This window comes from Mesoplodon mirus (genome assembly GCF_964341445.2).
Source record: "Mesoplodon mirus genome assembly, chromosome: 12".
Classification (NCBI taxonomy): Eukaryota; Metazoa; Chordata; class Mammalia; order Artiodactyla; family Ziphiidae; genus Mesoplodon; species Mesoplodon mirus.
Genome location: NC_138988.1, coordinates 5,764,223 through 6,259,529, shown reverse-complemented (window position 1 = coordinate 6,259,529; position 495,307 = coordinate 5,764,223). Strand labels below are relative to the sequence as shown.

Here is a 495,307-nt window from a genome sequence, read left to right as displayed (position 1 = left end):
GCAGTGAAAGCACGGAGTCCTAACCACTCGACCGCCAGGGAATTCCCTCCCTCCTTCTCAAACACCCACCTCTCCCACTCAGTTTGAGTGTCTCTTTGGAGTGTTGAGATAAGATAACAGTTGAGCGGTTCCAGTGGAGTTTTCCTGGCGCTGAGGAGAGGGGAAACTGCTTCTCTTCCCCAGCTCTGGAAATGAAGGCAGCCAGTAAGAATTCTCAGACTCCTAGAGTCAGGGGCAGAGGAGACCTGCAGAAGAACCACACCCCCATCCTTACGCTTCAGGATGCTAATTGGAACACATTGAATTTTGAAACGAGCTCATTTGAGCGGCTGGGGAGAAACAGCTGAGGGGTGTAGGGTTCTAGACCTTGGGGGTCCTCTCTAGTTCCCCGTGGAAGCTCTAGGGGGAGGGTCTCCATCTGTCAATCCCAGTCTTTGCCTGGCTTTGTCTGTCTTTTTCTAGTTTGGCCTCTCTGGCAGGGACACGGAGAAGTGGGGTGTCACTAGATGTCTTTGTCAGTCGGGCTGTGGTTCACTTTGCCAAACATCATCGCATCTCTGACTCTCTCTCTGCTTTATTTTGACTCATCTATTTCTGTCTGCCCTTGGGTGTGTGTGTGTGTGGCGGGAGGGTGTTCTCACCAGGGTTCTGATCCTGCTTTCAACCTCTCCCTCCAGACCCCAGGAACCTCCGCACCGTGCAGAGCCGGAGGCCGGGGCGCTCTGCGAGAGCAGCTTTGACCCTGGGGCAGGTGTGGGAGAAGGGGTCCGAGCCCGTGGCGCCCCCTCGCTCCCCTTCCAGCGTGCGCGGAGAGGGGGGCGGCCTAGGAGCACAGAGCGGGAGGCGGGGGCACTGCAGGCCCGGGGGCCCAGGTCTCCGCCTCCCTCCCGCCTTCTGGGCTGGCGCCCCTCGGCGCAGCTCCTCCTACCGCGCCCCGCCTCCGGGTCCGCTCCCTCGGCGCCCTCGGCGCCCCCGCCGCCGCCGCCGCCGCCGCCGCCGCCGGGCGCCGAGCACCGAGCAGCCTGGCTGCCGCGGACGCCTCGCCACCAAACTTTCCCGGGAGCCGGCGCCGGTGAGTCGGAGCGGAGCGCGGGCAGGTCGCGGGCAGGGGCTGGAGTGCGGCCGCGGCTGCGGGGCGAGGCTGTGCGTGGCCGGGCTTGGGTCTGGGCATCCCCACGGAGCCGCAGAGCTCCCGGAGCCGGCGGCGTGGGGTGGGCGCGCTCCGGGGCCCTGGCGACTGTGGGCGGCGCGGGTAGGGTCCCGGAGCGCGGCTGGCTCCGCGGCACCCTGTCTGATACCCAGCTCTGGCCCCCGCCCGACCTGCACACACCTGTGGCTTTGCCTGGGTTCGCCAGCGTGCGCGCCCCAGGCGTCTGCCTCCGGCTCCGACAGGGGAGGGCGAGTCTCCATTTTTCTCAGAGCTGCCCTAGGCTCTGAGTTTTATGTTCCCCACAGTCCGAGCCCATCTCTTGAGTGCATTGAATGCGCCAGGCACTGGGTGGGTATCCGTGATCTCTTTCGGTTCTCCCTTTAACTTGATGAACCGGCATTATTATACCCATTTTACAGAGAAGGAAAGAGGCTCAGAGAGGGAAAGTTGTGACCAGGAGCACCACCGAGTCAAGGAGAGAGCCAGGATTTTGAACCCGAGTCAGCCTGACCCACACCACTTAATCACATGCGGGCAAGCCCCAGGTTCCGCGTCACCAGGGGTCTGGTGTGGAAAGTGTGGAGACCGCTGCCCATGCTCTCCTACAGCACGGCTGCAAACCCGGGGCGGACCGCCACCGCCTCATTGTGCCTCGCGGAGGATCCTGTGGAAAGATGCGTGGCCCTTACTGTCAGGGAGTGGATTCTGGCGACAGAAGCCCGTTGGGGCTGCCCTTTCAGGTGAAAGGAGCCAAATTCCAGAAGCTAGTCTCGATTTTTCTGGAAGGAGCCAAGGAAGTCAGGAGCTGGAACGCAGCAGTTCTTCACGGAAACTTCTTTCCTTCTCCGGGTGATTCTCCCCTCCCCCCCGCCCCCCAAAGAGACCCCACCCCAATCCCTTAATCTCTCTGAGGTGTCCGCTCCGCCTGGGAGCTGGTAATGCAGAGATGCTCCAGGCAGGGTTGCTGTCCTCCGGCAGGGGGCTCCCACCTCGGGCCTGGAGCCCGATGATGAAGGAATGGTGCTGAGGCTAAGTACTATGAACCAGGCCCTCGGCCGGAAGGTACTTGGGGCACTCATTCCATGATGGGGCCTAGGTCCCTGTGACTGGAGCACAGATGGAGTGTGTCTCCAGAGCATGAAGGAGAGCAGAGCTGGGATCTGATAGGGAGGTCTTGAATGCCCCAGTCTTAGCTTTAATCTTGGAGTCAGGCAGGCACAAACAGACTGGGAGAGAGAGAGAGAGAATGGACCCGTCAGGGTATCATTATGCATCATCCCACTTAGTCTTCACAGCAGCCTTGCAGAGTGGGGCACTATTATTACTAGGCTCCTTGAACAGATGGTCTTTTGAGGCTCAGAGAGGTTAAGTAACTTGCCTGGGGTTGCCCACGTGGTCCGTGGAGGAGTTGGGATTTGAACACAGGTTTTCCTTGACTCCTTCCAGATTGTCAGTGACACTCAGGCTGTAGATGGGACCTTCGGTCCCTTCTGCTTGTGACTGGCAGCAGCAAAGGTGAAAATAGAGAGATGCCAGGCTACAGGGTCCCCGATGCCCCTGCACCGCTCTCCTTTCTCTGTGATAGGTGTCGTGTAGGAGGCCTGCTGCTGAGTGGTTATCACTCACAGGAATCCCTGACAGCCCCACGTAAGGTCCCCAATCTGACCCAGGGCTGGTTGGACCCTCACACAGAAGCCCGAGGCTGCCTGAGGCTACCCTGCCGTCTCAAGAGGTATTTCCCCTGATGGAGGGAAAGTCTGTAGGGAAGCCTGATACCATTTTCATGTGTGAGAGAGAATCCCTCCAGGATAGAGGGTGGAGATGGCTCAGCACTGCCCGGACATGATTTCAGAGCTGGGTGGAGGCAGGAGCTGCCTGCAAGCCCCTGCAGCCCAGAGGAGTTTGGACAGTGCTGGGCTGGGAGTGCTCCCCCCTTGGCTGACTGGCCGAGGCAGGAAGAACTTGTATCTGATCTTCCTTTCCTCGGACTCTCTCAGAATTCCATGTTCCTGTTTGCACTTTCCTTTTTACAATCCAGGAGTGCCCGGTGGAAATGGTGTGGCCTTTCTATAACAAAGAGGAGGCATGGCAAAGAGATCAAAAGTGTGGATTCTGGAGCTGGCTCAGATCCCAGAGCTGTCACTTACGGGCTCCGTGGCCTTGAGCAAGTTGCTACACCTCTCTGTTCCATTTTTAGGATGGGAGTATTCCTAGCACATTCCTCACTGGGTTGGTGAGAGAACTGATTGTGTTCATGCGCATAAAGCACCTAGATACAATACACGTTTATGAGGCAGTACATAAAAGTGCTATTTAAATGTTAGTTGTCCCTGTTGTTACCGTTAAGGTCAAACAGACCCAGCTTGGTAACCTGTCTCTGCCACCTGCGAGCTGCCTGCCTGACCTCCTTAAGACGCTTGCTTTTTCGTCTATAAAGTGCGAGTAGTCTAGTGTTAGATGTAATGTAAGAAGTCTTAGTGTAGGCTCAAGCTTTAAATAGCCTAAAACCTCAAGTCCCAGTGCAAACTTATTTAAAACTTCCGGTGCTCTACGAGGTACTCAGCAAATGCTGGGCATTACCATGATTACCACTGTTAACTGCAAACCTCACTCCTTCACACTGCAGCTTGAACTTGATGCTCTGGCATGTTTCTGAGGGGCATGGATTTGGGACAATTTTCTGGCTTGTGGGGCACGAGAAGGATTCTTCTTATCTTTCTGCCCAGGTTCTCTCTTCATGGTCATTTCTCAGGGACAAGTGTGGGCCTCTTGATGGTTGTGGGAAGGCAGAAGGTAGGTGTGAAGTTCATTTCATAAGGTCTGCCCTGTCCTCACCAACGCAAAGACGTCAGCAGAACACGCCACCCCAGCTGCCTTTCAGATTGATATTCTGTGCACCTTCCAGGTGGAGAAGACATACCCAGAGTTCTGGGGTTTTTTCCCCCTTAAAGACAGAATGGTGCAGTAAAAAAAGTTCAGGATTAGAACTCCAGCCCTGGCCCTTTGAGCTGAGTGACCTTGAGCATCAATTTCCTCATCTGCAAAATGGCCATTAATCATATCTTCTAGTGTCTGTTTCTCAGGGTTAATGCCAGGGTGGAAAAGAAAAGGAAAAAAACAGGTAATGTAAATGGCAAAGAATTACAAGCAATTGTAAGTAATTCTCATTAGCATTCAGGCTGGGCATTAGCTGTAATTGCTCCTGATCCAAGACGTTTTATCTGAAAGACGTACCTGGCAGAGGATCATTCAAGCCCAGTCACCTGCTGCTCTCCCTTTCACAGTGACGCTGAGCATTTCTGAATCTCGGGATGTAATTATAATAAAGCTCCCGTATCTTACTTATAAGTGACTCACTTCTGCCGTTAATGGTGGCAGAGGACTCAGGCGCACCCTCATTGGGAACAGTGCTGCTGATGCTGGGGGGAGGGGGGTACAGGATACCCCTCCTCTTTATGTGTTCATCTTCCCTGCTGTAACTCTCCAGTGATAATGCATGAGAATCACATGGGCCAGGATCGAAGCTGACAGCCCTCAATTTGTGCAGCAGCTTGGATGGCAAGACCCATTGAAACTTGTTGCTGCCAGCAGAGTGGATGTTAGAAACCATTACATCATCACAACAGAGAGGATGGAGCAGAGGAAGTTGAGGAAGGCACCTCGGGGAGTGGTTAAAAGCATGGATTCCCATGTCCAGCAGACCTGAGTTTGAATCTCGGTTCTGCCAGCTTGTTAGTTGTGGTATGATTTTTGTTTGTCTTCCCACCTCGACTGTCAGTTCTAAAAGAGCAGGGACCATGTCCATCTTACTCACCAGGGTATTCACAACTCTTGGTACATAGAAGGGGCTCATGAATGTCTAATGAATGAATGAATATATGAATGACAAGTTGCTTGTTTGAGCCTCAGCTTTCTCATCTGTAAAATGGGGCTAACATAGCACCCACCTTATAGGTTGCTGTGAGCACTGAATGAAAAAATGTTGTATACAGAATAAGCACTCAACAGTGCCTTTGATGACAAGTTGATGAGCAAAAGCAAAGACACAGCTGGCCTAATCTGGGAGAGAGAGCTTTTTCCCTACCCTTAGACCAACAAGGGGCAAAAATGCTAGTCATAAGAATCCCTGTTTTTATACAACACTCTGCAAAGTGCTTTCTTTCTTTTTTTTTTTAAGTATAGTTGATTTACAATGTTTCAGGTGTACAGCATAGTAATTCAGTCATACATATATATATACATATATATATATATATAAAACAGGTATTGAATATAGTTTCCTATTAGGTCCTTGTTCTTTATTTATTTTATATATAGTAGTGTGTTTCTGTTAATCCCAAATTCCAAATTTATCCCTCCCCTCCCCCCACAAAGTGCTTTATTATCTATTGACTCCTCACAACTAGGCAGGAATGGCTATCCATGTTTTACAGGTGAGGAAACAGGGGTTCAGAGGGCTTGGTCAAACACACCAGAGTCACACATTTTAGAAGCAACAGGAGGTAGAATATAAGCCCAGGTTACTCTGATCTGCCAGGTGTTCCTGCTGAGCTCTCTATTGCCCCTTGGGGGTGGAGGGTGCAGTATTTAGACTTCCATGAACATGGTATCTCTCTTCATTATTTAGGATACAGTTTAGGTCCAGTTTCCTAATGTCCCTTGGTGGTCTTGCACATCTTTTGTTAGATATATTCCTAGTTATTTGATATTTTGTATGCTATTGTAAATGGTATATCTATATCTATCTACACATATATTTTTTAAAAATTATGCTATGTTGGTTGCTTTTTTGGAGAAATATTTTTGCATTTTGCACATTGATTTTGTATCCGGAAATCTTGCTAAACTTTCTAATTCAAAAAAAATGTATTTGTAGATTATTTTGGAGATACTGTGTATACAGTTACAGGAGGTGCAAATAAGTTTTGTTTCTTCCTTTCCAATCCTTTCTTCCCTTTGGGTTTTTTTTTTTTTTTTCCTCTCTCTCTCTCTCTTATGGAAGAGCTGTCTACATTTGACAGTTAGGTATAATGTTTATCTAGGGTTTTGGCAGATAATCTTGTGAGATCTTAGTTCCCTGACCAGGGATTGAATCCAGGTCCCGGCAGTGAAAGCGCCGAGCCCTAGCCACTGGACGGCCAGGGAATTTCCTTGGCAGATAATCTTTACTAAATTAAAGAAGCTCCTTTCTATTCCTAGTTTGCCAAGTGTTTCTTTTCTTTTTAGTCATAAACGGAAGTAGATGTTTTTCCTGCTTCTGCTCAGATGGTCGTGATTTTTCTTTTTCAATCTGTTAATATGGTGAACTACATTGATTTTTGCATTTCTGGAATAAACCCAGCTTGAGTTGTCCTGTTGCATCTTTTTTGCTGGGCTATTTCTCATCACCTTTTTGCTGAGGACTTTAACATCATGAGTGAGATTCACTGGCAGTTTTCCTTTTTGGTGTTTACTTGTCAGACTTTGGTATCACTGTTATGCTGGCCTCATAAAACAAGGTGGGCTGTGTTCCCGTTTCCTTGGTTCTCTAGAAGAGATTATGTAAGCTGGGTGTTGTTCTTGTTGAGAGTTTGGTAGAATGGACCAGTAGGACCCCCACCGGGTGGAAGCTAAGTGCAGGGTGGGGAGGACAGCTGGTTTCAGCTCAGTCCAAGGCAGAACTTTCCAACAGGGAGAGGCTCGGGTTGCCTCAGGAGGAAGTGGGCAGAGTCTGTGAACCCAGCTGTCCTGAGTGCTGTGGGGAGAGCCGGCCTTGCGCTCTGGGTAGGGTTTTTCCAGCCAAGGATCCCAGATGAAGGAAGTTCAGCCCAGGGTGAGAGTCTGGTACCCGTCTCCTCCTGCTTCTAAAATTGCTGCGTCTGCAGACAGTGTATGCTGTGAATTACTACTCTCCGGTGCCCGCGATGAAGGGACTTGACTCCATCCATGCACACGTCCTCTTTCCCCCTCTTTGATATCAGTTTGCCTGAAATCCCCAGATTATGACCTGGGGCCACACCCCTCCAGCCATTTCCCTCTGACCCCCGGGGTGGCTGGATATGGGCAAGTTTGTCAGCTGAATCATCCCTCAATCCTCTTTTACTAAAACAGGAGGCCCTGTGCTAATTTGGATCATCTCTCTTAATCCCCATAACAAGGCCATGAGGTAGCTACTCTTACCCCCATTATTCAGACTAGGAAGACAAGGTTTCTAGCTGTGAATTGTTTTAATAGTTTCATCTTTCACAGTAAATTATCACTGTCTAACCTGTCTGGGTTTGGGTGTAAGATGAAGGTCTCACTCAGTTCTCTTTTCACATATTTCTCTAGTTGTCCCCATCCCACCTGCTGGCTCGCTCTTCCTTTCCTTGCCTCCGCCACCTGCATCAGATCCTCAATTGCTCTGCATCTTTAGAGGCAGGGCTGCAGCGCCGTACAACTCCAGGGAGCACCATTCACATGGTTTTCTATTTCAGGGTTTGCAACCTGGACACCCACTCCTCAGCAATGGGTCTCCTTCCCAGCTGTTCACGTGTTGAACTTGCTGCTGATTCGGGCGGCCAAGCATCAGACAGGGTCATGGCAGGACCAGGGCAGACGCTGGCTGGGCGCCACGCAGGTGGAGGAGAGCAGTGCAGGTCTGTGCCGTGCTGCTCGGAGGATTCTCTGCGGAGCATAAATGTTAACAGCTCCCAAAGGCATCTGCTTTCCCCTTCTTTTTCTCTCTTTTTTTTCTTTCTTTCAAACTTTCTAGGCAGTTCTCATTCGGTTTATTCTTTTAGGAGAACTTCATTTATCTACTAGATGGCTTTTCTCTGTTCCTGGAGAGAATCATCACTAAATAAATCCATCCCACTGGCCCTCTCCCCCAGTGCAAGTGAAGCCCAGTTCCATCTCCATCACACACACGTGATCCCCAGTGTCTGCCAGTGTGACTGTTGATGCTGGCCCCCAGTGGAAGCCTGTTTTCTTTCCTTTGTCCGAAGCATCTAACTGTTCGTATGGCACGTCCACCCTGAGGGGCCCCTGATAGAGCTAGTTTCCGCCTCCCTGGAGGATGATGGTCTAACTTTTCCAAGAGCCTCTCGAGGGCTCCCCACAGCAAATTTGGGGGAAACCATGAATTCTGCATTTAAATCGGACCTTCTGAAAACAAGTTCATGTCAGGTAGAAAGAGACAAAGAGACAAAATGTAATTGTACATATAAATTCAATTGTGTAAATGATACTTGTAAATTCAGTTTATGGCAAAGAGCAAAGGTTCCAGGGCCAGACGACGTAGGTTTGGATCTTGGCTCCACCACTTTGCAGTGTGTCTCAGGCAGGCCATCCACCCTATCTTTGCCTTGATTCCCTTGATTAGAAAGCGGGGTTAGTGACTGTATTAACTTACAGGATTGTTATGAGTATTAAATGAGTCATGAGGTTTGAAAGAATTAATATTTGAAAAGCATTGACAGCAGAACCTGGCAACTCGTAAGTGTTTATTAAACAAACCGATGAATAAGTAACTATCTTACATGGATTTCTTTTTCCCCAAGAAATTGGGGGTCATTTTGTCAGGTTTCAAAATAAATCCCACTGGATTTAAAATTTTTGAAACTGTATTAATCCTATACATTAATCTGTGACCCACCTTGTGTGATGAGTGTTTTTGTGTAAAGATGTTTTCTCAGATTAAACTGGAGGCTCCTGAGGGTGTGCTGCATGCTACTTTGTTGAAGATCTCTGAGGTTAAGATTCTTTTTAAAAGTTCTAGAACCTACAGGCAAGTGGGTTTGGTGGCAATAGTTGGGGTTTCAGAGTTTTGACCTGGTGCCATAAATAGTTACCTTTTTGGCCTTGGAGGAAGCATTTTAACCTCCCTGGCCTCAGTTTCCACATCTGTAAAAGGGGAATCCTAATATTAATAATAGTACCACCACTCACAGCGTTATTGAGAGCCTCTTCCCCCAGGTCTTGCAATGGCTGGCACCTTCCCGTCACTGAGGACTCAGATGTTCCCTCCTTGGAGAGCCCTTCCCCGACTACCCCGTTTTGACCCCTGCCCAATCCAGTCCCTGTCTGTTGATTTTCTTCGTCACTGCTACCAGATCACAGTACAGGAGTGTAGGGGTGTCATCTGCCTGGTTGACAGCTATACCTGCAGTGCCTTTGTTAACAGCACCTGGCACCTAGCAGGTGTGTAATGAAAACTTATTTGATGAAGGAAGTGAGTTCACAGCTAGATCCTGAAAGACACACACCCTGATCATGCAAATGGCAGTAAAGACCACCAAGTTGGTGAAGATACCAGCACTTCGTAGCATTCGAGTACCTGAAAATGCTTTTTAGGCATCTCAAAAGTAGTAAGTAACACTGAGCAAAGATGAGTTATTTTCACGGTTGTATCAGGAGCTTAGTAAGTATTTGTCAGTCATTTATTGATTGGTTCTCACAGCACCGAGCACCGGGCTTGATGAGGGAGGCCCTGAGAATCTCCATTAACAAGGTAGGAACAGCGGACAGGGTCTTCTCCCGCTGCTTAGTCCTGTTGGGGGGCGGGAGGGGCCAGTAAATAGCACTCCTCTGCCCGGCCTGAGTTCTGGACCAACTGAGTATTAAGACAAAAAGCAAGGTAGCCGGAGAACAAAATGTCACCGTTATTACTGATCCAAGTGACACTGAAGCATGTGGGCTGCTAATGCTGAAGGCTAGAATCGGATGGGTTTCCCACCTGCCCCAGGGGTGGGCAGGGCTGGGTTCCTGCAGAGCCTAGGTCTTTCTCCTAGGCTCGGTCGGCTGACTGAGAGCCCAGTTGGATGCAGGCTCCCAGCAGGCAGGTTGGCTCCTAAGAGCAGCCCAGAAGAGCCTGTATGACTTGGCTATTTCATCTCTCAAACTCTCTTATAAATACGTGGCACCGTGCACGGGCCCTGGAGAGTGAATGAGGAGTGGGAGAGAGGCCAGGGTCTGAAGCTAGAGGAGCTCCCACTATATGGAAGGAAACAAGAGGCAGGAAGCAGGCAAGAAGCCCTGTAGCTGGGGGAGTGAGGTCAAGAGAGGCAGGGGGGTGCAGAGGCCGCTGGTGCCTGCTTCGTATGTGCACCAGCAGAGTATGAAAGCAGAAGAGTCCCTCACCTTTCTCATCCCTCCCAGCCAGCTGATGGAGGAAAGGAACTGTCATCTATTGAGAAGGCACTCCCGGCCAGGGCTTTTGGTTCATTATGTCACCCCGTCCTCTCCACAGCCCTGTGAGAGAAGTATCAGTGTGCCCATTTTAGAGATAAGAAAACTGAGGCTAGAGATGTGGACTAACTTATGCTAGGGTGGAGCTGGGAGACCAGGAACGAGGCTATTGCAGTCGTCCAGGTGAGAGAGGAAGGTCACTCAGACCAGTGGTGGTGGCCCTGGAGAGAAGTGGACAGACTAAGACTGTTGGAGCAGGTGCAGTAGGACTGACAGGTGGCCGAATGTGGTGGGGCTGGATGGCGTGGTACTAGAGGACGGTGTTAAAGCAGTGCTTCTGGGTAACTTGTGGAGTTTTTGTTTTGTTTTTTGCACTTTGGATAGAATAGATGTGACCCTCCTGGGTAAAGAATATTCAGTGAATTAAGAATTCCATAGACACCACATCTGCACATGTCAGCTGAACTGAAACTGATGGTCAATCACTCTTTTTAAAAAAATTATTTATTTTATTTATTTATTTTGGCTGCTTTGAGTCTCTGCTGCTGTGCGTGGGCTTTCTCTAGTTGCGGCAAGTGGGGGCTACTCTTCATTGCGGTGCGTGGACTTCTCCTTGCGGTGGCTTCTCTTGTTGTGGAGCACGGGCTCTAGGTGCGTGGGCTTCAGTAGTTGTGGCACGTGGACTCAGTAGTTGTGGCTCTTGGGCTCTAGAGCGCAGGCTCAGTAGTTGTGGTGCATGGGCTTAGTTGCTCTGCGGTATGTGGGATCTTCCCGGACCAGGGCTCGAACCTGTGTCCCCTGCATTGGCAGGTGGATTCTCAACCACTGCGCCACCAGGGAAGCCCCGATGGTCGATAACTCTTAATTGGAAGTGCCAGCTGGGGTGTGCTCAGGGAGAGTCAGACATGCCGGGCTAGGGTGGGGCGAGAGGGAAAGATGCTGGGTCTGTAAGAGGCTTGTAAGCAGAAGGTGTGTGTGTGGGGTCTCAGGACCCCTTCTTCCACTCCAGAATCCCCTGAGAGGTGTAGTGCTGCCCCCTGCTGCCCGGTCATGTTCCCGGAGCTCAGCCTCCCTCAGCATCCTCCCTATCCCAGCTTGAGCTTAGGCCTGGTCCTCCCTCCCCAGAACCCCAAGAGAGCTCCCCTGCCCCTAGGTGGCCCCCTGCCTGTTTTCCAGGGAAGAATCTGATCAAATCACTTCCCTGCTCAAATTCCAGTGACATCCTTCCTCTGCAGCCATTAAGTAGAATGGGGCCTGGGTTGCACCATTTAGAAGGATGTCTGTGATAAGTTCATGGTTAAATGAAAAGAGGAAATGTCAGAATAACACTGACAGCCTGAGACAACAGAATGCAGTGGTCAGAAGCCTGGGCCCTGGGCTGCACTGAGTTTGAACCCCGGCTCTGCCACTTAGTAGCTGTGTGACCAGGAGCAAGTTCTTAACTCCTCTGTGCCTCAGATTCCTCATGTGGCAATGGGAATGGTAACAGTACTCGCTCCCATAGGGTTGTAAGGACCAAAAAGGAGCTAATATGTGTGCAGTGCTTAGCCCAGTGCTTGGCTCCTAGTAGCATCCATAAATGTCAGCTATTATTATAACTATATAGGTTCACGTACATTAATAAGCACCTCTCTCCATTTTAACCTCATTTGTCAGGGCTCAGAAGTCTCTTCCAGGAAGCCTTCCCTGAACACACCCCACCAAGGCTGGGCCAGGACCCTTCTCTGGACTCACATCTACCACACACGTATTACTCGTTATTGTGACTGTCTGTCTCCCCACGGCTTTAAGTAGCTTGGGGACGTGGGCTGCAGCTTCCCCATTATATCCCTAGTGCCCATCACAGTGTCAGGGACATAGTAAGCCCTCAGAAATACTTCTTGAATGAAAGAATGAATGAGCGTGAGCAGGGCTTTGAAACATAAGGTTTTGAGGGGGTAGAGATGTGACGAAAGGATATTCCGGGCAGAGGTGGGAAGGCATGTGGTCATCCAGCAGGTGACCTGGTCAGGCCACATCATAGCGTGTGATTAGGGAGGGTAACAGGAAGCAATTAAGGTGGGCAAGGTGGGCAGGGGGCATGAGAGATGTTCTGTGTAGGGGAAGCAGATGTAATAGGGGTGGGCATGGGCAAGGAAGGGATCTATAGGGCCGCCATCCCCTTCTCTCATTTCTGCCTGCTCCCCCAGACTGGCCAGGGGCTTCTGTGACACCAGGCACTCATCATAATGTAAAATAAATACCTGCTTTACCTGTCTCTTTCCATCAGCAGATTGTAAACTCCTCGAGAGATGGAAATGTATGTTGTTTTTCCCCTCTTTTTTCTAAAACTCTTCTTGCCCATAAAGATAAGCTGTTTCCTCATCCACCCCTGCTTTTTCTCTGCCACGTAGGGGTACAGACATAGATTGTGTTGTGTGTTCTGATATCGGGATCCTAGTAGAAGTCACTCCAGTTCTTCTGGGAGTACATGATATATAGCTTCTCCACTTAAACCATTCACCTGACTCTGCTTCCTTTATGGAGTTCTTAAATCAAGCCAGAAACAAGAACAGCCTTGCAGTTCATTACTGGGCAAGACAATGACATTGGCCTTTGACCAGTGGCCTGCAGAAGAAAAAGTCCTCACTTAAGTTCTTGGGCCTGAACGAAATCTTTGCCAAACCCAAAGAGGCAACGTCCGGGCCAGCAGCAGAGGAGTGGGAAGGTAGAGCTGGATTTGGAGAGTTCGAAGGGATCGTACCCCTGCTGTGCACAGGTGACACGACAGTGGACAGGCAGACACAGCCATTGGCTTTGCAGGGTGATGAAGACAGATGCTGGAAGAATAACAACAAAGTGGGATGTGATGTTCTCAGATGGGGAAGCACAGTGCTGACAGAGGCTCGGAGAGGCTAAGTGGCTGGCCCAAGGTCACACAGCTAGCTTAGCTGAGCTGGGGTTTGAACTGAGATACTTGGATCCCTTTCTTCTGTGCTAGGAAGCCCCTCACGGTGAGATGCTAATTGCCTGAAGTGTTTTTGGAAATTGCTCAGCCTTAGGTAACCCTTCCAGTTTTTCGCTTGGTAGCTTACGTTGCATTTGTCCATTCAGTCCGTCCTATAAATATAAAAAGGGGGTGTTTCTAGGTGCTAGACCCTGTCCGTACCCTTTTTCCCGAGTTCCAGGCTACATAGTAGGAATAAGTCACGAAACTAAGCCTTGGGTTTCCAATGTTGAATGCTCACTGATACCCAGAGATGTTGTTGTTTTCTCTCTATTACAAGCAGAAAACACACACACAGGCGAACAGGGAAGAAAAATCAAATGAGCATTTGGCTCTGTGGATTGAAGGGAAAGCTTGAGTGAGTTACAGGATGGACACCCCAGGTTCGTTCGGGCTGATGCGGGGCCTGGTTGCCCCATCGGCGCTGGACTCCATAACAGCAGGGACACCGTGCCAGCTCTGAACACCCAGAGCTTTCTCTGCGTCCTTGGTCACTAAGGGAAACCAAGCATTTTTCTAACGAATGCCTTTTACTCCCTTTCATCCCAGGCACCAAGCTGTGTGTCTATCCATGCACTAAGTGTTACTTTGAAAACACTGCAGCTGGCAGCAGGTCTCCGCTTCTGTGCTTGCTGGTTTACAAGATTGCCCTCAAGCATCTCGTCAGCATCGGCTAACACGAGGTGGCGGTACTGATGGTGCCAGCATGTGGGGGCCTCGTGCCAAGCCCTCTCTATTTGTTGCCCCATTTGGCCCTCTAAGCAGCCGTGTGCGGTCGGGACTGTTGTCCCCATCCTAGAGATGAGGAACCCAGGGTCACACAGCTAGAAAGTGAAAGACCTGGGCTTCTAAGCCAGGCCTGGCTCGCAGCCCCATGCTCCTTACCTCGTTTGTTTAGGGGAACTTAGAGCGGCAAGGGACTTTGAGAGATGCCAGAGGGAGGAGCGAGGGGCCAGGAGAGGGAGGGTGACCTGCCCGGGGCCACACCTGCTGTAACAGCAGAGCCGGCTCTAGAACCCAGCTCTACTGACCTCTGCGGGCACCACCACTGGCTTTGGGCAGACTGTTCTCCTTCCAAGGCTCATCACAGCCGATCCAGACCCTGAGCCAGAGTGCTATACATAGGCTCTTGGCAGGCTGGCCCTGGCTGCCTTTCACCCCCCACCCCCATACTCTCCATGTGCCCATCCATGTGGGGCACCTCGCCCTTCCCCAGGCACACCTCGTGCTTCCTCATCACCGTGACTTTGCTGCCAACATACCCTCCTGCCTCCTCTGCCCACTCAAACCCTCAGTCCCCAAGAGTTTTATTCTGAGGTTTTCTTAATTGTGATAAAATATACATAGCAGAATAAGTGAATCTCATGGTATGTAAATTGTGTCTCAGTAAAGCTGTTTAAAAAAAAGAAAGTGAGAAGAGGGGTCTGGGGTTGCCTGTTCCAAGTTCCCCCTTCTGTGGTGCCTCTTCCAGGGAGGCCTCCCTGTTAGCAGGTTGTTTGGGGTTGCAGGGACTAGAGACATGTCCAAGTTAGCCTCAGTTAATGGGGCTTATTGCCTGGATATAGGGGGATGTAGCAAAGACAGAAAGCAGTGTCGCCATCACACTGCCAAGCCCCACAGAGACTGGAGGCTTGTCCGGATCCCCTGGAGCCTGTTGCCCTGTCTTCCCTGCAGCCGTGTCCACGGCCTCTCCACTCCTTGCCCCACTTTGGCTGTTCCTGCTTCTGCCAACTAACTCTTCTCTTTTCTCCACTCCACCTTTCATTTACTCAGGAAACATTTATTGAGCTCCTGTGTGCACCAGGCCCTCCTCCAGGCCCTTGGGATTTTCTGCAGAAGAAAACAGACAAAGATGCCTGCTCGGGTGGAGCCTATTTCTGCCTCCTGGCCCATGACATCTGCTGTCTCGTGGTTTCTGTGGCTCCTGGCTTCTGCAGCCTCATGGCTTTTGATTTCTGCCCCTGATTCCTACCAACTGCTGCTGCTTTGTGCATTTCACACTCAGCCCTTCTAGAGGGAATCTTACTAGTTCAGTTAGCCAGCACCTGGTTGCCCAAAAATTTTGCCCCAGGCCACTCCACAGATAACCCATGAATGGGGGTCAAGGACTCTTGTAGGTGGTGAGGGACAGGGATGAACAAGATGGACAGTCCTGCCTTCCTAGAGCTTTCACTCTCGTGAAAGCCTGGGAGCCAGGCAAGAAGTGCGTCGACAAATGAATGTAAACTGCAGTGTGGAGCAGTTGTTGATGATGAGCAGTGTGGGAGACTGGGAGGGGTGGCCTCTGCATCACGTGAGGAATTGAATCATGTTTGTGTCGAGGGAGAGGGAACAGCAAGGTCCTGGGCTGCAGGTGGTTTGCAATGTTCTAGAAAGAGTGAGGAAGCCTCAGTGGCTGCAGCAGAGTGAACAAGAGTGAGTGTAGGGGATAGGGTCAGAGAGGTCACGGGCCGAATGTCCCCTTGTCGGCCATCGTGAGGACCTGGCTTTTGTTCGGAAGACATTGTGAGCCACCGGAGGGTTTGGGTTTGGGACGTCCGATGACAGGATCAAATGTGTGATGAGAAGCATCGCCCAGCCCTCTCTGTGGACGAAACACAAAGGAAGGGGAACAGTGGCCGAGTGAGGCCTCCGAGGGAGGCTTGCCATCCTTTGAGCAGGGGCCAAGGTAGCCAGGCCAGGGTATAACGTGGACGTGAAGGGAGGGGATCCGCTTGCAGGTCTATTTTGAAGGTAGAACTGAACATAACAGGTGTCTCTCCGAGGCACTTTCCTCCAGTCACCCAGGTCGGTGCAAGTACCACCCCCTTTCTGCTCCTGGGGTGCTCGGTGTGGGTGCCACCACTGGGTTTCCTGATCTGTAACAAGAGGATAGTAAGCGTGTCTCTCCCCCCAGGGTCACTGGGAGCGTGCAGGGCCCTAGTGGGGCTCCTGGCGCAAAGTGGATGTCCAGCTGTTCTTGTCAGGAGCACTGGGTTGGGGGCGGCACGCCAGGGGGCTTCTGGGCCGACTTCTCCTGGTGGATCCGGGCAGCTGGGGCTCTGCTTGTCCAGGAATCCTGGGATGGGAGTCTCTCCAGTTGGAGATGGAGGAGCAGACCCCTTTACCGAACCCCAGCCAGGAGCTCAGGGCTTCCCCCAACTTGCTTCAGTCCTCCCAGCCCCTCAGAGCAATGGGACTCACCACCCCATTTTACAGAGTCTCAGAGAGGCAGAGGGATTCACCCAAGGGCCTGCGCCACGAGACAGAGCTCCAGCCCGAACAGCTGAGCCCTGGCCAAGAGGCAGGAAGTGATTAAAGGCCTGGGCTTCAACCACAGAGATCTTGAGTTTGAATCCTGGCTCTGCCCCTGACTGGCTGTATGACCCTGGGCATGGCCTTTAGCCCTCTGTGCCTCAGTGTCCTTATCTGTAAAATGAGATAATAATAGGTTCCTTGCCTAGCTGGGATGAGGAGTAAGGGAGGCGATGGACGTGAAGTCTTGGACAGGACCCGCTCGGAGTAGGCACTCAACAGATGAGAGCTCCCTCCCCTCACCCCCAGGCCTGTGTCTCGGTGGCTCCTGCCTGGCATCCCTGCCAGCACTTTGAAGTAGACACCTCGTTGCCAGACGCTGCCATGGAAACCAAGGGATGGGGGAATAGGAGAGGCCCAGAGGAGGTGTGGGGGAGGGGACGTCCTTCCCGCGCTCACCCTCCGGTCCACCTCGGCTGGCTCGTTACAGCAGTGATAGCTCAGAGGAACGGAGTGCGGGCGGGCGTCGAGGCGGTGATGGAGACAGGCCGCTGGGCTCCCCTGGAGGCTTGGTTCCTGTAGAGAGTGTGGAATACAGGGGCCCAGCTGTAGGGCCATGTGTGGCCACCTCCCAGGCGCCCGAGGCTTGGGCCGGCTGGAGTGGGATGTGACTCATTCTAGAATCCCTGTCCCTCTGCCTGTCCCTCTTCAAGAGGAGATGCATTCACTGTCTTTCCCTTTGAAACAACCTCCCCGCCCCATCTCCATCAGGTCATAGCCATGGCACTTCTGGCTGCCTCTCTGAATAGATGTCCAAGTGAGGTGCTCACTGCCTTGCAGTCAGGAACAGCTCCGTTTGAGGACCTGGTCCCCCATCCCAGTGTCTTTCTACTCTAACCACCTCCTCCTCTGCAGCGTGTCACCACTGTCAGGTCTGGACCTCTCCCATTTCAAATGCAGACCTCAAGCTCTGCAGCTTTGGGAACTCAGCAGAAGGGCCCCTTCGCTTGGTGTCACACAGAGCTGTGTTGGAATCCCCATGTGCCCGGCCACTTAGGTGCTATTGACGGCTCACTGGTCTCTGTGAGTCTCAGTTTTCTTATCTGTTCCAGGGGGTTGATAGCAGGACCCACATCCCAGGATTCAATGGGTTAACCCAGGTTAGGCACCTGCAAACTGCATTACTATTATTATTATTTCACACCTTTCTTTAAACTCAGGAACAAAGAAGGAAGCAGAAAACACACACACACACACACATTTTGTTTATAAAATTAAGTCATTTTTCTTTGAGATGGAAAGAATCTACTAAACCCTTCCCTTTAGCGATGTTACCAGCTTTGGATCAGTTTGGCAAACATTTATTATGTCCCTGCTGTGTGCCAAGCTGTGTGCTAGGCACTGAGGAGACAGGGGACAAGGCATGATCCGTGCTTTTGAACTTAAAGCCTGGGGGGGAGGCAGACCCAGACTCAGGCAGTCTCCATATAGTAAGATATGCGTTATGGTCTAGATGTTCTTAAGGGTTATGTGTGTGCAGAAGCTGGGGTAGCAGTGGAGGGCTGGGGCCCTGATCTCAGCCTGAGGATGTGCCAGCAGGGTTTTCAAAGATGAATAGGTCTTAATTCAGCAAAGTAAGGTGAGAAGAGCTTTACAGGCAGAAGGTACAGCCTGAGCCGAGCAATGTAGCATCCACAATAGTGTGATGTGTGCAGGAAACCGTAAGGGATTAGGTTTTGCCAGGGCATAAAGTAAAGCCTAAGGGTAGGGGGCGGGGGAAATGGACCCTCCTGGAGAGGTAAGCAGGGTCATCAGGGATCGCCTCTCTCCCTGTCTTGGTCTAACCTGGAATATTTTAATTTATTTTAATTAATTAATTTTTCTTATTTGCCTGCGCTGCACAGCAGGTGGGATCTTAGTTCCCCGACCAGGGATTGAACCCACACCCCCTTCACTGGAAACGTGGAGTCTTAACCACTGGACCGCCAGGGAAGTCCCCGCACCTGGAATATTTTAATGTTAATGAGTGATAGTTTCAGGGTCACCATGGGACCAAGGGTTGTGGGAGGAACCTTGCTCTTTGTGGGGTGGTCCTAGGACCAGCAACACTGACATCACTTGGGAGATTGTTGGAAATGCAGACTCTCAGGCCTCACCCAGACCTGCACAATCAGAATCTGCATTTTAACAAGGTGACACGGATGCACCTTACATATTGAGATGCACGTGGTGCCAAGAGGCATGCGGACGTCCCCCAGTCTGCTTCCAGCCCTCTGGTAAGGTGGCCTCATCTAAAGCAGGGTCAAGTGGGACATCTAAACACAACTTTCTTACTTATTCAGTCAAGGGAAATCTTTTCTCTGCTCCTTGATAAAAACAGTCTCCACGTAAAAGATATTTGGGCAAGAGAGTCAGCAAGTGCTACTTGGCTCCTTCCATGAGATGGCTTATCTTCAAGGACAGGGCACCCAGACCTTGTGAGTGTCACTTGCTTGACGGCCCCCATTTGTTCATCTACGTGTTCTCTTGAGAAAGGGAAAATGACTGCAAAGTCTCCCCCATTTCCAAAGACCTTGAAGATCAGGCGCAGAGATCTAGACTTCTGCTGGGGGCACTAGGGAGCCATAGAAGAGTTCTAAGGAGTAACAAGTTGAATGTTGCCTGTTGAAAGACCACTCTGCCAGCAGTGAGGACGTGGTGAGAAGGGTCTGGAGACATGAGTGCAGAGGCCACATAGGGGCCCAAGTGTGAAAGACAAGGCCTGGGTTCAGCCAGTGACCTTCTTTGGTCAACTGCATTAGGCCTCAGAGGGCCCATCCTTTTTCTTGCTAAGTGGGCAGTGGCTCAATTATTCTGAGTTCATAACCTATCTAGTCTGCTGGCAGTCAAGCAGCAGCTAAATTTGAAGCAGTAACTCAGAACTGGCTGGGAGTAAAATTTGGAACCCTCTGTGGGTCATATGTGGCCAATGATGTCAGCTGTTTAGATCTAGACAGATTAGGAGCTGTCGGCTGGAATCCCAGCCTCTCCTGGGAACCCCTCCTAATTCTTACACCAGCCCCTGGAGTGAACACAGAGGGCCTGTTGAGGGGCTTGGACCCGGGGCCCAGTTGTGGAGTGCGGAGGAAGAAGAGAAGCAGAGCCTCAGAAGTCCTTTTGTTGCTTTTGGTGAATCTTCTGGGAAGAAACTAGAGCAGTGTTTCCCACAGTTGCTCTGTGGAACCCCAGGTATAAGGAGGGTCCATGGCTGAGGAAGTTTGGAAATGCTGTATATCGCATCCCCGTCTTAGGGATTCGTAATACCCAGGAAAGGGTGGAGACTTCGGGTTGGACAGAGCTGGACTGAATCTCAGCTCCACCATTTACTGTGTGATCTTGGGCAGTGAACTTCACTTCTTGGGTTGATTCAGCCTCTCTGAATGGGGATAATGGGGATAATCACAGATGGGGACAATGACAGTACTGATGACTTAAAGTTTTATGGGGGTTCATGAGATAGTGCATAGCACGTCTTGCACATGAGGAAACACCAAATAAAAGGTAGCTGTAAAATTATTATATTTTTAATATTTATTAAATTATTACTTATCAAAATTTATTTTAAATATGTATATTATTATCTTATTTCACCTTCAAAGGCTCTGAGAAGTCCTGCAGTAAAATCTGCTTGGCTTTGCTTACTCAGTGTTTCTGAAATGTATTTGATCTTGGAGTCTCCTTTTTCACATTACATATAGGACTTTCCTAAGGAATTCATGCTCTTTGGGACTCTGGGAAATACTGATTTTTGTGTTTTGAGAATAGTCTGGGGAAGCCAATGTCTCTGAATCAGGATCCAGTCCAAACATGGATCCTTCTGGGTGTAAAGAGTTGTGTTCCATCCTCAGTTTCTCCTCTATCTCCTCTTCCCCCAAGATTGTCATTCAGGAAGAAAGGCATGGACTAACCATGCCAGCATTGTAGGGCTTAGAAATAGGTGGTGAGGCTTGAGAGTAGCCCAGGCCTTGGAAAACTCCTTCTCATCCTTCAATACCCCATTCCCATGTTAACTTTGCTCGGAAGTCTTCCCACCTTGCCCAGGCAGAGTTAGTTGGCCATTCCCACATAAGAAGGCCAGTGGCCTCTAGTGCATACCTCACACTCAACACGGACCATGTCAAAACCGCAGTTATCTGTTACATGACTGCCTCTCCCAGCTGGACTGTGAACTTCTTCAGGGTGGGCATCGCGTGTGTCATCTCAGTACTCTCAGGCAGCACTAGATCAAGACCAGATTTCATCCATCACCTTCTAGGGATTCCTAATGACTCCGCCAAAGACAGGAGGAATGAAGAGGTAGCTCTGGGTCTTATGAGGCTGGGGGGCGCCATCTCAGCTCTGACAACTCAGCTGGTTCCCATTGCCTTGGGGGAAAGAATCAGTTCCCTCTGACTGTCAAATGCACGGTTCAAGACCTTCGTGGGGTCCCTGAGTGCAGAGGCCCAGGGAGCAGAGATGAACGCTGGGATTCCTGCTGTGGAAGGGCAGAGAGAACCACAGAGGAATGATGATAAGAAAAGGGAGCTCCCTAGGACTTCCCTGGTGGTTCAGTGGGTAAGACTCTGTGCTCCCAATGCAGGCACCCTGGGTTCGATTCCTGGTCGGGGAACTAGATCCCGCATGCATACTTCAAGTAAGAGTCCGCATGCCGCAACTAAGAAGCCCACACACTGTAACTAAAAGAAGATCCCTCATGCTGCAACTAAGATCCGGCGCAGCCTAAATAAATAAATAACTGGTTTTTTTTTTTTTAAAAAAGAAAGGGCGGCTCCCAGCGCCCACTCCAGAGTTCATACACCATGACCTGTCATGTTGGTGGTTTGTTGAGAGCTAGGTGAGGACCCTATGGATGCTTAACCTTGGAAGCAGACAGCTCTGCAGGCCAGGGGTGGGCCTAGTGCAGAGGGGCTGATCGGAGGCTCAGAGGCCAAAGCTGGAACCAGGGGGCGGACCCTGCTGCCCCCACAGCCGAGGGGCTCAGCGCAGGGCACGCCAGGGCTCCAGCAGCGATGGGAAAAGTGGGGAAGGTGAGCTGGAAGCCAGCGTGGAGACTCAGGGAGCTGTTGGGCAGTAGTCTGCTCCCCCGTCACCACCCAGGACAACGTTCAGTAGAGGGTGAGGCGTGATTCAGGCCTGGATCGAATAGGGTCCCGATGGGGGAGGCTTAGTTTCATGGTTCATGCAGATCAGGACCCATCCCCCCATCAGTGTCTGGAGATCAGGGTGCTGAGCCAGACTGGATGTGGGCAGTGGAGGGTGGGGGATGCCAAGGCCCGGTCACATTTCACGGCCCCAGCTGGGGAGGATTCCCTGGAGAAATGATAATAACAGCAACAGTGACGGCGACAGCAGCCTCTGTTATCACTGAGCACTTTCTACAGTCGACCTCATATAACCCCCACTACAACCCTCCGAGGTGGGTGTTTTATCCCCATTTTGCAGATGAGGATGCTAAGAATTAGCAAGATTATACATATTCTCCCGGGTCATATAGCTAGTAAGCAACAGTGCTGGGTTTCAAATTTCAGTCTTTCTGGCTCCCAGACCCTGGCTCTGATCCTTAGGCTGTCATCCCAAGGGAAATTGGGTAGATTCCCAGTTGTCTAGACCAGGCCAGTGGGTCTGAATCCTTCAGTCTCAATGTTACCTTTATAACAAATAGTTTGTGATGCCCTCTTTACAATCCTGAAATGCAGTTCATGCATAGATCATATAATCTATCTACAAATACTGAAAATAGTAATAATAATAATTGCCAATCACATGGTAAAGGAGAAATAAAAGGAAAGCCATTTTTTGGTTTGTTTCTGTTTTTTTTGGCTGCACTGGGTCTTTGTTGCTGCGTGCGGGCTTTCTCTAGTTGTGGCGAGCGGGGGCTACTTACTCTTCATTCTGGTGCGCGGGCTCTAGACACGCAGGCTTCAGTAGTTGTGGCTCGCGGGCTGTAGAGCGCAGGCTCAGTAGTTGTGGCGCACGGTCTTAGTTGCTCCGCGGCATGTGGGATCCTCCCGGACCAGGGCTCAACCCGTGTCCCCCTGCATTGGCAGGCGGATTCTTAACCACTGCGCCACCAAGGAAGCCCAGAAAGCCATTTGTAATAAAATAATAATATATATTCCACTACATTAAATGCTTGGGCATGCCCACACTTGAAGATTTTCTGAAGCAGTCATTGCCTGTAGTCACATCTAGAATCGGGTAAATACACAGCTACCAGTGCAGATGGGTACAGATGTGTTGAACTGGCAAACACCATCAAGTGATTCAACCGATGGGAAAGCTCCAAACAGAACAGTACATCACCTCCCTCAGTTTACATCATTGGAGGAACCTTAGACAATTTAGAGCAGATTAAAGCTGTGCAGTGAGCTTTTGTGTTCATATGTAAATGGATTGGGGAATGGATTTAGATAGTTATAAACAGGTTTTTCCACCTACGTGTCTTCTGGGTGATGTTTAGAAGGTGGCAGGACGGAAGACAATGCTCCGTTGTGTGGAACTCCACTGGCCACTGCCCACTAATGCCACTTATGTCTTCCACATCATTGTGAGAACTCAGATCGCCCCCTCTGTTTCCAGATGCACTATAGAAGGTGGTACCCTCCCCGCTGCTTGAAACTACTCTCCTAGGCTTGCATGGTGGGGCTAGGTGGGGATCTGAGGTTTACAGAGGCACAGTGGCACCCACAGTTCCCACTCCTCCAACAAACAGTGAATTCCAGGCCCTCTGGCCACAGCTTCAGGTGCCACCTCCTGGTGAACCTGAAAGTGGCCAAGGAGTGGGCAGGCTAAGCCTGTAGCCAAGTAAGAAAGGGGGGAAGAATTAATGAACACTGTTTACTCTCAGCTGGGCCCAAGGTCATATGATTAATGAGTGGTGAAGCCAGGATTCAAACAGGACTGACTCGAAAGGGGATGATTTCTATCATACTTTAAAAAATTAAGGTTGTAACTTGGGGGTTAATGGAATGGGAGTCTCAAGATAGACAGTATTGTATAGCGTTCAGAGCAGAACTTGGATTCAAGCACAACCCCAATCCTACTCTTTATCAGCCAAGTAACTTTGAAATGACATTTCTCTCATTCTTTCTGGTAAACTCCTACTCATCCCTCAAATCCCAACTCAAACTTCACCTTGTTTGTGAGTTATCCCCAACTCCTCCAGGACGAGGGAGCATTGCCTCTTCTGGGCTCCTAAGCTCCCATCCATAACTCTCACCATGGCACTAAGCACCCTGTGTTGTGATTCCTGCTCTGTGTCCCTTACTTGATGATGAGCTCCTTGAGAGTAGAGACCTTATCTGATTCATTTTTAAGACCCCCAGCACCTTACCTTTACCCCCAGTATCCAACATAATGCCAGCCGGGTGCATCACAGGCATGAATAAGTGCAGAATGAAGGAGTGTTTGATTGAATCAACTCACTTTGCCTGCTGAGCTGCTGTCAGAGCAGACCCTTCGTACTGGGTGACTAAGTGGAACAGGTCACAGTCACCTGGGATTTACCAGCTGTTGATGGTCTCTCTTTAAACACTGCAGCTTCTCTACTGGCACAGATGGAGACAGGAGTCAGCGTGTCCCTGCCTCAATCCAGCCTCCCTCTGAAGAAGTTTCTTTCCATGGGGTTTCTTTCAAACACGTCTGCATCCTGCAGTTGTCTCTGTTATCTGGGTCCCTCCACCCCCTAACCAGAGCTCTCAGCAGCCAAGAAGGAGGGGGTTGGACTGCATTTAGCTCCAGGCCACGGAGGGAGGAGGTGCTGCTCACCTGACCCTGTCGTCACCCCATAGCACCCAACTCCCATGCAACTCATGCCTGCTTTTTCCTCTTCTGTCTTCCTTGGGATCCAGGCTCATAACCCTCTCCAGCCACTGGGCACCGTCCTCCTTTTCCTCTAGCTCTGCTTGTCATCCTCACCCCGTGGGCCATGCCCTTCCCCAGCTCAGTCTATGGACGCATCCCTCTTGAAGAGGGTGAGGAGGTCATGGGCTGTGGAGCAGACCTGGGTACAAAGCCCAGATCTCTAGTTTCCTAGTTAGGTGCCTGGGCAGATGGTGTTGGTGCTTCACCCACAGCCCCTCGGGTCCTTTGCAGTTTCTGGGGAACCCTCCTCCGACTCAGCTGTGCTTTTGCCACCAAAGGCTTGCACCTGCAACCCTCCTCTGGAGGCTGCTGATGGCTATGAGCCATTTGTCCACAAATGCAGAAGTCTAGACATGTCCATGAGTTTACGCCTCCCACCCCCATCCCCGATGCCCATTACCAAACGCTGTGGAGTACGGGAGTCGGAGAGCCCCTCTCCCATGCCTGGCTGGGACCAAGCCTGGGGGTAACTCACACTGTAGGGTGGGCAGGACTCCGCCTGAGATGCCCGCCTGCTCCGCTCCCACCCCACCCACCCCTTTTCTGCCTTTTCCTCAGAGCACTTCCTTCACGTATCTCTTGGCTCTGGGTCTGCTTCGGGGAACCTGAATTAAGACAGTGACTTGGGCAGGTCCCTGCACATTTCAGAGCCTTGGTTTTCTCATCTGTAACTTGGGGTTAGTTGTGTATACTTCTTAGGCTTGTCGGCAGGATTAGATAAAATAGTATGCGAAGTGCCTGGCGTGGGGCGAGTAGTGAGTGCACAGTTCCTCTTAGTGATCCCTCTTTTCAGAAGGTCAGCCAGAGGGGCGTTGGCCTGGGAATGGGAGGCCTGACTCTTGTTCTGAAATCGCTGATCATCCTTTAGTAAATATCTTTGCCTCCCTAAGCCTCAGTTTCTTTCTTTCTTTCTTTCTTTCTTTCTTTCTTTCTTTCTTTCTTTCTTTCTTTCTTTTCTTTCTTTCTTTCTTTTTCTTTCAGCAGCTTTATTAAGATGTAATTTACACAGTGTGCAATTCACCCATTTAAAGTAAACAATTCAGGGGTTTCCAGTATGTTCACAGAGATGCAATACCATCACTACAATCTAATTTTAGAACATTTTCATCACCCCAAAAAGAAAGCCCCTACCCATTACAGTTACACCCCATTTCCTCCCACCCCAACCCAAACCCATGACAACCACTGATCTACTTTCTGTGTCTACAGATTTCCCTATTCTGGACATTTCATATAAGTGTAGTCATATAGTGTGTGGCCTTTGATGATGGCTGGCTTCTTTCACTCAGCATGATGTTTTCAAGGTTTATCCATGTTGTATCATGTGTCAGTACTTCATTCCTTTTCATGGTTGAATAATATTCCACTGTATGGATATACCACATTTTGTTTATCCATTCATCTGTTGATGGACGTTTGGGTTGTTTCCATTTTTTGGCTCTTGTTAATAGTGCTGCTCTGAACAGGTTTTTGTATGGACAAACGTTTTATTTCTCTCAGACATATATGTATATATTTAGGAGTAGAATTTCTGTGTTATGCGGTAACTGTATTTTTAACTTTTTGAGGGGTTTCCTGTTTTCCAAAGAGGCTGCACCATTTTACAATCTCATCAGCATGTTTGAAGTTTCCAATTTCTCCACATCTTCGACAGCACCTGTTATTGTCTTTTTGATTGTCGCCATCCTGGTGGGTGTGAAGTGATATCTCACTGTGGTTTTAATTTGCATTTCCCTGATAGCTAATAACGTTGAGCATCTTTTCAGCTGCTTCTTGGCCATTTATATATCTTTTTTGGAGAAATGTCCATTCAGAGTCTTTGCTTATTTTATAATTGGGTTAAATGTACTTTTATTGTTGATTTGTATGAGTTCTTTATATTTTCTGGATACTTTTCCCTTATCAGCTACATGAGGCCTCAGTTCCTTTGTTTGTGACTTGCTGTGTTCCCCAAATTAAGCACAGAGTATGTAAGGTGCCTGACACATCCTGGGTAGCTGTTAGCTGTTATCGTTACTGGAACATTCTTTTAATTCACAGGGCCAGATAAGCCTCTAGGTATTATCTGATCTGACCCTCCCCTCTATCTACCCATTTCACAGATGAAGCAACTCAGGCCAGAGAGAGGTTACTTCCTTCTCTTGGCTTCAGAAATGGCTTAAAGCAGATCTGGGATGGAGCCCTGACCATGTGGGCAGGTCACCTCCTCTCCTTCCACCTCAGTGGTTTCATTTGCAAAACGGATGTGAGGGAAGGGGTTACAGCTAGCCGGCACTGAGCATCTCATGTGTGCAAGGGCTCTCTGAAAAATGTAATCTTGCTCAGTTCTCCCAACTTTACTAAGTCATAGGTGTTTCCACCTGCCCATTTCACAGATGTGGAAACCGATACTCAGAGAAGTGAAGTCCCTTGCCCAGGGGCTCATGTCTAGGAAGCGACAGCCATAGGATTCAGTCCCAGGATTTTCCAACACCAACACCTGTCCTCTCCTCTGCTGTGCCTCCTGGGAAGCACTTTTCCCTTTTTCTTCCTTTTCTGATATTTATTGTGGTTATATCATAAACTTTCTAATAACCACAGAGGAAACCTGAGGGAAAAGAAAATGCTTTTAGTACTTCTTAGATCTCCTGACCTGATACTTTCAAATGCAGTCCAGGCCTAGCTGAGTCCCACCTTTTTAAAGTGATGGCCTGGGGAGGCCAGAAGTTGAACCATCTCCAAGGCCAACCCCAGCCTAGATTGTGCTGAGTTTGGGGGCAAAGATCCATTGGGCCTCTCCTTCTAGAAGTCAGGCCGATCTGCTTCCTCACTGGGGGTGGAGGTGGGGTCTCTTGGGGCGGATGCTCTGTTTCTTTCTCTTCTGTATCACCAGGGCCCAGCACTGTAAACCATCAGAGCTGGTTCCCAGGCAGCACTTGGGGAATGATAACAGTTGGTCAGAGAGTTGCCTTCTGCTGATTAAGTCTTAGCTGTGGTCAGCCCCTGACTTTCCACCTCCAACTGACCTGTTACTATAATGAAAGCAAATAGTCATATAAAATTTACTATATCTGATTGGCACTATTTTAAGTCCTTTACATATATTAACTCAGTTAATCTTCACACAACCTAGAAGATAGATATTACTGTTACTCCCATTTTACAGATGAAGAAACTGAAACAGAGAGGTTAAGTCACTTGTCTGAAGTTGCACAGCTCAGAAGTAATAGAGGCAGAATCTGAACACAAGCGGTCTGGCTCTATGCTCTTTACCACTGAATGTTTTGCTCCCTTTCTTAAAAACTGCCAGTGAAACACAACCTGCCCTCCCTCCCTCATGTCTTGAAAGGAGGCTCCCTTTCTCCCAGGCAGGCATGGGAGAAAGAGCCTCTCTCACCATGTCAGGCATTGACAGTAGGAGGGGAGGAAGCACGTTCCTAAGGTGCTCAGATAATGATTTCCAAGCACAAGGGAGAGAGAGAATCACTCATTATGACAGGCTAGCTGGGCGCGGGCTTTGTCCCGGGGGCTTCTGGCTTTATTTTTCCATTGTGTTTAGAGTTTTTCTTAAAATGAACGACGTTCATAAAAGAAAAAAAAACCTGCCAATAGCTGCCCATTGGATGGCAGGTCCCAAATACACATCCTTCAATAAAAAACTAGGGGGCTCTAGGTCTATCCACACCTCTACAAATGACCCAGTTTCGTTCTTTTTTATGGCTGAGTAATATTCCATTGAATGTATGTACCACATCTTCTTTATCCATTCATCTGTCAATGGGTATTTAGGTTGCTTCCATGACCTGGCTATCGTAAATAGTGCTGCAGTGAACATTGGGGTGCATGTGTCTTTTTGAACTATGGTTTTCTCTGGGTATATGCCCAGTAGTGGGATTGCTGTGTCATATGGTAATTCTGTTTTTAGTTTTTTTGTTTGTTTGTTTTTAACATCTTTATTGGAGTATAATTGCTTTACAATGGTGTGCTAGTTTCTGCTTTATAACAAAGTGAATCAGCTATACAGATGAACCGGTTTGCAAGGCAGAAATAGAGACACAGATGTAGAGAGTGAACGTATAGGCACCAAGCGGGGAATGCAGGGCTGGGGAGTGGTGGTGGTGGGATGAATTGGGAGATTGGGATTGACATATATACGTTAATATGTATAAGATAGATAACTAATAAGAACCTGTTGTATAAAAAATAAATTAATTAAATTAAATTTAAAAAAAAGAGGGGGCTGTGAAAAAATACAAGTGCTTGGATGCTAGGGCTGCAATTTGGATTCAGAAGGTCTGAGGCCTAGAAATGGGTATTTCTGACAAGCTACCCTGGAAATTCTAAAGTCCACCAGAGAGGGCAGGAGCCCGGAACATAGCACTGGAGCCCAGGAACCTCCATTTTCAGCCACTGAGGAATAAAACTCCTGCTCACCATTGACAATGGAAGCATGATTCAAGTTCCATCCTACAAGTTGCCTCCTCTGGGAAGCCTGCCCTGATTCAAAGTAGCTAATCACTTCTTCCCTGACCTCCCACAGCCCTTTGTATACCCATTAGACTTGACATCATAGAATAGCTATTGTATTTGGTCCTTTTGAACAAGGATTGTGTCTTACCTGCCTCTGTACACCCAGCACCTATTCCATTGCCAAATATAAAGTTGGTGCTCAATGAATGCTTGTTGAACAAACAGATGACTCAACAGTCCACTGCAGCCCCTGTTCGGAGCACATCGTGGTCAGGCTTTCAGTCTGTAAAGACCTGATTTCTAACTTTGCCACTTGCTGTCGTTTTGACTTTGGGCCGCTCATGTGCTCCATCTGAGTCTCAGTTTGCTCATCTGGAAAATGGGAATAATATTAATCCCTCTCAGAGGAGCTCAGCTGATATAGGCAAACAGTGCAGTGGTGCTTAAACCCGAGGTGTGGTGCTGGTATGTGTGGGAGCGGGTGGCCTGGGGGCTGTGTTGTTCCTGTTCTGGAATGTGGGTGCTCCAAGAGATGTTGTTCACACGACTTCTGGGCTCTGGGCCTGCTTTTCCCTGGGCTCACAGCACTTGGTGAGGGCGAGTGGAAGTTCCAAAAAGAAGCAGGTGACGGTTCTGGGGAACAGCACCGCCGGATCTTGGGTGGTGTTTGGAAGACTCAACCTCCAACCACCTTCCCAGCGTTCCCACTCTGCCCAGCTTCCCTGCCTTTCCTGCCCACCTTGCAGGGCTCCTCAAGGGTTCCTGGGCCCCTGCCAAGCAGGATGGGGCTCTACGCTGAGCCCTTTACGCCTCAGTGGCTCTGAGGTCAGAGTTGATTCCGCCCCCCTCTCTTTGGAGGACCTGGCCTTGCAAGTCCTGTGTCCTTGGGGTGTGGACAGACAGACCTTTAGACTGATTAACCGGCTGTCAGAAAGCTGCATAGCTCAGTCCCTGCTAAATCGTAGCCCAAGTGATGGGCGTTATTTGCCTCCGAAGGAGGGAGACCAGCTCTGCCATGGTGCAGTGTCCTCTGTCATCCTAGCTGGGCCTTTTTACTATGACATCTTTGTCCAGCATCAGATGATTGCATCCTCGAAACGTGATATCAGTGTTACCGTTTTGCAGTTGGGAAACTGAGGCTCTAAGAGAGGAGCTGACTTACCCAAGGGCAAACCACTTCACTCTTGAGAAAGCTGGAGTCCAGCTCGGAGCTGGCAGAGGCCACTCACTGCCTCTGAGTGAGTGAAGGGGAGGGAAAGGCTGTGTGTTATGCTTGTTTATCTCCCTGCTTTGGAGGATCAGGATCTGGAACCTCTCGGACTTTCCCCAACCCACCCTAGAGTTAGGAGACCACCCAGTTATGGGAGGTAAAGTAGCACAGGCTGGGAGACCTGGTTCTGGCCTCACCTACACCACTAGGGTGCTTTGGTTTAATGTGATCATATATAAAAGTGGCTCTAGAATAAATAGGCAGACAGTTACACAGAACAGAAGGAAGTCCAGAAATAGTAAGGTGACATGGAAAATCACTGGAGAAAAGATAGATTACTCAATAAATGGTGTTGGAACAATTGGAGAACCACCTGGCTGCGACTCACTCCTTTCACCAGAATTAACTCCAGATGGATCAACATGTACATTTTTTAAAAAGCTTAAATACAACTACTTGAAGAAATAAGAGATTTTGAAAATAATCTCAAAGTGGGGAAGGCCTTCCGAAGTATAATGTATAATCAAAAATATACCAAAATTTTTGGTGAATTCTAATACCTAAATATTTTAAATGTCTTCATAACAATACTGTAAGCAAAGTCAAAAGACAAATGAGTTACTTGGAAAAAATAGTGACAAACAGATATCCCAGACATGAGCTAATTTTCTTAATATATAAAGAATCCCTACCAATCAATAAAAAAAAGATCTAACCTCACAGGAAAAAAGTGGTGAAAGAAAGTGAACAGAAAAGGAAATACAAATGGCATTTAAGCATGTGAAATGATATTCAACTTCCCTTATTATAAGTAAATTAAACTACAATGAGGTATAATTATAACATATCAGATTGGCAGAAATTTTAAAGTTAGACAAGACATCCTGTTGTCAAGGTTGTGCAGAAACAGACACCCTCATAAATTTCAAATGCTGCACAAATACTATAGCCTCTGTGGAGATTACTTTGGATCTTACAAATTTTTAAATGCACAAATCCTTTGACCCAGCAGTTCCACTTCTAGAAGTCCATTCTATAGACAAACTTGCACATGTGTGAAGCGATGATTGTATGAGGAGAGTCTGAAGTGACAAAAGCCTGGAAACAACCATAAATAGCCACCTCTAGGGCACTGGCTAAATAAATGGTCATCTATCCATATATGGCTTTCTGTGCATCTATGGAAAAGAATGAAGCCAGCCCATATAAACTGATATAGAATGCTTCCCCAGGACCCTTTGTTTAAAAGAAGGAAAGGAAGGCATGAGTAAGAGAGGAGAAAAGAAAGAAAGGGAGGAAGGAGGAAGTGAAGAGCATATGATGCATATGCGTGTGTGCACTTAGCCTGGCCCTGGAAGGGCACACAGGATACTAGTGACACATGCTCTGGGAATAAGATCTGAGTGGCTGGGGGATAGGGCTTGTTTCTTACTCTATTTTCTTTAGTATCATTTTTTTCTAACGCTGGTCATAAATTTATTTATCACATGCCCAAATAAATAAATGAAAGAACAAAACAACACACAAACACCTGACACATAAGAGGTGTTTAATATCTGTTCCCCTCCCCCTCACTGAACCTGAGTTTCCCCTTCTGTTAAAGTGGAATGCTGAATCCCAGTGCTGCCATCCTCACTGAGCAGTTGTGAATAACAAGTGCAACCATCAAAAGAGAACATGGTTCACCTGTACCATTTTTCTAGGTTCCACATGTATGTGTTAATGTGTGATATTTGTTCTTCTCTTTCTTTTTTTTTTTTTTTTTTTTTTCTTTTTGCGGTATGCGGGCCTCTCACTGTTGTGGCCTCTCCCGTTGCGGAGCACAGGCCCCGGATGCGCAGGCCCAGCGGTCATGGCTCATGGGCCCAGCCGCTCCGCGGCATATGGGATCCTCCCAGACCGGGGCACGAACCCGTATCCCCTGCATCGGCAGGCGGACTCTCAACCACTGCGCCACCAGGGAGGCCCTGTTCTTCTCTTTCTGACTTCACTCTGTATGACAGACTCTAGGTCCATCCACATCTCTACAAATGACCCAATTTCGTTCCTTTTTATGGCTGAGTAATATTTCATTGTATGTGTGTGTATATATATATATACACACACACCACATTTTCTTTATCCATTCATCTGTCCATGGACATTTAGGTTGTTCCCATGTCCTGGCTATTGTAAATACTGCTGCAATGAACATTGGGGTGCATGTGTCTTTTTGAATTATGGTTTTCTAAGGGTATATGCCCAGTAGTGGGATGGCTGGGTCATATGGTAATTCTATTTTTAGTTTTTTAAGGAACCTCTATACTGTTCTCCATAGTGGCTGTATCAATTTACATTCCCACCAACAGTGCAAGAGGGTTCCCTCTTCTCCACACCCTCTCCAGCATTTACTGTTTGTAGATTATTTGATGATGACCATTCTGACAGGTGTGAGGTGATACCTCATGGTAGTGTTGATTTGCATTTCTCTAATAATTAGTGGAGCAGGAATAGAGATGCAGACGTAGAGAACAGACGTGTGGACACAGAGGGCTGAATTAGGAGATTAGGTTTGAAATAAATACACTACCATGTGTTAAATAGATAGCTAGTGGGAACCTGAGGTATAGCACAGGGAGCTCAGCTAGATGCTCTGTGATGACCTAGATGGGTGGGAGGGGGGTATGTGGCAGGGAGGTCCAAGAGGGAGGGGATATATATATATCTATATCTATCTATCTATCTATCTATCTATCTATCTATATATATATACACATATAGCTGATTCATTTTGTTGTACAGCAGAAACTAACACAACATTGTAAAGCAATTATACTCCAATAAGAAAAAAAAAAGAACATTGTTTGAAAGGTGTCTGATGCTGGAACATTAGTAGTAATAATGATGATGTTGTTGTTGTTTAAGGTTTTTCTGGGCATCCCGCAGGCTTCGTCTGCTTGTCCTGAAATTCTTCCTCTATGGGCTTCAATTTTATCATCTGTAAAGTGGGCCCATCTGGGTCTAATGGGGGTGATTCCTGACCCTGCAGGTCTGGAAGGCTTCCTTGTTTTCAACAGGAGCTGCCCAACTCCTCTCCCCCCGCCCCCTATTTACTGGAGGCCCCTCAGGTCTATGCAATTTCAGAACTGCCTTCTTCCCAAACCTCAGAGTAAGGTGAGGATGGAGGGGACCCAAAGGCCTGGAATAACCCAACCTCAAGGTCATAACTGTGAGCCCTGCTTGCTACTGATAACAAAGCTATCTTTTTCTCTGCTGATTAAAGTGCCAACAGATTTAAGTAAATCAAAAGTTTTTAATCTTCTGTGACACAAACATAGATGTTTTTAAATGGATACAGGGGAATCCTAAGAAACTAGGAAGGTGCATTTGGAAAGTCAACTGAAAATGTGTCTTTCAAGTATTTTTTCTCTTAACTACAAAGGTTATATAACAGAATTGCAAAACATTTTGAAACATAAAAGGAAAAAAAGAATGTCTTCAGAAATCCCAACCCTTAAATACAGCTCCTACTATAACTGTTATTTTTATGTGGTTGTTAACATGGGATATGGTACACATTTAGTTTTATAGCTGCTCTTTTCCGTTTAACATATGTCATGAGTGTTTTCCCACAATGCTTCTGTATCCTCAAATTGTAATAACTACATAATAGTCCATCAACCACTTGTGCCTTTACTGATTTAATATTTCCCTGTTACTGGACATTTAGATTTCATGTCATTTTTCCTATTATAAAAATATGTGATACAAAGGTTTCCTGCATATAATATAGAAAATGGTTTTTTAAAGGGGCCTTAGGACAAGTCAGAAAAGAGATATAAATGGCCAGAAAACATTTGGAGGGAAAATATCTAACTTCACTGATAAAATTAGGATACCTATGAAATGTCACTTGTTTAATTTTATCAAATTAACATTCAGTTTTGAAAATGACAGTATCCAGTGTCAGTAAGAATATAGTGAAAGCATAAAGGTCCTATAGGTTTTATGAAGAGCAATTGAGTATATACATATCAACAACCTTAAAAGTGTTCATACCTTTAGACCCTGTAATTCCACTTGTGGAAATTTACCTAAAGAAATAACCAGATACATGCACAAATATTTATATATAAGAATGTGCATTGCAATTCTATTTATATAGTAAAAAATTAGAAACACCTTCAAATGTTGAGGTGTAAGTTATAGGTATAAATTATGGTAAATCTGTATTATGGAATTTTTATGTAGCTGTTAAAAATCATGTTTTTGAAGAATCCATAATGACACAAAGTCATGAGGATGCAAAGCCAAACAGTCAAAATACTGTTCTCCTAATTTTAGAAGAGATTCATGTTATACATTTTACTTTTGTAACGTTATATATACATGTATACACACACGCATAAACATATACACACATATAATGTTATTTATATAATTTATGCATAGAGAAAAGGCTGGCAGGAAACGCACCAAAATATACATCAAAATGTTAACTTTGGGGGAATGGGATTAGGAATAATTAAGAGTATTTTAATTTTCTTTTTATACCTTTTTTCAATTTTCCGTAGTAATTCTTTTCCTATTAGAGTAAAACAATGCATATTTTTTAAAAGCCTGATCATATGAAGACTAATCAGATTATCAGATCAAATAGGATTGTATAACCTTATAATCTCATAAAGTCCTCTGACTGACATCCATTAGGAGTTGCAAATACGAGGGCCATGGGCCTCAGCCAGACAACAGATGAAGCTGATTGGGTTGGTCTGCTCACATTTCATATATAATTTTGTCTTTCCTGCTTCTCTTGAAAAAAATCAAGAGATTTGCCAATACCAGGCCCACATTCCCACTTGGCAAGTGTGGCCAGAGCTGAGAGGCAGCTGGCCCATTTGATTGCAGCGTTCATGCAAGCTGTCCACAGCCCTCCCCCGTTCACTGGCCTCCACCATCCCTGTTGTCCATGCCTACCCTGCTGGCATAGGAAGTCCTCATGAACCGTGCTTGCCCTACTCCTCTGCTTGGAGGTCAGGTTCACGGCTTAGTTACCTGCATGTTCCTAGCCCTCCTCTTAGGCTGCACTGTGTGCTTGTTAAATGAGTTTACAGGTGAGTAAAGGGATGCCCAGAGAAGAGCGGTGTGTTGTCCAAGGTGGCCCAGTGACGTGGTGGCAGAGCCAGGACCAGAGTACATCTCTGAGCCCAGAAGAGAACATGGTGACAGGCCATTCCTTCCGTGGAAAAGGATCTTTCCTGAGCTCCACTTTCTCCACCCAGGGGAAGGGGCGGGGGTCAGCAGCAACTCTCAGGAATTCGCTTGGGTAGATGTATCCCTGTGTCATGACCCACAATAGCTTCAGTGAATGTAGGGCAGGAAGGAGGACTTTGCAGAATGCAAGGGTTTGGGAAGAAGGGGAAAGTCTGGAAGGAACACTGGTCTACTCTTGACTCATTTGGGACTCATGGGCAAGCCATACTGCCTCCTTGCACTGATTTCTGTGCCATGAACCACCCACCTACCCCCATGTCACTCAAGGGTCCCGAGAAGGGCTGGATGTATTGTTAAGAAATGCAAACTTCTTGTCATCTTATCCTTGGCAGTCCCATCTGCTCTTCTCTTTTTTCCTCTTCCAAGTGTAAACTCATGGCCTAGACATGACCTGGGGTTTTGCCTTAATTCGAAGGGCATTGGCAAACTTCCTCAAAATGAATATTATTTATAAAACTTCTGAAATACTTGTTTCAGTGATAACCTGCAGGATGAGAATAAGCATCTGATTAAAGGGGAAAAAAAAAGAGAGAAAATTCTTTTGGCTAGAAAATTATTACATCATCAGAGAAGGCTTCTTTTTGACTTGTGCCTTCATTTCTCTAATAAGCCTGGCATTGTGTTAAGCACTGTGGGAGAACCAAAGGTGAACAGAATTTGGCTCCATATCACATAAAGAGTAATGCTCATCTAATATTCCATGCACTCCCTAACATTTCCCAGCCCCTGGCAGCCAATCAGGGCCAGTAACTAGTTCAAACCAGTCAAGTCCATAGCACTTAACTGGCTGTTCGAGACCCTCCGGCACTCACTTCCCCTGTGGTGTTGATCAACAACGTTTCAGATGATGAAGCCTCTTCATCCTGGCTTCCTGAGTCACCACATGGAGCAGAATGCCCTGCTGACCAGGACTGGCCGTTTGCTTTGTTATACCTCTGAGATTTGGGTGTGAATTTGTTTCTGCAGCATAACCTAGCCTAGGCTGACTAATACAGTCCCTACTCTCAGTAATAAGAGCTACCACTTATTGAATGCCTACTGTATGCCCAAGAACTTAGCTTGTTTTATTTCATTTAATCCTCACTGCAGCCCTGTGAGAGCTATTATCATCTCCATTTCTCAGACGAGGAGCGGTTCAGAGAGTCTTTCCCAGTGTCATGCAGCTAGTAAGTTGCAGAATCAGGATTCAGCCTCAGGTCAGTCTGACTTCAAGGTTGCTGTTTCCTCCTAAACTAGTTTCAAGTTCAACAGACCTTAAACAAGAAAATGTGTTCTGCAGGCGAAGGTTGGAGGCTGGGGGAGTGGGACGAAGGGGAGGTCCTTAGTTTCCGATGAGGAGGAACATCGAGGTTCAAGATCCCCAATCAGAACGCTGGTGTTTTGGAGACAGAAATGCCATTTTAAACATTGTTTATGTGTTGCCTGTGTAGATACCACTAATATCTGTCAGACGCATCCCTGCTGTTTGCTTCCACCAGCAAGAAGAATTCCTAATATAAGCTGTTTGCTGTTTCATAAGTGTTTTAACCCAGAAACAAAGCCAAAGTTGTAAAAACATTAGAACAGGAAGGGACCTCCTGTGAGAGGCCATCACTTTTTGTGTGGAGGAGGGTGAAGCCCAGAGACGGGAAGTCTCCCGTTTCAGATCACACGGTGCGTTCCTGGCAGCCCTCTCAGCTGTGCCTCAAACACTGAGCATTGGCAGGAGCCCACGGAAGAAAATGCTTGTCTGCTCTGTAAGATCCTAATGCTTCCTGAAGGCAGGAGTGGCATCGGACTTATGCACTTGTCCCTGTCCCTTCATGCACACATTTGCCAAAATCTAAGTATTCTCACATCAGTTATCTCTTCTGAACTTCACAGGAACCCTCTGAGTGAGCAAAGCAGGTCTTGTCCCCGTTGTACCAATGAGGAAGTCTTAGCAGGTGGAGTGAATTGTCCAAGGTCACAGAGCTCTGTTTAACTGCAACCCAGATCTCTTTACTCTCAGATAAACCTGTGATCCTTCCAAATCCAGAAGACAAGTTCCTGTCATAGACCAGCCCCGTGGTGACGGGCATGGCACTGCATTCATAACCCAGCCATTTGATCCTTCTGTGATTCAGTTTATTCATATGTAAAATTAGGAAGGTAATAGTACCTCAAGAAGAATTAAGTAAGCTAATACGTATGACGGTCTTAGAGTAGTTCTGGGGCCACAGTGCTCGGTCATCATCAGCCAGGACCCTAATGAGATTCTGGGCAGCGGTGGACGGATCATTTGGCACTTCTCAGGGACCTTAGTGGTCCATGATGTGTAACAGTTTGTTGTTTTGCTGAGACAGAAGTTAATGACTCAGATGGAATGGTATTATGATGATAATTTAAACACACACCACTTTGTGAAAAACGGCCACTAAAGGAGTGAGAATGGTACAAATCCAGGTAGCTGGATGAGAGTCGGGCAGGAAGCCTGTGCCTCTAGAATGTGTGTAGGGAGAAAGTCAGGAGTCTCTCTGGTGCCTTAGGGGGAGACTTTGGGAAATGCTTATGGATGTTGGTAGAAGGGTGTCATCCAGGTGGTATTTAGCTAGGGGCCCAGGAACACCCACTTGTGCCCTGCAAGTCCCAAGAGAGAATATAAGTGCCCAGAGGACACTGAGCAGAGTGTCATTCTGCAACTGTGGCTCCAGCAACCCACCAGGACCCCAAATGAGCATGACTGGACCAGACTGGAAGGCCTCTGCCCAATTCCCTGGTCCTCACTTGGACCTGAACTCTTCCCATCCCAATAGTGAGAAGAGACCCGGCCATCACATGCTGCCCCAGGCTGGTTACCTCAGGCATCCTGAGGGCAGGGCAGTGGCCAACCACATGGAAGAAAGAGCTAGTCTTGGAGTTTGTTGGTTTGGTAGGAGTTGTCCAAGCACAAATGCAAATAGATACATAGTGTACCCGTATGGGTTGGGATAAAATGGGCCAGGCCCCAAATCTGGGGTCTTTATGGGGTCTTTTATGAAAGACACTTGTGTTTTCTAGAGGAGGAGAGAGAGAATGATGTATTTTTAAGGGTGATATGATGCAGTTAGGGAATCTGGAACCTGAAGGCAAGCAGACCTATGTTCAAATTGCAGCCTTGGCACTTTCTAGTTGTATGCATTTGGACAAGTGTTCTCATTTCTCCAAGCCTCCATGTATTGACTCTAAAATAGTAATGGTAAGTCCTATCTGCTTGTTATAAGGATTAGAGATGACGTAGGTACTTGTGAAATGGTGGCTGTCACGTCGGGGCTCCTGGTCTGTACCAGGCTGTATGCCAGATGCTTGCCTGCTCTTCATCTCAGTGTTCTGCAAATTTCACAACCTTGGCCTTCCTCGTATACTAACCGCACTATTGTTTACTTACTTTCCAAGTCAGTTCACTTTTTTTGCCAGTATATAACATTTTTTATTTTAGAAAATTAGGTAGCAAACATTTTGTACCTCATAAGCTGCATGATGGAACTCTCCAGTAATTTATTTTTTAATTTTGTTGAAGTATAGTTGATTTACAATGCTGTGTTAATTTCTGCTGTACAGCAAAGTGACTCAGTTATACATATATACCTTCTTTTTCATATTCTTTTCCATTATGGTTTATCACAGGATATTGAATGTAGTTCCTGGTGCTATAACAGTAAGAGCTTGCTGTTCATCCTCAACTCACTTTTTAATTTAAGCCTCATCCTGAGCAATAGTAGCCATGAAATTATGGGCTTGATGTGCTTTTTTTTCCAATATGCCTTAAAATATATGCATAACCATTAAAACAATAATTTTCTTTGTGTGAGACAAAGAAGAAAAGAATCACTGTGCCTTCCAACGTTTATCTGCACAGCACACTTTGGGACACCCCAAATGTCCATGTTTAATCCTCAAGATGTCCTGTCAAGAGAAGTAACCCCCTGTTTGAGATAAAGAAATAGGATTTCCCTATTAATCAGACATCAACTTGGTAGCTTTCAGAGGTCAGTTTGACATTTCTTCAAGACGTTTTCTTCTTAAGAGGGATCTTTCAGATCCTGAATCTCCTTGCCTGTCACCAAAAAGAGCAAAGCACTGTAGCGAGTGGTTCCTGGACCCTGCAGATTCCCGCAAGGTGGTGGTTCTTTTTGAAAAGATTCAAATTCATCTCCGTCCCTTGTAAATCAAACCCAAACCTCCAGTGTGAGGGGAAACCATAAACAGCTTTGAACGGGGCTGGCTGGACAGGGCCGGGGGTGACCTTCGAAGCTGGGGACCATGTTTAGGCGTATCTGCCATGTGGTCCCTCGACAGCCTGCCCCACACCCTTCCACTCCTGGGTTGGCTGGAAATCCTGTCCACCTCAGTGCAGTGGGTGGGAATGACCTCTTGTGTCCCTGCCGGAGCTCAGGAATCTGCATGTATTCCTCAGAACGTAGTGACTTTACCATGGCATTGCCTCAAATTATGGGGTGTCTGGAGACTAATCCTGGGGCGCTGCTACAGCGTGTGTGGTGCTCTCGCACTTTTGAAATCCTCAGTGCAAGTGTGCTGCTGAGTTCGCTAGGACTCTCTGGGCTGCAAGGAACAGAAACTGCCTCAGTCAAGGAACTCCTCATAAGGATACAGAGGCATCGCAAGGAAATCAGAGCAGGGTGGCAGAGGGGCCTCGGGAAGGGCTGGAACCATGAGCCGAAATGGAGCTGAAGCCCCCTGTCCTTCCCTGCAAGCCCTCTCTCTCCCAGTTACTTCCTGGGTGTCTGATTCACTCCTGTGTGTCTGAACAGACGGACTGTCCTGCTTCCAGCATCTATGGGGCAGAAAGTGGCCATCCATAGCTTTAGAGTCTTGTGCCACCCAGAGAGAGACTGAAATGCTGTCTCCATCAGGCCTGATGCCTCCCGCACTGCCAGCGAAGGAACTACACCCTCTGGCCCCTCCAGCCCATCCTCCTCCCTACAGCCAGAGTGATGTTTTCAAAATGCAAATCTGATTATATTCTTCCTTCCCAGTAAGACACTTCAGGGGCCCCTCGCACTCTTAGGATGAATGCGATACTCTTCATGAAGTCCTGCGTGGTCGGGCCCTGCTTGACTCTCCAGCCTCCTCCTTCGCTCCCTCTGCCTCTGGGATACCCTGGATCCTCGGCCAGGCCTTTGCTGTGCTGTCCTCTCCTCTCCCTGCCTCCAGCCTCCCCGGCCGGGTCACGCTCCCTGTTACAGACACTCATGACCTTTGTCACAGATGCACGTTTACATCTCACAGATGCACGTATTATGAGTCTTTGATTTTTACGTGTCTGCCCCCATTCAGCTGCTCACTCCTCCAGGATGGAGACATGTCTGTTTACTCCCCTAGTGTGCAGGAGGTGCACCTCAGAAACAGCAATGCTGATGCTTCAACCTAATCGCCTCACCTCCCCGAGCCTTTCAGAGTATCTGAACTTCAAACCTGTGTAGTATGTCTGAGATGCTGCCCTTTTGGAAACTGCGTACAATGCTGTCATAGGGAATTATATCCCAGATCACAAGTAGCCATTCAGCTGCTCACAGTGTGGTCCATGGACCAGCGGCATCGGCATCACTGGGGAGCTGGTTAAAAATGCAGAATCTCAGACTCGACCGCAGCCCTACTCATTGGGAATCTGTATTTTCACAAGTGATTCACGTGCAGTTAAAGTTTGAGAAGCACTGAGTTAGGACACACTTTTTATACGTTCCTATAACCTCCCTTGATTTCTTTCCATTTCTCACTGCTTCTTTAGTGTTGGGCCTCTCTTCTACACCGTGAGCTTCCTGAAGGCTGGGACCCTGAAAGACCTCAGGGCCAGGTACATGTTCTGGCATGTACAGGCAAAGATATTTTTCCCTAAAATTATCCCCCAGGAAAGGTCCACACAAGGCCTTTCATATTATAGGATGCTCTATAAATTATTTTGTTTTGAACAAAACAAAATAATGTGTCTGGGAAAGGCACACATTATCTGAAAATGACCTCAGTGCTAGTTTGGATGTTTCTAGCGGTCACGCAATGGATGCCATAAAAAATAGGTAAAGAAATGCGACCCGATTTAGTTGTCATTTCTGTTCCATGTGACTTCACAGCTGTAACTGCTGTGTATCACTGTACTCGTGTCCTTTGAAGATTATCTTTAGAAGTGTGTGCTTCTGCCGTGGGGTCACAACCTGCATCCACAGAGTTAATTTAGAAAAACAAGACTGCTCACCAGAGGCTGCCCTCCTGTCTGCACAGTCTCCAACACCACAGCGTTAGCTCTTAGGGAAAGAGCAAGGAGGACCACGTTTGGAGGTTGTGACTGGAAAGTCCTTGCTCTGCCTTTACAGACTGGTGACTGCGGGCGAGTTTTCAACCTCAGCCTTCATTCTGTGCCTGCAAAATGGGGATGCTGCTCTCTGAGTCCCCCTCTCTTTCGGCATCATTTATTCCAGTGTGTAGCTGAAGCATCAGTTGTCCAGCTACCCCCCAGGACCCTCAGTCACTACCCTCCTTCACTACCTGTAGCATCTTATATCTAAAGCACAGGAGCAACGCTGTAGGTCATAAGAGCTGCAGTTGGTCCTCTGTGCCCTCACGCCTCCTGTTCCTGCATGCCCTCCACCTTGCACACCCTCCACCTTGCACGCCCACAGTGCTTGCTCACTGCTCTCTCCACAAAGTCCCCCCCAAGCCAGCTTCCATTCCCCACCCTCACTTTCCGATTCCCCGTGCTCCAGACATTTCTCTCTCTGATCTAATTCCCATTTTGTCAGGGCCCTGCTGCCAGAATTTTATTTAATGAAGGAACTGGATGACAAAAGTATATGAATGACTTGAAGGCCCATCTCTTATTATAATAACAGTTGCCGCTCTGTACTGGACACCTGGTTTTGCCTGGCTTCTGGGTTGGATGTGCAGGTGGCTGGCGGTGCTGTTCTCTGGGGTGGAGAAGAGGAAAGTGGGGCTTCCTACCAAGATGGCTGACTGAGCTTTCAAGGGAGATGCCACCCCTGGGCTCACTCCTAATGGTTGTGGAGCCCAAGGCAAGAAAGAGTACAAATGGTCTAGGAGTGGCTGCAGTCATGGGTTTTGGGGGCGTGGGGTGGGAATTGAGGTTGTGTGGGGCCAAATTGTAAGGGGTCTTTCATGTCAAAGACAGAATTTGTCCTGTGGGACATGGCGAGCCAGTGAGGAGTGAAACAGGATGCTGGAATGATCTGATGGCATTTTAGGACAGTTCCTCTCATAACAACATTGAGAAAGGATCAGAGAGGGCAAGACTGGAGGAGGGCAGCCCAGTTAGAAGAGGGTCATAGCATTCCTGCCACCTGAACCAAGGCAGTGACATGAAATGAAAGGGGATTAGTGTGTAAGAACTCTCTAAGGCAGAAGCGGGATGGTGAGGAAAGAGGATGAGTGAGGATGACTTCCTGCTTTACAGGTGTGTGGCTGGTATGGTCATAGGTGCCCCAGGAGGAGGCTGGGAAATGCCAGGTGTGAGCTGCCACTCCAAGAGGAGTAGTCCAGGAGGTGTTTGGGTATGTGGGCCTGGGCTTGGCAGATCTGGGCAGATTTGGGGGTTGAGGCAGGGTTACAGAAGACCAGAGCTGCTGTCCAGATGAGAGATGATGGTGGGCCGGCCCAGAAGCAGTGGCAAAATGATCTAGAAGAGTGGGTAGAATTGAGAAGCATTTAGGAGGTAAAATGGGCAGCACTTGGAGATGGTTGGGACGTGGAAGATGAGATGGGGCTAAAAATCAAAGTTGACTCCCTGTTTTCCAGATGCCACAGCATCTGAGACGAGGGCAGTGCAGTCCATGGGACAGGAAGCAGTTTTGGGGGAGAGATGATGGCTTAGTTTGCGATGTCCCCAAAGCAGACCTTGAAGCAAGGACTTGGATGTAAGGAGTCTATTAGGGAGGTGAGTGGGAAAGGAGGATACTGATGAAAAGTGTTAACGCACAGATTGCTGCTGTGGGCAGCGGAGCCTCAGCCCTCCTGGGGACCTGCTGACACCCTGTGGGCCACGCCTGACACTGCTTGAGCATCACTCCTGAGGGGATGGTTAACTCTCCAGCACTTGCAGCCTGCTCCGCAGTGGGGTCTCCTCCTCTCAGGAGGAGAGCCCCTGTCGGAATACACAGCTATCTCAGAGGAGGCCAAGGAGTCCGCTAGGTTTGCGACAGGTGATGAGACAGCTCGGGTGTGTTGAGTCCCAGGCATCTGAGACTTCCAGCTCGAGATGTCCCCAAGCAGATGGTGGTGACACTGTAGTAGCCACCAAGGAGCCCTGGATGCTGTGCCCTGGAAGGATGGGTGTTCATGCTTGTTTCGGGCCCTTGAGTGTCCATGGTCTGGTCAGACCCGCCGTGCATACTCATCTCCCCTCCCTGGGCTGGCTGCAGAGCCCATGCTTCAGCCCTCCCTTCCCTTCCCGAAGAACAGGCCTCGGCTGTTTCAACGCCTCTGCCCTCCCTCCTTCTGTATCGAGAGCACCACTTGTCAACAGTTCCAAGAAATGGGGCTCATTTAGCAAAGAGGAAGCTGGGGGCCTGGGAGAAGATAGGTCCATTCGAGGACAATCTGCAGATCGAAAGGCAAGAGCGCCGGGTTGGGGTGGGGAGCGCATGACATTGGCAACGCCAAGTGGGTTTCCAGGAGCCGGAGGAGAGGCTTGTGCAGAGAGGAGGGTGAGCGAGTGAGCGAAAGACGAGGAGTTGGTGCCAGGCCCCTGTCCCCGCTGCATCCTCTTAGCCACAGACCAGGCAGGGTGTTGAATGGGTCTGCATTTCTGTTTCTTTATATTTGCAGTGGGATGACATGCCTAGGCCAGCACAACCTTACAGAAATATACGTGAGCCGCAAATGTAATTGTAAATATCTAGTAGCCACATTTTAAAAAGTAAAGAGGAGCAAGTGCCATTCACTTTGCTAATATATTTTATCTTCAGTATATCCCAGATATTATCATTTCAGCTTGTAATCAACATAAACAATTTTGAATGAGACATTTTACATGGAGGTGGCTGGGGGGACTAATGCTTCAGACTCTAGTGTGTACTTTACACTTACAGCAGGTCTCAGGTCAGACCCACCACATTCAAGAACTCACCAGTCACATGTGGCTGGTGGCCACGTGTCTGGTGGCGCAAGCCCAGGCCGCCTGCACTGGAGAGCCACGGGGGGGAGTTCGGCCCCCACCCACCTCTGCTGGTCAGATCTTCATTGTAGGGTCCAAGCCTCATACTAAGATAATTATGATACTGGAGGATTTACACTGTGGTGTGAGCTTTATAGGCAAGGTCTTATTTGTGCCTCACACCCACCCTGTGAGATATGTACCGTTATCCCTATTCTACAGGTGAAACAGTTGAGGCACTGAAAGTTTCAGCAGCTCGCCTGTAGTTCTGTTCCCTATTAGTGGTGACTCCAGGATTCCAATGCAGATCTCTTTGACTCAGGTCTTGTGTTCATCCATGAAACATACTGCCAGCCCCAGGAGACACACATTCTCATTCACCTCAGGACCTTTGCACATGCTTTTCCCTCTGCCTTCAGTGCCCCCGCCCTGCCTAGCTAACTCCCACTTTTCCTTCAGGTCATGGTTTGGACTATGCCTCCTCCAGGAAGCCTTCCCCACATACGTCCTCCCTACCTTGGGCAGGCTGAGCCACCGCCCCAGCATCCCTGGTTTCCCTGTTCCCCTGCCATAGCACTCACTGTGCCGTGTTGTAATTGCCTGTTTACCTGTCTGTTCACCTCCTAGGGAGAGGGCTGTGTTTACCTGTCTGTTCACCTCCTAGGGAGAGGGCTGTGTTTACCTGTCTGTTCACCTCCTAGGGAGAGGACTGTGTTTACCTATCTGTTCATCTCCTAGGGAGAGGACTGTGTTTACCTGTCTGTTCACCTCCTAGGGAGAGGGCTGTGTTTACCTGTCTGTTCACCTCCTAGGGAGAGGACTGTGTTTACCTGTCTGTTCACCTCCTAGGGAGAGGACTGTGTTTACCTGTCTGTTCACCTCCTAGGGAGAGGACTGTGTTTACCTGTCTGTTCACCTCCTAGGGAGAGGACTGTGTTTACCTGTCTGTTCACCTCCTAGGGAGAGGGCTGTGTTTACCTGTCTGTTCACCTCCTAGGGAGAGGACTGTGTTTACCTGTCTGTTCACCTCCTAGGGAGAGGACTGTGTTTACCTGTCTGTTCACCTCCTAGGGAGAGGACTGTGTTTACCTGTCTGTTCACCTCCTAGGGAGAGGGCTGTGTTTACCTGTCTGTTCACCTCCTAGGGAGAGGGCTGTGTTTACCTGTCTGTTCACCTCCTAGGGAGAGGGCTGTGTTTACCTGTCTGTTCACCTCCTAGGGAGAGGGCTGTGTTTACCTGTCTGTTCACCTCCTAGGGAGAGGGCTGTGTTTACCTGTCTGTTCACCTCCTAGGGAGAGGGCTGTGTTTACCTGTCTGTTCACCTCCTAGGGAGAGGACTGTGTTTACCTGTCTGTTCACCTCCTAGGGAGAGGGCTGTGTTTACCTGTCTGTTCACCTCCTAGGGAGAGGGCTGTGTTTACCTGTCTGTTCACCTCCTAGGGAGAGGGCTGTGTTTACCTGTCTGTTCACCTCCTAGGGAGAGGGCTGTGTTTACCTGTCTGTTCACCTCCTAGGGAGAGGGCTGTGTTTACCTGTCTGTTCACCTCCTAGGGAGAGGACTGTGTTTACCTGTCTGTTCACCTCCTAGGGAGAGGACTGTGTTTACCTGTCTGTTCACCTCCTAGGGAGAGGGCTGTGTTTACCTGTCTGTTCACCTCCTAGGGAGAGGGCTGTGTTTACCTGTCTGTTCACCTCCTAGGGAGAGGGCTGTGTTTACCTGTCTGTTCACCTCCTAGGGAGAGGACTGTGTTTACCTGTCTGTTCACCTCCTAGGGAGAGGGCTGTGTTTACCTGTCTGTTCACCTCCTAGGGAGAGGACTGTGTTTACCTGTCTGTTCACCTCCTAGGGAGAGGGCTGTGTTTACCTGTCTGTTCACCTCCTAGGGAGAGGGCTGTGTTTACCTGTCTGTTCACCTCCGAGGGAGAGGGCTGTGTTTACCTGTCTGTTCACCTCCTAGGGAGAGGGCTGTGTTTACCTGTCTGTTCACCTCCTAGGGAGAGGGCTGTGTTTACCTGTCTGTTCACCTCCTAGGGAGAGGGCTGTGTTTACCTGTCTGTTCACCTCCTAGGGAGAGGGCTGTGTTTACCTGTCTGTTCACCTCCTAGGGAGAGGGCTGTGTTTACCTGTCTGTTCACCTCCTAGGGAGAGGGCTGTGTTTACCTGTCTGTTCACCTCCTAGGGAGAGGGCTGTGTTTACCTGTCTGTTCACCTCCTAGGGAGAGGGCTGTGTTTACCTGTCTGTTCACCTCCTAGGGAGAGGGCTGTGTTTACCTGTCTGTTCACCTCCTAGGGAGAGGGCTGTGTTTACCTGTCTGTTCACCTCCTAGGGAGAGGACTGTGTTTACCTGTCTGTTCACCTCCTAGGGAGAGGGCTGTGTTTACCTGTCTGTTCACCTCCTAGGGAGAGGGCTGTGTTTACCTGTCTGTTCACCTCCTAGGGAGAGGGCTGTGTTTACCTGTCTGTTCACCTCCTAGGGAGAGGGCTGTGTTTACCTGTCTGTTCACCTCCTAGGGAGAGGGCTGTGTTTACCTGTCTGTTCACCTCCTAGGGAGAGGGCTGTGTTTACCTGTCTGTTCACCTCCTAGGGAGAGGGCTGTGTTTACCTGTCTGTTCACCTCCTAGGGAGAGGGCTGTGTTTACCTGTCTGTTCACCTCCTAGGGAGAGGGCTGTGTTTACCTGTCTGTTCACCTCCTAGGGAGAGGGCTGTGTTTACCTGTCTGTTCACCTCCTAGGGAGAGGACTGTGTTTACCTGTCTGTTCACCTCCTAGGGAGAGGACTGTGTTTACCTGTCTGTTCACCTCCTAGGGAGAGGGCTGTGTTTACCTGTCTGTTCACCTCCTAGGGAGAGGGCTGTGTTTACCTGTCTGTTCACCTCCTAGGGAGAGGGCTGTGTTTACCTGTCTGTTCACCTCCTAGGGAGAGGGCTGTGTTTACCTGTCTGTTCACCTCCTAGGGAGAGGGCTGTGTTTACCTGTCTGTTCACCTCCTAGGGAGAGGGCTGTGTTTACCTGTCTGTTCACCTCCTAGGGAGAGGGCTGTGTTTACCTGTCTGTTCACCTCCTAGGGAGAGGGCTGTGTTTACCTGTCTGTTCACCTCCTAGGGAGAGGGCTGTGTTTACCTGTCTGTTCATCTCCTAGGGAGAGGGCTGTGTTTACCTGTCTGTTCACCTCCTAGGGAGAGGGCTGTGTTTACCTGTCTGTTCACCTCCTAGGGAGAGGGCTGTGTTTACCTGTCTGTTCACCTCCTAGGGAGAGGGCTGTGTTTACCTGTCTGTTCACCTCCTAGGGAGAGGGCTGTGTTTACCTGTCTGTTCACCTCCTAGGGAGAGGGCTGTGTTTACCTGTCTGTTCACCTCCTAGGGAGAGGGCTGTGTTTACCTGTCTGTTCACCTCCTAGGGAGAGGGCTGTGTTTACCTGTCTGTTCACCTCCTAGGGAGAGGACTGTGTTTACCTGTCTGTTCACCTCCTAGGGAGAGGACTGTGTTTACCTGTCTGTTCACCTCCTAGGGAGAGGGCTGTGTTTACCTGTCTGTTCACCTCCTAGGGAGAGGGCTGTGTTTACCTGTCTGTTCACCTCCTAGGGAGAGGGCTGTGTTTACCTGTCTGTTCACCTCCTAGGGAGAGGGCTGTGTTTACCTGTCTGTTCACCTCCTAGGGAGAGGGCTGTGTTTACCTGTCTGTTCACCTCCTAGGGAGAGGACTGTGTTTACCTGTCTGTTCACCTCCTAGGGAGAGGACTGTGTTTACCTGTCTGTTCACCTCCTAGGGAGAGGACTGTGTTTACCTGTCTGTTCACCTCCTAGGGAGAGGACTGTGTTTACCTGTCTGTTCACCTCCTAGGGAGAGGACTGTGTTTACCTGTCTGTTCATCTCCTAGGGAGAGGACTGTGTTTACCTGTCTGTTCACCTCCTAGGGAGAGGGCTGTGTCTGTCTGGCCCATCACAATCCTCCCAGCATAGCACAGAGCCTGGCACATGGTAGGGACCCAGGCATATTTGTCACATGCTGTTATGGATGCAAGATGCTGCCTGGATGAAGACATACACAACTGACCACCACTGTTGGTTCTGTTACAGATGTTCCCCAGATAAGGAACCTTAGAAACAGTCACTGTGGTTGTTGATATGTGTAATAGTCACAATTGGCAGCCATTCCCCTGTTTCCTGGCAAATAGAACCCTCATTTTCTTTGGGTAACTACTCCTCAGGGAAGGTGATCCTGTTTTTAGCTCAGCCAATTCTGGGAAATCTAACCCCATTGCTGGTGATTCACTCAGTAGTGGACTTAAGATGTGAGGAAAGTTAGTGGGGCTGGGATCTAGGTGTTTCTAGAAAAGATCTCCTTGATCTTAGGGAAGAAACTGAAAGAGCAGGATGTTGTCATGTCTGGGTGTGACCTCTAGGCCTGGGAAGCCATCTTGTGACCAAGAGGTGATCTGCTCTGAGGACATTCCTGACAGACACTGAGGATGGCAGAGCCAAAAGGTGGAAAAGGAGTCCTTGATGACGTCCTTGAGGAGCTGAATTAGCCAACCCTGGAGCTGATGCCCTAACTTGTGATTTCTCGTTAGAGGGAGGATACATTTCCTTATTACTACAGCCAAGTGAGTTGGGGTTTTCTGTTCCTTTTAGCCTAAATCATCCTAACAATTACACTGTGGTGGAGAGATAGTACAGTCTGAGACCTGGTGGAGAACAGAGCAGGGATGTGGGCTCCAGCTCTGGCATTGACGGCCTGGGACCTTTTGTGCAAAGCTCGGATGCCACTTCTCCACAGAGCCTTCCCAGAGGCCCACCAGGAGGTGGGTCCTCCCTCCTCTGGGTTCATCTGTCTGTGTGTCTCCGTGACCCCTGCTTGCGTCTTCTCTCCCTGCGGCTCTTGGGCTCTCCGAGAGTGGGGCTTGTGCGTTTGTCATTTCTGTACCCCCATGGTTGTACCTTGCACATAGTAGGTGCTTGAAAAATCATTGGGCATTAAGTGGAAGGATGAGTAAATTAATATTAATATTGCTACTTCCTCACTCATAAGAGAGGAGCTATTTCCCCTAAGCATTCCGTCTGGCTGACAGATGAGTAATCGTTTCCTGGCTCTGAGGCTCAGCTGATTCATATGTAAAATGGGAAAGTTGGACTAGATCTTCAGCTCAAAGAGACTCCATGACTTGATTGCATTGTACAGTAAGGGACTGCTATGTGCCAGGCTGTGCGATACAGGGAATTAGACACATTCCCGTCTGTCAAGATGCTCAGGGTCTAGGGTGGAGGTTCTTTACCTTTAAGGGGGGAACAGACCCCTTTGGTGGCCTCTTCCCAGAAAACTGCTCCTGCCCTCAAAATTCCATGGACAGTTGTAGGGGATCCATTCAACTAGAAAAAGGCATGCCGAGGCCCACCCCTGCCTTCCAGCACTGTCTGAGCTGGAGCAGGGGAAACAAAGGAAGAATACCATTCTTCCAGAGGGGCCCTCTGGGCCGAAGGGGAGGCAGCGTCTCCACTTCCAGAGGTGCTGACAGAGGCAAGCCCTGGTGACTCCAGGAGAGGGACTGGAGCTGCCCGGGAATTCAGGGGAAGGCCCTGCTGCTGGTCTAGGAGTTCGACAGGTGCTCAGAGGGAGGAAGGCACACACCCCAAGTGGGGAAGGCACCTCGTATTATGGAATGTGAGTAACTGTGCCCCAGAACAAAGCGGGACAGGAGACTGGAGAGGTGGGCAGGGGAGGTGGTGGAAGGCAGGGGAGGGGTGGAATTCCACATGGGAGAGGAGCCCAGAGGAGGGGGCCGGATACAGGGTGCTTTGGGGTGTGCCAAGAGTGGAGAGCAGGGTGGGAAATCTCGACAGAGGTTTGTAAGGACCTAACATCAGACGCGGGCTTCCAGAAACCAGACTGAAAATTCAACGCAACCTCAGGCTCTGTTGGTCAAGGGTCGTTGAGAGGGAACTGCCCCCCTGAGAGGGAACCACCCGAGGAAGAAAGCTCTCCTATCCAGGCTTTGTCCTGAGCCCGCTGAGCTGCGCACAGGTAGCTTGGCCAGCTTGGAAAAATAAAAGCAGAAACCTTCTCGCTTTGTATGGTCACATGGCGGCTCTTAACGCGGGCCCCCTGTACCCAGCCTCCAGGGGCTGTTGTTAACATTTCAGGAAGTTAAAGGAAATCATTTACCTGCTGCCCAGGCCTCCGTTTTTGCCGGAATTGCCTCGGCATGTCGTCTCCGCACGGCACCCTCACACTGGGTAGGTGCCGGGCGGATGGAACAGGATGCCTTTGAGTAATTCAAAGCTGGGAAAGTGGAGTCTCCCTTAATACATTTACTTTTGTGGTGGATGAAATCATTTCATGCAGGAAAGATTAAAAGAAGCCTTTGTTTGGCAACCAATTAACTAGATCATTTCTAAGGTTCCTTGCAGCTTTTAGCATCCCGACCCTTTGCGGTGTTGGACCCCGGGCTCCCCGCCCACCTCCATCCAGGGCCAGGCTGGGCTTTGAGCTCGTTACACTCCTGCTCCCGCCTCTTCCTTGATTAAGAGGAATGGGGAGGTGGGGAGGGGGTCTGTAGAGGACCTGTTGACCTGGATGTGCCCAAAATCATTTAATCATTTCACAGTACCATGAGGGGGGTGGGATCACGATTCCCATTTGATAGATGCATTCCCTGAGGCTCAGTGAGATGTGCCCATTCATCCATCAGACAAATACGAATTAAGGACCTGGTGTATGATGAGTCCTGAGGTGGAAGCTGGAGGTACAACAGAGAACAGAATAAAAGTGTTCCGCACACTCCTGGAGCTTACTGTCTAGGAGGGGAGAGAGGGCCCTGATGAAGTCACCCCACAGATAAATGGTGTTGGGAGAATTTAGTCTGGGCTAGGGAGAGCTTCCTGAAGGAGGTGATGTTTGAGCCAAGATTGGAAGCATGAGTAGGTATTAACCAGGCAGAGGGATGGGCCAGGTGATCCAAGCAGAGGGAACAGCACTTACAGAGCCCTTGAGACAAGAAGGAGCTTAGAGTTTTCCAAGGACTAAGAGGTGTGTGTGGCGAGGGCGCGATGTCAGGTGCCGCTCAGTGAGTCATTGAAGAGGTAGACAGGGATCAGCTCCAGACAACGTCGTGGGCCTTGAGTGCATAGAGGGGACACAGAGAAAGAGAACCCACTGTGTGCCAGGCTGTCATATGTGTGATCTCGTCTGCTCCCCCAAGCCACCCATCCCGTTTCCACATGGGAGAACTGAGGCTCAGAGAGGGCAGGTGACTGCGGGTCACACCGCTACTCAGAGGCAGAGCCAGCCTTCCCTGATCCACAGCCTGGGCCCTCCCCAGCTCCCCAGCTCAGGCCTGGACCCACCAGCAGCCAGCCCTCCCTCCCAGTACCTCAACCCTCCTCTACCAGGTGCGAGATTTCCTGCAGGGAGAGCCCAGCCAGGCTCTGCTCGGCCCCAGCTTTTGGCTTCTGGTCTGTCTCTGTGGCATCCTTGCTTGGAATAAGAGAAAGAAACTTGGGGCCTGGTAATTGTATTCCACTAAGCCTAATTAAGATGCAGATTTGTACAGTTAGTGAAGAAGGCAGTTTGGAGGCAATTGCGCCAGTGACACGGGACTCTTGTCGGTGCCTCTCTGCTTGGTTGGTAGGTCTGAAGATAGGGGAAGTGTATGCGCTGCCACCTACCAAGCTGCATCTGGCTGGGCTCCAGGGATAAATTTTTCCTGCTGGAGCAAGATAACCCACCTCAGGAAGAACACATTGTTCAGCAACTGTTCGGATCACGTGACCCCTGATGTAGGGAGCACAAAGTTCCGGGCTCCTGCCACCTTCCTCCCCTCTGGGCCCCATGACCCCCACCTGCAGGCTCTGCCCTGCCCTGGCCTCTTGATGTGGGCAAGGAGGGGTTGAAGCAGTTCCCTGGAACCGGACCACCTGGGTTCAGATCCCAGCTCTACCACTCATTGGCTGTGTGTCTTTGGGCAAGTTCCTTAGCCTCTCTGGGCTTCAGTTTCCTCTTCCATGAAATGCGGCACTGATAACACCACCTGATAAGGCTGCTGTGCAGGTGGAATGAGGTCGTGCGTGGAAAGCGCTTGGCAAGCGCCTGGCCCACGAATGTTGGACGTTTTCATGAGCTCCGCCAGTTCCCCAGATGCCGTATGGGTAGCTCTACCCACAAAGCCTAGGCTAATAGAGTTCTTACTGCTGCTGTCAGAGGCCCACTGTCTTAGAGTTAGACTTTCTTCAGGTCCTGGATGCCCCGTCCTTGGGGTCCATCTGGCTGTGAAGCTAGGGTACAGCCAGTGCCTGCCCTTTTGCATGCATGGCCACCTGTTGGTTGGCTGTTTTCCCATTTTAGATGTCAGAATTGGCCTGCTAACCTGCGCTTACCTCTGGCACCCGACCCCACTCCCTCCCACCACCACCTCTGTGGCCCCTCTACCTGTGGCCAGATGTATTTATTTATAAATAACTCATTCAACTGACATCATCGTTATCAGAGCTGATACTTTTGGAGTGTTCCCTGTGTCGTGCTCTTTACCTTTAAGTATGTTATTGCATCCTCACCACAATTTACAGATGTAGAAACTGAGGCTCAGCGAATGACTTGCCCAAGGTCACACAGCTGGTCCAGGGTAGAACTGGAGCTCCAACCATGTCTGTCTGACTTCTAACCTCATTTGTAAGCCCTCTAGTCAAGCTGCTCTTCAATTCCCAAGTGCCTGCTGTGTGCCAGGCCCTGTGCCCTGCGCCTGGGGCGGAGAGACAGCTGTCTTTATCCTCACGGAGCACAAAGACTTGAAGGAGGGGACAGACAGTGACAGAGCAGGGTGGAAGAGTGGTGGTGGAGGGAACTCAGGGCAGTGGCGTGTGCGGGAGCGTGGAGAGGACCTTAGTCTTCCTAGGAAGGAGTCAGGAAAAGAAGGGATCTCAGGGGAGAGAACGCTTGGCCTGCGAGTTGAGGAAGGGCGGAGTCTCTGGAGGTTTGCAGTGGAAGGGGCGTGACTGGAGGGAGGCGCGGCGGGTGCAGTGGATTGAGCTGTGAGGTACTGGGGTGCGTTGCAGTTTAGGGGCCAGGGGTCGCCAGTGGGCAGGGGGCAGCAGTGGGAGGGTGAGGCAGGAAAGGTAGGTGGAGGCCAGGTCACACTGACCGTCAAAGGCCAGGCCAAGTCAGAACTGACTAGAGGTAGGGAGTGGTGGCCTGGAGTCCGAGCTTCTCCACTTACCTGCTGTGTGACCTTGGACAAGACCCTTTACCTCTCTGAGTCTTGGTTTCTTCATCCATAAAATGGAGGAGGACTAATCGAAAGGCCTCTCTCCTAGGGTAGTTGTGAGGAGATGCACAAAAACAGAGCACAGTCTCTACGGAGTGAACCGTTAACCAGCACAAACCGCTTCCTCTTGCTGGCCAGGGTGAGGGCTGGAGGGAGTGCATCAGGAGCCCCTGCATGAGAGCTGGGCGCTATGAAGAAAAATCAGGCAGGCTAAGAGGTTAGATATGACACGAGAGAGGGCTTGGGGAGGAGAATTATTTAGACCAAACGGACAAGGAAGGTGGCATCTGAGCAGAGATCTGAACGACGTGGAGTGCACCATGGGAAGGTTTTAATTAGCAGTTTTGTGCCCGAAGCAGGCAGCTAACAGGGCCCTCAAAGCAGCGTTGTCAAGTCATAAGGAAAGGGTGCAGCCAGGCGCTACATGTGGGCTCCTACTCCAGTGAATTGCAACCGTAGATGCCAAGCTCTTTTATTTCCAACTATTACGGGAGTACCTATTGTCAACATGTAAATTTGGCAAATTGAGAAATGAAACAGCATTTCATAATCACAAGTAGGCCTTTTTTGGTTATCTTTCATGATCACAGCTAGGTCTGGCACGCTCTCCAGTTATGGCTACATCCAGGGCAGCTGCAAACTGCCCAGCTTGGGCTTTCCCGGGTAGGACCAGAGAGCAAACCCTGGGCAGCTCAAGTTAGGATGATACATGCAGAGGATTTAGATGAACATTGAGAGAGACAGGGATTTCAAGATTCTCTTCTGTTCTCATTTGCCCGGGCGGGTTCACAACCCTACCTGGAGTCTAAGTGTGCTTCTCATGGCCTGAGAAAGGACTGGGGGCCACTTTGTCCTGTGGGCTTAGATGCAGAAAAGTTGGGCTCTTGGCCAATCTCTGTTATTTGGGACAGTGTTTCTTAGACCACCGATAACAGAATTGTCTGGGACTCCTTATTAAAAATGCAGCTTCCAGGCCTTGTCCCCGACCTCCTGAGTGCAGGTCCCTGGAATCTGCGTTTAACAAGCTCCCCAGTGGTTCTCATGCACTGCAAAGTTGGGGGACGGTCACCCATCAGAAGAATATTTGTGATTGGGACTGTCCTGGGACTGCCAGGGCATGCACTTGCTGTCCTACTGGCAGGTGGCACTTCCCGGCCAGGTTGGTGGCGGGGTGGGGCATGGGGAGGGAGGCTGGCCACATCCCACGGTATGTATTTTACGTGGTTTTGCCTCGGAGAGAACTGCGGCAGGAATAAAGGCAAGGCATTTCAGAAGTTGGTGTCTGTCATGCTGAGAGGCAGTGTGTGTGAGAAGGCTCCGCCACACTTCAAGTGAGAAGAAGAAAAGAACTTGATATATATATTCTGGAGGCAAATGTGTCACTTTCAGATGGATTCTTCCCAGCCTGAGCACTTTTAATTTCTCTCTGGTGAGTCATTGTAGGAGTTGCCTTTTTCTCGCTGCCTCTTGTGAACAAAGGACACATTTCAGGGAGAGGCTGAAACCTCCCAGGGACAGGACTGGGAAATTTACCCTTCACCAAGTCCAGTTAGAGGATCCAGTGAGGCCATCACAGAGCCCCACCCAGTCCTGTGCTGTGGAGGAGCCCCAGAGACACCTGACAACCGAGGGGATGGTCGTGCTCCCCTTAATAATCAGCCATCCTTTTTAGCTCAGATCTTGCCCTCTCTTGTCTTGTTTTCAGACTGTCTGGCTGCCATCCTGCTGGTTTTAATGAGAAAACATTCCCAAGTACCTTCTGACATTCATTCATGCATCCACCAGTTGTGTAGTGTCGTAATTAGAGCACGGGTTCTGGGAGCCATCCTCCAGTGGCTTTCCATCTCACTCAAAGTCAGAGCTAAAGTCCCTCCCACATCTGCAAGGCCCTCTGTGATCTAATAATCCCTGTCACCTCTCTAACTTCATCTCCCACTCACTCAGCCCTAGCCGTACTAACTTCCTTGCTGTTTACTGAACACGTCAAAGATGTGTCCACCCCAGGACCTTTGCACAGGCTGTTTCCTCCTCCTGTGATGCTCTTTACCCCAGATCTCTGCAAGACTCATTCCCTCACTTCCTTTAGGTCTCTGCTTAGAAGTCACCACATTACCCTGACCATCCTAAATAAAATAGCACTCACCTCAAACATCACTAACCCCCTGTTTTCCTCAGAGCATTTATCAACACCTCACATAGTATTTAATTACTTGTGTGTTTTTGTTTGTTTGTTTGTTTTATGATCTGTCTCTCCCCATCAGAATGATAGCTTCTTGTGGATGGGAACTCTGACTTGGTGACTCCTGTTTTCCCAACATCTGGAGTACGTCAAGTGCATTTTAAGCCCTTAATAAGTAACGATCAGTTGATTGAATGCATGAATGCCTGGCTCTCTTCCTTACTAACTGTGTGACCTGGAGCTCCTTAGCATCTCTGAGCCTCAGTTTCCAAGTCTATAAAATGAGCAAGGTTATGGGGGTTTGCATTGTAAATAAGACAGAGCATAAGTGCTTAGCATGGAGACCAGCACGTTCAAAGTCCTCAGTAAATGATGACTGACCTTAGACTATTCTTACTTAGACCGACCAAGTCAGACAGAATGTGCTAAAGAACATGAAAGAGATTTGCAAACGGGCTGTTGTGTTGAGAGGTGGTAGCAGTTCCGCCCAGATGGCTGCAATCAAGAAAGGCTTCTCGGCGGGGGTGGCATTTGAGCCGGGCCTCTGGATTGGACAGGCTCTCAGCAGCTCATACTCAGTTTTGTTTTTTTTTTTTAATTTTTTTTTTAAGATGTTGGGGGTAGGAGTTTATTAATTAATTAATTTATTTTTGCTGTGTCGGGTCTTCGTTTCTGTGCGAGGGCTTTCTCTAGTTGTGGCAAGCGGGGGCCACTCTTCATCGCGGTGCGCGGACCTCCCACTCTCGAGGCCTCTCTTGTTGCGGAGCACAGGCTCCAGACGCGCAGGCTCAGTCGTTGTGGCTCACGGGCCTAGTTGCTCCGTGGCATGTGGGATCCTCCCAGACCAGGGCTCGAACCCGTGTCCCCTGCAATAGCAGGCAGATTCTCAACCACTGCGCCACCAGGGAAGCCCTCATACTCAGTTTGCGGAACGATAGTACAGGATGAAGGAGCAGTGTGAGTGAAGAGGCAAAAGGGAGCGTGGTCAGGCATGCTTCCTGAACTTCAGGGACTGCAAAACACGGGGACGGTGGGGGGAAGCAGAATAAGGTGGAAGCATTTTTTTTTCTCCCTGGAAGAAGAGAAACCAGTGAGTGCAACAATAGAACTAAGAGAAAGTCTGATTTTCGGTCTCCATTTTAGGGCAGAGGGCTTTGCAGTCAGTAAAGCAATCCCTGGCCATCATTTTGTTGGCTCTCCACAATTCCTTCTCCAGGGAGGCAGGATTTATTAAGTGTTTGTATTTCTGCTCTGGAGGTCACCTGCAAATAACCCTGAATGGAGTATCACATCCCTAAAATACCTATTAGTTATGGTGGAATTTCTGGGCATGGTGGTATCCTTGTGTCTTGTAGACTAGGAAGAAATTCAAAGCACAGGTGTAAGGGGAAACCAAGAAGGAAGGTGTGAGGCAGAAAGACTAAATGGTTAACTTAAGAAAACAGGAGGACTAGCATTTTTCATTCATTCATTCATTCATTCATTCATTCATTCATTCAATGAACACTGAGCGCTTACATGCACGAGACAGTATATTCAGGCCAAGGGCCCAGTGGCCAAGACTTCAGACGCTTTGTATATGTTTAATTTTCTACCTGATTGAAAAAGAAGTTTCTGTAACTTAAGGGAAGTTGGGAGGCAGCCCGGGTTTCATCTCAAATGTCAACTCCAGTTGATCTATTATGGCTGCCCGGAGAGGGTTTCTGAAACAGCAGTGTGGCCTCGGCAGAAAGGAATCTGGTGATTGATTACTAATGTCTGCCATGGGTCTCAGCGGGAGAAGAGTAGGTCAAATACCACTCATTTGCAGGAACGAGATGTGTATACACCTATAATATGCTGACCTGAGGGTTTGCAACAGAAGAAAATAATTTCTTGAGTCTGTACAGTTGGTGAGGGTGGTGTGGCTGATAACCCACCGTGGAGAGCTGTGGGCATTCAGGATAACAAAGGGGGAGGAACTGATGCCCCAGGACGGTAACTCAGAAGGGTAGGTCCCCTCAAAGGGGTGGTGTCCCCAGACTTTTACAGTTGTCTCGTCCACCTCTCAGTGGACACTCGCTTAATGCATCTTCCCCAAGCATTAAACTTTGTTCTCATAGAAGCATTCTTTTTGCACTCATATTTCACCTTCCTGTGTCATATGTAATTTGCTAATTGGTATACAGTAAATGCAATCAGAACACACAAATTTGGAAACAGAGCTATCTCTTAGTTTTTGTACAACACAATGGTTGGGAACAGAAGGTATAAAACTAGAGGTGTTGGGTCACTGTGTTTACTTGGGGGTGGCGGGTGGCAAATTTTGGTTAATCCAGTGAATCAGTTAAGTGGAGGTTAGTGAAGAGAGCTTCTCCTGTAAACAAATAGTTAATCTTTAAAAAAAAAGGATTCACTCTTCATATTCTGTTTTGTAATCATTTTTTTCCCCTTAAACAAAGAGTAGGGGCATCTTTCTATGTCATCAAATACTCTCTTACAACAGTATTATAGATGGCTACCTGGGATTTAGTGATAGGGATCTACCATTAAATTGATCCCTTTTTGTTGGACCTTTATGTAGTGTCCAGTTTGGGACTGTTACAGAGAACGTTGCCTTTCAGGTCCTCCAGTGGGTGGTGGAGAGCTATGAACAGTGAGGGTGATGAGGAGCAGAGATGGACAGTAAAAGGGGCTGGAAGATGGGGATGTAAAATGGTGCAGCCTCTGTGGAGAACAGTGTGGCAGTTCCTCAAAAAATTAAACATAGAATCACCATATGACCAGCAACTCCACTTCTGGGTATTTGTCTGAAAGAATTGAAAGCAGTGTCTTGAAGACATACTTGTACACCTGTGTCCATAGCAACATTATTCACGGTGGCAAAAGGGTGAAAGCAGCCCAGTGTCCAGTGACAGATGAATGGATAAACAAAGTGCGGTCTGTACATACAGTGGAATATTATTCACCCTTAAAAAGGAGGGAAATTCTGACACATGAGATAACATGGATGAACCTTGAGGATATTATGTGAAGAGAAATAAGCCAGGACACAAAGGACAAATACTGCATAAGATTTTACTTATCTGAGGTTCCTAGAACAATCAAATTCCTAGAGACAGAAAGTAGAAGGGTGGTTGCCAGAGGCTGGGGAGGGGGGGTGGGGAGCTGTCATTTAATGGGGACAGAGTTTCAGTTTTGCAAGATGAGTTCTGGAGATTGGTTGTGGAACAGTATGAATATACTTAACACTACTGAACTTTACACTCAGAAATGGTTAAGATGGTAAATTCTATGTTATGTGTATTTTACCACAATTTAGAAAAAGTTTTTTTTAAAGGAAACATGTGAGTAGATGTAGACATTAAGTATCCACAGCTGCTAAGATTATCCAAAAATGAGGCAAGCAGACATTGTGTACCACCTAAAGAAGCACCTGAGTCTGATCCAGTCTCTGGAACCAGCTGCCCGTTTGCAGAGGGACAGAGGAGCCGTTAAACTGGCCCCTGGGTTGCATTTGGCAACGTCAGACTGGGAGGTGCTGCAGACTCCCAGGCTCTTCCAGTGAACACATGAAAGGAAATGAAAAGGATGGACGAGGAATGCATAAATTAAAAGAGACCTAAGAGATCAGATTTTTCAGATGGGCCAGAATGTAGTGTCCAGAGATGCACATTTGAGTAATAAAACAATTAAAAAAAAAAGACATAGGAAGTGATTCCTTAAAAGTCAGGATAGTGGTTACCGTGCAGGCTGTGAGTGGGATGGGACATGTGCACTGGGCTTCCAGGGTTGGGGGCAAAGTGCTATTTCTTTCTGAGTGGTGTTTGCCTTATGATAATCCACTAATTCATACGCTAGATGTGTGGTTTTCTGTGTTTGTTTTATTTTACAACAACAACAATCAAAAAAAAAAACAAAAAAACCCTTTTTAAAAGGAAGGGAGGAGGCTTCCCTGGTCGCACAGTGGTTGAGAGTCTGCCTGCCGATGCAGGGGACACGGGTTCGTTCCCCAGTCCGGGAGGATCCCACATGCCGCGGAGCAACTAAGCCCGTGCACCACAACTACTGAGCCTGCGCTCTAGAGCCCGCAAGCCACAACTACTGAGCCCACGTGCCACAACACTGAAGCCCGTACACCTAGAGCCTGTGTTCTGCAACAAGAGAAGCCACTGCAATGAGATGCCCGCGCACCGCAACGAAGAGTAGCCCCCGCTCGCCGCAACTAGAGAAAGCCCGCACGCAGCAACGAAGCCCCATCGCAGCCAAAAATAAATGAATAGATCTTTAAAAAAAAAAAAAAGGAGATTTTGGATACAGACAGAGAGAAGGGTCACACTGATCCAGATAAAACCCAGGTTCTGCCTCCTGTCAGCTCCGTGACCTGTGGGGAGTTACTTCATCTCACAGTGTCCTCATCTGGAAAAGAAGTTACAATAGTACTTAGCTCCTAGCATTGTGCTGGCCTTTTAATAAGACAATGCATGCAATCCCCTAGCACCATGCCTGGCCCAGAGTAAGTGCTGTGAATGTGAGTTGTTGTGCTCCTGGAAATAAGCAGCCCCAAATGCCATTCTCATCTCCACTCCGACCTGCTGCGTCATCCTGGTAAAGTTGCTTCTCTGTGGTTGGATGCCTCCCTTCCCTGATAATCCCCGTCGCGTGTAAGATTGCTAACCGAGGTTGTAGGTTGCTTGCTGGGACCTGTGGAGCTCAAGGCTGAGCCTGCCCAAGCTTGCGTTTCCTCCAACAAAGCCTCCGTCATCCCAGGAAGCAGCAGGCGAGGAGAGGTGTGGAATTGTCAACGCTTCCCATGTCACCGGCAGGTGAAAATGCGCCCCCAGACACAGGACCGAGACAGTAAATTGCTTTCTGTCATTGTCTGCAGGGAGAATCGTGCTCTTTTTACCCTAGTAAGCTTGGGCTGTCTCCCATAAGCATCGGTTGCCCTCTACTGCCTTTATCAGGCTGGGTGAACATGAAGAACAGCCGAGTGGACGGCAGTGACAACAACCTCGGTGGAGGGTTACCTGCCCGTTGGAGCCGCTTTGGACAGAATCCTGCTTCCCCGGTAGCGTGAAAGGGACAGCCAGTCCTTGATTGCTTAACTGAGCTAATGGGGGAAATCAAGTCACACGGAGAGCCTGGAGTCGCCGCTCCCTGAAGTATCTGGACAAAGGAATATGTTTGCAAGAAAATTTAATTTTACGTCCAACAGTCCAGTCCATGTACTGGTAGCTACTAGACACCTCCACTCACCCTACCTTGGATTCCCAGGAAGATTCCCTCTAAAGATCCCTTTCAACTGGCAAATCCTTTCATGTTAGGAAACCCCTCCCACCTCCACTCCATCTCGAATGCTGTAAGGAGCTGCCTGGTTTCTTATTTATTTATTTACTTATTTCTTAATTATTGTGGTAAAATACACATAGCATAAAATTTACTATTTTCACCATTTTTAAAGTGTCCAGTTCAGTGGCATTAGGTACATTCACATTGCTGTACAGCTGTCACCACCGTTCATCTCTAGAAGTTTTTTCATCTTGCGAAACTGAAACTCTGTACCCATTAAACATTGACTCCCCATTCCCCCACCTTCAGCCCCTGGCAACCACCATTCTACTTTCTGTCTGTATGAATTTGACTCTTCTAGGTATGAATAGAATCATAGTGTTTGTCTTTTTGTGACTGGCTATGTCACTTAGCATAATGTCCTCAAAGTTCATCCATGTCATAGCAGGTGTCAGAATTCCATTCCTTTTTCAGGCTGAATAATATTCCACTGTATGGATACCCACGTTTTGTTTATCCATTTATCCATTGATGGATACTTGCATCAGTTCCACCCTTGTGGCTATTGTGAATGATGCTGCTATGAACATGGGTATATAAGTTTTTCCTTAAAATTGTTCATCAATCCTTTATTCCAGTTATTGGGTAGTTGTTGTGATTCTATGGGGTACGAATAGGTACTCATAGTTTGCTAACATGTCTCTTTAACACTTACCCGCTGGGCTTAGGAACTGGAGAAAGAGCAGAGTAGCAGGAGACAGGGGCCAGGTGGGGGTGAGGGACAAAGCAACCAGAGCATGGGGTACGTTCCCATCTGGAACTTCCCTGGATTGGGAAGTTTCTCTTGACAGCCATTTATGAAAACTGTGATGATTTTCCATTTCATGGTGTGCGTGATTGTTTTCATAAGAAGCTAAGTGGTTTACATGTGATTACAAATCCCAGGTGCTGTGTGGAATTTTAACTAAAATACCAAAATCTAAGGCTCTTTGCCTGTCACTTACCCCTTTGTTCAACTTCCTCTGAGTTCACGGCACTATTTAAGTTGCTTATAACCTGTGGAGGTTTTAGTGAGTTCTAGAAAACAAGGAGAGGGAAAAATTGGTGGAGAAAAGCAGGATTGAAGCAGATGCACATTTAGGAAAAAGACAGCAGACTGACAGAAAGCAACGGTGGTCCAATTTGCCGACTGCCCAAGTGCTGTGTGGCAGGCCGACTTACATGCGTGTCAAGGCTGAGCAAGTGGCCCCCTATATCCAGGGTGGTTTCAAGGCACTGGGAAGCATCCACCCTCCACCCTGAAACAACCCTCTCTCCTTCTCCCAGTCAAGGTGCCTCCCTTCCACCCTTCGAGCAGTAATAGTTGTTTAAATGCGTCAGAAAGAATTTTCCCTTTTCGGAGCTACTCTCTTAAAATGCAGTTGCTCCATAAAGAGCAAACTGAATTTTCAAGCAATAAGGACTTTCTGGGTTCACCTAGCTTGGTGGTTATCAAACTGTGCTCTGAGGGCTTCTGGGGAGTTTGGGGCAAAGAGAAAGGGAGAGCCTGTGGCAGATGGGGCTGCGGGTCCACTGCTTCTTCACTCCAACCAGAGCGGTCTGCTTTTATCTGACAGAAATTTTTACGAGAACCAGTAGTTGCACTCCCAAGGAAGGGGGTGGGGAGGGAGTTCGACAGCCTCTGATCTAGCGCAAACCCCTTGTTTGACAGAGGAGATGCAGAGAAGTTGAGAGAAGGGTTCAAAGTCTCACAGCAAATTCATTCAACAGATACTCACCGAGCACCTGCTATGGGCCAAATACATAGTAGACAAAGATGTGTGCACACATCCCGTGCCATGAAGAGCGGGCTCTTCTGTGCAGGGTGACTCCGCAGCGGCCTTCCCCACCCACGGCATGCGCCCCTCACGCCCCACAGCAGTGACACCGTCTCTCCGGACACGCCAGAGGGAACAGACGTGCCTTCTCTTTAGTGTGTTGTCATTCCCCTCCCCCTGTACTGTTTCATGTGCTATGTGTACCTACTGTGTGCCAAGCTGTGCCAGCATGGGAGGCTCCAGGCTGATCCAGACACGGCTCTGCTTCCGAGTAACTTCCCGCTCAAAGAGATAAAAGCTCTACTTAAATGACCACATTACAGAGTCAGCACTAAACGTCCTGAGGAGGCACTGATACCTTTGCAGCCTTGGTGTTTGGCTGGGGGAGAGAAGAGACCTATGTAGCCAGGGGAGGTGGCACTGGAGCTGGGCCTGTCTTATCTTCCCAACTTTTAGGTTCGGAATTGGGATGTCGGAGTCAGGCAGCCCAGCAGGGCCATATAATAGTGTGGGCTTGGGCAAGGGATGGGGACAGAGTCTCAGTTGAAAAATGTGGGTGATAATAATAGTTCCTACCTCAGGCGGATGCTGTGAGGATTAAATGAGATGATGCATGTCCAACTCAGCCTCAATAAACGTGGTTCTTATTTCTAGGCTTTAGAGATGTGGTGGTGGGAGAGAAGCACTGCAGACAAAGGCACCACCCAGCCACAGAGCCGAGAGGGGAGAGGGAGCAGTGTGGAACAGGATGCTCCATCCACTTGTGCTGAGAGCAAAGGAAAGGAAATGCGTGGGAAATGGCTGGGAAACGTGGATCCAGGCAACAGAGGGGCCCCTCTGATCCCAAACTGAGGATCTGCACCCCCTGAAGTCATTTATTAGCTCTAATAGTTGTCTTGGAGATTCCTTAGGATTTTCTATGTGCAAGATTGTGTTATCTGCAAATAGAGACAGTTTTACATCTTCCTTCAAGTTTAAATGCCTTTATTTTGTCTCCATGCCTTGTTTCTGCATTGCTTTTAACTCCTTTGGTTTTTGACTAGGTGAGAACCAGGTGTGGCTGTAGAGTCAGGCATCCCTAGCAGGAAGAACAGCATTTGCAAAGGTATAGGGGATGAAAGAGCCAGGCCCATTCAGGGAAAGTGGAGTGTCAAAAGATGAGGCTACCCAGTAAGTTGGGTCCAGATGAAAGAGGTTCTTGTATGATAGGGTCAAAGGTTTTAACATATGACCAGTCCCTGCCTGGCCCTCTGCCTCAGTTTCCTGAGTAGGATCTGTTTCCGAATGTTTGTCTCTTGGGCATTTGTTGTGCTTATTGCAGGCATGAATAAAGAAGAGAAGGCACTGGGACAGCTGGCGCCCTTCAACAGGTCAGAGAGATTGGAGAGTGGGCAGGAATAGAGCAGAGCCAATGCAAGCTCAAGTTTTTTGCTGGGGGGAAGGGAGATTTGAGGGCAAGCAGCTGACCCAGGAAGTGGCACTATGGCATGACAGATGGGAGAAGAGTTTCTTTAGAATTTTTTTTTTTTTTTTTGCCTCTTTGAGAGTCTTCAGTAAAGGTTTAAGTTATTTTCCATCTTTTTTTTTTCCTGGATGTTGGACTTGAGTTTCTTCTGAATGTAATACCATGGTTGGACTGGACGCAAGGCAGCCCAGTTTTATTTGGTTACACTTGAATGATACCTCCGGGGCTTACCCTATGTATCCTGTTACATCCTGACAGCAGTGGCAAGTCACTAGAAGAGTTTCAAATAGGAGGAAGAAGTGGTTGAACTAGTGGTTTTAGAAAGATTATCTGGCTTTTGTGTGTAGGATGGGCTGAAGGGGCCAAGACCAGGATCGGGATGGCCAGTTGGGAAGCTGTTAGGACGGTTGAGAGGAGGAGATACGTGTTATCAAAGTCTGCACCACAGAAGGTAGCAGTAATGGTCATTGCCTCCACCCTTCAGTAATCTGTGGTGCAAAATCTTAAAGCAGTGAGGGGGCAGCAGCTGGGAAGGAAAGTGCCTTTACCTTGGGGTAATGAAAGTCTTAATCATATCCTAAGGCCCTGGATTGTCTTTGTGTAAATACACACCCAGAAAGAAATTTGTTTGAGCAGCACAGGACTTTGGTCTTCCCCTTGAGACTTGCCTTTGTCTTCTGCAGGGTTTGGAGAAGTCTAGAGAGAAACACTTTTTTTTTTTTTTGGTCTCTTGACTCACACACACCCTCCACGAACTCTCCCTCTGTGAGTGAATGGAGTCTGTGCTTACATTTGCCGAAGGAAACAGCCCCAAGTAAGGTTTGCTGTCAGTCACTAGGGAGGTGATGGCTGTGGACTGGCCAGTTAATCAGGAAGACAAAGTTCTTGGATGGACTAGCACCCAGCCTCAGCATTCCCTAAAGCACTTTGGAACGAGGGGGAGAAGTGGGCGTCTCAGTCATGTTTGCATCTCCAGCAGCTTGGCCTTGCGTAACACCTGGTACCGTGTTATTGCTTAATTAATAGTTCCTGAATATATTAATGAATTAGCATCACATGAAACCCTGAAAACGGTCGTGTTGAGTCAGGACTCTTATGTGCTAAAGGCAGGGTTCCTCCATTTACTCATTCATCATTTACTGAGCTCCTCCTACCACTGTGCTTCGGGTTAGGACAATGGTTCGAAATCTTGGCTGCACTTGGAGAGTTTTTGAAAATCCTAAGACCCAGACCACACTCCAGACCAATTAAATCGGAATCGTGTCCAAGGGTGGGACCTAGGCATTAGTATTTTTTTAAAGCTCCCCGTGTGATTCCAATGTGTAGCCAAGGTTGAAAACCACTGGGCTAAGTGCTGAATTATAAGTGAATATCATATTGCCTCTGCCCTTGTAAGGATCAGTCTAATGAAGGAGACCTGATTTCATTCATTCATTCATTTATTCATTCAGTAGAAGACAGAGATTTAAATGTCTTGATAGAGATAAGGAAACAATACTGTGGGATCCCAGAGGAAGGAATGCTTAGAGGTGGCTAAATGATACGGGAAAGCTTCAAAGAGGAAGGAACTTGTAAGATGGGTTTTGTACAATAAATAGAAGTTCATCAATAACTCCTTTCCTCCCTCTCTGTGTCCCTCCCTCCCTCCATCCTTCCCTCCCTTTGTTCCCACCTTCCTCCCTTCCTTTCTCTTTTCTTCCCATCTTCTTTATTAACCTTTCCACACAACCCCCCCCCCACCTTTTCATCCTTCTCACCTACTTTGTTCCAGGCAGGCTCTGAAGTAGGCCCAGAAGGAGACAACAGTAAACAAAGATGTGGTCCCAACTCTCAAGGCACATTCTCTTCCAGGAGGAGGGAGTCACATGTACAGAGCCCAAAGGCTGAAAGAACCTGAGCGTTTGGGGATAGTGAACTCATTTTTACTGGAGTTGAGTGGGTCTGACACAAAGGAAGTGTCATGCCAGCAGCCTGAAGAGTTTGCACTTTTCCTTAGAGGCATTTAGGAGCAAAGCAGTTGCATGATGAGATTTAAAACAGTATTTACTGCATTTTAGGTGGTACTTTATGACTCTCAATGGTACTCAGATGTGGCACTAATGAACACTGACTCTCACGGGCTTGCAGTCCTTCTGATGACATCCAGGAGAGTCTCCATTTGGTGCTGGTGGTCTTTAACACCTATCTTACACCTGCTCATCTTTTTTTTTTTTTTTTTAAACAAAGCAGTGCCTTCCTCGAAATGTCTGGCTAGAATTCAGTCACACTGTTTTTTGCCACTCTATTTATTCTTATGGAAAGTTTCTATAGATGACAAAAAACAGATGACTAGTTTTTCATATATAGTAAAATGAAATTAAGCTAAAAAAAAGGTGGATCCATTAGAGAATATACAAAGGAAATGATGGTATAAGAGACACATAGATCCAGTGAAGATTATGATGGGGGTAGGTAAATAACTGAAGGAGAGAGCAGATCCATCAGTTTTTCTTTTTATGGTTCATGCTTTTGGTGTCAGATCTAAGAACTCTTTGCCTTGGCCTGGACCATGAAGATTTTCTCTAATGTGTTTTTCTAAAAGTTTTATGGTTTTATGTTTTACCTTTATGTCTGTGAACCATTTTGAGTGCATTTTTTTTAATGAAGTATGAGATTTCCGTTTTTTCCTATGGATGTCCAATTGCTCCAGCACCATTTGTTGAAAATACCCTTTCCTCAGTTAAATTGATTTTGCATCTTTGTCAAAAATCTCTTGGGCATATTTGTGTGAGTCTGTTTCTTGGTTCTCTATTCTGTTCCATTATTCTCCACTGATACCACAGTCTTGATTACTGTAGCTATATAATAAGTCTTGAAATCACACAGACTGATTTCTTCCATTTTATTTTTCTTGTTTAAGATTATTTTAGCTATTTCTAGTTCCTTTGCCTTTCCATATAGATTTTAGAATAGTCTTGTCCTTCTCTGTAAGACATCTTGCTGAGATCTGGATAGAAATTGCATTAAATCTGTACATCAATTTGAGGAGAACTGACTTATTTACTATGCTTACTTATTTACTATGACTCTTCTAAGCTGTGGACATGTGTATCTCTCCATTTATTTAGATCTTTTATTTCTTTCATTAGCGTTTTGTAGTTTTCAGCATAAAAGTCCTGTACAGGTTCTTCATATGAGAATGTATTGACTTTCCTTTATTCCTTAAGGATATTTTCATTGAGTGTAAGATTCTAGGTTGACAGTTCTTTTCTTTCAGCATCTGAGAAGCATTGTGTCACTTCCTGCCTATCTCCATATTTTCTGAGGAGAAATCTACTGTCATTCTTATTATGGGAAGATGTTTTTTCACTGGCAGCTTTCAAGATTTCTTTCTTTGTCTTTAATTTTCAGAAGTTTAATTATTATGTGCTTTGGTGTGGGGTTTTTTTGGGGGGGTTGGGAGGTTATCCTGTTTGAGGTTCATTTACCTTCTTGATTCTGTAGGTTTATGTCTCTTGTCAAATTTAGGAAGTTTTCAGCCATTATGTCTTCAAGTATCTTTTCATCCCCACCCTCTTTTTCATCGACTTCCAAGACTATGATTACAGGAATGTTAGCTCTTTTGTTACTGTCCCATAGGTCCCTGGGACTATGGGTTTTTTGTTTTGTTTTTGTTTTTTTTCAGTCTCTTTTTCTTCTGATGTTCAGATTGGGTAATTTTTATTGTTCTGTCTTCTAGTTCATTGATTCTTTCCTCAGCTTCCTCCATCCTGATGTTGAACCCTTCCATTGAGGGTTTGTTTTTTTTTTTTTCAGTTATTAGATTTTTCAGTTCGAAAATTTCCGTGTGGTTCTTCTTTTTATCTTCTGTTTCTTTGCTGGGACTTGTTACTTTTTCATTTGTTTCAAACATGTTCCCATTTGGACATTGAGTATTTTTATGTTGATTACTTTAAAATATTTGTCAGATAATCCGAACATCTCTGTCATCACTGGCTCATTACTTCCATGTGGGACTAGAAGTCCAGGTTCCCCACTTGGCTTCTGTGACAGTTGAAGGGGGAGGGTGTCTTCATTACTGATAAGTGAGGTGGGTGGGGAGGAGTTCTGGCTCCCCACCAGGCCCCCAGGGATAACTCCCTGGCTGGGAGGGGTTGATGTGCCTCCACTTGCACTGTGGAGGTGGATGCAGGGCTTGTCTTCACCTGATGGGGATGAAAGTCCCTACTAGGGATTGTAGAGACACCACCCCAGTGGTGGAGGGGCCACCTTGTCATAGCCTGACAAGGGTAGAAATCTTGGCTCCCCACTCAGCCTTTGCTGGCGAGGATGGGAACAGGGCTCCAGTGTTTTCTGTGGTGTTTGGCTGCAGTAGAGCAGTTATTGTCTAGAAGTTTTCTGTTTTCCTGGCCTGCACCTTTCTTGTGTTTTTGTCTAGACACAGCAGGCTTTTATTGTGGCTTTTTTTTTTTTTTTTTTTTTTTGGTTTGTGCCCTTTGGTGTTTTGAGTTGCCAACTTCTTTAGCTCAAAGTCTCAGATATATTTGGCCAAATGAAAACCCAGGGGACTCATTGCTGTGTCATTCTTTGGGTCCTGGATTCCAAAGAAGTCCAAAGAATAACTAGTGTGCCTTTGCCTCTCCATTTTTCAGAGTCATCGTATGTTTATTTTAAATATGATGTCTAGGTTTTTCTAATTGTACTTAGCAGAAGAATAGGGGAAAGTACCTGTACCCCATCTTCCTTGAAGCAGATGTCTTAGTATGTTTTAAAAGCTTCCCAGGATCTTGGTATGTTTTAAAATCTCTCCAGGCCAAGGTTGAGAACCACTGGTATAGGCTGTAAGCTCCATGAGGACAGGGATTGTGTTTATCCTTCACCTATCATAACATTTGTACCTGATCCCTTGATACGTAAAGACTTTTTGGGCAGACGGATGGATGGATGGATGGATGGAAGGAAGGGAGAATGGGTGGGTAGGTAGATGGATGGATGGATGAGTGAATGAATGAATGGCAGAGTGGAACCAGCAGCCAGACTGTTTCACACACACACCTGTGCCCCCGTACATACCTGTCACTGACAAGTCTGGCCCTCGAACCAGTGGGAGGGCTTGACCAGCTGGTGGCGCCGAAGAGCCCTGGTGTGGGGTTGGGGTGGCCCCTGCACAGCCAGGCACCCGGTCACCTGATTGAAGGAGGAAGAGACATTAAAGAAAGTCCTGATCACCTGGGAGCTCTCGCTTGTAAACACTGCATCTGCCTCTCCTTTCTCCTCTGCTAGCTCTTTTATTTACTTCCGTATCGTAAATTTTTTTTCTTAAGAAGAGGACAGTCTGGATTACTTTGGTCTTTGAAAAGCCTTTCTCGCAGCCTAATCTCCAGGGATTTGGAACAGAAAGAAAACATTTTTCATGTCCTGAAATGATACGTGTGCATGTGCTGGGCCTGGTACCATGTTTGCTGCGTCCTTGACTAATGTCAGCACGGATGTTCATATTTCCAGTTCCATGAAATCATTATTTAAAGCATTTATTCACTTTCCTCTCTTTCTCACTGTAGTGAAAAGGAGGGTTAGCGAGGGTGGGGAGGGGGGTGTCTGCAGCTCATTCAAATGTCTTAGCATGTGGGTATCACTTGGGCCTTTAAATGAAACTTGCTCTTCAGTCACCCTTGGAGCTTAGTGCAGGGCAACCAATAAACTGCAGAAGTCTCTGTTTGCACATCTCTAAAATGGGGGCAAGAATGATTCCTTTCTTACGAGGTTACCAGCACTGTGCGGATTAAATGAGTAAGACCTCCCAGCCCAGTGCAGGGATGTAGGAAGTCTGAAATTTCAGTTACTTTTCTGTTTCTCCATTGATTTTGTAGGCCAGAGGATAAGAGAGAATGGAGCTGGACTTTTCATACTTCTTTTCTTGGCCATTTAGTGATGATTAACCTTCAGCTTCCCTTTCCTGTACCTAATTAAAAAAATCCGAGCCTGTCACACCAGGGGTGGGGGATGGAAGGGGCAGACAATCAAGCAAGTCCAACCTTCCAAAACTCTTAAACCAAATTATACAAGGAGAGAAAACCATGGAGGTACACGAAGAAAGGGGTGATGTAGCTAAAGCCTTTCCCTGTTGCCACTTCTGATGATTAGCTAAGAAGTTATGTGTAGCATTTCACTCTGCTTCCTTTATAAGAAACCATGAGATACATTTTGTCTAAAACTTAGTACCAGCTAAAGTTGTCCTTCTGCTAAGCAACTAGTTCGCTTTCATTTAAATGACACTAGAATCTTGTAATTGGCCCCATTTTCCTCTTTGCTCTGGCTGCTGGGAAACTCAGAGTCAAAACTGTGGCCCAACTATAGTGGTTCTTTAGGACCCACCTTTAGTTTCATCCTTCTTTGTCTAACAAGTCTTTATTTCCTTAAAAAACAAATCCTGTGGTGGGTATTTTGGGGTGCAACACTAGTGTGCACCAAAATAGGTTTCTAGAGCAGATCTGGAGAGCCAGGCAGCTTCTTGCCCGGACACTGAATTTCCTTTCACACAACTGTGTTGAGGTACAATTTACATGCCATGAGGTTCACCCATTCTAAGTGAACTGTACCATTCAATTATGTTTAGCAAATGTACAATTATACAGTCATCATCGGAATCCAAGTTTAGGGTGTTGTCAACACTCCCAAAGAATCCTTCCGTTCCCATCCCCAGTCAGCCACTAATCCACTTTTTATATCTATGGCTTTGCTATTCTGGACATTTCATAGAAATGGAATCCTACAATGTGTGACCTTTTGTGTCTGGATTCTTTCCTAGCGTGATGTTTTTGCAGTTCATCTGTATTATAGCATGGATTAGTACTTTGTTCCTTTTACTGACAAATAATATATGGATATATCATATTTTGATTATCCACTCACCAGTTGATAGACATTTGGGTTGTTTTCACTTTTTGGATGTTATGAATAGAGCTGGAAATATTCACACACAAATACATGGACATATATCTTCAGTTCTCTTGGGCATATGTCTAGATATGGAATCGCAGAACCATCTGGTAACCATGTTTAACTGTTAAGGAACTGCCAGATTTTCCACAGCAGCTGTTCCGTTTTACATTCCCAGCAATAGTATGTGAGGCTTCTAATTCCTCTACATCCTCATCAGTATTTATTACTGTCTGTCTTTTAAAATTATAGTCATCCTGGTGGGTGTGCAGTGGTGTCTCATCGTGGTTTCGATTTGCATTTCCCTAACGACTAACGATGTTGAACATCTTTTCATGGGCTTGTGAGCCATTCCTATATCTTCTTTGGTGAAATATCTATTCAAATCCTTTTCCCATTTTTACATTGGGTTATTTGTCTTCTGATTATTGAGTTATAAGAGTTCTTTATACACTCTGGATGCGTCAGGTATATGATCTATCAAATATATGATATACAAACATTCTCTCCCATTCTGTAACTTTGCAGTTTCTTAGGGAGTTTTTTAGTTGTGGTGAAGTCCAATTTAGCAATTTTTTTCCTTTCTTGGTTGTGCCTTTGGTGTTGTGTCTAAGAAATCTTTGGCTAACTCAAGGTCATAAAGATTTTCTTTTCTTTCTTCTAAAATTTTTAAGAGGTTTGGCTCTTACATTTAGGACTTTGGTCTGTATTGGGTTAATCTTTGTGTATGGTGTGAGGGAAAGGTCTAAGTTCATCTCTGTGCACGGAGATATCAGCTATTCCAGCACGTGCATTATTGCATTTGTTTGCTGCCTTCCGTCACCTCCTCTCCTTCTGCCTGGAGGTGAGCAACACTGCCCCCCAGCGGCAGCCTCAGCCCTCGCTTCCCTGTCACTTCGGTTCACGAGACCAGAGACCAACAGACTATCTTGACTGCACAACTCGGATTCCAGTTTTCTGGAGCAAGAATCGGACTGATTGGCCCATTTGGGATCAGAAGACAACCTTTGGTCCAGTCACGTGTGCCTAGGTGTCGAGTTTACATGACGTGACTTTGGCTGCCAGGGCCCATCCCTAGGTGGGTGGTGGTTCTCAGAGAGGAGGCTTGGTGTGAGCTGGGCAAATACCCCAAAGGTGTCTCTGCAGGGTCATTATCTCATATTCAGCACCCTGGATCCCCTGTGAACTAGATTCACACTTCCAGTTCAGGGCTCACAGGCCAGATCCCCCAAATGTGTTTTTGCTTGACCTGTGTTTAAGTGTCCAAGAAAACAAGTGAAACAGCGGACTAATTGACAACATTTAAAAACTAAAAGATTTCATGCAAAAATCCCGTTTTTAAGCGTCATTTTAAAATTAGGCAGATCTGGGCCTGCTGCAGTTGGTGGCATCTGAGTGGCAGCTGTCCTCTTTAGACAAAGGATATCCTCTCCTGGTTGCCCCAGTCCCCATCACTCTGTCATGCTCCACACACAGTCCCCTGTTCTTACTAACTTTTCCTGCCTGACTCTGTAGACATTTGAATATGTACCTCCACCCAGCCCTGAAAACTCTTCAGGGCCACTGCCTGCCCACAGGTCATCTGCCTCTTGTGTCTTCCGCAGAAGCAAACCGTGGGCCCAGCATTGCCCTAGCTTCTGAGTCAGCCACATTCCCGCAGCACCGGGCTCCTAACGGAATTCTGCTGTTTGCATTCAGCTCTCTGCGCCACTGCCAGTGGCACTGATAAACCTGGATGTTTTGTGGAAATGATGTGTCCGGGACAGACTCGATGAGAACATGCCGTCCTTGGGGCCCCTCGTGCGTGGCATCTCTGTCTCAGGAGTAGAGCAAAGAAGTTAACGTTCTGGCTTAGTTGACCACAGAAACCGTCCACTGCAAGTGGGGCAGAGGGCAGAGCAGTTGGGATGGGGAGTGATGGGTGAGGCAGTTTAGAAGGTATCAGGAAAGGAATCCCAAACTCTCACCTTTTACTAAACAAAATAAAAGACGTTCTAAGGCTGTGGAAGACGTTACAAAAACTTTTTTCCAGTGGAATAAATCTATTTTATTTTGTTTTCTAAAAGGAGTGCACTTAGTTCTTATTCTCCCTATTAGAAAACTAAGATGTCTTTGTTGTTGAAATCTTGGAAAATACCAAAGATGATAAACGTCATTTACTACCCTGAGGAGACCACTGTTAACATAACATAGCAGAGACTCACCCTCTCTCTAAGTCTGTTAATAGAGTTGACATCATCCTGTACAAACAATGTCTGTTGTAAATGTAATTTCATCATAAGCATTTTCCCATGTCATTACTGGTGCCCCATAAATGTGATTATCGATGACTGTAGCTATCCCATAATATGTGTAGTTCCCAAATGTTAGATTATTTCCTTTTATTTCCTACCACGAATAATGTTGCAGTAAGCATTTTTGTGCATAGATATTTATTCATGTTTTGGGTTAACATGAAAGAAATTTCCAGAGGTTTCCAAGAAAACGTAGGAAAGTCTGCTGGAAGGTATTAATACTCATCAATAGGACAAATCTTATCTCAAATTTTTGTTGGTTTAAAGATCCCTGTGAAAAATATGCCCACACCTTCTGCATTTAGGTCCTACTTCCTGTGTCTTCTGCTGTGCTTTATCCATGTGTGTCTTTTTTTCAGAGCTCATCCAGTAAACGTCTTTTGAGCATCTATCGTGTGCCAGCACAGGAGAATGGCAGCGAGGAAAAGGTGTGGCCCCTACCTTCAAGGAGGGCATGTCCCCTTTATGGCCCTGGGTGTTGACCTTCAGAAACAGTGGGCACACTTCATGTCCTAGAGGTACCCCCTTGTAGTTGGGGAGAACCAAGTAAAGAAAGAATGATAAGATAGCTGATGTAAAGGGGAGTGTTAGAACTGTTGTGGAACACAGAAAGAGGAGCAGCTAAGAGCTTCAAGGCAAGAGGGTGCTCCAGGCAGGGGAAACAGCACAGGCAAAGGCATAGAGGGTAAAAGTGAATCCTTATACCTAGGCCCCAACCTGCGTCTCCAGACTCCTCATTCTGTGCTCCAGTCACTTCCAGCAATTCCCTCCCAGTTCCTCAAACTCAGCTCTGTACATTTATTCTTTCTTTTACTCATCCTTAAATTCCTCTTTCTTCCTCCCTGCAAACTTCTACTCATCCTTCAAAGCCCAGTCACACATCACCCAGTCTGTGATGTCCTTCTTGACATTCCCACTGTACCTTGGGAGAGGCTGTTCCTCCCTCCCCTGTCCTGCCACCTGCTTTTGATCTTACCTCAGTTATCACACTTGTCCCAGTTGCATTGTGGAATTTTTAATTTAATTTTTCTGATGCTGTTTGTTTATCTTTTGCCTTTATTCTCATCCTAATTGACAAATTCCTTGAAGTCAGGGGCAGTGTATCAGTTAGGATTCGGTTTGGGTGTGCATGATAGAAAAGCCAAGCTAGTCCAGATGTGGTTCTGGCTGGTATGGCAGCTCCATGATCATCAGGGACCTCAACTCCTTCCAAATTACTGCTTCACCTTCCTCATTTTGAGCCTCTTCCTCATGGTCCCAAGATGGCTGCTTAAGCTCTATTCATCCTGTCAACATTCCAGCCAGCTGGAAGAATGAAGAGCCAAAGAAAAGAACACATCCTCCCTTTAGGGTTGCTTTCTGGAAGTTGCAAACTACGTTTCCATTTCCATTTCATTGGAACTTAGTCACATGGTCATACCCAGCCACAAAGGAGCCTGGAAAATGTAGTCTCTATTCCAGGCAGCCATGTTTTCAGTTAAATAACAGAAGTCTATTTCTAAATAGAAGAGAACTGATATTGGGAAACTGTTAGCAGTTTCTGCCACAGTGAAAAACAGGGAGAGGTCAAGGATGATTCTTCTGAGCTCAGCGGGGCTGGCTGTGGGGTCAGTGTGTCACTCACCAAGAAATGGAAAACACAACAGCCGCTTTTAAATGAGCACTTATATGTCAGGCTCTGTACTAGGTGTTTATCCCTATTTTAGAGGTGAGGAGTACTGAAGTTTCTTGAAGTAAAATATGTTGCCCAGCTAATTAGGGCAGAAGCAGGATGAGAGCAGAGGTTTGCTGATGTACAAAGCCTGGCTTCTTAACTGCTGCACTATTCTACTCACCCAAATGAGCTCCAAGCCTTCTGTGGACCAGCATTGCTGAAATGAGAAGGAAAGTGGAGAGGGTGAGGGCACCGGGAGCCTCGTTTCCTGGTAGTATCTCTCCAAATCCTCCAGTTCCTCTTGCCTCCCCTTCCTGGCTGTCAACAGAAATTCCTGCCCGTCGAACCTTTTTTTTTTTTTTTTTTTTTTTTTTTTTGCAGTACGCGGGCCTCTCACACTGTTGTGGCCTCTCCCGTTGCAGAGCACAAACTCTGGACGTGCAGGCTCAGCGGCCATGGCTCACGGGCCCAGCCGCTCCACGGCATGTGGGATCCTCCCGGATCGGGGCACGAACCCGCGTCCCCTGCATCGGCAGGCGGACTCCCAGCCACTGTGCCACCAGGGAAGCCCCCGTCGACCCCTTTTATCTAAAACCAACAATTGCCACTGAGAAAGCAGAGGAGTATTTCTAATTTGGAGCCAGAGCCACCTCTTCTTGGATACCTCCCGTGATGGGGCGCTTAGTATCTCTCAAGGCAATTCATTGCACTGTTAGATAACATCTATTTTTAGAAACTCCTTCCTTACTTTTAGCTGAAAGCTGTTTTCTTTGGCATATTCTTCAGTTAGATCAGTGATTCTCAACTACGGATCATTTTGCTTCCCAGTGGATATCTGGAAATGTCTAGAGATATTTTTGGTTGTCATGTCTGGGAATCGGGGGAGGGTGCTACTGGCATCTATTGAGTAGAAGCCAGGGATGTTGCTAAACGTCCAACCATGCACAGGACACCCCTTCACAACAAAGAACTATCCAGCTCAAAATGTCAGTAGAACGAAGGTTGAAAAATTCTGAGTTAGACCTAGTTTTGAATCTTGGCTTCACCAACCACTTCTAGCTGTGTGACCTTGAGTAAGTTGCTTCACCCCTCTGAGCCTGAGCTCACCGTTTCCTCCTCTGTACCTTGGAATCATCAGAAGACCTCCGTATGGGCTTGTGGTGGGCACTTGATAACCGATATCTGAAAAGCCCAGGGCTTGACTTACCATCTTAGCTGCCACAGGTGTCGCTCCCAGGCTGTGGATGGACTGTTGGCTACGTTTGTTTATTTGCTGGCACATGGACCTGATTGGATTAGACTTGTAATCACTCTAGTAAAAATTCCACTGTAGCTAATTTTTTCTTTTTTTTTTTTGAATAAGCATGGTCTTTTTTTTTTTTTTTGGCTACACCAGGTCTTAGTTGCGGCACACAGGATCTTCATTGCAGCATGTGGGATCTTTAGTTGCGGTGTGCAGTCTCTTAGTTGCGGCATGCAGGATCTAGTTCCCTGACCAGGGCTCGAACCCGGGCCACCTGTATTGGGAGCTCAGAGTCTTAATCACTGGACCACCAGGGAAATCCCCTGGTTTTGGAATGGAGCCACTGCCTTAACTCAAAAATGATGGCTTGCTTGTGTACGTGAGCCTCTTAGAGAGAAAGGATCCATTTCTGCTTGTCACCAGGTTGTCATCACAGGGGGTTAGCAGAGCTCTCCCACCCCATTGTCTCAACTGAGGCTCCCGACAGCCCCAGGAGGGAGGTGATACAATTTTCCCTACTTTACAGGTGAGGAAATTGGAGATCTGGCTGTTTTCCCAGGCTCCACACAACCCATCGAGTGGCAGAGCCGGCTGAGAACTCTCTCTTCCAGGGCCCCCTCCTTGAGGGACATGGTACTAGAAAGAAAGACCCCTTGGTGCCCTGGTTCTTTCTTCTCAAAATGCCCTGTCCCAAGTACCTCCTTAGGTTCAGTTCTCTCTCCCCAGGGCACATCCTCTCTGTAGGCTCGACCTTGACCCTAGAGAGGACACCTCAGAGCCCGATGGGCTCTGGGCAGCCCAAGGGGAGTGTGGCATCCTGTGCAGCATGGGGTGAAATGAGAATCTGTGTCCTCAGATACCTTCCACCCTCTGCTGGAGTGCCTGGCATCCCTCTGGCATTTAGAGAGGGAAAACTGTTCACGGATCGTGCCAAGGAACGCAGATCCCCAAGGGAGAGGAAAGCGCCTTACATTAGCTATGTCACTGAGTGGAGCCTTTCCAGTGTCTGGGTGAGAGAAGAGAGACCAGAATGGCAGTCACACGGGTCCTGCACTCAGGAGGGCCCTGCGCTCGGTTCAATGTTCTGCTGCCTCCGTCCTGAATGATTCATAATTTTTTAGTTTGTCATTTTGCACTGGGCCCCGCAAATTATGCAGCGGGGCCTGAGTGGGACATGCAGGAGATGCAGATGTGGCCACCCCTGCTGCCCTCTTGGCCTCCCTCCCAGTGGGACCCGCCAGGCCCCCAGCAGCATTTCCACATGCTGCTCTAGCAATGTGGGTGCTGCACTTGCCTTTCTAGGAATCTTTCTTCTGAATTGCGTGGTTTCAGAGAACAAAAGTGGGTTTTCTTGCTCCTAAAACAGATCACTGAGCTGAAAAGGAACCTTTCACCAGTAAATACCTGTTGAATGAATAAGTTCTGAGCTGAGATATTTCAGAGCACTCTGCCTCTCGCTTACTTATTTATTCACTTAACAAATATTTCTTGATCGTTTTCCTGCTTTTAGCTTTATGCAAAATAACATGCTGAAGCTATGAAGGACAAAATGTGATCAAGAATGGGAGCTTATAGTGATAGTTAAGTGAGGAAGATAAACTTATGCTGTATTAATTTTCTCCAACATTTTACCTTTTTTTTTTTTTTTTTGCGGTACGCGGGCCTGTCATTGCTGTGGCCTCTCCAGTTGCGGAGCACAGGTTCCGGACGCGCAGGCTCAGCGGCCATGGCCCAGCCGCTCCACGGCATGTGGGATCCTCCCGGACTGGGGCACGAACCCATGTCGCCTGCATCGGCAGGCGGACTCTCAACCACTGCGCCACCAGGGAAGCCCCATTTTACCTTTTTTTAAATTGAAGTATAGTTGATTTATAATGTTTTGTTAGTTTCTAGTGTATGGCAAAGTGATCCAGTTATACATATAAATGCATAATCTTTTTCATATTCTTTTCCATTATCGTTTATTATAGGATAGTGAATATCATTCCCTGTGCTATACAGTAGGACCTTGTTGTTTATCTATTATATATTCTCCCACATTTTATTATGAAAAGTATCAATTAAATAGTAAAGTTAGAAGCATTGTATAGTGAACACGCATATATCTACCACCCAGGTCATAAATTAACATTTTGCTCTTTTTGCTTTATCATATATCTATTCATTTATCCATTCTTCTAACCAATCATCCATCCAACTTACTTTTTGATTAATTTCAAGTAAGTTGCAGACAGCAGTAGACTTCACCCCTAAACAATTAATTTCACGCTAATTTTCAGTGATCTCAGTTCAATCAAGAAAACTTTTGTTTTTAATCAAAAAGGAAAAAAATACATAGATTTTTATATAAAAACAAATCATTTTCTGTCAAATAGAATTGTGGAATGATAAATAGTATATATGCACAATGAAAAAATTATTTGTTTTCCTCTGTGTGTATGAGGCAAAGAGAAAAAAGAGAAATAAGAAAAGAGAGAAATTTCCTCAAGGTGATGAGGAAAGAGAGAAATGAGACACTCCTGTGGAAGTGGGAGGTGAGAGCTACCTGGGGAATGCTGAGCTGGGAGCATTTTAGGGAAGTGCTTTCTGCTTCCTCCCAACCAAAATAAAAAATAAAAATCCCTGAGACCATACGGCCCTAGCCTTCTTTCCTCCTTCCCGAGGTGACTGTGGACAGTTCCAAGCAATTGGACTTGGGCAGGGCTGAAGGGGAAGCTGTGAGGTATTGGGTGTTGGCTTTAGGAGTGGAGACAGGTACAGGCTGAAGCTACAGATTCAGGGGTTGTCCTGACAGAGGTAATGGCTGGAGTGGAGTCGGCTGAGTGGGTGAGACCCCTGAGGCTGACAGCAGGAAGTGATGGGAGCAGAGGGCAGGACCGTGTCACAGGAAGAGAAGGGGATGCTGCTGAAGCAGTCAGAGGAGGCACACTAGGAGGAGTCAGACGGCTACCCTGGCTGTGGCGGTGCAGAGCTGGTGGAGAACTTGGAAAAACACCTAACGCGAGCCTCTAAAACGGAGACCTGGAAGTCTTAGCGATCACCTCCCCGCCTCTCACATAGGCCACGGGAGAAGATGCAGGCTGAGAGATCACTCAGAAAATTAGTGATGGAGCTGGAGCAAAATCTGTGCTATCCAAGTGGTGCTTTTCCAGCAAAGTAACTCAAAGGGTTCCTTCCACAAGGATCAAATGCCTTGGGGTCTTGCTTTTTTTCTTTTTTTCTTTTTTTTTTTTTTTTTTCTTTTTGCGGTATGCGGGCCTCTCACTGTTGCGGCCTCTCCCATTGCGGAGCACAGGCTCCGGACGCGCAGGCCCAGCGGCCATGGCTCACGGGCCCAGCCGCTCCGCGGCATATGGGATCCTCCCAGACCGGGGCACGAACCCGTATCCCCTGCATCGGCAGGCGGACTCCCAACCACTGCGCCACCAGGGAGGCCCGCTTTTTTTCTTTTTTAGTTGAAGTTATATTATATTTGTTATGGGTAAAAGTCACAGGCATACAACGTAGTGATTCAATATTTTTATAGGTTACTTATAGTCATTATAAAATATTGGCTATATTTCCTGTGTTGTACAATATATCCTTTTAGCTTATTTATTTTATACACAGTAGTTTGTACCTCTTAATCCCCTACCCCTATTTTGTCTCTTCCCCCTTCCCTCTCCTCACTGGTAACCACTAGTTCTCTCTATGTGTGAATCTGCATTTTTTTTTTTTTTTTCGGTATGCGGGCCTCTCACTGTTGTGGCCTCTCCCATTGTAGAGCACAGGCTCCGGACGCGCAGGCTCAGCGGCCATGGCCCACGGGCCCAGCCACTCCGCAGCATGCGGGATCCTCCCAGACCGGGGCACGAACCCGTCTCCCCTGCATCGGCAGGCGGACGCCCAACCACCGCGCCACCAGGGAAGCCCGTGAATCTGCATTTTAAAAATTATATTCACTAGTTTGATTTATTTTCTAGATTCCACATGTAAGTGATATCATACAGTATTTGTCTTTCTCTGTCTGACTTACTTCACTAAGCGTAATGCCCTCTAAGTCCATCCATGTTGTTGCAAATGGCAAAATTTCATTCTTTAATATGGCTGAGTAATATTCCATTTTATATATATATATATATATATATATATATATATATATACATGCCACAGTCTTCTTTATCCATTCATCTGTTGATGGACACTTAGGTTGCTTCCATATCTTGGCAATTGTAAATAATGCTGCTATGAACATTGGGGTACATTTATCTTTTTGAGTCAGTGTTCTTGTTTTTTTTCAGATACATACCCAGGTGTGGAATTGCTGGGTCATATGGTAGTTCTATTTTTAGTTTTTTAAGGAACCTCCATACTGTTCTCCGTAATGGTTCCACCAATTTACATTCCCACCAACAGCGTACAAGGGTTCCCGTTTCTCCACATCCTCACCAACTTTGTTATTTGTGGGTATTTTTTTTTTTTTGATGGTAACCATTCTGATAGGTGTGAGGTGATATCTCATTGTGGTTTTGACTTGCATTTCCCTGATGATTAGTGATGTTGAGCATCTTTTCATGTGCTTGTTGGCCAGCTGCATGTCCTCTTTGGAAAAATGTCTGTTCAGGTCTTCTACCCATTTTTATTTTATTATTTTTTTTTTTTGGCGGTATGTGGGCCTCTCACTGTTGTGGCCTCTCCCGTTGCGGAGCACAGGCTCCGGACGCGCAGGCTCAACGGCCATGGCTCACGGGCCCAGCTGCTCCGCGGCATGTGGGATCTTCCCAGACTGGGGCACGAACCCGTGTCCCCTGCATCGGCAGGTGGACTCTCAACCACTGCGCCACCAGGGAAGCCCATTCTACCCATTTTTAAATCAGATTCTTTGTTTTTGTTTTTTGTTTTTCAAATTTTATTTATTTATTTATTTTTGACTGCCTTGGGTCTTCGTTGCTGCACATGGGCTTTCTCTAGCTGTGGCGAGTGGGGGCTACTCTTCGGTGTGGTGCGCAGGCTTCTCAGTGCGGTGGCTTCTCTTGTTGCAGAGCACGGGCTCTAGGCACGCGGGCTCAGTAGTTGTGCTGCACGGGCTCAGTAGTTGTGCCGCGTGGGCTCAGTAGTTGTGGGTCATGGGCTCTAGAGTGCAGGCTCAGTAGTTGTGGCACACAGGCTTAGTTGCTCCACGGCATGTGGGATATTCCTGGACCTGGGCTCAAACCCGTGTCCCCTGCATTGGCAGGTGGATTCTTAACCGCTGAGCCACCAGGGAAGCTCTCTTTGTTTTCTTGATGTTGAGTTGTATGAGCTAATTATATATATTGGATATTAACCCCTTATCAGTCATACCACTTGCAAATATTTTCTCCCACTCAGTAGGTCGTCTTTTCATTTTGTTGATGGTTCCCTTTACTGTGCAAAAGCTTTTAATTTTAATTAGGTCCGTTTGCTTATTTGGGGTCTTGCTTTTTTTTTTTTTTTTTTTTTGCGGTACATGGGCCTCTCACTGTTGTGGCCTCTCCCGTTGCGGAGCACAGGCACCGGACGCTCAGGCTCAGCGGCCATGGCTCACGGGCCTAGCTGCTCTGCGGCATGTGGGATCTTCCCAGACCAGGGCACGAAGCCGTGTCCCCTGCATCGGCAGACGGACTCTCAACCACTGCGCCACCAGGGAAGCCCTGGGGTCTTGCTTTTTATCTTTAAAAAATCATAAGAATTTGGCCTTATACTCAAGAATTTATCTGGCTTTGTCTTAATGTAAAAATAATGTTTTTGCTAAAGAGACATTTACACTCTGTTAGTATTTCTCAGTTTTCTTTAAACTCATACCACTTTTTGATTAATATAAAAATCTAACAGTACCTTCTGGAAGTTTTAATACCTACTTTGACCTCCCTCCCCAACTGAGAATCACCTATAGCAGGATCCAATCTGTTTTCAGTATAGTCCTACTAGCAAAGGTTTTGTTACATATGACTTTGCATATTTTATGTAATGAAAAAATATTTCAAATATAAAAGTGAAATAATGAATATGCTTTCTCAAATAACATAACCCTCTTCCCATTTGAGAACCATTCATCTAAGGAGATTTTCTAGATTTATTTCATGCTTTGTGTGTCCTGGTAACCTCTTCTGTATTGGTTAGGAGTGCTCTTAGATGCAAGTAAAAACTCCCACAACAGTGACTTAAGCAAAAAAGATATTTAATTATTTCCCATAATAACCAACCTTGAGGAAGATGATTCCAGGGTCAGTCCAGCAGCTCAGTAATAACAGGTCTCTGGGCTGGCGTCTCAGTGGTGCTTCCCTGATGGCCCCAAGATGACTGCCATAGCCCCGTGCATCACTTCCTGTCACAAAGAAGAGGGCAAGTGGGAAACACCCTTTTACTTGTTTTGCTCATTTGTCGGAGAGGAACAACTTTCCAGAACCACATCTCTGCCATGAGACTTCCCCATCTACTTCCTTGGCCTCTAGGAGTTGTGTTTCAAACCCACTCCTAGACCAGCCACTGGCAAAGAGGAACGAGGGGGCATATGCAGCTGAGACCAATCATGATGCAGTCCATCTCCCAGGACATGTGCAACATGGGACTCGTACAAACCTCCCCTTGTTTTTCCTCACGCCTCCCCTCACTAGAATGTGAGCTGCTTGAGGACAGAGGTTTTTGTTTTGTTCACTGCTCTATTCCCAATACCTAGAACAATGCCCAGGAATGCAGGAAATAGTCATCAAGTGAAGGAAGGGAGGAAGGAATGGCTAAAGAAGCAGGGGATATAGGCTGTAGGTAACCAGCAGTGTCTCTCAGCCCCGACAGTATACAACCCTAGCTTGATCACTGTGATAGCACTGAGTGACTCTACTGATCACCGGGGCTCTGACCTGAATCCTTGTGTCTTTCCTCCCAGGGAGTGAGCCATAGCTGGAGGCTACTCTTGTGCCAATGACCCTTCCCAATTCCTCCAGCGTCTTGGAAGACAAGATGTGTGAGGGGAACAAGACCACCACGCCCAACCCCCAAATGATGCCCCTGGTGGTGGTCCTGAGCGCCATCTCCTTGGTCACAGTGGGACTCAACCTGCTGGTCCTGTATGCTGTGCACAGCGAGCGGAAGCTACACACGGTGGGGAACCTGTACATTGTCAGCCTCTCGGTGGCCGATCTGATCGTGGGGGCCGTCGTCATGCCCATGAACATCCTCTACCTCCTCATGTCCAGGTGGTCCCTGGGACGCCCTCTCTGCCTCTTTTGGCTTTCCATGGACTATGTGGCCAGCACAGCGTCCATTTTCAGCATCTTCATCTTGTGCGTCGATCGCTACCGCTCTGTGCAGCAGCCCCTCAGATACCTGAGGTATCGCACCAAGACCCGAGCGTCGGCCACCATCTTGGCAGCCTGGTTTCTCTCCTTCCTGTGGGTTATTCCCATTCTGGGCTGGCATCGCTTCATGTCAAAGACCTCAGGGCACCGGGAGGACAAGTGCGAGACGGACTTCTACGATGTCACCTGGTTCAAGGTCATGACTGCCATCATCAACTTCTACCTGCCCACCTTGCTCATGCTGTGGTTCTACGCTAAGATCTACAAGGCTGTACAGCAGCACTGTCAGCAGCGAGGGCTCATCAGTGGATCCCTCCCATCCTTCTCTGAAGATAAGCTGAAGCCAGAGGACCTCAAGGTGGGCTCTAAGAAACCAGGGAAGGAGTCTCCCTGGGAAGTTCTGAAAAGGAAGCCGAAAGATGCCGGTGGTGGACCTGTCTTGAAGCCAGCATCCCAAGACCCAAAGGAGATAAAGTCTCCAGGTGTCTTCAGCCAAGAGAAGGATGGAGAACTGGACAAGTTCCATTGCTCCCCACTTAACGTTGTGCAGACGCAGATGGAGGCAGACGGGAGTGGCCGGGAATACGTAGCCATCAGCCAGAGCCAGAGCCAGCTCGAGATGGGTGAGCAGGGCCTGAACATGCATGGGGCCAAGGGGCTACTAGAGGATCAGATCCTAGGTGACAGCCAGTTCTTCTCCCGGACGGACTCAGACACCCCCCCAGGGTTGGCACCAGGGAAAGCCAAATCGAAAAGTGAGTCTAGCAGAGGCCTGGATTATATCAAGTTCACCTGGAAGAGGCTTTGCTCACATTCAAGACAGTACGTGTCTGTGTTGCACGTGAACCGAGAACGGAAGGCTGCCAAACAATTGGGTTTTATCATGGTGGCCTTCATTGTTTGCTGGATCCCTTACTTCATCTTCTTCATGGTCATTGCCTTCTGCGAGAGCTGCTGTAACCAACACGTGCACATGTTCACCATCTGGCTGGGCTACCTCAACTCCACGCTGAACCCCCTCATCTACCCCTTGTGCAACGAGAACTTCAAGAAGACGTTCAAGAAAATTCTGCACATTCGCTCCTAAGGGAGGCTACAAGGGCATGCAACTAAGTGATGCTTATGATGTCCCTGAAGGAAATAGAGGAGGAAGCCTGTGCATTGCCAGACACCTGGGCTTTCTGGAGCCAAAAGAATAGCCTTAGGGGCTGGGTAGTTTGGAAAGTTCATAGGCACCACTGGAAGAGCAGCAGATGGCGGTGGTCAGCAGAGAGAGTGTACCCTGGGAGCACAATACTTCCAAGAGAATCCCATCTGGTTGAGCTCTCCTGCTCCTCAGGAAATGTGGGCGCCTCAGACTCACACTGTAATTCAAGCTTTCAGACTCGAATTAATGGGCAACTGAAGGGACACGTGGGTAGAGTCCCAGTAGAGAAGTAGACAGAACTCTAGAGCCTTCCTGGAATGGAGCTATGCAACTGTGCAGAGACCTTATACTGATACACACAGACAGATGCTGTCCCCTGCCAGGGGTCACCTTGAGAGGCAGGACAGCTGTTCCCCTGTGACTGCTACTTCTCAGAACACCTTTCCTCTGAGCCTCTTTTACAGCTTTCTCCAGACCCGGTGTTTGAACTACCTTGGAAATTCTGCCTTATTATTTCTCACTCACGCACATCTTAGAGTTGATAGGAAATTATGCAGTCTGCACATCCATCATTTTCAAACCCAGATTCCTTTTTTGCTATAAAAAAAGGCTAGGGCTTCCCTGGTGGCGCAGTGGTTGAGAGTCCGCCTGCCGATGCAGGGGACACAGGTTCATGCCCCGGTCCGGGAGGATCCCACATGCCGCGGAGTGGCTGGGCCTGTGAGCCATGGCCGCTGAGCCTGCGCGTCCAGAGCCTGTGCTCCGCAACAGGAGAGGCCACAACAGTGAGAGGCCCACGTACCGCAAAAAAAAAAAAAAAAAAAAAAGGCTAAATGCTACCCTCAAAGAGAAAAGAATATTTTTTAAATGGTTGTTCATTAAAAACCAAAAAGGGGAGTGGGGAGAAGAAAGCCATATTTCTTGAGGGCTGTGCCAGGTTGATGTCATTTAAGCCCCATGACACCCCACAACAGGAGGGTGGTATTACTAGAGAAGCAAATTGAAGTGCAGCAAGGTGAAATAAGGTGCCTGGGATCACACAGCTAGTTATAGGGGAGCTAGAGTGAACATCCTGTGGTTCCAGCTCATCGTAACACATTTTCTCCTAAAGGCAAAAATTTGTTCTATTCAGCACACACACACACACGCAATTCCTGAGAGTGGTGGCAATTCTCAAGAGTATATTGAGGGCTTCCCTGGTGGTGCAGTGGTTAAGAATCCGCCTGCCAACACAGGGGACATGGGTTCGAGCCCTGGTCAGGGAAGATCCCACATGCTGCGGAGCAACTAAGCCCATGCGCCACAACTACTGAAGCCCGCACGCCTAGAGCCTGTGCTCTGCAACGAGAGAAGCCACCGTAATGAGAAGTCCGCGCACCGCAACGAAGAGTAGGCCCCGCTCACTGCAACTAGAGAAAGCCTGTGCACAGCAATGAGGACCCAACACAGCCAAAAATAAATAAATAAGTAAATTTATTTTTTTTAAAAAAAAGGGGGCTTCCCTGGTGGCGCAGTGGTTGAGGGTCCACCTGCCGATGCAGGGGACACGGATTCATGCCCTGGTCCGGGAAGATTCCACATGCCGCGGAGCGGCTGGATCCGTGAGCCATGGCCGCAGAGCCTGCGTGTCCGGAGCCTGTGCTCCGCAACGGGAGAGGCCACAACAGTGAGAGGCCTGCGTACCACCAAAAAAAAAAAAGGTTATATTGAGAGCAGGAAGAGCTGACATAGAAGATGTTTGTGGCCACAGAGGAGATACTTTTGAAGGGACAGTGCATTTTCATCTGTGAGTTTTGCTGTTTATCCAAGAAGCGTCATCATGTTCTTTTATAGGCACACCTCTTAAGTCAAAACTAGCAAAGCATGGGAACATGCAGTTTTACTTGGTGTTTATGTTGCAGTCTGGTTGTGATTTATATTTTAAAACTCGATGCTAAACTGTAATATATGTAGCTAGTGGGAGTGCCTGTACAACCTGGTATTTTATGCCTTATGTTCCTGTTTGCATGATCTGTTAAAATGAGAGATTTTTTACCTACCTAAAGTATGATCTTTGAAACTATACTGTTACAAATTTGATTGATTTAATACTACCTTTCTGAGTCTCTTGGACTGAGAAGATGTATTGAAATGTAATGTCAAATGTTAACAAGATCTGATACAAGGCTTCTCTTTGGTTTTGTAAGGACATGTACATTCACATTTGTAAACATCTTTAGAAAAGGACTTACTTTTTATAACAAGCTTCACTCTCTACTTTACATCTCCCAAAGCTCTTCTCCCTCAAAACTTGGGGAGTTAAGGAGACTTTTATCCTGGTTTAGGTTTTCCTGCAGCTGGTGTGTTTCCAGGTCAGAAACCGAGAAGAGTTGCTTCCCAGGACCCCTCAGGACCAAGGAGCACTTCTAAGTCTTTTTAAGGACTACCCCATGCAGACAAATGGCTAAGTGCCTGTTATTGATGTTGATGAACAGTTGAGGCAACTAGTGAAGAGGAGTGGTTACAAGCCCTGACTTTGGGTCAAGGAGACTTGGATTTGAATCCGACAAGAACAAAAAATGGTCAATATAAATTGCCAGAGCAAAATAAACAAGGTCCATGGATTATTGTGTACAGTGTTTATGGTGCTTGCAGAGTGAATGGTACCCAGTGGGGACTCAAGTAGTTTTAAAATATACTGAGCGTATACTTTTGTGCTTTACCACTGTTATCTAATCTCTATAACACCTCGTGAGGCAGATTTCTGTGTTTTTACAAATAGGCAAACCGAAGCACAGAGGGATTAATAAGGACCAGGTCCAAGATCTGATTGTGGAATGGGCTTCCTTTCCACGGTATCAGCCTGCTCTTCCTACGCCTGTCTGTATGCTTGAATTAATTCTTAAATTCATGAAAGACAAGGGACTATGGTGCAGACATAACTCAGCCCTAGCCCACTCAGGAAATAATCAGTGGCTGATGGCTTACACAAAATCCAGTTGAAACCAGGCTGTCTGCCCAAAATATGAAAATAAATACCTTCTTGGAAAAGGCTGTCAGAGACCTTGATTTTAGATTAAAACTTGCAGACTCAGAAGCCCCTTTGGGTTTCTTTTTATGGCCTTAAAGCTGATGAGCTTAAAGCCAATTCCTCCACTGACCAATTTGCCAAATTGACCAAATGTTGGGTTCTTTTTAACTATTTACAAGGTTTACAACAATGCATGTTGGTTGAGGTTTTTAAGAGAAGTTCTCTGCAATTGTTGTGAAGTTAGAGTAACAGATTTTTGTTTTTCTTCACAGCTGCATATTGAAGAAGGTTCAATATGCTTTGTTCCCAGATCACTGCTGTTGCAGGGAGAGACCGAGTTGCAGAGAGGGGAGAAATAGAGGTGAAGAGACTCCAGGTGACAGAGGGGAAAACAAGGGGTAAAAATAAGAGGAAACTAGGGGAGGCAAGGCTGTTACCGAGTCCAAGCTCCTATTGCTCCTGCGTGAGAGGCCAGTAAATCAAGAGACGAGCTGTGGGAGCTGGGAATGGTGACTTCATCTGGGAAGCCAGCAGACCAGAAAGAAGGGGCACTAGTGTCCCAAAGAGCCATCCTCCCGAGTTAGAATTCAGGCTTATTTTACACTAAAAGGAGAGGGGATAAAAGTCCTAGTTCCGGCCAGACTCCAGAGGGGATGTGTTCATTTCTCCCTTCCTGCAGCCGTTCACAGGTGGGCCTGGTCAGGATGCTTCCTGTGAGCTAAACAAAAGTATTTTCACTTAACGCTCATTACCTGGGAGGCAGGGTTCCCAGAGATGGGCCATTATGTATAATTTAAGCCTATAGGCAACATCCCTTTAGTGATTCATTTGTAATAGAATACAAAGGTTCTTCCCTGTTATGGGGTGGGGGGGGGTCAGAGAGGACAGATCTAGGGGAAGAGATGGGGGACACCAAGGAACAGAAGAGGGAGGAAGGGGGAAATGAAGTGTAGAGGGACAGAGACGGGGAGAGATTAAGGGGCAGAGAGATGGAGACATTTAGGGGAAGACAAAGTGAGAAGCTGAGGAATGGGAAAGGAGACAGAAGGAGAAGTGAAAAGCAGGAGACAGAAAGAGCATAAACTTGTGTGGCATGATATTAATACACAAGAAAAATCTACATTCAAGAGTATATTCTTCATTAATGTGTTCATAAGTTAAATATAGTCAAAGGAAGAATAAAGCCATCCTTAATTTTTGGTAAAGAGAAAATTCTTTCAAATGCCTCTCTGAAGGCAACATGAAAACCATCAACTACATCATATAAATCTATAAAAGCTTGCAAAACCCATTCCATCCAGTAGAAATCGCCATAAACCTTAGTCGTTGGTAAGTTAGTGTTATGCTAAAAGCTGGGTTTGCCTCTTCGTGCATATCGATCCGAAAGACACAACCAAGCCCAAGAGCGGGATAAGGAAGTATTTATTCCTTGCAGCAAGTAAGGAGAACCCTGGAGATCTTTCCCAAAGCAGTGTCTCCCCAACAGCAAAATTGGGGAAGTTTTAAGCTAGGGGTACATGTATATTCATGAAGGAGCGTGGGCACTGAATGAAGTCACAAGGGTCCTAAAACGTCCACATCATCAGCCCTAGTTAGGTTCCAGTTGATCTGGTGGTTGAGCACCTGAGGGTGGGGGCGAATTAAGTTCTGCACAACAGCTCAGGAAAGTGCTTCAGGCTAGTCTTCACCATTGGAACAGAAGTGGGAGTCTTTACAAATGATATGTTATTTTTGCTGTCGTGGCTTCTCTTGCCTGATAACAGTCGTTTGTTCCTGCAGTTTTGTTGTTGTGTTGTTCCTTTAAGATCATTAATTACAAAGACCTCTTCAAAGATAAGCATCGTGGCCAGGCTCAGATCACAAAATGGCTTAGGCCAAAAATGGCTTCTCTTATGTCAAGAAAGCCAGGCCTAGTTCTCTTTCTCTGGGGACCCCCTACCCTATCTGCTTACATTAGCAAAATATCCATTTAGAAAACCCATGAGTCTGCAGATTAGCCATTTGATAAATTGGTCATTTGGTTACTTGGCTGGCAGAAAATCGCTTGTCTCTCTTTTGAAGATGGGTCTTCTAGAAGGTAGATTCAAGTCTTAACAGCAGGGCGAAGAAGATGCTGGGCTCTCCTGGCTGTGACGCATTCTAAGTGCTGTAAAGAAACGATGCTGTTAAGACCTAATTTGCTGGCATATCATGCCACAATTTCTTGGGCTTTCAAAGTCTAGGTCGTGCAGTGGTTCCCATTGGGGGGGGGGTCCTCAACTGAGCTGCAAGACAAGTGATGAAGGTACATTGGCCTGGATCTCTGTGGTCTTGAATAAGTGTCATGGGCCTCGTTGCCCTACTGTGTCTGAGAACATTCTCTGCCTTTTTATGGTTCCTGGTCTTGCATCTTTTTTGATGCTCCATCATCTTGGTGCCCCAGTGGTCTGTCTCCCCCATGCTGGGCAGCAGGGGCCGATCTTCTTCTCTGAGCCTCACCCTAATTCCCTGCTAACATGGAGGCCACATTTGTGACCTAAGTGACCATCTACTTTGGATGCCCAGACCTCATCTAATAATTTAACACACTTTTGAGCACTTCTTGGGCCAGGCCTTAGGAGACAGTGGAGGACATACAGACTTGGCTTCCACCTCATGGACCTACTGCAGGGTTGCAAGCGACAGAAATCAGCTTTGTGAATGGCTACTGGGGTGTTTTGTGGAATCCAGTAACACTTTTTTTTTTTTACCTGGTGGTGCAGTGCACACTTGGGTGAATATGTCTTTTCTGGTTTTTAAATTAATTAATTAATTAATTAATTTTTGGCTGCATTGGGTCTTCGTTGCTGTGCACGGGCTTTCTCTAGTTGCGGTGAGCGGGAGCTACTCTTCGTTGTGGTGCACGGGCTTCTCATGGCGGTGGCTTCCCTTGTTGCGGAGCACGGGCTCTAGGAGCGCGGGCTCAGTAGTTGTGGCATGAGGGCTCAGTAGCTGTGGCTCGTGGGCTCTAGAGCGCAGGCTCAGCAGTTGTGGCACACAGGCTTAGTTGCTCTTCAGCATGTGGGATCTTCCCAGACCAGGGCTTGAACCCATGTCCCCTGCATTGGCGGATTCTTAACCGAATCCAGTAACACTTTGGATGACCTCACCTCTGAAAGGCTTGAGCCAAGGCAGCCGCAGGAACCTCAACAACCAGAATCCAAGGAAGTTCCTGCTAGACTGCTGCTGTTGACCTATGTGAATTATTCCGATTCCTACTCACTGTATCAGTTCAAAAGTCCAAAGCTGAGGGTGAAGAATCATCTTATATCCACCTCTGATGCAATCAACTGTAAAGGGAGGTGGGGGCCAGTTGGCACATGTGGTACAAACATGGCTGGAGGACCAACGGTTCCCAGAGAAGCAGGAATCATTGTGAGCTGGGTGGAAACTCCAAAAAATGTATTCATTACAAGGATCTCGAAGTCCAGCAGAGGAAACCTTATAAAGAACTAACTTCAACTCAGCCTCACAGGTGCTTAATCAAGTGAAACACAGGGGTAGGTGGATGTCAGGCATGCCTTCACCTAGGAGGTGACATCCCCACTGTTCTTTTTTAAACCAAGTTTATTACATTCAATATATACAGTAAAATGCACCCATTTTAAATGTACAGTTCAATGAGTTTTCAGAAATGTGAACACCCATGTCATCCCGATCTCAGTCAAGATACAGAACATTTCTGTCACCTCAGAAAGTTTCTCATGGCACTTTGCAGACAGTGCTCCCCTTTATACCCTAGGCAACCACTGATCTGACTTCTATCACTATAGATTAGTTTTGCTGATTCTAGAACCTTCCATATGTGGAATCATATTGTATGGACTCTTTTTCCTTCAACATTTTGTCTAAGATCCACCCACATTTCAAAACTGTGTTTTGAAGACTAAGAGGAAGGGTGAGGATACTGCAGGGATGGAGATGTAAAAGAGCAGAGTGAGTAGAGTGTGCTTTAAACACCAGAATTAGTTTAGTGTGACCCAAGCATGCAGTCCGAGGGGGCAGTGGCAGGAGAGGAGCCTGATAAAATGGAAAGAGTTGACAAAGTTGAATTCTACCTGAACCCTGCACTCTTGAGAAACAGTGATGGTGAAGAAATCCCCCCACTCTTTTTTTTTTTTTTTTTTTTTTTCCTTTTTGCGGTATGCGGGCCTCTCACTGTTGTGGCCTCTCCCGTTGCGGAGCACAGGCTCCGGATGCGCAGGCCCAGCGGCCATGGCTCACGGGCCCAGCCGCTCCGCGGCATATGGGATCCTCCCAGACCAGGGCACGAACCCGTATCCCCTGCATCGGCAGGCGGACTCTCAACCACTGCGCCACCAGGGAGGCCCGCCCCCCACTCTTTTGTGCTCTGGAAATGGTTTACTGCAAAGAGACATCCATTCCCGTAGGACCTACGTAAGATTTGGAGATGCTTCCCTTGTTTACCTGTGGCAAGGCTAGACACAGTCCTTCTGAATTCCTGTTCTTTACCTTATAAATGATTTGCTGAACTACTGGTCTCCACTGCTCAGTCAGAACAAAATGCTGATCAACCAAAGTTTAAACTTCTCTCATTTCCCCAGGCTCCTTAATTTTGACCCACCCTCAGCCTGAGCCAGCATATAACTGGCCTCAAGGTAAAACATTCTCTGATTTACTACTATCGGATCAAGCAAGCCACCCTTTCTTTCCCACTTTCCACATCCAGTTCTCTCTAGCTTTCTTCAGTCTTCCTGAGAAGGGAGAACTCTTTTGCATAACCCTTGAGACACCTGCAGAGCTTTCGGCTGAAGGGGTCTCCCCACGGCTATAGTCTTGCCCCTTCCCCTCCCCCACCCTTTGCAATAATCCTTCTGAATAAAGGTCTCCTTAATAAGTCTGGATTTGTTTTCTTATTTAGCAAACAGGCTTCCGTTAGAATCCTAGCCCAAAAGCTCTTTAACCTTCAACAAGCCACAACTTCTCCTAGCCTCTGTTCTTTCATGTGTAAAATGGGGATAATATAACCTTCACCTTGTAGGACCTTTGTGATGACTAAAGATGGGAAACCATGAAAATAGGATAGTCAATAAATAGTAGTCAACAGAGTTACATCAGAGTCACGGCCTTACATGTCACATTAGGTCTCTCCACACCTGCCTCCCTAACGGTCCCTGTGATACATTTGACGCCGCCTCTCCTGGAAAATGGAAATGATAACTCCTGTCATCCTCTGAAATCACCAGAGAGAAGGAGGAGCACTTGTTTTTAACATCCTGAGGGGCATATACACATTCCCACATGTGATGAGAGAAAGTCTCTCCATCAGCTCTCACAAGGGGTCCTGGCCCACCTCCTGAGGCCCCGCCTTCCCCACGGCTCAAGTTCCTCCCACTCAGCTGGGCGCTAGGGGCTCCTTTAGCCGGCTGGCTCGCGGCTCCGGGTGCGCATGTGCGCACTTCCCCCACCACCACCCGGCGGGAGGGGGCGGGGCCACATTGCGTCATCGGGGCGCGCGCGGCGGACAGTGACGTGTTGCCGGAAGTTGGGCGGCGGTAAGTGAGCCGCGTTGGTGAGGGAGGAGTGGGGTCCTGCGCGGTCGGTTCTGGAGCCCTGGGGAGAAGGGGCGAGCTCAGCGGTGAGGGCGAGGGTCACGGCGGGTCTGAGGATCCTGGTCCTCCCTCCTCGAGGGAGTCACTGACTCCGGCTCTCGCTTTCTGTCTCCGGTCACGTCCCCTCAGACTGGGTCAGCGCGGGGTTTTCTGACTAGGAAGCTCCTGCTGATTAACGAAGTCATTCCCGCCTGTTCCCTGGCAGCAAGTGCTCTGAATCTCCAGTGTTGGAACACGGGAGACAGGCCGCCTGGGCTCTCCTCCTGGCTTTGCCGGTTTTGCTGTGTGACTGGCCAACTCCTCTCTTCTCCTTATGTGACATGATTTTGAAACCCTTTAAGGAGATGAATACAGGGCTCTCATTCAACCACAGGGTCCTTTTTCTGTTCCCAGCCAGCTTCTCATAATAGAGAATAAGCGTAAACACTGATTGAGCTTCTGCTGCCTGGCACTGCTCTGCAAGCTGGGAATACCAAAGTAAGTAAGGTACACATCCCCGTCTTCAAGGAGTTAATTTTTTTTTTTTTTTAAGTCAAGGAGATAGAACAGCAGCACTGTAGAATGAAGCTACTGTAGAAGTTTGCTGGAGGAGGACTTAGGGTGCTTGTAAGTCAGGCCGAGGCATCAGTAGGCTTCTGTGAGGAGGTGTTGCTTTATCCAAGTCCTAAAGGATGAGCAGGTTGAGTCAGGTGAAGAGGGCTGGGAGCTGGGACCATATCGCAGACATTGGGAGTGACATAAACAGAAGCCTATACTATGAATGACCTGCAAGTAGTTCACCCAACTTGGAGTGTCCAGTTGTAAAAGAGGTGATTCTGGAAAGCCAGATCATAAAGGATCTTGTGGGTGATAGCATGTGAGGAACACAGACTTTGGAAGCTGTGATACTTGTATGCCATTTCTGGCTTTGCCACTGAGCTAGTTTCGTGACCTTGGGCAAGTCACTTTCTTTCTTAGCTTCAGTTTTCTCATCTATAAAAAGGACAAGCAGGGAGTTCCCTGGTGGCTTAGTGGTTAGGATTATGGGCTTTCACTGCCGTGGCCCGGGTTCAATCCCTGGTCAGGAAACTGAGATCCCACAAGCCGTTTGGTGTTGCAAAAAACAAAACACAACAAAACAACCCCCCAAAACAAAACAACAGCAAAAAATAACAAAACAACAACAAAAAGGGCAAACATTAACCTACCTCCTAGGGTTGCTGTGAGAAGCAAATGAGATGATGTGTTACTCACTTGGCACTAGTAGATAGTAAACAGTAAGCTGTAGCAGTTACTATTGCCATGTTAAGAAGCTTTATTTGGAAATGTGGCTGTGAAGAGTGGAGTCCTGTGGAATTTTACACAGGGGTGTGACATGGTCTCATCTCTTTCAAATTACCCAGGCAGTGATGTGCTGATTATACTGGGTGGGGGAGGACCCACAGGGAGACCGGTCCGGCACTTTTGCCATGGTCCAGGTGACAGAGGAGGGAGGCCAGAACCAAGGCAGCGGCTATGGGGATGGAGAGGGGTGGGTGGATTTGAGAGACCAAGGAAGTGAGATTTGCTGGACTGGTAACTGATGGGATGATACCTCGAGAGTCGGGAGTCAGGATATTGAGGGTGGAGTGGGGAATGAATCCTCTTTGTGGAAATAAGTAATAAGTTCCTTGATCGGTGGTCCCTGATTGGTTAATCCCTGACCTCAGAGATTTTATTTGGAAGTCGGAATGGCCTCTGTCCTCCACTTTTACCCATGGAAGTAAGATTCACTAATGCCTTCCTGCTGTCTATCTCCAGATCCTCCTGGTTTTCTCCAGTGTAAGTAAAGCCCCACTGTGTGTTCCAGGGAGAATGACTAGGTGCTGCTTTGTTGCCAGGCAGACAACATGCATCTCCATGGTCTCGTTAGGCTGGGTGACAACCTGTCCAACTGGTCTCAGTCCAGCCACAGAATGATCACCTCTGGGATTTTCACACCTTCTTCTTTCTGGTTACCATCCTTTGAACTTGTTCCTGTGTGTCGGTCTCTTTGTGAGTGCGTGGCATAGAAAGCAGGTCCTCTTTTTTCCAGGAGTCTGGCCATGCAGAGCAGGACTGTACTCTTCTTTCCATAACCTAAGGCCCCGCGCGACTCTGCTGGGCTTCGCTGTAGACGCTTCACGCTCTTGACACTGTTCCACTATCTGAGAGCCAGCCGGGCTCTCAGCACTGCCCACACGTCCCTCCTTGTCTCTCACGTCTTCATTCCTCTCCCGGCTTCCTACCTTGCCTTTGACTTCGCTAAGTTGCAGCCATCAGTCAAGGCTCCTCAACTTCTGTTGTTACAGACTTACCTCCAGCTGACCCTATTGCTTTGCCTTTTATTCTAATTCTGTGAAAAAATGGTGTTTGTTCTAAGGTTACTTCCTTTGCGTATGCTGAGATCCTGTCTCCTCCTTTTCCTCAGGACCTGGTCCCATCATTGTTCCATTTCTTTCCTGTTTAACTTATCCCTCTAATTTAAATATCCTCTGTTTACTCTAATTTTGAGAAAAACACACCATCCCATTAACCTCTGCTGTACCCCATCACACCTCTTTTTCCCAGCCACTTTTCTTGGACAAGGTGCCACCTCTACTTCCTGAAGTCATCATTCACTGAAATTCTACTTCTGCATCACCCCTCCCCCAAAACTGCTGTCCTCAAAGTCATCAGGCCTTGGTGTTGCCAGAACCCCTGAACTCTTTTCCTTCCTTATTTTTTGCGTTCTCAGCACGTCTGACATTGCCGATACTCCTTCACTTATAAAATCCACTCCTGCTTTGAACTCTCTCTGGCCATTTCCCCTCAGTTTCCATTGTGGGCTCTTTTCCTCCTTTCGTCCTTTAAATGCTAGTTTTCTTCAAGGCCCTGCCTTCTACTCATGGCTCTTCTCAACCAGTGTGAACTCTCATTTCTGTGCCAGTGACCGCTGCTCTGGATCTTGAGTCCAGATCTCTCCTGAATGCCAGCCCTAAAACTCAGCGAGTCCGAAACTAAGCTCATCATCTTCTCTCCAAACCTGTGATTCTCTCTCCATTCTTTACACTTCCTCATTCACTTTGTGCATTTATTCATTCCCGTGAGTAAACATTATGAACCCTGGGAGTCATCTTGGACTTCTCCCTCTCATCCCACCCCTCCCTCCCTCCTTCCCAGCCTGGGCAGTCATCGGAGTTCTACAGGTTCTCGTTCCTTGATAGCTCCCGACACGTTTTCGCTTCCATTTCCTCTCCCACTGCCTCAGTCCGGCCCTTCGCACTTGCTGCCTCTGTTCCTGCCCAGCCTCTGAGCTGGTTGCCCTGCCTCAGCAGTCTGGCCCTAACTGGTGCTGGAGCGCTCTTTCTAAAATACAGACCTTTGCTACAATACAAATCAGTAGCTTTTCATGGAAGACCTCTCATGATTTGGCATTCACCTGCTTTTCTGGTGTGGTTTCCAGCCACTCTGCCACACGAACCTTTTCTTCTCGCCATACAGAACTCTGTGTGTTTTCTGAAACATACCATGCTATTTCCTTTGTTCATAGACTCAGTCACCAGCAGGTATTTTTGGGGCACCTGTGAGGTGCGAGGACTGAGTCAGGTGCTGGGAAAACAATGACGGATGGAGGACAACGAGAAACTGACGCAGTTCCTTTCTCAAAGAGCTTTTCTCCTGGTAGGGAAGACTGACATTCATCAGTTCATATAAAATAACTGCACATGTGCTGTGAAGCAGGAGGTAATGGTGCTCTTTGTGGGTAGGGTACAGGAGAACTGACCTAAGCAGGAGACGAGGGAGTCAGGGAGGGAAGCCTTCCCTCTACTGATGGTTGAGCTCAGATATGATGGGAGAAGAGGCATTAAGTAGACACTGGGCATGTGGATGGAAAAGAACCTTCTAAGCTTGTGCAGAGGCCATGGGGGTGTTTCTAGAATTGGAGACGTGGAACTGAGACAGCTTCCTCCTTTTGCCTGGAGTGTCCCTACTCCGCACTGTAGGCTTCCTCATCCAGCGGGACTGGCTTGGGCTGGTGCTGCCGACCACTCCCCTCTCCCAACCATCCAAAGTGTGTGGAGCTGCTGTATTTTGTGACGTGACCACGGGGCATTACTTCATTTAAGAGGGTACCAGGGGTGCTAGACATTCTGCAGTGTGTGGGGGCTAGCAGCAAATGAAAAAGAATTGTCCCACCCAACATGTCAAGTGGTGTCCCTGTTGAGAATCCACTGCCAGTTCTTTTCGAAATCTGGGCTCGAGGGTTTCCTCCCCCTCCCACGGCGCCCTGCTCTGTTGTCATTCCTGGTATGTCTTACCCTCAAAACTGTTAGCCCCTTAAAGGCGGGGATCATGGCTTTTTGCTGTTGAGTCCTGAGATACAGCATAGGGACTAGCAGGTCATATAAATGTTTACTGAAGTAATAACAAAATGGGAACCCCAGTGTTTTTGGCATGTGCTTTGTTGATGGTATTAATTTTCCTTTTGAGTGCCTCCTGTGTGCCAGATACATGCATCTTCTAGTTGAATCCTGTCAATAATTCTTCACCACAGGTGGTGTCCCATCTTACAGATGAGGAAACAGGCTCAGAGAAGGAAAATGACTTGCCCAAGGTTGTATGGCTTGAAGTAGCAGAGGTGGGCTTTGAACCCAGGTCTCTCTGGCTCATGAAGCTACACCCTTCTGTCTACCGTACCAACTCCAGCGTATCAGACTACATTGTTGTCTAGTTGTTTTTTTTGGACTGAGATTTAAGACCCTAGATTTCCCTCTGTGAAAATTTTAATCTTGGTAAATAGACCTGTCATTCCAGGTGGTCAGAATCTTTCATTCTGACTTATGTTATCTGTTATAGTGCCTGTTCCTTCTTGCTTCATGTCATATGTAGAATTGATAAGCAAACCTGTATCATTATCCAAGTCACTGGTAATATGTGGTTATAAGAATATCTTACTGAATGTATTTGTTTATGTGTCAGCTTTCCTGCTGTAACAAGGTCCAGCACGCATAAAATACTTGGTAAATATTGATGAATATTCATTCACGTAGATAAGTAAAATAAAAATAAACTGGCTAGGCCCCAAGACTGAGCCAAAGACATCCCTGTTAGCTCCTTAACATCAGTTCATTCCTTAAGCAGCACCGTTTGAATAAGATTATTTTTACCAGTTTTAAATCCTTCTAATTATGTCAGTGTCCAATTCCTACATCTTCATCTTGTCTACTAGGCTATCTGAAGAAGACTTGTCAGAGACCTTGCTGAGGTCCACAGAGTCTATCTCCTTTGTCTATGGTTCTTCCGTAATCAAGGCAGAAATGCAGTAACTCTGTCGTGACTTGTTCTTGGAGAAACCGTAGTGGTCTTTTGTGAATATACTCAGGGTTGCTGCATACAGTTCTGTAGGCGGTACACTGCACAAGAGGCCAGATCTAAGAGGGTTCCATTTAGATCATAGGCGTCATGGGTGTGTTTTGTAGTGACAGTTTTCTGGCAGGCAAGGGTAAAGATATCTTGAGCTAACTTAATCGATATATTAAACAACAATTTTCTCAGAAGAGGAGGTAAAATGTCTTGAGGAAGGTGTGTAATTTTCTTATTGTACAAAGATGCCACGTGAACCAGAATGGACTATATGACACCTTTCCTGGGAACAGATTCTCTGTCCAGTGGGCTGTAGAATCCATCTATGTTCTCATCTTTGGAAATCAAATATTTTGAAAATCTGAAATCAAGTGTTTGCTTGGCCCAGTTTTTCAGCACCTCTCATTTTCCAGGACTCCTTAAAGATCACCAGAAATGAAAACCATAAAGACTGTTACTCAGAAACAAGCCTTCATACTTCAGCCAGCTTTTAGGAAACCATCATGGATTTTAGTTGTGGGTTGACCTAAGGGCTCCTTAGCGATTCAGGTGAATCCAGGTGGCTGTCCCTCATGTACAGAATGGAACAAGGTGACGCTGTTGGTTGGTGAACGTAACACAGAGGACTCAAAAGTGGGCAGTGTTCTCCATCTCCCGTGTATGATCTCCTCTCTCCTCCTGCCCATGTTTTTCTCAGCTTTCACTCTCACTCTCTCATAGGCTTGCCACAGCCCACAGTACTGGCATCCAGGGTATCCATGCTCAAAACCTGAGCCTGAATGAGACAGCAGATTGTATGTGAAGCAGAGGGAAAACAACAGAAAACAAAAGAAGAACAACTCCCAGACGTAACTGTTGAGAATGAAGCTTACAGTTTGAGCCGGTGGAGGCGATCACCAGTCCTCTGGCTGACCTCCTGAAGAAGCGAATAAAGGGGATCCTGTTGGGGCAGAGGTGGCCCACGGGGGTGAGGGGGACAAGCCGTCCATAAGAGCAGTTATCCTGCCTGCTCATATCAGTTGTTACCACCTAAGAGCACAGTCCCCAGAAAAGCCATGTTGGGTGACTTGGTGTCTTGCAGAGGCATCAGTTTAGCTCAGGGGCATCTTGGCTCTAATGAAGTTTTTAAAAAGAATGGAGGCTTCTGTACCCAGCTGGTTCCCCTGTAGGAGCCCTGGGTTTTCATCTTCTGGTAAAGCCTACTTTTTCTTTTATGTTTGGAACTTTTCCCCCCTCCTTTTGGAAGGGAAGGCTTTTTAAACCTCCTTCTTTAGCAGCCTTGCACATTATTTCCAAAACTCCTCAAGTTGCGAGAACATCATTGCCCTACAAAACGGGCATTGGCTCTGCATGCCAGAGGAGCCCTCTCCCCTCTCCTGGAGATGTCCACTGCCTTTTTACCCATCAGCAGCTAAGCACATATTCTGTTTGTCAGTGGGACTTGGTCATGTGGTTTGGTGCTTATTTTAATGACTGCCAGAGCTCGCAGCCCCACAGCTGGGAAAATGAGAACAGAAGTTTGTTCTACGTGCTCCATTTTGGCCCAAAGATGGTACTTGAGGGCCAAATCATGGTTATTCTGGCACTTCTGCTACGTCAATGGCCCCATGCAGCCTCGGAGAAGTTGGACACAGAGTGCTCCTGACCCCTTAGCACTTGCTCCTCTGGACTTCCCCTGGATGACCTATAGCAGGAGGTCATCCTGAGGTTTTAATTAAACCTCTGCTGTGTCTGCAGTGCTCTTGTGAGAGAGGGAAGACTTATAAGACGCCTGCTTGAGGCAGAGGACGTTTTCGTGATGAGCGTGGGGAAGGGCGACCATGTTCTCAGGCACTGTTGGCTGATGGTGGGGTGAGGGAGGGCGAGGTGACAGAGACTAAGAGCAGCTGCTCTGTGTTGACTGCTGACTGTAAGCCAGGCACCGGAACAGGTGTGTCACACACTTTCTCATTTAGCCCTCCCAACAACCTCGTGGGTTCGGTATGATTATCCTCATCTTACAGAAGAGGAAATGGAGGCACAGGGGATGAAGTTACCTGCCCAAGGCTACTCAGCCAGGGAGAGGTGGAGTTGGAACTCAAAAGGTGGGTTTATCTGACTGAAGACCAGGCTCCCAACTATCTTAGCTTTTAGCATCTTTTCTCTGAATGGTTCAGAGCTCCTCTGCCCTCCCAAAGCAAACAAACAAAACCCCAAGAAGGCACACATGAAAAATTATAGGGAGAGATGTTTTGGATAGTCGGGCTGGTCTTTTTCTCTCTTCTCCCCACCAAGGGTCTAGTGTGCCTAAAGACAGGTTTGTTTGTTTTTTAATCTCTATGATTGTTGCTTATTTTCTAACAATTTTACTTCTTCCTTTCCAAAAGTCCTATACTGGCTTGATATTTGCTGTGTCCAACCCTACAGGTGCCCGCAGAGGGAAAACGGTTGGGCAGACTCACTCTAGGAAGCACTTATGCTCCAATTAATTTTATAAGCAGCAAAACCAAAATACTTTTATCTTCAGCATCTTTAATAACAAAATGCCAGAAAATCTATGGAAGTGATATTTCATTTCCACACCTTATTTTGAGCAATGAATTTCTTTTCCACAAAGCTAGATCTAAATAGGTCATCTGTTAACTGTTGAATGAGAAAGGAAGGTTCTTTGTGGGATTGGTGTAGCTTGAATATGGGATCTTCTGGGGTTTTTTGTTCAGGTATAGCATACATATAGTAAAGTACACTGATTGTAAATATGTAGCTCATGGATTTTTATATATGCACACAGTTTGTAACCACTGCCCAGCTTGAGGTATATAGAATATTTCCAGCTACCCTGGAGGCTTCCTCATGCCTCTTCCCAGTCAATAGCCCCACGCCACCCTGTCATTACTATTCTAACTTCTATCACATTGATTGGTTTTACCTGTTGAATATAGAGTAAGCTGTGTCTGTGCAGGCGCATCTTCATATTTTATTTTATTACATATTCAAACTTACAGAAACCTTAAAAGAATAAGTCAAAGACCTTCCATATACCCTTCTCCCGGGGACTTCATTCCAATTTTATCCTGGTAACATCTTTCACAGCAGACGGTCAAAGCAGGATCATGAATTGCCCCCCGTTGTCAAGTCTTTCTAATCCCTGGGACAGTTCCTTAGTCTTCCCCTGACTTTTAAGACCTTGACACTTTTGAAGTTTATAAGCCAGTCCCAGTCATTCTGTAGAATGTTTTTCAGTTTGGGTTTATCTTGTGTTCCCTCCTGACTAGACCCAGGTCCACTGTTTTCAGCTGAATACCATGCATGCTATGTTCTTTTCATTGCCTTCTATCAGATAGCACACAGTGTCTGTTGGTCCCATCACTGCTGGTGTTAACTTTGATCCCCCTTCATTAAGATGCTGTCTGCCACATTTTGTACTTTAGAGTCACGTTTTCTTTTTTGTAGTTAATTGTGTGTGTGTGTGTGTGTGAAGAGATACTTTGACTGTGAGTGTAGCTTTTAACTTACATAGCCATGGGAAACCTTTCAGGGAGACTTATTCTTTACTACTTTTATTTATTTTTATTTTTATTTTTGGCCGCACTGCAAGGCATGCAGGATCTTAGTTCCCCAACCAGGGATTGAACCTGTGCCCCCTGCAGTGGAAGCATGGAGTCTTAACCACTGGACCGCCAGGGAATTCCCTTCTTTACTACTTTTATATTTGGTTGAGTACAGTTTCATTTAAATTAATTTGTATGGAACTAGAACAAAAAAATTTACGATTTGTATGGAAACACAAAAGACCCCAAATAGCCAAAGCAATCTTGAGAAAGAAAAATGGAGCTGGAGGAATCAGACTCCCTGACTTCAAACTATACTACAAAGCTACAGTAATCAAGATAGTATGGTACTGGCACAAAAACAGAAATATAGATCAATGGAACAGGATAGAAAGCCCAGAGATAAACCCATGCACCTATGGTCACCTAATCTATGACAAAGGAAGCAAAAATGTACAATGGAGAAAAGACAGCCTCTTTAATAAGTGGTGCTGGGAAAACTGGACAGCTACATGTAAAAGAATGAAATTAGAACACTTCCTAACAGCATACACAAAAATAAACTCAAAATGGATTAAAGACCTAAATGTTAAGACCAGACACTGTAAAACTCTTAGAGGAAAACATAGGCAGAACACTCTTTGGCATAAATCACAGCAACATCTTTTTTGACTCACCTCCTAGAGTAATGAAAATTAAAACAAAAATAAACGAACGGGACCTAATGAAACTTCAAAGCTTTTGCACAGCAAAGGAAGCCATAAACAAGATGAAATGACAACCGTCAGAATGGGAGAAAATATTTGCAAACGAAGCAACTGACAAAGGATTAATCTCCGAAATATACAAACAGCTCATACAGCTCAATATCAAAAAAAAAAACAACCCAATCAAAAAATGGGCAGAAGACCTAAATTGACATTTCTCCAAAGAAGACATACAGATGGCCAACAAACACATGAAAAGATGCTCAACATCACTAATAGAGAAATGCAAGTCAAAACTACAATGAGGTATCACCTCACACAGGTCAGAATGGCCATCATCAAAAAATCTACAAACAAAAAATGCTGGAGAGAGTGTGGAGAAAAGGGAACCCTCATACACTGTTGGTGTGAATGTAAACTGATACAGCCACTATGGAAAACTGTATGGAGGTTCCTTGAAAAACTAAAAATAGAACTACCATATGACCCCACAATCCCACTACTGGGCATATACTCAGAGAAAACCATAATTCAAAAAACCACATGCACCCCAATGTTCACAACAGCACTGTTTACAATAGCCAGGTTGTGGAAGCAACCTAAATGTCCATCGACAGATGAGTGGATAAAGATGTGGTACATAATACAATGGAATATTACTCAGCCGTAAAAAGGAATCAAATTGGGTCATTTGCAGAGACGTGGATGAACCTAGAGAGTGTCATACAGGGTGAAGTAAGTCAGAAAGAGAAAAGCAGATATCGTATAATAACACATCTGTGCGGAATCCAGAAAAATGATATAGATGATCTTATTTGCAAAGCAGAAGTAGAGACATAGATGTAGAGAACAAATGTATGGATACCAAGGGGGAAAGGGGTGGGGAGGGAGGAATTGGGAGACTGGGATTGACATATATACATTATTGATACTGTGTATAAAATAGACAACTGATGGGAACATACTGTATAGCACTGGGAACTCTACCTAATGCACTGTGGTAACCTAAATGGGAGGGAAGTCCAAAAGGGTAGGGATATCTGTATGTGTATGGCTGGTTCATTTTGTTGTGCAGTGGAGGCTAACACAACATTGTAAAGCAACCATACTCCAATAAAAATTAATTAAAAAAATTGATTTGTATGTGCATATTTCCTGTCATCTGAGATCTTAATCCTGAAAAAGTCATAGGTTTAGAGACCCTCTATGTCACATGGCGTATCTCCATCCATGACTTTTTTACTCCAATCTCCATCTTTCATGGTAATAAGCCTGGAGTTTGTCCTCCCAATCACGGAAGCCTGGGTTCTTTCTTTCTCTTGTTTCTCTTGGGGAAGGTACCCATAAAAAGTTTCCAGAATTCATCTTAGTAACATTTGAGAGCCACTCTGAAAGGGACTAGGATATATCGAGAGGAATGTGAACCAGGGTCTGTGTTTATGGAATTTACAGTCAGGTTGATGGAGGCAGGCAGGTACGCAGAGTTGAACGATACTCACTGTCCAGGTGGCCGGGGGAGTGGAAGTGGTTAACTGTGGCTGACGGGAGGCGCAGGACAGGAGTAAAGAGTGAGCGGCAGCTCTGGGAAGGCTTTCTAGAGCAGGTCACCTCTGTGCTGGGATTTGGAGAGCGCCAGGCAGTCACAGGGGCCAGGGGCGCCTTTCAGACAGGGTTGCAGAGGCAAGACAGCAGGTGAGTTAGCGGAGCACAAAGCAGCTCGATGTTTCTGCGGCATCAGGTCAAAGGTGAGGAGGGGCAGGTCCCCCAGGGCAGCACTAGAGAAGTTGGGAGGCGGTAGCAGGGGTCCAGGAGAAAGTGTGAAGGAAACCGCCAGGGGGGCGGCCATGCGCCTGCCTGGGAGGTGGAGTGCTGCGGCTGCGAGCTTTCGCACGTGAGGAGCTTCGGGAAATGCCGAATGAGCTTCGTCTTGGCTTAGTGATGCTCACATCTGTGTGAGAGTTCTGTGGAGACCACATTTGCCGGTCCATCAAGACGGATTTGTGTCATAGATGGCAGACGTGGCCTCGGAATCCGGTCTTACAGTCTGCTTCACCCTCAGTAGCCCTTGCAGATCTCTACTGCCCTCTGAAAAGATTCTGCCAAAGAGGTCAGTCTCCCTAGAAACAAAATACATTATTGACACCTTCCAAGAATCAAAAAAACAGCAGGCTTCAAAGATCTTCTAGTCCAAGGTCGGCAAATATGGCCCCACCCAAGGCCTTTTTTTGTGCAGTCCATGAGCTAAGAATGTCTTTTTTACTTTTTTTAAGAGTGAAAGAAAGAAGAAAATATGACAAACTGTTTTGGCCTGCAGTGCCTAAAATGTTTACTAGTTGGCCCTTTTCAGAAAAAGCTTGCCAACCACTGTTCTCATCGGACTGCCTGATACAGTAATCCTCTCTGCAGTATTACTTGGCAAATGATTGCCTAATATATGCTTGAACACTTCCACTGATGGAAAATTCATCATCTCTTTGGTCAGTCTACTTCCTATTTGGACAGGCCATTAGTAGTTTTTTTTTTGTTTTTTTTTTTTCTTTTTGCGGTATGCGGGCCTCTCACTGTTGTGGCCTCTCCCGTTGCGGAGCACAGGCTCCGGATGCGCAGGCCCAGCGGCCATGGCTCACGGGCCCAGCCGCTCCGCGGCATATGGGATTCTCCCAGACCGGGGCACGAACCCGTATCCCCTGCATCGGCAGGCGGACTCTCAACCACTGCGCCACCAGGGAGGCCCCATTAGTAGTTTTTAAACTCTGCTGAAATCGTCTCACTGTAGCATCCATTCTTTGGCCCTTTTTGGGAGAAGAAAGCTATTTCATGTCAACATTTAGTGAACTAATCTGTTCTAGGCACTGCGCTAAGTGCTGAACACAGATAAATAAGACAAGGTTCTTGCATCAGGGTTTCCCAGGTGTTATTTCTTGAAACCAAAGTGGTTGAGCTCGTCATCTTATATCTGTCATTCCCTCTCTGCTTGCCATTGGGTTAGGGCTTTTTCTTTTTTCATTATTTTACTTATTTCTGTATTATTATTTCACATAGACAGTATAAAATTCGAAAGGCAAAAAGGTTATACAATGAAAATAAGTCTCTCCACAGCCCGGTCTCCTGACCCCAGAGCTTCTTTCCTGGGAGGCAACCACTGTTACACATTTCCTGTAGGGATTTGATGGTAAAGAACAGCACTAACACAAGGGTTAGGTCCATTTCGACAGGAACTTCTGATAAGTAACATACAGTGGCATTTTTTTTTTTTTGAGCTCTTGCTTGTTTAAGTTGCCGAACGTGACTTAGTTTTATTTCCCTGAAAGCCTGAAATTTATAAGTTTGGGTGGTAGACGCAGCCCCAGAAGGTTTGTGTTGCTTTACATCCATCTGCTATTTCAGTTAAATCCTAACTGGATATTTTGGTTACTGCTGGGTTTCTTCTACTGCTGCGGTTCTTGTTCATTACAATTTCAAATCCTCAGAGCCTTTCCTCTTTCATCAGAAGTGACACAATCCCGTCTTGTGTAACACTTGGGTTTCACATCCTGAATACAACGTTGAAGTGTGATAGAAATAATCTTTTAGTTTTCTAAGCTAAGCAGAGGCCTCGAGTTTCATCTGCACTGTTCAGGGTTATATGGGCAAGCCTTACTTTTCAGGACACAGGTAATGTTTTGATCTAGGTTAGTTACACACGGATGACTTTGCACCTGAGACTCACTTCCTCTTCCACCAGAATTCCTTTCTGATCATTACTTCTTAAGTCTTCCCTTCTAATTTAAGGAAGATGGCAGTGTGACATAGATGTATAGGTTCCTAAGTGATACCTTTATATTGAGTATCCTATTTAGATGTTTCCAGCAGATTCCTAATCACTTGTTGCTGCTGTTGCTTAAGACCTTTCCGTTGCCTTAACCAGTCAGGCAACACTTTAGCAGCTGGACACCAACCACATCCTCTTGTGAAATAGGCTCTTGGGTTCTGTTCAGAATTTCTCGAAGACCAAACATGTCAGAAAATGAAGGATATGCCTCTTATGCAAATTTTTTCCTTGGAATGCCCGTCCATTCTCTTCTGTGGTACTCCTGAGTCACTTTTTCCTAGCTGCTGAATAGAAAAATGGAATAGAATTTTCTCTTTTGTCACTGGCACTGGTAAAATTCCATCTTGGTGACCTTAGCAGGTCATCAAAATGATGAGGAGTTACTGTTGACTTCTAAGACTAAGTTGTGAATGATTGAAGTGTGTAGGGGCCTGATGACCCATCCCACGGAGGATTTCAGAGTCGATCCATTTGTACCACTGCCTGCTGCTCTGTTGATTCTTATCTCTCTGAACCTCAGTTTCTTATTCTGTGAAATTGGAACTGTCTCCTCTTAGGGCTTCGGGGAGGAGAAAATTCGGGCGCACAGCCCTGCTGCAGTGGCTGCTCCTGGCCAATACTCAGTAGCTGCCACCTTCATCTCAGTGCCAGAGGACTGTTTACAGTTGAGCCTCTAGCATTTAGTGATCTATTGGACGTGAGAGAGAGAAAAATTGAAGATGACTTTGAGGGGTCTTCGTGGCTGGCTGGTGGTACTATCTGGTAAACTAGGACGTATAGGAAAATGGGCCGAATTTTAGTGAAAGGTACGTTCAGTTTTGGATTTGTCCAACTCGAGATATCTGTGAGAAATTCACATCCTGACTTTGGAAGACACTTAAATATATGGTTGGAGGTTAGCACTAGAAATACAGTCCTGGGATTCATTGGCATATAGAGGGAAATGGATGTGGAAAATGAATAATTTTGCTTTGGGGAAAGTTTATAGACTAAGGAGAGGGCTGAGCATGGGAACTTTCAAAAACCAACAGTAGAAGGAAAATGCTAGCTGTGTTGTGGAGGAAGAGAGGAGAAAGCAGCAATGGAGGCCCGCTAAACCAAGCAGGAGGCTGTTAGGGTGTTCTAGATCGGCGTCTCTCAAAGTGTGGTCCCTGGGCCATCTGCATGAGGGTCTCTTTCTCCACTGGGCTCTGAAGCCACAGTACGTAGGATTCACAAACTTTTCTGGGGCCTATGAACCCAGGAGTGACCCAAAAAGATGAACATTTTGAGAGCGCAAAATTATAAAGATCCTTTTGAACAAAAGCCAGAAATTATTTAATATGGGACGAGGGTTCATTTAAATATGTTTGAAATGATTTAGAGGTGGAGACTCCAAAAGTAAGAGTGACAGTGGCCTGAAGGCTTCAAGACAGTGTCAAACTCGAATCAGAATCACCCTGGGGCCCTAGTCCCAGCCACCCTCACCGTCCTTTCTCCCCCGCCCCCCAGCAGGTGGAGCCCAGACATCTTTTTTTTTTTTTTAATTTATTTATTTAATTTATTTATTTTTGGCTGTGTTGGGTCTTCATTGTTGCGCATGGGCTTTCTCTAGTTGCAGCGAGCGGAGGCTACTCTTCGTTGCGGTGCGTGACCTTCTCATTGCGGTGACTTCTCTTGTTGCGGAACACGGGCTCTAGGCACACGGGCTTCAGTAGTTGTGGCTCACAGGTTCAGTAGTTGTGGCTTGCGGGCCCTAGAGTGCAGGCTCAGTAGTTGCGGCACACCGGCTTAGTTGCTCTGCAGCATGTGGGATCTTCCCAGACTAGGGCTTGAACCCATATCCCCTGTGTTGGCAGGCGGATTCTTAACCACTGCGTCACCAGGGAAGTCCGGCATCTTCATTTTTTAATGATCCCTCAAGGTGGTGAGAGTTTGAAAACACTCAGTCGGGCCTTGTCTGGTGCGTGATGCCACAAATCCATACTGAAGCAGCAGAGGGTTTAAGGACAGCCATGTGCCCAGCCGCTTCGCAGAGGCTTTCGCCCTGCTCTGACCCACACTTGGCTCCTCTTTCTTGGTTTTTAGTGTGTTTATGTAGTGCTCACTTTGCATTTTACCATATCGTCACCATTGGACCAAAGCTCCTTGTCTCTAATTCCAATATCTAACAAGTTTAGAAAACTGAAAGGGGCTTAATTACCTTGGCACAAAACTCTGAGTAGATGTGAACTGTCCGTGGTTTTTTTTTTTTTTGGATTTATCTGTCTGTTGTGACTCTTCATACATTCTACTGCAGAAATATTCATCTGTCTTGCGGCAGTTGGGCAGGATGGAAAGCGACCTCATCAACTTGTTCTTTTGGAACTGCGAAGCTCCTCTAGTGTTGTGCTTCTCCCCCTGGGGTCTGTGTACCCCTGAGAGTGTGCAGGCCATGTAGGGAGTTACAGTGTACACATGCCTGATTGCCAGGACAGTCAAATTTAGATTTGAGGGGGAGAATGAAATATTAAAATATATATGGTAGGGTAAAATGCAAGTTTTCTGCATTTGAAAGACAAAACATGAGATTTCCAAGAAATTCTGGTACTGTGGTTAGAGTGGGGGAAACTTCTTCATCCTCCTCGGCTGGGGTACTCAAGCACTGCCTCACTCAGAATCCAAACAGTTTGCATGGCTGTGATGCCAACTGGCTGGACTTCAGGTTTTGTGCTTGTAAAGTTCCCTAGGACAACACAGGTTGGCAGAGACTTCTGAGACTATGACCGTGTCGAAGAAGGAATAACACTAGTGCATCAGTCAGACCGACTTTAATGAGAAAGGGAGAGGCACCAAAATGAAGGCCAGGAAGTTCAGTTGTGTCATAAGGAGACTAAACTTGGCAACAAAGCCAGATTCCTCAGGCTGATTTCCAAAGTTGTGCCTTCAGGCAGCCCATCTACCTCTCATTACTTTCTGTTTGTTTGTTTTGATTAAGCCCATGATTACAAATGTCGTTTCTCACCATGTTTTGTGCATTGTTGCTGTGTTCTGTTTTGGTTTTAGCAGGCAGTAAATAATGGCAGCAGTTATGGGGGATCCCGGACTCTCCAAATTGCAGTTTGCCCCCTTCAGCAGTGCCTTGGATGTTGGATTCTGGCATGAGTTGACCCAGAAGAAGCTGAATGAGTATCGGTTGGATGAAGCTCCCAAGGACATTAAGGGTTATTACTACAATGGTAGGCGATGGGGAACTCCATCTTTTGCCCTCTTCTGTTACCTTCTCTGCCCAGTATAGGGTCAGCTTTCCTTCAGGAAGGGATGTCCTTGACTTTTATAATTAATACTATTCTCTGGTTTCCATTTTACTTCCTGACTTTTGACCCAAGTTCACTTTCACTTCTTTTCTCCTATGGGGAAAAGAAAGGGAGAACCTAATTTATTAATCCAAAGAATTAATACCGATTACTTAATATTGCTGGGGGATGGGATTGGAAATATTTTTCCCAGTGAGTCTTTTTTTTGTATTCTTGGCAAATTCCTTGAATTCATGAAACCTGTCATCTTCTGCTATGTCCCTGTTTAGTTTGGGTGACCAGGTATTGGATGGGGCATTTTGGGCTCAACCAAAAGAGCAAGATTACTCACAAACGTCTTTGTTATAAATGCCACTATTACTGGCTCGTAATTGACTATTTGATAATGCTTCTGTCCAGGTGATTCTGCTGGACTGCCAGCTCGCTTAACGTTGGAGTTCAGTGCTTTTGACATGTGAGTATTTTGTGCTCAAAATCTAAAATAAAGAACACTGTTTTTTGCAAGGAATGAGCGTTCTTAACCTTTATCGTAGGTGGGCCACGTGGGGCACTACAGAAGCTTCCAGTGAGCAGGGCCAGCTTCTCATGATTCTCTTGTACCTCCCATGGCACAGAGACAAGTGCTAGAGGCTTAGGACTCTCTGATTCATTTTTTCAGCAGATATTTATTGCAGCCTATTAGGTACATCAATGAATACTTATTAGGCTACTTTTGTATACAAGTCACTGGGCAAGGCATTGTAGGGATACACAAAGAAACATGACATATGCCCTCAAAGAGATTTTTTTGACTAATTGGGAGCCGTGGGGAGTTGCTGGAGAGAAGAGAGACATTTATTGACTTAATCATTGACTTATTTTCCATACATAATCCTTTCAGACCTGTCTGGTGTGGTTCTTCTCTCTTTTACGGATGAGGAAACCATGGGTTCAAAGGTAAAATGACTTGCCCAAGGTTACACGTGGCTAAATTTAGGAAGCAAGGGTAAGAGAGAAATAAACTGTATTTCTGAAGTTGCAGTCTGAGTAGCCAGGGGCATTTTGCTGTCTTCTGTAGAAACTGAGAAGCCAGGAGGGCGATACAGTTTGGGCAGGAGGTGAGTTTGTTTTAGAACATGGTGAGTTTGAGATGATAGCATCCAGTAGAAATGTCCAGGGAGCACTGGCGTCCAGGAGGGAGGGTCATCCACGTAGAGGCCCTGAGGCTGCAAGAGGGGAAGAGACTATGGCATAAGAAGAGCGAAGGGCTGGAGTAGTGAATGGACCTGATTAGGGTGGGCAAGGGGACACAGAACTTACCAAAGAGATGGGGCTTGTCCGAGAAGTAGAACCAGAGAAGGTGTTCTCGGGAAGGGCAGAGAGGGTCAACAGCATCAGAAGCAGAAGCATCAGAGTTCAGTGCTCGGGTTGCTGGAATTGTTGATTGGGTTGTTTGAGAAAGTAAATTCTGCACAAAAGGGTGGAGCAGAAACCGTGCTGAGAGGCTTTCGGATAAGTGAGCGTTGAAGGGTTAAAGGTTTCAGGGAGGGAGGGCAGCTTTTTCCTGCTCCTGCGTGTGTCAGCTGTGTCAGGGTAGGGGGTCTGGGGAAAGTGAAGAGGTGTTTGCTAGGTACCGCCTGAACGTGGCGGTAGTCAAAGGTTAGGGCATCTCAAATAAAGTCTCCCTAGAATTAGAAAATAAAAACCCCTTCAAAAGTCAGTACATTTTTTTCCTCGATCACAATCAAATTGTGAAATTGAATTGTATAACATGAATTGAAAATGATGTTAGTCTTTATATCTTTAAAAGGTATGTGTTGATGTTTCTTGTTCCCTTCAGAGCTTTCTTGCTCCATAATAAATCCTTGTGATCGCTTCTGAAAACAAATTAAATCTTAGTTGTCTCTCTCCTGTGTTGGCAAAGACTAACTTACTTTTGGAGCAATTACCAGATAATGAGGAAAATATATTCATTGTACAGCCTTGAATTATCTGGAGCTGGTAGAGGGGCAATAGCAGCAGTGTAGTCTGCTACATTAATCTGGAGCGTCCAGCGTTTATTGCAAGCTACCCTCGCTCCTGTCTATTCTGATACTAGACTGAAAGTTGTTATTTTCTGAGTTTTAATAATTTTATTCTTCGGCACAATTAATTATAGAAAAATGCAGTTCACAGAAGTTAGGTTTGATCTTGTTGCAAAGTCCAAGCATCTTAAACTTTAGCAATCCAGAAATTTTAGTTGAAGGAGGTAAGAAAATCTGTGATCCTGCAGCTATGGCTTTCACACAAATTGCTCTGTTTTCCTGGTCATAATATGTGATTTGGCTTTTGAATACTCGTGTGAGGCTCCGTGGTAGGCACTGGGGGGGATGAGCAAGAATAAGACATAGGAACCCTGGATTGGAAGCTTGAAGGCCTGGTATCTGCAGCTGATTAACTGTGTTACCTGGAATAAGTCCTTTTCGTTTTCTCAGCTTCAGTTTCCTCATCTGTAGCTCCCAGCTTCTAATATTCCTTGCAGTTTTAAAAGTTTGTGATTTTTCTGGGTCCCCTTTTCTTAGGATGATTGGTGCTGTGATTCAAATGTTTGTGTTCTTCAAAAATGCATATGTGGGCTTCCCTGGTGGCGCAGTGGTTGAGAGTCCGCCTGCTGATGCAGGGGACACGGGTTCGTGCCCCGGTCCGGGGGGATCCCACATGCTGGGGAGCGGCTGGGCCCGTGAGCCATGGCCACTGAGCCTGCGGAGCCTGTGCTCCGCAACGGGAGAGGCCACAACAGTGAGAGGCCCGTGTACTAAAAAAAAAAAAAAAAAGCATATGTTGAAAAGCCAGTGCCCCGGGTTATCATCTGAGGAAGTGGGGCTTTGGGAGGTGGTGAGGGCATGAGGGCGGGGCTCTCGTGAATGGGATTAGTGTCCTTCTAACAGAGGCCCTGGAGAGCTAGCTCTCCCCCTCCACCCTGCAAGGCTGTAATTGGAAGCAGGCAGTCTGCAACGGGAAGAGGATCTTCACCAGAACCTGACTGTGCAGACCCCTTGTCTTGGACTTGCAGCTTCCAGAACTGTGAGGGATAAATGTCTAACGTTTAGTAGCCACCCAGTCTGTGGTGTCGTGTTAACAGCCACTCAGGCAGACCAAGACAGTTAGGAAGTTTAATAAAGACACTTGGGCTCCTCAGGAGAAACGAGGTTTTTGTATCCAAATTATTTTCATTATTATTGTTCTTTCTTTGCTTTTATTGCTCAACATTTGCATGGGTTTGTAGGGAAAATCTTTATGAACTTATTCATCCAACACCGAATGCTTCTTGTATGCAGGATGTGTAGGTGTTAGGAATGAAAAGGCTTAAGAAATGGGGAACTCTAGAGGAGCTCTGGATGGAGAAAGAAGACAGGTATCGGCATTACAGTGAATGCAGTGCTGGAATAAACGTGGAGAGCTAACAGTCGTTTCAGAAATACTTATTGATTGTCTCCTCTGTGTCTTGATAATAGACTGTGATGGGCCCTGGACATACAGAGAAGAATAAGATACAGTCGAAGAGCTAATGGTCCTAGTACTCTTTTATAGGTGCCAAGTGTACCTCAGCTTTGCACAGGACCAGATAAATCTCTTTTACGCTGAGACCCTGGAAACCTGATGGATCTCTGCCAGCAGTTAGCAACACAGGATCCCGTTCTCTCCATTGTTTTAAGTGAGTTATCAGTCAAGTAGTATTTTATCAGGCACCAGCCGTCTTGCACTGGAGGCTGCTGTCTAGGGTAGGGCACGCTGATGAACCAGACCCCACCACGTAATGGCCCAAACACAGAGGACGTCTCTTTCTTAGCCCTTAATAGTCCAGGGTGGGGGCCCAGTCTTCTTCCCTCTTACGGCTCCATCGTCCTGGAGGGCTTGCCTTTGTGTGCTGTTGAAAACTGAATTGTCACCTTCTGGTAGCAATAGATAGAGGTGGAGGAGAACCAGAGTGAAAATCAGAAGAGACACACCCACTGTCTTAAAGGCCCTCGCGGGGTGGGGCTGTGCATCACCCCCCTCAGATTCCATCAGGGAGAGCCCAAGGCCTCACCTTTCTCCCAGGGAAGACTGGGAGACATGGTGCTGAGCTACAAGCATCAGAGAATTATTTCTGTTGAAGGAAAGGAAAATAGATTTTGGTGGACAATCCGTATACAAATTTGAAGCTGGTAAAAAAAAAAATGTCCATTCCTTTGAGGAACATTTATCTATGTAGTCATAAGAAAGATTTTTCTTTTCTAAGCCTCAAGTTGGACTTAATAAGAGAAATAGAAGGCATAATGCCTGCCCTCAAAGAACTTAAGTAGTAGCTGAGGAGATAAGACTCAGATGCGAAATCGTCTGTGCAGGGCACAGGCTCCCTTATTCTCCGCTGTCTCGCTAGCACCTAACTCAGGTCTGACGTGTACTGGTTGCTCAGGTAGTTGCTAGAGTCAGTTGCACAAGCAGTCTGAGGCCCTGGCTGTCCAAACGGGATGTGGTGTGGTTGGTGGAAAGGCACCAATGGACTCTGTTGCAAGATGTGAGGGACAGAAATTCAGACACTGTTACTGAAAGCAGTAAGTAACGCAGTCGTGCCCCCAGACCGAGTGTGACTTAGGTTCCCAAAGCTCCCCACGGGCATGTGAAGCTGTGCACACGTAGCAAAGCTTTCTCCGGGTGTGAAAAGCGACCTCTGTGCTTCTTTTGGGGGAATCTGTTCCATCCCGGCCACTCCCACTGCCTGTCTGTCCTGGAGGCTCTGGCCACATGCCTGCCTTTGTCCAGGAGATTCCAGAACAGCCACGGTACTTTCCTGAGTTATCACTGTGAGACTGAGAGACATGAAGGCCAAATGTCCAGGGGGAACATCCCCAGGCAGGCCCAGGCTTCAGGCCTTTGTAGGATCCATTCTTTACCTGGTTAGTGTGTACATTTTTGAGAGTTCACTGTTGGCTTTAAGAGCTGGGGAAGATTTCTAATTCTGGTTTTTTAAAATAGCTTTATTGAGATACACTTCACACACCATAAAATTAACCCTTTTAAAATGTACAATTCAGCACTTCTTTGTATATTCATGAGGTTGTGCAGCCACCACCACTGTCTAATTCCAGAACATTTTCATCACCCCAAAGAGGAGCCCTGTACCCCTTAGCAGTCACTCTCCATTCCTCCCTTCTCCCTTTCCTCAGCGCTAGGCAACCATGAATCTACTTTCTGGCTTTATGGATTTGGCTGTTCTGGATATTTCATAGAAATGGAATCATAGGAAATTAAACTCATAAATATCCAGGATCAGGATTTGGACTAAATTCTGTAGTTTCCAAGTCTGGGGCTCTTTCCAGTCCTTATCTGAACCACCTCTTTGTAGAACGAGTGGAACTTGAACCTGGAGAAACTGCTGGAATGGCTTTCCCTCCCATTATCACTTCTTAAATTCTTTCCCTTGGCCATCTCCCCTGGTGGAACTTTAGTCATGAAAAACGCTTCTCCTTTGAAACTCAGCTTGTCCTCCGTAATTAACTTGCACGAGGGCTCATGTCCTAGGAGTGTCGCCCTCCTGGCAGCTGCTTGCCTTCTTGTGCTTTAGTTTCCTCCACTCTCAGAGCCTGGCGTTCGCACACCCGGGACATCTGGACTCTAGGAGGGAGGGAACCAGATTCGTCAGAGCATCCTTCCCTGTGTTTCAGCAGTCATTTCATAAAGCCACGTCTGAACGTGGAGGGCCCAGTTTACCAACGGCTCTGCTTCCTCCTCCTTCCCTCTAGGCTTAATCTTGTCCCTTTGTGATGTCTTTTTCTCCTCAAGACTATCCTTGATGTCCTTATCTCACCTGGATGAAGAATATTCTTCTGTTGGAGTAGACTGGTGACAAACAGCCTGTGATCCGCTCACTCATCGGCTCCCGAAGGAAGGCTCTGGCCTTTGGAAGTTACTTCTCTCCCAGGACCTAGCATTGGGTGGCACCTCCACACCTGTTCTAGGTTTAGATCTCTCCTTGTAGCACTCCCCACCTCCCAACCCAATTTTGCTCAGACTCCAGAGGAAGGAACACTGGGTCTTTTAAACTGTGCGGCTACCCTCAGTGTAATCAGTAAAAATGCATCCTCTCTGCAGTAGTTGCGACCACAGTATTCAACTACTAATGAAACGAGCACTGCTTTCATTTAACATCTGTAGCCTCTGAAACACAAGTTAATCATTTTAGAGATGAGACCAGGCTTTTCCACATCTGAGTTTGCGTTCAGAATCATCTCATCCTTCTCCTCCCCTGACCTTGATTACTCCGAGGCCTTCAGCGACAGTGCAGAATGTGACACACATGTGGCACAACATGGCCACACAGGTGGCCCGGGTGCAGCGTGTCTGATTGCATTGTTTGGCTCCGACGCCCACGGGGCCGTGCCCCGCAGCAGCTCCATGCACAGCCTGTTTGTGGCAGGAGAGGGCATGGGGCAGGCAGAGGAGGGAGGCGTGCCCCTGCCCTCAAGGAGCTTACTGTCCTCAGGGTGGGTGTGTGAATGTTGGTCTTGAAAACACTCTAAAATAAATTATGCTTGTTACCAGAGAAAGGCAGGATGGATGGCTTCCTGGAAGAGGAGGGTTTGCAGCAGGGCGTTGACACCTGGGAGTGCTTGAGTGGGGAGTGGGCAACACAGTACCTTAGAGTCAACCAGTTCTGATTTGAGACCCCAGCTCTGCCTAGTATGTGACCTTAAGCAAGTTACTTAAACCTGAAGTCAGAGAACAAACTTCTGAGAACTGAAACCTCGTATAGTTCTTGGCACAGTAGAAGCACCATAAATCATGTTTCCCTTTCAGGTGAGAGATGGGAAAGAATTTTTTAAAATGGGAAAATAACTTATATTTGGGGGCAGTGGAAGAAGAGCATGCCGAGGGATTAGGGGAAGGGGAATATAGAGGCTTTGGGGGGTGGGGTATAGTGCCTGTTTTTACCTCTTAAGCAATGATATTTGTCTTTTTTTTTTTTTTTTTTTTTTTTGTGTGTGTGTGGTACGCGGGCCTCTCACTGTTGTGGCCTCTCCCGTTGTGGAGCACAGGCTCCGGACGCGCAGGCTCAGCAGCCATGGCTCACGGGCCCAGCCGCTCCGCGGCATGTGGGATCTTCCCGGACCGGGGCACGAACCCGTGTCCCCTGCATCGGCAGGCGGACTCTCAACCATTGCGCCACCAGGGAAGCCCAATATTCATCTTTTTCCAAAGAAATATGAATCAGTCTTCTCTTTGCCCTGCAGAGCGCTGTCGTTGTCTCCCATTGTAGTCTGGTTTGTTTGTCAGTCCCTGGCTCTCTGAGTCCCAGCTGTGCCTGTTAACCGTGTTTCTCTGTATCCAGGAATGCTCCCACACCAGCCCGCTGCTGCCCGGCGGTTGGAACGCTGTATAACACCAACACACTCGAGGCTTTCAAGGCTGCAGATAAGAAGCTACTTCTGGAACAAGCAGCAAACGAGGTTAGCTGGGAAACATGAGGTACCTGTCATATTTTCCATGGTCCCACAGGCATGATGCCCCTGATCGTGAGGTGCATGAGTCTGTTATGGAAGCTAGTATATAGCCAGTATTCAAGCGTAACTGTGGGCTTCTGCGTTGACAGGCAGGTCGGGGGAGACAGAGAGGCTCTCGCCTGGGGATGGGCTGGAAGGGCAGAGGGGAGACAGCGAGGCTCTCGCCTGGGGATGGGCTGGAAGGGCAGGGCAGGGTGTGAAAGCTCTGCTGCTGACCTCCAGTTAGCGTTCTGCAGCAACCTGACCTCTCTCTGTGAGTTCTGTTCCTGTGTCTGAATGCACTTGGGTTCTCTGTTCTTTGTGCCCCTTGAAGAGGCTTTCTAGTTCTAAGCACTGTAATGCTGTCATAGCTGATCATGTAGTCTCTCCAGTATCCTCAGGGCTGAATCTAAATGGCTCCGTCTCATTTACAAGGCTCCCTGTGGCCTGGCCTCTGTGGCCCTGTGGCCTTTCTGTCCTGTCCCTCTTGCCCTCGCTGTCTTTGATCCAATCATAGCAAATCACTTAGAATTCCTTCCTTCACCACTTTTTTGTTCTCTCCTCTCTCCTTGGGACATGATGTTCTCTGTGCCTGGAATGTCTTTCTTTTACTTCTTCACATCTGAGTTAGTGTGAGGAATAAATGAGGGGCAGTTTATCCCAGCCCCTCTAACACCCACTGAGTCGATGGTCTTCACACGAGTCTTAGAAAAGAGTCTGATTTATGTGAGGGTCGTGGTCAGAGAGGGAAGTCTCCTGCCTTTGGCCTGAGGAGGGAGTCCTTCCCGTCCCCTGGGTTGGGTGACCATGGTTGATTAACTTGGCCTGCGGCTCCTCAACTGCTCCTGGGCTCCTGATTTGGCTGCACATGTCAAAGGCCGACTCCAAAGAGGTGGGTCAGGTCTTAGGCCATCATCGAAAAAAGCACGTTGCTCCCCACAGGAATCCTACCCCCATCCCTCATCCGAGGCTCAGCCTCCCCCAACCCCCAGCAGTTCCCGGCCTACCCTGGTTTTTCAGAAGGGGGGCCTGCTCTCCTGTGGTCCAGCTCCTCCAAGGTTATTATTTCAATAGCAAGAACTTCTATTTCCTTGTTGCCCTCTTCCACTCACATGTGGGCATTGGCTCTTATTGACACAACTGTTTGTCTTGCTTAGTGACACAAAGTTTAGCAACTAATCTTCGCTACTAAAACATCTTGCAATCAGTAGCCGCTGACCAGGACCAGCTTCTGCTTCCAGTCACAGTCCATGCTGAGTATCCATACTCTTGATTTTTTTTCCTCTTCAGGGAAAGATAATCCCAAATAAGACTTTTAAGAAATCCCTGTATATAGTTCAAATCACTGCCTCCGGAGCACCTCCCTGGCTCCTTTCCCTCCCGTGTCCTTAGCCGAGATCAGGGCTCCTCCCAGGAACTGTCCGTCCTCCTGTGAGGGCACCTACCTGCTGCCTAGTGGTGTACAGGCATTGACGTCTGGCTCTCTCACAGCCTGTTAGCTTCTAGAGGGTGGGGACTGTGTCTCCTATTGCTGTAGCCCCGATGTGCTTGCTCTGTAGTTGAGAATAAGTAAATATTTGTTGAAGGAAGTAACGAAGCCGTAAACAGGCTGGTTGCCTCCTCTGATGCTGAGCCCCACTGAGAGGAGGCTTCTGAGTTCTCTGACTTTCCTCAGTCTGTGCAGGGAGTGGGGCTGGGGGAGAGGCAGCATGAAGGGGGCAGAGTGAGTGGTGACGCACGTCACCGCCCATGATGAGTGGTGCTGGGCCTGCGGGCAGGAAGGGCTTGCTGCCGGGCAGCTCCACGTGTGTCTGGGAGGGAGGAGGCCCTGGAGCCTGCCTTGATGCTTTTCCTTCTTCTGGCAGATCTGGGAATCCATCAGGTCGGGGGCTGCTCTTGACAACCCTGTCCTCCTCAGCAAGTTCCTCCTCTTGACATTTGCGGTAAGTCCACGGACTCGGCTGCATCTAGACTGCTGACTGCCCTGGCCAAGCCCAGTGTGCCAGTGGGGCAGTCTGCTCTCTTCTCCCTGAAGCTTTTCCCTTGTGTTAGTCAAGTCATGGCTGTTAAAGAAATGCTCTGTTAGTGGCCGGATGGTGCTGGCCCTTACCACTGATGCAAAATTAATTCATTCTTACTGATCGTACTGGTGGCTGTTGCCCGACTCTCATCATTTGGGATGTGACAAAGTCGGGTTCCAGACCACAGGTCATCATTGCTAATGTTCATCATTGCTAATGTCTTCGTTAAGTTCAGCGCCGCAGAGCTCAGTTGCTGGATCCATCGACACGAGGAACGGGTAACGACTCGGGGATCTTAGCCATTCCCAGGTGGCTTCTAGATGAGAGGTGATCACCCTACATAGCTTGTCCACACAACTGTTTTTTTAAGAAAGAAAAATATTTTATGCAAGTGAGACCTAATTAAAGTGAACCTTAAGGGCAGCCTTGAAGAGGAGAAAAAAATCACATTATGGTAACATCTGCTGCCTAGGGAAGCAGGGGAAGGATCTGGTCGTGGTGATGGGGAAAGTGGGAGGAAGGTAAGGGCTGATTGTAGGAGTACCAGCTACACGCACACGTGCACACACGTGTGTGTGTGTATATATATATCATATGTGTGTGTATCCATATATTTACATATGAAACTAATTTATCCTTTATAATTATGCTGACAAGATAATATTCTGTCAAGTGTATGTTCTTTAGACTCGGGTATGTCTAGGTTGTTTTCAGTCTTCAGTATTATAAAAAAATGTGACAGTGAACAACGTCGGCCATGCTGATTTTCTTTTCCTCTTTATTTCTTTATAATACATTCTTTGCGGTGGGCATGTAAACGTACTGATGTTGACACGTATTAAGTGTGTTGGCTGTTTCACCCGAGCTTCATCCGTTTTGGATATTAACCCTCTTCCCTACATTTTTCTTCCTTTTTTCGTTTGCCAAGTTATAGGTCTTGCCTTCTTCATCCCCCACGAACTAGTCCTCCATTTCCTCCTCATGCTGCCTCTCTGATGTATCGCCCAAGGCAAAGGAGAGAGAGACAGGGTCCAAACTGGAAGCGATACCCCGGGGGGCCATCTACAAGGAGCACATTTTCCAACAAGTTAAAATGCTTTCTGTGATAGTGGGGAGATAGAAAAAGGTTCAAATTCTTCAGGAGATTACTAGGCCCAATTTGGCATTGATAATTTGTAAATTTGAGTAATTTTGTAAGCTCACTACTAGGATAAATATAAGCAGTGCTAATTAAAGACTTTTGGTTTTTTTACTTTAACATCAATACATTTTCTATACCAAGAATTCTAGTTAGTATAATCTAATTGACAATTTGCATTTAACTGAGAAAATAGTATTAGCTCCCACTTAAAGTTTTAAGGCATTTCCCAGAGTCATTATGTGCATTGGCCCTGTTGCCCTTTCTACTGAGCATTCTTAGCCTGACTTTAAAAATATTAAAAGTGTCTGTCTTAAAAAATCATCAGACACAAAGGGCTTTATGTTTAATGTAATCGAGATCCTTTGTATCCCCCCAAAATTCTAAGAAATTCAAGCCTTTTGACTTTTGAAGATGACTTGATGAAGCTTCTTAGAAACTGTGAAGTCCTTCATCTTGAATTGTTTAACCTTTTACTAAAGATCAATTATGACAAATCATTTAAATACAAGGAAGAGAGAATAATCTCTGGAGGTGTTTTCTGCTTTCCTTTCTACTCTTTTTAGGACTCAAAGGTACAGACACTTTATTAATTTCAGTTTTTCAGTTTGCTTTGCTGTTGTCAAAGGGAATTTGTTCTTAGTTGATCAATTAATGGGCAGGATTAAAGACTGTGGAAACTATAATTACTAGACTTTTTCATCTGGACACACGTTTATGTGTAAGTTTATATTTAAAAAGTCAACTAGTATGACTCCATTTACTTGAAAAGCTCAGAACAGGCAAATCCATAGAGACAGAAAACAGACTAGGAGTTTCCAGGGGATGAGAGTGAGGTGAATGAAATGTTTCTGTGAATGGTATTTCTGACTAATAAACCAATGGGGAGCTTCTACTGTTGGGGTTTCTTTTTGGGGTGATGCATATGTTCTGAAATTGGTGGGGATAGTGATACAACCTTGTCACTATAGTAGAAAACCACTCGTACGCTGTAACATGGCGACTTTCATGGTAGGTGAATTATATCTCAATGAAAAGTCATCAACCAGCCATCCCCTCTTTATTCTTAGCAAGATTCGAGAGGAAATACTAAGTAGCCAAGTAAACTGCATAGTGCTCAGTGGTAACAGACGGGCGGGGAAGCTGTCAGATACCCACATAACCATGGGGTCCTCCCATGTGAGTGCCTCAGGCCACACCTGGTGTAGGAATTCAGAGGCGAGAGCATTTGACCTGAGTGGGAATGGCATCTAGAACAGCCTCACGGGTCACTACCCCTGCATCACCTCCCCTGGTCAGGGGGCAGCCACATACACCCCTGAAGATGCGACCTCTTATATCATCGATGCTCCTTAGCTCATAGAAACTCTTTTGTGACTCATACAGCTAATCATATACTTACTTTATCTCTGCTCCCTGCAGAGACTGAGCTGCCCAAGGGCTGGACTGGGTTTTATTCATCTTCTTATTGTCAGAGTGTCTAACATTTTGCCTTGTACACAGCAAGTGCTTAGTCGTTGACTTGACTTGAATTTCACCAACGTGGCATTTCTGAAAACGGCATTATATTATCTCAGGCATATATAGGTTATGAATAGCACATTTTAATAACTTTAATAGGTTGCTTAGTTCATTCAGTTGTGAAAAGAGTGGTACCTGTTTGGAGGTCGTACCTCCCCAGCTGGCACCCTATGTGCCTCGGTGTGGAACCAAGGACAGGAGCCTAAGTCCTGGAAGTAGAATTCTGCTCTCCTCTCTGCCACTTAGGATCTTTGTTTCGTTCAAGCTTTTTCACCCCTCTCTAAGCTTCAGTTTCCTGTCTATAAAATGGGACGATAACGGTTACCTCCCATGGTGATTTTGTGTATTAAACAATGATGCCGACAATGTCAGTTACTTACTGAATACTTCCTGTTAGCAAGTGGCCGATAAAATATATTATGTCTGTCATGATATATTAGTGTGTGGTGTGTGGGAATATTTTGGATGAACACAGAGTTTCCAAATCCTATCATGAGTTCTGCTGGAGATGAGAATTTCTGACAAGCTGGTTGTATCTTGCATGCATTAAATTTTTCTGTCTTACGTAGCTACTGGGAAGTTAAATTAATTGGTGCATTTCAGTGTAACCATTGGCGCTGTTCTGATATGTTATATTGCTTCTTCTAGGATCTAAAGAAGTACCACTTCTACTATTGGTTTTGCTGCCCCGCTCTCTGCCTTCCAGAGAGTATACCCCTCATTCGGGGACCAGTGGGCTTGGATCAAAGGTTCTCACCACCACAGGTATCAACAAATAAAACAAAATGCAGGTAAAACTGGGTTTACCGTGCATGAATAGTTTATCTAGCTCATTCTAAAGACACGCCGGCACTCGTCTGGATGAAGAGGTGGTTCCTGTGGAATCCTGCAAAGCTGGTACTGGAAGCAGAATTACTTGCACAATGTCTGTAAGCGCGTTTTGAGGAGTGAGCAGCACTCCTCCAGGTTCTCAGCAACATTTGTTAAAATGCTAAAAGCCCATAGGGAGGAATTACGGAAACGTTTTGAAGGACTGCAGGAATTTGCCAAAGTGTGGTCTCCACTCTCAGTGTGGGGATCCTGAGGCAGTATACTTCGGGGGGAGGGTCTTTGAAACCAAATAGAAGATCTCCTCCTTCCTTTGTGCCAAGTTGCAGAGCTTCTACATTAAGAACAGTACATGCAGAGCTAGTCTTTGCAGTTGAAGAAAGATAGTAAGGTCATTAGAGATGGTTCCCAGAAAAGCAATGAAAATAATCAGGTTGGTAGAACACAGACCCTCACCCGCCAAATTCTGATTGTTGTTGAGGCAAAGATTGAGTGGCAAGGTGACTTGAATTCATGAAGCGCGACATTCGCTAAAACCCTGAATTCTGAAGCCAGGGAGCAGCCCTTATTAATTAAAAATAATAATAAGCTCAGTTACTAAGACAAGTCAAAGGTGGTGGTTTTGTGGAATTAATTTTCTAAGGAGAAATGTAAGTGGGAGAAAAAGAGTGTTCCTGGGGATTGACTGGTGATGGATTTGAGGTTTCTTTTAATGGGGACAAAAATGTTCTCAAGTTATTGGGGTGATGGTTGCAAATTCCTGTGAACATGCTAAAAACAACATTGAATTGTGCACTGTGAATTAGTCAATTGTATTGTAAGTGAAGTAAGCATGCGTCAGTAAAGCTGTTAAAAATTATAGAAAGGGTCAGGGAAAAATTCATCTGTGGTAGATTCATGCTTGGCTATCACAGGAGAGATAATGTTCAGCTGCCTCTCTAAACCTTTGTGGTGACATCTTAGGGAACCGGGAGCCACCATGCTGTTCCATACAATGTCCCTTTATGCCCCTGTCTGAGACACTTCACCATGCATGTGGAAAGCATCATATAAAAGTGAGGTGGTATGATTTGGGGCGCTCTTTGTTTGTTTGCTGCAAAAGTGTGATCAGCCATTTACAGTCTTCTGGCTTGAAAGTAATACCTTTTATTTTATGTTAATTTTTAGCTCAGAACTAGATATGTAATTGTCTAGAGAATAACTCAGTGTTTCCTGTTTTCAGATTCAAGCCCTTGAACGAGCATATGATGATCTTTGTCAAACAGAAGGGGTCCCAGCCCTGCCTTACTTCTTAATCAAGTATGATGAGAACATGGTGCTGGTTTCCTTGCTTAAACACTACAGTGATTTCTTCCAAGGTCAGAGGACCAAGGTCAGAGAAACTTTGAGTATCATTTTATTACCCAGTAAGAAAATCTGATGTTCATGTTACGATAGACCACTGCAAAATTTGTACTCGTTTAGGTTTCTTAAGCCCTACAAAGAACGTTTCAGAACCTTTCTTTATCTTTACCCTCTTCCACCCCTGCGGTTCCCAAATCAGCTCCTCCGCCAGATTTTCTTAGCTCTGTGACACCTCAGAGTAATTTTGGATTCCTCACTTCCTCTTAGTGGTAAAGTTATTTCAGTTTTTCTTCCTGATACATTTTGTATCTATATTTTCATTTATTGCCAGAGCTACCATGGTAGTTCAGGTCCTGGTCCTCTCACGCCTGGACAGTGAGAGTCTCTTGCTTCCCCATGGGAAGGACCTCCCTCAGACCCCTCACGTTCCCTGTGTCATTCACGGATCAAGAGTTCACGGTGTCTTCCTTCTGCCTCCAAACCACCTTGCCTGCCTCACCTTCCACTGTTTTCCTTACAAACCATTGCTCCAGCTAAGATCCTCTGTTTTCTGCCAGACATTCCCCCTAAGCAGATACACCTAGAACTTTTCCTCCATCTCTCTTTGTCCTCGTGTTGTTATCGTCTTCCTGAAATAGGTCCTGCCTGTGGGGATTCTAAGAAACTCTCTCCCCTTGTCGAAACCCTGCCTCCACAGTGAGGCCTTCTCACGGTGTGGCAGGTGTGACCTGTCCCCTCTGAGCTCACTGCCCTTGCCCCCCGGCCTCCCCCTTGCCTGCCCCACTCACTCACTTGCATACACTGCCTTTTGTGCTGTTAGACTGTAAGCTCTCAGAGGGCAGGGACCAAGTCTGACGTATCCGTGTCAGTGTAGTGGCCAGCCCTTGTCCCCGGCCCTGAATACAATTCTTTTGAATGAGGGAAAGAGTACTGTGTCTTTTCGATGTGATGAGATACATAGTAAGGTGTCTTAGCCATATCAGACACTGAAAGTTAAAAATAAAAAAATTCATGATGCGTATTATGCAGTTTTGAAATTAAGTGGGAGAATTTCAGTCGCTGTGTAGATGTACCAGAGCTGAAAAGAGACAGGCCTCTCCCTGGTGCCCTGACTCTTCTTAGCCTGAACTTCAGATACCTTTTTGTAAGTACACTTTTTTTCTCAAACACATTAGCATTTTGTTTTTCAGAGGGAGCCCTGTTTAAATTGATGACTGAGGACTGGATTTTTATTAAAATTCTCCCCACGACCACCACCCCAGGCATGTTCACGGAACTGTAGCTAAATTAGTAGCCATGAGACCAACCATTGATGATTTGAAGCCCAGTCGAGGGCGAGGCCATGTTGTGATGGCAGGCGGGGCGAAACGGCCTGGGTGTCAAAGCAGCTGGATTTCATGTTGTGTGTGGTGATTGCATGGTCCTTCCCAGAGGGCAGCTCTACTGAAATAACAGTTTGCAGAGCATGTGACAGTTTAAAAGGGGCTTTCATGTACTGGATCATGTAATAACTTGATGAGATAGGTATTCTCAGTATCTGCATTTTCTGTTTGACAAAAATGAGACTCAGAGTCACACGGCTGAATTGTCTCATTCCCAAACCTTTGCACTTTCTTCCATTCCATTCTCATGTCACTGGGGGAGAGGTGGTCCCTGCTTGACATTTGGAATCAAATAAGTCTGGCTTTGATACCCAGCATTGCCACGTAGTAGCTCCGTGAACTTGGGGAATTTGCACACCCTTTCTTCACCTGGGTCTACCTGTTCTGTGGTGCTAATCCTACCTCCTACACGGCTGCTGAAGGTGAAATGTGATGATGTGGATAAAATGCCCAGCATACAGCAGGTGCTCACTTTCTTTCTTTCTCAGCAGCAGCCAGTTTTTTTTTTTTTTTGCTGTACCTGGGCTTCTCACTGTTGTGGCCTCTCCCGTTGCGGAGCACAGGCTCCGGACGTGCAGGCTCAGCAGCCATGGCTCACAGGCCCAGCCGCTCCGCGGCATGTGGGATCTTCCCAGACCAGGGCACGAACCCGTGTCCCTTGCATCGGCAGGCGGACTCTCAACCACTGCGCCACCAGGGAAGCCCTATCAGCAGCAGCCAGTTTTTAACGACTGGACGACTCTCTGGAGTCTCCATTGAAGCAGTCTTGGTGCGTTCGCCAGGGCCCCGACCTGGAGGCCAGCCACTGGCCAAGTCAGACACAGATCCTTCGCTTGGCTAAGGTTGATCTTAGGAAAGCCTGGCATGGCTCAGCGCATATACCGAGCACCTCCTATGAGCCAGAAATTATGAAATATGATTATACCTGTTCTTGCCTTCTAGGGGAGATGAGACATTGACTTGTGGAAAGTTAACTAGAAACTCAAGTCACGGAAGAGAAGTGCCAACGAAATAATATGGATGATACTTTTGGTTGTTTATCTGTGCATCTGTGCCCAGTCTGGTTGTAGGCAGGATCACCAGAAGCTGTGCAGATTGGTGGACTCTTAGGAGTTTCATGGCCTCCTGGCAGACCTCCCTTCTGTGGTCCTGAATGTCCCATCCATTCCCCACACTGCTGCCCAAACGCATTTTCTAACACAGAAATTGCATTGTGTCACTCTTCTACTTAAAATCCTTCCTTGGTTCCTGTTGACTTCAAGATAAAGTTAGAAATAATTAGCATTCAATGCCTCCTCAAACCTGGCACCTGCCTATCCCTCTAGCCTTACCTTCTGATGCTCCCCGAGATGCATCCTCTGCTGTGGCTGCAACTGTGACCTCCAGACGCCCCTAATCCCCCCATCTTCCCTCCATCTTCCCACCTTCAGTCACGCCTGTCCGTTGTCCCTCCTGCACCTGGCTGATGCCTCACCCCACCCCCTTTCCGGTTCATCACCCCTGGGGAGCGCTGGCAGATTCCTTGTACTGTTTGATATCCCTCTTCTGTGTCCTGGTAGCAGCCTCTCTCCTGGCAGTGACTGGGCTCGCATGTAATCTTGGTTTGCTGCTTGTCTGCCTTGCCCGTATCACCGACCAGCCTGTGAGCAGTGTTAGCACAGAGACTGTGTTATACCCCACAGCGCATCCTCTGCATTTAGCGTAATGCCAGACACTTAATGGCCACATGGTGTGTGCATGTAGAGAGGAGAGAGTTCCTTGTGGACAGGCAGAATCACTTGTGGACTTGAGCAGAGCCCTGAAGAAATGATTTCTGTGAAACCTACGTATCACTTCACTTGAGGTCACTCCGGCCTTTATGGCATGGATCTTTTCACTTACTTTCACATAATGCCAATTGCTCTTTCGTGTTCCTTGAGTCATGAAGTTTCTTTGAAATTTTTTATCCTGTTGTTCCACAAATAGGCATTGTTTTCAGTGTGAGCTCCCGCAGTTGTGCTCTGGCTTCATATTTTATTTCCTGCCTCTTCTTACCAGGACTTTGACTCCCGAGAAGCCACTGTTCCTCTGTGAGCTCTGGTGTCCTCACGGATAAGATGGAGAACTGTTGGAATCCCTCCAGGTTTCTCTCTTTTCAGTTTGTTTTCTCTTCTGGGGGAGTCTGGTGCCCACGACCCTAGTGACCACATTCTCCAGCCTGAACCTCCTCTGGACCCCGGACTGCGTTATCCAACCCCCTGCTGCCTTCTCCAGCTCCTCGAATTCAGTATCTCCAAACTGAACTCGTGATCTTCGCCCAAGTCTGGCCCTCTTCTGGGCATCGCTGTCTTGATGACACTGTCATCCATCCAGTCACGAGAGCCAGAAATCTGGGCAGCTTGCTAGACACCTCTCCGTCCTTTACCACCCCCTTGTCCCATAGATTTCGTGTCCTAAACTTCTGTCGGTCTGCTGCCTTTGCGTTTCTTCTGCCAGCACCCCTATTTGAGCTTCATGGTCTTTCATCTGCTTTCCTGCAGTACCTCCTAACGGGGCTCCTTATGCTGCTCAGGCCTCCCCCACTCCATCCCCATGTCACCCCAGGCAATCCTCTGAAAAGCACATCTGATCATGTCACTCTCAGAATGAAGCATAGCAACGCCTTCTCTCCCGTGCTCTAAGAATAGACACCTAATTCCTTCACGTGGCGTACAGGACTCCTCATGGCCTGGCCCCTGTGTGGATCCAGCCCCGAGTCCTTCTGTGCTCCCCTCAGAGGTGCTGGGTGCCCGCCTGCTGCAGGGCTTTTGCACGTGCCTCTGGCCCGGAACTCCTGTCTCCTTTCTCTCCTTCTGCCTCTTCTCTCCCCACCTCCACGCCTCCCCTTTGCCCAGTGAAGTGTTCACTCTTTCTTCAGATTGAAACTCACTCATGATTCCTTGGGGAAGCCCCCCCTGTCCTCTGTGCAGAGGTTTATGCTACCCGTAATGGGTTCTCCTGGGGCTGCGTGGCTCCTCTTTGTAATATTTAGCACAATGGTGTTGTACGTTTTCTTGAGGGACCTTTGATCTTCTTCTCCCATGTCAGTGTAAGCTCCATGAGGGCAGGTATCCTGTCTGATTTTTCACCATTGCATCTACATCCCGTGGTATCATGTCTGGTGTGTAAATACAAAGGGGGACTGAGGGCGTGAGTGCATGAGTTGTGCGGATTGGAGCTCACATATGTGAAGTACCTGGGTCAGTGCCCCTTACATAGGAGGTCTTCAGCAAGCGGTAGGTTACTCCTAATAGGGCTCATGATAAGTGTTCTCTTTCATATGGTCTTCTGATTAAGGCTGTGTTGCTTATAAAGGCGTTCCCAAATTGTCTGTGCACCTAAAGTCAATAGGTAGTATGAGTCGTAGACGTGCTTGGTGGTCGGACAGGAGACAGAGTATGGGGGAGGTGTGTCATCTGCTGTGGGGAATTTAGAGCAGTAGTTCTTAATTTGAGGAAGGGATGATGGTCAAACGTATAACCTCTGAGAATTTGGTGGAAGCAATCGATCCTTGCCCACCAAAAAATAAGCATCTAATATCTAACGTCAGGGGATCCACAGAACACTGAAATGCATTCCTGGATCCTCTTTGGGTCCCTGACTTAGAGGAACATGAAGGGAAGGACAAGAGTTAGCCTGCCCTGGTGGGGAGAGAAGGCTGTGGGATTGCTGAGATTTGGAGGTGGGTGGCCCATCTGTGTTCCCAGCCAGAGCCGGGACCTTTGCACCTGGAGGTACTGCCTGTTCAGGTCCGGAGCCCCAGCTCGCTGGGAGGGAGTGGATGCCTGTACCTGAAGAGGGCGCACTGTCCACTCAGTCAGCAGTGGCTGCGGTTACCCTGTTCTGAGTTCTGACTTGTGTGTCCAGCACAGAGCTGGTCACTCACACATGGTGTCAGTAATCCTTCCAACACCCTGAAGAGTGAGTAGTATCCTTCTCACTTTATAAGTGAGGAGAATGGAAACGAGGCTGGGGAATGGCGGCCCCTTCACATGTGAATTATCTTACCTCCTATAGTCAGAATGCTTCCCACAGTGGGAAAAAGAGCATCCACGTTTTTCTCAGTAGCTCACAGCACGACATGACACAGTAGGAAGGCCAGATGTTGGGTCCACCTGCGACCTTGTGGGCTGTGACCTCTGAGTCTCCGTTTCCTCCCCCTCTTCTGCGTAAGATGGTTGTGAGAATTAAGATGACGGATATAAACAGGCTTTGTTAGGTTTTACTCACATGTTATAATTGTTCTCATTGTATTTTCTTAGAATACATTTGTCAGCTTTCATTTTCAAAGGAAAATGATTTTCTGTGGACAGACCTCCATCTCCCGCTATTCTTTATAAGATGGACTTTTGAGGTCCTGAGTCATGCAGCCAACTTTGCCTTTACCAAAGAAAGGCACACTTTTCTTGCCTTTTTGGTTTTAACAGAAACCTGGAGAAATTAGGCATGGCCTGCCTGCAGGAGAAGTCCTTCCGGAAATTTTCAGAAGGCCCCAGAGCACCCAGGAAGGTTTGACCAGTTCACTAATGATGCTTTCTTTAAAGTAAAGCTGAGTAGCAAGTGCATCTTTGATTGGTTTCTTCTCGTTTCTTGGATGACTTAACGGTTGTTAAAGGTGATCGCTAGGGGATCCCTTAATGCCAAACTCCTTTGACTGTTACTTGTAGTTAAAAATACCTGTTACATTGTGATTCAATAATCATATTTATGTGTGTCTTCAGATGTATATACACACGCATAGAAAACTGAAGCAAAACTTTCACAAAATAATACTTTGCTAGGGGCTATGCACTCTGTTTTCTATCCTGTTCTGTCTTTGGAAAAATGCTAGTTGAGACCCAGTGAGTGACTTAGGACTCGCAAATAGCTCATCACGTAGAGTGTGGACGGTGCTGTGTGCCCACGTCGAGAACACTGGCAGGTAAATGAGCTGCACGTGGTGTGGTTCCATTCATTATTTTTAGGTCCAGCTGTATCTTTCTGTTTTTAAAATCTCACAAAGCTCTTCCATTAAGTTTTTGGAGTTTTTTTAAGTAAACACTTTGTGTATTTCCTTCTAATCTTATGTGCATTTTTCTAAAGGCTAAGATTCTACTATATTCTGTTTTATTTTAGTATTTTAGCATAATATGAAACTCTACATTAACATCCTTTTTAATAAATTTGTATGATAATGTATTTACCAAGTTTTTGACATTTAGGTTTCTCATAATTCTTCACTTTTAGGAGCTTCTTTGTGCATGAAGTCCCATACTCCCCTCCCCTTGTATTTTGAATTATTTATCTCCTTAGGAAAAATTTCTAGATGTGGAATGACTGAGTTAAGAGTTTGAACATTTTAAGGTTTGTAATTGGTCGCATGCTGGTAAATGTTTGACGGTGGGCTCTTGGCGATGTGGGTACCCTGATTTTGTAGTGTCTGCTTACTTCCGTGGTCTCAGCTCTCCCACCGTGGCCCATTTCGGGCTCGCCGTGTGAAGTCACAGGCTGCGGAGCTGGGGAGAGATTGGCCCAGTCTGCTCTCCCAAGCCTTGGGGCCCCTCCAGCACCGCTGCTTGTAGTAACTGAGGCCACAAGCTGCCGACTGTTTCTCCTGCCGCGTTGAACGTTCTGTGCGTTGCCACACATGCAGTAGGCTGAAAGTGGGCCTCGTGTAAGTTCTGCTTTCCCTCGAAGAAATGACTCCACTGTGGGTCACAGGGCCACCGCACTGTTGCAGCAGTTCTGGTGGTTACGCTGAAACAGCCCCTGTCACTATCCCGTTGCCAATCCTCAAGGAAAGCTTGCTTGATTGAGTTTTACTTCTTTCTTCAGAGCAATTATTTTTTTTATTATTTCTTTAAGGAAGCTGTTGGGGGTAGGAGTTTATTAATTAATTAATTAATTTTGGCTGTGTCGGGTCTCCGTTTCTGTGCGAGGGCTTTCTCTAGTTGCGGCGAGCGGGGGCCATTCTTCATCGCGGTGCGCGGGCCTCTCACTATCGCGGCCTCTCTTGTTGCGGAGCACAGGCTCCAGGTGCGCAGGCTCAGTAGTTGTGGCTCACGGGCCTAGTTGCTCCGTGGCATGTGGGATCTTCCCGGACCAGGGCTCAAACCCGTGTCCCCTGCTTTAGCAGGCAGATTCTCAACCACTGCGCCACCAGGGAAGCCCCAGAGCAATTATTGAAGATTAAGTATTTGGGAAATGTTTTGTAATTTTGACAACATTAGCCTTTAATTCTAGGGCTGTAAAATCTTTGGACAAGAGCAATAAATAGCAGAGGAGCAATAATTGGTCTGTGTTAGCGGGGCTCTTTCTTCTCTTAGTGATCTCGGCATCTTGGCAGCCATCTGTGACATCGCCATGCATTAGATATCTGAACTTTTTCCCTAAACTTGTAAGACACATAATCTCCCTTATAAACAGCCGTTTGTCAGATAAGCATGTTTTTTGGCAATGTGGAAATTTCTCCACACACTCAAGTTGACAATTTTGCCCTCTTTTCTTTCTCATTTTGTACTTTTTCAGCAAATTGCTGGGTGGATTGCAGCCAGATCATTACTGAACAACTTCAGTGAATTGTATGCCCTCAGCCAAGGAGAAAAGAGTGTTTATTTCATAAACCTTCTAAACACAGGGTTTTTTTGCAATGACATTTTGTTTCTTTCTGCTGATGTATTGTAAAAGGAAGAGATTTGCCCAAGTTCACACAATGAATTTGTGGCAAAGCCAGTTCTAGAATCCAGATCTCCTAGCCAATTGTTATTTCTGACTGCCATTTAAAAAAATCTGTTTACCCATATAGTTAAACTGGCTTACCCAGCCTTGTATGGACTAATTCCTACAATGATTGAGGTTCCGGATTTGGTTCCTAAAGCACTTGAAGATTTTGGAGTCACTTTTGAATCATCAAAGGAAAATTAAACGGTATTCAGCCTAGTGTCAAATGGATTCTGTCATTTTCCAGTCTGGATGCTTGCTCTTTATACTCATGCATGCCTCATGTGGGTAGGAGAGTTACTTTAAGGCATTTTCAAGCTGACCTCCCTTTACGAGTAACTGATAAATTTCTCTTTAGTGGTTCATTCCTTCTCTGTAATTCATTTTAGGTCAGGTTGCTCTAAGAAATTTATTCCTGGTCTTCTCAAAAAAGATTTCTTTTTCTTATTACCTTCCTGCCTCATTGCCTTTGTATTTAGTGTCAGAAATATGCTCATTCTTTGAAATTAGGCATCCACTTGTGGTATCTAAAGTAACATTCTAATTTATATAATTTAAACATCACTTAGTCCCAACTCTACAATTGCAGATGGTAAAACCTAGACCCAGAGAATATTTGATAAACTAGAGAAGATAACCTTGAAACTGAAGGTAGGTAACTGTGTAAGGGTGATAGACTGAACTGAACAAAGACGTCAGTGAATCTACCACAATAGAGTTTATTTATATTGTTGTTACAGTTACCATTTATTGAGCTTTTGTCTTGCTCCCAGTCTCTGTGCTAAGTGCAGGTGAGAGTTACCCTCTAGATAAGAAAATTAAGGCATAGAGAGGTGAAGTAAATTGCTGAAGGTCAAATGAGAGTAAGTGACAGGACATTTGATCAGAGCCTAGGTTTATGAAGTCATACTTGAAAACTGAAACTCAGCATCTCTATATGAATGGCATTTCCTGGATTGATACTATCAGGGTTCTTCCCAAATAAAAATTAAAGAGCCTTTAGACACCTGGTAAGATTGAGCCTTAATAGAGACTGTGTTGTTTTGTAAGCTATATAGGATTTTTTTTCTCTTTAATGGTCTATAAAGCTCTATAATTCTGGAGCTAGAAGGAATCCTTTGAGGTGAAATTATTTTACAGCTTCATTTTACAGGTGAGGGAAGACCTTCCCCAAGGTCTTAAAATCAATTAGCTGCAGGATTAGAATGCATGCCCGCTGGCGCTCCAGCCAGTGCTTTTTTCACTGCATCAGGCCATTCTCTTCTCTTCTCTGCTGGATAACAGAGAGGTAAATGCCTTCGGTGAATTTTTTAAAATGTGACGTTGAAGCAGTGATTACTTAATCATGTAGTATGCCTGGCAGATGCCCTCTGTCACAATTGATAGAGGGGAATGAAATAAAAAGGTGCCCCACGTGGTGGCGGTGGCCAGCTGGACCAGAAGAGCTCCAGGGAGACAGTGTCTTCATTCAGAGGGAGCGTTAGGCTAGAGGCCTCATTCTCAGAGCTCTCTTGCTTCCCATAGGAACCTGTCTCTTAGACCATGCTCTCACCTTCTCACCCAGGAGAATCCCAGAGGCATTCTGTTGTCATGTCTCCTTCATCAGCTCTGGTCTGTAGCAGTTCCTCGGACTTTTGTTGTTTTTAGTGACCTTGACCTTGACAGTTTTGAAGAGTACTGGTTCAGTTATTTTGGTCTAATACCTCTTAATTTGGGTTCGTCTGACGTTTACTTATGATTAGATGGGTTATATTAGATGGGGTTATTTTTGGAAAGAATACCACTAAGGTGAAGTTCCCTTGTCATCATTATATCCAAGCTACCTGATACTCACATGGCATCCCTGATGGTGTTAAACTTGATCACTTGTTTAAGGTAGAATTTGCCAGCTTTCTCCACTGCAAAACTACTGTTTTTTTCCTTTGGGTGTGAGTCACTAAGTCGAGCCCACACTCAAGGAGGAGAACGATTCAACTCTACTTCTGGAGGGGGAAGTATCTACATATGTTGTTTGGAAATCTTCTGTAAGGAAGATTTGTCCCTTCACCTTCATATTTATTTATCTCATCGTTTATGTCAGTATCGACTCATAGATACTTGTTTTATACTTTAGGTTATAATCCAATACCACGTTATTTATTTTGTTGATCAGATTGTCCCAGCCTTGGCCATTGAGAGCTCTTTCAGGTGTCTTGCGTGCCCGCTTGACATGCCCCCCGTCCTTCTGTTTATTGAGCACTTGCTTACTTTCTGGTGTGGAAGGTGCTTCAGGCTCATCTTGTATTTTCCTTGCTGCAGCCCTAGAATTAGCCCCACGTAGCCATGGAGCCCTGATTCCTTTTGCAGGAGAATCGTGTTTAGAAATCAAGATCTCATTGTCTTTTGAGAGGAAGGAGACAGAAAAAGTGAAAGATGTTATGTATAACGTACAGAGGGCTATGGAAGCAGAGAGGACAGGGTGAGGACAGGGTGACACCCTCCACCAGGGGCAGTCTTCGCTGAAGACATGGTGTTTGAAGTTCAGTTGAGTTTTCCAGTTGGCGATCAGGGTTGGGGGAGCTGGAGGAGGGAGGAATGAGAGGAAATATATGTTAGCGATATCAAAGGCATCCTGCTTTTTAATTTGGTCTCACGATGGATTTACAATGGTAGTGACCCTTCTTTGATTTTCTCATTACATAAAAATTAGCAGTTTTCTCAGATGATGTCTCTTTGTGAGGGGATTTTCTCTGTGTGAGCCCTGACAATTGCCCTTCCTCCCTCCTGGTTTTCCTTTCAGTCTTCCTTCCTTCCTTCCTTCCTGGCTCCTTCTAGGAACTAGAATGTGCCTAGTTCCTACTCTCTTCCAGGCCCAATGCGAGGCACAGGGGGTGCAGAGAATTTGACAGCCCCTGCCACCAAGACGTTCTCTTGTCTGGTGTGAGGTCCTCTGGCTTTCTTCTCTTCCTTCTAGCCCTTCACCAAGTGTCTAATTGTTGATGCTTTTGCAAAACAGCATAAATAGGAAAGAGGAGGGATTAGCAGTGTTTGTGTTGTGAATCTGACATGATACTTGCCTCACTGAGAAAACCTTTTCTGTTCACAGATAACTGTTGGTGTATATGATCCCTGTAACTTAGCCCAGTACCCTGGATGGCCTTTGAGGAATTTTTTGGTCCTAGCAGCCCACAGATGGTATTTACGTGTGTGTGTGTGTGTGTGTGTGTGTGTGTCTGTCTGTCTGTCTGTCTTTGTCTATATGTTTTTGACATTGTGCCTAACTATATCTTATATTTCTGTTTTCCCAAATGGATTTTTTTCACTGCTGGCATAGAAACCAGATAATAAATCAATAAATCAGTCATGATCCAGTTTCCATCAGTGGTGAGCCTCTAAGCAGGTCTGTTACGGAGCTTCAGACTCTGACCATACAGCCCTAAAGATATTTTAGAGTAGGGCAGGGCCAACAGCTGGAGGTCCCCATCCTGAAATTCTCTAGCCCTCCCTTCAGCTATCTGAGTCACGTTCAGATAGGATTTTCCTGTTGCTACCATCTGCCCTTTTTCCCAACCTTAGACTAAATAAAACAGACGGTAATATACATTTGAAAAGATGCTCAACATCATTAATCATCAAGGAAATAAAGTATAACTAGATACTACTCATTAATAAAGATAATAAGATACCATTATGAAATACTACTACATACTCACCAGAATGAGTCTAAAAAGATGAGAATACCAAGTGTTGTCAAAGATGTGGATGAATTGGAACCCTCAAACACTGATGGAAAACTGTTTGTCAGTATCCACCAAAGTTAAAAATATCTATAGCTCAGCAGTTTCCCTCGCGGGTATATAAAGCACAGAAATGCATACTCAGATGGAAGCAAAACATACACAGGAATGTTTATAGCAGCATTATTCTTAATAACCAAACACTGGGAATAACCCAGATGTCCTTGAACAATGAAATGGACAATAAATAGTGGTATATTCACTGCAATGGGATGCGATGCTGTAGTGAATCTGAATGAACTACTGATACACATATCAACATGGATGAATTTAAAAAACATAATGTTGAGTGAAAGAGGCTGGACCTGAGACAATACGTGCTCCCTGGTTCCATGTATGTAAAGGTCAAAACAGGCAAAACCCATGTCTGGACTTAGAAGTTGGAGCAGGAGTTACTTTTGAAGGGGCTGGTTATTGACTGGGAGGAGGCATGAGACAAGCTCCGTTATATTTAGGATTTGGATATTTACCTCTGTGTCTGCTTTACTTAAATAACAGTGTTCACTAAAGATAGCTAGATGACAGATCATCTGCAGAGGGAGAGCGTTATACTTGCTTGTCCTGGTGGTGAGTCTGTAGAGCTGTGGGCTTCCTCACCACTGCCCGAGCTGCCGTCTCGTAGACTGTACGTTCAGGTGGGAGAAGGGGGACCAGAGGAGCCCATGCTTGTCTTGGAGTTTCTTTTTAATATCTTGTGAGCTTTTTTTTTTCTGCATTTAAGATTCATTTGTCAGAAGTATTTATGTGCAATGTGAAATTGTTATATAAAACTCACCTAAAAAGAAGTCATAGCCAGTTCAGCGCTCAGACTCTAAACACTTGGACAAAGGAAGCCTGCGTGGATATGTTCAGAATCTCTCAGAGGTTAAGGTCATCCCCCGAGGGTGTCAGGGAGGCATAATTACAATGAATTGAATCCTCTCCACCTGGGTTTGCCGAAGCTCTTACGTGAGCTCTTTCTTTTCCTTCCTTAAAAAAAATTAAAAAAAATCTGGGCCCGACATCAGGAGTAGCAGTTTCCAGTCTGTTGAAGTCCTCTGCTTCCGGGACCGCACTCTGCAGGGGCTGAGAGATGTCACCCACAGCATCATCTTCGAAGTGAAGCTTCCAGAAATGGCATTTAGCCCAGGTAACTTGCCGGTCTTTGAGAATGCATATACTTATCATTTACCAGAAACCAAATTAGGTTTAACTTTTCTTTCATCCCTTCACAATGGCAATGGAGGTAGAAAAACGTACAGCTCCTACCTCTTTGCCACTAGGAACTCTTCCCTGGAACAGAGGGCATGCTCTGCAATTCAGACAGGAACAAAGGCAGAGATTGTCCTCAGGGTATTTCCTCCAGGCAGTTTTTTCAGTCCTGAGAATTTTTTTTCCCTCTATTTTCTGTTTTTGCTTAACATAAAATCTTTATTCCTTACCTTCTTACAGGAAGAATGAAGTATTAATGCACCTACGTATTTATTTGTTACAAAAAGTTGTGTGTGATCTTATTCTCCATATAGTAAGCCAGTTAGCAAAAGTGCCATTTCTCCTTCCACGTTTAATATTCTTCATCTGATCCTGTGAGCTAGGCATCAGCTATTCTCCCTGTTTCATAAGTTAGGAAACTTGGGCTCACAGATAATGTTATATATATAGATGTGTGTGTGTGAGTGTGTGTGTGTGTGCGTGCGTGCGTGTAGATATACATACATGCATTTATTTATATATTTATGTTTATGTACACATCACAAGGACAGAATAACATACCCAAATTTGAGCAAAATAAAGATAATAATGCCCACCTCATGGAGTACCCCTTATGAGGAATCTGACTCCTACGTAAAAGACAGACACAATGGTGGCATATTATAGTTCCTTAATAAATGCTAATTTATGGTAATTTCCTATCTTAAGCAAAGCCAAGAACCTTTTCCAAGATGACCCCTCAGATTTCTATGTCTTACGTGCTGCCCAGAGTACTTGTACAATCCTACATGGTTTAATTTGCTCCATACAGCACCTGCATTGTTCCAAGGAACATTGCTTTCTTTAGTCCGTGGATCACGTGCCTTAATGTGAGTGTGTGTTTTGGGGGTGAGGGGTGTTAAAATCTCTGCTTCATCAGGCAAAAGAGGAAGCTGTTTACTTGTTAGTTTAGAGCCTTAAAATATCTATCGGCTCTCTGCCGTCTTTAGATATTTAATACATTTGATTTAGCACCCTCTTCTGGCACATTCTAAAATAGCTTCCATGTGATGTTTCATTAAGCCGCCACTGGAAGGTAGCTCCAGGGGAATGAGGTGAGCAGGAACTAACCAGTAATGCGGCCTCGTCTCCACCTGGCAGGCCACCAGCTCTTTCCACATGTCACTCACTTAATCCTGCCAACTACCTTTTGAGGGAGGCACTTTTCTTTCCATTTTTTAAGATAAAGTCACTGAATTACTCTTACTCCCTGCTCCCAGTGATATATCACTGATGCTTGGTGAAGCTGGCAAACCCAGGAAACACCGTGCAATTCCATTTGAAAAAGAGGTTTTCTGTAGCGCAGTAGTGCCGTCAAGTCTTTACACTTGATGTTGAGTGTAGATTGTTTAGTTTAGGAAAGGCAGACGTTCCTCTTTTTTCATGTAAATTAATGTTTTCCCTCTTAGCTGTCAGTAAAACCTTATGATAAATAAAACTTTGTAAAGTTATTCTGTATTGTAATGTGAACTGAAGGTATTCGCATGGTAGTGTCTTTTACTATTTCTAAGACATCCCATAGTTACAATGACAGTGTTACAAGAAATGCCATTTTGAATATCCTGTGTCTTCTTCTGCTCTTGGTGGTGCAGGCAAGCTCACTCCCCTGTGCTGATACAGAGTATTTGAGCAGCTGGCGGAGGGAAGCAGCAAACATTGCTGAGGATGGGAGCGCCCTCCTTTCAATTCCTGTCCTTGCTGTGCTCCTCCTCTTTGTCCAGCTAGGGGAAGACAGGGCCTAACTTTCCCCTAAAAAATATTTCCTCATTAATTTGGGGTATGTCTAATATGGAAGCAGATATGATAGACTAAATATTATGGTCACCTATAGTATTTTTTTAAATTATCAGTAAGTTTAAAGTACATCTAATTTTCTTAAAATGGCTGTAACATCTTGAGTACAGAGATGTTTTCATTTGCAGTGACATTTTGTGTTTGTCTTATAATTTCTTATCTGTAACAGGAGAAAGCTGAGGCTGGAGTTATTAATTATAGTACTAGACTGTGTTTCTGAATTTCTTGTCAAATTTCTGTGCATGTGTTAGAGAAGCATTTTTAAATTTAACATGAGAATAGTAAGAAAATCAAACAAAATATGAGTTAGTAACTGGTTTGAACTCTTTTTTTTTCCCCAGAAAAATGATTTTGGAGTTCTTATCCTCTTTAAGAACTCAAATCTATTATTTCAGTTTTAATCTTTTGTGATGTAAAAAAGGACCACACCAGAGCACCTGAGTTAAAACAGGAAAAGGCTCATTTGTTTTTCGGCTCCGCGCTGTGTGAAAGATGCCCTCAGCCAAGTAGCTTTTGAAGATAACTGACCCCCTTGTTTCCCATTGGTCGTCCTGTCCCAGAAATAAAAAATTGTGTAAAGCAAATCAACACCTCTAGGTCCCATAATTATATTGAGCACTATTATTTTAAGAAACAAAGGTTGAAAGCTAAAAAGTTCCCAAGGAAAGGAAAATAGAGGTGTTGATAGAAATATAAAAGTTGGAGAATGTCCAAAGAAAACCAGTGTACAATTAGAGACAAATGTAAAATTCCTGCCATAGTCCTGTATCTCTTAACCTTAAGTCAAGGAGCTTCTGTTCCTTCAGAGACTGTTACTTCAAGCAGATATTGGAGGTGATGCTGGAAAGGTAGGTGGCTGAGTGAATTCCCTGCTAAGGAGTTGAGGCTTTATTGTGAATTTTGGGAATTCAGTGAGGAAGGGAGAGCAACTGAGGTCCCAAGGTATGGGGAGTGTAAGACTGGGTGGCCCCCATTAGCAGGATTTACAAGCCCGGGTTTCCACCAGCGAAGCCAGATTTCCACCAAGGAAGCCAGGTTTCCACCAAGGAAGCCAGTTTTCCACCAAGGAAGCCAGGTTTCCACCAAGGTGAGGAGGTAACAGAAGTATTCTGCAAAGCAGTTGAGATTTTTTTTTTTTTTTCTTTTTGCGGTATGCGGGCCTCTCACTGCTGCGGCCTCTCCCGTTGCGGAGCACAGGCTCCGGACGCGCAGGCCCAGCGGCCATGGCTCACGGGCCCAGCCGCTCCGCGGCATATGGGATCCTCCCAGACCGGGGCACGAACCCGCATCCCCCGCACTGGCAGGCGGACTCCCAACCACTGCGCCACCAGGGAGGCCCCAGCAGTTGAGATTTTTAAGAGGATTTTGCAACAGTGGAATAGAGCAGCATTACCCTGAATGTGTCCTGTGAGATTTTAATTGGTGTTACTGGTTGAGGGTGATATTGGAGAGCCAGGTAAGGTTGGGAAGCTCAAAGCCAAATCAGACAGAGTGGCTCCTTTACTGCAGGTTTCTCAGAGCTTTATCTCCCTCATGTGCGATGTGATGCTCCAGGTTTGGGTGGTTGTGGGGCAGAGGGAGAACACAGGTAGGTGTACAGAAGCATTTCCCAAGCCCGTCAGCCACGGGGTCTTTATCCTCTCAGAGCTTTGCGTGGAGCACATTTTGAGAACAGCTGGAATTGGACTTACAGAGGCACCCATTGCAGAGGTTAAAAGGGGTCAGCGGGAAAGGGAAAAGTCAGAGGAGAGGAAAGTCTGAATGGATAAGGATGTGCTTAAAGGAGAGGGCAGCTTAACAGAAGAGCAGTCCCTTGGGCTGAGGTCTGGAGACAGGTAGGCGCAGTGATGGAACTGAGATGCTGGGTGGAAGGGTAACGTAAGGATGAAGAGCGGAAGGGGTGCGCTCAACGGAGAGGTACAGGTCCAGGTGGGAACTCAGCAGAAGGTGTGCTGCAGTCACTCTGGCTTGTCATCCGAAGGTAGAAAGCCCTTCACAGGGTTAGACCTGCTCCAGATATATTTTTTTTTTTGGAGCAACTTCCAGTAACTACAGAAGTTAAGGCAACTCGGACCAGAGACCAGGGCTGTTTCAGAAGCCCTTCTGCAGGAAGACAGTGCTTGGGTCTGAGGGTCTCTAAACAAGATTCCTAGTGGCTCAGGAAAATGAGGCTACTGAGGCAAGTAGATGCAAATTCTGGCCTGCAAACCTCCTTGAAAAAGAAGTGAACTAAAAGCTTATGGATGCGTGAGCCATCTTGCTGCTTTGAGTTATTTTTTATTTTTCCCTCCTTCCCTAAACGTACTGTTTTATTTGCCTTAAGATTGTCCCAAGGCGGTTGGATGGGAAAAGAACCAGAAAGGAGGCATGGGACCAAGGATGGTGAACCTCAGCGAATGTATGGACCCTAAAAGGTATACTTTGGAAGCCGTTTTCTCCAGGGTGCACAGCAGGTTCTGTCAGGCCAAGAGCATTGCCCAGTTCAGTCAGGGGACGCCTTCACACTGATGACACGTGTTAATCCACTCTTGGCTGCCTCTTGATTTAAGTTTGGTTGTGAGAATTAATATTAATGATGGGTATCCTGAAAGACACACAATTCACGTTTCTCTAGACATTCTAAATTTTGTTCTTGCTTCAAGCTCAGACTCTTCAGACCTGTGTACCTACACCACCTTTTAATTCTTTATTCATTGCCCTTTGATTTTGTCCATTAGCCTACACTGAAGGACATTATAAGAAATATTTCACAGAAACCAGTATTGTATTGAAGGCATGATGTAAGTACCCCCTTTACTGAGGAGACAGAAATTTCTCTGTTTTCAGTATTAGGAAAATCTTTCCTCATAAGCGACTGGTGTGTTTTTATTCCTGGACACAGTAACTCCTACACCTGGTCATGCTTCCCATTTCACCTTGGCTGCTGGGAGCTCAGGATCAGATTGGTGGCCCATCACTGTGCAATTGCAGAGGATAATGGTGGCATGTGTTCTGTGTGGTCACCTTTCTCCTCCTCGCTCACCCTCAAGCTTTGTTGTACTTTTCCTTCGATACTAATTTCCACAGTATTTGTTTCTTATTATCTCATACAGCTACTTTCTATCTAAAAAGGACAAGATTGGGGCATAAATGAGTGATTGACTAAATAAATAAATAATTCTCTCATTTTCTAGGTTAGCTGAGTCATCAGTGGATCTAAATCTCAAACTGATGTGTTGGAGATTGGTCCCTACTTTGGACTTAGACAAGGTTGTGTCTGTCAAGTGTCTGCTGCTCGGAGCTGGCACCTTGGGTTGTAATGTAGCCAGGACATTGATGGTAAGTTTGTGGGGATCAGATGTTACCTCTAAAGCTGTGGCTTCTCTTCTTATTTCACTATACAGTCCACCTTCCATACCTGTGGGTTTCGCATCCGAAGATATGGAGGGCCTTGTATTTTATGTAAGGGACTTGAGCATCTGTGGATTTTGGTATCCCCAGGGGCTTCTGGAACCAGTCCCCTGTGGATAGCAAGCGACGACTACAGCTGAGTGCCTTCTCTCTCCCAGACTGCCCCTATTCTCTCTCCCTCCCTCCCTTCTCTTTTTCCTCCCTGTCTCCCTCCCTTTTTTCTTTTCTCAGTATCTCTTTAAGTATAAAAGGAATACATGCTTTTATTATAAGGTAGAAACAGGAACTCTCCCTCCACTCCCATCCCAAGTCACTTACCAGAATTAAGCAGACTTCACAGATTATTACACAGCATCTTTCCCTGAAGTTTTCGTAGGCATGTGCAAATGCAGAGAGAGGCATTTGTCATCTTTGCTCTTATTTATTTATTTATTTATATTTACAAAAATTGGATCATAGCATACTGTGTATAGCACGTTTTTATTTTTAACTTAATATAACAATAATTGTGGTTCTCTTTCTATGTATTCCATATTATGTATATGTAGGATTTTATTATATGTCTTGCCCTCAATTTATTTAATCAATTTCAGCATATTTTTCTTTTAGAGACGCTGTTGAAGTGAACATTCTTATATCTTTACATGTCCGTGGGATTATTTCTTTAGGAAAAAAGCCCTAGAAGTAGAATTACTGTGTTAGAGAGAATGTAAAACAGAGCTTTTAAATTTGCATTTCTTTAATTAGTGAGGGTTAGTATTTAATTTTATTTCTTTTGTGAATTTTATTTCTTCTATTCATGTCCTTTGGGCTGTGTTTCTTATATATTGACTAGGAGTTCTTTTTTTAATGGATATTAGCCTTTTTCTGTAATATAATGCAAATATTTTTCTCAATTTAAGTTATCTTTAGCCACATAAAGTTTTTAAAAATTTTGATGTTATTAAATATGTCAGTCTTTTTCTTTATGGTTTACAGAACTCTTGTTTTTATGTTTAGATCTTTATCAATGTGGAATTTATTTTTGTTTTATGATGAGAGTTAAATATCTAACATTTTTTCCACAAAGTGGATAGTCATTTGATTGAATGGCATTCGTTCAATAATACAAATCATCATTTTTCCACCTTTATCAAATACTAAATCTCCTTATGTACCTGAGTCTCTTTTTTGGATTCTATTTTGTTCCATCATTCCATTTGTTTGTTCCTGCATTATTACTCACAGCTTTAACTCAAATTACAATGAATTTATAGATAAATTGGGAAGGATTGACATCTTTACAATATTGATCCTTAGTTCCAGAAGCATTGTATATCTCTTAAATTATTGAGATCATCTTTGTAGCATTTTCTTTATTTAGGTCTCCCACATGCCTCATTTAGTTTATTTTCACATGTTTAATTGTTTTTTTTTCTTTTAAAGATATGTTCCTCCCACTAAATTTTCCAGTTGACTATTACTGGGATATGTAAGAAAGATATTCTATCTGGCCATCTTTCTAAACTTTCTTAGTTATTTGTTTTTTGTTTGATTCTTTAGAATTTTGTCGGTTGATAAGTATTCCTCACCAACATTTATACCCATTTCTAAGATTGACTAGGACTCCATGGTTTTGCTGAGGAATAGTCGTGAGAGTCGGCATCCTCATTTTGTTACTGATTTTAATGAGAAACTTCTTTTTTTTTCCTTTAATTTTGATATGTGATATTGGTTTCTGCTAATGCTCTTTTATAAATTAAGGAGGCAGATTTTTATTTCTAGTTTACTATGAGTTTACATCAGAAATGATTGTTGAGCTTTATCAAATACATCTATCAAGATAATAGTATTCTAATGTTGAGCATTCCTGGAAAAAACCCTATTTGTTCATGGTATGTTATTCTTCTAATATACTGTGGGATTCAGCTGGTAATGTTTTATTGCTAGGTTTTACATATGCATTCATAAGTCAAGTTGGTTTATAGTAATGTTTTTCCTTTTCTTTGTGGTGTCGTATATCTTATAGCTGAGTTATGCTACTTTTATAAAATAAAACCTTCTGCCCTTTTCTATGCTCCAGGACAGTTTAAGTATATGACTTATCAGTTCCTTGATGGTTTGGCAAAATTCAGTTATAAATCCATCTGGGCCTGATGCCTTTTGGAATTTTGTTGGCAGTGAGGGCAGGGAATCTTTGTGAACTTTTACAAATGTTTCTATAGTCATTGACCTTTTTAGATTTTATACCTCTTTTGAGTCAGTTTAGTCATGTTGTTTTCCTAGAAAATCATCCATTTCATCTAAATTTGAAAATTAATTGATATAAAATACATGTGGTATTCTCTTACCATCTTTTATTTCATTTTTTAAAAATAAATTTCTTTATTTCTCTATTTCTTTTTTGGCTATGTTGGGTCTTCGTTGCTGCATGCAGGCTTTCTCTAGTTGCAGCGAGTGGGGGCTACTCTTCGTTGCGGTGCGCGGGCTTCTCATTGCAGTGGCTTCCCTTGTTGCAGAGAACGGGCTTTAGGCACACGGGCTTCAGTAGTTGTGGCTCGTGGGCTCTAGAGCACAGGCTCAGTAATTGTGGCACACGGGCTTAGTTGTTCCACGGCATGAGGGATCTTCCTGGACCAGGGCTTGAACCCAAGTCCCCTGCATTGGCAGGCGGATTCTTAACCACTGCACCACCACGGAAGTCCTTCTTACCAACTTTTTTTTTTTTTTTTTTTTTTTTTTTTTTGCGGTATACGGGCCTCTCACTGCTGCGGCCTCTCCCGCTGCAGAGCACAGGCTCCGGACGCGCAGGCCCAGCGGCCATGGCTCACGGGCCCAGACACTCCGTGGCATGTGGGATCCTCCCAGACCGGGGCACGAACCCGCGTCCCCTGCATCGGCAGGCGGACTCCCAACCACTGCGCCACCAGGGAAGCCCCTTACCAACTTTTAAATCTTCTCTTTATCCTCTCTTTTATCTCTCCTTATTCCTAATGTTGAATATTTGTGTTTTCTCTTTTTTTCTCTTTCTCAGACTTGCCAGGGAGGCTTGTCTAATTTATCAGTCTTTCCAGAGAACTAAATCCTTGATCTCTTTATTCCATAATTTTTGTTTTTGTTTTGTTTTGCTTCCAGATTCATTAATATCTACTTTTGTCTTTATTCATTTCTTCCTCCTTTTTTGTGGAATTTATTTCATTCTTTTCCTAACTTCCAGAATTAGGTACGTAAGTTTTCTTAGCATTTTTAAAATTATAAAGTCATTATAGACCCACTGTAGAAAATTTGTAGAGTATAAGAGTTGTAAAGCAAGAAAAGAAGACCCATTTTTCGACTACATTTTCACTTATTTCTTTTCAGTGTTTGTTTAATGTATATTTAAAAATCTTATTTGATATATAAAAATGCCCCTTGCTTTTACCAATTAACATTGTAAACGCTTTCTCATGTCATTAAAAAGGATACCTAAAAAGCTTTCTTAATGGCTGTAGAATATGCCTTCTTGTATGATGAAACATGATTTACTGTGACATTCCCCTAATGTTAGACATTAACATTGTTTCTGGTTTTTTACAACTCTAAATTACGTTACAGAGAACATCTTTGTGATTGCATTTTTGTCAGTATTTCAGATTATTTCCTAAAATAGATTGCTGGAAGTAGGTCAAAGGATATGAACATTTAAAAAGTTCTAGAAACCTATTGCCAAATTGCTTTCCAGAAGAATTATACCAGTTTACATTCTCAATCAGTAAAATAGTTTTTTCATCACCCCATCCTCACCAGCATTGAGTATTGTAATTTTCTTTAATCTTTACAGATTAGCCATTTAAACTGTGTAGCATTCCAGGAAACTGAAAGTTAAGTGTGAGAGTCCACATGCATGTGACTAACCTGTGGCATGTTTGTAATTTATGTAGCTTTCTTCCCACCGCCAAGCATGTTCCCAGACTGCCTTCCTTGCTCTCCACTCAGCATTGCTTTAAGGAATGCAAAAATACTCCCAAAATAAATATCCCCAAGCCAAGCACCAGTGACTTTTGGATTTCCCATACTTTTATTCCCCCTTCATGGTAGTTTGCTTACCTGGTGAAAGTCACTTATAAAACTGGGTGGCTAGACCAAAGTCACCATTGGGCTTCAAAACAAACAGCCGACTTAAACTATACTTTCAAAAGAGTGGATTCTGGCCCATCATCCTCCACCCCGACAGTGAATCTTGGGTTGTTGTTGACTGTGCCCCTGGAATCATCAGACTAACTGAATTTCAAAGTCCCTAATGGAAGGATATTGAAATAAGACAGAGATCAGACTCTTAACTCTGCAGCCAATCCTGGCAGGGCTTCCCTTACATTACTGTGCTTGTTTATGGTTTACTGAAATACACATACCCCATCTCACCCCAGAAAGTAGGCATCTTCATTTGGTTGCCACTCTGAGGATCTCATTTCCTCCCCACCATTAACCAGATCTGTGACCTAAGATAAGTCACTTATCTTTTCTGGGCTTCAGTTTCGGTATCTGTAAAATAAAGTAATTGAACTAAAGATTTTAAAGAGCCTATCTAATTTTAAAATCATGTGGTTCTATAAGACTTTATAGGAGATGGAATTGAAGTGTATGAAATCATGAAAACTATCTCTGAGAATGTAGAATTGTCCCCTGCATTCCAGAATATTAATAAGGGCTTTGCCTCTTGGAGAAAAAGTACAAAATCTTCTATGATGTTATACAATTGGAAATAACTTATAAGTCACTTTTACGAGGAGCTAATTCAGGCTTTAAGTGAATTTTAGGATGAGCTGTTATTTATGCTTACTTATTCATTCAGGGAAAGCAAGGACATTGGGTGGCTCTTGCTAATCCTTTTAAGACAGTAACAGGGACAGTTCTTATGGGACTCACCCCCAAAGCTTCCTCTGGTGCCACTGTCAAAAATAATGAATTATTAGTCAGACCCACAATGACATTTCTTAGTCTTATTACTGTAGGAAGCTAGGCACTGTGTGTATAATTATTTTGTCTTTTAAAGGAAGTTGACAGTGTCAAAAACTGAATTTGCACAATTCAATTTCTGGAGTTTCCTGTATTTTGAGGTTCCCAAGCTGCTCCAAAATAAAACCCCTTTTAGGGATTTCAAGGGAGACACCCTGTGAAATGTTCATCAGAAACACACCATGATCTCCCGTTTCCATGCAGGGTTGGGGCGTCAGACACATCACATTTGTGGACAATGCCAAGATCTCCTATTCCAACCCTGTGAGGCAGCCTCTGTATGAATTTGAAGATTGCCTGGCAGGTGGTAAGCCCAAGGCCCTGGCTGCAGCAGACCGGCTCCAGAAAATATTCCCCGGAGTGGTACGTTGATGCTGTTTGAGAACGTCTGAGGTTTTCTCCTGGATCTTTCAGTGTTTAAGTCTCGGGGAATGAGGCCCTGTGGTATTGCTGAAAGGGAGTCAGACATCTGTCACTTACTACCGGGCCCTCATCATGTGGCCGAACCTCTGTTTCCTCATCTCAGAGATGCAGATTACAAGAACAAAACTCTCATATATTATTATGAAAATAAAATGAAGACTACATGAAAAGAATGTTTTATAAGTTGCAAAGTGTTATCTGAGTTGAGGAATTTGGGGTACAAATATTTTTAGATACTGCCTTGTTCCAAAGGGATTTATGGTGGCTCAGATGTAGGATATTATTTTCCTCATCACCAGAATACTTGATAGTTAGTACAGGTTTATGAAATTAAATTGAATGTAAGTCTGCAGAAGAAAGATCTGGCTAATGTTTAGTTTTTTATTCCAGCTGCTTCTTATTTTTGACTTTCATCATTTATTATAAAAACAATGAGGCAAGTCATTCAGCTCATTTGATTCAAAATTTGCCAGTGTTTTTGAGGTCATCCAGCAAAAGACATTCTGCATCTTGCATGCTTAATCAATTTATGTGACAGAGGTTAGATTAGGTGTCTCCGAAGTATCTGTTTGTACTTAAAGTGCCACAAGAGACTCTTGGCCCTGGCTAAAAATAAAAAACCTGCTTTCTCAAAATTTCTCTGTTTAGTCACTCAGCATTAGATTCATTCATTTTAACAGTCTTTGCTTTAAAAGCAACTTTGACTGTTTTGCCCATTTCATCCGTGTACCAGAGGAATGTCATTTATTGGGCTTTATTCAACAGTATTGATTGAACACCCACTGTACCCAGTGAGGTGCTGGATGCCAGAAGAGATAAGAATAAGTTACACCCCATCACTGAGGAGGCATCTTAGTTAGGTTTCTGCTGTGACAATATTGCATATCACATACTCCCAACATCTAAATGGCTTACGATCATAAACATTATTTCATGCTCATGGGTCTGCAGGTTAGCCATAGCTTAGCTGTAGACTAGGCTGGACTCAGGCTTCGAGTCAGGTTCCAATCTGCCCTGTATGTCATTATTTCAAAATCTACGCTCCAGGAGCAGCAGTCAGCTGGTCCTACTCTTCTTATGGTGGAAGGTAGAAGTGTAAAGGAGTTGGTGAGGCTTACCATACCTATACCTGTTAAAGTTTCAGCTCAGAAATGGCCCTGTGCAGTGTCCTCCATCTCCATTGCCAGAGCTAGTCACAGGGCCAGGCCCTAAGTCAATGGGGTTGGTCAGTATACCCTGCCTTCCTAGTGGGAGGTCCTAATAAGTTGTATGGCAAAGGGCATGGACATACAATTCTATCAGAGGGAGGCAGTGCACCGTCAGGAAGAATAATTCATTCTATCACCAGAGAGTATCGTGAACTCCCCTCTGGGCCCAGACAGACCTGGCTTTGAATCTGAGCTCTGCCTGAAAGTTTTGCTTGCCCAAATCCTAGCCATGGTCTATGACCCAATGCAATTCCCCCTATTTCTTTGTTCAGTTATTCTATGACTTACTCACTCCTCACATATTTATTTAAGGCCTACTGTGTGCTGGGGACTGGGGAACAAGGCAAACGAAGTTCCCCTTCCCTTGCATGGAACTTCAAGTCTAGCTGGGAGCACGGTCAATAAACTAATTTCCTAAACGGTTACACTTGTAACAAGTGCACGAGGCAGGAGCTCAGTTGCTGTGAGAATGTTTAACAGGTAGGCCTGACCTAAACCAGGCTTCCTTGAGGAAGCTAAGTCCTGAAGCATGGGTGGGAGTTCGCTAGACCAAGGCGGGGCACAGCTGTTTGTGCAGAGGCCTGAGGTAGGAAGCAGCATGCTGCCTCTGTGGACTGAAAGAAAACCAGGCTGGCTGAAGCATGGAGGTCAAGAAAGACACAGAGCTAGGACGTCAGCAAAGGCCAGGTCATGCTGGGCCTTAGAGATCAAGTTCACCTTTTCTTGAAAACATCAGCCTACCAGGATCAAGCCTCTTCCTCAGCACCTACATCATGTTACTCCATTTTACCTATTGGATTATGCATTCCTTACCACTGGGAGCCAGGTCTCTTATACTATTATCCTTCATGCCTTATAAGTAATACTAGATAACGCAGAATGCATCTAAGTACTAGTGTAATTCATCAAATTCGTGAAAAGTACTTGTGAAACTGTTTCACTTATTGGTTAGCCAGGCTTATGTAATTTTCTTTGTGTATTCAACTTAGTGTTCAACAATCAATATTGTTGATATTTTCATTCAACAAATACTTACTCATCACCCTCCTTACACCAGGCCATGGACAGAAGGCTAGTCCTAAGTGAAGAAGACATGAAAAGAACTGCTCGACTACAAATACCATGCCTAATCCTGGGGTTGAATTAATTGAATACGAAAAAAACCTGACCTTTAATAAATCAAATAACTATTTGAGGTCACCATTTTTTTTTCTCCCAAAGGTAAGGCAATAAAATGTAGGATTGTAGAGACACACTAGGGGTTTTAAAACCCAGCTCTGGACATCTGCTTCCAACCCTGAAGAGTAACTGATAGACTAGCTCTCCTACCATTATGCACCTAAAAGTTCTGCACCTGGGTAGATTATAAAAAATGACTCTTCAGACACTGAGCAATATGTAGTGAAAGACTGTGGTCTCAGAAAGAAATGTTTGTCCCAATTTATTGCATGCAGACACTTTTTAGCCCATTGGCACTCCTTTGTGACTCACAATTCATCTGCCAAGACATTGTGGAGCCAGCAGGGGACAAAAGGTAAATTACAGAGCTGTTCTAAAGCCCCCATGAGAAATCCTGAGTCCCCACACTCAAAGAGAACCCAGGTTGCTGGGCAGCTTCTGCTTTTGGACAGGGAATGAAGCTTCACTACCACACATAGCTGTCACGCACCCCCCAAACAAATATCTATACACTCCTAAGTCAGTTTTCTAGTTCAAGTCAGCAAGTAGAGTTTTTTGGTTTGGAGGGTTTTGTTTGTTTTTAACGCATATACTCCTAAGAAGATTAAGGCAAGACTAGCAGCCATTCTAATCTTATATGAATTTATTAAATTATTTTTGTTCTGACATCCCATTTGGAGGTATTCTACCGTAAGGAAGTGGAGGGGAGGGCAGCTTGGGAATAAGTGGGGAGAGACAGCCTGGCTGGATGGAGGGACTTGCGCTGGCAGAGGGCATTTTGATGAAGTTTCTTGGCCTCAGGTTGTAGGAAAGAGCCAAAGGTACACAGTTTTCTCCAGTGTTCACCTTTTCTCACACAGGAAGTGCCCCCCAACCACTTTGGAACTAGGATCAGTGTGTCTCTGTCCAGCTTCAGGGGCCCTGGGTGACAGGAAAGGGTGGTCTAGGTTGAAGAGGTGAAGAGGGTTGGGGGCACAGGCAGCAGAAGGCTAAGGCAGAGTGGTCGTGATGGAGAGATTTCAGGCTGTAAGCGACCATGCGTGCACGCTTGTGGCGACCGGGAGATGCGGGTTCTGAGATCCCACCTGTCCCTTTGCTTCAGACCCCCCTCTCTCTGGTGTGTCCCCAGAACGCCAGAGGGTTCAACATGAGCATCCCCATGCCGGGACACCCAGTGAACTTCTCCAGCGTCACCCTGGAGCAGGCCCGCAGGGATGTGGAGCAGCTAGAGCAGCTCGTCGAAGGCCATGATGTCGTGTTCCTGCTGATGGACACCCGGGAGAGCCGATGGCTGCCCGCCGTCATCGCCGCGAGCAAGAGAAAGGTAGAGTGTGGGTCCTCTGGTGGTGACTTAAGGCATCATCTCCCCAGGGGGAATTGTCCCCAGTCCGCCCCCTCCAGAGCAGAGGGTGCTTTGTGTGGCCTAGTGACCTGGTACAAGAGGGCTTCCTCCAGAGACTGTCTCTGCCTTATGCACCATCATCCAGCATAATTGTTACCCTTTACTGTTTAATTTTCATAACCACCCTGTGAGGTCCTTTACTGGAAGGGACATTCTACTAACAATAGAATGTAAGCTCCAAGAGGGCAAAGATTTTGTCTCATTCACTACTGTTGGGTCAGTGACAACTTCAAGGGCCAAAAGAACTGAATGGTTAAACACTGCGTTGGCCAAAAGGTGCCTTCAGTTATAAGTAAAAATAAGACACATTTTTCATTTTCACCAAGAACTTTATTGAACAACGTATTCACCCTTTTGTTCCACTACCTTCTGCCATTTTTCAGGCAACTTCATAATTCCATCTTCCCAAAACTTTTTTTTTTTTTTTTTTTTTTTGCGGTACGCGGGCCTCTCACTGCCGTGGCCTCTCCTGTTGCGGAGCACAGGCTCCGGACGCACAGGCTCAGTGGCCACGGCTCATGGGGCTAGCCGCTCCACGGCATGTGGGATCTTCCTGGACTGGGGCACGAACCCGTGTCCCCTGCATTGGCAGGCAGACTCTCAACCACTGCGCCACCAGGGAAGCCCTTCCCAAAACTTTTTATCTTTTTGAGCAAAGAGCTGTTCCAGGTGCCTTTTACAGTCTTCCAGGGAATTGAAATTTTCCATTAAGAGAATTTTGTAAAGACCTAAATAAATGGAAATCCAAAGGTCAATGTCTGGTGAATATGGCGGATGAATCAGAACTTCCCAGCCAAGCTGTGACAGTTTTTGCCTGGTCATCAAAGAAACATGCAGTCTTGAGTTATCCTGATGGAAGATCATGCATTTTCTGTTGACTAATTCCAGATGCTTTTTGTTGAGTGCTGCTTTCAGTTGGTCTAACTGGGAGCAGTACTTGCTGGAATTAATCGTTTGGTTTTCCAGAAGGAGCTCATAATAGAGAACTCCCTTCCAATCCAGCCATATACACAACATCACCTCCTTTGGACGAAGATTGGCCTTTGGTGTGGTTGGTAGTGGTTCATTTTGCTTGCCCCATAGTCTCTTCCTTTCCACATTATTGGACAGTATCCACTTTTCATTGCCTGTCACAGTTTGTTTTAAAAACGGAACGTTTTCATTACGTTTAAGTAGAGAATCACATGTGGAAATACGGTCAAGAAGGGTTTTTTTGCTTAACTTACGTGGAACCCAAACATCAAAGCAATTCACATAACCAAGCTAGTGCAAATGACTTTCAACACTTGATTTGGATATTTTGAGTATGTTGGCTATCTCCCGTGTGGTATGACATTGACTGTTCTCAATTAATGTCTCAATTTGATCGCTGTCAACTTCAACTGGTTTACCTGACCGTGGAGCAGCGTCCAGCAAGAAATCTCCAGCACAAAACTTCTCAAACCACTTTTGACACATTTGATCAGTCACAGCACCTTCTCCATACACTGCATAAATCTTTTTTTTTTGCGTTTCGGTTGCGTTTTTACCTTTCTTGAAATAACAAAGCATAATATGCCGAAAATGTTGCTTTTTTCTTCCATCTTCAATATTAAAATAGCTACACAAAAATTCACCAATTTTGATAAGTCTTTTTTTAAATGCATGCTGATATGACAGCTGTCACATACAGTCTAACAAAATTGTTTCGAATGACATTAAAGACAACTAACTGCTACTAGAGCCCTCTTATGGAAAAAACCGAACGAACCTTTTGGTCAACCCAATAAATCACGGTACATATGTGTGACAGAATAGTATGTAGCCGTTCACGGTTATGTCTTCAAATAATTTTAATAACATGGAAAATACCACATTATGTTAAATAAGCAAGATATAATATTGTATATTTTTTATCAACTCTGTTGATATATGTAAAGATATCTACGTTTCTCAAAGGGTGGCAAGAAGAAGGGAGAAAGGGAGGAAGGGAGTGGGAGAGAAAGAGAGAAAATAACGGAAATACTTCAAACTATTAATAATAATTGTTTGAGCTGTGAGTGATTTTTGTTTTCTTTTCTGGTATGGTTTTCCTTGATTTTTTCCAACTTTCTGTCTAACCATAAATTTGGGAGAATAATTTAAATTACAACTAAGAGAAGTTCTTACAGTATAAATGAAAAAAATTGTCCTCAAAGACCTATGTGGGGGGCTTCCCTGGTGGCCCAGTGGTTGGGAATCTGCCTCCCAATGCAGGGGACGCGGGTTCGAGCCCTGGTCTGGGAGGATCCCACGTGCCGCGGAGCAACGAAGCCCGTGCGCCACAACTACTGAGCCTGCGCTCAAGAGCCCGCGAGCCACAACTACGGAAGCCTGCACGCCTGGAGCTCGTGCTCCGCAACGGGGGAGGCCACCGCAATGAGAGGCCCGCGCACCGCAGCGAGGAGTGGCCCCCACTCGCCGCAACTAGAGAAAACGTGCACGCAGCAACCAGGACCCAATGCAGCCAAAATAAAATAAATAAATAAATAAATTTTAAAAAAGAAAGAAAATATTCAAAAAAATCCTATGTGAAGGGTGAATTATATGGTATGTGAATTATATCTCAATAAAGCTATTATGAAAAAAAATCTCTGTAGAAATGACAGAGGACAGCATAATGCTGGAAAGAATGGGTTTGAGAACTATCGAGACAGTTTTATACACCTACCTTTTACCAGCTAAGTGACCTTAGGCAAGTTATAGAAGTAACCTCTCTGACTTTCAGTATCCTCATCTGTAAATAGGAAATGTTTGCTGGGAATTTTAAATGAAACCAAATGAGATAATTTATGTTAATCACTTGTCAAGTCTTTTGCACTTAATAAGCCCTCAGTCTTGGGTAACTTTTAACAACATTAGCTTCTAGAATCTAATTATAGTCATATGCAGACATTTATTGCAAACACTTATAAAATAAATTTTTTAAGTGGACCAAATACGAAGTTAGCCATGGCTTAAAATATGTGTCTCTTAACTCTAGCCTTTTATTCCTTGAAACTCACAGCTGGTCATCAATGCTGCCTTGGGATTTGACACATTTGTTGTCATGAGACATGGCCTGAAGAAGCCTAAGCAGCAGGGAGCGGGGGACTTGTGTCCCAGCCACCCTGTGGCACCTGCCGACCTCCTGGGCCCATCACTTTTTGCCAACATCCCTGGCTACAAACTTGGCTGCTATTTCTGCAATGATGTGGTGGCCCCGGGAGATGTAAGTGGATTTCTTTGTTATTCCAAACATTTCCTACAACTCTCTCACCCACTGGAGTGGAGAGACCCAGTTCTCTCCTTTACAACTATTTAGATATTGTCTTTTAACAAAGAGAAAAATTCTGCATTTGGGGGACGGGGCAGGGCCTTATCCCTCTATGAGCCTTGTTTGACATCAACTGTGTACAGCTCTTCCCTGTTTGCCAATGTAAACGCAGCAACAAACCATTTTTATGGAAAGCTCAGCAAGGAAACTGCAGGCTAGATTGGTTCCTGGCAGCGCTTAGCGCTGTATTCTGTGTGTATCTTAGTGAAGAGGGCATTAAATGAGGAGTCTGAAGACCCAGACTGCAGTCCAGGCTTGGACACTGCCTCACGGGATAATTCCAAATAAGTCTGTTAGGCTCCCTGTGCTTCTGCAGGATGGGACTGAGGCCCAGAAGTTTGTCAGACTCGGCATGTCAAAATACAGGATTTCCAGTTAACTCTGAATTTCAGGTAAATAACAAATAATATTTTAGTATAAGTATGTCCCATGCAATATTCGAGATCTGTTTATGCTAAAAGATTATTTGTTGTTTATTTAAAGTTCAAATTTAACCGGGCATCTTGTATTTTATCTGCCAACCCCAGTAGGGGAGGGATGAATACTTTCCCTGACTATTAACAGTGCAAGGTGGTTCAAACATGGAAGTGCTCTGAGCGGCAAGCACGACACTGTTCCAGCGTAAGGTTCTGTGTTCTTAACGCTGCCATGGAAGCCGGGTGAGCAGGAATGGTCTTTCATCAGAAAAGGCGATCACTTCTAGTAAAACAAAGCAGAGGTGTTGTCTGTACCCTCCCCTCCATTTTCACCTTCTATTAAAATTTGTTCCTTACTAATTTACACCTCTTTTGGATGACTGGCTTTTGTGTCTTCCCAGTATAAAGAAAAAAATATCCTCTTATGTGAAGAAGGGTGGCTTTATCTCCATCGTGGGTTATAATATACAGCTGACCCTGTTATTTCATTATTACCAACAAGTAGGATTAAGGATCAGCTGCAGTAAAGTTACATCTGTTCATAAGGCAAAAATTTCAGAGTCAAAGTTATCCCTAACAACCCCTTAAATTTGCCCAGAGTTGGAAAATCAGAATTTCTTAGGTTGAACTAACGAAGGCTTGTGTTTGGAGCCACAATGTAGCAAAAATACTTGTTCTTAAGCCCTGACATCACGCTCAGGGTGACAAGATGCCTCCACTGTGACGGGCACAGCAGATCAGTGCTTCCGTCTCCCGGGCACTCCGAGGGTTAGCGCAGTCATGGTGGGAGGGCAGGACCATTTGCTCTGTTCAAATGTTCTTCCTGTCTGTGCCTCTCACTCTCAACTCACAAGCACAGTAGAGTCAGTTAAAAGAGTACATGATGCCACTCCATGTATGAGGCAGCTAGGCCCCCCATCTTTAATTTGTTTATAACTGCTAATCCTTTTCAATGTATTACCTCATTTAGTTACCTAACTTGTATATTTTATTTTTCTTGGTACTTGCAAGAAACGGTATTATGTGAGGCTGACTGATCTTTGCCAACAGTGAGTGCCTGGTATGTGATAGAGCTTTATTGTGGAGGAGTTTCATGCTTCACACGGCTGGCGTTGGGTGGAACAGAACTTTGCATTCACGTCAGTGACTGTTCTCTGTAGTCAACCAGAGACCGGACCTTGGACCAGCAGTGCACTGTGAGTCGTCCAGGACTGGCCATGATTGCAGGGGCCCTGGCGGTGGAGTTGATGGTTTCCGTTTTGCAGCATCCAGAAGGGTGAGTTTGCCTTTTAGAGATGGGTGTTTAAACAAAGAAAGCTTTTGTATCTTCCTTGGCCTTTTCTCAGTCTGAATTTTCTGAGAATTATATTGCACTTTCCATCCTCAAAAAAACAAGATTTTAAAAAAACCCAGTGTGATTCTTTGGCCTGGAGAACTTGTCATTGTGATCTTTGGAGCTGTATCTCCGCATCCTTCTGGAACTGAACTCTCCTAGAGTTAATTGGTAATTGATAATAAGGAAGGATAAAAAATTTGGTAGTGGCCTTAGGACCTTCATGCATTTATTCTCTTAATATGTTTTGATCTCCTTAGCCCGGAGCACTTGTAAGGCAATACGTGAATCACATATGATAGAAATTGCATTTAGCTGTATGTAACAGATCCATCTAAAGTGACTTAGCCCAAAGGGTACAGCTTGGTTTTTCTCATGCGGCAAGAAGCTCGGAGGCAGCATCCAGGGCTGGTACAAAGGCTCCGATATGCCCCTGGGGACTGTTTCCTTAGCACTCACTCAGCCACGCTTGGTTCCCTTCCTTATGCTTGTCACCTGCGGTCACAAGATGGCTGCTCTGCCAACAGTGTTGCTTCTGTGTTACACTTAAGAGGAAAGGAATGACCAAAGGATGAAAGTTGTACTCAGCTGAGGCTGCCCCCTTCTAAAAGGCTCTCCGGGAAGACTTACCCATTGATTCTAAAACTTCTATATCACATGACCTTGCACTCGTAACTGCAAGGAAGACGGACAAATGTAGTCCTTTGGCTGGGCATGTTGCCTCTCTCAATGAAACTGTGATGAGATAGAAGTGGAGAATACATTGGGCAGGCGCCCAGTACTGTCTGCACATTCATTTAAAAAAAATTCCTGGGGCTTCCCTGGTGGCGCAGTGGTTGAGAGTCCGCCTGCCGATGCAGGGGACACGGGTTCGTGCCCCGGTCTGGGAAGATCCCACATGCTGCGGAGCGGCTGGGCCCGTGAGCCGTGGCCGCTGAGCCTGCGCGTCTGGAGCCTGTGCTCTGCAACGGAAGAGGCCACAACTGAGAGGCCTGCGTACCGCAAAAAAAAAAAAAAAAATTCTGTATGTATTTTAAACCCTAGAAGATATTATTATTGTTATATAGTTGGTATACATTTCATTTTGCTAATATTTTCCTTTTTGTTACTTTTCTTTCTGTGACCTTGAGCTTCCATCCAAGGGCATTTTCATTCTGCCTGAAGAATACCCTTTATTCTTGCCTTTAGAAATGCTAGCGACAAAGATATTTCAGTTTTTGTTTTTGCCAAAAATGTCTTTGTTTTATCTTTATGCTTGAAAGCTATTTTTGCTGTGTACAGAATTCCAGACTGGTGGTAATTTCCCTTTAGCAAGTTGAGAGTGTACTCCTGTTGTCTCTAGCTGCCCTTATCCTGGGTGAGGAGTAAGGTGTGTACCTCACTGCTACTCCTTTGATACAATTTGCTTTTCTCCCTCTTCCCCTACCCTCAGTTGCTTTTAAGATTTTCTCATTGTCTTTGGTTTTCAGAAGTTGGGAATACATACCTAATTCTGTTATTTATTATTGTATACCTATTTCTGTATTTATTCTGATTGTGCTTTTTAGTGTCCCTTGAATCCATGGCTTGATGTTTTTCACCCACTGTGGAAAATTTTCAGCCATTATCTCCTAAAACATTGCTTCTGCCCCTTTCTTGATTCTTTCCTTTTGAGTCCCCAGTTGCATGTTAGAATCAGCCTATGCTCTTTTCTGTACTTTCCATAATTTTGTCTTTCCTTACTTCAGTCTGGCTATTTGGTTTTGGCTTACCTTCCAGTTTACTAGTTCTTCCTTCTTCTGTGTCTATGTTTTAAACCATCCATTGAGTTTTAAATTTCATAATTATATGTTTCACTCTTAGAGTTTCCATCGGATCTTATTTTATACATTCCTTCTTCTCTGCTAAAATTGTGATTTTGGTCTTTTTCATTCTTTGAACACATTTGATCATGTTTTTCTTTTAAGTCCTTATCAGTTATGTCCATTAATGGGATCTCCTATGAGTCTGTTCCTATTGTCTATTGTTTTTATTGGCTTTTGGTTATGTATTGTCTCCTCATATACCTGGTTTTGTTTTTTTTTTAAAAAAAACAAAACCTTTCATTATGGAAATTTCAAACATATATGAAAAGATATATATAGATAGATATAGATATAGATATATAGATATAGATATCTTCTTTCAAACACACACACACACACACACACACACAATTTGTGTATATATGTAGAAACCACCTTGTATGCACCATCCAGCTTCAACAATTATCAGTCATCATTTATCTGTACTACTGTCCACAGTTTTTCTCCTTCCACTGACTTATTTTAAAGCAAAACCAAGACATAGCTTTTCATTTATAAAAATATATCTTTTTAGTATGTATCTTTACTATTTTTACATATAAAAACAAATTAAAGGCAATTCCCTAATATTACCACATACCAATCAATATTTAAATTTCCTCAATTCCTTGTATCTTCTTGGCTATATTTGATTGACTACTGGACATAATATTTGAAAAATTACAGAGATGTGATTTACATTTCTTTCTTGCAAACTGCTAGGCCAAGGGGACTACCATCCTAGAACATTTTATCCAATTAGGGCTTATCTATTTACGGTTCACTGTTAGTCTGAGGATGCACCCCTGTATGATCCCAACCCAAAGCCTGGGATATTTTCCATGGTTCCTCCTTATTGGCAGACCTCAACTCTGGATTTTCCCATCAGCCTCATGAGTCAGTGAGTATCACTGTTCAGCTTCTGATCTTGTGGCCACTGCTTTTGGACATTGACAGTCATTTTATGGGGGAAAACTCCCCTTGCAAATGCCTGGTTTACCTCTGTGGGCTTCCCTCCTCTTATAAACCATAGCTCTGTAATTCTCCCCTACTGTGGTAGCTCTCTGATACTTTCAAACAGAGGTTTGTGTACTTTGTCTAGCTTTCCTATTTGTTCTCAGTGGGGGGACCGGTCCTGACCACTTAGTCCACTAATGCCACACCAGTTATAAAAATATTTTTTAATTTATTAAGCACTCACAGGGTTCGGCTTGCATGTGAGAGGAAGGCGAGGAGTAGGCTGGTGTGTTTTGTTTCAACTTGACCTTGGGCCTTTCGGTAGTCTCTGTGTAACACATTGTATGTATGTTATATTACAGATATAAAAATTAGCACAATTGTGATCTAGACACCCTCTCTTCTCCAAGCAAGGAGAAGATCTTACTTTATGACTTATAAACAACAGAAGTAATTCATCTTATAATAAATAAAACTGAGACAAAAATTAAATTAATTTAAAAAAATAAAGTCAGTAATTTAGAAAAAGAAAGAAGGAAGGAAAAGAAGAGAAAAGGAAAGGAAAGAAAATGAAGAAAAGAGAGAAGCAAAAGAAAACTTAGTAAACAACTTAAGACTCTCTCAATATCCACTGAAGACCGTGCTGTCAAGTGTGATACAGTGAAGGCAGACTGGAGCCAAACAGGTATTTACGCCTGACTGTGTGACGAACACACTGTGATTTAATTTATTTTCAATGCTTACATAGTGCTTACGTTGTGCTAGGCATTATTCTAAGCACTTTACAAATCGTAATTCATTTAATCCTCATAGCAAACAGATTAGGAAAGAACTCTTATCTGTCCCATTTTTGATGGGGAAATTGAGGCATAGCGAAGATAACTAAGTTGCTGAAATTCACATAGCTGATAAGTAGTAAAGCTGGGATTAAGCACAGCCCAGTTTGGCTCCAAACTCTGTTTTTAATCACTCTGCTATGCTGTTTGTAATACAGGCAGGAAAGAACTGAATTTTTGAAAGATTGGTTTTTCCAGTTCTCAGAAATCAACATGAATATTCTATCTACTGTATAACTCAGAGTTCTTCTCTGAAGTTGAAAAGACAGCCTCTGTACTATGTTGGTAGCATACGTAACAGTATAGATGCTTCAGAGTTAAATGAAAATAAGCAGCTGTTTTTGTCTTCCTCTCATCTTTGTCATCCCCCTGGCACCCCCTGACAGGAAGCATTTGGGTTAAAATCTTTCAGAGCTGGCTCTGAGTCCTTGACACTGACCCCTCTGTCTGCCACATGTGCCTTGGTCATAGGCTAAAACCAGGGTCTGTGTCACGTCTCTTCTGTAACATAAGTAAACTTCAGACTGTTATTCGGGAGGGAGTATTCGTTCTGCCCAGTTAATCCCTCGCTTTTCTTTCTCCTTCCTCCATCGTGGTAGCATTTACATCACCTCAGCAAGTTAAGGTTGGAAGGTTTTCTGTTTCAAAATTTCAATTCAATTCAACAGTGTGTTGTGGTGTTTTACAAGACTATTTCAGAGTAAGGGAATTAACATTAGCTGGATGTTGCACTTGGCAATTTATCTAACATTCCTAATTCATTTCTCACAACTGTCTTATTCCTATTTTATAGGTGATGGACCTGAAGCACAGAGAAATTAAGCAACTTGCCTGTGCTCACAAGCTCTGGTCTTTTTGACTCTAAAACACAAGCTTTTTTTTTTTTTTAAACTATTCTTCTGCCTTCCTCCCAGGGAAATTAGGGATTTTTTCCCCTAGCTTATGCTGCCTAGCAAGGGGTGTTTCAGTTATCCTTATAAATGTTATGTGGACCTCCTCCAGATCGTCCTCACAGGAATTAAACATAGATTTTTATGAAATGAACAGCTCTAATGGTTTCCTTTTCTCAGGGGCTACGCCATTGCCAGCAGCAGTGACGACCGCATGAATGAGCCTCCAACCTCTCTCGGGCTCGTGCCTCACCAGGTTAGTGACTGGGAATGAAATCACAGTTCTGGGCCCGATCCCAGTGGTGCAGTGGGAAAGTATTTGGGGTCATCCCAGCCCACCTCTTCTCCACCCTGTCTACCCTCCAGCTTCCCTGGAATTTCAGTAGGAATTCTTTATGAGCACCTGGAGGAGATCCCATTCTGCAGGATGGTGATGAGAAGAAATCCTGAACAAGCAGCATTACCCAGAGTCTTGATTTAGCATTTAGCATGTTGACTAGGGGCCTCGTGATGGAGTAGAACAAGAGAGAACGGGCTTTGGAACCAACCAGACAGCGGCTTAAATCCCAGCCCTGCAGTTATTAAGATGGCCTTCCTTGACCAAGTCATTAAACTTATCTGAGCCTTAGTTTTCTTATCTAGAGAATGGAGGCAAGAATACCGACCTCAGCTGCTAGCAGTAGAGATGAGAGATGTTATACAGAAAGGGCTCAGCGACAGTGCCTGGTACATCACAGCCCTCAGTAAATGGTGCTGCTAGTTTGTTGCTGTTGTTTATTATTACTGACTCTTTAATAATAATTAAGAAATAATAAATAGTAGAAGCCAAATAATAGAAGCCTTTCTGGGCATGCATGGGAAGGCCATTAGAAGTGCACAGTGTCACCAGACAGTGGGATGTCTTTTCAGAAAAAAGAATCTGAGGCATCCTAGGGAAGGTCCACCCATAGAGAGTGAGAGAGAAAAAAAAGAAAGCAGTGGGATGAAAATGTTAAATGCGTGTTGCCTCTTCACCAGTTTTTGACACTATGCTTTTGGAGGTCTTCTGGTCTTTTTGGAAATCATTTCTCTGGGTTCCGTGTGTGTATCTCAGTCTGTAGCAGGAAGGCTGTCTAGTTAGGGGAGCAGTGAGAGCACCCAACAGTCCCATCTGGGGGCTTGTGAGGACAGACTCACAGACGCGTGCAGAGAGCGGGCTAACTCAGGCAGGTCGCGTTCGTCTGTCTCACTGCCTACGCACACCTGCCCTGTCATTTTCTGGTTGAGGGTCTGAATCAGAAGAGGGGAAATTACTTGTCCACGGTCATAGAGGTAGTGGATGTGCCGAAATCCATACCTAAACTCGGCACCCTGATCAGGGCTGCGTCTGAGGTTTTGTGAGTGGAAATAGCCCCGGCCTGCATTTTGGGAGAGTTTGCTTCGAATCGCTGCTCTGGGCCACTTGCACTACGTCACCTGTCATGGATTTATGTTGGGTCACTTACCTCCCTGGGCCTCAGTTTCTGTATCAGTAAAAGCAGGTGCTTTACCTTGTGTCCAGGATTGTCTATGACGAGGCTTGGTAAAGCACACGACACCATGCAAATGTGACTTTTCCAGCCTGCCTCACTCAAGACGGCATTTATTTGACATGAATGGGTTAATCTTTTCTGCAGAAACCCTTCAAGTAGGACCCACTAGGCCCTGTAATAAACCCCCTCAACCCCATGAGGAAGCTGTCCTCCAGAGCCAACCTTTGCTGTGGACGTGCTCATTTGAATCCTCACCCTCATCCCTTTTCACATGTCTCCTTCCCTTTCTTCTGACCTTGAGATGTGCCCTCATCTCCTTTACAGATTTCATGCTGAGAAGGGCCTTAATTAAATTTTCAGTCATGCCCCTGCACTGGTTTCCTTCTTTAAGTCCTTTATGTTAAATTACCGCAGTTGTAGTTTTCTCAGTGCTGAGGCCAGAGGGCAAAACAGTTTCTTTATAGAAGGGGTCCGGTGTCAAAATGCATGTGCCCGTGTTTTTAAAGTACTATGGCAACTAATCCCTCTCAGTGTTATTTACCCCCATGGAGCCTTGCAATTGTTTGTCATTCACCCACTCTTCTAGTTCTTTCTCCTCGTTTTCAAATGCCTGAAGGATTATTTTGGTTGTTGGCCATCTCTTCATTTGGCCTTTTCAAAGTCTGAAGAATAATGCAGCCATATATGGGAAAAGCCCAGTGCGTGAGTGTGTGTGTGTGTGCGTGTGTGCGTGTCATTACTTGCTTACATTATTTCAAGTTTCAAGCCTTTATTTTTAGCTACTTTCTAAAAAAGACAGTGGAGAAAGAGCTTTAAAATTAGTCAGGGTTGTGTGGTCCCTATTTTATAAGGCTTTAAATTTCTTATTTTTTTTTTCTTTTTGAAGTGGAGTGAGTCCATTTATGCAACTGTGTTTTGATTAGGGGACCACCGTTTCCACAAAAACACTGGGCTGTGTTGCAATGCAGACTCAGCACTTACCCCCTCCTTTTCCTGGCTCTCTGAGACAAATGACTTCCTGTTGGAGAGGAACTCGGTAAACCCCTTTGTGTGCTTTGTGTACAGAGAATAGCCAGTGACGTTCCCTGGGCTCATTTTTTCTCCATTCCCCAAAGGAGAGGGTTTATTAATTGGCCCCTGTGGAATGAGATGTAGTAGAAAAGTGATAGTCCTTGGATGGAGAATCACAAGGTCCCCCACCAGCAACTCACTGTGTAATCCGGGGAAAGTTGCTTAACTTCACCCATGCCCTCTGCGTCTCAGCTCTCCCCCGTGTCAGACCTGGGAGGCCTGAGGATTACTTAGTCCATCTCTCCGTGGGACCACAGGCAGAATTTGGCTTATCCAGAGATTGGCCAAGTGCAGAAAAAGGCTTGATTAGTCCCTGAAATTCAGTGATATTCAGCCTGAAACAACCTCTTATTGCATTTGAAAACCGTGAAAAAACCATTTGAAGGTGAGAAAATAGGCTTATGGGTTTGTTCTTTTAAAAAAGTCTCTGGCCCACTGTGTGTGGATGGGATTCTGTAAACAGGCAGCAATGAGTATAAGCCACTTTCTGCCTGGGAATGTTTTTTTAATTTGTCATTTTTATCTATATATAAAATATACACAATCACACAAATCATTAAGTATACAACTTGGATTCTCACAAAATGAACACCACTCATGTACCCAGCACACAGATCAAAATGAAGTGTTATCAAGTACCCTGACATCCCCCCATGCTTCCTCAATTATCACTGCCTCCTTCCCACACAGAGACACGCAGCTCTTGGCTCCGAACACCTTGGGAGACTTTTGTTTAATTTTGAACTTTCTGTAAATGAAATAATATAATACATGGTCTTTGGAGTCTGGCTTCTTTGGTAGAGAGAACTTTTGCACTGTAGATCTTAGCGCATACTGTTATTCCCTCTGCTTCCCAGCAAGTGGGATCTTTTATTAAAAAAAAAAAAAAAAAAAAAAAAGGTGGTGGGGTTGTCTTTTCCTCGCTCCTGGGGTGGTGACTGTTCTGTGAGGCCAGACCCCTTTTTCTGGTTCTTTGGTGGGAGGCACAGTGCAGGAGTTATCGAATGTAGAGGCCACTCCTGATGTCTCCAGGAAGTTGGTGTGCAGGCTGCCGAGACAGAAATGCGACAGAAATTAACAGCCGACGTAGCTGCTGCTCATTTGACTGCATGTCCCTCAGAGAACGAAAAGCCTCGTGGCAGTTCAGTAGCTGTCTGAAAACCACGGTCATGAATATAGCAGCCTGCTTTGATCCCACCATGGACCAGGCAGTTCACATTTTTTGTCTTTGGGCAAATGGACTCTTGGTCCTCAAGTACTACTGAATGAAGACCCTGGATGGGTACACCCCTCCTAGGGGTTTGGACTTGCCAACCCCATAGTTCTCTTGGGCTTTCAAGTTCTTTGTTTTCATTACTTTCAGAAGAGTAGAACAAAGCCCAAACTAGGACAGGACCTGGGCAGGGACCAGCCTGGGAAATCTCCCAGTGAGACGAAAGCTGAGCTAGAGCTGTGGTCTCTAGCCAAGCCTCGGCCTGTCTGCACAGGCTGTGCCCCACAAATCCTCAGGCCATTCGCTTTCAATAAGGTCTCGTTACTGTGCTCTGAAATGCTGACCTCAGTGTGCCTCTGGGGGTGTGGATGGATTGACTGCTGAGGAAGGAGGTTAAGAAGATAAGCCCTAAGAGCGTATTTCCTGAGACGTAGCCCGAGAAGGAGTCTCCTTCCCCCTCTGACTCTGTACCCCTCGAATTGATGGCAGTGGAAAGGGCAGGAAGAACAGATAGCCCAAATGTCTGCTGTTCCACCATTTCAGCTACTGTGGTTTGTGACCTGTTCGTCCTCCCTTCCCCCTCCCTCCAGTCATCCCTGCAGCAGATGATCCCCAAACGCTGACGCCGTGCCAAAGCGCCATTAGGTTCAGAGAAGTTCGGTGACCGGCACGCAGCACAAGCGTTTGGTTCCACTTGCCTTTGGAGTTTCTAAGGTGGTGGATGTACCAGCCACTCAGATGTGGTGAAGTCTCATTCCAATGGGGAGGCCCCTGAATTCAGAAGGGATTTGGGTACAAGATCCGACAAGGTCTGGGCTTCCCTGCCTGCAAGGCCCTAGAAGAAGAGAGGGGCATTCCCCACTCCTGGCATACAAAGTGGGGGATAAATTACACACAGTGCCAGAGTTCCAGAGCGTCTCAGGTAGCATCTCTTGGCCCGAGAGGACTTGGGCACAATCTTATCAGGTGAAGGACGTCACTTGTGCCCCACGAGTTTTGCTCACCCGATGGGGCTGTTCTGTTTGGGAGGCCCGTGTGGGAGGGAACCAGAAGACTCTGTGATCATACAGATCCGATTAGAATCCCAGCTTTGCCTCTTAATTTCATTTTCATCCATTTGACAAAAGGGTTCAAGGCGGTTCTTGCCACTTGTCACTGTGACCTTGGGCAGGTTACTGATCCTTTCTGAACTTCATATTTTAACTTACTAAAACGGGCATACTAATATACTAAACAACTGGGATTCATGTACAGATCAAATTACATTATAGATTAAATTACATTAGTACAGTTCTGGCCACATAAGGGACATTTGTAAATGTTGTTTCTATCTTCCTCTTTCACTTTTAATTAAAATGGTAAAGTGGGCGCCTATCTAGCCTCCTAAAAAGGAAGTTACAAGGAATCTCGTAGAACTCTGGAAGCCGTGAGTGTGCAGGGAGGGGCTGGAAGGATTAGTTCCATCCTGCACTATTTTTCTAAGGATGGCGCTGGCTCATTTCCAGCTTGCTTCTTCTGCCCGTTGGTGGCCCCTGTTTGACAGTGAGAGGTGGGTCAGTGGTGGTAGCTGAAGCTGTTGTCTGAAACAAAGACCTCTGTGGTGCGCCTGAGGTTTTGCATTTGCTAAACTTTATTTTGGCGTTGAATTTGGTTAAGCCTCTCTGCAACATCCAAGAGCAATGCGGAGTTTGGAGTTAGCTCTTATTTATGCAAACTCCAAGCTCTAGAAATACTGCCAGGCCTGCTGGAAACCGGTGTGAAGTCAAGGCAGCAGGTTTCTGCTGTGGCTGCAACTCTGCCTTCTCACAATGGCTGTTTATTTCTGGGCATTGGCTCTTCACTTCCCATCCAGGGGAGGTTGATTTTGGACACACGCAACAGTAAGCGGCAACTTGCAGCAAGCAGCAGTGAGCGGTAGCTGGAAGCAATATTCTTAGTCCCTGGACCGGGAGTCCTAACTGCTAGACCACAGAGGCCAGCAGCTAGGGCCTAAACCCACAGTTCTTGCCTGCCTTGTCAAGAAAGAATTCAGGCAAGGAGGCAGAAAGTAAAGAGAAAAGTAGAAAGTTTATTGGAAAAGCAAAGTACGTGCGGAAAGATGCACGGGAGAACTCAGAGAGAGAGTAGCGCCTTTAGGAAGTTTAAATCCTTTATAAGGGGGCAGTTTTCCAGGTTTTTGTCTCCCTTCTGGCCAATCATCTTGCTTTGTCCCCTCCTGGCTAATTTGTCTCAGGACCCTCCCCTTAGGTGCACAGGCACCCCACAGTCAAGATGGACCCTGATGTGAAGGCATCTGGGAGAAGCAAGAGTCACCATGGCATGGAGTTGTCCCCTGACTTTTGAACCCCAAGGAGCCTTTCTACACATATGTAGTGTCTCCCTTGCCCCAAGGAGGGGCGAAGCGGAGATCCCTTGATCCTTTACTCAAACGAGGTTTTGCCCCTCTTCGTTTTTGCCATGACTTATCTTAAGGCATCCACAAGAGACAAAGCTTGGCTTTTTACCCTGTCTCTGTCATTGCTTCCATTTCGGAGAGCAAACAGGAGGCTGATTTTAAATGTCTAACCTGAAGCCCACCTATCTCCTGTCTCAGGAAATGCAAACAGGAGGCTAGTTGTAAGTGTCCGGCCTGAAGCCCATTTTTTCCTGCCCCATGAAATGTTAACAGAAGGCCAGTTGTAAATGTCTAACCTGGAGCCCATCTATCTCCCACCTCAAGGTGGGCTTGGGGCTCAAGCCGCTTTCACTCAGCTTAGGTGTAAACACCATTAGGGGCTGCCCAGAATGGAAGAGACCCCTTTCTATTCCTGATCTATTTATTTTGTAGCTGACTGGGCATAAATGACTGAAGATAATTTAATCCACTCAGACCCTGATGGCAGCCATCTTGATACTGAGTTTTTGGTTTTGAGGGGGTGTTTATTTGTTTTTTAATTCCTCTGGTTTTCTCTTTCTTTCTTCCATTCTTTTTACCTTCTCCTTGATTTTCAGCCTTTCCCCCTAGACTTTGGAGAGAAGGAACAGAACTCAGACCCCTGGCTTACCACTTGGTAGTTGTAGAATCCTGGGCGAGCCAAGCCACTTCCCTGAGCCTCGATTTCTTTATCTAGGATACAGGGGAAAGTCACAGGATGGTAGTGAGGGCAACATGAGATGAGTATGTGAAAACACTCCAGAGAGCCAGACACAGGGATGGCACGTAGCAGATGTTGGTCCTCTGCTCAGTCCCCTAGGCCACCATTTCCACAGGATGTCAGGACATGCCCTCCTGCACGGCTTCCAAGGTTAGGAGGGAGCAGTTGTTTCTGTGGAGGGAGAAGGGAGGGGGGTTAGCACTTCAGGGGAGGCACAGGAGAGGCGGAGAAGATGGGTGAGTCTGAGAATCTGAAAGGCCACCAGTGTCCCTGTAACATGGAGAATTGGGAGAGCACAGGGGAAGAGGAGGAGAGGCAGGACCTCACAGGCCATCTTAACCCCAGGGGCAGCGGAGAGCCGTTGAAAAGTCATAAGCGGAGCTGTGACGTGATCAGGTTTGGCTGCTGTACAGAGAATAGACCGGAGGAGATAACAGAGGATGTGGGCATAGAATTGGAGTCCTTGAGCGTTTAAGTGGAAGACAGCCTAATCCAGGGATGGTGCATCAGAATCCCCTCGGGAGCCGTTCTAGAATACACATTTCCCAGCCCTGTTCCAGATCCACTGAATGACAGCCTCCAGGGACGTTAGGTGTTTGAGAACAACGACTTCATTCTATAAAGATGGTTTCTTGATGGCATCCTATGGGACAAAGCACATGTCAAGTTAACATGGACCAAATCCTGCTCGTTGATCATGGCTTTTGAGTTTTGTGCTCCCACCGGCCCTGGTTCTTTCCAAAAGGGCCCTGGACTCCTAGTCCCTAGGACACACCCCCAAACAGGTGTTCCTGCCTTCCAACCTTTGGACGCTAGTTAAGTGCGCACAGGTGCGCCTAATGAATCCGGCCGGGACCGCCCACTGTCCGCCTGGGAACCGCCCCGAGGGAGGAGGGAGGCCGGGAGCCTATATAGGCCTGGCTCTGAGGCTTTGTGCGTCATCTCTGCGCTCATCTTTGCTCCTTCCGGGTGAGGGGGCGTGAGGCCTTACTAGCCAAGCGCAAGTACAACCATGCGCCTCGCTGGTATTTGAAGACGGGGATTCAACTCAAGCTCCTTCTGCCCTTTGTGGGGCCTGGGGGTGAAGAGAGGGAAGGGAGCCAGGAAACCGCAGGTAATTGTCCTTCTCCCAGCTTCCCGGGTGGGGTTTTTAAATATTCGGGGTGGGGGGGCTTCCCTGGTGGCGCAGTGGTTGAAAGTCCGCCTGCCGTGCAGGGGACACGGGTTCGTGCCCCGGTCCGGCAGGATCCCACATGCCGCGGAGCGGCTGGGCCCGTGAGCCATGGCCGCTGAGCCTGCGCGTCCGGAGCCTGTGCTCCGCAACGGGAGAGGCCACAGCGGTGAGAAGCCCGCGTACTGCAAAAAAATATGTAATAATAAATATTCAGGGGTGTAGCAAAGAGACGCATGTTGTAGAGCTGGTCTATTCGTAAAACACTTTTTCTTTCCCTGGAAGGCTACATTGGAAACTGATGCTGGAGGGGCTATTTTTTTTTTTTGTTTTTTGTGTTTTTGAGGCAGAGGGATTGGGGGCAATAGGGACTTTATGCTTTCATTTTGTACCTTTCTGTGTTTGGAAAATGTTAATGAGGTTATGAGCTTTTTTTAGTCACCTTTTTTCAGGCATAACTTATGTACAGTCAAATGTACCCGTTTAAACGTGCATTTTAATGAGTTTAGACGAGTGTGTACACTTGCATATGACCACTACCAAGGCAAACGAGGTCCAGAGCTTTTCCATCCATCCCCAAAACTGACTTTGTGCCTTTTCTATGGTAATATCCCCACCCTCAGCCCCAGGCAACCACTGATTGGATTTTCATACAGGCCATTTTAATATCTTCTTTATTCTTTTCAGCATTAAGAGGAAAAAAAAACTTCATCAATGTAATTTAGAAAATATGCAGCGAGGCAGGCAAAGTTTGGCCCCTCTAGTAGAGGCGCATGTGTGTGTGTTTGTGGAATTGGCAGTTTTTCCCCCTCTAGGGAGGGGAGAGATTGAGAAGCCAATAGTATTCGGGAGGCTGTTTAAAAGGAAGTTAAGTATTTAAATATATTTTAAAAAATAGGAAAACAGGAGTAAATATGCTATGGGAGTACGGGTTATTTTTTTGTTTGCTCTTTTGTTTTCTGTCATGCTTATTATTTTTATAATAGGTCGAATTAAATTTTTTAAATATAGCTGTTTAATACTTACCCTCCTGTAAGGAAAGATTGACAGCAAATATTATAATCAAATAAGGGTTTAGAGGAAGCTGTGTGTAGTCCCCAAAGTTGGAAGACTGTACCTTGAGCCGTTTCAAGAGGCCTTAGAGTGGATGGAGAAATCACTTTATAAAATCTTGTCATTTAGATGTTAATTTAGATGTGGCTAAATTAGCTGGGTGTGGTGGTGCTATGCATAAAAACCGTGGAAAGGAGGGAGAGGCTTGCTAACTGCTTCCATCTGCTTTCTGACATCCAACAGGTGATGCTGAGTGTATAGATTAAACCACGGGAACGGGTAAATGAGCTTGGTAACTGAAAGCATCTTCTTCCAAAGGCTCTGAATCACCTGGGCTCTTGTTAAACATGCAGATGCTCTGGCCTTACTTCAGATCTTTTCAGTCAGGTTCCAGGGGATTCTTCTGATCAGGCAGGCTTCGAAAAACACCAAATGAGCATATTGTTTCATATACTTTGCACATTTCTAAGTAGGAGGGTGATGGTGAATTTTTCTCCACCCAAGCAAGGGACAAATCCTTATAACTTCTTCGATTGTGAATTGGTGCCTGGCCTCTCTAAATAGGTAGACTATATTTATTAGGATTTTGCATCAGGTACCTGGATTTTAGATTTGCTCTGGGATTTCTATGCATGTCTAAGGAAGGTGCTAAAAATTTAAGTAGCAACTTCTGCTCTTTAAATTTTATGCATTTCTTGTAAGATTTTAGGGAATACAGAGCATATTGTGGAAGCTCAGTGCATTTGTAATACAGGGGATTTAAAGAGTTGTTGATGGGGAGGGGCTTCATATTGCCTGAAAGATGTGAATGGTGGTAAGATGGAGTTTTTCTTGTGGTTTATTTGGGATGTGTTTCCTCTGAATACTTCAGGTGTGAATAATTTGGTTGGCTTTGGGATGTTTGTGTTTTTCTCATCCACTCATTTCATAATTAATAATTAGTGTTTGTTATGAGCAAATCACTGTGCTATGGACAGATGCAAATAGTTAAACCTATATCTTGCCCTCTAAAAGCAAGAGAGATTAAAAAATAATTTTTGAAGTAATTATATTACACAAGCTGATTCTAAAACTCATTTGGCAAGGCAAAGGACCCAGAAGAGTTAAAATAATCTTGAAAAAGAAAACAAAGTTGGAAGACTCATACTTCCCAGTTTCCAAACTTACTACAAAGCTACTATAATCAAGACAGTGTAGTACTGTCATAAAGGTAGACATATAGATCAACAGAATAGAATTGAGAGTCCAGAAATGAACCCTGACATTTATGGTCATTTCTTGCCAATTAAACGGGGGGAGAAGGGCCTTTTCAAGAAAGATTTGGAACAACTGGATTTCCAGATACAAAACAGTGAATTTGCACCCTTAATGTCACACCATATAAAAAAACACCTCAAAATGGATTGCAGACCTAAATGTAAGAGCTAAAACTATTAAATAAGAAAACATACTAACTCTTCTTAACCTTGGGTGAGAATTGGTTTGTTATCTATGATACCAAAAGGCCAAGCAACCAAAGGAAAAATAAATAGGACATCAAGAAAGTAAAGTTCTGTTCTTCAAAGGACACCCATCAAGAAAGTGAAAAGACACCCCACAGAATGGGAGAAAATATTTGCAAAATCATATCTGAAAGAAACTCATATCCAGAATATATAAAGAACTCTTAACATTCAACAATTAAAGAAAACCCAATTTAAAATTTGGCCAAGAATTTGAATCTACATTTCTCTGAAAAAAGATAATATGAATGGTCAAGAAGCACATGAAAAAATGCTCAACACTATTAGTTACTAGAGAAATGCAGATCAAAACCACAGTGAGCTACCACTTCACATTCATTAGGATGGCTGCCTGAAAGAGACAAGAAGGTGGAGAAATTGGAACCCTCGTATGTTGCTGGCAGGAAAGTAATGTGGTGCAGTCACTTTGGTCCTCAAAATGTTAAACATACAGTTACCATGAGATCCATTAATGCCGCTCTATGTATATACCCAAAAGTTATTCAACTTGTGAATAAACAAAATATGGTATATCCATGTAATTGAATAGTATTTAGCAATAAAAAGGAATGAAATACACATGATACAATATAGTAAGTGAAGCCATTCACGTATGATTCCATTTGTAGTGAATAGGCAAATTAGGCAAATCAATAGAAGTAGAAAGTAGATTAGTAGTTGCCAGTGTTTGGGAAAAGTGGAGAATGGGGATTAATTTTTAAGGGTTCTGAGTTTCTTTTGGGGGTGATGAAAATATTCTGAAATTAGGTATTGGTGATGTTTACAAAATTCCATGAATATACTAAAAGCCACTGAATTGTATATGTAAGTTTATGGTACATGAATTTTATCTCAGTAAACCTGTTATTTTTTAAAGAAATAACTATTACATAAGTTATTATGGTGATAAATACCAAAAAGAAGGATTTCACATAATGAAGGCATTATCTCTAAGTCAAGTGGTGGGTGGATTGAGTATTTATGAAAGAGGTGTGTTTGAGCTTGAGTGACTATTATGGAAGATGTAGATTTGGTTATATAGCTGCTTCCCAAAGGAAGAGCTCTGAGTCGCAGAATTCGGCATGAGACAAGGTCAGCAACGCAGGAATGTCTTTGGGAGGGACGTTGTACTTGAGCTTAGTAGTTGTATGAAGCCTGTGAAAAGATCAGAAAGGCAAAATGGGCCCAGATTAGGGGGGACCTTGAGTGCCAGCATGAGGAATTCTCTGCGTTTTTGGTCAGCTCTAGGAAGCTGATAAAAAGTGACACACCTCAGAGCTGTGTCTTAGGAAAATTAATCCATAGCAGAGTGTTGAATTCAGTGGGAGGGAGAGAGCTCACCTGTGGAGGTGCCTGTTAGGAGTCTGTCGCAGTTGGTGTGAGAACAGGCCTTCCTCTTTTAAATTTCCTAAAACTGGAATTAGTTTGGTGGAGTTCTGAGCCTTCTGATACCAACTTGGGGAATTTGAAAGGCCTCACACACAGATGTTATTCTACTTCATTTCCTGGGAAAATGAGTCAGTTTCCTGGTAAAGAGCTGCCTGGGGTGCTAAACAATGGTGTGGGTGCCCCTGCTTGGCCACCCCATTCACTTCAGCTCCTTTCTGTTGCTCACCACCTGCGTTTTTGGTTTATATTTTCTCTTTCCTTCCTTCCTTCCTTCCTCTCCCTTTTCTCCCTTCCTTTCTGCTCCTAACTGGGTCTACTCTCTCCCTTCCCTTCGCCTTTAACTCCGCACCTCCAATTGTGGAACAGTTTAGCAGAGAAAAATACCAGTATTTCTTTGCACAACACAAGGAAAGTTTATTACCTGTGTGAGAGAAAAGAGAATCAGGAGACCTTTTCGTGAAGCCTATATGGAGACAGTAACCTGTAGGCTATATCAGTGAACATTTTAATGGAAAATATACTACATATGATAAATATTTTTCTAGGTAAATTTAATATTAAAGCCATTGAGATAGAAGGAGACTCATTATGAGAATTCTTTGGGCCTGTAACTTCCAGATCTCATGAGGATCTCAACATATCCATTTGTGACCTGCCGTTATAGTCTTTTCTGCTGGTTTGCCTTCTCTTGATTTGGTGACCTGGAGAGCAAACTTAGGACCCTGCTTGTGCCTCAAGCACTGTATTCGGAAATGGTCACCACTTTCCTAAGATACAGAGAACTAAAGATTGTCACATTTTCAAAGGTTCACCGTGAGGCCAGCTAACTTATCCCAGCTATCTAGCTTATCATTTCTACCAAACACTCTTTTGTCTTTGGATTACATTGAAATCTCATAACATATAGATAACGACATTTAAAAGATTGCTATAGGCGTTTCCTTTAAGGTTAGATCTTCCAGCAATAAGTATGCAAATGTAACTAGACTAGTTGCAGTGTGGGCTTAAAGGTGGAGTTGCCCACGCTCGGAAGGAAGCCTGTCTCTTTAAAGAGTCCGCCAGGTTTTCCTTGGTTTTGGGGGAGTGCTGGTAGGGTGGCTAAAGGCAGCAAGGACTGCGGGGGAGAGCGGGGGGCGGGGGTTGGTTCTTTTGCTGTATTCAAGTGAGGCTGTTAAATGTGTGGTGAGCCCTCACATTGAATACAAAAGCTTTGCTGTCCTGAGAGGGAGGGAAGGGAAAGGAAGGAGAGAGGGAGCCCAGGCCAGGGCCTGGCCAGGTTTGGCATCAGGGGCCTGCTTCTGGATCTTAGCGTTGTCACTTTTTGTTGACCTGAACCAAGATGCTTCACCCTTCCCAGCCGGAGTTTCATCAGTGGGGTAGTTGTCAAGATCAAATAAATTAACTCAAGAGAAGATTGGTGGTGTTTGGCTTATTATAAATGTTGAGTCCTATGGAGACTTTAGAGATTTCACCGTACATATTTTGAGTAATAATGTTTAAATGATATATGTAACAGTTTAAAGTCCCCTTTTGGTGTCAGTGTAGTTCTGGAAGTGTAGTGTCTGAATTACTTAAGTCAGTTTGCGAAACCTGGTTATAACTGATACCCCGTAAATGGAAATGAGTTGTAATTCAGAAATTATAACTGAGGTGCTCAAGGTGGCGCTGTTTCCCCATAAACTTGGTAATGCGCTCCATCTTATCCCTGTCTGTTCCAACTCAGGCAAGTAACTGGATCTATATTTAGGACCATTTCTGCCTTCTGTAGTCCCCAGCCCTTCTTACCTAGTGAGGCCGCACCCAATACCACATCCCAAAAATGCACACTTGTCCTGTATTCACTGTAACATACATGAGAATTGTCAGTAATAAACTAGTTGACTGGTTATGTATTTGAAGACATTTATGAAAACAATACTTCAGATTTTACAGCTTTCTTTTTATATTTTGGAGTCAATTTGTGTTTAGGTCTCAAATATGTGCAAAGCTTGTAGACCAGTTCTTAATGGAATAAAAGACCTCATATAGTTCTTCCTCAAACTGATTATATAGTACGAGGGAAAATATCCACATTGAACTTCATTTTTGTTAATCTGTACCAAGAGTGTCATCCTGGGCCTGATGTGCGTTATTGTGTTTGTTTTTAGATACGAGGATTTCTGTCTCGATTTGATAATGTCCTTCCTGTCAGCCTGGCATTTGACAAATGTACAGCTTGTTCTTCCAAAGTAAGTCGTTCTACATTCATGGGACTTGTTGTTTAAAATGAGCTCTTCAGCCTTACTAGCCAGAGGCACTGAAATCAGCTGAGGGCTCTCTGTGGAGGGGGGGAGGGCCTAAAAATGCCAAACCAGAAAGGATTGTGTTTTCGTTTATCTGTATTCCTTCTCACAGAGAAACCAGACTGAGAAAGTGTGGTTTATAGTGTAGAGAGAGAGACTGAATTAGATTACTATAGTTCTGTATCAGTACTTGAAGCACGATGGTAATTTTGACTCGAATTTGAACTTTACTCGTCTCTGTTCCTCCCCAGAGAGCTTCTCGCTTGTACCGACCGTCACAGAGCAATTTTTAAGTGTTACTCAGGGGATGAGGGGTAGCAGGCAGTCCTGGTGGTGTGTCTTTCGGAGATCTACATAATGACAAAGAAAGAGTAAACAGAGATTAGGGCCCTGGATGGGGAGCCAATAAAAGGGCCCATTCAGCTTTGATCTTTCCAGAGGCTCTAAAAATAGAGCTGGTATGCCCTCCATTGTAATGGGAAACGGCTGATGTATCTCAAAACTACAGTGATGGCATCTCATTTTTTAATAGGCTTTGAGATAGTCTGAGTTATTTTTACATGTACACTGTGTGTTATAGCTGATTTCCTTTTGGATACCTCTTTAAGCCTTCTAATGCCCAGTGATTTAACCTGGGCTTTTAAAACTCATGATTCTTGATAAGACTTTCATGTTCAAGTGTTATGCAAAATAGCATTGGGGTCATTAATCCCAAACTCTGGCCTCTCAGTTATAATTTGGGACTTTGCTGTGTAGCCTACATCTGGCACTCTGAAAGGGATTGAATTCTAGGGATAGTCTCTCCACTCTGAGATGACAAGCTTTCTTTGAAAACTTTACCTGGGTCTTGTCTTATGAGAAGCACAATCCTGACCAGTCAGTCTCTCTAAAAAGTTAACTCAGGGGGCTTCCCTGGTGGTCCAGTGGTTAAGACTCCAAGTTTCCAATGCAGGGGCCACGGGTTCGATCCCTGATCAGGAAACTAAGATCCCTCATGCCGTGCGGCACGGCCAAAAAAAAAGTTAACTCAGATTTGACAAACAATGTTGATAAATTTGGTTAATTTTAGGTGCTCAAAAACTTAGAGTAACTCTTTCTCTCTTTTCTTCAAAAGTAAACTAAGCTCCTGTTCTATCGTTATGCATCCCAAGTGTCTCTGTTGAGATTTAAAGCTGTTTCTTAGTAATTATCCATGAGCTCCTTTTTTCTGTAGGTTCTTTAAGGCATCTTCTATCTTCTCGAGTCAGGGCCTCAAGGACGTCTGTGTGCACTTCTGTCTTCAGAAATGCAGGTTTTAGGATTACGTGCTCTTCAGTGGAGCACATTTTTTTCTTTGAATGGCTAAGCTAATTGGTCTCAAAATAACTTGGCAGTATTAATTTTCATATTGAAATTGTTCGGCACCGGTGCCAGAGGTTTTTCTGTGGCTTTATGTAAATCTGGTTAGTCAATGAAATAACGATAATTGGGTTCTCTAAGTGAAATGCAAACACTCATTTTTTCTTGTTCTATTTCTAATTAAATTAGCCCTTTAGATACTGTTTACAAAAGGATCACAAGCATACCAGCTAGCTGAGGCCCCTTACATTCTTTGAAAGAGAATAGCTTTGCATTTTTCTTTCACACTTATTGTAAGCATTAAATTAATTATAGGTATTACTTCTTTGTTAGCAAAATTATTTCCCCTTGGTGGTCATTCTGAGAGTCCTGCTTTACATAAACATGCTGGACGATTTAATACAAACTGACTTGGATTTTAACAGCTGTGCTATTCCCATAGCGATCACTTTTCATGTGGTCTGGGTATTAAATTTCTTTTGTGCTGAAAAGGTTGCTTCATTGGTGCATGTATTTCCTTACAGTAGAAACACAGCATTTACTTACTTGGCTAACTTATTTATTCGCTTAGGAGAATGTCATTCTCTATTATCTGCAAACACAGCATTAATACTTTGAAATGACAAATCCAATTACACTTTCATCTCTGTGCATGTGAATTTTTCTTAATTCATACTTAGCATAATATTTTTTATACTGAGTCATATCATAGTTGTTATTGTTTCAAAAAAATTCTTTGAGGCTAAAAATGAGTTTTAAAAATTTCTCCTTTGACATCCATGAAGTAATTTTTTCCTTTGGTAGTGTTCAGTATTTTTGCTTTTTTTTCCCCCTAGCACTAAGGCCATGCTTGTGTCTTGATTTAAGCACAAGTACAGAAAGATTGGGGAGGTAGAATAAACTATGCTGAGTAGAAATGCCTTCATCACCTTATTTATATAAATAAAATATAGACCTTTTATAAGGCCTGAGGTGGGGAAGAGTACAGCTCTCTGTTTCTGTGGCAGGGAAGGCTAAATCATCTACACGCAAATTGTTCCTTATCCTGTTTGATTTTAGCTTGGCATACAGCCAGGTGAATTGTTCCGTCTTCCAGAAAAAATATTGAAGAATCTGGAGGGAGGAGGGTGGTGAGGAGTCGCTTTCATTCCAATTTCTATTTATTGCCTTGTAACACTTTCCAAAATGATAGTATCTGTCACTAGAATTTCAAAAAACCCTATTTGAAGGTATATGAGTCCTTTTTTAGTTTTAAAAAGGAATTCAGAGCCAAATAGTTTTGTGGAATTGCTACCAAAGGGAAAAGTAATTTGAAACCGATCTTCTTGAAAGAATTTCTTGTAATACATTGAGTTAATTTGTTGTTTTTAGATTTTCACCTAAGTAATTTGGGGGAAGTTAGGGTATTTGGAGGGGTACCTTTCTATTTTGATATAATTTTAAACTTACAGACAAGTTGCAGGAATAGTACGAGGAACTCCTTTCCCCAGGTCCCCCAAGTGTTTACATTTTTTCCCATTTGTGTGTATGTGCTCTCCTCCCTGCCTCTCCTCTTTTTCTTGAAACTCTGAGAGTGAATTGGAGACACTGTGATTGTTCATAGCTAAATACTTCAACATATGTTTCCTAAGAAAAAGGTTATTATCTTACATAAGCACAATGCACTTATCAAATTCAGGCAGTTTAAAGTTTGTGTAATACTGTTATCTAATACACGGTCCATATTTTAGATGTTGTTATTTGTACTAGTAATGTTCTTCATAAGTTTTTTCTCCAGACCAGAATCCAGTTCATGATCGGGCATTTAGTTGTCATGTCCCTTTGGCTTCCCTCAACCTGGAAAAGTTCCTTAGCCTTTCTTTGTCTTTCTTCACTTCACCACTTTGACATTTTGCCAGTTATTTTGTAGAATTTCCCTCGATTTGGATTTGTCTAATGTTTCCTTATGATTAGATTCAGGTTATGAATTTTTGGCAGGAATACCAAAGAAATGATGATGTATCCTCATGTTAGGAGGCACATGATATATTTTATCCCCTTTGGTAATGTTAACTTTCCCCTTTCCATATTTGTAACTACCTTCCCCAACAGTGAGAAACCTGGCTCCCAGTATCCTGCATATATTCACTTACTTGCTTAAGCCTAGAGTACACAGGAAGTAGTTCCAAAATTGCTAGTCCATACTACTGCAGATAGTAAACCTATTACCTAGAGTTTGATCATTGTGCATGGTTCTTTTTTTCTAGGCAAAATTTACATACAGTGAAATGCGTGAATCTTAAGAGGACAATACTATAATTTTGACAAACACATACACCCATGTAACCTACATTTCAATCAAGACATAGAATGTTTCCATTACCCCAGAAAGTTCCCTTGTACCCCTTCGCAGTCAGTCCTGGGGGAGGGGAGCAGTATGTTGAGTATTGTGACTGTTCTCTTTCCCTAGAAGGAGGAAAACTAGGCCCCTTCTGGTGTTTTATGTAACAGTAGCCTTGTTCCTGGGGCCCGGAAGTTGACTGGAAACTTCTCTCAGATATGCAGAGTCAGGAGCAGGGCTGTGCCTGAGGCGACTGCAGGCAGACGATTCTTGATCTTGTCGCACGATTCTGTCACAACCTTGGCAATATTGCAGGAACAGCCTATTACGAAGAAGCAGGCCCCAAACTTGGTTTTCATACCGTCTGGGACTGCCTAGTGCACAGATGTAGCAAGATGTGCCCAGAAACCTGATCTTCAGATTTTAATTAGCCATTAGCAACCCTAATAATATACTCACTCTGGTGTTTACTATACGATGGGGTCTTCTGTTGATAGGTTATGACTGAACTTCCCAAAGTGACTTGTTATTAGTTTTTTATGTGCACCTGTGTATGTGTGTCTTGGAGTGACAGAGAGAGGGTGGTGTAGAATATGTGTCAGCTGGTATCATCATATGGTAAACTGTGCTTGCTTTTTGCCTTTGTCATAGTCAGCCTGTCCATTTATCTTTTGATATTAATATAATCCTACCTTTCTTCTCTCATTTCTCTTCTCTTTGTTAAGAAAAGAGAAGCATGAAATGCCAAAAATTAAACTCAAGTATTTAAACTTTCTTTAAAGAAAAACCTCTATCCCAAAGCATCCTATTACCTAAAAGTTCTGCAGATGCACCGTTGAGGAGAGAAAGACAAATGGTAGATTTGGAAGGAGAGGTTAAACTCTTACTGTGTGTCTGTTAGCAGACATACGTTTATTCAGCTGACATTTGAGTCCCTGCCGTGTACCACAGATATGGAGGTGATTAAAATAGCCACTGCCTTCAAAGAACACTATCAAAAGAGTGAGAGAGACCTATAAACCAATGCCGATCTCCCTAACATTGTTATATGCTCTACAGTCAAGGTATATCCTCTTCTTAAGGTGTCCTGGTACCAATTAGCTTTGTAAATGGGGAAGACCAGGGAAGGTCTTGCAAGGGACTTGTAAGTTGATGTTAAAGGATGAGTAGGAATTTGTAGAAATACATGGGAGAGAGGACAAGAGGGAAGGTATTCCAGGCGTGGGGGGATCACATGAGTGCCAGCCAGAGGCAAGAAAACAGGGCACATTTATGAAGTTGTTCTGTGTAGCAGTTGTGACAGAGCCTGGGACACCTCATTCCCTTCAGATTGTCCTCTTGTCTTGGTGAGTGCCATTTTCATTTCAGCTCTTCTTGAGCTGGAATCTGGCTGTACTTTGTCTAGCACTCGAGGCTCTTTCTCACCTTGCATCAGGCTTAGGGGTTTCCTAGCCTAAGGAATCCAGCAACTGCAGCCCGTTGGGGGGGTGGGGCGGGGCGGAGAGGACAGGAAGGCAGGCGGGGGATTTCCAGGTCCTGGCTCTCCATCCCTTGCTGGGCAGCTGAGGGACCACGAGCAAGGTGCTCCCCCCTTCTGCCCGCCTCCCTTTCTTTTGTTAAATGAGTCAGTCGGATGAGATAAGCTCTGGCTGTCTATTGACACTTGAAGTTGCTAGCTTTTATATTTCCTTTACTTACTTTTATTTAATTCTTTATTCCCCAAGCAATGCATTTTCGTTGCAGAAAAATCAGAAAATAGATTTAAGGAAGTAATCGACTGTATTCCAGCCACGCAGATCATTGTTAGGCATTGAAGTCTACCCTTCTTGGCTTAAAAAAAAATACCCTATCTTTTATGGGTATGTGCAGATAATTTTTCTCTCTGAACATTGCTATTGTAAGTTTGAAATTAGCTTTACAGAGAGGGATTTATGGTGCTGCATCAAGCATACTCTCTGCTTCTCTGATTTGATAGGGTTTTAAATCTCAGTCATTTACAAGGACTGGCCAGAGCCCCATCGGAAGAGCTCTCCAAAGTTGTGCCAGGAATTTTTGCAAACGGCTTCTCAGTGGCAAATATTACTCAAAACTGGGCTGCAGCCAGGTGTTCCTTCTTCTTTCCAAAAGGGACATAAATCTCCGATTTGGAAAATGATGAGTAACCCCCAGGTTCCCTTTTTCTATCTCATTTACCTAGTGAGGCCTCAAGTCTCCTGTTTTAATGTGCGATGGATTCCATATGGATAGTTGTGTGGTGTAAACTGTATCTCACATCTTGTCCTTAGCAACTAGAGTTCCCCCAACTTCCAGAACTGCTCGCTTCCCAAAAGGAGATGGAATATCCAGCGAGAGCCAGTGTGGAGTATTTAGCTACAAGCCCTAAGCTCAGAGCTCTTGGCTCTTCACCTCCTTGAAAAACCTTGGACGTTTCTCCCTTTGCTTCAATTTCCTCATCCATAGAGTGGGGAAAATATTTTCTGTTTCCCAGGGAAATTGCAATGGCTGACGTGTGTCCAGTTCCCTGTGACCAAGTACCAAGGCCTTTGCCCACTCCTGGGACTGATGTTGACATCAGAAATAAGAGGAAAACAAAGACCCCTGTGATTGCATTAGGTCTTCCGGGGTGTGTGGCACCCTTTCTGGGGTCACTGTTCACAAGCAGGTACAGTGAAAGGCCTGATTGAAAGTCAAGTCTGCCTTGGCTCTGAAAGGCTGCAGAAACCTTCCATCATGGCTCATGATGACTATTACTGCCAAAACCTTTTCTGTGATTCCAGAGAACTCAGTCTTGCTAGTTACTTCTAACCTGAGACCACCTAATCGGTAGTTAGTTTGTGCTGCTTACTCCTTTCTCTGTCACCTGAGGTCACAGAGACATGCCTTCCCTGTCCAAACACATTTTTTTTTTTTCCTTAGAGGATCTCTAACATCCAGACCAGAAAATTTAGGGCTGTGTTCTCCTTAGATGGTTCCACTGGCTGCCTGGCCCAAGCGTAGTCTTCAGGTTATTGAAAATCTGAGTTCCTTTAAGTTGGAATTAATCTCACTCACTTTTAGCCTTTCCCCCAAGCCCAACCCTTGACATAGTGGTTCTTAAATTTTTTGAGTCATGGACCTCGTTCAGACTGATAAAAGCAGTAAACCTGCTCCCCTGAAAAGTGGAAGCCACACAATTTTGCAGGCAATTTCATTGGCTTTGTGAAGTCCCTGAAACATGCCCGTGGATCCTAGGAAGGCATCCTTGCTCTGAGTTCTTCTTTGGTACCATTCCCACACTCTCCCAGACAAGGCCCTGGGGGATGTGGGTGCAGCCAGCCACAGCCCCACGATGACCTCTCTGTGTGGCTTGGGAAAATAGCCCTCTCTCTTTGGGGACTCATTTTCCTCAACTGTAGTAAAGGGAGATGCTTGGGCTGATCTACCACTGGGTTTTGTTACCTGACTCTGACATTGTTGTAGTCTCTTGATCAGCTACTTTGTTTCTTTAGGCCATGCGGCATCCAGGTGGGGGAGGGGAGAGACAGCGAAGCTGCTCAGAGTTCTAAGGGTTATTTGTCCTTTCTCTAGTGGTGCATTGATTTGACTCCAGATGGGCAAAGAGCCCCAGCTGTCATCTGTTCATGTTCCTTCTTTTCTTCTTATTTATGTAATACATTTGTCTTCTTCCCTCCTCCCTCCACCCTTAGTACCTTTGTAAGGTAGGGAGGGAAGAACATGGTAGTAACTGCTGGTTTTTTGAAATAAGAGTGCCATCAGCTTGAATTGGGAAACATTTTATGGATGTACATGCTTATACATACACAGGTTGCATATAATATATATATAACTGTTTAAATTGAGTACTTAAACTCATGTAAATATAGGTTTGGTTGTTTATTTTAATGACTGTTGTCATAGCAATTCAATAAACATTGGAGCTTCTGTTTCATGATATATTTTTGGATGATACAGAGGTCAGTAGGACATTCTCTGAAGTTTCTGATTATATCTTTCTGGACAAGATAGGAAAATTATACTACACGATTATATACCTCAAACACATCAACTTATTTAAACATCTTGACCCAAGAAATGTTCCTAAGCTTAGAAGGGATAATTAGTTCCTAGCAAAAGGTAGGAACTGGTTAAATATATTTTGAATGGTGAGAAAAATTAATGAGTGTTTTTGTAGATGAATAAATGAACAGCACAACAGGAAGAATGGGAAGATAGGCTGTGCCCTCCAGGTACTCAGTCGGGTAGGAAGCTAAGGCTTGGTAGCAGACGCTCTTTGCCTACTCGTGCAGAGGCATGATTGATCATGAAGCCATAGGTGGTAGCTATAATTGAATGTTACATTTCAGTGCTCTGAATATTTGTTCAGCTGAGCTTCTTTCCAGCTTTTACTATCTCATTTGCTTTAGTTCATGCTTTCGATGATTTGTTATTGTGTAGGAAGATCATTTCCAAAGTATATTAAAATAAGGAGCCTTTGGGATTCATCAGAGATGACTTAACATTTTATGAAAGGACACATTCTGGCAGTGAGCTTTTTGCAGAGTTTTGGTTGCTCTCCTGCAGGATTTTTAAAAGTCCATTTTATTTTTTCTAAAAGGTCTTCCAATATCCTGTCCAGGTATTTCTAAAAGTACTTATCACTACAGCCTTTCTTGCCATAGAAGATTGAAAGAACTGTTTGAGAACATCCTATTCCCAAAGTTACTGTTGTTATAACTTGTTTATATAACATCTTAGGTGGTGATAGTGATAAATTCTAAAGCATCTGGCCTTCCCTGGTTTTAAGTAATTCTTCCAGCATGAAAGTTTTATTAAACTTTTTTTCTTAGCAAGAAGAAAAGACTACATATTTCTGTTTTCTGGAGTATCTAATGGCTGGCTGAAGCACACACCAAAGTTAGATATCTTAAATTTATAACTATCAGACTAAAACTGGGAAAATAGCTGCTCTGTGGTCCTGACAGGGCTGCAAGCGTGCCAAAGGTGAACAGTCAATGGGAGAACAGACACAGCAAATCTTGTAAATTAGAAGAACTATCTTGACACTAAGTAAGTGTGCATCCAACAGAGTTTTAAGGAACGGCAGCATTGCTGGGATGATTGCCCATCCCCATGAGGACTGCTTTGAAGGGTGTGTTGAATGGTCACAAGGCCCACAGTCAGAACTCCAGACAGCCTAGGTGTCTTGGCAGTTGACTTGAGTTACTGAAGCATTTGGATATTTTTAAGACCTTTATCAGCACTCCACCTTGGAACAGAAATCTGTGCAAAAGTATATTTTTGTGTTGTTTGTAAAGGTGGGAGAGAAAACTTGGGTTTTTCCCAGTTCTCAGTTGAACTTCACATTTGCCTTTCCTCTTATGTCAACTTTTTCAACTTTTTCACGAAGGACCCTAAAGGGAGGTGATAACAAAAGTGGGATTGAAGGAGGTGGCAATGTTTCTCTGTTGCATTAAAACCCCTCACACATCCTGAGCATGGAACGTGAGCTCCACACCGCTCTTTCTTAAAGAAGTAAGCCTGACTAGAAACTGTCCGTGGGATTGCTACTGTACCCACATCTGGATTTTCTGTTAGTTCAGTCTGACCTGACAAACTTGACTTCAGTCACAATGCAAGTGGATTTAAAAATAATAATAATAATTGAGAGCAAAATGACTTCCTGGTAGAATAACATGCATAAGTAAGAAAGCAAAAACACATACGCAGCACTTGGCCCTACTGGAGGAGTAAGAGTTTTATTTCACAACATCTGCTTTTCTTTGCCTAATCACTCACTGCTTCCTATTATTGAGAATGTTCCAGTGGGTACTTAATACCTGAAAAATGAGTCCTGCATCGCAATATCATGCTCTCTGCAGAAGGACTGCAAGTCCCAAGAAATGGGCCCTTTCAGTGACCCCTGGGGGTGGGGTGCGGTTGGGGGAGGCATTGTACTTGTTTCAGTTCTGTTGTGGTAGCTCAAAACAGTTGACAAGTTCTTCTTGGGAAATTGCTTCAGATCTCACAATATTTTCCTCTTAGTAGCCTCAGCAGTGGTGAATTCTTGACCTCTGAGAGTGGGTTTGATTTTTTTGGAAAAGGCCAAGAGTAATTTGAAGCTGTGTGTTGAATAAAGGGAACGAGCCATCTGCAAGAAAAAGTTTAAAAATTTTTTAAAGAACTGCAGAGGCTTCAAATGGCTTGCAGGTCTGAACAAGTGAGAGCCCCAGTACCAGGAACTCCAAGTATACCAGCCTTTGACTACAAGCTGGCAGAAAGGTAACAGGACACTTGGACATGGTTTGTACACTAGAAATGAGCACTGGCTTTTGAGATGACACCACCTACTAACTACGTGACCTATGACAAGTTTCTTGAAGTTCCTGAGCCTCAGTTTCCTCAGGTAGAAAATAGTTAAAAATTCTTTTTTGGTGGCTATGAAGATTAAACAAGAGCCGGTATGCCGAGTGTCACGGGCGCGCCACTGTAAATGTTTTCGATCGCTCCTTTGTACGAGCAGAGATCTGGTGCCATTCCCGTGTCCTTTATAAGTACACTCATTTTGTAATTTACAGCCGTGAAAACCTTGGCATCTTTAGAAGTTGACAAAAAAAGGAGGGGAATAAAAATGGATGAGCAATTCTTTTAAAAGGGGCATTGGCCTCAAGAGGTCAGCAAATATTAAATGTGCAGGCTATTAGATTCTTTGTCTTTTTCTTTCCTTTTCAAGTAAGCTGTTAATCTAGGGGTTTAATTATTAACCAAAACGAAATGAGATTTAATGTTCCCAGGAGTGTGTGCTCTGGGCAGGGGTGAATCCTCTTTTTTCCTGAAGACCTGTGCAGGTAATCTGTGGCCAGTTTTGGGCCTATGACTTGAGAGGAGCTGACGTGAACCTATAGGATAAAGACTTTGTGCCTGTGTTCCCTCTGAATTCTGAGTTTCTCTGTGCTCTTTGAGGCCAGGACGTGAGAGTGTGGATGGCAGTTCTGTGACAGCACCAGGCTGCTGCCTGTTCGTGCGGTTGTTCTGGTCCCTGCCCCACACTGCTGCTCACGGGCCTGTCTCTAGCCTCATTCATCTTGCCGCCTCTCACTGGAGCTGTACGGTGAGTGGGCCAGTGCAACACGAGCAGAGAGGATCAGCTGCCTTGGCTGTGGCATTTCTGCCTTCCTTTGGCATCACTAGATGGGTGTTTTCCCAATCTCTCTTTCAAGCTTCCTGTGAAGGTGCTAGCAAGGGGGCTTACCAGTCTATTAGGTAGAGAGACCACTAGGTTCAGAGAAACTTCATGGGAGTCCAGGATTCCCAGCTCCCACTTCACTTACCTACCGTATTAAACGCCTCTCAGACAATGAGCTGGTAGGATTAATTCACCCTCAGAGAATTCCAGTGTACTCATTTGGGGTTGGAGGAAGATCCCACTTTAGATTTTTAAATTTTTTATTATTATTATTTTTTACATCTTTATTGGAGTATAATTGCTTTGCAATGTTGTGTTAGTTTCTGCTGTATAACAAAGTGAATCGGCTATATATATACATATATCCCCATATTCCCTCCCTCTTGAGCCTACCTCCCACCCTCCCTATCCCACCCCTCTAGGTGGTCACAGATCATGCTACCATATGACCCAGCAATCCCACTACTGGGCGTATACCCTGAGAAAACCATAATTCAAAAAGAGTCATGTACCACAATGTTCATTGCAGCTCTATTTACAATAGCCAGGACATGGAAGCAACCTAAGTGTCCATCGACAGATGAATGGAGAAAGAAGATGTGGCACATAGATACAATGGAATATTACTCAGCCACTTTAAATTTTTAGCAGTTTCAAGAACAGATTGGTTAAGCTCCTTGGTGAACCAGTTGGTTGACTACCCTTGGGGGACTTGTCTTTTTAAAGGGGAATCCTGATACCGAGAGGAATGTGTTTCTGAGAGTTGTGTCTTCAGACTACCATCAGGAACACTGTGTGGGCTGGAGCAACGTCTAGTGCCCCACCGATACAGGGTGGGTGGTGAAAGTTTCCAAGGTTTTCCTCAAAAAACTGTTTATGACAAACGTAGTTCACTCTCCTATTTTGGTAAATTTTTAGCTTAAATTTTTAAAAACGTTTGGCGTGTAAGGACATACAGCTGTTAAGAATCCAAGACAAGTGCTGTTTTGAAAGTACAAATGCTTCTGTTTTGCATTTACTGAAGCAAGTAGGATAGTTGCCTCTAATATAGTCCTTTGAATACAGATACTGTTCAAGTGACATCATTTTATGTAGAGCACCGAGTCCAGGTGGTTTGGGGGAAATCATTGGAGGCAAAAAAAAAAAAAGAAAACGAAAAAGCTTGGGTATCGTTGCATTCTAGGGGCCAAGAAACAGAATGATGGTGTTTTTGGCAGGCTCCCAGCAAAACCCACACCCCGAGGCTGTCTTCGTAGCTTCCTGTGGTTTTCCCACTAAAGAGAAGCAGCCTTTCTCTTAGAGGGTCCCGGCTGGCAAGTTAGTACATCAGCTTGATCAGCATGATGTTCCTGCTTTGAGGTTCTGTCCCAGCAGTAATCATTTGGGAAATTTGACGCACCACAATTGTTGCAAACTGAACTGAGCCAGTCTCACTGCTCCCGGCAGTGCAAATCTTTTTGGTAGACATCGGTAGCTTCCAATAATTAGAGGTGGTTATGCTACCATGTGGTCTGCAACAATAAAATCAAGACTCAGACCACATTTTGCCACACATATGAATATTTATTAGCAAGCAGGCACAAACGTTAGTCATTCAACCTGTTCTTACAGACAAAAGCCCCAACCTTTTTGCTTTGGCTGTGTAGCCTGCATCAGTTCAGTAGAGACAGGTGTGGACATATTCTCATTACAGGATATATCTAACCTTTCCATTGGATCAGGTGATGGAATTCTCTGTTAAGTGTCCAGACCCAGGACCAGAGCCCTAGGCCCAGAGGGCCCCTGAAAAGAGTGTTAGGTGGCCTGCTTTGCCAGATACTTACAACCCACATGTACACACAAGGTTCAGTGCCCCTGTACAATCATTCTAGCCAACCCATATATATATTGAACACTATTATTTTAATCAGAAAAATTATTTCTACCCTCCTTTTCTCATTAGGGGACCCTCTAATATAGATTTAGGTAGCTGTAGTTGATACACTTAAGATAGCCTGACTCTGAAGGTTGGACTTCTAGTCTTTCAAATGTGAACCAACCACACCTGGAGTATGCTTTTTTTTTTTTATTAAGGTACCTGAAATACCACCTACCTACCCCTAGTGGTTAATAGTGTGTGTGTACATCATCTGTGAGCACACTATGTATACTGAAGTATATAAAAACATAGATAGTAGTATAGAAATAGGTAGCTCTTGTTTGGCTCCTAGAATACTGTGTCTTGTGTAATGTTGCCAGCCAGTGATGAGTGACCTGAGTTACCAGTTGAGCACTAGCCTGCTGTGATGAATTACCCAGAGCCATGGATGAGTGGTTCACCCATGGAGCAGAGAAAGGAGGGAAGAGAATTATAATTTTAGTTGGTTTTATAGGCTTTTTCAAGTTCTTTTATGTTCCTTCACTTGATATTCTGGTAAGTGTGGAAGTATTATTTCCCTACCCAATTTTGCAGACAAATCTTTGTCCAGGGTCATAGAATGAATAAATTACAGGAACTATAACTTTGTTTTTAAAAGTATAGTTGATTTAGGGCCTCCCTGGTGGCGCAGTGGTTGAGAGTCCACCTGCCGATGCAGGGGACACGGGTTCGTGCCCCAGTCCGGGAAGATCCCACATGCTGCGGAGCGGCTGGGCTGGTGAGCCATGGCCGCTGAGCCTGTGCATCTGGAGCCTGTGCTCCGCAGCAAGAGAGGCCACAACAGTGAGAGGCCCGTGTACCGGAAAGAAAAAAAAAAAGTATAGTTGATTTATAATATTACGTTAGGTTCAGTTGTATGTATTTCTATTACAGGCTATTATAAGATATTGACTATAGCTTCCTGGGCTCTCCAGTAAATCCTTGTTGTTTATCTATTTTGTATGTGGTGGTGTGCATCTGTTAATCCTCTACTTCCAATTTATCCCTCCCCGCTTCCCCTTTGGTAACAATGTTTGTTTTCTATGTCTGTTTCTATGAATCTGTTTTGTAAATAAGTTCATTTGTACTATTTTTTAGATTCCACGTATAAGTGATATCATATGATATTTGTCTTTCTTTGTCTGACTTGACTTAGTATGATAATCTCGAGGTCCAACCATGTTGCTACAAATGGCATGATTTCATTTTTTTATGGCTTAGTAATATTCCATTGTATACACAGACACATACACACCGCATCTTCTTTATCCATTCATATGTTGATGGAAGGGGAACTATAACTTGAAATCTCATCCTGTATAGTTGCTCTGCACTATAGGGGTAAGTTGCTACCAAGAAGAACTGTCACTATTCTTCAAAGAATATCATAGGACTTTGTACTTTTCACCTTAAGGTAGGTGTTGTCAAGCTAAGGCCATGTACCAACGTTATAACATATAACAGAATGCTGGGAGTTTTCTACTTTAGCTAGTGGTAAGTCATGTAATTCAAACAGCTCTCTTACGGAAGTCACTTAAAGAAGCTAGATAAAAATGTGTTTAAGCTTAAACATTTAAGAACTAATAAATTGTGAGGAGATGAGTTAAGATTTGGGAGAGAATGTAAACACAGAGGAGTGAGCCTAGCACTGGCATCACTTTTGTCTTGTGGTCATTTGCCGACCAGGAAAAGGAAGTTGAAAGTCTGAGCTTACCTTTGGTGTCCTTTCAAAGTTAGGGAGATAAAAATTGTAGTCTGAGTCTTTGAAACCTGGGAAACCTGGCGAACTATTCCTTACTTTGGATTGGGACTCCCTGAAGAGATATGTCTAGGAATAAGGGTGAACTAGTAGTAAACCAACTCTCACATTGGCTGCAGCTGAGTTTCACATTATCTGAGTGGCCCAGAAACCGTAAGGCTTACTTGGAATAAGATGATTCCATTTAGCTAATGCCCATAGGTAACAGGTAAAAGCAATGAAATGTTCTCAGAGAAAGGTATAATGTTCTATTCTCAAATGATTTCTACAAATAAATTTTCAGTTACAACATCTGACCACAATTTTGGATAACCAGGCACACAAGAAGAGAAGACACCATATGTGAGAACCAGCAAAAGCAACAGACAACAGAAATAGACTCACAGAGATTCTAGATATTGGACTTATCAGAGGCAGAGTATAAAATACTATGCTTACAGACAGGAATAAAGACACAGACCTACTAGAGAATGGACTTGAGGATATGGGGAGGGGGAAGGGTAAGCTGTGACAAAGTGAAAGAGCGGCATGGACATATATACACTACCAAACGTTAGGTAGATAGCTAGTGGGAAGCAGCCGCATAGCACAGGGAGATCAGCTCGGTGCTTTGTGACCGCCTGGAGGGGTGGGATAGGGAGGGTGGGAGGGAGACGCAAAAGGGAGGGGATATGGGAACATATGTATATGTATAACTGATTTAATTTGTTATAAAGCAAAAAATAAAAAATAAAAAATAAAAGTGAATACAAAAAAAAAATACTATGCTTACAGTATTAAAGGAAATAAACACCAAATTTTATTTTCAGCAAGGACTGAAAACTCTAAATTGTGGCTTTGCAGATTAAGAAACAAATTCCAGAACTGAAAATGTAAGAACAAAATGAACAAGTTTATAGGCAGTTGGACACAGCTGAAAAGCAAATAGTGAACTGAAGAACTGGTTAGAAGAAACTATTCAAAGTGAAGCACAGAGAGAGGGGGAAAAAGTGAAATATATAAAAGAGAAGGTAAGAAAAGAGTGAGGCCTATCATGTAGTTGGAGTCTTCGAAACGAGAGGAGAAAAAGAGTGCAATATTGGAAGGATCATTGCTAAACATTTTGAAACAGATGAATGACCTCAAACTTAAGATCCAAGAAGCCCAACAAAGCCCAAACAGTATAAATAAAATGAAATCCACACCTAGACTTGTCACAATGAAACTTCTGAAAACAGAATACAAAGAGAAACCTTAAAGCAGTGAGTGGGGGAAATGTCATTAACTTTAGAAGAGTGATGGTCAGACTGACAGTTGACTTTTCTGTCACAGAAAAGCAAAGGGCAGTGGAATAATGTTTTCAGTGTGCTGAAAGAAAGAACTGCCAGCCCCAAATTTTAGACCCAGCAAAAAATAGTGTTCAAGAATGAAAAGAAAGAGGTAAAAGTGAAGGTTAAAGGTATTTTATATAAACAAAACAGAGTCTACCACCAGTTGTTTGCACAAAAGGAATTCCTAATGGGTATTCTTCAAGTAGGAGAAAAGTAATCCAAATGGGAGGTCAGAAGTGTAGAAAAAAATGAAAACAAAGTGGTAAATATGTGGGTAACTCAAAGTGAACATTGTGTAAGGTAATACAGTGGTGGATTTTTTACAATACAGAGAGATTTAAAATACAGGGCAAACAGCATAAAAGTTGGGAGACGGTAAGTGGAATTAGTCTGTTCTAAGATTTGTGCATTGTTTTGGAGGAGGGTAAAGGTGTCGATTAACTTTTCACCTAGATAAATCAAGGATATATGTTGTAATACAGTAAACATTAAACAAATAGAAAAATTTTGTAACTTCTAACTAACAAAGGGAACACCCTAATGAGAAAGCAATTTAAAGGAAGAAAAAAGGAACATAGAACAAGTGAAATATATAAAACATAAGAAGAGGTGGTAGACTTAAACTCATTCATCAGTAATTACATTAAACATAAATTGGCTAGCCATTGTGGTTGAAAGACAAAAGATTTTTCAGACTAGATTTTGTCAGTTTTATGCATTATACAAGCAGTATATCTTAAATCTGTGAATACAGAATGACTGGAGGTAAAAAGATGTAAAAATGTGTATAATATAAATGCTAATCACAAGAAAGCTGGTGTAGCTATGTTAGTAGCAGACAAAATAGACTTCAAGCCAAAAAGCATCACTGTGTGTTACTATTACTTTCCAATGATCAGTTTTAATTCACCAGGAAGATAGAATTCTATATTTATATGTACCTAATAACATGGCTGCAAAATATATAAAGCAAAATTTTACAGAACTGTAGGAGAAATAGACAGTGTGTAATCACAGTGGAAAATTTTAACACATCTTTCTCAGTAACTGATGATAGAAGCATATGAAAAAAACCTGTAAAGGTTATTGAAAATATGATCAACATGATATATAAACATATTCTAGTGAACCACTACACCAAACTGAAGTGCATATGCTTTTTAAGCAGGCACATAATATCTTACAAGAATTTATGATAGACTGGATTGTTAATCCTCAACAAATTTCAAAGATTGATATTATACCTAAAATATGTACTTTGATTCCAATGTAATTATGCTGGAAATCAGTAACAGATAAATAGAATATTATCTCCATGTTTGGAAACTGAAATATATAACCCTAAATAACTAATGAGTTAAAGAAGACACAATGGAAATTAAGAAGTATTTTAAATAAATGATGAAAATATTTCATATAAAATTTATAGCATATAGATAAACAGTACTTAATAGAAAAGTGTATAGCCTTAAAAGAAAAAAGACCCGAAAGTAACTAGCAAATATTATCTCAAGAAGTCAAAAAAGCAGCACAGGGCTTCCCTGGTGGCGCAGTGGTTGGGAGTCCGCCTGTCAATGCAGGGGACCACGGGTTCGTGCCCCGGTCTGGGAAGATCCCACATGCCGCGGAGCGGCTGGGCCCGTGAGCCATGGCCGCTGGGCCTGCGCGTCCAGAGCCTGTGCTCTGCAGAGGGAGAGGCCACAACAGTGAGAGGCCCACGTACTGCAAAAAAAAAAAAAAAAAAAAAAGCACAATAAAAAACAAGTAGAAGGTAGAAACTACTAAAGACAAGAGCAGAAAGAAGATCAACAAAGCTAGGAGTTGGCTCTTTGGAAGGACCTATAAAGTTGATAAATCTCTGGTGAGGCTAATCAAGAGGAAAGAGAAGGCACATTAACATGTATCTTAAAAACATAGACGCAAGAGGGAGGAGATATGGGAACATATGTATATTGTTTAACTGATTCACTTTGTTATAAGGCAGAAACTAACACACCATTGTAAAGCAATTATAGTCCAATAAAGATGTAAAAAAAAACAGAATTGAAATTTTAATTTCATTTACAAGAGACAAAATTTATAAAACTGGCTTTTAGAAACAGGCAGAACTGAGTGATATTGTTAGGGAAGCAGGTTTAGGTGGAAAAATTATATAAGTCAGTGTTTACCTCAGAAAGGCAGGTAGGGTGTTGTGATTGGGAGGTGGCTTTGTAGGGACTTCTGATGTGCTGATGTTCTTGACTGGGTAGTAGAGGTTTACTGTAGAGTACAGTATTTTAAGCTATGTATTCCATTTTACTTTTCTGTGTTATTTCACAAGAAAAAGGTTAAAATAATAAATAGGCATTCTGCATGCAGGTTTTTGCAGGCACAGCCATCATTTACAGTGTTCTTTTTGCCACATATGAAGGGTCTCAACCTGACACAACTGCTTTTCAGAGAATGGTCATTAGCCTGAAAGTTTCTAATGTAAGAATTTCTGGGGCTTCCCTGGTGGCACAGTGGTTGAGAGTCCGCCTGCCGATGCAGGGGACACGGGTTCGTGCCCCAGTCCGGGAAGATCCCACATGCCGTGGAGCGGCTGGGACCGTGAGCCGTGGCCGCTGAGCCTGCGCGTCCAGAGCCTGTGCTCCGCAACGGGAGAGGCCACAACAGTGAGAGGCCCGCGTACCGCAAAAAAAAAGAGAGAATTTCCAGAGCGCAGAGGTGGCCTACTGGTAGATCACACAACTCAACAACCTTAGGCCATAAGAGAGGGAGTCCAAAGGAACTGCCTACACCACACTGAATTTAAGCCAGTTTATATCTACTGTTTGAAATTGAGACTACTGTTTCCTCTTACGCCCAGCACTCAAATACACATGCCTACAGAGGCTAAGCTGTGGCCCAACTCTGGCTGATTATTTACATGTAAAATTGGGAATGACATTGCCAGATTTTCGGATTTTTTTGGTTTTTTTTTAGTTTTAAGGGTACGTGGAAATCTGAATTTTAATGTGAAAGCACCTGACTTTTAAGTGTTGGACCAAGCATAACTTCCCCCTCCCCCAAGTATTCCATGTATCAAACCAAATCTGTGTCTGGGCTGTTTCCATCCAGTGGCTGTTAGTTTATGGCAGTATCCTCAAGGGCCATGCAGATGGAGATAGAGAATAATGTATAAAATAATTCAGTGTAATCAAGTACCTAATTTTTCTCAATGGAGCTTGCTTGCCAAATATGTGCTAGTATAATTATCAGCCCCCAAATTAAAAGAAATTCGCTGAACCAAAATTCACACATTACAATACTCACTTGGGGTAATAAGTTTCTTTAATGAGACCTGGCTGTCTCTGAAGGGGTACTAAAAACTTTTTATCATAAAGAATTTATTAAAGGGATGGACTAAAACTGCTAAATAAACAGTAATATCACACAAAGTAATTACTTTTAGGAGGAATAGCTAAAGATGAGTTTTTAACATTAATTTAAAGGGAATGTACATGCTTCTTCATAGGTTGAGTCTCAAGAGAATGTGCTCCGGTTTGGATATAGCAGGTGTTTTCAAACGGACCCACGGCATCTGTGTCATCTGAGAACTCACTAGAAATGCAAATTCTTAGATCCCACCCTAGACCTAATTAATCACAGACTCTGGAGGTGGAACCCACCCTGTTTTAACAAGCTCTCCAGGGGATTCTGATGCGTGCTCCAGTTTGAGAAACACTGCTCTGTAGTTTTTGTGCTTTGTGACTTATTTTGAAGAATGAATTTAGAAAGTTTTACTTTGTTGTATTAAGGTTGCAGGTGTATTTTTTAAAATTAACTTTTATTACAGCTTTTTTGGGATATTTACGTACCATGCAATTCACCCATTTATTTTTTTTATAAATTTATTTATATTTTATTTATTTATTTTTGGCTGCGTTGGGTCTTCGTAGCTGTGCGCGGGCTTTCTCTAGTTGCGGCGAGTGGGGGCTACTCTTCATTGTGGTGCACGGGCTTCTCACTGCAGTGGCTTCTCTTGTTGGCGGAGCATGGGCTCTAGGCATGTGGGCTTCAGTAGTTGTGGCACGCTGACTCAGTAGCTGTGGCGCACGGGCTTAGCCGCTCCGCGGCATGTGGGATCTTCCCAGACCAGGGATCGAACCCATGTCCCCTGCATTGGCAGGCGGATTCTTAACCACTGTGCCACCAGGGAAGTCCCTCAAGTGTTTTTGTTTTTTTTTTTTTTAAATCTTGGAATCCTCCAAATGATCCTTCAAAGAATATCTCCAGGATGTTAGTCATTTAAAAAGATGACTAAGAAAAGTTGCATCCCTAAAAATTCCATTTTAAAGTGAGATTTGTATGACAATAGATGCAATTATATCCTCTTTCCACCTTTCTTGTCCGCTACTCATATGTTTAAGTAGAGAAATGTATTTTTCAAGGGTATTTTTTTATTGTTAAGGGCATTAGGGGAAAGGAAGTAAGAGTTTTTTGGTTCTTGTTTTTTTAATGGTAGGCATTTCAGCTTGTTTTTGTTCAGATGAAAATGTTAAGAAGGAATACTTCTTGGGCTTCCCTGGTGGCGCAGTGGTTGAGAGTCCGCCTGCCAATGCAGGGGACACACATTCGTGTCCCGGTCTGGGAGGATCCCACATGCCGCGGAGCGGCTGGGCCCATGAGCCATGGCCGCTGAGCCTGCGCGTCCGGAGCCTGTGCTCCGCAACGGGAGAGGCCACAACAGTGAGAGGCCCATGTACCGCAAAAAAAAAAAAAAAAAGAAAAGAAGGGATACTTCGTGTCTGATTCCTTCTGTTTAGATAATGAAGGATGAAAAGAAGTCATTTAGGAAATACAGCTTGTACTTAATGTAAACTTTTAACTTAGGTATTTTTAAATATTTTTTTCCACCTGTGAGTTACTTGCATTTAATTGGGGGAAGAATCTTCCTTTAATATGTTACTGTTAATTAATACTTAAGTATGTAAGGTAGCCTGGTTCCTTTTCCCTGAGTTGATTTTAGAAATTCATGAGAGTGTTAATGAAATAGCAAAGAAAATAAAAAATAAAAACAAACCAACAAAACGTTAGTGTATAAGCAAACCTGAGACCAAACAATGAATATCACAAATGCAGAAATAGCTTTGCTTGCACTGTGTGTTACAGTGGATGTTTGGCCATCTCCTTGATAAGAGATGGCACCCCTGAACACCCCTGTTCATAGCAACCTTACTCACTATAGCTAAAACATGGGAGCAAACGAAGTGTCCATCAGCAGATGAATGGATAAACAAAATGTGGTCTATACATACAACAGAATATTATTCAGCCTTAAAAAGGAAGGAAATTTTGGGCTTCCCTGGTGGCGCAGTGGTTGAGAGTCCGCCTGCGGATGCAGGGGACACGGGTTCGTGCCCCGGTCTGGGAAGATCCCACATGCCGCGGAGCGGCTGGGCCCGTGAGCCATGGCCGCTGAGCCTGCGCGTCCGGAGCCTGTGCCTCGCAACGGGAGAGGCCACAACAGCGAGAGGCCCGCATACCGGAAAAAAAAAAAAAAAAAAAAAAGGAAGGAAATTTTGACATGCTACAACATGGATAAAACTTGAGGACATTAGGCTAAGTGAAATAAGTCAGTCACAAAAAGACAAATATTGTATGACTCCACTTAAATAAGGTACTTGGAGTAGTAGTCCAACTCATAAAGTAGAGTGGTGGTTGCCTTGTGGGTGGGGGTAGGGGGAAATGGAAGTTTAAAGAGTGTAAATTTCAGTTTTGCAAGATGAAAAGAGTTCTGGAGATGGCTGGTGGTGATGACTGCACAACAGTGTGAAGGTACGTAATACTAAACTGTATACTTAAAAATGGTTAAGATGGTAAATTTATGTTATATACATTTTACCCCGGTAAAAACACTGGGGAAAAAAAGATGGTATCCCTTATACAGAAACACTGAATTTACAGAAGAAAGCTGTAACCTAGAGCAGGCTCTTTGTAAATATTTGAATAAATGTATTGAGTGATTTGGGCTGTAATTATTCTTGGAGTGGCTTCTTTTGCATTTTTCCAATTTGCCTTCTTGTCGATTTCTATCAGTATTTAAAATAAGCCCTCCTCAAATTTATGACCTACAGTAAGTTTTAGAAGAGTAGATTAATTGGTCAGAGCATCCATTTGTAAATATTTTGGTCATTATCATATCCTGTTCATTAACCAACTCAATTTTTTAATCAGTTCAATTTTGTAATGTCAGATTATTTGAGAAAATCTCATTTTGAGTATTAAAAAGAGTTATTTTTATAGATTTGGATAAAGTTGCTCATGGCTTATTTTCTTTTTTTTCCTTTTTTTTTTTGGTCGGGGGCGGAGGGTGCAGGTTAGATTTTCTACAAACGATCTCCACTAGTTCTTTGATCCTCTTCTACTTCCCAAAACTTGAAGGTTATGAAACCTCCTCAAGAGAACTTACTCTTTCTTCTCTCCCTTTCTCTTCACCATATGTATTTCTTTATTTTCCCAAGAATCTTCAGAAGTATTGTTAATCTTTTAAAATGATAAACTAGACTTGGTGCTTATTTAGCTTGAAAAAACTCTCATTGGAAGTGACACATTATTGAGTAAGCATTCCCTAGCAGCCCACAGATTGATGGGGGCACGGTTAAGTTCATCTCTCTGACCCTCCCTCCCTGCAGCCATCCAAATAGTGTTTTTAATTACTCAGGCTGCTTTATAGACACCCTGCGTTGAATCCTTATACTAACAGCTGATTGTATGTCTTTATTTTTTTAAGTTAAGGTAAATTCATATACCATAAAATTCACCATTTTAAAGTGTAAAATTCATTGGTTTTTTAATATATTCATGAGTTTGTGCAGCCATGATGCTATCTAATCCCAGAATAATTTCACCCCCAAAACAAAGCTGTATCCCCATTCACAACCTTCCCCTAGACCCTGGCAAGCACATTCTGTCTCTATGGATTTTCCTGTTCTGGACATTTGGTATAAAGGAAATTATAGCATGGTCTTTTGTGAATGGCTTCTTTCACTTAGCATAATGCTTTCAAGGTTCATTTATGTTGTAGCATGTGTCAGCACTTCATTCCTTTTCATGGGTGAATAATACTCCATTGTACAGATATACTATATGTTTATCCATTCAACAATTGATGGATATTTGACTATTATGAGTTTTTTGGCTACAATGGATAATGCTGCTATAAACATTTGTGTACAAGTTTTTGTGTGAACAAATGTTCTCAGTTGTTCTTGCTGTGTACCTAGGCGTATAATTATTGGGTAACATGGTAACTCTATGCTTAACATTTTGTGAAACTGCCAAAACTGTTTTCCACAACCTGTACCATTTTAAATTCCCATCAGCAGTGTAGGAGGGTTTCGATTCTCCTCTTCCTCATCGACACTTGTTATTGTCTCCTTTTTATTATAACTATCCTACTGAGTATGAAGTGGTATCTCATAGTGGTTTTGATTTGCATTTCCCTAAAGACAAATGATGTTGAGCATCTTTTCATGTGCTGTTGGCTATTTATATAGCTTTTTTTTTTTTTGAGAAGTGTCTGTTAAATTCCTTTGCCTATTTTTAAATTGAGTTGTTTGTCTTTTTATTGATAAGTTGTAAGGGGTTTTGATCTATTCTGGATACTGAACTCTTGTCAGGTACATAATTTATAAATATTTTCTCAGGTAGCTTGTGTTTTCACTTTGTTAACGTATCCTTTGAGGCACAATAGTTTTTAATTTTGATGAAGTCTTAATTTTTGTTTCCTTTGGTCGTCTATGGTTTTATTGTCATAGCTAAGAAACTTTGTCCCACCCAAGGTCATAAAGATTTACTATGATTTCTTCTAGGAGTGTAATTGTTTTAGCTCTTACATTTAGATCTATAATCCATTTTCAGTTAATTTTTGTATAACGGTCTATGGTATGGGTCCAACTTCATTCTTCTGCATGTTGATACTCAGTTGTTCCAGCACTATTTGTTAAAGAGACTATTCTTTCCTCCATTAAATTATCTTGTCACTCTTGTTAAAAAAAAAAAAATAAGGGTTTATTTTTGAACTCTCAATTCTATTCCATTGATCTGTATGTCTGTCCTTATACTAATGCCACGTAGTACTGATTATTGTATCTTTCTAGTAAGTTTCGAAATCATGAAGTGTGAGATCTCCAACTGTTCTTTTTCAAGATTATTTTGGCTATTCTAGGTCCCTTACATTTCCATATGAATTTGAGCATCAGTTTGTCAATATCCACCATCCCTACTAAAAGCCAGCTGGGATTGCATTGAATAGTAGACCAATTTGGGCTTTGTTACCATTTTACTAGTATTAAGTTTTGCAATCCATTGAACTTGGGATGTCTTTGTATTTATTTTGTTCTTTAATTTTTTTCAGTGGAGTTTTGTAGTTTTCAGTGTACATGTATTACAATTATTTTGTTAAAGTTATTCTTAGATATTTTATTGTTTTTTGATGCTATTGAAAGTGGAGTTGTTTTCTTAATTTCTTCTTTGAATTGTTCATTGCTAGTGTGTAGAAATAACAATTGATTTTTGTATATGGCTCTTGTATCCTGCAGCCCTGCTGTACTTATTTTGTTCTAAGGGGTTTTGTGTGTGTGGTTTCCTTTGGCTTTTCTATATACGAGATCATGTCATCTGCAAATAGAGATAGTTTTACTTCTCCCCTTTGAATCCAGAATTTTTTTTTTTTTTTTTGGCTGCGCTGTGTGTGGCTTATGAGATCTTAGTTCCCCAACCAGGGATTGAACGTGGGTCATGGCAGTGAAACTGCTGAGTCCTAACCACTGGACTGCCAGGGAATTCCCCAGATTCAATCTAGATAGATGCCTTTTATTTCTTTTTCTTGCCTATTACCCAGAGTCAAACCTCCAATACAATGTTGAATAGCAGTGGTGAAAGTAGACATCCTTGTCTTGTTCCTGATATTAGTAGGAAAACTTTGAGTCTTTCACCATTAAGTATAATGTTGATGATTATTGATGCTCTGCAACAGGTTGAAGAAATTATCTTCTGTTTCTAGCTTGTTGAGTGTTTATTGTCATGAAAAGGTGTTGGAATTTGTTGAATGCTCTGTCTCTGTTGAGACGATCTTGCGGTTTTTGTTCTTTATTCTATTAATATGGTGTATTACATTGATTTATTTTCGTATATTGAACTAACCTTGCTTTCCAGGGATAAATCGCACTTTCTCATGGTGTATAATTCTTTTTATATGTTGCTGGATTCAGTTTGCTAGTAGTGTACTGAAGATTTTTGCATTTATATTCATAAGGGACATTTCTTTGTGATGTCTTTTCTGGTTCTAGTATCAGGATACTACTGGCCTCAGAGAGTGAGTTAAGACATGTTTCCTCCTTTTTTGTTTTTTGGGAGTTTGTGAAGGTTTTGGTTAATTCTTCTTTAAATGTCTAGTAGAATTCACCAACAAAGCCACTTGATCCTAGTTTTTTTGTGTGTGTGTGGGAAGTTTTTTGATTGCTCATTCACTCTTTTTACTTTTCATTAAGTCTATTCAGATTTTCTATTTCTTTCCTTTTTTTTAATTAAAAAAATTTTTTTTATAATCTATTTTTGGCTGCTTTGGGTCTTTGCTGCGCGCGGGCTTTCTCTAGTTGTGGCGAGCAGGGGCTACTCTTTGTTGCGGTGTACGGGCTTCTCATTGTGGTGGCTTTTCTTGTTGCGGAGCATGGGCTCTAGGCGTGCAGGCTTCAGTAGTTGTGGCGCAGGGGCCCTAGAGCACAGGCTCAGTAGTTGTGGCGCCCGGGCTTAGCTGCTCCGCAGCATGTGGGATCTTCCCCAACCAGGGCTCGAATCCATGTCCCCTGCATTGACAGGTGGATTCTTAACCACTGTGCCACCAGGGAAGTCCCTCTATTTCTTTTTAAGTCAGTTTCAATACTTTGTGTCTCTCTAGAAGTGTGTCCATTTTATCTAGGTTATCTAGTTTATTGGCATATGGTCGTTCATGGTATTATAATCCATTATATTTCTCTAAGATTGATAGTGTTGTCCCCTCTGTCACTCTTGATATTAGTGATTTGAGTCTTCTTTTATTTTTGGTCAGTCTAGATAAAGATTTGTCAATTTTGTTGATATTTTCAAGAAACCAGCATTTTATTTATGCTTAATTCTTTATATTTCCTTCCTTCTGCTTGTTTTGTATTTAGTTTGCTTTTTGCTTTGTTTTGTTGTTAGCGTGAAAGGTTAAGTTGTTGATTTAAAATTGTTCTTTTTTTTTAGAGAGAGATTTTAAAAAATTATATATTTTTGGCTGCCTAGTTGGGGAGAGCGGGGGCTACTCCTCATTGTGGTGCTCAGGCTTCTCATTGCAGTGGCTTCTCTTGTTGTGGAGCATGGGCTCTAGGCATGCGGGCTTCAGTAGTTGTGGCTCACAGGCTCTAGCGTGTGGGCTCAGTGGTTGTGGTGCACGTGCTTAGTTGCTCCGTGGCATGTGGGACCTTCCTGGACCAGGGCTCAAACCTGTGTCCCCTGCATTTGCAGGCGAATTCTTAACCACTGTGCCATCAGGGAAGTCCCTAAAATTGTTCTTTATTATAGACATTTATAGTTATAAATTGCTCTCTAAGTAGTGCGTTCATTGCATCTCATAAATTTTGGTATGTTGTGTTTATTTATTTTTTTCATCTCAAAGTGTTTTCTAATTCCCTTGATTTTTACTTTGATTCACTGCTTTTAAGAGTGTGTTTTTTAATATCCACATATTTGTGAGTTTCCCAGATTTCTTTCTGTTATTGATATCTACTTTCATTCCATTGTAGTTAGAGAACATATAGTGTATGACTTCATTTTTTTATGGTCTAACACATGGTGTATCCTGGAGAATGCTTCATGTGCATTTGAGGAGAATATGTGTTCTGCTATCACTGGATATAGTGTTCTAAAGATGTCTGTTAGATCTAGTTGATATATAGTTTTGTTCAAGTCTTCTATGTCCTTGCTGATCTTCTGTCTAGTTGTTATGTCCATTATTGAACACACAGTGTTGATGTCTCTAACTATTATTGTTTATTTATATTTTTCCCTTCAGTTCTGTCAGTTTTTGCTTCATGTGTTTTGAGGCTGTTTGATAGGTACATGTATGATTATAATTATACATTTTTGATAGACTGACCCTTTTATCATTAGATAATGTCCTTCTTTGTCTCTTAGCAATGTTGAAGTCTATTTTGTCTGATATTAGTAAAGTCTCTCCAACTCTCTTTTGGCTCCTATTTGCATGGAATATCTTTTTTTAAAAAGCAACTTTAGGGAATTCCCTGGCGGTCCAGTAGTCAAGACTTGGTGCTTTCACTGCTGGGGCTGGGTTCCATCCCTGGCTGGGGAACTACGATCCCGCAAGCCGTGCTGCTCAGCCAAAAAAAGAAAAAAAGACTTCACTGAGATATCATTGATAGATAAAAATTATATATATTTAAGGTATACAAATTAATGTTTTGATATATATATGTGTATATATAGTGAAATAATCACCACAGTCAAGCTAATCAACATATCCATCACCTCCGGCACCAGTAGTTACCATTATGTGTGTGTGTGTGTGTTGAGAAGTTTAATTTCAGATCTATCCTATTAGCACATCTCAAGTATACAATATAGTATTGTTAACTGTCATCACTGTGCCATACATTAGATCTCTAGAGCTTACTCATCTTGCATAATTGAAAGTGCATGGTATATCTTTTTCTCTTCTTTTACTTTCAACTTATTTGTGTCTTTGAATCCAAAATGAATCTCAAGTAGACAGCAGATAGTTGGATCACGCTTTTTTAATGCATTTTGCTGTGTCTGCCTTTTAGTTGGAGTCTAATTCATTTACATTTAATGTAATTACTGATAAGATTTACATTTGCAATGTTGCTATTTGTTTTCTATGTGTCTCATGTATTTTTTCTTCCTGTATTTTTCAATTACCACCTTCTTTTGTGTTAAATAGATATCTTCTAATATACCATTTTAATTCCCTTGGGTTTTTTAAATATTTTTTTTAGTTAATTTCTCAGTGGCTGCCCTGGGAATCACAGTTAGCATCTTAATTTATGACAGTGTAATTTGGTTTATCATCAACTTAATTTCATTAGTGTACAGAAACTTTGCTGCTGTATACATCTGTTCCTCTTTCCTTCCTTTGTGTAATTTCCTTCGAAATTACATCTTTATACATTATATGACAACACAGATTTATAATTATTGCTTTATGCATTTGTATTTTAAATCACATAGGAGAAAAAAATTACAACAGAAATATATTTAGTCTTTTATATTTATCTATACAGTTACCGTTACCTGTATTCTTTTCTAAATGTGGATTTGAGTTACTGTCTAGTATCCTTTCATTTCAGCCTGAAGGACTCCCTTTAGTGTTTCTGACAGGGCAGGTTTGCTAGTGATGAATTCTTTGTGTTCTGTTTATCTTGGAATGTGTTAATTTCTCCTTCATTTTTGAAGGTTAGTTTTGCTGGGCATGGAATCCTTGGTTGAGAGTTTCTTTTTCTTTCAGCACTTTGAGTATTTAATTACACTACTTTTGGTCCCTGTGGTTTCTGATGAGAAATTGGCTGTTAATGATTCCTTTTACATGATAGGCTCTTTCTTGTGTTTACAAGAGTCTCCCCTTGTCTTTTTACAGTTTGGTTATGTGGTATGTAGGTGTGGATCTCGTTGAGTTTATTCTACTTGGAGTTGAGCTTTTTGGATGTATAGATTAATGTTTTTCATCAAATTTGGGACGTTTTCTCCCATTATTTCCTCAAGTATTCTTTCTGCCCTTTTCTGTCTCTCCTATCTTCTGAAACTCCCATTATGCGTATGTTGGTATGCTTGATGGATATTTAAGGCTGTATTCATTTTTCTTCATTCTTTTTTCTTTCTGTTCCTCAGACTGGATAGTCTCAATTGCCCTATCTTCATGTTCAATGATTCTTTCTGCAACTTGCCCAAATCTACTATTGAGTGTCTCTCATGAATTTTTCAGTTGTACTTTTTAACTCCAGAATGCCTCTTGGGTTCTTTTTTATAATTTCTCTATTGGTATTCTGTATTTTGGTGAGGTATTGTTCTCATACTTTCTTTTAGTTATCTGTACATGGTTTTTTTAGTTCTTTGAACATACTTAAAATAGCTGTTTTAAAGTCTTTGTCTAGTAGGTTCCTCGGGGACAGTTTTTATAGACTGATTTTGTTTTTGTTTTGTGAGTAGGACATACTTTCTTGTTTCTTTGTAATTTTTTGTTGAGAACTGGACATTTTCAATAATATCATGCCACAATTCTGGGAATCAGATTCTCCTCCTTCTCTGTGGTTTATTGTCATTCCTTGCTGCTCCTGTCGTTTTTTATTTAGTGACTTCTCTAAACTAATTTCATTAAGTTTGTATTCTTTGTCCTGTGTAGCCATCAAGTTTCTCCTCAGTTAGCTTAGTGGTCATCTAATGATTGGATAGAGATTTTCTTAAATGCCTGGAACCAGTAAGTCCCCCAGTCTTTGCTGGGGGGCTCTGTGTGCATATTGGGTCATGCCTTCTGTGCTCAGATATGCAGTTAAGAACTCTACCTTACCCTTCATGTCCTACTTACACACATCCTCACGATCAGCTAGAGGTGAGAGCTTAAGGCCTTCTCAGATCTTTCCTGAGCATGTGCATGACTTTGAGCATGCACTAGCTCTGTGCCTGTGCATAGTCTTCTAGATTCCTAAGATTATGGAATTCCCCCAGATTTTCCTTTTAAGCTTTTTAGTCAGCTTATTGTTGCTTCAACTGTTAATTACCATCTCAGGAGATCACAGTGTTAAACAGTTGCTCCTGATACTTTTCAACAACTGGTCCCAGGAAAAAGGCTTTCACACAGGGTGAGTTCTGAGTTTGGTTGAATAAAGACAACAAGCAAGTAGGGTCTTCCTTCCAAACAGGTGACAGTTTTGTGAATATGGGGTCAGAGCTCCTTCAGAGCTCCAAATTGCCTCCTCCAGTCACTGCCAGGCTGGTTTTCATTGTGGTAGTGTGTTGGTTTTCAAGGCTACAGTCAAGCTAGAAGGGGAAAAGGGATGGAAATGGGGCAAGTTAAAATACCACAAACCTCATTGTTTTTACTGTGAATCAGCTGCTTTTCTTAATTTCTCCTCAGATTTTGTTAGTATTCTCTTTTCTTTTATGGAAGAGAGCATTTTCAGAGGTCCTTACTCCACTATTTTCACTGAGGTCACTATGTGTCATCTTTTCTGTACTTACCAAGCCCTATTTAGTGATAATAATTGTATTCTGAGTAATAAATGCAAAAAAGGTAATAAATGAATAGCATTTCTGTTGCTCCTTGTAAACCATTCTTTGTCAGTGATTGAAGTCACACTGTTTTCTTAATCTAAGTGGGGAGATGGGCATGCAGTCGGATCCCCATTGTAGAAATGAGCAGACTCAGAAAGAGGAAGTGTTTTGCCCAGTGTTGCCAAATAACTGTCCATTGCATTGTGACTCCCAGTTTTCAGTTTCTTTCCTTCTACTCAGTTGGCCTTAGTAAATTTGTGATTTTGGTACGTGAAGATACCAAGATGTAATATTATTTGGCTTTTTTTTAGTACAGTTGTATGTTGCACCATAAGAAGTTTAGTTAAAATACTAAAGTCTTGGAACTTTCATACTGTTGTCAATTATCTCAATTTGAAAGCTATTCAGTGTTTTGATTTAAAATCTCCTGTATCCTTTAAATGACCATTGTGCCCATTTTACATTTGGATGCCTAAGAAAAAGGTACACTATACAGTGACTTTAGGGAAAGGACAAGAGACTTATCTGTTTTATATTTTTGACATGCCAATAATTATCCTGATTAATGCTATACTTTATGACATGCTATTATGTTTCTTTAACTCGCTTTTATTTTTATTTATATTATGAAATTAGATCAATTTACAAGAAAGAAGAACTAATCTTAAAAATCTCATTTATATCTTTTCAGACTCACTTTTTAAAAATTTTTATACAATTCTTAAAGGTTACACTCCATTTACAGTTACTGCAAAATATTGGCTATATTCCCCGTGTTGTACAATACATCCTTGTAACCTGTCTTACACCCAATACTTTGTACCTCCCACTCCAACCCTGTATTGCCCCTGCTATTAAATATCTTGAACTCAGAGCAGCCCTCCTTTTTTAAAGTTTGATCTTACAAATCCTACCTGTGTCTAAATAGAGTAAGTTAACAGCAGCCGATTTAGTTAGGATGATAGCTACATGTTTCCATATGAAGCCGTTTTCTCATCCATTATCTGCTTTATATCACTGACGTATATAGAAAATAGGAACAAAGTTACTGAACGTCTGGTTGATATTTGAAAATGCCATCAACTGCTGATTACGAGGGACAGTGGGGCAGAGTATTTCTTTCAGTCCCGTTGGCAGCTCAGTGTGCCATGGAGAGTGGTGGGGTCAGAGAAGACAAAAGGGAAAAAAGATCATCGGGAGTGGAATTAATCAAGGAAGACTTCTTGCAGGTGATACTTGAGCTGAACTTTGAAGTGCAAGACCTCATTTGATAGGAAAGACAAGAGATCATTCTAGGTAGGCCAGCACCAAGAGGTAATGAGAAGGGAGCTGAAGCTTTTCCAAGGTGATGGTCCCAGGGAGGAGCTGGGAGTAGTGAAGGTGGAACAGTCGTGTTGTAAGGGCTGCTGAAATCAGGTCTTTTCTCCTCTTCTTTGATTCTTTTTTATGATGATGAGAGAAAGCCCAGGGCACCGAGAGACAGAAACTGATCAAGGGGCTTCCTGGTGTTACTAGCAGTGCTTCCAGCTCCTTATCCAAAGTGGGGGCTTCTCTACCCTGGCATGGCTCCCTCAGCAAAAGTACTGGAAAACAGAGTTCTGCCCTCAACTTGAAGTCAAGTCTCTGCAGACGACTGGGTGACTGTCCCTCGGAAGGGAGTGTCTTGACTCTTCTTTCATGGATTCTCCTAGGATGGGAACTAAGGGTCCTGGTGGCTTCTAGCCATACTCTTTTATTACCCTATCTGGAATATTGGGCAAGCTTTTCCTAAGTTTTTTTTTAGAATTCATGACCCATGTATATTTTTAAACCATCAAGAGCAAATAAGTTTCTAAACAACAAAGACTTTTAAGTAAGAGTTTTGCAGACACTGCGTGTTGCCATCCCCTTTTGAAAATATATTAGCTATTTTTTTTTAGGTAGGGCACACAGTTCCTCGTGTCCTTGTTTAAGAATAACAGACAAGAGTTGCAAACTGTGAATCCATTCTGCTTCTCATGAACTGAAAGTCATTGCATGGTGTAGTCCGGAGATCTTAGACTCTATGAAAGGCATTCTACAGAGAGCCGTCCAACAATTGGAGGATTCTGGAGGGACTTAAATGCCTAGCTGGACAGTATAGTTTTTTGTTTTTTTTGTTTTTTGCGGTACGCGGGCCTCTCACTGTTGCAGCCTCTCCCACTGCGGAGCACAAGCTCCGGACGCGCAGGCTCAGCGGCCATGGCTCACGGGCCCAGCCACTCCGCTGCACGTGGGATCTTCCCGGACCAGGGCACGAACCCGTGGCCCCTGCATTGGCAGGCAGACTCTCAACCACTGCGCCACCAGGGAAGCCTGGACAGTATAGTTTTGATCTAGTAGCCACCAAAGAGTATCGGCAAGAGAAGTGATATTCCTAAAATCATGTTTTAGGAAGAGATTCTACCATCTTTGTCCAGGGGTATGTGCTCATATACATCATGAATAAAGATAACCTAGCCTTACGGAATAGTTAAGTAAGGAAAATTGTGTCCATTAGGAAAGGATCTGTATCTTTATACTGAAAGAGTCATTATTATTTCTTTACTTAGCAAAGTACCTTTAGAATACTTACAACCTTCCAAAATGTAATGTGTACAAGACCGCATATTATATAATTTACTTAAGAGGTGTTATATGTTTTTTGACAGGTTGTTGCAGTGCTCAAATTCATTGTGATCGTATTTTTTTGTGATAATTTAAAACACATTTTTCCCCTTTAAGAAGGTTAAGATGTTTGTACAGGAAAAAAAACTCCTCCTACGTTTTATAAGCTGCTTATACTTGTAACAGAGATTAACTTCCCTGCACATAAAGGGAATACTGGAAAACTCTTGCATGATTAAATATGCCCCTAGGGGATTAAGTTTTTCCACATATTTTCCAAGCCAGAGCTATTAATAATGTTTCAGCCTTAAACTTGCTGTACATCCTGATTATGGGGGAGGCCTTCACTCATTCGGCCCTTGCTGTTAGTTTTTTCACTGTCCAGGTTTGTAGCACTACACAATTAGCTGTGGATATGTAGGCTTGAAATCTCAGAGAATAATTAAGGTCTGACAAAGCGCCATCTCTGGAGTTACTCCAAATTTGTTTTCAAAGTTTTTGCCCGTTTTTCACTCCCACGTCTTCTTTTTTTTTTTAACCTCACTGGAAACCTAGCACAAAGTAGCTGTTTAATCAGTTTAGTAGTTCACCCAGGAATAAGTGATCACTGGATGGACCTAGAGATTATCATACTAAGTGAATTAAGACAGAAAGAGAAAAATACCATATGATATCACGTATGTGGGATCTAAAATAAAATACAAATGAACTTACTTACAAAATGGAAATAGACCCATAGGCAGAGAAAACTAACATATAGTTACCAAGGGGGAAAAGAGAGGAGGGATAAATTAGAGGAGTTTGACATCAACATATACATACTACTGTACATAAAATAGATAACCGACAAGGACCAACTCTATAGCACAGGGAATTATACTCAGTATTCTGTAATAACCTGTACGGGGAAAGACTCTAAAAAGAATATATGTATATATATGTATAGCTGAGTCACTTTGCTGAATACCTGAAACTAACACAACATCGTAAATGAACTCTATGTCAATTTAAAAAAATAAAAACAGCAATATTAATATCATGCCTCTTAAAAAAAAGTAAGTTCACTAAACACACAGCATTTAGCATTTCAAAAAAGATCACTTACTTTCTATGCACATTTTTCCTGAGATAACATTCTGGTTTGTAAGGACTCCCATAATTACTGAGGCATTCAATTATTAAGTGCCTTTTTATCCAGGCATTGGATTGTCAAATTAATTTACTGTGGCTAATCAGCCAAAGACTGTACTTCGTTAATGCCTTGGGGCCTAACAGTCATCCCCTGCCTCTCCAGCTCTCCACGTTCCAGTCTCTCTGTCCCTCCAGCCTGCAGGTCTTTCCTCACCAGCTTCAGGTCCCTTCATCGCTGCTCACTAGCCCTTCAAGTTCTTTGACCCTTTCTGGCCAGTCCTCAAGCTTATTAGATGGGTCCTTAACTACCTTTCTCCCCAAACTTATATTTTCTGTCCTGAGCAGGGGCTTTAGATGGTTCAGCACTCTTCATGCGCTGCTGAGCAGCTGCCCTCTCACATTCCGCACCCAGCTGCCCAGACTGTCCTCACCCCCCTCCACCTCCATGTCCCACCCCATCCCCTTTTCTGGCAGCAGATGACCTTGCTGCCTGCTGTTCAGACCTTAAGAGTTCCTTGGCCCCCAGTTCCCTTCTTTCCTAACTTAACACTTCAACTGCTTTGCTGGCCCCTACCTACACACTTGTGTGCCCGGGGCAGAGCCACCCCTCGTTTCTAGCTCCAACTTCTTCATTAGGACTTTATATAGAGTTCTTCCTCTTCTTCTGAGAACTTTCTCCAGCACTGAAGAAAAAAATAAAACTAAATTGAGATTTTAATATTATTTGATGAAGTAATATGTGCACATGGTTTTAAAACTTCATGTAGTGTAGAAGAATGTACAGAGGCAACCACTTGATGTCGGGGTGTGTGTGTGTGTGTGTGTGTGTGTGTGTGTGTGTGTGTGTGTGTGTGTGTGTGTGTGTGTGTGTGTGTGTGTGTGTGTGTGTGTGTGTGTGTGTGTGTGTGTGTGTGTGTGTGTGTGTGTGTGTGTGTGTGTGTGTGTGTGTGTGTGTGTGTGTGTTCTTCCAGAGATGATATATGCAAAAACAAGCCTATGCGTATATGCATTTCCCTTTCTTCCTCTCTCCTCCTCCACCTTTATTTTTAAAATATTAATACTAGACACATGGTCTGGACATTGCTTTTTAATATATCTCTGTGTTGGAAATCAGTTTATGTTAGTACTATAGAACTACCTCATTCTTTTTTTTTTAAATCTTTATTGGAGTAGAATTACTTCACAATACTGTGTTAGTTTCTGTTGCACAGAAGGTGAATCAGCCATATGCATACATATATCCCCGTATCCCCTCCCTCTTGCGTCTCCCTCCCACCCTCCCTATCCCACCTCTCTAGGTCATCACAAAGCACCGAGCTGATCTCCCTGTGCTATGCTGCTGCTTCCCGCTAGCTAACTGTTTTACATTCGGTAGTGTATATATGTCGATGCTGCTCTCACTTCGCCCCAGCTTCCTGCCCCCCCATGTCCTCAAGTCCGTTCTGTACGTCTACGTCTTTATTCCTGCCCTGCCACTAGGTTCATCAGTACCTTTTTTTTTTTTTAGATTCCATATATATATGTGTTAGCACTACAATGAGGTATCACCTCACACTGGTCAGAATGGCCATCATCAAAAAATCTAGAAACAGTAAATGCTGGAAAGGGTGTGGTAAAAAGGGAACACTCCTGCACTGTTGGTGGGAATGTAAATTGGTACAACCACTATGGAGAACAGTATGGAGGTTCCTTAAACTAAACATAGAACTGCCTCATTCTTTTAATGGATCCTGGTTATGCCCTTGATTGTAAATATACCACAATTTAGTTAACCAGTCCCCTTTAAAAGGGTAGTTATTCTTAATCTTTTGTTGCTGCAAACGGTGTTGCGGTGAGTGTCCTTACACATCAGTCTTTGTGCCCATGCAAGCAGGGTAAAAGCAGGAATGGTGTGGGCATGCTGTTTAAGAGTCAACATTCTCATCATCAGGTTTTCTTTAAAATGTTCACTGTGTAAACTAAAAGATAATTGAATATTGAAGAATATTGAAAAAAGGGAATCACAATTCCCCAACCCTCAACAACAAAAAGTCTTTGAAAAGTCTTTGAAGTGGAATTGCTGGATTGAAGGGCTTATACATTTTCATTTCTGAATGGAGAAAAAAATTTTCTAATTCTTCTTTCTATATCGTGTTATTGCTTCTCCAACCTTTGTGTTCATATGTTGATTTCTTAGATTTATCTTCAATGTCTGCTTTTTGAAACTTTCATCTCTTTATTTATTCTGAGTTTTGAGAGAATTTCCAAGACATTATGGTTCAGTGTTTGCTTTCTGCAGTTCACAGTTCTTATGATCGTGGAATTTCTAAACGTGATAGTCATTTTTTTGGTGTGTGTGTGGTTTGCTTTTAGGTAGTCATATGTTCTTACATTGTTCTCAGAAGACTAGTGGTCTCCTATCTTTTGATCTTTTTGTTGAAGGACAACATGTATATGAAAACATGCTTGATAGTTTTTCACAAAGTATACCTTTGTAACCAGAACCCAGATAAAGGAACAAATATTACCAACATCTCAGGACCTCTCCTGTGCCCCATTCCAATTACAGTCCTTCAGTGGATAACCACTCTCCTGACTTTTACACCACAGGTTCATTTTTTAAAAAAACTTTATGTAATTGTAATCCTGTACCACATACCGCTTCTCCCTTCTATTGTTTCACATTATGTTTGTGAGAATTATGTATATTGTTGCATGTAGTTGTCTGTTTTTATTTCTGTATGTTACTCCATTGCATGAATAAACCACAGTTTGTTAATTCATTCAACTATTGATGGACACTTGTGTAGTTTCTAGTTTGAGGCTATCATGAATAGTGCTGCTATGGATACTTTTGTTCAGGTCTTCTGATGCACATATGTACATATTTTTTGTTGGATGTATATATCTAGGAGTAGAATTTCATGATCACAGGGCATATACATGTTAAACCTCTAAAGCAGTTATCTCATTTTGCCTTCCCATGAGAATACTGGTTGTTCCACCTCCTTGTCAGTACTTGGTATTTTCTGTCTTTTTCATTTTAGCCATTCTGGTAGGTATGAAGTAGTAGTTCATTGTGGTTTTAGTTGTCATTTCCCTGATAACTTGTAATGTTGAGCAACTTTTCATATGTTTATTGACTATTTGGGCAACTTCTTTTGTGATATGCTTGGTGAAATTCATTTTTACATTAAAAAAATTTTTTTAATGCATTTTACTAGCTGGTAGGCCACATTTCCCACGCTTTTGTCCCCACCCTTTCCCTTTATCCTTAAAAAATTTTTTTCTTGACTCTTCTCTTGCTATTATTTTTCTCCTAAAAAGTGAACTTTAGAATCAGCACCCTCAACTCTTCTAGAAGTTTTAGTGAATTTGCATGTAACTTACTTTGTTTGAGAAATACCGTCATCTAAATTGGAAGATGATGTTGTCATTCTTTCTAAGAAAGACAAAATAATAAATCCTAAGCCCTCACAGTTTTTTGCCTACCATATTGATTTTTCCCATATTAATTATTAATTCTAGTTTTAGTTCCATTTTTGACAAGTGATTATTAGAAGTGAAACTCTCTTAATATGCATTTAAAGCCTACAGCCCCCTTAAATACATCTATATGTATAAATATCTTACAGGTTCTTGATCAGTATGAACGAGAAGGATTTAATTTCCTGGTGAAGGTGTTTAATTCTTCGCATTCCTTCTTAGAGGATTTGACTGGTCTTACGTTGCTGCATCAAGAGACCCAGGCTGCTGAGGTAAGACTAAAACAAACATTTTGTTCAGAAGACTGATGTGTTTCAAACCTGTTTGATAATCGGATTTATGGAAAAGGAAGGAAGCAGTTCATTACAATTCTTTCCTTAGGACAAAATCGCTGAATAAGTCTGCTAGTTATCAGAAAATGAACCTTCTGCAGCTGCTGGAGGATGCAGTGTGCAGGTTATTGTGTGGTAGGTTCCAAATGCACAAAATTGCTGATAAAGGAAGTATAGGTTATTGATTTCCAAGCACCTCTGGTCCTTACTGAAGAACAGCATGCCTGTGGCCCTTGGAGGGTTGGCTGTGATGTCCATACATCAAAATGCAAGTCAGGGAAGACATTCGACTCTGGCCATGTCTTCTATTTCACAACTGAACCCATCTTTGTAGGCCACTGAACCTCACCACGAAGTGGCTTCCTCAGTTACAACCTAAGAGAGTTTTGTTTTGCTTGTCATTTAGAATATTTTGCAAATTGTAATTTCCTGGGTTGCTACCATTGTGTGTGTGTGTGTGTGTGTGTGTGTGTTCTAAGACAGGGATTACAAAATAGATGATCATTTTGCTTTTCCAAATGCTCACTGTACTTAGAAAAGGGTGTGCTGGGTATGTGTGGCACTGTTCGGTCACTTGGCCAAACAGACAGTTCCTCAAAATGGGTGAATGAGATTAAATGAGATTAAACCAACATCTCCCCCAGCCATTCCCTACCCACCTCCACCCCCCACCCCACCCCCACCCAGTAGCCTAGGTAAAGAAGCTCTTAGGAAAAATGTGGCCTGTCATAGCGTTTCCGCAAGCTGCATAAGGAAAACCTTGAGCACCTGTATCCTGTGGGAGTGGAACACTTGCAAAGTGACCATCAGTCCCACAGTAACTGATGTTGAGAGTAACATAGTTCCTGTGTTGAGTAACATAGTTCATTGATTTCTGCCTGGGGTTTTGTATGCTCAACATTAGGGGAAGCCCCAGTGGTCAGTGAGTGATGGCCAAGCCCAGTACTGCACTAGCTGGTGGTGAAAAGGCTGGTGTTTACAAGACTGGAACTAGCCCTGAGTATAGGAAAACGATGTAGAAATAGCAGAAGGAAACCTTGTGAAGCTTTCCGCAGACCGGAGTAAGAGTTTTAGCCACCCCAGGAAATCATGATAGCGCTCTTCTAGTGCTAGACTTAGAGCTGAAACTGATTCTTCTTTGACTTGCTTTGGCCTCTGGGCATTCAGCAGATGCAATCTTCCACTTATGACCAATAGTTAGACCTACATAGGGTATCTTAGCTTCATTTCCAGGAGATGAATGGCATCTCTACAGGACTTTAAAAGACGTTGAGATGTTCCTCAGAGCTGTGATTGGCTTCCCAGACATGGTGCAGAGTATCATGTTGATCATGGCTGCCATTTTTTCTTTTGAGCAGTGCTCATGGCAAGGGAAAAATAACTTACGGGTCTTTTCAACCACGCAGTCATTTGACTAGTTGGCTGGGGGAATTTTTCCCCCCTGCTAGAAATAATTCGCATACTTCTCTTTAACTGCCTGGAAGAATTGCAACTTGAAATTGATCCCGTGTTTCACTCTTTAAAAACAGAGCAGATGCTAGGATAATGGGCCGATTCCTTCATTAAACCTGGCTTGTTTTGCGTTTTGGTTGGTCAAACGTTCATAATCTTTTCAAAGACCCAGAAGGAGAAGGGGAAGTTTGAGAGCAATATCAGCTAGGTGGTAGGGCGGAAGGGGGTATGATTTCATCCACAAGTCTTATCTTTCTTTTTGAAGTTTTCCTCTATTAAATTACATTTATAGTTTTGGAATCATAAGTTACACATCAAATTTTAGATTAGAGGTGGTAAACTGGTTGGCCTATGAGCCAGATATGGCTTACAGGTGTGTTTTGTTTGGCCTACCCTACGTGTTAAATTCTGAATAAAGCCAACATTTAAAAATTTAAAAATTATGAGTTTTACCTAAAAATATGAATGTTCCCATTTCCAGCTTCTTTGAAAAATCAGATCTGGCAGCCCCAGGCCTGCATTCCTTTACAGTGATGTTAGCTGGAGCCAGGAAGAAAATTTTATAGATAAATAATGCACTTGATACAAAGTTTTAAAGGCATAAAAATATTCTGTGTGGAAAGGAAACCTTCCTTCTGCACCTGTCCCTTAACACCCAGTTCTCTTCCTGGAGACACACACTGCTGTTAGTTTCTTGCCCAAAGGTATTCTTTAGGTGAGGATGCTCTGTTTAGAAAAAAGGTTGTGAAGAACCTAGGGGCAGGACAGGAATAAAGACGCAGACCTAATAGAGAATGGACTTGAGGATACGGGGAGGGGGAAGGGTAAGCTGGGACAAAGTGAGGAGTGGCATGGGCATATATACACTACCAAATATAAAATAGATAGCTAGTGGGAAGTGGCCACGTAGCACAGAGAAATCAGCTGGGTGCTTTGTGACCACCTAGAGGGGTGGGATAGGGAGGGTGGGGGGAAGGGAGACGCAAGAGGGAAGAGATATGGGAACATATGTATATGCATAGTTGATTCACTTTGTTAAAAAGCAGAAACTAACACACCATTGTAAAGCAATTATACTCCAATAAAGACGTTTAAAAAAAAAAAAGAGGTTCTTCAGTTGATGACCCTTATTGTTATTGGGATTTGCAACTCCTGTCTTAGGAAAGGATTATTCTTTTTCTTAAAAAGCTCTAAATAGGATTGTGTTTTAAAAAGATAATTCTCACCAGCAGACCTCAGAGCAACAAAAATCATTGTCTTGCCTATATTATTTTACTTTTCTGTGAGAAATGTGTGTGTAAATAAATAAGTATGAATATCAAAAAATATATACATATACACTGTGTAAAGCTAGTGTTTTGATTTGCATAGTTGATTTCCAGTGCATTTTTCAGTAATAAAAATACAAACTTCTGCGTCCCATATAGAAAGGTCCCAACTTACTTATTTTAGCAATGCAATCAGGAATGCCCAATTAATTCTCATCTTGGGCTGTTTTCACCCATCAACACTGGAATTGCAAAAGATATGTGACAGTATCGTGTGATACATTGTTTACAAAATATGTATTTGTACAAATACTAGCTTTAAAAAATAACCTTTACTGAACATCTTTTGAAAACTTGGTAGCAAGGCACTATGCTAGTGACTGAATACAGAAGTTAATGAAATGAGTCTAGTGTGCGAAGCAGAGACGTAAATAGTGAACTCTAGTATCATCAGAAATGTTTTAGTCTTTTATATATTAGGTGCTGAGGGAGCAGGGGACGTTACTCCCTGGGGGAGTAGGGATGTCAAGGAGAACTTCCCAGGGACCAAATATTCCATTTAGTTTTAAAGGATGAGTAGGCGCTCTCTAAAAATAAGAGTTGGATTTGGGCAGGGAAAGTGTACGGAGGGAGTCGGACAGGAGGGGAGGGCCAGGGCATCCTAGGGATAAAGGACTCAGAGGCCAGGAGTCTTTAGTGTATCACTCAGATTGTGAGCATTTAGTGGGCGTTACCTGAAATCAGATAATGTACTTTTTAGTAACAGTTTTATTGACCTATAACTCACATACCATGGAATTTACCCTTTAAGAGCATACAATCAGGTGGTTTTTAGCGCATTCACAGAGTTGTTACGCTGCTGTTTTTCCTAAGTTTAGTACCTTCTCATGCCCACGAAAAGGAGCTCCGTACCCATTGAGCTGTCAGTCCTTGTTCCCACCTGCTCCTTCCAGTCCTCGTTCCCACCTGCTCCTTGCAGTCCTCATAACCGCTCATCTCCCTGCTGTCTCGCGGGATTTGCCTATTCTGAACATGTTGCATAAATGAAACCAAGCAATGCATGGCCTTTGTGTCTGACGTCTGTAACTTAGCATGATGTTTTCTAGGTTCATCCATATTGTAGCAAGGTAATTCTTCTCAATTTAAAGGAAAAAAAATGTTTTGATGCTATTAAACTTTCTCCTATCCCTTAACACCTGTGGTCTGTCTCCCTAAATATATCCCCTTTATGAAGGATGCATACAAAGCTGATCCCGCTAGAGACTGCAAATCCCTTTATTTTCATAGAAAGGGGCACAGAGAGAATAGATGGAGAGAGATATTCAAGACAGAATCATCCGGATTTAGTGAGATTGACCAGTGCAACCCAGTTTTTTGCACCCATCTCCCTTCCATCATCAAGTATACAAAAATGATTGCCCTTATTTTAGTCCAGGTTACTAGTTTAATGATAGTGCTGTTGAGATTAACAAACAAACTGCCAGGTTGGTTTCTGTTGGAGGAGGGGTCGAGGAGCAAGGTGCAGAGTGGGGACTGGCGGTGGGGTGGAGGGGAACGCCAGACTCACAAAGGCAAGTTTGTCTTGGGGTATGATGATTTTGAGGTAGTGGAATAAATGAGTGAAAATGACTCGATGGCATTAGAGATAGGATGGAGATAGAGTTTGGAGAAAAAGAACAGAACTGGTAGATGGATTTCACAGATAAAATTATTCTGTTTCATTTAGCATAATGAGGAGAAGCTATAGAGCTAGGATGCAAGAAAAATACTTAAATGAGAAATGTGTGTGGTATATTAATTTTATTTCAAGCTGTAGATTAAAAAATTTTAAATACCCACATCAGAAATGTTTTTGGTAATGCTAACATTTCATAAGGAAAGGGTATTGGTCAGAGATTCGTGTTCTTTGTAGCCCATCTAGCTGCCAAATTGTAGGTGCATCTGCCCGTGAGGTATTAAAAGGCCCCACTCAGCTTTTTACCCTCTTAAAATGTTGCTGGCTGAGTAGGGAATTTTACATGGAGTTCCGACCTTTCCTTTCAAGACCCTTACTGAGAATGGGTTTGGATATTTGGAGATTGACCCCAGGTCCATATGGCTCCTAGATGGCTGTTTATCCCAGTTGGAACCAAAGGAAATGGCCTTAAAGTTGATGAAACACAAGATATCCAAGTCACGAAGCTGTTGAAGTGCTCACCAAATACTGTTTAAATTGCTGAATTTGTTGAAGAAAGGCTTAGTCTAAACCAAACATGTGAATGACTTAGCCATCTTTTCATAAAATGTGCTGTGACTTATCTTCTTAGGGTTATTTTTCATCAAGTATCAATTCACATGTACTGATTGAGTTCCAACTGTGAGTTCAACATAGTGCTGTGGGAAACGCCAAATAATTTTCAAATTCTATCTAACTAGAGAGAAAACACTGATTATAAGAGTTAATGAAACAAGCTATATTGGTATATCCTGGAGATACTCAAATTCCAAAATTCCATGACGCAACTTTCCTGAAATATTTCATTCTCATTCTTGAAAGTTTGCAAGTTTCATGATTCCAAGGTTAATTTTAGGCTATGTTTTCTCCCCTTGACTGATGCTGTGTCATACAGTTATGTTTTTAGGATTGCAGTTACAGCATTCTTTCAAAAGAATTGCATTTTTGTTAAGGAGAAGTTGCTTTCTGCAGAATTGGGGATTAATGAATGATCATTTATAAAGTAAGTTTAGCACACCAGCTGTAACATAGGATGTAAGATCATAAACAGACTAGAAATGAACAGGGCTCGGCCGATGGGTTGATTTTTGAATTAAAACTCAGATTTTGACTCATCCACTACAGAATTCAGAATTCTAGAAAATAAAATGCTCATTTCTCTCATAGCAGGAAAGTCATATGAAAAACATTATAGTCATGTGATATGACTTCATTGGCATGACAATTTACTGTTTAGCAAAGTAAATAGCACAATTAACAAGTGTTTCTGCTGGGACTTTTGCACTTACACTGAGTTTTTGGCCTCTCCCCCTTACAGCTGGTTTTGATTTGGTTCCTGTGGAATATTTTTGCTTTGTTTTGTTTTGTATTTAACAACAGTCAGATATTTATGTACAGCTTCATCAAGAGCCTCCGATGACAAATATGCCTTTGGAGGCCAGTAGAAGCTGTGGGAAACCCCCGTGTCAGCACTTAAACCTGTTGCCAATGGAGAGAAATCACTCTGGGGACTGACCTAGCCTGCTCGTGAATCCACTTCTCTTTTCCCAAGCCTTCTGCTAGCCCACTTCCAACCTGCACTGGCCCATCCTGAGACTGTATCCTGCCTTGATTTTTCCTTATGGAGCAATCCCTCAAGACACAGCTTTGGCTTTCTTTCCTCAAGTGAGGGGGGAAAGGCAGAAACAGCAGGCAGAAAGCCATTTAATTCTTACATTGGAAACTAGAGCCTGGCTTTTGAAATAAGGCTTGGCAGTATCCCTTCAGAACTCACTTTATAAAATGAGTCACTTCTATTTGCTGTCAGAGCTATCTACATGGATTTGAGATGTTTAGATAAGTTGGTATTAGGGAAAGATCCAGTTGGAGGATGGACAGTGAAGCCTGGGCAGAGTTCCATACCCTTTAGAAGAGGAGTCTTGGATGGTACAGTCCACTTGGAGGTGTGTGGGAGAGAGAGGGGAAGAACCATAAATGCTGAGTTCAAACAGCTAATATTAAGAAATAGAACATGGAAACTGCATCCTCCTTAAATTTTAGTCCCTATTCTGCTAGTGTTCTCATGAGTACTTGAGTCATGAGAACATTTTGTGCATCAGTTTACCAAATTAAAATAAGGAGATTGAACCAAATGTGAAATCCTTATTAGCTCTAGTAATTCAGTGATTTTGATTCAGTATACCTGGTATGACCAAGAAGTAAAGAGATGGCCAATTTTTATATCAAAATGTTTTCAAATACATCAGACTGATTCCTTTTTATACATTATACAAATATTCTCTGGTATCTTTCATATCTGGCTGCCATTGCTAGAAACAGTTCTGGTTGCATTCTTTTGAGACTTAGATCTACCTGTACTTTGAACCTTTTAATCACTTTTCATGCTTGGTACTGGTTGGTTTGTGTAGCAGTATAAAAATCCAAAATGGTGCCATCTGGCCAAATAACTTATTCTCCAGACTTCAGTACCGAGGACTCTTCATAAACTCAAGTCTCCCGTCACTTTAATTAAATATGTTTATAAAACATACCTTTTCATACAGCTTCCGAAGACAGACTCCAAAATCCTGTAGTTTTAAGTAATGGCAGCATCCTTAGAATGTTAAATGTATAATATGTGAGGAAGTTGTTTAAAAATCGGCCATATTACACTATAACCTTCATAGAGTGTATGAGTGCCTGAACTCTGGCTTGGTCAGAAGGCCTGAGTTCATAGCCCAGCTCCAACAAATGGCCAGGACTGCTCTGTTCACCCTTATGGGTTGTGCAGGGCAGAACCATGTGCAGTGGCCCTATGTGAGACCTTGGGTCATTTACTTCATTGAGCTTCATGTTCCTTATTTGTAGAATGGGATCAGTAATTTCTACTCCTCACAATTACTGTAAGCATTAAGTAAGAAAGTACCTAACAAAAAAGACAGATTAATTGGGCTCCATCAAAATTTAAAACTTTGTGCTTCAAAGGATGCTCTCAAGGAAGTGAAAAGACAGCCTATAGAATTAGAGAAAAAAGTTTTTTGCAATTCATTTATCTGATGAGGAACCAGTATCCAGAATATATAGGCAACTCTTACAACTCAATAATAAAAAGACATCTAGCTCAATTTAAAAATGGGCAATGGATTTAAATAGCCATTTCTTGGGACTTCCCTGGTGGCGCAGTGGTTAAGAATCCGCCTGCCCGTTCAGGGGACACTGGTTCGAGCCCTGGTCCGGAAAGATCCCACATGCCGCGGAGCAACTAAGCCTGTGCGCCACAACTACTGAGCCTGTGCTCTAGAGCCATGAGCCACAACTCTTGAGCCCACGTGCCACAACTACTGAAGCCTACACGCCTAGAGCCCCTGCTCCGCAACAAGAGAAGCCACTGCAATGAGAAGCCCATGCACCACAACGAAGAGTAGCCCCTGTTCGCTGCAATTAGAGGAAGCCTGTGTGCAGTAACGAAGACCCAATGCAGCCAAAATAAATAAATATATGTATATTATTTTAAAAAATAAATAGCCATTTCTTCAAAGATATACAGATGTCCAGTAAGTCCATGAAAAGATGCTCAGCATCGTTAGCCATCAGAGAAATGCAGATCAAAACCACTGTGAGATACCACTGCACACCCACTAAGACGGCTGTAATCAGAAAGATGACAGTAATAAGTGCCGGCGAGATGTGGAGAAATTGAAACCGTCACACACTGTTAGTAGAAATGTAAAACGGTGCAGTCACTTTGGAAAACAGTCTGGCAGTTCCTCACAAAGTTAAATAGAGTTACCATATGGTTGTGCTCTTCCACTTCTAGGTATATAAGCAAGAGAAATGAAAACATATGTTCACCCAGAAACTTGTACGCAAATGTTTATAACAGCATTATTTATCATAATAGCTAAAAGGTAGAAACAACCCACAGGCCCATCAACTGGTAAATGGATCAATAAAATGTGGATATTACATTTGGAATCATAATGGAATGTTATTTGGTAATGAAAAGGAAAGACAGCTACAACGTGGATGAAGGTTGAAATTATGCTAAGTGAAGGAAGCCAGTCACAAAAGGCCACATATTATAGTATTTCATTTATATGAAACGTCCAGAATTTAAAAATCCATAGAGTCAGAGAGCAGATTAGTGGTTGCCGAAGAGTGGGCGTGGGGACTTGGGGGGAAAATGAGGAGTGACCACTTATGGGTAAGGGTTTCTTTCTGAGGTGATGAAGTGTTCTAATCTTGGATTGTGATAATGGTTGCACACTGTGAATGCACTAAAACCAATGAATTATACACTTTAATGGGTGAATTGTGTGGTAATGTGAATTACTTCTCCAAAAAGATGTTTTAAAAAGAAAAGAGAGCAAGCACACAGCCCCACGGCACGTAGCTGGGGCTCTCTGTGCTTCCGCCTCCTCTCCTCTCTCTGTCCAGCTCCTGGTGGTCGTGATTTTCTGTTGGTGACAGTGTGCTCGCTGTGTGTAGGAATGAACTTGGTGTAGATGCAACACTGATTTCTCATGTTCTTATTGCGTCTTAGTTTTCAAAGCCTTAGTCTCTGTGCACCTCATTTAACCCTTTTCTGTAGCACGGGTAGCCAGTAAATACTTTGTTGGGGGTGGGATGCTAAAGGGGCCCACTGGCCAAGTGCCTCCCTTGTGGGCTTTCTGGGAGAAGATAATGAACATGTCAGCCCCTAACGGAGGGGTGAGAGGAAGAGGAGAAGTGCTCTGTTGTTGTAGGTTGAAGCAGGTGTTTGACAGATCCATATCCCAACCTGGCTCTGAATTTTTGTAACTTCCCTCTTTATCACAGGATTTTATTTTTTCCCAAGACATTTATTTTGAAAATTCTCAAACATACAGAAAAGTTTAAAGAAAAGTAAAATGAACACTGCAATACCTTCCCCTCGGATTCCTCTATTAGCGTCTTGCCACACCTAGTTTATCTCTTGCGCTCTCTTTCCACACACACACCACATACATATTCACACAATGTCTCTTTTCCTGAACCATTTGAAAGCAAGTTCCGTATACAGTGACACCTCCCCCCAAGTTTTTATCATGAATCTGCTAGTCATACGGACACTCTTCTGTGTAAGTAGAATACTGTTATCGTCACAGAACAGTGAACAATAATTCCATAACACCACCTAAAATCCAACACATATTCAGAATTTCCCAATAGTCCACAGGATTTTAAAGGCACCCTTTAAGCCACGTTTGCTTTCTCCTTAAGTTTGTAACTTTATACATAAACAGTTTTTAAAGAATAATTAAGCATCCGTCACTTGGTATATAAACTTGAGCACATCTGTTAAGCTCTCTTGGCGCCCTCATCTCTACATGAGGAGACACAGTTCTTCTGTTAGGCAGGTGCCCCAGTCATCCTGCTGCCCCAGGCAGGCCTCTTCCAGGTGAGGTTATCTCCAAGTATTACCTGAGCATCCTGGTCTGACTGAAGCAGCCCTGATAGCCAATCCACCCTCCAGTGCTTGAGGCTTTGAGAAGGTAGGAATGGGACTGTGGAGCTTATTTTTGATGTTTGGAAAAGCCAAACAGAAATAAAACATTTAAACCATGAGATTACATTGACCAACTAAACCATCAAGTTGTTCCCGCACCACCATCCCTGCCCCCTGAATTCTGTCGTCTCTGAGTAGAATAGAATACTGAACAGCTTGACCCATTCCGAAGCTCTGCTTGGCAGTTATGTGTGACTTTGAATAATTAAAATAAGATGAAATAGTGCATTTTGTTGGGTAGGAGGGGTTTTTCAGTCTGTGAAAGAGAAAGTGGGGATTAGGAAGTAGAGGGCTGCTGGCCCAGGGCACACCTGCGCGGACTTCTGACTGCGTCTGCAGTGGAGGGTCCTGGGGAGGTGTTCTTGCAGTCTGCCCTGTGACCATGATTCTAGGGGCTATATTTTTACAGCTGACCCTTCTCACTTGCAAATATAACAGCTGCTATGTGTTGAATTTGGGGGATTTCCATGCTTTGATACTGTAAAATTAAATTGATTCTTGGTTCTGAAATCTTAGTTCTGATCCATCTTGCTTCTCACTTAGCTGTGGGAGAGCAGGGAGGGGAGGGAGTATGAAATATTCTGAGGTGATATTTTAAAAAATATTGTTCATATTTAATCATGGCTCCTGTTGGTCAACAAATATTTATTGGCCCCTTTCCAATTTCATGGTCGGGTGGGGATTCAAAGAGGTACAAGCCAGGCCTTCACGAGACTGATATGGGTAGCCCGGCGTGTGTGTGCAGGATGACTGCGGGGCGCTGGGCATGCACAGGAGCTGAGCACGTGGCACAGCAAGACCGGCAGGATTTCAGGGCATCAGATACAGAGAGAGGGCTCTGGGCAAAAGGTGGATTTTGAGCTGGGCCTCACAGATGGGACTCCGAGTGCAGGAAAGGAGAATGAGAGAAGCCATTCCAGAATGGCCCATGACCCAGGGTGCAGCCTAGATCTCTGACAGAAAGTACCACAAGAGGCATAGCAACCACCGTTGATTACATCAGCCGTCATTTTCATGGCACTTTGGTACCTAGCCTTTTGAAGCTCAAAACAATCTTACGAGGTGGCTGTGACCCCATTTTGTGGATGTGGTGGTCAAGGCTCAGAGAAGGGAATTGATTTGCTAACTTGACTGGACTAGTTAAACATAGCTATGCTCAGTGTTTACACCTCGAGGCTTACAGTATACTCACAAGCCTGGGAGCAGAGAGGGAGGTGGACGAGGAGTGACATGGATGTGCTCTGCTTTGTAGAGAGTACCACTACATCAACGCTGAGCAGTTTTTTTTTATATATATAAATTTATTTATTTATTTATTTATTTATGGCTGTGTTGGGTCTTCGTTTCTGTGTGAGGGCTTTCTCCAGTTGCGGCGAGCGGGGTCCACTCTTGATCGTGGTGCGTGGGCCTCTCACTGTTGCGGCCTCTCCTGTTGCGGAGCACAGGCTCCAGACGCGCAGGCTCAGTAGTTGTGGCTCACGGGCTTAGCTGCTCCGCAGCATGTGGGATCTTCCCAGACCAGGGCTCGAACCTGTGTCCCCTGCACTGGCAGGCAGATTCCCAACCACTGTGCCACCAGGGAAGCCCTGCTGAGCAGTTTTAAGAAAGCAGTTTTGCTTTTTGTCTTGTTTCCTTAAAACCGTGTCCTTGGGTAGCATGGTTTCTTGCACTGTACCATCCATCCCAGGGCCTAGGAAACCAGCATCACTGTTATTTCTTACTTCTGAACAGTTTTTAAGAATAGACTGGCTTTTAATAAACTCTGTGGGAATGAGGTTTATACTCATTCATGTTTCCATCTCCAGACATACCTATGGGAAAAGGGCAAGTAAGAGAGAACTTTCTTCCTGGCCTTTTTTCCTAAATTGTAAAGGGAAATTAAGAGCTTGCCCCCACTTGCGTTTATTTAGCTATCTGATTTAAAAAGTAAGTGATAGGGCTTCCCTGGTGGCGCAGTGGTTGAGAGTCCACCTGCCGATGCAGGGGACACAGGTTCGTGCCCCAGTCCGGGAAGATCCCACATGCCGCGGAGCGGCTGGGCGCGTGAGCCATGGCCGCTGAGCCTGCACGTCCAGGGCCTGTGCTCCGCAACGGGAGAGGCCACAACAGTGAGAGGCCCGCGTACCGCAATAAATAAATAAATAAAATAAAATAAAATAAATAAAAAGTAAGTGATAAACTAGAAATATTTATATCTTGTTGCAGAACAAAAGCATTGAGTTCCCCATTACAAATACAGTGAATTGCTGTGGGATAGCGATTGTTTTCAATGAGAAGTCTTCTGTAGCCATCCAGACCCTGCTTATAGTGGCAGACACCAAAAGCTCAAACTGGCTTTAACTGTTAAAATAAATGAGGAATTTATAACCAGGCCATGGAACCCTGGCCCCAAGGATTCTAGATTGGGGCTTTTCGTGTTGCAAGCACCTTTGTAGTTACCGCTCATCTCTGTTCTCTGTTGGCTTCATTCTCTCTGATTGCAAATCAGTTTTTTTTTTCCCCTCCCATTTAGCAAAAACCATGGCCTCAGGAAATTCCAAAATCTCATTTTTCCTTTAAGAGCATCTTTCCCAGTGGCTCTAAAAGGAAAACCCCAGACCCAGACTGTGATTGACCAGGCCCTAGTCACATGCCTTCTCTGGACCACTTGCAGCCGGCAGGCATGGGCTGCCGTGATTGGCCACCTTGGGTCACAGGCAGGGGCGGTGATTAGAACCACACCGTTAGGGTAAGAGGGGCACAGTCCCCCCAGAGGAGGGGCTGATGTGGGTGGACCGGTGTTGGGCGTATGTACAAAAGTCCATTCTAAGTCCACCCTACTCTTAATTCTATTCCTGTGTCTGTTCTCATCCCTCCTAAACAGTTCTGCTTTTCTCTGAGGACTTTATTGTAAATCTGGAAATTCTAGTCACCAGACTTGCCCCCCAAGCTTGAGTTACTCTGCTTTCTAGATTTATGCCATCTTCTCACCTAACCACAGGTTCCATAAAAGAACTCTTTATTCATTGAGTCCTTCAGCAGACCAGCTGCTCAGTCTCCCTTACCACCAGCCCCTGCTCTAAAGGAGGAAAGAATTTTCTCCGAGAACGGAGTATAGGGCTTCTCCCTTTTTCTACAGCATACAGATTTCTCATTGTAGGTTAAGGCTCAGCTGTTGCAAGCTTCCACACACCGTTGTGAGGCCACACCTCCTAGGGTGGGGATGGGGAGTGCTCTGGCCGTCTGTGCAGACCAAGTGTGGGCCCAGAGGCCAGCATGAGGCTTCGTCTTTCAGCCCAGATGGTGATGGTCCGTACGTGTCACTGCCTCAGGACATGTGCCTTCAGTCTCCAGTCTAAAAAATTACTTACCATGCTGAAACTTGTTGATAAGCCCAGATCTGTAATTTGGAATATAAACGACACAATACAGGTCTTGCACAGATGAACAGTTGTGGAGTATTATGGGCCCCTGTGGATTATTTGACTCAAGAAAAGGAGGAGGGAAAGCTGGTTGCTGTTGGACAAATTGCTACCAGATGTAGATTTCAATAAACACCACACTGCTGTTCCCTTGCCCGAAGGTGCTGTGATTTTCTTGAGGCAACAAGAGCAGTCAGTTAACTGGCAACTGCCCCACTGTGAGTAGTTTCCTGGTGTCCCTGGCCCTGGATGCTTGTCCACAAAGTGCAAGGCAGACCCCAGGGGCCTCTCTCCCCTACCTGACATTTTAAAGGAGAGTAATATACTTAAAATGCAGCAACCAGATCCCATGGAACCTAAAAGAAGTCTGGAATCGTGGTTCAAATGTCATAAAAAGAAAGTGTCACTGGGGGTGGGGAGGATGCTTTAAGAGAATGAGGATCAGGGGTTTTTCCTACACATGCTAACTGTAAAAGCCACAGGATGAACCTGCTTCAGTCAGTGAATATTTGAGAGCCTCCTGTGCCACATGAAGAAAGCCCACTTTCCTTCTCCCATTGAACTTACAGATGAGAGGAAGAGGGGCATTAGAGCAGTAGTTACAAGTAAATAATGGACAGCCTTTAGTGTCCCATGGACTTGCAGCATGGAAGCTGCTTGTCTACCTTCACCAACTGCTGCCATGGGGCGGCCAGTATGGCCTGAGAATCTGAGACTGAAAGGTCCCAGAGCCATCATGCCACTTTGTTGTACCTTGAAGGGCATGGAAAGGAGAGATTGAGATTGAGAGAGGGAGGGAGAGGGAATGTGACTGATTTCAGTTTCGTTTACTAACGAGCTTCTCATGGTCCTTAGAATAGAGTGATTCTAGATATAGAGGTTTCCCTGACCCTTCTCTCGGTTATGCCACTCTAATAAAAAGGCAAGCACCGAATGGATGGTTGGCCTAAATCCAGCACACGTTTGCATCACTGTCTGGTTCTCTAATCTGCTTTTCTCAGTTAGATGTTCGGCTTCTTGAAGGAGAGGACCACCTTTCCCATTCTCATCGACTAACAGGTGCTTTGCACATATGTAATCAAAAAAAAAGTTTTACATGAAAACACATCAACTACTGAGACCACATTTTTGTTTTGAATTGTGTGTAAGTGTTGTAGGGGCATGGAGCTAATTGGAAGTCCTGGAGTTGAAGTAAATTCAACATTTGGCCCTCAGTTGACGTATCTCTGCCTGTTGAGCTCTGGGGGGCTCCCCGTCTCAAAGGGTGGTCTGTTCCTCCTTTGGACAATGATGATGTGCTGGCTTACTTCTGAGAACTTTCTGTGTTCCAGATGTCATACTAAGCATTTATTTGGGTTATCCCATTTAGTCTTCACAACCATTTTATTTCACAGATGAGGAAATTGAGGTGCCTGGAGGCTAAGTTGCCCAAGTTTATGTAGCTAGTAAGTGTTGGAGCCAAGTAGTTTGGCTCCAGAGCTTGTGTTTTTAACTCCTACCTTGTAGTATCTCTGTTTGTTGGGCCTGCCTAGAGTTAGTTAAATTTCTCTTCTACATGGCAGGCCTTTGTATGTTTGGCCATGGTTGGTTTTCACATTCCCCAAACCTCTGTTCTCCAGATTTGTGCTTTGGTAGACCATCATGGTGTATGGATCCTACCCCTTTGGGTCAGAAACTCAATTTTGCCAGAGCAGGAGGGCTAACTCCCAATAGCCAAACTCATAAGAGATTGATGTATAAACTAGCTTGTTAAATTTGTTCTGCCTGCCACTCCCCATACATACGTGGGGAGACAGTTGGTAGTTGGAAGGTTTCATGATCACCTCATGGAACTGTGATACCTGAAGAACAGAAGGGATTTGCTTTCCAGTGAGATCATCTTGCTAATTTCTGGACAAAGGTAGAGACATTAACAAATTGTTGCAGAAATTCTGGGCTCCCTTTTCAAACTCCACGTGGAACCTGATACCATCTATGAACAATCTTCTAGAGTTATGTAGATTTTAGCTTTCTTAGTTAAAATATGTCTTCTGAGATCACTCCTTTGTCACTTTGGAAATTCCCTATCTCCCCACCTGCTTTTCTACAGTCTCTTCAGATGACTAACTGCCACACATGACCAGTGTCCTTCAGTGCGTGTCAGTTCTACTAATTCCATTCTCTAAAGCTAACCTTATTTTCAAGATCTGCAGGGAGACCTCAGTATCCCTCCTCATATGTGCGAAGTGTAGTCATTATCGCAAGGGAACATCACACATAACTTGTTGGAAACCCGGGAGAAACATTCCTTTGATCTTAATGGAAAGAAGATGGCAAACTGGGTGCGTTTAAAAAACAGATTAAAACTTCTGAATCATTACCAAGGAGGGTGTCTTTTGAAGAGGACAGGTCAAGTACAGGTACTTGCTGAGTAGGACTAAATATAAACACCTGTGGGCCTGATCAGCACACGAGGTGGAGCACTGGGTAGCATCTACCCAACAGAGCTGAAACCGAAGGGAAATGATGGGCCTCTTGACCTGAGCGTCCCACAAGTACAAAGGGCCTCCACCAGCTAATGTGTGTGTGGCTCTCATGCCCAGGAGAAAAGCCTGGGAGGTCTGCACTCAGCAAATGTTTATTATTGGATCGTGAGCAACTAGAAGGCAGACCCTAGATTTTACTCCAATCTGTGATTCCGGTATCTGGCATGAGAGCTGGCATGCCACAGAAAACACAATAATTCTTTTTTTTAATGAATGAGATTCCATCTAAATGAAATATCCACAGTAAGCAAATCTATGGTGACATAAAGTAGATTAGTGGTTGCCAGGAGCTGATGGGGTGGGGCTTAGAGGTGGAGGGAGAGTTGGGGAAAAATCAGGAGTGAGTACTAATGGGTTTCTTTGGAGGATGATGCAAATGTCCTGGAATTGTATAGTGATGATGGTTGCACAATTCTGTGAATATAGTGAAACCACAAAATTTTACACTTTAAATGGGTGAATTGTATGGTCTATGAATTATATAGCATGTGAATTATATCTCAGTAAATTTAATAATTTTAAAATGAATGAGAATTTGTTGCTGGTGGGAATGTAAAATAGTACAACCATTTTGGAAGACAGTTGGGCACCTTTCTTACAAAACTAGTCATACCCTTACTATACGATTCAGGATTGTGTTCCTAGGTATTTACTCAAATGAGCTGGGAACTAACGTCCACACAAAAATCTGCACATGAGTGCTTAGGGGAGTTGTATAATATAATCTTCCAAACTGGAAGCAACCAAGGTGTCCTTCAATAGGTGAATGGATTAAAAAAAAAAAAAAAAAGCAGTGTTGCATTCATACAATGGGATATCATTTGGCAGTAAAAAGAGATGAACTATCAAATGACAAAAAGATAGGGAGGAAATTTAAATGCATATTGCTAAGAGAAAGGGTTCAGTCTGAGAAGGCTGCATATTGTATAATTCCAATTATTTGATATTCTGGAAAAGGCAAAACTACAGAAATAGTAAAAAGATCAGTGGTTGCCAGGGGCTCAGGAGGAGGAAGGAAGGGATGAATAGGTGGAGCTAAGGAGGGTTTTGCGGCATATTCTGTATGACACGGTAATGATGGGTACATGTCAAAACCCAGAGAGCTGGAAAACACAAAGAGTGAACCCTAATGTAAATTATGGACTTTAGTTAACAATAATAATGTATCACGATGGTTTCATCAGTTGTAACAAATATACTGCACTAATGCAAGATGTTACTTAGGAAACTGAGGGTCGAGGGGAGAAAACTAATTTCTCTAATTGGAACTCTAATTTCTGCTCAATTTTTTGTAAATCTACAGCTTCTCTAAATTAATAGTCTATTAATTTAAAAAAATAAAGTACAAACAATATGGCAAACACTCATGTTTCTACCATGCAGCACTGACATTTGTATTATTTGCTTCAACTTTTTCTTTTAAGTAAAAGAAATAAAATATTATAGGTGAAACACCCCCCCTTGACATCCCTCACCCTCCCCAGAGGAAACCACTATTACTAGTACATGTCCTTGCTTTCATATTTTTATATTGAATAAATTGCATTATTTTTCAGGTGTTTAAAAACAATACATAAGTGGCATAAACTATAACAGTGTTTTGCAACTACTTGCAGCATTCATTCAACCTGATGCTTTAAAGATCTGTCCATGTTGCTAAATATAGATTTAATGCTTTTATCTTTTATAAAAATCTTTTTAACTATAATATCATATTCTGTTGTATATATGTTACTTTATGTTATTTTTCCATTTCTCTATTGATGGATGTTTAGATTATTTCTGATTTTATGTTATTACCGCCAATGCTGCAATAATTTTTTTGACATAAATAAAATGAATGAGAAGGTGAAACCCATAAGAATCCCACTAGACATCAAGCAAATGATATGATAGGGATAAGACAAGGGGCATTTTGAAAAGCAGATTCATTCATGCTAATCTGATCTACTGGAATCCTGGGGTGTTAACCCTTGAGGAATAGAGAACCAGTTAACTAGCTTTTGTGTAAATAATCAATTAACTAGTTACATAGGCTTGAGATCCATAATAAGGACCATTTTAAAAGTTGAGTCACGTTAGGGTTGAAAATTTGTTAGGACTGGGGGACTGAGGTTTATAGAGTCAAGTAGAAGAGATAAACATTTTTCTAGAACACGAATACTGCAGATATTAGTGTTCAGACCCATTCTCTTTAGTATTTTTTATGCACAGTAACATCTCCAAGTTACCAACAGTATTCCACAATTCACCAGCATTCACCAAGCATCTACTATGTGCCAGTTGCCAACCCAAGGGAGAACCAGTTCTTGTCTGCTGAAAGTGTCTAATCTCCTGGGCTCCAGTGCCAGTCCAGCGGGGGACAGGTCCACTTACTGCTGAACTGAGCAATCTGTTAAAACCCAGAAAAGATACTGAAAACAAACAGCTGTTAATTCTTACCAAGCATGACTGTCTACAGCTCTGTAGATAATCTAAAAGAGAGCCGCGCTCAAATTGGAAGGTTCATTGTACAGTTAAAGGAGGGGTGGTCAGTTTGATGTTGAGCGGGCTGAGGGTTCTCTGAATTCCCAGGAGCAGAGAACGAACGGAGTCATGGGCCTTCTTACCATGTGGCCTGAGCACTGAATGTCCTTGAAGTGTAGAAAGTCCTGCCCACAACGTTTATTAACTTTTTTCTTTTAATATTTATTTTTATTTATTTATTTGGTTGCACTGGGTCTTAGTCATGGCAGCCTGGCTCCTTAGTTGCAGCTTGCCGGCTCCTTAGTTGTGGCATGCATGTGGGATCGAGTTCCCTGACCAGAGATCGAACCTGTGGCCCCTGCATTGGGAGCACGGAGTCTTATCCACTGTGCCATGAGGGAAGTCCCTATTAACTTTTTTTCCACCTAGAAAGAAGCCAAAAAGTTTCTGAGTAATTCTCAGAATAATCCAGAATCATCTTCCCAAAAGATAATACCAGAAAGCTCAGAGGGATAAAAAGGTACGCTTGCTAAAAAGAGTATTTCCCAGCCTCTGCTGGCCCTTTGAGCCAACAAAAGCAAGACCTCAGTCACTGTTTAATGAGTGAGAGAGAACAGCTAGAAATGGGTGGAGAAGTAGGCAGAAGGAGGCTATTTAAAAGACCCTAAAGTGCTGCAGCTGTTTTGGCTAATTTTTCTCATCTCAGCGATGTTCCAAGCTCTTTGTCTTCTATGTGAGGCGAATTCATTTGGCTCTCTCATGAGTCATTCTGCCCACAAATAATCTCTCTTGGAGTAGCCCTTATGAAAATAGACAATTCACATTGCATTGTGTGAATTGGCAATTGTGTGTCCCTTCCCTGGGTGGGCTGTGCTGCGTCTGCTCTGCCTGCATCCACACATGTCAGGGCTTCTAAGGTCTGAGCACACCCTCAGTGTGCCTGCCGAGTGACAAGGGAGTACAGAGGGAGACGTCTGGACTCTGAAGCTGAGGCAGGCTGCAGACAGTGGGCCCCCACCCACTGACGGCTCCCTCCTAAAGGTTTCTAGATTTCATAGATGTAACCTTTGCCACAGGGTTTTATGAGAATTATCTATGAAAAAGTAGACAACATCAGAGGAAATTCTGGGTCAATAAATGTTACTAACATTTCAGCCTGGATCTTGCCAAATTTAGCTTTTCCTTCTTAGTATTTTCTTCACTATCTGGCCAGCAGATCTGACCAACCAGCATTCTTATTTAAAATTTCCCTAGAGAGACACTGAGCTCTTGAAAGTAGAGACTAGAGGGATATATGTTGTTTCTGCTGCCTAGCAAAATCTCCTCGTCCCTAATGATTACCTTGATTTTACTGTAAGAGGCCATCCGGGACCTTGCTCTCATCCCATGTGCTTTTCTGGTGCAGTTGGCCCCACCCTTGGCTCAGGGTTGGAGCATGTAATTGCGGCCCAAGACATTCAACACTTCTTATTTCCCTGGTCATAATGATTACCCAGTCATAACCAGTGGGATCCAATGAGACTTTGGCTAGGAGGCTGGGACAGGACTCGGGGCTTTGCCAGTGTGAGGTCTAGCCCGGCACGGCCTTGTAGCGCTTATGAGTGGAGAGGCAGTTTGCGCATGGACACCATGCATGGAAGAGAGCTGAGTCTAGCTGAGGAGGGAGAGGGTGTGGACAGTCATGGCCTTATCCTCTAAGCCCTGAACCAAGCTACCCTGAAGGCACCATTAATCCTGGTCTTTCTCAGCCTGTGAGCCAAGTCCCCTTTTGGCTCGAGTAAAGCTCAGTTGAGTTTCCTATCTCTTGCAACCAGGAGTTCTAACTCATTCACTCAGCCCCAGCATCTAGCAGAGTGCCTAGCATGTAGAGGAAGTCCAGTATACGTTTATTGCATAAATTTTCATTCAGTTGAACAGCTGTTTATTGAACACTTATGAGGAACAAAGTCTTGTTCTGGATCTTACAGGGCTGCACTGTCCGATACGGCAGCTGCTAGCCACATGTGGCTCTTTAACTGTACATTTAAATTGGTGAAAAATAAATTTTAAAAAACTTCAGTTTCTAAGTCACACCACCCACATCTCAAGTGCTCAATAGCCACAGGTGGCTGGTGGCCTCCATATTGGACAATACAGATATAGAACATTTCCATCATTGCAGAAAGTTCTGGAGGACAGTGCTACTGCAGAAAATACAGACATGCGCAGGACTCAGAACATGCCTCCAAGAAGCTATGGTTTTTGCAGTTGTTTGCATTCAAATTATAACCATAGAAGGCATCACATACAGAATGATAGTCTGACTTAGTGAAAAGACTCATTTATAAAAGGCCAGCTTTATTTTTCCCATGTATAATTATTCACATATAAATTCTGACGAAGTAGTTTAATGAAAAAAGTCACTACATAGAGCCACTCATTATACAAAGTGTGGTTCGCTTAAATGTTCTTTCATGCAAGAGGAACTAGCATTTACTGGGCCTGGAAACTGAAGATGTGTGGAATAGAATGCCGTGTTGATTTTTGGAGCCTTTTCAAGAAATAAGTCATTGGTTTAATTTTAAGTCATTGGACCTTCACTCGAGTAGTAAAGTCCTAAAATTTCTCGGAGAGCTTGTTCCTTCTGTCTCGTGATGATGGCGAGTCTGAAGCGGTGAGAGCAGAGGCATCTGTCTCTGGCAGGCGCTCCTGGGCATGCTGGTGCTCCTCTTCTGCCCTGTTGTGGCCCGCATCCGGCCCTCTGCTGTCCCCCTCCTTCACTGCAGGGTGTCTGAAGCATACTCAGACCTGTGATGTACTCATTCTGGAGAGGAGGAAAGCCTCCCCACCGTGCCCTCCTCCCGGGGCGTCTAGTTCTCCCGACAGCCCTGAGAGAAGCTGGCCGTGAGGCTGTCAGCGTGAGAGTTTCTGCCCTCGCCAGGGGCCATCGTCAGCATCTCAGGTTAACCCACGCTGGCCAGACTGCATTTCAGCCTTGTCCCCTCCGTTCCCGACTGAAGGCTCTCACCCTCACCACACTGGTTACTCACAGTCCCAGAGCATCTCTGTCCTTTGGCTCACACCGAGTCCCTACCCAACTCCCCCACCTCCAGGTACTAATTTCTCCTCAAGACTTGGCTCAAATACCTGTTGTTATGATGGTCTTTCAAGCCATCCAAGCCAGGAATTCTGATCCCTCCTTTAAGCCTTAATATCATGGTCTGTGCTACTGGTTTTTTGGTAACAGTTTTATTGAGATGTAATTCACCCTTTTAAAATGTACAAGTCAATGTGTTTGTTTTTTTTTTAAAATGTATTCACAGGTAGCAACCATCACTATCATCTGTTTAGAACATTTTCATAATCCCAGAAAGAAACCTTCAGGCCTCATTCTCCAAGCTCCACCTCTCTCCCCAAGCCCTAAGCAATGACTAATCTACTTTCTGTCTCTGTAGATTCGCCTATTCTGGACATTTCATATAAATGAAATCCTATAATATGTAATCTCTTGTGACTGACTTCTACTTAGCATAGTATTTTTAAGGTTCATCCATGTTGTAGCATGAATGAGTACTTCATTCCTTTTTAAGGCCAAGTAACATTCCATTGTATAGCTACACCACATTTTGTTGATCCATTTATTAGTCAGTGGGCATTTGGGTGGTTTCTACTTTTTGGCTATTATGAACAATGATGCTGTGAACATTGGTGTACAAGTTGTTGTGTAAATATACGTTTTCTGTTCTTTTGGGTATATACTTAGGAGTGGAATTGCTGAGTCATATGGTAACTGTATTTTGTACCATTCGTTTGGCAACAAATATTCCAATGTTTAAATCCCATGGTACTTAGTTTATCGCTACTACATCTTGGCTTCCTTAGGAGACCTAAACCCTTGGGAGTAGGAAAAAAAAAGCCCACTTTTCTTTTTACTCCACCCAGTACCCACCACCATGTCTACTCAACAAGAAACACAACTGCTATTTGGATGTGAAAATGTAATGCAAAGAGGTAGAGACTTGTAAAGTTCTCTTCCTTGTTTAACCCTGATTTTTGTCACCTTTTTCTGTTTGTGCTGCATCTGCTCTCTTTTCTAAAAGTGTCTGGCCTCTCTGAGGCCTTGGTAGTGGAGGGGGACCGATCTGCAAATGCAGGTAATTAGTGTACAGCTCCCACAGGTCTGAGCGTCCCGAGGGGGATGTACTTTGGGAGCACAAAGGAGGGTCAGCTTCCACCGTGTCTCCTTCCGGACAACACTGTGCAGTGCTCTGTGCTGTGGAGACAGGTCAGCTGTGGGGCATTAGTGGACCTCTACCGGCAGGGCTTCACAGGGTCATTGCTCATTCATCACCAATAATTAAAATGTTTAAGGACACAGTAAAAGCCATTAGGAGGAAAAGACGTCTTCCTGCTTTTTCTCCCTTGATCAGACCCTAAGAAGACAGCTTAAACAAAGGAGAGGAATGATGCCAGGTTTATAAAATGGAGGCCCTGCAGCTGTCTTTGGGTCCACCTTGAGGTGAGATCAGAAGTTTTTTTTTTTTTCCCAAACTCTTGCTGGCAGGAAGAACTGTACTCAGCGGCATTGTCATAACCGGTTCTTTTCTCAGTTGGTAAATCACTGGGCATGATAAGCAGCTGCTTTGAAGTGAGCGGCGTAGCACCTCTGTTTGATTCTCCAGCAGCAGATGGCAGCTGTGGGTGATGACGGACAGGAGATAGAGGACTGTGCTTCCCAGGATGAAAGGGAAATTTCAAGTGAGAGAGAACTGGGGTCTCTTGTTGGGGTATAATTGGTCTTTCATGAGCTGTTATCAAGGGTTCTCCCAGTACCTAGAAGAATTGTTCTTCCCAGTTTAATCAATGCTAAATGAATTAAAGGATTTACATTCTTCTCTTCTGAATGGGGGGAAATCAGCATTCTAGTAGATACAATAAGAACTTCACACTGTGTAGCGTTTAATAGGCATGGAGTAATAACTATACTGGTTCAGGGGTGACGGGTAGATTTCATTTCATGCCCCTCTTATCAGTTGCTCTCAGCTACTTAGAGGGTTGTGTTGGGAAGGATTTTTGAGGCCAGTTTCAGGGTCAGCAAGAAACATGGTCATATAAGCGAGGGAAGACAGTCTCTTGTCATGACGCCTAAGATACTAAGAATGGCATATTGTGTTGAATATTTGTCCTAGACCTTGAGCTCTGTGAAGACAAGGACAGTGTCTTAATAGCATATCCTCAGGACCCAGCACATTGCCTGTATGTAGTAATTAACCATTAAGTATACATTGGTTGAATGAGTGACTTGATTTCCTAGTTTTAGAATGAGCGCATGATTCTAAGTAAATGACACACACTAAAGGCCATAACAGTAAATGAATTTTTGCAACAGAGTGTTTCCCAGAGAACTTTGATTTTTTTGGAGCTATTGCCTTGATATTTTCAAAAAAGCCCTCTGTTTTGCTACGACAAAATAATATATTTCAAGAATTTCAACTTAAACTGGCTACTCTAAGTAAATTTCTTCATTTTCTATTTCAGTGGTCTAGAGAAGAATCTTGGCATCTTAGAACACAGGCCTGGAAGTCAGATTTGGGTTTTACTTACAGCCCAACCGTTAACCTACTATGTGACCTTAAGATAGTCATTTCTCCTTTCTGGGTCTCACTGTCCTCTATAAAATGAGACAGTTGAAGTCAATGAGCTCTTTGATTCTGTGAATCGGGATGGAGGATGAAAAAGGGAACTGGTTTCAACTATATAATCTGCCTTCAGCCTAGCTGATAGCTTCTCTGATTCCAGATTCAGTTTCTGTCCAAGGAGCAGTGATCCTGGGATAAGGTAGGAGAGTGACATTTTTAATGATGACCACAGCAGTAGAACATCAACATAATGAAAGCCTTTTTTGGTATCTTTGCAGAATGTTCCATGAGATTTGCCATATATTCCAAGATGATTGTGGTACATGTAATGTATAAAGACATAATGTATCACCTCAAACACATGTCTTGGCTGACTTTCAGCATCAAGAATCTGACAACTATGTTTTAATATTTATATACATTCTGCCTGATTCCAGAAAAAGATTTAAGATAGTTACAGTCAAAACCATAGACATAATTAAATCTAAAAACCCTTAGAATGCGATTAAAAGGACAAGAGCGAAGTTTTGTGTTGTTTTTATTTATTTTATTCTATTTTATTTTTGGCTGCGCTGGGTCTTTGTTGTGGTGAGCGGGGGCTACTCTTTGTTGCGGTACGTAGGCTTCTCATTGCGGTGGCTTCTCGTTGTGGAGCACGGGCTCCAGGTGTGCGGGCTTCAGTAGTTGTGGCACTCGGGCTTTAGAGTGCAGGCTCAGTAGTTGTGGCGCACCGGCTTAGTTGCTCCGCACCATGTGGGATCTTCCCGGACCGGGACACGAACCCGTGTCCTCTGCATCGGCAGGCGGACTCTCAACCACTGTGCCACCAGGGGAGCCCAGTAGGCGTATTCTTAACTACTGTGCCATCAGGGAAGCCCAGTTTTGTGTTTTTAAAGTCATTATCTTAGGAAACTCAAACTAAGGAAAGCTTCCAATGTTGAATGTGAAGTGTAACTCCATGGCTCCTGGACTACCTAGTTTTAGTTGTCTCATAACAGCCAGGGTGATTGGCTTTGGGGGAAGAAAAGAAAATGCAGGCAAAATTCGTCAGCCTGCCAGGCCTCCTCTAATAACCTGTTACCAAGGCAGGAGCCATCAGTTAATAATGAAACACTGAATTGCAAACAAGAGTGACAACATAGGCCAAGCCTTATTTAATCAATAATGGCTATTTTACTAGTTGTGTGGTAGACCTTAACCAGGCCACACATAATAATAGTAGCTGATGCTTACTTTTTTGGTGCTTATGTGCTAGACACTGTTCTAAGCCCTTTATCTGCATTAATATATCAAATCCTCACAACGGCCCTGTGAGTTGGGAGCTCTGAGGCTTGTGGTCTTAACCAGTGCACCGTGCTGCCTCTCCCATGTCTGAAGTCACGCAGAGCTTTAACTGGCCACCAGTTACACAGCTCAGCTCCCCGGCTCCGAGCCATCGCGGGACAGGATGTCTCACTTAAAGCAGCATGACTAGCTAACACTGCGGCAGCTGCAGTACCACCACACTGAGTGGATCAGTTCTCTGCTCACTGAGTTAAGCAGGTCTCTTTGCATTGCTCTCAGGCGGCATGCTGAGCATTAAAGGAACACGGTAAGCTCTGTCTAAGCATTCTCTCACACGGCTCTTCCACACACCTTGGTGTGGCTGCATCATACATCAGCCGCCCACCCTCTTGTCCTCGGGTACCATTCATCTATATACATCACAAGTGCTCATCAGCCAGCTCATTCAGGGAAGGTTGCTGCCTGGGGAGCCGTGTTGAGAAGGGGTCTCAGGCCTGGTTCAGACGCGATGAGAGAGGTTCATGGCTTAGCAGTAACATCTGCCATGGGCAAGCACGAGTGCGCGTCTTGGCCAGCCATGGTCTAGTTCAAGATCAGGGCTTCCCTCTACACTGAATGGCTTCACATAATTCATTAATTCATTCTACAGAAATCTAATGAGTTCTCTCTTTGTACAAGACAAACAATAGAAAGGTGAATACGTCAAAGTCTTTCCAAAAATATTATTCTAGCTACAAGCATAAATTTTAACAAATCACTTCCATACAGTGAGGTAATAATTATTCTTATAAAGTGCTGTAATAAGGGCAGACAGGCATCACAGAGATGGTGCCAGTGAGTCCAGACCCTGGTTCAGTCCTTGTGTACGGAGCCAATGAGGGAGTATGTTTTGATAGCCACCTGGCATGACCAGCGTCCCCAGTTTATTTGGCAACTGTCCTATTCACAGTACATACGGCACCACCATTAATTAGTAAGCTACCTCTTTGGGTCCTGGTGCAGTTACTCACCCAGGAAGAGAGGATGAAAGGAATTTATCATGGTTAGTCAGTAGTTTTCAGGTTTGGCTATGAGTAAGATCTTCAGGGAAGATGAAGCCAGGGACCTAGGGAGTCAGTCCCGGGCAGGTGGAGTCGGATGCTAAAAGGGAAGGTCAGAAATGCCAGAGGTGAGCCAGCACTGGTGTCTCCACCAAGGCCTGTTCTGTGTCCATTAGGAAATATGTTCTCTCCAGACCCATGAGAAGCACAGGGAGCAGTGATTGGGTTCAGAAATGGCATCACTGGGCCGAAAAGCCCCAAATAAAGTCATTTTGGAGCTAACCTTTGATTTCAGACAGAGCGTTGCCCTAAGCGTGTTTAGGATTTCCACAGAATATTTTCTGAAGAGAAGTCAAAGGCTTTCACTTTTCCCTTCTCCCTGCCTTGTGAAGACAGGCATCCAAAATCCCCGTCTGCAGGTGAGGAAACCAAATCTGTGGTCTGAGATCCCACAGTGAATTGAACAAAGACTCACAAGAAAGTGTTTAATCTCTCTTACCCCACATTTGCTCTTCAATTTAATGCTTTGAATGAGAAGAATTCTCCTCAGTGGTTTTAAGAAAATAATAAAGCTTTATACTATATTTAATCACCAAGAAACAAAACATTTCTACCAAGGGGACACTTTGGAAATCATCTCATCCGGTGCTCTTGTTCTAAGATGTGGAATCTGAATCCAAGAGACAGCTCCAGATAACTTGAGGGGTCCAGGTGTTAAACCTACTCAGCTCTCATGGTTTCCTTTTCTAACTAGAAATGCCTCCAGGAACGGTTTAAGAGTCTCTGCTCATCCTTCTAGGAACTCACTTTAAGACATCTGCTGGGGCCCTGGAAGGTCCCCCTGCCCTCAGTCTGCATCTGAGACTAGGGCCTTCCCTTTGCCATTGCTAAGGGCCCTCCTGGCTCCCCGTCCCCCACCCCTGTCGACTTCTGCCCATTTATGAGACTCTCACCATCTCCCTAACAACCACTGACTTCAGTTTGCAGCAGAAAATTCAGACTGCAGTTCAAAAGGACTCAGACTGCCAACCAAAAGCAGAAGAGGCCTCCTTTTAAGGTGTTATATACCAGTTCGGCTGTCCTTATCTGCTTCTGGATGGGCCAGCTTGCACTGAAGCATCTCTTTCTGCCCCTTTTGTAATGTTGCAAGAAATAGACAGTGTCTCCAATAATTGGATGCTTCCCTAAGTCCCCTAAACCTTCAGCCTTGTTAAACCAATTGTTTAACCTTGTTTAAACCTTGTAACAGGGCCTCCCTGGTGGCGCAGTGGTTGAGAGTCCGCCTGCCGATGCAGGGGATACGGGTTCGTGCCCCGGTCTGGGAGGATCCCATATGCCGCGGAGCGGCTGGGCCCGTGAGCCACGGCCGCTGGGCCTGCGCATCCGGAGCCTGTGCTCTGCAACGGGAGAGGCCACAACAGTGAGAGGCCCGCATACCGCAAAAAGAAAAAAAAAAACAAAACAAAACAAAAAAAAACCTTGTAACAGCAATTGTGGGGAAATTTTTCCACCCCGGGTGGAGTATTTCTCATCCTTTTCTGCATTTAGACTTGGTTGCCTTCAACTCTCCATTGCTGGTACCATTTCTAAATTATTCAGAACAGTTTTGGTTTCAAGTGACACACACCCAACTTGAATTATCAGAGGCAAATGGAAATAATGGAGCCTTGAACACAATTAAAAGAAAGGTAGATCAAGCAAACCTTGGGAAAAGCTGCAGTTTAGGAGGAACAGGTGTTCTCCCCTGGAGACAGGCTTCTTCCACAAGGCAGGAAGCATGGCTGCTGGCAGCTCCTCCTAATTCATGGCTTCATTCACCTGACGTGGACTGGCCCACGACCCAGATTCAAAACTCAGGGCCCAGCTTGCGTCTCTTGCTTATTTTGGGGTCAGTCAAGTTGGACCAGAGAGGCAGGGTCTGTAAAGGAACATGGTTGGCACGAGGGGAAGGAGCAGTTCCCATTAGAAGGTATTTGCCGTTTCCAGGAGACAGGAGGTGCTGGGCAAACAGAGCTAAAGGTGTCTGCTGCAAACCTGAGTCCATCAGGAGAAGGATGATTAAGTGATTTAAGTAGCAAGAAGCATAATATGCTTTTGAAAAATAAAACATATTCAAGAAAGCTTCCCTAACCGGCTTTCCCTTCATTGCCCTGTCCTGATTGATTAACTCTGCACTCCCTTGTTACAGCAGGATCTGGTGCCCATGGGAGGCTGGATGCTGCCAACCAGCAGGCTGGTTTCTAGGACACCTGCACATTTCTGCTCCCACCAGTTGAGGCATACGCTTTCCAAGAGTCATTCGTGTTTCTTGCCAGACCTGGGAATGCCAGATGGACTTACTGTTGTAATTATACCATTTAAGTAAATATCTCCCAAGTGAAAAAATGCAAAAAGAAAGTTATTTCTATGAAAATCAAGTTTAGTTCAGGAAGATTCGATGATAGTAGCTAGAAGCAATGGCTCTTCTGCAGTGGGGAGAGGGCTTTTACCTTTCATTCCAGGATAGGTTCTGCAGTCTGATCCCCTATATACACATTTTAGCTCACCAGTAACTAGCTTTGTAACCCTGGGCAAGAGGTGGAATCTTCCTGAGACGTAGCCCCTTTACTGTAAAAAGGAAATAATAACAACTTTGTTGGGGAATTCTGAGCATTAAATAAGATGATGTATTTACAGCACTTAACACAGTTCCTGGCACATAGTAGGCACTCAAAAATGGGACAACTGTCATCATCATCATCATCATAATTAACACTCGCAATTTGAAGTGAGACATATATATTTATACTGTTTCACACCGCTCATGTTAAGTGGTATAAGAGGGTGTCATTTCCATTAAAGAATTTAATAAATGTATTTCTTTTTTAAAATTAATTAATTAACTTATTTAGTTATTTATGGCTTTGTTGGGTCTTTGTTGCTGCACGCGGGCTTTCTCTAGTTGTGGCGAGTGGGGGCCGCTCTCTGTTGTGGTGCGCAGGCTTCTCATTGCGGTGGCTTCTCTTGTTGTGGCTCACGGGCTCTAGGTGCGCGGGCTTCAGAAGTTGTGGTGCTCAGGCTTATTTGCTCCGTGGCATGTGGCATCTTCCGGGACCAGGGATTGAACCCCATCCCTTGCACTGGAAGGTGGATTCTCAACCACTGGACCACCAGGGAAGTCCCAAATGTATTTCTTTTAATAACAGAAGTAATTGTCTGACCATAGAGATAAATCATTTTTTATCAAATCAATTTCTGAAAACCTAAATAATTTTTTTAATGTAAAAGCCTACCTCTGATTCACTTTGCTGTACAGCAGAAACTAACACAACATTGTAAATCAACTATACTCCAACAAAAAGTTTTAAAAAATAAATTAAAAAGAAGTAAAAGGCTGTCTCCATGAAAACATGGTTTATTAGGATGAGTCTGTAGTACATCCTGCATCCCTAGTATGTTTGGCTTTTGTAAGTTAGAAAGCCAAGGATATGAAGCAAGGGAGATTTGGAAAGTCTCCAGGTAGTTTTAAGGAGCCTCTAAGTGCATAAGAACCCGTGCTGGCTCTATTCATAGCTTTGCTTTCTGGACCAGTATTCTAGAAGTTGCTACATTCTTTTCATTTGTGTCTTTCACAGAAGGCAGTAAAATTTAGTTCTAATTACATTTAGGGCATCTGGATTCTAGTCAGCATTTCTGGCTCCGTTTTAGAACCTAAAGTCTGCGGCTTATTCCTAATGTGGAAAATGGAATAATCCCCCAGGCCTGAGAAGAAGAACTCCAACATTCAGGCTGCCGTTACTATAGTGAGACGCTGCTTCAGACATCACAAGACTTGTTATACAAGGAAACATGATTACAGTGGATTAGAGAAACTTGCCAGGGCCTTGAAGGATTTATTACTTTTTGAATTCTGAATGAGACATAAATGTGCTTAAAACCCTTTTAATTTTGGACCCCATACGGAGAAGGTGAAAAAATTCTTCAGCAAATTTTAGAATGCTTAGCTCCTAGAGCTCAGTTGGGTGTTGTGTCCAAGTCATATTGCAAAGGGCATGAATACTTGCTTGGCGGAGACGCAGAACAGTCACTCCTTTCTGTCTGCACTGCCAAGATAGTTACTGCCCTGTCTCCCAGTGGGAGAAAAATGTAGCTCCCTGGGGAGTCTTCTGGAAGGCAGCATGGTGTAATGGAAAAAGCAATGTACTCAGAGGCATGAGGCCTGGATTGCAGCTTCCACACTTAAAAGCTCTATGATTTTTCAACAGGTTACACTCTCTGAGCCTTTGTGTCCTTTTATGAAATATAGGGATGGTAATTCCCATCTCAGAGGGTGGCTCTAAGGTTTAAAGTAAGTTAAATATCATGTATAGAAACTCAAATATTAGTTGCATTACCATCAAAATGGTACCTGTAGCACACTCATATGAGTTCATAGATCTCAGAATTTTGCTAATGTCCCAAAAGGAGGGACTTTTAAAAAATAAAGGTGGTCTCTCACCTTATCTATTCTGCAGATTCTTTGGTTTCTCTGGATGCTATAGAGATAGCATAGGGTAGTAGTTACGAACAACTGAGGAATCAGAAAGACCTGAGTTTAAATTCACTACTTACTAGCTATGAAGCCTTGAGCAATTTACCTAACTTCTGTTATCCCCATTTCCTCATCTGTGTATTTTTATTTGTATATAAAAATAGTTCCTCAAGCATTCTTTATCCCTTTACGCTGTTTTATTTTCTAAATGGCATTTATCACTATCTGAAATTTCTGTTTATTTTCTGTCTCCCACTCCAGCCCTCACTCAGATACAATCCCCATAAGGGCAAAGACTTCATAATGTCTTGTTTACCACTTTATATGTCTTGCCAAAGATAGTGACTGGTACATTACTGTTATTTATTCTTTTCGCCTTTGACTTCTGTTTTTAAAAAGTTCCCCTCCCAGTGTCATGACTAAATGTATATACAGTAGCTGAGTTAGAAACCGGGCAGAGTTGTTTTCTGTTTGGAAATACCTGTGTTCTTACAGTCGAGTTTCTATTTCCTGAAGGTGCTTACTCAGCCTTGGATGGCACAGTTTGACTTGTGACATCAGAAGATTGACAGGCAGGAGTCTGACTCAGGGATTCAGCTAGAAAAGAACATGACTTTCAGCCCGGCTCGCCCTTTGAGGGATGGCTGGACAGGACTCAAAAAGGTCTTGGATTTCAATTTATCTAGGAAGGTATTTAGCGAATTATTTTTAACCGTCTGGATTTGGTACAGATCACCCGAGGAATCTGCAGCCTCTGCATAAGTGAGGAATGAGAGTGGAAGGACAGAGGGGAGCTGAGGGGAGAACAGACTTCCTTGCTGCTTCCCGGGGTACCTGGCTGGCATCTTTCTCCAGGGCCTGGACCACACTTGCCCCGCTCTCCACCCCAGACCCCCCAGGGCATCCACTTTGACTTTTATCTACTCAGCACCTTGGAAACCACTAAGATTCCAAGGTTTTCCACAGTCACTCAGAGGTAGGCACTGCAGACAGATAAATGTTCGGGCTCTGAGTGTCACATCATTCACTAGCCCTCTCCCTATGAAGAGGTGGCATTCACGGCAACGAACTGTGTCATGGAGAAAACTGAGCCCCGAGAAGAGGAACTCTGGACTCTCCTACCTCATTCTTTCAAGACCTATGAACTGGTTCTTCTAAACTCCTGTTGGGCTAAGATGGGCTTAGGGGGTGGGGTGGGGATGCTTCCTGAACCCCCAGGGGGTGTGTACAAAAGGTCGCATGTGTGTGTTTTATGGGGGAAGGATTTGTGTCATTAAATTCTCAAGAGATATCTTTGGTCTAAAATAGGTTTGGGACCCCTGCCTTAAGTGGACCCAATATATTTTTATAGTGTTTGCAAACTCTGCAGCTTTGCCCCCTGGCACTCAAAGCTCTGTGTGGGTGGGCTGAGGATGGAAATGCAGAAGCAGTGCACAGCTGCCCAGTCCTGTTGGGCTTTTGCATTACGGCTCGCTCATCTCTTACTGAGTTTGCTGTTGGCATGAACAATGAAGTCAGGCACATTGGAAACCAAGTCGTGACCTGTCGGCAGAGGGCCCAGTTGAAGAAGGTAGTAGGAGATTCTATGAACAAGGTGTCTCTGGATTCAGCTTCTAGGATAAGGCGGAGCCACACCACCAACAAGCCTATCTGTTAGTGTGGAGTTTCTCCCTTCAGTCACAAAACACTCCCCGGCTGTTCCCACACTCTTGGACGAGGAACCGTGATACATTTGACCGTCTCGCCCGTGGAAGTGCTGCCTGAGAGCTGCGTTTCCACCTCCAGGAGCACCGACACCCCTCTTCTCCGGCCCCATTCACAGCAGCCTGAGCGGAGTTCTGAGGGACCTTCAGGGGTTGTGCACTTGTGTTAGTCCACGTGCTTTAACTACCACGAAAGAGCTTCTGCCTTGTTCTTAGAGCGACATTCTGTTAACTGTACGATCTGGAAATTCCTGGCAAGTGAGAAGCCACTGCTTGGCGTGAGAATGTCTTTGTGTCTTCGTAGTGTGTTGTGCAGTCTACTTCGTCTTCTGCAGGAGTGTGGCAGCTTCTGTGTGCAGGGTGTTTACCACATGCCAGGTTCTGTGCAGAGCGCTCTATGAAATTTTTCTTATTTTGATCCTTATCCTGAGATAAATGACAGTCTTCCCACTTTCAAGATGAGGAAGCTGTGGTTCGGAGAGGTATCGTGAGTGATCAGGTCTAAAATACAAGTATAGGATCTGTGGCAAGGGGGCACCCAACAAGCTACCAGCAGATATGGAGCAGTGGCCTTCCCTGAAGCGGAGCTCTGTGAGTAGATCGGATTTAGGGTGGGGAGAGAACTTAGGATGGAGGAGCTGAGACCCAGAGTCTGAGAAGGCCACAGGCATTTAGTACCCTCTCCCCATATTACTCTGACTCAGTCTTTGTCCTTTAAGATGCAGCTAATCCCCTAGACCAGAGTTCTTCTCAAGTCATCGGCATGGGATTGGTTTTCAGTGCTTTTTGAGTTAGGATTGTAGACTCTTGCCTTCTACTCCAGTCTGGCTTTTCTCCACCAGAGTCCGCATGGCCATTTCCCATTGACGACCACAGGCCCCAGTAAGTCCTGCCTTCAGTCTCTGTCCCCTCCAGTCCACCCTCCACAAAGGTTACCAGGCCTTGGGTGGCACACACAGTTACTCAGGGACTTCCAGAGGCTCAGTTTGGCTTCAGGATCAGGTCAGCCCCTCACAGGGCAGTCGCAGACGCCCTTCCAGTCCGGCTCCAGCCTACCTCCCGCCCTGGACCTCCCACGCTTCCCAGCGCCCCTTTGCTCTTGTTTTTGCCACCTGGCAAACGCATACTCATTCTTTCTGAAGGGTCCCTTCTCATATCTGTCACCCCGGATCCTAATTATTCATTAGCTTCCTGAGAATGAGAACTATGTCTTAACCATCTCTGTATCCTCAGTACCTAGCATAATACCTGACACATATTTGGTGCTTACTAAGAACATTTTTGAAACAAGGAGTGAATGTGTTTGATGGGAGGTGAAGATGAAGGATCAGGGACGTAGAGAATAGAAGTTCTCCTTCTGTCCACAGTGGCCTCACAGTGCCCTTGTCTCATTTATATTCCATTTGTATTTGGTTAAATGGAATTGCTGGCTCAAGAAACGCTGGTGGGGACTTGCCTGGTGGTGCAGTGGTTAAGAATCTGCCTGCCAATGCAGGGGACACGGGTTCGAGCCCTGGTCTGGGAAGATCCCACATGTCGCGGAGCAGCGAAACCTATGCGCCACAACTACTGAGCCTGCGAGCCACAACTAGTGAAGCCCATGCTCCACAACAAGAGAAGCCACTGCAATGAGAAGCCCGCGCACCACAACGAAGAGTAGCCCCCGCTCGCCGCAACTAGAGAAAGCCCGCGCGCAGCAATGAAGACCCAACGCAGCCAAAAATAAATAAATAAATAAAAGAATTTAAAAGAAAGAAAGAAAGAAAGAAAGAAATGCTGGTGATTCCCCAGCATCTCACATGTTCTTCTCTAACTTTTTTTTAAAGAGAACTCAGACAAGTGCTTCACAGGCTGCCTTTTTAGATAAGTCCTTTAGGATTAAACTCTACAAGATTACTTCCTGTATCAGTCACACTCTCTTGGTTGAAAGCTCGACACTAATTCAAAGAGATTTAAGCAAACGTGGGGATTTATTTGTTCAAGTAACTGAAAAATTCATGGATACTTCTCGCCTTAGGCACCACTAGATCCCAGTTTTCAAAAAATGTCAATAGTGACCTTTCTGCCTTCTTTCCTTTGCCTGGCTGTTTTCTGCATTGCTTTGTTCTGAGGCAGGCTGTCTCCTCATGAGAGCAAGTTGGCACTGGGAGCCCCGGGCTTAGCGACTCCCATGGAAAGGGAGCCTTGTTCCCAGTGGCGCTGGCTCGTGTCCTGCTTTACTGGTCACTGATGGCTCGGGCACGTGGTGGGGCAGGGGGTAACTCTCACTGGTCAGATCTGGGATATGTTCCCATCACCAGTGGTACATGGGGTGAATGACCCACCTAAATCACATGCCCTGAGAGTCAGGGAGAAATTGGTAAGAAATTAGAAAACTGGTATGATTTTCACAGGGATAAAGATGCCGCAGTCTGAGTAGGCAGAGTGATAGCTGTCCACTACAGTTACTTTTCCTTTTTTTGTTGTTGCTAATATTTCTCTTATTTTCTCTTATTTCCAAGAGCTAAATGGTATGATGGACCCCAAGCAGGTGGCCTTGTCTTCTTTTTTTTTTTTGTAAATATCTGCCCCCCAGGATTATTAAAAGTAGCCAGTTCACTGCTTTCTTTGACTGACTTTTCACCCTAGACTTTGTGATGGGTCCAGCAGCTCCAGTGTTTGTGTCGGAGCCTTGGACACAAACTTGGAATGCCAAGTGGAGTGATGTGAACACAAGAGTTTTTCATGATGACTTGCGTTTCTTGATAAGATCAAGGAATCCCAGTGTTTTTTAAATTGGAATCCTGCCATGAGTTCTCTGATACTATATAGATTTAAAGTAAATACTGTTTGGGAGTTCCCTTGGCAGTCCAGTGTTGAGGACTTGGCACTTTTACTGCCATGGCCCTGGGTTCAAACCCTGGTCAGGGAGCTAAGATCCCGCAAGCTGCGGCACAGCAAATAAATAAATGAATAAATAAATTTAAAAAGTAATAATAGTAAATAAAATAAATAAAGTAAATACTGTTCTCAGGAACATACTTTCCTATTACTTTCTTTTGGCTGTTAACCAACGATTTCTCATATTCAGTGACTTTCTGATTGATACTCAGCTCTGATTGCTACATGTCACTGTGATCAAGCCATAAAATAGGAATATTTGCAGATCCTGCTTATGTGGGGAATAATAACAAAACACCATAGCAGTTTGGGCCATGTTTTGTGTCTTCCAATTGATAACTTGTTTTTTTCCTGCCACCCTTCATGTACTTGTTTTCCTGGCATGCTTTCCACCCCAATTTGGTTGCCACCTATTTAGTGTATTTTGAGCTTCTACCATCTACCCAAATGGAAATTTTAATTTTTTGAGTACCTACTTTCTGTTAAGTACATCCGTAGGACTTTTTTTTTTGCAAATAATCCCATTTATTTCTCATAGCAACCCTTTGTGGGATGGGTATCAATATCACTACATAAAAGATGTGGAAATTAAGGTTGAGAAGACAAATAATTTGCCAAATGTCTTAGAACTGGTAGAAGACCTTGGAATTCAGTTCTGAGTCTGGTAACCTTCAAAGTTAGTTCTCCACAAATTAGGCTAGGAGTGCTAACATACTGGAAAAATAGAAGATCCAATTTCTTACCTGAAGTGGAAGGAGTAAGACTAACACATTTGAAACAATGAGAGTACATTTAAGATAGGATCATTGCTAAGTGCTGTGTGATACAGTCTAGTTTATGGTGCTGTTCAAGTTCAGAAAATGGTGAATTCTGCCTCCAGTTCCCACTCTCCTTCTATCTGAACCTGACTGGCATATATATATAAATTTAAATCGAGACTTTGTTTTAAATGTAAACTTGGCCCCGGTTTCACAGTGTGCTAATCAGCTGTTCTGTGCTGTGAATTTAGACATTTGTGTCTCCTCGCACTTCTTTTGAACCCAGAAATATTGGTGAGCCCTAAATACGTTTACATGTGTTCACGCTCATGTCCACTGCCTTTTCGGTCCTATGAACTCCTTGATAAGCACAGGTCCCAGTTATGAGCCCTTCATTATACATCTGATACGGCAAGACAGTGGCCAAGGCTAGATTTTTATCTGTGCCCTAGTTATCTGCCCCTTGGTTGAATTCAGTGCAGTGCAGTTAAGCTGCAGCTGGCTGAGTGCCTGGGAAGTGGCAGCCTGTGTGGAAGGCTGTGGAGGAGACAGCATGTTCATTTAAGTGCTGGGCCCCTTCCAAGCTCTGGGGATACAGTGGTAGTCAAGGCACACAAGGCTCCATGTTTTTCAGGAGCTTACATCCTAGTTCCACAAGCAAGCGGAAAAAGAAACCTTCAGCTAGTGATGAGCACAGAGATGAAGACAAAACAGGGTATTGGATTAGAATGAATTGGGGTGGGGAGGGAAGTGGAGAGAATAGAGGTCAGGAGTTAGACAACTTAGACTGGTGGGTTGGTGGCGGTCCCTGTGAGAAGGCGGCTTCCGAACTGAGACCTGAATGTAGAGGAGGCGGCCAGACCTGTGAGCATCTGGGGGAGGAGCCGGGTGGCTGAGGGAACACCTGACGCAGACTAAAAATCGGGGACTTCTTTCTTTCAATTTTATTCATTTATTTTTTTTATTGAAGGATAGTTGATTTACAGTGTGGTGTTACTTTCTGCTCTATAGCAAAGTGATTCAGTTATATGTATATATACAGTCTTTTTTTTTCTTTCTTTTTTTTTTTTTTTTGCGGTACACGGGCCTCTCACTGCTGTGGCCTCTCCTGCTGCGGAGCACAGGCTCTGGACGCGCAGGCTCAGCGACCATGGCTCACGGGCCCAGCCACTCTGCGGCATGTGGGATCTTCCTGGACCGGGGCACGAACCCATGTCCCTTGCATCGGCAGGCGGACTCTCAACCACTGCACCACCAGGGAAGCCCTACATTCTTTTTCATATTGTTTTCCATTGTGGTTTATCAGAGGATATTGACTATAGTTCCCTGTGCTATACAGTAGGACCTTGTTGTTTATCCATCCTCTATATATAACAGTTTGCAACTGCTCACCCCATCATCCCACTCCATCCCTCCCACACCACCCCTCCCCCTTGGCAACTACAAGTCTGTTCTCTGTGAGTCTCTTTCATAGATAAGTTTATTTGTGTCATATTTTAGATTCCATGTATAAGTGATATCATATGGTATTTGTCTTTCTCTTTCTGACTTATTTCACTTAGTATGATAATCTCTAGGTCCATCCATGTTGCTGCAAATGGCATCATTTTGTTCTTTTTTATGGTTGAGTAGTATTCCATTGTATATATGTACCACATCATCTTTATCCATTCATCTGTTGATGGACATTTAGGTTGTTTCCATGTCTTGGTTATTGTAAATAGTGCTGCAGTGAACGTTCGGAGCACAGGCTCCGGACACGCAGGCTCAGCCACTATGGCTCACGGGCCCAGCCGCTCTGTGGCATGTGGGATCTTCCCGGACTGGGGCACGAACCCGCATCCCCTGCCTCGGCAGGCGGACTCCCAACCACTGTGCCACCAGGGAAGCCCGCGTGTGTCTTTTTGAATTATAGTTTTGTCCAGGTATGTGCCCAGGAATGCGATTGCTGGGTCATATGGCAACTCTATTTTTAGTTTTTTGAGGCATCTTCATACTGTTTTCCATAGTGGCTGCATCAACTTACATTCCCACCAACAGTGTAAGAGGGTTCAAAATCGGGGACTTCTTGAAGGAGAATTTGTTAATACCCTTAACTTAGACTATCAGGAAAAGTTCTGATGTCATAATTGAAATCCTACACCCTCTCCTAGGTCAATTTTAAGCTGAAATGGTCTTAGGAAATCTGTCCTGACCTGTGTCCTCTACCCCAAGCAGGCAGGCCGGTGGGGACATTTTCCTAACCCTGGTTCATCTGTCTCTGTTATTCACACCCCAGAACCTGGACAGGCTGGGGCATCTCAAGAGCTCCAGAGCAGTTTTCTTCCATTCTGAATGTTCACCTTGGGACAAGAATGATCCCAGGTGTGGTTTGTTTCCCTCAGACTCTCAGGGTCTTTCCATAGCCCCAAGCCATCATCAGGATTTCCTAAGGGCTGGGGTGTTCTGTGGGCACGTAACTAGGGTCAGGTCCTGTTCCTTTATGCTGGGGTATTAGGAAAGCTGTTGGAGCCCATATCTGGTCTATATCTATTTATATCTCTAGGAACTATTTTGGTTTGGTTTTGCTTTTTCCCTCTTATTCTTCCTTGAGAGGACTTATGTTGCTTTTAGTTTTCTCCCAACAATCACTCTAACAAAATCTGGAGGCTCTGGTGTTTATCATTGGCCAGGCTACATAGCAGTTTGTAGAAAATGGCTGCAATTCTAGGAATTGCAGTCTTAATTTGTTAGTCAAATATTCCATGCATCAGCAGTGGCGGAAGCTGCCAGTTGATCTGAGTTTTATGTGGTGAGATTTTTGTTTTGTTTTGTTTTGTTTTTTCCCCCTCAGATGAGAACTACTGTTTGCTAGAGCTGAGATCATCAAAACCATTTCAATTAGGACTTTGTGTGAGAATGTAATAATTACACTTCCCAAAGATTCAGGCCTGGCCTAGGAAAGTGAGGGTAAAAAATAGAGTCAGTAGGAGAATGATTATTGGTACAAGGTAGCTTGAATGGCAGCTCCCTTGTTTTCAGTGATATTATACAAATCAAATAAAATCCTGTTCCCTTTTATTTTATTTTAGCTAAGTATTCTTGTCCAAAATGAAAATCAGATGTTATTCCTTTTCATTTTTTTCCAAAGCAAATGGTTATGAACACTTCCTTTATATAATTTACTGGAGGCTTTTTTTTTAATTCCTAAAAGAACATTTACATTACTTCTTTTATGCATGCAGTAACTTTTGATCAAAACATGACTCCACTCCCTTGTTTAATGTTGAGCATCTGGATTAAAGGCTTCTTTTAATCTTAAGTACAGATTATGGCTGTCTTTCCCTTTAAGCAAACCGCCATAAAACCCTGGCCCCTTTCCAGATTTCTTCATTAAAGCTCTCTTTATTATAGTGTTTTGGGATGGCAGTCATTAAATGATTGTTATGCACAATGGCCACTTGATTGTAATTATTTAACTGGCAATCAGTTATTGCAGCAATTTGGTGGTATAATTAAAAGGGAGCATGTTAGTACCTGCCAGCATCTCTATGATGTTCAGCTCTGGAGGGGAGGAAGAAGCAGAACCTAAACATATGGACAGGAAGAATCAAGCACTCCTATGAATGGAAGCTTTTCTTTTATTCTTCCCCATTGTGGTTCTTGGCCTCTTTTGTTTCACAAGGTAGATGAACAATGGTGTTAAAATAAGATGTGGATTAGAATCTTTGTGCTACAAACTCCTGAATCAGAAAATATACTCAGTAATGAATGTTTCCCCATGTACTGAGAAATGCTAAATGTGCAGAAGTATATTAATATAATTCTGCTTTTTTTTTTAACACAAGCATTTTTCCCACTCTAAAGTCTCAGCATTTCTTTCTTGACATATACATTGACATGAGATGCCGCTAACAAAAAGTTGGTATAAAAGATAAGTGGCTTTCATTAACAGACAGCTGGGAAGCCATTAATCACTGAAGAACTTAGTAATGGTGTGATTCCCAGGTTAAGAAGGGCCCCTGCATTATTCAGAACTCTTTTAGTTGTAAGTGTCAAAGACCTAATCCTAACCAACCTTAACAAAGAGGAACTTTCCCAGCTTATGTAGCTGGAATATTACTGGAACTGCTTATAGGATTAAAGGAAGAGCTGCAGGAACCAGGCCTCAGGGTTAGGAACTAGGATTCAGTCCCTCTGAGACTTTCTGTCCATTTCTCAGCTGAGCTTGCCTGTGCTTTGGCCTCATTCTGAGGATGGGCTTCCAGCTTCTCTCTGTGTCAGGAACCATGGCCCTTAGTCACCCCAGATTCCCATCTTCTTAGCTGAACAACTCCAGTGGAAAGCAACACTGTATCTTCCATCGTTCATAAATCAGTCTTAGGGAAGGACTCTGATTGGTTCTACGTGGGTCATACACCCACCCCCTGGACTAATTACTGTTGCCAAGGAAATGGCACCATGTGATGGGCCAAGCTTGGATCACATGTTACCCTGGGTGTAAGGTAGAGAAGATAAAGTCCTGTGGTTAACAATCCTGTCAGAGACATTGATATGTTCCTATAGGTGGTACCCCAATGACTAAGAAAACCAACGATTATTTGAGAAAATGAGGGAGTTCCATGGTGGTGCAGTGGTTAAGAATCCGCCTGCCAATGTAGGGGACATGGGTTTGAGCCCTGGTCCGGGAAGATCCCACATGACACAGAGCAACTAAGCCCATGCGCCACAAATAGTGAGCCTGCACTCTAGCGCCCGCGAGCCACAACTGCTCAGCACGTGTGCCACAACTACTGAAGCCCGCACGCCAAGAGCCTGTGCTCTGCAACAAGAGAAGCCACCGCAATGAGAAGCCCGCGCACCACAACAAAGAGCAGCCCCCGCTTGCCACAACTAGAGAAAGCCTGCGCGCAGCAACAAAGACCTAATGCAGCCAAAAATAAATAAATATTTTTTAAAAAATAAAATGAATGTGAAAATCTGAAGGATCCAAACTTAAACAACATTCTCTACATGTTTCCCCAAAGTGTGGATCTCCATGTTTCTTTTAGAAATATTCCACCTTTGTGAGACTGAGTTGAAAAAGTCTCTGAGTTTCAAATGATTGCCTAACTTTACTTGTAGTCATTCTTGCGTGCCAGAGACCCCTTAATAGTGTGATCTAAGGGCAGGGCGCTGAAGAGATGGGACAGGCACAAATAAAAGATGCCTGCTCTGGTGGCATGGCCACCACGGCTGTGTTATCATGAGCAACTTAGGATCCAGGGTTCCAGGGAGCGAGCACAGTTTTCAACTACCTTGAAGTATTCAACCATTTATTTACCACAGTTCTGGATAATAAAATTTTCCATTTCCCTCCTGGTTTAGCTCCATATTTGAATCTGTGAGTGCAAAGGCAAAACAGTCTGCAAAGCAGCAGACTTAAAGAGAAAAAAGCCTTTAAAGTAAAGGAAAACATTAATTGAAAATTCAAAAGAAAAGTGTCCCTCCTACCCTCACCGCCCACTTATTTACGGGGAAAGTGTGAATCATCCTGTTTATTAAGCAAATAAGAAAGATGACTGAAATGGGCAAGCTCACACTTGAATAAAAATAAATTCTCAATTTCCTATTTATCTTATTAATCAATGCACATTTTTTAATGTATTTATTTGTACAACTGTGATATTGAAGCTCAGGGTAGATTAAACCACTAATAGGATACTACCTGAACTTGGAGGCGGGGAGGCAGCTTCTTTCAGTTGAATGAGTATGTGTGTATTTACACGCACACTTTTCAGTTTGTGGATATTGGATGCTGCTAGAGGGGTTTCTTGGGAATCTAATCTTCTCAATGGCAAGCTCCAGCATCGCCTTTGCCAGTAGTTTAGTTCATGTGGACTTGATGCCAATTGTCTTTTCACATATGTGAAATAACAGTTTGGCACATAGCAAACAAAACAGTGAAACATAGAGAAGACTGGTGCTTTTTAAGAAGTGAAATGGGCAGATTCAGAGCTCATTTTTTTATTTAGGTGAACCGAGTTTAAATTAAATTAAATGTTGCAAGAGATTACAGTATTTGTGTGACTCTCAAGAAGTCAAAGGCCGTGGCAATAAAGTATTTTCATTTTATAGAGTTTTTCTTGGAAGGGCTGCACACCGTATGACAGCAAAGTGCTTAAAACCCAGAGGCTGGTGCCAGCACAAAATCCAAACATCATAAAGTTACTTCCAAAGCCCAGATATTTATTGGTCCCATCTCTTGGAACAGAGCATCTCTGAACCAGTCCAAGTCCGCCAGCTCAGAATCACCTTCCCAGCCTAGGGTTTTGAGTATGAAGCATCGGGTAAGGCGTGTTCTCCAGGAAGCAAAGGAAAAGCTGTTGAAGAGCAATTGTCAGATGAGTCACAGACCACAGAGAGCACCACAGATCCTAATGGATAATTTTTTTTCCAGTAAAATTTGTTTCTTTAATTATCCTTTAGCCAAAGAAAGTCAAGGGAGGCCAACCAGTGGCACAGTGGCATTTGCTGTATGTGTGCCTGCCTGGTCCCTTGGTCAGTTTTTGAAAACCTAGGTAACCTCCCTCCAACAAATCGTCTCCCTCCGCCCCTTTCCAGTTAGGGCTGTGTGCCTTTACCAGATTAGGAGATTCAGAAGTGAAGGGGCCATGTGTTCAGGCTTTCCATGCTTCTGCAGTGCCAGAGTCAGTAAGAAGCCTTGCAATCTGTGTTTCTTTGCTTCTCTAACTTCACCTGAAGGGGATTGGGGAGCCTTGCCTCCTCGCTAGGCTGCTTCTGTACAGAAGACCTCTGAAAGCTCTGCTCACCAGGACTTGAAATCCAGGCTTCTCAGTGAATTTCCATCACAGGGTCACTGCCAAGTCACACCAATCTGTCAGAGGAGGCTTGCCTAGGAGAGAACCGTGTCCCTGTCCACTAGGTGACAGTTCAACAACTAGCCCCGAGTGCCGGCTGGCCAGGTGTCTCTTCTCTCCCACCCCCGTCGTTAGACGTCCCCGGCACCTGCTAGTGCATCTAAAGAGGACAGGAGGTCTTGGTCACAATAGGTGATTAGAGTTGATACCAGAAGTGTAAACAAGTTGTAAATTACTCTTAATCCTTCTTGGCTACGATGCTGTCAGTCTTTAGTTATGGAAAAATATATTCCCTTTAATCTCTTTTACTTATATGATAGTTGGTCTTCTTGTACGCTGGTAAATCTCACTATTCTTCAACAAGGATTTCCTAAGCATGTGCTCTGGGCAAAGTGCTGTGGAAGCCACTACTTGAGAACAGATAATGGGAGTTTGCGTTTAAAGGGGGCAGAGTGTCAGTTTGGGATGATGAAAAAGTTCTGGAGATGGATAGTGGTGATGGTTGCACAGCAGTGTCAGAGCATACTTACCACTGAACTGTGCACTTAAAAATGGCCAAAATGACAGATTTTGTCATATATAGTTTACCATTATAAAAAATTAGGGTTCTTGCATTTTTCTTTTAGTCAAGATTAATTATTTGCTATAAGTTATAATTTTCTCAAATATTCTGTATCAAAATATGTGTGTGTGATTCACCACAAAAACCTGGAATTCCACATTTCTTGTATTTCACATAGCAAGTTCTGAGGTCATGATTCCACTGATATCTCCTATTATCAGAATACTTTATAAGATCATAATTAACAAATAATTATCCTCTACAACAGAAGTAAAAACAGAGTCTCAACAAATGAACTGTGAACTAATGAACTGAACTCCTGAGTTAGGCCTCAGACTTCATGTCCATACCGCAGTGCCCCAAAATGACTGGAGCTTCATTAAGCCTGGAGAACAGAGATTCAGATCCTGTTTTGAGGCTTGCTAAAGTGGAGAAAACCCTGGCCTGCAGGCCCTGGTTCCTGCTTCTGCCTTTGGCCAGTAGTATGACAGGGTCGATCATTCATCTCATCTTCGTGGACTTCCATGTCTTTATCCACAAAATGACAGTGAAGATGCCCACCTTGTAGGGTTGTCAGGCCAAACGTACAGACATTTGTGAGACTTTCGTGACAGTCCAAGGGCCGTAACGCAATGGATGTCTGAGCCAGGCTCCAGAGAGCCCTTCCTCCTGCACGTGTGGAACACGCAACCCACCTCCTGAGATCCTTTCTCCCTCTCCTGGTACCAAGTCCCCTCTCTGCTCACTTCTAGACTGTGCTCCCACTCTGCCTGCCTTTGAACTGGTCTGGGAAGTTCATGCTATGAATATATTGATGCTGTGTGAGAGGGGAGACGGCCCACCCCTCAGTCCCCGGCCCGGCGCCAGCGACAGCTGTGGAAACACGGTGGTGCTCAGTGTCTGACGTCTGGGCCTCTTGCTCTCTGAGGACCCAAGGCCTCACTGTCTCGCTTCCCACCAGACCTACCACCTTTCCCTTGGATTAGAATCTCTTCCCCTTGGTACCCTTTGATTTGACCTCTTTGTCCCTCAGTCTAAAGCCAGCAGTAAAGAAAGATACTGTTACCTCAGACCTGTCTTTGTGGCACGTAGCTTGGCCCCAGTGGGCCCCTCGTCCCCAAGGTGTGAAAAGCTGTGTCTGGCGACTGTCACCCTTCCTTACTTGTGGATCCACACTGCTCCTCCCAGCTCCAGGGGACAGTCTGGCCTTGCATCAGGCCTCACCAAGAGCTACTATTCAGTTTGTTGGAAGATGACTTTGATTGGTGGTACAATTTACCAGCTTCCAAAGTTAATAATATCCTTTTCCATCTTGTAAACACCCTTCCATGAGTTAAAGGGGATAGCTAGTGCCGGGTTACTAAGCCAGTGCTTCTCAATCCTTCTGTTTTTTTTTTTTTTAACCTTTTTATTGAGGATTCTATAATTTATATCCAATTAAGTCTCAATTATTTATAAATCTTAGGTGTACACCTCAGTGAATTTTTATTAGCTATACACTTGTGTAAATGCCATCCAAGTTGAGATTCAGAATGTTTCTAGTTACTCCAGAGCTTCCCTTGAGCCCTCTGCACTCAGTCCCCCAAGGATCCTTAATCTGACTAATCACCTTCGTTTGGGTTCTCAACTTTTTTCCACCTATGCCCACCCCTAAGTCCTACTCACCTTCCTACTTAATATCATTTAAGAATTCAAGATTAATTATTGCCTATTGTTACCAAAAAGAAAGTAGTGATCATTTTAGAAATGCTTTTCCTGCCCTCTCCTCCCCCACATGTTCCAGTACACCCTCTGCCCCCCACCCAGCACCCGTCATCCTCCTTTCTGGTCAGTCATGCTTAATCCCAGAATCTGGAAGAGAAGAGAAACAGGCCCCCGGGACCTTAGTCCTGTTTTCCTGGTGCTCAAACCTCACAGTAGAGTGTTTTCTAAGCTAAATAAGAGTATGGTTCTTAGAATCATCCAGTATCCACTGAGCTCCCAAAGTGCATAGATTCCTGCTTTCCGTTTACTGTCAGAGGAGGGTTTTTCTTTCCCCTGCTTAGGTTTTGCGTTTTCTTGGGGATGGGAAATGCATTTGAAGAGTGCTAGCGACGTTACACTCCCCTTTCAACATGTTACTATTGACCACCTTGAGGAATACGATGGGAGGATGATTTTACAGGAGGCACACAGAAGCCCCCATTTCGGCGTGTACTGCCACACTCAAATCCTTGTATTTAAAAGTAGAGCTTAGTCTGTTTATCCTACAGTAAAAATATCTACAAGAAGCTATTATTATATTGACACTGGAGCCAAACAGGAAATCAGAGGATTCACAGATGTTATCTGCTTTAATGCAATGGGTTTTCTACAGACTGACTTTGCAGCCAATCAGGATAGACTCTACAAAAGGATTGAAGGAACATGTTATTGACATAATGTTTATTCCTTGGGCTTTGCAGGCTACATCGCATTCCCAGAGTTCTGAGGGCTAAAGAGAGAGGGAGGTTTAGAGAGAGAAAGAGAAGATGAAACCAGCAAGAAAGAATCAAGATGGATTCCATCATTACCATAAAAATATATTATAATTATAATATTCTTTGATGTGGAGTAGAATTTGGTGTAATTCAACAGTTATATTTAATCATTTATTATATGCACAGTATTGCAGAAAGCACAGTTCACAACCTAAAGGGAAGGTGATATGCCAAAAAGGTTCAGTCCTCAAAAACTGTCTTTTTCAGCATTTTTATCCATGATTTAGATTAGGACAAAATTGGTACATCTGCCAAATTCATGGGTGATGCTAAGCCAGGAAAGAACACTAAAATCAGGACCTAAAGATATCATGACAGACCTGAGGCTGAACCTAAAAAGTTGAAGTACAACAGGCAGACGTGTAAGTCCTTAGATCTTTTTTAAAAAAAAGTTTCCATGAGCACAGGATGGGGGAGATGCGATAAACAGGACCAGTGAAAAGAGGTTTTCAACGCTCGTGAGCACAGTACCAGTGAAGCAGTGTGAAGGGGCGTCACAGATCGCTTCTGCACCGTGAAGCTCCGTCTCTAGGAACCGAGTGGCCAGAACCCACACCTGGCGGGTTGACTTCAGATCACCACACCTACAGAAGCGAGGGGCGTGGAGGACCGGGATCGGGAACCGTGTTACCAGGAACATCCTCAGAAGAATGAGCAGTTAGGTGGAGGAAGAGGAAAACAGAGGGGTGCCCTGTCCCATCCTCAGATACCAGACGGCCATCCCACCTGTGGGGCAAGTGCGGCTTGTGCTCCAGGGCCGAGCAGGTCCGGGGCCGAGCAGGGAGTAGCGGGTACTCACAGAGAAGAGTCTCTAGTTCTGTTACCCACCCTTGAAGTTGTCGGGCAGAATGGAGGAGGTGGGCTCGTGGCCCCGCGGGTGTGGAGGACATCCCGCACGCCAGTCGTAGAGCACCGGCCGCCGCTCGTCAGAGGGACTGTGGGGGCAGTGTGTGCCCTCCGTGGAGGTGTGGAACAGATGCTCTGCAAGACCTCATCCACGCCTGCTATTCCACGGTGGCACACAATCCAGGCTCTGGTACGCCTGCCCTGGGCTGGAAGGGGACAGGGATTGTTGTGGATCTTGACATGCAGACAGAATTAAGGAGCACAAGGTGACTGAAGGCTCGGAGATAGACATGCATGGGGGGTGAGGTGAGGGCTGGGAGATGATGAGAGAGAAGTTCAGATTGATAAGGTGGGGCGACAGAGAAGGCCCAGGCTGGAGATGCAGGCGGGTTTGCTGCTGCAGGCCATCGTGCGCTGCTCAGGGTTTTTACTGGGGGTGAGGTAAGGTGCATAATCCTGCGGGGAGACAGGCACTGAAGTCCTTGGATCCCCGTGCTCTCATGTGGTCTCATGCAGGGAGACAGGCAGCAGAGACCCTGATCCCACAGCCTTGGTGAGGTCAGCTCCCTTTTGTGTTGGTCGATAGAGAGTAAGGTGCCCAGACCAAACCGCAGGCGAGTTCCTAAAGACTCTGGGAGAAAGGCGCCTTCTTAGGACACGAGGAACTGGGCTTCCTTTTCCACCTGCAGCCACGTGGGACGTCTGGGGTTTCTACTAACGCTAACTCTCTAAGCTCTCTGCCGTCCTTCTAGCAGCCACGGGTACTGAGTGTCAGTTTTGCCCTTGTTCGTAAGCGTGGCTCTCGAGAACGCTTCCTTAGTTCAGGCCACCAGCACACTTTCTCTAGTTTAGTTTTACTTCCCCCATTCACCCATCATTTCCCCTTAACTGAACGGGCAACAGCGAGATGCAAAGTGCATATAGTGGACATTGCACTGTAAGGACCCAGGCTGCCTGTCAGTCTGACCTTGTGCGTGTGCATTGCACGTGTGCTTCCAGCGACTTGCACAAGGCGGCCCTGAGATGCGAGTCAGTCAGGGCCTCCTCCCTGTCTGGCGGTGGCTGTAAGAGCGGCTGAGTGATGGTGGGAGTGTTTTCACGAGAATGGAGAACAGCCCGTTTTGTGAGAGCAGAGGCCATTGGAAGGAGGATGTTATCGCTCTTTAACTAAAGAAACATTCACAGAGAAAGGGTTTGGCGTTGGCAAGGCCAAGTTAAACAGGATACAGCATTCTCTCCGAGCGTTTCCCCCGCCGCGCCCCTCTCCTCACACTGGTGCTTGCGGGTCACTTCCTAATCCATGAATGGGTTCACTGACCTGGGAGCAGGGGCGGGAGGTAGAGAGCTTCCTTGCACAAACTCCTGGAGGGAAGTCATTTTGCAAGTTTCCCAAGGATGAGAGAATGTTTTCTCTTCCCCCTCCTCCTCCTCTGTAAAGCAACCATGGCCTCCCTACTGCAGCAAAGGCTGACTGTGGCCATGTTGACCCTGGTCTTCTCTGGGGGCTGCTGAGGCTGGAGCTTCGTGCCGCCACTAGACCAGTGTGTCTAAAAAGACATTTCAGGGCTATCAAAGAGACTGGAATATCCGGTGGCTATTGAAAAAGCCAGAGGCCGCTTCTGTGACTCATCACCAAGTCCTGACATTTAAGAATCCTGTCACCGTAGGGGGTCCCAAATACCATCTCATTTGACCTTATACGCAGTCTGAGTAAAGAATCAGGAGTGCTTTATGGGCAAATTCTCTAAGGCACAGTGCCATTCCTCCTGAAGCTAGAAAGGAAAAATAAAGTTACTCCTTGAATTAAACAAAACTCCATAGGACTTTCCTCATGTCCTTTCTGACGCAGCCTTTATTTCTTGTGCTCATAATTATTTCAAGTTCTGAGTTTTTCTGACCCTGCTGAGTTTCCACCTTCTTCACCCCGCCATACCTGGACATTCCTACCCTGTCTTAACGTAGGTTGTACAGATCATGTTTGTTCCCTCAAGATACAAAGCAGATCAGTGGTTTAATTTTTATTTTAAACGTTGTCTGTGAGTCATCATCGTGGGGCAGCTTTGGTACCTGAGGCTGATATTTGTTCCCCAGAAGTCTCTGCCAATGTTCCTGTCTGTTGTATAGATTCACTGCTATTACGGTAACAGTAGTTTACAGGAGCCCAGGTTATGATATTTCAATGATATAGAGTCCTTTGTTGGTATAAATGCTGCATGCAAATCGAAATGAAATATTAAAACCACAATTTTGGCTCTCCTTATCAGTACACAAAGAAATTGAACCTCAGCCATCAGGTGGATCGGAGCCCTCTTTGGCAATTTAGTATTTCTTTGCATTTCAAATCATAGAGCCCTCATTTTAAGAAGAAAGAAGCCAGGGCCTCGGCCCACTCTTTGTGGTCAAATCGAGATTCAACTCCAAGTCTCTATCCAGTATTTTTTTCTCTATTCCTTATTTAGTCCCTCATTTTACCTGCTTTCCTAGGAGGAAGGCTATGGTCTCCAAGCAGAATTCCTAAACAGTTGATTCCAGCGTGCCCCAGTTAGAGAGAATCCTTAAACAACAATTTTCCAAGCACACAATCAAGGAATGCAATTCTTGCAGTCAAGAACTACAGTTTGGGGAACTCTGCAGCGTGGTCCCCTATGTCATGCTGCATTGAAGGAAGGGACCACCACCTGCTCTGAATTATATCAGGCTTGGACTATGTAGGAGAATTGCTTTTTCAGGTGATAGAATTTCCTGCCTTCTCATCCCTCCAGTCCATCTACTATCCCCACTAGGATTAATCTTCCTAAAACACTGTTTTTTTCTGCATCGTTCCTATGACCAAACTCCACCCCACCATGTCCTCAGCTGTTCTTCCAAGGCCCCCCCACCCCACCCCGGCCAGACCAGTGTCTTCACTGTCACCAGAACAGGCCATATTCATTCCCAGTCCTCTTTGGTCTCGTAAAGGCCCTTCTCTTGTCTGTGTTCAGCCCCTCCCACTTCTCAGCAGGCAGGCCAGTCCCACCTGTTAGACTCTGTCCTAAGCTGTGCTCCCTCCAGTCTAACTCCTGAAATGTCTGCTGTTTCAGTGAATGTGTAAGGCTAACTGTTCACATCCCGATTACATCACTGACATGACTTCTGGTCTCTGAAACTCAGCTGTGGGCCACCAGAGTTCTCCAGCTCTCTCGGTTCACGGTGCTCTTGGAGTCTCAGGAGTTACCTCATGGAATCCCTAGGCCAACAGAAAAACAACAGTTCCATTCATTAAGTAGTTAGGACCAAACAACTTAACAAGCAGCTATGTCCTAACAATTAACTACTCGAAAAAATACTGCACATAAATTGAAAGAAAATATCATTTTATTCTGAAATAACCAGTTATTTACTGATAGGATGTTTGCTCCTGTTGGGCAGTGCACAGCTTCCCAAACCTTGGAATCAGATGGGACACTGCCAAACTCCTTTGCTGTTCTGTGTTGATTTTCACATAATAGTTGCTTTTATAAAATGACTGCCAAAACCCTAATTTTGCAAAGATATGAGATCATCAGAATGATTGGAACACAAACTAATGTGGAAGCTGTAAACTACTTTGATCTAGTAGTCTGTGTGGGGCCTGACAGATGTTGTATATCATGTTTCAAAAATCTTGAAATACCTCATGGTGGAAATTCACTGCAGTGCCTGAAGACACACAGTTTGGGGACCACAGCTCTAGAGCACACATGTAATATCATCCTTCTCTTGTGTGTCCCCAAAGTGCGTTGGGTAATGCAGTCCTCATGGTGGTAGCCAGTTAATAAATACAATCTTAATCCTTGAGTGCCTGATAGAGGCCACACATGCCACAACTTCAGCAATGTGCTGAGTTCTCTGGCATGGTAATAATTCAAGTTACATCTACTTGAACATCTTTTGAGGATGCTGTGAAGGAAATTCCTGAGTGGAGGTTAGCTTAGATGCCTTTTAAATTCCCTTTCATCGCTAAGCTTCTTTAATTCATTGACAGTGACATGTCATATAAGACCAATATGAGCACAATTGCATGACAGTGGTGAGGATGAAATGTCCTAAACCCCCATGCCAAAAATATAAAAATATTTGACTTTTAACATGAGTTTGGTGTGGAGGAAAGAGGTAGAGACATAAAACTGCTGTTCCCCTTAATTTATAAGGTAGATCAATTGAAAAACTTTCTTCTTTTCAGTTGTCACAGAAATTGACCATATAGTAGGACACTGAGAAAACGACAGTACATACCAAAAAAGTAGAAATAGCACAAAAACCGTATCTGATCACTATGTAATATAACTGAAAAATACAAATTTAAAAAATTTTAAACAAAACATCACTGGAAAATTTAAAAACTCCCCTTGGGGTCAGTAAGGAAACCAAAATCAAAACTGTAGACTCTCTAGAAAATAATGTGAAAATTCTACACATAAATACTTTTTGATACAGCTAATACAGCTTAGGAAAATTCATCAGCATAAGTTCTTATATGAATAAAAAAAATGAATGAAAATTAAAGAAATTATGAAAAAAAGAAATTATGCACTAAACTTACAAAGTTATAAAAAGAACAAGAAAATTAACCCAAGGATGGCACAAGAAAAATCTTTTAAAAGTGCCTGACACACAGTAAGCACTTAATAGATGTTAGTCTTTATTATTATTCAGTTACCAAAACTATTGAGGAGTCTCTATTTGAATGGTACAGGAAAACCTCCAGGATCGAGTTCTGATTTTAAAAAGCAAGTTTCATTTTTGAGACCATTAGGACAGTTTGAATACAGACCCCCATGTTCGGCGATATTATTGAATTCATGTTAAGTTTCATAGGTGTGATCACGTTGTGCGAGTTCTGATTTTAAAAAGCAAGTTTCATTTTTGAGACCGTTAGGACAGTTTGAATACAGACCCCCATGTTCGGCGATATTATTGAATTCATGTTAAGTTTCATAGGTGTGATCACGTTGTGGGTGCACAGGAGGATGCCCTTATTCTTAGAGGTTATATCCTGATGTATTCAGAAGATGAGTGTCATGATACCTGCGGTACTGTATACTTTTCAGAGGTTCAGGGGGGAAAAATAAACATATATTAAGAGAAAAGTGTGGGAAAATATTAATCAGTATATTTGGGTAAATAGTACAGAGGTGATCATTCAAGTTTTCTCTAAGTTTGAAACTTTTCAAAAGTGAAAGAACAAATATTATTACAAAAAACCCAAGGTATAGAACATATATAGTACGCTTTTAAAATCACGTGTATGTATATGTGTGTGGTTGTGTGTTCACAGGCTTGTACATGCATGAACTGTCTCTAAAGGATATACTAGAAATTGAGAACAGTGGTTGCTGCTGGGGAGGGGAGCTGGTTGGCTGGGGAAAAGGACTGGAAGGAGACTGGACTTTTGAACCTTGTACTATGTGGTTACAGTTTCTGTCTTAAAAAAAAAAAGCTAATAACACATTTAAAAGAAATAATAACTCCATGTCCTGTGCTCAGTTTCACTGTTGTGCCATAAATGAAGTAAGAATGCCTGGGGGCTGGGGCTGCCGAGAACTACTTAGGAAATGCCTTCCCTCAAGGCAGATGGTTTCTCTTTGGAGTCGGGGCTCTGCTGCTCTGAGCAGCCTGTGTGCTTCCCGCCCCTACCCACAAGGAGCAGCCCCCTGGCCTTGGCCCTGTGGGGTTTTCATGAAGGCATTTTTACAGCTGGTGGAAGGTGGTGGGCACATGGGACGGTCCTTAGAAGAAAAAGGTGTGGGCTTCCTGTTTTCACTGTGACTCAGGCATGTGGGAGAGCGTTTCTGCAGTATACTCTTAATAAATAACTTGTTTACCCTGACACCAAGGAGACTCCCCAGTGTCAGAGTTAGAATTCAGGGCGAGAGGCAGTGATCCTTGAGGTTCCGCTGTGGAGAGAACCACGTCTTTTGGACGTGGCTTGTGGTGCCAGCGATTTCAGAGCTGGAAGGGACTATCCTGAGGGGTCCGAACTGGTTGCTTTACAGATGAAGACACCTAGGTCAGGAGAGGTCCACTGACTTGGCTGAGTGACACAGCTAGTACCCACATGTCCCCTGAGCCACGTCCGGTGCTTCCATGACACTGCAGTGCCTGAGAAGCCCTCAGGGAGTCCGGGCTCCGAGACCTCCTACAGGCCTTAGACAGGTTGACCCTGGACAGTTGGTGCTGCAGCTGATGTGCTTGTTTGCTTCCAGAAGAAAAGGGCGGAGTGAGGCGTACAGCTGAGGAGGCAGGGAGGGAGGGGGGATGAGATGGGAGGCAAGGTTCATGAAAACCGAGTTTTGCCCATGCAAGGCCTGGCCAGGAACCCGATTCACCTCCTACCAGGAAAAGACTGATAAATTAGTGGGGGATTTTGTCCTTTGCCCTCAGTGCATTAAAATACCTAACGCTGGAGATTTTCACATAAAACACTTGAGAGCTTTTTCTTAACCACTGTCTTTGTTATGGAATACTTCAGACGTGCAAAAGGACTTAGGGAAGATCCTGAAAGCCTGCATACTACCGCTGAGCCCCAGAGTGAAGGGAGATACTGAGTGGAAGCCCCACCACCATGGCCCATCTGTGCTGGCTTCACACTGACCGCATGTGTGCTGTCTCCTTAGACAATGTATCACCTTGTTTTCCATATTTTAAAACTTTATATATCGATAGGTGGTGTCAGGTTGTACATATCCTTCCACGACTTAACTTTTTCTCATTCAAGAGTGTATTTTTTGAAATGTCTCCATGTTGCTGCATGTAGCTCCAGTTCAGCCACTGTACCACATGTATACTAGTTTGAAAATCCATCCATTCTTCTGTTGAAAAACATCGAGTTTGTTTCCAAGCTTTGGATAGAAATAATGCCCCAGCTAACATCCTTATGCTCACAGTACCTGTTCTTGAGGGTTTGAGACTTTTCTCACTATCGCTATATCCTTCATTGATCAACACCCCGAATGAATGGGTTAGGTCTGTTCCTATTCCAGAAACTCATGATTCATAAAGGTGGGAGTTTATCTGAGAGGTGGCACGTTGGTTTACCTCGGGGGGTTTTAACTTAGAGAGTGGTACATTAAAGTCACCTGGGGGTTTGTTTTTGTTTTTGTTTTTTTTTCCTTGAAAATAAACTCAGGACTTTACCTCAGACCTAGAGAACTTGACATTTCTCAGGAGGGAAGAAGAGGTCCTGTTGGAGAAGTTCCTAGTGACAGGGGCCGTCCATTGATTTACCACCCCAGCTGGACTCAGGCAGGCTATTCTCTGCACAGCTGAGGAGGTAAGTCACATCCATCCCTGACTACATCTCAGTAGACTCTGGTCATAGCCCTCTAGAAAGTGGGCCCACCCCATGAGAGGAAGTGGCCTTTCAGCAGAGTAACTGCTGTGAACGTGGACACCACTGCAGTGCGGTTTTGCCATTTGACTTCCATCTCTATCATCCCTTCCAGGCGCCTGAATTTATGGCAGGTTGGATGATGTTGTATTTCTTCCTTCTGTGTTGGAAAAGGCTTAACCTCTTTGACCCCAAATACTAGGGCAGTCACTTTATCCCAGTATCATGCTGAATATAGGGGTTACAGCCTGCCTTCATTGAGATTGTGTTTTGGTGCTAAAGGCTGCACATATATACATTTATAACTGTAACCCAAGAAATAATATAAAGACCACTAGACACATATAAAGGAGAGATATAGAGTGTCAAAGAGGGAATGATTCTAGTTTGGAGGATGGGGAAGACTTCACAGAAGAGGGGCCATAGTAGGATTTTAACAGAGCAGATGAACATGAGAACAACAGGTTCAAAGGCACAGATTTGCCTTTTTCAGGTAACTGGAGAATAGGGTGCATGTAGGGATGATGCAGATAGATGAACTTGAAAGATAGGAAGGTAGGCGGGTTGAGGCTAGGCTGAGGAGCATTTTGGATGGAATTTATCCTGAAGATGTGGGGGACTCATGAGAGGTGGGGGTAGGGACCATTAGAAAAATGCCTTTGGCAGCCGGGAAAGGCACTAATTGCAAAGGGAGAGCTGGAAGCCTGATCAGGAGACAGGAAGAGGCACAGCAATAGAAAAAAGCAAAGGAAAGGATGAATTTGAAGGCGGCTACTCTGTCAGGGGTAAGCACAATGCAGATTGATAGAGGGCAGCTTTGGTTACTTATTCCTTTTCTGTTTCTACTCATTTTGTCAAACTGGGGTCAGATGAAAGGTAAATAGCAGCAATGTTTGTATCAATACTCAAGGCTATGAAAATAAGGGAAAACAAAATGGAGTATAATGTGGAAATAATTGCCAAGACATCTAAATAAGGACAAGAGTTTGAGGCATATGAAAGAAATGAGCATCAATTAAAAATAATAAACGGCCATCCCGTATGTCTTAACTTTTTTTTTTTTTTTTCTTTTTGCTGTATGCGGGCCTCTCACTGTTGTGGCCTCTCCCGTTGCGGAGCACAGGCTCCGGATGCGCAGGCCCAGCGGCCATGGCTCACGGGCCCAGCCGCTCCGCGGCATATGGGATCCTCCCAGACCGGGGCACGAACCCGTATCCCCTGCATCGGCAGGCGGACTCTCAACCACTGCGCCACCAGGGAGGCCCTGTCTTAACTTTTTGTATGTTGATTTCTGCACGTGCTGAAGTCAGGAAACAAGAGAAGTCCTCCGCATTCCGACTCAGGGAGCCAGTATTTAGTGTCCCTGCTGTGCCTGTTGACTGTGAGACCTTGTACAAGCCACTCGACCTTTCTACACTGCAGTCCCTTCCATATTAAAACAGGGTTTGTCTGTTGCCCCGGGATCCCTTCCAGACCTAATGTCCTACAGACTCTGCTGACAGCACTTCAGGCCTCTCCCCTTGGTCATGTCTTTCTGGATACCACTCACCTTTACTTCTCCAAAAAGAGGGACTGCTTCCCGAATTTCTGTAAACTACTTCCATGAGTCATATGATTCAGTTCTCAATCTGACCCACATTGGTTTAGGAGCAAGAAAGCTTCTAAAGGATTCACGAAACAGTTGGTGGTATACTTGGCCTTATCTTTTGGCTAAGGAGCTAATATAAAAAGCTAGTGAACTCTGAAGAGGGATTATGCTTCAACTGGCATTTAACGATGAAAGTGGGACAGAAAGAACATAACAAGACACCCTTAGGTGTGCCTGCTTCAGAATGCTGCCCTGTCCTTGAAGACTACAGTTGTGTTATAGATGTGATGAGATAGAGGTTTCTCAGGCTGCCAAGCTGACTGCTCAGCTTGGTTCCATCTCCATGTGTCAAGGTCTGACTCTCAATTATGAAGGCCCAGAAACCTGTTTTTTGCAGAGAACCCAGAGCTGGCACATAAGAACTTACTACAGAAAAACGGAACTGTGATAGTCTTTTCATCAGAATCCCTTGGTTGGCACATTCTACGTGGAAAGCCAAGTTATAATCAAGTAACTTGCTGATTATGGATCAGAGCAAGTTGGATGATCTTAAGTGCCAGTGTTCCCTCTCCACTGTAGAGATGTATTTGCCAGAGAAGGTAATATATCTTCAGGATCTCTAGACAGCAGAGCTCCTGGAGAAATGACTGTTTCTTGATCTGGAGTGATATCTTTCTATGCCAAAATACATAAATTAAACTCTCAAAATAGGACATGTCCAAAGGACATAGGCCCAGGGAAGTCAGGCAAGAAAAAGAAACAAAAAGGTATCCATATTGGAAAGGAAAAGTAAAACTATCTCTATTCATGATCTTATATTTACAGTAGCCTAAGGAATCCACAAAAGAAGTATTAGAATTAGTAAACAAGTTCAGCAAAGTTGCAGAATACAGGGCAAATATACAAAAATCAATTCTCTTTCTATACACTTGCAATGAACAATCTAAAAATGAAATCTAAAAAGTAATTCCATATGCAATAGCATCAAAAAGAATGGAATTGTCATGAATAAATTTAACAAAAGTAGTATAAGGTTTGTGTACTGAAAGCTACAAAACATTATTGAAAGAACTTAAGACATAAATAAATGGAAGACATCTCACATTCATGGATTGGAATAATTAACATTATTAAGGTGGCAATACACCCTAAATTGATCCACAGATTCAACACATTCCCTATTAAAATCCCAGCTGCCTTTTTTACAGAAATTGACACTTGATTTTAAAAATCATATAGAAATGTAAGGATTCAGAGTGGCTAAAACAAAGTTGGAGGTCTCACACTTCCTCATTTCAAAACTTATTACAAAGCAATAGTAACCAACATAGTGTGGTACTACTAATAAACATGTAGATCAGTGGATTAGAATTGAGAGTCCAGAAATAAATGCATATATTTGTGATCAACTGATTTTTGACAAACGTGAAAGACAATTCAATGGATAAAGAATGGTCTTTTCAACAAATGATACTTGGACAATTGGATATCCCCATGCAAAAGAATGAAAGTTGGACCCCTACTTCATACCATATATAAAAATTAATGTAAAATGGATCATAAACCTAATGTAAGAGCTAAAACTATAAAACTCTTAGAAGAAAACATAGGTGTAAATCTTCATGACCTTGTATTAGGCCATGATTTCTAGATACGACACCAAAGTACAAGAAACAAAAGACAAAAACAAATAAATTGGACTTTTATCAAAATTAAAACCTTTGTTCTTTGAAGGACACTATCAAGAAAGTGAAAAGACAACGCACAGCATGGGAAAAAATATTTGTAAATGATTTATTTGTCTGATAAGGGCCCAAATCCATAATATATAAATCTTAGAACTTATCAACAACAACTAAAAATAAAAATAAGTAAGGCTTTGAATATACGTTTTTCAAAGAAGATACACAAATGGCCAGTAAGTACCTGAAAAGCTACCAAACATCATTAGTGGTTAGGGAAATGCAAATCAAAACTGTAGTGAGATACCACTTCACACCCACTAGGATGGCTAAAATAAAAGACAGACAGTAGCAGTTGCTGGTGAGATGTACCGTAATTGGAACCCTCAGGCGTTACTTGTAGATTGTGAAATGGTGTGGCCACTCAGGAAAATATCAAAATTTTAAACACATGGATTGTCAAAAAATAAAAAAGGATTGTTGCTGAATCCATTTATTCAGCTTTTTATTGAGTCCCAACTATGTATCAGGTATTGTGCCAGTTATTTGGGGTACAAGCATTTCTCAATCCAGTGGGGGAGAGAGTCTGGGAAGCAGTAAGTTGTGGTAAGTGCTACACTACAGATATGGCCAGGGGAAGTAGAGAGAAGGCAGCCTTGAAGAAATCCCTTTAGCAAGTCTCCCATCTTCACATCTGTCCCCTTGTCATATGTGTATACCCAAATAAGCAGAAGGAGTATGGGCTTTGTCGATCATATAAACCTGAACCCCAGGCCTGACTGATGCTTAGGAGCTGTGTAATCTTGGGCAAGTCCCACACCTCTGAGGCTCTATCTACTCATCTGTAAAATGAAGTTAATAATGCCCACCTCTCAGAGTTGTTTGGAGGTTCAGTAAAGAAAGCCATATGTGTAAATGATTTTGTCAGTACCTGGCAAGATGATACATGCTCATTAAATGGGACCTGCTACTATTACAACAGAAAAGATGCTTTTATAAATAACACTTTTAAAAATTCATCTTCCCATTGTTTGTTGCCAGAATATAGAAGTACAATTAATTTTTGCATGTTGACTTAGTAGCCAATGATCTTTGCCAAATTCACTTAATATATTCCAATTATTTGTCCATTTTGGGGGGATTTTCAGTGTATGCAGTTTGTCATCTGTGAATAAAGACTAATTTACTACTTTTCCAGTTTTTATACCTTTTAAGAAATAGCTTTACTGAGGTATAATTTGCATATAATATGCATTTAAGTATACAGTTTGATGAATTTTGTGTCTTTAATTCTTCAACAACATTTTGTAGTTTTCAGTGTACAAGTCTTTCACTTCCTTGATTAAATTTATTCCTAAGTGTTTTATTCTTTCTGATGATATTTTTCCCCCCATGGAAATAAATGCCCTTTTTTAAAATTTTCTTATACAGCAGGTTCTTATTAGTTATCCATTTTATACATATTAGTGTATATGTGTCAATCCCAGTCTCCCAGTTCATCCCACCACCACCACCCCGCCACAGCTTTTCCCCCTTGATATCCATATGTTTGTTCTCTACATGTCCGTCTCAATTTCTGCCCTGCAAATCGGTTCATCTGTACCATTTTTCTAGGTTCCACATATATGCGTTAATATAGGATATTTTCTCTTCCTGACTTACTTCACTCTGTATGACAGTCTCTAGATTCATCCATGTCTCTACAAATGACCCAATTTCGTTCCTTTTTCTGGCTGTTAATATTCCACTGTATATATGTACCACAACTTCTTTATCCATTCGTCTGTCTGTGGACATTTAGATTGCTTCCATGACCTGGCTCTTGTAAATAGTGCTGCAGTGAACATTGGGGTGCATGTGTCTTTTTGAATTATGGTTTTCTCTGGGTATATGCCCAGGAATGGGATTGCTGGGTAATATGGTAACTCTATTTTTAGTTTTTTAAGGAACCTCCATACCGTTCTCCATAGTGGTTATATCAATTTACATTCCCACCAACAGTGCAAGAGTGTTCCCTTTTCTCCACACCCTCTCCAGCAATTGTTGTTAGTAGACTTTCTGATGATGCCCATTCTAACTGGTGTGACGTGATACCTCATTGTAGTTTTCATTTGCATTTCTCTACTAATTAGTGATGTTGAGCAGCTTTTCATGTGCTTCTTGGCCATCTGTATGTCTTCTTTGGAGAAATGTCTATTTAGGTCTTCTGCCCATTTTTAGATAGGGTTGTTTGTTGTTTTAATATTGAGCTGCATGAGCTGTTTATGTATTTTGTAGATTAATCCTTTGTCCGTTGATTCGTTTGCAAATATTTTCTCCCCTTCTGATGGTTGTCTTTTTGTCTTGTTTATGGTTTCCTTTGCTGTGCAAAAGCTTTTAAGTTTCATTAGGTCCCATTTGTTTATTTTTGTTTTTATTTCCATTACTCTAGGAGGTGGATCAAAAAAGATCTTGCTGTGATTTATGTCAAAGAGTGTTCTTCCTATGTTTTCCTCTAAGAGTTTTATAGTGTCCAGTCTTACATTTAGGTCTCTAATCCATTTTGAGTTTATTTTTGTGTATGGTGTTAAGGAGTGTTCTAATTTCATTCTTTTACATGTAGCTGTCCAGTTTTCCCGGCACCACTTATTGAAGAGACTGTCTTTTCTCCATTGTATATCCTTGCCTCTTTTGTCATAGATTAGTTGACCATAGGTGTGTGGGTTTATCTCTGGGCTATCTGTTTTGTTCCATTGATCTGTGTTTCTCTTTTTGTGCCAGTACCATATTGCCTTGATTACTGTAGCTTTGTAGTATAGTCTGAAGTCAGGGAATCTGATTCCTCCCACTCCATTTTTTTCCCTCAAGACTTATTGGGCTATTTGGGGTCTTTTGTGTCTCCATACAAATTTTAAGATTTTTTGTTCTAATTCCATAAAAAATGCCATTGGTAATTTGATAGGGATTGCATTGAACCTGTAGATTGCTTTGGGTAGTATAGTCATTTTCAAAATACTGATTCTTCCAATCCAAGAACATGGTATATCTCTCCATCTGTTTGTATCATCTTTAATTTCTTTCATCAGTGTCTTATAGTTTTCTGCATACAGGTCTTTTGTCTCCCTAGATAGGTTTATTCCTAGGTATTTTATTCTTTTTGTTGCAGTGGTAAATAGGAGTGTTTCCTTAATTTCTCTTTCAGGTTTTTCATCATTAGTGTATAGGAATGCAAGAGATTTCTGTGCATTAATTTTGTATCCTTCAACTTTACCAAATTCATTTATTAGCTCTAGTAGTTTTCAGGGGCATCTTTAGGATTCTCTATGTATAGTATCATGTCATCTGCAAACTGTGACAGTTTTACTTCTTTTCCAATTTGTATTCCTTTTATTTATTTTTCTTCTCTGATTGCCGTGGCTAAGACTTCCAAAACTATGTTGAATAATAGTGGCGAGAGTGGACATCCTTGTATTGTTCCTGATCTTAGAGGAAATGCTTTCAGTTTTTCACCATTGAGAATTATGTTTGCTGTGGGTTTGTCGTATACGGCCTTTATTATGTTGAGGTAGGTTCCCTCTGTGCCCACTTTCTGGAGAGTTTTTATCATAAATGGGTGTTGAATTTTGTCAAAAGCTTTTTCTGCATCTGTTGAGATGATCATATGCTTTTTATTCTTCAAATTGTTAATATGGTGTATCACATTGATTGATTTCCATATATTGAAGAATCCTTGCACCCCTGGGATAAATCCCACTTGATCATGGTGTATGATCCTTTTAATGTGTTGTTGGATTCTATTTGCTAGTATTTTGTTGAGGATTTTTGCATCTGTATTCATCAGTGATATTGGTCTATAATTTTCTTTTTTTGTAGTGTCTTTGTCTGGTTTTGGTATCAGGGTGATGGTGGCCTCATAGAATGAGTTTGGGAGGGTTCCTTCCTCTGCAATTTTCTGGAAGAGTTTGAGAAGGATGGGTGTTAGCTCTTCTCTAAATGATAGAATTCACCTGTCAAGCCATCTGGTCCTGGACTTCTGTTTGTTGGAAGATTTTTTTTTTTTTTTTTTTTTTTTTTTGCTGTATGCGGGCCTCTCACTGTTGTGGCCTCTCCCGTTGCGGAGCACAGGCTCCGGATGCGCAGGCCCAGCGGCCATGGCTCACAGGCCCAGCCGCTCCGCGGCATATGGGATCCTCCCAGACCGGGGCACGAACCCGTATCCCCTGCATCGGCAGGCGGACTCTCAACCACTGCGCCACCAGGGAGGCCCTGTTGGAAGATTTTTAATCACAGTTTCAATTTCATTACTTGTGATTGGTCTGTTCAGATTTTCTATTTCTTCCTGGTTCAGTCTTGGAAGGTTATACCTTTCTAAGGATTTGTCCATTTCTTCCAGGTTGTCCATTTTATTGGCATAAAGTTGCTTGTAGTAGTCTCTTAGGATGCTTTGTATTTCTGCGGTGTCTGTTGTAACTTCTCCTTTTTCATTTCTAATTTTATTGATTTGAGTCCTCTCCCTCTTTTTCTTGATGAGTCTGGCTAAAGGTTTATCAATTTTGTTTATCTTTTCAAAGAACCAGCTTTTAGTTTTATTGATCTTTGCTATTGTTTTCTTTGTTTCTATTTCATTTATTTCTGCTCTGATCTTTATGATTTCTTTCCTTCTGCTAACTGTGGGTTTTGTTTGTTCTTCTTTCTCTAGTTCCCTTAGGTGTAAGGTTAGATTATTTATTTGAGATTTTTCTTGTTTCTTGGGGTAGGATTGTATTGCTATAAACTTCCCTCTTAGAACTGCTTTTGCTGCATCCCATAGGTTTTGGATTGTCGTGTTTTCATTGTCATTTGTCTCTAGGTATTTTTTGATTTCCTCTTTGATTTCTTCAGTGATCTCTTGGTTATTTAATAATGTATTGTTTAGTCTCCATGTGTTTGTGTTTTGTGCATTTTTCCCCTGTAATTGATTTCTAATCTTATAGTATTGTGGTCAGAAAAGTTGTTTGATATGATTTCAGTTTTCATAAATCTACTGAGGCTTGATTTGTGACCCAAGATGTGATCTATCCTGGAGAATGTTCTGTGCACACTTGAGAAGAAAGTGTAATCTGCTGTTTTGGATGGAATGTCCTATAAATATCAATTAAATCTATCTGGTCTATTGTGTCATTTAAAGCTTGAGTTTCCTTATTAATTTTCTGTTTGGATGATCTGTCCATTGGTGTAAGTGAGGTGTTAAAGTCCCCCACTATGATTGTGTTACTGTCGATTTCCTCTTCTATAGCTGTTAGCAGTTGCCTTATGTATCGAGGTGCTCCTGTGTTGGGTGCATATATATTTATGATTGTTATATCTTCTTCTTGGATCGATCCCTTGATCATTATGTAGTGTTCTTCCTTGTCTCTTGTAACATTCTTTATTTTAAAGTCTATTTTATCTGATACGAGTATTGCTACTGCAGCTTTCTTTTGATTTCCATTTGCATGGAATATCTTTTTCCATTCCCTCACTTTCTGTATGTGCCCCTAGGTCTGAAGTGGGTCTCTTGTAGACAGCATATATATGGGTCTTGTTTTTGTATCCATTCAGCAAGCCTGTCTCTTTTGGTTGGAGCATTTAATCCATTGACACTTAAGGTAATTATCCATATGTATGTTCATATTACCATTTTCTTAATTGTTTTGGGTTTGTTTTTGTAGGTCCTTTTCTTCTCTTGTGTTTCTCACTTAGAGAAGTTCCTTTTGCATTTGTTGTAGAGCTGGTTTGGTGGTGCTGAATTCTCTTAGCTTTTGCTTGTCTGTAAACGTTTTGATTTCTCCATCAGATCTGAATGAGATCCTTGTTGCATAGAGTAATCTTGGTTGTAGTTTCTTCCCTTTCATCACTTTAAATATGTCATGCCACTCCCTTCTGGCTTGTAGAATTTCTGCTGAGAAATCAGCTGTTAACCTTAGGGGAGTTCCCTTGTATGTTATTTGTCATTTTTCCATTGCTGCTTTCAATAATTTTTCTTTGTCTTTTATTTTTGCCAATTTGATTACTGTATGTCTTGGCGTGTTTCTCCTTGGGTTTATCCTGTATGGGAATCTCTGTGCTTCCTGGACTTGGGTGGCTATTTCCTTTCCCATGTTAGGGAAGTTTTCGAGTATAATCTCTACAAATATACAGATATTTTCTCAGGTCCTTTCTCTCTCTCTTCTCTTTTTTGGACCCTTACAACGTGAATGTTGTTGCATTTAATGTTGTCCCAGAGGTCTCTTAGGCTGTCTTCATTTCTTTTCATTCTTTTTTCTTTATTCTGTTCCGCAGCAGTGAATTCCACCATTCTGTCTTCCAGGTCACTTATCCGTTCTTCTGCCTCAGTGATTCTGCTATTGATTCCTTCTAGTGTAGTTTTCATTTCAGTTATTTTGTTGTTCATCTCTGTTTGTTCTTCAATTCTTCTAGGTCTTTGTTAAACATTTCTTGCATCTTCTCGATCTTTGCCTCCATTCTTTTTCCAAGGTCCTGGATCATCTGCACTATCATTATTATGAATTCTTTTTCTGGAAGGTTGTCTATCTCCACTTCATTTAGTTGTTTTTCTGGGGTTTTATCTTGTTCCTTCATCTGGTACAAAGTCCTCTGCCTTTTCATGTTGTCTCTCTTTCTGTGAATGTGGTTTTTGTTCCATAGGCTGCAGGATTCTAATTCTTCTTGCTTCTGCTGTCTGCCCTCTGGTGAGGCTGTCTAAGAGGCTTGTGCAAGCTTCCTGATGGGAGGGACTGGTGGGGGGTAGAGCTGGGTGTTGCTCTGGTAGGCAGAGCTCAGTAAAACTTTAATCCACTTGTCTGCTAATGGGTGGAGCTGGGTTCCCTCCCTGTTGGTTGTTTGGCCTGAGGCGACCCAACACTGGAGCCTACCTGCTCTTTGGTGGGGCTAATGGTAGACTCTGGGAGGGCTCACGCCAAGGAGTACTTCCCAGAATTTCTGCTTCCAGTGTCCTTGCCCTCATAGTGAGACACAGCCACCCCCCACCTCTGCAGGAGACCCTCGAACACTAGCAGGTAGGTCTGGTTCAGTCTCCCCTGGGGTCACTGCTCCTTCCCCTGGGTCCTGATGTGCACACTACTTTGTGTGTGCCCTCCAAGAGTCGAGTCTCTTGTTTCCCCCAGTCCTGTCAAAGTCCTGCAGTCAAATCCCACTAGCCTTCAAAGTCTGATTCTCTAGGAATTCCTCTTCCCATTGCTGGAACCCCAGGTTGGGAAGCTTGACGTGGGGCTCAGAACCTTCACTTCAGTGGGTGGACTTCTGTGGTATAAGTGTTCTCCAGTTTGTGAGTCACTCACCCAGCAGTTTCGGGATTTGACTTTATTGTCATTGCGCCCCTCCTATAGTCTCATTGTGGCTTCTCCTTGTCTTTGGATGTGTGTATCTTTTTTGGTGAGTTCCAGTGTCTTCCTTTTGATGATTGTTCAACAGTTAGTATTGATTCCAGTGCTCTCGCAAGAGGGAGTGAGAGCATGTCCTTCTACTCTGCCATTTGATGATATTTAAATGAAGTTGTTTTCTTAATTTTCTTTTTGGATTATTCATTGTTAGTGTATAGAAATGCAACTGGTTTTTGGGTGTTGATTTTGTGTCTTGCGACTTTGTTGAATTATTAATCTTTTAGAATAACCTATTTTGGGCTTTCTTGATTTTCTGTTATTTCTGTTTTCTCTTTCATTGATTTCTGCTCTTATGTTTATTATTATCTTCCTTCTATTTGTTTTTTAAATTTAATTCTTTTTCTAGCTTCTTTTGTTAGAAGTTTTTTGTGTGCTTACTCTGTCATTTAGAGAGGTGCGTTAAAATCTTCAGCTATGACTGTAGATTTGTCTATACCTTGTTTTTTCTTCACAACATTGTTTTATTTCTTTTAGAGCTATATTATTTGATGCATACATGTTCCAGGTAGTGATATCTTTCTGTTGCATTGACCCTTTTATCATTGTGAAATGCCTCATTACCTGTCACAATATTTCTTACTTTAACATCTATTTATCTAATATTAATATGACAAAACTTTTGTTGTTATTATTTGCATGATATAAATCATTTACTTTCAACCTTTTTATTTAAAGTGTATTTCTTGTTAAAAAACATTTGGCTGTATTTCTTGTAAACTACCAGCTGCTGAGGGTTTTTTATAGTTGCAGTTGTATGTTTTTTTTTTTAAAAACCAACCAGCCTTTGTCTTTTCATGAGATTGTTTATTCCATTTACATTTAATGTAATTACTGCTAGAGTTAGGTTTAATTCTCTTGTCATTTGTTTTATATTTGTTCGTTTTGTATTTTCTTCCTTTATTGCTTTTTCTCTGGCTTTATTTTAACTAGTCAAGAATTTTTAAATTCTGTTTTATCTTTTCTACTAACATTTTTGTTATACCTTTATATATCAATCTATTAGTGGTTACTGTAGAAATTTCCAAATTAATCTTTTACAACTTACCTTATCATTTTTTAAACAATGCAAGAAACTTACCGTAGTGCATTCTGTTTACATTTTACCATTTTTTGGCTATAATTGCTATATACTTTATTTCTACACAAGTTACAAACCCCACAAGACTTTATTATCATTGTTGCTTTTATAGTCATTAATCTTTATAGTTATCCATATATTTACCATTTTAGAGCTGTTGATTCCTTCTTATGACTGTATACTTCCATATCAGATCACTTGCCTTTCAACCTGAAGAACAGCCTATAACATATTCGTCATATTAAATATCCTGTAGTATTACTTGTAGAGCAGTTCTCTGCCAGAAATGATGAATACTCTCAGTTTTTGTTTTTCTGAGAGCATCTTTACTTTTCATTCCTTTTTAAAGGTCATTCTCCTTGGGTATAGAATTTTTGGCTGACTGTTTTTTCTTTCAGAACTTTTCAAATCTTTTGCCTTATGTCATTTCTCTTAAGGAATATTTTTTTGTATTATTGTTTCCCAAAAGGTAATGTCTTTTTTTTTTTCCATTGGCTACTTTTAAGACTTTATCTTTACTTTTTATCATTTAGTAATGTACCTGGGTTTGGTTCTCTTTATACTTATCTTGCCTGAGAATCACTGAGCTTGAATCTGTGGGGTAGATATGTTTCCTCAGGCTTGGAATATTACTTGCCGTTATTTTTTCAAATTTCGTTTCTTTCCCATTCTTCTCTCTTTTTCCTGTATAGGAGTCTAATTACATGCATGTTAGATCATATGACCATGTCTCAAATCTGTATTACTTTCTTTTTTTAATGGTTGACATTTTATTGTGGCTTATTCAAATATAATATGTTCAGAAACCATTATGATATGATATCAGTACAGTATTAAAACAAGTCAATTTGAAAAATTCTTAGCAAAACATAATTCATTTTTTGTATCACTTTATTTGTTATTTCATGTGTTATCAAGTGAAATATAGATGCCACTAATTGAATTTATTATCACTGTTGCATTTTGATCAGTTTCATATTCTTCTGGCTTTGAAGAGTATATATCCATATTATAGCATAAGTAGCTATTTGCTTGAAATACAATAATGAATAGACAGAGATATTTTTCTTTTCTTTTAAACAGATTATAACATAAAATGAATATTATAGAATTCAAAAATATATAAACAGTTTTCTAATTGAAGTGTAGCTGACTTACAATTTTATATTAATTTCAGGTATACAACATAGTGATTGCACACCACACAAAGTTATTACAATATTATTGACTATTTTCCCTGTGCTGTACTTTACATCCTCATGACTTATTTGTTTTATAACTGATAGTTTGTACCTCTTAATCCCGTTCAGTTATTTTTTTCTGTCTTCCCACCCTCTCACTTCTGGCAACCACTAGGTTGTTCTCTGTATCTATGAGTCTATTTTTGTTTTATTTTTTTCAGATTCCACATATAAGTCAAAACATACAGTATTTGTCGTACTTTCTGACTTGTTTCACTTAGCCTAATATCCTCTAAGTCCATCCATGTTGTCACAAATGGCAAGATTTCATTCTTTTTTATCCCTGAGAAATACTCCATTGTGTGTGTGTGTGTGTGTGTGTGTGTGTGTGTGTGTGTGTGTGTATGTATGTATACACAAACACATACATACATACCACATCTTCTTTATCCATTCATCTGCTGATGGACACTTAGGTTGCTTCCATATCTTGGCTATTGTAATTAATGCTGCAATGAACATAGGGATTACATATATTTTTGCAAATTAGTGTTTTTGTTTCCTTTGGACAAATATCCAGAAGGGGGATTTCTGGATTGGATGGTAGTTCTATTTTTAATTTTTTGAGGAACCTCCATACTGTTTTCCATAGTGGCTATATCAATTTACATTCCCAGTAACAGTGCACAAGGGTTTCCTCTTCTCTGCTTTCTCACCAACACTTGTTATTTCCTGTCTTTTTGATAGCCATTCTAACTGGCGTGAGATGATACCTCATTGTGGTTTTGATTTGCATTTCCCTGATGATTAGTGATGTTGAGAATCTTTCATGTGCCTGTTGGCCAACTGTATGTCTTCTTTGGAAAATGGTTTATTCAGGTCCTCTTCCCATTTTTTAATCAGGTAATTTGTGTTCTTTTTATTGTGTTGTATGAGTTATTTATATATTTTGGATATTAACCCCTTATCGGACATCTGATTTGCAAATATTTTCTCCCATTCAGTAGGTTACCTTTTTGTTTTGTTGATGGTGTCTTTTGCTGTGAAAAAGCTTTTTAGTTTTATGTGGTCCTATTTCTTTATTTTTTATTCTGTTTCCCTTGCCTGAGGAGATAGATTCAGAAATATATTGCTAAGACCAGTGTCAAAGAGCATACTGCCTCTTTTCTTCTAGGAGTTTTATCATTTCAGGTTTTACATTTAAATCTTTAATCCATTTTGACTTATTTTTTGTGTGGTATAAGCAAATGGTATAGTTTTATTCTTTTTCATGTACCTGTTCAGTTTTCCCAGCACCGTTTACTGAAGAAACTTTCCTTTCCCCATTGTCTATTCTTGCCTCCTTTGTTGTAGATTAATTGACTGTATGTGTGTAGGTTTATTTCTGGGCTCTTTATTCTGTTCCATTGATCTTTGTGTCTGTTTCTATGCCAGTACTATACTGTTTTGATTACTGTAGCTCTGTAGTATAGTTTGAAATCAGGGCATGTGAAACTTCCAGCTTTGTTCTTCTTTCTCAAGATTGCTTTAGCTATTTGGGGTCTTTTGTAGTTCCATACAGATTTTTGGATTATTTGTTCTAGTTCTGTGAAGAACGCCATGGGTATTTTGATAGGGGTTCATTGAATCTGTAGATTTCTTTAGGTAGTATGGTCATTTTTACAATATTAATTATTCCAATCCATGAGCATGGTGTTTCTTTCCATTTATTTGTGATATCTTCAGTTTTGTTCATGAGTGTCTTATAGTTTTCAGAGTATAGGTTTTTCTTTTAGATGTAATTGTAATTCTGTTTTTTTTTTCTCTGTGCTTTATTTTGGATATTTAATATTGAGTTATCTCCTGGCTCACTAATCCTGTGTACTTCTGTATCCAGTCCACTGTTAATGCAGCCAATTAGTTCTTAATTTCAGTTATTGTCTTTGGAAGTTCTGGAAAGTTTTTTTTGGATTTTTTTTTTTTGGTAAATTTTAAGTTCAAATATTCTATCTTTTCATCCAGCTTTTCTACCTTTTTTTAATATATTAATTATGTTATTTTGAACTCCTTGTCTGCTAAATCTAATATCTGGATTACCTCTGATCTATTTCTAGTCACCATTTTATCTCTTGATAATTGGGTCATTTTTAATAATTTTTTTGCAGGGGGCTATATTTAATAATTTTTTGTTATGTGCCATACACTGTGAATGATAGATTTGACCTACATTATGTTATAGTATTCTAGGGTGTTTGAATTTGTTCAGACAGTGAGCTAAGTTACTAGAAGTTCACTTTGGTTCTGCTAAGGTCTGTTTTGGGCTTCTTAGGGAAGATCTATTTTAGTGTTCCCCTTAAATCCTAAGTATGGTTGATAATCTTGGAGGTCTTTCTGAGTTGTAAATAAATGTTTGGTGTATTCACCTATGTCTTCCACTCTGACTTGGGCCAAAATCCAACATCTCTCCAGTATGTTTAACATCTGACATTTTCACTCTCTCTCAGCTTCAGCATCCCAGCTTTCTTCCAAACTTTTAGGAGTCTCACTCTTTACTCTGCAGCCCAAGAGTTAGCCAGGGATCCAAGGGCAATTTCCATGTAGGTTTCCGGGTTCCCTTTCTAAGGTTTACCCATCCCTGTTACCTGCTCCTCAAATCCCAGCAGCCTCAGCAGCATCAAACTTTGATTTTTGCCTTGTCCCTCTATCAAAACCATTGCTCTCTGCTTGAGTTCCTGTATTGGTTGCTCTCTGAGCATGGTAACAGTTATTTTATGTATTTGTTGTTTTTATTATTGTTTATGGCAAGAAAGTAAGTCTGATACCATCTACTTTATTATAGTCAGATCTGGAAGTCAGCATTTTGCTATCTTGGTTTCAGGTACATTTCTTTATACTCATTTTAAAAGGCATAATTTGTGGATTATTTTTATTTTGATTTAAATTTACTTCATGGTAATCTTGTTATTCAGTAATGTTTCCCATTATCATTTAGATGGAAAATGATTATTTTTTATAATGTAGAAAGGTTTAACTTTGTCTGTTCAGCTTTGTTGCTCATTATATTAAGAGAGAGATTCTTTGGTGTTTGCTTGGTTTGAAATTGTCCAGTGTTGAGAGTCCACTCTGGCTTGACCTAATTTTCCTGGTAAGCATAGTCCTAGTAACAGCACGTCTTGGCAAAACTGACCGGTTGTCTTGGGCAGCTCTCAAAATGGCAGCTGCTAGAGTTTGATTCCTTTGGCCTTAAGTTTTATCTCCTCTGAAAGTTCAGCCACTTTGGGGAAGATTGACAGAGTAGGCTGTATTAGTCATTCACATGAGAACAGTTTATCAGATCCTTTCTTGCGGAGCTAGTTTAATAATAGGTGGGGAGAAGCTTTTGTGGTCACTTCTTAGTGTCTGAGGCAGTGAAAAGGGCCATAAAAGGTGGGAAAATGTACATAAAGTGGAAGGAACTATAAAGATAAACTTTATCATTGTTCTAATCCTCCCCATGGAGCTAGGTTTCTTTTATCTATTTCCTCAAGAAGTTCTTAGTGCATTGTGAAAAGTACTTTAGTAATAAAGCGAAGTCTAAAATGATACAAATAGGCTGATAATATAGAGTAAGATCTAAAATGATAAAGGTAGACTGGAAGGACACCAGAAATCAATAACATTGTTTTCTTCCTGAGAGGGATCTTGGGTCGCTGGTCATTAAGGATGGGAGGAAGACATAATTATATATGCTTTTTTTTCCTTCTAAACCTTGAACCATGTGAATACTCAAAAGTTGATTAAGCATATTTATTTATTTATTATTTCTCCTGTAATGTCCTAAAATCACAGTAAAGAGAATACTTTTTAAAACCTTCAAAGATAGTAAGAATGGGGGAGCAAATAACAATAAAAAATATGGAATCTGGAAAGGTGGTGCTGTAGACTGAATGTCCCCCCAGAATTGATATGTTGTAACCCAGTCCCCAGTGTGATAGTATTTGGAGGTGGGGCCTTTGGGAGGAGATTAGGTCATGAGGGTGGGGCTTTGATGAATGGGATTAGTCCCTTCTAAAAGAGACCCCAGAGGGCTCCCTTGCCTCTTCTACCTTGTGAGGACAAAGTGAGAAGAGGTCCATCAGTAAACTAGGAAGTAGGCCATCACCAGACACCAAAACTGCTGGTACCTTGGTCTTGGATTTCTCAGCCTCCAGGTCTATGAGAAATAAAAGTTTGTTGGTTAAGCCACTGAATCTATAGTATCTTTGCTATAGCAGCCTGAACTGACCAAGATAAATGGACAACAAGAAGGTTAAATTCTAAGCCAGCCAGTAGAGAAAGCCAGTATTTTCCTCAGAACCATCTGAAGACTTGGGAATTGGGGACAGTAGATACATCTGAAAATGGGAAGTAAATATGAGACTTAAAACAGGAGAGTTAGTTGAAAGTTTGTCTGTAAGAAGCAATTAGATCTCCACCCTAGCTTTGTACAACTTTGGTTAAGAAACTGAAGTTTTACTTTCTGGTCAGAGTAAAACAGGGTTTCTAGACTAGGACACATCAGCCAAATTTGAAAATAGGATGTATCACTGAAAACATGGGATTAAATGAATGTTTACATATCAAATACAGAGAAGTCAGACCTTCTCCTCATCCTGGGCTCCCACAACACAGGTCCTCCAGCTTAAATACCTTCCAGATGGGAGAGTGGATGATCCTCCTCCTGGGAATCTGTCCAACACTAAAGAGAAAACGTCAGGAGCTCTGAGATGACAGCTCAGCCAGACGGCCCCACAGGGAGGTCCACGGGGGACTTAAAATCAAGTACCTCCTTGAACAGAAGCAGAAACCAAGTATTACTTGACATCTGAGTTGAAAGACAGAGACTAAACTAAATTTGAAGGAAATAGATTATGCCAGGAGATGAAAATTTCATGTATTCCTACAAATTCCACCATCATTTAGGTTCTCAGTGAGATAAGAGAGATATTATATTCATGAAACAAGAGTAAAAGGCTATAAAAATGGATATTCAGATAATTAAAAAGAGCTCTCAGAAATTAAAAATAAAAGTTTAAAATTCAATAGAAGAATTTGACAATGAAATTCAGAATATTTTCCAGAAATTAAAACAAAAGGACAGAGAAATGGAAGATAGAAGAGAAAAGATAAGCAAATTAGTGGGTCAGGCTAGGAGTGCCAACATCCAGATAATATAAGTTCCAGAAAGAAAGAGGAAACAGACCAGAAAAAATAAAGAAGGAATTAAATAAAATATCTGAAAATTGAGAAATACAGTTTCTAGATTGGAAGAGCCTACTGACAGCCCAGAACAGAGAATAACAATAGGCTAACACCAAGGCCCATCACAGTGAAATTTCAGAACAGTGGGGTCAAAAAATACCTACAGTTTAAAGAAAGAATAAGTCATATATAAAGAATTTTTAAAATCTGAATAGTTTTTTCCTTCTCAGTAACTACATTGGAAACCAGAGATCAATGGAACAGTGCTTTCAAACCATGAAGGAAAATTATTTCTAATCTACAATTCTATATCCAGCCAAACTGTTAATTGAGTGTGAAGGTAAAGATATTTTCAAATACATAAGATCTCAAAAAATTTACCTTCTGTTCACCCTTTCTGAGGAAACCACTGAGGGATGAACTCCAGAAAAACAAAAGAGTAAACCAAGGAAGAGGAAGACATGGAATGTAGGAAGTGGGGAATGGTACACAGGAGAGAGTCAAAGGAATCGTCAGAATAATGGTGAAGGGAAAGCTCAGGATTACAGTTGTGCCTGAAGTACTAAGGGCAACTAGAACAGATGGGATCAGGCCATAAGTCTCTAGCACAGGTTTTGTTAAGGAAATGAAATTGCTTGAATACCTAATGGGTCTGAGCATATAGTTAGGAGATATAGATAATTGCAGAAAGTTTAGGATTAAATTACAGAAAAGTACTTAGGAACGAAGTAAAACAAACAAAAAAAAAGGCAATTGTTAACTCTGGAGAAAGCAATATTGTAGAAGGGAAAAATAAGTAATCCTAGCATATTACACAGTTCACCTAGATATAGCGATTAGACATTGATCTAATTGGAATTATAATTATGTTGTAAGGATGAGAGGATAGGAAGGTAAGAATTTGTGATCACAGGGGTAAGGGCGTGCTTAACAGTGGAAGAGAGCTAAATCCTCATTTACCAAAAAGAGAAATAGACATATAGTGCTTAAACCTGAAAAAAAAAAAACAAACCAAGAAGTCAAGAAGTAACAATACAGACATTAAATATTTTGTACCCAATTCCAATGTGGGGTGATGGTTTCCCCACACTAAGCAATTCTCCAGCACCAGCTGGGTGTCCTACAATTCAACTCAATTCTGACACTGTTTACACAGGTTAAGGGCTCAGTCCCATAAGACTGCCCCCTGCTTCAGATGCCAATCACGAGTCCACGTTGTTACCTGTACTTCTTTTCTGACTGACTGGCTCTACATCAGAGGTTCCCACAACCCCCTCCTTGGGTTCAGTTAATCTGCTAGAGCAGCTCACAGGACTCAAGAAACCAACTTACTAGGTTACCAGTCTATTACAAAGGATATGAATCAACAGCCAGAAGAATAGATACATAGAAGGAGGTCCTAAACAAAGGAGCTTCTGTCCTTGTGGAGTATGGGGCCTGGCATGCTGGCACATGGAAGCACTCTGGTTTACCAACCATAGAAGCTCTCTGAGCCCCCTCCTCCTGGGTTTTTATGGAGGCTTCATTACATTGGCATGATTGATTAAATCATTAGCCATTGGTGAACGATTCAGCCTCCAGCCGCTCCTCCCCTCCCTGGAAATCAGAGGGTGGAACTGAAAATTACAGTCCTCTATTCATGGTTAGTTCCCCTGACAACCAGTCCCCTGCCCCCGTCTTTAGGAGATTTCCACAAGTCACCTTATTAACATGAACCCAGAATTCCCTGGCTGTCCCGTGGTTAAGAGTCGGTGCTTTCACTGCGGTGGCCTGGGTTCAGTCCCCAGTCGGGGAACTAAGATCTCCCAGGCTGCGCAGTGTGGCCAAAAAATAAATTAAAACAAAACAAAACATGAACCCAGTTATGGTGGAAAGGGACTTGACACCCATTTCACCTTTATGGTTCTGAAGAGTTTTCAGGAACTGAGGACAAGAGACCAAATATTATAAGAAAAGATGCTCCCATTGCTCTTATCACTCAGGAAATTCCAAGGTTTTGGGGAGCTGTGAGCCAGGAACCATGGATGAAGACCCAATATGTATGAGAAATGTATTTCAGTCATTGGAGTGACCAAATATGTATATTTGTTATGTCACAATATTGTAGACAGATTATTTTAACATAGAGGTAAATACTTGAATAGCATCAGGCAACTCACCATGGGGAGTAGAAGGTGGAGGCCTGCTATTTTTCATAACAAGTCTTGGAGTTATTTGGCTTTTAAACTTTGCTCATATATAACTTAGAATCAAATGAAAACTTTTTTAAAAGAACAAAACGAAATGGAAGAAGTGATCATGAGAATGGACAGACTGGGTTTTTGAAGGATAAGTAGGAGTTCTGTGGGCCTAGGGAACAGAAGGGTGTGCTGGCAGATAGAGAGAACCAAGACTGGCAGCAGGCAGGGTGGGTGTTGCCTGGCCTCCACATGGAAGCATGAGATGTGGGGTGTAGTCACACCTCAGTATTGGCTTTTCTCCTTTTGGTGTCTAGGTTGTTTAGAATTTAAGGCATGGCCCTTTTGTTAACTGATAAAATTATAATGTATTACTATGTTTGGTTGTTGTTCTAAAATAATAGTGTTCTTTGAACTAATTTCAAAGGGAGGAAAATGAGCTGTCATTGAAATGACTTGCAGTAAGGTTTGCTGAAAAGACCGTGTCATTTCCAAGTCCTTACCTGGACTTGAGGAAGTGTTTTAGCCACCATTCCCAGCACTCAGAAGTCCTTGTAAGACAATAGACTCCAAAGGAAATGGGCACTTGGCCAGGAATTTGGGAAATTCAGATGCCTGCAGCATCCCACAGCCCACTGGGCCAGAAAAAGGACTTGGCAGCTGTGTGTGCCCTAGAGGCAAATGGGCATCTAGGAGAGGGGTGGGGTGGCTAAGTGCTGGCTGTAGGTCTTTTGCAGCTGCTGGGTCACTGCTGACTGCCGACCGCCATCCAAGGTATTGGAAGGGCTAGAAAGCACAAGGTGTGGTGGAAAGATCTGGACTTCTGGCTCTACCATTTTCGTAACTTCAACAAAGTTGCCTAACCTCTTTGAGAGTAAGACAGGTGCAATAATAAACACAGGGTGATTAGAGGCAGCAGGTAAAATAATGTGCATGGGAATGCTTTGTAAATAGAAATTTCCTGTTCTAAATCTTGGTTTCAGTTAATGAGTCTCTTTACCTGTTGTATCTACAAATGTGCCTTCTATCCCTAGTATATTTATTATTATTGACTCCAAGTAAGCTTCTGTATTAAGGTATAGGTTAAAGTACTGTAACAGAGAGACCCCAAAATACGGCAGTTCAAACCAGACAGAAATGTGTTTCTCTCTCATATAACAGTCTAGAGCTCTGTTATCCAGCATGGTAGCCCCTAGGTACATGTGGCTGTTTGCATTAAATGAATGAAAATTAAATAAACTTTAAAATTTAGTTCCTCAGTTGTACTGGCCTCATTTCACCTCTGCAGTCCTCCGCTCTACCAGCTGAGGTATCGAAGGGTGCATTGTAGTGGCCTCATTTCAAATGCTCAGTAGCCACTTGACTGAGGCCGTTGTATTGAAAGGCACATACAGAACATTCCTGTCATCACAGAGAGTTCTGTTGGGCAGCCCTGCTCTAGAGGAGTGGTCCAGAACTTGAAGGGCGGCTCTGCTCTACAAGGTCATCCATGGACCCGAGTTCCTTAAATAGTACTGCTCTGCCACTCCCTAGGTAAGGCTTCATAATATTTTGTGTGTGTGCGATGGATCCCTTTGGCAGTGTGACAAAGCCTACAGACCACTTCACAGAGTAATATTTTTTTTGAGTGATATTTTTAAATGTGTAAGGTAAAATGCATAGAATTACAAAGGAAAGTAATTATGTTGAAATACAATTATCAAAGTGGTAAAAAATGAAACAAGCTCATAATATAGTAATATATGCTTTATTACTACATCAAATAATGATCTAGGGGCAAGTATAATGACTACTATAATTTCAAAATATTGATGAGTGGACTTCCCTGGTGGTGAAGTGATTAAGAATCCGCCTGCCAATGCAGGGGACACGGGTTCCAGCCCTGGTCCAGGAAGATCCCACATGCCGCGGAGCAACTAAGCCCGTGTGCCACAGCTACTGAGCCTGCGCTCTAGAGCCCGTGAGCCACAACTACTAAAGCCCACGGACCTAGAGCCCATGCTCCACAAGAAGAGAAGCCACAGCAATGAGAAACCCGCGCACTGCAATGAAGAGTAGCCCCCACTTGCCGCAACTAGAGAAAGCCTGTGTGCAGCAATGAAAACCCAACATCGCCAAAAATAAATAAATAAATAAATAAATTTATTTTTAAAAATATTGATGAGTTCATATAATATTTCAAGATAATCCATAACAAGTATCATGTGGTATGAGAATATCTGTAAATGTCTGTTGCTGACAGAGTCTTGGATACTGCTAATACACTATATTTTTTTTCCCTACCTGATAACTGAAGGAAATGCTAAATTTCAAATAGAAGTTAGTGAAAATAAAGTTGTATAGCTTTTTTCCCCATCCAAGTTTATAGGCCAACAATTCTATTTATGGACCCCTTTGCAGTCTGTGGACTTCAGGATTAAGAAACCCTGCTGGGTGTTGTCAAAGCTGGCTTGGCAATGCCAAGTCCACACTCTGGAAAGGGGGAAAGAGGAAGTTGAGGGCAAATGATTTCCCTTTTAAAGGGCATGACCTGAAAGTTGCTTGCCTCCCATTGGCTGACAGTTAGTCACATGACCATCAGTAGTGTAAGGCAGGTTGGGAAATGTAGTCTCCTGGGCAGCCCTGTATCTTGCTAGTAAAAAACTGGGAGGAATTCTATCAGTTAAAGGAAGAAGGAAAGAATGGATATTAGGATAACCAGCAGTCTCTGCCATAGCTTTGTTCATAATTATGAAACAGAAAGTATTTTTTCAAAAACTGCACTGCTTATTTCATACACTTTCAGGGCTAAGTCAAAAATGCCAGGAAAAGTTTCACTTTTACTAGCTGTTGACAGGCCCCCAGTGTGGTACCAGTTCCTGGGCCATGCAGTGTCTAAGGGATATAGCGCATTTTGAGCTAATGTCCCCCAATTCTGTGCACATGCCTATAGTTGCTGGCAACATTGTCATCAGCACAGAGATACCATTTTTATCAGTGCCAGAAGTGTGTTGTCCCTTGTTTAAACTCAGTATGCCCTGATCTGCACTTATGGAACTAATAACAAATCAGGTGTCTGTTCCTGTCACCAATGACCAGTATTCTGTGTGCAAGAGAACATCAAGTAGAAGGAGGCAGGCCTTTTCCAAACAAACAGATCCCTGAGCAAATGTCCTTTAAAGTTTAAAATAACAACCCCTTGGGTTGTACGGCTTTTAACTTCTCCGAGAGCTTTAAGTACCTTAACTCTTCTTATTTATAAAGTGCCCAGATCATGGTTTTTTTTCCTTTTCTTTTTTTTCAAGTTAGTTAAATAAATAGCAGTTACGACACAGTACCACATGGCCAGCAGCTTTTAATGTATAAACGGAGGGTTTGAAAAGGCGTATTTAGAGGCCAGCGTGCTCTGGCTTCTCCTGGCAGGAAGGAGGCAGAGCTGTTCCGAGGCCAGGTAGCGCTTAGAGGGCCCAGCGACCCCTTGCACACCGCTCGTCTCCATACAGGGGGGTGGTTTTCTGATGGAACATGACTGTTTAGTGCCTTTTTCTTTAAAGTCCCAGATTGTGAGCTCCCAAGGGGCAGGCGCTGGAGCCTTCCGAGCCCTCACAAAGCCTGGTGCAAACTCTTGTGTGTCACAGGCGCTAGGCATATGTTTGCTGACAAATCGTTCGTATTTTATGAGCATTTATAATGGCCTTTTAAGTAAGTGCCATTTTAAAGTTTGGTGAATGAAGGGTGGTTTGTATTTAGTCTTAGGGTCATCATTGTTTTGTTGTGTTTGTTCGGCCACCCCTACCCTAATCCACCTCTGGTTTTAAAATGTGATTCACTAGGAAAATATGACTCCGTTAATTGAATTCATTTTAGAGCCAACTTTTCAGGAACCTATCTATTTATGTAAAGTGAGATCCACTTGCGAGTGCACCTTTTGGTGCCAGTGCTCAAATTTTCCCTGACTTAGTTGCTCCCGTGGTGTTTCAAATATCTTCCCATAAATCAGGCAGCCAGCACCCCATACTTGTGAGGATTATTTACTGGGTCTTGTGATTCAGCCCAGGATCCTGATAGTGATGTTGGACGGGTGATATAAATAGACTAGGATTTGCCAATGGCTATTTTTATAAAGGAAGCTTTCTAAGTTGATTTCTTTGAACCCAGAATGACTTCCTCCCTCTGGCTTCCCCTGTTTTCCTCCATGGCCAGGGAGATCCTCTCTTCAGTCTTCCTGCCTATCTTTCCCCTCCCCCAGCCAGCTGGTGTCTGCAGAAATCAGAAGGAAGGTACGTGCCTGACACAGAGCTGCCTGAAATTGAATATCTTCACCCCCTTTCAGGATCATCTTTCTTTTATCCGGCCCAAGAATGGCACCTGCCCCGCCCATCAGGCCACAGGATCTCTGGGACTGGATGCCTTGTCTGAAATAGATATCCACCGGCTCTCAAGCAGAACAATTCCCTATTTCATATCTGAACATATATTTTACAATATTACCTCTTGTTTGTCTTTGCAGGTGTGCCCCTGCCCCAAGTTTTTAAAAAAGATCCTAAGTGGAGTTACTGCTAATGAACCAAACTGCCTCCCTTGAGGTCCCCTACTTTTCCCCTACCCCAGCCTCCCTGTGCCCAGCCTTGCATGCCCACCCCAAGTGATGCAGAGGCAGTGGTGCCTGGTCAGGCCTTCCCAGAGGACATCTTTGCCCCACTGGGCCTCCAAAGCTCTCTTCCCTCCTTATGGGGGCCTCCCCCCCCCCGCCCACATCCACCACAGTAAGTGCGCTGTCAGCTGGGAGAAGCTTGCCGTTCTTTGCATCCTTTTCCCAGGTTTTCATGCTGAAAACAGCACATTCTCAACAGGACACAAAAATTGATTCTGCTCTCTTTTTCACCTTGTGTTTCTGACCATGCTGTTCTTGGCAGTCAAACTTCCAGGCTTGGGGGTAGGACTGATAGCTTAAAGTATAAATGTTAAATTGGTTGGCAAAATGCCATTTGGAATCTTAGCTCCCTTGGATAATTTACCAGCATCTGTGGCTTCACCCACCTAGTGGCCTGGAGTGTCTTCTTAACTTTACAACTGGCTTGCCTCTTGGAGCTCCCCCACCCTTCCACCCGCCAGCCAGCCCTGAGTGTTGGACCCCTTCTCCCTTCCTGGGCCAAGTGCTGGAAGTAGAGAGGCTGTTTTCGATTTCTGAGTTCCACCAGAAGCTCAGAGTCTGGTGCTGTGGTCTGGCCAGAGGGACCACAAAACCAGGTCACCAATGATGCTCTGAGCTTTGGTTCTGCCTTGGCATAGGATTAATGTTCCATCTCGGAATAACTATGAAGATCAAATGAAATAATGTATTAATGCTTGAAATGCCTTGTGAAAGGTAGAGAGCATAACAACAGCAAGAATAAATATAGTAGCTACTGTTTTATAAGTATCTATTGTGTCCCAAGTACTGTGTTTAGTGCTTCACGGGATCCATCTCACTTAATTTAATCTTGACAACTATTTTTAAAAAGTATTAGTATGCCGGGTGTTTTTTTTTGTTGTTGTTTTGGTTTTTTTATTTGGTTGTGCTGGGTGTTGGTAAGGCAGGCTCCTTAGTTGCAGCACATGGGCTCCTTAGTTGCGGCAGGCGGGCTCCTTAGTTGTGGCATGCAAACTCTTAGTAACAGCATGCAAGTGGGATCCAGTTCCCTGACCAGGGATCGAACCTGGGCCCCCTGCATTGGTAGTGCAGAGTCTTATCCATTGTGCCACCAGGGAAGTCCCAGTATGCCCGTTTTATAGAAAGGAAAGTGAGGCTCGAAAAGATGAAGTTATTGGTCAGGATCCCATACCTCGGGAAAGTGATAGAATCAAAATTTGAGTCTGGCCAATTGACTTTACGGCCCATGCTTTCAGCTATTAAGTAGAATTTTCCCCTCCCTATTTCAGGATTGGTAAGAGAAGCATAATTAACTTTCAAGATGGGCATTTATAGTTCTTTTCCTTGGGATACCTATTTTACCTTCCATTTTCAGATCAACAAGCAGTTTCTTGTGCTCGACCCTTAATCCCTTCAGCAGAAGGAACTCGGTGATTTTCCCACTGGGAGAGGGAGGCTTGAGACGTGGCTGCTTGTTCCAGGAGATGCTGCCCACTCGTCGCCCACACTGAACCTCCCAGTGCACTGACTATACCTCAGCCAACGCAGTGATGGCTCTTGTGTAAGCCGCTGGCTGTCAAAATGACTAAAGGCTTAGAAAGTGGTACTGCATTTCTGTTCCCGGGGTGGGGGATGGGCAGTGGACCTAGGAGGGCATTTAGAACCACTCTGCTTTTAAGAGCCTTGGGGCAGGTGTGAGTTCATTAAGCTCCTGGCAGAGCTCGTGGCCAGCCACACGGAGAGTCAGACACAGAGCCCCCATCCTACAGAAAAGACGGAACAGGCACTGTGACTCATCAGTGTGTGTATATTCGGCAGTAAAGGACAAGGTGCATCAACGGAGAATTCCGAGAGGGGAGAGATGGATACAGGCTCTTGGGAAGCCCCCATGAAAGAGCGTTTGATCTGGCGCTGGCGTATATGGATAGAATTGTGAGGAGAGAAGGATATTCCCAGTGAGTGAAACAGCCAAGTGTCTCTGGTCAATGTTCCTGAGAGGACTTGATAGAATTTGCATTTTAATCTTAATTCAAGAAAAGGCGCATGATAAAACTTGCCACTTTGCAAAGTGTTCATGTCTTAGGTGAGACATGGCGCAATTTTCTTCAGTGTCTTAACTGAATACTTGTAGGAGGGAAGTGAAAGTGAGCAAGGCTGTGGTGGCGGTGGTTACATAGACACATGTGTGTTAAAGCTCATAGAGTTATCCACCAGAAAATCAGGGTTTTTTACCATATGTAAGTTTTTAAAATAATTATTTCTTTAAAGTGTGAAAGATGGATCCTTCCCCTCAAAGAGCTTATGGCTTCACGCGAGATCAGGTAGTCAACTGTCTTGCGTAGTTAAATACGGTCTCTGCCACAAGAGAGGTTGAACAAAAGAATGTTGGGGGGTGTTGGAGCCAGTGTGGAGCACTGCTGGCTGCGGGAAACCTCACCTGTTCTGACGGCTGGGTGGCCTGTGCGGTGTGATCTTAGAGTGGAGAGTGGTCAGAATAGAGGCGTGGGAGCAGGGGCATGTCTTGGGACAGCTCACATTTCCTCACCGAGTAAGATATACAGATGGCAGATAAGCACACGAAAAGATGTTCCACATCACCTGTCATCGGAGAATTGTAACTTATAGCAATAATGAGATACTATCACACACCCATTAGAAGGGCCCAAATCCAAAACACTGACAACATCAAATGTTGGCAAGGCTGTGGAGTAACAGGAACGTTCATTGCTGGTGGGAATGCAAAATGGTGCAGCCAGTTTGGAAGACAGTTTGGTGGCTTCTTACAAAACTAACATGCTCTTACCATCCATCCAGCAGTCACACTCCTTGGTGTCTCCCCACATGAACTGAAAACTTATGTCCATACAAAAGCCTGCACACAGGTATTTATAGCAACTTTATTCATAATTCTGGCACCAAGATGTCCTTCAATAGGTGAATGGGTACACAAACTGTGATACATCCAGATAATGGAATATTATTCAGTGCTAGAAAGGAATGAGCTCTCAAGCCATGAAGGAAAACTTAAGTGCATGTTAGTAAGTGAAAGAAGCCAGTCTGAAAAGGCTATGCACTGTATGATTCCAATGATATTACAGTCTGGAAGAGGCAAAAATATGGAGGCGTTAAAAGCTCATTGGTTGCCAAGGGCCAGGGGAGAGAGAGGATAAATAAGTTGGCAGAGCACAGAGGATTTTTAGGGCAGTGGAGAAAAGAAAGACTCCATCCCTGTCCTTTAGGATGTCTGTCCAGCTGGGAGACAGTGCAGAGGGAGCGGAGGAACTGTGGATTCTTCCTCTGTTCCTAGAAGAAGTCAAAGGAGGAAACTGACGGGTCTTGGGGGCTCCCAGCAAATTCTAGAGGAAGAGACACATCTAAGATGTGACTAGAAAGAGCGGCAAACAGAAAGCAAGCAAGAAAACCATTCTACGCCACAGAAACTGCACGTGGAAAGGCCTAGACTAGGTGAGAGAAAGGAGGACAAACCGGATGTGACTCGGCTCAGCAGAGCTAGGAGCCTGGGCAGGGAGGCTGAGGCCGGACGGCTGAGCCACTCAGGGCTTGGTCGGCTACACAAGGACGTGGGGACTTCACGTGGACAGCTGTGGGGACTGGAGGGTTTTGAGCAGGGTGACATGATCAGATCGCTGCTTCAGAACGATGGCCCCAGAGTGCAGGACAGACTGGAGATGATGCACTGGCCCAAGAGGGACAGTGGCTTGGCTGAGAGCAGGCCGGAGGGAAGTGGAGGAAGTGAGAGGGTATAATCTCCAGGCCTCGATGACCGGGTGGGTGGGTGGTGAGGTGGTGGGGCCTCCCTGGGCTCTGGGTCTCGCTTAGATGGCGGGTGGGGGGCGGGCCCAGAGAGGAGGATGAGCATCTGGGAGAGGAAGGTGAGGGACTAAAGCTAGCAAGGTTGGTTAGAGCTGTGCTGTGACGGAGCTGAACGCCAGCACAGAGAATTTGTCTTAAAACCCACGGAAGGCACAGTCTTGCTGCAAAACACTGTTCTGTTAGCACTCTTTTCTTTGACACATCAGACTTCAGCCAGAACCTGGAATATAGATGGACCTCTGGGAATTGTTAGATTCCAGAATAAACATTTGACAGCCTTTGCAGTCCTAAAGTGGCCTGTACCCAAACTGACAATCGGGGGCTTGCTGAAGTGTGGAGGGAAACTTGACGTGAGCCTCAGAGCCAATGCAGTTGGTTAAAAGAGAATACCTTTTGTTGAATACTAACAATTATTTTTTAAAATATTGAATTTAAACAGTAAGGCAAACAGTAGAAACAATCTTAATCTCTCTTGACCCCAGTTTTCTCATCTGGTAAATGAAGGAAGACCTGTTGATCTCAGAGTTCCCTTCCAGCTCTGAAATTTTAGCCTAATAAAAAATTTCACCAAGATTTTTAGAAAAAAGACTCATGTGAATAAACGCACAGAGTACATTGCTATCCCTTATTGAGCTTCAAACATTTTTTAATCCAAAATTTTAATTTTGAAACTCCACCTTGCCAGATTTCCCAGAGTATAAATCCCCTGACCAGTAAAGTGTTATTATTTGAAACTACTGTAGCCTCTGAAGCTCTGAGTTTACAAGGCAAGGAGAGAGGAAGGAAGGGAGGAAGGCAGTAAAGTTCCACATTTCCAGCAATGAATTTCCTGATACTAATACAATGCAAAGCTAACAGCTTATCTTGTGTCATATAAGGAACCCGCATACAGGGTTCCTTATGGTTCCTTAAATGGAGATTATAATCGCCATTTTATTAGTGAAGAAATATATAGGTGCAGGTGATTATTTCAGACCCTGTGCTTCCTTGGCGGAATATGTCTGGATAGTGAATCTTACTCAGATTCTGTTCTGTTGCTATTCTTAGAATTGACTTGAGAAGCAGTCACCCCCAGCTCCCTTTCTCAGAGCAGACGGAGATCTGGGAACGAGCTGTCTTACACTCCTGCTCACAATATTGTTTGTTGTCACCACTGAAGTAAGTCGGTGAAAGGAGTTTTCCTTTTACCTGAAACATTTTTTGTTTCAACACAATTATCTTCACTTTCTCCTTCCCATCCCCACTTTCAGATAATGACACTTTTGGGGGGACATTTTAAAAGGGAAAAAGTTTGGGGGCCACATTCATACAGCTTGAGGCTGTGCTGGTCTTGCAGTGAGTAAAGGAAGGAGGGAGCCTGCCAGATGCCTAAATGGCAGCTCTGTGCTTGAGACTTCTGCACATAAATTCGTCTGATTTTCATAAGAATGTTGTGAGACCAGGAAGCTGAGGCTCAGCGAAATTCAGTAAACTTACCCAGGATCACACAGCTGAAAGGGGGCAGAGCTGGGACTTGAACCCACTTTGGGCAGACCCCACCACTCAGCGTGCTGCTCTCCTGTGATGAGGGGACCCTGGTTAGAATCCCTCCTCCAGCAGTGTTCCGGTAGAGAACCAGCATGTCTGAAATGCCACTGTCTTCCTAGCGTTCGTTCATTGAACGAACAAGTGGAGATGATGCATCCACCTCCCTCATGAGGACATTTTAAGGATTAAAGAGAGGTAATCCGGGCTTCCCTGGTGGCGCAGTGCTTGGGAGTCCGCCTGCTGATGCAGGGGGCGCGGGTTCGTGCCCCAGTCTGGGAGGATCCCGCATGCCGCGGAGCGGCTGGGCCCATGAGCCATGGCCGCTGAGCCTGTGCGTCCGGAGCCTGTGCTCCACAACGGGGGAGGCCACAGCAGTGAGAGGCCCGCGTACCGCAAAAAAAAAAAAAAAAAAAAAAAAAAGAGAGGTAATCCCTGTAAGAGTTTTGGTTTATAACGACAGTAAATGCCTGCTCAACGGTAGTTTTTGTTTTTTCCTTTTTTTTTTTTTTGCGGTACACGGGCCTCTCACTGTTGTGGCCTCTCCTGTTGCGGAGCACAGGCTCCGGACGTGCAGGCTCAGCGGCCATGGCTCACGGAGCCAGCCGCTCTGCGGCATGTGGGATCCTCCCGGAACGGGGCACGAACCCGTGTCCCCTGCATTGGCAGGCGGACTCTCAACCGCTGCGCCACCAGGGAAGCCCCTCAACAGTAGTTTTTATGGCTACTAACAGTGGCTTCTGTGCGAGGCTCCGGACCAGACAGGCTGCGGGAATCAGACTGAGGTGGACGCGTCCTGCCCCTGCCCTGGAGGAGCTAGCAGAGGAGGAAATGGCTCCAAAACAAATAACAAGCGAAAGCGGAACCTCAGCTCGCAGCCTCTGCGTCTCTGATGTTGCCCACTTCCCTCCCGGCAGAGGTGACGTGGACCTGACAAGCTCAGTCACGGAAATCACTCTGTGGATCTGGGCCTCGGCGTGTCAGTGACCAACAGTGTGTTCAAAAAGTCCTTAAACAGGGCTTCCCTGGTGGCGCAGTGGTTGAGAGTCCGCCTGCCGATGCAGGGGACGCGGGTTCATGCCCCAGTCCGGGAGGATCCCACATGCCGCAGAGCGGCTAGGCCCGTGAGCCATGGCCACTGAGCCTGTGCGTCTGGAGCCTGTGCTCCGCAACAGGAGAGGCCACAGCAGTGAGAGGCCTACGTACCGCAAAAAAAAAAAAAAAAAAGAGAGTCCTTAAACAGCATTTAGTGGGAGCCCTCCCCCTCCTCTGCCTCCTGTCTTCCCTGCATCTCCCACCCCACCCCACCCCACCCAAGAATTAGGCACAGTTGTTGTGAGTCCTCCAGGGTCAACATTCTGCAGGCAGGTGAGCATTTTCTAGCACTTGTGGCTGCCTTGTTCGCATAAGGGGAGGGAACTGTTGCTCCAGGCCACACCGGGGATGGGAGAGGGAGGAGACCCGAGTGGACGGCGCATGCTGGCCTCTTCTGTAACATGGGGATGATGGTAGAAATGCTTGTGTAGCAGAGGTGGGGATAGTCGGTCATGGGATGACAGGCGTAGCGCATGTGAGGTCTGTACAGCACTCAGCAGAGCTTGGTTGCCGTTACTAATAATGAGTCGGGAGGGCCTGCAGCACAGGAAACCAGTAGATGTATGAGAGCGCCGGCCGTGCAGGCCACAGGCTGACAGTGCTGACAGAAATCCCACGGGGGCTGGGACCAGCCTGGGAAAGGCTGGCTGAGAGAAGCGGCGGCGGAGTGGCGACTCGTCAGCCAAGCGTGGGTGTGCGTTGGTGTGGGACGGGCAGACGGTCTGGGCTCTGGGCGGGGCAGGCGCACTGACGGCAGGGGAGCGGGAGGGAGCATGCTGAGTGGGGGCGTTCAAGACCCTCAGATGCCAGACTTGGCACCCAAATGGTCTCTTTGTAATGCCTCCAGGGCCTGCCATGGGATGAACTTTGATGCTCATCCCAGGAAGCTTTGTGGGGAATTTTCCAGGCATCTAGTGGCTTTAGATGGTGGCTGTACCAACAGTGACAAAGTCGATGACGTTCTGAGTGCCTCCTGGTGTTGTGCTAACTCTTTTTTTTTTTTTTTTTTTTTTTTTTTTTTTTTTTTTTTTGCTGTACGCGAGCCTCTCACTGTTGTGGCCTCTCCCGTTGCGGAGCACAGGCTCCGGATGCGCAGGCCCAGCGGCCATGGCTCACGGGCCCAGCCGCTCCGCGGCATATGGGATCCTCCCAGACCGGGGCACGAACCCGTATCCCCTGCATCGGCAGGCGGACTCTCAACCACTGCGCCACCAGGGAGGCCCTGTGCTAACTCTTTATGTCACTGGTGTCACCGCTAACCCACGAGGGGATACCGTCGTTATCCTCGTTTTATAGAAAGCGACACCGAGGGACAAAGAGCTTGCCTGACTTGCCCCCGGGTCATCAGCTAGTAAGTGGCCAAGCCAGGGTTCCATTTAGATCTGTCTCTCCCCGGAATGCAAGCTCTTAACCCAGCAGTATAAGGTGGCTCTTGGGAGGAGAAGATTTTCGTGCTTCCCCAGCCTGTTCGCCTGCTTCCATCTGGGTCTTCTCTGTGTGGGAACTTGCCTGTGGAGGGTTCAGCCAGTGGAGACAGCACATGTCCTTGGTGTAGCATCAGGGAGCCCTGACATCCTGAAGCCAGCAGTCATGTCTTTTGGGAACTTTCCACCTTCCCCTTTTGTGACCTCACTCCTTTTTCCTAACAAGAGGAGGCTTTACAGAAATGTGGAAGATGATTCTGTGTTAGGAGACCCTGGGGAATTCCTGAATAAGCTCGGGACTTACTAATCAATCAGAAAAGCCCATGAGTGTCACAGCGGAGTCCACAGCTCCACCCGGCCAAGGGAGTCAGCAGGGGGTGGGCAAGGCCTCCTGAGTGGCTGCACGGGGCTGGGATGCCTGGGAACAGAAGCAGTCATGCCCCAAGGTGACAGACATCATTCTTAATGGAATTGAGACTAGACTCTAGTGCTCTTTTATATTAAAATGCTGCAGCCAATTTTAACAGTGTTTACTGGGCAGTTCCATGTGACTGTGAACAACGGATTCAAACAAGGCACAGTATTCACACTAGCCTGTTGAACGCCCACTGTGTATCCTCCACACCAAGCCTGACGTGCCTGCACTTAAGCGTGGACGCATCGTGGCGGGGCTGCCGGGAATCGTAGGCAGGCTGTGAATCCCCGCGCTGTTTTGATTTGGTGTTTGAAGGCGCCTTTTCACAAATTAGTAGACATCTCTGGATCTACCGTCAAATAGAGCGGAGGTCCAGTCCCAGTTAGCCACCTACCAGCCCTGTGGCCTCTAGCCACTTGCTTTTCCTCTCTCAGCTTTGTTTCCTCACCTGTAAAATGGACACACATTCAGGGTTCTTCAGAGGGGTTAATGAAATTGTGTGGCCACACTTTGTGAAGCACGTTGTAAATGTTGTCAGAAATTTTGTGTCATATAGGAAATGCTTCCTTGGTGTTTGTAATGCCCAACTCACGTCCTTCCTGAGAGCATCCCTAAGTTGTAAGGATCAACCAAAAGTTGTGATGGTAGTTTTTTTGTTTTGTTTTGTTTTGTTTTTTTATTTTATTTATTTTTGTCTGCATTGGGTCTTCATCGCTGCACAGGCTTTCTCTAGCTGCGGCGAGCGGGAGCTGCTCTTTGTTGCGGTGCGTGGGCTTCTCGTTGCGGTGGCTTCTCTTGTTGTGGAGCCTGGGCTCTAGGCGCACGGGCTTCAGTAATTGTGACACGTAGGCTTCAGTAGTTGTGTCTCGTGGGCCCTAGAACGCAGGCTCACTAGTTGTGGCGCACGGGCTTAGTTGCTCTGGGGCATGTGGGATCTTCCCAGACCAGGGCTCAAACCCATGTCCCCTGCATTGGCAGGTGGATTCTTAACCACTGTGTCACCAGGGGAGCCCTGTGATGGTGGTTTTGTACATGTTTGACCTATAAAATAAAATCAGCATCTTTCCCTTCTCATTTTTGGAGTGCGTGATGGTAGGTGATCACTTCTGTTAAGATGATCTTCAGAAAATTCTTACCCAAAGATTATTTTACCCTCTGTCCTGGTGACCCATCTCATATGAGGCATATCCATTTAGCCTATCTCTAGGCCTAGAGAGAGGAAGGGGGAGGATGCTTTTTAATTTTTACCATATGTGTGACCTGTTCCCAGTCCACGTTTAGGCAGAGGTGAGGGCTCCGGTGTTTGATTTCGAGTCATCAGGAAATCCACCCCGCTGTTCCTCGGGGAGCCCTAAACGTTGATTTGCCTTTGGGAGGGTGGGGGTTTCGGTGAAACCTGATTTACAGCATCTCCCTGGTACTGATTTCCTTTCACATACTCTAAAGGAAGTGCTCTGGTGATATTGGCACTGAGCAAGTAACAAAGGGTTTAAAACATCAGCTCTGGAAACAAAACTGCACCTTGTGATGTTAGGATGATTGAACCACACTTGATCTCCGATTACAGCTAAAACAACAGTTGCTAAATCCAGCTAACATGGAAAAACTAGAAACGAAGAGGGAAAATCAGCCAAACCCATGGCCAGGGACGGAGAGAGGGGGCAGTGGTGGGACACAGTCTTGTGTTTCCACTTGCCGGGTGTGGGCCCAGGCAGCCGCCGCGTGTGGACACTGGCTGTGGGAACTCTGTGACTTAAAGTCGAGTTGAAAGAACTGCTTTTATCATTTCGAGTTTGCAGCCCCAGGCCAAAACAGACAAAACAATTTTTTAAAGTCTCAGTTCAAAAGCAGTTTGAAACATTCTCTCTTTTTCTCACGTGAATGTCTCCATCAAAAGGAGCCCCAAATCTCTCCACTGTCCTGTGTGCCCCTCCTCTGATTGCCTACCTGGCAGACTCCCCCAGGTTCACTGACTAACCCAATTAGCTGGCTCCCCTGGGTGAACCGTGGCTCAGTTAAGCTGAATTTGAAGCACATAAAATGAAGGAAGGCATTTCCTTCCAGCCATGGGCAGCGCAGCCTGTTCTGCTGCTGTCAACACAGGGAAACCCGAGCCGGAGCGCTGCGAACGGGGGTGCAGGGGTTCCCTGCAACTGTGGCGGGGTACAAAGTAGAAAAGCACCGTGTAAAGTGGTGGCAGCTGCTCCACGTCTCTCAGAAAGGCCGAAGAATTCTAATACAGAATGTACGGTCTATTTTTAATGCTCCTAATAAATACCATGCATTCTGAGTCTATAGCAGACCCCCCATTATCCTGTCATCTTCCAGGTGAGGATCTGTACTTTGCAGATCATTAAGAACACGACTCTCTGTCAGTGAGCAGACACTTCAAACGACAACACAGAAACAAACTCCATATATTCTGCGTTTCCCCTCGCTGCTTCAGGATTGGGGTGGAATTTGTAGGGGCATTTATCCCTCTGCTCAAATCTCACGTGAGTTATTTCCTGAGGAGGAGGCAGACTGCTCTCCTCTCTGGCCTGAGTGACTGACTTCCTCTTAGAGGGTCACAGGAAATCACTGATGGGATTTTTTACTCCCTGTCCTTGTATTTGATAGATACTTACTTGGTTGTTGATGGATTGAGCATCTTTTATTCAGCTGGTATGAATATCTAGGTATAGTCTTTTTTTTAATCAGATGACCAGGTACTGAGCAATTTCGTAGCATACTTTGTGTATAAAATGGAGATTCTGCGTCTCTCACAAGACTGTGTCAGAGATCAGAAGTGCTATTGTGATAGCTGACTAGACCCAGGGAAAGGAAAAATTCCGTTTCTCCCAACTGCCAGAAAACTTTGGTATTCCAAACGTGTAGGTCTTTTTTCCCACACCAAGAAATTCTCCAATTCTCTGCAGACACCAGCTAGGTGTCCTACAATTCAATTCCATTTTGACACCATCTACCTGGAGGTAGAATCAGATGCCACAGGTTAAGGGCTCAGGCCTGCAAGACTCTCCCCCTCCAACAAGACTCTCCTCAGGTGACCCACGACTTCTGTCCGACTTGACTACAAATCGAGAGTTCCCACCACCCCCTCCTCAGGTTCATAATTTGCTAGAATGGCTCTCAGAACTCAGGATACAAGGACGCAACTCAGGAACAACAAAGTGGAAGAGACGCGTAGAGCAAGGTATGGGGGAGTGGGCACGGAGCCTTATGCCCTCTCCCACCCTCTCAACACCTCCCAGGTGTTCACAAACCCCGTACTTTAGGGACTTTTATGGAGGCTTCATCTTGTAGACATGATCAGTTATTAACTCAATCTCCAGCCCCTCTCCCTTCCCCAGAGGATGGGGGCGAGGCTGAAAGTTCCAAGCTTGTAATCATGGCATGGTCTTTCTGGGGACCAGCCCCCATCCTGAAGCCGTCCAGGAAAACACCAAGAGTCACCTCATTAGGACAAAAGGTACTCCTGTCGCCCAGGAAATTCTGAGGGCTTTAGGAGCTCTGTGTCAGGAACCTGGGTCAAGGACCAAATATTAGAACAAAAGATGCTCCTTAGGGCTTCCCTGGTGGCGCAGTGGTTGAGAGTCTGCCTGCCGGTGCAGGGGGCGCGGGTTCATGCCCCGGTCCGGGAGGGTCCCGTGTGCCGCGGAGCGGCTGGGCCCGTGGGCCATGGCCGCTGGGCCTGCGCGTCCAGAGCCTGTGCTCCGCAGGGGGAGAGGCTGCAGCAGTGAGAGGCCCGCGTACCGCAAAAAAAAAAAAAAAAAAAAAAAAAGATGCTCCTAGCGCCTGTATCACTTAGGAAATTATGAAGGTTTTAAGAGCTTGGCCAGGAGCCAAGGACAAAGACCAAAAAATATATTTCTTTTTTGTTTGTTTATTCACCCACTTGTTCCTTTATGCATTAAACAAATATTTACTGAACCTTTCTTTAGGCTAGACTCTGACTAGGTACTGTGGCCACAGATGAAAGAGAATTCTTGCCTTCAGGGAGTTTGCAGCCTAACCATCTCGTTCACTTTTTTCCTTCTTTAATAAAGCTGTCAACTTTTATCCTCCAATACTGTTTCCTTCTTTAGATTCCTCACTTTCTAGAGCAAGCAAGAGTCAACCCAAGTTTCCCTTTCTTCATGGGGTTTTTCCAGCCCAACCTGGGCTGTGTGTTCACTTTCTCCAACTGTAAAATAAAGCCCAAAGGGAGCTAAGAATATTTCCAAAGATTGTTGTGAGGTTAAAGCAGAAAAGAAAAAAAGATTGTATACCTTTAGGAAAAAGTTATTAAGCAGGTGACATTTTACTGTCAGTTCTAAGATGCGTTTGCCTAGAGAAATTCTTTCCTGTTTTATTTTTTGTTGTTTTTTAATAACAGCTTTATTAAAATATAATTCACATACCATACAATTTACCCACTTACGGTGTACAATTCAGTGGTTTTTAGTATTCTCACAGAGTTGTGCAACCATTACCACAATCAATTTTGGAACATTTTTATCACCCCCAAAAGAAATCCCATACCTATGAATAGTCACTCAACTCTTCCTCTTTCACTCAATATATTTCTTGTTATATCACAGTATGACACTCAGTATGCTGTAAAGCACTCTGCTGATACAAACGTGATTACTGCTGCTGTTTCCTAGATTCACAGGCAGAGTATGAGATTCTTGGACCATAACCTGCACTCAGGAACCCCTGCCATGGTAGAGTTTTGACTATATTTTAAGTTGCTAAACAGTAATAATCCTTATAAACAATAGGACTGTTAATAATGTCCCTGACTCTTTCTCTTACATTTTTTCAAATTGCTAGTTATTATTGGTATATAGCAAAACTGAGTTTTGTATGTTGATTGTATATCTAACAACATTGTTGACCTTTCTTATTAGTTTTAATAGTTTGAGAATTCTTTCAGATTTTCTATGTAGATCGTCATATCTTTTGCAAGTAGAAATAGTTTGGGCTCTTCTCTTCCAATTTGTATACCTCATTTCTCTTTCTTGTTTTTTTTTTTCCCCTTTGGCTAAGGCTGCCAAAATAATGTTGAATTAAAGCCCTAATAGCAGATTCCTTGAATTGTTCCTAACTTTACTGAGAATGCTTCTAAAGTTTTACCATTTATCGTGATATTCACCATAGGTTTTATTAGGTTAGGGAATCTCCTTTTGGTTTTAGATTTGCAGTTTTATTAAAATTATGACTCAGTGTTAGAAACACTTCCTGCGTCTCTTGAGATGTTTATTTTTTTTGTCCTTTTGTAAAAAGTAGTAGTGTGGTATATTAAATTACTACATTTTTAGAAAAAATGTTGAACCATCTTTGCATTTCTGAGTTAATATTCTCTTCCCGTTGTCCCAGGGTGACTATTTCCTGTAGTTAAGAATTTGCGTTCCTAAGAACTAACTCCCAGGATATTAGTAACACCGGACTATTTTTCATGTTACACCAGTGCCTTACAACATTCAGCCGGGTGTGTTAGGATTGTGTGGGAAGGAACACTGGGATCTGTGTTCATGAGCATGATTGTTACCATGTACACCCCACAGAGTTTACTCAGGAAGCAAACATATCAAAGTTTGAGAAACTTCTATCCTACAAAGGACTTTAACTGCCTAGGAAGCAGTATACTACCTTCCTGCTTTAGTATTTATCACCCTTATCTACACAGAAATGCATCAGTGAACTGATTTGGGGTAACTCCTCTTTCCCTGCCTATTGGTTTGAATCATAAAATCTTTCCTACTTTGCCTGTTGGTTGAAGATCACCCACGCAATAATTTCTGCTTCAGCTGTGGGCTTTCTGTTGTCTTCTCATTTGGGGGACCATGGGAATAGGCATGGCAAAGAAAACAAACACATTAGTGAAGCAAGGTCCTGCTTACTTTTTAGTTTGAAAGGTAATCATTTCACAAGGCAATGTTTTCTGTACTGATTCTTGTTTTCAGCCTATGAGAATGTTGACTTCATTCAACAAATATTTCTTGAGCTGCTGTTATTAAGTCAGCAAGTATCAGGCCCTGTTAATATGTCCAGGTATATCGAGTTATAATGGCACATACCTTACAAAAAACACCCATCATCTGTTCTGCCTTCAGAAAGCTTACGGTCGGCCATTTATTAGCACTAATATCCAGTAAGGCGGACGGATGTGCACTTCCTGTGTGGTGGCCACCGCCAGAGACCCTGAGACCACAGCCAAAAAAGCTCATCTCTGACACCATGGCCCAGCGTCCAGTCCAGTAGGGGAGACAATACAAAGCACACATGGAGACTTAAAAACATTACAAGAATAAACTCACACTTCGAGGACACAGTAGCAGAGGAGTCCTATGTAAAGTGTTGTCAGACTCACAACCACATAACCTGTGAAACTGTTGGTGGGGATGAGAGAGGTAGGGAGGAGGGTTTCTGCAAAATGGACGGGCCTTTCAAAGGTGGGCCTGGGGGGCATTTCAGGTAAGCGAAATACTGCATCGCAAGCACGGTTGATAACAGGGAATGGTACAGCCAGGTGACAGTGGTGACCAGCCCGTGTAGCTGGATAAGAAGGCACCTGAAGAGGGATGGAAGGAAGGACAAGGAATGGAGAGCCGGCCTGGGTACGGGTGCGTTTCCACCCGAGGGTGCTGGGGCCGGGGCAGCTCTGTGCTGGTCAGTCAGCCACAGGCCGGGTCTCTTCCCTTGCAGTGACTGTCCTTCACCATCCCCTCCTGCCGACTTCCCTCATGCTTACTCCTTTTTCATTGGGAGGTGCTGGCCTGTGGGGGACCCTCTGGCCCTGGCTAGAGGGAGTAAGGCAGAGGCAGGCCTGAGGTCTGGATGACCCGCGCGGGCAGAGCTGCCACAGGTGTGCTGTAATAGCCTTGCCACGCCTGCAGACATGATGAAACACACTCTGTCTGCTGTGAACAATTCATTCATTTGTCAGAGCCGCTCACAGGGTGAGTGAGCAAACGGTGCGCATTCTCAGCAGGAAAAGCCCTGGCTGTGCGTCCACAGCTTCCTCCTGCTGAACGGGTTGCCAGTCAGTGTGTTGGACATCCTAAGATAAACTTTTTCTTTTTTAACATCTTTATTGGAGTATAATTGCTTTACAGTGTTGTGTTAGTTTCTGCTGTATAACAGGGTGAATCAGCTATATGCATACGTATATCCCCATATCCCCTCCCTCTTGCGTCTCCCTCCCACCCTCCCTATCCCACCCCTCTAGGTGGTCACAAAGCACCGAGCTGATCTCCCTGTGCTATGCGGCTGCTTCCCACTAGCTATCTGTTTTACGTTTGGTAGTGTATATATGTCCATGCCACTCCCTCACTTGGTCCCAGATTACCCTTCCCCCTCCCCATGTCCTCAAGTCCTTCTCTATGTCTGCGTCTTTATTCCTGTCCTGCCCTTAGGCAGAACCTTTTTTTTTTTTTAGATTCCATATATATGTGTTAGCATATGGTATTTCTTTTTCTCTTTCTGACTTACTTCACTCTGTATGACACTCTAGATCCATCCACCTCACTACAAATAACTCAATTTCGTTTCTTTTTATGGCTGAGTAATATTCCCCTGTATGTATGTGTCACATCGTCTTTATCCATTCACTAAGATAAACTTTTGAATTTAAAGAGTCATAATGACCTGAGCTGCATCTTGGCCCAGGAGCCACTTCCGTCCCTCCTTTCATGGTTTTCTGAGAAACTTGGATGCTGAACTGTGAAGTAAAGGTTTGCTTTAGTTGTAAACGGAAATGTAAGAAGAATGCAAATTCTTCCCACTGGCACCCATCCTGGACCTCACCTCCTCATGAAACGTGCCCCCAGCCCCGAGATGGATCGTCACCCTCCTGATCACCACCTCCTTCTGTGACCCCGTCTAGCCGTGATCTTTGTCTCTCTGGGTCTTCTGAGTAATGAATAGTAACCCTTCACGTTTGTTTTACTCTTGAAAATGAGGAGTGCCTTCCTCCCATGGTCCCAGATGAGAGCCCCCTCACCGCAGGGCAGGGCAGGGCAGGGCAGTGCTCTCAGCTAATAGGTTACAGCGGCGCGGAGAGCCCAGTCATCCTGGCCCCCTGGGAGCGGGAGGCTGTGCAAGGGGCCCAGCCAGTGGAGCAGGGTGAGGCTGGGGAGCGGGGACTCCTGTCTCGTCAGCCTGAGAGGTGGGGGGAGCTTGCAGCAGGAGTGGCCTTACTCTTGCTTGATGCTTGGCGATTCCTCTCAGCCTGACGTGAGCAGCTGGGTGCAGCCTGCCTGGGGAGGCAAAGCCATTCCTCACAGGACTCCCCACCTCCTCGCCCCGTCCTTTGCTGGATGCCACCAGGAGTGCTCATTCATTTGTAAACGTCCTCAAGCCCATGCGTTGGCTTTCATTAAGCTCCACCCTGACAACAAAGCATTTTGAAGTTTATTAAATGGTTAAAAATGGTCTAGTAATAATAATAACAAGAGCTAACATTTATCCAGTGCTTACTGTGTGCCAAAAACACATATACTTTGTTGGCATCATTTAATTTAATCATCAAATTTATTTAATCTTCCCCAGAATCATCACTTTAGAAAGTGATCACTTAAGGCTTAGTGAACCGGGGAATTCCGTAGCAGTCCAGTAGTTAGAACTTAGTGCTTCCACTGCTAAGGGCCCAGGTTCAATCCCTGGTCAGAGAACTAAGATCCCACAAGCTGTGCGGTGTGGCCAAAAAAAAAAAAAAAAAAAAGTGAAACGAAAAGATTGCATTTTATACCAACACACTGACCAATCCCTTGCTAAGCTAGGCTCTGTGAGGGACGCAGAGACTGCAAGGCGCACCTGGTCCCTGCCCTCCAGGTGCTTGAGATTCAAAATGGTGAGAAGAGAATTCACAGAGCTGATTTGGTGCTAAGAATAGGTTTGTTCTTTTATTCCCTCATTCAACAGGCGTTTATTGAGCCTGATTGTTGATTTATGCCTGGTTTATGATGTATTGGTGCTGACCGCTGTGTGAGATGCCACAGACACTGGTCTTAAGGAGTGCATCATCTGCAACGAATAAACCAGAAGTGCGGTGTGCTGGGCCCCGCAGGAGAGGGCTAGTCCAGAGGACGAATGGGAGGCTCAAGGAGGGGTGTGAGCTGGTAGTTAAGAACAGGCTTCTCTCCCAAGGTTAATGATAATCTCCCCATGGGGTGAGGAACCATCTAGATAACATACGGCATGTTTACCAACGGTGCCTGACAGGCAGTCAGCAGGCGGGAAGATGTATCTACTTTGTTAGTGGAGTGAAAGGGCTTTGGAGGAGCCCTGAGTCTGTTCTTCTGCCTGCACACTGGCCCCCGGCCCCCAGTGTCGGCATTGCCTCGCATACCCGGCTTGGTACCTGGATGCTCACCTGGAGGCTTTCCCAGAGGGGTGGGGAGGGGAGCAGGCCCCAGGCTGGGGGAGGACTGGAAGAAGGGGCCTGAGACAGGCACAGCCTGGAGGCAGAGCAGAGAGTCCCGGACCTGGAATCGCCCCCCACCCTGACCCCACCCCCCCACAGACTCAGCGCGGTGCCACCTGCGGGGCAGGTTGGTCTGGGCTGGCCCGGGCTGAGCTGTTTAAGCCCCCAGCCCTCATCCCCAGCGCCTGTCAGCGTGGCTGTGCGTGTTCTTTTAGACCCAGCAAGACCCTTGCCAAGAAAAACAAAGAAAATGATCTCTCAGCGGTTATTTATACGGTAAACCTCCTCTGGAGCGATTTTTTTCCCAGTCCAGCTTGCAGTAATTTATTAAGAAAGATAAAGTGATTTTTAAGTGTGATTTTAAAGGAGTTAGGACCATACATAGCTTGCTTTCTGTTGTTCTTCTGCTTGGGTTTGATGTTGTTCCCAGAATGAACTTAGATTTACCTTCTTTTCCTGATAGTTTGGGACCACTGAAAAAAATCCCCATTCTGTAAAAAAAAATAGCTATTACATAAACACACTGAGGCAGAAACTTTTCTGAGATGACTGAAAACTATCACTACAAACTACTTCCTGAGAAGAGAGAAGAGATGGGAGGGAATACGTGGAGTGGATTCTTTGAAGATGTTATTTTTTGTAGCCACAGTTCTTGCTTCTCTGTTAACCAAAATGCAACTTTCTGAATGTAGTGCCTGCTGTTTATCATCAGACCAAGAGAGAGAAAAGAGAAAAATTAAGAGGCTTGAAGCAGAAAACTCTGAACGGTTTATGAAGTGGGTTTTTAAAAAATATTAAGAGAACGAACTGTTGTTTCTTTTTCACCCTTAAACATTTAAACTCTTTCAAGTTATGGCCAATTAGAAAAAACCTTGAGCGCATCTCGAGGCCCAGATTTCTCACCATCAGAAATGTGTAGCCACAAAGGAGAGGTCAAGAATTGCCGCACTTCTGAGCTGTCTGGGCTGGAAAAGTACTGACCAGAGGAAAGCCTTGAGCTGGGGCCGTGGGCCTCCGGGCTTCTCCAGCCCATGGGCGTAGCTGTGCCCCTCGGTCAGGCGGGCTGTCAGTTTCACCTGCCTCTGAGGATGGTCAAGCCAAACAAGAAAGGAACTTGAGATTCCAGCGACCCACAGTGAAAAGCTTCTAGAGTCTTAACACTGAGCCTTTCTGCTCTGAGTCGGGCCGTGCCGATGCTGTGGCAGCAGGCAGATGCGCCTTCTGCACAGGCATCTATATTTAGGTGTGGGCAGGATGTTGCCAAGGTAAAGAAAGGCATGGTCCATGTCGCCTCGGCATGCTGTTTGTCTTGGAACAGAGGCCCTCACCGCCTGTCCCCACGTCTTCTGCTCACAGCCAGGCCCTGTGTTGCCCCCAGGGTTAGAAATCCTCACCAAAGAGAAGGCATCTCCCCAGAGCCCAGCAGTTTGGAAGGTGGCAGCGCCCTTCCTGAACGGCTGTCCTTCATGCTGGTGGTACGTGCCACCCGGCAGGGACTGGACACTGAGGTTGCCGCACTGTTTGTTAGCAGGCCGTGTGGTGGAGCCCCAGATGACCTGGGGTGTCCAGTGGCCCATCGCCTGCCTCTCTGAAGCGGTAGTCCTTTAACCTGCGGTGGGCAGTTGCTGTCTCCCAGCTCCGTCTGCTGGGCCTGCTGGCCACCTGGAGACAGAGCCCCAGTCACTGCCTGCTGTCACGTACCTGGCCACCTCGGCACCACCTAAGAACCTCCCGCCTGCAGAAGGGTGGCCCAGCTCAGCGGGCCTTAGCCAACCAGCAGCCCGGAGGCTTCTCCCGGCCTCGAGCCCCCATCCCGGAAGCCTTCCCTGCCGTCCCTGCAGGAGCCTCATTCCTGGCCTCCAGCCCTCGCCTGCACTCCTGGCCCCAGTGCCTTGGCTGCCTGGTATCACCCCGGCTGTGCGTCCAGTTCACACCCCCGTTTGCTTGTGAATCACCTCTTCCAGGAAGCCTTCTGTAAAAGGGTCGATTGATGTCTTCCTGGGATTCCTTACATGGGGGCCTCCCTTGAAGCCATGATGGCATTCCTTCTGGAATGTTCCATCCTTCAGGGCTTAGATCCAGACCGTCCTGTGCAGAGCCTTAGCGGAGTGCCCGGCCGTTTGCCCCCTCAGCTCAGGCCCTCCCCTGGGCCGTCTATCAGACACCCTGCCTGCTGTGCCTTACCCTCCTGGCCAGACTGAAGACTGCCGAGGGGAGGGGCCCTCCCATCTTAGTCAGGGGCCCTCCCATCTTAGTCATCGTTCTATCCCCAGAGGCACCTAGCACAGCTCCCGGGTCCCTAAGGTGGAGTCCCAACTTCTGTCACCCTACGACTGTCCTGCATCGGCCCCTCGCAGAGCTGGACAGGCTGTGGGAGGTGGTGATGGAACAGCCGCCCTGATAGGGGCTCTCAGGCCCGCGGACTGAGGGGACAGCTGTACGCCCAGTGGGAGGACCCAGCTCTGCAGGTGGATTTGGCAATTGAGGCACGCAGGCTTCCTGTGAGGAGGGCTCGGCCCTCTCAGTTTTCAGATTCACAGGGTCCTTGGCACAGACGTGGGGGAGCCCGGGATGAGGCACGGTTCGTTCTGTCTCTGGGAGAGCCGTGCGGCCGTTCTCAAGCCTGCCTTCCCAGGGCCTTCAGAGCACCTCGGAGCCCCCGGGACCAGGGCTCCCGCTAGCCTCGTACCCTTGCTCTCGGGGTGAAACACATCTGTCCCTTGTAAAGAATTTCTGCTGATCCCACCAAAAAATGAGCTCGAAGCTTGTCACCCTCAGCAGAGAAAAAGCGGTTCCATGTGGAAGGGGCAGAGCCCCCCAACCCTGCCGCCCACACTGGCCGGCTGGGGATGAGACCCCCTCCACTGAGCAGGTCAGCCAGGCCCTGGCTTCTCTGGGCCTCTCAGGGCCGGTGCCTGGGTAGGGGGAGTTTGGAAGGACTGTCCCCAGGACCCAGGTGAGCAGGACCGGAGGGGAACTGAGGGTCTTCTGGTGAGTTGGGAAGTAGCTCCTTAGAGACAAGTTAGGTAGCAAGAGGAATGTCTTTATGGACTGCCATTAGTGAGCACAGCCAGCTCCCATAAACCCTCTGGGAAACGTGCAGCCGGTAGCCTGGACACAGCAGGGCCGGGGGCGGGCCCCACCCTGCTCGCACCCTGCTCCAGCAGAGAGTGACCATCACCACTGACGCTTGGAGTTTTGTCCTGGCCACGGAGCCTGGACTTCAGGACGGGTCTGTGCCTTCCCAGGACCTTTACCGGGACTGCAGAGGAAGAAAGCCAAAACCTCCACTTCGCAAGAGAGGTGCAGAGTTTCACGCGCACCTAGGGAGGATGTTTGTATTCCGCGGAGGTCACTGCCCTTGTTTTCAGAGTAAACGTTTGTGTGAGCGCACCCGGTGGGGGGCCTCCGGGGAGAGTGGACCCTCTCACCTCTCCTTCCGTGGGCGTGGACTAAGCCTGTGACTCTGACCCGGGACAGGGCAGCCGAGGACCACCCTGGTGTCTAGGGTTCCACGCCCAGCTCCGCCTATGACCTTGCTTAGGCCGTGTCCCCTCTCTGGGCCTCGGTTTCCCCTTCTGTAACAGTGGGCGGGGGGACTTGACGTGTGTACATTTCCAGCTCTGACATTTAAGGACTCTGGTCCCAGCTCTTTATGCTCAGCCTGCTGGTTCTCCCTCCAAGATAGACTTCAGATATGCACACTGCTCTCTGTTTTTCCTGGCACCGTCGGTGATCGTGTTGCTTCCTGCTTAAGTTCAGTGGCTTAGAATAAACCCACACTCCTCACCGTGGACCCTCTCGTCGCAGACCCTCTGCCCTGAGCTGTCCCACCACAGCCACATGTTCTGCCGCCAGTCCCTGGAGCACACGCGCCCGTTCCTGCCTTCAGATCTCCGCGCCTGCCGGTCCCTCCACCAAGAGCCACCCTCCCTCTGCTCTTTGATGGGCTGGCTCCTTCCCATTTTCGGATCTCAGCTTAAATGTTGCCTCCAAGAGGGCTTACAGAAAATCCCTGTCTAAAGCAAGCACTCCTCTGTTACTCCCTCTCACACTCCGTGTTTACTCTCCTTCATGGTACTCAGATGTCTTGGAGCTATTTTCTTAGTTCTCGTTGTGTGTTAGTCTCTTGTCGCCTCCACTAGAATGTGAGCTTCACACAATCAGAGGCCTCCTGAGAGTGGGGGCCGTATCTGTCCTGGTCACTGCTGCACACCCAGAGCCTAGTATCGGGCCTGGGATGCAGTGGGTGTTCCCTGTTTGTTGAATGGATGAGTGGCTGGCTGGCTGGAGACTCCATAAAGAGTATCGTTTTTCTTCCTGATCTCTCAGTCTCAGGCACCATTCTCCCTCAAGGGTCTGAATGTTGCAATGAGGGAGATGTTACGTAAAACAAGTGTCCATTATGAAGCCCTCAGCCAGTAGCCAGGAGGGTTTGTGTTGCTGTGGCCTCAGCGCAGTTGGACTCAGATTCATTTAACATTTCTTAAGGGCCTGCCTGATGCCAGGTTCTGGGTGAGTGCTTTCCGTTCGTATTTTATTTACCCGTGACAACCTTTGTGAGGGTGGTGGTGGAAACTAAGTCTCAGACAGATGAAGTAACCTCGCCTGAGATCACGGAGCTGTTCAGTGGGAGAGCCCAGATCTGAACTTGGGAGCACCTCGCTCCCTTCCTAGCCAGCACCGCCGAGCCGAGCTGTAGCCGTAACAGAGCGGCGGCCTGGCAAGGGTGTGTGTGACCTCAGATGGCCTCTGTTATCCACCCCACTAGGAGGAACCTGGAGCCCAGGGTTGACTGACCATGCGGAGCATCACGGGAACCTGACAGAAGGTCCATGTCATATCTAGCCCTGGTGTCATACAGAGCACGAGGGCTCTGTTGGGATGAGTGATAGCTGAGAGCCCAGAGGACAGGCCCAGTGATCCTGCCCTCTCTGCGCGACCTGTTAGCTACTTCAGGAAGGCCTTGCTTTTCTTTTCTTTCTTTCTTTCTTTTTTTTTTTTTTTTAATTTTTGGCTATGTTGGGTCTTCGTTGCTGCGCGCGGGCTTTCTCTAGTTGCGGTGAGCAGGGGCTAGTCTGTTGCAGCGTGTGGGCTTCTCACTGCGGTGGCTTCTCTTGTTGCAGAGCACGGGCTCTAGGCGCAGGCTTCAGTAGTTGCAGCACGTGGGCTCAGTAGTTGTGGCTCGTGGGCTCTAGAGCACAGGCTCAGTAGTTGTTGCACACGGGCTCAGTTGCTCCGCGGCATGTGGGATCTTCCCGGACCAGGGCTCGAACCCATGTCCCCTGCATTAGCAGGCGGATTCTTAACCACCGTGCCACCAGGGAAGTCCCAGAAAGGCCTTTCCGAGGCGAGCACAGACTGTCATACAGTTACCCTTCAGAGGTTAGTTCTCCCGGCAAGATACTCCCTAGGGGCCTCACAGTGACTTTTTGCCAGAACCCACAGTGGCGAGAGAGCATGGGGCATGGAAGCAGAGAGACCTGGGTTTGAATCTGGGCTCTGCTGTTGTCTAGCTGTGTGACCCTGGCTGAGTCATCTGCCCTCTGAGCCATCAGCTTTTTATCTGTAAAGACACCATGGTGTGGTAGAGATTAAAGAGGGTCATATTTGAATATGACACAGAATTGGCCCTGGATAATTCTTGTGACTGAGCAGGTGAAGGAATGACATCAGAGACAGGAGGAAACAGGTTTGTGGTATTTTCAGCATGAAAAGCTTTAATTAGGCTCTTCTGTGAGATCAGTTACCCACAACTTCTAAGAGCTTACCAAAAAATGTTCATGATGGCAACAGGGATTTTTTTTTTCCAGGTTGTTGTGTTCTCAATAATTTCAAGCAAATAACAGCAACTACTGTGTACCCAATGTCGGGTACTATTCTGAGCACTTTAAATCCTTTGTCACAACAACCTTATGAGGGAGATGCTGTTTTTGTCTTCGTTTTTCAGATGAGAAAACAGAGGAACAGAGAGGTTAGGTAAATAGCCCAAGGTCACCCAGCTAGTAAGTAGCAGAGCAGGGGTGCAGTCCGAGACGTCTGGCTTCAGGGGCAGAGCTTGTTACCCCTCGGCTAAACCATGGGGTGTTGATTGGTGACTAAAGGGGAAATCGTACCCAGGGTAAGAGCAGGCCTGCCATCTAGCTGAGGAAGCAAGGATGCTAGACCGTAATGATTCTATTCCGCTCAAAGTGGTTGGGAAATTATACTCGGAGTAAAGCGGTTGGGAAGCAGTCTGGGTGCTGAAAGGGTGGGAGGGGGCCCCACTTGGGGACGCCCACCCTCTGCCTTCTTGCCTGTTTTGGAAAAGTCACAGTATTCCTCTTATATATTTTGGCAATTATTATAACTATGTATTTATATTCTGTGAACCCCCCCACACACCTTTTAGCTTTTTTTTTGCTGAATTTTTAAAAATCACATTTACTGAGGTGTAATTTACATACAGTAAAATATATGTAAAAGTGTACCTTTCTATGATTTTTGACAAACTTACACACCTGTGTAACTACTACCACAATCAAAATATGGACAATGTCTATCACCCCAAAAGGTAAAGATTTCCTTGGGGCCCTTCACACTCAGATCCTCCACCAGCCAGCCCCAGGCAATCAAGGGTCTCTTTTCTACCATTACAGATTCCATCTGTATTTTCTAGGGTTTCATATAAATGCAACATATTTTTTGTTTTATTTTTTAAATTTATTTTTATTGAGATGTAATTGACAAAACATTGTGTAAGTTTAAGTTTACAGCCTGTTGATTTGATACATTTATTTTTGCAGTGTCAGTGTTAGCTAACCGCCCCCCACCATGTCCCATAATTATCATTTCTTTGTGTTGAGACCAATTATGACCTATTCTCTCAGCAGCTTTGAAGTTTATGATACAGTATCATTTTGTATAATCACTGTGCTGTGAGCTAGCTCTTCAGGACTTATTTATCTACTAGTTCCAAGTTTGTACCCTCCAATTCTCCAGCCCCTCAGCCTCTGGTAACCATCATTCCATTCTCTGTTTTAACAAGTTTGGCTTTTTTAGATTCCACATATGTGATATCATCCAGTATTTCTCTTTCTCTGTGTGTCTTATCTCACTTAGCATAATGCCCTCAGGGTTCATCCTTGTTGTTGAAGATGGCAGTATTTCCTTCTTTCTCATGGCTGAATAGTATATATACAGCATATCTTCTTTACATGTTCATCTGTTGATAGACATGTTTTCATATCTTGGCTATTGTGAATAATGCTGCAGTAAACACAGGACTGCATGTATCTTTTTGATACCCTGTTTTCATTTCCTTTGGATAGATACCCAGGATTGGAATTTCTGGATCATAAAGTAGTTCTGTTCTTAAATTTTTTGAGGAACGACTATACTGTTTTCCATAGTGACCGAACCAATTTGCATTCCCATCAACAGTGCACAAGGATTCTCTTTTCTCCACATCCTCGCCAACATTTGCTACTTGTTGTCTTTTTGATGATAGCCATTCTAACAGGTGTGAGGTGATATCTCACTGTGGCTTTGATTTGCATTTCCCTGATGATTAGTGATGTTGAGCACCTTTTCATGTACCTGCTGGCCATCTGGATGTCTTTGGACAAATGTCTGTTTAGTTCCTCTGCCCATTTTTTAATCAGACTGTTTGGTTTATTGTTTGGTTTTGCTGTTGTGGTGGTAGTTACTGAGTTGTATGAGTTCTTTACATATTTTGGATATTAAGCCCTTATCTCATATGATTTGCAAATATTTTCTTTCATTCTGTAGGTTGCCTTTTTACTTTACGGTTTTTAGCTGGCAGAAACTTTTTAGTTTGACGTAGTCCCACTTGTTGATTTTTGCTCTTGTTGCTTGTGCTTGTGGTGTCATATAAAAAGAATCATTGCCAAGACCAATGCCAGGGAGCTTCTTCCATATCAGGTTTTTAGTATCCGATCTTACGTTTAAGTTTTTAATCCGTTTTGAGTTAATTTTTGTGAGCGGTGTAAGATAGGGATCCAATCTCATTCTTCTGCATGTGGTTATCCAGTTTTCATAACACCATTTATTGAAGAGATTCTCCTTTTCCTATAGAGTGTTCTTGGCTCCCTTGTCAAATAATAGTTCTCTATTCTGTTCCGTTGGTCTGTGTGTCTGTTTTTATGCCAGTACCATACTGGTTTGATTACTGTAGTTTGTAGTATAGTGTGAAATCAGGAAGCATGAGGACTCCAGCTTTGTTCTTCTTTCTCAAGATTGCTTTGGCTATTTGGGGCCTTCTGTGGTTCCATACAAATTTTAGGATTGTTTTTTGGAATCATATATTGAATACTCTTTTGTCTGGCTTCTTTGGTTCAGTAAATTTTTGAGATTTATCCATTTTGTTGCGTGGGTCAGTAGTTTGTCCTTTCGTATTGCTGAATAGTATCCCATTTTATATCATAATTGTTTATTCACTCATCTATTGATGAGTATTTGTTTCCAGTTTAGGACTAATGAAAATAAAGCTCCAATGTGTGCTTGTTAAACAAGTCTTCATGTGGACATTTGTTTCCATTTCTCTGAGTGATTACCTAGGACTGGAATTGCTGGGTTATCATATAAGTATATATTTAATTTTTAAGAAGCTGTCGAACTGTTTATCAGAGTGTCTGTACCATCTCTTCCCATCAGCAGTGTATGAGAGTTCTGGTTGTTCTGCATCTTGGCCAACACTTAGAGCTGGCAGTCTTTTTAATTTTGGCCATTTGAGTGGGTATATGGTTTTTATTTCAGTATTCTAATGATAGTGGATGTTGAACATCTTTTCATGTACTTATTTGCTGTCCGTATATCTTCTTTTGTGACATTTCTTTCATATCGTTTGCCCATGTTTCCAGTCGGTTATTTATCTTCTTATTGAATTGTAAAAGTTCTTTATATTTTCTGGACATAGGTCCTTTGTCAGGTATATGCAATGCATGTATTTTCTCAATATCTTTGGCTTGCCTTTTCATTTTCTTCATGTTGTCTTTCAAAAAGCGTTGAACTTTGATGAAATCCAGTTTATTAATTTTTTATTTTATGGTACTTTTGGTATTCTAAGAATTCTTTGCCTACCTCTAAGTCTCATTATTTTTTTTAATGTTCTTTTCTAGAAGTAGTTTTATGCTTTTTGCTTTTACATATATGTCCATGATTCATTTCAAATTAATTTCTACGTATGATTTGAGATAAAGGTCAAGGTTCATTTTTCTCCATGTGGATATCTAATCGTTCAAGCACCATGTGTTGAAACAACTCTCCTTTCCCCTTAAGTTACCTCGGCACCTTTGTTGAAAGTCATTCGACCCATATATGTGTGGGTCTGTTTCTCACTGTCTATTTTTTTCCACCCTCATGTCAGTACTGTACTCTCGGGTTCCTGTAGCTTGGTACAAAGTCCAGGGGACAGCTTCTGCCTCATCTCGAGGTCTCTGGTGGTCAGGCCCAGAGGCCGGGCCCTCAGGAGAAAGCCTGCGGGGATTGAATCTTGGCCCTCTGCGGATAGCCCAGGGCACCTGCATTTGCATATTTAAAGCTTCAAAGTTCTCTATTGGTACCAAGTCAAGTCTGGTCTGAGTCTGTTTAGATGCTGCATTCACTTCACGCTGGAGCTCTGAGCTCTCAAGCTTTCCTCCCTTCCATCTCCCCCCTCCAGTGTTGACCCCAAAAGTGCTTTGAGGTAGAGAACAAAAATGCCAAAGTGTCCGCCTTTTTATGGGGCCCTTATCAGAAAGTTTTCTAAGGAACTGAAAAGAAGAACTACATAATGGAAAACATTTTGCAGCCTCCAGCACGGCCATTTATCTCAATAACCATTTCATTTAAAATGTGGGCCAAACGTATAAATCATATCTTGAAAGAAAGTATGTTGGTGCCACAGAAATTGCCCTGTATTCTTACCACCTAATTTGAAAAATGTGTTTTGAAGCCAGGAAGCAAGCAAGCAGGCCTGGGGCCTGGCCACCCTTCTCCCTCACGTCCCCTTCCTTCACGCCTCATGTCGTCTCCAAAGTGAATCCCCGCTACTCCCCAGCCTGAGTGGAGAATCCACACCCTTTGTCAGTCGCTGCTGCTGCTGTTTGAGAGCCTCCCTCCTTAGAGATGAGGGGTTGAGAGCCCAAACCCGCTGCTACCCGTCCTTGGCCCTCCCCACAGCAGAGCTCAGTCACACCTCCGTCTTTCGGCCGCCATAAGCCCTCCTTAGAGCTCTTAGATGTTGGTCCTCATTTAAGGACATGCCTGGAGGGAGGGGGCTAAATATATAGCAGGGCCCTGAGCCCCATTTTCCAGACTAATCACAGGGGGAGGTGGTGGGCAGCCTGCACTGTGGGCTGGGAATTCCGGCTGGGGTCTTCCACTTAAATCTCACTAGGGGTCCACGGTTAAATGGCAGCATTCTCCCCACCCCCCCCAAACCCCCACCCCCTCTTAGCGGGAGGTTTCTTATGTTGCTTCTCAGCACTTCCTGGGAGGGAAAAACACAAGAAACCAACAGGCACTGAGTCCCTGTGCACAGAGCCACACCCTCACCTCCGCACTCCCTGGGGGAGCGTCAGGATCCCCCCTCTTTACACAACCTTTTTTTCTGATCATGGAAGTCATAAGCGAGCATTTTAAAAAAAAATTCTAAAATAAAGAACAAAACTCACACCCATGATTCCACCACTCAGACGCTATTGTTCTGATTTGCTTTTTACTCCTAGCCCCAAGCATGTATGTCAATGGAGTCAGACTGAGCATAGAGTTTTATTTTCTCTTTTCAGAGATTTCTGATCATTTTCTCACATCATTAAAACTTGCTTGAAAACATGTTTAACGCCTGCCTAAGTACTCCCTCTGGTGCATGGCCACGTTCTCCCGCCCAGTCCCCCCCACCATGGTGTGGGGAGGCCACCAGTTTCTCTTTTCTGGCCCAGGGGGCAACTTGAGCCCCCTGCCCCCCATGGGCTATACCTTCTCCCCCCGCCACCCGTGTCCCTCTGCCCTAGCTTTGAGGCCCAAGGAGCCCCAGAAGGTGGAAACAAGCCTGGGCGGACCGTCACCGGGTGGTGTCACCTGAGGTCTGCATCTCCAGTCTGGTCGTTGCTCGCAGCAGCCTCTTTTCCTCTGCTTCCCTCCTGTGCCTCCTTTAAGATGATGGCCCCCTGGCACCCCCTCCAGGGCATCCTATCCCTGTATCCCACGTCAGCTGAGTTCTTGGTGCCTGGGGCAGTGAAGTGAGGACCAGCCAGGCGCCACCCCGCATTCCTGAGTGCCGGCCTGGCGTGTTGGCCTTTTTCTCTGGATCTAGGTTCTGAGGCATGAGGCTATCTTCTTCAGATCATCTCTTCTTGTCGCTCGGAGCCCAGAGCATCTCTGTGGGTGGGAGGAGCAGGGAGGATGGGGGCAGAGGCCCTGAAGGAGACGTGCAGGCCGCCTGTGTGCCCGGGGGCTGCAGCCACACGGCGGGTGGGGGGACAGACCCCGCTCCTGCCACTGCTGCAGCCCCCAGAAAGCATTGCCTTTTGCCTTTCCTCCCTCCCCGTCGGCTGCCCAGGGTACTTGCTGTAAATCATTATTTGCATCCTATCAGCTCCCCTGGCCACCACAGTTTCTTTCTAGTGAAACCTTAACCTTGTTCCTGGAACCGTGAGGCAGTGCACGCAGGGCCCCTGATTTAGTGCCGGTGGGGGGCCGCCGGGGGGAATGGGAAAGGCTGGTGAGAAGTTCTCCACCAGAAGCCTCTAGAGCTCCATGCTGCCACACAAGTTCTAGCTATGTCTCCATCCCCCTCCCCTCCACTAGCCTTCCACTGCCTGGTCTCTGGAAGGCTGAGTTTGGGGCTGGGGTTTTCCAAGAAGAGGGGTTGGGCCTTAATTAATCTCCCAGATCTGGCGTCCAGCAGAGGCCAGGCTAGAGGAGGTCGAGAGTGTTTGGGACACAAGGATGGAGTGGCAGGTGAGGGTCTTTCAAAAGGGAGGCACCAAAGTGGTGGTGCATCAGAGGGGCCTGCAGACCCCTGAGGATGGCACATGGGGGGATTGCTTCATCTCCACTGAAGGAGGGTGAAAGGCAGGTGGATGGAGTGTGAGCAGGGGGCCGTGACAGCCAGTGACAGCAAGGGCCCCTGGAAGTCCCCTGCCGGGCGTGGGTGCTGTCCCCTGGGAGCCCGCATCATCTGCCCTGGCTTCCTTGCACAGATGCTGTACCCTCTCTCTTCCCTCTTGTCTGTCGCTGACAGCTGTCATCTGTTCACACCAGCAGCCTAGGCAGTTCCCTTCAGTCACCCTTGTCTGAGGGGCAGAATCATCTTGAAGCTTTCAGATCACATGGTGCCTCCAGGGACGCTGGGGCATGTGCTCTGTGCTCTTGGGTTCTGGACTTATGTTGAAAGGGCAGGGTTATTCCCGTGGTATGACCGGAGCTCCAGGTGGAAATGTGGGAGTGGGCTCAGAACCTGGGCCCTTACCCAGGGGCCCTTCCTGCTACCCTCCCCACACGTGACACGAGCAGCCCCGGGGCAGACAGGTTAGCCCGAGAGGCGCCATTGGACAGCCCCACGGCTGCTGCACACACAGCATAGTCACCAGCCAGCACCAGTCCCGCCCCCAGGCCTCTGGGAGTCCAGAAGCAAGAACTTCCCACCACTCTGCACTCCCGGAGCCTGGTGTGTGGCTTGATGTGGGGCGGGGCCCAGGGAGGAGAACAGGGCGTCAGTGGTCTGGAGTCAAGGCCTCCCTGGAAAGTTGGCTCTACTGCTTGCCTACCTGGCAGGAGATGCCCACAGCCCTGCCCCATCGTCCTGTGGGCGTGGAGGCCAAAGGCTTGACCTGCCAGGATCCCCAGCAAGCAGGTGGACTGAGGGACCCCTTCTTTACTGCTTGATTCTTGGGTATTATGTTCGCATCCAGAATTCCCCTTTCTTTTTTCCACTGTGGAATCGCACCCAGGGCAGATGGTTCTGAATCACTGTTCATTCAAAAGCCACGTATCGGGCCAGGCTCTGCACCAGGGCTGGGGGCCCACCCTCGGGCAGCTCGCTGTCCTCTGGGGAGTCAGGCAGATGCACAAACTAAAACACGGTGACGAATGACGGGAGGGGAGGAGTCGGCAGGAACCGAACAGGCTGTTCGTCTGAGACGCCCGGAGCAGGAGCCAGCCCTGCAGTGCAGAATCGAGGCCGGGGGGTCTCCCTTGCCCAGAGCAAGGGAAGAGCTCGAGAGCCGGGGGCAGCTAGAATCTGGTGAGCTTGGAGGGAGGGTCGTGGGAGGTGAGCTCGGAGAGGTGTGGAGCCCAGTGGCCCAGAAACGAGCATGGATTGCACTCTTCCTGTGTAGACAGCACCAGCAGGTCTGTGGAGACCCGAAAGAACCCCCAGGGGCCAGTGATGCCTGTGGACAGGAGGCCCTGTTCTCTGGTGGGCACCTAGGGTGGAAGTGACCCTGGAAGCAGCCCTGCCTTCCTCCTTGGGATCCCAGCCCCATGTCTCCACCCAGGGGGACAAAGTGGACGCCTGTGGGGATGCCCGGGGTCAGGGAGGGGTATTGCCTGGAGGCTGCTCCTCCCACCAGGCCACCTCCTCCCCTACCTTCCTTGTCCGTGACTCTGACCTAGAATGTTGGGGACCAAGCACAGGCCCACAGTCCACTGGCTGGGGGAGCCCGGCAAGCCCCGCTGTCTCCCTGGGCCTCGGCCATGACTGAGTCCTCTGGCCCGGCCCTCCTGTGGGCTTGTGTCTCTCTGGCCGAACCTGTTTGGAGCCTTTCTGTGAGTGCCTCCTGTCCCCTTCCTCCTCTGGTCCCAGTGGTCCCCTGGAAGTGCTCAGTCAGGGCTCACTGACCACCAGACCCCGGCCCGCCGCTGTTTCCCATAAGTTTAAGGAAAGTACTGACCACCTGGACAGGCAGGAAATGAAGGAACCCCCTCCCCTCCTCTCGCCTAATGCCGCACTACCCAGTAAATGTTTCTCAGTGTGTGAACATATGTGAGTGAATGAATGAATGGCTGTAGTGTTACCCGCTTGGAAACATGATGGGACCTTCATTCTTCCTCCCAAGTGGACGGAGCCCTGGCTGGGTAGTCTGCCGGGGAAGCCCAATCCAGCGTCCTCACCTGGTCCCCAGCATAAGCCACCCCCAGACCCCTCTGTTCTCGGTCCTTCCCAGTAGAACAAATCGTACCTGTGAGGATCCCACTGAGGAGGTATGGGGAGCAGGGCTGCTCAGAGGCCCAGAGAGATGGGGATATTTTAATTTTTATCTTCAAAATAAAGAAATGCTAAAACTAGGTTTCAAAAATGGTGGTAGATTTTAAATGTTTACATTTAACAAATGAACACTTTTAACACATACAAACAAATATAACCGTGCCATTTACGGGATAATTAGTGTCTATAAAAGAAAAACCTTAGTCCATGGCAGGTTCCAGGCACAGCGTGGTCCAGAAATGAGACACAGGTTCGAAATTGAAAGACAAATGGCTCCTCTGAGATGCGTCTGTCTCGTTGGGAGAGTGGAAAGTGAAACCTTGAGGCCCTCTGGGGGGGTGTGGTCCAGCGCTCATGCCCCCTGACCCCGTGTGACGGGCCCCAGCGGTTGGAAGGCTCCCTATCCCCACATGCACAGTGGTGGTCCCAGCCCCGCCAGCTACACACCTACACTGGCCTGAGGGCTGCAGGGCGGGGGCTGGGGGAGAGCATGAGGGGCCCGGGGCAGAGACTGCCCAGGCCCCCCAGCCAGCACAGGCTACCGCGCCAGTCCTCTCCTCGGGGGGGCCCAAAGTCCGAGCCAAAGGACAGGAGCTTAGGCTCCGCTTTCTGAACAGTGTTGGAGGACAGAGGTTAGGGACCCTGGGAGCCGGTGCCAGCTGCCCTGGCCTTCACTGCCCTGGGTTAGCTGTGGGTACTGTGTGTTGGCCGTGGGGCCACTCACTGGGTGCCAGGCTAACAGAATGTCAGCTTCTGCCCTTTACTGTTTTTTGGAAGGAATTATGCTCAACAGTAAGGAAATGGTGAGACAGTGGAAGAAGCCTCTGCTCTACGCCTGACTAGCTTGGCCTCCTTGACAGGTTACATAACTTCCTCTGCACTTGAGTTGCCTACTTGGCAGAAGGGGACAGTCACCCCAGCGTCCTCAGGCTCTTGAGAAGACGGAGCGTAGGCAGGTGTTTGGCCAAATATTCCACTGTAGGGAGAGACCACATTTTCCATTCCTTGCTTGGTGGGCAATTGGGTTGTTTCCACTTTTTCACTGTTACGAATAGTGCTAAGAACATTCGTGTACAAGTTTTTATGTGGACATGCGTTTTCAGTTCTCTTGGGTGTACACCCAGGAGTGGAATTTCTGGGCCATTTGGCAACTCTGTGTTTAACTGTTTGATGAACTGCCAGACTGCTTTCCAAAGTGGCTGCACCACTTTACACTTCCAGTAGCAACGTATGAGGGTCCCAGTTTCTCCAAATCTTCACCAACGCTTGTTACTCTGACTTTCTGATTAAAGCCATCCTAATGAGTGCAAAGTGTTATCTCCTTGTGGTTTTGATTTGCATTCTCCTGATGCCTGATGATGATCAAGTGTCTTTTATGTGCTTCTCGACTGGTTATCTGTCTTTTTTGAGAAATGTCTATTCAGCTCCTTTGCCCATTTTAAAAAACTGGGTTGTCTTTTTATTATTGAGTTGCCAATGGTCTAGATACAGGTTCCTTATCAGATATGTTTCTCTCACTCTGCGTTGTCTTTCCCCTTTCTTTATAGTGTCCTTTGATGCACAGAAGTTTTTTATTTTGATTAAGCCCAATTTATCTATTTTGGTTTTGTTGCTGTGCTTTTGGTTATTTTTTTTAGTTTTTCAAATACACAAAACAGTCACTTGATTCTGAAGTGAAAAGGTATGCTCAGAGTAGCCTCACGCCCATTCCACCCACCCCATAGGTAGCCATTTACTTTAAATTCTGGCTTATCATTCCTGTTTATTTTTGCAAATTTTATGAAGAGTCAGCTTGTTGGGTCAAGAGTTGACACCTAAACAGTTCTGTTGGATATTGCCACATTTTCATCTGTGGGTCATACCACTTCTGTCCTAGCGGTGTTACAGGAGAGTGCTGTTTTCCCAAGCACTTGTATTCTGTTTCCCACAGCACTTGTATTGGGGTTTTGCCAAGCTGAGAGGTGAAAAATGTTCTGCGTAGCTTTTTTTAAAATGTCAACTTTATTAAAGTACAATTTACATATAATAAAACACACGCATGTAAAGTGTATAGTTTGGTGAGTGTGGCACGTGATCTACTTTCTGTCACCATAGGTTAGTCTTTCCCTTTCCAGAATTTCATATAAATGGATTTATGTCAGACTCCCGTGACTCGGCATAGAGATTCTGAGATGTATACACATTGCTGTGTGCCTTGGTGGCTGGTTCCTTTGATGGGGAGCAGTGTCCACTGGATGGATGTCACTGTTTGCCTGTTGATGGACATTCGGATTGAGCCTAGTCCGTGCCTATTAGGACTAAAGCTGCCATGAGCATTCTTGCAGTCTTTTTGCAGACCCGTGTTTGCATTCCTTGGGGTAAAGGGGAGTGGAGTCGCTGGGGCGCATGTGACGTGTATGTGGACTCTTAAGTCGCCAGGCTTTCTTCTCAGGGGCTGTGCCGTTTTCATTCCCACTAGCAGCAGCCGGTGAGTTCCTGCTGCTCCACATTCTCGCAGACCTTTGGTGTTGCCAGCCACAGTTTTTCGTTTTGGCCATTCTAGAAGGTCAGGTATGCTGTCTCTTGGTGGTTTTTTTTAAATTTAAAATTTTTACTGCAGTATAGTTGATTTACACTGTTGTGTTAGTTTCAGGTATACAGCAAAGTGAATCAGCTATACATATGTCCAATCTTTTTTAGATTCTTTTCCCATATAGGTCATTACAGAGTATTGAGTAGAGTTCCCTGTGCTCTACAGTAGGTCCTTATTAGTTATCTATTTTATATACAGTAGTGTGGATATATCAATCCCAGTCTCCCAATTTATCCCTCCCCCTCATCCTCTGGTAACCGTAAGTTTGTTTTCTACATCCGTGTCTCTACATCTGTTTTGTAAGTAAGTTCATTTGTACCCTTATTTTTAGATTCCACATATAAGTGATATATTTATTTTTCTCTGATGGATTTCACTCAGTATGACAATCTCTAGGTCCATCCATGTTGCTGCAGATGGCATTATTTCGTTCTTTTTTATGGCTGAGTAATATTCCATTGTATATATGTACCACATCTTTATCCACTCCTCTGTTGATGGACATGTTGGCTGCTTCCATGTCTTGGCTCCTGTAAACAGTGCTGCAGTGAACACTGGGGTGCATGTATCCTTTTGAATTATGCTTTTCTATGCATATATGCCCAGGAGTGAGATTGCTGGATCATATGGTACTTCTATATTTAGTTTTTTAAGGAATCTCTGTACTCTTCTCCATAGTGGTGCTACCAATTTACATTCCTACCAACAGTGTAGGAGGATTCCCTTTTCTCCACGCCCTCTCCAGCATTTATTGTTTGTGGATTTTTAAAAAATTATTTATGTATTTATTTTATTTATGGCTGAGTTGGGTCTTCGTTGCTGCGTGAGGGCTTTCCCTAGTTGCGGCGAGTGGGGTCTACTATTCCTTGCAGTGCACGGGTTTCTGATTGTGGTGGCTTCTCTTGTTGCGGAGCACGGGCTCTAAGCTTGTGGGCTTCAGTAGTTGTGGCTTGCAGGCTCTACAGCACAGGTTCTAGAGCGCAGGCTCAGTAGTTGTGGCGCATGGGCTTAGTTGCTCCACGGCATGTGTGATCTTCCCGGGCCAGGGCTTGAACCCTTGTCCCCTGCATTGGCAGGCAGATTCTTAACCACCGCGCCACCAGGGAAGCCCTGCTTGTAGAGTTTTTGATGATGGCCATTCTGACCAGCGTGAGGTGGTATGTCATTGTAGTTTTGATTTGTGTTTCTATAATAATTGGTGATACTGAGCATCTTTTCATGTGCTCTTTGGCCATCTCTGTGGTTTGGATTTGCATTTCCCTGAAGACTAAGGATGCTGAGCATCTTTTCAGGTTCTTATTAGCATTGTATTTCCTCTTCTGTGAAATATCTGTTCAAACCTTTTGCTCACTTTAAAAAAATCAGGTTATTTGTCTCTTTATCACTGAGCTGGAAGAGTTCTTTGTATATTCTGGATATGAGTCCTCTTTATGTACAGTGTGGATATTTTCTCCTCCTCTGTCAGTGGTGTCTTTCAGAGATGAGGAATTTTGAATTTTGTGTCCTAAGAAATTTTAGCATTTCTTTTAAGTAAAGTTGAACACCTTTTCTTATGTATAAAAGCTATTTGCTTATCCTTTTCTGTAAACTGCCCATGTCTTTGGCCTGTTTTTTTTTTTTAATCAGTTTATTGATCTTTTTCTGCTTGATTTTAAGAGCTATTTACATCTTAGGGGGATGAGCCCTTCATGGTGTGTTGTGATGTTTCCACCCAGTGTGTCATTTGTCTTTTCAACGTTGCTTACAGTGTTTTTTTCCATGCAAAATTTCTCACGTGTGTCTTTACATCATCCACTGTATCTGTTTTTATTGTTTATAGATTTTGGATCATCGGCTCCCCACTCCCAAGTTAAAAAGAAATTCACCCATGTTTGCGTCCAGTATTTGAATGGTTTCATTTTTTTACACTTACATCTCTGCTCCATTTGGCCTTGATTCTGATATACAGTGAGGCATGGAATCAATTTTATCTTTTTGCAAATGACTCTCCAGTTGTCCCTATGTCGTTTATTTAAAAGCTCATATTTTTCTAATGATTTGAGATCGCATTCCTCAGACCTTTATTATTAAAATACTAAACTTCCATGTGTATTTGGACATTCTATTCTGTTCTGTTTCTCGACTCATTTGGTTCCACTGGCCCATCTGTCTGTGTTCCTGCTGACACAACCCTCTAAATTACAGGCTTTATGACATGTTTAAACACAGAGTAGGGGAACTGCCTCACTGCTCTTTTCATACTCAAAGGTTTTTCTTAGATAGTCTTGCTTATTTCCTTTTCCACATAAACTTTAAAACCAGCTTGTCTAGCTCTAGGAAAGATACTTGATTTTTTAAAAACTGAGATTGTGTTAAATTTATATGTTTACTTGCGAAAGTTGACATCTTTATTGATGTTGAATTGTCCCGTGCAAAAAACACAGGGTGTATCCCCATTTATCCCAGTTTACTTTTCATACAATGTTTGTGAGGACTGTTACAGGACTGTTTAGAAGGATTTTCTCCCTAAAGATGTTGTACATTTCATGTTAGGTTTACTACATCTTTTTCAGTGCTCTTACAGTGGGTTCTTCTCTTTCATTATGTTTTCTAACTGAATGTTGTTTGTATACAGGAAGGCTGTAATTTTGTGTCATTAATTTCATATCTTGCTATCTTACTGAATACTCATTATTATCTGTATTCATCTTAGCATTTATTATCTTGGGTTTTCTAGGTATACTTGCATATCATCTGCAGAAAAGATCATTTATCTCTTCCTTAGGGTACGGACATTTTTAAAGCTTTGGGTTACATATTGCCAAATCTCTTCTTTTAAAAAATACGGTACCAATTTATACTCCTCCTGGAAGTGTTTCCCCATACCCTTGCCAGCACTGAGTGTTAACATTTTTTAAATCTTTGCCAGTTTATTACAACCTTTATTCATTAAGAGGACGTGGCCCCGTCTTCCCCAGGTGGTGGGCAGAAGGCTGAGGACCTAGCAGGGAACAGACTAACCTCGAGTCCACAGTCTAAGAGGAGCTGAGGCTTAAGTTTCTCCCCTGCCCCCAACTTTATTGAGGAATGGCTAACAAATTACAACTGTATGTATTTAGGTTGTACATGTGATTTTTTAAAGGTATACAGTGTGATCATGTAATATGCGTATACTTTTGAAATGAGGACCACAATCAAGTTAATTAACACATCCTTCACCTCACAACCCTTTTTGTATTTGGGGTAAGAACACTTAAGATCTACCCTCTTAGCAAGTTTAAAAAGTATACAGTACTATAAACTATAGCCAGTAGGCTGTACACTAGATCCTCAGGATTTATGCTTCTTATAACTGAAAGCTTGTACCCTGTGACCATCTCTCCCCATCCCCTCCAGGGCCTGGCAACCATCCATCTACTCTCTGGTTCTATGAGTTTGGCTTTTTTAGATTCTACACGTTAAGTGATATCATACAGTATTTGTTGAGGCTGAAGTGTCTGGAGGTTTACAATTAAGACTGCTGCTGCCCTTCTGAGCCCAGCCAATGGCAAAAGGACTGGCTGCCCTAGCAGAGAAACCCCATCTCCGGCCCAGAGAACGCATTCTGGAAAATCCCTGGGCAGTTCTGTAAAATCCATTGCCTCCCCCCAACCCCCCTTTTGCAGAGTCTTGTCATAATCAGCCCTTCGGGTGCCTTACTTGATCCTCTAAACAGCCTGGGCAGTGCCAGGAACAAGAGGAAGAGCCAGGCTCCCTCCCCGCTGCCCATGCTCAAGCCAGCTCTCTCCCCGCCCTGCCCTGTGCAGAGGTAGGGCCGGGTGCTGAGGATTCTTCCCCAGAGCTGAGAGCCAATAAGATGGATGACAGAATGGACTGAGGCTCCTGCTTTCCCATTAAAGCCCTTCCCAGGGCCTGGCCCCCCAGGGTCCTGTGAAGAGCCCTGGCTACCCACTTGCAGGAGGGCGTTGCTCACTGACACGGACTCTGCCCGGCCCTGGCTGGCGGCCCCTGTCCCCGGAGGCTGGGCGGGAGGACGGAGAGGGCCATGGCCCGCCGGGCTCACCCTCCTCGTCTTGGCCTGGCCCCTTCCTCCAAGCAGCCTGCCCCAGCCCTGAAGCCCCGGCAGCCTTTTTCCTCACATAACCCTTTCCCTCTCACCTGTTCCCAGCTCTGTACCTTGCTTGCTGTGTGATCCTGGGCTAGTTGACCCCCCTTCTCTGAGCCTGTTTGCACCTACACCTCCGCACAGGCTGTTGTGAGGAGTGGAGGGAGCATGTGCACCAGGTGGGCAGAGCCCGTGGCACAGGGACGGGCTCCATACGTGTGTGTTTATTGAATGAGAGAGTGAAAGAATAAATGAATCGTGTCCACGAGCCCTCTGGTGGCCCCTTCCCCCACTCAGATGGTTAGAACTGGAGGAGCGTCAGATGCAGCCTTCGTCGGAAAGGCAACCGCTCCTCCACCACCAGCCGCCATCCCACCCGAGGGGGCAGGCCCAGGGGTCTGTTTCAAGCCTTGCTGAGGATGATCTGGGTGGGGAGCCTGGCCCAGAGAAGGGCAGGGCCGCCAGGCCACCCTCAGGCTGCTGGCCCCCAGCCCCAGCCTCTCCACACCATCCCCGCTGCTTCGGGCGTCTGGACCTTGGTGGTCTCATCCCAGTGTCCTTGGACAGCAGGGTGCATGTAAAAGTGAGGGTGTGTGTGAGAGGCACACCCACCACCAGCCCTCGGCCTCAGGCGGTTGGTCCTCAGGAGAGAGGAAATTTCCTTCTCTGTATTTATTTTCCACGTCCCCGACACTGAAAGCCAAGCTGGTGTTGCTATTTACCTTGGCCGGGACGCCCCATCTCTCCGGGCCAGCCTCGCGTAAACACGATGTTCCTTTCCTCGGATCTGCCAGCATTGAGGTGGCCTTTTGCAACCAATTCTAGGAATTTTGAAAGTCTGTAGGCGTAAGTTCAGGGCCCAGGCGCCCAGGGTGCGAGGAGCGCCTGGGGGTTCCATGCCGGCCTTGGGCCTTCTCCCGGGGGTTCACGCTGGGGGTGCAGAGACAAAGCCGGGCCTGTGGGGGCCGGTGGGCAGGGCCCCCCCCATTCCTCTCGTTCTTCGGGGCCGGTGGTGGCCAGAGGGCTTACTCTGGAGGGGCAGCAGTGGTCAGCGCCACAGAAATGGGAGTGAGCGGGGGACTGGGCGGGGCAGGGACGCTGCGGCAGTGGGAGGGTCCGCACGGCCCGGTCCAAATCCCAGCTCCCCCAGCTCGGCCACCGGGGGCTCACTCACCAGGGAGGCCTTGGGCAAGTGACCGCAGGGCTCTGAGATGTGGTTTCGTTATACAGGAAACGCGGTGTCAGTCCTCGGTGACCAGGGGGCTGTGAGGCACTGCAGGTGGCACCGCGTTCCTTCTGCTGTCGCCACAGCCGCGCGGCTTTGCGGCGGCGCCGGGGGAACGAACGCTCTGAACGTCTCCCGTTCTCCACGCAGATCTGGGACATGAGCGACGACGAGACCGTCTGACGCGCCCCCACCCTGGCTGCCGGCCCACCGAGAGGCTCTCAGGCTCCGGAGCAGGACGCCGCCCCCAGGACCGGTGATTCTGGTCCCCTCCAGCCTTTGTGGTCCCCTCATCTCCATACCTTAAGGACTGGGGCCCGCCCTCTGCTGCCCGGGAGCTTCTCCGTTTCTTATGATTCATGGTCCCACCAGTTCTCAGCTAAATAATAACCTTGGCTTCGGCCTTGCCAGTGATCTGGGACTTGGTTCCCTCCACGAGCAGTTCTTTCTTCTTGCTGTCACACGTGTTTGGTAGTCAGGGTCCCGGGATTCTCCTGGCCGTGACCCCCATAGGGTGGAATGAGGAGAGGGAGGAGTTGGCCCAGCACAGAGCAAGCAGGGAAGTGAGAAGTCAGCTCCTTGCAGCAGCCATCGCGGGAGCCCGCAGAGGGGCCCCGGGCACGTGTGAGTGCTGGGGTCCTCGTCAGCGCTCGTCAGCTTGGCCTGCAGGCGGGGGAGGCAGGAGAGCTGAGGCACGTGCGGGACAGAAGGGATTGCACTTGTCCCTGTGAACCCAGACCCCCGCTGAGGACGGAGTCTGCTGCCCAGACAGCTCCCCCACCTGCGGGCCTGTCGTCAGCCACGGGCTCAGGGAGGACGCAAGTGTCTGCTGCTTTGGGCTGGTGGCAGGGCCCAGGGACAGATCCTCGAAGCTGCCTGCGTGGGGGCCCTCCTGCCTCTGTACAGGACACCCGAGGCCCAGAGAAGGCTTCAGACCCCACGTGAGAGCCTGCTCTCCTGCCACAAGCAGGGGCGGCTGCGCCTCCCGTCCCGGGCTCCTCCCTGGTGGTGGCCTGGAAGGCCCGACTCCGTGTGGGCTGGAGTCCGTGGTGTGTCTGTCTCAGCCTGTGGCCAGGTGTCCATCAGGGGTGGCGGGAGGGCTCTGCCGTGGGCCCCTCGGGCTGATTTTCCTCCTCCTGCTGGGTGAGCACGTCCGTTGCAGCCTTAGAGCTGGGCATGGAACCCAGGAGAGGGGCCCTTTCCACACTTTTATTTCTGTGGTGTCATCTTTTGTCTTGGGCCTGGAACCAAAGTCGGAATTGAGTCGTACAAGAGTTGGATTTCTGTAAGTTAGTTAGGTTTTAAATGACGTTTCTCCTAGAGAGTTAAAATTACAGCTTTCCAGCCTGTGCAGGGCTTAAATCGGAGGCCACTGTATACAACAGGGCAGGGCTGCTGAGCCTTGCCCCACCCTCTCCGGGCTTCAAGCAAAGGCCCCGCCCAGCCTGGCTCTGTCACTGCAGGACCCAAGGATCACACATACAGTCTGTGGTTTAAGAGCACTTTATTATTGTTCTTAAGGCTACTTTTAAGTACAAAAAAAAGATGGCCTGCCAAACCTTTTTTTTTCTTCTTCTTCCAGGAAAAACAGGCCACAGAGAATGGTATATTACAGATTTACAAACATGGAGAGAATGGTCAGAACGCACTGCAGATGGCGTGGCTCTGTGAAGAACCTCTCTGTGCCCCCCGAGGCCTGGGAGTGTCCCTTCCTGGTGACCGTTTGGTTTCCTGCCCGAGGCCCCTCCCAGGTGCTGCCTATCCCAGATAGGTCAGTGCACCAGGGACCCGCCCCTCAGTGCCACCGTCCCTCGCAAAGCGATGGCCTCGCTGGTGGACGCGGGCGTGCGAGGAGCCCGTTCTGCACAGAGCCGCCGGCAGTGGGGTTGTTTTCCTGGGGCGACGCTCAGTAGCCTGTAGCAATAACAAACTAGTGGCTATTAAGGCAGATGCAGTGTTCTCATAGAATAACTGTGTTCCTGCACTTTTACAGACAAATCTACGACAAAAAAAAGATCAACTTTTTTTTCCAAACAACAAAAAAATATGAATGATTACAATAGGAAAGGGAAAAATTAAATAGCTACATATCATTAACAAATTAATTGTTCTTCAAAAAATACCTACAAATTTCTCTGTACATTCTTTACGCACAGCGTAATGATGGTCTTAAAGTTACCTATATAAAAAAAGTGTTCTCAACGATTTTTCCTACAGAAAATATAGGGGCCTGAATGCAGAAGCCTGGAAGCCCAGTTAAGTGGGAGGGAAACGTGTGCGGGGGCCAAAAGGGGAGGCTTTCCTCCCGCCTTTTCAAATACCTACAGCCACCCTGTGGCCACAAGAGCCCATCCTCCTGCCTGTTCACCCAATGCCAACCAGCGAACCTGTACTTTTCTCATACTGACAACCAGCCTCGAGAGCTCCGGTGAGTCCACGGTGCCTCGCAGGTGAGGTGGTCATGCCCGAGTCACCTGGCCAGGTGACTGCTCAAGCCCTGTGGTGGGCAAGGCTGGAGGGGAGGGAGGGGCAGGGGCATAGAAACGTTTACCAGAAAGAAGAGCAGCTGTCGAACATCCACAGCTGGGTCTGTCATGCTTTCTTCTTCACCTAATTTCTAGTTAGTAGCTATTACTATAGCAAACGATAATAAATGCAGTAATAACTGTATAAAGTCAGAGGAATGTATACTGCCTTGGCCCCAGCGTACGAGGAAGCATACAAAACACCATCTCACAGATTGTCAGGAATCTGCTGTTCAGCCAGGAGTTCAAAGGGAGCAGTTTCTGCATCGAGGGAAGTTGGAAGACACGAGTCCCAGCTCCCCTGGGAGCGAGTTAAGAAGCAGACAGGGATGCAAAAAAAAATAACTGATACTGTCAGCCCACAGCCACAACGCCAGCATCCTACTCTGCAGCTGACCAGCCACTCGCCCGCCCGTGTCCAGGGCCTGCCAGGGACCGACTGGCCCCACGCTGCTTGGGAGTAACGTGAATATCAAACACAAATCTTAGCGTACAACTGTACCAGCAGTAAGTATATCTAGGACTGTAACTGACGAGAAGAAGCTAGTAAGTATTAAGCTTTTTGTTTACTGTCTATACAATTAATAGAAACCAGCTATTTTTATCCATTAAAACATGCATCACGTTTAAAGCACTACAGAATCCTCCAACTTCAGCTCTAGTCTAACAAACTGCAGTGTTTAGAAAAGGTAAAATGCCCGTGATTGGTAGAGTCTGCAGTCCAGTTGCAAGCACCTGAAAATCTAGACAGAGAAAGACCTATAAACCTGCATGAGACTTCCCCTTCCAAAGCAGTTTTGTCTAAATTAATACAACAAAAAAACACACCCATGGTCAGAAATGTCATCCTTAAACCCTCCGTTTTTCAGCAGTTTGCCCTCAGAGTACTATCCTCTCGCACAAAGTTGTCAGGCAGGCAACTTGAGTCCTCCTCCCATAGTGCAAATCAGACACGACAGTTCTGTTCTCTTCAAGTAGACGCACACACACAAGCGCGCACACACACACGTGGGCTGGAAGCTGAGCCGCACACGCCCCAGTCTCGAGAAGCAAATGAAAAAGCACAAAGCGTCTAGGTCACCAGTGGCCTGGCCTGTGACTGAGAAAGCGCCAGCCGTGGAGTCCAGGCCCTGTCGGGCAGCTGACCTGCATTGAGGCTTCTTTGGTAACCAAGGCAGGGACTGGGGGGCGACAGCGGACAGAGGTTCCACGCGCAGGTGCTGCGATCACGTCTGAGGGCCCCGGGTACGGATACCAAGCAAGTACAAAACAGAACAAAAATCCCAACGACGTGGTTTTTGCGAATAAACCATCCCTCCCCCCACCCCACCCCCACGATTTTTTTTTTTCATTTTTCCATTTTTTAAGCACTGACTGTTCGAAGCTCAGGCAAACCATGCAGATGGACGTGGCGTTGGAGGGCGGTGCTCCCTTCAGGAGGCCACAGACGGGGAGTGGCTGTGGCTGACCATGTGGGCAGAGGGGCTGGCGGGCTGGCCCCTGCGAGAGGCCGACTCGGGGCTGCTCGACGCGCCATCCTTGGCCGCCTTGATCTGGAGCCACGTGTCGCCCAGGGCTTTGGCGAAGTGGTCGTCCACGGAGCCCGTAATGGACACGGAGTTGGGCGCCGGCTCGGGCTCCTTGTAGTTCTTGCCCAGGCTCCTGCGGAAATGCTCCTCCACCACGGGGTCGCAGGTGGTGGCGGCTGCGGGGGGGAGGACAGCGGTCAGGGGTGGGACCCGGGGACGCCGGTGGGGGGGCGCACAGGTCACCTCTCTGAGCTTGCCACGGGGCGGCGCGCCGCGGACGCGTTCAGACCCCCCCGTGCAGCAAACGCGGGCCCCGCTAGAGGGGGGACCTGGAGGGCGGGGCCGACGTGCTGCTCCCCCGCCCCCCCACGCCGAGCACAAGGCCGCTGCACCGGGGCTCAAAGAACGGGGTGTCGACCTCCCTCAGGGGCCCTGAGGCCAGCCGCTCCTGGGACCAAGAGGACACGGAAGGAGCCCTCAGTCCCCTGCGGTGGTCTGAGCGGGGCACTTACAGCTCGGGGCCCTCCGGTAGCTGGCCGGGCCGGCCGCGCAGCCGCTGTGCGCGATGGGGCAGTGGGAGAGGTTGCAGTTCCGGGCGCTGGCGGAGGCGCACGTGATCACCGAGGGCCGGTTCTGCGGAAGGAGGGAGCTGGCATCAGTGCGGGCGCGAGCACACAGCAGGCAGCAGCGCTTCGGCCCCCCGCCCCAAGTGGCGACCCCATCCTCATATCCCCGCCCAGCTCCAAGGCCGGGCGGCCACCCCGGCACCCCTCAGCCCCCCCGCTGGGCACCCGTCCCGCCTGGAGAACCAAGAGCCGGCGGCCTCGGTGTTGGAGTGGTGCCTCGGCGCGGGGCCTCACCAGTACCCACGCTCTGCGGGAGCCCCTCCTGGAGCCCTGCCGGCCCAACGGCAGATCCGGTCAAGCCCAGGCGCTGCCGCCTGCTTCACGTTGGAGGCCACACCGCTCAACGACCCGAACCCTCCGCGAACGAGAGTCTTGGGGGGTGCGCTCGGCACCCTCCCAATCTCTCCCTTGTCTGAGCAGTGACCCTCAGTGTGAGGCAGTGGCGGTGTGGATCAGTGAGGGACGTGGGACCGAGGCTCGGCTGCTGGGAGCTGGCCTGTCCCAACTCTCGGATCTGAAATGAGACCATCGCCGAGTCGGGAGACCACAGCTCCTACCGTCACGGTCCTGAGAGCGCCTGGCCCTGCACTTCTCAGAGTGTATCCTCGGACCACGCCCCCCCCCCCCCCGGGCTTCTCTGGGCCATCCCAGGAGCCTTCTAATATACTCCTGGTTTTTCTCAAGCCAAGCCAGCTCAAGTCGGTTTCTGTTACGACCATGCAAGTCATGATGGAGACAGAAACGCAGGAATCTATCCAAGTGCCTGAATTACACACAAAGCACCCTCACCCCATGCGCCTGCCCACACTCGCCCTCCTTCCCCGAAACCACCGCAGAGTCTGCCTGGCAAACTCCACTCGTTCTTTAAAACCTCGTTCAAATATCATCTCTGTGAAGCATGACCCTCCCCCTGCCTGCCCCACGTTCAGCCAGTAAACCAGCCCTTCCAGAGGCACCTGTCTCCCCGACCACACACACTTCAGAGCAGGGACCAGCGAATGTCTGGATCCCCAGACCCGGACAGAAAACATCTGTGAACCAACTGAGCTCCCTTAGGTTCCAGCCAGGAAACTTAACTCCTGAAAACCCGGACGACAAGACAGCTAGCAGGAGCTGGCTGAAGAGTCACCCCAAAGGCAGTGTCAACAAGGGAATCGGGCCTTGTCCACCCCAGGCCTTTCCCGTAAAGAGCTGGATCAGTAGCCACTGTGAAGTCCGCACATCAAACCTTCCTGTGATGGGAAGTGAACAGGAATGATAAGGACACGTCTCTGATGAAGATCTGTACCCACACAGGTGAGCGGGGATGTGCTTGGGTCTAACAAGAAATTCCACACATCCAGGATGGGGGAAGATGCAGCTTAGCAGCAGCACGTGAACAAAGAATCTGGGGCTTTATTAATTCCACACATGAGCAATGGGAAGGAGCCACCAAGAGAGTCGGTGTGACACCCCCCCCCCACGTGTGGATGACAATGGCAGACAGGAGAGAACATGGCTTTGAGGCCGGGTGGACCTGGGTGAACCAGCTCTAGTCAGCAGGCAGGACCTTCAGCCCTCTAAGCTTCCATTTCTTTGAGTATGAAACAGGAAGACTCGTACCTGAGGGGCGTGGAGCATCGCCTGAGATGGGTGTGGGGGCCTGGCCCGTGGTCACGTCCAGGAGTCCCGCCCTGCAGGTGCTGGTCATGCCGCACCTGAAGGACAGCCTGCAGTGTGCAGCCCACCTTTTGAAGGGCCTATTTAAACCCCCGAGCCCGTGATCTCCCCACCAGCCCTCTCGTAGTGACGTGCCCTCCATCCTCGAGATGGGGCTGTGCAGCCATGTTCATAAGTGACCTCGCCCCATGGCCAGGCTGGAGATCTGCCTCAGGCTGCGGCTCAACTACCGAGGCCGACTCAGGGAGCTGGGGGACGGCCACGCCGAGCTGGCCATGTGATCCAGAAGCAGAGAGAGAAAAGGATGCAGAGACAGGCACGGGGCCAGGGGAGGAAGGAGGGTCCTGCCTCCTATCTGCTCGCCCAGGCAAGAGCCGGCCCTTGCTTCCTGAGCCTGGCTGTACCCACGACCCTGGGTCTGGGAGACGCCCCGGGCCCTCCCAGTATAACTCCCTTCCTTCCTGTAGCTCCAGGGCCTCCCAGTGCCGGGGCGCAGCAGCACTGGGGAGTGTTCACTACGTGATGACTCAGCCTGGTTCTCACCAATTCATACATTAAGAGTTTAGTTATTTGACTCCCTGTCTCCTCCAGACTCAAACTGTGAGCGCCCGCAGCCAGCTTGACCAGTTTCTAACACACTCCCTACACAAAGCAAGTGCCCACGCAGTTTTGTTAAAAGAACAAAGGAAACAAACAGGGTTGTGATTTTGGGCTCCAAGGTAGGAAGCGCAACTGCTCATCAGCCTCACTGGGAACCACAGGCACCAGCGCAACCTCGCCCAACGCCCGGGGCCCCTCACAAGCAGGTGTCACAGACAGACTGGGTCAGAACCAGGAGCGGGCAGAGGACACAGCGGCAGCCTGGAGGCTGAGCCCGGCTCCGGCGGCCCCAGCACCTCCTCTGCTCGCTGTCCGCATCCAAGAGTCTTAAGCAAACACTGAGTGAGGACCTATTAGGTCACAGGCCCCAAAGGTCCAGAGAGAAAAGCCATGGGTTCATGCAGTGTTTCTGAACCTCAAGGCTAACGCCTCCTTTTATTAGCTCTTCCCCCAGGAACCCCACTTTTTTTTTTTTTTGCGGTACGCGGGCCTCTCACTGCTGTGGCCTCTCCCGTTGCGGAGCACAGGCTCCGGACGCGCAGGCTCAGCGGCCATGGCTCACGGGCCCAGCCGCTCCGCAGCATGCGGGATCCTCCCAGACCGGGGCACGAACCCATGTATCCTGCATCAGCAGGCGGACTTTCAACCACTGCGCCACCAGGGAAGCCCCCAGGAACCCCATTTTTTAAAGTCTGTTTTCCTACCAAGCAATCTGTGTTTATTAAGTAACTTAATTTCCTAAAAAAAAAAAAATCCTTGTCTGCCAATCACAGGTTTCTGACCAGCAGGAGCTAATAGCCACTGGGACCACTGACTTCATAGGATTCCAACCCAAAGCAAAGCAACCTGGCATTTAACTCCATCCGTGTGGCCTTATAACGGGTTAACGTAGGATTCCTATTAGGATTATTACACTGATCCAAGGAAGACTGCTAGAAACACAGCTAGTCTAGACCAACCCCACCTCGTGCAAAGAAACTAAGCCCCAAAGACATTAAGTCTTGTCTGAGGCCATTAGTCCCAAGGGCCGAGGCCTAGGCAGGCCCAGGTCACAATTAAAACCACCCTCAGTACAGAACTGAGCGTGGGGTTACTCCCCACGCCTGTCACCGCCCTCCCTCCACCCCACCCTCTGTCCCCCAAGCCCCCGGACCCACTACCGGCCACCGGCCAAGCCCCACTGGACAAGAGCATACCTGCTGCCGCTCCACTGGGGTCAGGGTGGGCGAGAGGCCGGCCGGCCTGCCGGCGTCCAGGCTGTTCTTGGTCAGTGCAAGGGGCTGCTCCATGCTGAGGCTGGGGAGGGACGTGTACAGGTGGCTGCCGTGCAGGCTCATAGTGGGGGCCACGGCTCGCTCAATGGGGCTGCGGCTCCGTTCCCGGGGGTCTTTCCGGCAGTCCCCGTTGGCCGTCTTGTTCCTGAAAAAGAGGAGTGAGCGCTCAGACAGGAAGACCTGGCAGCTTCTGGGAGGCAAGGGGGCTGGCGACCGTGGTGAGATGCTCACACTGATCATTTCATCCCTCACTTTGGTGTGGGTAAATATTACACAATCGTCACCCCACTGTCTGAGGCTCTGATCAAATAGCCTACCAGTAACTACTAAGGGGCCAGGATGCTAACCAAGGTGGGTGCTGGGGAGAAGCACCTTCCCAGGGTCCAGAGTCAGCTCCATAGCTCCATCCAGACGAGACGGCAGCCCCCTGCTCGGCAGTCTGGCTGAGCGCTTCTTCAACAAACTCCACTCGCTCGGAGCCCAGAGATCTCACCTGTGTGCTCCAGGCTGGCTTGCTTGGACAAGGATCTGCCTTCAGAAGGATGAAGGTGGTGATGATGCCAAAGTAACCCAATGCCTCCTACCTGCCGGGTCCTGTTCTAAGGTTCCACTGGCCTCAGCTCATTCAGTCTTCCCAACAGCACTGAGAAGGGGACCCGCCCCAGACGGGGGGACAGAGACCCAGTGCAGTCTCGTCACTGGCCGAGACTACCGGCCCGCGAGCCGTGGTGTCTGGCTCACGGTGTGGCGGTCAGGCTGGTGTGGAGCGCGGAGAGCCTGGCGCGCCGGCGGGAGGGCCCTGCCGCAGGGAAGTCCAACCACGGGCAGGTGCCGACTGGGACCCAGAAGAGGCGGTAGCACGGGCCCTGCCTGCAACCTGATGGACCTCGTCTAGGGGCAACGTCACGCGCCGCGTCGTCACGCGCCGCGTCGTCACGCGCCGCGTCGTCACGCGCCGCGTCGTCACGCGCCGCGCCGTCACGCGCCGCGCCGTCACGCGCCGCGCCGTCACGCGCCGTCACGCGCCGCGCCGTCACGCGCCGCGCCGTCACGCGCCGCGCCGTCACGCGCCGCGCCGTCACGCGCCGCGCCGTCACGCGCCGCGCCGTCACGCGCCGCGCCGTCACGCGCCGCGCCGTCACGCGCCGCGCCGTCACGCGCCGCGCCGTCACGCGCCGCGCCGTCACGCGCCGCGCCGTCACGCGCCGCGCCGTCACGCGCCGCGCCGTCACGCGCCGCGTCTCTTTGAGAATGGGGAGAAGGACTCCGCACGGCAGTGCTGGGCCTCGCGGTAGAAGCCCAGGAATTGCAGCCCAGGTCTCAGGCCGGCCCAGGGGTTCTCTGTGCCTCAGGTCTCAGCCCTTAAATCCGCTTTGTTCTCTGCTGCCAAAGCAGTCTTTTTTTCATAACAAAGGAGCAAGTATTTTAACTAAAAATGTGGTCATGACTTCTGGGACAGTGGAGGGATCAATGGACATTAGTGGGACCAAATCAGTTGTAAGCTCAGTTCATCAACTACAGGGCAACGAGCCGCGTAAGGCACAGCATGTAATTTATGGGCGCGTCCCCCCAGCCCCGCACTCTTCTCTGGTCGACTGTACAAAATGACTTAGAAGCAATTAGACAATAAACTTCCAGCCCATGAAGACAATCATGGAAGAGTATGTTCTGGTCACAGTCTAGATGAGATGTTCCATACACACCACATGGATCCTGGCAATTTTCAAAGAATTACAATACCAAAAATAGAAAAAAAAAGAAAAAAAGTACTTAATTCTGAAACCAGCCTGTCCATAATTTCATCTTCCTGTGATGATTCAGATGACATGACAGGCCTTTACGGTGAAGGGCTGCACAGTTGTGACCGCAAACACCGAACGTCCCTGCAGAACGGCACAGAGCGGGGACGTCTGGCTCGATGGGCTCCAGGCCCCTCAAACCCAAAGATAAGCTGGCTTTTCCCTGAACGGGTACTTATTACTGAATATACAGGTGACCAGTGTCTGAAAAGACTACGTTGTCACACAGAGTCATCTCCAGCATCAGGTTTCCATCTAAATTTGAATAAAATTCAGTGTTTGATGAGCTATGTGAATTGCTTCCCTGACACAGTGAGGTTTGTCGTTGTGTCAGGGAACCCCCCCCCCAAAATGAGGTTTCTAGAGGTCACTTCACGAACTCTGCAAACTCAGGGACTGGACGCGTCACTCGGAACGCGCCTCCGTCCAGTTCAGGCCCCACGATATTCAACCAATGTTAACTGAGCCCCTATTTTCTGACGGTTACAGAGAGGAAGACACAGCCCTTCTCATAGGCTCACGACCACGGGCAGGGGGCGACGAGCTGCCCCGTGACCACCACAGCAGCGGGAGGGGCGCAGGCCCGGAGAAGCGGGCAGAAGGCTGGAGAGTGGCCCGGGCGGCGCCGGTGCTCACACCCCACACTCCGCAGCACCGCGACACTGCACAGCGCAGCACGGTGCCCGAGGAGCGGAGGGGACTGTCCCCAGTCAACCCGCAGGGAGCGAACGGGAGAATGGGCCCCTGCAGGCAGGGCGCAGCAGGCATCAAGGACCGGAAAAGACACGGAAACACCCAGAAACCATCTGAAGACCTCGCTGGTTAATTTTAGTAAAATTATACATTACTCAGATTTCCAGCTCATTTTCCCGGTTCCCGGAGCTTGAAGACAGACGTTGTTTTCCTTCCCCCAGTGACTCATACCCCGGGCTCCGCTGCTTCCCGGGGCGTCATGTGCTCCCGGACCCAAACCACACGCTTCCTGCCTGCGAGGGGCCCCGCGGCGCCTCCGTTCTCATTAAAGACGACGTTTGCTCGGGAAAGAGTCCAGAGGGCTCGCGTGGGGGGATGGACACGGAGGGGCAGCCGACGACAGGAGGCTTGCGGTCCACGGCCCCTCCCGGAACCCATCCTCATCCTGGGGAGGGCGTTTCCACAGAGAAAACGGTAAGGGGCTCAAAAGCACAATGGTGTCGGGGAAATGGGTGCCACGTGCTGCCGCTCTGCCCTGAGGCGAGAAGCCAGCCATGTCCCCAGTGTCCAGGGAAAAGTAGCCTCAACTCCAGGCAGTGAAACTGAGGAAAGTGCATCCACTTGCACACTCATCAGCGTGAGGTTTTCCGGCCCTTCAACCAACCGGGGCTCAGAGTTGAAGGAAACCCTCGGGAAGGTCTTACTTGACAATCTCGGGCCTCAACTAAATTCCTTACCTCCTGACATCAATTAACTAAACCAAGGGGAGTCTCAATTCTTAGCACAGGGGAGGGATGTGGGGATGAGGCATTTTACTTAGTGCTTTGGAGGAAATGTTCTGGGGCCCCAGGGGTCCCCATGCTGTAGGCCCCTCGGCCCAGCCCGGCCCCCGTGTCCCCCACGCGGGCCCAGGCTCCCGTAATACAGGAACATCCCTGAGGTGACAGGGTGTCCCGGCCAACGGGATGCAGAACACCCCCGGCAGGAGTGGACTGAAGGTCTGTGGCAACACCCTCTGTGCACGAGGGCGAGGCGTATATGGAGGTTCAAGGAAGGCGGGCGCAGGGCCCACAAGGGTCGCGGCGAAGACCGAGCCCTGCCTCCGACTCACCCAGCTTCCCTGGCCTCGGCATCCCTCACACAAGCGTCTCCGCCCTCTGGGAACCTACAGGATGGCAACAAAGCTTCACCTTCATGGCCCAACACGAATCACAATAAAGTTGTTAAAACATCTTTAATTTTAGAAAGCTTCCTCAGAGAAGATACTTAATGCCATTGAACTGTACGCTTAAAAATGGCTAAAATGGTACACTGTATGCACTACAATTAAAAATAATAATAATTTTAAAAAACTAAAACCAGAAAATGTCTCTCCCCTGCCATTACTTGCTGAGTTGCTGGGTCTGTAACGTGGATCAAGTAGATGGCCCCGTCCCTGTCTCGCAGAAAAGAGGCCCAAGGTGAGGATGATAAACGCTTAGCCTGAGCAGTGGAGGCGGGACGGCAACCAGACACCCAGCCGCTCAGCCATCCTCACTTGCAGGCCCCCGTTATCACCCACCCCTCCAACCCCAGCTTCCAGGAGGCCCTCCCTGACCCCCCAAACTGCAGCACCAGAGGGCACGGTGGGGACCTGCACGTGCGTGAGGGGACAGCCCTGCAAGGCACGGGGCTGAGCACAGAGCGGGTGTTTTAACCACCATTCACTAAGTGAACTATTTTTTTAAGAAATTCATTTATTTTATTTTTGGCTGCACTGGGTCTTCGTCGCTGCGCGCAGGCTTTCTCTAGCTGCGGCGAGCGGGGGCTACTACTCTTCGTTGCGGTGCGCAGGCTTCTCATTGCAGTGGCTTCTCTTGCTGCGGAGCACAGGCTCTAGGTGCGCACAGGCTTCAGTAGTTGTGGCGCACGGGCTCAGTAGTTGTGGCACATGGGCTCTAGAGCGCAGGCTCAGTAATTGTGGCGCACTGGCTTAATTGCTCCGCGGCATGTGGGATCTTCCCAGACCAGGTTTCAAACCCTTGTCCTCTGCATTGGCAGGTGGATTCTTAACCACTGCGCCACCAGGGAAGCCCCTAAGTGAACTATTAAAGTACACATATCATGTGTAAGTCCAGTTAGGATCTGTGGTGAACGAAAGGGAATTAAGGCAATTTCAGAGGAAATTCCCAGCAGGAAAGACTTTTTTTTTCTGAAAAATGCAGAATTTAGGGAGCATTTAAACATCAGCCATAAATAGCTGTGAAATAGCTTCTCCCTTTCACTACCTTCCCCATCGTTTGTTTCCCCTTCCCCTGCTTCTAAGTGTCCCCCAGGTCATCCAAACCTCACACATCACCCCCTTTCTCCTTGTGAGCAGGAGAATTCACTGCTTTCCAACCAGGCGGGGGTGTGTGTGTGTGTGGGTGTGTCCAGGACATCCTGGGTCAGTGTCATCACTCCAAGGTACCAATTTCAGACGGGAAGCGGCGGGGCAAGACAGCGCCGCCAGGGTGTGCGGTGTGGAGGGAAGGCGTTGGCATGCGGAGGGGGTGGGAGGTGAGGCAGAGGTGCCCTCCTGGTACAAAGTGGTGAGCTGTGTGTCATGGGCCGGAAAAAGCTGAGAAATACTGGCATTCAGAGCATCCCAAAGGCACAGAGGGACCGGGGCCTGTCTGCTGCAGTGCCCAGCACGTCCCGCTCGGCAGTGACACGGGGCAGCTGTCTCTGCCTTTGACTGGGGGGAAGACTGTGTCGTATATGACACCTGCCACCGCTTAACATCACTTAATAATCAAGAAAAAAGCCACAGCCCTACCGCATCCAAGGTTCAAGGGAACCCGACCTGAGCATGGAGGACCGTGCAGCTGGCTGGTCAGATCCCTGCTCCATCTTTCCACCCGAGTAACATGCCACCCCCCGCCACTAACTCTCCCCCTTTCTGCTAGTTCACATTTCAAAAACCCACTACCCGGAACTAAGCGACACACTCCTCACTGGCTCTGTCCCATGACATGTGTGACCTGCAGTGCCAGGGAGAAGCACATCCATTGCATCGCTGCCCTCAGAAAGACCTGCCCAGAAAGAGAGAGCATTACGGGCTGGGGAACCCCTCCGAGTCAACTGCTCACCTGGATTATCTTCATTATCACCAACTGCCGTTCCCTGAAGGCACTTATCATTATCACCTTATTAAATGCACCACAAGGCTGCCAAGTCAGCATCAGCATCTCCGGCGTGTAGGTGTGTACACTGAGACCCAGAGAGGTTAAGTAACTTGTCTAAGGTTGCAAAACTAGCCCAGTACAAGGGTTCTATTTATATCTGACTGGCTCCAAAGCCTCTCCTTTTCACCTCCCTGTCTCGAGAGAGGGATGCAGAGAAAACTACAAAGACCCATGGACCCACCACCCAGAACTGACAGATGAAACCGCACCATCCTATTTGCTTCAGATCTTTCCTTCCCTCTTGAAGGCTTAAAGTTGCAGAGCACGGTCCTCCTTCAGGCCCCCCAGGCCCCCGCCCCGTCTTCACCCCTAGACACACCCGCCGGCTTGTATTTGGAGATTGGAGATTCTTCCCACCTGAGCCTTTGTCCTCTGACCACCTGCGAACGTATCTGTAAATCAGAGCAGCACATTTTACTTTCCCATCACCGTATGTACGTAACAGCCGGGCTTTTTCCCCTCACGTGTTTCTGGCCTAGAGATCCGGTTCATTCCTGTTCGTCACCTGCCGTACAGGCTTCCTTCACAGAATCCACCAGTCTGTCCATATACTGCTGCCCCGACAGGCGTTTGGCCATGTCGGGTTTTCCTAGTTATCAACAATCCCACGGTGTTTACATTCCTGCACCTGGGTGCCTCTCAGGTGCATCTCCGGAGGGAAGGCTTCTGGCTGCAGGGCGCCCCGCCTTCAGGGCCAGCGGGTGCTGCCGGAGCCCTTTAGGACCCGGCGTCCACTGCACTCCTCCCACCACTGCGTCCTCAGTCACGTCTGGCACCAGCGCAACTGAGGGCCTCTTCGTACATTTGTTAGCCAGTCCACTTTCTTCCTTCAATCACCTTTTATCACTTATGGGTTGAATTGTGTCCCCTGCCCCCAAAAGAGGCTGAAGACCCAACCCCAGTACCTGTGCTTTTATTTAGAAACAAGGTCTTTGCAGAGAATGACGTTAAGATGAGGGCATTAAGGTGGGCCCTCAGCCAATGACTGGTGTCCTTCTAAAAAGGGGAAATTGGACAAAGTGACAGACATGCACCAAGAAAAGATGACGTGAGATGTGAAGACGTAGGGAGAATGCAATCTATAAGCCAAGGAATGCCCGAGGCCACCGGAAGCTGAGAGAGAGGCCTGGGACAAGCCGTCCTCACAGCGCTCAGAGAAGCAACCCTGCCCTCAGCTCCATCTCAGACTTCAGCCTCCGTAACTGGGAGGAAATACATTTCTCCTGTTGAAGCCACCCAGTCTGTGGCACTTGGTCATGGCAGCCCCAGAAACTAATACAGTTTCCATGGCTTTTACCCCCAATGCTTTTACTTCTTTAGATATTCTCCACATCCACGTTTTTTCTGCTTTATCTGTAATTAATCTCTTCCCCCCCACCACCAATTTTTTTGAAGCTTAGTCTGGACATTTTCAGAGGCCCCTAAGATCCACCGGACCTGAGGTGTCCTTGTCACACATACCTGTCATCACGAGGACATTTAATCAGCACTGAGGTGACAAAGTGTGTGAGGCCAGGCCTGCCGGTGAGAAGCTGGAGGGCCAGCTGCCCCCCGACTGCTCCTCCAAGTGCAATTCAGGAAGCCAGGAAAAGGCATCCGCCCGCCCCTGTGCGGTCCGCACAGGACCGCAGACCCTCATCAGCCAAGCCATCCTCCCAGCCGTCCAGCTCAGGACCACTGCAGGTAGAGAGTGAACGAACCAGCAGACCTTCTCCTCAGTCCTGCACGGATGGGCCCGTCGATAACCAACCCCAAGGCCTGGGCCAGCTGCGTCCAACACCCGCCTTCTCTCCCCAAAGCCCGCGCCAGCCTCGGGGGTGCCCACACCCTTCCCAGGGCAGGAGGAGGGAGACGGAGCCGAGAAGAGGCGCGCCCAGTGCACAGGCCGGCGGGGGCGGGACGGGGGCTCCCATCAGGCCAGCCCTCCCCCTCCTGCCTCAACTGCTGCCCACTGTTCGGTGCTCAAGGGAGGATGACCAGCTCTGGGTAGGGGAGAGGACAGGCGTATCTGAGGAAGGCTTCGGCCGTCCTCACTGGACTCTGGCTCTTTAGATGAGTCAAGGGTCTCCAGTCGCCGCCCTCAAGACCGAGCGGCACTGAGAGAGCACCGCCCACAGCTCCACAGTCTCCAGCCCTGAGTCGCCGTGGCTGCACTGGCCTCCAGGGAGCCAGCCCCAGGGGACCCTCCAGGGGACCAGCCCCAGGGGACGTTTCGTGGCTGCTCCTCCTGCCTTGCTCCGTCCCCCAGATGGTAGGTCTCTCTTCCCTCGGGCACAGTCACTGCGCAGACCCGCGTGGAGACCCAGGGCACCCAGGACACCCAACAGCCGTCACCTGGGCCCATGGCGGCCACTTCCGTAAAGGTTCTAAACAACCGACACGTAAGCCTTAAGACACAAGATATTTTAAAACTTGTAGTTAGAAACCCGTCTGGGGCTTCCCTGGTGGCGCAGTGGTTGAGAATCCGCCTGCAGATGCAGGGGACGCGGGTTCGTGCCCCGATCCGGGAGGATCCCATATGCCGCGGAGCGGCTGGGCCCGTGAGCCATGGCCGCTGAGCCTGCGCATCCGGAGCCTGTGCTCCGCAGCGGGAGAGGCCACAACAGTGAGAGGCCCGCGTACCGCAAAAAAAAATAAATAAATAAAAATAAATAATACAACCACTTTCCTGTTTTTGGCATCGAAGTCCTTGCACCAGGGGAGGGACAGAAACATCATGTCCCTCCTTCTGCACAACAGCTACAGTGTCTGCAACGCACACAAACCGGGGGCAGCTCGTCTGTCCCGCTGCACAGCAGCAGAGGTGTCACTGCGGCACTGCTTGGCTATCCAACCACTTGGGACGGCTGGGTGAGGGAGAGAGGGGTGACGCTAAGAGAGTGGCTTTTTTTTAAAAAATAAATGTATTTATTTATATTTTAATTTTTTTTGGCTGCGTTGGGTCTTCGTTGCGGTGTGTGGACTTCTCATTGCGGTGGCTTCTCTTGTTGCGGAGCACAGGCTCTAGGTGTGTGGGTTTCAGTAGTTGTGGCCCGCGGGCTTGACAGCGCAGGCTCAGTAGTTGTGACGCACGGGCTTAGTTACTCCGCGGCATGTGGGATCTTCCCGGACCAGGGCTCGAACCCGTGTCCCCTGCGTTGGCAGGCGGATTCTTAACCACTGCGCCACCAGGGAAGTCCCAGAGCGGCTTTTAAGTGGACGGTGTCTGCAGGAGCTTTGCTGGGGTCAAGGCGGCAGCTCCCCGCACCAACACACAGCCCTCAGCCCGATTCTAAGATCTCCTGACAAAGCCTTCCTTATGCTAGAAATGCGGAACGTGGAACCAGCTGCTCAGGCAGGAGGAAGACAGGCGCACTCCGCTTCCGAGCCATCCGCCAGCCCGGGACTCAGCAGGGAGACACGGTGGCCCTTCTAGACATGCCTGCATTGAGACCCATGGACCTCCTGCCCTGCTCCCAAGCCCCCACGAGTCAGCGTGGAGAACAGTGCCGGACACACAGTATCTAATTCATGAATGAATCAACCAAAAAGCAAACGGATTCTTAGGAAAAAGCAGCACCAACGGGTCTGAATAAGACAGGAACCCATGAGGCTCCAGGGCAGCATCGGGCCCAAGGGTCACTGGAGAAGCAATCCCAGCCCCCGCAAGGCCACCAGGAAGGGGTGGTCTGCAAACACCTCCAGGGTCATTTCTGCTCCCTTCTTCTGGGTGGGGGCCGGCCCGCTTTCTGATTCCATTCAAGTTCTTCGGAAGGCTCACTCTTAGCTTTTGCTCCACATTCTGTGACAAATCGCTGGAAGGCATTACACACTGTTTAGGGAAGAGAGTGGACGCTTTGTCCTACTCAGAGGAAGAGAGCTTCGTGCTGGGACGGCTGTGAACCCCAGAGAGGGGTGCGAACAGCAGCGTGCTCACATGACGCCCTGCGGCTGCTTCTCACACCCTTCCCAATGACCCTCATACCATCCTAACACCTTACCATCCCGTCATCCACCTCCACGCACTCTCCAAAGTAACATCCATCTTTAAGTGTGGTACCCAGAACTATGTATAATACTCCAGAGGAAATCTAAAGAACAGAGCACACAAGAAAAGATAACTCCCTTCAATTTACGTAGCACATTTTAAACCAAAAGTCAGTGCAGAAGGTCTAGTAAGAACCAAGGTCAACAGAATAGAGTATCGAAATCAGGATGACTGTGAGACCTGTAGTCAACTGGGACTCCACCCGGAACAGCACGACCCAAGACACAACAGTTCTGCCAGCAGCCGGGTCCCACAGTAACGTGTAGTCTCCTAAAATCCTCCTAATTCAGCTATACTTGTGACCCCGTATTGGCCAGAGAGAGAGATAAATGAGTTACTGCACACGTCTGCATCACAGGCGAATGCCTGTCATGCCGCACATTTCCTCCCTGTGCTCTTTGGTTTGCTGCAATTCCCTCCTGCCCTTCACATACCCACACAGTCGCCTTCCTACACCTGAATGCAAGTACCTTCCCAGCGTCCAGCCCCGATGGTGGCAGTGACCAGTTCCAAATTATTCTGTGGACTTCTTTATTTTTTTAATTTTATCGCAGTATAGTTGATTTACAATGTTGTGTTAGTTTCACGTATACGGCAAAGTGATTCAGTTAAACATATATATAGGTTATCGCAGAATATTGAGTAGCATTCCCTGTGCGGTACAGTAGGTCCTTGTTGGTTACCTATCTTATATATATTAGTCTGTGTGTGTTCATCCTAAGCTCCTAATTTATCCCTCCCCCCCACCCATGTTTCCCCTTTGGTAACCATAAGTTTGTTTTTGATATCTGTAAGTCTGTTTCTGTTTTGTAAATAAGTTCATTGGTATCAATTTTTTAAAAATTAGATTCCACATATGAGTGATATCATATATTTGTCTTTCTCTGACTTACTTCACTTAGTATGATCATCTCTAGGTCCATCCATGTTGCTGCAGATGGCATTATTTCGTTCTTTTTATGGCTGAGTAATATTCCATTGTACACATCTCCTTTATCCATTCATCTGTTGATGGATATTTTGGTTGCTTCCATATCTTGGTGATTGTAAACAGTGCTGCAATCAACGTTGGGGTGCATGTGTCTTTTTGAATTATGGTTTTCTCCAGCTACATGCCCAGGAGTGGGATTGCTGGATCATAGGGTAGTTCTATTTTTAGTTTTTTAAGGAATCTCCATCTTGTTTTCCACAGTGGCTGTTACCAAATTACATTCCCACCAACAGTGTAGGAGGGTTCCCTTTTCTCCACACCCTCTCCAGCATTCGGTTTTAGACTTTTTGATGACGGCCATTCTGAATGATGCGAGGTGATACCTCACTATAGTTTTGATTTGCATTTCTCTGATAATTAGTGATGTTGAGCATCTTTTCATGTGCTTTTTCGCCATCTATCTGTATGTCTTCTTTGGAGAAATGTCTATTTAGATCTTCTGCCCATTTTTTGATTGGGTTGTTTTGGTTTTTTTTGATACAGAGCTGCATGAGCTGTTTGCATATTTTGGAGCCGTGGACTTCTTGACAATAGAGGATAAGCTCTAATTCAACATATTCATTCTACACTAAACAAAAATTAGAAAGACAGTTTTTCTTTTAAAACCACCCACCTACCCTGACTGACATCAGAAACTTTGCAGGCAAAATTAAATTACTTATTGAATTAAATTACTATAAAACTATACTAAAAAGTTTGAGAATTTAAGTATTGAGTATATAAAGTGATTAAATATTCATTTAATAGAGATACTGAGGCATCTACCAAATATTCTTTAAAATAGTTACTACAGTTACTATTAAATTATTAGTTATTATGATTATTAGTAATAAAATTATCATTATTACAGGGCCTTCAGGACCTTGCATCTGAGAGCACATTATGTACGGCATTAATTCCCTCTGAGCATCTGTGTGGTCTGGGTTGAACTCCATCTTTTCGAAAACTAGAGGAAGAGGTTAGCTAAGCCATTGTTTCTCTTTACTTAGATTACAGGGTAAGAACATGATCTGAATTTCTTAAAGGTTATTTCGAGGACTCTCCGGTGCTTAGAAAGGCTACTAATGTATTGGCAACTGATAGGCAAATTACCAACCAATCTCTGTTCTTGAAGCAAAGTTCCCAAGGGATCTAAAAAAGCCAATACTGATGGCTTACTTCATTTTCCAAGTTACAAAAATGCATTTCTTAACAAATCTTCTTATTTTCAAACTCTTCAGAGAATTCAGAACTGACTTTCCCTATAGTGTCTGCTTAGTTTTACTGTAGCGTCACTAACATCTGGCTATTAAAATCATATTGAATCCCAAACCTGGGACCTGGAAAAGGAACCCAGGGGAACCTCATGACTGTTCAACACTGAAATGGCATCTCCCCCGCAAACTCCTGAGTGGATGATTCTAAAAATGTCTTCGGGGAATCCAGGACTGCCACCCCCAAATACCTCAAGGGATGCACCCCTTTCCTTTTCACAAGGACCTCCCACACCAAATGGCAACGGTGACTCCCAACCACCCTTTAAATTAAAATGACCACGCCCCAGAGTCCTCACATTGCCACTCCCCACCATGAGGCCCCAAATGTCACATCCTGAGAGCTGAACGTCTGTCCTTCAAGTTCTTACCCCCTCTTGACACACCGTTCATCCCAGCCGAGCACGGAATACAAAGGCTGAACACATAATAGATTCGTTATTGTTTATTCAATTGAACCAAAGTTAATCATTAGTCTTTGGAAGGTTTTTAAATCTTTTTTAAAAACTCTGGCAAAATACACATAAAATTTACCATTTTAGTCATTTGAAAATATGCAGCTCAGAGGCATTAAACACATTCACACTGTCATGCAGCCATCTCCACAACCCATTATCAAGAAATTTTTCATCTTTCCGAAGTGAAACTCTGTACCCATTAAATATGAACTCCCCGTTCTCCCTCCCTCATCACCTGGCAACCACATTCTCTTCACTGCTTCTACGAATGTGACACTCACTCAAGAAGAATCACACACTCTTTGTGCTTTTGTGACTGGCGCATTTCACTTTGCATAACGTCTTCAAGGTTCATCCACACGGTGGCAGGTGCCAGAACCGCGCGTTCCTTTTTTAAGGCTGAATAATATTCCATGGTGTGGATCTATTCATTCCTTGACGGGCACTGGGTTGCTCCCACCTTCCAGCTGCCATGAATCATGCTGCTGTGAACACGGGCAGGTGTACAGATACCGGTTTCAGGTCCCTGCCTTCACTTCTTGTGGGTCTATACTCATGTGTGGACTTGCTGGATCAGATGGTAATTCTGTGTTTAATTCTCAGTCCTTAGGCGTTCTGACAAATCATTGGTAGTCAATGGCCCTCTCTACTAGAGAAAAATGATAGGTTTCCAAAAGGACAGGTCTGGCTCACAACAACACAAACGCAAGTCTCTGTAAACACAGTCCAAGTGGTTCATGAGAGAAATGCTGAAGAATAATGTAAGCGTTTGACGTAAAAAGGTAAATAAACAAACACCACCCAACACCAGCTCACCCAACCCTGCAGCTCCAGGCACACACTGGGGGACTGCAGTCAGGGGTGTGGTCAGCGCCGGGGAGCATTTGGAGACTCACAGGCTACACATTTGCGGTTCTCATTTCTCACTATGGGCCTTTAAAAATGACTTCAAGCCGTCTAAGGATGGCTAGTGTGAAGAACAGTAATAGCTACCATTTGTGTGACATCAGCGTACAGTTCTACAGTGTCCCGCACACATGTCATTGTTAACAGATCTGCCTCAATCTGCAGCCCCTCCTCGCTGCCCCGCAAGTGTGTTCCTCAAATGGCCTGCCCTGCGGACAGGTGAGGGCGCCTGGGCACCGGCTCCCAGGCCGGCGACCTCTCAGTCTGCATCTGAACCTCAGCTTCCTGTCAGGGCCAGGAGGGAGGAGGCTGCTCGCCGAGTTACGTGGCAAGTTCCCGAGAGATGGGACAAGAGCCCCATGTCCTGAGGCCTGTGGAGGGGCCTCCTCTCCAGTGGGTCCTGTGCCCTAAAGCAACTCACAGAGGAGGGCCTCCAGCACCCTCTCCACGGAGGGCAGTGGTCACATGGCTGAGGTCGGAACCTCCAGACTTCAATTGTGCCCAAGTGCTTTTATTTGCCTTGTCATTTTCTTTAAGAATCAATGTTCAACGTAAAACATACCCCCTTCTGGAGGCGATCCTGGCGGCTGAACTGAGTGGGAAGAAAAAGCACCCTGTCCTCCCCGAAGCTGCAGCCTCTCCAACTATGCATCACTGTCTGCAGTGGGTCAAGTGATGGCCCGGCCCGGCAGCAGCAGGTCAGCGGTCACCTGGAACCTGGCCGCTTCCACCCCCTTAAGGCAACAATTACCCATTTGCGTTAACCCCTGGGCTCACAGCGGCGGGGCTGCGGCCCCTTTAAGAGCCCTCTCTCTCCAGGCCCCTCTCAGAAGAAACCGGATACGACGGGGATCTGATTGGGACAAGGGGCCGCCTGGTGAGGGAAGAGAGATGAGCAGGAAAGTCACTGCTGCCCTTCTGAGCACAGGCAGTTGCCGCCTCTCCCAGCCTTGCTGCCGCAGAGTTTAAATTAATTACAGCTGAAAATACAGGGTTGCCATCTGGTTTGCAAAAGCAAGGATAAGGGAATAAAATGAAAGGGTTTTTGGTACTAACCTCACTTTAATCATTGCCAAAGAGCATGAAGACAGCCCAGCGTCCTCCCACAAGAAAGCCTTGGGCCTCCCAAACTTGGCAGGCGGTCCAGGCGCAAAACTGGATGGGCGGGAGGCTCGTCAGAATAAAAGTCCCCGCCGGGGGAGGCGGCAAGGTGAGGGCCGCCGCCCGCGCGCGAGGGCCAGGCTCGGGGCCCGGGCCGGGCCGAGGTTCGTTCACAGAGGCTTTCCTGCCAGAAGGCGACACGCATCGTTACGGTCCCAGTCCGTGAGAAAAGGGATCCGCTGTCAGGAGGACAGCATGCCATTTCCTCTTTCTTTGTCTCCCCGTCTGCCAGAACATCAGGCTTTTATAAAACTCTCTAAAACGAGGCCCAGCAGAACCCAGAGAGGCCGGCGGGCTGCTGGTGGGGGGGGGCGAGGAGGAGCAGCGCCGCCCCGCACGGTCCCCCGCCCCTGCCCCCGCGCCCCCCAGGGCAGGAGGGTCGAAATGCCCCAGGTTCCCTCGTGCCTGGTAGGGAGCGACTTCCTCCTGCTTTCCTCCCGTCGGCAGAAGCCTGGCTGAGAGGCTCCGCTCTGCGGGGGCTCAGGCCGCAGAGAGCTGGGGACAGTAAAGGTGCCACCGCGGTCCCGGGTCTGTCTCCGCAGGCCTGGGTTGGGTGCAAAAGATGCCACGTCTGCAGCTTTCTCACCCCGCCCAGCATCAAGGAGTCCTCAGGAGCCAGCCTCAGTCCCATTTCTGGCCAGTTCGAACTTTCCCCTGCCCGCTACCTGAGTTCTTTTCGACCCAGGTGAGTTTTACAGACAAAACCTAGATGTACTGGGTCCAGCTGCTTTCAGAAAGTACTAGCCGCGGCGACACAGTGGTGTTTAGGGGAATAACTTCCGAGCAACCGGTTACAGTCTCTTATAAACCAGAGATCAGAACAGTAACAGAGAAGATAAAAGTTGATGATGAAGACGGCATTACTGTTCTGGGGGAAATCACATCTTCAACCCCAAAATGATGCGAAAGTTGTCTCCCAGATCCTGCCCTGACCGAATCATTGTCTATAGCAACGGTGTCCATAACATTCAAACTCTCAGGAGTGTAACTTTCAAGTAAATGGTACATCTATCAAACCACAGGAAACATCTGGTAAAATGGTTAAATAAAACCAGAATTGAAACGTTTGATTTCAGAGCTTGCTGATGGGACCCAACAAGAGACCATTAAAATAAACACCCAAAGCCCTCTGTTCACTCAGGATGCTCAGTGCAACGGTGGAAAATGTCCTAGAACGGGGAGGGGAGAACAAACAGACAATCCAGAAACGCTGGCGGGGGTGGGGGGTGGCAGGGCCCCTGTTCCTGGGGCTCTGCCCTGCACATCGCCGCCCCCAAAACTTCCTCAGGCCCGGGAGGGCTCCTCCACGCCCACCCTCATCCCCCCACCCAATGTCGCCAGAGAAGCAGGCACCCGGGAAGTGCCAGATAAGTGGACGAATGAAGCAACGGACACACAATATACATCTCTTCATTGCATAACTAACATGTATTAAGCACATACAATTATCCCACCGTCAACACACACAGCCTAGACATGTGTCCCAAGGTACTAGGCAGCACATTTCGCTCCTTTCTAGTACACTTTAGAAGCCTTTTCCATTAAAGAAAAGGTTTAATGATTCGACCACTTCCAAATTTAAAAAAAATCTGTATTTCAAAAACACAGTAAAGTTGAAAAGCAAATAACAAATTAGGAAAGTGGTTATTTTCCTAACTCATCTGATGGAGGGTCCTTAATAAGCAGAGTTATAACACAGCAATAGAAAGAAGATGAATGCCCTAAATTTTTTTAAAAAGAAGATATAAGCAGTCACAAAAGAAGAAATCCAAATGGTCAATGAAAATATGAAAAGATCATTCAAGTTTCCTAGTATCAGAAAGAAAAAAAAAAAGACAAGTTACCACAATGATTCTCCTATGAAACCTGCAAAAATTAAATACACATTAACAGTCACCTTTGTGATGCTGTGGGTGACAGGCACATGCATAGAGTTGCCAGTGGAATGTCAGTGAGCTAACCTACTAGAGACGAGCTGGCAGGATGCACGGAAGCAGAAATGGGTGCTGTCCGACCCAGAAATTCTACTTCTAGAAACGGGGAATACGAGATGTGAACAAGAAAGGATGTACAGCGACGGCCCCAGAAGTATCACAAATAATAGCGAAACATTGTAAACAGCCCCAGTATCTGTATTTGTTAACAAGTTCTTTTGGTCACAAGCAACATTAAACAAGGCCTGCTAGCTTAGGCTAAGTGGGGGAATTTACTGGAAGGATACTCTACTACATTTCTTGGAAATGAAAGAAGAGTCAAACAACTAATGCTCAAAAAAGAAAAAATAAGGCGTTCTGGGATCTGGGCAACAGGAGGAGGAAGGCACCCCCTGCCCCCAGCCCTGCACCGGGCAAGATGCCCGCCTGGGAGACCCTGCCGCCCACCCAGCCCACCATGCGCTCCAAGTTCGGGTGAGAAACCCCACAGCCACCGTCGAGGCCTCCATCACGGCACCCCCAAGGAGTTAACATCGAGTCTCAGAAATTCTGAGGTCGGTTTTATTAGACATCAAATTCACTACTGAAAATTAGAAGAACCCTCCCTCCACTCCCCCAAATGCTACCAGTTTTCACAGTCAAGAGACTTCACCTGAGCTTCGAATCAATTATATCTAAGAAACCGGGGGTCTCACAGGAAATCGGTCTATTAGAGTTTTGCAGGTTTAGGGAGGAGGAGAATAGGGCAACGCCCCACCTTTGCCGCGAATGAGGGAAGGTGCCGGGTTGTTGCTTTTTTTTTTTTTTTTTTTTTTTTTTTGTAAGTAAAACCCCTGGGATTGTTGGCTAGAAACAGAAATGAGCCTTTGGGGCTGTGATAAAAATATATGAAAAGCTGATGAGTTATCTCGGAGCAGGCGGAGACATTTACATCTGTTCCTTACAGCTCAGCCACGTCCTGTTCCAATCGCTCCGACTCCTCCTTCAACCTGACTTCTCTCCCTCTGCCTTGTCCATTTCTGAACTCACCCTTCCCCCCACGTAACAACCACAGGCACATCCTGAATACGTGCTTTATTTATCACGTACAACAACGTCATCCCTCCCAGTGTGGACAGACAGGCCCCTGCTGTCGGTCTGGCTGGTTCCAAAGGGCGACTTTCCCAAGGAGTGACATCAGGGCTGCCCCTGCCCAGGACCCCGCCTCCCTCGTCCCCCAACGCCACCACCATCCACCCTGCAGCATGGGGAAAGCTGTCCTAGATCAAAGAGCACTTGGAGGCACAACAACAAAATGCAATGTGTGGCTCCTAACTGCGCCCTGAATGTAAAGGAAAACATCCCTAGAGAGCATTCTCGAATGTGAACACATGTACTACGTTAGATCGCATCACTGTCTACGACGCGTACAAAAGAGAAAGCAAATGTGGCAGAATATTCACAACTAGTAAAGCCAGTGAACGATATGTGGGTGCTCATGGTACCAGTTTAATGTTTCTGTAGATCTGAACTTTTTCCAAAATGACATGCTGGGGAGGATGGCAGGTCAGACACTCACCAAATTTGGTGGCATGTTTAGAAAGATCAAAGTTAAAGTACAGGCAACCAGGGAGGCTGGGAACCCTGACACGGGGTGTGAAGAGGAACCTGGGAGATGGCGAGGGCCACACCGCACACATTAAGACGCCCTTGGCCATGAAAATGCTGGTTTCAAATATTAGCCTCACAGTGGAAGTTCCAAAGCAGGTGAACAACCCAGACTGCCCACCGTGAGTTGGGGAGGATCGCTTCTCACACCATGTGGAGCTTGCTCAAAGGCGTATAATGGCGGGGATTCGGATAACTTCTTTTAAACATAATCATGGTAAAGGAGGCTTTTGACAATTGATAGTCCAAGAGGGCCATCTACTGAGAATAATTCTGGGAAAGGGAGTTTAGGAGAGGTCACCAAAGTGCCTGAAGGTCACCCTACATAACCTGGATTTTTTTTTTTTTTTTTTTTGCGGTACGCGGGCCTCTCACCGTTGCGGCCTCTCCGGCCGCGGAGCACAGGCTCCGGACGTGCAGGCTCAGCGGCCATGGCTCACGGGCCCAACTGCTCCACGGCACGCGGGATCCTCCTGGACCGGGGCACGAACCCGCGTCCCCTGCATCGGCAGGCAGACTCCCAACCACTGCGCCACCAGGGAAGCCCCATAACCTGGATTTTATCTTACTGTCAAAAATGAGCCAGAGCCATTGCCCATCAGTGAATGTTGCCTTGCCCTCCACGGAGGCTCTCAAGAAATACATGCCAATCACAGAGCCACAGAGCATCAGCACCATGCACCCGTGTTACACGGTCAGAACACAGAGCCTCTGCGCTGCGGTCACTTGACATAACTTGCCCTAGAGCTAGCACCCAAAGTGGTCACACACAAATAAAATACACACCACAGCTCTACTATGAGATGGTTGAAAAACGCTTTGGCTTTGAGAACTTTTTAGGTAGATTTAAAGAACTCCAGAAGTAATAAACACCTGAGCAGAGATCTGCTGGCTTTTCTAGCATGGCCAGAACTATTGTTTACACCCACAAGTGTCTGGCCATCCCTCTGACCTGCGAGATGCACCCACCTGAACTGGATTTCTCATTTCTATACACCTTACCTGGTGCTCACACTGGGATCAGAGCAAGATGCACAGGAAGAAATATAAACAGAGGGAGGAGCGGGGGAAAATTCATTCCTACAATAAACTCTGAAGGCTTATTACTCAGGGTCAGCACTGGGATAAGAGCATCTGATCCAAAGCCAGCATCTCAGGCAGAGCCAGTGATTCCGATTATTAAGTGTGCACATGCCCAGGTACTAGGGATTTGCACGTTTCTGTTTGGGGGGAACAGGGGTCCGGGGAGGAAGGCAGGACACGTAGTGGCGGTGGGGTTCTCTGTTCCAGGGGTTCCCTGAATGAAACATCAGGGCCACACAGAAAACACAGAAGTACAGTAAGTGGTGCCACTCAGGGCTCATTGCATACTTGAAAGCGATTCTTGGGATTTCCTTGGTGGTCCAGTGGTTAGGAGTCCGCCTTCAAATGCAGGAGACGCGGGTTCGATCCCTGGTCGGGGAACTAAGATCCCACATGCCGTGGGGCAACTAAGCCCGCGCGCCACAACTAAGACCCGTCACAGCCATAAATAAATAAATATTTTTAAAAAAGAAAAAAAGTAAAGAAGAAAGCAATTCTTACTGACAGTGCCCTCCGAGGGCCACGTTTCATGGAAACATTTACTTAGCACCTAGAAGGCCTCGGGCGCTATGCTGGGCGCGCAGGTGGGACAGACACGATAAGGGATGGCAAAGTGTGATCGTTCTATGCATAGAACTGTTCGCCTTGACGCAGAAGGAACCGCCCTTTGCGAAGAGAAGGAGGCAAGAAAAGTGACGAAGGACAGCAGTGGGCGGCACCTCAGCAGGCAACGCGGAAGCTCCTGCAGGCGGGGGTCTGCTTGGGGTCCCCTGGAGCCGAGGGGAGCCGTGGGAGGATTCCAAGCAGAGAGGAAGACTTCAGAAACCTTCTTCTGCACTCAAGTGCCAAGACCAGTAGGGAGGGCACTGCCATGGGAATGGGGGTCTAAGCCATGGCCGAGGCCAGGAGCTTCGTGGAAAAGATTCAGCAGACTGATTTAACAGGGGGCAGAGAGAGAGCAGCCACGGGAGACCAGATGGAAGAAGAGCGAGGTGACTTCAGGGCAAGTGGAAAGACGGACGGCCGCCCTGCCGTGAAGATGGGGGACAGACCTGGGGACGCGCTGGAGGAGAAGGAGCCTATAAAGTCACGGCCGGTGGGGCAACTCTGAGCCTGAGGGGCACATACACTATCCGGAAGGCAGGCGGCTCTGGGGGTGTGGAGGTTTGGCCTCAGCCGGACATAAAGATCTAGGAACCCTCCACCTCTAGTGGTACATCAAGGCATGAGCTGGCATATGACTTCTTTCCAGGGTCTGTGCAGTGAGAAGAACGGAGCCCTGGAGGATGGATTAATGACGAGCCTTTGAGAGATCCTGAACGGAGGAGCCAGAGAACTGGGAGGGGAACCAATGAAAGCAAGAAAGGGGCCAAGGAAACCAAGGGAGAAGAGGCTTCCAATGGAACAGGAAGTCAAATAAGATAACCTGGATCAGGTTCCCCCTGCATCGGGCGACCAGCGGGGCACCAGCGAGGGAGGGAGAGAAGTTTCATTAACGCTGATGGTCCGGATCACGGCGCTGGACTGGGGAATGGACACGGAAGTGGAGACAATCCACCCCTAGAAACAGCTCGGAGGGAAGGCAGTGGGTGAGGAAGGAAGGTGAGGGGCACACGGTCAGGGGACAATGGGGCCCCGGGCGTCCTCAGCCTCCCTGGCCTCAGTGAACTTCGCTGGAAGCCCTGAGCGTGAAAGCTGGCACCCTACAGCCCCAAACCAAGGGATCACACGATCCTGTCATCACATACCTAAGCTGTACGGCACCAGAACCTTGCGAGTCTGCACGTTCATAATAGAATTTTGAAACCAAATAAAATGCTCATTTTGTTAGGCAAGTTTGCCCCCCGGAATATTGCTAACAGGGCTCGTGAGAAAGGAATCGAGTATCCCATGGCGAGTTACATTTGAGAAACCCTGGGCTAAACCACGTCTCTGCACCTCAGACTCTCAGAGCCTGACTGGCGCCAACCACACAGGCAGACTCAGGAGATCGGGTTGGGCGCTTCCCAAACTCTGGCCGGGGAACACTCTCTGTCCTTCGAGCATCTTGAGGTAAGAGGGCCCTGAGGCACTCGACGGGCAGCAGTGCCCTGCACCCCTGAGGGGTCACCTTGGTGGTCCCAAGGAAACGACTTCCGATGAGTTAGAAAAGCCCACGACCCTCCCTCGACGGGTTCAACGACAGGGACAGGTTTGGGGGAGCAAAGAGGGTTCAGCCTCAGACGTGCTTCTGAAGTGACCTGACCAACTACGAGCTGGTTTGCTGCTTCCACTTGGCCCTGATCTGGTTTCTCTGTGGATCTGTTAGTTGTATTCTTAGATCTCTTCAAGGAAAGCAAGGCAGGAGGCAGAGAAGTCAGAGGAGAGCACGGTAGCGAAATCCATCCCCCTCTAGTCTGCGGTGCACGGGGCCTCTGCTGGGGCCATGGAGGCTCGGATCCAGAATCCAGATCCCTTGTTTGCCAAGGTTTCTAGCTCCTGCCAGACCCAAACCCTTACTGCAACACTGAGCTCTTTAATTATGCTTTGGAGACAATCTGTGGAGAAACTGAGAGAGAGACAGAGAGAGACAGAGACACAGAGAGACGGAGAGGGAGGGAGAGGGAGGGAGAGAGAGAGGGAGAGAGAACGTGTGTTGCGTTTGTGTGTGTGTGTGTGTACCCGAAGATAAGGGACCAAAGTACTGGCAGTCATGAAACAAACATTACACGAAACACAGCACGCGGGACTCGGCCACCACCTCACTGTGTGCCAGCCGCAGGCAGCGCAGGAGACCACGGGTTTACGAGCAGGACCCAGAGGGACATCAAAGAACCACCGACACTCACAGGAGACACACTTCTGAGCACTCCTCCGTCTGGTCCTCAGTCAGAGCTACTAAAGTGACGGCACCTGATACGCTCTCAGGACAGGCTGGCTCCACACTGCAGCAACAAGAGGCCTGTGCGCTCACAAAGCAACAGGACTAATCCTCTGCGTGTAAATATAGCTGCCGTTTGTGTCCCCGGCACAGATGCACCTTCATGGGGACGGCGCTCTAAAAGGGGCTGAGGCGCCTGGAGAATCAGGGCAGGAGGGGGAACCGGCCAAACCCTATGTTGTGTTGTTTCCTCAACTTCGGAACAAATGCCTTTGACTTAATCCAGCAACCTAAAAACACTCTTTTTCTTTTTTTCCATCTTAGTGAGACGTCTTAAAAAGTGTCTTTACACATGCTAATGAAAGTTCTCTGATGGATCCCAAAGGTTCTTTAATGCCTCTCTAGTAAAGAAGTCCCCCCTTTTCAAGGTTCTCGTCCCACTTCTATAAGCTCTGTGATACGGAAGAGCCTAGAGGTCCTCAGAGCAGATGAGAACAGACACGCGATGACGGTCCTTTATTCTGCTGCCTTGACTGTTGGCACGCTTGGCATTTCTGCCTCCTGTGTGTCATTTGGCCAGAACAACGCCAGTGGCAGGACGGTTCTCTGCCTTCCGAGCTCTCTGCAAAGACTCTTAAGGCAGAAATGATGCCTGCTGGGAAAAGGCTGATGTCAGCTCTTAAGAGCATAGCGCCCTGCTCGGATAAGGAGGTCTTTGTTTTCGGCTGAACTGTGAAAATGAGAAAATGCCTCTAGCCTGACAAACAAGAAACCCACACAACAGAGGTCGGGCCCGTGACCTTTATTTAAAGGTACCACACTTCATTAGCAAAACACTCACATGCAACACACAGATGCGCCTTTAATGTCGCACAGAGTGGCTGTAAAAACCAGCTTCATTTCCACCCCCGTTAAGGCTGACCCGCAGCCCTAGCTCCAGTGCAGGGCAAAGTCAGCCTCACACGAAGCCCTTCTGACACCCCACAGACGCACTCATTAAAGACCCAGGCTCCCCTCTCATTTACTTTTCAAAATAAATACACATACTTGCTGTACGTTGGGGGGATTTAAAAATAAAAAATTAACAATATCTCAGTTTCTGAGTTAGTTATTTAGGATAACTAAAATTAAGGCTATAAAATATCCTCTTAAATCCCAGAACACTTGTAGGAAGACTTACACGATTGTGTGTGAAAGCGCAGAAGAGGAGAGAATTTCGGGGCTAAAACTTCCCAAGTTCAGACGATGCCAAAAAGGATGTGGGAGAAAAAGAGAAAGCACATAGTCTGAGGGATTCTATTTCAAAAGTCCTTGATTTATGAAATCTGTAGTGGGGGGGAAATGTCTTCATATATTTAAAGCAAATTTTAAAATGCCCCAGTCTGCGTCTTTAGACTAACGTTACTATTGGCCTGTGCCACTAACTTAATATTGGGTCAGAGATTTTAAACCAGAACACAATTTCTTTTTTTTTTTGGCTGCCTTGGGTCTTAGTGGCCGCACGCGGGATCTTCGTTGAGGCATGCGGGATCTTTCGTTGCAACGTGCGGGCTTCTCTCTAGCGGTGGCGTGCAGGTTTTTTCTCTCTCTAGTTGTGGCGCGCAGGCTCCAGGGTGCATGGGCTCATGTAGTTGTGGCACGCGGGCTCTCTCACTGAGGCACGCGAGCTCAACAGTTGTGGCGCACGGGCCTAGCCACCCCATGGCGTGTGGGAACCTAATTCCCCGACCAGGGATCGAACCCGCGTCCCCTGCGTTGGAAGGCGGATTCTTTACCACTGGACCACCAGGGAAGTCCCCAGAACACAATTTCAAAAGCACTTTCCTGAGCATGAAGGAAAGCCTCCTCTGTTCACATGGGGCTCTCACCTGCACAGAGATGCCCTTTCAGCCTCTTCAGGGGAAGATCAACAGCTGCTCTTCCTCCCATCGTCCCTGCAGGGAAGCCTCGCCGTGCAGGGCGGATGGACCTGCCTCGCGCTCTCAGAGCCCTTCCACGCTTACTCGCCTGCAGCCCGTCACCGCGTGCTCCAACGACCACTCTCCACCCGTCATCTCCAAAGCATCACTCCGCTGTGTGGGGAATGCTCACCCAGCAGATCATCCAAAACCACAAGGCGTTAAGCTCCTGTATCAAACAATTCACAGCAGCTGGATGCATGCGCTCTTCATCATCAATGTAACATGGTTCCTAACAGCGCTGGCTCCAGGAACAGCCAGGCTGGGTTTTGATTCCTGGCTCCGTTCCCAACTAGCTAGCTCTGTGACCTTGAGCAAGTTACAAACCTCGCTGAGCCTCAGTTTTACCACCTGCAAAAGAGGGATAATCATAGCATCTACATCACAGGGTTGAGAGGACGCAAGGAGATCACGCCCATGAAACATTCTGCACAGGGCTTGGTACACAATCAGGCTCAACAGATAGTCACGGTCACGAATAAGCCCTGATACAAAGGCTCTCTTGATTCTCTGGATGCTGGGAATCCTGACCTATCAGCATTCTCAGTGATGAAAATTCTGACTCCCTCTAAGGCTTATGTAGACATGGACACAGCAATAACATGCTCTGCCTATAAATACGTACTACTGTTTACCTAATAAGAACACATTACTGTTTACCTTTTAAAGTCTCAGCTGCTGTTAGGTCAAGGTACTAAAATAACCCCAACTTTTTAATTTCCTCTGGGTCTAGCTGGTTTTTTTTTTTAATTTAAACTATAGTTGATTTACAATATTGTGTCAGTTTCAGGTGTACAACAAAGCGACTAGGTTATATATATATATATATATATATATATATAACTATATATATACACACACACATATATAAATCATCTTTTTCAGATTCTTTTCCACTATAGGTTATTACAAGATAGTGAATATAGTTCCCTGGGCTATACAGTAAATCCTTGTTGTCTATCTATTTTGCACATAGTATCTGTTAATCCTGTACTCCTAATTTATCCCTCTCCCCACACCTTTCCCCTTTGGTAACCACAAGTTTGTTTTCTATGTCTGTGAGTCTGTTTCTGTTTTATAAGTAAGTTCATTTGTGTTATTTTTAGATTCCACATATAAGTGCTATCATATAATATTTGTCTTTCTCTGTCCAACTTACTTCACTTAGTATGATAGTCTCTAGGTCCATCCATGTTGTTGCCAATGGCAATATTTCATTCTTTTTTATGGCTGAGTAATATTCAATGGTATATATGTAGTATACATATGCAGTATATATATATTTATCCATTCATCTGTTGATGGACACTTAGGTTGCTTCCATGTCTTGGCTATTGTAAATAGTGCTGCTATGAACATAGGGGTGCATGTGTCTTTTCGAATTAGAGATTTCATCTTTTCCCGATATATGCCCAGGAGTGGGATTGCTGCATCATATGCTAGCTCTAACTTTAGTTTTTTAAGGAACCTCCATACTGTTTTCCATAGTGGCTGCACCATACATTCCCTCTGGGTCTGGTTTTAAATTGAAATGAGGAATTGCTTCCTCTACTTTCATGAAGTCTGTGGACTAACAGTCCCCTGGGAAAGCATGTTCATACACATCAGTACTAAAGGTACTAAAGAGATACAAGAAATGGAGAATCACTGAACAGAGCATGATGGTGTTGCCAACGATTATGCATATACTTTACAAACTAGATACTCCTGAACACCTGAGGTACCATCTACACAATCAATCCCTCTGGGGGGAAAAAATGTCCATTCTAGTCAGTAATCAATAAGGTTTTGTTTTTTTTTAAACCGAGTTTCTAAATCCCACCCAGAATGTGATTTCAAAGGCTTCCTCCAACCTTCTGTCAAGCTGCAAGAATTACTGGTTTTGAGTCTGTTTTTCCCTCTTTTTCTGTTCACTCTTATGGGGTCAAGAGGGAAGTGACTGAGACCAAGGGAGGAAAAAAAAAAAAAAGAATAAGAATAGGAGGTTAAGGGAAGAAGAAAGCAAAGGAGAAGGAAGAAGAGAAAGGGGAGGAGCAAAGGGAACCGAAGACCCGAGCCTGGAGAACACACTCGAGGATACACCAGGATCGGCTCCATCAGACTTGAGAAACACTGCAAAGGCATGGCCACAGGAGCAAAGACAACATCAGGGGACACATTTCACACCAGGAAAGGATTTCAAAGGAGCAACACCAGCAAGAAGGGGTCATGTTTCCTTTCGCTGGGCCCTGCCTCTTTCAGCTTGGATTGTTCACGCCTTCTGGGGCGAGCATAGCCGTTACAGCACAAGGCCAGTGACCGTGGCTTTGATCTCAGTGTGAGCTTATGGGTTTTGCCCTGTTCTGAGGCCAGGGGCAACTATTTTGCACATTTATATAGCACTGATCAAAAAGAGGATGCCTCTTCCAATTGGGAAATGAGCTCAAAGAGCACATTCTCTGGATAGTGGGTCTAATTTTCAATTCAACACAGAAATTATTTAGCACCTGCCATGTGCCAGACACTAGAATGGTCAAATGTCACCCTAAATATGTGATGTCCATCTTTAAGATGCATGTCATCTTGTCTCAGGTGAGATACAGCTGTGACATCACGTGATGATTGGTTTCGGTGTCACACACAGCAAGGTTAATCCCAACTCCATCACTTTGGACACGTTATGCTCTCAATTTCTGCTTCTGTAATACACACACACACACACACACACCCCATCTTAAAGGGACACACTTATTGTAAGGGTTAAATGAGATAACATGCTTAAAGTGTCTGGCATAGGGCCAGTATAGAGTAAGCACTCAATATACATTCCCTTCCTCTCACAGGTAACTGAGTGAAGAGTTCAGCTACATATCCATCACTCACACACAGAGGTGAAAATTGAAAGCCATCTTAGACTATACTCTTCAGCACAGAACTCTCACCAGGTTCTACCAGCCAAGCAGCCTAGACTAAGTCTCAAAACCAGCATGAATTCAGCATGTTGTTATACTGCATCAATTGTTAGCCTTCAAGAGTCTTAATTGTATTACAAATACACAATATATTACAAATGCACAAGATTATCCACTGCAGCATTATTATTATAAAATATTATCTAAATGTCCAAACAAAGGGGGTTAGCTGAACCCACCATGGCATATGCGTGCAATGGAGTACTATGCAGTTGCAAACAAGGATGAGAAACTGGCATGAAGCGATTTCCACAATACATGGTTGACTGAAAACACTTGAGCTCAAGTGAGTATACAAAGTATGGCACCTTGTGTGTAAGAAAGAAAGGGAATGAGAGAATATTCATGTATCTGCTTACTTTAACAGAAGACACACAAGAAGGGTAATCGCCTTCAGGGTTAGGGAACAAGAGCAGTGAAGGAAACAGGGAAGGGAATAATACTCCTCTAGTACTTTTTGTTTGTTTTGTTTTGTTTTGTTTTGTTTTTGCGGAACGCGGGCCTCTCACTCTCGTGGCCTCTCCTGTTGCGGAGCACAGGCTCCGGACGCACAGGCTCAGCGGCCATGGCTCATGGGCCCAGCCGCTCCGCGGCATGTGGGATCTTCCTAGACCAGAGGACGAAATCACGTCCCCTGCATCGGCAGGCAGACTCTCAACCACTGTGCCACCAGGGAAGCCCTCCTCTAGTACTTTTAAGCATAGTTTTGACTTTTTTTTCTTTCAGTCTCATTAAGACATAATTGATAGATAGCACTGTGTAGGCTTAAGGTGTACAGCATAATGACTTCACTTATTTATACAGCAATATGATTACACAGTCTTGATTTTTAGAAGCATGTTAATAGTTTTACATATTCAAAAAATGAAATCAACAAGGATGGGAAAAGATCTCCGACTGAGTGCCAACAGAAATTAATTATAGATTGTAATTAACACAACACTGAAGTGGGGAGGGGAGGTAACTTGAAGTTGGTACTTCAAAAGAGGCTACTATTATACCCTCAGCACCAGGGGAAAAAAAACACCAACAAATCTTGAACTCTTTTTAGCAGGTTTGTTTTTCAGAGTGGTACAGGCGTAGCAATTCTGAAACTCTTTTAAGTGTACGGTAGGACTGAGCACTAAGTAAATGGGTTGAAGTTGTTGGCATCAGGGAGATACAAATATGGAATAGGGGAGGGTGAGGAAGAACTCCGTGGGGTTGGATTACACCTGGAGTATTAAAATGAACTCATGAGTCCCTGGCTCTTTCCACAGAGTCTAGAAACCATGCTGTTCAACAGAACTTTCTGTGATGGTAGAAATGTTCTATGTGTGTTCTGTCCAACGTGCTAGCCACTAGCCACATGTCGCTACTGAGCTGGAAATGTGGCTACTGCAACTGAGAAACTGATTTTTTAAACTTAATTTAATGTTAAGTGTGATCTGCCACATGCAACTGTGTCTACTGTATTAGACAGCTCAAGTCTAGAGGCAATGGCACCACAGTTACACTTAGCACCCAGATCTTGGCTTCTAAATATTACTCCCCACTGAAAGGAATTAGGGTCCCCAGGAGAAATGGCCGATTCCATGGCTGAAGCAGGTAAGTTACAAGATGAACATCCGGTCTGCCAATCAATGAGGAAGTGCTCAAAAAAGGGGTGGTGGGGGAAGGCATGTAAGAAGGACACATGAGTCAGTTGAAGGGGCTCTTATCTGCCACATCAGGGACAGCTCAACTCACCAAATAAAACAGGAATCCCCGAGGCCATATGGATGATAGACAGGGGGAAGGGCGAGCTCTTCCTCACCAGATCACACTTGAATACCAAGGTCGTAGAAAAAATTACTTACTGACATTTCCACAAGACGAACCCCACTCTACCCCTTGCCTCATACCTTGATCTACTTTATTTCTATGGCAGATAAGAGTACTTTTCAACTCCCAAATAAGACATTCATGTTCTTAACACTTAGGGAACAAAACAAAAAAATTTCTCAGGGTCACCCTTTCAATAAGAAAATAAAGAGTTCAAATGACCCAGGAATCCTCAATTTCCAAGTTCTGGAGAAATCACTAGGCAAACCTCTTCTCTCTCCCCCTCCTCCCTGAATCAAATCAAATGAAAGTTAGTCATACTCTGTAGCTTCCTACCTTGGGTCAATCTCTCCATCTCTCTACTGGAAAATATCTCAATATGATGGTTATAGTGAAATGCAGCTGAAGCATGCATCTCTGAGACCCTCTTCATATGAATCTGTAATTTAGCATAGGAAGTTTCTTGGATATCTTAAATAAAAAGGAGGGGACACACTATAGTGCAAACAGGAAACATTTCATCAAATCAAACAATGCACTTAAGTACCCTAACCCATGGAGAAGTAAGAGGTGCAGCATCTTTTAAACCTGACTGTGAAACTGGTCATTCAGCGCTTAGAAAACACACATGGAAACATCAGTAACGTTACTGAGATGAGGAATTAACCTGCGGCGAACAAGTGACACTGCCCACCTTTCCTCTTTGAGTCCAGGGAGTTGGCCCAGGGGGCGCTGCCATTTCTGTTTTTCTAAACCTGTGCATGATGACATCCATTGTGAGTTGCACGTGAACTCTGCAATTCTATTACTTACACTTTAAATTATTTACAGCGTCATCACAGATCTGTGCATCAAGGTCACATGTGTAACCACCCAAGGAGTTACAAAATCATTCTCTAAATGCTTCGACATTCTAATAATACTAACAATGACGAAAGCTCTGCTTATCATCTGCCAGGCACTGCACTAAGCACTTACCATCTTCCTTTCAGGAAGGAACCACTATTACTCCCATTGAAAGATAAGGAATCTGGGATGTTAACCCAGACATTATGACTTTCAAACATTACATTCACTGTAACAGGCTCTTATTCCCTATCATTACCCGTATCTGAATAATGGACTCATTAATAATAAAAGCAGTAACTATCATCAACTGAGTATTGTACTGGGCCCAACTCCTTGCATATTTTCACTCTACTGCTCACAATAGCTCTATACATGAACTGTCAGCATTGCCATTTTACAGAGAAGGATATCGGGCCCAGATAAATTAAGTGATTGTCCAAGGCCACAAAGATGGAAAGTGGCAGAATTGGGATTGAAACTAAGGCATGCTTGATCACAAAACCTACTATCTCAGAGCCACCTCCCCCTTTCTTCATTTAAAAAAAAAAAAAGAGAGAGAGAGAGAGAGAGAAAAGGACCAAATGTCTCTTATTTGGGTTTGGAGAGAGGAAGAGATTCCTAGTAACAAAAGAATGAACTCCAAACAGTTGGACGCCCAGGATCTAAATTATGAGCCTCTCCCTCTTTGCGAGAGGTCATTGTTTTGCAGAGCCTTGTTGCTGGATTCCTGATCGTAGCAAATTCCAGGGCTCCAGACTGCAGGCTCAGCCTCTGACTAACACTACAGTGATTTACTGAGGATAGAGAAATACCGCTGTCAGTACGTCTCATGACTACACACACAGGCCAGCGCGCTGGAATGCCGGCAATGCCGAGGGCTGCTGGCGCGACCGGCCCCCTCGAACCGTGCTAGGTCCCCGCCTCCAGCGAGGAGCCCGGACTATGCGCTCCACGTTCCTGCCAGGAACGGCAGCATCCTCGAAGAACTGGGGATATGGCCGAGCAGCCTGAGTAATCACTATACATTAACTCACGTGTGGCGAGGAGAAAGGGGCAGCGCCTTTTACCCAGACAGACAGCGCGCTCCTGCCAGCCGTCAGGGCGGCCTCTGCCCTCTGCCAAGACCCCAGACGACCCACCGGCCGCCCAACCGCCAGGCCAGCCTCTCCACGCAGCTGCCTGGGGGTCTCCGAGCCCGCCAGACCTCCGAAGAAGCATGCGGTCCCTCCTCGAGGCGTGCGTGTGAGAAACACAACGAGGAGCCCAGATACAGCGCGCCGGTTTCCAAATACAAACGTGGTGATGCCGCATCGGGTCACAGAACTTTCGTCTCAGCAAAGGTGGACACTGAGGCGCAGGGAGTTGAAGCAACGCACGCGGAGGCCTTAGGAGAGGGCGGCGACGGAGGGGCAGGGCCGCCGCCCGGGCACCACCGCACCTCTGCGCGCGGGAGGAACCGCCCTCAGCCGCGCGGAGCAGCCTCGCGTCCCCAGCACGAAAAGCGCCCTCCCCACCGTGGGGCACACAGCTGCGGCTGCACACCTACTTCTCAGGGTGCACAACTGGGGCTCCTGAGCCAGCATTTCACAGCGATGGCCCGGCGCTCGCCCCTTCGGCCACTGCCCCGGCCCCTAAGAACACTCGGTGGGGACCGGCCCCCCGCGCAAGCAGCCGGCAGTGAGCAGGCAAGAGAAGCCAAGGCTTCCAGACAACGTCCCCAAGCCGCTCTAGGGAAAGGTAGCTCCTCTGGGGAACACGCTCGAATGGCCGCACACATGCGTTGGAAGGAGCTGAGAGGTCACCTCTCCTGGAGCTGTTAACACCGGTTTAATGCCCGCTCCTGGCGGGGGAGCAGCGGGCATCTCTCCCCTTCCGAGTCAGCGGCACAGAGCGGCAAGAGAACCGTGGCCCAGGACCCGCTTCAGTGAGGGGGGCACTTACAGGTGGGGGGCGAAGATGCGACTCATCTTGGAAGCATGGTCACTTTCACAGTCCAGCTCGTCGTCGCCGGGCTCCACGGTGAACTTCCTCTTGCTGGGACTGATGGGCGGGGGCCCCGTGCGGTGACTAGTGAGGGCCGAGGCCACGGGCAGGGTCTGCAGCCGGGGCTCCCCCCTGAGAGCAGCTTCACCTGAGCAGAGAGAAAGAGAGACACGTGTCACCAAGCAGGAGACACGCCCCCACCCCTGCCCGACTCCCGGGGGAAAGTTTCTGGCAACAGGACGGGCTGCCATTCTCAAAATGCGCCCGGGCCCCGGGGAGCTGCCAAGCGTGAGCCCTTCTACATAAACATGGTTTCCCAGCACAGTCGCTCTTTTCTCCCCCAGCGTTATTGAGACATCACTGACATATATCATTGTGTCAGTTTAAGGTGAACAACGTGTTGATCTGATACACTTATATACTGCAAAACGTTACCACCAGAGCTAACACATCCATCACATCACATACCTACCATTTCTTCAATAACTTTTTAGGGGAGAGTTTAAAATAAAAAGTTGCAATAAAGTAACTGGGGACAGAGAGAGTATCAAACATAAACCATCTCAAAAGTTAATTGAAAACAACAGAGGTCTTTTGATTTGTGGGTATTCAACTGCATAGCTGTAAGAGTATGATGACCTAACCGTGGGTTCATTAAACCACTAAACTCACTTTTCTTGCATGTTACACTTTTATTATGTCTTTGGTATGTTATTTTTTTTAAGAATGAGGAAAATTGATGGGTTAATAGTTCACATGTTTGCCCCCAATGTTAAAACAAACAAAAATACATTGTTTAATGGGAAATACATATTTTGTTCTTACGGTACACTAAAAATGGCATGCTAAAAATATGATTATTATCAGGACTAAGTTTCTGTGGATAATCTCTCACCAGCTTAATGCACGTGTGCTGTTCTCAAAATATTTTCAAAGTCAGACACTCACGATCAGAGTTCACATTTTGATCTGATTTGACATCTTGCTGTTTTTCATTCCCGTTTTAGAAAGGCTTTGTGTGAAGAGATAACTTTGTGCCTTGTTATGAATTAAAATAAGCATAACCTTTCATTACAAGAATGGTTATAGGGCTTCCCTGGTGGCGCAAGTGGTTGAGAGTCCGCCTGCCGATGCAGGGGACACGGGTTCGTGCCCCAGTCTGGGAGGATCCCACATGCCGCGGAGCGGCTGCGCCCGTGAGCCATGGCCGCTGAGCCTGCGCGTCCGGAGCCTGTGCGCCGCAGCGGGAGAGGCCACAACAGTGAGAAGCCCGCGTACCGCAAAAAAAAAAAAAAAAAAAAAAAAAAAAAAAAAAAAAAGAATGGTTATATACTTTCTAAAATTTATAAGCAAGAGTAATAGTTACTTTAAGAGAAAACATCAAGCTTTCTAAGTCATGGGGGGCTGAGTACCTAAAATTTTCACAAATAATAACCTGTTGTGCTTTTCATATTGGCCTCTAAGGCCTGACCAATTTTGTTTCCACTTGGTCACAATTTGAGAGTCACATTAGGATAAAGTCGACTTCATCTGAGGCCTGTGGTACCTAAGAAAGGAAATCTTTGTTTGCCACCACTAATTTTCGTATCATCACAGAATGCGTGGACAGTTTTAACAGCCGTTTGCTTCACACACATATGACAAATACGATTTTGTTAGGGAAAGGAGGGGAAAATGCCTTCTTAATTTTACCAGGAAAAATAGAAATTTTGCCAATTTAGTCAGCAAGATATAAACTAGCAAATATACAGTCACCCATAATACACCTCCACAGTCAGGATTTCTTTTAAGGATTCTGGCCCCAGAGCAAACTGGAACTTTCCATTTTAAATGAAATACCTAAAACACAAGCCCTATGCTGGCCTGCTACACTCAGAAACTCAGTAGGATTTTGGTTGACCTCTACTACCTATTAAGTCATTTTTGGTTTAAACAAACAAACAGCAGTGCTAATATCTGTACCTTAATAAATTAGAAAATATCCTTTCGAAAGCCGCCCCCCTTCTCATTCTCTCCTTCTCCACAGAGCATCAGTAAGCCGGTCAACTTCTGGAGGAGCCCTGGTGATACCCTGAGAAACCCAACAACTGCAAATCAAGCCTCATCCACAAGGCACAGCGCCAGCGCACCCTCCACCCAGCGTTTCTCCACATCCTTGGCAGGATAAGTGGGATGAGGAGCACTCTGTGTGGACCCCCCGGCTTTGGGAGCCATTTCATCAGGTGCCAGATGTGTGGCAATGACAGTTGCCATGGAAAATCGCCACCACATCAACGAAGTCGAATCCCCCCAAAAAAGAAAGAGTCTCTCATTACACAAGCAATCACTGTTACGTGAAGAGCAAAACTCTTGGGGTAAGGATAACATTCCTGCTTCACTCCCCAATTTCCATCCTTGTACAAGTTCTTGGGCTTGTTTGCATTTAAGTTCATCAAATGGAGGCATTGCTTATCTTGAGACTGAATTGCTGGTGTCTGGCAGAGAAAGTCCACAGGAATCCTCTGAAAACACTGGAGATTGGTAACCGGGCGGGTAAAGGACCCACGAAGGAACCACAGGTGGTCCTCCTCCCCTGGGGGGAGGGGGGCTCCTCTAGAGATGATGGGGACATGCATGCCGTTAGTGTTGGATTCCCTCGTGTGACAGATGGAGTCACCCACTCAGGGTCACACGTGAACAGGTTAACTGTAGCAAGAACCATGCCCTCTGCCTATCAGGCTAACACCTCCTTCCTAAACACTGTGCAAGCCCCACACACGGCTCAGCACAAAGGAACTAGGGGCAGGAGGAAAAGAGCCACAGTTAGAAGGGCAGGCAGGTCTGCTCAGTTACACGCCTTCATTCATCTCCGGGCCCCCCTGGAGAGGGCCCTGGCCCAACGCCGGGTATTGTAGAGCAGGATTTGCTGTTGTCAGTGTGTACGTAGCAAAACATGGTTAAAATTATTTTAGTAAAACTGAGGAGTACATTTAAAAAATTTTTTTCCCTTTATATTTATTTATTTATTTATTTATGGCTATGTTGGGTCTTTGTTTCTGTGCGAGGGCTTTCTCTAGTTGTGGCAAGCGGGGGCCACTCTTCATCGCGGTGTGCGGGCCTCTCACTATCGCAGCCTCTCTTGTTACTGAGCACAGGCTCCAGATGCGCAGGCTCAGTAATTGTGGCTCATGGGCCTAGCTGCTCCGCGGCATGTGGGATCTTCCCAGACCAGGGCTCGAACCTGTGTCTGCTGCACTGGTGGGCAGATTCTTATCCACTGCACCAACAGGGAAGCTCAAGGAGTACATTTGATCTGGGAGTCAAGGCACCTGTGGGATACCCTCCCTTTATTTAGAATCAGGCAAATATGGGCACGTACTTCCCCCCTCTGGGCCTCCATCCAACCAGGGGACAGACTAGCTAATATCTCATATTCCTTCAGACCCAATTCTATGGTCCACAGTCCTGTAATCAATCAAGTAACCAACCAACCAACCAACATTTACTATGAAATTATTACTTGTGAAATACTGAACTAAGACATCAAAACCCAAAGTACGTACCTCAGATCTTACATGTAAAAAAAAAAAAAAAAAAGTGAATCCATGGTCAAATAAATTTGGAAACCACAAGATTAAATAATTTTCCCAGGAGTTCCTTCTTGTCTTCTAATGCATGTGTCAGTTTCCAAGAGAGAAACACAGCAGCACTGCCTTCAATCCCGCCACCCCCAATTCATCCTACACCTTCTGTAGACACAGCCTTCCAAGGCTCCGCTGTGAGAACATCACCCCATCCTCACCCAAACAGCCAGCAGCTTGCCAGTCACTGATAAAACACTATCCAGACTGCTTCAGCATTCAAAGTCAACATCTGGTCCCAGCTATGTTTCCGATCTGTGTTCCTAGTATTCCTCTTTCTAAGCTCTGAAAATTTCAGCCCTAAAAGTTAAACTAGACTAGTCACCATTCCACAGAGAACTAAAGATCTTTACTCAGGTTCTTCCCCTAATCTTCTTGTGTTGAATCCCACACATCCTGCAAAGGCCACTTAAAATGCTATCTCCGTCAGGTTGCCTTCCTTGATTCCTCAATCTCAAAGTCATCTCTCTTCCTGAATACCCACGGAAATTTATCACTGTGGCCCTTCCCTTCCCACTTTGTTCTGTGCCCCTTGAAGTAAGGGACACTTTATTCATTTTCTATCCTTAGAACACAGAGCACAATATATCCCATGCAGCAGATGGTTAGTATACACTGACAATGAGTAAATGAGGCAAGGGGTGCCCAGGTTATAGAGTTCTGAGGTACGTTAAAGATCAAAGATAATGTAGAATAAGGAATTTTTAAAGATCTATTTAAGGATATATTTATATAAAGAACTCTTACAACTCAACAATAGAAAGATAACCCGATTTAAAAATAGGAAAGTAGGGCTTCCCTGGTGGCGTAGTGGTTGAGAATCTGCCTGCCGATGCAGGGGACACGGGTTCGAGCCCTGGTCTGGAAGGATCCCACATGCCGCGGAGCGACTGGGCCCGTGAGCCACAACTACTGAGCCTGCGCATCTGGAGCCTGTGCTCCGCAACAAGAGAGGCCGTGATAGTGAGAGGCCCGCGCACCGCGATGAAGAGTGGCCCCCGCTTGCCGCAACTAGAGAAAGCCCTCGCACAGAAACGAAGACCCGACACAGCCAAAAATAAATTAATTAATTAATTAATTAATTTTTTAAAAAAAGGAAAGTATTTGACAGGAACTTTCTCCAAAGAAGAGAATGGCCAAGAAGCACAAGGAAAGATCTTCAACATCGCTAGACGTCAGGGAAACACAAAACAGAACCACAATGAGACACCACCACACAGCCACTAGGAGGGCTAGGATGAAAAGACAGAGGACAAGTGTTGATGAGGATGTGGAGAGATTAGAAACCTCGTGTCCTCCTGGAGCAAATGTGAAATGTGCGGGTGCTGGGGAAAACCACTTGGGGCAGTTCCTCAAATGGTTAAACACAGACCCAGCAACTACTCTCCCAGGTATATATCCAAAAGAAATGAAAACACATACTCACACAAAACTTACACATGAATGTTCCCAGCAGCATTATTCATTATAGCCCAAAACCCAACTATCCATCAACAATGAACAAATATAAAAAATGTGGTATATCCATACAATAGAATGTTACTCAGCTACAAGAAGGAATGAAGTACTGGTTCATGCTATGACATGGATGAACCTAGAAAACAGTAGCTGAGTGAAAGAAGCCAGCACAAAAGCCCACATACCATCGGGTTCCATTTTATGGAACGTCCAGGAAAGGCAAATGCATAGAGACAGAAAGTAGATTAGTGGTTGCTGGGGGCTGGGAGAAGTGAGGGGTGGGACATGGCTGCTACTGAGGGCAGGGTTTCTCTTGCGGGTGATAAGAAAATGTTCTAAAATTTATTGTGGTGAAGGTTGCATACCTCTGTGAATACACTAAAATCCACTGAATTGTATACTTTAAATGGGTGAATTGTAAGGTAATGTGAATTATATTTCAATAAAGCTGTATTTATAAGTAGATGAAAGAAGATCCCAGTATTACGAGATCCTTTTCTCTCTCAGGTTTTTCTACAATTAACTGTTAAATAAGAACAAGCATCCATTAATTTTCCCTGAAATAAAAATAAACCTTTTGTTATTATAGCCACATCTCTCTGTCAGTCAGATAATTTTCTAAATATTTATCAAGTTAAAACAAATCAAAGCAGAAGTGCTTGAGGTTATGTAGACACTTGGATTCATCAGAGTCCTATTAAGCTCCAGCTCAGCTTTTAATCAGATTGTGTTTGAGTGTCTATTACATGCCAAAGGCTGTGCAAAGCGCTGTCAGAAAAACAAATGATGAAACTTATACAGACCCTGACCACAAGCAGGGAAGGAAAAAAAATACACACCAAAAGGAACTTATCTTGGTGTATAAAAGACTTCTTTCTTTTGTGCTCATGTGTATTCTAAATCTCACAATGGTTTGGTAATTGAAAAAGGAGAAATGATCTTTCTTTGTCAAGAACAAACAAGAGGAGGGAGTTTGAGCTGAGGAACCCAGTATTTTAAATTTCTCAAGTTGGCTTAGCTACAATTGTCAATTTAACTTTTTTTTTAAGTTACAATTATAACTAAAGAAGCTCAACTTTTAAAATATATCTGGCCTTTTTAACAGAACATAATCTTATCCAGGTATGTGATGCTGAAGAACAATGCCTAATGGATACAAAAAATTTACTTAATTGCTGTTTTTAGTCATGGTAGCAGTTCTAGTGTATGGATCAAAAATATTCCTTAAATGTTTCTCCCAGTTTTGAAGATGAGCAAGGATTTGGGCCCAAGATTTCACAAGAATCAGCATATATTAATTTCAATTAAAAAAAGTTTAACAGAGAGAAAGAAAAAAGAAAACCACTTAGCTTTATGATGTGCTGTATAATGATTCTGCTGAAATATTAGAAGGAAAATCCTGCTCTCAAAGTCAGAAATGGAGTCGGAGAAGAGAGACCAAGGCAGAGGGATGAGACCCACAGGAATGTGCAGCCTCGTTTCAGAATCCCATTCTTGCCATATTTAAAAGCTTCTAAGGGGCTTCCCTGGTGGCGCAGTGGTTGAGAGTCCGCCTGTCAATGCAGGGGACACAGGTTCGTGCCCCGGTCCGGGAAGATCCCACATGCCGCGGAGCGGCTGGGCCCGTGACCCATGGCCGCTGAGCCTGTGCGTCCGGAGCCTGTGCTCTGCAATGGGAGAGGCCACAACAGTGAGAGGCCCGCGTAATGCAAAAAAAAAAAAAAAAAAAAAAAGCTTCTAAGACTCCTTATTTCCTACATTATAATATAGCTAAAACTGAAGTTTGTCTATCATCAAGTGGCATATTCTGATAGGACTGGTTTTCTTTGGCGGACATGACACAGTGGTTCATCTTAGACTGGACCCAATACAGAACCTGCTGGAGGGCCTTCAAAACAGCACCTGTCTCTTCAGCCCTGATTTCTTCATTTGTAAAATTCAGTGGTTCCATTAGCTCATCTTGAAGGCCTACCTTTGGCTCTCAAATCTACATTGTCCATAAGGTACAACTTCCAAAGGTGGTTGATAGAGAAACAGTCAACTTTTACAGGACACCCTTGACATGGTGGGAGCAAAAGCTGGTTCAACTAAGAACTCCTGACTCACAGTTCACCTCATAATTGAAGGAGATTTAGTTAAAAACCAAGCACCCTTCTCGGTCCCAGTGTCCCGGCATCATTTACTTATTCCAATGCTACGAGAAAGTTGTCCTTAGTCAACTGAAGCCCGAGATAAATGCAATGTGGTCCACAAAGCGCAGACTTGACTTTTACTGAGCTGATTGGCGGAGACTAAGACCTTCACCATGGAGCAGAGACAACTGATCCGGTTTCAGAGGGACGGCTGGGTCCCGGGACAAAGCAGGGGCGGTGTCAGAACCGGGCTCAACCCCCATCACAACGCCTCCATCAGCTCTGTGGGCCAAAGGCCAGACAGGGATTTGTGGCTGCACTTAAGGCGGGCATGACTCGGGGGAAATGAATCAAAATAAGGGCACTTATTGTTGTTTTATGGAGGTTAGACAGCACAAGGCTGAAATGACAGTGTCTGTGTTTATGGGAAAGGGGAAGGGACAGCTATAGTAAGGGGTCTCTTGCTATAACTTCTAAGGATTTTTCACAAAAATCTCTACGCCTTGCCCAACGGAGAGCTTTCTGCCACAATTTAAATCTCTGCTGTGTCCAAGATTTTATGTTCTACTCTCCTCCTCACCCCTTTTATTGTTTCTAAACCTGAACCAAAGAAGCAGAACCACGGCTCAGTCCCCCAAGCCAGCTGCCCAGCAATGGGATCCCTCTCCTGTCTGACCACAGCCCACGGCGGCAGACTGACATCACCCTGCTGGCAGGGGAGCACCTGATAAAACAAACGCACTCTACATTTCACAACCCATCTCCCATCTCCCAAGCCCCGGCAGCCGGGGCCTATTCATTTTCTTTCAAAGAATACTTCTTTGTCTCACGGACCAGCAGCTGGGGAGAAGACAGAGAAGTCAACCTCTTTCAAACAGTCCAACTTGTGGCTATTCTTGACTTTTTTCTTTTTTCTAAAAAGGAAGGCTGTCAGGCAATACAATGAAACCCAGGAGAGCCAGCAGAGATAAAAGATGTGACGTAGCGTCTGCCAGCGGCGCAAGGATTCCATGGACTCTACAACTCAGTGCGGAGCCCCCTCCCACCTCCGCTCGGGGTGCCCCACCAAGTGCCCTCCCCACTGTCACCCCAGACTCACGGCTCTAAACCCGCAGCCCGACTGTACATCTGGAGGCCAAACCTCAGCTAAAGGTCACTCTTGTCCAGTCAGCTGGGGTCAGGGGGCTCAGGGGAGGCTATGCCAGACCCCCGAACTGAGCTTGGTTTCAGCAGCTCTCACCTTTTCTTTAGAGCAACAATGAGATTGTTGAGAGAGGAAAACAAAAAAAACAAAAAAAACCAACCACAACCTGTATGACTGACTGCTAATAATATAATTAAGGATAACAACACCACAGTAAAACTTGTGGAGTTAAAACACACACTGTTTTAATTAGAATTTCAAGTACTCCAGATAATCTTGTAGACATTACACCTTGTCAGAGCTTTCTTCTATCTTATATCAGCATATTTTATTTTAAAAGCATTTAAAAATCCAAGCTGGTATTCTGGGTTTTCCTGACTATAGTCCTATAAGGGAAGAGAGGAAGAATAACTCCCATCCTGCAGCCGAGGAAATTAGTGTTTCAAGAATGGGTGAAGGGTCTTCCCTGGTGGTCCAGTGGGTAAGAATCCATCTTGCAATGCAGAGGATGCCAATTTGACCCCTGGTCGGGGAACTAAGATCCCACGTGCCGTGGGGCAACAAAGAGCCGGCGTGCCACAACTAAGACCCGATGCAGCAAATAAATATTAAAGAAAATAATAATAATGGGTGAATAGCTCAAGTCACAAAGCTGATTAATAGAAGGGCTGGAAGGAGAAACCTGTCATTTCGATTTCCCAGCTTTCACATCTTTCTAGCTGTGCAGGATGCTTTACAGGTTAAGGAAAAGTAGTGGGAAGAAGACACTTGAAGGGAGGAAGTAGGAAAGAGTGGAAGGGAAGGGAGAGGAAGAGGAGGGCTGCAGGGTGAGGGCGGGAAGGGGGACTTATGCGCTGAACTGTGCCCCCCAAATCCATATGCTGCAATCCTAACCCCAGGACTCAGAATGTGACTGTATGTAGAGACAGGGTCCTATGGGTGGGCCCCAATCCAATAGGACCAGTGTCCTTATAAGAGGAGATTAGGACACAGACAAGTACACACACGGAGGAAAGACCACGGAAACATGAAGGTGGACATCTACGAGCCAAGAGGAGGGGCCTCAGGAGAAACCAACCCTGCCGACACCTTGATCTCGAAGTCCAGCCTCCAAAACTGTGAGAATAGATGGCTGCTGTGTAAGCCCCCAGTCTGGGGTACTATGATCCCACAGCCCCAGCTACCTAACCTAAGGAGGGAAAAATGAGGGAAGAAAGGCAGGAAGCAGGGGAGGCAGGGACAGGGCTGGAACTTGGGTCTGACACAAAGGCTAAAGCTCTTCACTGACACAAAGGCTAAAGCAGCTTCCACCGCTTGGTCTATCCTGACTGACCTAATCTAGTGGGACTGGTCGAGATGGAAGCCATTTTTTTTTAAGTTTTTTTATTGTGGTAGAAGTCACATAATATAAAACATACTATTTTAACCTTATTTAACTGTAGAGTTCAGTGGCACTAAGTGCATTCACATTGTTGTACAGCTCTCACCACACATCCATCTCCTGAATCTCCTGAATCTCCACCTTCCTAAACTGAAACTCTGTCCCCATGAAACACTAACTCCCCATTCCCCCACCCCCAGGCATCTACCAATGTACCTTCCGACTCTATGAATTTGACTATTCTAGGTACCTCATATAAGTGGAGAAATGGAAGCAATTTAACGTCTGGAGGCCACTTCCAGATTAGAACCTGCCCGGGAGGGGACGAGACCCGTGGGCGCCATGGCACAGAGAGCAAGGGGAGCCCTGGCTCCATACCAGGAAGAGTGCAGAGAGACTCAGGCTGTGTCTCGGCGAGAACAAACGCACAGGAGAGACCAGGGCTCTCTCTGGAAAGCACAGGTGAAGGGGAGGGTCGAGGAGACCAGGCGAGGGTCTCACCCAGGCTGCTCCCAGACAGTGCCGAAGCTGCCGGTGCACCAGGGGTGGACAGTGTAGACAGTTCCTAATGGTTTTAAACACCTGTAATTCTCCAGAGGCAAGAGGAGAAAGGGTAAAAAGACAATCCCAAAGAAATGGTAAGATGTCTATAATTCCCAATATAATTCTAAATACACGCTAAGATGTTTTAATAAGGTGAAGAGAAAGGTTAATCTGATATCAAAAAGCACTAACTGAAAATACTTTAAAGTAAATTAAAAATTGTTATATTCGCATCCATATGTTGCTATTCATTGAATTAGCAAGTTCTACATCATTTAAAATAATTGTGTTGTGCTCAGGGTTTAAAAAAAAAATCCGTGCAATCTCATTTACCCTACTGAGTTCACTTTATACCTGAACTGTATCTTCATAGATTATGTAATACTAACCTGTGTGAAATTATCACAAAGTAAGAGAACTCAAATTAATCTTACTATCTATATCATCTATACATATATACCACATATATATCATCTCAGCTTAAAGAAAATTTCAGGTACCTAACAGTGAGATAATCAGGCTGAAGAGCCACCGATCTCAGTCTCAGGTTGGGTTTTGGCTTCATAAATCATAACTGGGATTTAATAGGACTGAACACCCGTTCGCATCCTTGGTTTCCTGAGCCAGACCTAGTAACCACACCGGCTTCTGTTCTTGGTCCTCGAACCCCAGACTGTGGCTCTGACGGGAGCTGCAGAGGGTTCAGAGTAAATCAGAGAAGCTGAGTCTCAAAGGACAAGCCCTGCTTTTACTGTATGGTGTCTGCCTGGATATTAGAACATCAGTACAGTGAGTCACACGCCCTCACATGTCCCTGTCTGAGGCCCCAGCACTGACACATGACCTGTGAACCCCAAGGAGATAAGAGCAGTTCAAGTACCTTGGATGCCAAGTGCACAGAACCCTCCTTAATGGGAAAGACTCTCTAAGCCCGCCAGAAATTCTTCACTATGTTTACTAGCAAATCTACTTTTGTAACATGTTCCTGTTAATAAAAAAGAGGAGAATTATGAAAGCAAAGTGTCTGCAGGTGGTATTGGAATCAGGCACTCTGCTGGGGACTTGACTTTCTTTCAAGTAGAGCTTACAGAAGGAATCGCTGAACGACGTGAAGCAAGAAAGAGGCTGTCCTGACCTCTTCCACAGGAGAGCCACCTGGGGAAGGTACCACCTCTTCAATGTATTGTGTAAGTGGGTAAAAATACCCTAAGCAACTCCCTCCTCCAGCCCTTTGGCAACAGGTCACACATCTAAGGTAACAGGCTAGTATCGGCACTGTCAAAACATTCTTAAATTTAAGGGAATTCTAGAGGGTATGACCGGGGCCAGAGGCCCTGGGAGGGTTGAACCTAAGAATCAGTCACTGACCACTGAAGGAGGAAAAAGAGAGAGCGTTTGGGGAGTGGAAGGAGAGACTGGAAAACTAAACACTCCTTCCTCTGATGTCCCATCACATTGACCCTCTAGAATGGACTTCTCACACCCTGGCTACTCTCGAGCTTGCCTGGGTCCCATCCTCTTTGTCCTACCTGCGTGTGGTCAGAGTGCGGCCCCGTGACTCGTTTCTGTGTCCCCGACCATGCTGGCCCAGTGCAGAGAGACGTGGTGGGCTTTGGGATCAAAGGTGTGATCTTGGCAAAGTCTCTTCGTCTCTCTCGAGCCTCTATTTCTTCATCTACCTTGAGGGCTTCTTTTGTGAGAACCAGTGAAAATGCACAGGAAGCTCCCAGCCCTGCACGGGCCATCTGTTACTATACCATCTGTTCAGTTCCAGCCTTTGATATGACTCCCATCCAGAGGATGAAATGATGGGGGCAAAGGAACTACTCCAGGGTCGCTCCCACTGTTCACAAGAGGTTAGCACGTGCACAGTTTCCACTAGTCGAAAGTCAGACACAGTGCCAGGAGCACAGGTCAGTGGCCTTCCAAACCTGCTCCACCAAGAGCCAGTGGGGGATCTCGGGGCAGCTACCTGACTGCCTGTGACTGTTTCCACGTGTGTGAAAAGGACCACGTGAACCCACACGGAGGCCCAGATCTATCTTAAGGGTTAAACAGGACACTTGGCACAGTGCCAGGTGGCTCTAGCACCGCCCCCCCCACCACACAGAGGCTCCCCTTGTTTGCTTGTTTCCAGACGCCTTTCCCCCCACTAGAATCCCTCCTGACCAATTCAGTCATTCCCACTTTCAACATGCAATCTCAAGGCGGCCTGCCGCCCAAGAGCACCTCTTCTGATACCACCGGCTGGAGTCTGCCTGGCTCCAGCTCCCAAACTACAGATTTCTGAGCCATACCATCGTGTTTGCTGCTCTCTCAAGAGACAGACAGGCAGTCTTGTTCTCTGCAATATATTCTAGTCCAGACCTGGAGGAATAAGAGGAGGCTCCCAGGAACCAACTCAGAATTCATACATAAACTGGCATATGAACTCCTGAAGGCCACAGATGGGCCAACCTACCCCAAACACGGGATCTCACATCAGCTCCAAAGCCCTTCCCGCGTGGAAGCCGGCAGGTCGCTGGGACATGACTCCGACATCTCAGAAAGCCATTCTGCCAACCTCCAGAGGCAGCAACCCACTGTATTACTTACTGCTGCTCAGTGGGCTGGTTTTAGAAGCCAGAGTGATTTTTCCAAGGATTAAAATAGGACACAAAGTTCAAAGACTCCACAATACTGAGAGTGAAAGAAGCACTGGGCACTCAGGCACACACGTGATCCAAGGGCCTAATCACCGTGAAGACTGGTAAAACGAGCCAGTTAAAGTAGGATTTTGTCAGCCTTATCACTCAAAGAGCCAAGTGCCCAAGTACATAAGTTTATTTTCTCCAATTCTTAAAATAATTTTAAAGCCACCGAAAAGTTTAATAAGTGAGCATCCCATTCCCTTCCCCTTGATTCATTTCGTCTACAGACATGCACCTTTTAAACTATAATTTTTATAATTTTTAAGGTACCTTGCAGGCAGGCATCATATCATACCCCAAATACTTCAAGTGTCTTCTACTAGTGAAGGCACTCTCCTTCACAGACACAGAACCATCATCACACCCAAGAATGTTAAAGTTCATATATCATCACTATCTAATACCCAATCCAGGTTCAAATTTCCTCAACTGAACTATCTCTTTTGGGGGGGGGGTAGTGGAGAGAATCCAGGATCCAATCACACACTGGCCGATGGAGTTGCTGCATCTCTTAATTTTATTTTATTTTATTTTATTTGTGGAATATTTTTTTAAACATCTTTATCGGAGTATAACTGCTCTACAATGTTCTGTTACTTTCTGCTGCATAACAAAGTGGATCAGCTATATGTATACATATATCCCCATATCCCCTCCCTCTTGCATCTCCCTCCCACCCTCCCTATCCCACCCTTCCAGGTGGTTACAAAGCGCCAAGCTGATCTCCCTGTGCTATGCGGTTGCTTCCCACTAGCTATCTATTTTACATTTGGTAGTGTATATATGTCCATGCCACTCTCTCACTTCGTCCCAGCTTACCTTTCCCCCTCCCCGTGTCCTTAAGTCCATTCTCTACATCTGCATCTTTATTCCTGTCCTGTCCCTAGGTTCATCAGAACCTTTTTTTTTTCAGGTTCCACATATATGTGTTAGCATACGGTGTTTCTTTTTCTCATTCTGACTTACTTCACTCTGTATGACAGACTCTAGGTCCATCCACCTCACTACAAATAACTCAATTTCATTCCTTTTTATGGCTGAGTAATATTCCATTGTATATATGTGCCACATCTTCTTTATCCATTCATCTCTCGATGGACACTTAGGTTGTTTCCATGTCCTGATTATTGTAAATAGTGTTGCAATGAACATTGTGGTACATGTCTCTTTTTGAAGTATGGTTTTCTCAGGGTTTTTGCCCAGTAGTGGGATTGCTGGGTCATATGTTGTTCTATTTTTAGTTTTTTACGGAACCTCTATACTGTTCTCCATAGTGGCTGAATGAATTTACATTCCCACCAACAGTGCAAGAGGGTTCCCATTTCTCCACACCCTCTCCAGCATTTACTGTTTGTAGATTTTTTGATGATGGCCATTCTGACTGGTGTGAGGTGATACCTCATTGTAGTTTTGATTTGCATTTCTCTAATGATTCGTGATGTTGAGCAGCTTTGCATGTGCTTCTTAGCCATCTGTGTGTCTTCTTTGGAGAAATGTCTGTTTAGGTCTTCTGCCCATTTTTGGATTGGGTTGTTTGTTTTTTTGCTATTGAGCTGCATGAGCTGCTTATAAATTTTGGAGATTAATCCTTTGTCAGTTGCTTCATTTGCAAATATTTTCTCCCATTCTGAGGGTTGTCTTTTCATCTTGTTTATGGTTGCCTTTGCTATGCAAATCTTTTAAGTTTCATTAGGTCCCATTTGTTTATTTTTGTTTTTATTTCCATTTCTCTAGGAGGTGGGTCAAAAGGGATCTTGCTGTGATTTATGTCATAGAGTGTTCTGCCTATGTTTTCCTCTAACAGTTTTATAGTGTCTGGCCTTACATTTAGATCTTTAATCCATTTTGAGTTTATTTTTGTGTATGGTATTAGTGAGTGTTCCAATTTCATTCCTTTACATGTAGCTGTCCAATTTTCCCAGCACCACTTATTGAAGAGGCTGTCTTCTCTCCATTGTATATTCTATATTCTTGCCTCCTTTATCAAAGATAAGGTGACCATATGTGCGTGGGTTTATCTCTGGGTTTTCTATCCTGTTCCATTGATCTATATTCCTGTTTTTGTGCCAGTACCATACTCTCTTGATTACTGTAGCTTTGTAGTATAGTCTGAAGTCAGCGAGCCTGATTCCTCCAGCTCATTCTTCTTTCTCAAGATTGCTTTGGCTATTCAGAGTCTTTTGTGTTTCCATACAAACTGAAATTTTTGGTTCTAGTTCTGTGAATAATGCCAGTGGTAGTTTGATAGGGATTACCTTGAATCTGTAGATTGCTTTGGGCAGTATAGTCATTTTCACAATGCTGATTCTTCCAATCCAAGAACATGGTATATCCCCCATCTGTTTGTATCGTCTTTAATTTCTTTCATCAGTGTCTTTTTTTTTTTTTTAACACCTTTACTGGGGTATAATTGCTTTACAATGTTGTGTTAGTTTCTGCTGTATAACAAAGTGAATCAGCTATATGTATACATATACCACCATATCCCTTCCCTCTTGCACCTCCCTCCCACCCTCCCTATCCCACCCCTCTAGGTGGTCACAAAGCATGCTACTGTATGACTGAGCAATCCCACTACTGGGCATACACCCTGAGAAGGCCATAATTCAAAAAGAGACATGTACCACAGTGTTCACTGCAGCTCTATTTACAATAGCCAGGACATGGAAGCAACCTAACTGTCCACCGACAGATGAATGGATAAAGAAGATGTGGCAGATATATACAATGGAATATTACTCAGCCATAAAAAGAAACAAAACTGAGTTATTTGTAGTGAGGTAGATGGACCCAGAGTCTGTCATACAGAGTGAAGTAAGTCAGAAAGAGAAAAACAAACAGCATATGCTAACACACATATATATGGAATTTAAAAAAATGGTTCGGTGGCTTCCCTAGTGGCGCAGTGGTTGGGAGTCCGCCTGCCGATGCAGGGGACGCGGGTTCGTGCCCCGGTCCAGGAGGATCCTGCATGCCACGGGGCGGCTGGGCCCGTGAGCCAGGGCGGCTGAGCCTGCGTGTCCGGAGCCTGTGCTCCGCAACGGGAGAGGCCACAACAGTGAGAGGCCCGCATACCGCAAAAAAAAAAAAAAAAAAATGGTTCTGATGAAACTAAGGGCAGGACAGGAATAAAGACACAGACGTAGAGAATGGACTTAAGGACACGGGGAGGGGGAAGGGTAAGCTGGGACAAAGTGAGAGAGTAGCAGTGACATATTACACTTCCAAATTCAAAACAGACAGCTAGTGGGAAGCAGCTGCATAGCTGCATCTCTTTAATTTCCGAAAGGAACTTTTTCTATCTTTCTTCCTCTTCCGTGACATTGGTGTATTTAAATAATCGAGACCAATTAACTGCCCTACAATTTTTGGTGATCTGATCATTTCCTCATGATTCGATTCGAGGTGAACATTTTCGGCAAGAATACGAGAGGTGGTGTGCACAGCACGTGGCATCATATCAAAGGCACCTGACGCCACTGTGTCCCACTGCAGGTGCCACTAAACTTGAGTACTTGGTTACAGTGATGCCCACAGAATTTCTCTATCCTAAAAAAGTAATCTTTTCCCTTTCATAGTAATATGGGGGTGAGCATGCTGTCACTCCCTCTCAATCTCTTGCTCATTTATTAAGCACCTTTTATTTGTTCTGCAAGAGACTAGAGTTAAGCTGGACAAAACATGGCGCCCCCCTCCCGCCGATTACAAATCGGCACAGGTCTGACATGGGACACGCAGCATTTCTACATAAAAGACAGTGAAAGAAAAATATAAGAAAACACCTGACACGATCAGGGACTTCCTGAAATACACTAGGCATTCAATAAACATAATGCTGTGTTAGGAGCCTGTACAGTTAGGGCAAATAAAAGCTACTGGCACTAACTTCATCCTCTCAATTATCCCTCTCACATCACCTCATACCTTGGCAGAAAGTCCTTCAACATGGTCACCCAGCCTTCCACCATGAGAGTTTAAAGTCCCTGATGGATTCGATTGCTGAAATAAAGTCTAACAGTTCTCAACCTGGTGGTGGAGACCTCCACAGCCCAACCCTCTAGCCTCACCCCTCTCTTTCCCGTCAAACGAACTCCTCCCAGGCTACACCGCTCATGCTGTTCACTCAGGCTGCGAACACTCTTCCGTCTCCCCATCACCTGGCAAGTTCGAGGGGCAAACCCTAGTGCATTATCCTTTGCTCCGAAAGCTGCCACCCAAGTTCTCTTCTTGAGACAGTCCTCATCCCCAGATGATAGTTAAGTGAAACTAGCATCCCTGACGAATCGCCCTGGAAATGGACATAACAGCCCCTTATTTTAAAGGCTAGCTGCTAACTGCTGAATCTAGTCCCCACCTAAAGAAGGTATGGAATTTAAAAATGGCAGAAGAAAAGAGGAAACATGGATCATTCAAAGGCATTTTAGTGCCTGGTATGTTTGTAGCACTGTGCCTGGCACTAAGGGGAGCACAAAAACGTCTGAGATCTGGTCTTTGCCTCACGAACCATAGTTCTAGTAGGAGTGTTAAGTCACGGTGATAAATAATCATAAGGAAGAACGTAAATGCCAAAACAAAAGAGATGCTCTTTAAGTGGGTGAACTGTATGGTATACGAATCCTATCTCAATAAAGCTGTTACCAAAAAAAAAAAAAAAAAAAAAATTACCGAGGACCACAAAGAACTTCTGCTTACATAATTTCTATCTATCAATAATTACCATATTAGGAACTAAAATGGAGAAAGCTTTCAAATACTAATTTCAAGATAAAAATAAACTCATTACATGTAAAAAGAAAAATAGAGAAGCTATGAACATTTTAGATGAGGAAGATATCAATTCTAGCTCTAATAATCTAGTCAGGAGTGGAATTGCAAAAATAGGTAGGATGTGGACACTTGGAAATGGTGGGAATGGGCATTCCAGGTGGGGACAGCTACACACATAAAGGCAGAAAGCAGGAACGGCGTCGTCATGTGTGCGTGAGATCAATCTAACTGGAACAAAGGGCTCGTTTCTTCTGTTGGTGAAGAGTAACTGGCTAAATAGATCGATGGGTCAGATAATAAAGGGCTCTGAGCACAGGCAGAATTCAGACCTGATGGCAGACAACTGGACGGAGCCACTGTGAGTGCTCACACAGCTGAAGAAGAGCTTCAGAGAAGGGTGGTCTGATGATGCTGAGTTGCTCGGATGGACACACCTCAGCCAGGGGACAGCATAGCAATGCATCGGGGGCGGGGCACCAATGTCCATACCCATGAGGGGGAAGAAGAGGCCAGTCCAAGGGACATTTTAAGGGACGATTGGAGAGCTGGACAGTGTTTCAGCCTGTACCTTCACCTGATCCTTTCAAAACAGGCCACCCTCATCTTCTTCCTAATCATTCCCTCAATACTCGCTGATCTTTGCTTCTTTATAAGTTGAGAAACTAAAATGAGTTGAAGAAGCCAGAGAGCTACGTTTTTTCTGACTTATCAACATATAAGAGGGAAAATAAAGATTGAGTTAGCAGTGTAACTCCATATGTGAAGTTCCACAGGTTGATCTAACAAAGTTTAATTAACCTTCTACATCCACTCTCAGTGGACACTTTTAATATTCTAATAAGATTATTTTTATTGTTGGAGAAAATAAATCAGTATACCAAATTTTCTTTAAGTAAAATAACGTTGATATCCAGTGTTTAAGTGGCAGGGATTGTGCTAACAGCTTCCCATTACCCATGATTAACTGACATTCACTCAATAGATATTTTCTGGGTAACAAGTGAGTTGTGAAGAACAACTATCAAATACCTTAAATAATAATGCATATTTATAAAAGAAAAATTTGGAATGGTAATTTAAAACAGACTCATATGAAACTTACCCTATGTTAAAATAAACCAATCCTAAAAAAATTATCACATGTCATCATTCACTAAATGGATGCCAAGCTAACATACAGTTATGTTGGTTTCTTCACAGTACCCAGGATATTTTGGAGTCCTTTTACGTACAAACTTATTTCAATAGTTATAGTTTGCATAAGCTATTATTAAAAGATGTTTGCATTCCCCAACTGAAAACGAAGAGACTATTGAAACTGAATTCTCAAAGTACACTGACCAGCTTGAAACAGCACTAAAACACTTACTGGAGATTTACTGGAGTGGCACACAGCTAATTTCATATATGGAAAAGAGTATTTAATGTCGAAACATATTTTTCTTTCATATTAAGAAAAATGCATAGCCACGTGTACAGCACAACCAAAGAATATGGGAATGTGAGAACTGCTTTCTGAAGGGACTACTGCAAATCTGTCCCCTAGGTTTTCATATTAATTGGAAATCTTTGATTTCCTTATGAAATCTTATAAGATGCTTATAAAAACTATATCCAACCAAGGAGAACTTGTCGTATCTTCAAGTTCCAAGAAAAGATACTGTTAGATACTAATCTAGAAAGTCCTAAAAGTTCATCTGAAAACAAATAATCCACTGGCAGGTAGAATTTAATGTGTTTCCAAAACCGGAATCGCCCACTTGCTGCTCAGTGTGAAGGCGGGGAGGTCCCCCAAATGAAACAACTTCAAATGTTGGGGGGGGGGTGCTGTTGACATTTTCCTTCTACTTCTCGCTCCTCTCCCCACCCCAACCTCTCCTTTTAAGTTTACATTATCCCGGTGAGCCGGATTTTATCAATGGGAGGCCAAGGAGGGCTGACTCCCTGGGGCATGTTTGCTTAAGATATGAAGGTCAAACAACCACTGTGCTTAAAAAGTTGTGGCCTTTGGGGGCCCATACTTCAGGTCTCTCCTCACCTCCAAGTGACTCATTAAGAAGCAAAAGAAAGAGGAAAATGGAGCGGATCAAAGGCTGGGCTGTCGTTAAGTGAAAACGAAGGCAGATGAAAGGCCTGCCCTCCACTTCAAAGGGGCAGCTGAGCTCAGGTGCGCAAACAGCGAGAGGCTGGGCCCCGAGGGCAGGCGGCTGTGAGGGACACGAGGTGGTCTCCCGAGGGCCAGATACCTGGGATCGGTTACGCACAGTAGAACCATAACAACGAACACAAATTCAAATGTTTTCCTCCTGCATGTACAGGGGCGTAGGTAACCCCAAAACATCAAGTGAGGTACATCAGGTCCGCACTTGCAAAGATGAAAAGTTTTAAATGTAACAAGGTTCAAGGACGGCTGAGGAAGTTGGCACGTCTAAAGCCGCGTACAATTATATTTAAACAGTTTTTCCTTATGCCCCTGAGGCGTGTCCTGAAATAAATCTTAATTTTGAGAGATCTTGGCCGTAGCAGGAAGTCTGGTTTCCCCAGGAGTTTAACGAAGGATCCTTAGTGCGTTGAGGCAGAGGCCCCCCAGACTTGCTCGAGGACCTCGGGTGGGCGCAGAGCTGGTCTAGAGCCACGATGGGCTGTGGAGGACGAGCAGGGACCCCAGGTCCATTTCTGGCTCCACCACAGTCCCCCCCCTCAGCTCACCCCATCCGCGCCCTCTACCCACACCAGGCACCTGGGAAGACAGAAGCTCCTGCGGGCAGGAAAGGCCTTACAGTCTCAGGGGCCCTTTAAGTCACTTAATCGAATCTCCTTCCTCAGACAGACTCCCTGGAGTGACTATTAAAACAGGTGACTGTGAACCCCACCACCCAATCCCTTTAACACAGGGAACAGCCTTATCTGTACAGCTGTGGCCATACTGCAGACTTTTCAGGGAATGTGCAGGTTCTCCCCTGTAATTTATTGTTAGTAAAGGACTTGCATGTTAGTGCCCAGGAAGCAGAGGAGGGAGCTTGCCACCCCCCTCTGCCTGAAATGAATAATCACGAGGACGGGTAACCATTCAGGAGCATTTCCTTGGGGCCAAGAGGTATTCCAACAGCTTTGTGTGCACGAATTTTATTTCATCTTCCTAATTACCTATGGAGTAGGTACTATTATTAGTCTTATCTTTCAGAAGAGAAAATGGAAGCAAAAAGTGGCTTGGCAACTTGGCCAAGGTCACAGGCCTTTGGAGAGGCTTCGTGGATCCGAGGGCACTCCAGCTGGGTGTTGAAGGATGAGTAGGAGTTTGCCGGTGGGCACAGGGTGGTGGGAAACAGCATGGCACCCCTGAGCTGCTGGAACGCACAGGGCCGGGTGAAAGCATGGGAGAGGACAAGGCAGGGAAGAGAAAGCCCCACAGACAGCGGTGTAGGGGGGACAGCTTAGATTTGGGTCGTCCAAAGACTTTAGCGCCTCCAAGGCCCCCTCAAATCAATGACTGTGAGTAAAAACTTAGTTTGCTATGCAGGCGGGCACCAATCAAGTCCGTGAGCCCTCCCTCCGCCCGCTTCCAATCAGACTGCCCCCACAGAAGCGGCGCTGCATGGAAGTTCCGGAGTGGCCAGTTTCACTGGCCACACTCAGGAAAGAGTGTGGACTTCATGCCGCAGGCCACGCGGAGCAAACGGCTAGGCTCGAGCCGGAAAGCAGCACACTCACATGGACACGTGGCCATGTGCACACCTGTCCTTGTCAACTGCTTCCGCTGGAATTCCATCCCCTCCTCTCCTCACCCCCAGCTTCCAAACACCCGACCCTGACAAACACACCATTTATTCTCTGTAAAGATTATCTTAATTTACAACATGCATGGCACTGATTTGTTTCTTTATAAGACAGCTAGTAGTGATTATAAAGAAAGCATGATACTTGACTGTCAGCTCCTTGAGAAGAGCTGTATCGTGTTCAGCAGGGAAGGTCCCTTAGCACCAGACACAAAGCCTGGCTCTCAGACACCCATGGCACGGACTACAGGTGCCACCAGTGAGGCTCATAATCAAACTAACGGTACTTCGCAAAGTATTTTCATGTGAGCAAATGCACACATGTAGAACTCTGCTAAGAGTCAAATGAATGGAGTAACAGTAATGAACAATATTCTCCACTTCAAATCTCCAAATTTTACAAGAGCTTTACTGAAATACAATTCACATACCATAAAATTCACCCATTTAAAGCGCCCGATTCGGGTGGGAGGGAGGGAGATGCAAGAGGGAAGAGATATGGGGACATATGTATATGTATAACTGATTCACTTTGTTATAAAGCAGAAACTAACACACCAGTGTAAAGCAGTTATACTCCAATAAAGACGTTTAAAAATAAATAAATAAATAAAGTGCCCGATTCGATGTGTTTTAGTGTATTCATAGGGTCGTACAACAATCACCACGGTCTGAGGGCGGAATAGTTCATCCCCCCAGAAAGAAACTCATACCCCTGAGCAGCCACTCCCCACGCTGTCCCCGACCCCTACTCGCTGGCAACCATGCACCTACTTTCTATCTCTACAGATCTGCCTATTCAGGACATATTTCATAGAAACAGAATCACACGTGTAGTCTGGCGTGTCAGACTTCTTTCACTTAGCATAGCGTTTTCAAGGTTCATCCATGATATATGTCGATACATTCGTTTTTACTGCCAAAGAATATTCCATCACATGAGATATACCACATTCTAGTTATCCATTTATCAGGTGATGGGCATTTGGATTGATTCTACTTTTTGGCTATTATAAATAATGCTGCTATGGATGTTCGTGGACAGATTTTTGTGAGGCTATGTTTTCCGTTCTCTAGGCTATACACCTAGGAATGGAACTGCTGGGTCTGATGGCAACTCTGTGTTTAACATTTTGAGAAAAATGCCAAACTGCTTTCCAAAGGGGCTTGCACCATTTTAAATTCCTACCAGTAACACAGGAGGGTTCCAACTTCTCCAGATCCTCACCAACACGTCATTGTCTCTTTTATTTTAGCCATTTTAGTGTGTATGACGTCATATCTCACTGTAGTCTGGATTTGCAATTTCCTAATGACTAACAGATGTTGAGCACCTTTTCATGTGCCTATTGGCCATCTGTATATCTTCTTAAAGTTGAGGTGTCAGAGTTTTTTTATATCTTCTACACACAAGTCCCCTATCAGATATTTGATTTGTAAAAATGTCCTCCGATTCTGTCTTTTTATTCAAATCTATTTTTCCCCTTATCTATGTCCTTCAGGCACAGGAACAAAAATCTGATCCTTACTCTTACTTCTTTTATAAGGTATGCAAATTTTATTACAAATGCTCTCCTAAAAGCCACTATCTTGCCATTCCATTTCTTGACAGGCCGGCCTATGTAGAATGAGGTCCCATCCATTGCTAAATACCCACTGCATACACCTGGGGAGCAAACTCCTAAATAATAAATAACAGTGATATTCACCATGGACATTCTGGCATTTCAGAAATTCAGTCCATCCCCCAAAGCCTTATTTTAATGGTTTAACAAAACAAAGAAATAAAATTTCACACTATTAATAGATTTAAGAACCTACATGTGTTTTGCCAACCTGTTTTCTTTAAAACCATGCTGACAATAGTCATTAAAACTGTTCCCATGCTAGCATGCTTCTAAATTGTTTTAGCCTTGACATAAGGTCAATGGGAATTAGACTAATGAAGAAACAAAGCAATACTGAAACATTTTAATTTGGGGTCTACTAGACTATACTAACTTCCAGCAAATTAAATGGATGAGCAGTTTGCAACCACTGACATTTGTATTTCACTATTAGTTCTCCAGGCTTCTTGTTCTCCCTGTGCCATTAACCTTGAGGGTCCGGCTCTTTGTCAATCTCACTTCAACCGTGCTTTCCAGGGATTACAGAATCACTAATTCCATAGCACATTGTGGCACAGACCCAGTCAAATCAGAGGGACAGATGTGAGCTCATGTAATTGAGAGGTTTCCATCTGTTGCCTTGAGAACTGAGGCCTGAAAGACCTGCATTTTCTTTCTTATACTCATTCAGGGATGTTCAGTCTTTGATGATCCAATTAACATAAGCACTCGGTATTTCGGCAAATAACTTAAATGGCTAATGCTCCAACCTCTCAAAGGCGGATGGACATTCACTGAAGATTCTCACGTTAGACCTATTATGAATCCCAAAGGTGGCTGAAAGCCCAGAGGTGATAAACTGAGATGGAGAAAGGGATGCCAACTCATTCACATCCAAACCCTTGCTTCCACATTCACCCACACATTATCAGGGTACCCCACTGAGACCACAGATCGTCTACTGGGACATTGTCAAGGCACCGGGGACTGGCTTGGGAGGAATAAGAGGAAGGATCTATGAAGCAGAAGCAGCAAAGGATCTTATTTTAGTAAAAAGTTTAAAATAGGTGTTGTAGGGACTTCCCTGGTGGTGCAGTGGTTAAGAATCCGCCTGCCGATGCAGGGGACACGGGTTCGCTCCATGGTCCAGGAAGATCCCACATGCCTCAGAGCAACTAAGCCCATGCGCCACAACTACTGAGCCTGCGCTCTAGAGCCCATGAGCCACAACTACTGAGCCCACGTGCCGCAACTACTGAACCCACACGCTCTAGGGCCCGTGTGCCGCAACTACTGAGCCCACGCGCTGCAACTACTGAAGCCCATGCACCTAGAGCCCACACTCCGCAAAAAGAGAAGCCACTGCAGTGAGAAGCCCGCGCACCGCAACGAAGAGTAGCCCCCGCTCGCCGCAACCAGAGAAAAGCCCGCACGCAGCAACGAAGACCCAATGCAGCCAAAAATAAAAATAGGTGTTGTATACTAAGGAGGAATTACATTCTGTCTCTCGGGGTTTTCTGTAAGATGCTGATGCTGAATATTTATCAGGTGAAATTGACTTCATGTGACAAATGTATTCCTGAAAACTGGGGAGTAAATTAACTTTTGGTTAAGTCTGATCATGATCTACACCAAGCTCCTACTTAAAGCAAAAGTGGTTCTCAGTTTACTTTCATCGTCTGTGGGGATTTTCCTTACTGTCTCTCATTCAGCTGCTCCTACTCACCACTCTGTACAATGTTTTTCAAAGTGTGGTCCCCGGGGGCTTCCCTGGTGGCGCAGTGGTTGAGAGGCTGTCTGCCGATGCAGGGGACACTGGTTCGTGCCCCGGTCTGGGAAGATCCCACATGCCACGGAGCGGATGGGCCCGTGAGCCATGGCCGCTGAGCCTGCGCGTCCGGAGCCTGTGCTCCGCAATGGGAGAGGCCACAACAGAGAGAGGCCCGTGTACCGCAAAAAAAAAAAAAAAAAAAAAAAAGGGTGGTCCCCGGACCACCTATATCAGAATCCCCTGAGATGCTTGTTTACAATGCATATTCCTAGGCCCAAACCCAGTCCCAGTGGGTCCAGGGACCCTCAAAATCTGTCATTAAGCATGCCCCCCAGACGTTCCCAAACACACTAGTGGGTATCTTCTCTTGTGCCTCTTCCACTTTCAAAACTGATCAATACTATGATCAACCAATATTCTGATCAAACATTTCCAACTGCCTAAGGGGTGTTTGTACAGTGATGTGGCTGCTGGAAAGGAGAACTGATGGCTGAGTATCTCAAGCTCAAGCACCTGATCAGGAAATGCCCGAAGAACCAGGGGTACAGAGAGCAAGACTCAGGCCGTCCTGGTTCCTCCAGGCAACAGTAACAGGTCAAACACCTAAAAACCACCTTTAGGAGACCCTGTTTTCCAACAATGATGTACTGATACTTCTCTGCCTAATTATTTTAAATGTTCACGTCTTTAAAGGTCAGAACCTTAACGAGGGGACCCTCACCAATACCTCAATTTCCCCATAAGGAACATGGGTTCACCATCTGCTGCCCTACATTCCCTGTAACGCATTTACTGCCATATAGTTCCTAAATGTCTTTTACATAATAAAACAACTCATTCCCCCAAAAGCTTTGAATTAGGACCCTGAGACGTTCGATAAAAGCTTTGCAGATGGAGTCCACGGCTACTGATTTGTAAATTTCTCCAAGCCTAGAAAACTGAGAGAGGCAGGAAAGCAGAGGAACTTGTACTCTAACTTCAGACACTAGTCTCAACTCGCTGAGCAGGGGAGTGCCAGCGTGCGCTCAGCTGGCTGCCCAGGACTAACTCAAGGCCACGGTGATCACTCCCGGGCAAGCTGCGGACTGAGTTAAGAACAGCCCCGGGTAAGTGGCGTCAGAGGAGGAGATCAAAACGCCCTTTGCTAGATCTGCCTTTTAAGACATCTCATTTCAGGCCGGGGATATTCATAAAACAAGAAATAAAATAATTTACAAAGAATTTCATGCTAACTTCTAAAGGTTTCTGTCTCCCAAAATTCAAAAGTGCCAGAGGCTCTTTCTTTTGTCCCAGATTGCTTTTCCAACGCTGCTTCGTGACAGAGGAATGGCTCCTGACCTGTGGCCACACATTTCTTTCTTTGTTTCCCAGAAGTCATACTTTATTGTACAACATAGAAACCACACGAGAGAAATCCTGCAAGTGAAATGAATGTCAGGAAATATCTGTCAGGGTAGCCATCATTTAGACATCCAAAAAGCTCACATGAGTGAGAAAGTCCTATCAGTATTCTGAGCATTCAGAAATTTTTTTATACCCGTTGGACTCATATTAGAACACTCTAAAGGGGAATAATCACAAAGACTGCAACATTTATGGAAGGCTTTAACAAGAGGTGGTGTTTCCATGAATGTCAGAGATACAAAGTATAGAACCTTTTTAGATATTTTAAATATGTGAAAGCTCTTAAACAAAAATTCAAAGAGAATCTGTACTGAGGGAAACACTTACACTATAAGTCATCTTGCAGAGATCTGATGACAAGGTTGTTGTTTTTCTTTTAAAGAAACCTGCAAATGTCTAGATATATGAAGTTTATTAAAAAGCAAAAATAAATTGAATAACCAGGTGACATCACTAAACACAGTATGCAGGACTTACGTGTGAATGTCAGGAGCACATTTCTTTTATCCTATGAGTGGGCCTCCTAGGTAGGACTGCTAGCATTCAGCAGTCTATCTTACCTAACCCCACGATAACTGAGAACAAAACTACAGAATACTTAGTTGATAATCCATTATGGTTCAGGTTGAATGACATTTTGGTTCTGAAGTCTTTGAAATGCCAAAGACCTTCCTTCTACCTACCTACCTATCTATCTATTTGGGTACATATGTATAGATATATATTTTTTAACTTTATATATAATAGAAATGTTCTAAATATACATACATATCTATCAACAGACATCCATGTAAAATTAGAGGTCTAACATAGAAACTCCAATTTCACTGCCATACATAAACACACACACACACACACACACACACACAGAGATGTGTGTATATAAATCACCACAACTAAGGTGCAAATTACTTGACAGCAAGGAATCTACCATCTTCCTCTAGAGCCATCTGTGCAACGTATGTGAGTGACCAAAACTGAATAGAATAAAGACAAAGGCAGAGACTGTCAGTCTACCTGTGAGCAGAAATTATCACTCAGATACTGAAAATAAACCATGCTACTGCACCAGGGGATTATACCATAGGATTGTGACCATGACATTTTGCTGGGGTTCAAGTGCAGATCAGCAAACAAAATGGTTTTCTTTTCTTCTGCTTTTCAGGGCTGAAGAACACATCAGAGTCTGTATAACTGCTCAGCCTAACTTTTATCCAGGAGCTATTACTGCTCCTTAAAAAACATTAACTTTTGGATAAATAAAATGTGATCTATCCATACAAGGGACTATTATTCAGCCCTAGAAAAGAATGAAGTAGTGACGCCTGCTGCAGCATGCATGAGCCTTTCATTATGCTAACTGCAAGGAGCCAGTCACAAAACAACATACAGTATACGATTCCATTTATATGAAATTTCCAGGATATGCAGCTCTCTAGAGACAGAAAGTAAACGAGTGGTTACCAGGGCCTGGGAGGAAGAGAAGGAATGAAGAGGGACGGCCAATGGGAACGAGATTTCTTTTGACACTGATGAGAATGTTCTAATCTTAGATCGTGGTGATGGTTGCACAATTCTGCGAATATACAAAAAACCACTGAACTTACATTTTAAATGGGAGAATTTTATGATATGCGAACTATGTATCAGTAAAGCTGTTAAAAAACACTAGATTAAAAAAAAACTAGCATCTTTAAAAAGCTATAGCAGAAACAGAGCCAACATGGAGGACAGTAAATATGGTGGCTCCTTATCTTTCCAAGATTCTCAAGATAAACCCTGCGCATTAGAAGAATTAGTCCATCAACCATCACGCCTACAATGTAACCAAAGTGAGATGAGTCAAACACAGAAGGGAAAGTTTCTAAACCCAAAGAAACAAACTGTGCAAAACACACAAACACATACACACCACAAAATCAAAACAACGTGAGTCCCTGTATGGGTATATATGTGTCCCAGTGTCACTCACGTCACCAGAGTTTCTCTCACTCTCCTCTTGTTACTTAAAAGATAAGCCCTGGGAAGGGCAGGAACTTGATTTTTCTTTTTTTTTTTTCTCATGACACATAAGACCTAGCACAGCTGAAGATTTCAAAACCTTTAAAGGCAGCAATAAGTATTTTAAGGTGCACCAACTATTCCCTGAACTGCACTCTAGACACCATTGTGGCCACTGTAAGCTGTGATTATCCCCCATCAGAGATGGGAATGGGGGAGTCATTCTACAGAAAATCCCTCACAGGCAAACTAGGCAGCATTCAAATCTTCCATAAAGTGAGCTGAAGAACATGTTGCTAGAACTTCACAAACATACAAATGAGTGAGCAAAGCTGAACAGTACACAGATAAAGCCAGAGATTGTCAGTCCACCTCGCATAACAGCCACATTATCTCAGCCCTCTAAAATAAGGGCTGTGATCTCAAATCACCACGCATTCACTTAGTGCCTGCCACGTCACAGCAAGATGTGCTACTTACTAGCAGCGGGATACACAAAAGATAGTAGACTCCTTGCCTTGCATATGTGTACACACACACACACACAAACACACACCAATAAAATGGAATTTTAAAAATTATTGGTAAGCATGCAAACGAGTGTTGTCATTTTCAAGGCAGTCATTCTGGAATGACTTGAACCTCCTTATTCCAAAGAAAACTGTCACTGATTAAAATATATTTTCAGGGCTTCCCTGGTGGCGCAGTGGTTGAGAGTCCGCCTGCCGATGCAGGGGACACGGGTTCGTGCCCCGATCCCGGAAGATCCCACATGCCGCGGAGCGGCTGGGCCCGCGAGCCATGGCCGCGGAGCCTGTGTGTCCGGAGCCTGTGCTCCGCAACGGGAGAGGCCACAGCAGTGAGAGGCCCGCGTACAGCAAAAAAAAAAAAAAAAATGTATATATATATTTTCAAACTCCACTTGTGGAACTGGCTTTAGAATGACATAGGAAAAAGCAGCTCATCATTTTATAGGCACACTTACATAGAACTGAGCCTGGCAGAGAGTAAGCCCTCTACAAGTATGTAATATATATACTTAATTACTGGTAACTGTTTAAAATATTCAAAAGAATGTATCTCAGACCATGAAGGCGACTTCTAAATCACCAGCGGTGTTCTGGGGATGAGATCACCACAGTGTTAAGTGTGTAATTTTCCAGGGTAACTATTTTGAAGACAAGCTTCCGCACCTTACTTATTTAGACGGAAGCTGTTACATTTGTTTGCTTTCAATGTCACGCTGTATTTACATTAAAGATAACAAAATACAAGGTGATATAACTGCTAAATAAATATTACAGACTGTAAACTCTACAGAAACTCAAAAGAAAAGGATATAAACATCATCAGACATTGAAAGACAACAAGGCGTCTTGCCAGGAATTGAGAATTGAACAGGTTACAGTACTACTCCTGCCTATAAAAAGTTTCAGGTAAAGTTTTATAAATGGAGGCTAAAGGACCTATAGAATTCATGTTGCTGGAAAGGAGTGTGGAGGCATTCTAAAGCGGGGGGGGGGGGCACAGATTAAAAGAGGGAATGGTAGGCAAACCAGGAGGTAAATCAAACTGGAGCTGAGAGACCTTAATCCCTGAGCTTTCTTTTCACAGGCCAGTGGGTGGATGAATCATTACCCAACATGAACTAAAGCAAAGGAACACTATACTACAGGAAAGTGTTCCCAAAAAAAGAGTCCTCTGTGCCACGTTGGTGTTTGTCCACATCTCTCAATCTGGCTGCCTGCTGGTTTCCATGGCTTTGGATTTACCCACTCGGAAAAACAACCCCTCCTTTGAACAATACCAAAATCACTACCTCTGCCCTGCAATTAGACAGCAAACATACATATTCCAGCCTCTAACTCAGGCCATCAACTCATCCAAAGCAGAGACTATGTATTTTGGCACATCATACCAATCAGCAGTGTCATAGTAGGTATTCCAATAAGTAATGGATTATAAGTTAACAGTGAAAAACACCTGGATATTGTCCAATGACAAACCCCCAGCAGGGCTAAAATTTAAGACTGGCGACACCACGTACCGGAGAGGACACAGAGTTCCTGGGGCCCTTAGGTGCTGCTGGTGGGAGCGTCAGATGGTACAACCACTTTGGAAAACAGTTAAGCAGTTTCTAAAAAAAAGTTCAGCTTACCCAATGACCCAGCAATTCCACCCATGAGTATTTATCCAAGAGAAAGGAGCACATATGTCCACAAAAAGGCTTGTATAAAAATGTTCGGAGGCTGCACCACAACGTGAATAGACTGAATACCACTGACCTGTACCCTAAAAACGGCTAAAATAACAAATTTTATGGTATACCTTTACCACAGTAAAACAACTGTTTCGAGCATCTTTATTCATAATGGTTAAAACCTGGAAACAAGACAAATGTCCATCAACCTGAGAACAGAGAAGCAAATTGTGATATACTCGTCTGACAGACTATAGCAGGGCAATCCAAAAGAACAAACTACTGATCTGGGGCAACGACGTGGACCAATCTCAGAAATATTATGCCGAGCACAAGAAGTTGGAATCAAATGATTCTACTGACATGAAGCCCAAGAGCAGGCAAAACTAATTTATGACCACTGAGTCAAATCAGTGGTAACACTACCTCTGGGGGACGGGTACTGCCTAGCAAGGAGGCATGAAGGAACTTTCCGTGGTGATGAAAATGTGCTATGTCTTGATCTGGGTAGTGGTTACGAAAAGTAAAAACATAGGGGGAAAATTCATGAACCCATGCCCTTAAGATTTCACCATAATTAATTATGTCTCAATGCAAACAAAAGAAAAAAGAAAACCAAACAGGTGGGACACTCCAGTCCATTATCCACATTAAGTTCAAGATTGACTTTCTGTCTAGCCCTCAGCAAATACTCTGTTATCACAAAATAAGAGCTCACAATAAAAATTCCTTTGGGTTGTTGTAGGATCCATCCCAGACAGGGCAATATCTTTTAAGGTCTCACTAGAGTAGTTTAAAAAGAACATACAACGAATCCATTGATTTCCTGGGCTTTTTTTTTTTTTTAATTCACTGAATTTGTAAATTCTAAATATATATTTTATTCCTATTAGGACCCAAATGAACCATTTGACTATCCTGGGTTTTTCTAAGTTGATAAGACTGCAATAAACACTAGTTCCCAATATAACAGACAGGTACGATGGAGCAAGGCAGTCTGACTCTGATCACAGTGAATAAACCAAGTAGGAGACTCCACACTTCTAAGATTCCAAAGGAATCTTTTCTCAAGTTTCCTCAACATACATTTAAGTCCTTCACAAGACAATCAGGGAAATCATCCACTCAAAGCTTGGAAATGAAAGCAGTCACTTTTTGAGAATGGATAAAACTACTGTAAACAGTAAGTCAGCTAAGAGACAGCAACCTGTAATAATAACACTTTTCATAATCTGTAATTACCTTCTTTCTTTACTTACATCTTCATTGTTTGCCTCCCATCTTCGCTGTTAAGCTCCAAAAACTCAGGGATCCTGCTGTCTATTTTGTTGACATTTACATCCCCAGCACATACAACAGTGCCTGGCATGTAACAGGTATTAAATATTTTCCCATAAATGATCAGTTCACTTCATAGACTAAAGGCCAGTGATTAGAAAACAAGATGAGGGGCTTCCCTGGTGGCGCAGTGGTTAAGAATCCGCCTGCCAATGCAGGGGACATGGGTTCGAGCCCTGGTCCGGGAAGATCCCACATGCCACGGAGCAACTAAGCCCGTGCACCACAACTATTGAGCCCACGCGCCACAACTACTGAAGCCCACGCACCTAGAGCCTGTGCTCCACAACATGAGAAGCTACCGCAATGAGAAGCCCACGCACCACAACGAAGAGTAGCCCCCACTCGTTGCAACTAGAGAAAGCCTGTGCACAGCAACGGAGACCCAACACAGCCAAAAACAAACAAATAAATAAATAAATATAAAAATAAAATGATGAGATTGATGTGTCTCCCCAGTGGGCTGTCCCCCTTCTATTAAAAACAAAAAACAAAAAAACAGATGAGTAGGGGCAGTTATTTCTAAGCAACCAGCCCACTTCAAAATGTTTCTCTACAGACACTAAGCCTTAAAGAGCGCCCCCCCAACCTTCATACGCCTGCTTTTCCTGGCTCTCTGTCCCCCCTCTAAGAACATTCTAAGAATTAACAAACTCCCTTGTGTTCTCAACTAACTGAGCATCCCTGGGCGAATCACACAATTCCAATGTCTCTTTATCTTTAATGAAAAGACAGTGGAGTGGATTCACTCATAAGCAGACACCACGGTGCTTGAAGCTAAGAACAAAGAGAGGAAAGACAAAGGCCTGGCCCTCCCAGAGCTTACAGCAAGGCAGACAGGTGAGTACAAACACTCTGACAGACGCACACGGGGCACGCCACGCAAACACAAACACAACGCCTAACCCTGCCAAGAAGGTAGGGGTGAAGACGGTCACTTTCCAGAAGAAGCCTGTGCCCGTGAGGGAGAGGCTAACAGGAGTCAGGAAAAAGAACAGGTGGCATTTCAGGAAGAGGCCACGGCTCACTGGAAGGAAGGAGCCGGGTGTGTCTGGACCACAGGTGCAGGTGAAGGAGCGACGGGAGACATGACGTGGGCGATGGAGCAGTGGAGGATGAGGCTGGAGGGGTACATGAGCAATGACACTCCCGTGATGTTACAGACCAAGGCCCAGAGGGGACGTGACGAGAGGTGGGGTCAGTGATGCGGTTATTTTAGTGATAATGAAGAAAACCCGTGGAGACCTGACTAAGAGAAGAGTTCCTAGGACCTCTTCAACTTCTTATTCTAGTCTTTGTTCCTAGGTGACCATTCTTATTCTCGATCCCAAATTACTATCTCCGGCAGCAGCCACTTCTCTGAGCTCTAGACCCATATACTCAACTTTCTAATACTTATCTCTCCTTTGAAATTTCAAAGATCCTTCAAACTCAACGTACCCCAAACTAAACTCATGAAACTCACCATCTCACCACAGAACCCAGTCTTCCCCCCGTGTTTCCCGTCTCTGCAAATGGCAGCACCGTCCCTCCACGTGGACAAGCCGGAAGCTGGGGAAGCAGCCTCACTGTGCTCCCCGTCATCTGCCTCTTCCCCTGCTCCCATCCAGAACCACGCCCTTCAGTCTTCTCTCCAAACATCTCTAAAATCTACCCCCTTCTCCTTCTCCACTACCACCGCTGTGACCAAAGCATTGCACAGTCACGTCCTCTCCTATTTCTCCTATTTCCCTCCAATCTATTCTCAAGCTCAGAACAAATGTTCATCAGCCTGCCTCCCTCTTACGTACCCTCCTATCCACCCCCAGGAGCACATAAAGCCCCTGTGGATGCTGCGCACAGCAGCTCGTTCACGATGGAGTGGGGACCCGATAAGTCTCTGAGCCAAGGGATGTAAGAATTTTAAGAATTTGGAAGGAGCCAGCACCACAGGCACAGAGACTCAACTAAGGACTAACAAGTGTCCACTGAACGGGCCACGAGGGTAACACTTTAGTGACTTCGTCCAAAACAATTTCAATGGAGTCGTGGGAACAGAAATCAGATGACGGTGGAATGAGGAGCGAATGGAGAGAAGGTCAAAAGAGAACACTGACCTCCTTCCGATAACCTGGACGGCACGGAAAAGAGATCTAAGAGGTAAAAAGGGAACACAAGGTTTAGGGGTGGGCTAGCTTTTGTTTTAAAGTTGGGAGAGGGCCTCCCTGGTGGCGCAGTGGTTGAGAGTCCGCCTGCCGATGCAGGGGATACGGGTTCGTGCCCCGGTCTGGGAGGATCCCATATGCCGCGGAGCGGCTGGGCCCGTGAGCCATGGCCGCTGGGCCTGCGCATCCGGAGCCTGTGCTCCGCAACGGGAGAGGCCACAACAGTGAGAGGCCCGCATACCGCAAAAAAAAAAAAAAAAAAAAAAAAAAAAAAAAGTTGGGAGAGACTTGTGCGTAAGCACATGATGAAGAGAAAGACCCAAGAAGAGGAAGAAAGGAAATCAGAAAAGAAACCAATCACTGATAAGTCCCTGAGGTCAGAGGGTAGGGACTTGGGAGCATAAATAGAAGAACCAGCCTTTCACTGAGCCTAGGGGAAAGGAAGGAAGGATGGAGTCAGATTCTGAACAGCCTGCAGGCAGGAAAGCCTAGGAGATGTGGCGGTTCCACTATTTTCTCCTTAAATGGTACATAAGGATGCTTCCAACTCTACAAGAAGGCTCCCTCTCATTCTCTCTCTGTCGAACAAAATATAGAACCATGTATGGTATACACGTGTGTATGTGTGTGTATTTTATATATTTATACAGAGAGAACATGTAAAAATATATTTATATATGTATACAGTATATATATATTTTATGTGTTATACTTATTATTGGACGCTAAGAGCAATATTTGATGTCTGCTGTTAGTCCTGGAATTCTACTTCACTCTACCGCTTCCCTCTCTTTATTGCAATAAAGCCTCTAACAGAAAAAGGGCTCCATCGTCATCTCCAGAAGTTGGTGGTAATTGTTCCCAACTGGGAATTCAGTGGGGCAGTGTTACAGAACTTTACACAGGTTTCACACCGAGAATGACTACTACTTTCCATCCCTTTTACCCTCCACTCAATAGAACTTCAAGCCTGGTACTATAGCTGCTATTACATATTTCTTTAAAAAGCTACCCAAATCACTCTCCTGGGTGATTTTAAGCACTGGCAAAGAGGTCAGAGCTTTTCAGCAGGGAAATAAAACACGGGTTCTCTGTGGGGCCAGCCAACAGTTTATCAGTTGCTCATCAAAAAAACAATAGTTTAAAAGGACACGCGTAGTAAGAAAGGGAGAAAATGGGTACAGGAGAAAGCTGCCGACAATGAAATAAAATTTTAAATTAATGCCTTGTCACTTTAATAGGGCTGCCACATCATGGAAGATGTGTTTGTTTTCAAAGGGGGGAAAACATGCAGAAATCTGCACTCATCACTCCCTCGACTGTTAACAGGGAAACAGCACAGGCTCTGTCCAGCAGAAGGTGAGGGAGGGTGAACACTGTGCTAAACTGCTCGGCAGAAAGCATCTGCATCAAAGCATTAAATTCTGGAATTCACTCTATTACAATCTAATCATTAGCCAAGAAGAATTAACAGGCAACTCTTTTCATGCAAAACAGATATAAACACCAAGAGTGATACATACGGATGATCCTTCTTCATTCATAATTTTAGATGGTGCATAAGGCCGACTATTGTTTCAGCTCTTTGTTGCTCTCCAGCAGCCATCTCTATACAATGCAGAGTATTGTTTGAGTACTGGAACAATTTAAGCTTTTTCTGTATATCTAAAAGTCCCTGGATTACCATCCAAATAAACCTGGCGCTGCGACAAAGTTGACTTGTAACAAGTCTCAGCCTTTAAGCAAATTGCTCATTAATGCACAACTAAAGTTTCTGTTCAGACCCTAATTAACCTATGTATCTCCAGAAGTGTCCCCCCACCCAGCCCCAGTTCTGCGCTCTCCGAAACTGGGCAGAATTTTTTTTTGAATTTTATTTTATTTATTTTTTTATACAGCAAGTTGTTATTAGTTATCCATTTTATACACATCAGTGTATACATGTCAATCCCAATCTCCCAATTCATCCCACCCCCTCACCCCCCCCCCGCCACTTTCTCCCCTTGGTGTCCATACGTTTGTTTTCTACATCTGTGCTGGGCAGAATTTTTCTAACACACAATTTTCCATTATACACGGATGCTGGTGGGCTTTAACAGTGGTGAAGACTGTGACCAAAATACTGACTGAAAAAAAAGTTCAGACCAAAGCAAACCACGTCTGTTAACAGGGGAGCAGCAGGTGAGTGAAAAGGGAGGCTGGGACAACCGCGAAAGTTCCAGGGTGAAGCCGCCCCCAACCCGAGAAACAGGTTTCATATGGAGAAGACAACCTCTTAGGACATGGCCACTACTTTAAAAGATCTCACAAACAAGACACAGAGAAGACTTACAGGATAAATCCAATTATACAGGGCTAAAAAAACCCACAAAAAAAACAAACAAAAAAAACCCACCAGACAAAATTAAGCTAATTTGTCTAGAATGGCACACATAGGTAGTAAACATATAAAGAAAAGCAAGTTACAACTGCGACGCCCTCTTGGGGTCGGGAGGAATTCTGACTGGGAGAGAATACTTGAAGGAGGCAATTGAATACTTCTTCACCTGGTGATGATTACAAGGTTGATTATTTTTTAACTATAAATTACACATATGTTTTATGTACTTTTATGTCTATATATGTTTCATAATAAAAAATGTTAAGAGACAGAGAGAGACAGATAGACACAGACAGAGAAAGATCAACCCAAGACCTAACACATTCCTTAGCAGAGCAGAGGCATTCCATACATGTTTAAGAGAATGGATACTGGGTTACAAAAGCACAGTACTGAGTCTTCTCCAATCACTTACTAAATATTTTTCAGTTTGTTATGTTTACAGACTTCTTTGCAAATAGATGGGTGAAATGTTAAGAGTTCAGAAAAGATCATATAAATAGCCACAAATTGAAGACAACTTTCAGAAGAGATTTTCTATTTTATTTAGCATAAATAAACATTCTTTCAACTAGCAGTGATTCACATTGTTAGGATTAAAACATATCCTGTATACAATACCCTGAAATTAAAACAATCTACAGAATTCTAAGAAAGAAAATGCAGAAAAGGCAAGATAAGAAAGCAAACTGATGGCAATAATCCCTTAGAACTTAGTAGAACATGTAACATTCAGGAAGGCAGAGAGAAAGAAAGCAAACGAGAGAAAATAAAAATTTCAGACTCTTAAAGACACTTTTAAAACAAAGTGGTTGAAGGTTTTTTTGGGCCGGGGTGGGGGGTGGTGGGGGCGGCTGATGTATGAGTTCATTAAAAAATAAAAGGGAGAGGGACTATTTTGTAAGACAAACTGACATTGCTGAGGAAGGCTGGAGCTCAGCTCCAAGGAGCCCAGTATATACATAGATACCACTAAATATAAACAGTCACGGAATAAACGTGCAGATACAGAGAGATAAAACAGATACAGTCAGAAACAATCCCTGGTAAGACTGATTTTATATCTTTGTGTACATGCAGAAGTGCTAAATCTGGATCTAATTTCTTCACGACAAAACCCAGTTTTCTGCAACATCCTCACAATAAAGCAGAACCAAACTATTAAGGAGAGGTATTGAATCTTCTCACATGCAGAGGGGGAATGTCTTTATATCTTACGGTGTGTTTTTAAAATAATCTTCCTTCACAGCGACAAATCCAAACACCCTAGGAATTGAAGGCCCTGCGGACCACAGTGAAGTAAGGAGGAAGGAAGGAAGAGAAATCCGCCTTCAAAACAAAGCTAGTGTAGGTTCCAAGAAACAGCCAAGTAAAATAATCCTTCCAGAAAAGGGTAGAGAAACAGGGAGGGGAGCCGGAAGGAAGGAGGGGATAATCACACCTTCCCTCCCAAACTGCAGATAGAAGGAATACATATTGGCCAGGTCCTCGCAGGAGAGCTCTTGGGTTCACCTGGGCTTGTTTTATTAACCAAGCTCCTCCCAACCTCTCCTCCTCTCCCCCCCACCCCCTCTCTCTCCATCCCTCCTTCCCCCCTCCCCCCTCACTCCCGACCCTCTCCTACAAATTAAAAGCTACAGTAAAATGAATTTCCACAGCAAAACAGCTGCAGATATTCTACCTCACCCCTGGGTGAAGAGCCAGTCACTTGATGTTCGGGGCTGGGGACAGAATACAGCCAGTACAAAACGGCTCTGCTCTGTGCCCTTTCCAACTCACTAGTACCCGACACTCCTAAGTTTCCTGATGCCTCTGAGCTCATTAGACAAAGAACAATGAAACCAGGACTCCATTAAACTGCTGCTGGTTAAACTGGCAGACAACAAAAGAAATCCGTCAGCCGGGCATGGGCCTTGCTCACATCCCTAGCAGGGTCTCACTCCACTCAACCACCCTTGTTTTGTACATTTTCCTTTCAATTCCAGAAAATTCATTTATATGTAGCCTGTGATGAAACAAGTGATAATTAAGTTCTGAAACAATGAACAGCTCTAAAAGCCCAGGAACTTATAATGCTCTTCTCTTAAACTTTCAGAAGATCTGAAGATACAATCTATTCTTCCTTTCTCCCAATATAAATCATACCATTAAATTAAAAGGGGGGAATTCTTCTACCAAATTACACCTTAATGGCTCTTAACCCATAATTAAAGTATCACTAACAGCAGCTTAAAGCACGGCCAACCGTGAGTACATTTATTAGGACCTAAGTTTTCAGCACTAAGTAATTATGTAAATAGAACTATCAGCCATCTTGAGAAAAGTCCATGGTCGAACCAGCTCCCTGGTCCCCTGAGGAAACTCTCTGTGACTGGCATCTACACAGGGCCTCCTCCCCTGCAGTCACAGCAAAGTTAAGCAGCTACGTGCCAAAGGAGCAAGGAAAGCGAATTCCGACGACTCTCCTCGCCTAGGGCCCTGATTACCGTCTTCCCTGATTATCACAACAGTTTGGGAACCGAGACCAACAACTGGTTTCAGAGCAAAGAAGAATCCAGGTCAGACTCAACTGTGCATCGTGATCCAAGATGCTGTCCCTGTGCCGTGGGCTGTGAAGGTCCCCGGGACAGAGCATGGCCCCTAACATCAAGGAGGTGATGATTAATTAAGGAGGCGAGACATCAAATAATTCTGGAGAGGTAGTATGGCACAGAAGACTCACAGACTAACTGAAACCACTTTGCTCAATTCAATTCTGTTACAAACTTTCTGAATAAACCTGGACAGACAATTTATCTCTCTAGGTCTCAGTTTTCTTGGCAAAAACAGGGCAAATGTATTAGCTATATCTAAGGCCCTGGATAGCTCTGCAATAATTAGATAATTAGAGAACATGAGACAGTATAAAATTAAGTGCTAAATTATACAGTAGCGACCACAGCTGCCGACAGAAAGATTTCATTGATTTCTGAGTCCACCACTTCCTGAGAGCCACACCGGGCACTGTGCCAGGACTCAGGGATACAGTGACCAGGACAAAGCCCTGCCTTCATGAGGCTTTCAGTCTACTAGTGGCGCATTCTCAGGAGTTCAGAGGGGAAAAAATGAAGGCTCCTTTTCAAGGACATAGAGGCAAAACTGGGATTCAAGTGGGTATAATTTGAACATACAGCAGGAAGGGTGATGAATGATGAACTGGCTAACTGTTGAGAATTTCAGTAATAAGCCAGAGATTTTTGAAAAGACACATTAATACCCAAGCAGAGTTCTGCTAATTGGCTTATCACCAATGAAGGTAATTAGTTTCCATAAGTTAGCCAAATGCAGATTCTTCCTGCCCTTTGCCAATCATCTTATCCTATCCCAAAAGGTCCCCACCCCAAATCTATTTGTGGTTCATTTTTTTCCTTAATTCTCTTTTCTGTTATGCTTGTGGATTTCTATGGTGAAAGTCAGGAGCAGACACCAAGCAGACTCCATATCTAAGCCATCTGGAGTCTACCCTAAATGTGGGGTTTTAGGAAGACCTTGTATGCTATGAGAGAATTGGCTAAAAAAAAGACCTATTTGTGTATAAGTTCCTAGAGAGGCTGAGGAAAGATGGGGCAGACACATGGTTTATTTTGTGGAGTAGACCTCTAATACAAATAAGGAAAAGAGTACAACTAGCCTAGAGAATAATAACCGTCAACATCTTACCTTCTTAAAACTAAAAATTCAGAAAACTATTTTGTCCCTTATTTTTAAGAGACGTGAAACATGCCTGGGCCCTAAGTGAAATCAAACACTGCCCACCAACTGTACATTCCATTTTGCAAATAACTTCCCTGGAATGCTGGTGAGCTGAGAGATTTAATACGAATATTCTCAAAGTGTTGGACTTAAAAGGAACAATAACTATTCCAACTTTTGTTACTCCCCCCCAAAAAAATCCTATCTAAGATTTATGCCCATCTTCTAAACACCCTTTTGAGTTCAGAGCAGATGTGTGCAATGTTTACACTGAGAAAACCACTAGGACATAAACAACCCACTATAAACACCACTCAGATTTTGCTGTGCTTTTCTTCATTTCCTGTGTATTTATTTTGGCGTTAAAATAATGTTAACTTTCATAATAAGGAAAATAGCAGCAGATGTTTAAACCAAACAGACTACAGCACATCATCCCACACATCTACTCAACTTTCAGAATCAAAGTTTCTTCCTCCCAATTAAGGAGGGAGCCTAGAAGACCACTCTCGTGTATGGTACCTACTAAACAACAGATCAACCTGGACAAGCTTTCCGTAAGCTTTTCCTCACCACCTGCAGACATAAAAAATTAATGTGGTATCAATCTCCTAATAATCCCTATACTCCTCTCTCAGGCTGATTATTATGCTTTGTTTTATTTTGAAAATATCTTATTACTCAATGACAAAGACAATCCAACAGAAAGTGCCTTAAAAGTTTTCAGTTCCTTGTTCACTGAAAAAAAAATTCTTTTAAACTAACTGCAATGTTAATTTCACAGGAAACACGCCTGGTGGCTTGCTGCTTAGACCACTCTAAAAGGGACTTGAGGACACGGGGGGGGGGTGGCGGGAAGGGGAAGCTGGGACGAAGTGAGAGAGTGGCATTGACATATATACACTACCAAATGTAAAATAGATAGCTAGTGGGAAGCAGCTGCACAGCACAGGGAGATCAGTTCAGTGCTTTATGACACTTAGAAGGGTGGGATAGAGAGGGTGGAGGGAGGCTCGAGAGGCAGCGGATATAGGAGTATATGGATACATATAGCTGATTCACTTTGTTGTACAGCAGAAACTAACACAACATTGTAAAGCAATTATACTCCAATACAGGTGTAAAAAAAAAAAGTCTGCCTTTTAAATGAGTGACTTTAGAAACAGGATGATACCTAAAGCAGCAGATTCAAAGAAAGCAATTCACCAAAATTCGCATTCCTGGAACAAGTGGGATTAAAAAAAAAAAAAAGACTACTTTAAATATGAGATTCTTATCCACAAAGTTAAATAAAAAACAATAAGAATGAGATTTTTCCTTGAAGGGGAAAGGGTAAGTTTTTGACTGCTTGGGCAACAGGGCTAAAGTTTTTACACGAAAAATACAAGTGGATCGGCTCACCCTCCCAAGTTTCTTCCATGTTTTCTCTTTCTAGAGCAATGTTCAGTTCACTATAGGCAGAGACATGGAAACTTCTCCTGCTGAATCAGAAGGGAGATGTCTCCTTGATTTGTATGTGGTTACAACAAAAAACACTTCCCCTGCCAAGCTGAATTCCCCCGGAGATGTGTCTCCGGCTACTCAGACTCAGACCATTACCACTTTTTCAAATCGCACGTAGATAATGTTGGATTAAGAAATTCCCTTTTCTCTTCTTACTACTAATAGAGACAGCTTGAAATACTACAGGGCAGTGGGGAAATACCTCATGGTTTAGTAGGAGGTAATAAGTGATAAGATTTCAGAGGTTTTTTTTGTTTTGTTTTTTTAATTTAGCTTTCTGGTTGGTGGGTTGTGCAATCACTTCCACAAGGGACAGGAGTGTGGAGGGAACATCCTTCAATGTCAGAACTCTCCCAGAGCTGTACAGGAAATGGGAAATCAGACAAAGAGCCAGTCTGTGCTCTGTGACATGGGTGCCCTTCCAGGCCCCCAAACTGAATAGAAAAATTCTTCATTGTTTGGGACAATCGCTCTTGAACACAAAAACGCACTGTAACTTTCTGTTCCCCTCTACAGGAAAATCCAAAGCTCTTGCTGGCTGTTGGACTACAACAGGAATACTGTATGTAGATAGTGTATGTTTAAAATAAGTATGAAAGCCAAAAAAAAAAAAAAAAGAGTGAGAGAGAGAGAAAACCTGGCATGTTTAACTTTTTACTTGGGTCCAGAAGTTCCTCCTCTAAAGAAAACACCAACAGAAATGAAAAAAGAAATACAATTTAAAAGAGTTTAAAATGTGAGGAGTTAGTATGTTGCAAGCATAAAGCAAACTTTTAACAATGTATATTTTACCACCTCCCCGCCCCCTCCCCCTCCACTGTAACCCCTGAAGGCTAAGATACAAACAACAAACTTTGTACTGAAAACAGTACCTAAGAACCGCTTGCCTTTCAAAGCACCCTAAAGTCTCAAGAAAGAGAACAAAATGCACAGAAGGCAATCAGAACCGGAAAGGAGGAGTGGCCTTGACCAAAGCAATAGGGTAGCAGTTTCTAGAAGGGAACATCTACCTTCATAGCACAGAATCCCGATATTGTTGTTCATCTTGTCCAAGTACTGGTAGTTCAACAGGTCCATCTTCATAAATAGCATTTATTGGGCTAGCACAGAAAACCAGCTCTTTGCTTTCGCCCCGAAAAAGTACGTTTCCAAAATCAACTAGTGCTGAGCAGCTCCTGGCTCTTCTCTTAAACTTCACAAAGACGGAGGCCCGGCCTCGGATCAAAACAAAGTAAAAGTGAAAAAAAAAAAAAAAAGACGCACACAAAATCGAACTTGCAGAAAACCCTTCAAGGGTTCGTGGGCAGACGGTATACGTCCTGGATCCTCAATCGAGCATTTAAAAATCGTTTCAGAAGTCTTTACGGGTCTTTCTTCGACGTAAGAAAGGAGCAAGGAAGGAAAACCCGAAGCCCATTTCCTAGGACAAAGCCGCGCTCGCGCCGCTCACAGCCCGCTGCGAGTTCACTGCGCTGACACGCCGACTATGCCTGGAATGACTCGTATGTGGACGAGCTTCCTCTTCCCAGCGGGAGGGAGCGCGGAGCATGCTCACTGAATCCCCGGGGCTCTTCACATGTCAGGGATGTTTTCTGCACAAGATCAGGCTCTAAATGTACTAAGTGTTTGAAAGAAAGAGAAGCAGGAGGTGGAGAGTCTGCAGGAGGGGCCGGGGCAGAGCTGCTCTTGACAGGAAGCAGCCCTGCCGCTGCAAACCGGAGGAGGGAAGAGAAAACCCAGGAAGTCGCTTTTTCAGGAGCTGAGTACAAAGTCAAAAATCCATCATGGAAGCAAACTTCCATGGAATTTAACTCTGGTGTAGCTTCACTTTTGGGTTTCAGAAACCCAAAGTGCTTTGCTGTGGTACATATACCACATATTTCTTTTCTTTTCTTTCCTTCCTTCTCTTTTAAAAGTCGTTTTACAAGGTCCATTTACACTTTAACTGTATACTTAAAATTTCGATGTCATGTTACATATAACTTCTCTCATAATTCTCATAACAACTCATAAACAGGGCAGGGATGGTATCACCTTTTTACAGCAGCGGAAACTGGGGTTCAGAGGGATTAAATAATGGTATATGGCTCCCAAAATAGTTGGCAGAACTACTTTTAGAGTGTGTTATTCCCTTATAGCCTTCTAAAAAATAAGGAGGGGAAGAGGGAGAGAGAAAGATAAGGAGAAACAGGAAGCGAGAAAGAGAAAGAGAGAGTTTAAGGAAGTAAGACTACATATCCCCAAAACAAAGCCTACCTGACACGATGGGTGGGAGGCATAAAATTATTTTCATTTTGCACATAGGAAAGCTGTTCCATCTGTGTATTAGAGGCTAACAGAATAGCATGCTGCCGCGTCACGTCTTATTGTGAGGACCTGGGCCTTAAACTTCGCATCTCCAACATCTAGCATAAGTGGTGCCCAAAAGCTATTTACTGAATCAGTAAATCACTGAAAGTTCAGAATCTTCAGCACATGAAGAGCACGCTAGCAAAATAAAGGGAAAAAAATAGTTTTCTCTTTGGAGATGGCACGTAGATTTTGGCGCCATGAATAGACTAGTAATCCACCACAGGAGGTGTTTCTATACTAATACTATTGTATGCTATTTGGAGATTTAGAAAATACCAAGGGGTGTGCTATACTGTAGACCAAGACTTGACACTGTAATACTCTAAAATAAGAACTGGATAAATAATTTCAAGGGCTTCTATGTTAAAAGATTAGCAGTTGCACTCTGGGTAACAGGCATGTTCATGACAAGTTCTAACTGAATCCTATTTGGAGGTAAATACAACACCCAATACTGCTGCCTCCCTGTTGCAACAGCAGTAACCGGCATAGCAGCAGGTGAAGGAGGCAGGAGAGGAATCGAGATTTCACAAGCTTTAACTGACAAGGCTATTTAGTAATGCCAGATTACATATTCTAGAATCTGAACAAGCTATACTGAAAGGTATGTACACCATCAATTGTAATTAAAATACTTGATGGTACTTGACGGGGAGGGTCAGAAGAAAACTCTTACAGCATCTAATATATATGATTGTACTTCATCTTAATATCTTTAGGTACAGATTCAAGTTCAACTGATAGTTTTGGTTCAAATTCAATTACCCAGTTGGTTGTGGAGAACAATTACTGTGCTACATTCTTTGATGTAAGTTCTCAATCAGAAAACGTTACGAGTCATTAGCACACCCCATACGGGAGAAAGCTGGCTGCACCTTGGAATCAGTGTAGAGTTTTAAAAAATCCTGAGGCTGTGGGTGCACCCCAAAATAATCTGAGGGGGTGGGGCCCAGTGCTGGGATCGATTTTAAAGAGTCCCAGGTGATTCTAACATGCGCCCAAGATTGAGAACCACTGCTTTTATCTCAGAGGGAAAAAAATCACCTGCCTTCAGATACTTCATTTTACACAACTTATTTTGAGAAGGAAAGTCTTCTTTTTTTTTTTTTTTTTTTTTTTTCTTTTTGCGGTATGCGGGCCTCTCACTGTTGTGGCCTCTCCCGTTGCGGAGCACAGGCTCCGGATGCGCAGGCCCAGCGGCCATGGCTCACGGGCCCAGCCGCTCCGCGGCATATGGGATCCTCCCAGACCGGGGCACGAACCCGTATCCCCTGCATCGGCAGGCGGACTCTCAACCACTGCGCCACCAGGGAGGCCCGGAAAGTCTTCTTTTTAAAGGACAGTGATTTAGCCAGATCCAAACAATCCGGTGGTAATGATATAAGTAAAATATTTAGTAACTTCCCTTTAATGACTCAGTGTCACTTACAATGTAGTTTTCACTCTCCAAGAGGCAACCACCCATGTGGACACAGGCCCACAGGTACACCTTGACCTGTGTTTGCAATGAGCTGTGGGAAAATAAAATCCCCAGCCCCCACCGCGTGTTTCCCACTGATCTGGACGCTACTGTGGTCCTACTTAGAGCTACAGACAAGGAGAGAAAACAGGTAGAAACTTTGATAGCAATTTGACAGAGTCATCTTAGGTCCCGTAAATCTTCCAGGCAGACAGTCAGAGAAGCCCCGCCCTGAAGGGTGGCGGCCACACCCACCGACTCCGCAGGGCAGCCAGTCCCTGCGGCTGGACCTATCCTATCACAGCTCCCCACATCATCCACCTTCCTCTTCAAGCAGTGAACTACCTACAGTTACTCTCGAAAACCAAATTCTTTCATGTCTCAGTGCACATGCTCCCTCTTTGTGCAAGACTTTTCCAGCCTCTCTCGCAGCAAACACCCATTCTTCCTTCAGGACTTGGCACACATCTCCTTTGTCCTGTGGGACCCCCGTCCTTCTGAGTCCTCAATCCCAGGCCTGTGCCATCATTTGCCAACGGGCATGCTTCCATCCTAGGCACGTCTAGGCTTTAGGAGCAAGGGCTATGCCTTCTGTACCTCTGCAGGGTTGGTCTGGCAGGAGCCTGGCACACAGTAGGCCATCAATAAATTCCTGTTGAATAAAATCTCTAAGATGAAAACACCTCAAAGGTAGACTCTCCATCTTCCCCTCCCTACTCCCAGCACATACCAGATTATCTAACTCAATGTTTCTCCAACTGGATTCTGTCAGAATCTTCTGGGGACACAAGTCCTCACATCTGAGGAAAACTCATGTAGATTCTGATCAGGCTTCAGGTTATGGTCAACATATCCACCGAAAAACTCCAAGTGCTGGAAAATGTCAGTGCTTCTCAAGTTCATTCACAGACTAACATTGTCATAATTAAACTACCAACAGGATTCTTCTTAAGGAAACTGGAAGGATGGTTCTAAATTTTATCCACCAAAAAAAAAAAAAAAAAGAAAAAATCAGGTAGAAAGTTGGGTTTTTTTGGATGAAGAAATTTGATCTATCAGATATTTAAAACATAAAGCTACTGTATAGCATAGGAAACTATACTTGATATTTTGTAATAGCCTATATGGAAAAGAACCTGAAGAAGAGTCATATATATACATATATATATATGTACACATATAACTGAATCACTTTGCTGTACACCTGAAACTAACACAACATTGTAAATCAACTCTACTTCAATAAAATAAAACAAATAAATAAAACATAAAGCAAAGAACATTTTTGGGGTGGAACTGGGAAGAGATTAAGAAAAATGAAACAGATATTGTCATATAGTAAAAACTTTAAAAACTGTAAGAAAATGTTCAGACTATCTAATTTGGAATAGGGAAACATTTTCTAAGCCTGAAAAAGAATTAAATCAAAGAAAGAAGTCACAGAGGAAACTACTGTAGAATTTGACTGAATATACAAATTTTATGTTTCGTACATCCGAAAACACCAAAACCAAGTAGAGAGGGAAAACACAAAACGGAAGAATATATTTGTGACGTATACTATGGTGGATGAAGGATGAATGTTCTTGGTATATACACATTAAAAAATAGAAAATAAGAAAAAACTTAATCTAAATTATTTTTAAATGAGCAAAGAACATGAGACACAAATGGCCAATACAGTTTTAAAAAGCCTATTCGAGGGACTTCCCTGGCGGTCCGGTGGTTAAGACTCCACACTTCCACTGCAGGGGGCACAAGTTCGAGCCCTGGTTGCAGGGAAGATCCCGCAAGCCATGCAGCACGGCCAAAAATATAAACAAATAAAAGATAAAATAAATACACTTAAAATTTTTTTCTTAAAAACAAGCCTATTCAACCTCATTAAAAACAGGAAAAATACAAATTAAAAAAAATTAAGTGATTCTCTACCTGCCAAATTAACAAAAAGAGAAAGCATTTCAATCTTATTTAATGCTGGTGAGGTGAGCTGCCATTGGAATTTGTGTCACTGCTGGTAAAAGTGTAAGCAGTCAATGCCTTTCTACAAAGCAGTCAACATACACATCAAGCTGTCTGTAGTGCTGAAAATCTTCACATCCTTTCCTTGCTCTGGACTCTAGTTCTAGAACTCTGTCTTAAGAAAATAATAAGATTTGGTCAAAGAATTACATAAAGATGCTTATCATGCTTCTATTTATAATAATGAAAATTTGAAAACCTAGAAGTCCAAAAATAAGGGAATGCATGAAAACTGTGGTATATCAACGACAGAATAGTATGCAACCATTATAATTGCTTCTAAAAAATATAATGACAGGGGCTTCCCTGGTGGTGCAGTGGTTGAGAGTCCGCCTGCCGATGCAGGGGACACGGGTTCGTGCCGCGGTCTGGGAAGATCCCACATGCCGCGGAGCGGCTAGGCCCATGAGCCGTGGCTGCTGAGCCTGTGCGTCCGGAGCCTGTGCTCCACAATGGGAGAGGCCACAACAGTGAGAGGCCCGCGTACTGCAAATAATATATATATATATAATGACAGGAGAAAATGATATACTCAAAACATATGTTAATGGAACTACATATGTTAAATGAAAACAAGCAAATAAAAAATATAAAAATAGTATGTACACTAAACACCAATTTTGCTTATGTATTTGTAAGTATACACACATATGCAGAAAGAAATATACACACACATGTATTTAAAAGACTATACTAGAGAAGACAATAATTCAGAAAGATACATGCACCCCAATGTTCACTGCAGCACCATTTACAGTAGACAGGACATGGAAGCAACCTAAATGTCCATCAATAGAAGAATGGATAAAGAAGATGTGGTACATACATACAATGGAATATTACTCAGCCATAAAAAGGAACGAAACTGTGCAACTTGCAGAGACATGGATGGACCCAGAGACTGTCATACAGAGTGAAGTAAGTCAGAGAGAGAAAAACAAATATCGTGTAATACCTCTTATATGTGGAATCTAGAAAAATGATACAGGTGAACTCATCTGCAAAGCAGAAACAGAGACACAGACTTAGAGAACGGACATATGGATACCCGGGGGGAAGGGGAGGGTGGGATGAATTGGGAGATTGGGGTTGACATATACACACCACCGTGTATAAAACAGATTACTAATGAGAACCTACTTATAGCACAGGGAACTCTATCAATGCTCTGTGGTGACCTAAATGGGAAGGAAATCCAAAAAAGAGGGGATATATGTAGAGCTATAGTTGATTCACTTTGCTGTACAGCAGAAACTAGCACAGCATTGTAAAGCAACTATACTCCAATAAAAATTAATTAAAAAAAAAAAGAAAAGGAAAAAGTCAAAAGGAAAAAAATAAATAAAAATAAATAAATGATTGGAAAGCATACCAAAATGTTAACAGTGCCTACCTTGGAGGGGTGGCATTTTTTACATTTTCCTGTGTTTCTACTTTACCTGCAAAGACTATATTCCTTATATAATCAATGTGAGGGTGAAGCAAGGTCCTCACTTTTTAAAAAGCAGGGACATATGAGAAAATATGCCCTGGTGAGGCATAAGCAATGGATCATTTATAACTAATTTTTGAACACCATGATATGTCCTTTTCATTTAGATTTAACAGCTAAAGATTTAAAAATTCCAAACATTTATTTAGAACTCTGTAAGATTTAAAGATGTTTATAATGAGGTATCTGTCCTAAAGAACAGTCTACAATATGGCGGTGTAAGTCAATTATATCTCAGTAAAACTGGGGAGCTAAGGAAAACAGTCTACACAGAGAAACTCCCTGTACTTTAAACTTTCAGAGAATGTAGACATGTATGCATATGCTTTTGTCTTCTATTATTTACTAATTATTTCATGTATTAGTAACAATTCCCCAAACTAGACCATAAGCTTTGGAGAAAAGGAAAACTAAGCTTCAGTTCTTGGTATAAAGCTCCCCACAGTATAAAATAAGGGCTCCATAAATGTTCATTATGGCAGCGTCTCAACATCTTTGTGGAATAATGATGGCAAAATGATGACAGTAGGAAGCCCAGGCTAATTACTAGGTTAAATGGTTCTACTTGCTAGAGAGTTGACTACCAGTTTAGAATAGAATCAGCAAAACTGTGAGCTGCTTCATAAAAGCCAAATGATCAAAATCACTCTCGAGACACTTATTAAAAGATAAAATGCTGGGACTTCTCTGGTGGTGCAGTGGTTAAGAATCCACCTGCCAATGCAGGGGACACGGGTTTGATCCCTGGTCCGGGAAGATCCCACATGCCGCGGAGCAACTAAGCCCGTGTGCCACAACTACTGAAGGCCACACGCCTAGAGCCTGTGCTCCGCAACAAGAGAAGCTACCGCAATGAGAAGCCCACGCACCACAACGAAGAGTAGCCCCTGCTCACCACAACTAGAGAAAGCCCGCATGCGGTAGCAAAGACCCAACGCAGCCACAAATAAATATATAAATAAATAAAATTTAAATAAAGAAATAAAATAAAATGCTTTCATTAGCACACTTGTCAAGCAAGGAATATTTTAATGTTAAGTCTAACAATTATTTTTTCACAGACACCAGGAAAGGTAAATAACCCTACAGGGCTACTTGGTCCCCCCCAATGGATTCAACTGCCCTCTTCTTTCCAGGATGCTAAGTAACCAATATATTTAACTAATGCTTTCATTTTTAAGTTTATTTTTCTCCTTACCACACATTTATTTTTTCAAATCACTTTAACCTGATATGGGACTAATAATCAAAAACCGTACCAAAGGAAGAAAGTTAAGTCTGACTGTAACTTGATCTACATTATCAACTAACCAAAAAGTTGGATGTGCAAAAGTGCCATGTTTAACAGCATCTCTAGACCCCACTGCAATCTATGGGCACATTCTTCAGTATAATATGAACAGTAACAGTAACAATGGTGATGATAATGTTTGTTAAATACCTCATTGGTCAAGGCACTCTCACTTTTTTATATTATCTTAATTACTAAGACAAGGTTGTAAGAGAAGGAAAGCATAGAAGAGGGTTTAGGTGAAAACAAACTGAGCACTAAGTGGTAAGAAAGAGGACTTAAGGAACGAAACCTTTTCTTTTAAATATTGTTTAGAATGCAAAGTTCTGTGGCTCCTCAAAAGCTCAGCTAAAATCCCACCTTTCACAAGAACCCCATTAGCTAGGATTAATCTCTTTAACAGTCCACTGTATTTTAGGTTTACACTGCACTTAATTCTAAAACAAGGCAGACTACGAGATAATTTATGTATCTCTCCCCTACCTGATTATAAAGACTGTTTTGCACACAGTAGGTCTTCAACAGTGTAGCTGCTGAATCAAAGAAGACACCAAAACAAAACAATTTTCAAATGCCTCAAGTATCAAGGATGTAAACCTGAATATCTATTAAGTTCTCTGTGTTTTTTACATTTTCTGTCAAGGAAAGAATTCCTAAATATATCACAAAACATTGCTTATTTCTCTAACCTGGAGTTGCTCACACTGAAACGATGATGAAAAATACAGAATTTTGTCAAATTTTTCACAAAAGCAAATGCCATTAAGCTGTATGTCTTGACTTTTATTGTTTATAAAATAGTAACATTTCTAAGCTAAAACACTCTCAACTTCTATTAAGTATGACTAGATTATGTTCTATAATATAATGGGATTTTAACACAAATATATGTACTTTTAAAAAAACTTTAAATGGTTCTTCAAAGCAAAGATTTAAACTTTCAATACAACAGCACCCTCTAAGGGTGAACTTTAAATTGCAAAGACAATTTTGGGAAAGCAAACTGCCTGATTTCTCACCTGAGTTCAAACACAATAAGCCTCTTGTTTAACTTAAAAAGTCACAGTGAATATCTTTTAACATACAGTTCCACTCTCATTAAACTTTGCAAAAATTAAAAAAAAATCCTAACAAAACCAATTCCCTTGATATCAAATGAGTGAATAGGAAATCTGCTTTACTAACATGAATTTAAGATAAAAATAGCATTTAAAAGTTCAGACTAGGATTGATGTTTTAAATAAATCAGTACTGGGGAAGGGAATATAATTAATTAGCATTCCCAAGAAAGGAGAAATCTCTTGCAAAACACTATAACTTACTAGTTTTAAACTAGTGCCTATATGCTTAAAACAAATGTTTCCTTATTAACAAAAATTATTATTTTAGTGGTTTTCATTATTGCAGACAATTTAGTTCAGTAAATCCTGTTCAAAGAACCTTCATAAAGAAAATATTATCCTGATATTCACATTCTCACCAATTATAATTATCCACAGACGTATTCTTGCCAGGTTGGCTAGCACTTACTGCCATGGTAAAAACAGGAGAAGTCCAATGGAGGAAAAGTCCTAAATATTTAACATTTGAAGCTCAATGTCACTGACAGTCCCAATTTCTGATTCAATCTTCACCTAGCAATTTAATTTGCCTTCACAGTATTTCATTCATTAGGCACCATTTTTCTACCTTCAGAATCACCCTTTCAACCAACTAGGATCCAGTCTAGAAAACAGACAACACACCTGTTTTTTAATAGAGAGAAATGTAATGCTTCCTCCCAACCTGTGCCCCCTTCCAGTAACTACCCCCATGAGGTAACTACTATCCTAACTTTTAAGAGCATTAGATTAGTTTGACCACTTAATACAAATAGAATCATATGGTATGCACCTTTATGTGACTGGATTCTTGCACTCAACATTATGCTTATGAATGTTATCCTTATTTTTAAGTGAAGGTGAAAATCATTCCTTTTCATGGCTGTATAGTATCCCATTGCTCTAATGGACCACACTTCATTCTACAGTTGATGGACATTTAGGTAGTTTCTATCTGGAGGATATTATAAATAGTGCTGCTACAAATATTCTAGTCTCTGTCTTTGGTGAGCATGGACTGCATTTCTGTTGCATACATTCAGCTTGAGTAGATACGTTAGGTCATAGAGTGAGCACACATTCAGCTTAAGTAGATACTGTCAAATAGTTTTCCAAAGTATTTGTACCAATTATACTCCTGCCAGCCGTGTATGGGATTTTAGGTTGCTCCATACCCTTGCCAGCACTTTTTCATCTTTTCATTCCTACTACATGGGTAGGTACAGAGCAGCCTCACTGTGGTTTTACTTCACACTTCTCTGACCGAGAGTAAAAACATTTAAATGCTCCTAAGAGGCAGAGGGATAGGATTCACCACACAGAACAGTGGGGTAAGGGTCTAATCCACTGGCTCTCAAACAGAACCATTTTGCTTCCCTCAACCCAGGGGACCTTTGGCAATGTCTGGTTGTCACAACTTGGCGGTACCACGGGCATCTAGTGGATGGAGGCCAGGGGTGCTGCCAAAGACACTACAATGCACAGGACAGCCTCCCTGAGCGAAGAATCATCGGGACCAAAACGGCAGTAATGCTGCTGCCAAGAAACCAGGATCTAAGCGGACCGTTGTTAGAATCATCCCCCTTAGCCATATAATCAAGGTAATCCATGGCCGGTACAGCTCAAGAGGTCAATTTCCTACTGTCTTCAATTTCCTCAAGCTGAAGGAACAGAAAGACAAAGGATACTTACTACGTGCTGGGTGTGGCACATGGCAGAGCGCTAGGTTCTCTCAGGTATCTTGTTTCTTGTTAAATCCTCTCAACAATGCTGGGAGGTACTTTCACCATTTTATAAATGAGGAAACATATCAAGCTGAGAAGCCTGTCCAAACTCACACAAAGAGTGTAGAACTGGGATCTGAAGCTGTGATTTTCCACTCTACCCAGGGTCTTACTTTTAACCAAAAATAAGAAGGGTTTTTAAAGTCCACAATGACTTATCTTGCAAGGGGCGAGTTTCACTCTAGATTTGCAAAAAGCAGCTGAATAAAAACTAGGTATGAAAACTAAATCATTTGCAATGTTAAGTTAACATGCACCTGTAAGAACTGTACCCTAAACGTTTTCAACAAATTCATCTTCTTCACCACACTGTGATCTCTTTAAAGTTAGATCTGTGCCTTACTTTCCTTTGTATATGCCCCAGTGCCTATAGGAGTGGACATTTAAAGTTTCCTGGATTAATTACTGACCTAAAATCACCAAAGAGGGAAGAAAGGGTCTTCAAAAAGCAAGCAGATGGTTCAGATTTTATTTTATTTTTTTTCACCAAGTCAACTATATTTTAGTAACCTAAAACAGAATTAGAGGTTTTGGTTGAAGATATTCGATTAAATCAAACAGAAGTCAATACCATCAAATTCTTTTCACAACACAAACAATTCAGTTTTTCCAAGGATGGATTTGCCAGCATGGCCTTGCCATCAGCCTCTGGATGTTATTTACTGACGCTTCTGTTAGTGAGGACATTGCAATCATAGGCTCACCAGAAATCCATTCATTGGAAGAGAGGTTTACAACCCTGGCTGTGCATTAGAATCACCCACGAAGCCTTGAAAGCCACGGATGCCAGGCCATGGATGCCAGGCCCCGGATCCGGCAGTTGATTGAGCAAAGCTTGGGTGGGGCCCGGGGGTGGGGGCCGGAAAGACATATTTTGAATTTATACCCAGGAAACAACTATACTCAGACTAGTTTGAAAATAGCTCCCCAGGTAATTCTGACACACTCCCCACCCTGAGGATCAGGACCCCTGCAGTGGGGCTTCTGAACTGAACTCCACACCCCCTGCCTTCCAGCCCTTCCAAACCTTCCAGAGCTCAAGGGCATCCCAGCGAGCTACCCATGGGCAGTACCAGGGGGTAACAGAAGCCAACCTAAGAAACAGCTCAACTTCCTCCCCACGAGGAAGTGATCCCCTCCTTCAAATTCTCATAGCTCCAATCTTGCTTTACACGGAAGGGAATGCTTTACGTTCTCAGCCTCTCTTTTTTTTTTTTTTTTTGTGCGGTACACGGGCCTCTCACTATTATTGTGGCCTCTCCCGTTGCGGAGCACAGGCTCCGGACGCACAGGCTCAGCGGCCATGGCTCACGGGCCCAGCCACCCCGCGGCATGTGGGATCTTCCCGGACCGGGGCAAGAACCCGTGTCCCCTGCATCGGCAGGCGGATTCTCAACCACTGCGCCACCAGGGAAGCCCCCCTCGGGCTCTCTTTTAACTACCAATGCTCTGTAGCCAGAATACGACTAGAGTTTTATAAACTATCAATACTCAACTGTACTAACACCAGAAATGTACGCACCAGGATTCCTGCGTATCCCCACGTGGGTAGGGATTTGTGGTGTGAGGGGTCCTGGGAACGAGACCGCGCACTCACTGGAGGGGCAGGGCAGGGTCGCCAGCGCGTGTCTAGTTACGGCTGATGGTGGTGAGGTTTGTTTTTGTTTTTTTCTTTTTAAAAATTTTTATTTTATATTGGAGCATAGTTGATTAACAATGTTGTTTTAGTTTCAGGTGTACAGCAAAGTGATTCAGTTATACACATACATGTATCTCTTCTTTTTCAAATTCTTTTCCTATTTAGGTTGTTACAAAATATTGAGCAGAGTTCCCTGTGCTCTACAGTAGGTCCTTGTTGGTTATCTATTTTATTTTATTTTATTTATTTATTTTTTTATTAGTTTCTGCTTTATAACAAAGTGAATCAGTCATACATATACATCTGTTCCCACATCCCTTCCCTCATGCATCTCCCTCCCTCCCACCCTCCCCATCCCACCCCTCCAGGCGGTCACAAAGCACCGAGCTGATCTCCCTGTGCTCTGCGGCTGCTTCCCACTATCTATCTACCTTACGTTTGGTCGTGTATATATGTCCATGCCTCTCTTTCGCTTTGTCACAGTTTACCCTTCCCCCTCCCCACATCCTCAAGTCCATTCTCAAGTAGGTCTGTGTCTTTATTCCCATTTTACCCCTAGGTTCTTCATGACATTTTTTTAAAATTCCATATATATGTGTTAGCATACGGTATTTGTCTTTCTCTTTCTGACTTACTTCACTCTGTATGACAGACTCTAGGTCTATTGGTGGTGAGTTTTTAGCGACTCGCGACACTAGGAACCTCCCATCAGAGGACTTCAGTGGCACATGTGCGTCTCTGATTAACGCCCACCTCCCCCCAGCTCCCGTATCGCTACTTCCCTAGCACCTGACACAATGCCTGGCACCCGGCAGGTGATGAACGAAGATCTGTTGAAAGAAAAAATGAGAAGGAAGAACTCTAGAACCTAAGCTGGGCCTGAAGGAAAGCCAGGAAGGATGGGACGCCCTGAGTTCTGGATGGAGTCTAGGGGAATCGGGCGGAGAGCGCGTGGACAGCTGAGGGCTCTGCGGAACTAGGTTTCCAAGTACGCTTAGCAGACGGGCGACATCCCAGCCTCCCAGGGAAGCGCCAACTACCAACGACTGAGGCCCTAGTAACAGGAACCACAGCCCTGGGGAGGGAGTCAGACCCTAGGGAAGGAGAGAGGAGGGCCTGGGACTAACCCAAGCAGGAAAGGGCTGTAGGTGACCATGGCCACCTACAGGTGCAGCCAGCAGTGGCTCCCCTCCCCCAAAGGAGGAGAAAGAAGCTAGAAGCTGAGGGGGTGAGGAACCCCAATTTCCTGAGCTCTCAGCACCTCACGCTGGTTTCCCAGCACAAGAAAGCACCAGACCCAGAGTCAGAACCACCAGGGTGCTATCCTGCTCGGACCCACGATCAAGGGATGGTGATCAAGGAAATCTACCTCCCGGCCTCAGTTTCCTCATCTGCAAAAGGGGTAGATCGAACCTCCCCCGCCCAGCACAGACCTGGCTATCACATGGGTCCATACCACAAAGTGCGCACAAATGTAAGGAACGACGGCCACCATTCTTCCTTAAGATGAGGCTTTCTCTGTATCCCACGAGGAGAAGCGGGGCCTGTTCAGACAAGGAGACGGCCCCACCCTGCCCCACCCCAAGAATCTCAAACAGAAACAACATCCATAAAAAAGCAGCGGGAACAAAGGTTGTAGTAGCCCTTTCCTTCAGTTTAATGGGGCTGTAGTACATGGATCTCTGAAAGGAGAGGCCAGCAGTCCCCAGGCATTAATTCAAGCCGGCAGGGGACCTGTGAAGGTATCAGCACACACCTCTTTTTTTTTTTAAACTTTAAAAATATGGTAATAATGCATGCTCAGTTAAATTTAGCATTCTTACCCTACAAGCTGTCAAATATTCAAAAATCACATGGACTTCTCATCCATCACTTGAATGAAACAAAAGCACATCCTGAAGATGGCATTAAAAACAGGGTCTAGTGCTTCCCTGGTGGCGCAGTGGTTGGGAGTCCGCCTGCCGATGCAGGGGACACGGGTTCGTGCCCCGGTCCGGGAGGATCCCACGTGCTGCGGAGCAGCTGGGCCCGTGGGCCATGGCCGCTGGGCCTGCGCGTCCAGAGCCTGTGCTCCGCAGCGGGAGAGGCCACGGTGGTGAGAGGCCCGTGTACCGCAAAAACAAACAAACAAACAAACCAAAACACCAGAGTCTAGTACTCGACACGAGTTACTCTGCTGATGGAACACAAGGTACACCACGTTTACCAGCCCCCCCCCAGGCCTCGCCTCCCATCCACCCTGCTTCACAGACACACTCTTCTCTCCTCCTCCTCCACTGTATCAGAATCAGCCCTAAAATTCTCAGGTTCTGGACAATTCCTCTCTTCCCTTTCGCCTCTCACCCCCATCCAACTGCAGGCTGCCACTTTCATTTGCAATATCAATAGTTTCATATTTTATAATAAATGATGGTGATTATTATTTAGAGATGGTTGTTTCTGGATGAGCTAATGAGCTTCTCTTTGGTTTTTGTCACCGAAGGGATGTGAAGAGTGAATTAGAGCTGTCCCTCCAGGGCAAAAAAGAGAGAGAGAGAACTAGAGAGAGACATTTTTTATCACAATAGACATGAAGAATATTGTTTAGCTCATTTTCAGCAACAGTAACTGTGAGAGGCCGCCAAGTGCCTCTTTGGGGAGAACACCGAGGCTACGTAGAAGAAATCTGGCTTTTCTCTCCAAAAAAAAGAATGAAAAAAACTAAAATTACCAGTTGCCTCTAGTTCTAGGTGAGGCTAGTTACGAGAGGGTTAAAGGAGCCTAAACACTTCACCCATAAAAGCGTCAGGTATAATCCTATTACTTCTCAATGCCTATCGGTGTTCTGTGACAGTCTGGTTATTCAAGGATCACCGGGACAGGGTATCTGTGCTAACAGACCTGTGCGAGCTGCCAAGAAGAAAATTATGAACCTCACTGCAGTAATGCCAATTTACACTGCATCTAAGTAAATGCTTCTTTCTGCTCTCTCTTCCCCATTTCCCCAGTAAAACGAGTTTTAAAAAGAGAGAGGGAAATACGAGAAAGAACCGCACTGCACCTGCACACTTCGTGGTGTCTACTCCCCAAAGCAACAACCAAATGGCCTTATTTATTTGCAGACGTGCTAAAGGTACAAACGGCTTGGAGCACAGGCTGAACCATTTCTAATTTTGGCGTTTTTTTTTTTTCACATCTTTATTGGACTATAGTTGCTTTACAATGATGTGTTAGTTTCTGCTGTACAACAAAGTGAATCAGCTTTTTGCATACGTATATCCCCATATCCCCTCACTCTTGAGCCTCCCTCCTACCCTCCCTACCCCACCCCTCTAGGTGGTCACAAAGCACCGAGCTCATCTCCCTGTGCTATGCAGCAGCTTCCCACTAGCCATCCATTTTACATGTGGTAGTGTATACATGTCAAAGCTATTCTCTCACTTGTCCCAGCTTCCCCTTCCCGTGTCCTCAAGTCCATTCTCTACGCCTGCGCCTTTATTCCTGCCCTGTCACTAGGTTCATCAGTACTGCTTTTTAAGATTCCATATATATGCGTTAGCATACGTTATTTGGTTTTTCTCTTTCTGACTTACTGTACTCTGTTTGACAGTCTCTAGGTCCATCCACCTCACTACAAACAACTCAATTTCATTCCTTTTTATGGCTGAGTAATATTCCATTGTATATATGTGCCACATCTTCTTTATCCATTCATCTGTTGATGGACACTTAGGTTGCTTCCATGTCCTGGCTATTGTAAATAGAGCTGCAGTGAACACTGTGGTACATGTATCTTTCTTTTTTTAATAAATAAATAAATAAATAAATTAATTAATTAATTATTTTGGGCTGCATTGGGTCTACATTTCTGTGCGCAGGCTTTCTCTAGTTGCAGCGAGCAGGGGCTACTCTTAGTTGTGGTGCGTGGGCTTCTCATTGCGGTGGCTTTTCTTGATGCAGAGCACGGGCTCTAAAGTGCAAGCTCAGTAGTTGTGGCACATGGGCTTAGCTGCTCTGCGGCATGTGGGATCTTCCCGGACCAGGGATCAAACCCATGTCCCCAGCATTGGCAGGTGGATTCTTAACCACTGCGCCACCAAGGAAGTCCTTACTTTTTGAATTATGGTTTTCTCAGGGTATATGCCCAGTAGTGGGATTGCTGGGTCATATGGTAGTTCTATTTTTGGTTTTTTAAGGAACCTCCATACTGTTCTCCATAGTGGCTGTATCAATTTACATTCCCACCAACAGTGCAAGAGGGTTCCCTGTTCTCTACGCGCTCTCCGGCATTTATGGTTTGTAGATGGTTTTGATACCCATTCTGCCCAGTGTGAGGTGACACCTCCTTGTGAACTACTTCTAGTTTGACCTGCAACCACCAAGGCAAGGTAACTGACACGTTTTCCTCTGGAGGGCTGACACGCAAAACAGAAGCCTCCTCCCTCTTTTTTTTTTAAAGATGTATTTATTATTTATTTGTTTATTTTATTTATTTTTGGCTGCGCTGGGTCTTATTTGCGGCATGCAGGATGTTTCATTGCGGCATGTGAGCTTCTCTCTAGTTGTGACGTGTGCGTTTCTCTCTCTAGTTGTGGCTCACGGGTTCCAGGGCGCTGTGGGCTCTGTAGTTGTGGCTCACGGGCTCTCTCGTTGAGGTGCGCAAGCTCAGTAGTTGTGGTGGGCAGGCTCAGTTGCCCTGCGGCGTGTGGGATCCTAGCTCCCCAACCAGGGACCGAACCCATGGCCCCCTGCATTGGAAGGTGGATTCTTTACCACTGGACCAGCAGGGAAGTCCCCTTCTTCCTCTTACCAAAGCGAACCTTCCAATCACCTTCTGACAGAGCACGGGAGTGTGTTTGCTGTCTTAATGTCATGATTAATGAAAGAATCAGCCGCCAGTTTTAATAAACTGGGAAGGCCACAGAGGAAAAAGAATACATGAACTCTTTCTGGACCTTTCCTCTTATTCATCTGGCACGTGGCCCGCTATTCTTCATGAAAGAGAAGAATCATGCCCTCAATTTTCACTCGTAAACGCACTGAATGGAAAGAGCATCTGAATAACTTGCCCCATAGGCACTTATAAATGTTTACCTGCCTACAGGGTACACTTAGTACATGAATGTGAAAGTATTTTGAAGACCCAGAAAATTTGCTATTTGGCTGTTGACACAAGGCACTACACAAAATGTACCACCCAGAGTTTATTATTATTACTACCACTAAAAGAGTGTTGCTGAGCCCCAGAGGCAGAGGCGTCTAGCGATGCTCCCCATACGCATCTCGTATCGCCAAGCCTCAGATACAAATTTATCCTGTCCAGGTCAGGAGAGAAGTAAAAATCTAGAATTTAAACCCAACACAGATACATGCCTCCAAGAAGTATGCACTCATCTTCAGAACCCTAGACATATGGGAAGCAAGACACCCAATAAACAGTATGGACAGGGTGCCATGTCAACCCAGGTACCACTTCAATGGCCTAGAACAGGATGGGGTCCAGAGATGAAGCCAACACGGTCCCTGTCCCTGAAGAGCTCATAATTGACGACAGACAAAAATAGAAGGCAGAGGAGGGAGAAACAAACAAAATAGAAGGCAGAGGAGGGAGAAACCCTATTTTCTGAAGGGACTTAGGGGTGAGCTTCATGAAGAAAGTGGCACTTGCCTGGGCCCTTAAAATAACAGAATTCCAAAGTGAGGTTGAGTCCTTCATTAGATATAAACAAAAGTAAATATCTGATATAACTCATCAATTATTCCAGAGGCATATGAAGTGAATTTTGATTACTGTGGACAAATGTAACTTAAATGATAGAAGTATTTGAAATGTGCCATTCTGGAGGCCAGGAGTTAGTCAGAAGCAGGTTCCAATCTTGGTTCTGCTACGAACTAGCTCTGTGAGTTGAGGCATATAACTTAACCTCTCTGGTCTAGTTCTCCATCTTCGGAAAATGGGGATGATGGCAGCACCCCCAAAAGGCAGATCCTCTCCTTGGATGCCAGCACTCTTAGCAGGGCACTTAACACAGCCTGCTCTGGTCTCGAATGGCTTTACCTCCCCTACAGACCAAGAGCTTCCTGGGGTCCTCTGCTTAGCCTGAAACACTCAGCACAGAGCTAGTACTAGCAGACACCCCCTAATTGCCAAATTCTCCTCCTTCTACTGAATTTCTATTTACTATGAAAATACTTTCCTTTGTTCTTCAAGTTGTGAAACATGCCAATTTCAAAACCTGAGTTCTACCTGGCACTCGTCAGCACATCTCTATCCCACTAGGATTTTTTGTTTGATTAATGTTACAGGTTTAAAAAAAAAATATATATATATATATATATATATATATATATATATATTTCTTTAGGGACTTGGGTATACGAAATGCCAGTGGAAAATCATTTGAATTTAGTTCTCAGAATTCAAAATTAAGTAACTGTGGGATCCAGAGAGAAGACTTTCAAGCATTATGTTAACTGAACTTGCATTTCAGCTTTGCTCCCACAAATCAAGGAAAACGCAGAACACCAAAGGGCGACCAGTCCACCGCACGCTTCACTTCACCAGGGCAGCCGTGGCACCAAACAGCAATATGATCACACACTACAGTCTTCCCCAAAATGGACACATATACCCTGCTTGTTTCTCTTCAGACACTGAGAAGGACTTGAGCTCACTGATTTCACAGCCAAAATTCCTGCCATACTGGAGAGAAGGACCCTCAGGATGGAGCAATGCTAGAAGTACTCTGAGGCAGCTGCCTGTAGCCCCTGCACTCCCAAACACATCATGCAGCCAATTGCTACCCCGGAAAGAACAATCTCATTTAAAACTGAGAAATAATGAGAAAGGAACCATCACTGAATGATGCAAGTAATGTGCAAGATAAAAGAAAGAAAGGACAGTTACAAATAACAGCCAGTTAAAGAAAACACACCAGAGAAATCATGCTGCAAAGAATTTGAAATTTATGAACCAACATTTCTCTATGAGATTAAAGAAAAAGGCATAACCTCTTTGAAATAAGAGCTCAAAGAGGAAACAGTAAGACAACAAGGGGAAATGAAGAGAGCTAGCAAAGTTCAGGGAAGAAATAGAAAAGAAGAATTAGTCTACGATAGAAACGGATACCACATTAAAAACAATAAAAGAAACAGAGACATTGATGAAAACTCAATCCAGTCGATAAAGGACAGGCAGGCTTCAGGAAATCACAGGGACTGGTTCAAGGATGAGCAGACACCTTGTCCATGTTTTCTGCAGACTTTCTGGAAAGAAGCCTAGGAGAGCTATCAGAAGAGACATTCTTCTCTGGTGAACATGGTGCAACCATTCTGCTACTACAAAGGAGGTCAGCCAAGGACAAAGCCACATACCAAGAAAATCACAGAGAAATTGAGCCAGAACCTGAAAACACCAGGATCCTTTGAATCAAACTGCACCTGAAGCCCACCCTACCTTCACACTGTCCCACTATGTGAATTAATAAATTCCTTTTGTCTTTAAACTCATTTTGATTGAGTTTTCCATTATCTACATCGTAAGCTTCTTCATATAAGAGATTTTTAATACTAGTAAAATAGAAAAAGGAAAGTTTTTCATATTTTTAAAATAACATACCACAAAGACAAAAGAGAAACAGCTGAAAAGTTATTCAAAACAATAAGAGAATATAGCAAAATGATTTGTTGTAAAATTAATTTATCAAAATCCAATATAAAATTAACCTTTTATGTGTGGTAGACACAATCTGGTGGCTCATTCAAAATACACTCCCAACTCCCTTCTCTTCCTTATTATCTCCACTGGAGGGACTGAGAAAACTAAATACATACTCTGTATACCAGAGTTTCTTATAGCCAGGAGTAGCAATGTAACACAGACCTGTCCAGTGAGACACAAACAGAAGTCTTCTTTGGGCTTCTGGGAAAGCTCTTGCTTTAAAAAAAAAAAAAAAATTCAGATATGGGTCATGACACCATTTTTTTCTCCCTTCCCTGACTTACTGTCTTAATGCAAATGTGATGCCTAGAGATAAGGCAGCCATTTTGTGACCATGAGTGAAAAACATGAGAAGGGTACAAAAGAAACTTAACAGTGGTTACTTCAGAAAAACTAGGAACTTGAGATAGGAGGGATTTTCTTCACTGCCTGAATCTCTTTACTTTTTTTTAAACATCTTTATCAGAGTATAATTGCTTTACAGTGTTGTGTTAGTTTCTGCTGTATAACAAAGTGAATCAGCTATATGCATACATAGATCCCCATATCCCCTCCCTCATGCATCTCCCTCCCACCCTCCCTATCCCACCCCTCTAGGTGGTCCCAAAGCACTGAGCTGATCTCCCTGTGCCATGCAGCTGCTTCCCACTAGCTATCTATTTTATATCTGGCAGTGTGTATATGTCAGTGCTACTCTCTTACTTTGTCCCAGCTTACCCTTCCCCCTCCCCGTGTCCTCAAGTCCATTCTCTACATCTGTGTCTTAATTCCTGTCCTGCCCCTAGGTTCATCAGAACCTTTTTTTTTTAGATTCCATATATATGTGTTAGCATACAGTATTTGTTTTTCTCTTTCCTGAGTCTCTTCTTAAAAGCACATTTATAACAAAAACTGGTAAATAAAGTTGTTTGTTTTTTTTTTAAGAAATACAGAAGGAAAGGTTATTAGGGATCACTCAGAGTACTTAGGAGGTTTTAAAGAGGGGACAAGTAAAGGTTGGGTAAGCAAAAGAGCAGAAGAAACGGTGTTCAGGCAATCAAAATGACATGAGTCATGAGTTTACTGAAGCAAAGGGTTTGGGGGAGAGGAAAGTAATAGAAAATATAACTGAAAAGATAAAGTCAGCCAGAGGTTGAGGACCAGCCATAAATCAGAGAGAAATCAAATTCAACTTTGTGCAGTAACGCACAGCAGTGAAGAGTCCCACGGGTTCGTTTTGAGGAAAGGGAGGGAGTAATATGGTAAAAACAATGTTTAAAGATCAGTCCAGGATACAAAATAAGTTGGGAGAGAAAGAAGTAAAAGAAAAATGAAGTGAAAATCACAACCAATTCATTCAACTCAATTCTCAGGTTTCAAAATTATTTTCTGATGGGTGGTGCTGTATTCCTGTCTTACTGGTTGTTTGGCCTGAGACGTCCAGCACTGGAGTCTGCAAGCAGTTGGACAGAGCTGGGTCTTGGTGCTGAGATGAGGACCTCCGGGAGGCCTCACTCCAACTGACATTCCCTGGGGTCTGAGGTTCTCTGTTAGTCCAGCGGTTTGGACTCGGAGCTCCCACCACAGGACCTCAGGCCCGACCTCCGGCCTGGGAACCAAGATCCTACAAGTTTCGTGGTGCGGTTTAAATAACAAAAAAAAAAAAAAAGAGGAAGAAAGAAAGAAAAAATGGAGCAGTACGATAAGAAAGAATTTTTAAAAATAAAATTAGAAAGATAAAAAAATATATAAGGAAAAATAAAACTATAATTGAAACAACCGGTCGCTGGGGGTTCCTCCCGTCCCCTTAGGTGTACATGGTCCCCCGCCGGTGCCTGGTAGGTGCCCTAGTTGTGAGGAGACGCAAATTCCGCATCCCCCTAGTACCCCATCTTGACTCCACCCCCTCCATTTATGAGTCCTTTAGTGAGAAGCTGCAATCTTTAAAGAATTAAATGTGCTCCTTCTCTGACTGAGACCTTCCTATGGCTTCCTACTGTGTTTAGAATAAAAACCCCAACTTCTTCCAAGGCCTTCATGGTCTCTTCTGAGCTGGTCCCTGCCCTCCTCTCTAGCTGTATTCTCCCACCTCTCCCCTCAGGTTTCAAAATTAAATTAGCAGAACTTAATAAAAGGAATTCTGTTGTTGCATATGATAAAGAATTTGGACAGCTCTATTATTACACACTATTTCTTTACATATTATTTCTGAGACCAGCAAAATGATGGATTTAATGTCTCAATGCTGAACTGTAATGTAAAAGAATACATTTGACATTTCTTTTTCCATTTCATTTTAGGTATAAATTCCATCCAAACAGCTTCAAAAACAACAGTAGTTCCCTGGTGGCGCAGTGGTTGAGAGTCCGCCTGCCGATGCAGGGGACACGGGTTCGTGCCCTGGTCCGGGAGGATCCCACATGCCACGGAGCGGCTGGGCCCGTGAGCCATGGCCGCTGGGCCTGCACGTCCGGAGCCTGTGCTCCGCAACGGGAGAGGCCACAACAGTGAGAGGCCCGCGTACCGCAAAAAAAAAAAAAAAAAAATCCATCCAAACAGCTTCAAAAAGAATAGTAGCTGGACATAGACCATTCCCTAGAAGGAAGGCAGCCAGAGTCCAATTTACCACTTTTGCACAGTGAAATAATAAACAGCACACAATGAGGAGTCTGCAGACCTGGCTTCTAGTCTCAAGTCTGTGGTCCTAAGCAGTCAACTCCTCTTTCCGAAGCTCAGCACTCTCATCGACTAAATAAAGGAATTGGACCAAAAGTGTCCTTTCTAAGTCTACAGCTCTGTGTCTACTTTAACCTTGGAGCTGGCTTCAATGGCAGCTAACAGAATCTGGGACCAGAGCTGGAGACCTGGAAGTGAGTAACTGAGACTCTCTGGTAACAGGTTACCCGTGACACCCGAGCACACAGCAATCTAATCATGCTGTTGCAAACTTCCTGAATAGTTCAAAAGTCCTACACTTAGGAACCTGTACCACCCAACTTCATATCTGCCTTGGTAGGGTGGGGGTGGGGAATCCTTAATAATCCTTAAATCCTTAATCCTAGAGTCACTATAAAATACATTATATACTATATATATACATATATATACATAACTTTTGAAACAGTGTATAATAAGCAACTTGATATACAAAGAGTAAAAATGCACCCAGAATACCATCATCTTAATGCATAAATGGTTTCCAGTTTTCATCCTAGTCGGTTCCCTTCTATTTCTTTGCACAATAAGAAAACGTGCTACATGCCTGCAAATGGAATACTATTCAGCCTTTTAAAAGCAGGAAATCCTGCCATAGGCAACACCACGGCTGAACCTGGAGGACATTATGCTCAGTGAAGTCAGCCAGTCACAGGACAAAAACTGCACGATTCCACTTAGACGAGGACTCTAAAACAGGCAAACTCATAGAAATCCAGAGTAGAATGGTGGTTGCCAGGGGCCGGGGGAGATCGGAAGTTGCTGCCTGAAGGCATAAAGTCTGAGCTACCCAAAGTGAGCAAGTTCTACAGATCTGCTGTTCAACACTGTACCTATAGTTAATAATACTATAGTGTGCATTTAAAAATCTGTTGAGAGTAGATTTCATGTTAATTATTCTTTCCAAAATTGAAAAGCACCAATAATACCTATTGAGGAATATTATTCACTATATTTTTTGTTTCTATACACATTGCTGTGATGAATCACCTAGTAAATACGTCTTTATGCCTTTAGGTGAATATACCATTTGAATAAATTACAGAAATTATCTTTATATATTCAGCCTTTCAGTCAGCACTATCTTTACATAATCAACTTCTTAGAAATTAACTGTGGGGCTTCCCTGGTGGCGCAGTGGTTGAGAGTCCGCCTGCCGATGCAGGGGACGCGGGTTCATGCCCCGGTCCGGGAGGATCCCACATGCCGTGGAGCGGCTGGGCCCGTGAGCCATGGCCGCTGGGCCTGCGCATCCGGAGCCTGTGCTCTGCAACGGGAGAGGCCACAACAGTGAGAGGCCCATGTACCGCAAAAAACCCCAAAAAACAAAAAAACAAAAAACAAGAAATTAACTGTGAATTTTCATTGTTACTTAAATTAATGCAATGATAGAATTCTTACACTGAGATATTCTCTTTTGTAAATCTACATCCTCAGGTACCTTAATAAAGGTATTAAAATTTTTTTAAAGAAATTTTTGGATTGGAGAAGAATGCTTATAGCACTAGGACGCAACCCAGTCTCAAGTAAGTAACTGTGTCATTGCAGAAAGCAGCTGCAGAGCCATCAGAAGTTTCAATAGAAAAGCATTTAAAATTTTTTAACTAAATGACAGAAAATACACTTTATTTTTTCTTTTTTTTGCTGTACGCGGGCCTCTCTCTGCTGTGGCCTCTCCCGTTGCAGAGCACAGGCTCCAGATGCACAGGCTTAGCGGCCATGGCTCACGGGCCCAGCCACTCGTTGGCATGTGGGATCTTCCTGGACCGGGGCACGAACCCGTGTCCCCTGCATCGGCAGGCGGACTCTCAACCACTGCACCACCAGGGAAGCCCAGGAAATAGACTTTTATGACTAAGCACTTGGTTTGGGCATTTCACTAGCCAATGTATAAAATCCTAACATTTCAGAATTAGAAGGGACCTATGGGCTGTCTAAATCTCACCTCCTCACCAGATATTTCAAGAAATCATTTTACAAAAGGCAGATGTGAATTATTATGGCTTCATCATTCTTTTTCTTTTGATATTACTATGTCTTGCCTTATATCTTCTCTGAAGATATCAAATAAAATCCTTTTGATTAAAAAATTATATAAAACACTTGGCTGGCCATTATATCTTGTTTTATAGAAAAGGATAGAAGTGGAAGAGTATTTACAAGTCAGCTATCTTGAGGACACTAAGGGTAAGCCAGGCTGAAGTGAAGATGGTTTACTGATTTATACTTATTTGATATCTGTCATCATAAAATTGAGACTGCCTGACTTGAACAAAGCAATCTTATGAGATTCTACTTTAAATATGATGGTCTACTTATTTGTTTGTCTAGGAAGATTATATTTCTCTTTATATGTTTAGAATTTGAACTTCCCCATCAACATGTAACATTAAGTGTACTATCTCTTTTCTGATCTTATTAAAATCAGCTCGGTTGGTTGAATTAAAAAAAAAAAAATCACTGTACAGAAGACATGTGGATGGTGGTCCCTTCTCAGCTCCAGCTCTGGGCTCACTCTCTCACCTGGGAGCCTGTTATTTCACTGCTGGACCACTCTTCATGTTAGACAGTTCTTATTTTCAGGGAACTAAAATCAACTCCTAGAGTTTCTGCCCACAGAACCTAGTGGGGTCCACTGGAGCAACACCGGTAAGCCTAATCCTTCATCTAAAATGAGGGTACTTGTCATTTAGCAGCTGGCTCTTCTCTCAATTCTGGAGAAGAAAAAGGATTTCACAGCCTTAACCCTATATCATTCCATTTAATTTCCTTCTTCATACGAGTTTAGATTGTTACTGACATTCTTTTAAAAATAGTGCACAACTGAACACAATATTTCAGAAGAGAACTGGCCAGTAGAATGGGATTATTGCTTCCTGTGATCTGACACTTCTTTACTAGTGATTCCTCAGTTTTTTATTACATCCCCTTAATTAATTCTCTCCTTTAGATTCCTGTGTCCCTTGCTCCCAGGAGCAACTGAAATAAACCAAAACAAAGCAAAATCAAAACAAACAAAAAACCCCACATAGCATTGATACTATTTACTAGGTAAGTTTTAAAGTGTGTTTGAGAAAAATCAGAACTGGTAGGACCTGTCTGAACAAAGAAGTCATATGCATCAGAATCCAGAGAGTAAGTTACCTCATAATTGAAATTCTGTTTGCTTGTGGAATTTTGCCAAGTAAATCTATGGTGTAATGTTTAGAAATAGATTCCTTAAAAATCAGTGTTATCTCATCAAGATAAACATTTTAACTTCTTGTCAATTTAAATTACCTAAACATCTAAACTCAGTAACACAGACATACACAGACTTACCTATACTGTGTAGTTTTAATATAAGAAGGAATTTCAGTAAACTCCTATTTATTTGAAGTTTGGGAGAAACAAGAGTATTAAGTAAATGCTCTGGCTAACTGAAAGTTACCAAGTGTAAATAATTAATTTTCAATTACTTGTAAGACAATCACAGAACCAATACTTTAATAAACACTCAGATCAAAGCACATGTAGAACCATAACTATACAAGATAACTCGGCCTCCCTCTGAGGTACTGGAATGCTTGAAGCAGGTCATCACTGGGAATATCAATTACCTTAGCCCAGGGCTGCATATAAAGCAGGTAATGGGCTTAAGCCAACACATACTAATAACTAGTAACCATCTCTCCCAATTTTCTACAACAAATCCAACTTCATGTATTTTTTTCCATTATTCGCAATTCTTTTAAAGTACAGCTAAATATAACTAGATTTCTCTATCTTATTGTTAATACTCAGGTAACATCTTCACAAATCAAAGAAAAAAAGTGTGTGACCACATGTCTCAGTATTTTATTTAAAGAAAAACGATTATACCTATCAGATATCTAGCAAACTGCCATTAAAAAACACATATATAATAAACACAGAAATGTCTATAACACAAAAATATTAATAATAGCATTGTTATAATTGAAAAAACACTGAAAATGACCTGAACTTATAAACTAATGAATTTACATCTATATAATGTAGTCATTTAAAATGATAATGTAGATCTATATTTAGTGATATGGAAAAATGTTCACAATAATTCTAAGTGAAAAAAGCAGGCAATATCTATGGTGTAACTCCAGTTTTGTTTATATACGTATGATTCCATTTTTGTTTCATAAACAGTGAAAATAATTGTATATCTAGCTAACAACATATAAATATTATTACATTAGATATTATTCTATTTTTGTGATATATTATACACTTGTACGGCAAAATGTTTGAAGCCTGCACACCAAAACTAATAGCAAGTTATCTTGTGAGCAGGAGGGAGGACTTCAGGTGGTTTCTGTGATTGTTTTTTATACATCTTCTAATTTTCAATGAATGAGCAAGAAGCAAATGACAATAAACTTGTAATCATATTTTTAAATCCCTAACATTGGTTTCTTTTCTGTCATTTGTCTCTTACCTAGAAGATACAGAAGTGTATTGTATTAAAATCTCTGAAGACATACGTGAATACACACACACATACACACACACACACACACACACAGTGTCGTTGGTAAAAACTCCTGCAGGGGTTTCTGATATGCCCAGAGGTGAAACGCTTCCCACATAAAAGAGACACTGGTCTAGATGTAGGAGATAGAGACAGGCTTGTCAAGGGTTATGACAGGAACAATTTCCTCAAAAAGAACATAGTTCTCACCAGAAATAAGTGGAAGAGAATAAACATTAATCCTTGAGATTTTTCCAAAGTGTGCTTCTTCTATGTTCAATCTATACAGCCGCAGATCCCTGCAATCCATAGAATTCTCGCTCAGAAAACAAAACTGACCCCAAACAACAAGTAGTCACAGCCCCAATTAGCCAAAGTACGTTCCCATTCTGTTATCCTCAAAGCCAGGCAGCCTCTTCCTGCATTTCTTTCAGGATACAGGCCCTTTGTAGTGACTACTGGAGGTTTTCTTGAATGTCTCCCCTTACCTTTTTTTTTTTTTTTTTTTTTTTGCTGTACGCGGGCCTCTCACTTTTGTGGCCTCTCCCATTGCGGAGCACAGGCTCCGGACGCACAGGCTCAGCGGCCATGGCTCACGGGCCCAGCTGCTCCGGGGCATGAACCCGTGTCCCCTGCATCGGCAGGCGGACTCTCAACCACTGCGCCACCAGGGAAGCCCTTCCCTTACCTTTTTTAATACATATGATTAATTCCAAAATAAAGTTCCAAACACTGCTTACCAAAATAAAAGAGGTTTGAATGTCCTCATTTACTCTAAAATTCCACCGTATTCAAATCCCAACATGCCTCCATGCACCTATAACTTTGCCAAAGCCAATTTACAGCATGCTGCCAGCCTGCAGCCTGGAGGATGAGTAACTTCTATGCGGGCAGGAAGCGCTGGCTGAGCAGCTGCAGAGGAGGGAGGAACTGAGGATGCTGCCCCAGGAAAGCAGCCCCATCCTGCCCATGCACATCCCGCCCACCCAACCCACCCAAGCACCCGCAGTGAGGGGAGGCAGAGACGGCATTCCTGCAGTCCGCACGGGTCACTGATTGCCTACCACGGGCCAGGCACTGTCCCAGGCCCTGGAGATTCTACAGTGAACAAAACAAGACGGCAATCCCTGCTCTCACTATTGACAACAGCCAGGACACGGAAGCACCTCAAGTGCCTATCAACAGATGACTGGCTTAAGATGTGGTACATACATACAATGGAATATTAGCCACCAAAAAGAATGAAATGATGTCATTTGCAGCAACATGGATGTACCTAGAGAATATTATGCTTAGTGAAATAAGTCAGACAGAGAAAGACAAACACTATATGATATCAGTTATATGTGAAATCTAAAAACGAATACAAATGAATCTATATTCAAAACAGAAACAGACTCACAGACATAGAAAACAAACTTATGGTTACCTAAGGGGACAGGAAGGGATGCAGGAACAAATTAGGAGTATGGGATTAACAGATACAAACTACTATACACAAAACAGATAAGCAATGAGGATTTACTGTATAGCACAGGGAGCTATACCCAATGTCTTGTACTAACCTACAATGGAATACAACCTGCAAAAACAAACCAGAACAAAATGAATCACTACGCTATACACCTGAAACTAACGCGATATTGTAAATCAACTACACTTCAATGAAAATAATAATTAAAAAAATAAAATATGAAGGACATTCCTCAAACTGTTAAAAAAAAATCCCTGCTCTCATGGATCATACATTGTAATGAAGTGAGAGAGAAACAAGATAAATAAAGCATAAAAGTGCAGTCAAGTCACAGATTATGGCCGGGGGGAGGCAGGAGACAAGAAAGGCTGTTCTGAGAAGGTGCATCTGAGTGAAGGAAGGGAGGACGCAGTCCAGGAGGATATCTGAGGGACAAGCAAGTGCAAAGGCCCTGAGGCAGGAGAGGGGGCAAGCTTTCCAGGAACCCTAAGGAGGTCAGCTTAGCTTAGAGGTTATATAAGAACATCAGCTCTTATCTCTGCATGAGATGGAAAACCACTGGAAGGTTTCTGAACAGAGGAGTGACATAATCAGACTTACATTTTTAGTCTACTGGCCATACCACCCTGAATGAGCCCAATGTCGTCTGATTTACATTTTTAAAGGATCACTATTCTAGTTAAGAATAGGCTGAAAGGGAAAAAGGTTAGAAGTAGTGACAGCAGCTGGGAAGCTTCTGCAATAATCCAAGCAAGAAATGAGCGTCTCTCAGGACTTCCCTGGTGGTCCAGTGGCTAAGACTCCGTGCTCCCAAGGCAGTGGGCCTGGGTTCAATCCCTGGTCAGGGACCTAGATCCCACATGCTGCAACTAAGAGTTCTCATGCCACAACGAAGATCCCTTGTGCCACAACTAAGACCCAGTGCAGCCAAATAAATAAATTTTTATTTTTTTTAAAAAAGAAAGAAATGAGTGTTTCTCAAAAAACTAAAAACAGAACTACCATATGACCCAGCAATTCCACTGCTGGGTATTTATCTCAAAAATAAATAAATAAATAAATAAAAATTCAAAAAGATACATGTACTCCAATGTTCATAGCAGCATTATTTACAAATGCCAGAATATGGAAGCAACCTAAGTATCCATCAATAGACAAATGGATAAAGAAGCTGTGATACACACACACACACACACACACACACACACACACACACACACACAGAGGAATACTACTCAGCCATGAAAAAGAATGAAATGTTGCATTTGCAACAACGTGGATGGACCTGGAGGGTATAATGCTAAGTGAAATAAGCCAGAAAGAGAAAGACAAATACTGTATAATATCACTTATATGTGTAATCTAAAAAAATACAACAATCTAGTGAATATAACCAAAAAGAAGCAGACTCGCAGATATAGAGAATAAACTAGTGGTTACCAGTGGGAAGGGGGAGGGGTGAAATAGGGGTAGGGGAATAAGAGGTACAAACAATTAGTTATAAAATATGCTACAAGGATATACTGTACAACACAGGGAATACAGCCAATATTTATAATAACTACAAATGGACTATAACCTTTAAAAAGTGTGAATCACTATATTGTACACCTGTAACTTACATAATGTTGTACATCGACTACAGCTCAATTACAAAAAAAAGATCTGAGTGTCTGTGGACTAGGCTGACAGCAACAGTGGCAGTGGAATGAGGTCAGATCTGGAATTTATTAGAAGGCAGGTCCAACAGAACGTGCTGGCAGACAGTTTGCGAGAGAAACAGAGTCAAGAGGGACTCTAAGCCTTTTGGCCTCCATATAAGATTTTCAAAAACATATATTTGGGTATGACTACTACTCACACTGAAAACAGGTTTGCAATCCAGAGCCAAGGAGACCTCGCAAGCTATAAAAGGTCATCCACAGGGAACTATAAACCTACAGTTTCTGAGGCTCCGTAACACCGAACCTACAAAAGAAATTCACTGCAATACTAGTCACTTACAAAATGTTAAGCTACTATACTGCTACTTATTCCCACTCTATTGTTTGTAGAGATTCATATACATTTATGAGAAATTCATTTATTCTCATAAATCGCTAACAACATATTCTTTAACTCTCACTGTCTTCTTAACCTCTCTGTGCAGTAAAGACTGCTAACCGCCTCCTTGATGAAATTCCCCTCGCAGCCTCTCTCCTGCGGCACCCGTGCCTTCCCAAGTCCTCCCCTGGTCCCACTTCCTCACTTGACCCCCCCGAAGCTGATCTCTTCCAAAGATCTATCCTCGTCTGTTTCCTCCTGTCTCCACAGTCGTTCACTCAGCAATTGTAATCACTTCGCGCGACAACCCCTTCAAAGCGGAGGGCACACAAATTGTACATCTCTGGCCTGGCTCTCTTTGGGCCACACCTTCCTACTTCACACTGCATCCTTGACACGTCTTACTACCCTGCAGCCTCTCAAATTCACAAAGTCCTAAACTGGGCATCTACTCTTCACTGTTCTCTTTGGCTAAAGCCAGGGGAGTGAGATTTTGAGTGACAGGCACCACATCTTGGGCTTCATTCAATGACTAACAAGGAGCAGAATGAGACCAGCGAGTCTCCTGATAATCGTTCCTTATCTTTCCTCTGAATTTACATAACATGTTATCTGTCTTCTTTTTATGGTTCATGTTACTTTTGACCTGACATAAAAGTAAAAAGTGACAGATCTATTTATATATCTATAGAACGTGTACACACACACACACACACACAGAGTTTTTCATTAATCTGATTGCTTTATATTCCCTGTTACACTATACAATCATTCAGGACCTACTGATTCACTTTCTGTAACTTCTGCCTAGTACCGGTATACAGACTTTGCACATAGAAGGGCCACAAATATTTAATTCGTTGTATTGCAAACAAATGTATAGAAGACAATGGAAAGTGACCGAATATCAAAGCCAACTCAAAAACCTTTCTTAAAGTCACTTCCTTTAAAACTCTCTAAATATCGTTATTACTTTGGTTGTGTTTTCCTCATTCTGCAATTAGCAAAGGTTCCTTACAACTAGGGAACCTTCCTGACACATTTCGTGAGAGCCTCAACTTCCTATCTTTAAGCCACAGGAAACAATCCATTTATTCCACATATAGACAGACAGACAGACAGAAAAACCAAACTCAAGAGTAGTATTTTGAAGGCAGACAGAATTTTAAACATCAAAACAGCTGCACTCTCCTCTTCTAAATCCCAAAGACAGTCTTTTAGAGTAACCACTATTTCTAAATGTATCGGGCTCACTATGGCTCCTGGAAACTTCCTTACTGAAACGATCCCATCCGTTCTCCCCTTGCTACTAAAAGTGAGGCTACCAGCAGGATCAGCACTGCCTGGCAACATGTCAGAAATGCAAATTAATGGGCCCTCCCCAGACCCGCTGCACCAGAACCGCTCTTTAGGTAAACACTGGAGAAGGACAATTCTACCCCATCTATCCCGCTAGCGGAGTTACACTCCGAAAACACACTTCAACATGTCATGTGCCTCATAAAAAACCTTCAATGGCCAAAGGTTAAAGTCCAAACACCTTAGCAAAAAGTGAAGTATCTTCATAATTTAATTGCAACAATCTTCCCATTAAATCAATAGACACATGTTGACGTGCTGCTACACACCAGGCACGTTGGCAGGTAGCAAGTATGCAACCGAGGTCCCTGCTCCCACACAGCTTACCTTCCAGTGGGGGTAACTGCTCTCAGGACTCAATTCCCATCAACCCCATCACCTGCGTGTTCTAGTCAGACGACCTTACCCAGCCTTCTCCAAACACACCCATGCATTGTATCGACTTCATGCCAGGTTCACGCGGTTTCCTCTACCTAGAATTTCTTCCCCACTTGGTCGCTTCCACCGACCCCACGCTCTGTCCTTGACTCAATACCAATCAGGCTGACCTCCTTTCTCTGGACTTCCAACTATCCTCCAACACAGCAAGGGCGTCATCCCTAAATTGTGATTTGTATTTAAACATCTCTTTTTCCTTCACGGGGCAGTGTGCACCTCAAGGACAGGACCAAATATGATTCATCTTTGTAGCCATGGCACCTAGCACATGGCTTGGAATAAACAGGCATTAAATTAAATGTTTTCTAAAAAGCAAATTAGAGACAGAATTTTCTTTGTTCAAAATGCTTTGGAAATCCTTACTATGACTTTCCTTTTTAATGGCATTCATTTAACTGATGGAAAATGTCCTTTGAAGGCACAATTAGAATTTTAAGAAATACTTAATCATTTAAATAAAAGTGGTGTAAAAATTTCTTTAATCAAATACAACTGTACATATATATATATAAGTGGTGTGAATGAAAGGGGTGGCTACGACAGGTAATACAATTGCAATTACAAAACAGAGCTCACATATAATAAAATCGATTCTTTTGGTGCATTTTATAAACTCTTTCCCAAAGCAACTCAAAAAATGTCTTCAACAGTGACAGTATCGCTGTAATATTTTTTATTCTAGAGTGACGTTTAGAATAACATTCTTTTGAATAGATCCATTCTGGCATGCATCTTTAAAACTAAACAGGAAAACAGAATCCCTCTTCCAGCAGGTAAGTCTGTTAAGACGAGTTTTCAGGAATGAACTATGTGCAAAAGCGAGAGCCTGTTTCTAAAACAGATCACGTAGAAGTGTTCCGATTAGAGAAAGGCTACCTGACACCCCTCCTATCGCCCTTCCTCCTTCTGCCCACAACTTGGCATCTGAGGCACCGGCACGTAACCCCGAGGTTCCCTGGGAGACACTCAGGAGCCAAAGGAACAATGGAAAGAAAACTGAAGTATAGGCTGGAAAACTTCCGTCCTAGTCCCCAGTATTATAACCTTAGGAGAGTACTTCTACTGCTTGGGTCTCAGTTTCTTTATATGAAAATAAGGAAAGCCTGGGTTCCTTCCCATTTAAAATGCTATCGTTTTCAAATATCCTCAACTCTGTTAACAGAGAACATGTTAATTTACCTGAATCCCATGGTCCCTCTCAGGATGCAGACACATGGTTAGTACCTGGATTTGATTTCATCAAGCGACCCATCATTAAAAGTGTCCAACATTCATACCCCAAATACGTATATTCATTTAAAAAGTACATATAAGTAATGTCATCAATATCTATATTTCATATTAGTAAAGCTCATTTTCTTTTTTAGACGAAAATAAATATAAATAAAACTTACTGTCCCTGGAGCCCCCTGAGGGAGAGACCATCATGGATATTAATGAGCCCCTGTCCTGTGCGGAGGAGAGATAATAATCGTGGCAAGAGCCCCTGTCCTTAAGGTTACAGTCTGGCCTCAAGCACAAATAGTGTTTCTATGAAGTAATGCGACATTCACACGAACATATCAAACTTTTTTTTTTTTTAAGAAAACCACTGCAATACCATTTTGCCAGGTCAATAAGAATACATAAAAAAAAAATTTAAGTGGTAACTAAGTGAGGTGATGGATGTATTAACTTAATACATTATTATTAATTGTGGTCATCATTTCACAAAGTATACAGATATCAAATCATCACGCTGTACACTTTAAATATATACATTTTGGCCAATTATACCTCATGCTGGGGAAAAAAAATGGTTGAGTTTCCTCTCCTGCTCCCCGCAAAAAGAAAATGTGGAAGTAAAGAGAACATTTTACCCTGGTGTAAAGCTGTGCTTCTCAAATTTGAGCATGCACAGAACTCACTGAGGGAAGTGGTCATGATGTAGTCTCTCCATCAGTAGCCCTGTTATGAAGGCCTGCATTTCTAATAAGCTCCCAGGTGACACCATGGACCATGCTGGAGGTGCAAAGAGATAGAGAATATATTCTACACAGTAACAAGCTTCCTAAACAGATGCATTCTGAAAATATGTAATCTAAAAATTCATTTTTTTTTTAAACTTCAACTGGGAAAATTCTATGCAGCCAGACCCTGGCTCAGAGCCCAGCATCCCAGCCACACTCCTCTTAAAAATAGGTTTTCAAAATGCCTAGCATATTTTTAAAAAAGAATGGGTATTTGCCTAAAATTCTGGCAAAGTTCTTGATACTCACCAATCCAACTACTTTAAAAAAATGTTTTTAACATATTTATTTATTTGGCTACGACGGGTCTTAGTTGCAGCATGCATGTGTGATCTAGTTCCCTGACCAGGGATTGAACCTGGGCCCCCTGCATTGGGAACATGCAGTCTTAACTACTGGACCACCAGGGAAGTCCCTATTATTTTTTTTATTAACTTCATCCTTCTTTCAATTTTCACTTCCTGCTCTACCATGGCATTAAACTGTGTCACAAAATTGCCAAATCCCTGTTCTTGTTCGCCACATATATGAAATCCCTTTTGCCATTTGCATATCTCCTGCAAAGCAGAGAAAGATTTCTTTCCTGGCAAGTTTTCTAAATTCTTTCATTTATTTATTTCTATTTCTATTTTACTGATGTATAAGTGACATATAAAATTGTAAGATATTTAAAGTGTACACAATGGTGATTTGATATACATGTACATGGTGAAAGGATCCCCCATGCAGCTAATTAACACATCCATCACCTCACATATCTTTTTTTTTTTTAATGAGGACATTAAAGTTCTACTCTCTTAGCAAATTTCAATTATACAGTACAGAGTTATCAACTATAGTCACCACGCTTCACATCAGATGTTCAGACCTTATTCATCTTATAGCTGAAAGCTGGAACCTTTTTACCAACCTCTCCCTATTGCTCTAAATTCTTTAAGATTCCCAGTGGCACACAGTACCATGCAGCAGAGTTATGGAATCAGGAAACCAACAAGAACTTTTGTACTTTCTCAAAGTTTGTAATTTTTTCAAATCATCATCCCATGGAAAGGTCCTCTTTGCTGAGCAAAAATGCTACAAAACTAGAATTTGTTAGAAGGTCAACTTCAAAGGAATTTAGGATGCAAAGATCTTTCAGGCATCCAGGCAGTAACTTGATTTTCTAAAACTGTATTCTCTGCATTAAAATAGCTCAAGAAGGGACTTCCCTGGTGGCGCAGTGGTTAAGAATCCACCTGCCAATGCTGGGGACATGGGTTCAAGCCCTGGTCCGGGAAGATCCCACATGCCGCGGAGCAACTAAGCCCGTGTGCCACAACTACTGAGCCTGCGCTCTAGAGCCCTTGAGTCACAACTACTGAGCCCTCAGGCCACAACTACTGAAGCCCGCACACCTAGAGCCCAGGCTCCGCAGCAGAGAAGCCACCGCAATGAGAAGCCCGCGCACCACAACGAAGAGTAGCCCCCACTAGCCACAACTAGAGAAAGCCCGTATGCAACAGTGAAGACACAGCACAGCCAAAAAAAAAAAAAGAGAGAACAGGATTTCAAAAAAAAAAAATAAAATAGCTCAAGAAGAAAACATATGCTTCTACTTAGTGTTTTTTTCTTCCTGTTGTAAATTTTACTGTCCTGTTATTTTCTTATTTTTAAAAACATCTTCATTCTCATTCAATATCCTGGCAAATTTTTCATATTTCCCCATGAATTTTCCAGCACAGCTGTGGGTTTCCAAGTCAAAGTTTGTACAAACATCACCTGTCAAACTTCTGCAAGGAGGAAATCCTTTCTTTCTTCCTTCCTTCCTTCCTTCCTTCCTTTCTCCCTCTCTCTCTCTCTCTCTCTTTCTTTAACATGAAAACTGTTTTATTATTCCTGAATGATTTAGAAAAAGTAACAGTTTCTTATTCATTTTGTGTGGCAAACATAATATCAATTCCAAATGCTGAAAAAAAGCTAACTGAAGGACAGAAAACAAGGACAAAATTGTAGACCAATCTTACTTATGCCAACAATCTTGAAGATTCTTAATAAAATAACAGTATTGACAAATGCAAATAAATAATGCACAGAAAGAATAGTGCAGGCATGCCTTGAAGATAATGCAGGTTTGGTTACAGACCGCCACAATAAAGGGAATGTTGCGATAAAGTGAGTCACACAATTATTTTTGGTGTCCCAGTGCACATTAAAGTTATATTTACACTATATTGTAGTTTACTAAGTGTGCAATAGCATTATGCCTAAAAAAATCAGTGTACATACCTCAATTAAGAATACTTTATTGTGGGCTTCCCTGGTGGTGCAGTGGTTGAGAGTCCGCCTGCCGATGCGGGGGACACGGGTTCGTGCCCCGGTCCGGGAGGATCCCACATGCCGCGGAGCGGCTGGGCCCGTGAGCCATGGCCACTGGGCCTGCGTGTCCAGAGCCTGTGCTCCGCAACGGGAGAGGCCACAACGGTGAGAGGCCCGCGTACCGCAAAAAAAAAAAACTTTATTGCTAAAAGTACTAAGCATCATCAGAGCCTTCAGCAAATCTTTTTTTTTTTTTTTTTTTTTGTGGTACGAAGGCCTCTCATTGTTGTGGCCTCTCCCGTTGGGGAGCACAGGCTCTGGACGCGCAGGCCCAGCGGCCATGGCTCACGGGCCCAGCCGCTCCGCGGCATGTGGGATCCTCCCGGACCGGGGCACGAACCCGTGTCCCCCGCATCGGCAGGCGGACTCTCAACCACTGCACCACCAGGGAAGCCACATAATTTTTTTTTTGCTGGTGGAGGCTCTTGCCTCAAAGTTGATTCTGCTGACTGATCAGGGTGGAGGTTTTGACAATGCTGTTTGACAAATAGCATTTTACCCAGAGTAGAGAAATCCTTCTTTATTGAGTACCATTGACCCAAGCAGGAAAAAATAAATAAATAAAAGTCAACAAACGATCATTTATAAGTCAAAGAATTAAAGCTTAATTTTTCAGAAAAATTTATCACATGCGATTAACTTTTTAAAATATGAACAAAGACCAATAAACTTTAGCCAGGATATTCATGGATTGTTTCATTACATACTTTTACTTTATACTGGAGGTAATTAAAAGAGGCATCCCAGATGGAAGACAGTCCATGTAACTCCATGAGGACAGGGTTTGGGGGTGTTTGCTGCTATGTCCCGGTACCCAAAAGAGTGCCAAGCACAGGACAGATGCTCAACACATATTTGTTGAATTAATGACTCAAAACAGAAAAGGGAAAAAAGAGAAGAAAGCTGCAGCACATGGACACACACACTGAGCAAACTATGATGGCTGTTGATGGGGAATGGATGGAAAATGAGGATTAAGTGTGATAAATAGATTGATCAGAGCTGAGCTCTGTGTGGATCAATGACAGATAATAAGCCATGAGTTGAGGTTCAGCCAAGTGAAAGAGGAAAGCCCTGGGCAGGGACAGGCAAAGGTTGGGATGGAGAAGAATGATCAGTTTCAAGCATTAGCAACCGACTCCTCCATCCCCCAGGCCTGAAAAAACCAAGCTGAGGACCAACACCTGCCTTTAGGCTGCTGGTTCCTGCTTACTGACCAATATGTATTAGTAAGTGTCACTCAACAGGGAGTTCAATTCCAAATAATAATTATTAGTTTGGAAAGAAGGAATCTTGGAATCCCATTTACCTATATCCCACTCTAAAAAAAGAGAAAAAAAGTGCACATTTTCAAGTTCATGTAAATTAACCTCAGGTTGAAAACAAACAACACTGCAGCTGGCTCCCAGGAGCAACGCGGCACTGCCTCCTGAGCCAGCTGTCACTAAGTTAACTACACAAATTGGGCCACTGAAGAGGTTTTTTTTAAATACCCGGAACATAAACATCATATTCTCTACCCATAGTGTATTATCACCTTCCTAATATTGTATTATCACAATATTCCCTCCATCGCCTGTCCGAATCCCCAAAGAGACTCCACTATTATTCATGAACTCAGCTTGTACATTACTTGTTCTAATTGCCTTCAAGGCTATTCTACTAACAATGGTAATAGACAATGGTAACAACGGCCAACTTTCCAAAGTTAAGGGTTTGAAAATTAGTCAACAAATTTGTTCCTAATTTTTAAATGCCCGAGTTACAATAGCACTGTATACTTTTTTAAAGCACTTTCACAAGATCAACTCACGGGAAGCAGGCAGAGCAGGTATTAGTCCCACTAAGAAAAAGGGAATACAGAAAAGATTAAATAAATAACACAGTTATTGCCAGAGCCAGAAGTGAAACAGGTCTCTGAAACATATTTAGTCCAAAACTCCATCATTAGTTCAATGTTTTTCTACTTCAACAAGCAGCCTCGCAATCACTGACAAAAGCTGAGAGTACAGAGGGGTCTGGAAAGGGAAGGAAGCCCATACAAGCCTTCCAAGCAGAACTCCACGTGATAACATACACTGTTGAGAGCCTCCACAGACCAGGTGCTGTTCTAGATGCCGGGGATTCGCAGTGAACAAAGTCCCAGCCCTGAGGAGCTAGCATGCCAGTGAGGGACAAAGACAGTGCACAAGTACATAATATAATATCAGGAAGAAATAAGTCCTCTAAAAAGAAATGCAGGATTCGCTTACGTGCGGAATCTAAAAAAGGCAAACTCATAAATACAGAAAGTAAAACAGTGGTTACCAGGGGTTGGGATGGGGGGATAGGAGAGATGGTGTTTTGGGATGCAAACTTGCAAGGAGTAGATAGTAAGTCCTAGAGATCTAATGTACAGTATGGTGAATACAGACAATACTGTATCATAATAAAATATTGCTAAGAATCTAGATCTTAATGATTCCCATCATGAAAAAAGAAATGGTATTTATGTGATGTGATAGAGGTGCCGTCACTACAATGGCCATCATATCACAATATATAAATGTATCAAACGTGTTGTATACTTTAAATTTACACAATGTTATATGTCAAACATGTTTCAATTTAAAAAAAGAAAAAAGTATATTTACACAAAGCTACAAATATACTACCCTGGGAACATTCTAACTCCATCGAACTGTACACTTTAAATTGGTCGATTGTATGGTACATCAATCTAAGTATCTCAATAAAGCTGTCTTTAAAAATGCAGAGTAGGGCTTCCCTGGTGGCGCAAGTGGTTGAAAGTCCGCCTGCCGTGCAGGGGACACGGGTTCGTGCCCCGGTCCGGCAGGATCCCACATGCCGCGGAGCGGCTGGGCCCGTGAGCCATGGCCGCTGGGCCTGCGCGTCCGGAGCCTGTGCTCCGCAACGGGAGAGGCCACAACAGTGAGAGGCCCGCGTACCGCAAAAAAAAAAAAAAATGCAGAGTAAAGGAATAGCGAACAAGGGGTCGGGTATAAAACGACACAGTTTTGTGCTAGCTGAGCACCTGGCCAAGTTCACTTGGCAGGCTGATTACGCATCCCCCTCTTGGCTTCCAGAATGCCAGCAGCCAGACTTCTAAACTCTGGGAAGCTCTGAGACATGATCAGCCCAAGATGAAAGACCCACTATATTGAGACTGCAGGTTCTCCTAACAGACAGGTGGCCCCCAGAAGTCCATCTACAGTGGGGCTCAGAGTACAAGCCGCCACCCTCCACCTTTTATTCAACTCTGTGATTTCTTCTCTGACCTTAACCATGAGTAGACATGCAGATATTTATTTTAGGAAAGCCACTAACATGGAAGATAGAGGCCAAATCAAACCCCAAAAGCGTCCCAAGGACACGAAGACTATGCAAGAAGGAAAACTTTAAAAAATACTCTATCAATTGCCTCAGAGATATAGCAGCCCTGAAAAAGGGTGTGATTTTTCAAAAGAGCTCTAGCAACTAAAAACATGATAGCAAAAGTTTTAAAAATAATAGAAGAATTGGAAAATAAAGTTGAGAAACGTCTTCCAGAAAGTAAAATAAAAAGTTAAGGAAAAAAGGGAGAATGGGGTGGAAAAATGAGAAGACCAGTCCAGGAAGCCCAACATCTGAAAAATAAAACTGCCAGAAGGAGAAAAGAAGAAAGAAAAAAAAACAGAGATAAGAAGAATTACCAATGAAATTATGTAAGAAATTTCCCCAGGAATGAGTTTCCGGATACAAGGGGCTTACTGAATCTCCAATATTATGGATCAAAAGATAACTACAGCTAAAATTGACATGAGTTTTTACCTATGTGAGACACATTTCTGGCAGAATTAGTGTCATACTGCTTGTATAGTTTTATTGTTAAATATTTAGGTTATTTTCTATATCACGTGATGCCACCATAAGCATCACTGTGTAAGCCTCGGATTATTTTCTTAGGATAAATTCCTAAAAGCAGAACTACTGAATTAATAAATATGAACAGTCTGCTAATCTGTACTCCCATCAGTGACTATGCATATGATTTGTTAGAATCCAAAAAAAAAGTAGACTGCAATTTTTTTTTAGTGCTATAATGAGTAGATATATGTGAACACAAAGGAGAGAATACACAGGCAGTCATTTTTTTAAATTTCGCTTAATGTTGAAGCCATATTGTTTACAATTTAAATCAACAATTCTATGGGCTTGCTTCAATGAAAGCCACTGTTCTCAGATGGTAGTTCTCAAGAACAGAGGCTCCTTAAAGATTCACATCAAATAAATGGCTCAGACCCATAGCTAAATCCTTAATATCATGGCATTTTTCACTCCAAAGATACATAGTATTAATTCTGATCTAAGCACTAATTATCTTTCAGCAGGAATTCTGTTCCCGCTGGCAACTCTCCTTTCCTTTTAAACCGGCTTTTGTTTAGCTTTGATCCTCAACATCTCATCCTGATCTGGTTGAAGGGAATAAGAGAGTCCATTATGATGTTCTACCTACTTGTTTATGTTGGAAATTTTTCATGACAAAAAATTTTAAGTGTATTCATTAAAAAAAAAATCACAGCAAAGGGATGTTCCTAAGAAATGCCATCTTATTTTTAAGTATTCCCTACTATGACAACCATGTGCTATTTTCTACAGCAGTATGATAATCAAATATCCCAAAACACTACCAAATTTATACCTACTAAGAAAAATAATATTCAACTTAAAATTAAAATTTTATTTTGCTTAAAGTACGACACAAAAGATCAAGACGCCTGGGGGAGACGGCAGACTGACATGGTGACAAGCCTGATGCAAGGCAGACTAGACCAAAACGTGGTTCCGGTAATATTCTAGGACTAATCCCAGGAGGGCAGCGGGGGGATAGTGGGAAGATGCCACAGACTTGGTGGATACCATTTAGCCAATTTTTTTTCCTCATCCGCAGCACTTGTACAAGCTCCTTAACAAAATTCTAAATGAAACTTGCATGGTGAACTCCAAATAGTCAATTTAATAATCTCCACCTACACTGAAACAGCCCAGTGGAAAGGATATAAACTGTGGAATCAATCAAGTCTGGTTTCTCACCCCGTCTCTCCCAATCTTTGCCAGGTGGAGACAATACTCTCCATCTCACTACTTTGCACGACATCGGACACTTCATAAGCTTTCAGTAAGTATTTGCTGGATGAATGGATGGATGGGTGGGAATTAATCGTGGAAAAGCTCACACCATTATAGCAGGTATTCAGTAGAGGGCAGCAGCCCTCCTCCCCTCCCCAGGGCTCGGTCCCCTGCCTTGTTCTCATCTGCTGTGGTTTTCTCTCCTTCAGAGATGATCCATTCCCATGGAGTCGATTATTACTATTATTATTATTACTAGAATAAATTCCAAATTCATATGTCTAGAACTGACAATCTGATCTGACAGCAATAAAACTGTCATCTTTCCCCGGCATTAGGTCCCCTTCTAAAATTCTCTTTTTCTCAACCAATCAACCAAAATTAAGTACCCACTATGAATTCTATACTGTGCTGGGCACAATGAAAAATTGAGAATATAAAACCCTACCTTCAAAATTATATACCTACTTGGAAATAATAAACTAAAATGTGTGAAACAATCAACTATAAATAGCAAAGTATTAATTCCACCCAATAAAAATTCATTTAACTGAAAATTCAGCTCTATGTGATAAAGATAGGAGCCAGGGAAAAGTTAAAAAAAAAAAGAAAAGAAAAAGAAAGAAAACAAGAAAAAGAAAAGACCCCAGGACAGCCAGGATAGAAGTAGTGGTAACAGCAATACACACATTCTTGGACCCAGTAATTCATGTCTGGGAACTCACCATAAAGAAATAACCCTAAAAAGGGGGGAAAGGGAAGAAGAAGCTGCCTGAATAAATGACATTCACTGCAGTATTATGTATAAAAGGGAAAAATTAGAAAAAAATTTAAACTCCAACAATAAAGGAGCATCTGTTTTGGCCCATGCACTGGATGGCATATTTGGGAACATTTCCTCACGTTAAAAAACGCTTACAGGGCTTCCCTGGTGGCGCAGTGGTTGAGAGTCCGCCTGCCGATGCAGGGAACAAGGGTTCGTGCCCCCATCTGGGAGGATCCCACATGCCGTGGAGCGGCTGGGCCCGTGAGCCATGGCCGCTGAGCCTGCGCGTTCGGGGCCTGTGCTCTGCAATGGGAGAGGCCACAACGGTGAGAGGCCCGCGTACCGCAAAAAAAAAAAAAAGCTTACATTATGTTAAGTGGAAAGGGATATTAAAGAGTGCATCCAGCATCTAACAGGGATCGTATGAAACAAGAAAGCAGGCACAGAAAACTGATAAGAAGAAACAAAGCAGAAGAGACACGTGATGTTCTGGATGGTCGGATTATGAGTTTTTTCTTCCTACTTTTCTGAATTTATCAGACTTTCCACAATGAGCAGGTATTAGGTAGATAATAAAAACTTAATACAGGTTGGAACATTTTAAAAATATACAATTCTCATGTACTCTGGTCAGAGAATTCTTTACTTGGAGCCCAGTGCATCTTCCTTCATTCATTCATGAGCTTGGCTCTGCTCTAGACACTAAGGTTACAGAGGTAAATACATTATGTACCGTAGCATCATGTGGCAGAGCAGGGGTCACCCATGAGAATGGTTTAATTGTTTTCAAAATCAGAAGGAAAAAATGAACCATTAGGTTGAAGAGTACGTTTTAATGTATAATATCAATATATTCATCTTTATACCAAAGCAGTTATAAAATATAATTTTTAAAACATTTTTGATGAAGGCAGGTGCCTACAAGAGCAAACGTGCCTCAGGCTCATGAAAGTCAAACTGCGGCCCTGGGGACATTCAAGGTGAAGGCTGACCGTGAAGGAGGAGCCAGCAACTCAGATGGGGAAGGAGAGTACTTCAAGCAGAGACAGCAGGTTGTGCAAAGGTTCTCAAATGGGGTAACAGTATATATGGAAAATGTAATACCATGACAAGGCCTGGTCTGAACCACATTTTAAAATAAAGACAAGCTGGAATATAATTAAGAATGATAAGGGGTTTAGAAATTTAACCAAGGAGGTAAAAGATCTGTACACTGAAAACTGTAAGACATGGATAAAAGAAATTGACAACACAAATAAATGGAAAGATGTCTCATATTCATGGACTGGAAAAATTAATATTATTAAAATGTCCATACTATCCAGAGCAATCCATAGATTCAAAGCAATCTCTACTAAAATTCCATTGGCATTTTTTTTTTTTTTTTTTTGCGGTACGAAGGCCTCTCACTGTTGTGGCCTCTCCCGTTGTGGAGCACAGGCTCCGGACACGCAGGCTCAGCGGCCATGGCTCACGGGCCCAGCCGCTCCGCGGCATGTGGGATCCTCCCGGACCAGGACACGAACCTGTGTCCCCTGCATCGGCAGGCGGATTCTCAACCACTGCGCCACCAGGGAAGCCCTCCATTGGCATTTTTCACAGAAATAAAAACAAACAATCCTAAAATTTATATGGAACCCTGAAGAGCCAAAGCAATCTTGAGAAAGAAGAACAAAGTTGGAGGCATCACACTTCCTCATTTCAAACTATATTACAAAACTAGAATAATAAAGACAGTATAGTATTGGTATAAAAACAGACACAAGGACCAATGGAACAGAATCGAGAACACAGAAATAAACCCATGCAAATACAGTTCAACTAATCTATTACAAGAGTGCCAAGGATACACAATGCAGAAGGGATAGTCTCTTCAATAACAATGCTGGGAAAACTGGATATCCACATTCAAAAGAATGAAACTGGACCCTTATACCATATACAAAAATCAACTCCAAATAGATTAAAGACTTAAGACCTGAAACCATAAAATTCCCAGAAGAAAACATAAAGGATAGGCTCCTTGATGGTGGTCTTGGCAATGATTTTTTTGGATATGACGTGGAAAGGACACGCAACAAAAGCAAAAATAAACAACTGAGTCTACATCAAACTAAAAAGCTTCTGCAGAACAAAGGAAACAATCAACAAAATAAAAAGGCAACCCATGGAACAGAAAAAAAATGTCAAACTATGTATCTGATAAGGGGTTAATATTATGAGTTAATATCGGGGGTTAATATTATATAATTCCCTTTATATAAAGGGGTTAATATTTAGTATTATGATACTCAATACTCAACAGCAAAAAAAAACAAAAAACAAAAAAACCCACCACCACCAACAACAAAATTTAAAAATGGGCAAAGGAGATGAATAGACATTTTTCCAAAGAAGACTTATGAATGGTCAACAGGTATATAAAAAGGTGCTCAACTACACCTTTGTATCATCAGGGAAATGCAAATCAAAACCACAAAGAGATGTCACCTGTTAGAATGACTATTATCAAAAAGGTGAGATAACAAGTGTTGGCAAGGGTGTGGAGAAAAGGGAACACTTGCGCACTATTGATAGGAAAGTAAATTGGTGCAGCTACTACGGAAAACAGTATGCAAGTTCCCCCCAAAATTAAAAATAGAACTACCATATGATCCAGCAATTCCGCTGCTGGGCATATACCCAAAGGAAATGATCAGTATCTCAAAGAGACAGCTACACTGCCATGTTCAATGCAGCATTATCCACAATAGCCAAGATATGGAAACAACCTAAATGTCGGTAAACAGATGCATGGATAAAGAAAATGGGATATATGTGTGTGTGTATATAATATATATGATATCAATGTGAAAAATGTAAGACATTTATATTAATATATATTATATTTGTAGATATTACTGTGAGAAATATAGTGAGAATATATGAACATATATATTAATGTAAGAAAATGAGATATTATATATTTATATAAATATATATGAATATTATTCAGTCACAAGAAAGAAGGAAATCCTGTCATTTGCAACAACATGATGAAGCTGGAGGACCTTAAGCTAACTTAAATAAGCCAGACAGGGAAAGACAAATACCATATGATCTCACTTACATGTGGAATCTGAAAAACAGAACAAATGAACAAGCATAACAAGAGAAACAGAGTCATAGATACAGAGAACAAACAGGTGATAGCTGGCGAGGGTGGGGTAGGGAATGAGAGAAATAGGTGAGGGAGATTAAGAGGCACAAACTATGTATAAGATAAATAAGCTTTAAGGATATATTGTACAATGCAGGGAATATAGTCAATATTTTATAATAATTAAAAATGGAATATAACCTTAAAAAATTGTGAATCATTAGGTTGTACACCTGAACCTTATATAATATTATACATCAACTATACCTCAATCCAAAAAAAAGAGGTACAAACTTTCAATTACAAGATAAATGAGAAACAGGTATGAAATGTACAGTCTGGGGATCAGAGTCAATAAAAATGTGATATCTTTGTACGGTGACAGATGGTAACGAGACTTATCATGGTGATCATTTTGTAATACATAGAAATATAAAACCACTATGTTGTGCACCAGGAACTAACACAGTGTTATAGGTCAATTATACTTCAAAAACAAATAAATACACTCACAGAAAAAGAGAGTGGATTTGTGATTACCAGAGGCGGGGGTGGGGTCGGGGTCGGAGGAATTGGATGAAGCTGGTCAAAAGGTACAAACTTCCAATTATAAGACAAATAAGTACTAGGGATGTAATGTACAACATGAGGAATATAATTAACACTGCTGCATGTTATGTATGCAAGTTGTTAAAAGACTAAATCCTAAGAGTTCTCATCACAAGGAAAAAAAATTTTTCTTCTTTCCTTTTGTATCTACATGAGGTGATGGATGTTTACGAAACCTATGTGATAATCATTTCATGATGTATGTGAGTCAAATCTTCATGCCATATAACTTAAACTTATACAGTGCTACATGTCAATTATATCTCAATAAAGCCAGAAGAAAAATAAATAAGTAAATAATAGAAAATAAAAATTAAAAAGTTGAACAGGGCTTCCCTGGTGGCGCAGTGGTTGAGAGTCCACCTGCCGATGCAGGGGACGCAGGTTCGTGCCCCGGTCCGGGAAGATCCCACATGCTGCAGAGTGGCTGAGCCCGTGAGCCGTGGCCGCTGGGCCTGCGCATCTGGAGCCTGTGCTCCGCAACGGGAGAGGCCGCCACAACAGTGAGAGGCCCGCGTACAGCAAAAAAAATAAATAAATAAAAAATAAGTTAAAAAAATTAAAAAGTTGAACACACAGAAACAAAAAACAGAAAAGTAGATGCCAGGGGGAAATGTTGGTCAAAGGCTACGAATTTCAGTTATAAAGATGAATAAGTTCTGAGGATCTAATGTACAACATGGTGACTAAAGTTAATAATACTGTATTATATACTTGAAATTTGCTAACAGTAGATCTTGAGTGTTCACTTCACCAAAAAAAAAAAAAAAAGCCAAAAACTGATAACAATGTGAGGTGATGGGTGTGTTAATTAACTTGATCGTGGTAATCATTTCACAATGTATACATGTATCAAACCATGATGCTGTACACCTCAAGTAAATAAACAACTTTTAAAAAAACTTTTCTGGCCGTGCAGCATGTGGGATCTTAGTTCCCTGACCAGGGATCAAACCCACGCCCCCTGCACTGGAAGTGTGGACTCTTAACCACTGGACTGCCAGGGAAGTCCCGATACAACTTTTGTCAAGCATACCTCAATAAAGCTGGGGGAAAAAAAGAAAGGAAGCACATCATATGCGAAATAAGTGAGAAACGAGGCATCTCAGGATTAGAAAGAAAACTTAAAGGGAATGTGACAATTTTCTTCAAATATTGCAAGGATGGAAACGAACAATCCCAAGGATTAAATGTTCTAAGTAGCTGGGAGTAGAAATGTGTCCAAGGAGTGAAAGTTATAGCAATGTAGATTTCCACTCAATAATAAAACTGCCCTAGCTCCTCTAAGTGTTTAACAACTGACAATGCAGTGAAGTAATAAACTCTTACATCCAAGCAGAGGACAGAGAGGCAAACATCAGGAACATTGCTAGGGTATCTCTGCATTAGAGGATATAAGAACAAGAGGATATAATCAAAGTCCTATCTATACAGAAAAGTCCTATGGTCCTAAATTAGCATGTGTTTGCACAGAAGTCCTCAAAGGGAAGTAGAGGTCTGCTGCAAGGTGAGTTCCCCAGAAAGCAGACTTAGAGGACAGATGTGCAGGAAGTTTGCTGGGGGGGTTCTCTCAGGATCATCCCCGTGGGGGAAGGGAAGAAGTTAGAGACGGAGAAGTTGGCCTTCAATGCAGTCACAAAGGCCACAGCAACCTTCGGAGTCAGGGCAAGAGGGCTGGCTGGACCTTTACACCCCTTCCCCACCAGTCACTGCCTGCAGGCTGCACCGGGGAAGGGGCACGACCTTGGGAGGGAGGCTCCCATTGGCTGAGAGCTGCCAGGGGGCACACAACCAGCAGCATGGCATCTATCACAAAGCATTACGTAAAATATTTGTGTATCAATTATTTCAGTAGGATAACATACGTCAAATGCCAAAACCAGATGCTGGCGCTTCACAACACTGCGCTGTAAAATATTTAGTAGCTCACTGGCCTCGCTGGAAAACATCACAGCACATAAATATCATTATATTTACAAACAAATCTTATAAAAGAAAAACCAAGTTTCATTCTTCTTATAGAAATATCCCATCCCAATCTCCACAGGCAAAATTTAGGGGGTTGAGAATCCTCACCTAGGACACTATGGTTTTGAGGTTTGACAGCCAAAATTAACCAGTAATATTCAAATTAAATGTAAAACTAAACGTTTTTAAACCCTTCCCTCTCCTCCAAGATGTAAACAATTCCTTTACTCATTGGTTATCTTCGAACCGATAACCTTTCACCATGCTATTCCTTCATGCTATTAATACTAGGACATTAATTTATACAATTATCTGCACCACACATATGAAATGGGAATATCAAACAGTGAGACTGCCATAAAGCTCAACTGAAATTCAGGTTCAATACCATGAAAAATAACCAAACCCGCAGAAGAAAACAAACTGTGACTCACTCTCTAAGTACGCTCTATGCATATACTGCAAGGACAATTAACAATTATTTTATAGTTTAATTCATTACTCTTGAAAAATAGGTGAATAACATCTAGTCTTCTACAGTTAGTGCAATGGGTTTTCAACAAGTCTCAAGAATAATTTACTCTGTTTGGTTAAAATGCTGCAGATGGAGCATATGCTCAGTTATGATACAAATATTAACAAGGCTTTCCTTTTGCTCATGAAGTGTATATTTACACAACACACAAAAAAGTGACGTGGACAAAGGCAAGCAGGGCCTGCCCTCACACTGAATTATCTAAAAGGCCACCTCCTTGGTAACCAGACTGACCCATTTTTAGAGGAAAAAAAGTTTAAAGTTTAATACAGAAAGATTTTTTTTATGGTCTATTCACACAAAGGTAAAGTAGCTTCTTGTGATTTATCTCTGAAGTTCTTCTGAAAGCTCAGAGAGAAGGAAAGTAATAAGGAAAAGTAGACCTACAGTACTACAGTCAAAACAAAAATTGCTTAATTCAGGAAGATTTAGAGAAACCAAATTAAGATCAAGGGAACAATACATAAACAGGTGGGATTCTGAGCTGCTAAGTGCAGTGACTGTCACGGTAGCAAGTGAAAACTAACACGATTGTTTATTAACATCTATCTCTTGCTAGCTTTCAAGCAAATGTTGTGTCTTACACATTTTAATGTGTTCTGTTCAAATCTAGCACGGTTCTCTACACGAACTTGGCCCTCAATAATATTTTTTGAATGAATGAAATCCTGTAAATCCCCTCACTGCTTTCAAGAGGAAGAATTATATTAGAACCGTCTAGATCAAATTTCTTTAGTTGGGCTCTTTACCACAGAGCCCAGAAGCTTACAGACTCTTTACACTGTTTGAATTTTATTGTTCAGTGGTCTTAGTTTGACTTCTCTAAATGTTTCTGAAATACGTAAACCTGTACAAGGCTGTTTCTTTTAAAGGATGGCTAGTTTTCTAATAAGAACAAACATATTCAGTATATAACTGCATCACTTGCAGTATATACCCTTGAAACTGACACAACATTGTGAATAAACTATACTTAAACAAACCACACTTTGGGGTCTTACTGTTTGGGTTTGCGGGTTCATTTTCACTTTCATTTACAAAGATAAAAGCAGATATAAATTTTTCTTTCTACTTTTGTTATTATTACTGTTGTTATTGTTTTGGTTGTCCATTTGACTCACTCATTTCCTATTTTCCTAATAAATGCATCCTCTTCTCAATACTGCTTTGGCCTCATCCCACCAGAACTTCAATCTGGCAGATGTATAAGATCCTAATATCTTTGTAAAATTCTGCAATATCTTGTTGCCTATCTTCCAAACCCCTAATTTTGTCTTCAATCATATCCATTCAATTCTCAAGCTGATCTTCCTTAATCTTTTAAATTCAATAATCATAGCTTTAATCTCCATAAACTTTGTTGTTCTAAATGATCTTTTTCTTCACAGCAGGGTACTTTTATTTAATATATTCATACTGTCAAGTCTCTTTGAAGATCTAACATGTTTTTACTTCTCCTATATTCCCCAGAGTCTTCTGACTCAGGTTCTTTTCTTTCATGCTATTTGTTTTCCTCAAATGTCTGATGATCCCTTGATATTCATCCATACTTAAGAATAAAAGACTGGGTTGATCCACAAGGGCAACTAATGCCTGTTTCCTCTCTAGTATGAGGTCTCTCCCTGGGGAGGCTCAACTGTAGGGCTCTACATTAAGAGTACAGGATGCGTCTGATGATGGGCTTTGCTTTAGGGTACAGGAGTGAGGAACAAGCAGCAGGCAGGCTGGGAGACAAATACACAGACCCGCCAAAATAAGAAAGTCTTGCCTCTAGTGTGAAGGATTTTAGTAGATACTGCCTATTAGAAGGCTCAGACTTCCTTCCCAGCACGCTTTTTGCTGTGGGTGCCCGTGGTGATCTTAAACTCTACTCTGCTTCTCTCTCAGGTCCCTAAACCCACTTGAGGGACCCTCCCAAACAGGATGTTGACTTTTTGTGAACACAGTCAGTTCTTAGCCAGGGGATCACTGTTATAAATGGAATACTTTGATTTCCTGAATTTTGCTCCAGGGCCCCTTCCCACTGGCAGTTGTTAGTCACTGTAAGTTCTGCTTTTAATTCAGCTTTGCACCTGTGTTTGGGGTTATGATTTTTTACTTTTGTTTTTGTTTTCTTTTGTCAATCTAATCGCATCTGTTTTCAGTTTTCCAGGAATTCTTTATAACTTTTAGTCTAATGAAGGTAGGCACCCTTGCTAGTTTTCCAGCAGTGTTACAGATTTTTTTTTTAATGTATAGTGTACTTTCTTATTTTAAAGGATTTTTGTTAAGAGGGGAGCCTGATGCATGTGTTCAGGCTGTCATTTTACTCCAAACATCCAGTTTGTCCTCCTGAATTCCTAAATGAAACATTCCTTTGTAATTTAAAGTGTTTTAGTCAAAGCACCCTAAGCTAGCTGGGGAACTGAAAAAAATTATTCTTCTCAACCCCTGCTTACCGGTGAACAAAACAGATTTCTGCCTTGCCTAGTTCATTTAAGAAGTGACTACAGCCCAGTTAAACGAGGTAAGTTCCACGAGAGAAGGGACTTTTAAGCAGTATTTTTCAGAGGGAGAAAAAAACACATGTATGTGAAGTTTGATGAAAAAGTCAGTCCTAGAGAAAGAAATGGTAACTTCCCCCGATGTCAAATGGAAAGAAGATGTACTCATTTCATTTACAAGGAATCAAGAGTTTGATCCAATAAAAAGCAGTTACAATAAATCAAAAAGCCACTGAGGAAGTAACAGTTTGATTTTTCAAACTGAATTTGATTTCTCTAAAAGTGTAAATCCCACACGTATTGCTTCTACAAATTATATCCACATACAATGCCAAGTCAACAAGCATTTCATAACTGTGTAACATAAATCTTTAAGAAAACAAAAGAAGATGAAGAAAAGATGTGGTCTTCTGCCTTTTAAAAATAAACAATATGAATGGAAGGAGAAATACACACATACCCAGATTCATGTCCACACTGAGATCATGATAGATACTTGGAGATGTTTCAATATTAAATATTACCTTTTCCAGCTCTTAAAGAATTGCTATAGGAATTCACAACTACAAAGGGGGAGGGGAGAGAAGCTGATGGAAGTTGCTTTTTTAAAAAATCTGTTCTTTTAGGTTGTATTAATAGAAGTATTGGGACTAAACTAGAAAACATACTAGATAGATGCTGATAGGTTCCATCTTGGCAAAGGAACTACTGTTGGCCTCACATGGAACTTTAAGTATCTAGAAATTTTATATAAAAATCCAGCCTTCATCATGTCTTGAACAATCAGAGCTCCACATTCACATGTAAAAGTAGTCAGCTGGAGCCAGTGGTAACAACTGGCTCTGTAAGGAGGGAAAACAAAAAAGCCAGGATCTGGTGTAAATACTCCCACCAGGGCTGATTTCAAGCTTCCAACGTGATTCGAGGTTGGGAGGAGACCCGCACAAGCGGCTCCCATAAGCCAGCTCTGGCACAGCAGTGGCTGGAGCTGGGTGGGGGCCGCCCCCTGAAGAGGAGGAAGAGTTTCTGTTCTCCAGGGGTCCCTGCACCCTGCAGTCTCACACTTGGCCACTTCAGGCACCTGTCACCAACCCACCCGGCTCCCTCTCTCTCTCCCTTCACCCCCAAGGACTCATGACTAAGACAAGGTTGGTGGTGGTCCTCGGTACACTGTACCCAGACCACACACACAAGTCACTGTTCAGGTGTCAATGTTCCATCCTACAGGAGGCAGACTGATGAGCCAGGGCGAGTGAAGACAGCGACTTCAAGTGATGGTTTGGAAGACATCCAACAAAGAAAGGTCCTTGTGCTGGGGGTGTCTGGACAAGATACTGATTAGGGAGGGCAAGGATTTTCTCAAGACACAGGGAGGGGAAGAGAGGATGGGGAGGGAGGAATGTGGAGAAAGGTATGAATCAAATGAAAAAAGGTAAGTACTTCAGCCAAAGATTCTTTTCTTTTTTAACACCTTTATTGGAGTATAATTGCTTTACAATGGTGTGTTAGTTTCTTCTCTGTAACAAAGTGAATCAGCTATACGTATACAAATATCCCCATATCTCCTCCCTGTTGCATCTCCCTCCCACCCTCCCTATCCCACCCCTCTAGATGGTCACAAAGCACCGAGCAGATCTCCCTGTGCTATGCGGCTGCTTCCTACTAGCTATCTATTTTACATTTGGTAGTGTATATATGTCCATGCCACTCTCTCACTTGGTCCCAGCTTACCCTTCCCCCTCCCCATGTCCTCAAGTCCATTCTCTACATCTGTGTCTTTATTCCTGTCCTGCCTCTAGATTCTTCAGAACCTTTTTTTTTTTTTTAGATTCCATATATATGTGTTAGCACACAGTATTTGTTTTTCTCTTTCTGACTTACTTTACTCTGTATGACAGACTCTAGGTCCATCCACTTCACTACAAATAACTCAGTTTTGTTTCTTTTTATGGCTGAGTAATATTCCATTGTATATATGTGCCACATCTTCTTTATCCATTCATCTGTCGATGGACACTTAAGTTGCTTCCATGTCCTGGCTATTGTAAATAGAGCTGCAGTGAACACTGTGGTACATGACTCTTTTTGAATTATGGTTTTCTCAGGGTATACGCCCAGTAGTGGGATTGCTGGGTCATATGGTAGTTCTATTTTTAGTTTTTTAAGGAACCTCCATACTGTTCTCCATAGTGGCTGAATCAATTTACATTCCCACCAACAGAGCAAGAGGGTTCCCTTTTCTCTATACCCTCTCCAGCATTTATTGTTTGTAGATTTTTTGATGATGCCCATTCTGACTGGTGTGAGGTGATACCTCATTGTAGTTTTGATTTGCATTTCTCTAATGATTCGTGATGTTGAGCATCCTTTCATGTGTTTGTTGGCAGTCTGTATATCTTCTTTGGAGAAATGTCTATTTAGGTCTTCTGCCCATTTTTGGATTGGGTTGTTTATTTTTGATATTGAGCTGCATGAGCTGCTTGTAAATTCTGGAGATTAATCCTTGGTCAGTTGCTTCGTTTGCAAATATTTTCTCCCATTCTGAGGGTTGTCTTTTCATCTTGTTTATGGTCTCCTTTGCTGTGCAAAAGCTTTTAAATTTCATTAGGTCCCATTTGTTTATTTTTGTTGTTCTTTCCATTTCTCTAGGAGGTGGGTCAAAATGGATCTTGCTGTGATTTATGTCATAGAGTGTTCTGCCTATGTTTTCCTCTGAGAGTTTGATAGTGCCTGGCCTTACATTTAGGTCTTCAATCCATTTTGAGTTTCTTTTTGTGTATGGTGTTAGGGAGTGTTCTAATTTCATTCTTTTACATGTAGCTGTCCAGTTTTCCCAGCACCACTTATTGAAAAGGCTGTCTTTTCTCCATTGTATATTCTTTCCTCCTTTATCAAAAATAAGGCGACCATATGTGCGTGGGTTTATCAGCCAACGATTTTTGACTCTGATATTTTTAATTCAATTGCGAATGACATTAAAATAGTTCAAAACATTTTTATGTGTATTAAAGGAAAGCAGGGATTTCTAAAGACTGAAAAATATTCATTTAAAGGAAATAATAAACCATCCTCAAGTGTCTAAAGAGCTATTCAGTGGAAGAATCTAGTTCCAACATCCATTATGCTAATTAACAAGCCATTATTTTCACCAGTGAGATCCATTTCTAACATTTAATATGCTAATTTGATCTGATATAAAACTACAAAAATAGAACAGACATTTGTAGTAGCTGTCTCTGGGGGTAGCCCTTCTGATTAGATGCCAGGTGCCTACCCTGGGAAGCAAACGGTGATTAAAGCATCTGACCACACCTAGAAAGTGTCTTAAATAAGCACATAATACTATCCCGCCTTATGTTTTATGAAGCTTTTTAAAGTAAAATGGGCTACTGGGCAATGATCTTTTCAATGCCATTGTTCATGAAAGGTAAATAACTGAATGCAGAAAACAAATTATTAGTGACTCCAACCTTTAGAAAAGGCAGTAAATTCAGCCTCCTTACTTTGAAAATCAAAAGGAGGCTTGGGAACATGAAGCCAGAGAAGACAGCTCCCTAGGACCTGTGAGTTCCTCGCCTGGAGGACTCCGCACTACACAGCAACAGCTGACACTCGGTTATTAATTGCTATTCTGATGACCGTAGCACGTGATGGCACATCAAGATACTGGGGTGTGTGGGGAAGCGCCTCAAGTTTTTTTTAAACTTTAATCTTGACTTAGGCATCCAAAGTCTTAAAGCTTCATTTTTTTCTCTGACACCTCCCACTCAGCCTACTGCAAAGGTTCCTGTTATAAGAATCAAATGAAAATGTTTTGCAAACTATGAAGAATTATCAAGAGGGAATCAGTACTCCTTTGAATTTGTATGTTATTAGTAGTAATAGTGATCATTAGAGTGAGTCATTTTTGCTAGCGTTCAATAAATTAATTCCTTAGAGATGAGCCTTTCACTCCAGCAGTTACCTTATTACCTACAGATGTTGATTAAAGGCTGATCATATGCACCAAATGGTCCATGCGTGGAATATGAAGCAGAACAGTGCAGAACCCTTGCCGTGAACAGGTCTGGGGTCTAACACCGACCCACAGAACCTTAGGTCCTCAAGTCCAGCCACTCACCCAATGCCTATTCCCGTCCTCAATGCCTCTGAACAGTCGTCATCTCATCTCTGCCTGGGCACTCTGGCAACGAGGGATCTTGTTACTCTGTAAGCAGCTCGTGTCATCAGAGCCGAGATCCTCTCCTTGTGTTCGCTGAGGTACTTACAGGAAAAGAAAGCTCAGGGTAAAGGGAAGTTCTGGGGCGACAGGCAGCTGAACCACCGGCATGCGTGACGACAGTCCGGGCAGCCCCTGCATACGTGCTAACACCCGTCCTCCACATGTGGCTGACGACAGCTACTTCAGACCTAGGAAGTGCTGCTGCACTGGTTGGGAAACCTTTTCCAAATGAAAACCTCCGTGCTGACTTATTCGTGGAGGCGGCATATACAGGTTTGTTTGCTTTTAATCTGCAACCGTGTCTTCAATGGCCTCCCACCTGAGGACGCACAGAGCAGATGAATGAGGGCTTAGGCTTCAGAGTCAGGCTGCCGAGTTCAAACCTCAGCACCGCCATGACCAGCTAAGCATCCTTAGGCAAATTATTTCAGTGCTGTCCATCTCTGTTTCCTTGGTCATAAAATGGGACTAATTATAGTGCCTCCTGAGGAGGGTTGCTGTGAGAACTGAAGGAGATAACACAGTAACCCTTAACCTGAGGTCCACAGGCAAATGCTGAGGCATCTGGAAGGAGTTTTCACTTGTGCCGTTATTTCACTGAGAATCTTTTTAAAAAAAATCTGACATAAGTATATCCTGAATCAGACACCTACTATAAATATAACCAAGTGTTGGCACATGATTTTGGTGACTGTGTTTGCACTTTTTTCCTGGTCTAACGAGAAAAATACAGAAACAGACCTAGTATGAGATTGAGGTATTTGCACTAACAGAAGACCCGTTTGTGTCACCATAATGCACGCAATGAAATATGTTACAAGAGTTTGCACAGATAAGAATGGTGGGGAAATTGTGTCAAAGGACACAGGGCAGTACAGGCACGGTGACGTTAAAAGAATCAAGCCCAGCGCGGCAGGAGTGGCACCATACGCCAAGGGAACAGAATTCAGCCGTAGCAGATCATCATCTACTGGATTATGGCTAACGTTTACGGGCTACATTTAAATGATAAGTCCATATTCTGGCTATGCAGCTGTAAAAGAACTGTAAGCATAAAGATTTCATGCCCCGGGCTTCCCTGGTGGCGCAGTGGTTGGAAGTCGCCTGCCGATGCAGGGGACATGGGTTTGTGCTCCGGTCCGGGAGGATCCCACATGCCGCGGAGCGGCTGGGCCCGTGAGCCAGGGCCACTGAGCCTGCGCGTCCGGAGCCTGTGCTCTGCAGCGGGAGAGGCCACAACAGTGAGAGGCCCGCGTACCGCAAAAAAAAAAGTTTCAGTAAAAATAATCTACATATATATGTGTGTATACATGTATACATACACATACACTACATACATATATACATACATACATATATATTATACATATATATATATAGAGAGAGAGAGAGAGGGAAGGAAATGGAACAAAATATAAACAACCTGGTTAAAGGATTATGATAGCCAAAGAATTACAGCATCTCATACCTAGAAGATCTAGCCCCTCCTTCTTAAAGATGCATATCCAGAACTCCCGAAGGAGTATTATTAGACCAGTGACTCAGTAAGTCACATCTGGGGGAAGGGACCCAACATCAGAATCACCTGGGTAGGCGTCTGCAAAATGCTTACAAAAACTCCTTCCTCCTCTCTCCGGGAATCACTGCTACGGTGAGCCCCTGTCTTGGATACATGGTCTCTCTACAGGTGTTAGGATATAAAGGATAAAAGTCATAAATGTAGTGATTGGAGCCATCAAATTAGGCTGCAAAGGATCCAATCGGTAGGCTCTCCATCAGTGTCTGTCAGGCAGTCTCAATGCAACATGCTTTTGGAAGCAAGAGGGACCTAAGTAGGTTTAACCAAAGGGGAGTGACCATTTTCTTGAGCACTGACTCTAAAAATCAGGAACAATACAGGCTTAGGACAGAGAGGAACTGCCTCTAATGGGGCAGTCCTGTTTGCTCACAGTGGGGATGCCAAGTCCTCCAGTGCTCTTGACCGAGAACAATGTGAGGACGTCACCCCCGTCCAGCCACGAATGGATTCCAGCTCATCTGAATACCCTGGTTCACTGTACCTTCATGCCCCACGGGTTAGTCAAATCTCCCCAGTACATACATGGAGGAACCAAAAGCAAGTTTACCCAATGAAAGAGATACATAAACCAAATCATGTTTTTTTCACCTGCAGGTCCCAATTCATTTGTGGATCCTAAAGTCAACTTAACAAGTCATGACCCAACTTTTATTCGGACAAAGTAAAACGCAAAGAAATACAGGCAAATCAAGCTACACTGTACAAAGCCAGGGTAAGAATTGTTTCATGAAGCTTTTGTATCAATTATGTCAATATGAGTACAAGGGTCACAAGGTAAATGCTTTTTAACTCTGGGCCGTGGCCAAAATGTTTGAAAGCTACTGTGTCAGGTGCTGAGAGGAAAGGCAAGAGGATAAGAGGGAAGGAGAGAATGGGAAAAAAAATCAGAAGCAGCCCCAACTGGTCTGGTCACAGGAAAGCACTGGCTAAAGCACCGTAACCTATACACACAGTGACTTGATTGGCGAGGAGGCTGGCAAGAGGTGATGGTGATCTAGGAGGACAGAAGTCCATCTGAGAAGACAGCATGTGAGCGCAACTCATCTTTATGTTATGACGAAGCATATAGGTTTCTTTTTTCCCTTTTTAAGGCAAAACAGAACACAACCTATACACGTGAAAATGTTCCACACGTCTGAGGCATTGGCCCCCATAATAACTAGAGCTTATGCTCCTAGGAATGCTTTCCCTGGAGAATGATGGTTAATTTATGCTTCATCAATTACTCAACATTCAGTGACCTTCACCAAACAAGGAGTTAGTGTATTTCTAGGAGCAGATGCAACAGCAACACTGCAAAAGCCGCCTTCTTCCCCTACTGCTCTATGTCACTCACGCCGACCTTACCCAGCTTGTTCTGATCATACACATTCATTAGACCAGATCAAAAGTACTACCCCCTCCATCAAAATCCTCAAAAACAAAGCTACATGTTTCTTAAAACGATTTCAGCCTAAGTAAGGAAGTCAGCAGATACAAGAACTTAGAAGGTATAAGAACAAAATTACCAAAAAGAAAACATTCTGTACATATCGTGATGAAGTGCAGTATCACATTAAAGACACACCCAGGTGACGTTATAAACATAGGTGCCTACGTGTCCTGTCCACAAATTCTGTTCAATTTTGACTCCTAAAAAATAGACTTGGAAAAAGGTTAAGGTCTTCCCAGCACCAGTATTAATGATGCCTGAAAGGAGAGATTCCTCAAGCACGTGGAAAATTGGCCATCTCATGTTGTATTTTCATTAAGTACCTTCCAGGATTACCCGGGATGCTGATTAAATCAATGTCTCATGAGCAGTGGAATGATTATTTTAAGTAAGTGTATTCCTTCTAGGCCATCCAGATAAGTGGCTATTGTGTTACTACAAAACCACCATTTCACTATTGACTTCAGCTCTGCAGTGTACTATTGAGATATTTCTTTGATTCTTTGCTGGTAGACATAATGAAGCCTTAAGGCTATCAGGTATTAAATACTCAATTCCTAACAGACACTGTTCTCCTCCAAATGCTAAAACAATAACATCTTCAAAAATGCCTAAGTTACTGGTTCTCCAGGAGCAAAAGGAAAGAGAACCATTTAGGTCACCAACACAAGTTGGAAAACTGATCTCAAGTCGTAGAACATTTTTCTGTTTGTAATAAGACACCCAAATCAGATTACATACACAAGACTTTTTTAAAGTTGAGGAGAACGTGAAGTATAAGAGCAATTTTCAACAAAAGCTAAAATAGAATTAATCTAGGGCAGAGAAAGCTGAATCAGGCTGAACAAGCACAAGTAGGTCTGAAAAATCTACCGAAAGGCTGTGAACTTAATGTTCAACTTTGTCTATAAACTGCCTGAATTTTCACATTCTTACATTGTTAGGTAATAGAAAATATGGTGAATCCCTGGTTCTTGGGTTCTGCTCTTGTGGGTGGTACACAGAGCACCACAGTAAAACAGTTTCTCAAAAATGTCGCCTCCGTGTTAATGATTACAGACATCTTTGACTTTTTTTTTTTTTTTTTTTTTTTTACTTTTCTTTAAATGTAAAAAATGATCCTGAGGTGCTGAAACCATTATAGAGGGATCCCAGAATCATGCCAGCCCATTCCTAAATGAATTGGAGTTCAGAATAAAGTCTACCCTGTGATCACTTTGACCTTACATATGTATATATCCTTCCTCTGTAAAACACTAATATTGTGTTCAACGCAGGAGGAAAATAAGAATTCCTCTCTCCCTTGGCAGTATCGTTCTGTTTCTATGAAAAACAGCTCTGTCAAACTGTAGGCTCCACGGAGGCCCTGCATCTATGTCACAAGTACACCCAGTCTCCCCGACATACATTTTACAGCCGCAAGAGTCAATGCATAAATCAGTTCATAAGCTCCATGAAGGCAGGACTGCCACTTGCCCCCCAGAAAGGCCCCCTTTTCCATAAGCCTTCAATCACTGCTCACTGAATTGGTAACTATTCAGGCCTCCAACCTGAGCAGACTGATCCTGAAGCTGGGCTCCAGGAGAGAACCTGAGAAGGCAGCAGAAAAAGAGAAGAAACTTTTACTCTCTTCACTCAGGACACAAAAAGCTACCCTGAGGTCATTACTTATTTTTCATTTATACAAACACCATTTTGTTTTACTGATCCTAACTAAATGTGGGCATTATAAAACAGAAAAATTCAAAATACTGTCTTACATAAAAAACTTCTAAATTAGCTATATTAATGTTTAACGAAATCTGTAACTAGCTACTCAAGTCAGTAACGCTTATTGCAATCTTAGAGGCATAAAGGAGTTTCTTGTTGTTTCAATAAAAGCCTACAACCTGAGCTGCCTCTCCCGAGCTCAATGTCCCTGGGAATGACACTTAACATCCCTGAGCTTCAGTTTCCTTAGGAAAGGATAATTATACCTCCCAACAATCAAAAGCTAAATAAATGTAAATTACAAAAGAGGCTGAGGAAAAAAAAAAAAACTTCAATGGCTATTTCATTCAGTCACTCATCTAAAGATGATCTTGTGTGAGTGGTGGTAGTGGGGGAAGGGAGGAAGCCGCAGGCACAGGGATAACATAAAGGACTGGAGAAAGTCCCCTCAGAGGGCCAACAAGGTGCCTAGAGAGAACAGGGCAAGGCAGTCGCCCCAGGAGTTGACAGTTACAGTAAGTACTATACACATAAAGTCCAGTTTATCTTCACATATGTTTTGTAAGTAGCTGCTATTATTTCGGGGTTACTAATGAGGAAACTGAGCCTTAGACAAATAGAAGTCCTACCAGCTAGTAGAAAGGCAGACCTTACATCTTAAGCAACAGGCACTTCAGCTGCCAATTTATTAAGAACTAAACTGGAAAGTGGCTCATCTTCAAGAACTTACCATGTATAAAAGCTCAATCTCACCAAATCTTCTGTCAGTAGCATTTTAGTGCTTATAAAAGAACACAACCTTGCTTCCACAGAAAACAGTCATTCTTGCAAATATCAACTGTGAACAGTAACATTTAAAAACAAATATACCTTAGGACGAGCAAGAGAATCACTTTCACACAATGGCAAATGGCCTTCCAATGTCGGTGTTCTCTCTTCTTGTGCCCCTTCTCCACCACATTAGCACACGCTCTCCCCCCCAGTATTTGTTCTCTTTTAGCTATGCAAATAGAATTTGCACCACTATTTCCCATTATATGCACACTTCCAATGACATGAATGATCTTGGACGATTCTTCACATCTCTAGTTCTCTGTTGGTCAATTAGTCTATCAACAAACACCTATTTATCTAAACTTCTAGAGACACGTAAGGAGTATCTCCACTCCAGATCCCACTAGAGTAAGCTGTGGAGGAAAAGAACTTCCTGAGTTAACAGCTCAAGCCCTAGCATCCAAAGAAAACAGAAGACTTACATGTTCTGGCACTCGAAAACAAAAATAAGGATGCCAAGCTGTTATCTCTGAAGAAAACAACCAAATTAACAGCATATAGCCACAAAACCATGTGGAAAAACACGTGATTTTACTACACTTCAGGAGACAAGGGCGTATAGGTGAAAAACACTTAAAATGGATTCCTGACTTACGTTTTTCATCATCAGCATGTACCAGGGATGCTGCCCTTGACAAGACGTCCAGTGGCGTCTCCATTCCTGGCTGGATCCCAGGAGGAAAAAAAGAGAGAAAAAAAGAATTTAAATGGAATTCCAAAGACTTTTTTTAGAATTCTGGCAGTTAACCATTTGAATGATGCCTCCACCAAATGCAAATCACAATGCTGAAGATGAAAGTCTTCCCAGCCTGTGACGAGATCCAATGGACGTGGTTCAGGAACAGATAGAGAAAGGGGTTAAATTCCATTCTGTCTACTCAGCCAAACCTTGCCAATTCCAGGAAGCAGCTCAAGTCAGAACTAAAAGAAGGGATATTGTGAATATTCATGCCCATGTTATTCGTGCTTATAAATGTTTATGTGCGTACGTAACAACATGCCTGTCCAGACATACCCAGTAAAAAACAGTTCTCAGAACAAAGGCTACTCTATGAACACAGCATTACACCAGTCTGAGATTGTGGTGGTAGTCGTCGTTGTTGCTGGTTTATTAGTTTTAACAAAAATTACTAAGATTGAACCATTCTGTCCTTTTGCCTCCTTAGCTGAGACTCTGCAAAACTGTGTAGCTTAAAATAGGCAATGTACTCATGAAAAGTGTGTGAATTCCATTGGTGAGTTAAATGGTATTTTAAGTCCAATAGGAATCTTTATTTCGAAATGTCATGTTTTATAGCTATCACCACCACCTAACACCAACGTTTTCCTTTTTTATAAAACCTGGATTTTTATTTTTAACTCTGTTTTCTTAAATTACAGCACACCTATAAAAGCAAACACTGAAAAAGAGTTAAAGATGGTGGAAAACCTAGAGAATCAGGCTACTTTTACCCAGTTTTCCTTTTTTGTATTATTTAAATATATACACGCACATATGCACGCACACACACACAGTTATTAGGAAAAGAGACACGCCCTATTAGTTCAACAACTGAGAGAAAGTACTTTAAGTGCACCCTTTAAAGATGCTCAGCATTTACTCAGCATTCTTCAGCCTTTACTGAGTACCTACTATGCGCGTGCCAGTTACAGGACGTAGCAGACCAGCTTGACTTTACAACATTCATACCTCAGGCCTCCAAAGAAACATCAGCTCTTGATCTTGCAATGTCATTTCATTCAACAAACATTATCTACTATGTACTAAGGCAGGAAAAATAAACAGAGCCCAGCAGTTGCCTTCAAAGAGCTTTCAATTTATACAGTAGACATGCCTGCAAAAAATCTAGTTTAAGGCAGTGTTTTCCCCAAGTGTTGCACTGGATGTTCATGTTTTGTAAGAAACAATTTTTTCTATGATAAATAAGTTGGGAACACACTGGAATAAACCAAATTAAGCAGTTTCTTTTCCTTCCTGTGCTTTTGGTAGGCTGCTCTGCCTTCAGCAGGGGCAGAGGTAGTAGGGAGGGCAGCTCTATATACTTGAAGTCTCTCAAACTTCACTGGCCTTTCTTTTAACCTGAAACACCTCTTAGGGGACATTTGGAAATCATGGATTAAGGCAAACTCTGCTAAGTGCCAAAACAGTGCTATAAACGAAATCCTATAGAAATATCAATGAATTCTGAAAGGCTTTGTGGAGAAGGTGAGCTGAGCCTCTGGAGAATAAACGTAAAAGCACAGAAGGGAAGAACAGCAGCAGAATCCATTCAAGAACAAGCTGCCCAAATCAGCCAGAAGACAAGTGATGCGGGGACAGGAAGTGACGGGCATGGAAACGTGGACCGACGCCACAGCATGGGAGGACCGAGGGCCTGAACGGGACTTGGGCTGGGTTTTGTCCGCATTAAGGAGCCACTGAAATCTCCGAGCCGAGCAGTAACCTGGCCATTGATGTGTTCCAGGGAAGTTATCCTGGTAGTGCCCTGCAGTCGCAGCCTACAGAATAGGAAGCCAAAGGCAGGGGACAATCTGAAAGATACAGGGATACAGCGGGCAAGAAGTAATGAGGGGCGTGTGTCGGGGGCAGCGGGGATAAGAGAAAACACAGACAGAAGTGATGGAGCTTGGGAGGTCTCAAGGTGTCAGAGGAGAGTCCAAGAGGACTCTGAGTGACAGGGAGGACAGTGACGTTGTAAAGCAAACAGTAAATTTCTTCTTTTTCAGAGACAAGGAGGAGGTGAGTAAAATCAGAGGCACATGAGAGAAAAATGAGTGACATTCACAATCCTTGTCTTCCTTGTAAGATAGAAAAGATCACCTCCTGAGAGTAAGGATTTGGAAACTTGTTGAAAGGCAAAGAAAACAAAAGTTTGCAACAGACTGACAGGAAAAGGTTTGCTGAACTCTCAAGAACTTAGTTACATTCTTGTCACACAAGCCAGTTTCCTATTCAGGCAAGATTTGAGTTTAAAGTCTTTTTTTTTTGGCTGCATTGGGTCTTCATTGCTGTGCGCCGGCTTTCTCTAGTTGTGGCAAGCCAGGGCTACTCTCCGATGCGGTGCGCGGGCTTCTCATTGCGGTGGCTTCTCTTGTGTGGAGCACAGGCTCTAGGTGTGCGAGCTTCAGTAGTTACGGCACGCGGGCCCTAGAGCACATGGGCTTCAGTAGTTGCGGCACATGGGCTCAGTAGTTGCAGCACATGGGCTCAGTAGTTGTGGCTCACAGGCTCTCAAACACAGGCTCAGTAGTTGTGGCGCACGGGCTTACGTGCTCCGTGCCGTGTGGGATTTTCCCGGACTGGGGCACGAACCCGTGTCCCCTGCATCGGCAGGCGGACTCTCAACCACTGTGCCACCAGGGAAGTCCCTAACTTTAAAGTCTTTTATTTTAAGTAAATGCCGATAAGCATTCTACTCTGTAAAGCAGTATTTAGACTCACAATTCCTTAAATTAATTGCCTCATTAAGTTGAAGGACAATGCTTTCAAAATTCTAAACCCAAAAAGATACATGTTAACATGTGCCTCTTATGCAAAGTATGTGCACAGAAGCAAAATATCAAAGCATAAAAATACCAAATGACACAAAAGTAGACCCAGAATTCTAGCACGTGGAAGATTATTTAAGTTCATTCACTCCAAGCAACTTAGGTTCAAAGTAGGTAGATAAGAGATTAGGTGTTTAAGGTTCATCTACGAGGCACTTGCCATCTGCTGCAACCTTATTAATGCAACCAATTTTTATTACACAATTATTGAGTTCAGCAAAGTCTCCGGGAGAGGTCACAGAGAAACAGAAGATATGGTCCCTGCTTTTAAGGAATTACAACCTTGTTCATGAACCTAAAGTATAGGGAATGGGATAACAACAGACAAATATAAGAGCATAATAAAAGACAAAATATAATTTAACACTGAAATGTGTAGTGTGTTATAAAAGAGAGATCAGTGTCAGCTGAAGTGTTTACCTCATGAACACACATTTTTTCTCAGTTTGGTGTGTGTGTGTGTGTGTGTGTGTGTGTGTGTGTGTGTGTGTGTGTGTGTGTGTGTGTGTTTTAAAAAGCCACTTTAAAGGTTTCCTTCCCATTCCTCTCCCCTGGGCAGTCTCTACTCTCTGACCTCTCCTCCTCACCTGGATCACATGGTGTGAATATTTCCTGGGTGCAAGTACCCTGTCTGATCCTTACATGTCCAGTCCTGTTGGATCCACAGCCTGAGGGAAGGCACAGCAGCAGGTATGAGAGCCCGGGAGGGAGACTGAGCCTCACCCAGGCAGGACTGAGGACCCCTGCTGAGGAGTGGCGGCACCTAAGTGCAGGGAGCACAGTGTGGGTGAACTCGGGAGACAGCGCAAGACTGGCCAGGCTGGCGTCCACTTACTGCAGTAGGCAACGGGCAGTGGTGAGTTCCTGAGCAGGCTGGGGAGATGATGTCATGATGTTTTAGTTTAGCAGGTGTGGGGAGGACGGTTTGACCTGCAGGGATGAAGTCAGGAGTCACGTGGATCAGCTAGGAGGCTTCTGTAGGAACCAGGTGTGAGATAAGGACCACAAGAGCGGGTACAGTGATACAGGTGGGAGAGGAGGACCAGGGACCAGGCATTACTCAGCCACAAAAGCCCTAAGCAAATAAAGGTGGAAGATAACAGTAAAAAAAGAAAAAAAAAACTTCTGAATTTTACATCTTGTACAATATCCGCAGTCCAAGAAACCCAATAAAACATGTGAGACATGTGAGTAACATGGGGGAAAAAACTACGGTCACAGTATTTTTTTGGTTTTTTTGTTTTTTGGGGTTTTTTTGCGGTACCCGGGCCTCTCCCTGTTGTGGCCTCTCCCGTTGCGGAGCACAGGCTGTGGATGTGCAGGCTCAGCGGCCATGGCTCATGGGCCCAGCCGCTCCGTGGCATGTGGGATCTTCCTGGACCGGGGCACGAACCCGTGTCCCCTGCATCGGCAGGCGGACTCTCAACCACTGACTGCGCCACCAGGGAAGCCCCAGTCACAGTATTTGATGGAGGGTCACAGTCAGCTGAGAGGGAAATGAGCATCACGGTGGTTTAAGAGGGGGGTCTCTGGACACTAACCGTGTGAGCTTGAATGAGCACAGCAACTTCCTACCTCTGTGACCTGGGAACTGACTTTATGTCTGTGTGTCTGCTTCCTCATCTGTAAAATGGGGATGTTGATATTACCTCCCTCATAGGGTGTCAGAAGTGAATGCATTTTACATGTATTAAAATAATTATGTGTCAAAACAAAGGCAAACATATTAAATAAATTGCAAATGATGGTAAACATACTAGAAAAAGGGCACTGGCCACTACTTGAGACAGAGAAGATTCCTCTGAGATGAGAGACCTAAAGGATAAGGGGAACTGGGCTTGTAAAGGGGGAGGTGGGGGAGAGACCAAGCTGGCCCTGTGGACGCGGGGGGCTCCCATGACCACAGCGAGAGGATGGGGCAAGGCGGGGAAGTGGGCACGGGTCGGATCATGCGTTCTTTGCAGGGTGTGACAAAGCTGAGATCTTATTCTTTAGTCAGTGAAAAGTCCTTGAATGGTCTGAGTGGTTTTAAACAGGGGAGTGACATGTCTGGTTTATTTTATATCCCTTATGAACCATAAATCATCTATGAGATTTTGTAAAAGATTACACGGCATCTGGAAAAATCTAAGTACAAGCCAGTGATGTGTTCCCATTGGCGTGATAGTTTTTACAATATCGTGATCATCGAAAACATAATCACTTAAAACACTGACACCTGGAACATAATAACCCCATAAAAGGGAGAGGAATGTGCTTCTGGATAAAGACATCAAGTCCATCTGTAAGGGTTCTACTGCACTGCAACCCGTTTCTGGTCTATCCATTCATCTTTTTTTCGTAGTTGCTGTCAATTATGAATATAACTCATGGTGAAGAGAACACATATTTTGTTTTTTGGGGTTTTTTTTTTCCAGGCAATGGTCAGTATTTTCTCTGCCAGCCCATATTCCTTTCCTGAAGCTCCCTTACCCCCAATAATACATTCTTCCAAAGAGCTTAAGATTGAGAATTAGGGAATAATAGGTATCAATGATAAAGCTACTACATTTTAGGGATATTGGGTGCTAATAAAAGCTCAGCTCTAAATTTGAACACCATTATTCTGGGCTTCCACAAAGGACCGTCTTTTTTTTTTTTTTTTTTTTTTTTAGATCAACCAGAGGACATGAACTCCTATCTTGGGAATAGAATTATGGGGTGTATTTGTTTTTTTTCAGGCAAGGGAACAGAATTTCAAGAAACGTCATAGAAGTGTTCCAAGGGAACAGAATTTCAAGATACTCATAGAAGTGTTCCAAGGAGATTTCCAAGGTGAAAGCTACAGCACCAAGCTTGGCTCACGGCACAGCTCCTCCAGTAACACTGGCCCAACTACAGTGTAATTTAGGAAAGAGTGAGAGTCTTGGCCAGAGGTGGAAACCAGTGGAGGCTGGGAGAGGCCCATGCAAACCTCCTGATGTCCCTGCCACACTGTCACTTGAGCAAAAACCTGAAATAGGAAGATATCGTTATCCTGGGATCCTGATGGCACGTCCAACCCCCAGACGCACACTCTTCAGGATCCCTCATTCCTGCTGGCCCTGTCCCATACCTCTATCAGGACCGCTTCCTGAGCTAATCTAACTTGGCCTCAGCTAAGAAATATAACTGTAAGACAAGCCTACAGTATGAAGTATCTCACTATGGCAGGGGGGGTGTGGCCCTTGGGGCCATCAAGAATTCAGAGGCTTTCACTGGGTATCTCCTATGTCTGGCAAACACTACATAGAGACTTTTCAGAAAAGAAAACATGAACCCCCTGCCCTGAGCAACTTACACCAAATGCAGGTCACTCGGTGGTCGATGTGGATAGCTGTGAGTCTCAATGAGGTTAACTGGAATGAAATTTCATACCGAATCGTCACCAGATTCTGGTGGCCACGTGCAAGCATAGCTTCAGGCACATCAGGTAGACGTGAATTAACCTCCTGGCTGTTTCTTCTCCATAGCGTGTCCAACTGAGGCCCCACTAACTTCTGGTAACACACACAGATTGTCTCTGTTAGTAACATCCATCCAGTTCTCAGGTCATCCCTCTGTTCTTCTTGCTCAAAACCTCTCTCATTGGTGTAACCCTTTTTTCTTCTTGCACTTTACCAGCTGTTAAATCAGCAGAGCCGGGACTTCAACATCAGAAAACCTAAGTCTGAGCCCTATTTTAATACGTTGAACTCATTCAATCCGTCATCACGGAAAGCCGATGATGTTCTAGACTTTGCTCTAACTGCCTAACACCAATTGTGGGGCCCATTTAACCTCTCTGGGCCCAAGTTCGCACACCTAAAGAAAATGGTCACAACGTTGCCTACTTCACATGGTCACAAGCTTGGCACATGGATTAAATGATACAACGTAACTGAAAATGCCCAATCAACGCAAGTGAGAAATACATTCACATTATGCCACCTTACTGCCTTGCAGCCTATACTTTTAATAACACACTCACATACATTGGCTTACTGATCCTCACAGATAGGATTATATTTTTCTACAGATGAAAGACCAAGGTGCCAAGAATATAAGTGACTTCCTGAACAAGCTAACTCTAGAATCCAAGTCTCCTGCCTCACCATCCAACACCATTTTAACTATTTTTCAGCTGATTTTCATAAAGACCTTTTAGAGTAAAGCAATTTTTTAGCTTATCTAAAAAAAAACAAACCCCAAAATAAAGAATACCTTCCAGCTAGACTTCTAGTCCTGTGCTCTTTCCCCTATACCTTGAGATATAGATGAAGCGATAATCTGGTAATTTCTAAAGAAAGCAAAGGAAGACAAGCCCTCCTCTCTTAGGAACATAAAAACCAGGACATGTTTCACTTTCTTTGAAAAGAAAGCGGCACAGAGTCACATGAACAGTAACCAAGGCAGGTAAGAAGATTTTCACACCAAGTCGGTTGGTGAGACTGGGACAGACAACACTGGCAGCAATGCCATAGGATCCCTGGGGCCCAGGGCACACAGCAATTAACATAAGCCCTGAGGGCTTCAAGCTCCAAGAGCAGGTTCAGTATTCAGGAAGGATGGTTCCTACTTAGTCATGTTCAAGACAACCTGCTATTAAACTCCAGGGGATAACTCTGAAGGTTCAATGAATGATATTTGAAAACTTTCACCGCGTTGTTTGTATTTCTCACAACCTGAAATTGTACGTCACACTCCTAAACAGAAACCAGTCCTTATTCAAAATACTCCTTCAAGGGTCTGGACCCTTTGCCTGTCTAGCTTTCCTTATCGAGGCATGTGCCAGACATGAATTATGGCCCTGTCTTGCCGTAATTTGAAGCATCCTACCAGGTACAAGGTCAGAAGGACTTGCCTGACTTCCCCTTATATCCAATTCCTTATTTCTACACATAATCATTTCTGAAAATTCATTTGAAGGCCAAATGTCTGAAATCTGAACAACACATCTACATGTTCTATGCTTATTTCCAGAGAATTAAAAATATACCTGTGGGGGATTCCCTGGTAGAAGGGCGCAGTGGTTGAGTATCCACCTGCCAATGCAGGGGACACGGGTTCGAGCCCTGGTCTGGGAAGATCCCACATGCCGCGGAGCAACTGGGCCCGTGAGCCACAACTACTGAGCCTGCACGTCTGGAGCCTGTGCTCTACAACAAGAGAGGCCGCGACAGTGAGAGGCACGCACACCACGATGAAGAGTGGCCCCCACTCGCCGCAACTAGAGAAAGCCCTGGCACAGAAACGAAGACCCAACACAGCCAAAAAATTAATTAATTAATTTAAATATATATATATATGTGTGTGTGTGTGTGTAAAACCCCTTGTTAGGCTTCTTTCAGGTGCCTGTCAACCTCAAGCGTAAGTCCCAGGATGAGAGCCAGCTCTGTTGGCAATTCCTCCCCCACCCCCCCAGCCCCATCCTAGAAAACTAAAGAATTCAGTAAGTTAGTACAGGGTGTGTACCCTTCCCGTATGGGTTTAACACCCCTCCCCCTCCCATGAAACCTCAATAGGGCAGGTCTATAGGCTAGGCAGCCATCCATCTCCCCCCCCCACCCCTCCACCCCCCGTGGGACACATCAGGTATCAGGAACAAGGTAACCTCAGGTGCCTGCCATCAACTTAGCTCTGTCTCCTGCTCATCTCCACCTCCCATCACATCAACACAGAGTCAGCTGGGCTGAAAAACGGGTACCAGTCTGGATGGCAATCCTTGCATAAATGCTCAACTCAGCCACCTTAGGTTTTCTGATGCTAAAATGGCCCAAGGCTCCATGGGCCTCCCAGGCACCCCCCTCCCCGAGGTGGGGACTGTAGGGATGTGATATTTAGTCATCTTGATGACCCGGGCAACAGAAGCCGCCCAACGGTGCTACCACACAATAAGTAAAATCCTTAATTACTATAACACAGTTTGGCAACAATGTCAGCTGTGCAAACACATGGACTGTACGAAAGCAATCGTGTGCCTGTCAGGGTCACCTATATGGACTTAAAGCTGCAAAACCAAACTCAGGTTATAGCGTATTTCATGTCCTTTATGTGAGGCTGCCCAACACTGGTGTAAAATTCTTTCTGCTGGCTGAAGTTCATCCATCTCCCTAAAGTGCCCCCTGGAGAGTGCCTGTGTGTGGGCCCACACTGACACCACCACTCTGTCCAAAGAGGAAAAATAAAATTCAAATCTGGACTTTTTGAGCAGACTACCGATTGCCACGATTTTTCAACACGGTTGTCAAACAAACAATGAACTATCCTTTTCTTTCTCATATTTAGGCTACTGTGAACCTGTCTCTTCATTTTCAATACTTCGGCCTTCTACAGCACCTCATAAGGAAATAAAAGAAACTCTTTGGCATTTCTAGTTTACTCTGGATATGCTTGTTCTTGCCATTTATTTTATTTGGATACTTAGAATCTCCTATTCAGAAGACCTGAGGTGCCAGGTCCTCTTGGGGACCTGTTACACCCAAGAATTTCAGACACGGACCTGCATCGCAGCCTAAGTTGGCAAACTTCCCATAACACCCAGGTCGAGCTCCCCACTGTACCAAAATCTCAACTCCCAGCCTACTAGTAGCCTAGAAAAGTCTTCTAACCCATGACACGTTGCATCACTAGGAAGCTCTTTCATTATCGGCATCATTAAATATGGTAAATTCTTATCATTCGCAGTCATTATATTCTATAAAGCCTCTGAGATCTCTAAATTAGTGAGTACTGAACCACTGTGCCTAGGAAGAAACTGCCCCAAGTACTGATTTGGGGATACAAATAAATTTTAGTCAGGAGACAAATTCACAAATACAGGAATCCACGAACAGTGAGGATTGACGTATCTGGTTATAAGACCTGAGGCCTGAGATACTGAAAGCACATTCTACAAGGGCTTCTTCTTTTGTAAAAGAGCTACTATGGTGTAGCCCAGGTAGAAAGAATTTTTCTGATTTCACCACTTCATGCGTACACTCCTTCCTTCCTTACCTTGGCAGTTTATACTATCGAGATTTGGCAGTCTGATTTCTAACTTGTCTGGTTTTTTGTTTGTTGTTTTCATGTGGACAGATCCTAAATGGCTATTGACATTATCAATAGACTGATTGATATTATCCCCTTTTCTCTTAAGCTCCCACATATAGACTTGATTAACTTCAGAGAGGCTCCCTAAAAGAATCACAAACAAGCCTCAGTCAACATACCCTGCAGAAACTTCTTAACCAAAAAAAAAAAAAAAAAAACAACCCTCTCTTTCACCAGGTTCCCATAACTGCAACAGCTTGTCTAACACAAGCAATGAAGAGACAACTTGATATGTTAAAACTGCCACATAGTGTCATCATTTTAGTTATATTAGAATTTTCCCAATGTATTTGACTCTTACCTCCTAAACTTATGACAACTCATTATTTTATTAAGTCATACTCAAAGTTGCAAAGCAACTTTTATTATGGTTATATGACTTATTATTTTATTAAGGCAAACTAAAAGTTGCACAACAAAACTATCCAGGAGAGACACCAGGAAGAAACACAAAGTAAAATCTTCCTTTGGATTTGTTTGGGCAACCACCAGAGGCTGATGACAAGGCTGACTCCCTAAGGAGTTAAAAGGAATTTCACACTGCAGAACTCTTGTCAAATAGGCCATTTGAAAGGGAAAGTTTTCATTTCATAATTATCGTTTTGTAAGAAGTGTTGAAACCTTAAGGTAAAGTCATAGTTCTAAATCGGGTGGGAGAAGTGGTGACAACTGTGTTTTATGAAGCTCTTTAAAGTCTTCAAAGACTTTTATAAATAACATAACACAAAATACTTTTCAAAGCACACTATTCCCTGTAATTAACTCTGTGATGTATCAGAACAGATTTTATCACCCTCTTACAGAGGAAAATAAAGCACAAATGTTAACTAGAAGTAGCTTTTTCTGGTCACAAACTTAGTAGGTGACAGGGATAGGACTTGAACTCAAGTCTCCAGAAATAAGCCAGAGCTGTTTTTACTACAACATTCACAGTTTTGGAATGTAGTTCATGGTTATTTATAGCAGAATTATCTTCTTAATTGTATTGTGTTTTGGTCAACATAAAATTTAGTTTGCATTCCCTTCCAAATGGAAAGCAAAGGCAGGCTGCCCAGAAGTGTGAAAAAACCGTGGCAGGGGAAATTAGCCTGGGATTAAAATGTTGCCAAAGTCAAACAACAAATTGAGGGGTTTACCTCATTTCTACCAGGACGGAGGTGACTTTTCAGGCAGATACATCAGGAAATACACAGAAAACAAACACACACAGACACACACACACACACACACACACACACACAAAACTGTCTTGAGTACAAGACAACAAACTTCTGAGTATTCCTAAACCCATTATTTAAATGAGAGCACTGAGATTTAGAGATAGATGATAAATAACTTGTTCCAATATCGCGCCCCCAGTACAGCCTTGAGGCGCTGACCCCTCAGCGCTCTTTAAACGACCCACACTACTCCCCTCACGCTCATGCGCAGACTTCATCAGCTGCAAGCAGGAAACAATGAACATTGCAAGTCTGTGGACTGGGAGGCTAGTGCAAAGAGTTAACACTTTGGTATGCTAAAATGGAACGCAAAACTGACCTTCAAATACTAATAGGAAAATTAACATTTGTTGCCTTTGTCTTCGAAAGTTTAGAGAAAACAAATGAGAGCCTTCATTTTCGTCAAGGTAGGCTTGGGTTTGTAAAAAAAGATACTCAAACTCTACAGGAGACAGTACCTTCCAAATAGAGGGGGCAACCAGCCGCTGGTAAAAACTAGAAGAGCCGCCTCCAACCCGCCCCCCAGGCTGCTGGTTCTTATTAACCGCAGAGAAGGAAATAACGACTAGCAAACACACAGCACCAATGATCAAAGTGAAACCGATTTTTTTAAGTCAGCTGGCTTGAACAGACGAACACATGCCAACTAAAGCGCATAAAGACCAGCGGCCCCAACAGTGCTGTCATCCTAACCTAAGAGATTTAAAGGTCTAGGGCGATGAATAAAAGGAGACTTGAAGCAAAAAAAAAAGGAAAAGACCTTTGCTTTGCGGCGAGGCCTGCACTCACTCACTGCAGGAAGAGGGTGCCGTTTTGTTTTGGAAAGGGGGCAGGAAGTATACAGAGAGGAAAGAGCCGATCCCAGCTGCCCATCCTCTGCCATGTCCCACGGTCCCGCACCACAGCCGTCCTTTGCCGCTGGCCACGACCAAGGGGCTACAGGGCGCGGGCCCACCCCCCCCAGCAGGCCCCTCGCCGCCGACTCCCAGGACAGCTTCCACTCCAGACGCTAGACCTCTCCCTCCGGGTGTCCTGGCGCTTCGGTTCCCACCAGGAGCCTCAAGTTGCCCCGCAAGAACAAGCCGCCTCGTCCGTCCTTCCAGGAGGACGCCCCCGTCTCGCTCCGAACCAGTCCACCCCTGAGCTCTCCGCAAGCCAGCCCTCGCCCTGCCCCCTTCTCCCGCACTCACCGCCGGGCGGCTCTGGGCTCGCCCGCCTCGGGCCGGCCGGGCCCCGCTGGGCGCGGGGGCGGGAACACGGGGCGCACGGGACCGGGTGCACTCCGGGGGCGCGCCGACGCGCAGGCGCCCTCGCGCCCGCGCTCCCGCACCGACCCCCGCCGCTCCGCACACCCACACGCACACACGGGCGGCGCGCGCCGAGCCGGCTCCGCGGCGGACGCGAGCGCGGGAGCGCGAGGAATCCCTGGAATGAGGCGCCGCCCGCCCTCTCCCGGGCTCTGCCGGGCTCCGCCGGGCCACGCCCCCGGACCCGCCCCTCCAGCCCAGCAGGTGGGGGCCGGGCCCAGGTGAGCTTGCGGGGAGGCGGGGGCGGGGCCTCGCACGCCCGGGGGAGGCTCATTTCCCCTCCCCCACCCGCCCCGCTCCTGACGGCAGCTCTCACCTACCCAACGGATGCAGACGCGCTCGGGCGGTCAACGTCCGCATGGGGCCCGGGCTGCGCTCGAGCCCTGGGAGCAAGTGGACTCGGCGCACGCGGTGTGCACCAGCCTCTGACACACACCGGACCGGACCCCAGAGGCCCAGGCAGCGGGAACACAGCTTTGGTGCACACGCACGAACATAAACGAACCTCTCGTGCGCGCCCAGGGGCTCGCCGGTGCGGGCCAGAACGCCTCCCCCCTCCCCCGCACGCACACAGTAGGCTCTCGCGTCCGGTGGACACAGCACACGTGACCACGACGACCACAGTCGACCCGATCCCTTACCCGCTGTCCCTTAACCTCCCTGCCCCTTAACCGCCACGCAGCCGGGCAAGTGCCCGCGCATTCGCGCCGGACCTGCGGCACCTCCGCAGCCCTCGGCTCCAGACCCGCACGCGTCCCCGCCTATCACGCAGAGCGGCTCGCTAAGCTGCCCAGGGAAGGCTCCCGGGGGTCGGCGTCCACGCCCGCTCAGCCGCCGGAGCGCCGCGCACGCCGGCGCTTCCCGCTTCCCGGGCTCCACGCTCCACGGGCCGCCGACCTGGGGCACTGGTTCGTCCGCTCGTGACCCGCACACCCCCAGCCGCTCTGCCCGACAGGCCGGCGACCACACACGCACCTGAAGGGACAGGTCGCACTTGCTTGGGGAGGTGAGCGCTCAGGTGCCACCGCGATCAGAACGGCTGCTGCAGTCCCCGGCTCTCAGACGCCGCTCGGCTGCCTCTCATTACAGCATTTTACACCCCGCACTCCACACACACCCCACAGGCGCACGGCAGCGTCTTTCCTCCCCCTCCCTCGCCCGGAGGAGGAAGTCCTAGTAAATGAAGTCAGTGTGGAAGGGAGGGAACCGAGGAGGAAGGGAGAGAGTTCGGGGTGGAAAGAGCCCCCTCCAGGCGCTCACACACCGGTGTTTGCTGTGTCTGGCACACTCCCGGAGTCCACAGCCCCGTCTGCTCCGGAACGTGCCCGGGAAGGGGCGGAGAGGAGGGGGCGAAACATTTCTAATCGGTGCAGGTTCTTATTACAGCAGCAGCGTAGACATGTGACCACGAAAAGAAAAGCCCTGTCTTTAATTTTTTCCTGTCATTCTCTGGAGATTTCGGGGTGTGGGTAGGAGGGGTGGGGGCCTGATCCTCCCCGGTCCCCGGCAGCCCTTGCCCCATTGTTTTCTCATACTGCCACAATTAAGAAAACATTTGCTTAACGTACCCAGCCGCTAACTTCATAAAATAAATAGTCAGGGACTGGACTTCCTCTGGTTTGCTTGAAATGGCTTCATGTTGCTTGCCTTCAGGCTGTTCTCAAACCTCAGTCATTATTAGGGGCTCCTGCTATAGGGCTTTCCCTGGGAGATGGCTCTGCTGAGATGGAATGATAACAAATGCCGGCTTACATTAATGCTGGGGGGAAATGCTTTGCAGTTTTCAAACTGTTTTCCCATCTATCACCTCATCCAATTATATCGGGTCACAGCCTGTTATCTCATTTGATCTTAGCCCCGGGATGGGGAGCAGGACAGGTGTAGATAGTTCTATTTTACAGTGAGATTAGGTTTACCTAAACCGCGGAGAGGGCCACGGTCTTGCGGCCCCCTGTGAAATACTCTCCTGCTGTCCACACAGGTCCAATGGAGATAGGATGACCCAGGTGACAAGTTGACCCAAGCATAACCACGCCTGTTTCCCTGGTTCCCAGATTAAAGCTCGGGGAGGCTCCCAGTCTTCCCAAAGACATTTTTACTTAGACTCCATTTTAGTTCATCAATAGTCTCAGACTAGGGGAAAACAATCCTGAGAAAGATCATAAAGAGGAGGTTTTCGTCCTGCCAGATTAGGACATGGAATGAGGAAAGGGTGAGGACTGCTGGGGCAGATTTCGGGAAGTGTGACAACAGAGGAAGGGCTTTGGATTTGAACAAACCTGAATTTGAATCAAACCCCACCTCTGTCAGTTATGAAGTTATAACATGCCCAAAGTTATAACTTTGGGCATGTTATCAAGCCCAGTTTTCTCATCTGTACAACAGAGACAATTCTTAATTTGAAGAGCTGTTGCAGGGACTAAAGACCAGACAGAATATTTGGTGAACATTCACATCTCTCCCCTTCTCTCTACCTCCCTTAAACCCAGCCTTGCTGGGGCACCGTATAAACAGACAGCCACCATAATCATGGAGGGATAGGAAAATGATTTGTCCAGATAATGCAAATGAGTAACGATAACAATCACCGTGCAACTGCACATTTATAAAACGGCTCTGGGGTTTACAAAGTGTCCACACATATCATTATCTCATTTGATCTGTATGACAGCTCTGCCATTTGTGTACTGCAAAATGATTTCCATTTTGGGTCAGGGTGGAGGTCCTAAAGCTGCCTCTTTAATTTCCATCACTGCTTAGACTGAGCCTTACTCTGCAGATAAATCATGGGGCCTTTTCTCATGGATGTGACCAGTCTTCAACCTTTCCAAGGATTAATCTCGCTGCTTCCCTTACATCAGCATTAGTGTGACTTCTCTCTGGCCACATCTAACCAGAGTGGTTTCCGTCTGAATGTCTTGATCAAGCAGATGAGAGACACACTCAAGCTACCGTAAGAAAAGGAAGGTATGCTGTCAAGACAGAAGTGCACTGGAGGTGGAATGTGTCAGACATGGACTGTCCACACAAGGGAATGTAGACAGCAGCCTAAACGAGTGACTTCCACAGAGGCCTGCAGCAATAGAGGGGAATCTTGACAATAGTGAGTGAAAAAAGCAAGTCCCCAAAGGTTACTCGCAGCATAATATCCTATTTGTAATGTTACAAATAGCATGAAAAATAATTGTGGTAGTACATGCACCTGCAATAAAACTATGTAAAAAAGAAGTAAGGGAAGGATGATGAGAGAATTCAGAATGATGGTTACCTGGGGAGGGGAACTGCAAGGGTTGGGTGGCAGGGAGCCATTGGTTAGGTATAGGTCATTGTCAAAGTCTTAGTTTTTGGTTGATGGGTTCACGGGTTCACTACTAATATTAACTACTTAAGTGATAGTTGCACAACAGTGTGAATGCCGCTGAACTACACACTTAAAATGGTTAAAATAGTAAATTTTATGTTATGTATATTTTACCATAATAAAAAATATATTTAAGGAGGTAAAAGAAAAAATTGGGCAAACTTCTAAATTGAAAAACAAACAAAAAAATTACTTTAAGTAAGTAACTAAAAAAGATAATAATAATAAGGCAGGCTGTGCATGGACCACTGATAAGAATGTTTCAAAGCAAGGATTTTATAAGTGCACCAGAAGTTTATTTAAAATAAATAAAAATAATCAAGAAGGTGAGTGAGTGGAGATAGAGAAGAAACAAGATGGACCCTGAGTCGATCACGGTTGAAGTGGAGGGATGGGTATGGGGGCCGGGGGTTATACTATTCTGTCTACTCTTTTCTTTTTTTTTAAGCCCGGCAGCATGCGGGATCCTGGTTCCCCAACCGACCTACCGGGGATGGAACCCGCACCCCCTGCAGTGGAAGCCTGGACTGCCAGGGAAGTCCCTGTCCTGTCTAATCTTGCATAGATTTGAAATTTTCCATATTAATTAAAAGGGGAAGAAAGTGCAGGAAAAAGCAGCTCTGGGAACCATGGTTCTGCCTCCCCACGGGCCACAGAGTCGTTACCCAGACTCCCTCTCCGTTTCTCTGTGCCTCTTCGCAGTTTGATTCTTCCTCATTTACCTACCAAGGAGCCTCCTCTTCACTTTGGCTCCCTTATTACTGCCCCTACTCCCCCTTTTGGCTTTTGCCCCCACCAGTAACTGACTCCTTTCATACCTTCATCATTCAAACTGCTCAGAGAGAAGATTTGATTCTTGTCTTTCTACCAATCCACAAAAATGGCCACAATCTGATTTACCTTGAAGTCCTGGGTCCACGATGGTCTGTGAAGTCAAGCGCGGTCCAGTGATGAAAACTGAGAGCGGGGAGAGGAGAGAGGGGAGAGGCAGAATTACAGGGTGGAGCGCACAGCTGCCCCATCAAGACAGATATAACTCACACATGGAAAAGCCCTCAGGAGTTCAATTAAGTGGGAATAAGGTCTTTGCCTTTCCATTTGCTCCTTTCAATTTTTTAAGGCCTCCCCAGTTAGTACTGTAAAGACAGTTTTCTTTTCCACACCACATTCCCGATAAGTAGTTCATTTTTCAGGGTGTCCTCCCATGTCATACTCCATAGGGGTCATAAGGGAAACCCCACTGGCTGCCAATCTGAAATGGTCGCAGTGCATAGGGACTCATTGTTCTTCTAGATGCACTAACCTGTCTATGAAGGAAGTCTTTCTCTACCTGTATCCCTTTGCTTCTAACGTGCTCTCGTGAATCTCTCCAGGTCTTCCTTTCTTGCTTTCTTCACTCCAACTCGTTCCGCAGAGAGCACAGATGGAGGTTCTAGTTCACACTCAGTCTCTGGGTGACAGTGTGAGCCTTGGAAGTCAGTTTGCAGCCCTGGGGCTAAGCCTTCACTTCTGGGAGGAGCTTAGACCAGATCACTATCGGCACACAGGTTTCATCTTGAGCACCAGCTATGCCTGGAGCCCTCCCTTAAGAAGGCCTCTGAAGCTATTGTTGAGGTTCAATGAAAAAAGAATGTCAAGATTGATTAGTAACGTCTGCTGTGGGTGGGGAATAGGAACTGCTGAATCAGGTGTTTGCCATTTTTGATCTAGAAGAGCTCTACAAATACCTTCTAGCAATAACTTCTCTCTTTTCTCATAGAGAACAGGTGAATTTCTACTTTTCTGCGGGCCAAAGTAACTAGTGGGAAAACCCAAATGGTCTTATTTCAGTGAGAGAGTACAGAATAAGAAATAATCTAAAATAATAATGGTACCTAACACTTAATGAGCACTTACTCCAGCCCAGGCACTAAGTGCTTTAAGATAATTAAGCCTCACAACAGCCCTGTGAGATAGGGACTGTAAATACCCCTATGAAGCAAATAAAGAAACTGAAGCATTGAGAGGTTAAATAACTTGTCGAGGTCTTAAAGATAATAAGGGCACAACTAGAATTGAACCCTGGCAGTCTGATTTTGGAGTCCACGTGTTTAGCCTGTCAGCCACAGCAGACACCCCCTGGGAACTTGCTAGTAATGCACACTCTCAGGCCCACTCAGGCCTACTGAATTAGAATCTGCACTTCAACAAGTCCCCCAGATGATTCATATTCACATTATGTTTTGAGCAGCACTGGTCTACATCATATTGTCTCCTAGAAGGATATTAGCTGCCTTTGTTAAACGTTTACAGTACTCATGCACTTTGCTAAACATTATGCCTGCATAATTGCAATTAATCCACATAAAAGTCCTAGAAGGGAAATCCTAAAAGATCAATGGATTGATCAATGTCAACATCCTGGTTGTGATATAGTGCTTTCGTTTTGCAAGATGTTACTGGTGGGGTAAAGGATATATGGGATATCTCTGTATTATTTCTGACAATCGCATATGAATCTACAACAACCTCACAATTTAAAGCATAATTTAAAAATCCTATGATCTAAGTTTTATTTTTCCTACTTGTATTGTTGAGGAAACAGAAGCTTTAGAGAGACTAAGTAAGCAGGCCCAGGGTAATTCAACTTAACAAATAAGTATGGAGGCCCTCCTATGTGCAAGGGGGCTGGCTACAGCAGTGAACACATTGCCCTCACTGAGCTATCATTCCTGGGTGGGCAGTCATAATTCAAACCCAGAGCTGCTTGCCGAGTCCTCTAGTGCCCAGATTTCAGAGATATGGTAACAGGATCACA

At 44.7% G+C, this 495,307-nt stretch overlaps 3 protein-coding genes across 5 annotated transcripts; 2 read left to right on the top strand and 1 right to left on the bottom strand.

Annotated features, from left to right (window-relative positions):
• Nucleotides 1–1,039: 1,039 nt before the first annotated feature.
• Nucleotides 1,040–87,614, top strand: HRH1 (histamine receptor H1). The gene is made up of 2 exons (XM_082638758.1): nucleotides 1,040–1,072; nucleotides 83,434–87,614. Exon 2 carries the CDS (start codon nucleotides 83,469–83,471, stop codon nucleotides 84,930–84,932), a length of 1,464 nt encoding a protein of 487 aa, XP_082494884.1. The 5' UTR covers nucleotides 1,040–1,072; nucleotides 83,434–83,468; the 3' UTR covers nucleotides 84,933–87,614.
• A 5,884-nt stretch (nucleotides 87,615–93,498) lies between these two features.
• Nucleotides 93,499–333,928, top strand: ATG7 (autophagy related 7). The gene is made up of 19 exons (XM_082638757.1): nucleotides 93,499–93,536; nucleotides 110,009–110,181; nucleotides 110,659–110,713; nucleotides 117,590–117,707; nucleotides 119,606–119,683; nucleotides 123,069–123,185; nucleotides 124,471–124,620; nucleotides 135,777–135,865; nucleotides 137,475–137,596; nucleotides 141,815–141,905; nucleotides 142,665–142,809; nucleotides 148,060–148,218; nucleotides 151,795–151,989; nucleotides 155,093–155,296; nucleotides 156,978–157,093; nucleotides 161,837–161,912; nucleotides 175,848–175,928; nucleotides 213,425–213,547; nucleotides 332,687–333,928. Exons 2-19 carry the CDS (start codon nucleotides 110,022–110,024, stop codon nucleotides 332,717–332,719), a joined length of 2,112 nt encoding a protein of 703 aa, XP_082494883.1. The 5' UTR covers nucleotides 93,499–93,536; nucleotides 110,009–110,021; the 3' UTR covers nucleotides 332,720–333,928.
• A 95-nt stretch (nucleotides 333,929–334,023) lies between these two features.
• Nucleotides 334,024–489,123, bottom strand: VGLL4 (vestigial like family member 4). Of its 3 annotated transcripts, none has more exons than XM_082638760.1 (6): nucleotides 489,033–489,123; nucleotides 476,580–476,645; nucleotides 372,270–372,459; nucleotides 340,672–340,894; nucleotides 337,103–337,223; nucleotides 334,024–336,766 (listed from the first exon to the last, which is right to left on the bottom strand). In XM_082638760.1, the coding sequence occupies exons 2-6, from the start codon at nucleotides 476,641–476,643 to the stop codon at nucleotides 336,495–336,497; spliced, it is 870 nt and encodes a 289-aa protein (XP_082494886.1). In that variant the 5' UTR covers nucleotides 476,644–476,645; nucleotides 489,033–489,123; the 3' UTR covers nucleotides 334,024–336,494. The 3 variants fall into 3 exon arrangements, with proteins under 3 accessions (XP_082494886.1, XP_082494887.1, XP_082494885.1); XM_082638761.1 differs by lacking the exons at nucleotides 476,580–476,645; nucleotides 489,033–489,123 and adding exons at nucleotides 355,139–355,237; nucleotides 414,913–415,508; XM_082638759.1 differs by lacking the exons at nucleotides 476,580–476,645; nucleotides 489,033–489,123 and adding an exon at nucleotides 414,913–415,502.
• Nucleotides 489,124–495,307: the final 6,184 nt, after the last annotated feature.

Excerpts from the sequence above, each read along its gene's own strand:
- HRH1 (XM_082638758.1), top strand. The coding sequence starts at position 83,469 with ATGACCCTTCCCAATTCCTCCAGCGTCTTGGAAGACAAGATGTGTGAG.
- ATG7 (XM_082638757.1), top strand. The coding sequence starts at position 110,022 with ATGGCAGCAGTTATGGGGGATCCCGGACTCTCCAAATTGCAGTTTGCC. Across the intron at positions 123,186-124,470 it reads AAAGGTTCTCACCACCACAG|ATTCAAGCCCTTGAACGAGC; the intron begins GTATCAACAAAT and ends TCCTGTTTTCAG. Across the intron at positions 175,929-213,424 it reads GTACAGCTTGTTCTTCCAAA|GTTCTTGATCAGTATGAACG; the intron begins GTAAGTCGTTCT and ends AATATCTTACAG.
- VGLL4 (XM_082638761.1), bottom strand. The coding sequence starts at position 414,994 with ATGCTATTTATGAAGATGGACCTGTTGAACTACCAGTACTTGGACAAG. Across the intron at positions 355,238-372,269 it reads CGCATCTTCGCCCCCCACCT|TTTTGCGCCTGGACCGCCTG; the intron begins GTAAGTGCCCCC and ends CCGCCCATCCAG. Across the intron at positions 337,224-340,671 it reads CCCCAGTGGAGCGGCAGCAG|AACCGGCCCTCGGTGATCAC; the intron begins GTATGCTCTTGT and ends CTCCTTCCGCAG.